Raw genomic sequence first — 576,716 nt, forward strand, 5'->3', positions numbered from 1 at the left:
GTTAAACGATACCACTAGAATGCAGACAAGAGGAAATTCGGTCATTTCTCCATGCAGACTTTAGTTATATTATTTAAAAACCGCTAATTCAAAATCATTGTAAGAAAAAGTTTTATAGTTTTTCGCATCTCCAAGTAAGACTATTCTTCAAACACCATAATCAAATATTCCCACGCGACCAAGTTGGACACATTTTCACTTAAAACGCATTGGTTAAAGTAAACTTGTTAGCAATGTAAGCGGTAACAAATTTTACATTTCACAGGAATGTTCGCAAAGCTATGCACTCATTCGTACAATATACTTACCCTACATACTTAGTTGTTCTTTCGTTACAAATTATGCCAGGAAAAGAACTATAGAAATGAAAACGTTTCCAATAACGTACCTAAATGATCATAATCCCCATGCTTATAACATTTCTCCATCCATCAGCTTTAAAACCACAAACATTCTTGGAACCTTACAAACGCAGCAATATTTCGATCTTGAGATGGGTGCGCATTTTTGCTTATGCATCTGTGTTCGCATGTCTGCTGCAATGCTTACGTATCTTTCCTGCTGTTTCTTCAGCAATTCTAGTTTCAATGCCACATTCACTGCTATGCAGAATGTACTTCCTTCTGTACTCAAATCTGAAGTATCAAATAATAACCCCAATTCTCTTATCACAATAATATATCATATGAAACCAACAAACACTGAGAGCAAAATTACTTGTGCCTAATAAATTAAATAATGAAACGATAATTTAATGGAAACGAAAGTTGAAAAAGGAACTTGCCGCAGGTGAGGAACTGCAAGTTGTTATTTCATAAACTTTCATTTGCATTACTTTATCATTTCTTTGATTCATTTATTAGGCACAAGTAATTTCCCCTGTGTTGTCCTTGGTGTCCGTGTTTGCTGGCTTCGTATGATATGGCTAATAAAGGTCGGGCCCCTCAGTTAACCTTCTTTCTTATCGTTTATTACAATAAAAGCCCCTAATACTTCTTTATGCATTGTCGTTTGATGTTTGGTAGGATATGCTACTCCCTCCCGAACATGTCTCGCCGAGGTATGCCGTATCATCCATGCAGTGAAAGGTCCTAGAGCTAGTAAATGTTATGTTCACTTACCATACAGAATGTGCATATTACCAAGAAGTTCGTAGGGAGGCGGTGGAAATGGTAGAGTCTCCGCAGTTGGCGTTCTACCAGGTTCCACGTGTCTCTCACTAAGCCGTTCAGACGAAAGTCGAGGGGATAGAATTTCAGTAACACTCGTTCCATCAGTTTCACCGGAGCCATCCTCAGCATTAAACTTGATAGGGGGTAGTCGAATAGGTGCGCTTTTTGAAGAAGCCGTTGTACCTATTTCACCAGGGCGCTCCTCGGAAAAGCAAGGACTAATAATATATTGTGTCAAAAATATTACCACGAAGCATAGCAGCATCATCATGGTCTTTTTTCTTCCAGTCTGTTCTGCTCTCTTTAAAAGAAAATGGACCAATATGTTGAAGGCTCGCATAAATTTTTCTTTAACTCAAGAAGTACACTTCGCAGCTCATCTCTAGGTTGTTTGCTTTGTAGAATATTTTCGCTTTTTTTGGTGTTTACATACAATGCTTGTTTCATATGATCGTGATACGCCGACGTGAAAATCTCAATAGTTCTTTTTATGAATTCTTGTTTACGTGTCAGCATCTCATTGTGCCACTGAAGTATATGTTCAGTATTTGTCTTCCAGAGTTGGAAGCATGTTGAGGGCTACGAAAACATAAAGAGCCCTAGAAACACACAATGCAACCATTTGATACCTTCAAGACAGCGTTTTCATCCTTAGCCTTTGTACACAGAGAAAAAAATGCGTAAAACAACAGATTGCCTTGAATTCAAGTCTGAAGGAGAACCACACAAAATAGAAACTTGCTTTTTCGAGGCAACAGGAGTTGTTGACTTACCCATGTCATGTGTATGCGTGCGTCTCAGACTTGTACACGTTATAGAATAAAAGTAACAGAGTACAGTTAATTCATTAAGACCTTTTTTGTTGTGTACGCGGTCACAGCTAGGTGGCGCAACGTGCACAACAGGGGTTGCTTGGGAAAGCGTACCATGACACGTGGGAGGCAAACATTTATTCCCGCGCAAGCCGGGGCACAAGGAAGCCATTTCATTCGTTTGGTCAGTTGATATTTTGTCTCTGTTTCAACACTCAACAACGACGTAACTAATTACTAGTTACCGATTACTTCCTCATAAATGTAATCCAGCAATTACCAAACGGCTATTGACTACATTCATTTTACATTCATCCCACCTTTTATTACCGCAGGAAAAACATTAAAGATAGAATGAGCTGACCTCGGTCTTTCTGTGCGTCTTCTGCAGCAATTCACTGATGGTTAACCTTGAATAAAAAGTCATTTTCCAAATTGATATGCTTCATCTTTGCTCATTTTCTTGCTAGGAGATCAGCAGTGACATTTAAAACTCCCTCAAAGTGTGCTCTAAAGGTGGCATGATGCACAAACACAAGGTACGCAAGACTGGTTACTCATGGCTGTAATGCCTTCCTGTGGGTCATATACAGGGTGTTTCACGTAACCTGAACCAAGGACTTAGAAAAGGTTAACCGCAGCTGGATGAAACCAACGACATATTGGTCGCGTGATGCTGCACTCCTCAAATATATTTTACATTCCGATTAAATAGGTAATGAACTGAGATTAATTTCTAAAGATTTCTAATATTCACTTTAACTCTTTATGTACTGTTGCCATTGGGCTTCGTTATCCCGCTATCGATGGTTTGAAATGCCGCGTTTGAGAGCTTCCATGCGGCTCACGGACACACTGCGCTATCGGACGTGAAAGAGCAATGTATTTTTGTTTTCTAAGCAGTCCACATTTCCCCTACGAAGTGGTGATTTCTCAACGCACTCAGAAGCTTCGCGATAATCTATGTAAAAAGGAAAAATCGCCGCCCGCTATCGATGGTTTGAGGCGCCACTTTCGAGACCTTCCGCGCCGCTATAGTGCCTAGAATATACTGGCTAGTGTGCCGTCCATGGCCTCGCGGGTGGCACCGGATGCAATGAATGCCGGCGGCTACCGCTAGGAGCGCTGCAGTGCAGGTGGAAAGCTGTTTGTTTGGATTTTGTGGCGAATGGACGTGCTTTTCGGGGGCTCCGTGGCGACGACGAAATCGCAAGTTTTTGTGCATGCTTTGAGCTTGCTTCTGTTTTATTTGCTGGTTTTTCGCACTTAAATAGTAAAGGGGGGTTCTCTTTTTCTTTCCATTTTTTTGTCTCTCCTATTTCGGGTGCGCGGGTGTGCTTCGTGTACATTTGTTTTGAAGGATGATTAGAGCGTCCTTTCGTGCCACGTGGTCCAACACGTGCAGCCGGGTGGGACGTTGAGTGTTTGTAGTCTTTAAATGGTAGCTTGGAAATGGCAAGACGAATAGCTATTAGTGGTTTTACTGTGCGTGTTTGGTAGAAAAGTGAGAGCGTGGTCGCGTGGTTGAGCGCGTGCGAGAGCATGTCATACCTCACAAACAATGATCACAAACAATGACGTCCACCCACTGCCTCGGATCAACGATGCTCTTGACTGTCTTCAAGATACCGAATACTTTTCGTCTTTAGATCTCCGCTCCGGCTATTGGCAGGTTCCCATGGTTGAGGCTGACCGCCCAAAGACCACTTTCATCACTCCCTATGGCCTGTATAAGTTTAATGTTATGCCTTTCGGGCTCTGCTATGCTCTCGCTACCTTCGAGCGCATGATTGATACCAGCCTTCTCGGACACAAGTGGAAGGCTTCTTTATGTTACCTGGATGACGTAGTTGTTTTCTCACAAGATTTTCAGACACATCTCGTCCGTCTGCATGACATGCTGACCTGTCTTAGTTCAGCTGGTCTACAGCTCAACCTCAAGAAGTGCCGTTTCGCTGCCCGAAAATTAACTGTTCTGGGTCACGTTGTCTCGAAAGATGGCATTCTTCCTGATCCCGACAAGCTTTGCGTAGTCACTGAGTTTCCGGAGCGCACATCTATCAAGGCCCTACGAAGTTTATTAGGCCCGTGCTCTTATTTTCGACGCTTCGTGCGGAACTTCGCCTTTATTATCGCACCCTTGACGAAGCTGCTAACCGCATGAAAAGGCATTTCCGCGTGGTTGTCAGCATGCGTTGAAGCCTTTGACATGTTACGCGAGTTGCTGACTTCCCCGACGAATATTCGCCATTACGACCCAACTGCGCCGACAGAGGTTCACACCGACGCCAGTGGTGTCGGCCTTGGTGCGGTCTTGGCCCAACGGAAAGCCACGAATGAAAAATATGTCGTGGCTTATGCCAGCCGTACCATTAAAAAAGCTGAGATGAATTAATCCGTTACAGAGAAGGAATGCTTAGCCATCATTTGGGCATTGGCCAAGTTGCGTCCTTATCTCTAAGACCGTCCTTTCAGCATCATCAATGACGATCGCACCCTTTGTTGGCTCTCCTCCTTGAAAGATCCGTCGAGCCGCCTCGGACGTTGGGCGCTTCGCCTACAGGATACGACATCCGTGTCGTATACCGCTCTGGTCGAAAAAATTCCGACGCTGTCGCGCTCTCCCGCTCGCCGATGACACCTGATGTGGCTTCTCTTTCCGTTCCTTCTCCGACCTCAGACCCGTTACTACTGACCGCTATTGACATGCCTTCCGAGCAACGCAAGGACCCATCGCTCGCCCTCCTGCCTGACTACCTTGGCGCTCCATCGGTCGTTCCTTCAACGCGGACGTTACGCCGTCAAGCAGCCCACTTTTCCGTGCGCCCACTTTGCCCACTGTGCCTCTACCGCCGCAACTATATGCCTGACGGTCGGAAATGGCTTCTGGCTATCCCTCGTGACATGCGCTCCGATATGCGCGCGTACTTCCATGTTGACCCTCAAAGCGCCCATGCCGGCGTCCTAAAAACCTTCACAAGGCCGCGTCAACGATATTACTGGTGTGGAATGTATTGGTTTGTGCAACGGTTTGTGCAGTACGTTCGATCATGCACCGCCTGCCAACAAAGCAAAACTCCCCCACCGCGCCCTACTGGCCCACTACAGCCGCTACCTTGCCCAGCTCGAACGTTCCACAGCATACGCATCGACATCTATGGCCCGCTCCCATCCGGCGGATGTGGAAACCGCTGGATTATTGTCGGCGTCCATCACCTGACGTGCTACACCGAGACCGCGGCTCTCCCCGCCGCGACCGCGCACGACGTTGCGATGTTTATTCTCCGCAACTTCGTCCTTCTCCACGGTGCTCCTAGAGAACTACTCAGCGATAGGGGTCGTGTCTTCTTGTCAGAAGCAATACAATCCCTCCTTCGCGAGGGCCAGATCATTCACCGGAAGTCGACCGCATATCACCCCCGAACGAACGGTCTCACGGAGCGCTTCAACCGAACACTGGGCGACATGTTGAAGATGTACGTTTTGTCCGACCACTAGAATTGGGACACCGTACTCCCGTTCGCTACATTCGCTTATAATACCGCGACACAAGTGACCACCAGTTTTTCACCTTTCTTGCTCTTGTATGGGCGTGAGCCTTCGTGTCCTTTGGATACTATCCTGCCCTACCGACCTGACGCTTCCGAGTGCACAACTATTTCAGAAGTCGCCCGATACGCTGAAGATTGCTGCCAGCTGGCCCGTTGATTGACCAGCGAGGATCAGGGGTGTCAGAAGACAAGAGGTGACGGTCATCATGCCGCGCCCACGTTCCCTGCTGGTTCCCTTGTTTTGCTATGGATACCGCCTCACACGCTTGGCCTTTCTTCTAAACTACTTGCGCGGCACCACGGTCCGTACCGGATCATTGACGCCTCCTCCCCTGTGAACTATATCGCTGAGCCCGTCACACCATCGACGGACCTACGTTGTCGAGGTCGCGAGATTGTGCATGTTAGCCGGCTGAAGCCTTATTTCGGTCCCCTCATCCTCTCTGCTCCCTGAGTCGCCAGGATGGCCCCCTTTCACACCCGGGGACAACGTAATGAATCAGACGCGCCTCGTGTTCCGGCTAGCAGCTCAGAGACGGCGACGACGACCCGTGCTGTGATTTTCGAGAGCGCTCGCGTTGTTCGCTTCGGCTAGGCTGCCGCCTATCTGCTGTTTCTCGCCTTCAATTAAACATCATTACAATATATATATATATATATATATATATATATATATATATATATATATATATATATATATATATATATATATATATTCACAGCACGCGCACAGCGATGGAAGAACCAGGCTAGCGCCAAGGCTGAATTGCACAACACAATTTTCATTCCACGTTCAGTAATAACACAGATCCTTTGTGGCTTCGTTCAGGGGCACACGCGGGTTTTCGGCTTGGTGCTTGTGGTTGCGTTTGGCGCAAGAATATGGCTAAGAGCAGGCACCGCATATGCGCAATCACGAGCAGTATACACACATCATTTCTCTAGAAGCTGACGCCGGACACGGGTAGCGCGAGGATATTATTGGGGTGACACGACGACTTCGTGCCAGCCGAATTATTTACACTGCATATGCGTTGAGGGTAGCTATATGAACTTGTTGATAGGTCATCTTTTAGATTGTTGTGGCGCAGGCAGAAGGAAACGGTCATAGAAGGCCGATGAGACAACACACAGCGCTGAACCACCTGCGAAAAGTTGTTTACGTACGCCGTGTCGCAATGAACTGCAGAAACCGCCGTTGCGCACTCCAAAACATATCTTAACTAACATGTTAATAAATTATTAAACGTGCATATTATTTGCTCCCAATCAAGAAAAGTCAATAATATTGCTACGGAATAGTATTACCGATGACGAAGGGGCGAGCAGTAAGAAGACGACGACGACGATTACAGGCTAGCGTAGGCTGTTGCCTCTTGGCCAAGTGCGGCGCATTACGTTGTAAATATACTTGTATATAGCTTTTCATCTGCGTCTTCTTACGTAACATATCTGGTGGAGGTGGACGTTCCCTGTACCTCGTCACGGAGCTTCGCGGTGGACGGTACGTCGAGCCTAGCTTCATGGCTCCCGGCGATGACAACTCGACTCAGACGCCTCCGTCACCTGCTCCCACTTCGACGACCTACATCACTCTCCCTGCTCCTCGTGATCCTGGCGTATTCTCGGGCAAAGATGGGGAAGACGTCGACGACTGGATCAGCCTGTACGAACACGTCAGCCGCAATAACCGGTGGGACCCTACTATCATGCTCGCGAACGTAGTCTTTTACCTCGGTGGCACACCTCGAGTTTGGTTTCGGACACATGAAGAGGAGCTCACCAGTTGGGATTCGCTCAAGCAAAAGCTCCGAGACTTGTTCGGCAACCCCTACGGTCACAAACTTGCCGCGCAGAAGGCGCTTTCCGGCCGTGTGCAGACGTCAACAGAGCCCTATGTCACATACATTCAGGACGTCTTGGCTCTGTGCCGCAAAGTTGACACCCACATGACTGAGTCCGACAAGGTTGCCCACATCCTCAAAGGCATTGCCGACGACGCCTTCAACTTGCTCGTATTCAACAACGTCGCGACGGTGGATGCTGTTATAAAAGAGTGCCGCCGCCTGGAACTCGCTAAAAGCCGGCGTATCGACCAGCAGTTTGCCCGTTTGCCCAACACCCCAGCGACATCTTCCTGTGCCGACGCTCCTCGTCCCAACAACACTGGCGATATTACCAAGATCGTCCGGCGTGAGATTGAGGCCGCCTATCCGGCTGCCTTCGACTCCAGCCCCACCAACGCACCTGCAGTCACGGTTTCCCTGATCCTGAGGAGTTTCCCTGAGGAGTTCGAAAACATGGGCCTTCACACCATCTGCTCGGCCCATCGCCCTGATACCCATCCGGCTTCTTCGATTCCGCCCCGTCCCGCATCTTCTTACCCACCACGTTTTCGCAACCCAGCTGAATGGCGCACTGCTGACGACAAGCCCATTTGTTTTCACTGCCGTCGCATTGGGCACATTTCTCGGCACTGTCGAGGTCGCTGGACTTCCCCGACCCGGTCTGCTTATACTGCCTACTCTCACCCCTCAGGTGGCCCTTCTCGTCTCTATGCCGCACGCTCCGATAATGCCGCCACTGACTCTCCTGCGCCGAACCGCCCCTATTCTCGTTCACCTTCGCCCCAACGACGACAATCTCGCTCTCCCCAGCCCCGTCGCTCCTTTTCGCCGACTCCCTTCGGACGCCGCTCCCAGCCGGAAAACTAGATGATGCAGCGCCTCGAGGTGACGCTGCATTGCTCCCTACGCCGCCAAATCCTCCACTGACGTTGCCCACTCATCTGAACCTTCTTGACGTGCAAGTCGACGGTGTTCCTGTATCTGCTCTTATAGACACTGGGGCGCATTTGTCGGTAATGAGCGCGGACTTTCGTACCCGCCTGAAAAAAATAATCATGCCTGCCACGACGCATGTTGTCCGTGTCGCCGAAGGCGGAACAGCCCCCGTATTGGTATGTGTGCCGCCCGTGTCTCCTTCGCCGACCGCTCCACAATTGTGCTATTCACAGTCATCGCTCACTGTACCCACGACATTATCCTCGGCTTAGACTTCCTCTCCGCACATTCTGCTCTCTTTGATTGTTCCGCCAGTACTCTCCGGCTTGACCTGCCTGTTCTGGATCCCGCTGAACCACACCCCAGTAGCCTCAGTTCCGTCGACTTCGTTCGTTTGCCACCTACGGCACTGACTTACGTTGACCTAGTGTCATCCCCACCAGTGCCCGACGGTCACTATATTGCGGCTCCCATGCAAGACGTCCTCCTTACACACGGGATCACGGTACCTCATACCGTTTTATCTATTACGGCTAATTGCGTCTGCCTGCCAGTGGTCAATTTTGGCTTGACGACACAAGTGCTGCCACGCGGGATGTCTCTGGCCCAGCTTTGCTCATTCGAGGATCACTCAATAGCATCTATTGAGGTAGACAGCAATTCAGCCGATCCTCCTCTACCACCTTAGTCGACAACTTGTACCATCGCCGACTTACAGAAAATGATTGCGCCCGACATGCCGTCCGAGCACGCTCGTGAGCTCTACCGCTTTCTGTTTTCCTACAACGATATTTTTTGCTTTAACGATTGTCCTTTGGCCCAAACTACAACTGTTAAACATCGCATTAATACCGGCGATGCCCCTCCTATTCATCGCCGCCCGTATCGAGTGTCACCGGCTGAGCGTCAAGTTATTCACGCAGAAGTTCGCAAAATGCTTGCCAAGAACATCATAGAACCGTCATGTAGTACATGGGCGTCACCTGTTGTACTGGTAAAAAAGAAGGATGGCTCATGGCGCTTTTGCGTGGATTATCGGCACCTTAACAGGGTTACCAAAAAGGACGTGTATCCCCTACCTCGGATCGATGACGCCCTTGACTGCCTCCATGGTGCTCGCTACTTCTCTTCTATTGACCTCCGCTCCGGCTACTGGCAGATTGCCGTGGACGATCTCGACCGCGAAAAAACTGCTTTTGTAACTCCGGACGGTCTTTATCAATTCAAAGTGAGGATAGGATAGGAATAACTTCAATAAAGTGCCGGCAAACGACGATTTAACGAGTCGTGACGCTGGCCAAGCGTCGACCCGGGGTTATACTCTACTCTGCACTAGCCCCGTTGGGCCCGTTTGTAGTGGGTCACGAGGCTTGTGCTTTTCGAGCGCACCCCGGGCCTGCTGGACGGCCCATAGTTGTGAGTCCTTGTCTGTAGACTGCAGTGCACTTTGAAGTTCTGGCGGGTAAGTCCTGGAGGTAGCTGCCGTCGGGAACCTGGCACAGTCCCACATGATGTGCCATTGGTCCGCCGGACCCGCTGCACAAACACCACACAGCCCACTCGGATAGAGCTCTGGGTGAAGCACGTGCAGCATTGCGGGGGCGAGGAGTGACGCGGTCTGTATTTGTCTTAGGATTACGGCCTCCTCCCGACTGAGTGCCGGGTGGGGAGGCGGCATTGTCCGTCGAGCTAAGCGGTAACACTTGGTTACTTCGGCATAACTAGTCAATCTGTCCTTGGTTTCGAACCACCACACGGAACGGTCACTCTCGGGGGCGCGGAAGGTAAGCGCTCGCGCCGCCGAATGGGCCGTCTCGTTGTGGTTCGGTGAGGATGCACACTCGCCGGCGTGCGCCGGGAACCACTTGATACGGACGGTGCTGCCGCGGTCTTGAAATTGGAGCTTGCCGATGATGGCGGCCGCCGGCGCGCATATTCGCCCCTTGGCAAAATTGCGCACGGCATTCCTCGAGTCGCTGAGCACGGTGCGACACTCGGCCTCGGTGATCGCCAGAGCGATGGCAACCTCCTCAGCGTCTGTGGCGTTCGTGCACCGCACGCTCGCTGCCGTTGTCTTGGTGCCGTTAGCCGCCGCAACGACCACTGCTGCGAAGCCTTCCCGCTTGTATTCCGCGGCGTCCACATACCGGGCGTGCGGGTCTTGGGCGTGTTGTTCGGTGAGGGCCTTGGCCCGCGCCTGCCGCCGTTCTTGGTTGTATTCTGGGTGCATGTTCTTCGGGATGGGGTCCACGTAAATGTGGGCCCGCACCTCATCTGTGATCTCGCACGGTTGCCGGCTGGGAGCTTGGGGGTTGTAACCCAGGGACGTCAGTATACTGCGCCCCGTCTTGGTGGTAGAGAGGCGCTCGAATTGCGCGGTGAGCTGCGCCTCGGCTATTTCTTCTAGGGTGTTATGGACGCCGAGCTGCAAGAGCCGAGCCGTACTCGTGGTCTCCATTAAACCCAGCGCCGTCTTGTAAGCCCGTCTGATCAGCGTGTTGACCTTGGTCCTGTCAGTGACGTGCCAATTAAGGTAGGCCGCAACGTAGGCAATGTGACTGATCACGAACGACTGGACAAGGCGCACGAGACTGTCTTCACGCATGCCCGCCCGTCGTGTAGAGACTCGATGTATGAGCCGGATGGCGTCCATTGCCTTGGTGGTAAGCTTGTTGATGGTCTCGTCGTTGCGGCCGCTCTTGTTGAGCAGCAGGCCCAGTACTCTGATCTTGGGCACCTCGGGGATGCGTTGCCCCGATGCAGTCACAATTTTGATGTGATCACACTCCCGAAGAGGAGCGCGCTTCCGTCCCGGTCGAAGCGGTGTGAGGACGAACAGCTCGGATTTGGCGGGCGAGCACATTAGGCCTGTGCCATCAAAGTGCTGCTCGATGGCGGTAACCGCCGCTTGCAGCTGTTGCTCGATGCTGGCGTCGGTGCCACCGACCGCCCACAGGGTAATGTCGTCGGCGTAGATAGTATGCCGGACGCCGGTCCCCGCTACTGCCCTCGCTACCCCGATCATGACGAGGTTAAAGAGCAACGGCGATATGACCGAACCCTGTGGAGCACCCGTACTGCCGAGCTTGTGTTCGGGGAGCTTGAGGTCTCCGGTGTGCAGTTCTACCGTGCGGTTGGTCAAGAAGTCTAGAATATAATTGTAGCTCGTTACCCCCATGTTGAGTCTTGATACTTGTCCTAATATGGCTGAGTGTTTAACTTTGTCGAATGCACTTGGTAAATCGAGACCCAGAATTACTTTGCTGTCTTGTGTCTTGTTGTCGACGATTTCTTGTTTGAGTTGTAACATGGCATCTTGTGTGCTGAGTCTGCTCCGGAAGCCGATCATCGTGTCAGGATAGAGGCCTTCCTTCTCTAGGTATTCCTGCCACCGGTTGGCGACCACGTGCTCCAGCACCTTGCCCACGCAGGACGTCAGCGAGATGGGACGCAGGTTGCCGATGTCCAGTGGTTTGCCCGGTTTCGGAATCAGGATCGTTCTTGCCGTTTTCCACTGTCGGGGGAGCTTGCCCGAATGCCAGCATTCATTGAAGTAATCGGTTAGGGCTTCTATCGAAGCGTCGTCCAGGTTGCGTAGCATCTTGTTTGTAACGAGATCTGGGCCGGCTGCTGAGCGGGTGTTGAGCTCGTGCAGCGCTACCCGTACCTCTGATATGGTAATGTCTCGGTCGAGCCACGCGTTGGGCAGCCCCCCGTACGGCGGGTGGGTTTCCGTTGGCGTGTCTGGCAGATACTTGGCTTCCAGGCTCCTGATAACAGCGTCTTTTCCTTGCTGTTGTGTGATGGTGTGCATGAGGCGGGCCAGGCGGTCGCGCTGGTTTGACTTGGTCTTTGTGTCGTCTAGGAGGTGCCGAAATAGATTCCATGTACAACTGCGATGCAATTCCCTGTCAGCTCGGTTGCAGATCTCGTTCCACTGTTGACGGCACAGGAGCCTGCAATGTTGTTCAATGGCCCTATTTAAGTCAGCCACCTTCTTCCTCAATTTGCGATTCAGCCGGTGCTGCTTCCAACGCGCCTGTATCGAACGTTTGGCCTCTATCAGATGGGCCAGGCGGCTGTCCATGATGATGACGTCCTCGTCTGTTTCTATGGTCTTTGTGGCTGAGCGCACTGCATCGCGGAGTTCCGCCGTCCAGGTTTCGATCTCTGTGATGTCTTGCGCTGTGGTGAGGCGCCCCTTACGGAATTCGTCCCAGTCCGTCCACTTATGTATAATGGTATTGCTCCGTAATTGGTTGGGTATCGTAATTTCGAGGATGTAGTGGTCACTGCCCAGGTCGACGCCCGTGTTGTGCCATGTTACTTTGCCCGTGTGGTCATTTTTTACGAACGTAAGGTCTGGTGTGGTGTCTCGTGCTACGGAGTTGCCGATGCGGGTAGGATGCGTGGGGTCCGTGATTAGCACACATTTGTGGCCGTTCGGTTTATGTAACGCTCCTGCCACTTTTGAACGCATGATGGACTCCCTTCTTCACGGTTTCAAATGGTCCACATGCCTGTGCTACTTGGACGACGTCATAGTATTCTCCCCAACGTTCGCTACGCACCTCGAGCGCCTCTCGGCAGTCCTGGACGTTTTTCGGCGAGCCGGTCTGCAACTGAACGCATCGAAGTGCCAATTCGGCTGTCGCCAGATTACCGTCATTGGGCATCTCGTTGACGCGAACGGAATGCAACCGGACCCAGGCAAGATCTATGCTGTTACGCACTTCCCTGTTCCGAAGTGTGTCAAGGATGTGCTCTGCTTCATCGGCCTTTGTTCCTACTTCCACCGTTTCGTGAAAAATTTCGCGGCCATAGCGCGACCACTAACCGAGCTTTTGAAAAAAGACGCCCCTTTCCAGTGGGGCGATAACGAGGCCTCTTCATTCTCGCATCTAATCGACGTTCTCACAACGCCTCCCGTTCTGGCCCATTTTGATCCTTCTGCGCCTACCGAAGTCCGTACTGATGCCAGCGGTCACGGAATTGGCGCAGTACTGGCACAACGCCAGCGCGGCAACGACCGTGTTATCGCTTACGCCAGCAGGCTCCTCTCACCCGCGGAGCGCAACTATTCCATCACTGAGCGTGAGTGTCTGGCCCTAGTTTGGGTGGTTGCGAAGTTCCGCCCATACTTATATGGCCGACCCTTTTCCGTTGTCACAGACCATCACGCGCTTTGCTGGTTATGCTCACTGAAAGATCCTACAGGAAGACTTGGTCGCTGGGCATTACGCTTCCAAGAATATTCATATACTGTCACCTACAAATCTGGCCGACTACACAAGGACGCTGACTGCCTGTCTCGTTACCCGGTAGACGAGCCTGACGACGCCAACAGTAGTACTGCCAACGGCATTTTCTCTGTGTCTGCCTTCGCTAACATCGCCGATGAGCAGTACCGAGAACTATCGCTGCGAGCACTCCTCGAGAGCCTGCGCTCTACACCTACCGAAGCATTCGTTCGCCCATGTGTCTGTCCTCCAGGGCGGCATTCTGTACCGAAGGAACTTCCTCCCTGATGGATCTGATCTTCTTCTTGTCGTGCCAAAACATCTACGACAGACTGTGCACTTTGAGATGCATGACGCACCTACTGCAGGACATCTTGGCGTAACCCGCACGTACGACCGCGTCTGCCGCCGCTTCTATTGGCCTGGTCTCGCTCGCTCCGTCCGACTCTACGTTGCTGCCTGTGATACCTGCCAGCGTCGGAAAACACCTCAGGTGCTATCTGCCGGTCATCTCCAGCGGATCACTGTCCCTGTGGAACCGTTCTTTCGTGTTGGATTAGACCTCCTCGGTCCCTTTCCCACGTGATCCTCTGGGAATAAATGGGTAGCCATCGCAACTGATTACGCCACCCGATACGCTATCACGCGGGCTCTCCCTACCAGTTGCGCCACTGACGTCGCGGACTTTCTCTTGCGTGACATTATCTTACTTCATGGCGCCCCGCGACAGCTGCTCACTGACCGTGGTCGTAACTTCCTCTCGAAAGTTATCGCCAACATTGTACGTTCCTGCTCCACTCAATACAAGCTGACTACCACATACCATCCTCAAACCAATGGCCTGACAGATGGGTTAAACCGTACTCTTACCGATATGCTGTCCAAGTACGTTTCCAAGGACCACCACGACTGGGACATTGCCCTTCCTTACGTCACATTTGCTTATAATTCTTCCCGGCACGACACCGCCGGATTTTCTCCCTTTTATCTACTCTACGGTCGCGAACCGACCTTGCCCCTTGACACGGCACTTCCTCCGGCTTCGATCTCAACAAGCGAGTATGCGCGCGACGCCATCACCCTCGGCGACCATGCACGCCAGCTTGCCCGTGCTCGACTGACGGACTCGCAAACCACTCAGCAGCGTCAGTACAACGCCCGCCACCGTGACGTACAGTTTTCGCCTGGTGCGCTCGTGCTCTTGTGGTCGCCCTCTCGTCACGTCGGACTTTCACAAAAGCTCCTTTCGCGATACACAGGGCCCTACCGCGTGCTGCGCCAGGTGACGCCTGTGACGTACGAAATTGCTCCTGTGAGCTCAACCTCGTCATCTACTGTGGCATCTAGTGATGTCGTGCACGTCAGTAGGCTCAAGGGCTACTACACTGCTTCCGAGTCCGGCCTTTAGTCGCTCCGGGACGGCGCTTTTGCCGCCGGGGGTAGTGCTACGGAGTAGTATTACTGATGACGAAGAGGCGAGGAGTAAGAAGACGACGACGACGATTAGAGGCTAGCGCGGGCTGTTGCCTCTTGGCCAAGTGCGGCGTATTACGTTGTAAATATACGTGTATATAGCTCTTCATCTGGGTCTTCTCACGTAACAATATTATAATGTAAACGTTTTATTCATTACAATAAAAAAATTATGCAGCGTGTGCCATGAAACCTGGCAGTAAGCAACCCTGGGCCTCGCTCCAGTCGCATTGTTGAAATCGCAATCATGTAAAATTGGCCCTCTAAAAATCGCATTGCGACGCATGTGACTGCACTAATTTTCGTAGTTCCAGTCGTAGCATGGGAAACAGCTTTGAGCCCGGATGTGGCTGTGTCTTCCACAATTTTATGAAGTCTAAGAAGGAGAATGCGAACACATCTTTGTTTTTGATATAAATATTTTCTTTTTTTTATATTTATATAATGCGTCTCTCAGCAATATGTTTGGTACAGATACCACATTGTTTCTTGTTTGCCTTTTACTGGAATTTTCTATATTGATATGCAGACATGAATGTGTGCCCCTCAGCTTCGGTAGACAAGGAACGCTCAAGCAAGGTCACGGGTGGTTCTGGGCTTGGCTGAGTGCAGCACCCTGGCCAAAATGATTGCCAACCGTCAGACGAAAAGCCTTTTGGAGCAGGACATCTGTAAGTAAGATAAATGATCTTGCAATCAAACGTGAAAGTGAAGGGTAGTAAAAGTAATTTTTTTCTTCAACCAATTGAATGTGGCGTTTTCACACAATGTAACTGTCGTCTTTGCAGATTGCACAGATCTTCTTGAAAATAATAGTAACATGTTTTAATCGGTGCGACAGTAATCAAATCTTTAAATAAATATTTCGTTGCATGAATTGTCTTCCCAAATGCGGCAACTAATTGTCTCATTTACGGTTATTGCAGTTAACCTAGGATTTTATAACCAATGGTAATTATGACATATTGTCCTTTGAATATCTAGATGACTGGTCCAGGGAAGAGCATGACATTAAAAGTAAAATGTTATATTGGAGATTTACGAGCCAAAACCATGATCAGATAGTGAGGCACGCCGTAGTGAGTGACACCGAATTAGTTTTGACCAGCTGGGGTTTTTAACGTGCACCCATTGCACGGAACATTGGCGTCTTTGCATGCCGTCGTTATTGTTTGTCGTCGCTTGCAGATACTCAGATTAATTTTTACATTGCGTTAAATCAGATTTTCATGCCTGAATACTTAATCAGCTTCACAATTATATTGATTATATTAGAAGTGTAAATGAGAAAATAGCAGAACAACTTGAGAAACTTCCGACACAGCTTTCTGTTGCTCAATACGCGCTTCACAAAACTTTTTCCGAGCGCGTAAGATGCCAGCGATTACACCCAAAGTGCCTCGAGCGGCCAGTCGTGCAGCTATTTGACCTGTATTTGCGGGCTTCTTTCACGCTAGGAAAACACTTTATGTAGCACGTAATAAAGCTATATCGTGAGTTTTTCGTGTTGCTATAGGATTTTCTTATTGACGCTTTTTATGCAATTACAATGTTGGAGAAGTTGGTAAATAATTCGGACTAATTATGTAATGATGAGGAATGGAAATAATGATGTATCTCCAAGCAACGCACATAATATTCCCATGGTTTTGTCCACTTGCGTGACATATTCATATTTTTATATATTGGCACACGATATTTGGGACTTTGGCAGAAGACTACGTGGTGCGACGAAATTAGGAAATTTGCGGGTCCTAGCTTGAATCGGTTGGCGCAGGACAGGGGTAATTGGAGATTGCAGGGAGAGGCCTTCGTCCTACAGTGAACATAAAATAGGCTGATGATGATGATAATGATGATGATGATAATTTGGGACTTTCTGCAAACGCATAAACTGGGCCCGCATTACATAGCGGGCCCAGTTCCATCTTTTCACGTAATGTGAACTAGAATATGAAATATCTTTGTTTTCTCTCTGATACACCCGCTCTCTTTCTGTCTCTCTACGTTACGCCTAAAATGTTTTCCATCGCTTTTTGCACAGCCCCAAACTTGTTCTCGAGCTTTTTTGTTAAGCTCCAAGTTTCTATCCCATATTTTAGCCCCCACAGAATGGAATGACTTTCATTTTGAAATACAGTGGTAGGCTCCCAATGTAGTTTTGGTAAAAAATGTCGTATGCACTTCAACCCATTTTTATTCTTCTGTAAGTTTCCTTCTCCTGGTCAGGGTCCCGTGTGAACTAATTGACGTAGGTAAATGTACTCCTCTGCCGACCCTAGAGGCAGACTGGCCATCAGGAATTCTTGTTTTTTTTTGCTAGATATTGAACACTACCTGATTCTTGTGCACAATAATATTTAGCCCTACTTTTACAGGTTCTCGGTTGGAGTCCATAGTCACTTGTTGCAATTCATCCACAGTGTTCGTCAACAGAACAATGTCATCTGCAAACAGAAGGTTGTTCTTGATCCTCACTCCTAAGATTTCCGAGTCTACGAGCTTGAATATTTATAAGCATAGAGTGTATAGCATTGCAGATATTGTGTCTGCTTGCCTGACCCCTTTCTTGATAGGTAATTTGCAACTTTTAGCAGGCGGTACTTTGTAGATATTTCCATGGATATTCAAACATACCTTCTGTACTCCACTATTACGCAATGGCTCAATAAGTGTTGGTATCTCTACAGAATCAAATACAATTTTATAATATATGAAATTCATACAGAGAGGCTCAATGTACTCCGCAGATTTTTGAATTACATAATAAATGACATGGACGTGATCTGTTTTAATATATCCCTTGCTGAAGCTGGCCTGTTCTATTTGTTGACTGAAGTGGTTTTGCCCCGATTGTACGTACTATATTTATGCTACAGTGAAAGAAAGGTAATGGGCTTATATTTCTTTCCATTCCTTAACGCTTCCTTTGTTATGCATTTTTCTAGTTCTCCAGTGCACTTGAAATATCGAGGCATTGCGTATAGAAGGCAGAAAACTTTTCAAGCATTATATCTCCCTCAATTTAAATAAATCTACTAGTAATTCTTTTCTTGTGCCTTTTTATCCAAGATAAATGTTGCGAGGTGATGTTAAATGAATCGTAAGTAATAAAATGAGGCTCTCTATCTTATTCATCACTACTAACGAACGTAGCGAGACTGCTCTGGCTACTGTATTGGTCCGTATAGAATAGTTTGCTGCTATTACTATATTATTGAAATTGCTTATGACGTTACCCTGCCTAGCTTTCACCGCATACATTTTGCCCGGTCCTATGCCAAGTTTCTCCTTTACTTCGTGCTGCAACCGTTTCATACTACCCCAATCTTTCTGACGTTAGTTTCGAATATTGTTTCCTTTATTCTCATTTGTTACCTTCGACAGTTCAGCATTTTCTGTCTGATCTCCTTCGTTAAACAGTTTCATGTTTTGTAGTTTCTTTATTAGGTCATTTCTTGCTTCGGAGAGCCGACCTATATGTTGTCATGGTGCCTTACCTCCCATCTCCCTTGCTCTTTCTGAAATGAGCCTAGATATGGCTTTATTCATTACCTCTACGTTAGCCTCACATTTACATTTTGAAACTTGATATTTGTTTCCAAGCACCAGCCTGAATTCGTCTGCTTCTATCCTTACTGGATCTTGGTTGGCATGTTCCTCCTTGAAATATTTAACTCTTTCTCTCTTCGAATTGAGGGAAATCATAGAACTCACTAATCTGTGGTCCTACCTTTTACGCTACCTAACACCTTTACATACTGCACTGTGCTGGGATGGGCAGAGAGTGCGGAGACTATCTGATTTCATTTCTTGTTTTTTCATTACGGCTTTTCCAGATTCACTCGACGGTTCAGTATCGTTTTTCACTTGCAGCTAAATTGAGCACTTAAGCGTTTCTGAATTCCCCTTCTCCCTGAATCAGCATCAGCGGCTGCGCTGTCAAACGCATGACCTCGTGCTTATAACCACATCATAGCCACCGTGGCCACCGCAAAAGGTAGAGCTGACATATTACCGACGACGCAAGATACCGACGAAAAAAGTACCTAAATTCGAGGGGCTCCAGCTGATCACACCAACGCAGAAATATTATATTGCATATGATTAGGTTACTCAACCTTCGAAGCACCTTAACATTGTTGGGATGATGTGCTCTCAAGATGCGTTTCCTAAAGAGCTGCCTGAAAACGCATGTGTAGCGTTAAGCTACAGTGCACTAGCAACCAATGCAGTCATCAGCCTTGTGGTGATCTGTCCCTAAATGTATTCACTGCTGCGTAGTACTCTCTCTAATATTCACTTTGTCAAACGCAACATTTTCCGTCAGATACTGTTGTCTGACTCAAATGTTATGGCGTATTCTGTTCCCTGTGCTCGAGCTTTATTTTAGATCTGACCGTGGGCGTGTATTCGCAGCTATGAGGCTGCTGCAAATGCGCTACTGAGAAGCTGAAACTGGCTGTTGGTGCCAGGAACTCCACGTGGGCGTCACTCTTTCCCACTTCAAATAAAAAGTCACTACACGTCTCCGACCCATGCGCATATTGTCGCTTCACGTGTGATCAGAACTGCCTGGACTACTTCAGGTATGAGGTTAAAAACCACGAATATTTGCCAAAGGGTCTTCAACAAGTTAGTAGTTTACATTCAGGCGTATCTAGAATCCTTCGATAACGTCAGTCATGATGTTATAATGTGCGTTATAAAATACTTTAGGGCGTCTATGAAACACGCCTCGGGTGCATTTTAATTATTTCATCCACGAGAATTTTAAACGATGGGAAGCACATTTAGGATAGTGAACGGGCTCCTATCTCGTAATTTTCGTTATCATAAATGCTGCTGAGCACAAAAAGCAACAACAAATAATGCAGATAACGAGAAGGTTGGAATCTGCGAGAAGCGAAGATATCGTGAAACGCTTCACGAAGAGCTATAAATCTGCCCCCTTTCATTCCCGCATCTTTGTTATAAAGCAAAGCAGTGCGCGCCTATGCGATGGGGTACCTGTTCTATGCGATGTGACAAATTTTGTATAGGCCCGTACGTCTTCATTTCTTCTCATTTGTTTTAAATGTACCTGCCGCTTCTTGGCCAATTTCCCATAGTGCGTCTGTGCCATAGCATGGTAAACGATCACCATCAACATTCGGCGGCCATATCAAAAAGCTAGTTGATATGCGCACGATATGCACATACGTTTATCACCAATTGTGGGTATATACCCTAGTATGCCAGTGATCATGCTAATCAACATGTCGACACTCTATGCCGATCCCCCGCCGCCCTTGGTATGTGCCATAGTATGGAAATCATAATCGTCATCAAGACGCGCCGATCATCTGAAAGAGCTGATTGGTGTTGTCATGACATGCAACGGCCCCCTCTTGACAATCCCACGTGGTGGCTACGTGCCATAGTATGGAAATCATCATCATAATTAACACGCGTAGACGTTTCTTGGTGGATCCTTGTTGTGAGCATGTATCATTGTATGAAAAGCATAACCATCATCAAAAGCTACCATAACAAAAAGCCAGTTAGCGTCGGCACAATATGTACCACCGGGATTTTCGCCAATACCCTGTTGTGGGTATGTACTATAGCATGCCAACCATCATCCTCATCAATCCTTAGACACGCTTCCTGGCCGATCCCCTGTCGTCGGTATCTGCGATAGTATTCTACAAGATGGCGCGCAATAATTCAAGGCGGCGTCCTCAGCACCTCCACCAGTTTTGTCACGAAAAGACAATAGACGATGTACCCGGCGTCGGTGAGGGAGGCAGTTGTTCAAGATGGCGTGCAATAATTCAAGCCGGCGTCCTCAGCTTCTGCCTCTTCTACTTCAGCGCCCGTCTCTTGCTGAGCGCGCGTTCCAGTCCCAACTTCTTTTTTTCAGCGCTGGCTCGTGACAGTATGAAAGTATAAATCGCCGTTAACACGTGCAGACCATCTCAAAGAGACAGTCTCAAAAAGATAATCTCAGGGATCTGATCTTATCGCATCCCGCAGACTCTTGAACGTCTGTGCTGTCAGGCATAAAGCGGCAATTGTACCGTCTAGCGCGCATTTCCAGGGTCTTCTCAATTGTGGTAGCTTCCGTCATGCAATCTGCTTCACTCCTGGGAGGGTCGCGCGTTAGTCGAGGGACGATTAGTTGCTTCAGCGCACGCTCATAAAACAAAATTTTGTTCTTACCAGGTATATCCAGGTCTGTGTGATGGAGAAGTCGGGTCATCTTATTCGGTAAAAGAAATGTGGCAGGACCTATCTCACGATGACTGTCGACAGTAATGTGTTACTATTGAATAATATAGCGATACAACGTATTGCCACTGTCCAAACGAGCAATGTGTGAGACGTGTACTGACCAAGAACACTGGGCACCCCCAGTGGCTACATCGGCTGTAGTGGCTGTCATCGCCGTCGTTGCTGGGGCAGAGAGCAGTATCTTGAGCTACTACATGGCTACCGCGGCTACGTCGGCTACAGTGGCTTTCATCACAGCCGCTGCGCCGACTGCACATTCCTTGATGCCATGGCGAGGCTCATGGTGACGTCGTAGAAACGCCAGCCGACTGCTCGGGCCCGACATCGGCATCGACGCGCAATGGGCTCCACGCGCAGGAACGTACGGCGAGAGACTGTTTCTATCGCGAGACATTTTAGCAGCCGCAGGACTGCAGGTGATAAAATACCTTTAAGTGTGTGTCTCAAGTCAAGACTATATTTTGTCCTGTAAATATAGCTTCTGTGTCGTATGTGCAGTGGGGTGTCTATTGCGTTCATTCGTGACTGGTCCTGGCCCAAGCCTTTCTTACTCCATCACAAACACAGAACACAAGAACAGCGGCGAGCGGACTTGTTGATCACTTAAATCTGGTGTACGGATCACACGCGTCGGTTATTTGTACATGAAGAACTGAATCGTCCAGTGTAATGACTAATGCTCACTATACACCAATATTCTTGGCATGCATGCATTATGATTACACAAGGCTCGGAGACAACATCAGCAACATATAGAATCAGCGACAATGTCCAAGAAGCTTTCAATACAGAAAGGCGTGTGTTGCGCTTGGCGATAACCCTGAGCATTTGTTAGCCTGGAAAGGTCAATCACTCGGAAAGTAAGTACACGTGGCAACTTTTCGACAGCTGTGGCATCATTTCTTCGAGCTATGGTCAAAAGCTATTTTTATATGCAGCCAGATTATTCGCGTTATCTATACAAAGACTGAAACAGCTGTCAGGCGGAACGCCATCACTCGTTACATTTAACGAACTGAACCAATTCGATGTGAGATTCCCATTTTATTTATTGCAGCGAAGCTGTTTAGCTCTAGTCCCTGTATGCATCACCGTATGCGTTCGCAGGGGGCTATCCTGGCCAACTTACGTTCTTACAGGCGACAGGTATGTGTGAGCAGATCCCGGATGTAATGCAATACCGGGCATGTGTTCCAAGGGGTGTAGCCAGCCCGGCCCGCGTCCGTATCACGGCGCGTGGACAGGAATTCATCGGCCGATGCCGGAGATAATGCAGTACTGTGCTGACCAGTGGCGGAGGTGAAGCAGGCTTCAGGCATTACGCAAAATTCCAAAAATAAGTACTTTTTCGTTGTAAGAGGAGTACTATATATATTCATCCATACGATAAGACTACTATATAAATACACACATATATATATATATATATATATATAGTAGAAAGTATAGTACCAGCTCCTCGTAATTTCGGGAGTTAATTTTGTCTGTCTTTATGGTATCTTCGGTCCTTTATTATGACTGAGCGAAAACTAATGAAATACTTCTACAAACGACGATATTTAAAATCACTTTTGCTAGTGATGGGAGGGAAGTAAATATCAATGCTCAATAGGCACTTACCCGGTCAGTACAAGCTGAGATTTCGTTGCCTTACAGCACACACTTACGCATGGAATTGATAAGTCCATGCACACACTGTTGGGTATGCCATATCCGCGGTATCGGCAAGTATCTGCAGGGAAAATGGAAAATCGTGTAAAAATTTGGCTAGAACGTTTTAAAATCTATACTTGTTATTTTCGGAACCAAAACAGTTTTTAAGGCGTTCCTACTAATATTTCACTTAGATTTTTGCAATTTAATATCTCCGAAAGCTAAATAATATGTCAAGTTGCAAGAGTGCTATGATATTAAAGGTATACGGAAGTAAATTGATTAATTCGGGACAAGAAATTCACGAACTTCATTTATTGATGTCCTAACTAAGAGAAAAGCAGTGAACAAATTTTTGTTTGCCGCTCCTATGAACTAAAATAACACTATGTATCAGTGCGCCTAAAGCTAATCCTCATCCATAGATAGTTGTCAGTAGCCAAGGCTCATTCATTACCCAGGAGTCCTGATGTCACTAATACGCAATATATATGCAGAATATTCCATACGAAATACCTTGACGCTTGGGATTATGCAAAAGCCTTTGATAGAGTTGCTTACTGTCGTCTAATAGCTAAATTAACAGTTCTTAGGATTGACTCATTAACATTATTTTGGCTTCGCAATTTTTTAACTAATCGGCAACAGTTCGTATCTGTGAATATCCTTAGCTCCTCCACATCTGTTGTAACGTCAGGTGTACCACAGTGTAGTGTGTTAGGCCCTCTTTTTTTCTCCTAATTTTTATCACTGATTTGCCGAGCATCATTTCCTCCTGCATACGACTTTCCGCGGGTGATTGATAATTTACAGAACGATTACCTGTCATGATGATCATCTAACTTTGTAAAATGACCTTCACCTAGTTAATCAGTGGTGCGACCGTTGGCAAATGACACTTAACACATCTAAGTGCTGCGTTCTTTCCTTCACTCGTATGAAATCATATCCTAAGTTTCCTTACAAAATCTGCTCGTCAGATGTCCCTCGTGACTCTACTTACAAATACCTTGGCGTTTATTTTTCTATTAATCTTGCCTGGAGCTTTCACATCGAGAAGATATGCGCTAAAGTTAACAGAACTTTAGGGTTTTTACGTCGTCATCTGCACCTCTCGCCATCTACCATTCGTCAACAGGCCTACCAAACTTTTGTACGCCCTCAACATGAATATGCTTCATCCATCTGGTCTCCTCATCAACAATACCTAATAGATAAATTGGAATGCATCCAAAATCGTGCTGCCGCTTTATAACTTCTAACTACAGTCGTCAATCTAGCATCACACAAATTAAACGCGACGTTCCGCTGCCGGACTTGGATTGCCGCCGCTCTGTTGCTCTTCTATGCCTCTTTCATAAATACTACTATAACTCACGGTCCAGCCGTTTGTCGCTTGAAATTCCTTCTCGCACATCTACTCGACTTCATAATCATCTCAGTTTCAGGCGCATTTTTGACCGCACACCATCATTCAATAACTCTGCATTACCGCGCCCCTTCGCACTATCGAACAGCCTTCCAAATAATATTGCCTTAATAATATATCCGGCTAAATTTCGTGAACATTTGGAACTTCACATGTTCGCTTGACCATATTGTATGACTTTGTATTGTATTCGCATTTGTATCGTTCTTCGACTTTGTTTTCCATTGTATTCCCTTGACTATGTATGTATTTTTTCCAATGTTTACCAGTGTTTCTTTTTTTTCCAATGTACAAACTTATTTGTTTCTCTTACTATGTAGTTTCATTTTTTGCGTTAAATATTTGTCATAGTTCCGTAACCTCCCCTACCCAATGCTCCTCCGAGCCTGTAGGGTAAACTGAATAAATAAATAAATAACCTCCCAAGTTAACACGCTGCCTGGTTACAGAAACAAAGAAAACTAACTATAATTGGGCATAATACGATGGTGGTAATTAAACCATCTGCTACTTTCAATACAACGAATAAACATGACACATCCAGACTGGGCACAGAAATTTTTCGTAGTGCCAAACTTCTCAAGATACTAGTTTCTTGCAACGAAATTGAAGATATTGTAAAAAGTGGACGAGACCTTATACATTTAAACTGCGAGACAGTTCATTGTTCCAGGCACTACAACACGGGAATTAGGAACCTGGGGAAACCAAAACCAAACAAAACAATTGACAGAGCCCAAGAACCGTGCAAGTTCCTGGAAGCCTTCGTAAGTTATTTGGTAGAACTATAAATTTTCGTAAAATTTTAGGGCAGCTTAAAAATGAGATTTAGCTATTGTCAGGGTATCTACGCAATCCACGATGGTCATATAATCACACACTCAAATTAGCTACACTTGTACACACGTAAATAACTTTGGACTATGCAGGTTACATAGGAAATTTAGGTTGCTTTATGTTGCATATATGCAACCACTGCCGAACTTGCTGGACATAAAGACCAGTTGTGAAAGCCACGTGTTCCACTATATTGTTAAGAAACTTTCTTTAACCGTGGTACTATCAATACCATGCGAATATAGTAATTTCAAACTGTGAATAAATATTTTTTATATAATGACTCTCTGGTTTATGATTTCTCCTTACAGTAGCAGCACGAACATTGCATATTTGCATAGCTGCACTACTGATTACAACTGGTCTTGTCTGAATTGCAACAATACGTGAAAACATTATTGAATATATCGATCAATTTACACAGCTAGATTATTTTGATACTTCATGCATTCTTTGATGTACATATATGGAAAGAAATTAGATAAATGAGACTAAACATAACATTCAAATGTTGAGGTGACATGGACATATGTCAACTCAGAATGTGGTAAAAGTGTTTCTCTGAACCGGACAGGCAAAGTCCGCATGGCTTATTCGGATACGTACAGGCATTTTTCATATGGAGGCTGCGAAATAGTTGGCAGAAACACTTGTCTGTAATAAAAGCTTTTCGAAGTTTTCTTTTTCTTTTTACTTTAGAGGAAGAGCCATACTTACTGTTGATAATTTCCATTTTTCCTATGTAGTATGGGTCTCGACCTTCTTCTGCTAGGACCTCACTTGTCATTGCAAGAATGAATGCGGAGAATAGTATCATCATTGGGGTTTTCCAGATGTCTTAATGTCACTGAAGGAGAAATTCCAGTCGCCAAGTGAACATTCTACGAGGAATTGCATTACGAATTCATTTAGCTATACAAGATCTGAAATTTCTAATAACGACAAGACCAATATTTTACATGTCTCTGGCCATTCAAAGTGTGCGTTACGGGTGGTTGTGTTCAGATACTTCCTGCCGAGCAGCTTGCTAGACCGCATACGCTCACACTTGGAAGCGATCTCTCTCTTTCTACAAATACAGTTCTTCCTCGCAGGACATTTCGAACAGTCCGCAGGGTGGGAACCTTCGCATAAACAGGATCTGTCACACTGAGAGGAACACGTTTTTGCACCGTGGCCTTCTCCACGAATGCAGCACCGAAGGTCTGATCTACACACCTTAGTGCTATGGCCATATCGCCAACACAGAGTGCATCGCAGTGAACTGGAGAAAATGCTGTCGAGACGCCGTAGTCGTCATACAGTTGCTGTAATGCCCTCGTCTTCATAACTCTGTAATCATTTTAACATTGTCGTTCCTTCGGCGTCACACCAGCACCGGCTGCACGTTATCGTCACACCGTCATTTCAACACCAGCGTCGTCATCTCATGGTGGTCGTGAACTCATCGCAACATTGTCGCTATCCCATGGTCGTCACGTCGCCGTCATCATACCACGATCGTCCCTCCAGCTTGGTCTAGCCAAGATTATTCTGTTGTGGCAATTACACCATCATCATCGTATCTTCCCCCTCTTTGCACACATATGCGTCATCTGTACTTTTCATACCACTCCCCGTAGGATACGGATAATTAATTCTCAAAGATAATTTCTCTTAATTTATTTCGCTCTCCTTCTGCTGCTTTCTATGCTCGCTCGTGCTTTCTCACTCGTGGATCTTTGCAGTCTGTCCTGATGAATACAAGGCGGTCTTCGACAAGTTCTTGGGTAGTTATGGGATGTCAGAGTACTTGCCGAAGGAAAGTGGCCGTACCTGGTGGCAGTCCACACTCCTGCTTGTAGCCTGCTCGCAGGAGTGCCTCCGCCCAGTTGTCAGACTAAACGCAGCACGCAACAGCCGCGTCGCATCAGGGAGGACCTTGGCGCCAATCCTCCCTCTCTTGTATGCGTAATTTTTATTTTATTTTATTTATTTATTTATACATACTGCAGCGCAATTTGCGCTATAGCAGGAGTGGGAACGATGCGAACGATGATTAAAATTCGGAGTTGCATGTCTCAGAGCACAGAAACGTTAGAAGAATTCTTCCAACTGATACGGTGTAGAAACACGACTGCCTCTAACTTTTCAATACAATACCCACTTACAGCAGTTACCTAAAAAGTTAATTATTGTGTATTAGTTGATGGGACTACTGACAAAGATCATTAGCATCTCAAGTTGTGCCCCCCTGGCCACATAACTTATTTGCACAGGCGGTCTTCCCGTGTCTCCCAGTGCCTAACTTTAACAAAACTATAAATGTTAAATTTGAACACCCTGTATATAACACCTGTGACGAATGCCAAAAACCATATGTACTAGGAGGAATATGAGCAAAAATGTGCAAATTGCAATTGAATGCCTGGACATGAAAAACGTATATGCAACGAAGTGATGTACGAGAACAAAAAAAAAGAAATTAAAGCAAAAACACATCATGCAAGGTGGGACAATTAAATAGCTATAATTAAAAACTAATCTGATGGAGCAAATGCGATATGAGTGTATGTGAAGTATTACAATATGAAACAGCGCAAAGTGTCCTAAGCACAAAAGAATCATTGTAGAAAAGTTCCGAATAAATGTCATTATTTTATTCTACGTCATCCTGTTAGGTGCGTGGTTAAAAACTGATAGAAGGATGTTTTACAAGGGACGGCTCAGGTTGGTTGCAGTCTGCTCCCATATTCACGGATGAATGTAGGAATGCGTCGACGTACAAAAAATGGACAGTCGTGTGGAGGCACCATTCGATATATATATATATATATATATATATATATATATATATATATATATATATATATATATATATATATATATATATACGTGTGTCGTGCTTACCTGTGTGCGATGCGATCGTAGGCTTGGTTCCTTCTCGATAAAGAACCGGTAATAATAAGGTACCACGGCCATACATGTGTCTATTTTTTGTCTCTACAATTGTGCAAGTACCCGTTTCCTGTTTCCAATAGAAGCACAATAGCCATTTTACTGGCCACCTGCATCGGCTTTTACTCGCTCAACCAATAACCGCGCACCGCAGAGAGACGTAGCAACTCAGTTTTGCCAGTGGATGCAAGCAGGATTTAGCAATATTTGTTTTGCACTCCATGACTAGCGCCCTACGACACTTCGGTGTTGTTTGTGCAAGTGCGTTTGTCCACCTTTCTTTTGTACTTGATCACACAATTGCTACTAAAAATGCTTGCTTAAAAGTGCGGAAGTATTCGAGGAATGACGTCACTTTTACTGAAGCTACGAGCAACGTGGACGTCAAAACTTGACAAATTGGTCACCTTTCAACAGAGAATTGGTCTTTTTTAAGCTTGTTTGTTTCTCCCAACAGCGAGCACATTCAAATACCCTTATTTTTGTCCGCTTGACCTCAGTGATGACGATGCTACCAATGTCATAGCCAAGAGGACTCTACGAAAAGAAAATCCTTTGTAAAGTTTGCTGCGAACAATAACTTCACGCTGCTTGAAAGCATATGTTGCTGCATAACAGTATAGCATGTACGTGGTTCTGTGGTAGAGAGAGCGTAGGAAGAGTGGTTCGTTGCGCGTAATTTGAGATTTATATTCTAGCAGGCGCGTAACTTGAGATTTATATCCTAGCAGATATTCAAGAGACCATGCTTCAAGGCTAGATGAAAATTAGTGGTTTTGGTTCGATTGTGTAGAATAGGTTTCCAGGATATTATATAAATGAATGCCCGCTTAGAATGGCGAAGCAGGCCACCTGGAACTCATTCCGAATCTTCATGTTTGAAAAACGGCATTCTTTTGCTTGAAACCCAAGTGCGCCTTAATAGTTCTACTTCAGAGAATATGAAGAATCTGTGGATCTTACCTGAGTTCAAAGTATATATATAATTGCCCGATGTTTGCAACAGAAAAACAAAGTAATAAATGTAATATAGGGAGATCAACCAAGACTACGGCTGATTAGCTACCATGAACAGATGGAAGGGGAATAACATTTTTAATTAGTTGATGTAACTTAAAAATTACATTAATCTGAGGTTAACTTATAAGGCAGAAACCACCGATGATAATTATGAAGGTACAGAGCCTGAAAGAACGGACGAGCGAACGAGTAAAAACGTGGCGACAGTAACCCCGCCCCCCACCCCACCTTATCGTCACTCTCCCTGCAACTTTGCCCCTAAAAGCACGCGCCCTTTCTCTCGGTTCCTTCCCTCGCCTTGCCGGAGTTCCTTCGAGGCAGCCGTGGAGAGCGAACGCGTTCACTTCTTCGCTTGTCAATGTCGACGTTCAACGGAATGTTCGACTGCGTCTGCGGCGCATTCTTCCGCCGTGTTATTCGACAAACGTTTGCATCACTGCGTCGTAATCATCCTTTGACTCGTCTTCAGTGAAGCTGAAGGTGTTGTGCACCTCGATGGCTTGCTCTACAGCGACGCTCAGTAGCAACGCAGCTTTCGTCCATGCTTCTCGTTTCTTATTCGCTGGTTCCACGGGAGTATGGAATAGTTGGAACCGTTACATGAGCAGCCGCCAGTGCTTGCTTATGTCACCTTCCAACCGCGACGGCTGCGGTGGCTTCATGAAATACATGCTGGCAACCTGAGTTCGGCAACTGCTCTACTTCTAACGAGCGGATGGAGGGATGGGCTAAACACTTCTGACTCCACGTATCAGCATGGCACCATGTTCTCAGTGACCAAAGCACGAGTGACCAGAATTTATTGAGCAGTTTTTTTATAGTCTGAAATGGGGCACTGCCCCTGAAATGATCATGCTACGATATACAGGGAAGTGGGGCGACGACCCTTCAGTTTATCATGCATAGCACACGTCTCAGACCCGATACGATACAATATCACCGCATGCTTAATATGTAAATGATCACTGTTGCAGGGTAGCTGCGAGGTGAAGCATAATGCATCGCTTTCTACTGAGCACGTGTACTCTAGTATAGCCCATACCAAAAGAAGTCAATGTTTTACTAGTCTAGTTGTAACTAGCACTCTTGCAGTAGCGGTTCAACAACGCTTATTGTTAAACGAATCTTGCCGATTACCGTTCTTTTTGTTGACGTAAGCTCCTTGCCTAATGTGGCGAAAAAGAAATTTCGAAACTACTATCTTTCCTAAAATGTTCTGTCCCCAACGACGCTCCGAGTAGTAACTGCGCAGATTGTGAACGTCGCACGGGGTTCAATCGATACCTAAATAATTTCATTTCTCTCCGTTCATCTCAGTTTATTTATCTCTGCATCGAGAAGCAATCAGATAACGAAGCCAACGAAAGAATAGGTTAATTTATTTGGAGTATAAATACATAGTTCATTTAAATTATAAGCTAAAGGGAAGTGAAAGTCGGCGATAAATTTCGCCGACTTTCTTTCCAATGCGAAATTTGAGCGCAGCTTTATACGTGTTTTCATTTCGCGTGTCAATGTTTTGTATCATGATTACATAGGTATGCAGTTTGCAAAGAGAACGCTGTGAGGAGCGCTCTTTGTTTCTACACAGACGACGCGCACTACTCTGGCGCCACATCGTAGCCATCGTCGCCCGTCTTGCGCGGCACAACGCTCTTCCTCTCATGCATTCGTTCCATCGGCGACTGGCGCGGCCTTTCATTTCGGGGAAAGCATGCCACCAGGGTCAGCGGCGCGAACACTCAAGAAGTTGGCCCAGCGAGCCTCGCCCCTTGCAGGAGCAGTGGTCGCCGTTACACATTGGTACCGCGCACTGATGATGCCGCGGACGGGCGTGGCATTTCCCATGCTCCACGTAATTATCCTTTAGTGAATGTCTGAAAGAGGGCGCCGCAAGAGTATGCTAAGCATATTGGCCGCTCTATGAAGAGTGCTCACGTATAGTGCTTCCATGTGGTAAACATGGGGATGCCCCCCCCCCCCCCCCCTTTCAGTGCTGCCAATCACCTAATTAAACAGGCGCGTCGACGCCACATTTGGCATGCGTTTAATAGTGGTTACAAGCCAGCGATGGAATGCAGAGGATTTTGGATTGTAACACCCTTTTCCGTATTGATCGCTCCAGCAATGTAGATTTTTATTTGTTGTTTATTAACTAGTACAATTATTTATCGTGGCAGCCTAGTAATATATAAGTAGGGCTTGCAGCGAAAAATTCACATTATTTATAAATAGAGTGGACCGCTCTTTGCGTGACGATATTTCTGCTTTCGAATCGCATTTTGTAACCCCTCGCAAATAACTTTTTTTGTAGACCGCTGATCAGCCTTTTCTTCTTCTGAACCAGGGGAATAATTTTATACTGACCTGTACAGTGCCCAGAGAAGCCACGCTACCTGTGTTCGTAGTAGCGATGAACAGAACGCAGGGACTCCTTATGTAGCTATCGGTGAACTTAGAAGGGCCTAGCAAGACATGACAAGAGGGTAAGGAAAAGGAGAAGATGGAATAGCCGTCAATTTTATTAAACATGGACAATATATGATGCTGGAAATGCTTGCCGCCCTCTGTACGCAATGCGTTTTGACCCTAAGTGTACCATAGAGCTCGGAGGTTGCCAATATTACACTAATCTTTAAAGAGAGAGACGTTAAGGCACTGAATAATTGCAGGCCCATTAGGTTGCTTTCAATGTGGTGCATAATGTTCACAAAGATAACTTTCAATAGAATAATAGCTACACTTCATTCAACCAAGAGAACAGACCGGCTTCAGGAAGCGATATTCTACGGTGAATCGCATCCATGTCACCAATCAGGCTATCAAGATATCTGCGGTATATGTGACTAGGGACAACGTCATCAAGAATAATGTTACCACGCATGCGTAAGCTTGGTCTGGCTCTGTATATACACACCTGTCTCACGCAATTGAACATTCTTTCGTTTCCTGCTGCTTGGCTGCCTACATGGGGCCAGAAGTGGAGGTGCCGGTTCGTTTTACTACCACCGCCAGTTCTTAATTAAGGAACCTACGGACTGACCAAAAATGTATATTGAAAGCATGGCGTCGACACTGCTAGGCCACCAAGGCCACTCAACACCACTGCAGATACATTTCATAACCGGATCTTATGGAAAAGTGAGTTAGACCTTTTTGCTACAGCGAGGGCACTGACCCACCAGCCTAAGGAAGTCCAAGCCCCAACTTTTCTCGTGATGATAAGTGAAGATGGGAGGCGAACATTCTATATGCACTGTACATAACGTGTCTTCACTGCCCGCGCCCCTTCGGTAACTATTTCAAAAGAACACAGCGTGGCTCTGGAAACAAGTGACTGAAGAAAGCGTCCGAAGCCTTCGCGCCGGTCTAACAAAGGTACGTGTTCTTGCATATATTGAGAAAGGAATACCGCTGACGTTGTCGGTGGATGGAAGCCAGCAAAGGGTGGGGGCAGCTCATTTGCAAAACCGACGCCCAAACGCCTACTCGTCATGTTCGCTTACCGAAGCGCAAAAGAAATAAACGCAGATCAAGAAAGAAATGCTAGCCATTGTTCGCGGATGCGCAAGGTTTGAAGACTACGTCCTAGGGCAGCCATAGGTTATCGTAGAATCTGATCAGTGCCCCTTAAAGTCAATATTAAGAAGCCGCTGTGTGAGTGCCCGTTACGTTTGCAGCGTAAGAAAGTCGCTCTTCAAAGGTTCTCTATAAGAGTGACTTACAAGACCAAGAAAATAACTGTTCCTAGAGGATGCGCTGTCGCGCTTGCCCAAGAAAACTGGGTTGAAAGAAGAATCACTAGATTTTCAAGCACGTGCTCTTTCTTCGCTTCCAGTCTGTGATCATCAACTGCAGGGAACTTGTGAAGAGGTACTGAAAGATGCAACAATGACTGAATCTTGCAGCTACTCAAGCAACGAACGGCCTGAGAGCAAGAAACATGTTTCAGATGCCGTACTGGAACTGTCGCCACGAACTCCATGTCGAGGACGGTCTCATCTTAAGAAGCAACAAACTCGTCATTTCTCCAACAAAGCGACAGGAGGTACCTCGTTTGCTCCGCGCGGCTCACAGGAGTGAAAGAAAAATTAAAGCAAGATCCAGCGAAGTTATGTGCACGACGTTATGCGCGACGGCGGACGTTGCAGATGTCGCGAAGACATGCTCGCTTTATGAAAGGTAAAAGAGCAGGAATGCCAGGTTATCTGTGCTTTGCTACGGTATACCCACTGCCGTGGCAAGTAGTCGGCGTCGACCTTGTCTACCATGAAGCGATGGATACATTGTTACGACAGATTTCGATTCTTTTTCAAGGTCGAGCAGACACGTCGAACAACAGCAGAAGGGTTGACAGACCTGTGCATGCAAATGTTCGCCCCTCACGGCATCCCTGCGAAGATATGCGGCAATAATGACCCCTTCTCAATAATGCGGGCTGTCGCGTTTTTTTCCAGGCAGCTGCGCATCATCTACACGACTTCCAGTCCCATTACCCTCATGGTAATGGTATGATTGAAAGGGCCGTCCAAGAAGCAAGGAAACTGCTCAAGAAATGCCGGTTTCAAACGCTGGAGTTGTACGATGCCTTGCTAGAATGGAGGAACATGCCAACGAACGACCACTTAAAGCAGCCCGCGCAAAGACTCATGGGCCGTCAGAGGAGGACTAAACCGCCATAGACTGCCACCTTGTACCGCGAACTGTGCCTACCGGAAAAGTTCGAAAGCAACTCTACAAAATACGGCACAAACAACGCATCTTCCACTACCGAGCTACGCGAAATCTACCGGATAATCACATTGGCTCCCATTTTACTGTTTCCGATAGGGCACACAGGACTTGGGCAGTCATAGGCCCGGCAAGTACACGACGCTCTTATGTTGTTGCCAGAGAGAACGGACAGCATCTACGACGCATGAGAGAGTGCACAGTAGACCAAGAGACGGACAGGTTTCCTTCCAGCAGACCGAGAGTACATTAACGACTCCTCACTCTTCCCCTCAACCGTAGACACACGAGCAACACGCACCTCAAGAAGTACTGCGTAGAAGCACACGACAGCGTAGAGAGCCGCAACGCTATCCTTTTTCAATTCAATCCAGTGATTTCAGTTTAATTATTACCTTATACATTCTTTTGTTTTTCTTTTTTCTCTTTAAAAGAAGGAAGATGTGACCGGGGGCAACGCCATCAAGAATACTGTTACTACGCATGCGCAAGCCTGGTCTGCCTGCGTAAGAATACATCTGTCTCACGCAATAACGCGTTCTTTCGTTTCCTGCTGCTCAGCTGCCTAAAGAGTAGAACGAATCTCTCTGTATGAGTTTCATAGAATATGGAAAAGCATTGAAATCAGTACAGATACCAGTAGCCATAGAGCTATTGCATAATCAAGAAGTAGAGATGGCATACGTGAATATCTTGGAAGATATCTACAAAGATTCGGCAGCTACCTTCGTTCTCCACAAGAAAAGTAGAACGTTACCTAAGAAGAAAGGCGTAGGCCAGAAGACAATATTTCTAATACCAGTCACTGCAAGCCTAGAAGTATTGGAGCTGATAGACTGATAGATAGGATTAATGGCAAATGTCTCCAAAAGCTTCGGTTTGCAGATAAAATTGTCCTTTTCACGAACAGTACGCACAAACTAGAAAATGATTCGAGACCTTATCCAAGAAAGTGTAACAGTGGGGTTAAAGATTAATATGCAAAAGGAAACGTTCTATAGTCTGGCAAGGGAACAAAACTTCAGGATCGCCTGTCAGCCTCTGAAATCTGCACGGGAGTAAGTTTAGCTAGATCAAATACTCTCTGGAGACCATAATCATGAGAAGGAGATTTCCAGAAGAATGAAAATGAGGTGGAGTGCATACGCTGGGCATTACCAAATTCAAACTGCCAGCTTACTATTGTTGTTGAAAAGAAAAGTGTACAATTCTACTGGTGCTAAAATATACGGCAAAAACTTGGAGGTTAAAAATGAATCTCGATCACAAGTTAAGGATACCGCAAAAGGGAATGGAACGAAAATTGCTAACCTTAACGTTAAGAGCTAGGAAAAGAATGGTAGATAGAGAGCAAACGGGGATGGCCCATGTTGTAGTTGGCATTACGAGAAAAAGAAATGGAGCTGGCCAGGCCATGTAATGCGTAAAGGAGATAATCGGTGGATCATTAGAGTTACCGGATAGGTACCGAGGGAAGCGAAGTGCCATCGAGGGCACTTCACTTCCTAGAACTAGATGGGGAGATGAACTAGGTGGGGTGAATAGAACTAGGTGAGGTGATGAAATTACGAAATTTGCAGGCGCAATTTAGAATCCGCAACCTCAAGACAGAGATAATGGGAGATCGAAGGGACAGGCCTTCTTCCTACAGTGGATGTAAAAATCTGTTGATTATAATGATGATGATAAGCATTTATGTAGCTTTAGAAAGTCCTACCTCTCTTCACAGGCCATTGGAAACAGCAAATTTAGACAGCACATATTAACCTTGTTGCATCTTGTCATTGAAAATACATTGTTGATCGCACGCGGGCTTCGTATTAATTAGGCAGTGGAAGGAGAAACGGTAGGCGTTGAAAGTCAAGGAAGCTTTTAAAAGAAGTTGATGATGGGTATAAGCGCAGAATTAAGCTTCGGATTATGCTCATGGAATAATATATGATTAATATTTTGCTAGCTTGATAAGTTACTTATTTATAAGTACCTTTCGAATGGTCAGTGTGGCAAGTTTATTAGACAATAAGTTCAATGGAATGTTACATTCCGCTTAACTTTTCGTGTACAATATTTCAGTGCATAGGGCTCCGTATTGTTTGACGTATGGAGCGTCCTGATTGTGTCATAGAATAGTTCAGTAAATATAAATGAAATAGGCTGCATGCTTAGCGATCACAGGTGTCACAAATAGCACTGGAATAAACTACTAGATTTAAAGAACACTCTAGGCATTTGTTCGATGTATAGCAGAAATGCAAATATGTGTTTCAGGCAATAAATAATTTATAGAATGAGGGTGCCTGGTGCGTGTTATAATCAGCAGTAGCTCGTTTTTCTATTCGTCTCAATTACCGTGTAGGTGAAAAAGACTGGGTGGGTATATTTGAAAGCTTTCCATAGCGAGCCTGAAAAAAATATATAACTGCGCAGTAATGTTGTCGCTACTATAAAATCTATTATACACCTACTGCAACATGTACTGGAAACAAACAGGTGTGCATTCTAGGCTTTCTGACCTGCATCACCACTAACTAGGTAAAATGCCTACTACTACGAAGAAGGCTGTTGACTTAAGTTGTATGTGCATAAAAGTGTTTTATTTTACGAGTTTTATATCCGAAAAACACATTCTTATTATGAAGCACGCCATGACGAGGGGCGTCCGGATCTGTTTTGGGTACCTGGGCTTCTTTAGCATGCACCCGATGCTTGGCGCACGATAGTTCCTACATTTCACACTTATTGAACTGCAGCTACTCTGCTCGCGAGTGAACCCCCGACTTTGAGTTCAGCAGTGCAATGCAATAGCAACTGGGCCACCTCAGAGGGTTATTTAAGTTAAGGTATTATTGATTACTGGATAAAAAACAGATACGGTACCTACTAGGTAGTAAAGTTTTGTTCACAGATACTGTGTTGCATTTACGTGTCACGTTCATCCAAAGTTATCTTAACGCCCTTCAAATACAATCAACACAAGCATCCTAAAGTATGCATGCATGTTGGTCCACCTGTGCTTTTAAATTCCTCCTCGATACCTCGTCGTTACCATGGCACAATTGCTTGCGATTGATCGAGCGAACGGTAGGCACGTCCAAAAGCTCTGTTAATTGGTTTCTCGGTGGTCAGCATACATAAATAGCTGCGTTTCGCAATGGCATTCGCTGGCCAATAATTTTCAGCCTTGTTGTGTAGCGTGTTATTTTCTTTCCGATTGCAATACAGTGTTGACAAAATTATTATTCCAAAGGCATGCTTGCTCGTTTGATACAATCCAGGTATACTTCAGAAAAATATCCCAAAAGAAATTCGCGTAAATCCCTTCCTGCAGAGGAGAATAGCGTTTCTCAGTACTACAGAAAGGGCTACAAAGATGTTTGCGTCTCATGAAACAACAATGAATGCAATTTCCTGGGGAACATGCGTCACGTATAGGTAAGTGCAAGATGTGTCGGAGCGCTTTGCGTAATATCTGTCCTTACCACGTTCAGTGAAAGTATTTTAAGATGCAAAGCAAGTTAGAATATTGTCCTACTGTGCAACAATGAAAAACCGCACAAGAGGAACAGCGAGAAACACGCTCATGTTGCGCGCCATGCTAAGCCGAATATAAACACCTTGCAGGTCTCCTGTTTTATCGCTACGAGGCCATATGTCGCAGATGCAAGCAAAAAATTTTGCAACTAGGAAGAAGGTCACAAGAAAATGGAAACCTGCTCGAGGGGTTTCAGTTTACCTGGAGTCACTTCTATTGTGTTTGTTGTTAAAAGCGAAGACATGGAGTACAATGAAACAGTAGATTTCGCAGTTCCCACCGTTTTCTCCGGCCTCCGGCAAATAGAACAATGCGTCTCCAATGTGAGGACAAAAATATTTATATGTTCTATATTTGGGTATATCCAACTGTTCCTTCATACAGTTAAGCGAAAAGCTTGTTTTGCAGGACTGCAGGATTGCTATTTTTTTTCAGTATATATTACATAGATTATTCCACATTTTTACGTATGTGCTATTTTAAGAAACCGTATTAGAAAGCCACTGTTCTTGTTAGTGTAAAATACTGGAGGATTTCTAAAAAAAACATGTTATTCATATTATTGCATACTGGCGACTCCCTACCAAGCAGGAAGACAAGAAAACGCACTTTTCTCTACGAAGCGCTCTATAACGTGCAAGGTGAATTTTTTCAGGCGCTAAAAACGCTTGCGCTCTCTAAAATAAGCCCCGGCAACAGAGGTGAAATATCCAGCTGCAGCATTTTGTTACAGCCAGTCCCTTCACGCAGCAACAAAAACAAAGTAAGGCCACGTGGTAGTGCTAAAACGGTGTATGGCACAGTCCAGAAACAATTAAATATCTCAAGCTGGGAACGTGCCTAGCAATATGGTTTTTAATAAAAGCATGTTCGCTGACCTGGCATACCCAATAAGTGGAACGCTACGCAGAAATATAGCTGCAAATTTGTCGGCCACAGTAGGTCTTATATCCAACTGGTTTAACAGAATGCAGTCGACAAGAACAAAATATTACTAGCATAATTCATACAACTACGAAACACGGCATTCAGCAAAGCAGCTCATCTCGTTTTGGTGAATAATAGTTTATATGCTCTGCAAGAGAGAAATTGTCATTGTCAGAACAACGCCGCAGTTCGTTGAAAGTAATAGACAGTTTTAGTTACACGTACGTAGAGGCTTTGCGTACGTAGAGCTTCTACGTGTCAGCAGTGCGCATGCGTAAAACGTAGCGGGCGCGCGCGCGTCTCACGGACGTACGTGAGATTCAATTCTTTGCGTGCGTTTCTTGCGCACGTAGACAGCTTCGCGCGGGAGTTCCGCGAGATCACTAGACAGTTTTAGTTACACGTACGTAGAGGCTTTGCGTACGTAGAGCTTCTACGTGTCAGCAGTGCGCATGCGTAAAACGTAGCGGGCGCGCGCGCGTCTCGCGGACGTACGTGAGATTCAATTCTTTGCGTGCGTTTCTTGCGCACGTAGACAGCTTCGCGTGGGAGTTCCGCGAGATCACGAACAAGCGATAGCGGGCCGCGCGCGCGCAGACGGCTTGCATCGAAACACGGCGACAGGATTGAATTGGCTACCGCCGTGTTCACATTTCCCGATAGATGTGGCTACGGGGTCCCTATTGGCGTGCGTCGCGTACGTGTAGCTAAAAGCGTGTCAGATGGCGTGCACGTAAGGCACGTAGGCTTTTCACGTTTGCGTACGTGAAGCCTCTACGTACGTGTAACTAAAACTGTCTAATATCCTCGTCCCATGTAGCACTAGTTCATTACACGTCTAAAGGCTGCGCAAAAATGCCACACATGTCTCTGCTATCTTACTGCTGTGTTTTGTAAGTTGTACGAATACGATTCACAAATTAGGGAAGCTGGCTGCGAAATTTTAGAAAAGATAAATGTGGCTTAGTTTTTCGACAGCAATTATTCTGACAGTTATGGTTCTGAGTATGCACAGCCCGTTTCACCAGTGTAGTTCCCGTTCGAATGAAGTCTTATCAAACGAAACCCTTACTTAAATGACAAAATTTTACACCAACAATTACTAGTGGCTGGACTGATGCGTGAAAGAGACTATCATACATCTAACTGCAGCCGCGAATCGTCTTTCTTTTGCCTTGGCTACGTCGATTGCTTATCCCCCGACTATTACCAAATAGGGGCAACGAACGTTGATATTTCACTCCTGTTTCAAAGTTGAGCCTAACGAAAGGAAGCTGCGATTGTGTAGACAATACATGGGTGCCACACGACAAGTCAATACACATCAAAATATTTGCTCAAAGCCATTGATAAATTAATATGTAACCTTAACAGAATACTTATAATGCGTTCTAGTCAGTGTGACCCAATAACGCGTTTTATATAGGCATACTCCCACCTACTACATAGACATTGAATTAAATTTTTATATTCGAAGGTCGACAGATTTCTCGAGCATAAAAAACAACAAAAAATAAAATAACGCCGGACCCATCTCAGAACAAATTTTTTATGTTTCTGCTATTAGCTTCGAAGTAATTTATGGAGACAACATATTGCAACCACTGGCGCGTACGATGTAAGAAGCGTATATGCAGTCCCGATGTTGTCTCGGAACAATCTTCTGAACAAGCAGCGCTATCCAACACCGTCGCAGTGAAGTGCAAGCGAAGCGCGTCAGTGAATATACACTCAGACAAGGTTGTCTGAATTGAAATCCACCCAGCACCATATCATTCTAAATGACGTATTCAAAAGCGTCATATGCGCAGAAGTACACACCCAGTGGCACATAGCCACCACCCCAAGCTCAAATCAAAAAGGTTTGTTGATAAGTGGCGCATATACAGTTACACATAGCTAGCTACCCAAATCGGTGTAAAAGATGTTCATTGAAGAACGGCCACATACCTATAACTTATGGTAGATTTACAATAAATCAAGTTTCAGGTAAAAAGTTTTTAGAAGAGTGGCTCATAGCTACTGGTCCATACTCAGTAACACAAACTGACACCAAAGAGTGCCAGCGAAGTGTCGCACATACCTAGTTTCACATGCCGAGTAAACCAAGTGGGGAGGAATGAGATGTACTGAAGAGCGGTACCCAAGTAGTGGCACATACCGAGAGACACACGTTGCCGTGACACTAGTTAACTGACGCGCATGCGCAACGTCACATGTTCGTGAGCCAAGTTGGCCCGATAATTCGTTTTACAACCGGCGAGCTCGTCAGAGCCACGCTATGCTCTGACCACGATATCATGGACTACCCAGTGACCCAAGATGGCGGGAAAACGTTTCCAGACTTTGACAAACAAACATAAAGACAGCCCACGCATAGTGCGTAGATTACCATAATAATACTAACGGTATAGCATTCTGTTTTATTTTCAAAAAAATATACAACGCAGGCTACAACCCACCACCCAAAGACTCTGTCTTGGCGTAATATTGAAATGTCAATAAAGAAGGTGTCCTGTGCGTTGCTGCATACGGAGTGTCTCAGAATTTACGGAGCCTTCAAACTATTCGACCAACAAAATATAAAGGCCCGATGTTGCTGTGAGCTAAATGATACTTTTAGGATATTGTTTGGTTAAATTAGGCTACACGCTGGAAACCACACTATTTTGTCAAAGAGTATGTTCAGCACTGATCAGCGATCACAAATGCGTAAACTATCGAGCGCTTCCTCTGGAGCTGCAAACCAATTTTGAGAAGTCATGCCTCTTTCCCGACATAGTCTGCGTAGACGTATTTGCTGATGTCACAAAATATTTGTAATAAATATAAAGGTGTCCCACTTCAAAAAAGAAACTTGCAATTAGGAGAACTCGAAGCTCACAAAAAATAAAGGTTCTAACAATTTAGAAAACTCTCAACCCGCACCCATGAGCCTAGTAACCATAAACCAGATACTTGAGGTAGAGCGGCAGACCGCGTGCTCTCGGTCCCCATGTTCTGTGCTCTTTATGACTGTGTGCCCATTACGGAAAAGTACGATGAAGTTGTATATTGCCATTCGAGGTAATTCAAGTTTGTGGGCTATAGTGATGAGAGCAATCTACGCCAAAATACCAGTAGTAAATATCCAAATCAATGCCTGCATAGCCAAAATAGCAATATTTGCTTAAAGTGTTTCTGTCCTGGAAGTCCGGAAACAACGCTCTCGTTGGCATCCTTCAGAATGTTGAGGTGACTAAGCTTCTTCGCTTGCTATATAGGCAAGAGTAGTTCAGCCTGAAGAATGATGTTGCTACGCGAGAGCACTTTTCTGGTGAAGTCGCTCGAGTAGTCACCGAAATTCAAGTTATGTTTGATCAAGGACGTTCTGTTTTATGTAGGCATACCGAACAAGTCTGAAAAATGATCTCGTCAGATGAAATATTCGGTTTGCGTTCGATCTTTCTTCTTGCGTTCGAAATCATTGACCATAGAACGAGTACCTTGAGCAAACAATAATGCTTGTCACCTACCTTCAGCTAAACACACAGATAGCCGAGTGATGGCAGTACAATGTTCTGAAATGCCTCTATTCACGCGCTGAGATCCGCTTGCACAAAACAAGGTGTTTACTTATTTGATGGAGCAAATTATTTAAATAATAATAACGACCCTCGTAAACATTCCACGCTGAGGCCTTGTTTCAACTGGAAAGATTAAGTGGAGCACATTTGTTATGCGACCAGACATCACAACTCAGACTTTTCATAAATTCATATAATTTAAAATAATAATAATATTATTGGAAGCATTGCAGCAGTTATCTATTGTATATGAGGCGCCTGATACCATTTGATTTCAGTGCATGGGGCATATTGTTATATTTTAGAATATTGATGCAATTAAAAACCCGAGCCTTCTATTTTGACGTCACTCAAACCATACGAGTTCGAAATGCAATTCTCTTTCTCAGTCGAAAAAAAGATAAAAAAGCGTGTTCCGTTCCCTTCTCAAGTATTGATTTATACAGGTAGCACTTGGAAGTGCTACCTGCTTTAGATATTTTTTTTTCTTTAGATATTGTGTATGCACGCTGGTTTACATTGACGGCACTGGCAGCTCACTGGGGAAAGCTGGTAGCTCACGCCGGCTGTGATAACACTGGCAGCTGGTCTACACGTTGATTCATCATGGTAATGTTGGGATAGGTGCTGCTTTAACGTGGATGGCGATGCCTAGTGGTGGCCCGCCATTGGTAAGGCATTCGTATGGTATATTGCTGAATGTTCACTGGCCGTACAGTAAATGCGATAGCCAGGTTTCAATAAACGTTGCAATTTAGCACAAATGATGCACTCATGCACTATGGTATAATTTTATTAGTTATACGAAGCAGACCAATGCACCTTCTTGACAATGAATTAATGCTCATGGGTTATGGGGCTCGTCGCATTGAATTCGGTAGCCGTCAATCATGCATTTGCACTACTCACCACAAATATAGTCAGCCTGTTCGGTAGAGCAATACTAATACCTGGGCATACAACACCAATGTCAAATGCACACAACTGCACGACATTGAACAGGTCATGCTCTTTTACGCAGCTGCTTTCACACATACAAGACTTATTGCTAACTTCAGAGCTCTGTGACCGTTACTTCAATAATAGTGATACGCTACTGTTTTATATCTATAAACGTGTCACTTTATTATGCGCCATAACAATTCCAGACGCGTCAGCACTTGCCACGGGCCACCTTAAGCAGTGGTAGAGGAGATCGGCACTCAGTATTGGCAGCTTCCGTTTTGCAAGCGTGGACTCATAAAAAGTAATTAGCCCTTCATTTCTATGCGTCATGCTCCTTACTGAATGCCTTTGCTTATATACCTGCATTGTAGTGAACTCAGAGCACCGTGCATGCGCCTGGTACAGTGCTAATCCTAACAGTCCGGACGCGAGGCGAAATTGAGTGACGCATTAAATTTACGTATGACCTGCTGGCGATTGTAAAAATTATTCATTTCGAGTTGATAGATCCGTGTTCTCCTGAAAGCAGAAGAAAACACAGCCGCTGCTGTTTATGCTGACTTTTTCGCACAGATTTTTATGTGACCCACAAAATGCGACTGCTCCTTTCTTAGCACGCAGATACTAGCAGTGCAACATAGCAACGCGGCAGTTTGATTGTGTGCGGCTTATTCGAAAGAAGTGAGCTAGTTTCTTTGTCGCATCCACTACGGGATGTACCACATCAGCATAGTGGCTATTGCATTGCGCTGTTGAGCTCGATGCCATCGGTTCAACCATTGCTGCGGCGGCGGCATCTTGAAAGCGGTCGCATGTGACAATGATCGCGTACCTATTTACAGGAGCACCTTATGAAAGTAAAGGTGGTCAAAGTTACTCTGGAGTGCCCATCTACGGCACGCGTAATAAAAATATCGTGGTTTTGCCTCGTAAAATCTAAGCTTCGTTAGCGCCTACAAAACACGAATACATGGAGTGTCGTAAAAGAGAACGGCTCAATTAGAAACTGCTTACTACCACAAAAGATCATGTCATCAATATTTTAGCGTGCCTGTGTGGTAGTGTGTTAAATTTACAATGCAATAGTTAGTCGTTTTAATCTTAACACTGAACGTTTACCATTTCGACGCTTCTTTCTTTTTCGGCGTGATGCTTGAGTTTTGTGTTGGCTTACAATTTTTACACGCTCGAAACTGTCCACGACCAATTGAAAGCCCCATTTGTCACGTAACTTGTACACTAGTATGAAGCGTCATAGTAACCAGTACCCAATGCCACAGCAGCACTGTGAACACGCATGGGCAACTGCCAGAGAAAGTTGCTTTGTCAATATCGATTACGCATGTTCGTTGCGTATGACAAGCGTTTATTGGCAGCGAAGTAACAACGAAGACTCTCAACTTTACTACTCAGTTGCGGCTAACACAGCTCTTCTACACTGCCACGATGGTTGCCTGCTTGGCTCTTTGGTTGACGCTAAATTGTAGATGTTGTTGCCTCTGACAACCAATCTGTGTTTTTCGAACTATGAACACAAATTTGAAACTACTACAAAACAGGTGAAGATGTAGGTAGACACGTATATATGTTATGTGCTGCATGCTCTCTACATAGGTGTAAGGAGCTGAATTTCATGGCTCAACACCAAGTCTAATGCGCCATGTCGTTACTCCACCAATAAAAAATCTGTTTTAGAAGTGTTACTGGAAAATTATAAGCTGTCTCATGAAGCCAAATGACCTTTGAGGGATAGTCTGGATGGCTGCAGACGGCTGCCGTGGTATGGTGATCGTTCCTTTCTCTATATATGTTATTGTTTTCAAAAAGATGAAAAGAGAGCATGTTTCTTTTGCTTTAATCGACTTTGACGTAGGTTGCTGTGGATATATTTCATCCAATGAAAGTAATAATTGATGTAAAACCTGATGGTGATGTTTCTTTGCAAAGGCACCAACTTTCTATTGCATTCTATAACCGCTAATTACGTTAATATATGCGTTCTCGCCAATTCCACCTAAGCTAAGTAGGTATAGATGTTGTCGTATTCCATTATGATATTGTAATCTCTAATCCATCGGATTGAACAAAAAAAACAAGCTATGTACATAGTCTGATTGAGACAGTCACCGGAAGCGTGACAGGATACTGGGGCCCTATAACGTAAAACTATTCCAATATGTTTTTATATCAGCCTAAATTCTGACGTCAAATTTGCGTTGGTTGTCTGAACAGACCAATCAAACGTTCTGCTCACATATAGGAGGTCACTTTTGTTTGTTCTAGAAACGAATAACATTGCCTACACTGAGTGGCTTGTCTTATCTAATTGACTGACAAGAGCCTAGGAGCACGCTCAAGAGGAGACGCATTCGATGGGGCCGAGCCAGTGCTCTCAATATCGATAACCGGATGAAGACGGTGGTGCCGGCGTCTGTTACTCGTGCACCGCGTCTTTGATTGGTCCACTTTTCCTTACTGAGCTTGCGGGGGGTGGTCGAAATTCGCAGCAGCATGCAACGGAAGGTTAAGAATGCCGCTAAAACTGATGCTCAGCAAAGAAGAGTTGGAAGAACGAGGCCATAAACGTGCTGAAAGTGCTCGAAAAGGTTACGCGGCCACGTAAAAAGTCTTGTACGCAAATAAACCCATGCTCTCGGGCAGGTTCGAGTAGCCAGTGCCTGAGCGATTGGCGGTAGCCATCTTTTATTTCTTTCGGAACGGGGCAGCCTGCGGCTATTCAGAAGAAAAATCAGTTTCGCGCGGCATATTAATGCATCTTTAACGCGTACATGTCACTTTGACGTGGTGAGTTTTCGTGGTTTTGTGACGTCCGTAACAGGCAGGCGAAGTGGGTGTCGCCCGAAAACTCTTGACCAATAGTCGAGGGCTAATGGCGAAAAGGCGTCAAATCGAAAAAAACAATTTTTTTGTTCTGTCCAATCATGCATAATCAGTGTGTGCACGTCATATCAGATGGGGAACTATCACGGTTTTCGTTACGTCACATGACAGACAGGAAAAGAGCGGGTGGACCAAAAAGTGTTTTTGACCAATGGCGGAGGGCTGATTGCAAAATTGGGGCGCCAGAACGTAAAACTACTCCAAAATTTTCTATTCTTATTCTGCAATCAGCCTTACACGATTGGATAAAAACTTTTTTTGGACCATCCCCACTTTGCCTGGCTGTCACGAGACATCACAAAAATCGCGATAGCTCCCTATCTGATATGACGTGTGCACACTTATTATGCATGATTTGACTGAACAAATGCAAAACAGTTATTTCAGATTCGACACTTTTTCGCCATTAGCCCTGGGCTATTGGTCAAAGGCTTTCGGGCTGCACGCACTTCACCTGTCTGTCACGCAACGTCACAAAACCCCCATAACTCACCGCGTCAAAGTGACGTGTACGCACTAAAGATGCTTTAATATGCCGAAAGAAAACTGACTTTTCTTCTGAATAGCCACAGGCTGCCCGTTCCGAAAGAAAAAAAGATGGCGGCCGCAGATCGCCCAGGCACTGGCTACTCGCACGTACCGGAAAGCATGGGCTTATTTGCGTATAATAAAACTTCTTGCGTAGCCGAGTAACGTTTTCGAGCACTTTTGGCACGTTTACGACCTCGTTCTGCCAACTATTCTTTGCCGAGGATCTATTTTAGCGGCGTTCTTGACCTCCCGTTGCATGCCACCCCGATTTTTGACCAGCCACAGCGAGTTAAATATGGGAAAGTCGCAGACGCCGGCACCACCCTCTTCGCCCGGTTATCGATTTTCAGTGCAGTGGCTCGGCCCCATCAAATCCTTCTGCACTTGAGCGTGCTCCTCGCCACTTGTCAGCCAATTAGATAAGACAAGTCGTTCAGCGTAGGCAATGTTATTCGTTTTTGAAGCAAACAAATGTGACCTCCTATGAACGAGGAGAACGTGTGATTGGCCTGTTCATACAACACTGCGGGTGACCGCCCGATGCTCGCGCCGGCAGTTACGCACATTTGACGTCAGGAGATTGAAATAAAAACATTTTTGAATAGTTTTACGCTATAGGGCCCTTGGAATCAAAAAGTTTGGAATAGCTTTACTTCACAGTGCCCGTGAACACTGCATCCTCAACACCGCGCTGTCCTTAATATTCTGTCCAAGGACGGTAGTGCTGGACACTGTTCGGAATATACTTAGATTGCCAAGGAAGCAAGCAAAATAATAGCAAAATAAGTTTATTGAGTAATCGAGATCTTTACTCAGCAGTTGCGTAGCGGTATCTCCACGTTCCGTCATAAGCATAGTATAAAGCAATCGGAGGCAGGCGTGGTGGCGGTAAAGTGCGCCTTTTAAGGCAGCAATTGGGCCAATAGCCGTATCCATCCAATGTTCTGTTATCGAAGTCACCTGGGAGAGGGCACCTGCAATTTGATAGTGAATGTCTGGTGAGACTGTAGACAAAATATTAGGAAGTGGCATGCTTTTATGATTGGTGCGTTATAGCAAACAAATATGCTATCAAAGCCGCCAGACTTTCATGAAACGAGTGATGTATTTCCTCACACATTATGAAGCAGTTTCTCCTCTGTGAGGTTTCTAACACCAAAAACTTAAACTATCTTTATGCGCTGAGTCAGACACATTGAGTAACATATACGTATTGAGGCTTTATACAGGGTTCATTATGAAAGTAAACCGTATGATTTTATTATGCGGGACTACCCATGGCAGCGCGATAAACCGGTCGCGAAATATGGCGAGGGTTCTGCCCTGCCAACGCAGCCTGTCGCCAGTTTACTCCGAGCAGTGTGAGCGGACAACACGGAGCGATGGAGCGTTCGCTTGAACAGCGATTCTGGGGGTTCTGAATCTGAAGTAGTTGGTTGTGAAAGTGCTTGTGGGTTTCAGTGCGAGTCGGTCAAGGTGAGTTGAGGGGTGTGCATTTCACTCTGGATGAGTTAACCAAAGTCCCATTAGACTGGTGTCCGAGTGAGTGGAGGCAAGTACAAGTAGGTGCGAGCCCGATTCGGGATTATTTGACTCCAGTTTGATTGTGCATCTCACTTTTAGTTCAAGTAAAGGGGCGATAATGTGAAGCTCAGAGAGATAAGCATGTATGGATCGCGTGTGACTACATTTACATTGGTTCGAAAAATTGCGTTATACATTATTGGGCTTGTGCCCTTCGTAAACAAATTAAACCTTAACACAAAGAGATTTCGTACTCTGCGTGTCCCATAACCTGGAAAAACATGTTCTAGAACTCCGTCTTCCGATGAGTGTTATTAGGAATGAGCAGCAGCTAGGCAGTCAATGCCTTCGCCTAAGTTTTCTGCATCTACAGTGGGCCGAGTACTTTGGTTTTGCAGTTGCCCCTCGTACCCCAACTCAGTTCAGACAGCTTTGCCCCTGTCAGCTTTGCATGTGTGACGTGCATGGATGCTTTTGTTAGGCGTAGCGTATCGTCATGTCTCCTGGTGCCGTGCTGTTTGCGCTAAAATTTTTAAGAAAGTGCCGACCAAGGTGGATTCTACCTCACCTACAACCTCCCTATTTATGTATGTAAGAGCCGTGCATATTGGTATCAGTGAGCACGAGTGAAAGCATAGAAATAAACGTTTCTAGGGTGGCGTATTTCTTGAATATATTTTAGTTCTTTTGCGTGGTAAATGAGGTGCTTAGAAATTTATTTGCAAAAAATTTCGATTCTCTACATCAAGTCGTTTATTTCAGGTAAGTGGAATGACACTAAGACTACATGGTCTTTCGAAAAGTGACGGGCATATGTACCACTGACTCTCTGGGCTCACGATGCAAAATTGTCTTACTGCATTCGTGGTCAGACCAATACCTTCGAAATTTCTTTCTTACAAGTAAGTGCGGGGGCAGAAAATTATTTTGCAACTAATTTTAGTTCTGTAAAACAAGCCATTTGGCTTTAAAAGTGGGACGTATTTGTCCTATTGCCACTGCATGTCTATATTAAAAAATTGGGACTGATTTGTCCCCCACACTTTCAAGCGCCTCAATAAAAAATTACGTGCAACCGCTTCTTCCGTAAAACGGACTGAAACACGACTGACAAAGTAGTAATGCGGAGGCTATACACAAAAAGTCTGCATGCACTTCTCGCCAGTGCGCCGAACACCAATGGCATCAGTGCCTTTTGTCACGTCCGTAATCAAGGACTACTTTTCGGACTAGCTATCACCTAAAGATACAACAAATAATTCTCATTGTGAGCTAACAATGTAAGTTTAAATGCAGGAAATGCGAATAACTTATCGGACATATTGAGATATTTCCTATCACTAAAAAATGTGAGAGCAAATTTTAAAGAAGCGTTGCCACAGTGAAAACAATTTGACTAGCTCTTACACGCATGTCCCCTTTCCGTCGCGAAGTGCGCGGTTTGCATGGCCACGCGTGGTCGCGCGCCATATCTTGAAAGCGATATGCAAATGACTCATCCCTTTGTGCACGTTGTGTTCTCGCCAATCTTGTGTTGAAGCGATAGACCGCCCAATGGTCACTTCGCTCGCTCCTGCTGCCGCACTTGCCCACACCGGCCTTATGACAGCGAGTGTCCGCGCTCATCGAGTGTGATGCGTTCATGTTTGCTTCTGCGCGCTGGCTCCATGCTAATTATTTCATTTAGTGAACGAATATTTCCATCCTTGCACGGCCCTTAAAGCTACTATCGTGACTTCGCACAGGTGCCTACTATTTTGCTATCGCAATCGATACTTTGCCTCTCGAGCGAAAATGAAACTTTTTAATAACTGTACGGCACATAATGCAATTGCCGAATTGTAGCCGGTGAGTTCGCATAGAGTATATATTGAGAAGAAATTCTCAGAATTACACAGTTTTGAGATATTATATTTCAGCGCCGGGTGAAAAACTACGACGTTGAGGTACGTTTTGACCTTCTATGCATAAAGGAGTCTTTCATAAAAAAGTGAGTGAAATAACAGTGCGTTTTTACCGCAAGTTTCACAGTTCATATCTCGGAACCGGTGTCATCCTCAGCATTTGTTTAAAATCAATATTCATTGCATGATCCACGAGCTACACGGGTAGATTGTAATATGTGCTGTATATTGATGCGCACGAAACTTAACTAGCGAAAGTTGGTTAATTAGTAAATTCCGCATTTGTATATTCGTCGATCTAATATGCAGCTAATTGCGTAATTCACTTCAGTGCTGGAATTGTGCTATCTGCATCTGATCTGATATTTCATTTTTATAAAGTTCGTGCAGCAAAAAAAAAAAAAGAGCGCTCTATTCAGACTTGTATGAACGGGTGAGAGATCTGGGGATACCTGACTGCAGACTTTTGCTTCTAATGTGCTTCTATCGAAACCGAACCACAGCGCCTGATACGGAGTTCCCAATGGTGAGGCGGCAGTTGTCTTTGGCCAGTGCTTTTCCCATGTCACTGTGGCGCACGTAGCACGAGGATTTTCGTTTCGCAGTGCGTCCTCTGTTCTCTGCCGGTGCCATGGTCGTCGGAGACATGAGAAATAGATGCAACATGGGCACGCTCTGCAAATGCTCCGTCGATCCATGAACAAAAACTTGAACTAAGACGTGCAAATGACAATTTGTCACTACACCGAATTTGTGGTAAAAACATGTCATTATTCATGGGTCTCCGTTTTGGGCTGGCGGTGAAATACACAAAAGCAGGTACTACTGCAGAAGTCAAAAGGACTAGTTGCAATGCAAATGAAAAAAAAGTTGCAGTTTCGCACGGAAGGCGAACCATTGATTGCGATAGGAAATGGTTAGATAGTTATATGAAGTAAAGATAGTAGCCATAGCGGCCGTATAAACTTGCAAACGTTCGCTTACTATCGAAGTTGCGAAGCATCGTGCCAGTCCGCACAGGCAGCGTCTACACATCACATTCGATGACCCCGGAAACTCACAGTCAAAACGCTGGCGGGAGGAAGTGCGGCAACAGCAGCGAGCAAAGCGATGTTCGTGCTGCGTAACTCTTCAACTAAAAAAAGAGCGGCGAGAATGGAGCACACACAAAGGTATGAGCTGCCGTCGTACCCAGACTCAGCAGCGGACGCAGATCGCTTTTAACGTTAGTCGCACGCAGCCGCACTTATAAGTAGTTGGTGCCAGAGTAACACGCAGGCCCCCTCCCTATCCTCCAGCAGGCGCCGTGCGCCCAATGGAATACGGCGCGTTTACTCGCCACTTTCCTCCCCTGAACGCGCCAGATTGGGTCCCGATCGCCTGTGCCCTTCGGACGAGGTCGCGCAATACGCAGTTCTCCCGAAGTCTCCTCCCTGCCTCCTCCCTGCCATCCCCCAAGACGTTTTGGAAGATGGAAGACGGCGCGTTACCTCCCAGCTTTCCTCCCTTGTGCGCACCAGACTAAGCCGCGATCGTCGGCTCTCCTCGCGCGCTTTCACTGACGCATACAGCATACGGCGGGAGACGGCTGTGTTATCACTCTTAGACTTTACACAGAACATCACGGCTCTGGCGATGCCGACGCGGACGGCAAAAATCTTCCAGGACTGACCATATAGTTGCTATCATAATAAGAAAAACTGATTATGTCAGCGTCGCCACATGAGGGTCGTATCAAAAAAGAGAAAAATAAAGACGTTAGCACATGCAATCTTTATGTTAGTGTAACAACAGATGATTAGTAGGGTTGGAAAAAAACACTCAAGACGTTGCCGTCGCGGCGTCAAGTTGGTGACAAAATGTGAAACAAACTAGGACAAGAAAAATAAAGCTGTGGAGACGCCAAAAAAAAAAAGATAACATTGTGATGGCGTTTCGTCTCACATTCGGCTCACAAAGGCATAATTGGTGAAGGTAACACGTGTACTCCATAAAATAATGTAATAGTAGATGATTGGTAGTGGTGGGTAGACATGCACAAGCTAGTGAAATAAGTAAATAAAAGGTATGTAGCAGCCGAGCCAAAGAATGCTGACCTCTTTGCGGACAGTCTCCAGAATTTCTATAGATTTTTCCCGTTTGGTTCTTCGGCTTCAAATATAGGATACTGTGTCGGATACTGCTAGTATCGAAAGCATGCCGACGCCGACCTGTACTTTCAATAACCATAGGCTTTGAAGATTATTGCAAGGGCTTCGCTTGTTCCCGAAGTGTATGATACCACCACGCACTTCGCCCTTTCTTGCGCCGTTTTATGGCGGGCCTTAGCCGAATTCAGTTCCTGTGTTCAGAGCAGTTCTGCAGCCTAACAGTTCCGTAACAAGTGCCCTCTCGCAATCTGCAGGTCTTGACTACGTTTCGAGCGGCTGGAGGAGAAGCACAATGCTAGAGAAGAGAGTACCGTTGCGGCGGATCGGTTGCCCAATCGAGTAAATGAGTAACAACTTCAATAATCGAAGGGGTGAGAGGCAAGAGAGGCTGAGCTACGTAGATTGCTCTGATTGTCGATGACGTCTTCAGATAGTGCCAGGACCCGTCTCTGGATGCGTCGGTCCGTGCTGGAGAGAAGGGCCTCGCATTGTTTATCGGCGGGGGGCGGCGAGATGAGGCAGGCGGGCGCGGAATCCTCCGGGCAGCCCGAGAGTATGTGGTTCAGAAAAGCAACATCGAAGATCAGGTACACTCCCAGGTGCATTGGCTTTGTGTACATACTGGTCATAAAGACGCTAGAAGTTCTCTCTACGACGACGCCCTGGAAGGGAATCCTCCCATTGGCTTCTTCTTCAGCCGTGAACTACATGCTCTGCTTGAATGAATTCAGGTGCTGGATGAAATGTGTTGTGTGCTGGCGAGCGATAACACAGAAGCAGTCGTCTGCGTGTTTTAATATAGGCTCTGGTCACGTCCCGAATGAAGATAAGGCACCTTCCAGATCCTCCAGAGCAGTGTTGCCGCAAACGATCGATACAGATGACAACATCGCTATGCCGAGCACCTGCTGCTGAAACTGCTTCTCAAAGACGAAGTACATATTCCGATGGCAATATTTTGGAAGGCGGCATACCTCATTGGTTTCAAATAGCGTACGTTCGGCCAATGAAAACTCAGCACTCGACCGCATAGTGTCAGGATTGGGGGCTCAATCCCATCGCTCGTGATCCGTTGTCAAGATTGGAGTCGGGCATAAATTGGAAGGTAGCTGGCCCATGCCGACGTCCAACTTATCCACGCTGAGGACGTTGATGAAGGGAAGGACTGCTTCTCATCGAGAACGAGGAATATGGGTTTATTTACAGTATTTATATCAGTCTAACATGACTGTTTGAGAAAGTACATCAGTCTAACATGACTGCTTGAGAGAGAATGTCCTTAGCAGCCGCACAACAGCGGTTTTTAAACACTCGGTCCTCTCCCGATACAAGGTGATGCGAACGTTCGTTTCGTCATCGCAAACTAGCCGCCTTCCCGCAGGACGGTCTACACACACAAATGCACAACACGTGCGAAGGTCCGGAACCGACGTCAGAGGGGCCCCGTAGAACTCGGAGCCGTTCCAGGTAGCGCGTTGTCTTGCGTCTTGGTCGGTGCATGGGAAGCAGCGCCAAACGGGGTTCCCGCGGCAACTCGCGCACCCGTAGCAGATCAGGTCAGCGTTGGGGAGTTTGGGAACAATAGTTGGCCCGCCGAACTCATTCCGTCACGACGGCGATGAGGCTAGAGGTTGGCGGCGGTTTCAGCACAAAGCCTGCTTCACCAAACGCATCCTAGCTGAAGCGACGGAGAGTGGGGGATGCGCGTCTTGTTCCACAGCACAAAGTCGATTTAGTCACGCTGTGGCAGAGGTTGGCGGCGATGCTCCCGAGATGTTGCTTGCCCAGTCGCAACTGGGTGGCAAACTTGCACTGCAGCTGGCCGTTCTTTGCATGTGTGTCAATGGACGCACACGCAAAAAGTGACTTCAAGTCAAAAGAGACTATAACGGCGTCGTCATCAATGCGGGCGCTTCCTAAGTGCTCAAACCCATGAGCGGAGTCCAAGACGAACGTGGACGTGAGTCCTGCAAGCAACCGGAGAGGATGGCGCAGGTTGCCGGACAGTTCGCACAACGGCAAGATTGTGTAGTCGACGATTGCTCATACCGCAACATTGAGCTTCTGAACTGTTGGTAGCCCGTAAAGAGTGGGGGCCCATCTGTTGCGGCAGGATAACCTGCAGCAGTGATACTTTCATTTCAGTGGGGAGGGGGGACAAACTTGAAAAATTTAGTGAGCAGCTTCTGTAGCTCCTAATCCAGATTTCCCGGATCCCTAGGCAGCTTGGGATAGGTCGACGTGTCCTGGTGACGCCCGTTTATTTTGTTAAGGTTTGCTTGTGTCCTGGAGAAGGGGACGATTTATTTTCGCCATGAAACGGCGAAAGAAGGAGTGAAGTGCAGGGCTATACCATGCTTAGCGGGAACAAGCGAGGCCCTTGTAAGAATTTTCAGAGGCTACCTTGTTCAAGTGGCCCACGTGCCTTGCTGAAAAATTGGCCACCAGCCGGATTGTTGCAAAAGACCGTTTCGAGCACAAACACTCTCCGGGAATAATCTACAAGGGCAGAAACTTTGAAGCAACACAATAATGACGTCGCGAAGGGCCACACAGCCGCACACGTCTTGGTGGAACATCACCAGCGTACCGGGTAGTTCGTTGACTGGGGCTGCGTAGGCATCATCGCCAGCAAGAAACATTGATCTGCCCGGTTGTTTTCAGAATTATACAACATCAAGTCAAATATACGCACGATAAGGATGACTTGGGGTAACCTTTCAGGGATGTACACCCGCAAGCTGCGCCGTCTCGCCCATAAATAATCGTACGTCCATGCTTGCATCTTTATTGTTATCAAGGGACACATGTGGAGCCAGAAGTATCACGTTAATATTGTATTTTATTTTGTCCTTGGCGAGAGTGCGTTATTTTTGTTCCATTATACCCACATAGCTGCAGGCGTGTGTATGAAAAATTAGATTATGAGGTTTTAGGTGCCAAAACCACGATCTGATCAGCAGGCACGCCGTAATGGGGTACTCAGGAAATTTCGACTACCTGGGACTCTTTAACGGGCACCTAAATGTAAGTACACGTGTGTCTTCGCATTTCGCCCTAATCGAAATGCGTTCGCCGTGGTCAGGATTCATCTGGCGACCTCATGCTTAGCAGCCCAACACGATAGCCCCTAAGGAACCACGGCGGGTGAGTGTGTTTTAATGCGTAAGCAGTCTATGACAGCTCACCAAGAAAATGTGTCCGTCGGTCTGTCGGTCCGTTCACAAAGCGTAACACGGGGATGAAATAAAAGCCATCTCTAGAATCACACGCAGAGCTGACTTAGAGCCATGTGGACATCAGTAAAATTCCTGTGTTGCCAAAAGTTAATGCCAAGCTTGCCACAACCCCGGATAATCTCGGTAGTCGCAGGAAGCGCCTTTCATGGGGCGTTACTTCACTGATTAAAATTCCGCCGATTTCCGAGAGTTCATGCGCCTTCTTGTCGCACTACACGGACAGATAAGTAGGCAATGAGCTAAGCAGGGTCAGGAGTGAGGAAGGGTTATTCGGGTCTTACCACGGTACAACTTTTAGTTGTCAGAGCAATTCTGATAATGCTGATAACGGTGGATAACGGTCGGGTCAAGTCTGAAAAGGCTGATTAGGTTCGGTAAGGGTTGGATCATGTCTGATTAGGTTCATAAGTACAAATAAATGTTAATAATGGTCGAGTAAACTCTACTAAGGCCAATAGGGGTCGATTAGGGCTGATAAGAAGATATATGACCGTGATGAAGTATGATAAGGTGATAAGAATGATAAGCAGCGAGACGGTGTTGAGGCACACTGCCAACATATACTTAGGCAAATCCAGTATAGGTCCTACATATGTTTTTGTTTATTGCATGGCACTTCTTTTCCGATTTAAATAGGTCACTCCCAAATGTACTTAATAGTATTGCACATCCTAAAATATTGCTACACACACGGTTTTTTGTACAAGGTTTCTTGGGACTGTAAAATATGGTCACGCCTGTTGTTACCACTGTGGACCTGTATTTTTTTTCAAGGGCAGAACGTCGCCTAATAGCTTTCAACAGTGATAATCCTTGTCAATTGGTTGTCTCCGTTTGCTGGTCACTTCCATGACACACTATGAATGATTCGATGAAATGAACACTTTCTATGTAAAAGGGCCATTTATTTCTGAAGGACACATGTGCCAATTACATTTCTGGGAAACTTAAAGCACCTCGCTTTACTACAGATGCCCTGTAAGTAGACCTGTCACCTATCTAAACAATGCGCATTCAGATATATTGATCGCGTACATTCAGCTTGAGTAGCACAGATTCGAATTTTACATTTAGAAAGAGGCAGCACAATACGAAGACAGCGTGCAAAATTAATCTTAACCACCGTTGCAGCTAATTGCACCATTGCATAAATATTACATCTTACCCACTAATAATAAGTTGAGAACTTGGTGCCTTGCAGCACAAGCTCACGCAAGGGTGATTCATATCCAGGCAAATACCATCTGCCCAGGCAGCACACCAGCATTGGTCCAACCATGGCCCAATGCTGGCAGAAATTGGTACCAATGTTGGACCAATGTTGGCATATTGGCAAAGTGCAACCCAATCCAATGCTGGCCCAGCGTTAAAGCCAAGATTGGACCAATGTTATGCCAATGCAGCAGCCATTGTGCTGCCAGCGTAGGACCAGCGTTAAAGCCAAGATTGGACCAATGTTATGCCAATGCAGCAGCCATCGTGCTGCTAGCGCAGGACCAGTGTTGAGCCATATCGTTGCCATTATTAATGCCAGCTTTGAGCCACTGCCCTTTGCATGACGAATATTCTAGATATGCTGGCTTTAGAGCACGCACACATTCTTACCGCAAACATTTTGCTAGCGGCATTTTTTGTAGCAATTGTCCCCTTACCGTCTTCCTCAATAGTAGCTAGGAAAGCTCGACAAAAAGATGTCAAGAAGCAGAAGTCATATATGCTTGCAAATAATAATAAAAGAATACTGAAATTGACGTTTATGACAATTTATTTGCGAATAAATTTTCACAAACAGGCATTTTCCGTGGACCTAGATGGGTGACGCTCGGTTATCTTCAAACAGTTTATTTACAGGCACTGCCCTCAGGATAGGAATTGGGCAAGGTGCCGAGGACGGTGGGCTGGCCAGGGGTTTCAGGGCAGTGAGCTTACGTCGGTAGGCAGGTTGGTCAGTGCTTGGATTTCGGCGGGCTGATCAGGCCCCACGAGGACCACGATAACGCGGTGGTTTCGTTGATATTGCTACCATATCCCATAGCGACTTCACCATTACTTGGAGGAAATGCTTGCTCTGTAAAATAAAAAGAAACATTATCAGAGATGTTGGTATGACAAATGTATGTGGCAGCGTTTTCATTTGAAAAATCGCCATACTGCAACAGTATTATAAGTCTGATCAGAGAGTTCGAAGGGGTGAATCAAGAAACTTTCTTGCAAGAGATTTGTCAGGTAACACTTCTTAATATTTCGACATATATGGCATATCTTGTACAAGGTGCAACGTAATATTTAGAACAGACATAAAATGCACAGGATCCGTCCGCCTTGTTTACAGCGCACACCTAGTCAGCGTAGCACTTTATAACTGAAAAATTGCAGCAAAACCTGCTACAGCACAAAAAGCTTAGTTTCAGACTGTGTAGACACAATGCGATCTTCGTGCGAAATTTTTAATGTGGAAACCGAGAAGTTCCGTCAGGAAACACTAGTAAAAGAGGCATTTATTATACGAAAAGAAAGAAATACTGTCGGCTGGAAATGATGCTTGACCTAGAACAGTGAGAAGAAGCGTGGTTCCTCGGTATCACTAGCAGGATCAGGCCGCGCGCGTGGCTTGATAAAATCATAGTCCTGGAATTTGGGTGAAATTCACAGAGATTTACACGTGGTTCTACTCCGGGCACTATTCAAAGGCTGCAAATAAAAAGAGCTATGTAATTACAGGCACTCTACATTAGCCAGGCCTGTTTCAGTAATATATATACCACGTGATATTGCTTGGGTGATATTGCTCCTTATAAAACTTATAACATGCGCAAAACAAATGCACTCACCATTGTAAGATCCATGCTCCATGCGATGTGCATCCGAGTTCATCCCACATCGAAGACGGTGGCCACGAGCGCCGACTTTTTTTCTGGTTGTTGTTTCGCCCATATTAATTCTAACACTCACGAAAATTCGTGGCCACTTTGCTGTGTATTTCAAGATGCAGGCTTCTCAGTAGGAATGACGACCGCAAGCAAGCATTTTTCACGATAGGAGTGCGCTGACAAACACGGACAAGACGGCAAGCACTCAGGCGGTGTTGCACCCAGTCGGCGTGCTAGCGATGCATAGAAGGAAAGAGTGAAAGGAAAGGGTGAATGAAGAAAACGGTGTGAACGCCACTTTCCCCCGCTGGACCTAGCCCGACCGCGTTCCTTCGGCGGCAGCGACGGAGGGAGACAAGGAGGACAATAGTGACCCCACTGCTTTTCCCCGTATTCCGAGAGCAGCCAATTCGACACAGCAGCTTATAGCTGCCTGAGTGCTTGGCTGATAGCTTTGAACAGGCTCACGTGGGTGTGTGGAGGAGAGGCGAGTGGGGGCTGAAGGACGAAAAGTTAGGCGGAAAAAAAAAATACGGAATGCGCCGTGCCAACTACAGGCAACGACAAGAGGAAAAGCCAAAACGTGCAATAATTTTTTTTTTTCTGTCACGGGCATTCATACAAGGAGCTTACTAAACATGCACGAAAAAACAAATATATTGGAATAGGAGCATGATGATTATGTCACCGCAACATGCCATGCATGCTAAACAAACAAGCAAAAGTTTCACTAATACATATGCGCTCCATCTCGATGCAATATAAAACGGTTCCATCAACTCTGTGGCACTGTAATTATCGATTCCCCTCGGAATCCTGATCATCCAAAGCCGCGGAGCGTACATGCAAAATATACAATGCGCAGACAAATTCGCAATACCGTTGCTTCTTATGGAAAGCTCATGTTCCCATGCACGATCAATAAAGCAGCGGCTAATTTTATGCGACTTCCCCTGCTTGCTACGTGGTGCACTGGCTTTTCTCTTTAGGGGGCGCATTTCGCTGAACGCGAAGTACAAAAATGGCGGTGTACCATGCATGGAGTTGACACGGGAGAGCATATTTCTGGTTCCTGCGCAGTGTGCCTGTGATCAGTGCATTAGTTTTCAAAACACGTTGTTCAATATCAGCAAGTCGTAGAGCACTAAAACCGACAATGGGAAAATTGGCTTATTACGGGCCAATGTCCTCCAAAGAAAGCCAAATATTAACCCATATTGGCAAATCTGTTCGAAAGTCGGTCCAATAATTCCCGCCTTGTTGAACGGCAGTGCCAATATTGTTTACTGACTGTGTAATGTGGGCCAACATTGGATCTCTATCAGAATGGCACAGCCAATATTGTTTACTGACTGTGTATTGTGGGCCAACGTTGGATCTCTATCAGAATGGCACAGCCAATATTCGCGCTACGCTGTTAACCTTAGGCCATCATTGGGCCAGGATTCAGAATGGCACTGCCAATATTGGAACCACGCTGTTAATCTTGGGCCGTCATTGGGCCAGGAAGTGCCAATATGTTTCCAACGTTGGCCCGACCTGACGTGCCGCCTGGGTGGTAGGCCGTAATATCCGTATTGACAAGTATCTAGAAAAAGTGCAACGTGAAAGTAATTGTTATTTCACAGTCATATAGTGCGGGTGTTATGCGGGGTGATGGCTTTCAGCATTCAGATAATATTTAAAAATTGCGTCACGCAGATACCATAACTCATCTCCATTGACTGCAATACTCACAGGAGCAATATTAATTGGACAAAAAATTGAAACACATATACCACTAATCAACAAACATTTACTAAATAACTTCCAGTGTATTTAAATTCCGGCACGTATTGGAATTTACCAATTGGAACTGGTGAAATTTCAAGGCGTAGTCACTCTGAATAAATTTCGAGAATGACACCGGTTTTATGATATACACCATAAAACTCGCCGTAAAAAGCACTGGTCTTCCAATTACCTTTTTAACAAAACGTTAATTTATCCATTAAATCGCCAAAGTAACGGCTACGCTCACGCATTTCGTTGCGCATTTTAGGAAATAATATCTCACAACTGGTGTAATCCTGGAAATTCCTTTTGAGTAAATACGTATTGCAATCTCACATGGTAAAATTTGTACATTGCACTGCAAGCTGTGAGGTAATTATTTAGAAGTGTATTCTTGGAATTTTGAATTAGTTGAAGGCGTGTGCCGATTTCTCACAATAGTAATGTCCACCTCTTAGAATGATACAGCTCTAGAACAAGATTTATGTGATCTGCCTCAGGCAATTTCTGAATATTCTGTAAAACTTGAAAAGGATCACCCCCGCACTGTCCCTCCGATATCTGTTCATGCGTGAGGAGGAATGAAGAAATATGAAGTACGACTTAAGGTGTTACCTCCGGTTCGCTCGTAAACCAGACCGCGGGTCGAAAGCTAGCAGAGAGGATGATCATGCGTAAACAGCCTGTATTTTTTTTATAATCTTCAATTTGGTATTTTAGTAGATATCGCTAAGAGGTGTTAGCCGCTAGTTTTCATCCAATAGCGTTTCGTGTGAAATTTAGCTCTTAATGGTATATTACTTTGAGACGCCCACAGATTATCTCTAAAGCTTCTTTATACGTATTCTCGATTTTCGAAAAGGTCATATGAAAGGTCTACTGATTCATTGATTCCATGGAGTTCCAAAATTCCGCATATATTTTTGCCTTCCAGCTTGTGTTTTAAATTAAGTACCGTCTGATGCTGTTGAAGGTAGTCTAATCCAATCTCGGGTACAATGCTATATGAACTGATGGTGACCAAGGACCGTGGCTTGTATTTAGGCCTCTCTAGTACGCGTGCCTTGCATATACACTTGCCTGTTTGTTTGCTTTTCTGTACGGCTGTAGAGCAGTTTATGTTCAAAGGAACATTTAGTCGAAGTTCATGCGAGCTTTTTTTTTGTGTGTGCGTGACCACAATGCGCCAAATAATGTATTCTGGTATTCTTTGCGACAAAGGCGATTCGTAAAATAATGATTCTATTACGTATTTAATAATAAGGCTACATTTAAACGGCAAAATTTCGATGGGTTTCAAGTATAATTTAATTTTTCGTCACATGTTTCATTTGCTTTATACTTTTGCTGCGTTGCAGAAACAAAAAAGCGCTATAGGTATAAATATGTGATGCCTGGCTTGTCTGCCACCACCGTCCTGTTTTAGGTGCAATGTCAACGACCACAAACCTTGATGTGCATGAGAAAGCGCCCCTGCAAACGAAATAAGTTTCAGTGTCGTCGATATTGGCAATATTTTCAGACCCACTCTCTGGTCCCACTCTAAAAAGACAAAACTCTGAATAGAGGGCATGATAACATGCCTCAGTAGCGCCAAGTGCTTACAGCTCGCATCAATTACGGGAATCCTTTCGCTTTAAGGAACATATCGAATTTAAAAACGAGCTCGCAATTTGGTTCTCGCATAGCCTGAAATCACTGCTGTCATGACGCACAGTGGGGCCACGCAGCGTAGTGCTTTCGGTTTCTTTTGCTATCTGTTCAAACTCAAACAGTGCCGTAGATTCAAGTTCAAACAGTGCTTTAGATGCCTGTGTAAAAGCACACAGGCTACATAACTTCCAGAGCCGGGATGACGAGAGAGGCCCTACATGAATACTTTCCTGCGCCCTAGGTATCGTGCAAACAAAACCGAAAATGACGTTGATAATGGGTCATACTTACTGTTGTTAACAATACAGAGTGGCCATATGCGCCTCGCTCCAGATGCGTCAATGATTGTTAGCGCTGCGAGCATTAGCGCGGCAGTTGACCGTAGTTTCATGTTGATGTGAGGCTTCAAGCCGTGCTGCAATTGCAAAAGGTCACAGATTGATACAATTCATTGTGTGAAATAATGTTCATATGCCACCGAATAATTATTTCTGACTGTATTTGACATTTTGTACCCTATTGTGTGTGATTTTCAATTTATTTCCATGGATCAAGAAGGTTCGATGTGTACTACGGTAGACAAATATTTGTTCCATTTTTTTTTCTTATGCTAAGATCGTCACAAAACGCATATACATTATCATGCGCTTAAAAAGGCAACTGATAACAGCAAGACAACCAGCCTGGGTTTCTTTACAAAAACAATTGTCATGACTTCATAAATTTTTGTAAAAGCACTGTAAAGAAAGGTCGTATTCGAAGGAAGCTGGATGAATTGGGAGGGATATGTAAAAAATAGAAGCACCTTTCAAGCACCAATCACCACAATTTAGCTGCATAAGGAACCAGAAAATAAACATATCCGTGGTTTATAAGCGTTTAAATTGATTCTTAAATCAAGAAAAAAAAACAAAGACGATTAAATGGAGCAACGATTGTCGGGCCTTGTGCTTTAAAATACCTGCCGGCAATTTTGTTTCTCTGGGCGTGTATTTGACAATTTTCAAGGAGCACCTCTGGCGGATAGCGTATTTCGAGCGATCGAGCTAGATTACTAAAAAGGCGGACATTACTCGCACGAGTAGTCAGAATACTTGTCTAAATAAGACTATTGCCAATATTCACTTTTTTTACTGCCATACTGCAATTTACCAATTCTAGCCGGTAAGTTCGCGAGGCTTATCTACATGTTGCGAATGTTCAGGATGGCTCCAGTTTCCAGATGTTCATTCCAACAATGTGCAACAAAATACATCGTTCGTTCCAGCTATTTTGGAATAATTGTATCTTGTAGAAAGAGTAAGTGCGATCTTAGTACGTTTCGCTGCAACTATCACGGCGCACATCTCTAAACCTGTGCGATCCATGAATCTCCATATATGTCGGAGTGATATATAATTATAGTAAATATTTTTTATAAAACCAATAATAATTACATGAAGAGGTAATTTTAAACAGGTACATAAAATGTATGCACTTTATACAAGCAGCAAACAGTCTTGCTTATATCTGTAGTTCGTTACATGATGTGGTTTCTCTTATTGGATTTTGATTTTCACCACGGAATAAACACTGGAGAGACGAATCCTATTCGTCCATGTCCCTATCGTGTATCGCATGCTGAACGTCGAGTCATCCAATCAGAAGCGAACAAAATGCTCCGCAAAGGGGTCATTGAACCATCAGCGAGCCCTTGGGTTTCGCCTGTCGTCTTTGTAAAAAAAAATTAGAATGTACCTGGCGTTTTTGCAGCGATCATCGCCCCTTCAACAAGATCACGCCAAAAGACGTCTACCCACTACCACGCATCGATGACGCCTTGGACTGCTTGCAGGGAGGTAAATAATTCTCGTCCATCTATCTTTGATCCCTCTACTGGCAGATTTCTGTTGATAGAATGGACTGCGAGAAGAGGGCCTTCATCGCGACGGATGGTTTATATCGGTTCAAAGTCATGCGCTTTTTCCTGTGCAATGCTCCTGCGACATTTCAGGGAATGAAGGACTCTCTTCTGCGAGGCTACAAATGGACCACCCAACATCCCTGTAACAATATGACAACCAAAAACTACCGTGTGTACCAGTGATTATTCCTGCTGTTCGAAAACTAACGTTTACTGTGTTCTTGTAATGGATCTCGATACCACACGCCACTTATATGGCGCATTTAGAAATAAATATTCTGTTTAACACCAGTGCGACAATGCATGCGCGCTTTTAAAGCTATTCACTCACAACAGGTTTATTTCATTCCGAGTTGTCGCCCTATAAGAAGAACACGAATATAAGGTTTTGTAAATTTTGACTGAACAGCTCATCAAAATGTAAGTATTGCGACCATTTTCAAGGCCCGTTCACAATCATAGACAGTAGCGGGTGCATGAGAGACTCCATACTGCAGTTGTGTGCATTGTTTCTGGGTGGATCAAGGCGTTATATATATCTCAAAGCTCTCACACTGACATGGGCCTTTCTCTCGGGATGGCATTTTCTACGCTTCAAAAATATTTGATACCAGAGCTCGGCATCTGTTCTATTTGAATCCAGAACGCTCTTGTTTGTTGCAGCTGCTACTTTTCCTATTGTGTAAACAATAATGGCGTCTGTAGAATATGCTGTGTAGCTCCAGCAGGAAATCATAAACGCGTCCGCTTCTGGGGCATTCAGTTATATTTTCGGCACCAGAGTGGGGCGATTTGTGCGACGCCGGGTACCGCGATAAAGAGGAGACGAGGGTTGCAGTGGTTCACCTGGGTTATTCCAGACGTGGGATTCAGTAATTTGAACGTAATATACAAGCAATCCACTGTTTAGGGTGAACACAAGTTCTTCCAGTGGACCACTCAGAACACGACGTGAAGCAGGAGGCCATTCAAGTGCATCGTCCACGAGTGCATAGCATTAGAAAGAAACGCTTTGTTGCTTTTTACGCACACTAATCAACGCCTAGTTAATTGCACATTACACCTATTGCCCTTAGCTATGCTAGATACCTGGAACAGAGATAGCACCACAGAGTAATATTAATCATATTTATCATTATTATCAGCTTGTTGCTACAGTCATAGCCAGTCCTAATTTACCCCCGTTATCTCTGTTATTAAATGGTCGCTCAACGCAACACGTGCCTTAGACCCATTGATGGCATCTACTGCCGCTTTTTTGGGCCGCACCACGCTTTGAGGCCTCTCCGTCTATTAGTTCCAGTTGAAACACTCTTGGTACAATGTTACAAGAACACAGCAATAAAGTGCGCAAAGGGAGGGAAGGGTATCAGGTGCCCATTGCGCACAAGGCGGCTGTATTCAGCTTTTTGAAGAAACCTCTATCTTAGGTAGGCATTCTAATGAATGCACTAGACTTATCACTGAAGCAGCAGCGATTGCCGTAGGTGCCTCAGTTAGTAAGCCGTAAATTGCATTAACCGATAAAGAACTGTTTTTTCTAACGTCGCACATGCGCTCTCGTTCATCTTAGGCGGCAGTCATGGTTCCTTTGAAATTTGAATGCATACTCATGGCAGTTTGATGCTTTGTGGGTGGGGGCGCTTTTTTCTTGGCGTCTCAGTATATATGCGTGTTACTCAAAATAAAAATCAGTTGGAAGTCAGCGCTTGTCTTCGTCGTTCTTCCGGTCCCTTGTCCATGTATGCGCTGTAAGTGATGTTTGGAACAATGTGATATGAACTAGACCGTACCCAAGCAATGCTTTGGCATGAAGTTACTGCCCTTTTTCGTTCCATCGTGGTCTTGCATGTTGTTTCCGCACTGCCCGACAACGACACACCAGCAAGCAATATTTCTACTCATACATGCTTACCGAGCGATTTCCCAGTGCGATCACGGCACGACAATGCTTCAACGAAGCAAAATTTCGTAACCACCCTTCAGCTTATGCTTATACCGCAGGTGATACTTCCATAGGCGCAGTGAAAAAGCAGTCAGATACGTTATGGCGACACTTCCCTTTATCTAAGTCGGAGAACCGGCGGAGAGGAAGGAGAAGAGTGGGCCGACGCTGCATCACCTCGGCGGTGGTCGAGAGCAGTATAAATAGGCTTTACAGGTGCCCACGACACATATGAGAAAGGATCGAGCCACGTTTCAAAATGAAACAGGTGCCGCAAACAGTGCTGTACATTGTAGTATGCAAGCGAACACCAGCACTTACTCGTCCACGTAAGTAAGGTGATCCAGGCATAAACAACGCAGAAAGTAGACCTACGAGACCAGACTTCGATCAATGACAACTCCGTCTGCAGTAGTCGTCGTCACTATTTCAGTGTTGCTTGTTTTTCTACCCGCTATCTTGAAGAATAAAGAATGAGATTCTTACGTTGCAGTTTTGAGAGTGTTTGGTTCTCGACAGTAACTTAAGCGTGAGGACATCGGACAGCAACCTATAGTTTTGCAAAGAAACCGTTTTCCATTCGGTCAGCATCGGAAGTCACTTGCTAAAACTGCGTGAAATGAAAACGTTTAAGAATTCAATCCTACAACCCACGCGCTACTTTGGTGTCGCTGCTTAGCAAAAAGAAGCTATTGCTCAATCATACATGTTCTGCCTGCACCGAGAGCGTAGTTATTGCGCCACGCATGACGCAATCGGAGTTAACAGTAGCCATGCGCGAGGCGTTCAGATGAGCATAGCTCAGCAATACATTTGTCGATCCGAGCGAGAATGGTCGCTATTGATATATCTCACTCCACCGCAGTAGTTATATAACACCGAAGTCCACCAGGCCGGTGCTCATCACAGGTTACAGGGCCTACAGTGGTGCAGTTGGCTACACAAATTACACATTTCATCAACTATGGTGCCCTTGCATTAAACACTTAGTGTCCGAAAATGGTGAGAAGAGACGTGGTCAGCAAGACAGAGCAATACCAAGTCCGCCTGACCATGGCTGAACGTTTCCGTCTGCCCAGTGTGTGCAAGAGCAAGATATTGTGGCCAGCGCATCAGGTCCAGCTCTATACCAGTGAAAGCTGCTTGAGCGGCGCAGGGCAGCCTTGGACGTCGGCTCTAGAGGCTACTTGCTGTACCCGAGTGCCCAAATATCATACGCAACCCAATCGAGGCTGCTACAAATAGAAAGCGAGCAATGTTGCAAGATTTGTCCGTGTAACCCCCACTAGATTTAACTTAAGCATGTAAGCTTGCTAATGTCAGTAAACGTGCGCTGTGTATTTGGTTACGTCAACTCTATATCCTAGTGCCCGTACGCCCTTTGCTGAACGCACAAATTTTTTCACGTACCCTACTGCAGCTTTGAGTCTGGTGCAACCTGCCTATATTTTTTTCCCGTTGCGGCAGTATATTACAGAAGGCGAGAAAAAGATGCCCCAAATTTTAAAGAATTCTTCACTGAGAGAGCTCAACACAGGCATGGATAAAGAACGTATAGACGTTTAGGTATAAGAGAGCAAATGCAACTGCCTAATTTTCAAACTGAACCTAAAACGAAATAGTGGTCTACGGTTGGGTCGCGCATGTGCAGATGCTTATTCCCCATTTCAAGAGTTTACATTATCCTGAGAGGCATCAGTTTTTAATGAGCCCTTGCAATATGCCGTCTTGTCCGTGTCTACTATCGCGCACTCCTAAATTTACTCTACAACTAGTTCAACCACAAATCTGATTAGCGGTGCTGCACAAGTAGTTCTTGGCGTTCGACAAGGGTTAGCGCCAGTCTGTTACTCACAGCAAGAAGTGTAACCGTATTGGAACCAAATGAGTCTTTGTAGAGTCTATGCTTTCGATTAATAGGGACTGTTTGTCACTGCTCCTCGCACAATCCTAATTTCTCAGTCGACCTATAATTTGTTATTTCTTAATGTTATTTGTTGTTTAACGTTATCGGTAAACGGCCCGATTTTTATTATATTTAGAGCGCTAAGCCGATCAAGTTGCAACAATAAATTAAATCAATTTTAGTGTAAAACCTCGCGATATTTGGAAAAGGAAATAGGTCTTGTCCTTATCATAAAAGAGTATATGAATTTAATTTATTTTGTGACGCCTAATATCGGGATTTACTCAATTCAATGCCGAACTACTCATCTCACCCTTGAAATGCTCTCATAAATTCTCTTTGGTATTACAATTTTCATACTATTTTCAAAACCGGCAGTTTTTTTATATATATTTGGTGTGGAATGAGATCTCACTTTCAATTGGACTGCCTTTTAAACTGGCATCTTAACTTGCACTGTTGCTATTGTTTAGGATATTTCAACCTTTTCGCCGTACTTATACGATTACTCGTGCCATGTTACACATTGGCATTTTATATGTGCAAAAATGACACTCACTCTTAATATTGCTGGCAAGGTGTGCGCGAAGAAGCAGGCAAACAAGTTTGAAACTTACAAAAAAGCAACCTCATCAGCTGTAAGAGAGGCTCGTATTGAGCCATGCACACAGAAAAGTGCAACTGTTCTTTTTATATGGTGTGCTGTTGGAAATATGACAAATACGCATTGTGCATTGCCTTTCAAAAATATTCTTTGACCTGGAAGAATAGACCTTTTTTCTATTCTAAGTGTGGCACTTTGTTGCATACGTGGCAGTGACTCTATCCAAAATTTCAGTGGTGATTTTCCGGAACCAGCGTTTCGCCAGGGGAAACTAAATGCACGAAGTATTGTAAGTTATAGTAGGATCAAAAAGATTGCTGTTCTCTGTGCTTGTTTTCTTAAACAGATGACGGGCGTTATTTGCGTCTGCAGACGGTCCTTTTACGTGCAGATGACGTAGTGTTTTAAAACAGATATACGCAAAAGCTAGAATAGACATACTTCGCCTTCACGTAGACACATACACGTATATATATATATATATATATATATATATATATATATATATATATATATATATATATATATATATATATATATATATATATATATATATATATATATATATATATATATATATATTTGTCTTTTTCATATGAATCTTCAATCCCACTCTTTCACTCTCTCTGTTAAGGTGCTCAGTCATTTGTTGTAACTCGTCTACATTGTTGCTGAATAAAACAATGTCATCGGCAAACCAAAGGTTGCCGGGATATTCGCCATCGATCCTTACTTCTAACCCTTCGCAGTTTAATAGCTTGAATACATCTTCGAAGCACGCAGTTAATAGTATTGCAGAGATTGTGTCTCTCTGTCTGACATTTTACTATATAAGTACCTTCCTATATTTCTTGTCTAGAATTAAGGTAGCTGTAGAACCTCTGTAGATATTTTCCAAGGTTTTTATATAAGCGCTCTGTAATACTTGATTACGTAATGCCTCTTTCACTGCTGGTATCTCTACTGAATCAAATGCCTTTTCGTAATGTACGAAAGCCATATAGAGAGGCTTATTGTACTCTGCGGATTTCTCGGTAACATGATTGATAAAATGGATGTGATTCATTTCTGAAGCCAGTCTCTTCTCTTGGTTGAATAAAGTCCAGTGTTGCCCTTCTTCTGTTGGAGATTATTTTGGTAAATATTTTATATAATACTGGCAGGCAGCTAAGGAGCCTGTAATTTTTTAATTCTCTGGCGTCTCCCTTTTTGTGGGGAGGTATAATATCTGCATTATTCGAGTTTTCTGGGACCCTTGCAGTCAATAGACACTTGCTATAATTTTCAAGCAATATGTCTCCTTCATCTTTGAATTAATCGACTGTTATTCCATCTTCTCCTGCCACTCTTCCACGTTTCATGTCTTGCAAGGTCATTCTGACCTAATCGCTTGTTCTAGGAGGAGTTCCTGTATCCTGTTCATTACTGCTTCTAATTGAGGTACCCTGACTCCTCTGGGTACTGTACAGTTCAGTATAGAACTCTTTCACTGATTTTACTATACCTTTGATATTGCTGATGATGTTACCTTGCTTATCTTTCAGTGCATACGTCTTGCTTTGTACTATGCCAAGCTTCTTTCTCACTAATTTCAGGCCGCGTTCATTTTTTACGGCTTCTTCAGTCTTTCTCACGTTATAGTTTCCAGTGTCCCTTATTTTCGCCTTGTTGATCAGTGTTGACAGCTCCTCGAATTCTATCCTATCTCTTGAGTTGGACATTTCCATTTTTGTCGTTTCTTTATTAGGTCCTTTGTTACTTAGCAGAGCTTGCGTACTCGTTGCCTTGGTGCCTCGCCTCCCACTTTAATTGCTGTCTCTGAAGCGAACCTTGTGAAGGTTTCATTCATTACCTCTATGTCATCATCATCATCTCTCTATTCTAAGGCTGCATATTTGTTTGCTATTACTAGCCTAAATTTATCTCCTTTCACACTTACAGCCTCTAAGTTGACCTGCTTTTTCTTGACAAATTTTACTCTTTTTTTGTTCAAATTGAGGTGAATCCTAGCCCTCACTATCCTATGATCACTGCACTTTACCATGTCGATCACTTCTACATTCTACACTATAATGGGATCGGCAGAAAGTATGAAATCAATTTCATTTCTTGTTTCACTATTAGGGCGTTTCCTGGTCCATTTTCTGTTGCTACGTTTCCTGAAAAAGGTGTTATTATTCTCAGCTTATTCCTTTCCGCGAATTCTACCAGCATCTCTCCTCTAGCGTTTCTAGAATCGCCACCGTAGTTGGCGATTGCCTGTTCATCCGCCTGCTTTTTTCCCACTTTTGCATTGAAGTCACCCATTGCTACTGTACAGCGTGTTTGCACTTTTCTCAGCGCTAATTCAACATCTTCATAAAACTGATGTACTTGCTCATCGTGGTGACTGGATGTTGGAGCGTAGACTTGTACTGCCTTTAGTCTATACCTCTTATTAAGTTTGATTACGACTACTGCTACCCTCTCGTTAACGCTGAAGAATTCATCAATGTTGCCCGCGTTGTCCTTATGGATTAGGAATCCTGCCCCGTATTGCTTCTTATCTGGGAGACCACTATAGCGGAGGGCATGTCCGTTATTCAACAATGTATATGCTCACCAGTTCTTTTAATCTCACTAAGGCCGATGATATCCCAAACAATGTCTGATAATTCCTCAAAGAGTCATGCTAAGCTAGCCTCACTCGACAGGGTTCGGCTGTTAAACGTTGCGATGGTCAGATTCTATTGGCGGCCTGTCCGGAACCAGATACTCTTAGCACTCTCTGCTGCGTTACAGGTCTGACCGCTGCCTTGATCTGGTGCTCTGGAGCATCTGGGGACTGAGGACCATTGGGTAATTGAGTTAGAGGATAGCGCTAGTTTAAAGGTAATTTCGCAGACTTGCGACCATATACGTGGGCGTTCCAGTTACATTTTGACTTAGACCCATCAAATGACTGCTTGCTGAAAAACTTGGTTCATAAGCGTTCATTGGCGCCTATTGGCTCCGATTGCACTCCTTTCGCTGCGTAGAGTCAGTTGGCTTCCGTGCTGTTCTGCTGCATCATACGCCCCCCAGTAGAGCGTCCGAGACACTTCCCCAGAACACTCAACCTTGATGTCGCTTGGATGCAGCTTCCAAATCTGTTTTCTTCTGAACAATAAACTAGAAATAAAGGATGGTGTAATGAGGTTTCCCTAGTGATTCAAACAAGAAGACAAAAACGAAGGCGTATAGACACTCGTTGAATACAACAAAATTCACACATGAGTAAAAACAGAGGCCACGAGTGTCTCGTTATGCGAGTGCGGGATAGGGATGGTGCCTTTACGTAGAAGCTGTTGATCAAAGAAACAGTCTTTCAAACTAAGGGTCGAGGCTCCTTTTTTGTGGCCCGCACTCCTACCATCTGCGGCTCCTTGTCCAAAGCTGGAGAACCTCATTGAGGTGTCCCGCGGTGCGCCGATTACAACCTCGCGGCTCACGCGTTGCGTCCCTCCTCCTCCCTCGCAAGCATTTTGTCCAAACATGTATTATTTAAACCCGCACGGATCATGACAATAGACGCCTGACCGTTTTGCAAACGGTTCCTGGGTGACTTTCCCAACGAAGTGCTTGGGAGTACCTCTAAAATGGTTTCGTTATAGCGAGACATATTGAACATCGCAGACGCATATTCATCGTGAAAAGGCGGAAAGATCGAGAGAACAGGCTTACCCATTTTTGCTACAGCCACCGTGTGCAATCTGTTTTTTACTAGTACGCTCTGGCACACGATACAAGTGTTGCAGTGTGCAAGACTCAACGTACAGAAGCTACATCAAGTTTTCGCCATTTTCGTGTGGGCTGCGCAATTGGAAAGGTGTAGCCGAAAGAATTTGTTCAGAGGAGTTAAGAATGGCGGATGGGGCCTGGGACACCTTTTTTTGTGGCAGATTGTCAACAGGTTTTTGTTCCTTCCTGACGCCAGCCGTGCTTATTTACGCACCGTATAGCAAGTGAGCCTCGGGTGCGCGTTGCCACACTTTCTTGTATCAACCGAGAACTCTCGAGATGTACTTTTGGTTATATCGGAAACGTTGTCACTGCACGATTCCTCGCAACGAGGTTTTCAAATGAATATTTATCTACATTCAAGAATAAAAAGTTGCACAAGCATTTTTGTGACGTTGTTCTGCCGGAGCCCATGTAGGGAGCCTTGTACAGTGGTGGCCCTGCAAGGGACGTGTTAAAGGGAGTAAAGGAAATGCAAGTAGCGCCAGTGGTTAAAACATTTTTTTTTCAAGTACACACGAGAACGTTTCGAGTAAAAATGTTTTACTAGAAAAGAGCCTTTTCATTCCACGGGGATCGCACTGCCATGTTTGCAAGCAACCAGAAAAGATAGATAATGTTTTTCATCAGTGTAGGGAAGGGGTATTTTTGGGGGACGCACTACAAGGAACGATAAAGAAACAATTTCCACTTGTCCCTCATTGAATACGGCATTTAGCCATTAATAACGAGCATGGCTTTCCATATTATTTAATAATGTTAATGGGCCTCCACCGTATTAGGCGCTTTCGAATTGCAGGATACTATTGTGGTTGTGACGCACGAGCTGCGCAAATTTATTTTCGGGAAACTGTATCAGTTTCTTGAGATATTGCAAGCCGCTGGTGATACTTCGGAGTGGGTATCAAGGGTGGATCCTTTCATGGCTTTAAATGAATTTAATCACCTCCCTGCCAGGCTGATTATGCCAATACCGCTGGAGTGCAAGGACTGAATTTTATTTATTTATGTGAACGTGGACTTTGTGAGAACTTTTGAGGCTTTTGAGTTTGGTGTCGAAAGGGATTAAGAAAAAAGAAGCAGAATAAGGTAAGCCACGGATCGCTTGCGCGCCTGGCAGCATCAAGAAATTTGAAGAGGAAAGGAAGAAGAAGAGGCGGGTGCCGAACGAGCAGGCGAGGCGCTCGTTATGTTGGAAGACGCTGGACTAGTGCGCTGATGCGGGAGCACCTGCTGAGGTACCTGAGGCGAACCTGAGGACGCGCCTGCTTTTTGGTACAGACGCGATGCGGCACCTGGTGTGTCGCCGTTTGGAGCAATCCTGCCTGTTGCCTGCTTGTAGCCGCCTCTCGGAGCAGGGCAAAGATGTGCCCGCGTTGAGGCCTAACTGAGACCTAACCGAGGCCTTTACATTGAGCTTCCTCTTGCTCGAGGTGGAACGTGGAGGTGTGACAGTGGAAGCCGTCCGCATGGCACCTCTTATAGTGCTCTCCACGGTAATGCAGCCGGGGCCCCTCGCCTGCCTCATCTGATGACTAGTCACATCATCGTGCCTTGGCTTGCCTCTCCAACTGGAATCTTTGCGAAACTGCTACCGATGATCGTTGTCACCATCGTAACTCAATCTGTGATACGGTTTCATTCCGTTTTTTAACACTGGGCGTAGGACCTAATGTAGACATGTGTACTTTTTACCGGCTTTCATGCTGTACTCTATTTACTGCTTGTTTTGTTTTACTTCTATCATATCTAACAAATGTTGGTTTTAGCACGAGGTCGCGGGATCGAATCCCGGCCACGGCGGCCGCATTTCGATGGGGGCGAAATGCGAAAACACCCGTGTACTTAGATTTAGGTGCACGTTAAAGAACCCCAGGTGGTCAAAATTTCCGGAGTCCTCCACTACGGCGTGCCTCATAATCAGAAAGCGGTTTTGGCACGTAAAACCCCATAATTTAATAAATGTTGGTTTACATCTGTCGGCGCGTCTCTGACGTTCATGACCGCTTGACTGCAAAGAGACATACCTGAAAGTAAAATCGTGTGACATATGCCAAAGAACTGTACCGAAGCCCCTTGTAGCCTGCGTACCGTTGGAATATATGCCCGTAATCGGGGCACTACTTCACCGAGTGGCAATTGACATTATTGGTCCTCTGTCGCCAACGTCCGATAAAGGGTATAACCATGTACTGACTATGATCGATTTTGCTACACGCTGCCCCGAAGCGGTAGAATTAGCAAGTATTGAAACAGAGCGCTTAACAGAGGGCCTACTAGAAATGTTCTTCCGTGTTGGTGTTCAACGAGAGATAGTGAGTGACCATGGCAAGCATTTTACATCCAGATTAATGCAGGAACTGGGACGACTATTGTCATTTCGACAACTGCCCACAATGCCATAAAGTCTGATGACTAATTGTCCAGTGGAAAATTTTAAAAAGCAAACGCTTAAGCAAACGTTCCGACATATGTGTAGGAATGCCATAAAAATTAGGTAGATACTTGGGCCTATTCATATTCGCCTACCGAGAGGTCCCGCAAGCAAGCCTTGAGTTTTTGTGATTTGACCTCCTGTAGGGAAGATGTGTGCGGTGACCGATGTCCATACTTAAGGAACTCTGGACAGGCGATAATCTCGACACTAAGACCAAGACGACGTAGGGATATGTCGTAGAGCAGCAGGAAAGATTTCGGGTCACTTACAAGATGGCTCATGAAGAACAGCAGGCAAGAGCTTCCCAAAGAAGTACTTTTGATAGAAAGTCAAGATCAAGACAGCTTTTTGCAGGCGATGAAGGGTCATTGATCCTTCCATGAGAGAAGACCAAGCTAATCTTGACATGGAAGGGCCCCTAAACAGTCGTTGAAAAGCGCAACGATTACGACTACCTTGTAGACCTCGGATCGCTTGTGAGCCTATTCCACGTAACCTCCTGAAAAGATACGAGGAAAGGGAAAGAGAACCACACAACCAGCAGTATGCCGTAGTTATCGCCGAGTCGTATATTTCGGAAGCGCACGAAACACCCTCCTCGATTCTGAAACAGAGAGATACCCACAACAATGTTGCCATAGCGAGTTCCTATCCTGATTGTCGAACACGTTACTATCGTTACTATATTTAACGTTACTATGTTTCATATGTATACGGCAGCATGCAAGTCTTCTTTGTTTATGTTTTATAGCTGTGTGCACTCTGACAAAGCTTTTGGCAAACAACTTTCTTAAGTGGGGGATAATTGCAGTGCAGGGACCTAATTTTATTTTATTTATATGAACGTGGTCCTTGTGAGAAGTTTTGAGGGGTTTGAATTTTGTGTCGGAAAGGATGAAGAAAGAAGAAGCAGAAGAAGGCGAGCCAGCGAATTCTTGCGCGTCTGGCAGCATCAAGAAAATTTAAAAGGCAAGAAAGAAGAGGCAGGTGCCGAACGAGCAGACGAGGCGCTCGTGATGTTGGAAGACGCAAGACCAATGCGCTGTTCTGGCAGCTCCTGCGGTGGTACCTGAGGCGGACCTGAGAACGCGCCTGCCTGTTGGTGCAAACGCGGAGTGGCGCCTGGTGTTACGCCGCTTGGAACAGGCCTGGCTGTGGCCTGCTCGTAGCCGCCTGTCGGAGCAGCGTAAGGCTGTGCCCTAGTCAAAGCCTAATTGAAGCCTAACCGAGGCCTTTGCTTTGAGGCCGCCTTTTGCTCGAGGTGGCACGTGGAGTTGTGACGCTGGAAACCACTCGCCTGACGCCCGTTTGAGGGAGCTGGCTACGGTAATGCAGCCGGGGCCCGTCGCCTGGCTCACCTGATGACCAGTGCTGTCGTCGTGCCTTGGCTCACCTCTAACTAGAAACGTCGCGACACTTCTATCGCCAGTCGTCGCCACTATCAGAACTGAATTGAATGTTTGAATGCAACACGTGGACTATGAGACATGCTCTAAGGGGAGGCAGCAGATAACTTTCAGCCATGTGAGCTTCTTTATTACGAGTACAAATGGTAACACGCGAGCTTATTTTGCATATTCTACGGACCATATCACCGTTAATAGTAAGACCTGAGACTTTGTGCCAATTTACTTAGTGAGAACAAATCTGTCCTTTCAATATGGAGAAAAAGTTGGTCAACTATAAACTTATAAGCAAGCTACAGAGTCAGTACAAAATTTCGTTTGTGTTTTCACATCGTACACCTGGAATCTTAATGCTGCAAAAGCCTAAGAAATGTCGGGTCCCACGATCTGTGAGAATCGCTTCATATAAAGCTTTGATTCGTATTGATGAAGAACCCCCTCCTGCTTAGGGGTAATTTTGATATAGATGTTGCACAATCCAGTTCGATACATTGTCACTAAGAACAGCCGCTCAGCATCTGTTGCTGAACGGCTGTCACTCATGACGTCAAAGCAATAATGGCAATGGAACTAACACGACGGCGTGAAGATGACTGTATTGAAACGTGTATTAGTTTATGCGTACTGCGAGGTCGGGCCAGACGAAATTCCTTAATCACAGCGGCACCGCGCATGGCTGGAAGTCATCCACGTGGTGCATCCTAAGTTTTCTACGACCGCTGACGAGCTTAGGGACTAAGTGTCTTTCTTATACTGTTGTTGTTGTGCTTACTATGCGTGGTTTTTGTTTTTGCTTTCGTGTTTGTAGCATAGAGACAATGCTTGTTTAAAAGGGGGCTATCGACGCGTGTGCTTGTTCATCTTTATCGTGTCACCGCTTTTGACGGTCTAGCAAATGATTTCGCTCAGGGCAGGACGCGCCTGCAAGTATTGGATGTTTCTCGAATCTTATGAGTGGTTCTATCCGTTGTCTGTTGTCACCGAACCCTCTATAATCGGATTAGGTGTAGACACGTGGGCACCAGCGGTTACCCTGGAACCTTGGATGACTCGTGTAAAAGCCAACGCGCTTCATCCGCTGATGAGTTTTTCGACGATCAGCGACTGTGTTTGCTGCTGTCGTTGTTCTTTGAGAGTAGCCTTCTTGAGAGGGCACATGTTCACCCAAACAAACGCAAGTTTTGTCACTCATAGTCTCGGTGCTTTCTTCACCGTCACTACTACGTCACATCTTCCGGAACAGATACTATCATATGCTAAAGCAGGCTAGAAACAAGGGAAACGCATACTCAAAAATTTTCTTTACCAGCATTCTATATTTCGTTCAGGTTATGAAAGTGATCATGCTGCATATTTTGTAAATAACAGAGGGAACTTCTACATAGACACCCGATTGCAACATTTCGGCCAGAATCGGTCGGGCTCCGTCGTATAGCTCCAAGAGTTTTTTGGCGCGGGACATCTGAAAGGAAAAAAGATAGATTGTATACGCGATTGCTTTGTAATAACGGCAGCACAAGAAAATTCTCCGGCTGCTTTAACAACAGGCTTAAGAAGTGATGCAGAAGTTGTCTTCGTGGCATGAAAAGTATGCCTCGAGCGGAGTAGGTGCAAACTTATTTCATTTTATTCGATAAAATTCGAAAGTACGCTAATTTCAACATGGTGGCAATGTGTAACTGAATTGCTAATATTAGGGTGCGTCTTTATTCGTTTCCTGAAAAGTATGACATAACGAACGAGGTTAATCATGAAACACCGGTTTCACGTTTCCAAACATCATGAACTTTTTGAAATTCAGAGCGTTGGTTTTCCAAAGGCAACATTTCTTTTACTGCTACTAAACGATTACCTCTTGCAGTGTGTTGTTAGCCTTGTTATCGTAAATGTTAGTAATCGCAGAGTTAAATGACAGAAATTTTACATAGTCATTTGGCTTAAGAATTGGTAATAGTATATATGTAAAAAATATCAAGCCTACTCTTATTCTTCAAAGAACCCCTAATACATATGACGACATCGTAATTTCATAAGTTCATTATCATGCACTGATATTTTAGAAAAAATCCGTAGAATCTGCTGAGCGAGTTACCCGAATGACATCTAAGCACAGTAACGATGAGGTGGGGAGTAGTCGCGCGTTGGTGTGCTTGTTGTAACTGCGAGAGCCACCGTGGAAGAATCGTGAAACGGAGAGGCGTGAATGCCACACCGAGCAGATAACTTGCGCTGATTACATTCCGATACGAAGCCACGGCTGCTCATCTGTTCTTCATTAATGAAAGTGCACATACTGCATGCCTGATCGCACATCACGTGGTCGCAGAGACGCGCCTGTCTCATTGCTCGCGCGTTCGTCTTCGCCTTAAACAGCTGGTTCCGATCACGCTCATCATGCCAGGCTTCCCATACGCACACGTGTCACTACACCCGCGTTTGTCGTCGGCTTCTTCCACAGCTGGCTGGCTCTATCCTGAGAGCGATCGTTCTACGCGAAGCACGGACGTACGGAGAGTTTTCTAGTTGGGTACCCATAGAAATGCTTGGACATTTAAAAAACACCCAAATATATAGAATCAACCTAGAGCTTCCGTTTACCTTAGAATGCGCTACAACATGTCGAAAATAACGCGCTACAACCTGTCGGAAATAATCAAGGTGCAAACTTGACGCCCATACCGAACGACCATGCAACGTATTATTCCAGCCTACTTGTGCATGTCGTAGGCACATCTGCAGCCGCGTAGGCTGTGCCTCCACCCAGGGTGTGAAACGCGTGTGGCAGCAAATACACACGTGCGGAATGCAACCACAACCTCTGGTTCCTTTCAGCAGCTCCCTCCCGGCCGCGGCGGCCGCATTTCGATGGGGGCCAAATGCGAAAACATCCGTGTACTTACATTTAGGCGCACGTTAAAGAACCTCAGGCGGTCCAAATTTACGGAGTCCCCCTCTACGGATTGCCTTAAAATCAGATCGTGGTTTTGCCATGTAAAGCCCCACAGCTAAATTTTTAATTTCAGTGGGTCCCCTAGCAACATCGACTTCGTTCAGCCGCTATGACTAGAAACGACATGAAACATAAAGAGGGGATGGTACCACTACACCGAGAAAGAACGATGTAGTACCATTCCGATTGGAATAGTGAATTGAGTCAACAGGCAATTTATTGTTGCTTGCTGCAACGTAAATCAAAACCTGCCAACATGCCAACGTAAACCAAAACCTGAATTAACAATTTACACCGCTGATTCCCTGTGGCTCTCTGGCAAAGTGTGCTGCTAAACGTGTTAAAGCGGCTTAATTAAAGAGTTATCACTTGCCACAAAATACTCTCCTAATTATTTCTGGTGAAAGTGGCCTTGAAGCAGTGGTCTCTCTTGAGGCATGTCGGCTACTTTGTGAAAACGACGAAGACGCGGCCGCAGGTCCCTTTTTATTTATTTATTTATAATTTATTTATATTTGTTTATTTGTTTATTTAGAATATCTACAGTGCCCGTGTGGGGCATTAGTCTAGGGGGAAATATTACCATTGAGATACAAAAAAAAAGAAAGAGATATAGATACATAAAGCGCAGATTGGTAACTCCTCATTTGGAATTGTCTACAGAAGAGCAACTCTGAAACGTGTTTTCGTTTTTTCTTCGGAAAGCAACCAAAGCAACAAAGGGTAAAAGAAACCCAAGCACAATGCATCAGGAATAAATTATAAATAATAACTTTCAACTGTGTGCAGGCACATTTGAAATAAATCTTTGAAGCACAAGTGGGAATGTCGAAAGTGAAGCGGAGACAATCTCTTTAGAGAGCTTATTCCATTGTTTATTTGTTCTTCGGAAAAAATGAATATTTGAATAGGATAATCCTGGTAGAAAACTCTCGCTCTTTTATAGTGGGATGATTACGGGCAGGTGTATATGTAGGCTCCCGGATGTAGTTTTCATTTTGAATGCCCGTTAAACCAAGAAATATTTTGTAGAACGAGGACAAATGCAAATATTTGCACCTGTCAAACACAAGACGCCATCCTATAGCATTTTTGATTCCGAATGACCTTTTAGAATAGTCATAATCGCATGTGACGAAGCGAACCGATCGCAACTGCGGACGCTCCAGAGCATCGACGTTAACTTTAATAAAGGGTCCTAAGCGCTACACGCGTATTCCGAAACTGGGCGTACAATCGTCATATAGAATAGCAAAAATGATCCACAGTGCGCATAACACATTTCTTTGAAATCTTCAACAGAAAACGGAAACTAACTAACGAAATCGGGAAATATGCAGAAAAGCAAAAATGATTCCGGTGACGATATCCATGGCGTGATGGATGGCAAAGCCTACGGCGAAGACATGATATGTAAATGTGAAGAAAATGAGAAAAACAATAGCAAAAGTGATGCGCAGTACGCCTAACACATTTCTTTGCAATCTTCCACAGAAAATGGAAACTAACTCTAAAGAAATCGGGAAATGTGCACTTAAGCAAGAAGAATTCCGATGACGCTATCCCTGACGTGATGGATGACAAAACCTACGGCACCGATACTTTGGCAAAAGCAGAAGCCTTGAATGCTTATTTTCATTTTGTGTTTTCACGTTCAACTGTCGCGGTTACTGGAGTGCATGAGTTCGGAAAGTTCACACACATGGGAGAAATCCAGCTGTCTGAAGATGGCTTCCTATTGTTACTACGGAAAGGAAACGCGCACGCGGCTCCTGGTCCTGTCTGTATTTCCAATTTTGTGCTGCACAAGTGTGCACTGATTATAGCCCCCTTTTTTTTACTCTATTGTTCAAGATATCCCTCATAGTAGGCGCTTTGCCCTCGGACTCGAAAAATTCAGATGGATTCTAATTCATAAAAGCGATATAGAAACAAGAACGTGCAACTATAGGCCTATTTCAATCACACGTGTTGCCTCTAAGACACAGGACGATGTCATTTATAGATGAAAATAGCTTTTTAGGTCCAACCTAACCTGGTTTGAAGGCTTACTTTTCTTGCGACACTCGAATTTCGTGTCTCCCATCTCTAGGCGCGTACAACAAGCGAGGAAAGCACGATTGGTTGCGTATGGTTGTGATTAAAGCTCGCACTGTGTCTTAAAGCCCGTTTCATATCATAAAAGCCAACAAAGACTGACACCAAGCACAACATAGGGGAAATTACTTGTGCTTATTAAATAAAATAAAGAAACGATAAATTATTTAATATTAAAGTGGATGAAAAGTGGTTTTTTCATCCACTTTAATTTCCAATAATCTATCGTTTCTATATTTCATTTATTAAGCACAAGTAATTTCCCCTATGTTGTCCTTGGTGTCACTGTTTGCTGGCTCCTTATGAAATTACTAATAAAAATCGAGCCCCTCGGTTAACTCGTTTAAAGCTCGTTTCAGTAATACAGTAATTGTGGGACCTCATCAAACGTATTGGAAATAAGAGAAATATTTCTCCTGCTTGGAAGCTATCAACAATGTTGGTGTGACTATCACGCAGAAATATGGCCAGTTGATTAAAATGCTTTGTGGTACCCACGCCCTGACGATTTAACATTTTTATTTAAGCAGACATATATCATGAGTTTAGGGTCTGTCACGGGTCTCTCTTAAGGCACAATCAATACTCTATTTGGGCGACAGGCCAGTTCTTGTTTAATGTTGCGTCTCAATATGTTTAGAGTGTTCCTAGCCTTCGACACAATGTAATTTGCGCGAACTTTTGATGTTAAATTGCTAGAAAAATTATCTCCTAGGTACTTATATTCCGTCACAAGGGACAACTTGGTCGCGTTCATGACATAGCTTGCCATTGGGGAAGGTTTTTTATTCGTGAATATTAACAGCTTGCATTTGCAGAGTCAGGGTCATGTTCCAAGTGGAACACCAAGACATACCATTGTTCAGATCCTTTTGTAGCTGTCGCTGTGTACCTCGAATGAAATTTCACGGTAAATACAACTATCATCTGCATAGAGTCTAAGATGGCAATACAATTGTTCTCTAAGGTCATTTATAAATATAAGAAAAAGAACAGGCCCCAAGACGGACCTCCGCGGCACACCTGATAATACAGAAACGCCAGATGAGCGGACACACTCAAGATTAACGCGGCGGTATTTTTCGAGGAGATAAGCTTCCAGAGATATTAGGATAGTATGTCGTATATAAAGACAAGACAGCTGTTGTAGTAGCAAGTTATGAGATACTGTATTGGATCTTTTCGAAAATCTAAAGATATGCAGTCCCCCTGCGTACCGGAGATAATAAATGCATCGATATCATGACAAAATTCGAGTGTCGCAAGAAAAGCTAGCCTTGAAACCAGGTTGAGTTGGACCTAAAAGATATTTTCTTGAAGGTGCGCCATTGTGTATCCATAATTGACATGTTCTCGTGTCTTAGAGGCAACACGTGTGATTGAAAGATGCCTATAGTTGCACGTTCTTGTTTTTATATCGCTTTTATGAATTGGAATCTATCTGCATTTTTTGAGTCCGAGGGCACAGCGCCTGCTATGAGGGATAACTTAAACAGTAGAGCAAAAAAGGGGCTATAAGCAGCGCACAATTGTGCAGCACAAAATTGGAAATACAATTGGGACCACGAGCCCTGTGCCCGTTTCCTTTCCGTAGTAACAATAGGATGCCATCTTCAGACAGCTGAATTTATCCCATCTGTGTGAACTCTCCGAACTCATGCACTCCAGTAACCGCGACAGTTGAACGTGAAAACACAAAATGAAAATAAGCATTGAAGGCTACTGCTTTTGCCAAAGTATCGGTGCCGTAGGTTTTGTCATCCATCACGTCAGGGATAGCGTCATCGGAATTCTTCTTGCTTAAGTGCACATTTCCCGATTTCGTTAAAGTTAGTTTCCATTTTCTATTGGAGATTGCAAAGAAATGTGTTATGTGGACTGTGCATCACTTTTGCCATTGTTTTGCTCATTTTCTTCACATTTACATATCATATAGGATTGGACAACTGGCAATGCTTACGAAAGATTAAATTGTTTCTGCTTATCATCGTACAAATTTTTCTATTAATTCACGGGTTATCGTTCTGTGCTATGAAGCAATGACACGCGTAGGGACAAAGGTTTGTGTCAAGGACAATACTTTAGTGTTAAAAAGGTCCCGCATGGCTCTATATCTAGACAGGGGCTGAGAAGTATGAACTCAGGAAGAAAAACATCTAGTTCAGGAAACATTCCGGTTTAATCACCCATTTCACAAAAAAGACCATGCGTGGCTGCACACCGCGGCAATTCTAGGTGGTGCAGGACACAGTGGCGACAACAACATCATGACACTGATACCAAGTATTGAAATAACGGAAGACACAAGACACCCACACCGTGTCAGCACGTAGAGTATGCCTTAGAACACGATTATGCAAGCACAAAAGCATGCATTCCACGCAGAAACGTTGCATGCCGGCTGCGTGAAGAAGGGGCATATGCACCCACTTCATTTCCGTACGATCAAATTGACGAGTAAAATCAAGCCCATCTTGACGCACGCGCAGCCTACGTGTCTCCCATCTATGGGAACGTACAACAAGCGAGGCAAGCACGATTGGTTGCGCGTGGTTGTGCCTTAAAGCTCGCACTGTGCCTTAAAGCTCGGTTCTTATCATAAGAAGCCAACAAACACTGACACCAAGCACAACATAGGGGAAATTACTTGTGCTTCATAAATCAAATAAAGGAACGATAAATTATTGAATTTTAAAGTAGATAAAAAGTGGTTTTTCATCTACTTTAATTTCCGTTATTGTATCGTTTCTTTATTTCATTTATTAAGCAAAATAATTTCCCCTATGTTCTCCTTGGTGTGAGTGTTTCCTGGCTTCTTATGAAATCACTAATAAAATCGGGCTCCTCGGTTAACTCGTTTAAAACTGGTTTCAGTAATACGCTTATTGTGGGACCTCATCAAACGTATTGCAAGTAAGGGAAATATTTCTCCTGCTTGGTAGCTATCAATAATGTTGGTGTGACTATCACGCAGAAATATGGCCAGTTGATGAAAATGCTTTGTGGTACTCACGCCCTGAAGATTTAACATTTTTATTTGAGTATACACATATCATGAGTTTAGGGTCTCTCACGGGTTTAGGGTCTCTCTTAAGGCACAATCAATGCTCAATTTGGGCGATAAGGAAATGAATGCGGGACAGATAGAATTTTGGTGGTGCCCTTGTGATGAACAAGCCGAGTCTCTCTATCCAGCACCAGCAGCACGAAAGCAGGCTGGTTTCTAAACAGACAAAAGTTCGTTTTCTTTGATCCTCGTCTCTTCAGTGGTGACCTGTAGATGCCGAACACAAAGCTCCAATGAAGAAACTGCGTCCACCGCATCGTCGCCACCGGCTGTTTATCCAAACGTTGTTTGCCTTCCTCGTTTCTGCACATAAAACCTGGTCCGTAGAAAGTGAATGGCTGTTCCGCTTACACCATATCACTTCTCAACGTGATCACTTTGCCCACGTCCAGTCCTCTCTCCTTGTGACGTCGCGCATAAAGTGTACGAGGTCCTACTCAATGCACCCGCGACCAACGAGTATGGAATTCTTAGGGCAATCGTTCTCGACCGTACTATGCTGTCAGGACTTAAGCGTCTGCAACTCCCAATTTCAGACAAGTAACTCGGCGACCGCTGACCTGCACAATTTTCCCGTCAAATGCAAGCCCTGTTAGGAGATCGAGCAGCAAGTTTCGACAAACAGCTCCTCTGGGAGCTTTTACTGCAGCCTGTACCAGCGTGCATGCAGATGATCCTGAACCTGTCCCTGTCTGCTTTGGCTGTGCACACTGGAAAATCATGCAAGATGCCTGACAATTGCCCGTTGCCCCAGCTGTTGCATCGGCGTGATTTTCTCACGTTTCGCAGTTATGCCCCATGGCCAATCTCAGTCCACCAACTCCCTTAAGGAAATCATAGAACTGCGCCAAAACGTCACCAGCCTCCGAACACTCGTTGCTTCCATGGTTCGGCAAAGCCATCCAAATTCCGACCGCTGTTCATGGCCTGGATTCTCCACGCGATTCTTGACTCGCCACACCAACTACCGGATTTGTTCCGCATTCCCAAACCACTCACTCAGGCCGCAGTGCTATTGATGGTATAGTCAGCGTTTTGGTGCTGCCGCAGAGGGCAGCACACGCTCATGTGCGTGGCCGAAGAATGAGGACAAGGACCTCTACTGATGACAAGTGGTCCTCTCGGCACTCGAAGTTGCCTCTCTTGCGTAACCGACACCTCCAGCACCTTCTTGTGCAGACTAGGGCCAAGGTCAGTGTCCGGCTTGCAAGTTCTGTTGAACGTACCTTTTTACTCATCTGTCATCTCCAAGCAGTGAATGGTACGCGTATTCTTGTGTACCAACAGAGATCGCTGATTGTAAGTATCGGCCTGTGTTGATTGTTCTGCTGAATTTTCATAAACATCGGCCGGAGAAGATTTCAGGAACATCGGAGAAGCTTTCCTTCACCACTTTCCTCTTCTGTTTGACATGGTCAGACAACAAGCCCTCTAAGCAAGCACAAGTCTCTCGGCCTCGGGTACATCTCGCCTCTACCCGACCACTTTTAATCTTCGTGTGCCAGTGCCAGCACCATATGGGGATTTGCAAGCTCCAGGATTTTCCCTCCATCAAGGCTGCACCAGGCTATCAAAAGCATGCTAAGCCTTAAGCCGTCCACCGTATTGTCGCCTACTGCTTGCCAACCCATGCAACACCAAGCCGTCTCACTCCTGAAAAGCTCCGCATTGCACACCATTGCACATGCTTAAGATCAGAATAGTGCACGCGATGTCAAGCATCTGATTGGCGCCCTGGTAGACAGTTCCATAAACACTAGCGGACAGGAGGCCATGTGGGGATTACTGAGGCCTAAACTAACTGTTCCAGATCACTAACTCCTACTCACCGTTCAATACTTCACGATGGAATTGCATGGACTGATCGATATTCTCTAAGCTCGAACTCGAGAAGGCATACAACCAAACAAAGCTGCTCCAGAAGACGTTCCTAAGACCACCAATTTCACCCAGTATTGGCTGTTTGGATTCAATGTTGTTCAATGCGTGTTGAAATTAAGGTTGCCCCACTCCAAATTGCTTGCTGGCCGAACCCCAATATAAGATGGCCCACCCCAAATTTAGAATGACTCACGCCAAATCTTCTGTTACCCCAAATGATGGTTACCGCCTCCTGCATATCACCCTCATATCCAGGTTTGTGCAACCCCCATAACCCTAAAATTTAGGTTGATCCACCCGAATAACTCCCAATTTAGGTTAGCTCACATTGATAGAACGTCGAAACTTAAGTTGACCTAAACGAAAATTCAAGTCGGCCACCCCAAACTTATTTATTGTCTATGGAGTCTTATGTGTTCATATGCGAAAGTTATGCTTTTTGAGTTACAGACATGATTTTCCTTTCATATGCTAATGAAAGCAGGAATACTCACCAAAACTTACTTCGCACTAAAATCATCATCCGGATGCCACAAACACCAACAAATTAAAGCAAACGTTGTAAAGGAAAACAAACACAATGGCAGTTTGATGGTTCTGCTAGAAAGGGTTAAGACGCAACATGGACTACTTCTGCTCGCCAGTGGCGCCGCTGTTATAATAATAATGCCGTAGTCACGACCTCATAGTCCAGTGCACACGTAAGTCGTATGATCTTGTGGGGTCTGAAATAGCGTAGCAAAAGTTATAGTAAGCGTATCCTGGTGTGCAACCGAACGCGGTTCCTGCGCTAGCATTCCACGTAGCATCGGCAAAGTTTGTAGTGTCGGCTGCCGGTCCTTTGCGTTCTCCATGCGTAAGGGGGGGGGGGGGTAGTTCTTCTTCTTCGGTGTGTGGCAGATGTGCTGTGACGTCGAGATCCTATTCATCGGTGACGTGCGGCAGAATGGTTTCAAAGTCGGCATCGTGCTTCGTCCGTAAACATGCTTTAACGGCATGATCTTCGTTGTTTTCTTGCACTACCGTTACGTAACCTAAGGTTATGTGCGGAAGGAGTCCATCTTATCTCTTGTCTTCGACGTTGACTTTGGATACATACAAAGAGAAGCTGCTGGATCTTTTTAGGAAGCTTGCTGGAAGCCAGTTAGCGGCCAAAAAGGAGCTCGCCTCATGCCTAGAGGTCCACGGAATGATACGTTTTGCACATTCAGGTCGTTGTGGTTCTTTGGGGAACAGCAGATTAAGACATGACAAAGGCAGGCGAAGTCGGCCTCATTTCAAATGGCACCATGGACGATGCATTCAATCTGCTTCTTTTCAAGAGCTGTGCAATGGCTGAGTGCATGACCACAGAGTGCCCACACTTCGAGCAAGCTAAGAACAAACGTATTGCACTGCGCTTCGATTGGCGTCCCAATATGGCTGCCGCACTCCCCTGCGACGACCTACCAACGCTACATCAACAGTCAGCATCACCGAGTTTGACGCAAGCCACCCGTCACGAATTAGAGGTCATAGCTTCAGGCATTCGAGGTCCACAGGCAAACCACCGCTTAACCATCTCGCTGATTAAAGCCGTAGTCCACCAAAAATTTGCGAATATGAACATTCCGCCATTTGTTGGCCAACGCTCCACCTCTGACTCTTCTGTGATTGCTGCTACTGTTCCACCCAGCCCAAATTCAAGACATTACAGGAACTGAACGGAGTGGTGAACAGCGCACGACAAACATATTCGTTTCATGTGCTCTACGGTACGGCACATCTAGCCTTATTGCAGCACCAAGTGGTCTTTTTCACCTCCACCATATGCTGACCACCGCTTCAAACGTGAACCTCGTCGCCTGTCTTCTCTCGCTGAGCCTTACACGGCCGACCTTAGCAGACAAAGGAGACCCAGCAGCCGTTAAACTCCACCACAACACCACCCGTCCGATTCACCTCTATCTCGACGGCCCCATCCCCACCTTATTCTGGCCGCTTCTCGGGAAAGTAAAGATTGCAGCTTCCGGAAGTGAGGCTGCATTAACGACCCACACTGCAATGCCTGTGTTGACCCTTGCTCCCAGACCGAACCTTAGAGAAATTTTTGTCGATAGTGTGCCTGTTAGAGAACTTATTGATACCAGAGCTCAAGTGTCAGTCATGCGCTCAGATTGTCGTAGTCGTCTCCGGAAAGTCCTCGACACCTGCCGTTAGAATAGTCAACAGGCAGCCCCACAGCCGTGATGAGATTGTGTACAGCCCGCCTAACCCAATTGCCCATCATCCGACATCCGCTCCCTTCTCTGTGCTCGCCGAGAACCCTCACGAATTCATTCCTGAACTAGATTTCTTGATAGTACACTCTGCAGTATTGATTGTTCAACCAGTGCTTTCCGTCTCGAATTGCCCCAGTACTCCACCGACACTCCCGCAGGAGAAATTCCGACTAGGTGCGTTGAATTTATCCGGCTGCAACTCGATGCTGCAGCTTACGTCCCCATCCCCATGCCTCCTTTTCCCCTCTTCGCGATGGCGAATACGTGGTATCAACGCTCAATGACCTTCTCCTGGCATGACAAAGAGCCTTTCCAAGAACTTATGACGCAGTTAGCTGCTATCGTACGTGGCTCCCACTCCAGCACTTTGGAACGTCTACGCAAACTCTTGCTCAATCAATGACTGCTGAATCTTTGGCACCACCTAGCCCTGGTCAAGACCAGTTTGCCAAAATGATAGCTCCCGAACTGCATCTGCTTGACTGCGGCAATCGTCAGCTAGGTCGAATAAACCTTGTCGCCCAAGGAATTTCGAACCAAATTACAAACCACCCATACCCAACCACTTCTCCACCATCAAAGTTGCTCAAAGTTTGTCTTTCATTCTTTATTCAAATGAGAATAAATGGGGTTAACCGAAAGGCACGATTTTTATTAGCCATATTGTTACGAGGCGTTGCGAAGAAATGGTTTTATTTACAGGCGACGGATGATCGTAGCGTGATAGTAGCGCAGCTCGGCCTCTCCAACTCTTCGTCCTCCTCGTCTTCTCTTCTTTCCTCTTGTCCGTGCCTTTCGTATCTGTTACATTTCCCCGCAAGCAGACGAAGCCCGTGGGGCGAGTCAGGATGCACAAGCAGGGTAGAAAGGCTTCAGGCGAGCTATATGAGTCAGCTGAGTTCTGCTTGATCGCCGACGGTAGCACAGTAGGCGAGCTATGACGTAAGTTAGTTCGGTCAGGCGGTCCACAACTACAAATGGGCCTGAATATTGTGACAAGAACTTTTGGCACAATCCACGCTTGCGTTGCGGTGTCCAAAGAAGGACCAAGTCACCTTTTTCCAACGATACTTACACGTGACGGTCGTCATATCACTCTTTCGAACGACTTTGCGAGGCCAGAGTACGAAGACGAGCTATTCGACGGGCTTCTTCGGCGAGACACAAAGTCTTCGATACAGAATCGCCACTGTGCAGATCGAAGGGCAAGAAAGTGTCGAGAAGGCTTCGCGGTAACCTTGCATAGAGGAGATAAAATGGGCTATAGTTCGTGGTTTCGTGTTTAGCCGTGTTGTATGCGTAAGTGATGAAGGGCAGCACGTCATTCTAGTTCTTATGACTGGAAGAGACGTACATGGCAACCATGTTGGTCAGCGTTCTGTTCGTCCTTTCAACGAGGCCATTGGTCTGTGGATGATACGGCGTGGAATGACGAAACTGTGAAGTGCACAAACGAAGTAACTCTTCAATGGCATCAGCCGTGAACTGGCGACCACGGTCGCTGATGATGACACGTGGTGGTCCATGACGAAGGACCACGGAACGCAACAGGAAGACCGCCTCGCAAGCGGCGGTGGAAGATGGTATGGCTGCAGTTTCTGCATACCGTGTAACATGGTCTACGCAGACAATTATCCAACGGTTCTAGCTGTTAGATAACAGGAATGGACCCAAAACGTCAATGCCTACTTGCTCGAACGGCGTGTTGGGCGGTGTCAATGGCCGAAGGGGACCCGGGGCAGCGGTGGTCGGTCGCTTGTGACGTTGGCGCGTTTCACAACTAGCGACATAGCGCTTGGTTGTTTCGTACATCTTGGGCCAGTAAAAGCGCTCCTGCGTGCGGTGTAGCGTTCGTACAAAACCGAAATGGCCGGATGTCACATCGTCATGCATGGCGCGTAGAACGTCGGAGCGAAGGCTCTCCGGGACAACAAGCAGAAAACGCGCTCCATGCCCGGAATAATTAGTTTTGTAGAGTAATTTATCACGGACGGTAAAGCGACCGCTGCCTTGAGAAGTACGGGCGGCGACAAAAAGCGGATCGAGGGTAACATCACTCCGTTGTTCTCGATGAAAGTCTGTCGCGTCAGGGAACGTAGAAGTAACAGCAGCGAGACAGTCGTCAAAATTCTCAGCATCGCAGTCGGTAGCCGCAAGAGGAATCCGAGAGAGTCAGTCTGCGTCAGCGTGACGATGGCCACTCTTGTACGACACCACAAAGTCGTATTCCTGGAGGCGCAGCGCCCAATGTGCGAGGCGACCAGAGGTATCACGCAAACCGACCAGCCAGCATAAAGAATGATGGTCGGTGATAATCTTGAATGGTCTACCGTAAAGGTAACACCGAAACTTCTGTATGGCGAAAACAGCTGCCAGGCATTCCTGTTCCGTAACCGTATAATTGCGTTCAGATTTGCTCAGGCAACGGCTGGCATATGCGACAACATGTTCTGCGCCACTGTGACGTTGTACAAGCACCGCTCCTATCCCAATTCCACTAGCATCAGTGTGAACTTCAGTCGAGCAAGATGGATCGAAGTGACGCAAGAGCGGTGTTGACGTTAGTATGAACTTCAGTTGAGAGAATGATGCGTCACACTCTGGTGTCCAATTGGTTTGCATTTTGTCGCAAAATACTTGTGAACGGGTAAATGATGTCGGCAAACCTGGGAACAAAACGACGAAAATATGAACATAGGCCAATGAATGAGTGAAGTTCTTGTGCTGATTGTGGTGGCTTGAAGGAGCTCACTGCTTCAATCTTACGAGGATCGGGTCTGACGCAATCCTTGTCAACTAAGTGTCCCAGGATCAGTGTTTGACGTTCGCCAAAGCGACATTTTTTGAGTTTAGAACCAGTCCAGCTTTCTCGATGCAGTCGACAACAAGGCTGAGGCGTTCATTATGTTCTTTAAACGTGCAGCCAAAGATTACAACATCATCGAGGTAACACATCCATATCTCCCACTTTAGACCACGTAGTACTGTGTCCATGAATCTCTCGAAGGTGGCAGGAGCATTGCAAAGGCCAAAAGGCATAACATTAAATTCGAATAGGCCATCTGGAGTCACGAAAGCGGTCTTTTCCTTGTCGGCAGGGTCCATAGGTATTTGCCAATACCCCGATCGCAAATCAAGTGTTGAGAAGTAAGAAGCAGAGTGTAAGCAATCAATGACGTCATCTATTCGCGGTAGTGGATAGACAGCCTTTTTTGTCACTGCGTTTAGATGTCTGTAATCCACGCAGAGTCTCCAGGAGCCATCTTTCTTTTGGACCAGGATTACTGGGGCTGCCCATGGACTAGACGACTCTTGAACGACACCTTTGTCCATCATTTCCTTGACTTGCTCTGCAATAACCTTTCGCTCGGAGGATGACACTCGGTAGGGCTTCTGGCGGATGGGGTGTGCGGAGCCGGTATCTATTCTGTGACGAGCGCGGGACAACGGTAAATGAAGGGGTGCACCTCCATGCGTGAAGTCGAATGCAGCCTCATGCCTGGCAAGGACATGTACCTGTGCTTGCCGTTCCGACGTACCGAGAGCCTTGCTTATCATGCCAAGCATTAGCTATTCAAAATGGCCATTATCGCAACGAGAGCAAGCTGTAGAGACGTCCGTAGTTAGGCCCGCCATTGAGTTACATGCGGTTTCATCGAAGACAGCGATTTTCATACCGCGAGGAAGGACAACCGGCCTGGCGGAACAGTTTAGCGCCCACAATGTGGCGACTCCATCTGTCTTATGTAGTCTTGGTGAAAAAAAGGACGGATCCGTATGTTTCTGCGTCGATTATCGTCAACTGAACACGATCAGGAAGAAGGGCCTATAGTCCCTCCCACGGATAGACGAGGCATTGCATCGGCTCTGCAATGATAAATACTTCTCGTCAATAGATCTTTTCTTGTTTCCGAAACAATAGCGTATACCCACCATGGGGATTGGCCAAGAAGGTGGCGATTTCAGGTATGTTTAGAATAAAAGCCTGACTAGATTTGAGTACTAAAGCCTCGGATTGAAGTAATGTAATTTAAAAGATTATAGAAAATATTTTTAAAGGAATTCGACAAAGTAGGTTAAAATAGAGAAATGACACAATAGAAATATTTCGTGGCTTCAGAAATTCAGCAAGTTACTCTTTTTGTGTGTCTAATAAAATTTTGCTTTGTGAAGGCCTGATGCGGGAGCGCCTATGTGATGCGGCTAATTATTAATGCATGAATCAGGCAGATGGTCTCTCCCTCAATTCGGCCGTCTCTGCTCCTTGCCACTATCCGTGTTATTCTGGCCACACTTCCTGTAACACCCTTTAGTTTTTGAAGGGAGTGTGATGTCTCAGCGTTCTGCTGTATCAACATCCCCAATATTCTGAGTCTCTTCACTTCACCAATCGGCGCCCCATCGAGAGTCAGAGGGATTGGCATGGCATGGCATGGCAAGAACTTTATTTTAGTCCAGAGAAACTAGGGTCCGAGGGCACAAGCCCCCAGGCTAAGTCGGTGGCTCCGCCCACGTAGGCACCGGTAGGCCAAAGGCTTTCCCGATGTCGTGAGCTCTCCGGACGGCCAGGAGTTGATCTTGGAGGACTTCGCTGGATATGCGCCGACTCCAGTCCTCCTCACTGTTGAGATCCGAAGCCCTTTGGTTGGGGCACAGCCAGAACATATGATCAAATAGGCACGAAGTGTGTCCACAACTTTTACATTCCGCGGGAAAATCCCGGTCAATTTTGTTAAGCACAAAAGGTGTGGGATAAGATTTAGTTTGAAGCATTCTTAATGTGACTGCCTGAGCTCGGTTGAGCTTCTGATGGGTGGGAGGAAAAAACCTCCTGCCTTCCCTATAGTGTGAGGTGATCTCGTGAAAAGTAGTAAGTGGGTCTTTGTAGGAGCCGCAGTCATCCTGGAGCAGTTCCTGATCTGATGCGCGGCATGTGAGATCTCGCACAGCAGAGTGAGCTTGCTCGTTAGCATTGCAGCCACTGGGGCTGACCGCGTGGCCCTGATGAGCCGGAAACCAGACTAGGTGTGAGCTACCCAGTTGGTCGTAATTATGAGTATTAATACTGTGTAAAAGTAACTTGTGTGCTTCCACTGAGATGAAGCCGGCTGAGTAATTCCTAATAGCTGTACGGGAATCAGAGAAAATCGTGGAGCCTCTCCTCATTGTAATTGCAAGTGCTATGCTTGCTTCTTCGGCGGCATGAATGGAGGTCGTTCTTAGTGACGCCGCGTTTATTAATTTACCGCTCTCATCGACCACGGCAAGAGCGTAGCGGTTGCCCGATCCATAACTAGTTGCATCGACAAAAAGAGCTGAGCTGTGTTGTTGGTGCAGTTTACCCAGAATGCATTTGGCCCTGGCGTCCCTTCTGCCCTTGTTGTACACAGGATGAATATTTCTAGGTATGGGGTCTACAACTAATTGTGTCTCCACCTCCTTGGGTATTTTGAACTTAGAGACGTCTCCTCCTCGAGGCAGTATTCCGACTTCATCTAGAATTTTACACCCTGGCTTAGTGTTGGAGAGTCTTGCAATTTGTGACATCGAATGTGCCTCAATGAGTTCATCTATAGTGTTATGAAGTCCTAACTTGTTGAGGAGTTCGGTACTCGTTCCGTGCGGGAGTCCCAGAGCCCTTTTGAGTCCGGAGCGTATAAGCGCGTTTAGCTTAGCCTTCTCTCCCTTCCCCCAGTTCAGGTATGATGCAATATACGTCACATGACTGATGAAAAATGCATGATATGCTCTGATGAGATTGTCCTCCTTGAGGCCTGCATTTCGGTTTGAGACCCTGCCCAGGAGCTTTAAAGTACTGTTGGCCTGACCTGTGAGACGGTTTAGCGCCGTAGCGTTACAGCTCCTTGCGTCAATGAGAAGACCCAGAATTTTTATTTGCTCTACTCTGGGTATAACCCGTCCTGTGTTGTCTGTGATTTTTATTGGCAGAGTTTCTAAAGGCACAAGGTTTCTAACACCTTGTCTCCCTTGTCTGAAGAGCAGCAGCTCAGATTTACTAGGTGATAGCCTGAGTCCGGTGCCCTTAAGGAAGGATTCTGTGGTGTCTATCGCTGCCTGTAGTGTCTGCTCTAGTGCTGCGAGTGACCCCCTAGGGACCCACACTGTGATATCGTCAGCATATATGACGTGCCCCAAGCTCGGGATTTTGGACAATTCCTCCGAGAGCCTGTGCATGGCAATGTTAAAGAGGAGTGGAGACAGTACTGAACCTTGTGGTGTGCCGTTGTTGCCTAAATTGTATGGACCGCCTGTGACTATCCCGAGTTTGACCCGAGCTGTCCGATTAGCTAGAAAGGACCTCACATAATTGTAAAAATTGCTTCCCAGGTTCAAGGTTGAGATTTCTTGTAGGATATGTTTATGTGCAACCGTATCAAATGCTTTGTTAAGATCCAGACCTAGGAGGCCCTTTACGTCCCTGCTAGGGTCGTCAATAATAGCCCGTTTGATCATTAGCATGGCGTCCTGTGTGGATAATGCCTTCCGAAAGCCTATGAGATTGTGTCTGAAAAGCTCCTGGTTTTCTATGTGTTCTATTATCCTATTATGAATAGCATGTTCGGCTACTTTGCCAATACAGGATGTAAGTGATATGGGCCTGAGGTTCTCCATTGTTAGTGGTTTGCCGGGTTTCGGTATAAACGTCACCTTGGCCTCCCTCCATTCCGGTGGGACAGTGCCGGATCTCCAGTGACTATTAATTTTGACCGTGATAATGTCTATGGCATCATCGTCCAGGTTTCGCAAAAGTTTATTTGTGATGCCATCCGGACCCGGGGCAGATCTCCCATTTAAATTAAAAAGTACATGCCTTATCTCAGCTGCAGTGAAGTCACTGTCCAAGTCCGGTTGCGATATTCCGGAGTAAGGTTCGCTTATTTCTTCTTCGTTTTCATATTCATTTTTAAGTGGCAGGTACATGTGTGCGAGGTCGTTTGCGACCTCTGTTGCTGTCCGCCCTATAGTTATCTGTTTATTGACGAGCCTGTTTATGGCGAGGTTTGTAGTACCTCTGGAGAGCTTGTCATTAAGTAGGCTCTTCAATAGGTTCCATTTGCCTCCTCTGCGCAATCTGCCGTCTGTTTCTAAGCAAGTTTCGTCCCATTGTTGACGTGAAAGTTGAGCCGCGTATGTTTCGATATCACGATTAACTTGGGCGACCTTGGCTCTAAGTCTTCTATTGAGTCTGTGACTCTTCCATCTGGTTAGAAGGGCATTTTTCGCTTCCAGCATGTGAGCTAGCTTGGAGTCCATTTTTGGGACTTCGAGTGGCACCCAACCCTTTTTTCTTGTGTATTTCGCACTCACCTGAATGAATTCCGATTTTTCGGGTGAGTATGCCATGTCTGTCGACCTCTTGTATTCCACGAGTGCGTGTAGAGCCTTTTCAAGTGTTTCTTGATTTTCCACATAAGACCCCTGGTGAACCCAGAACGTGATGTCATCGGCATTTATCGCAAAGCCGAGAATAGAGTGTTTAGCTCCAGGGCTAGCCTTCTCATCCCAACCTTAAATAGCAGGGGAGAAAGTATACCTCCATAAGGGGTGCCTCTGTCGCGACATTTGAAGGTGTCGGACCTCGTGGAGCCTAATCCGATTGTGGCCGTGCGGTCACTGAGGAACGAGGGCACGTAGATATAAATTCGTGTTCCACAGTTCACCGCTTCCAGTCCTTCCAGAATAGTGTGATAGGAAATGCTGTCGACGGCCTTTGTGATATCCAGTGCCAGTACCAATTTATCGTCCTGCTCTCTGTTGGAGTGCAGGACCTCATACTTTAGTAGTAGAAAAACGTCCTCTGCCGACACGTGAGGTTGGAAAATAAATGTGTTGAAGGGGAACATCTTGATTTGAGAGCCGGACCAGCACAACTTTATCAAAGAGCTTTCCCGCTCACGACGTTAGGGAGATGGGTCGAATGTTGTTGATGTTACGAGGCTTACGTGGTTTAGGAATGATAATAATTTTTTCTCCCTTCCATTCTTTTTGAAGGATGCCGTCCTCTGTCCAGACTGTCGTTAAAGAATTTGGTCAAGCTCTTTAGTGTGTCGCCAATTACATTACCAATCATTGCGTTCCTGACCTGACCTACCCGTGGGGCCGTGATTTCCTGAAGGAGTGTGCCGCGGCATAAACCTTATCAAAGCTGATGGGGGCGTCCAGTTCCGGTTAGTCCTGACCTTCGCAGAGAGGTTTGGTGGATTGCCCGGTCGGAACAGTTGCTACGTATATCTGCTTAGTTTTGTCTATCATATCGGCTTCCCGACCTACAAGCTCATGCGATTCGCGACTGTTTCTGTTCCTCCCGGGTCAATCATACTTCGAAGAATGCGCCATGTTTTCTTTCTAGTCAACGTGCCCCGAAACGAGTCGCTGAAGTGACGCCAATTGCTGTCGCTTAACGTTTGTGCGTATTTGTTAGCTTCCTGCGCTAGCTGAGCTATCCGTATCCTGAGTTTGCGATTAAATATCTGCTTTTCCATCTTTTTGTGAGGCCTCTCCGGGCTTGTCAGAGATTCAAGAGGTGCCAGTCCATGGCTGCAGCTTCCGTTGTCGTTTAAATTGTTTTTCTGACGCCAGCCCGAATAACTCTGTTCCGGTTGGCCTATTCTCCTATGTCTGTTATGCTGCCGATCGTTTTCTATTTTTTACAAAATTTGGTCCAGTCGGATACCCTTTCCTTGCCGATAGCTGTTGAAGTCCTGGCTGCATTAAGAAATATGCTTAAAATATAGTGACTGCTTCCTAGGTTTTCACCTAGGTTCGTCCATCGCGTCTCACTTTCGTTGTTGGTGAATGTAAGGTCGGGGGAAGTGTCCTTAGACATGCTGTTGCCGATTCGCGTTCGGAGATCTGGTTGGGTTAGCTGCAAACGTCCGTAGCGCTCTACGACATCTGCTAACAAGATGCCCTTAGGCTTCTCTCTACTGTAGCCCCAGTTTGAGTGTTGTGCGTTAAAGTTTCCTAACAATATAATTTGTCCATACTTTGAGCGAGTCGCATGGCGGTGGCCACCATGTTTTGAAATCCGTCCCTGTTTTTCCCTGGGAAAACTATAAACGTTGACAATAATTGCTTTAGGTTTGCCCGTTTTCTGCAGACAAATCCTGGTTACCTGGTACTGAATAGGTCGCCCCCTCCAAAAAAAAAAAATAATTGATTCTAATTGCGACAACCTTCTTGGTGGCTACACTACTAAAGTCGGCTACATGAGAGTAATTTGGGTGAGCATAAAGCTCGTATCCTTTGAGTTTTTGATTTTGTTTCTCAGTTTCCAGAATACAGATAACGTCGGGAGGGATTGGCGCCGATTCTATCTAGCGCCTGAAATTAGTCAATTTATTGCGTTGCGGGCAGCAATTCGATCGCCAGATTTCGATGTGTCCGGTCTTTGTGTTGTTTACCATCATATCCATGGATAATACTGACACTATCAGTGTGCTCTATAGCTTTCGGTGTCCTGGTAGAAGCTCCCAGACTTTGACAGACCATCTTTCGGGGGACGGCTGCGGTTTTTGTTTGCAGATCCGCTACCTTTCGCTTGAGTTTGTGTATCTTTGCGAACAGTAGTGGCATGTTTTGTGCCAACCGTTCTAGCGTTACCGATTGGGCGCTCGAGTTGGTACTTTGTTGCAGTGATGTCTGCGGTGGTGATTTGGAAGTGTGATCCGCCATTTGTATGGATTGCTGTGATGTGTCGTTCTTTACCACGCACTTAAAAACTTCAAACTCGGCTCGCAGCTGGGCTAAATTGCTACGAAGTATTTTGCTTTCTTCTACTATTTTCTTATACCCTGAGTTTTTTATGATTGATGTAGCTGTAGTCATAGCATTGGCAGTGGGAGATGGGACTTGTGCCCAGCTCAACTGATTATTTTGAGGGGTGGTGCATGCCAGCAGGACCCCTTGGGTCTTGCTTCTTGGGGCTTCCTTGTTTTTTGTCTGATCTTGTTGCGGCAGGGGCACCTTGGGTCGGGATGCCGATCGTCTTCTCTGGCCCGGCTGCCAGGAGTAAGCTCGGCTCCGCGACAGCTAACGGGTTCTTGAGCGGCTGCGACGATCAATCATCGGATGGAACTCCAGCTCGGAGTCTTCGTCTTCGGCGGCGAACCACCGTAGCTGCGTCTTTGTTGGTATGTTGGGCCGTCGTCTTGATATCTGCCAGACTGACTTTAGTCTTTTGGGACATGTGCGGTCACCCGTTTGATGAACACCCCCACAAATGGCGCATGTGGGGGTGCACGTGTGTCCAACACCAGGCTCCAGCACCCTGCACGAGTGGCACACCTGTACGACGAGCTGTGGACATATGTCGGAGCGGTTTCCCACGATGCCACTGATACGGCAGAATTGTACCGCATTTCGTTAGGGTCGGCAGGGTTCCCCCCCCCCCCCCTACCAAAGTAATAAAAACACCTTGTCACTTGGCTGCCGTAGAAGGTTAGCAAAGCACGTTGTGAGTCGCCCTGCATTCTTGCGTCGATCAAGACCAGTACCTGCGTTCGTATACATAGGTTCGATCGAAGCAAGTCAGAAGGGGTGCGTGCTTCTATCCCGTCGATTACTCCTCACGTCGTGTCTTCACCTGCCGGAACGTGCGCATTCAGCTGGTGTGGTCATCCGTTGATGTTCAAGGATTTAATGGCTTGCGTGAGCTTGGCCGTATCCCGATTCAGGGTGGACATCACTGGAATGTTGGAACCTGACTTGATTTATAAAGCAAAATTGTTTTCGTTGGTTCTGTCTTGGCATGGCTCCATGACGGCTCTTGCCAGGGCCTGACTGGTAACATTCTTGAGTGTTAGCCATTGGTGTGGTAATATGACCACCTTGAGGTCTATATTTGGCAACGGCGTAAGACGCTTGCGTCGTGGGCACCCGCGATGGTGCTTGGGTTTAAGTGAGTTGGTAATCGGACCTGATGGTAGTGCGCTTTCTAGCGCGGCGCGTCGCTGCTCAGCGAGATATTTCTTTTCCTTCAGGGAAAGAACACGCACCCATCCGTCTTCTGCTTTCGTTTCGTCGACCACAGTAGCGGTTTTCATGTTGTTGTTGATCGTAGCTGCCTCATTGCAGGCGTGGCGGGGTGATGCATCACCCAATTGCAGTTCAGTGAAATCCATCTCTTCTTCAAGTCTCGACGTTGTAATATGTCGCGGGTTGGATGTCGCAGCCGGAGTTCTTAAGTTTGCCATGCCGTAGTGCGCGCCCACCCGGCGGCGCCGGTGCTGCTCCCCTATTGGAAGTTAAGGGTTAGCAGCCCGCCACGTTGTGTAGGTAGAAAATGGGCCGTAAAACAATAAAATATGGTCAGACTGACCCACAGTTGGTCTGTACAAGTGCAAACCACTTTTTGGAGATGCCGGTGATCGTTTTTCGCCGGTGTCATATGGTGGTTCACCCGTAAAACTAAACAGCCGGAGCCGGCGGTGAGCGCAGCCGTTTCGAACGGCGTGTTCTTCCACTGCGATCCTCCCAGGGCGCGGCGCGTGGTGGAAGCAATGTAATATGAAATCAAACATTACGATATATGCACCCTGCATTGGCTGCGCGAAGTAAAATGGAATAGCTGGGTGCTGACAGCGTGCGCTGTGCCGTGAAATTGATGATGAAATGCGGCATTCTGAAACTAGAGCAGTAAAGGGAGCCAAATAAGAGATCTCCACAATGCCTACCCGTCCTGATTCTATAGTTTTATCAGCCGAACGAAAGAAGCGCTGCAGCATCCCAGGTGGAATCCTTCTGACTGCTGAATGGCGATCTCGCATATGTTGCCGCTGGCGCTAGAACTGTGTATTCGACTTCACATGCGCATGTATTCTTGGAACTGGCTTTAAAGCGGAAGTCACGAGAAAGCTGACGCATCCCTCCTACCGATCAGTACAGCAATTACGAGAGCAAGTTCGTGGACCGTGTCGGAAACAGCGCTCTAGGTCATTCTGATTGATACTTCGCTTCCGGTAGACCGACAGGCCGATGTCGATGAACCGTCGCGCGCAATTCCTTGTTCTATGTGGAATGACCGCTGCTATGCGCGCACCCGAGTCTCCTTCAGTTCGCAGCGCATCCTACAAAAGGTCTACAGAGTGGCGTCGCGCACGGCCTTAAGTCATCCGCGTAATGCATCCCAAGCTTTCCTACGCCCGCTGACGAACTTAGAGAACTTAGGGATTATTATGCGCGGTCTTTTTTGTTTTCATGTTTGTAGCACCTGGGCAATGATTTTTAAGAGGTGAATATTGACCCGTGTACTTCATCTTTACCTGGTCACCGCTTTTCACTACCTAACAATCGTTATCGCTCAGTGCAGGACGCCCCTGCAGCATCAGAAGTTTCTCGAAAGTTACCGATGGTTCTATTCGCTGTCTATTGTCAATGAACCTTGTGCAATCGAAATACATGTACGTTTGCCGCAAAATGTGTAGCACTTTGTGGAACATACGCGGGTACCAGTGGTTGCCTTCGAACCGTCGATGATTCATGGATAAAAGCCAACGCGCTTGTGCCGCTGGTGAGATTTTCGACTATCGGTTACTATGTTTGGCGCGGTCGTTATTCTTTGAGAGTAGCCTGCTATTGAGGGCACAGGTTCGCCCAGTAAGACACAAGTTTTGTCATTCACAGTTGCGGTGCTTTCTTCACCGTCGCTACAACGTCACATCTGCCGGAACTGATACTATCACACCTGAAAACAGGCAAGAGCCAATGAAAACACGTACTCATTTCATTTTCACTATTAGCATTCTATATTTCTGTGAAATTAGGAAAGTGATCTGCCTGCATATTTTGTGAATGACAGAGGAAACTTAATGGGAAATTAGCCCGGGTAAGGTACGGTTCTTCTGCAACATTCCGGCCAGTCGCGTGGCTGTAGCGAGTATTTCCCTTGGGTGCTTGGGTCAGGGCACCTGCAAAGAAAAAGATAGATTGTATACGCGATTGCATTGTAATAACGACAACACAAGGATATTCTCCGGCTGTTTTAACGATAGGCTTAGGAGGTGATGCAGAAGTTGACTTCGTAGCATGAAATATATGCCTCGAGTTGGGTCGGCGTAAATTTATAGCTTGTTTCGTTAGCTAAAATTTTGAAGTACGCTAATTTCAACGTGGTGGTATTGTGTAACTGAATTTCTTAGATTTGTGGGTGTCTTCATTAGTTTCCAGGAAAGTACGATATAACGATGAATGTGAATGGTCAAACAAACGATCTCACAATTCCAAACATAGTGAACTTGCTGATCTTCGGAGTTTATTTTTTGTAGGCAACCTTTCCCATGCAGCTACTAAACGATTACTTCTCGCAGTGGGTTGTTAGCCTTGTTAACGTTACTGCTTGCATTCTTAAAGTTAAATAGCAGGATCCTCACATACTTATTTGGCTAACCAATTATTAATAACGTATGTGCCAAAATTTCCCTACATATTTTTATTGTTCAACGAACCCTTCAGCATATGGCTGCATCGTAATTTGACAATGTCACTAGCACGCACTAATCTTTTAAAGGATTACGTATAATCTCCTCAATGAGTTGCCTAATCATCCCTAAGCATAGTAACGACGGCGTGTGGAGTACTCCTGCGTTGATGTGCTTGGTGAAACTGCGACAGCGACTGGGACGGAATCGTTAAACAGAGAAGCGCGGTTGCAACACAGAACTCTTAACTTGCGGTTATCACAGTCCAATCCGAAGCCATGGCTGCTCCACTGTTCTGGCTTACGGAAAGTGTGCCAAGTGCATGCCTGATTGCAAGTGACGTCGTCGAGGAGACGCCCTCGTTCCACTGCTCGCGCGTTCGTCGTCGCCTTAAACAGCTGGTTCCGAAAACGCTCATCATGCCAGCATTCCCATACTGCCCCTCGCGCTCTTGCCCCAACACCCGTGTTTGTCGTCATCTTCATCCACAGCTGGCTGGCTCTATCTTGAGAGCGATCGTCGTACGCGACGCACGGACGTGCGCAGAGTTTTCTCGTTGGGTACCCATGGAAATGTTTGCGCATTTAGAAAAACACCCAAACATATGTAATCACCCTAGAGCTACCGTTTACCTTAGAATGCGCTGCAACTTGTCGGAAACAACACGACTTGTAAAAAAATCAATAGTCAATAGAAACGCAACATCAGTAGAAAACGCACCGCCCATACCGAACGACCTATTCATGCAACGTACTATTCCAACCTAATGTTGCGTGTCGTACGCACATCTGCATCAACTCCGGCTGTGCAGTCCGTATGCCGGCAGGACACACGCGTAGAACGCAACCACAGCATCTGCTTCCCTTCAGCAGGACCCCTGACAACATCGACTTCCTTCAGCCGCTATGAACAAAAAAGGCGTTAAACATAAACAGCGGCTTGGTACCACTACACCGAGAGATGGCGCTGTACTACGATTCCAATTGGAATAGTGAATTCAATCCACACGCAGTTTAATGTTAGCTGCTACAACGTAAATCAGTGAAATAACACCTACCACCGCTGGTTCACTGTGGTTCTCTGGCTAAGTGTGGTGCTAAACCTATTAAATCGGCTTAATTGAGGAGTTACATTTGGCATAAAAAATAACTGTCCAAATTATCTCTGGTGAGAGTGACGTTGAAGCAGGCGTGTCTCTTTAGGCATGTCGGCTACATTGTGAAAACGACGAAGACAAGGTCCCGGACCCATTTCTGGCTGTTCTCCCGATTACGCTGTTTTGCGGTAACGGGTCACCATTTACGAATGACAGGAGTTTCCTAAATGTGATATACAATTTCTGAATGGAGTTCATCGATGCAAGTTAACCATTTAATACGATTTCCTTCAACTTGTAAGCATATACGCTACCGGAAGTGAAATGTTTCGCAGCTGTTGCGCTTGGGTCAATTCAGCTTTGCCACCCGTCTATTACAAAAGGAACAGCATGACTCAAGCTCAGGACGCCACCGCCTGATCATCCCAACATTGAGATAGCGGCGCTATGATGCTCCCGAAATTCTGCCTGGTGGACCGTGTTCTTTGCTTCACCACCATCAAGTGCCTTATTTCTCGAAATCATGTTTCCTCCAAGAAGATTACGCAAGACTCCACTAACGGTGTCCCAATTTCTCGAAAGGCCCCGTCGTTGGCCTGAACTCAGGTGACCAGTGCGTCATTATCGATAGCGTCCATCGTGTCAGAGCGACCCCAAAACAGCGGTGACCTCCGCCGTGTCAGCGCGTATTGCCTGCCTTAAAAAACGATTCTGAAAGCACAAAAGCTTGTATCCCACGCAGAAACGTTGCATGCCGGTCGCGTGACGAAGGGGCACATGCTGGCACATCCGTTCCGTACGCTGCCCCAGCCCCGCTTAGGCAGCATCGCAAGTCGACCTTCCTGCCCAATTGATTCGGGAACTTCAGCGGAACCGACGATGTCGAAGAAGCGTAGGCGTGGTACGAACGCGTCACCAACAACAACAGGTGGGATGCCACACTTATAATGACAAATGTTATATTTTTATCAGAGGAACCGTGACGGTATTGTTTGAGGCGCACCAATCCTTGGGAGACATACAGAGAGAATCTGCGCGATCTTTTTAGGCAGCCTTTTGTACAGCAGTTAGCGGCCAAAAAGAAGTTTGTTTGCCTCTCGGCCCAGCCATCCATGGAATCGTTCCTTTTGTACATTCAGGACGTTCTGGCTCTTTGTCGAAAAGCAGATGCGGTCATGACGGAGGCACACAAAGTCGGCCACATAATTAAGGGCAGTGCGGCACATGCATTCAACCTGCTTCTTTGCAAGAGCTCTGCAACGGTTGAGTCCACCACAACGGAGTACCGGCGCTTTGAGCAAGCCAAGAGCAAACGTATTGCATAGCGCTTTGATCGGCTTCCGTTTACGGCTGCCACCTCCTTCAGCCACGACCTACAAGCGCTACATCTAGAGCCAGCAATGAACCGGTCAGCAATGAACCTAGCAGCAGGGTCAGCTAGCTCTTGGAGTAACTTGCATTTGCGTTCTTTCAATATTATTGCATGCTTTGAATGGAAACACCGAACAAACTGTTCCGCAACCACGTAGTCTCGAAGGCTGTCGAACGTTCTGGACGCGTTAGGATTGTCAATCCGGTGGTCGAAGTAGCCAGAATGCCTAGCCGTTAGCTATATCCCAGTTTCGCCATCCACAGCCTGCGCCTCGCGAAATTTCTCCTGGTAACCTTGTGTACTGAATCGTAGTCATTGGAGCAAAGCTAGGTTTACTTTCTCATAGTCTAAAGAATCAGTAGGAGTAATTCGGCCAATTGCCCTTTACGCTTCACCATTCAAACACATGCTCACAGGTAATGGGCACTTGTCTTGTGGCCATTCTTGTCCTGTCGCTACCTGCTCAAACCTGTGCAAATATGCATGGAAACCATCGCATCCCTCACCAAACATTGGAAGCATTCTTGCGGGTTGAGAACTGAAGAAGCGCTACTCCGAAGATGCATCGAATCACTGTTTCTTCTGGACTCACGTTGACCTCCTTCTCGGAGCTCTGATTTGAGCTCAAGAATTATTCAACTTTTTTTTTCTGTTTACTTACTTGCCTCTCTTTCAGCAGCACATTCGGCTCTTTTTTCGCCTTCTCGTTCTCAATGCACGTACGCAATTGCATACCTGACAATCCAAGCCGTGATCCAATAGTGGCTAATTTCTGTATCCATTAAATAGCTTTCTGTGAGCGTGAAGTCGAGGGAGGATAACTTAATTCGATGATTTTACGAACGGTATTCTGGCAGGCTCGCCAGATTGTGATGGAATAAGATAGGTTTGCGCCCTTGATCACTCACTGAGGATCGCCATCGACACCCGAGTGCACACTCAATACACAATCTATATTTACAGGACCAAATATAAACTTTACTTGAGACATATACTTAAAGCTACTACGACTAACACATCCAGTCCTGCGGCTGCTGACAAAAATGTGTTTTATGATACTAATCGTCCCTCGCCATGCATTCCTGCGTGTGAAACCCGTTGCCGCGTCGATACCAATGTCAGTCCCGAAGGGTCGACTGGCGTATGGACCGCGTCACCATAAGCCTCCCCACGGCGTCACGGAACGTGCAGTCGCCGCCGCGACTGTAAAGGCAACCACGGTAGCTGACGTAGCCACGGTAGGTGGGTACTAGCTCCAGTTATTGCTTTCGCCACAAGCAGCGCCGGTGATCATAGCCACTGAAGCTGACGTAGCCGCGGTAGCCGAACGGTGGCTGAAGCTACTGCTTGCGCCACCGTCAGCAAGGCCGCTCATTGAAGTGGCCCGGCAAAGCGGGCTCCCTGGACCGGTAGCCGCCCAGCAGGAACACAGGTCCTTGGCGTGCAAGAACGACGTAGCGGTGGAACCGGGATTCTCTGAACTGGTCCTCTAGCGAGAACCGGCTTGATATAAACGCCGAGCAGCACGGAACACCAGCACGCACCACGCGCCACACGTCGCTCGAGCGCAACACTTCATCGCACTCGCGCAGCGTACGCGGCATTGTTGTTTTCTGCGCCCTTCTATGCATATCATGGCACATGCCGTGCCACTGTGGCGCTTCCTAATTTTGCTGTCTTCTCGTGATCTGACGCTAGCGTGAACCAATGGTTCGAATATTTGGAATTTGTTTTGGATATATGTCAAGTAGTTCAAATTTCATTTATGCCAACTATGAGGTTGAATAATCCGATTCAAGGCATGATCACTTGCACTTCAAGAAAAGTTGCAGCTTCGCCGCAAAGGCGAAGCATTGATTGCGATAGCACATTAGTGGACAGTTACACGAAATAAAGATTATAGTTTTATCCTACGCATAAACTTCTATACATTCGTTTGCTAACTAAATTAACAAATAAGCTGTCAGGCGAGCAGATGCAAACCAGAATACATCTCACTCGATGACCGCTGAAACTCGCTGTCGAAACGCTAGCATAAGGAAACTTGGCTGCAGCGTCGAGCATAGTAACATTCGTGCCTTCTGTCGCTTCGACGCAAAGTTAGCGCAGATCACACACTGCGTGCACGAAGCTGCGCGCCGTCGACGCACCTAGACTCGCCCGCAACTCAGATCGCTCTCAAGATACGGCCACGCGACCGCGCGCATCAATCACGTCGGGCGCCATGCGCGTGACGGAAGACTGAGCGCTTACTCCCCGTTTCCGTCTCTTTCGCACGGCCGAGATTCAGCCGCGATCACGGCTCTCCTTGTGAACTTTCACTTCGACAGCGTAGGGCGCGTGACGACAATGTTATGGCCATTGCACTTTATATGGAATATCACGGCAGCGGCGACGCCGATGGCAAAAATGCGCTTTGAGTATCCATATAATCGCTACCGCAACATAACCTTCTTCATGATTAATACAATAAAAGTGCATATTTTTATTGGTCCAAAATGAAGAGTTGATATTGATCTATAAGTCTGCAATCATAATATTGCTCAGCCGATATTAGTAAGAAGATGAAAGGCAACTTACCCCGTCACTTCCACTTGAGCCGCTGAAACGTTGCAAAATAACTTTTCGCATGGCCATTCACTCACACGTGTCTCATTATCGTTCATTTCCGTATCAAAATAAAGGCACTGTGTACCTGGATAAAAATGAACACTAAATTATGTAAAGACTTTTGAAAGCTTTATGAAACTAGAGCATACCAGAATAATGTTATTATTATCGTATTACGTTCATATTACGTCCTGTGTGCCGCGCGGCCAAATGGTATTTACTGACTAAACATTTTAGCACCGGACTGTTACATGAAATATGTGTGGTTTGTGTCACGCCTAACACCCATTGCCTCGTGAGCTAAAATGAATTTGTTAATTGGAACAATGAAGGCTTCTATTTCTAGCGGACTTTGGCAGGACGTAACCATGGCAGCAGTGGCAGGCGTCACAAGAACTGCATGAAACACAGCTCAATAGCGATCGCTGCTGCACACTTTTAATTAATATTTTGATATGCGCCAGGTGGTAACATATACATTACAGTTTTCAGTAATGGCTTCTCTAACCGGAAAGGTGGTTCGAGATGGCTATCATGTGAAATAAACTTTCTACAGCTTTAAAATACACTTCAGCAGCCCCTATTGGAAAGTTCAGTTTGTTCTGAAGGTAAAATCCGCCGTCTAAGGAGCCTTTTACCGAAATAAAATTTCAGATAAGTCCTTTGTTGGAAGACATACAATGAATAGAGCTTTCCTCTCCTCATTCAGCCCCGATGCAAGCGTCACGATACTCTTTAAGTTTCATCGGACTAGCGGCAGCGTCAGCAATAGAGTTCCGTCCCTGCCTTATACCATACTGAGGCCGATGGATTGCGTCACATCCTCGTGATAAGGCCAGCTCATCCTTTACAGCAAAGCTGTTTATGGCTAGGGTTTCGTGAAATTTGAATGCGTCCTGCGAAGACAATCATAATCAGCAATGGCTCGTGCGGCTTCTCACGCCTTCGTCGTCGTCTTCTTCCACAGCTGCCTCCCATGGAGCTCATCATGCCAGCGTTCCCATAATGGCCCTCCCTCTGGGAATGTGCTGACGGCGCTGGCCCACTGCCACTAAGGGCGGCGTTTTCGTTCTCAAATTGTTTGCCTCAATATAATGTCGAACGAAAAGCTGAATGTACTTAACGAATCTGCATAACGGCTGTATAACACGAGTGATCAGGAAGGTATAAAAACAAGTGTGTATGCGTGCCTTCCGTAACTATGAGCACCGACCAAGAAAATAAATGTGTTCGCACCTTTTTTCAAACCTCTGTGTCACCTCTTTGTCCTTTGCTACATAGGTTTAGCTGGTCATCCACCATCACAGAGGGAATGGCTCATGACATTTCCTTCCCTTTTTTGTCTCCTTGTGACATCTTATGTGGATGTATTGTGCGCTCCACGTTGGGTGATTCATTAAAGTCAACTGTCATGCTTCCTGTCAATCGCAAATCGTTGACAAACGTACCTGGCTGCCGCAAATGTTGAACAGGCGACTGTCATACTATTTTTTTCTGCTCGGGAACAATTCTAGTACAATAGTTTTATACACGTGTAATGTTTCATTGTGCGTTACAACTCGTTCATTAAATTGTGCATTGCTTCACTTTCAGCGCAGAGAACGCTGTGCTTGATGCTGGCCTCGACAGCCATCTACCATCATCATAGGCGGCATCCGACTGCGTCAACGACGGCGTGGAATTGGTAACATTTCCCGAACCAAATATGTCAACTCAATCACTTGTTTCTGGCATAGGCAGAAAAATGCAAGTTGCTAAGCATAGCCCAGCGAGAATTCATACTCGTACAGTTGGTTGAAATGTAACGAAAATCGAGGATTTCACTTGAAAAATTGAAAGAAAAAGATTGTAGATATTGGGGAGGCGGCTTCGCGTGCTGCGCTAGAAGGCAGGTGAGCCAGAAGATAGACCGATTTCTGTCTTGGCTGATATAGGCAAAAGTATATGCATTTGGCCACAACATTCTCGTGCAGTTCCTTTGCAGGGAGCTTCAATGACTTCGCTTGAATTTTGTGTGACTGGCTTCTACTTAGCTTCAGGTAAATATTAAATATCAAGTGTTTGCAGCGAAATGTACCGAGGTCTTTCTTTGTGAGAAAGGGATATTCACGTATAAACACATTGGTAGGAAGATCTGCTTTGAGAGTTAGTTCAATGTAAGTATTTTACGCAGCTGATCAAAGGTACGTGTTTTATGCTCGGAATCTATTTGCGCACTAATGGTAGCTGCGACTTGCCGGTCCAGCAAAACTTTTTATGCTCTTTCGCACCCTTCAACTACGATGCAAATAGCATAGCCAGTAGGCCCAGTGGTCGATCATAAACCACAGAAACGATGCATAATGAAAGCAGATTGCACGATTGCGACATATAAAAGCTAAAAGCAGCGCTCTTTACCGGGATGGTTGGCTGACGCCGTAAGTGTTCTAGAAATTATAAATACATCTAGTGCTGACACCTGCCTACATAAGCCACAGTACAATGTTTCTAGTTACTGCAACATAAAAAAAATCTGCATACACCGCACACTTTCGGAGTGGACGTTAGCCGATGCATTTAGCAGGTAACTGCCTATGTCGCATTGTTTGCCGTTCTCCAAAGCGATGCAAAGGCGACTGGTGTGTTTGTGTGAACCTAGCAAGAGGCACGGGATACACGAGGCCTATTTCTACTACACTTCAGATTGGCGAATTCTCAACGAGGATAGAAGACTAGTAATTAGCACTGGATCTACGTGCCGAGTTTTTCATAAGGGTAGCTGGTTTCAGAATGAGAGAATTGTGCGTGGAATCTGGCATAGTCGTCAGCGCATGGGTCTGCTGAGCTCGACAGCAGAGTTTTGATTCACATTCGGCTAAACATTATTTTCTTTTTATTAAAGTGATGTTGGAATGAAACCCAAGGCCTGGCTAGCTCCCGCAAAATGCCGAGAATAAGGAAAGCCTAGTTAGCGTTAAAAAAAAAAAAAGCTTGCAAGCATTCAATTTAATGTGATAAGTACTGGTCACATTTCGCTTTCGGGAAATTTGGAAACCAATGTATTGAAGCAGAACATTTCCCGTGAATCTCGTTTCTATAGTGCATCACACCTTACACAACACTATCATTTTGATGACACAGTTAACAGAGAGAGCACTGCCATGGCATTTGAATTGACTACTTCCAGTCAGAAGCACCAGGCACACCACACAGACAGCTTTGACAGCATGTGTCACCAATTTGGAGATTTTAGGGACACGTAAATTATTAAAGGCAAATCTAACATTGAATCGTTGCAGGTCTAAACGTGCACGGCGGATTAGGTACCATCACAATGTCTAAAACAATAACATTTTTGAGTCTAACTGGCCCGTTTAGTTGTCAGAAGGTGCTCGTTATCATCGAGTGAAAAGTCTCCTGCAAAGCCACCACTGCGGTCATAAAAGCGAGCAAATTTCCAAAAATGCTTTTCCAGCACGGCCAGCAATTCCCGACCTTCACCACTGACAGCATCAGAGCGCGCCACTGGCTGAGGATATTGTTGATTGAAGTCCTGAAGTTCTTACGGCCACTGTTGCTGAATGGGGTCCTGCAGGGTTTCACAGATGTTGTGCAGGATGCAAGCAAATCGAATGGCTTGTTTTGCAGTCCTGTGGTTGTACTTCATTTTCTTCGATGTGTATCTGAAACGAGCTTTCAGTAGTTTGAAGGTATTTCTACCCTTCCTTATTCTTGCAGGTAGTAGTTGAAAACTTCTTCACGTGTTCTGGTGACAGTATTTCGTAATGGTTTGAGTAAGTTAGGGGTCAAATGGAACGCCTGGGTGGGTAGTATTATAGGGGCCGCTTTTATGCCCTCGATTTGTGACGCAGGTGACTGGAAATTACCGGTTTCGACCAAGTTGTAGAGCTTGGAGTGGCCGCAAACACTGTCATTATGCTACCAGCATGCACTTCCTGCATTTCTTTATCGCTACAGGTACTGATGGTCCACCAGTGCCAGCAGTGGCTGCGTGAAACAGAAACGTTAAAAATAAACCGAAACATCAGTCTGTAGACACCGTGTATACACAAATCTTAATTTATCAGTTTGCTTTGATAGCTAGTTATTCATAACAGGTATAGTTAAAGTCTTGAATAACAGGAATGTTGAAAGCTGCAAATAGTTCATTTTAACACACGTCTGTAGTCGTTTCAACCCGCGAAAAGGTGGAAGAAACATATGAAGAACGCTCACCTCTCTTTGTAGTTGTAGTAGTCGGGAATATACTCTGCTGGTGGAGATATTGTAATATGAATGGCACCCAAGGCGCTGTTGCCTTACGGAAAGCCGGTCGGAGTGTAGAATTTTCTGATGTCCTACTGAATTTCTTCATGATGGCTCATTGGAAGTGAGTGAGCATCCAGCATCTTGAATAGCACCAAAAATAATTGGCAATGGGCGCCAATTTCCGACTTCAAAGAGAAGTGCGTAAGAGAGACGTATTCTGCCGTCCACAGCAGCCGGTATAGCATGATGGCGGCGTCTTTCTACACGACTAGAGCCAGCCACATATTATGTCCTGGCTTTCCAGTTTACCTCGTCAAGTGCTCTAAAGGTACCGAAACATGGCAGGTGTCATGCGGAAACACTGCCTTAATTGTGCCTCACCCAAGTGGGCTAGCGTGTCCTCCAACCGCCTTTCGTTATGGTGAAAAGTCTATCGCTCCCCGTGTACAGAATACGAGGTAGCCACAAAAGCAGCCATCGTGAGCGAGTTTACGAGACATCCCTCTTCGTAAGGCCTCGAAATTGCTTCTTGCGCTTCGAACTCGGAGTCCAGCTGCCTTTTCTCGTTGCAGAGATGACACGCAACTGCCGTTCTCATTCATCTTCAGCCGAGGTAGCGGATGCGCGTGTCGTAGTTTCCGCCTTGTTGCTTGCTTTGTCTTCGCTTTGGCTTGACTCGACTTGCTTGGCCGCATCGACAGGTTAATCGTCCAACAGCACAGAGTGCCAGGGAGGCACACATATCGCAACGGAATATACCATTATTGAAAGATAATTATACAACAGCGCGTTTTACGCTGTTTTCGGCTTTTTTTGAAGTACTGTTATTGTGACCACTATAAAATTACATTATATCTCGCCTTTGCGGCAGTGCGCCGTAATAATGACTTTAACCTCAGCAAATGCCATTCGTTAGAAATGACAATATTTTTTACGTAACAGGGGCTTTAAACATGTATTCCATCATAAAAAGTGTTAACAATAAACTTACCGTTGAAAAGTGGTACGGGTACCCATGTAATTGAACTAACAGTGCAGAATGTGGCTAGAACTACACTTAAAAAGGACAGGTGACGGACGCTCATAGTGTTGAAGAGCAAATATATTCTTGGCCGCTTAGAAATGAAAACTCATTCAGACACTGGCACTGCCTGTTTATATACCCCTTCACTGCATACTAAACACACGTGAACAGAAAATGAACCTGCAACCTTTAGCAGAAAAATGTGGCGCTCATTGCATCTCCTAGGAATTTTCGCGTAAACCTTCCTGCATGGAAAGGTTCTTGACATCTTTGATGACGTCCACAGTCAGCACATTTAAGGAACGCTTCTTTGCTTATGATTGAGTGCTTGCGTAAAGCTTGAAGTCCTCTCTGCGGTATTAGGTATTCAACGCGGCGTTGTAGTCACTGCTTAGTGTTACACTTGTAAACAGATACACTGATAAAAATATCTAACTAGCAAGGACACATGTTACTGGTAAAATGTACGACAGTAGCACGTGCAGCCTAAAAAATTGTGAAACGGTATTCACCAACCGCTGTGGTTTAATGTTACGGAGAGCTGTTGCTAACCGCGAGGGAGCTTCCGTGGTTCCTGGCTGTAGTGGCAGCACTCCCATGCGAGCTATCATGTCCCCATTTACAGTTATTTGTGCTATGAGAGCCCCAGTGGCCTAATTATAACTGGGGGACTCAAATATGCATCCTTTCTACGTACTCATAACATTGTGTATGCTATGGTGGAAAGGAATTTTGGGAAGGTTATTTTCTGCGCAGGATCGATGTTGTAGTTAATCTTTGACGACATTTCTCTTCATTTGTTCTTGGTTATATTGAAGAGGTGGTTCCTTAACACACTCCACGGAAACTATCAGCGATAAGATATTCACACCAAAAACGCCAGAAGTTTGTAAGTAATGATCAATCAGCTGCCATGAGGACCCTAGCACATCTGTGGGCTGCCGTAAGTACTAGCTGGAATGTGAAAACTGAAGTTTTGTTTTTCGCAGTGGGCAGTGTTGGATATAAGAAGTTCTCTTGTTTACATGATCTGCAGGGGTTTTAGCAATGAGCGTACTTCATGCACTTCATGTGTTCATGTACTTGCCATGTACTTAGCAAGTACTTAGCAAGTACATGAGTATATTTTTAGCGTTCTAACTACGGAAGATTGAGCAGCATTATATGCGGTTCGCTTGCCCCATCATGACGAATTCGATGTGTGTGGCATCTTAAGTCAATGTTGTGCGACACCACCAGAAACACGTAATCTTAATGCAGCGAGCCCCAACATTTAATGCATAAGAAATCTTCAAATTATCAGAATGAGATTGCGATATAAAAAGGAGCAGCCAGTGCCATCCGTTATGTAATGGACAGTCCGACAATAGCTTTGGGAGCTAACCCACAGTTTTCTTAAAAGTAGTTTTCAAACATTTGCTCCACTTAAAAATTTAGCGTTATAAATTAAATATTGGCTACTTCGCTATCTTTCTTATGCAAATTGTACTGCTACTACATCAAATAGTTGTTCTTTTTGTCAGTCAAATGTTAGAGCACATTGCATGCCCAACTAAGAAAGCTAGGAACCGTGGGATGTCCGCAAACGTTAGACACGGCTGGTGGCACCTGTCACAATTTGCCAGTTCGTATTCTGCCACGTGTCGACTGCGATTAGTTGGCGCACAATACTTCACTAGGCAAAATGCCTGTACAAAGTTGTTTCGCCTTGCAAAAGAATAGACTATGTTTTGCTAAAAACGACTCCACGTAATTGTCCGCCCTTAGAACAGTCGTGACGTTGTGTACGGCCGCTGCTGTTAAAAGCTACCTTTTCCAACATTTGATGGAACCGATTATAATTTGGACACTTATTTGACCCGAATAGAAGCCTATTTTCAGGGTAATGACATGAGACAGAGGAAAGAAAGAGATCCCTTTTAGCTTATGCCTTGCCACGCGAACAATAAGCCTGCTAGTTGGTAGCTGTGCTCCTCGCAAAACAAATGACTTGATTTAAGGTGAAGCAATGTCGAACCTCACCAAGTGTTACGAAGCCAAGCAGAACCAGATCGCAGCAAGTTAAAGGTTCTTCAGTTGAAACCAGAGAGCCCAGGAGTTAAAGCTAGGGAGCCTAACTGAACTTCGCAAGCCGGCAATCGAATGCAACTTTCATACCAAACTCTGCAATATGCTAATAGCTCTCCTTATTTTTGCTGTTCGTAGTCACAATTGTAATCCCACCCCTTAGATGATACGGCTGGTGGAGTATTTAAGTAATAAAATAGGAAAAGTAGAAAGAAATCAATCTCATAATCACGGAGCACCCTTCACGTTTAGAGAGGTCAAAGTCGTCACTGCCGCGGTGGAAGCGGACCCGAAAACTGTCAGCGTCAGGTTTTGAACTTTTGAAACGGAGACACAACTAGGGAGTTTAAATAATCAACCGCGTCTAAACTACAAGTGTACATGTCCAGCTCAGCAGAGGCAGTTCACCTACGGCAGGGCTAGCTGTGAATTCTAAATTTAGGTGATTGTGTGTCGCCACGGGGACGAACAGTGTTATCGATGCGAAGCTGCGCTTTTGCTACTTCTGTCTAAGCCGTCCTTGTCTCTTTCGTGCACTAAACGCTAGAATGCAATAACAACAGGCTCAAACTACGTTCTTTCAAGGACAAAAACACGTAATTTATGTAGTAAGCGTAGTTTGCAGAAAAGGCGTCAAACATGTCGCAGGAAGAACGGCGACGCAAATGCTATGTTGTGCGACACAATTACGAATAATATACGTATTGGTAATGCAGTAAGTTATCAAATCGGGGCTAGACATCTTGGAAGACGCAACGAGCCGCAGTAGGAAGTACACGTGTGGCAGTAAGGCAGCCTCCTCAGAAAGGTGAAGTGGCCCACGCTTCTTCCGCCATGGCGTACTTGCTCAGCCGTCCTTGCGAGCCTCAAGGGCGCCACAAGAGAGAGCATCGCTCGTCCATCACTCGCAGCCGATAACCGCTGCCGCCGCCTCTCCGATGGTGACGTCAATGTGCAGAATGCGCGCGTGCGCCTTTAGTTGCAGCAACAGCTGGTGCGACAGAATTTTCGAAACTCCGTAACCCCTTAAGGCTGCTCGGAAAGGTCATACACGTGCTCATTTTATGCACAAATGACGTGGTGCCACATGCCCACAGTGACCTGCGCCAGCCAATGACGCATGTACTAGTCATCGAGATGCAGGAGATGTGACATGTGCATTATTTATCTGTGATGTGTGTGCCAGAACCGTGGAGCAGGCGTGGCTACAGGGAAGCTTGCTCGTCTCTCATCCTGTAGGGCCGGGTTTGATTCCCAAGTAGACGAACTTGTACCGAATTTTGAAGGGATAGCGTTAAGTGCCCCATGTCGCAATAAAATACTATGTCTGCGCTGAACGTCGCATGGCGAAAAATCGTTCCGAACCACGACCACGCAGGCCCTCCACGTGAGGCAGATGAATTATTGAACTAATTGAATACCTCAATGTACCTCAGACAAATTGTAAAGTACGCCCCAAACACAATGTACAGACATGATAGCGTCGCAGCCTAATTTGAATATTCTAGAAAACATGATTTGGTTATGCGGAAACTTAAACCCAAACCCCTATTCCGAGTGGTGCGGCACGCTCGGTTCCTTGCAACACCATCGCGGTCGCCTCCGCGCGTCTGCCAGAAAATGGCGGTGGCCGGGAAGTGTGACAGATGGTCTGGGATAATTGAAATCTATCGCGCTAATTTACTTTTGTTTACAGCACTAATTTACTTTGCTTACAGGAATCTCCCTATGAAACGTGATGTCACTCAAAGAGTTGCTTCACATGTTTTTGCTATTCGGGGCGTGGGTCATTTTCCGTCACGGTGTCATTTCGCCAAGCTCAATGCCAACACAGACGCATGAGGCTTTCCGCCTTAAAAATGGAAGACTATGGCATCAAGACAACTTTCTCAGCTTATGTTGCACAACAACCTAATTTGAGTGCGTTGTGCTGGGGCAGTATTCACTTTAACAAGGAATCACCATTTCGCCTAATATGACGTGAGGTGTATAATAAACACCGCCTCAGCTGGCCACATTTTGTCATGTGCAAGCTTATGTTCAGCTGATACCTCGGCGAGAATGCTTTTCTCCAGCAAATTTGCATTCCTGCAGCATTCCGCTGACGGACACTGCCAGCGACATTCGTTGCGGTCAGTTGCATTGATCAAGGCTCTGCGGAAAATAGTTGCTTCATGGAATTTCCCTTTCGTCAACGAAAACTTCTGGCACGATGCCAGCGTCCCTACAGGCTCTTAGCTTTGGAGCAGCCGATGAATAGCTGGATGTTTAAGGCAGGACTCGGTCGCGTCGAGGTGCCTCTCGTGAAATTTGATATCAAGTAAATACAAAAGTTCGGGTTTCGGAAAGCGGGGCAAGTCCCATATGCCTTCCACGATATAGTTCACACACAACTGGTTTGTAGAGGAAGGTGCATAATCCCCATTGTCGCCTTCTGAATGGGCATTGCCAATTATGCCAGCCATAGGAAAATACGAATGCGTTTGAATTTGCGCCAACTTGAATGCAAACATAAAGGGAACCTGCATAAGCAAGCCGTTTACATGATCCAATACTAAGTACATCTATTTATCTTTTCGAGGGGAGCACTGTTTCCCACCCTTTACCTGAAAGATGCGTGGACGAATCAGCAAAAAACATTATCCATGATACATACCCACAGCGTTTTTGTTTGCCAGCCGATTTATTTAGAGATTGCTGCGGCTGATGTGATTTATCATCGCCGTATCGAAACTATACCTGAGGGCCTCCTTGCTGCCCAAGAATACGCGCACGTTGATGATGTCTTAGTGCCTGGAAACCGCAGCGAAAGAAGAAGGAACCCGCGCAAAACAAGTGGAAATTTCGAATGCATGCTTTTAAATACTTGGGCCAGAGCACGGATAACGACGGGCTGCATTCCTTAAATATGATATAACAATGATTAGCCATGCACCTCAACCCACAAATGTAGGTCAGCTGCGCTCCTTTTTAGGGCTCGTATGTGTGCTTTGTGCATCGCCACAAGGGCAGTGGTGCGTTTCTTGAAATACACCAGCCTGTATGAGCACCTGTGACTGACTCAGTGGTGCAGGCTCGTGTGCGAAACAGAGGGGACTGCGACCTTCTTTCTTTCTTCTTCTCTTTCCCGCTTCCCTGGTGCAAGTGAGCGTACAAGGCTCCGCCTGGTCATGCCTACTTTCTCTTATGACCTCTCTCTCTCTCTCGTTATCATACTGTCATACATGCCGCGGCACATGGCTATCTTATTTGCTCCGCTTTATGCGTAGACTGGTGGCTAAAGGGCGAAACTGGACATGGGATGCACATCAGGGAGATTCATGCGAGAACTCATGTCACGATGGCCGCCTATGGTGAGGCGACTCGTATTCGAGTAATGCAGCGGCACACCATATTTCTGAGGTAATGTTTTATTTAATAATTGTGGTGCTGATTCTGAGACTTCTGTTGCTTCAGCTATTAGCGACAAACTTTAGTATCGTCCCACTGTGCTATGGCACTCGATTGCTAAGGTCATCCATTGTCTTGTGTTGCAGCATTGGATCGCAGCCGCGTCACGCTGACCTAGTAATGACACATTTTGTCGTCACGTCTTCTTGACGTGGCGTTTTCTTGGCTTAGAGTCTTCGTTCGAGTGGTTTTCGTGACATCACTACGTCATCGAGGTGGTCTTTCTGGCATATTAGCCGGCGGTGGAGGTTCCTGGGCATTTTGACGAAGTGCAACTGCAGCTTATTCGGTTCTTCCGTTCAGTTTCCGGGCTATGGGCTTACGGAGCGACCACGCGTAGGGCCAGCGTCTGGTTGGCAATGCGACTACAAGTAACGGTCTGGTGACAACGTTGCGGCAAAGGGGTCTGCGATGTCCCAAGATGGGGCCCTATAACGTAAAACTATTCCAATATGTTTCTATTCCAATCTCCTGACGTCAAATTTGCGTAACCACCAACGCAAGCACTGGGCGGTCACCCGCAGGGTTATCTGAACAGACCTATCAAACGCTCTCCTCGTTCATAGGAGGTCACTTTTGTTTGCTTGAAAAACGAATAACATTGCCTACACTGAGCGGCTTGTCGTATCTAATTGGCTGACAAGAGGCGAGGAGAACGCTCAAGTGCAAAGGGTTTCGATGGGGCCGAGCCACTGCGCTGAAAATCGATAACCGGACGAAGAGGGTGGTGCCGGCTTCTGCGATTGGCCCGCATTCCCTTTTTTAACTCGAGGTGGCTGGTCGAAAATCCCGGTGGCATGCAACGGAAGCTCAAGAATGACGCTAAAACGGACCCTCAGCAAAGAAGAGTTGGCAGAATGAGGGGGTAAACGTGCCGAAAGTGCTCGAAAACGTTACGCGGCCACGCAAGAAGCTTTATTATACGCAAATACACCCATGCTCTCAGGCAGGTGCGAGTAGCCAGCGTCTGAGCGATCGGCAGCAGCCATCTTCTATTCCTCTTGGAACGGGGCAGCCTGTGGCTATTCCGAAGAGAATTCAGTTTTGTTCGGCATATTAATTCATCTTTATTGCATACACGTCACTTTGACGCGGTGAGTTCTTGCGGTTTTGTGACGTCGCGTGACAAGCAGGTGAAGTGGGTGCAGCCCGAAAACTTTTTACCAATAGCCGAGGGCTAATGGCGAAAAGGGGTCGAATCAGAAATAGCTGTTTTTCTTTTTTTCTGTCAAATCATGCATAATCATTGTGTACACATCATATCACATGGGGAGGTATCGCGGTTTTCGTGACGTCGCGTGACAGACAGGTGAAGTGGGGGTCGATTGGTCGAAAAACGTTTTTGACCAATCGTGGAGGGCTGATAGCAGAATTGGAATAGAAAAGTTTGGAATAGTTTTACGTTATAGCACCCATGGTTTGCCTTGCTGAAAACGCGACGCGTTCGCGGCAAATCATCGTAGTCAAGTCTCGCAATATTGACACCAGTGGTAGGCGTGCTGTATTTCTGCGCAGAAGTACCGGAGAGGCTCCGAATCGGCGGCACGCCATTTGTATGGTGTGCAGCCGGGTGAATGGGCAGTGTCAGTTGAATTTGTTACGATGTTGGCATCGGAGAAACTTGAGGCTGCGACGAATGGAACAATCGCTGCAGCTTCTCCCGAATGATTGTTTTCGTGGTCACCTAACAATAGTCCGGGCTTAGTGCTTGAGCTTTGACGCAGTTAGCATGCCGCTGTACATTACTCTGTTTTGCCCCTCTATCATCTTTTCAACGTTGATTACTTGCTAATTTGTTGAATAATTGTTGCTCTTCATAGACACGGCACATCAAATGACGTGCTTTCTTTTCATCGGTCATATTGGCCTTGACGTGGCGAAACACCCTGGTGATTACTCCCGCCAAGTACCTGACGCTCTCATTTGGGAACGGCATTCGGGGGTAAAAAACTGCTTCGGCTCGGTCTTTTCGTATGTCTGTGAAAATTCCTGAGAAAATGCAATGAAACTGGTCCCACGTTGCCAATTTAGGCTGCCTATTCCTAAATCACGTTCCTTCAAGTCCTGCTTCCGCTCCTGGCGGCCACGATACGATACACATATATTCTAAGACTTCCGTGGTCTTCTTTTTTTTTTACATTCCTGAGGCATACTTTGGCGAGACGTGCATCGCGTGCATCGGCAATCTCGTCCGTTCGTAGAATGCGTACACCCACGATGCGTTTGCGCTGATCTCGTCAGCATCGAGTAGTCCGCAGAAAATACCCGCCGCCTCACCCACAACTTAACGGGGAAGAGGCCGCCGATTGGCGTAAAATACAGACCGGGGTGTTCCCTCATTTAAAATTGCTAAACGCCATGTATCCCACTCGTTATAGGGCCAACTGTCCTTGGTGCGGTGGCATACCTACCCTAATACACATAACCTGGGAGTGCACTAAGCACCCTCATTGGCCAAATACCAGTAGGACAATGGAGCAGTGGGAGGCACAGCTCGCCCGCTCCGACCTGGCAGGACAAAAGTCCTTAATTAGCCAGGTCAGGCAGGCGGCAGAGGCCAGTGGGGCCCTGGACTGAGAGGCTCCGACCACCCCTCCTTCAAATCTTTACAATTGCAATAATGTGCCTTTACGAGCCCCGTCACACAGTGCAATATTTATAATGTATACCCCGTTAGGGGCTTATATTGTGCCACAATAATCGTTATTTATCTTGAACGCTGCGCACCCGGTACTTTCAGGTCAGCAAGCAAATGCGCGTTAGCAGTGTGACCTCGCATTCACAACAGGAAAGCAGCAAGTGCGGTTAACACAAGAAACGAAACGAAGGCGAAGCAGAAGACGGTTATTGCCTTGGGACAATATAAGCCACTGAGAGAAGAAAATTAGCTTTATAAACCAATGGTTCATCAGTTTTGGTTGCGGTGGCCTCAGGTGGCAGTTCGAAGTCTTTGGACTCGTGTGAAGTCCTTGGACTCGGGAGCTATGGGCCGGTCGGCCCATAGCTGGTCTTCCAACTTCCAACTTTTCAAAGTCGTCTGTGAGCGACTGGCGTCACCGCCGCTGGGAGGCGGCTCTATCTATAAGCGGCTGCATTCTATAAGTGTATGAATTACTGCGCGCCGCTAGTGCTGCGTAAGGGCCGGCGTGCCGCTTTCGCATCTGCGTGCGCAAAGGTCAAAAGCACGTGTCAGCAATCAGACGGTCGCACATGCCCAAGGCTCGGGCAACGTAGTAGGCTCGTCTCTATCTCGAACTCTGTGGTTTATTGATAGCCTATTCGCATGCTTTGAAGTCAGTCAGCGAAACGCGAAAAGGTGCTGCATGACTAGTACCGCGGAGCTTTCTTCTGTTTTGTGGTGTTTCTTTCCAACGGAAAAATTACACGCACATAGCACGTAATGCGGAACGCAAAGTTCAATTGAAAACTTTCCAGAATAAGCTTCGTCGCATGAAACATTTGCTCTGAATGTGATATTTTGGAAGTTCCTTATGCTTATAAATATTTGTCTAATTTGGCATAATGCAAAAAAAGAACAGCTAGGATCAAGCCATGACTTGCTGAAAGCTACGGAAAACGACATTTTCTTGGATCTGTCTGGCTACGTGGCACATGCATACTTCTCTAATGTTAGCACGAGGTACGTGGGGCATATAGTGTACACAATGTCACAAGAACACGAGACCCGCGTGCCGACGAGAATGTGATTATTTAAATCAATTTAAAAGCAAACTACACCTACGCTTGCCCTTCAAGGGGAGTACGGTAGCGCGATACAAAGACGGGACAAAAGAAGACACAAAGGGACACACACAGCGCTAACTTCCAACACTGTTTATTATTGAAAACCAGGTCGTACTTATACACTCAGACAACATGAGTCACAGCCACGTTAACAGATTAACAACCAGAGCGATACATTTTGTGATATGTTAGGCCATGCGCAAAAATTTCAGTTCTTGTTCAGAGAGCGCCACTGATGGTTTGCTGATACATGACTCCCCTAGGGCATCAATCTGCTCGGCTTCTATTATAAGCCTAGTGAGTTCGCACTTATTTCTACCGGTAATGATTGTTGATTCGAAGAGAGGGGAGCACTTATGTTGCTTACAATGAAGGGAGAGAAACCCATCTGATACAAGTTTGTCGACTTTATTTTTGTGTTCGCGCAGTCTATCGTTAATGCATCTGCCTGACTGTACGACGTAATATTTCCCACACGATAAGGGTATACGAGCGGAAGGACATAGTAACCGAGAGAAAAAAAGACCAACAGTGATACCTTATATCCACCGGTTGTCGCACAACCTAAAGAAAATTGCCCGCCGAGGTAACACTGATGAGGCTTTTTCAGCACCCAACAAACTAATCAGCCTGTGCAGGAAAACAAGACCAGAAAAGAAAGAAAGTGCCCCTAGCTGCCTAGTTAAACACAGGAAAAAGTTTAGAGAATGTAAAACTTCAGATATATATCGTATACCCTTATCGTGTGGGAAGTATTACGTCGGACAGTCAGGCAGATGCATTAATGATAGACATCGCGATCACAAAAATAAAGTCGACAAACTTGTATCAGATGGGTTTCTCTCCCTTCATTGTAAGGAACATAAGTGCTCCCCTCTGTTCGAATCAACAATCATTACCGGTAGAAATAAGTGCGAACTCACTAGGCTTATAATAGAAGCCGAGCAGATTGATGCCCTAGGGGAGTCATGTATCAGCAAACCATCAGTGGCGCTTTCTGAAAAAGAACTGAAATTTTTACGCATGGCCTAACATATCACACGATGTATCGCTCTGACTGTTAATCTGTTCACGTGGCTGTGACTCATGTTGTCTGAGTGTATAAGTACGACCTGGTTTTCAATAATAAACAGTGTTGGAAGTTAGCGCTGTGTGTGTCCCTTTGTCTCTTCTTTCGTCCCGTCTTTGAATCGCGCTACCGTACTCCCCTTGAAGATGCATTACCAACAAGCCCACATTGCAACCCTACGCTTGCCGGTGCACGAAAGCTCGCGCCCACACGCCTCATGCACGGGCGCATGTTGCGTAACAGATGGCACGCGCTGAAGGGCGGAGAGAGCCCGGATATATTCTCCAGGCAAATATCGATGCGCTGGCTGCCTCACCGAAATCTGAAACGATGTCAACCAAGGTAATGTAATGAACCATTACACGCGAGGCGGGGCAATAGAAGGCGCGTGGCCGCGAGCTTTCAAACACCGACATGCGTACAGAAGTTTGGCCTGTAGACAAGTAGCAAACTAAGACAAAGCTAACACATAGACGCAGCACAGACTAGTTTGGCATTTACGCGCGTAGCGAACAAAGACATAGAGAAAATAGAGAAAACATAGAAGTAGAATAGACTAAGACATAGGCGTAGCAAACTTTGTACACGTAGCATACTTCCCGCCGCCGTAGCTCATTGCCGTATTGGGCTCCGGGAAAATTCCCCGACTATTACGATACTCCGTAATAGGACATTTTATCGCAGCTCTGTGCGTATTTTCATTTCCCTATATAGTGAGGCAAATAAGTTGAGGGAGACATATAGCAGAGTCGGCAATTGTCGAAAATGAGATAAGCGGGTCAAGCACCTTGGCTCTTATATATGACTGGTCGAAGGTTCCAGTGTAATCGCTGGTGCCACGTGGCTTCCAGAAAGTACTATAGAATTCGCCTCGCGCACAGTCAGGATAGAAACCGATCGCAAACCATGACAGTCGAAAGATACCATAAACGAGACCAAACCAAGCAAACCAAACAAGCGTGAGTGACAGTTGAAGCGAGCACACGATAGTACGAAACGGGCGGTCCGGCTGAGACCAGATACGAGTACGCATCGAGCGGTCGGGCTTACGCACCTGACCGCCCTATGCTAGTTTTCCCGCACGACCATCACTGAAGGGGCCACTGTCATTGCTCCCCGCCGTTCGCGGCTCGCGTGTTTGATTTTTCGCTTTACTCGCCCGCTCGGTTACGCCGCCGACACTCGCGGCAGGAACGGGCGCCTAAGAGCGACGCTTTAAAAAAGGCACAGGCGGTTTTGCATTGCGGTATTAGGCGCTGTCGAAGAACCTAAAGAAAACAAAAAGTAATTTATGGGCTTTGTGTGCCACAATCACCTTCTGATTATGAGGCACGCCGTAGGGGGGGACTCCGGGAATTTGGACCAACAGGGGTTTATTAACGTGCACCTAAATCTAAATAAACGGGTGTTTTCGCATTTGGCCCCCATCGAAATGCGGCCGCCGTTGCTGGAATTCAATCCGGCAACCTCGTGCTTAGGAACCCAACACCATAGTAACTAAGCAACCACGGGGGATGGTGAACCCAAATTGATCAACATAATCTACTGCCCGCCTAATAATAGGATTGTCGTTTTCCGCGACAAACCTATCTTTTACATTTTGTTTAAGCTAAAATTGAAGTTCTTTTCGAATGCTCAAGTTAGGAAAGTATTCAAATATTGATCCCTTTGAAAGGTTTCACGCACACTGCAAAATGACGCACTGCTGGCGAACTTGAGTAGCGTGCTCAGGTATAATAAGCGCGAATTCTTTTCCTTCCGTCTAAACTTGGATTTACGTTTTTAACGTTAGTAAAAAGTAAAAACAATCTCGCCATTACAGCATATTTATATTCTAAGTAGCCTTCCTAATCCCATCTTCCTAATGACATCTTTATGCGCCACAAAAGTGAAGTGACTCAACGAGTAGACTTATGAGCAGTTTACCGACGCATTTACCATCAACAAGGGCATTTCACTTCGTGGAGAGTACCTAGAATCGTAATACTAGGGTTTAGACAGTTCTCATATTTGTGGTTTCTTTAATGAGTGAAGTCCCGAATAAAAACATTTGGTCAGAAGTATCGGGAATATAATGGAATTACAGAATCGAAATAAATGTTAAACAGACTTGCGCGACTTTGCAGGATGACCACCCAAATTTGACAGAAGGGACTTCTTTCGAGCAGCTGCAATAAATACTTTCGGGGCCTTCAATTAAATCAAATTCTTTGAGATCACAGACTTATATACGATAACAGTCAGCATATAGGCCAACTCGGAATGTAGGTTGACCGTACTTTTGAGGTGAATAAACACGAAAAAGACAAGGACTACTGCAGTTCAGAAAAGAACAAATTCTGTTTGGTGAGTACGCCTATTCGTTGTCACAAGAACTGCATGCGAACCTTTTATTTGTGTGAGAGAGAGAAGTAACGTTTATTTGCACCCGCAGGAAGAGTCGCGAGGAATCAAAAGTCATCCTGTCTGTTCGCCTTGCTCCTCCTTTTTCAGCTGGCTGTTTCTCCTTGGAGCTCGACGTTGTCCAGGACCACGTGGATGGCTTCTATTTGATCATCTTCCTTCGAACTGGTCATCAGAGTCTCCCAGGGTCGTCTACCCCTATCTCGTTTGTTTTATCTAGGATATGTCCACATTATGTGGATGATGTCCGCCTTTGCCTTGCAGTGTTTGTAATTCATGTTGTCAGTGCTACCGTGCCATCTCTTCAGATTGTAGGGGTTGCAGAGCATCTCCACTTGGACTTGCCTGCACGTTATCCCTTCTACCTTACCGAGTTTCTTATGCGCCTCTGGCAGTGTTTTCCTTTCCCTTCTATAATAATTGAGAATTTCGCTCTAAGTGATTATGCCTTCTTATTTTTGTTATGGCTTCCTAACTGGAGAGGCTGCATTGGTGTACCGGTAAATAAGTTGGTGGGTAAGACTTCGGGGGGAGGAGTCCATATAAGGTTTAGTAATTCTTTTAGAATTGGTATTTTCTCCAACATGTTGAGTGGCCTCTTTGGAGATTGTCTCGGCGGTATAATTCCTGATGGCTCTTTTGCAATGTGGCATTATGATAATGACCTTTTTATTCTGATAGAAATTAGATGGACACTCCAGGTGAATGTCTGCCGTTGCCATGGGCATCGCCGTCGCCGTGAACCTTGTCTCCCACTCTGATCTTGTCTATCTTCCTAATTCTTTGTGCATTTTTTAGCTCGTCACCCACCGTGATGGATCAGTGGGTATGGTGTGGGGCTGCTATCCACAAGATTGCGGCATCGAATACTGGCCACAGCGGCTGCATTTCGGTTAGGGAAATTGCAAAAGCACCCGTGTACTTATATTAAGGTGCGCGTTAATGTACCCCAGGTGCTCCAAATTTTAGGAGTGCTCCACCACGGCGTGCCTTATAATGATATAGTGCTTTTGGAGCATAAAACTCCATGATTATTTAAATCAGCAGGCCGTTCATCATTATCACATGCAGCAGCATACCTCCGGCGATGAACTATCAGTCGTCCTATAACTTAACGTCTTTTTACTTAATATTATTAAAGGGTAATGTCAAAGCGTAAATACAGGGATACAGCCTTTTCAACCATTTGATAAAAGATACTTTTTATAAATACCTGCTTATTCTATGTGCACTTAACTTCGCAAACGCAGTTGACATAGCGTTCCTGCCCATATTCGGTAAATTAGATTTCTTTCACTTTTGTATTTACGGTAGGACTGTGGAACAATCATGCCCCGCTCGTATTGAAGTAACGCACGCAGTTTGAACATTACTGCCACATTACCCATGGCACATTCTTTGTATTACCTGGATATAAAAAAGAAGCCTTCTTCTCTTCACCAAAAACACCGATGAATTTATGGAGAAGACGATGACATCATCGAAGGAAACAAGACATGTCTGCCACTTCAATCCTGCTAACACCGTGCACATGATGCGCTGGAACGTTGCAAGCGCCGAGCACAGTCCGAATGGCGTGTCCTTGAACTCGTATAGGCCATCCGGCGTAACTGGCTGGCGTAAACTCCTGGCTGAAGTTTGTCAGCATCACTTTAACTTTCTGTCCCTCTTGCGACGCAAATTTCACGGTTGAGCAGCAGTCGTTGTACGCCCTCGATGAAGCCTTTTACGTCTGCAGGTGTTTCAGTGCCGGCGGGAATAACAATAATGGACTGAGGCGAAATGCTCCCTGGATCTGCTGGCACACTCAAAGCGTGACGGCTACAACAGCTCTCCGGTAGTATCGTTTGATCTTCCTACAACATTATCGACTTCCACTTCAGGTCGATGATGGCGCCGTGTTGGTTCAGGAAGTCCATGCTGAGAATGACGTCTCGTGTACACTGTTGGACGATAACGAAGGTGGCAGGGTAGGCCCGGTCATTAATCGTAATTCTTGCCATACAGATTCAAGTCGGCTTTATTGGGCGTCCTCCAGCTGTCGAGATTTGAGGGCCTTCTCCTGCAGTCTTAACTTTCCTCAACAGGGTAGCAAGGGGTCCACTCATCACGGTACAGTCGGCACCTGTGTTGACTAAAGTGGTGACTGCGTGGCCGTGGAGAAGCACGTCAAGTTCGGGGGTTGTTTGTCATGAGTTACAGTTTAGTCTTGGCGTCGGATGACGGCTGCGTGGTGTTGACTTGTTGCTGGAACCTCGCGTAGCCAGGTATTCTTTTGTCTGCGTATTCTTTGCTTCTTGGCTTGGTTTTGATGGCGGCGTGTCATTGTTATGTTGTCAGTGTTATTGTCAAGCTAGGCCTGTGGCGATTCCGGCTGCGCTTCGGGATGTTCCAGTGACCGCTGCATTTCTTCACTCACAACATCAGCGATCGAGGTAACCTGAGGCTGGGTTCTTGGGAACATCCTCTGAAGTTCCTCACCCACGGCCCCTCGTCGGTGCGCAATCAATGAACTTCGGCGTAGCTTGATGAGATTGTGCGCAAGTTGATTTGGCGGTTTCGCACTTTCGCAGTTTTTTTTTATGCTGCTGGATTCGCGGGGAAACTATTCGACGGCCTTCAGTGGGTTTCGTATCATTCCTGAGAAATGTTCTGGCATTATACCGCACAAGAGTAGGCAAATTTATTCTCCTCGGATTCTCCACGTCAGCGTCGCTGAATAGACGGCTGATTTCTTTTTGTAAATATGGCAACGTTCGCGTCTTGTAGCGGAACTCCGGCTTCCAATAGAAGTTTGGCCGTTTTTTTGTCGGGACTGCGCTTCTCAATGTGCTCCGGAAATTGCTGTGCAACAAGTCTCCATTTGTAAGGGTGGACTGCCGATTCTTGAACCATGTCTTTGCAACACTTTCCAAGGAGAAGTATACGTGGAGCAGCTTATCGTCAGAGCTCCAGTGGTTGAAGGCCTAAATACTTTCAAAAGTATCCAGCCAGGTTTCTGGATCGTCCGCCGAAGCTACACGGAAGGCTGGTGGCTCCATGGATTGCTTATGCATAAAGGGGACGTTGAAGGTGCCATTGTTGATTTCGTGACGGCATTTCTGGTCGGCTAGGGTAGAAGACCGTGCTCGGGGGGAAGTTTTGTAGTCTGTGGCTTGCTCAATAATCCGAGGCGACGCTGGTGTTGTCTTCCGGGTTGGGGCTTGAATCATGACTTTGCGGGGGCGTTCGGTGCATCGATGCAGTAGCACCTCCACCAAATGTCACGTGGTAGTGCCTGGGAAGAAGGCAGCAATACTGTGAATGAGGGAACTAGCACCGTTATTGGGCCAACCTGCGTCTCAAAAGCAAGTTACACACAACAACATGAAAGTGGGGAGCCCACTCGGCGATTGTCGAAAGTCTGATCAGCGGGTCAAGCGCATCGGCTTTTATACATCAGTCACCAAAGGCTCCAGAGTAATCCCTGAGGCCCTAGCGTCTTCCGGAAAGTTCTATACCATTTCCATCACGCTATGAAATCAGATTACACAAGGTTCGCTGAAAACAGGCAGTGGATAGAACCATTGATAACTTTCGCGAAACTTCCCATACATGGAGGCGTTTCCGGCGCTGTGCGATAAGTGTTAGGCGGTGAAACGTGTCACGCGATGAAGATAAACGAGTACCCGTGTCAATATTACACCTGGATTAAGATGACCCATGCGATTTCATTGTTTGCTCAGAAGGAAGTAATATTAAAGCGAAGAGCTTTATCTTGCTCAGTTGCTTTTACAGGTTGGTCAGATGTGTGCGAGGATTGAATTTTAACGAAGGATACGAAGAGGGAGATGAAAATGCAGTGTGCTCTCAGCTAACACAATTTTGGACAGCGTTCGTTCATCATAGCTGTTTGAAATGCCCATGATGTCTATACAACTTATGACGATGTACTGGTTATTAACGAATCTTTGCTCTACGGAATTATGCAGTCAAAGCACAAACGCTATTCAAATAATATCTCGGCAAGAAATAATTTCGTGGCTTCAAGGTCATGTTTTATTAACCTGAATACCTGTCTAGAAGTTTTCGGTGCTTGGTTTTAAGCTCGCAATCACTGTTCGGGATTCTGCATAATCTTTTATTTCGGAAAAAAGAAATCTACCCTAACTCACCTACAATATTCATGAATTTAGGTGCATTCCGAAACTTCACAGAACTGGTTCGAGATGTGAAGCACTGATTGCAATAGCAGATTAGTACCCAGCTGTACGAAGTGGGTAGTAGGTTTATCGGCCATGTAGAATTGTACACGTTTGCTTACTTACTAAGTTATCAAAGATAGAATTATTAAGTTGTGACTCAACGAGGACGTAGAAAGAAACATGCGTAAGTGAAAGCGCTGCCTTTAGTGTCCCCTTCTTTCCCCGTCCTTGTTCAGTCGCACCTACACATTATATCATGTATTCCAACCAACTAGCCCCGGCAACGTGCCTTAAATAAATTAACGAGCACGGTGCCACGTGTGCGGAGCTAGCCCTGAACAGATCTCACCAGATGAGAGCGGAAGCTGTGAAAACACTGAAATAAGGAACCGCGGTAGCAGCGCGAGCCAATTGACCTCCGTGCATCTGTCGCTTAGCACAAATGAAATGTCCAAAACACAGCCCATACGAAGCTACGGGTTCTACGAGCACTCTGCAAACTTCTCAGATCACTCTACAGATGAGGCCCGCGCGGGCGCGCAGTTTGGCCACGTCGCTGGTGGCTTTCAAGACACGAGCACCAGCAACACGTCCCGGCGGCGTCCCCCAATGGCGTCTATTACGGCGTCCGCTATTCGCGTGACCAACGCCGTAGTAGATGCCGCAGTTGTCCCCACTCTATACGGAGTCGTGGGTGAGGAGCACATCGAGGCGTCCTAGCCATAGAGTTTCCTACAAAATTAATTCTTGTAGGAAACTCTATGGTCCTAGCAGCCGCCTGAGAAGCCGCCCCCCTCCTCACTCGCGTGATCCCCTTGCCTTGCGGGCTAACGGAGAGGGTACGCATCTCGGCGGCGTTCCTCGCTTACGCACGCAAGATTGAACCGCAATCGCTTGATCACTCTCACACGCTTTTACTCCTACGAAACCTCACGGCGACGGCGACGGCACAAATGAACATGGAGTGTGGATATAATACATATCGCAGTAAAATTCACGCGCAAACGAAATGCAGCAGCACATCGCTCCTATCATCGAGGGTGAATGTATGGCAAGCGCAGGAAGGTGAAAAAAGAGAATGAAAATACAGTATCGGTACGATCATCATTATAGGATAATTGCATTGCAAAAGCAAAATGTATTTTTTTCAGCCATGTTTGATGAACGTGCCCTATTATAAAGGCAACGTTTGATTTTCGCTCCATTCGACCTTGTGTTCGCGCCGCCAGTATGTAAACGGTATTTTCCATACCCGCCGTGGTTGCTCAGTGGCTATGGTGTTAGGCTGCTGAGCACGAGGTCGCGGGATCGAATCCCGGCCGCGGCGGACGCATTTCGATGGGGGCGAAATGCGAAAACACCCGTGTACTTAGATTTAGGTGCACGTTAAAGAACCCCAGGTGGTCGAAATTTCCGGAGTCCTCCACTACGGCGTGCTTCATAATCAGAAAGTGGTTTTGGCACGTAAAACCCCATAATTTAATTTTTTTTTATTTTCCATAGGCTGCACGATAAATAAATGATCTGCTGCGTGTGAAACATGCGTGTCATGAAATGCGCGCGGACGAATACTGCGCATGATTTATATGGTCAGTTGAGCGCATCTGAAATGAATGAATATTCGGTAGAACCCAGCTCCCGGTGACAGCCGAGCACAAAGCGCTATCATTGAAACAATATCGCTCCACGAAGTATTACCGCCGTCGAAACAACTTTTGTATGAGCCGTGTACTGCAGTGGGATTGCGTTTCCGCGCTTCGATCATGATGGTGATTCGTTGGCATCCCCTTTGAAACAGGGCGGCGATAAATGATCACCTAGCGTGCTTGAGTTACTCGGGTATGGTGTACAAGCTTTTAATTATGGCGTTTTCGCAAACATATCCTTAAGCTTTGTTCTCCTCAACAATGCTCGGCTCGATCAAGCGCCTCCATCGCGAAACCTGCGTGTGGTATCCGAAATGCATGGCACGCCCGTGCTTGAGAACGCTTAGAAACGCGTCATGAAGCAACCACGCTCCTCTGTCTCGCGTTGCTTTCGGGACACGATGCGACACTCAGTGGTGCGGCCGAGATGTTGCGCGCAAGCTCGTAGGCGACAAGCGCTACGAGCTGCTGCCGGCGAATGCTGAGAATTGCTCCCTCCCATGCTGCCGAACCACTCCCACAAACTCAGTGATGCAATATGTCGAGAATGGCGCTTATCGAAAAACGGGAGAATGTGTGATGGCTTTGTGGCGCAGCCTGTCAAAACTCTTGGTTACTGTCCGTGAGGGAAGCCTGGCGAAATTGATTACATTCCGCTTCAAATTGGAGAAACTCAGGGGATCTTTTTATTAATTGCAGAGCGGCCACATTGTGACTGGCAGCACCCAGTTACCGAGGTTGTTGGCGTCAATGTCGTTCGTTGAAGTCCGTTACACATATTCTGGCATATACATAGGGACCTAAGCTGGAATCAAAGAACTTCATTGAAGACAAGAACAGACTCAGAGGCAGAAATCCTTTGCCCCAAGTCTCTATCAGAGAGTGGTCTTTGAAAAACTGCACCTTCCCAGTCCCGTACTTAATCTGACCTATGTCGGTGTCAACGTGGTTACTTAGTAGGTCTGACGGCTGGTTTCAAACCCGCTTACGTTCTTACTTGTCTTCATACCATTCCAACCCATCCTGCGCCATAAAAGCTATGTTTGTTATCTCACCTATGAGCACCAATATTAGAGGGCTGTATAAGCAGGGTTCGGTCATCACATCGTAGCAAAGCTGCACACTTTAGAGACATTACATGCATGAATGCATGAAATATTTTTTTTTATTTAGCAGGAAATCCTGCGCAAGCTTGAAGTTGCGTTTTCGTTTGAATGAAAGCTTAATATAAAGCGAAGACTTAAAAAAATGAGTGATGAAATACCACGTTTTGCTAGCGAAAACCCAAAATATAAGATATATATTACTTGATCAGAATCAATGAAAAACAAGATTTAAACCTAAGCTTGAGTTTCGGCTTTCTGCCCTCTGGTTGGGAGACTGCCGGACTATGTGCCTGACAAACAAAGATCAAGGAGCGCTGTATTGAAGAGATCGCAGCATTTCGTCCGGCAATATGGGCATGCATAAACGATTCCGGGTCTTAAACGACTGTATTTGGAAAATTGCTTTCGGAAATAAAGTTACACTAAAGATTGAGAAACGAGAGAGGGATCAATCGAAGGCGAGTCTTTGTACAACATAAAGGCGTCCCGCATAATAGAATACTTTCTTTAGTTTTATCGCAGAGACCGTTTTATCTCAATTATTGAGTAAACATATTATTGGCTTCCATAGAATTTCATTGCTAGATCTCTCACCACTGTAGGATCAACGTTCTGATTTTTCTTTCAATATTTCTACATCTTGTTTTCGTTTGGCTTGTCCTCTACATCCACTCTATCTACTGCATTTTTCTGTCTTCGCCCTGTAGCTTTATTATTCGCGCTTTGTGGTCCACTCGGTGGAATGAAAACGCGATTGCTTCGTGCTGGGGCCGCTTGGCGCGGAAGCTGCTACGTTTCCAACAAAGCTTGATATGGCCAAATTTCGCGAAGATTGTCGTCCAATTGTGTACTTTGATAAGCATTGGTTGGCACATTGAACGCGTGACGAGAGCGGTGTTCTGAAATGTCAAACGTACGCGAGCCTTAGCGACTGCTTGAGAATGCACTGATGGCGTCAAAAGTCTGCGGGGGATTGGCTCCGAAGAAAATGTGATTCTCGTGCCCATTTCTCTATGCAGCTATGTGGAGGCAAGACGTAAACATATCCCCTGCAGAAACTTAGTGCCCATCGCCGCATTTTGATTAGGGCGAAATGCAAAATCGGTCCTGCACTTTAAAATATGTGCGCGTCAGAAAACTCCAGATGGTAAATAAGGCAGGGTCTTTCACTCTGGCGCACTGGGTATTGACACCGTAGCTAAAGCATGGTGAAACCATGGATATCAGTTTTCTTAAAATAAATATTTTCCTCGTTTGCACACAGGCAGAATTCTTACGTTATTTAGCTTTTGCAAATTGAAAATTTGACGCTGACAGAATGATGACGCACTTATGGTGGAATGCACTAAAGCGACGAGGCTCAACAAACAACACGTGTGCTTATCTATCTTGAATTTCATTTGAACTTTGAACATAAGTGAGAAAGAGAACTTTCCCAAAGCTTTTCCTTCATTTTTGAATTTTGAATAGCTATATCATTCGCCGGCAAAGATGATAATGTACATCTCCTTAATTCGAAATTCTTCTGCACCAAGAAACCGAAGCGACTTTAGTGAAGAAGTGCTTTGCCAGCATATGAATCCAGTTAACGACCGCATATTACATACCATTTACTGTTGGACAGCTACAGTGAAATGTTTGTGGCTTGAACGCCCAGAAATATGTAGTCGGTAGTAAGGTGTCTCTTCTACAATGAGAACTAAATACAATCAGAAACACAAGGAAAGTTCGAGAAAATAAACACGCAATGTATAGACAGCAAGATTGTTCAGCCTTGCTGAAGCACAAGCGAATTTTCAGTGAACCTGCCTAATACGAGCAGCTGCAACAATAATTCCAACGTCATTAGATGCAACGTTATATAACAGGAAACTTATAAACATCTCCCGCAAATGATGATTTCCAAAAACTGCAATATATTACATTGTGGGTGGTCGAGCCACAGATATTTTTACTTGAAGAGAACATAACCCCCAATTTTCGCACAATGGGGTGTCCGTAGTGTGAATGAATTTTACAAAGCTGCGAGATAAATCTTATGTTCTGAAAGTCCTGAAATATTGTATGCGCAATTGACTGTAAATTTTGTTATCGATTTACACAATTTGAGTTTCGTTTAAATATTAGCAATAACATGCCTGTAGTTATCAACCGCTCTAAAAATGATACATTTTTAGCTGAGAATACCTTGCCTCTCCTGGTAAGCTTGCAGATTATATGAGAGGAGGAAAAAACATGTAGACGACTGAAATCAATGTCATGCGAAGCATTTAGCAGGGAGTTCACTGCTTGCTGTTTTTGGGGATCATGTACCATACCATCCACCATATATTTAAGCCATATATACCATGAGCACATACCGATATGTTTGTGTAAATCGAATTTCTGTGTCTTCGTAGACAGCAACAAGACGATGACGAAGACGGCAACAATCGCGTAACGACCTGAGAATTACTTTTATTATGGCTATTCAAAATAAATTATACGACTTGCCGATTGGCTGTTCCTTTATTACAACGAAACCGGCATCAGAAACATAGTTTGTGACGGGAGCTGAAACTACATGTTGTCTAATATATGGTACCTATATCTACATTACGTGTTGAATGGTAAAACGATGACAGCGTTTGTACTGAATGGCGTTTGTAAGTTTGTACGCCCCCGCAAAGCCACGATCAAAGCCCGAAACCCGCCGACAACACCAACGTCGCCACGGACCGGCGAGCTAGCCGCAGGCATCAAGGACTGCTACCTGAATACGGACTTCATCCAGAGAAGACCAAAGGTATCAAGCTCAAGTAAGCAACCCCAATCGCTACCCCAGCGTCCTCAATTCTGCTGAAACAACCTCGGGACCCACCCACCTTCAGTGGTTCATCGTCTGAAGATCCGGAAACCTAGCTGAATACCTATGAACGAATAGCAACATTCAACAACGGGGACTCCGACGAAAAGCAGCGGCATGTATACTCCGCCTCAGGAGATACCGCCAAAAGGTGGTTTCAGAACCGAAAGCCGACCCTGACAACCTGGGAAATGTTCTGTAGCGGCTTCATGCGGACCATTACGAGCGTCGTACGCTAGGAAAGGGCTGAAGTTATGTTAGAGGGACGAGTACAACTGCGCAATGAAAGCATAGTTATATTCACCGAGAAGATGACGGGCCTGTTCCGCCACGCCGACGCCGAAATGTCTGAGGAGAAGAAACTTCGCCTACTCATGCGTGGTGCCAAGCAAGAATTTTTCACCGGAATGATACGTAATCCACCGAAGGCAGACCGTCGAAGAGTATCTTCACAAGGCGACCAGCACTGGCAAAACGCTGGGAATGCGGTACCGGCAATTCAACCACCGCGCAAGCCTAGCAAACTACGCCGAAGTTCAATCATTAGGCACCAAGGACAGCCCTGCTGTCATGGCGGCCAAAAGAACGAAGAAAGCTACTGGCCTTCCATCGGTCGAAAGTGTAGCTCCAGCAGCCACGAAAAGACCTCGCTCATCGCGAGGCCTGTCCGCACGACCGGCACGTACGTCTCCGGAGTCGCCAACGACGTCTTGGTACAAAGTGGTTATCGAGCCTCGTGCTAGATATGACATGTCCATCTGCACAACCGTAGAATTCAAACGGCCCTGAACGCCTGCCTCGACACTTCTCGATTTCAAAATTTCGCTCTACACAAACCTACTAATACGCTCTCAGTATGGGTGTCTGCTATGGCACTAGTTTAGAAACTCGAAGAACTGCAACAAATACAAGTCGCGGAAGAATGTGTCTTTCTAGCCCAGGCGCACCTCGCCAGTGGTACCGATGTAGGACGCTACGTGGTTAATGGCGTTGACCTCGACGAAGAACCCGAGAGGCTCCTGCAGGAACTATCGTGTGCCACACACAAGGTCGTGGCTGCTCGCTACGTGGGGAGTGGTCGTACGTGCCTAATCACGCTTTAAGGTCCTAATTCCCCACATGAACGTATCCTGTATTACGGCGGCGCCCGCGTCCGTTCAAGCCTTCCGTTGTGTACTGCTACTCTTGCTTTACACAGGGACAAATCATCCTGCCCCTATCCACCCAAGGACGACACCATGGAGCCTGAACAGTCAGCATCGTTTAGGTGCGGCCTATGCCAAAAAAGGATTATGACATCACTTCCACGACGTGTCCTACGAAGTTGAAAGCCACTAAGAATGCTCGAACGCCATTCTAGACAGCCAGCAAGGGCCCCTCGAGAGCCGCCAATGAAACATGTCCCTGAATATAACCGCTACACCGTTCTGGCCTCGCTGGAAGAGGACATTAGCCAGGTGACAATAGCAAGTACAGCGAAAAGTGATGCTGCCACTCCTACTTATAGCGCACCTGTTAGGTCGTCCACTTCATGACCACAACGGGTATCACAATCACTAGAAGACATCCCACTTCCATTGGCGAACGAAGAGTTCGAGATCGACGCTCGCCTGGCTACCCTTGAAAAGGAAATGCAACGTTTTAAGGGAACACGTACAGTGCTTCGGCGTCGTCATGACGGAGCGCGGTCGTCGCATTCCTCGTCGACGTCTAGCTCTGCTCATATGACTAACCCGCCAGCTTGGTCGAAACCTCTTTTACCCCAAGAACTCTTGCGCTTTGTTGCACAACAGCGCCAGCATCTCACCTCGGTTCTATTGGCCAATTTTAACCTATGATGGCTGCTACTCCTTCAAGTGTGCCAGAAGGCATCTTACAGTGGAACTGTCGCGGCATCGTGGGGATGTTCGGAGAGCTGCGTCAGCGTCTCAGATATGGGAAGTGGCGTGTTGGGCCACTACTGCTTCAAGAATTCAACGGCCTGCCACCCATTCCATGATTTGTGGCATACTCATTGCCTTCAATGTTGCATCGTAGGAGTGCTACGCCCGATGTCCCTCCAGGCAAGGCTGCAGCTTATGTAAGATGCACTCTTCATCAGACCCGCGTTGATCTTTCACGGTGGTGTAATTTATAGTAAGAAGTCGTGGCCTTATTGGTTCGTCTCCAATGCATGGACGTTATCAACGTTTCGTACTATGCCCGCCCCTACAGTGCGGCTCGGTTGAGTCTCGGCTGCTTGGCGCACCTACGACAGAAACATCCTGGTTGTCCCATATGGCAGCAGGAGATTTTAAACCGCCCCACATCACATGGGGATACGCTATTTCGAGTGCGCGTGGTACGTGAGTGCTGGACACATTTATGGAAGCTCAATTCTCTCTGCTTAATAGTGTGTCAGTGCCCACTCGTCGGCGTGACCACGCTCGCGCGCCGCCACAATCAACGGACTTATCCGATGGCTAGGAAGGATGACCGTCTCGTGGTCCTGTGAACCCGACTTCTAGGGTAGCATTCATCATCCGATTCACCTTGGCTTATCTTCGGGCGGAACAGGCCGCCTCCGCCGACTATGTCGAATGGTGGACTGGGATTGATACAGGGCAATATCAGAAAGCCCTGTACCCAACTCCATGCTGGACACGTCCCATTGCCTTAAGGAGGAGGCAACACGTACGTCGTGGGCTGATGAATTGTGAACCGCTCCTGACTTGCAACTTCTGCGTCTCTGGGCGTGCTGCCGCCAAGCAGAACTTGCATCAGAACGTGACCCTGCATCAAATGCCCTTCGGTTAGAGGCCCAACGCCTTACTGCAGTAGCTGGGCGCCATGAACAACGCTTAGAACTTGGCCGCTGGATAGGCTGGTGCTCTTCTCTCGGACGTTCGTCGTCCAATGCCTCTATTTGGCGCACCTTCCGAGTAATGGAACGGGGTCAGCGCCCTCCAGAACCCACAGCCTGCGCCTTGGTAGCATCGGGCCAGACACCAGCAATATTCACAGAAACTGTCGCCAACACCTTTTTTTCCAGTTTTGGATACATCACCGCCTCCTTTCGTTGTTCAAAACTACCTTCCCACCACCTTAGTGGACACAGAAGCCCACTGCTTCGTGATGAGTGGTCCTCAAATTCAGACAGCTGCAGAAGACCTAGTAACGCCCACTGAAATCTGCACTGCAAGAATTACCATTGATGATTGAACCTAACTTGCCACCTTTTTATTCTCCAACCGTGTTCATGAGACGTCATTCTCGGCATGGACTTCCTGGACTTCCTGAACAAACACGGCGCATTCATCGACCTGAAATCGAATTCCGTAAGCCTGTAGGAAGACCAAGCGATACCACCGAAGCGCTCTCGTAGTCACCACGTTTTGAGTGTGCTTGAAGATGAAGTGAGCCATCCCGCCTCCCTTCAGTATTGTTTTTTCCGTCGGTACCGAAACACCTGCAGACGTAAAAGGAGTCATCGAAGACGACCGACGTCTACTGCTACACTGTGAAATTTGCGTCTCAAGAGGAATATCTCGACTGGACGGAGGGGAAGTGAAAATGAAGCTTACAAACTTCAACGAGGAGTTCAAGCACGTCAACAAGGGCACGACGATCGCGTACACCGACGAAAATGTGGAAACCAGCCATGCGTTTGTCCGGTCGAATTCTGCTACATCTGCTTCGCAGTTGAAGAAAAATTCGTTCTGCTGCCGGACCAGGACAAAGTTTTCTTCAACTGCGAAGCTATCCTTTCGAGGAACCCGTTTGGGTTTCCTGTGTAGCACTTAGCTACGTTTGGGTGGTTGTCTCATTTTCCTTAATAATATTTAGGAAATGTTAGCTACCAGACGTTTCAGAATGATGGAAAGATCTAGGCTTTGCGGGCGTCGCACTCTAATTGTACAGATGATGAGGGTCAAGGTAAACCTCTGTCATTAGTTAGCGTCAAGTCGCATATTTGATAATATGCGCGAGTTCCTGGTACGGCCTTATAACTGTAAGCAGATGAGACATGTTGTTATGTACCACACCCTAAACCTGTTGCCACATAGCAGGAATAAAGTCCTGACATGTGCCGGGTGTGTAAGAGTGCTGCCACAAAGAAGAACGCTGGCAGTGGCCGTACAGAAGTCGCACCAGGGTTATGAGCGTGAGAAAATCAGCAGAAAACATTCAGTGTTTCAGCGCGCAATTTAAAAATTAAGTGTGCATGCGTCCACAAGCATGATCAATCAAGCCGAAATCACAACGCTGCCGTCGATGTGGGAGAGCCTCTTTAGCGGAGCGTGACAGTGCACCCACTTTTCTCTATTCTTTTTAGACCCAGACTCACTGCCCGTCCCTTGAAGCCTAACGAGCACAAGACAGCCACGCGTCTGCCGGCGATATTGTGACCGCAATAGGGCGGCGGTGGTGCCGACATAGCAAATGTTGCTACAGTGTAAACGAAATTGCTATCGCTATTATATTGTGACAGGCTATTCTTGCATTTCGAAGAAGGCGCTCAGCAGGAGGGCGAAGGTGACGATTAATAAAGCACGTTTCTGGTTATTCTTATTCAGGCATTTTGGCCATGGCTCAAAGCATATATTTAGTAAATGTAATTTTGCCTACTCTTCATCTTCGTCCTAATTTTAGTGGAGCAGCGTGAAATGACCCGTCCAATGTATTGTTTATTAGGGGACGTCTCCTCGGCAGTGTGGTGAGAGGATTTTGCGGACAGGTCATCAATGCAGGAAGGAAAAAAAGCAGAAGGCAGGGAGGTTAACCCGAATAACGTCCGGTTGGCTACCCTTCAACGGGGAATGGGAAAGGGGAAAACAAAGATGACAGTGCGAGAGAGGACGGAAGGAAAGAAGTAAATTATGGGTGAGTTCGCTGACGCGTGTGGTCTAATAATACTTTCACTAATAGTCACATGCGTTCACACAAGCCTGTGTCAAGAATACAGCGCCCCAATGTGACGCTGCATTGAAGGCCGTGTCCTCAAAATCCTCTATCAAGCCTGTCGACTAGACGTAACCTCACCGACGTTAAAGTTGACGGCCTACTTTTCGGTGCTATCGATGACAAGGGCGTGGACATACCTATGATATGTTCAGAGCTCCGTCATTGCCTAAAGAAGGTCATCACACCGTCCACATTATCAGCCTTCTCTGACGTCGATAGAAAAACACTTCCTGCCCATCGAATGTGCTGAGTACGCGTAAATGTCGCGTACACTCCGCGATTGTACTATGTGATACGCTCCAGCAGTACTCCTGCTAACTCGTCGCCAAACGTCAAAGGCGTCGGTGCTCCGTCGATCACTCTTGATCCATGTCAAGCTGATATGTACGTGAACTTGACGTCTCTGTAATCTATTTTCGATAGTTATTATTTGTTGACTTCAATATCTGATGTTCTATTGGGCTGAAATATTGCCTTACCGCACGAACTTGTCACTCCCCATCTTGAACTTGAGCTTGCACACGCAAATTATACCAATAGGCATGGCCAACGGCTCTTCTGTCGATGATCATGTCATCTCGGCATTTGTTCCAAACGATTGCTGATCTTCCGTTGTGGCTACCACCTCGTCCAGTATAATCGATCGCAGTTTCGACAAGATTTTGACAAGATTTTGACCTCGACCAAGATTTTGACAGTTTTGACCTCGTCGCAACACACCGCTGCCGATCCCCAACACCTGTTCACGTCATGGCGAGACCTTTGACTTTGATGACCACCCTTTGGGCCGGACATCCGTTGCAACTGATTGGAATCATACTAGAGACGGGAGCCCCATGGAACAATCTCTTATCGCGGGTCTGTTGCGGTGCAGCAAGTTATTCATCGCGAGGTCAACCAGATGCTTACCGAAACGTCCTTTAATATTCTCGCAGTCTCTTGGAATAACTTCTTGTCCTTGTAAAAAAGTATAGCAGCGGTCCCTTCCGCGTCGACTACCATCACTTGAACAATGTCAGAAGTAAAGACGTCTACAAAATCCATGGATTGATGACGAACTCGACCGTCTTCGCGGGCCCACTGTTTCTCATTCATCGTCCTCCGCTCAGGATAATGGCACCCGGCAGTCTTTTCCAATTTATAGTGATGTCGTGCCCTCACCAGGTTTGAAAGAGCGATGGAGTCTCTTCTTCGTGACTACAAATGGTCGACATGCCTTTGTTACCTAGATGATGTATCCCATTTTTCACCAACAATTGAAAGACACCTGACTCTCGTATTGTCATTTCTTGGCATTTTATAAGGAGCCAACCTTCAGGTAAACTCTTCCAAGTGCAGTTTAGGCCATACTGAAAGTACTGTTTTAGGCCACCGCGTGAGTTCTCGTCGCGTCCAGCCTAAGCCTGACCGAATTAGGGTCGCGAAACATTTCCGTACGCCGTCTTCGGTGAAAGACGTCCGGAGCTTTGTTGACTTTTGTGTTATTTCCGACGTTTTGCAAAGAATTTCGCGGACAGCGTCCATCCGCGGACACCGCTCTGAAGAAGTAAATCCCAATTCCTTAAAGTCCTGAAGAAGCCTATGTATTCCGCACGCCAACCATATTGCTTAGTACACATCGCCGCCTGGCGCATTTTGACCTCACCGCCGCTAGAAAACTTCGATACGACTCCAGCGGACACGATATCCGCTATGCCCTTATGACTCGCTATGCCCTTATAGATTAGGAATCCTACCCCGTATTGCTTCTTGTCTAGGAGACCTCTATAGCATAGTACATGCCCGTTATTCAGCAATGTGTAAGCCTTACCAGTTCCAATCTCGCTAAGGCCGATGAAGTCCCAAACGATCTCTGATAATTTCTTAAAGAGTCCTGCTAAGCTAGCCTCTCTCGAGAGGGTTCGGGTGTTAAACGTTGCAAAGGTCAGTTTTGATTGGAGGCCTGTCCGGACTCAGAGATTCTTAGGAGCCTCTGCTGCGTTAGAGGTCTGACCGCCGCCTTGGTCAGGTGCTCCGCAGCTGTGGGGAATGAGGGCCATAATGTAATGGAGTGAGCCGTTTGGGAGGGGGTGGCCGAATACTGCACCAGGCAGGCGAATTCCTGATCTGCTGAGAGAGTGTCTTTTTGAAGCATTGTCGGCCTTCCTAATTTGGTTGTACATGGATTAGTATAGCCCCACTCGCTCTCGGTATCTTTCGCCGGTGACGGGCGTCACTCGAAGCCTGCAGAGGTTGTGAACTGGACGAGGTAGATTTCAAGCTCACCATCATCTAAAAAAACACTTATAGCGGGATTCCTACTTCCGACTATAACAGCAGAGCATTCGATATAGCTCAGTCAGATACTCCCGCCGGCGGGGAGGCCACCTTATCGCCGACAAGTACAGCCCCGAGGGTCCTAAATGCTTGAAAACGTCTTTGATTTATCCGCGATAGAAGTGATTCAGAGATAGCAATAAAAACTGTCAGCGTTTACCGGGAATTGAATAGTAGCGTGTTCAAGGTGGTACACCAAACAACTCACGGTCTCGGTTGCCTGTCTCACACACAGGAGAAGTCATTCCTAACCAGCTGGAACTGATACTGAACCGCCGCCCAAGACTGAGACGCGAACTGAGAGAAGGATGCCTAGGCCACGGCCTTCGCTCAAAGAGCAAATCCTGAGAGTGGTGAGACGCGCCTCTAACAATGGTGCTGAGCCGCGCGCAAGAAAGGCTTCCTGGAAGGCGGCCATTGTCTATTCTTGGAAAGCGCCGACATGTTCCGTCATTCAAGCTACACCGCATGCATCTTCGGTCGGTTAGACATTCTTTGTACAGTTCGCGCGGGAATCTATTGAAGTACTTTTTTACCGCCGCACTTGAAATACACGTATAATTAGCAGTTGCGAATGCGCGCTCGGGATCTTCATGGTTACAAACGAAAACCCGCGAAAGTGCGAACGTAGAGGAAATAGATGGCGGGAACTACGACCTTTTTTACATGATGAAGATCTGTATTGTAAAGTTTGCTACTGGTTGTCGCTACGTTACTTTTCTTATGAATGCGTGATACTCTAAACTTTGTCAATATGTTTTGTCTTCCTTTCGCACGACAATTTTTTTCTCTGCCGCACAGAGCCCATACTACTATTCGTGTTTAGAATAGTAATAACGTGCACGATGCGCTCACTTTGACAGCAAAAAAGGGGCATCTCAGTAGGTACACTGGTAGGCACGCGATGGATAACTCAATATAGAACGATTTCTAAACCGTTCCGGCCTTGTAGTTCTGGAGTCGCACGTGGTCAAGTAACACGGCATGGTAGTTCTCAATGGTTCCACCATCGTGGTTTCGGAGTCACCCGTACGCATTCGGCCATGAACGAGACTTGAAATACGATACAATTTCTGCCAATTTGAACAATAGTTAAATGTAGTGCGGAAGAAAGAAAAGAAAATGGGAAAAAATAAATACTTTCAGCATTCCAACAAATGGAACAGTTATCGAGCTTTTCTTTTGCGAACACAGCATTGCGTGAACGGTTGTATGAGCTGATATGAAAAATATGTTTTGATGTCACACGCATTGCGTTTAGGGGACTGGGGCCAAGTCAGGCAAATTATTAACTTTAGCCCCGGCATTCAATTTGTCTGCGCATCAAGTAAAGGAAACAAAATAAACAACGTGCCTTGCTTGCCTCATTGAGAATGCGGATAAAAGGAAATTCGTACCTTGTGTAGTGCATGGAAATAGGGAGAATGTATATACTGAATAATTATTTTCCAAACTTTTAAACGTACACATACGAAACATTCGGTGCACATTACCAATAATATCGCTTCCAGTCTGTCGAAAAATAAAATTTCTGACACTTGTGGTTTTCTCGTGACAGTCGGCGAACCTTTTGGGTTTTATATAACACCTGGAAACTTAGAAAAAGCTAGGTTTTATTAATTTTCATTGAGCTTTTAATTATGTAACACATGGCAAAATTTATTTTTGCAGCATTCCCATCATATTTTCTCCCCCTCCCATCACTTCAGCCACTTTATTCAAATATAAACGCGGTGAATAACCTAGTTTTCCGAGCAGACTACAAAACACATTGGTAACGTATCCAATTCATCCGAATTGCATTAACAGCATCGCTGTACAATAATACAATAAGAACGAATATTAAGTGCCACTCTAAATACAAGAAGGATAGTCGTAATCTAACAACACATCTAATCGTCGTAACGCCTTTCATCCCACCATTGGCACATCTTAGAAGTGCGGTCACTTCTAGAAATTCTTTTCTCAAGAATGTTTGCCGTTAAAGACCATCGCACTTCTATGTTAACGAGCTATTAGGTACGCAACTGTCCTCATCTTAAGGCACTTACCCTATGAATGTACTTTGCACTGATATAGCCCTCATCACTTACGGCCGGGTTCTTACCTCTTCTCAGTTGGGTCATCGCACAACCTACGTTATCAGCCTTCCCTGCCGTCGATGTAAACACTCTTCCTGTATACAGAATGTGCTCAGCACTTGTAAATGTCGCTTACAGTCTACGATTGTACTATTTCATATGCTCCGGCAGTGCTCCTGTTAACTCATCGCCAAACGTCAGCCGCATTTGTGCTCCTTGCATCACGTTTGACTGCCACCTCAACGTGTTATGCATGTGAACTCGATAGTGACTTCCTATAGTGATTATTTGTTGACTCGAATATCTAATGTTCTATTGGGCCGAAATATTGCCTTGCCGCCCGAACTTGTCACTGCCCATCTTGAACTTTATTTTGTACACGCAAATTATATCGATAGGCTTGGCCCACGCCTATTCTGTCGATGACCATGTCATTTCTGCATTCGTTCCCAACGATTCCTCGTCTTCCGCTGCGGCTACCACCACGTGTAGTAGAGTGGATGGCAGTTTTGACAAGATCATAGGGACTGACCTCGTCCAAGAACACGGTCGCCAATCTCCGACACCTGTTGATATCATCCTGAAATCTTTGACTTTGATGACCACCCTGTGGGCCAGACATCCGTTGTAACTGGTAGGATTCATACTGGAGACTCCAACCCCATCGAACAACCTCCTTATCGTATGTCTGTTGCTGTGCAGCAAGTTATTCATCGCGAGCTCAACCAGATCCTCATCGAAAGGCTCTTGAAAATTCTCGCAGTCCTTTGGAATAACTTCTCGTCCTAGTAAAAATGTATGGCAGCTGCCACTTCTGCGTTGACTACCATGACTTGAACAATGTCACAACCAAAGGATATCTACTCAATGCCAGGGATTGATGAAGGACTGGGCTGTCTTCACGCGTTCGCCTGCGTCTTATTCATCGTCCTCCCCTGCGGATACTGGCAGACTGCTGTCCGCGGTCTGCACCTGCGAAAAAATGCATTTGTTACACCCGATGTTTTTTTCCAATTTATAATTATCCGTTTGCGCGTATGTTGTGCCCCGCCACGTCTGAAAGAATGATGGAATCTCTGTTTCGTGGGAACAAATGGTCCACATGCCTCTACTTTCTGGATGATGTATACCATTTTTCACCAACATTTGAAAGCGACCTGACTCACGTATCGTCATTGCTTGGCATTTTATGAGGATCCATCCTCCAGTTCAACTCTTCAAAGTGCAGTTTAGGCCGTCGTGAAAGTACGGTCTTAGGACACCATGTGAGTTCTCTTGGCGTCCAGCCTGATCCTGACCCAATTCGTGTTGCAAAATATTTTTGCATGCCGTGTTCGGCCAAAGACGCCTGGAGCTTTGTTGCTTGTGTTCTTATTTCCGACGTTTTGGAAAGAATTTCGCGGACATCATCCAGCCGCTGACAAAGCTCTGAAGTAAATCCTATACATTCTGCCCCCCAACCAGATTGGTTAGTACAAATCGCAACTTGACACATTGTGACCTCACTGAGGCTACTGAACTTCATTCCAACTCCAGCGGACATGATATCAGCGCTGTCTTCGTAGAGCGTCCAGAAGGCCAAAATCGCGTCATCGCTTAGGCAAGTCGCCTCCGATCTCCATGAAAGCGCAATTTCTCAATCACTGAACGAGAATATCTCTAAAAGCTTGCGTTATGTGACATTTGCATATAACTAATCCCACCACAACACTGCTGGCATTTCCCCCCTTTATCCCTTGTAGGTCGCCGCCCCACAATGTCCCTTAAGAAGCTCCTTAGACCAGTTACGCACATTTCTACAGGATATGCAGGCGACGCTTCTGCTCTTGCTAACAGGACTCGTCACATTTCACGGGACCATCTCTCTTCCTCGCAGGCGACTCCAAAGGCCCATTATGATAGCAAGTGCAGAACTATTCACTTCAAATCAGGCTCTGTGATTCCCCTTTGCACGCCTGGCCGACACGTCGGCCTGTCTTTGAAACATCTTTACTGCTACTGGGGGCCCTGCAGTGCCCTACGCCAGCTCACTGAAGTCACATACGATATCAAGCCGTTGGGTGGTCGCTCTTCTTCTTCAGCGCCCTCCATTGACGTACGTTTTAGCCTGCAACCATTCCCTTCTCTAAGCGTGCAAACGGCTCTCCGACCACCGCAATTTATGTTATCGACCATTCTCGCATTCTAAAGAAGGTGCTCAGATGCACGACGAAAATGATGATCGAAAAAGCAGGTTAGTGGTTGTTGTTATTCTGCCAAATTAGCTCTCACTCCTGTGAGAGCCACAGGCGTGTGAGCTGTCGGGCTTCTTCGGCGCACAGGCGTTAGGTGGTGACGTGAAAATTGTCTACGGCGGTGATGTGCGGCAGCATGGCGTCGTAAGTACTCGTCACGTTCTTGCCGTAAACCGGCTTGAATGGCATGATCTGTGTTGTTTCTTGCACCACCATTAATTTAGCGAAGGTTACATACGGCAGGGCAGGATTCCAAATCTTGTTAGACGCCGACGTACATTGCTTGCATGTCGGCACTCCGTAAGAGCGCGGGTGGAAGGCAGTTGTACACCAGTGGCTTGTCTAGTTGTATTGCAGAATGGCTTCGGTGAGCTCCACTTTAAAGGCAATTCCTCTGTCAGTGAAGATGACTTCTTGAGCGCCATGTCGAAGCAGAATGTTCTCGACGAAGAATTTCGCCACTTCGGCTGCGCTACTTTTCGGCAGAGCTTTCTTAAGCGGGTGAGGCAGTCCGTCGCGATGATGATCGACCTATTTCCAGTTGTTGACATCAGAAAGGGCCCCAACAAATCCATTCTGATCTACTGAAATGCTCGGCACGGAGGATTGATCGGCTGTAGTAATACCACTGGCCTTGTCGATGGTGTCTTGCATCACCGACAGTCTCGCCATGTATAGACTTAACGGGCTACGTCGGTGGTCGGGCATGGCCAGTAATACTTTGCCTGTATCCTCGATAGCGTTCGGGAGAAACCGAGATGCCCAGCAGTCGGATCGTCATGCAGGGTGCGCAGTAATTCTGGACGCAGCGCTGAGAGAACAAGAAGGTAGTTCACGCGGACTGATTAGAAGTTCTCCTTTACGAGTAGGTTGTGTTGAGCGAGAACGAGGACAAATATCGCTTAAGTGGCCCAGAGGCAACGTTGGTGTGCCTTTCCAAATACTCGACGAGGTGTTTTAGCTCCGGGTCTCCTCGTTGCGTCTTCCACGCCTAATATTCTGAGGAATGCGTCGTTATCTTCTTTATCTTGCTGCGGCGGGTCAATTCGGGCCCGTGATAGGCAATCGGCATCGGAGCGCTTTCGTCCGGACTTGTAGGTTACAGTGATGTCATATTCTTGCAGTCTGAGGCTTCGCCTTGCCAGCCGTTCCGAAGGGTCCTTAAAATTCGCTAGCCGACAAAACGCGAGGTGGTCGCTGACGACTTTGAATAACCCTCCATAATGGTAAGGGCGAAATTTTGCTGTAGATCAAACGATGGCGAAGCAATCCTTTTCGGTCCTAGAATGACTGCCATCCGATTTTTACAGCCAGTGGCTAGCTTAAACTGTCACTTCTTCAAGTCCCTTTTTGCTCTGGACTTGTACGGCACCGAGGCCTAAGCTGTTGGCGTCAATGTGAATTTCTGCGACGGCGTCCTCGTCAAAGCGCGCAAATACCGGTGGCGACTGCATGCGTCGTTTGACCTCTTGAAATGCGTCGTCATGCGGCATTTCCCACCAGAACTCGACATCATATTTAATTGGATGTGTCAGCGGTTCACCGATGCGTGTAAAGTCCTTCACAAAGCGCCTGTAGCAGGTACACATGCCAAGGAATCCATGCAGTCCGTTCTTGTCGATAGGCTGCGGGAAATTTTGCGATGACAGCTGTCTTCTGCGGGTCGGGGTGGAGTCCGAATATGCTGATGACGTGGCCCAGGAACAGAAACTCCTCGTAAGCCAAGTGGCATGTTTCTGGCTTCAGAGTGAGCCCTGATGACTTGGTGGCCTCTAGTACGTTCACGAGCCGCCTTATGTGATCGTCGAAATTTCCGGCGAATACAACGACGTCATCCAAGTAAACAAGACACGTCCACCACTTCCGTCCTGCCAACACCAGGTACATGACCCACTGAAATTTCGCAGGCGCCGAGTATAGGCCGAATGGCATGACGTTGAACTCGAAGCGGCTGTCTTGCGTGATGAAGGCGGTCTTTTCGCGATCTCTCTCGTCGACTCCTATGTGCCAGTAGCCGGAATTGAGATTCATGACGAGAACTACTTAGCGTTGCAGAGCCGATTCAATGCTTCGTCTATCGGTGGTTGCGGGTATACGTCCTTCATAGTGTTCTTGTTCAGTCGACGATAATCGAAGCAGAAATGTAGGGTTCCAACCTTTCTCTTCGCCAGGATAACAGGTGATGGTCACGGGCTTTTCGAGGACAGGTTGATGTCATCACGCAGACTTTTTTCCTCTTGTTGTCTCATAGCTTCACGTGCTCTCGCCGAAACAAGGGAAGGGCTCTGGCGGAGTGGGCATGTGCACTCTTTGGTTATTATGTGATGCTTTGCGATTGGTGTTTGTCGAATCCTTGATGACGCTGCAAATCACTCTTTCCATCCTCGGAGCAGATGTCGGAGCTGTTGCTGCTTAATTATGAAGCGACTTGGTAATGTGTCAATGGTTGCCTCGGGAACTGTGGTTGTCGTCGTGGATGTAGCAGAATCCAAGAGGACGAACGCATTGCTTGTTTGCCCAATTTCCTCGATGTACGCGATATTCGTGCCCTTGTTGATGTGCTTGAACCGCTGGCTGAAGTTTATCAGTATCACTTTCACGTTCCCTCCGTGCAGTCGAGCGATCCCGCTTGCGACGCAAATTTCACAGTTTAGCGGCAGATGTCGGTCACCCAAAGATGATGCCTTCTACGTCTGCAGGCGTTTCGGTACCGGCAATAAGAACAATACTGGAGCGAGGCGGGATGCTTTCTTGATCTTCTAGCACACTCAAAGCGAAGTGACTAGGACAGCTCTCGGACGGTATCGCTTGGTCTTCGAATGACTTCCACTGCAGATTGGTGATTGCGCCGGGTTGGTTCAGGAAATCCATACAGAGAATGACGTCTCATAAACACTGTTGGAGAATAACGAAGGTAGCAGGGTACGTCCAGTAATGAACCGTTATTGTTGCCATGAATTTTCCAGTCGCTTTTATTATTTGTCCTCCATTCGTCAGGATTTGAGGACCTTCCCATGCAGTCTTAACTTTCTTTCACTAGGTGGCAAGGGGCCCACTCATCACGGTGTAGTCGGCTTCTCCCTGCACTAAAGTGGTGATTGCGTGGCCGTCGCGAAGCACGTCGATGTTCTTTGTCATGCGTTGCAGTTTCGTCTTGCCGCCGCATCACGGTTGCGTCATGTGGATTTGTTAGTGGAACGACGCCTCGTAAGGTCTTCTTTTTTCGGCGTATTCTTCGCTTCTTGGCTTCGTCGTCGAGAACGTCCTTTCGGCGTCTTCGCCGACGGCGAAGGATCTTCGTCAGTTTGACGAACAGCAATGACAGCTCCATCGGTGGCTGCTTTTAGTTTTCTGGATATGATCTGACGGACCGGACCTAGGGCTGGGCCATCGCATGGTCGGCGCTGCGGCGACAGGTAGCGGATTTGTGATGGCGAACGAGACGGTCGTCGATAACTCCACTGAGTGGCGGTGATGTAGTGGGTGATATTGCAAAGTAGTTTACCAAGCGGTTGCGAGGAGGTAACGGCGAACCCTCACAGCACCATCTCCCGGTGTGGGCATCGTCGGTAGACGTAACCCGCTCCTCCGCAGTGGTAGCAGAGCGGGCGGTAGTCAGAAGTGCGCCAGACATCTGTCTTTCTTGCGTAGTTTTGCTGTACGACGGGTGGGCGAGCTTGCCACGGTGACGGCGGATGGGAGAACTGTATCCTTACAGAGCCCAGGCACGGGCGCGAAGGGTTAATTTGACTGCGGGCGACGGCGGCCTATGCTGGGCATGTGGTGATTCCGCCTGCACTTCGGGAAGTTCCTAGTGACTGTTGGATTTCTTCACTCCCGAATTCTGCATTCGAGGTTACCTGGGCTGGGATCTTCGTACCATCCTCTGAAGTTTCTCACGCACGACCCCTCTGATGGTCTCGAGTAAGTCGTCGGTGCCCAATGAATGAACTTCGGCGAAGTTTGCTGGGATTGTGCGGCGGTTGAATTGAGCGTTCCAAATTCCTAGACTTTTCTCGAGGCTTGCGGTTCCGCGAAGAAACTCTTCGTCGATCTTCGGTGGGTTTCGTATCATTCCTGGGAAAGTTGTTGCTTTACACTACGGATGAGCGAGCGAACTTTCTTCTCCTCGGACATTTCGGGGACGGTTTTGCGAAACTGACGGCTCATTTCTTCTGTAGATGGCAGCGTTCGCGTTTGGTAGCGGCAATCGGGATTCCAATAGAACTTCGACCGTTTTTTACCGGACAACGCTTTTGAAGGTCCTAATGAAGTTACTGCGGGAGAAGTCCCAAGTTATAAGGGTGGACTCCCGATTCTCGAGCCATGTCCTAGCGGCATCTTTAAGGTGAAGAAAAAATAGCGCTGTTGATCATCAGAGGTCCAGTGGTTGAAGTGTGAAATAATTTCGAAAGTCTCGAGCCAGGTATCTGGATCGTCAGCTGAAGCTCCACAGAAGTTAGGTTGCTGAAGCACAATAGGGGACGATGAAGCTGCCATTGTTCTTAACTTGGCGATGTTCCTTCTGGTCTGCTCGAGTAGAAGACCTTGGTCGGCAGCAAGTTTTTAGCCTGCGGGTTGCTCGATGGTCCTAGGCGACGCTGGTGCTACCTTCCAGGTTCAGGCTTGGATCACGGATTCGCTAGGGCATTCGGTGCATGAACGCAGTAGCACCTCCACCATATGTAGCGTGGTAGTGCCGGTGAAGAAGGCAGCAAAACTGTATATGACGGAACTAGCGTTTTATTGGGTGAATCTGTGCCCTGAGAAGCAAGATACACTCAAAGACTAGGGAAAGCAGCAAGCACAGTGGGCAATCGTCAAAAGTCGGATCAGCGAGTCAAGCGCTTCTGCATTTATACATCAGTCATCAAAGGCTCCAGAGTAACCCCTGGGGACCGCACGCCTTCCAAAATGTTCTTTAGCATTCCTGTCGAGCGATGAAAATAGACCGCGTAGAGAACCATCGATAACTTTCGAGAAATTCTGATACATATAGGGGCGTCGTGCACTGTGCAGTAATATTCGTTAGGCGGTGAAACGTGGTCACCCGATGAAGATAAATAAGTGCACGCGTCAATATTACTCCTAGAATAACATGCCCCGTGTGGTTTCATTGTTTGCCTTTTGTGTCGCCTTTGCTAAGAAGTAATTAAAAAGCTAAGAGCTTTATCTAGCTCAGTTGCTTTTTTTATTGGTGGTGAGTGGTGTGCGAGGATTGAATTTTAACCGAGGATACAAAGAAGATGATAAAATACCACGTGCTCTCAGATAATCACGTTTCGGACAGTGTCCGTTCATCATAGCTATTTGAAATGCACATGATGTCTGTACAACTGATAGAGATATGCTGGTTCGTAATGTATCTTTGCTATACAGATTGACGCTTTCAAATCAGAAATCCTCCCTAAACATTATGTCTGCAACAAATATTGTCGCGGCTTCAAGTCCATAATTTTTACTACTCTGAATAGCTGTCTAGAAGTTTTTGGTGGTTGGCTTAAACTCGCAATTACTGCTAAGGATTTCTGCATAATTTATTTCAGAAAAAGGAAATCTACCCAAACCCACCTGCACTATACATGAATTTGGGCACGTTTTAAAATTTGCATTTCCGGCCGGAAAGCGAAGCATCGATTGCGGTAGCAAATTAGTCGACAGCTGTACAAAGTAAGGGTAGTAGCTTTATCGGCCCTATAATCTTCTAAACATCCACTTACTAACTAAATTAACAATGATAAAGGTGGTATAAAGGTTATAAACAGGGATAAGGTGCCTCAGAAAGGCTGGCCAACGTTTCGATAGGAGGGCCTACTTCATCTAAGCCGGCGTCGTCTTCCTCGGCATGTTAGGTTTAAAGGGCTAGTACAGTAACATCACGTGCGGTTCTTGTCGGTGGCGGCTGGTTTTAAAGGGAGAAACTTCAAAGAGAATGGGTGCTGGGGCCTGCCGTCTGGGAGCGTGGTTCCTAAGACGAAAGGACAAGAGCGGGAGAGTGGGAAGGCGGGGAGAAAAGAAAAAAGGGAGAAAATGAGAGAGATAGAAAGAGGGCACTAAGAGGGGAAAATGAACAAGAACAAAAAAGAAGGACATGGGAGGGTGTTGGGGAAGCGAGATGTTAGGGATCATTCAGGGGTGTCGTTGGCGGTGTGTTTTTATAGCTTTGGAAGAGCCGGTCAGGCGGTCAGTGCGAGTGTAAGAAAAAACACCATAACAGACATCAGTTGAAAGAACACCTTTAGTAGCGTGGGATCAATGCGTCGAGTAATTTTGAAGGAGTTAAGATGGCGACGAGTCTGGGGTGCAATGCATGGAGTAGCTGGAAGGCAGGGGCACGGTCTTTCGAGGGACGTTAGCCCCAGTAGCTCAACATAGGTGTCATTAGGACGTATACAGAACTACACTTCTGTATATTTCTTAAGTACACTTCCGTAATGCACCTCTAAGGTTGAATTCACAAATAATTGCACGAAACATTTTTTTGCGTAGAACACCGGCCCGCGCCAGCTTCTATTTATGTCGATAAACTTATTATTAAAGCGGAGACTTAGCAAATGAACAACGAAACACTACATTTTAGGGAACCTATATCCAGAACATATTATTGATGAACAGCACTAAAAAAGATTTTAACCAAATCTTCAGTTTATGGTTCGAGCCCCCTCGTGATGAGTCGGCGGAAATAAGTTCTATGTGACTGAAAAAAAAGACAACGGAGCGCTGTAGTGAACACCTGTCAGCATGACGACGTGGAATATGTGCGTTTATAAGCCATTTGGACACTTGTATCGACGATTCAGCAATGATACGCAGAGATTTATCAAGATTCCACCTAAACATGAACGACTGTATTTCAAAAATTGGTTTTGGGAACACTGTTATGCTTAGGATTGAGAATAAAGAGAGGCATCAGTCGAAAGCCAGTCTTCGCACAAAATGACACCATCCCGACTATTACAATTGATTCTCTAGTTTTATCACACCAACCGTTTTATCTCGAAAATTGAGTAAACATTTTATTTCCTTCTACAAACTTTCATTACTAGATCTCTGACCACAGTAGGTACAAGGTCCTGACTTTCTCTTTGAATATTTCTCAATTTTTCTCGTGTGGCTTGTCCTCTACAACCTCCCTGTCACATGCTTTTTGGTATCCGCCCTGTACTTTTATTATTCACGCTTAATGGTACGCTCGTTGGATTAAAAACCTTATTATTTCGCGCCGGGGCCGCTTGGCGCGGAATGTGCTACGTTTCCAAGAATGCTTGATATAGAGAAATTTTGCGAACATTATTATCCATTTGTGCACTGTGTGAGAAGCATCGCTTAGCACATTGAACGCGGGACGGGAGTAGTGTTCAGCAATATGAAATCTGCGCGAGCCTTCGCGACGGCTGGAGAATGCAATGATGGCATCTAAGTCTGCATGACGGTCACTCCGAAGACAATATGATTCTCGTGCCCATCTGCCTATGCAGATACATGGAAGCAAGAGGTAAACATATCATCCGCAGAAACTTAGTGCCCGCCGCCGCATATTGATTAGGGTGAAACGTAAAATCGCTTCTACACTTTGGAATATGTGTGCGTCAGAAAACCCCAGGGGGTAAATAATGCAGGGTCTCTCGCTCCGGCGCACCGGGTATCGACACTGTAGCAAAAGCATGGTGAAACCATCGATATCGATTTTTTCCACTACATATTTAGCTCTTGTGCGCATAGGCAGGGTTTATTGCGTTATTTAGCTTTTCTGCGAGTTCAAAGCTTTGACGTACATAAAATGATGACGCACTTACGGTGGAAAGCACTGGCGCGACTAGGCTCAGCAAACTCCACGCGTTCTCATCTATCTTGAATTTGATTTGAACTTTGAACATAAGTAAGAAACTCAACTTTCCCAAAGATTTTCCTTCATTTTTGAATTTTGAATAGCTTTTTGATTCGCCTGCAAAGATGAGAAACCGCAGTGACTTTAGTTAGAAAGTGCTTTGCCAGCATATGAATTTAGTTCACGACCAGAAATTTCTTACCCTTTGTAGTTCGACAGCTAAACTGAAAAGTTTGTGACTTGAACGCCCAAAAATATGCTGTCGGTGGTAACGTGTAATTTCTATAATGAGAACGAAATACGGTTAGAAATACAAGGAAAGTGCGAGAAAATAAATATGGAATATATAGACAGCCGGATTGTTCAGCTTTGCTTAAGCACAAAATAATTTTCAGAGAAGTTGTTTAATACCAGCAGCTGCAACATTATTTCAGATGGAAGGGAAAAAACCCACTTTAACATTGCAACGTCATATAACGGGAAACTGAAACTTCTACCGTAAATTATGATCTCAATAAATTGCAATGCCACACATATTTGAGCCACACATATTTTTACTTGAAGAGACCATAACCCGTAATTTTCGCACAACGTGGTCTCGGTAGTGTTTAGCAAGGCAGAAAGCTGAACTAGTTGGTAAGGATTCATTATGCAAAAAAGGTGAGGCGTGCAGACAGGCCACAAGAGAAGAGAAGTGGACAACACGAACGCCGACTATTAACTGAAGGGAGCACAGAGGCGAAAAAGGAAACAAGACACCAAACTCATCGGCGCATGCTCTGGAATGCTATCTCCACGTGTCAGTCGGGTACATGTGCCTGTCTACGTGAGAGATAGCTGTTAAGGCACTTAATCTCTTCCTTATATAAAGTAATTGAAGGTTGACTCACACGTGCACTTCCACCATTATAGATATGCCATGCCTCTACCACAAGACGGGTATCTTCATTCTTGTGCCTGTACAATATCGCCCATTCATCTAACTCTTTCGTGCAGTTACAATCTTGGCAATGTAGGGAAATTAGAAGGCGATCCACCGGTTAACGACCTTTCATGTTCCATTAGCCTCTGATTGATACATCACCCCGTTTGCCCTACGTAGAACTGGCGATAGGTAAAGGGAACGTTATAAACCACACCAATACGACAGTCAGTACAACTGTTGTTCTTATTGTGCTTCACTGAACAAATATCTGCTCTTTTTCTGTTATGTTCTGAACAAATAACTGTTCTTTTTCAAAACCTCTAAAAATGGTACCGTTTTTAACGAGATTACTGCACCATCTTTCTAAGCTTGCCGATTATACGAAAGGAGGAAAAAATGTGTAGACAACAATAATTAATGTCATGCAACACATTTAGCAGGGAGTTGGTTGCCCGCTGTTGTTTGAGATCATGTACAATACCATACACCATACAAATATATCATATATGCCAAAAGCACATACCAACATGTTTGCTTAAATCGAGTAGCTGTGTGTTCGTCTACAGGAACAAGACAATGACAACGGCGACAACAATCGCGAAACGACCACTGGTATATTTCTATTGTGGCGGCTGAAAAGAAATTCATACGACATGTCGATTGCCTGTTCCTTTATAACAACGAAACGGGGGTCACAAACACGGTTTGTGACGGGATCTGGAACTACGCGTTGTCTAATATACGGTGCCTATGTCTGCATCATTTGGTGAATGATAAAACGATGAAGGCGTTTGTACTGAATGGCTAATATTACGTGTAAGTGGAAAATTACAGACAATCGTGATGCTCGCTATAAGAACGACGTGACATCTGGCGCAGGTGCTAGTGAGTTCATGTAACGAACGCCCCCGCTACTGCACGATCCAAGCTCGAAACCTGACGACGACACCTACGTCGCTAAGGACCAGCGAGCTAGCCGTATGCAGCAAGGACTGCTACCACAATACGGACCTCTTCCCGAGAAGACCAGAGGGGTCAAGCCAAAGTCAACAACCCCGATGGCTGTCCCAGCGTCATCCATTCTGCTGCAACAACCTCGGCACCCGCCAACCTTTCATGGATCATCGTCTGAAGACCCGGAAGCCTGTCTGGATACCTATGAACGAATCACAACATTCAACAACTGGGACTCCGACTACAAGTTGCGGCATCTATACTTCGCCTTAGAAGACGCCGCCAGGTCGAGAATCGAGATCATCGAGAATATGAGAATTGGGAGCCGACCCTGACTACGTGGGACCTGTTCCGTAGCAGCTTCCTGCGGACCTTTACGAGCGTCGTGCACTAGGGAAGGGCCGAAGCAATGCTAGAAGCCCGAGTGCAACTGCACAACAAAAACATAGCAATCTTCACCGAGAAGATGGCGGGCCTGTTCCGCCACGCCCCCCCCCCCCCCCCCCGAAATGTCCAAAGCGCAAGAGATAAAATTGTCCATGTTAAAAAAATTGTGTGCTAAGACAAAGAGCAAAAGCCGGATACCTGAGAAAGAATGGTGAAGCAACAAAGAAACCATTGAGACTACTGAAGTGACGCCATACTTGCTTTTAGTCAGCGCAAATTAGCACTGCCTTAGCATGAGAAGCAAGGCTTTTGATCGTACTGCACCACAGTAGACGTATCTGCACAAGTAAATGAGCGGGTCAGGGGTCGGAGTGCGCAAAGTCATTCTGGAGTTGTTTGGAGCAGACAAAATTGCCTTTTGGAGCAGCTTGGAGCAGACCAAAATTCATTTTCAAGCAATTTGAACCGGATAAGGTTTTATTTTGAAACAGTTTGGAGCAGGCCAATCTGAATTTTGGTGGAATAATGAAATATGGCAGCGCATTTCGTAGCCACGAATATAAAACTATAGAATAATGCGAAGTGCGTAGTAGAAGCGCTTTTTCTAGCTATACCGTACTAGAATATGGAAGAGTTTGTCCAGAGCTGGCACGACGAATGCTTTCCTATAAAGCGGAGAATATCGGTAGGTCTACGATCGAGCGATGTATTCCTGCGCCGACGCTCATGATGATAGGGGAAAATGTTCGCAAATTATGCGATCCAGTGGACGCGGTAACATAGTTTTGGGTCACCATATGTCACCACAGACCGAGAGAGCCGCGGCCAACCCTGGGCTGCAAGAGTAAATCAATTCAAAGCTGTTTTATTGCGATAGCAAATGTATGTACACTCCAGGCGCACCTCTGCGTCACCGTGATGTTCCGTATGAAGTCCAGGGGCGATAAGACCGTCTCTGTGTGTCATAATCTGTACAGTATTCGCAAGACTGCGAGTCGGCCTAGTTGGAACAAATTCATCTTAAAACCTATTGTGCGCAACAAACAGGGACGAAGAATAGAAGAAACACAAGGACGAGCGCTTGAAGTGTGCGACTTGAAGTGTGCGAGGGGGCGCCGGCCATGGCGGCTCAATCTTATGCGCGCGAGGGAGAAAAGCTGGCAGGAATGTGCGCAGTCTTCTGTAGAGCGGGAGGCGCCGGTGGGAGGGGGCGTTCTACTCCGGCGGCTGCTGAGTATGGCAGGGCCACGCGGGCCCTATCTTGAAAGCGATCTACGGTGAGGACAGATTCGGGTGCGCTTTGCTTTCGCCTGTAAGATCAAGATGAAGGGAGAGGCAGCACGAAGGTCAGTTATCTCGCTACTGCTGCCACATTCCCTCAGCCGGACACTTGCTTGAGCACGCGTGGCACTGCGCTTATTAATTTACCTATTATGTGAACGTTTACAAGCTTATACGGCCGACAAAGCTACTATTTTCACTTTGTACAGCTTTCTACTAAATTGTAATTGACATCGATGCTTCATCTTTCGGGTGAAATTGAAACTTTTGATTTCAAGTCCGCCATTAGGTGCGAATGGTTCAGGCCTCGCTGATGTTGGCATAAAAATAAATTGGAATAGTTTTACGTTATACTGGTCCGGGGACAGAGATGCCCGTCCGCCGAACGTGCTCCAGCGGGCACTTCCCTGATATGCAGTTCGTTCGCATCGCCGTCAGCCTGCTTTAAGTAGTTTTCCGCCTCAGCTATAGGGAGTAACGCGCCGCTCGGCCCAGACATACGTAGTCTGGTACACTGTAAGTACAGCCACCCAAGTTGCCCAAGGCATCGCGCACTGTGCGGCAGGTGAACGGCTGCACTCTTTTTCGGAGAACGAATCCAATCACTGTTCGCAGCCGCTGCCGGAGTACACGCGCTGAAGCCGTTCTGGCGCAGCATGGCGTTACTCGATTTTGATGTTCGCACCTCTCTGTGATGCCGACGTGCGCACATTGAACGAAACATTTTTGAGTTATCATCAACAAGACCGTATGCTGCAACACCAAACAAAGCAGCTCAGGTAAACCTGTGCGCAGTCGGACACACATAGCTACCGCAGAGCAGGACATCGCGGTCGTGGGGCTGAACAGTCGACTATGCTCGTGTGTTCTAAAATTGGCTGTGTAGTTGTTCAAAGGCAGAGGGACATTGAACGTAAGCCCAGTAGTCACGTCTTTGGGAGAGCACTACTTTCTACGATAGATAAATGCGGTCGGCATATCTTTATACATTTACTGCATATTACGTGTAAGCGCGTAACTGTGATGGTGCTACGTCAGTGCCCGGCAATGTTTTGAAATCGAGCGCAATTCGATTTCTTGCACTTTTATCTACGCGCAACGAAAGTTTAGAGAAAAGCACACCATAAATGTTCAGAATCAGAATCAGAATCAGAATTTATTGTTCGAATTTGGGTAAAATTACACGTATTTAGTATGCAGGAGGAGGTCCCATAGTCAAAGACTGTATCGGGACCTCCTGTACAAGAATAGTTATGATAATTGACAACTCAAAGCAACAGTAGCATATAATAAGGTATTATACGAGCAACAGGAAATGAAGGTTAAAGAGCAAAATACAGAATTCATTACAAATAATAACAAGGCTTAGCTTATCTCGCAGTAAAATAAAGAATTGCATGTGGAAAATATACTAGTAGTTTATTTACAAGAACAAGAACAAACAAAAAAGGCAAAAAAGCAAGAAAGAACGAAAAAAAAAAACGATTCACACGACATTTGTGACAAGGGCAGGAGGCTTTGTTGCTAGTACAACTTGCACTGTGACATCAGTTAAGCTTGAGTCCAGTGGCCTCATTTTATTGCTATTTGAAAACGAGCTTAGAAATCAATTTAAACTATGGAATTTGCCCTTTATTTGTGTAACACACTCGAAAGTTTGTTTTCACAGAGATCATATAACCGAACCTAAGTTCGGTTATATGAGCCCCACAAGTATTTTCGAAATCTGGGGGTATTTTAGTTCTAGTTGAGGGAACACTGGCTTTCGATATTGACGGATAGATAGGGGCGTCTCTTGAAAACCGCCGCGCATAGGGTTGAGGAACTTCACTGTGAACCCGTAGAGCGTTCTTGGAGCAACTAGGCCGCAGCGGCACCGTACATTAGCGAACCCTGGCGCTACCAGGAGTGAGACGTCAGAAGTACCGGAAGGGTGCCCGACCTCACTAGCAGGGCAGCATCTCAAGAAGCGCATTGAGGTCACGGGTATTTATGCATACCTTGTATTTGTTTTTACCGTAAACGCGCTTAACTTTATTGGGACAGAAGTCACGTACCACGACTATCTGAACCGTGGTCTCTTCTTTTTACTGACTGCTTCGATTAATGGCGGCTTCGGAAAGAGGTGAGATGCCAGATTCCTAAAGAAACTTAGTAGACTTATGTGAAAATGCTACGCAACAAAATAATTTTCAATTAGTATGCATTCACTGGCCGGCTCGCTTTATTCTTCCTTCGAGAGTCCCACAGCTCGGCCGCGGTAATCGCGCAGTACACAACCTAAACAAGGTACGCCCTGCAGGGTAGAAATATTTTTTCTTTTTTTATAATTTAATATATCGCGGTTTTTCCACTACTGCCTTTAATGCATTCGGGATAAATGTCACTTTAACTCTAAAAAGTGACTGGAATGTGTGAACTGTGTGAATGTGTGAATTGAGGTCATGGGTATTTATGCATACCTTGTAATTGTTATTATCGTAAACGCTCTTAATTTTAGTGGGACGGAAGTCACGTACGACGACTACCGAACCGTGCTCACTTCTTTTTACTGACTGCTTCGATTAGTGGCGGCTTCGGAAAGAGGTGAGATGCCAGTTTCCTAAAGAAACGTGGTTGGCTTAGGTGAAAATGCCACGCAACCAAATAATTTTCAAATAGTATGCTTCCAGAGCTCCAGAGCTCCGGGGTAGAGCTCGGCCGCGGTAATCGAGCAGTACACAACCTAAAGAAGGTAAGCCCCGCAGGGTAGAAAAGCTTTTTTCTTTTTTGTAATTTATTATATCGCGGTTTTTACACTACCGCCTTTAATGCATGCGGGACCAATGTCACTTTAACTCTAAAAAGTGACTGGAATGTGTGAACTGATCTCGTTTGAAATTTTCATCTTAGTGTTGCCGCAACAGGAGGTATTTCATTGGCGAACACGCCAATGCAAGCACGCGGAAAGGAGATCTCCTAAAGGTCAACATAGCGGGCTGACACATGTTTTGCGTCACATCGGGGAGAACTATCTTTCTTGCTCGTGGTATTTAAGGGAACTGCGATTGCTCTCCTTGCCTGTTCCTCGTCTACTCAGGGCACCTGAACGATAACGCCTAAGCCATAAGCTATTAATTTTCGTACTGTTGTGAGGTACGTATATGCCACGAGGAGACGTGTGTTCTTGTGATTTCAAACATAATCATCACTTTAGCCGTGCCTAATTTGCTTCTGAGGCGGTGACACCCTAGATTAATGTTGTTCATAAAATTATGATGAGCATTTGACGGTCTGAGCATGGACGGGGGGGGCACTTTGATTAACGTTTCGTTTGCATGAAGAATCTCGTAGGGATTTGTATGAGCGGCGCAATGCCAGCCGACTGATCTTGAACAAACTGAGCGGAATACAAAACTTAATCTCGAAAGCATATAGCCTACAGCATATGAGTAGCAGTCGTATACCCATATTTAACTGATAAGGATACACGACATATCTTCAGAATTAAATAAAAAAAATTTTCTTTTCCAGGTATTTCTTCGACAGAGATGCACTGTACGTGGCCGGTTTCCGTTTTTGTAGCACTGGCTGTTGGACTACATGCTGTCGTGGTTACGAGTGGTACAAAAAGTGATATTTATGTCCAAACAAAGAATGGTGAGACAATTCTCAGTTCTTGTGTAGGAAAACTACCGTTGCCAAAGTTGGAATAGCATATTTAGTAGCATGTTGACATTTAAAAACCAAAGTTAGATTGCTAATAGCTCACGCTTTGTACATTCTTTTCAATGCATCCTAGTGTTTCACTGACTTGCACTTTACCAAGGCCTTTTATTCTTTTTTTAAAGAGACTTGGTTGTTTTTGATACCCGCTGCAAATGCGAAATGCTCTTCGTGTTTCTAGGCTTTTTGGAGCAGGTCGATGGCACATAAAATATTTAGATATTTATTATGCATAATTTTTATTTCTAAGTTATTTGCTCGTATTATATGTTGTGTTTAGTTTGTTTACTTCAAACAGCTTATTTTAAAACAAAATTCGCCTATGATTACGATACCCCCTAATGCGATATTTGAGCGCTGCTCTATACGTGTTTTCGTTTCCTGTGTCAATATTTTGTGTTATGATTATATAGATACACGCCTTACAACAGGAAGAGAACGCAATGAGTAATGCAACTGCCGCGGATAATCTGCCTCGTGCGGCACATCGAAAACGGAGCTAAGTATGACGTGACTGCCTCGCTAACCGTGAGATCACGTGAGGCAACGCCTCGGTGACGCGTGGGCGCGATTCCGAACAGCCTCGGCAGACAGACTTCCGCTCATGTAGCACTTAGTTTCCATACACGTGACTCGCGCAACTCTGAAACCATATTTTTATTTACAGAATACTGCAGGCCCGGAAGATGGCCCAAGCAGGAGGGGCAAAAATACATAAAGATATATCCAAGCAGCACGTGCAAATATTAGCATATAACACGATCATATACCTCGTAGCAATTGCCGTAGCAAATATAGAAGCAATAGTCACTGCACCACCTGTTTTGCGCGGCACTACGTTTTCCTTCTCACACTTACGTTCCACCAACGACGAGAGCAGCCCTTTGCGTGGAAATCATGCGACCAGTGTCAGCGGCTACAACACCCAAGGCAGAATCACATCGAGTCTTGCAGGTAGCCGCACGCCAACGCCCCTTGCAGGAGGAGTGCTCCCCGTCACACGCGCTGTTAGCGCGGAATACCCTCACAGGCTCACGCCAACATATTAGCTTCCCGACGCACTTCCCCTTGGAAGCGCAGATGCGGATGCCGTGGCCGCCGTCCACAAAGTGCATGCGCAGGCTACCTGCCCTCCGCTCCTCCTCCGCTTTCCGACTCATGCTTTCACTGCAGCCTCATCCTCCGCTTTCGTCCTCGTGCTATCTTCTATCATCTCCCATTGCGTTCCGCGTTCTCTTTCATCTTTCGCTGTGCTCGTTCGCTCGCTTACGAGGCACCACCCCGAGGCACATGGAGGCTCAACGCGGGAACGGTCGCCTAAGAGGTGCACTCTAAACAACTTCAACATTTATTGAAGTGATCGAGCAAAACTAATCTGCCGAAGCAGGTATCATCTGCAAGAGCAACTAAAGCAACCGATTTCTAGGTAACCCAAATACTATAATAAATTTCATTGACAATTTTCATGGCCTATGTAATTTTGAAACGTTGCAGGGAATAATAATAAAGTCCTACCCGCGTTCCCACATTAAAAGAAGAACATGTACCCAGAAACACGCGGTGCAGATATTTCTATCAAATTCACCTTGATTACTCAAGCGGAATTCTGAAGCGCGGCTCGTGGTGGAAAACCTCGCGTATCATCGTAGGGTGGTGTTAAATGCTTTACTATGCAACGCGTAAGAAGCCGGCCATTTTGCCGCAGCTACGTAACGGACGATGCGTTCAAACGGGACGTGCGCATAGCGTTCGCAGCCAGTTTGCATCAGAGATGGGTAGCGGTTGTTCTTTGCTGTGTGCAGCGAAAAATGCTGCATGGGGAAGGGAGCGCGGAGTTGAGCAGTGGGCACCTGCCGTGGAACAGCCTGCTTCCAGCGGTGAGCCAGTTCAGAGGGAATGGGAAAAAAGCCCAGTGTTAGAAAACTGCTTAGAAGAGTGCGACGGTAGTGACAAATAACTTCGGCAATTGCATGCATATGATCGCTTGACAGGACGACGTTTCTGACAGGATGATCTGCATGGCACGCGCTAGTTGATGCTGCCGTCCGTTCATTCTGTCGCCGTGTGACCGGGGTTTCCGTGTAAGCGTAAATCATGCCCTTGTTAACACTGAGGACGCAGGTGCATGTGGATTTGTTCAACGACGGCGGTATTAGGGTGAACATACTTGCAAGCTCGAAAGACATGTAGAAAACGCGTAAACACTCTTCAGTGTTGCTTAGTGTCTCTTGACATATTGAGAGCAATGGTCTCGGCGTGCATACCACACTGCATAAAGACATGCAATTCTACCGCAGATGTCTGGGCATCTCTCCTTAGGTGAAGTTTGCTTCCCCGTTCAATTGCTTCCAAATTTACGCTGGTGCGATAACTGGCTGTTCCTCTCGTCCTAGGATAGATGCATCTACATAGACCATGCGTAAAATGGTTTAATGGTACTCGTCCTTACGCAATTGCTGTGCGCATTTCTCTTGCCGTTTCGTTGGGGCCATTATACTTGCCCTTTGACTGCGTCGTATGTACTTTGTGTCGTATTACCTCTGAAGTCTCTCTCTTTATAACCAGCCGCCAGCGACAACACCCGCTCGTGACGTCACTGCATTCCCCCTTTAAAACTAACATGCGGAGGATGACGAGGCCGCCTTTGGCGAAGATAGGTCTTCCTATCGAAACGTTGGCCAGCCTTTCTGACACACCTTACCCCTGTTTACAAACTTTATATAATCGTTTTGAAGAAGACGTCCAGCACTAGACACCATTTTTCTCAACGTGGCGGCAATCGGAAGAGTTCACATTCTACAATAAGTTTCTGTTGATACATTCTGGGTCTCAAGTATCGTGTTAGGTCTGCTGTTGTGTCTGCGTGCCATATGTGCTCTCAGAGGCTCGAATAGGCTTGTTGAGGGTCAGGGAGTGCTCACCCACAACAGTCAAGTTCTCCCGTTAAGCGACCCCTACGTGAGCTGCATTTCTCAAGGTAACAAGCGACATTGTGATCATTGCTTTGCGCTTGTCGCACAATACCTGTGTTTATAAGGGCCAAAATAGCGAGAAGCGTGTACAAGAAAGACGAGCTCCAGAATTGGGACAATAAAAGGGAAAGGTTTCAGGTGCATAGCTAATCCAGCGAGGACAACTGGCTAACATAAGTGAGGTGATATTGAAATCCAGTCGTAATCTTAACTTGCGTAAAAGCACGCATGTCTCAGTGGTCTCCTAGCTATTTATTTACAAATAGGTAAACACGGTCCCAGCAAAAGATTTTGCTTTACTATGGCTTGAACGCCAGAGTGATTGTCCTCAACTATATATAAAGATTCCAGGGTTCTGTAATATTTCGTATGCACCACATAATCATAAACTAGTGCGTTTGAAGAGTGGTACACTGCGTTCGAGACTTGTGTTATTTAAAATCAGTTCAAACTGAACACAAACTCGAACTGAGCTTGTAATCAACCAATATGCAATTTGAAAAGCTCCACTGCTGCTGAATTTTCTTTTTCTTCTGTTCGTAAGTTTGTGTATCATTTGTCAGCGATATTTGTATGTTGTCTGAATATCGCCAAATGAGCCATAGCAATGCGGATGTTTCCTTAAGAAATATTCTGTACAATATAAATAAGTGGAATAAATTCCTTGAACCACAGATAATCTAGAAGAGGACGTCCATAGTGAAGTTAGATGATGCAATTTCCGGGCTCCGTATATCAATATGAAGATTTTCAATATGTTGTATACGTCATTTGTACTGCCATTTTTTGAGAAAACAAATTTCGCAGTTTTGCATCAAAATTTTAATAAAGTATGTCGAATGAAATTACCTGCGCAAACTCGTGACTTCTTATAGACAACTACAGGGAGTCGATAAAAAATACGATGTACGGTTCCGCTACGTGTCCGTAGCCACGTAATAGCATCTCACGAGAGATACGGCAAATTAATAACTGAACGCGGTGGTCACGACGTATATTTAGAAGCTGCTTGTGGAAAGTGTAGTGAGTTAATACGAGACGTGGCTGTATGAGTCCCGAATAGATTATGATGTCACATATCACACGAGAGACAGTTCGTAATTTAACAGAGCGAAGAAGTGGGATTGCGAAGTGTATCTCTGGCTGGTTTTCTCGATGTCTGCGGCAATAGCTGGAAGCAGATTTCTTTTTCTACTGCAACACATGTTTGTGAACTTATGTACGTATTAAGACGTTTCGTCTCCTTTCTTTTTTTGTTGCGGAACTCCAAACTCAACCGAATCATGCGCGTATCCTACGATCTCCTATGTTGGGACGCGCCCTCTTTTATCTCTGCAGATATGGCTGCCGCGGCTTCACGCACCCCGATGCAGATCGGGCGAGTGATATCTGCATCTGGGCGAGAGAACGCCAGGGCGCAGATTAAATCTGCATAGATGGGTATAAATCTAACACTGCAACGCTGAAGAGCATGACGCTTAGTTGTCCGTCTTGCGGCAGATCTTTACTTGTCAGATGATGACGTGTAATTGTATCATCAGTGAGCACGAAGAAGGATCCATCCTTGAAATAGCCATCAATCTAACGCGATGCATAATCACCAATGCCAACATCAGCCAAAGCATCGAGGGTTGCTTGGTGTGCTGCATTATCATATGTGCCATTGACATCAAGAATCATTGCACCCATTAATCGCTTTATGCTCTCTTAGACGTGGCTTAGCCGAGCACGTTATCCATGGACGGCCCACCACATCGGAAGCCCGCCCTTCCATGGGGATGTTTCTCATTATACTCTAAGTATCAGTCAAAGCGTGTCGATTCCATTTTTTTGTCATATTCTGAATGTAATTTGCAAGAGGGATACGACGGTACGATGAGAAATCCAATGGAGATATAGAATGGTTAGCCAAAGGTACTAGGCGGCCGAACGTTCAGTTACAAGCAACGAAAGTTATTCGCGTCTATAAGACAGTCGTGTGTAGAAGACCCTGTATTGTATGAATTTTCTTGTTAATTATCATGCAGATTTCTTTTATTTAGCTAGTTCAGTAGAGCAATATCTGAAAACTCGTGCGAGATTGGTGAACGTCTTCTTAAAGAATGTAATTCCTTATTGGACAGTTTCGTTTCTACTGTTGCACCATCTACCATAACTTGAATAATGAATTAAATATTTGTGAATATCGGTAATATCTGACCGAGCAATGACTTGTAGTGTATGTGATTCGCGGATACACCCCGCTTAACATTTCAAAGGGCGCAATGACGCCAAACTGAAACTTGAACTTGTTTGTCCTTTTTTCTTGGTCTGCATTTAACCCGCTAATAACTTAAACTGATCGCTCAGCGCAAGACACGCCTGCATGATTTAGAGCATGCTCGAATGGTAGAGATGATTTTATTCGTTTTGTATATTCTCGCCGTTGTTTCTCTAATCAGAATTTATGCGCCACACGAATTATGTTTTATTTTGTGGAAGGCACGAGGGCACCAGCATTTACGGTGGAACAATCCATGAGTGATGCATAAGATCGGAGGAACTTGACCCATAGATAAAATTTCATATGACCGCTAAATTTAGCTCGCCGATAATACTGTGGTAGAGTGTTCTTGTTATGCTGTGCACGCGTTCACCCACTAAAAATTTATCTTTGAAAGTCACACTTTGGCACTGCATCGTTTTTGTCCGTCGCCATAACGTATCAATATCTCAACGTTCAGTTTCAAACATTCTGTTAGAAAAAAGAACGTTATTTGGTTCATCTTACAGCATATAGATTCTATTGGCTGAAAGAATTCTCGTTGCACTTTCTTTCCATAACATAGGTATTTTCACCCATTTGACAGAATAGCCGTATACCCAGGGAAATTATTCATTTCTAAATGTCCGAAATGAATTGATAAATTCACTTTTTCTTATATTTATCTTTCTGTGATATTCCTCAAATGAGTCATCCCGGATATCCATACGCATGCACTCTGAGACCCGCCTGCCGTAGGGGCAAGGGACCCTTGCTTCTTTACTCAACTGATACAAATTAGAGCTGAAAAATTGCATCGCGTAAGGGATGTTCAATGAAAAAAAAGGAAAAGGAAGCCTTTATTTTAGGCAGTTTTATGCATGACCGAATGGATAGAAAAAAAAAGCGTTGTTGTTCGAATGCTATTTCCTTTATAGATCAATATGAATGTTCTGCGTTTCGATGGTCTCATATTTCAGGTTCTTGTGTTTACCATAACTTAACCTTACAAGATAACAGGGACGTGAACTTGGAATGGCCTTGCGCAAAAGTTTTATGTAGTGTAAGAAGTGCCATGGTTACAGTAACTGGGTAAGGCCTATTTCTTTTATTTGTGTTATACATAGTGCACGCACTCTACAATGATTGCAGGTGTAAGCGAATAGCGGAACACTTCTTTAGCGAAATGATGTACTCGAAGGGCTATATTTGTTGCTGTGCGGATATTTTGGCAAGCTTGGTTCTTTCATTGCGTAATATTGGTCGGGGACTGAGCCGCTGAACAAGTCCGTTATATGTGTTTCAACTTCAACAGCCAATTCGTGTTAAAAAGCTAGAACAGTTGTATTTCAGCGAGAAACGGATCATGCAACACGACAAAAGCGCGAAAACAACCGCCGTGCAGTCCCAACACGCAACAATGTGGAAGATGGGCGAAAGTACTAAACAACACTGGTGGCTTTGTAACCATTTCTTAGCAAAAACGACAAACAAAGCAAGACAACGACAGTGAACAGAGTGCGTTAAACAATGCGCATTCTTGCGATGGCAATCATGTGGACATTCCATGTGCGTTGGCGCCGTCATCACCCTCATTGTGTCACGCAATTGATGGCGCATGCGCGATCTCTACCGTTCGCAGTTATTCCACCGGATATACCCAGTGCGTTTGACAGCTATATCAACGAATCCCAAAACGACGCACCGTCACGTTCCGCTCAGTCCGTTCCGCTCTACAAACGAGGGCAGCATTCTGGCTGCAGCTGCTGGCCACATTGCTGTGGGCACACCCACGAGCGTCCCTGCTCTGCAGCTGTGGGCGTAACGCTAGTTCTCGTCAAAGAACTATAGTCTGCTATGGTTGTTGGTGGAGCGAAAGTAACAATAAGGTTTCGTGGGAACGCTGGAGACAGGAGGCGTGGAATGCGGAGCAATATATACGTAGAGTAAGCCCAGTGGGAACCGCCCGTCTTGCTGTTTCAAGGCATTCGCTCGCCCTTACGATGAAGCTTGGTGAACCATTCACATTGTAGCGTTAGAGAGGTGATGGTAGAGCTTATAAGAGCGTATATATAGCAAGTCACAGACGTTTGCTCCGCACCACCGTCTGTTGCACATTCCTACTCGGAGAAGCAGGACCTAAGTCGAGTGAGCTCCTGGGCAACCAATCGCAATGCGTTAAACGCAGTTGAAATCGCACATCCGTGGCCTAAAGTATCTACAACGTATTGCTTTAACACCAGTAAAAAGTAAAGTAACGTATTAGGCCATGTAAAGAGTAAATAAGTTGTTACAGTTGTAAAGAGTATTTGGCCCTAAGGACTTCAGAAGGAAATACTACAATTCGCTGGTAGAAAAGTAAGCCAACATTAATGCACTGATAAACCACCGCGCGTTCCTTTTGGCGAGTCGTCATAGCTTCAGAGAAAAGAGTTCTGAATAGGCTGTGCAGTCACATACTTTATGCTGCGTTCGCTCCTTTAATGTTTATTAACCCGCTGAAATAATAACTCGACGTTACTTATAGGCAGAAATCATTGCGAGAAAAAGAACAAACAACAATTCTTACGCCGTTCCTGTGGAGGATGGCACGTCTGGCGTCCTATCGTTGTGGGTTCAAATACGGTCCAGTAAAGTTTTCAGTACAGTGGAAAAGCTCAATAGTGCTCATCTCACACACATAAAACAGAACCTTAATGGGTAGGTATATGATTCAGCTTGCCCGTACCATAATATTCCAGGTTTTTACAACTCGTAAAAAACAGGCCACGTGCAAAAATTGTGTACACCCATGCGTGGAGAAGTTCACGACCCTTGTGATATCAAACGGCCGTTTCGAAGGTCTGGGCATTTTAAATAGAGACAAGCATCGTGTAAATGACGCGCTGACGATTGCGTCCGCCAAATATATCAGCACTGCATGCCGCTCCGTCTGACCTGAGGTGAGATGTTATTATTTTAACCTCAAACGTTGCGCTCACTCCATCTCTAAGAAGCTTGTCTCTCAGCCAGAGAGGCCAAGGTAACACACACAAATGCTTCTGTTTAAAACGCACGGCTAACAACGTCACTCACTAGGAGACGTAACTTCGATAAATCATCCAAATCAGAACGCTCAATTCTACCAGTGAAAATACCCGGCCTGTTAAAACAAATTCTGCCAGAAACCACCGTCGATGATGTTCTAAGTGAATGCGAAGCATTTATTCCCTGCGCATGGCGCAAAGCCCGAATAGAATAACGTCCTCTCAGGAAAATGCTCACTTGAGGACCGCCGCATGCGTTGGCCGCGACAACCTGACGACGTGCGATCGGAACCAGCAGCAGACGAAAAAACTGCACGCTGCCCCAAATTTGTCTTTAACGAAGTGCTTTTGAAAGTAAGCGTGGTCTCGGCTGCCTGATGCGGAGCCGTTCGCTTTTGCTCTTGCTCGCTCTCGAGTGCCTTGCGTGGGGAAGTTTATCTGGCCGTTGCTTCGCCTCCTGCTTCGCTGGAATGGTACGCGTCGCACACCTCTGTAGACTCTCAGAGATTCTGCGCGGAGCTTACGCTCCTCTTCTGCCTTACACTATCGAATACGTATTGTTAGTTCAAGCAGAGGCCCCCGCGCAACATGGCGTAGCTAGCGTAACCGAGTCAGGGGCGCTATAACGTAAAACTATTCCAAACTTTTCTATTCAAATTCTGCTATCAGCCCTCCGCGATTGGACAAAACTTTTTTCGACCACCCCCCACTTCACTTGTCTGTCACACGACGTCACGAAAACCGCAATACCTCCCCATCTGATATGATGTGTACACACTGATTATGCATGATTTGACAGAAAAAAGAAAAACAGTTATTTCTGATTCGACCTCTTTTCGCCATTAGCCCTCGGCTATTGGTAAAAAGTTTTTGGTCTGCACCCACTTCACCTGCCTGTCACGCGACGTCACAAAACCGCACGAACTCACCGCATCAAAGTGACGTGTACGCAATAAAGATGCATTAATATGCCGAACAAAACTGATTTTTTTTTCGGAATAGCCGCAGGCTGCCCCGTTCCGAAAGGAATAATAGAAGGCTGCCGCCGATCGCTGAGACGCTGGCTACTCGCACCTGCCGGAGAACAATGGTGTATTTGCGTATAATAAAGCTTCTTGCGTGACCGTGTAGCGTTTTCAAGCACTATCTCATTCTGCCAACTCTTCTGTGCTGAGGGTCAGTTTTATCGTCATTCTTAAGCTTCCGTTGCATGCTGCCGCGATTTTCGACCAGCCACCACAAGCTAAGTAAGAGAAAGCCTACCAATCGCAGACGCTGGCTCGACTCTCTTCATCCGGTTATCGATTTTAGTGCACTGGCTCTGCCCCAGTGAATCCCTCTCCACTTGAGCGTTCTCCTCGCCTCTTGTCAGCCATTTAGAAACGACAAGCCACTCAGTGTAGGCAATGTTATTCGTTTTTCAAGCAAACAAAAGTGACCTCCTATGAACGAGGAGAGCTTTGATTGGTCTGTTCAGACAACCCTGTGGGCGACCGCCTGGTGCTTGCGTCGGTGGTTACGCAAATTTGACGTCAGGAAATTGGAATAGAAACATATTGGAATAGTTTTACGTTATAGGGCCCAGGTCTAGTTATGACGCGCACATCCGTACCAGGCGAGTGGAGTTGAGTTGTTGAGTTGAGTTGAGTGGTTGTAGGCTACTGGTGGGATTAGCCTTGCAGTAGCTGCCGGCAATTGCTCCACCGTAGCGACACTTAAAATACATAAATCATATAAATCAGACACAGACCTCACAACTACACTACACATAGTCACACCTAAGGTCACCATGGGGAGGCCAAATCCGTGTCCTGCAGGTAATTTAAAAGAAGGCGAGAAACCTCCTTCCTATCTAACCGGTTCCCGCGCGGGAAAACAATGTCCTGTATAGAACTGTGGGGAATTCCTGTCCTCTTGAGGGACCCGAATAACACGCTCCTTTCCGCGTCATACAGAGTACAGCACATAAGGTAATGTTCTATGTCACCGCACACACCACACGTTGAACATAATGGTGACAACGCCAGGCCAGTCTTACACATCCACGCAGGGGTACGAGCAGAGCCCGTGCGAATGCGGAGCAGTAAAGTGGCTTGGTTTCTTTTGAGACCCTTAGTCACACATGGCTTGTGAGGTGAGCTCCACAAAGAGTGGAAGTGGCACGACACCGCTTCTCTGAAGAGTCTCTTGTCCTCTTGAGGCACTTTTCTCAAAGGATTCCCAGACAGCGCTCTATGGGCAAGGCTGTCCGCCATCTCGTTGCCTATGATACCTATGTGCGAGGGCACCCATTGGAATCGTATGGAGAAGCCTTTGATAAGGAGAGTGTGCACCGAGCGTAGGGAGCTTAGACATAAAGCATCAGTAGGGAACCCATACTCTAACCTTTGAAGGGCGGATTTCGAATCTGTAAGAATGACTACGGGTTGAGGCGTACAAAGCCGTAGCTTTTTTAGGGCTGCCTCAATGGCAACGCTTTCGGCCGTTGTGGAGGACACGACTGTAGTGAAGCGAACCGACCAATCATACTTTAAAGCGGGAATATGAAAAGCAGCTGCACTAGATCCTCTGACCTTGTCCACAGAGCCATCAGTAAAAATTTGAAGATGACGTGCATATTCAGTTTCAAGATGTTCCAGTACGAGCGAACGTGTTGCCGCCAAAGGAGAACTCCGCTTAGCACGAACGTGAGGAATTGTCAACGAACAATCGAGGCTCGCGAAAGACCAAGGTGGATTCAACCTCTTAGTTCGACCTCTAGCGTCAAGACCCAGGTAACCAATAGTATTAAGGGCCAAGTACGCTCGGGACTCGGATCTCTTTCGAAGGCTCTGTAGAAGGGCTCGACCGGCTATCGTCTGTTTGAGGCGGCCAATTTGCATCAATAGCCTTTGTGAAGCGACTAGGCTAAGAGGTCTCGATAGAGACTCATAAAGTACTGCATTATTAGGAGCAGACTGCGGAACGCCAAGAGCCCTCCTTAGGCCCTTTCTGTGCAAAACCTCAAGTCGTTCCAGCTGTGATAGTGAGGGGGAAATTAAAGGGAGCTGGTACATTATTCGACTCGTCACTAGTGCATCGTGCAGCCTGATCATTGAAGAAGGGTGATTTCCCCATTGCTCACTTGCAACTCTACGGATCACATTGAGACGCGGAGATAGTGATGTCACAATAGAGTCCACAGCTCGTCGCCACTGTAGACGGTAGTCAATAATTACGCCCAAAAAGCGTTTGTACTTCAATTGACGAAGGCAAGATTGATCAATGTCTATCTTCAGCCGCGCATACCGTCTTCCTCTACCTGGAAACATGATGAAGCCAGATTTTTCCACCGAGAGAGTCAACCCTACACCTTGAAGGTAATTTTGAACTGAAAGTAAGGCCTGTCGAGCTATCAGAGCTAAACGCTTGTGTTGATATCCGCTTAACCAAATACAAATGTCGTCCGCGTATATCGACATATGGATATGCCTGCAATGTTTTTGCACTTCAGCGGGAAGACCAGCCATTACAACATTAAACAGCGTCGGGGAAAGAACACTTCCCTGAGGTACACCTCGCGATACCGCCCTTTCGGTGCTTATGGTACTTCCTAACCGCACTTGGATTTTACGATCACTGATAAGTGAGTGAATGAAGCGCAGAAGATAGCCCTGTACGCCTATGTCCATCAAGCTATTTAGTACTGAACTTTGAAGTACGTTATCATAAGCCTTTGATACGTCTAGGAAAATAGCTAGTGTTGAGAGGCCGAAAGCTCTTTGATGTTCAATGTGGCTTATCAAGTCCAAGACGCTATCTTGCGCGCTTAGACCTGTGCGGAATCCAGTCATGCATGTTGGCAGAGCCCTTCTATCTTCAAGCCACCATGATAAACGCTTACTTGCCAGCTTCTCCATGAGCTTAGCCACACACGACGTCAATGATACAGGTCGATACGAGGCCAAGTCTGTCATTTCTTTGCCGGGTTTCAGCACTGGGACAACACAAGCCACCTTCCATGAAGGAGGGACGTCGCCAGTCTCCCATACTCGATTGAGAAAGCTTAGGAGCATCTTCCGGTGTTCTAGAGGTAGGTTCTGCATCATCTGGTTGGTAATGTCGTCAGGACCTGGTGCCAGCTTGTCTGTTTTTTCACCAATGACGAGAATTTGGCGAGTCATTGGCAGCCTTGCTGGTGATTCTCGTCCTCGTAAGCCTTTCGAAGCGCTTGCACTGCTAAAGCAGAAACCTCTCGCTTGCTTGGCAGAGGAATTTGCAGATGCATTTGTACGTGCAAGCTCAGGAATTCATCAGTGCGCTCGGCCTGCAACATCTACGTCTGTTATGGACGCCCCATTCACACTTCGAGAGCTACAGACAGCACTCAGCAGCCTGCGGCGTCGATGTGCACCAGGCGAGTGGAGCAAGGGTAGGAGTCGCTAAGGGCAGAGACAGGGTCAATCCGCCCGTCCGTTCCGCCCTCGTCCGCCTGCGTGCGGATCGGGGCGGGCGCCAAAAAGGCGGACGGTGTCGAAAAATTTGGCGCATGGTCAATCCGCACGAGTGGATGGCACGCGCATTCCATTTGGACGACGCGGTCTGTTCACACCTAATTGTATGCCGGCTTCTCCCAATGACTTGTCCGCACCCCGTTTAATTAGTAGTGAGGGAACGGGGGATTCCCCCCTGCTGTTAGAGGTGGTGCACTTGAATTGCATCACACAGACACACACGAAACACTCTTGAGTCCGTGGCGGTTTCTATTGTCCGTTAACAAACACGGAAGGAACAAAGGCAGCCGGATATACGGAGGCAAACTGTCTTACGCACATATACTCTCAGCAATCCGTGGATACCGGATTGCGCAGAGACAACACATATTTCGGGCTATTCGAACCCCTACCTTTTTAGCAAGTTTCTCAATGCACGCGTTGGGCAGAGAATACGCAGGTGTTCCCGCAAAAAGCCGTCTGGGCGTCACGGTCGCGCCCCTAAACCGGCCTTCGACTTTTCTCGGCTGCTTGCCCGAGGAGCCGGCAACATCCGTCTTCCTCGCCGGCTCCTATTCCCAAGACATTTTGGCGCCCGTTGATCGGTGCTTCGCTGACTCGAATATAGCCGCACCGTGACCATGTGTATGGGCCTAAAATTGGCTATTGGATATAAAATTGGATATCTTATCTGGTTCGGTAGTAAATTTGTGTCAATAAAGAAAAATTCAGCACACTGGCCAAAACAGAATGGCTAACATATTATAGGGCGCAGACACTCTGCCGGCAGAGTAACTTGAAAGTTTTGCCAGCAGTTGGTCCACATTTGCTGGCTTCAATCAGATCACTTACGCTGGCATAATTGTGAGAATTTGTTTTCAGAATATTCTCATGACAGCCAACAGGCACGTTTTGTATTGCGATATCAGCCGAATTCTCAGGTGCAATGCACTGTGGCCATGAGGATGCTAAAGAATGACAAGGGCGAGGCACCTCTTTCCATAGTCTGGCTGCGCAGCTGAAGACGGTTCAGTTAATGAGTGGAACCGTGGCCAGGGAAAAATAAAGATCAGTGAGATAGTCACTTATAGCGTACAAAATCCTACACCCGCGAATGATAGGTAGCAGTATGCTTACAGCTAGATGACAGCGCGCCAGAAAAACATTTATTAGACTTACTCTGCAGGCCCAAGTCAGTTTATTGCACGTTATCTGCTAATGACCGTCGGCAGAATGAACACAAGGACAGAAAGTAAAGCACTTATTAGGCACATAGTGGTGGTACTTGTGCTATTCGCTTTAAACTGAAGGCTCGTGACAAAGCAGGTGACAGAAAACAGAGAATTAAATAGAATTGATGCACAAAGTAACGGCACACTTTCGCTTACCCAATTCTTCCTGCATTATTAACGTGACCATAGCTAGCCAGTGAGGAAGAACTCTAGGCGAAATTTCTTTTACGCAGTTCTGCTGGCTACAAGCAGAGTATCATGTATCACCGTCCCTGTGACAATTACTTATCTGCTTGTTATTACATGTCTTATGTTTTCATTTTTACATTCATATTTCTTTTTGTAAGGAAACGTAAAACTTGCCCTAATGAGAGATAATAATCCAGTTCATACCTATAACCTATTCATTCACCATGCCACTGGTGTCTTTACAAATAGACTCTGTGCTTAGTCACCAGTCAAAAACAAGCAGTTAGGATTCTTGGGTATGTAAACCGCTTGCATGACAAAATATCAAGCAATTTACTTCGTGCAACCTAGAAACTTGCTACTCACACCAATGTCCACATAATAAAAAGCAAGGCTGCCCGAAATTTTTAATTAATGAAATTAGTGCAGTCAGGAGTGTCCACATTTCAGGACAGCGCTGTATGTCTTGACACACGTAACTATTATGATGTTCTCTAAACTCGCCCACTATAGATCCACCTTCTAAAGTGCAGTAACAAATTCAGAAACTAACGATACATGCACGAAGCAGTAAAGGCCGGTCTGATAGGGCTTATATATAAGGGTACTTCATATGAAAACGCGATCGGGAACACTTCTGCACAATTCACTTCTGAACACACGCACGCCGCGTAGAACCAGCACGCCTACACCCAATAACGCTGCGACACATCACGTTGCAAGAACACAGCTCGAACTTCGCGGTCACCAAGATGCATCGCAGTCAGCGAAATGGCTTAGACGCTGTATAGCACACGCCGGACGGCAGCGACAACGAGCGAATAACAATTTATGGCTACTGATCGTATCACTACTTCTGAAAGTTGCATAGGACTGGCGTTTCCCACTTCGCGGCAACGAACCGCATACACAGAAAAGATACCAATCCCGTACACTAGGTCCGCACATGCGACGCTATTTAATTCACCACGCCCTGAACATGTGTCCTGCTCCCACGTGGAGCAAGGCACGAAAAATCCTGATATCGACGGATTCATCTATCTCTTCTGACGCTCTCGAAAACACAACTCACTTCCTGCGCTTCGGCTGCTTTTGTCGGTGTTCGCACGCGCTGCTAGACCTCAAAGGGTACACAAGGGCTTCCTGGCTTCGATTACTTTCTCCGGGGGCGCCAGGTAACTCTAGCAAAAATCACATCAAGGAGAAAAATAGACTGTTTCTTACGCGCCTGTAGCTCAGGCCTTCAGGCTGTAGATTAGGCCTCACGTCCCCGCTTCGGGCAAGCGCCATCTTTGCCGTGACGACGGCCGACGCCGTCTGCTTCGGACCAGACAATCAGAGACGAGCAGGCGTGCGGATTGCAAAGTCGCGAGCGGTCGTCCATCTTGACCAAAAAGCCATCCGCAGGAAAGCGGACGGGGCCGGCACGGACGGACGGATTGACCACATTTCGGCCCTAAGCCATGGCGGGTTGCGGGCGAATGCGTGGGAGAGCGCGCGCATGCGCGTAAAGCAAGGAGGGGCCGAACCGGCAGCCAGCTGGCCCATGGGGCTGCTCGTTCATCGGCAACAAACGTTCAGACGTTGGACGCCATAGCATTTGATTTTATCTTTGATCCATCTAGGTAAACAAATGCTTCGTATCTAATAAGAAAGTAGAACAAAGGAAAGAAAGAAGGGACAGGACTCCAGACACCACTGCCCTGTGTTACCTCGGATGCTGCATGGCAGAATGCAAAGGAGAGGGGAGAATGATTGTGCAGTCGAAGAGGCGCTATTTCTCTTCAGCTTCTCAACGACACTCGCTCTCTACAACTCTTCGGCCGCATGTGTGAGCACCTTGGAGAAGAGAAGTAGGACATAGACAAGAAGAATAGAGAAGGTCGAGGCGGTTACAGACTTCCTTTCTGTCAGCGGTCGCGAGGCCTCGCATTTAGAAGTCAAACCGCCCTGTGATCTCAAGGAACGTGAGAAGGTACCTGAAGGCGGAGTTGTGGTGCTGGCCGGGGAACAGCGTTTGCAATGGCGAGACCGCAGGGAGCCAGAGGAATCAAAAGAATATGTAAAGAGATTACTTCTCTTACTTGGAGAAAGAAGGGCAGAAACAAAGGAGATGCTCAATTCTTTCGGCCTCACCGCACGCTGAGCAGGCCGGGGATGTAGCAGTGCTCAAAAAGCGTCGAAGGAACGGCGCTTGTGGGTGCCAGTCGAAGTGAATGGGAAAAGTATCTCTCTTAAAAGACAACAGCGCTCACTTTTAGCCTTATGGTAACATGTCAGCAAATGTCTTCCTTGTCTTCTCTTGTTTAAAAAAATTCCTAAAACAGTACTTAAGCAGCGTTTTACAACTATCTTGCTAAAAACATTATTTGCTATGGCGTCTGGTGAGAAGAGAGGGAGAGATAGCTAAGGGAGGAAAGGCAGCGAGGTCAACCAGACGAGCGTCCAGTCTGCTACGCTATACTGGGGGAAGGGAGAAGATGAATAGAGAAAAGCGGGAGAGAGGGAATACTTAGCGTGCACGCAGCAATGTGCCTTTAAATCACTCACGTCCAAGCAAGTGCTCAGCCAATACGTTAGGCTGCAACCATTCTGCTGTCTGAACCTGATCTTGGTGTTTGCACGTTGAAGTCACCAGCGAAGAGCAAGGAGCCCATGGGCGTCAGTAGTATGTTGCACTACGCGGCAGTATATTCGTAAGGTAAAGCCAAGACTTTTTCACTTGAGTGCGAATAGAATGCTGCGGGTGAGCCATGATGCTTATTCAAGACTTCCAACTACTGAATTGAGAGCATCCAATCACTTGCATATCGCTTCACGCTGACGATGTGTGCAGGTTAATCAAGAGCAATCGAAAAGTGTTCACGAGAGACCGGAGTATCATAACGACTTGCGCTTCTTCTTCGGGCAATTTGTGAAGAACCCGTGTGGCGCACTCTACAGCTTGCCTACGAAAAGAAAGAATTCTCACCATCTGCTTCAAGATCTCCTTTCCCTGCTTCATTTTGCGGCAGTCTTTCGAAGAAGCATCATGGTATTCAAAACAATCAGTGCATTTGAGAACCATGGCTGTACAACAGCCTGCAGCGTGGTGCTCAGTACTGCGTGAGCAGACTCTCGTGTTCTAGCACAAGGCGCTGATATGGTGCCCCACGGTGTCCACACGGCGTCCTAGCGTCATGTAATAATGGCATTGGAGTGGCCTTGGGATGAATGGCCACACAGTGTTCCTAAAGTGGCCCATGTTGACGTACGAAGGAAGAATCTCGCCTTTGAAAAACATTTTCACACAGCGGGATGTGCCAAGGCGATACACATGGGTTATGGCGACACAATCAACGGCAGGCTTCACTATAATCGGTAAGTCGGCGCTTGAGATGAAGACGTCCTAGATGACACCAGTAGGGGAACCATTGTTCAGGGGGATGTACGAGCGAAGCTTTACGCCGCCTACTTCTGCATCTTTAGTTAAATTTCTCAGCGCAGTCTCATGTGTGACGTCAATACCCAACACATTTTTTCTCGTGTGTTAACTGTAACGTCTGGGACCGAATTTGGCACCACCGCTTCAAGGTGCCTCGATACAGACAGTCTGTTGAGTCGCCTTAGGTTGTCGGTAGCGAGTTCTAATACAAATATAATCGTACTGATTGTGGTATTCTGAGTTGGTCCTACCGTTGGCTTGCCCAAAGGCATGGATGCCCTGATCGTGTGTCTCCGTTTGGCGTGGCGGCTCCGCACAAGCTCGAATGCATAATCAGAGAAGTCCTCATTGCTGAGTGACTAGACGCTGGTGTCATCGCTGTCGGCGTCGCTCTGAAGGCTAGTCCGCTTCCTACACGCAGCCGAAGTTGCCATTCCCGGCACACGTACGAAGACGTCAACCTGAATCCACGCCACGAACCATGCTGGCTCCCCAAGAATGTACGCAGAAATAAGCAGAAAACAGCTGAGCTAGCGATATAGCGTCCTGGCTCGCTAACCCTTCGTCTGCGTCTCGTCTAGTGAGGAGGCTTTGATGTATTTCCTTTGACCTGCTATGGCCCATCAGATAATATTATATAATAATATGAATATACCTGATTCGCTGTGTACGCGGCAGGCATGTTCCTGTATAATTCGTAACACTTCAAAGGAGAGGATTTCTCACCATGTAAGTGGTACGTAACGGTATTGAAATTAGTGTTTCCAGGTACACCCAGTTGCTCTCTAATTTGCACCTCAACAGTTATAGAAAAAGCAAATACTGTATGTAGACGCTTCGAGCGCGTTACCAACACAGGTGCCACCACCGTCATTGTGCTGTACCACTTTTCACAGCGCAGTCGTTGCTCAGACGTGCAGAATTAAAGGATATCCAGAGGAGCAGAGTGCATTTCGTAGGAGAAACGATGGCGCAAAGCGAACACACACCGTCAACTTTCATATCAGTGGGCTCGGTGTCGCAGCCACTGCAGTGTTCTCCCTTTCACTGCTCACACGAGCTGTGCGCGCTCGCTTATACCGAGCATACTTTGTTCATACACTGGACTGAAATGATTGGCACTGAGATTTTGTTTTATCCTGGGGATTTAGGAAAATTGTTGGAGGCAACATATTTTCGTTCAGTTTGACATACATGGTTACATTATTCAGACTGCATTATGTCTGACATGCCTTTTTTTACTTACGTTTAAGAGGAATATTTCGTATGTTTACGGACTTCTTGTTTGGAACGTGACCTGATTGAAATACGTTACCTTTTAAAGACTGTTGTGCCACTAATGTCGTCGCTCTCAAGGTGCATCAATGCGTCTTTTGGCTCTGTATGGATAGCCCTCTGACAGACTTTTTTTTCATATATTTTCCCATTTATCAATAACTATCTACAGGCCTTATTAATATACATTCAAGACGGCCACTTCGGACCTTTACACTAGCGTCTCATTAACATTTATTTATATACATGAAGAAATGGCATTTTAACCGTCATACAAAGGATATTTTCACGTTACTTACCTCGTTAAGCAAGTTAATATGAATCGCGAATGACTGTACATTCACTTGGTACCCGATACCTGCACCATAGGAGTAAAGCCGAAAGATTTGTTGCCATAGACAGCAGTTGAGTTGATTTATTCATAAATAACTACCCCACACACGTTTAGAAGTCCTTCTTTCCATAAAAGGCTCGAATCTGTTGAAGGTATCGCCTGACTAATGCAAATTCAACTCCTGTTGCACCCTGGTTGAGTGTGTAGCAGATGGGAAAAATAACCTCAAATCTAAAATGTAAACTATGTATACGATTTGATTTCTTGTTCCGCCAGTGTAACAGAAATTCGAGAACCATATTGTACTGTTTCTTTTTATGCTTCCAGCACAATTTACTTATATTTGCCGCAATCATCCGGCAATATAAATTTGCACCAAACTGGTAAAAACATACAATAGCGTAAAATTATTAGAATAATGTTCCCTTTACAATATATTTATTTGGTTCCCTATCTTTGAAGTATTTCTTTATATATATGCTACTCTCCAAAGCTTCTCAGAATGTTCGATTTAAATTTTATGTTATGCTTAAATTAGCGAATTTTTGTTTTATTCTTCAGGCTCTGCTAAACACAAGTATGAAGTAGTTTGCTGAAGTTAAGTTTATCCTGTCCAACTTAGTACATGCATTTATCAAATTTTGTTGCTACATATCATACATATTATCTAATTTCTGTAGATAACAAAAATATTTTACCTCTACTCTTATTGATTTGTACTGTTTAGAAAGTGCAGACCCTTGTCTACAATTGCTAATGTTGCTTATTAGGTCTTAATATTTTTATATACAGGTGCCCACCTGACGATATTTATACTAAGAGTATACTACGGTACCCGGGCACAGGGTGGCCTTTCTGCTGCGTAAGCAGGAAGCAGTTAATTATACCTGCAACAACAACAACAACAACAACAACTACCACACCAGAGCCTAATACGACTACTACTGAACCGACAACTACCACCAAGCATACTACGACTAGTACTAAACTGACAACAACTTCCCCACCAGAGACTACTACAAATGCTACTGAACTTTAGACAAGTAATAAATAAGTATTAGTACTAGTAAGATTATTGTACTTGTCCTTGCGATACGAAAGCCGGTTCCAGTTAAGTTTGGTATTACTACATAAGCAAATAAATTTTTCCTATGTTATTTGTATCTAAGTGGATATGAGTCTTTTCACTGAATAATAAGTAAATCTCCATCCCAATCTGTGAAGGGGGATGACCGGCGAAGGTGCATAACACTATAAATAAAGTGATATAAAAAACAATATTGCTCAAGTATGGAAATCTTGTTTATTTGTATTGAAGGATATTTCGTGACCTCAGTAATTATTGCTTCATGGTCACTATGATAGACGGCCCTGGGCTCGGTGACCAAACTGGAGATCTTAGCGAAGGTTAGGTCTGTACACAAGGGATGACGTGTCGTGGAAACATTGGTGTTGGTGTAACATTGAAGGCGAGACTTTCCCAAGATCAACACGGAAAACCGCTTTCCGTCGGGACGATACACATCCACGTTAAAGTCAACCGGAATAACGATGGCATTAAGGTCCACCGGAGGATCCACGCAAGTGAGTTCAGAAATTTTTCAAGGTCTCTGACCTTCTCTTACCTTCCAGCATGATTGCATACGGTGGCGACAGCGGTTCCATCCCCAGGCTGTACGGTGACAGCACTAGCTTGAAACACCGGAAACTGCCTTCATCGGCAACTCAGTGCAGTCTTTCTATCTAGGGTGAGGGTGAAGGTACGCAATTCGATAAGCATCCAAACCACCATCATCTTGATCCCCCGTCCCCAAACAGTATGCGCGAGAGGCTTGGCTTCGATCTGAGCTAGACGGTCAGTATGTGGCGCATCAAGTTACACCGACATGTACACCGCGTCGTGCGCTTCGTCTTCCCTGAACTCAATCTCTCAAATTACACCGTTAACGAGTCAGTCCTTCAAGTCAATGTTGATCGATGTCATGTAAGACTTGTCCCGAGCTAGCAGAATCACACGGTGTAAATATTTCATTTCGACAACACATTCGTCGATAGACCGGTATCCGAGGTACACATCATCTGCTGTAGCCTCTTGTACGTCTCCTACACCCTGAAGGGCAACATCGGTGTTGAATGCAATGGTGTCCTTAATGGGTCAGTTGAGTAGCACTGCACTAGACTCAGCGACCACGGCTCGATTGGCGCTGCCAAACCGACTCTAGATGACGCGCACCTCTTATGATTCGAGGGCCCTCCCGGCACCGATTTTCATGAGGATTGCCGAGGACACGGCGTCCTTTTGACGCACAACCTCGAAGAACGGCAAGTAGCAGAGATGATCCCACTTCAGCTCCGGGACGAACACCTCGTTACAACTACGTGCACACCTAAAGACTTCGCTAGCATAAACTGGTGACATTTGTTGCAGATCGCTGCAGATCTATATTTCAGGACCGCCATACAGCTCACCTTGTACGTGATCTCTATGTTCCCCTATGCTCTTACGCCTAACAGGCTCATATCTCCGTAAACGCGGCCCACATGATGATAGTTTTTGCAAACGCACACCAATAAACGCTGGAAACTAGCCTAAGACAGCTACGCTGTAAAACCACTGTTTAATAATATTCCATCCTCATACTCTGAAATATTCACGAAGCGTGACGCGCACGTTGCCTGTTCGGCTTGGCAGAGGCAACGAATGCCTGTTTTTGACACCTTGAGAATTCATAGTTGACTAGCTTTATTTACAAGTAAAAGCAGGCTTACCGAATGACAGTGGTGGCGGTGTACGGCGGCAGCCGTTTTTCTTCCAAGAAAGAGCAGGGAACAATAACCACCACTGCGACGCAATCTGGATTTCCGGAGCAAAGGGCAGTGACACCCCCGGCGGGCACCACGAAGTGACGGATGTTCGCTAGAAGGGCCGAATGCCGGCCCCTCGTACGCCGGAAGGTTAAGTGTGGATGGTGGAAGTAACAAAATTTCATTGTTCATGATAGGCTGCTTTCTCGCGGTCGCACGACATTGTCTCTTCTTTGCCGCGATCGCTAATCTTCTAGGTTATCTCTGAACGCAAATTCACTCGAAAGGGGCTTCATAGGAAGGATTCAATGGTTGATTGATAGAGCTGCACCGCAGAAAGACGCCGCGCATGGTTGGATCAATTGCCCGGAAATCGAGCACAGGCTGCCCGCGGGCGATACCTGGGTGTGTAGGTTGAAGCAGGTCGAGCCAGGAATGTAGCCTAAGTGCGGTGCGGCCGCTGGCGGAGTGCCTTGCTCCGTGCAGAAAAGCGAGCGTGGAACACGGATTGCTGTCCCGTAGAGCATTTCGGCTGTGCTCACTTTGAGATAACCCTTGATACTTGTTCACAGCCCCAGTAGTACTAGAGATGGCCTTTCCAGCCTGTGCTAGTTGGTGAGCTTTGGAGTCAATGACGCCTTCAGTTGTCGGTGGAGTCGCTCAGCAATGCCATTGCTCTGTGGTCGGCAAGCCATTGTGTTATTAAGGCACGTAGCGAGAAGTCTCTTCAGGGCAGAAGAAAACGAGCTTTGAATTTGTTAGCCTTGGTCAGCAGGTATGTGCAAAGGCTAACCGACCGCGACACCAGTGTAGCAACAAATGCTCCCGCCACTGTGTCGGCCAGGTCATCTTTTAGAGGTGTTGCCTCACGCCAGATTGATTACCGGTCGACACACGTGAGGAGGTACCTGAAACCTTGGCAGATCGCAAGATGCCCCACCAAGTCTTAACGGACATGATTGAAATGGCTCTCTGGTGGTCAAAACGGCTGCATCGCTGAACACGCGTGCCAAGTCACTTTCACGGTTTGACAGCTACTTGCCCAGCTATGACCATCTTTCTTGATCCTTGGGCCGGCGATGCGGTCTCTGATAAGCCTCCGTCCGCTCTCGGTGAATGGAATATTGTCCGTTCAAACTTATAGGAAACGCTCGCGCGATGAGTTGCCTGCGACGTGTCGCGCGTGACCGATGTTGTTGCGTAGGGAAGCGGCGCCCCGAAAGCTGGCGCTATGGGCCTTTTTGTCGCACTTGGTTCAGTTTGGGGCCGCTTTGCTGGGTGGAGGCTACAGCTTTGGAATTACGCAGGACCAGCAGGCATAGAGCCGATCCGCTACAGTACGTGAGCTGCCTGATTTTCGGTCCCAGGGATATGGCGAACGTACGTAGAAAATTCGGGGTTAAAGTAAAGAGGCCGAAGCTAACATTCTGAGTGCGAGGAACTGTTTTACTTGAAAGGGGGTGTTAACAGCTGGTGGTCGGTGAAAATTTGAAACCTACAGTCTTCAGGGAACAAACGGAAATACTTGACAGTGCAATAGAAGGCCAACATCTCCATACCGAAGGAACTCTAGCGAGCCTCTGTGAGTTTGAGGTGTATGGAGGAGAAGCCCAGCGGCTTACAGTCTTGGCGATCCCGCTGCTGCAGTACTGCACCCACTGCTGTGGTCTACGCGTCTACCATAGAGGTAGTTGAGACGTCGGGCAACGGATGTATCACCAACGCTGCCGTCGGCAACCGCGTTTTGGCGTCCTGCAAGGAGTGTTTAGGCTCCGAGGACCAGAGAAAAGTAGATGTCTTTTTTTTGCAGTCGCGATGAAGCAGGTCTGTAAGCGGCCGAAAAACTCTCGCGCAGGATGGTATGAAGCATGTGTGAAAATTTATCAGCCCCAGAAGCTCGTCCAACTTTCGGAAGGAGGTCGGAGTGGAGAAGTCCCCGACTGCCCGAACCCGTGATTCTAATGGCTCGATGCCTCGGGCTGAAATGCGATGGCCGAGAAAACACAGGGCTTCAACTCCAAAAATTCATTTCTGACAATTTAGGATCAGGCCGTGTCCATCCAGTTACGCAAATAGGAGGCGAAGGTGATCTTTGTGCTCTTCGTCGGCGCAACTTGCAACAAGAATGTTCTCAAGGCAGACGAAATTGAACGGGAGTCCACACTTAGCCTCATACATAAACCTCGGAAAACTTTGGGCCGCATTCTTCAAACCGTAAGGCATACGAGCAAACTAGAATAAGCCAAATAATGTGGCGACTGCTATCTTCTTAATGCCGCTGGGTTTGACAGGAATTTGGAGATGCGGGCTGATCAAATCGATCTTGCTGTATATTTTAGTTCCTTCGTGACGAGCGCCGCTCTCATTTATGGTTGAAGGGGATATTCATCCGAAGTAGTGACGGCCTTGAAAACTCGATAATGACCACAAGGCCGCCAGTCGCCACTGTCCTGCTTTGAAGCCAGATGGAGAGATGAAGACCAATTGCTGAAGGAAGGAAAAATAACGCCGAACTGAAGCATGCGTTCGAACTAAGCGCGGGCGACTTCCAACCTTCTTCCAACCAGCCTATGTGGCCGGGCGGCGACAGGTTGGCTGGTGGTGCTGATAGGATGCGTCGTCTCGTGGTTCACGGGAAGCGCGTCGTTTCAGATCTTCATGACCTGTGGGTACTCAGCAAGTATCTTGTCGGACGTTGAGATTTTCCGTAACGTTGGGATGACAAAGGAGGTCTGGTTGCACTGCTGGCCAACTGCGTCTAGGGAGGTGACGTTATCCTTTTGGTGCCAATCGCGAACCGTCACATCTAAGTTGGAATGGCTTAGGAAGTGCTCTCCGAGTATACTAAAGCTAACGTCGGCGATCACAAACACCCACAAGTGCAAACAGTGGAGTCCGCTGTCTAGTGTTAGTGCCCAGATGCATAAGCGACGCGATAGCAGTGTTGTTCACTGCGTGGAGAATGGGCGTGCACTTGCAGTGGCCTGAACGACAAACAACTCAGCTCCGGTATCCACGAGGATGAGGTTGCCAGTATTGCGATACACTACGAAGAATAGGCGGCTTGCACGAGCGCTGATGTGGCAAGTCGCCGTTAGCGAGTGGCTGGTGCACTTCCCGTCCACAAATAGAGCTGGGTGCAGTGACTTGCTTGTTCGCGAAAGCGATGGTGCTACCAGCACAACTGCCGCGGCGAGTCTCTAGGTACGCTGCGAGACTGTGAAAGCGAATAATTGTGGCGAAGTTGGTCGGCAGTGTTTCCACCCGTCCTCAGCTTCTCCACTGCACCGGTCAGGCGTTCAACCTTTTACCATAGGCGCGAGAGTATGTCTCATGGCGCTGACGCACTCGCAAGGGCGTTAGGTAACTGTACCTCAGACGAGCAGTCCCACATGCGGTAAGCCAGTGCAGCTAGTCGATCGATGCTAGTCTCGTCGGAGCCCGCAAGCACCATGTGTACGGACTGTGGGAGGCGCTCAAAGAACAGGTCGTGCAAAATTGGAAGTTGGCTCTCGTTTGTAGCGTGCTTGCACAGTAAGTGAGCAACCAGTGCAGGAGTAGTTGTGATGGTTTTTGATCCTGCAGTTCCTCGTAGCGGAACTGTTGGAGCCTACTCTTCTACGACGGCTCCAAGCGCTGCAGGACCGTGCGTTTTAGGTCGTGGTATACTGTGACCGAAGGCGCACCCGCTAGCAAGTCGTCTACGGCATTGGCGATGTCGAAGGGTAGAGCGGCGGCGACGTGCAGGTACTTTGCTATGTGTGAAGTGATGCGCGAGAGTTGAAAACGGGCCTCTACTTGTATAAACCACACTGGGAGATTCTAGGGCCAAAAGCTGGGAAGGTAAAGCTCTGCGGCGATGACAGGAGACGTAATGGGACGTCGTCTTGCTCACCAGGAGTTGGAGCAGCGTCGTCCATGGCTAGTGTTCGAAAAAAAAAATGTAAATAACCTGGGTCACCACTCGCTAGGAGCTTGGTGGAGGTACGGAAAGCACGTTTTTGACAGCTTGAGGACGGAGAGTAGACTGGCTTTATTCAAAAGTAAAAGCATGTTTGCCTAGTGGCAGTGGTGGAGACCCAGTCTAGCAGCCGCTTTCCTTCGAAGACAAAGCAGTAGGCAATGACGCCTACTGTGAGGCAACCTGAATTCCCGAAGCAAGTCCCAATGAGCCCCATTGCGGGGAAAACGAAGCGACAGATGGTGCCTGTGCACCAAATTGTGGAGATATTTACGCTTACGCTCAGGAAACAGATAACTTAGCAGGGCCGTGTCATTTGATTCATAATGATAGCATGTATCATAGTTACGAGCTATTCCTGCGAAACTAGGCACTGCCGCCACGTCGTCATATTGCCTTCAATAAAATGACCGTTTTCCAGGATACCCATCGCACCGAAGTAAAATGATACCACCGTTGGTATCCAGATGGTTCAGATTGCGGGAGCGCAATATCTTTAACCTATGTCGTTGTCAATACTCAGTAATTATAAAGAATATAGGGCAGCAAATGTTTGGATGCGTAATTGTGATAGATGGTAATAACTATATGTATATATATGTGTGTGTGTGTGTGTGTGTTTGTGTGTGTGGATTTCGATTGTCCTGGCGTGATGTTCAAACATCAGCACACTATGCTATGCATGTAAATGAATTATTCAATATTGAATGCGCATAGCTCGATTATTCTCAAAAGGGGTGATTCATAGGAATGTCCGTGTTCTTGTTCTTTGTTGTACTTTGGCAGTAATAAATCCAGGTGCTAACGTTTCTTCTGTAATCCATACAGTAACCTTTTATTGATAAATTGAACATACGGGCACTGCACAGCAGAGAAGCATTCCCGCTGCAGGCAGCGCTTCCGGTGTCGCGTTGTCCCGCTATATGGTGCTTGGGCAGTTCAAGTACGCGTGGTTATAGGAGTGCTAAAGATGCACAGCGCACTTGGCTACCAAAACTACGAAGGCATTCGGACGCGCAATATACTCGCGGACAATAGCTCCCCTCGCTCATGGGCACCGAGCGGCCCGCTGGCGTTCTCACCACCGCAGCGCTGCCGTCGACCTTCCTGCTAAGCGTACGAGCATCGTCTGCTGTAGCTTGGCGCGGTTAGGATTGTTTGCCGCGGCCCTCGGCATTTACATGGTGCTTGCTGAATAAAGGAGCCGTTGTTTCTTTCTGCTGTTGTTCAAGCGGAAGTACAATATTCTATAGACACCATAGCTGAAGGCGGGCGTCCGACGAAAGCGATGACTCTTGCGAATGTTTTCCGGACAGGCCAAAACGGGATTCCACTAATTACACTTGCGCGAATTCCCTTTGTCTTGACAGCCTTCGATGTTTTCGGTGGGAGCAAAAACAGACTGGAATGTTTGGAAACAAGCAAGGAACTGTGCACTTTATGAATTCCAAGTCACCGCGCTCACTTTCGACGACCTTGCCGCTATTGCCATGCGACGCGTAACATGTGAATTGAGCTTGACACCATTTTGAAACTGTACATCAGATACCTTGTCCAATTTCCCTCAAACCTTTCTCCGTATAGGAGATGCCATTTTGCTAATTCTAAAGTAACAACGCGGATCTAACCGCGAGAGGGCTTATGTGCCGTTTGTAGGAGCTTTCTTGCACCTGCTGGTGGAAACAGGCATGAAGCACGTCAGCATGTTGTCGTGAAGTTGCATACCATGACATAAAATATGAAACCAGGAGTAAGGTAAATCTCAGGTGGCGAAAAAAGAAGTGGGCCTACAAACCAAAGTGCGCGCGGAATATTGTTACGCGAACGAAAGATTAACAGCTGGAGACTAATTACAAAGTATATTTACAAAGGATAATGCAGCGCTGGCCAGTTCAGCCGACAGCTCGAGAGCCAGGGAGCGTTCATCGCTTTCGCCAGGGCGCCCGCGAGCATCGTGCACAAGAAGCACGCAGTATGCATGTATCATTACCCCCGGCGGCACAAGCATCGACCCGGTCCGTCTAAATATCGGTGATAACAGGAGAGTAATATGGTTAGAGGCGTGCCACATGTACAGCGTCAGTGGAATTATGGGCAGATGAGGCACTGGTACTGACTGGGGCGATTTCGTAGGTAACTGGAATCAGGGCACGCTGCACTCGATATGGGCCTGTGTACCGAGACGAGTTTTTCTGACAGGCCAACGTGACGAGTAGGGGACCACAAGAGTACCGAAGCTCCAGGCGAAAAGTGCGCGTCTCTCTGTTGGCGATCGTACAAACACCGTTGCTTCTGTTGCGAGGTCAGGAGGTGAGCGCGGGCAATTTTGCGTGCTTGGGTTGCCCTGATGATGGCGTCAAGTGCATACTCGCTGGTCTCTGCTGCGGTGGATGGAATGGATGCGTCCAGTGGCAATGTGGGTTCTCGGCCGAACAACACAAACAACGGGGAATAACCGGCAGTGTCGTGACGCGAAGCATTCTATGCAAAAGTGGCATAGAGTAGGGCAAGTTCCCAATCAGTGTGGTCGGGCCAGACATACTTTGCAAGCATGTCTGTTAGGGTATTATTCAGAAGCTCTGTAAGACAATTAGTCTGTGGATGGTAAGACGTAGCTTGGGCTTTGCTGAGCAGGACTGCAGGATCTCGGCGATAACTTTAGAAAGAAATGTCCGACCCCGGTCAGTGAGCAGGTGGTGTGGAGCGCCATGCTGCAGAATCAATGCGCGTAAAAGAAAATCGGCAACATCTGTGGCTCAGCTCATTGGAAGGGCTCTGGTGGTGGCGCAGCGTGTGGCGTCATCTGTCGCCAAAGCCACCAACTTGTTGCCGGATGTGGACAGAAGGAAAGGGCCAAGTAAGTCCAGGGCAACGCGAAAGAACGGCTCCGAAGAAATGTCGAGCGGTTGAAGGCACCCGGCAGGCAGCGTCGATGGTGTTTATCGGCGCTGGCATTTTTCACACGCCACAACATATTTCCGGACGAAGCGGGCAATGCCTGGCCAAACGAAGCGTCGGCGAATCCGGTCGTAGGGTCGGGAGACGCCATGGTGACCTGCCGTTGGTCAATCGTGAAGTTCCTGGAGAACAACTGACCAGAGGCGCTTAGGAATGACGAGGAGTAGGGAGGAGCGTCGGGGCGTACATTGTGCCGGTATCATACGCCATCCCTTCGAACAAACAGGTGAAGGGACGAATCAGAAGATGAAGATTCCAAGCAATCAATGATGGCGCGTAAGATGGCATCACGGCGTTGCTCGTCGAAATGTGGAGCAGCTGAGAAACGGAGAAAACGCAAGCGCCGGCATCGGGGTCAGGGTCGGCGGGTGGTTCGTCCACTGGATACCGTGATAAATAGTCAGCGTCTTCATGTTCTCGGCCTGACTTATACACTACTGCATAGGAATAGTCGTGCAGCCGCAGAGCCCAGCGACCAAGCCGACCGGTATGATCCTTGAGGGAGGAAATCCAGCAGAGTGCGTGGTGGTCCGTGATGACAGAGAAGTGCGTACCACATAATAACGGGCGGAATTTAGAAAGCGCCCTGTCGAGAGCCAGGCATTCACGATCTGTAATCGCATAGTTGCGCTCCGCTGCTGTGGAGCGCAACTATCCTCGGTACAAGTCGTGCGGCACCTCTTCGCGTTTCGCAGACTCACTTCAAAAACATGCGAGGAGGCCATCAACAAACCGCAGAGTTCAAGATAGACACGAGCCTACTACGTTGCCTGAGCCTTGGGCATGTGCGAGCGTCTGAGTGTTGATGCGCGCTTCTTTTTATCTTCAGCCAGCGAAGATGCGAAAGCACCACACCGGCCGTTACGGAGGCATAGCAGGCACGGTAACTCATACGCTGATAAAAAATTCGCGCTCTCAGCGGCCTATATTGTCCTTAGGGAAATATTCGTTATCTGATTCGATTGCGCTTCCTTTCTTGAGTTAACGGTGCTGGTTGCTTCGCTGTCATGGATATTATGTTACACTGCAAACGCGCATGCCGTTGGCGAGCTGGATGTACCGGGAGCGCTGCGTTAAAGAAACTAAAAGCCGTTGAAAATAAATAGCGATTATTGCGGCACAAGATAAGCCCCGACCGGTGCATACTTTATGAAGAGTGCGCTGTGTGAGAGGGCTCGTAAAGGGACATGCCGCCGCGTCAGAGGACAGCAGTCCGTGCAGAAGAGAGGAGCGGAACGCGGCGTGGCTGCATGCGCTCCATGACCGGGCGAGATTGCGGACGCATGCAATGGATGTCTCGCCAAATCACGTATCAGCAATGGCGAAAAAAGGACCACGGAAGCCTTCGAAACTGCGTGAATCGTATCGTGGACACCAGGAGCAGAAGCAGCGCTTGAAAGACGCCGCGAGGACTTGGTTTGAGAATCGGGAGCCTAATTTGGCATCGTGGGTACCTGTTTCGTTGCAATTTTCTCAGGAATGTTCACAGACATCATACGAAGAGTCAGAGCCGAAGCTTTTCTTTAACCTCGAATACAGCTCCAAAATGAGAGCGTCAGGTACTTCATGGGGCTAATTAGCCTATGTGTTTAGCCACGCCAACGCCCTTGACCGATGAAAAGAAAGCACGTTTTTTGATGTGCTGTCGCAAGAAAGAAGCCGCAGACGCAACCAGCCGCAGACGGTCCGTGAGTTTCTGTCTGAAGTAAAAACATTGGAGAGATGCTAGAGGTGCGAAAGAGGCTAATGTACTTCCGCATTCTAACGAGAGACTACGCCATAGCTCAAGCACTAAGCACCAACGACTGGTGCGAGACCATCAACACAGTTATTCGAGAGGAGCTCCAGTGGTTGTTCCCTTCGTCGCAGCCTCAAGTGTGTTCGATTGCCAACACCGTAACAACCTCAACTGTCTCTGCCCACCCTGCCGTCTGCACTCCATACATATTTCATGCCGGCGATCAGGAGCCGCTCTGCTACCAGTGCGCAGAAGCACACCACGTCCACCACCGGTACCAATACTGCGATGCGTGACTACGAGGATTGCGGTGAATGCGTCACGTCCACAGCAGGGCAAACCATCTTGGGTCATCACTGACTACTTCGCCACAACGGCGCCATCACGACGCTACATGTAGCCGCAACGTCGACCATATGCTGGCCCCGCGCGTGGTCGCTCCGTAAGCCCATTGCAAGAAAACTAAAAGGAGGAACCGATTAAGCTGCAGTTGCACTCCGTCAAAATGCCGAAGATCCTCCATCGCCGACTAGTAGGACAGAAAGATCACCTCCATGACGTAGTGATGACACGAAGCCAACCTAACGAAGCCTCGAAGCCAAGAAAACGCCACGTAAAGACGTGACGACACAAGGTGTCATCACTGCGAGACCGCGAACAGCCGCGATCCGATGCTGCAACGCGTGAGAATGTTTGACCTCTCCAATCGAGTGCCATAACGCAGTGGGACGTTACGAAAGTGTGTCGCTAAAAGCTGAAGGAACAGAAATCTCAGAATCAGCACCACAAATGTCAAATAAAACATTAACTCGGGAATATGTTGTCAGGAACTCACGTCAGGATGTATACAGTCATCCTGACGTGAGTTCTCCCATAATTCTTCCTGATGGCCATCCCACATCCACTTTTACCCTTGCGCAAACAGTCTACGCATAACACAGAGTAAACGAAATAGCCATGTGTGGTGGCATCTATGACAATATGCCAGAAAACCTAGAAAGGAGCGCAGCTAACTTACGTTTGTGGTTAGCCGCCGTGGTTGTTCAGTGGCTATGGTGTTAGGCTGCTGAGCACGAGGTCGCGGGATCGAATCCCGGCCACGGTGGCCGCATTCCGATGAGGGCGAAATGCGAAAACACCCGTGTACTTAGATTTAGGTACACGTTAAAGAACCCCAGGTGGTCGAAATTCCCGGAGTCCTCCACTATGGCGTGCCTCATAATCAGAAAGTGGTTTTGGCACGTAAAACCCCATAATTTATATTTTCTTTACGTTTGTGGTTGGAGGCACGTGGCCTATCACATTTATATTATTTTTAAGGGATGTAGCTCGTCTTCATTCATGCTCCGGCCCAAGTATATGACAGCAACGATTCCAAATTAACACTAGGCAACTCTCAGCGTGATCTCGTAGTGGTAGATCCCACGCAAAACATGCGCAATCGTGGTGTTTCTTCTTTTTTCACTGCAGTTTCCACAAACTCAGACCTCATCAATGTACACGTATACTTGGGCGGGAAAGAAGCTCTCAGGTATAGTTTCTATGCGGCGATGATAACATACATGAGCCTAAGCAACCCCTAAACTAAATGAGCTATGACAAACCAAGGCACTCGTGGTGTTTTTCATCACCGATGCTTTTGTTTATTCCTCCAAGCATCTTTCAGGTCAAGGGTGACAAACATCAATCCCCCCAAAAAGTTCAACAGATATGCCTCATATTGGATAATGGATACGGCTTATGATGCAGGTTCCGTTATGGTTGCGTTGAAGTTGGCGCAAATTCAAGTGCATAAATATTTTCTTATGAATGACATAATTGGCAATGCCAATTGAAATGGCAACACTGAAGATTATACGCCTTCCTCTACCAACCAGTTTCATTTAGTTTGAACTATGCCGTGGAAGGCGTATGGGACTTGCCGCCCTATGCGAAGCTTGGGGTAATGTATTTACGTGTTATCAAATTTTACAAGATGCCCCTCGACGCAACCGTGTCCTAGCTGAAACATCCGGCTATTCATCAGCTGCTCCATCCTTAGCAGCCCGTAGGGACACTGACATCGTGGCAAAAGATGTTTTTGTCAAAAGTGAAACTTCATGAAGCAAGCATTTTCCGCAGAGGCTGGGTCAATGCGGCTGACAACTAATGTCGCTGGTAACTCGCGTCAGCGGAATAGTGCATGAATGCATAATTGCTCGCGAATAGCCTGCCTGGCCGAGATAGCAACTAAACGTTAGATTGCACATAAGAAAACGTTGCCAGCTGAGGCAGTGCTTAAGGTACACAGCATGTCATGTTATGCGAAATGGTGTTCCTTTTTTGAAAATCATGCTGAAACCAAAGATATTTTAATGAATACTACACCAGCACGACGCAATGAGACCCGGTTTTCGTGCATCATGAGCTGAGAAAATTGTCTTGATGCCATTGTCGACCGTTTTTAAGGCGAAAGCCTTATGCCTCTGTGTTGGCAGTGACCTCGGCGAATCTGCGCCGTAGCGATAAACGGACGACGCCACGAAGCGTAAAAACATGACAAAGAACGCTTGGACTGACATCATATTTCTCACGGAGATTCCTGTAAGCAAAGCAAATTAGTCCTGTATGTAAAAGGGAGTTATCAAACACAGATTTAAAATATGCCCGACTACTCGTCACACTCCTTCACGACCACAGCTTTGTGGCGGATGCGCGGAAGCGAGCGTGCCGCACCACTCGGAATACGAGTTTGGGTTTGAGTTTCCGCGTAACATAATCATGTTTGCTGGTATATATAAATTAAACTGCGACGCTATCATGTCTGTATGTGGTGCTTAGCTCGTACATTAAGATTGTTCTGGCATATATTATTTTGAGGAATTCAATTATTTCAGTAACGCATCGGCGCCACGCAAAGTCCTTCTTGGTTGTGGTTCTGAATGATCTTTCACCAACCAATGTCCGGCGCGGAAATCCGATTTTTTTTTTGCGACCTGGGGCCGTTAACGCTATCCCGTTAAAATTCGGCGCAATACTGTCAGGGTGGGAATCGAGCCCGCGCCTCCAGGGAGTGAGACGAGCATGCTTCCCAGGAGCCACGGCTGTTCCACGGTTCTGGCTTTGCAAAGGTGTGCCTAGTGTGTGACTGATGGCACACGTTATGTCGCCGCCATCTCGCTGACCAGTACTTGCGTCATTGGCAGGTGCACACAATGGTGCGGAGCAGGTGGCCCCACGTCATTAGTGTATAAATTGAGCACGTTAAATACTTTCCCGAGGTCGACAAGCAGTATATGGCTTTCGCATACCCACATGAAAGCAGTCTTAGGTGTTTGCCGAATTTTAAGTTTAGCAATTGCGGTTACAATTGCGGCGAGAGATGCAAGGGTGACGCAAGTGGACCTTTGCGAAAGAATCGGATGCCGCTTCACCTTTGTGACGAGGCTGCCTTAGTGCCACATGTGTGCTTCCCATTGCGGTTTGTTATGTCTTCCAAGAAGTCTAGCCGCGATTACATAACTTATTGCATTGATAATAGGTCTTACAAAGCAATCTGACCACGATTGTATAACTTCATGCAAAACTGAATGTGCAGCAGATTTTCGCCTACTTATGTTACAATAACTTGACAGCTGCCGAACATTTATTGGTAGTGGTGTCGCACAGCAAAGTACTTGCGTCGCCGTTCTTCCTGCGCTATCTTTGACGGATTTTTTGTAAACTACGCTTACTACATAACTTGTCTGTTTTTCTTCTTTAAATAACGTAGCTTCAGCATCTTGGTATGCATTTTAGCTTTAAGTGCGCGAAAGACGCAAGGATGGTTTAGGCAGAAGCAGTCAAAGGGCAGCCTGTCATGGATCGTCATCATCATAATCATCATCAGCCTATTTTATGTCCGCTGCAGGACGATGGCCTCTCCCTGCGATCCCCAATTACCCCTGTGCTGCGCCAACCGATTCCAACTAGCCCGCGCGAATTTCCTAATTTCATCGCTCCACCTAGTCTTTTGTCGTTCTCGATTGCGTTTTCCTACTCTCGGTACCCATTCTGTAACCTTAAATGTCCAACGGTTATCTAACCGGCGTATTAGATGACCTGCCCAGCTCCATTATTTCCTCTTGATGTCGATTAGCATATCGTCTATACCCGTTTTCTCTCTGATCCAAACCGCTCTCTTTCTGCATTTTAACGTTATGCCTACCAGTCTTCGTTCCATCGCTCTTTGCGCGGTCCTTAACTTGTTCTCAAGATACTTTGTCAGTCTGCAAGTCTCTGCCCCATATGTCAGCACTGGTAAAACGCACTGACTGTATCCCTTCCTTTTCAATGATAATGGTAAGCTTCCAGTCAGGAGCTGGCCATGTCTGCCGTATGCGATCCAACCCATTTTAATTGTTCTGGGAATTTTCTTCTCATAATAAAGGTTCACTAAGTGCATTTGACCTAGGTAAACGTACTCCTTCACAGACTCTAGAGGCCAACTGGCGATCTTGAGCTCTTGTTACTTTGCCGGGCTATTTATCATTATCTTTGTCTTCAGGACAATAATCTTCAACCCCACTCTTACACTCTCTCTGTTAAGGTCGTCAATCATTTGTTGTAACTCGTCTGCATTGTTCCTGAATAGAAGAATGTCATCGGCAAACCGATAGTTGCTGAAATATTCGACGTCGATCTGCACTTCTAAGACTTGTCAGTTTAATAGCTTGAATACTTTTCCTAAGCATGCAGTGAATAGCATTGGAGTGATTGTGTATCCCTGTCTGACCCCTTTCTTTATAGGCGTCTTCCTGCTTTCCTTATGAAGAATTAAGGTAGGCGTAGAACCTCTGTAGCTATTTTCCAAGGTATTTACGTAAGCGTTCAGCACTCCTTGATCATGTAATGTCTCCATGACTGCTGGTATCTCTGCTGAATGAAATGCGTTTTCGTAATCTATGAAAGCCATATAGAGAGACTCATTGTACTGCGCAGATTTCTCGATAACCTGATTGATGACATGGATGTGATTCATTGTACAGTATCCCTTCCTGAAGACAGCCTGTTCACTTGATTGACTAAAGTCCTGTGTTGCCCTTATTCTATTGAATAGTATTTTGGTAAATATTTTATATAATACTGGGAGTAAACTAATGGGCGTATAATTTTTCAATTCTTTAACGTCTCCTTTTTGTGGATTAGTATGATGTTTGCATTGTTCCAGTTTTCTGGGACCCTTGCAGTCGTTAGACACTTCGTATAAAGAGCCTTAAGTTTTCCAAGCAATAGGTTTCCTCCATCTTTGATTAAATTGAATGTTATTCCATCTTTTCCTGCCACTCTTCCTCGTTTCATGTCGTGCAGGGCCCTTCTGACCTCATCGATAGTTATTGGAGGAGTTTATGAATCCTGTTCATTACTCTTTGTAATTGAGGTATCCTGACTCCTCTGGGTAGTTTGCAGGTAAGTATAAAATTCTTTCGCTGCTTTTACTATATCTTCGAGATTCCTGATGATACTCTGCTTATCTTTTAGTGCATAAAACTTGGTTTGTCCTATGCCAAGTGTCTTTCTCACTGATTTCAGGCTGCGTCCATTTTTTACGGCTTCTGTCTTTCTCACGTAATAGCCTCGAATATCACTTATTTTCGCCTTGTTGATCAGTTTTGATAGTTCCGCGAATTCTATCCCATCTGTTTAATTGGACACTTTCGTTTTTGTCGTTTCTTTATTAGGTCCTTTGTTACTTGCGAGAGCTTGCCTACTAGCAATTTGCCTTGGTGCCTGACCTCCCACTTCAATGGCTGCCTCTGAAGCCAACCTAGTTACAGTTTCATTCATTAGCTTTCCGTTAACCTAGGTATGTGCTGCTAATCTCACATGCAATACTTCTTTCGTCGGCTTTTGGCCAAGATCTGCTAGATACTTCCTCATTCTTTTGCTCTGTACTGCCTACAGAATTTTCAGACAGGCGTTGTCTTTGTTCCTTTAACTGCTGTTTCCAATGCTGCCTTCTCTTTCTCGTACTTTTGCTAACGCTCACGCTTACGTTCTCGATACTCATGCTCACGTCCACGACGCTCACGCTCCCGTGGTTTTTGTATCACCTTCCAAGCAATCTTAATGCTTTCATAATCATTGCCACTATCTTGAATAGCCTTTATGATAGCTGGCTTTTTCATCTGTTCATACGCCTCAACTCCCAAATCGTCGCACACCAATAACAAGTCTAACCTCGTCAACCTTATGAGATCCATGGCAGCTGCCCCGACTGGTGGTTAGAACTGTTTTCCTTAATTAATTTGTGCAAACACACAATATGCAACAAGTTCCCGATTCCTAGATCTATCAAAATAAACACAACATTTGAAGTCTGGTGAACCAAAAGGAAAAAACCACGCGCTCACTTACGGTTGCAGCACCCTGCCATCTGGTTCATTGGTCCGCTGTTCCCGGTTCCTCAGGACTCTCTGGGTCGAAGGCTCGCTCTTCTTCGCTGTTCCCAGTTCCTAAGGACTACTTTGGACGAGAGCTCTCTCTTCTTCGCTGTTCCAAGGTCCGCGGGACCCCTTTGGACGAAGACTCTTTTTCGCTGTTCCGGGTTTCTCAGGATTTCTTTGGACGAAGGTTCACCCTTAGCGCTGCCACCAATTGTTTGGGTCGGCGGTCGTGGTTGTAGGGACGATCCCACCGCTGCCACCAGTTGTTGGATCTGGAGGACAATCCCAATTGCTATCCCCCAGATTTTTGGACCTTGCCGTTGGATGCGGGAGTTGGCAGAGGTTGAGGAGGACTTTGAGATGAAAACTGGAGGTTTATTTACATTATTTACAGTGAGAGTACAAAGAAATTAACAGTCATAAATTCATCACGGGCCGGCAGCAACTCGGACGCTGCGGCTCGTGGCAAGAAGCTCGAAAGACATAAATAAAGGAATGCTCTCTTGCTGTTCCCGGTCTCTGGCTTTTAACCCCTTCGGTGTCTCGAAGTCACGTCACGTTCGGCCAATTGGTGAGCCCGCTGAAGTGGCTTCATTTTTGGACAATCGGCTAGCCCGTTCAGGTGGCGTCATTTTCGGCCAATCGGCCCCCGTGCGAGTGTACGTCACATTCGGCTCAGAGGGTCACTCCTTGGGCTCTAATTGTCCGAGGGATTACTTGTCTGTGGTATTGCCTTCCTGGTCTGCAACTGCCTTCACAAATGCGGTGGAGGGATTGCTGCCAGGGCTTCAAGGTGTATTACAGCCGTCATGCCTCGGGACCCACGTTACCTGGAACAGTGCCAGGCTCCCGCTACACTTTCTGGAAGAGCCAAGCAGTGAATAGCTCCTTATACGGCGCACGAGGTGGGGACCGCCAACTTTTTTGCCCGTGCCGCGCCTAGGGAACGTGGTAGATGTGCTTCTGCGCTCCTTAATTAGGTGTGACGCGATTCAATGTGGTCTGGGGAAAGGAAAAGGTCCCGTATCTAACAGCAGACGCACAAACCGAAATGTTGAACCTGCGTTGTCAACGAGAACCGTTATCATTTTCCTTTGTCTGACAAATTTGGAAAACATAAAAAGCGGAAAAATCATTACAATTCCAATGAAAAACTTGACCAAAGAAAACCCATTTTTCTAGTGGAAGGAATGCCAGTAGTTGAAGGGCAAGTGCTACATTGAAAAATTAGAGCTTTTCGGGATACGGGCACTAATAGCCCGATTATCGTGAGCGCCTTAATTCCTGATCCGCGTTTGACGGAAAGCAGTAGCAAAGTCGCACCTATTGATGGCTCTGTTATTGACGCACCAGAGGCCAACATATACTTTACCGGACAAATAACAGCCTTATTTATGGAGGCGCCACTTTATGATACTGTGTTTGGAAAGCTACCCCGTGTCAGAGGGCCTCACGAGCCAGCTTTTCACTGGAAGCACTTTCCGGTTGACCAAAAGTACTCTCCGTCGCCAAACTAAAGTGTGCAAGTCATGACTCCAGAACACCGTCACTGCGTGTCTGCCACAGTCAGTCCACACCAGAATATCTCACTTGTGTGTACCAAAGGTAAAGTGGTGCGACGTAACCAAAGACCAAGTTTCAGTGGAACAACAGAATGACAAAAACTGACATCCCTCTTTGCTAAAGTTGGCTGAAATCTCAAGTCACCAAAAGGCCACTGCTTCTCGTTCTTTGATAAAGGTGGACTTCTCTACATGCCGTTCTGTCTGGCTAGAGGCAGAACATTCAACCAGCACGTCGTGTCCCACACAAAAATGATATGGTAGGGCATCAAGTCATTCGGCGCACGACATATTGAGAGTTGGCAGGTTTTTACTGGCCTGATATCCATGGCGAGGTCAAAGATTTCGTAAAGTTCTGCGACAGGTTCCAGCGAATAACGTCAAAAAGGCAAAAAGGCACGTTCGATACCAGCTACAACTATGGGAATACCACGCGCAGTGCGTGCTCCCAAGGAAGAAACTACCCAGCGAGAACGTCAGGGAAAATGGGCTATTGAACGGGCTCGTCTTCGTGGGGCTGCCCGCAAGCTGCGGGCTTGATATGCCCAGTTAAAACGGCAGCGTTTGACAAACATGCTAACCATACGGAGCTTTTAAAAGCAAAAACGAGGTGAAACAATGGTGAAGCAACAGATTTACAATATAGATTGCTTGCAAAGTTTGACTTACGTGGTGTAACACTCGGTGCAAGCCAGCTCTGCTGTTCATACATCTTCACGCACTGGAAGGAACGGTGCTTTTTTGCATATGTATATTGCACATAATTCCTTCAGGAACGTTTCTATTTTTCTAGAACTTATCCTTTTCCAGCAACCCTTTTTTTAGAAGCCAGTCATAGAATCGACAATTGTTCGTGAAAAGCTTGTTTTTAGTGAGGCTTTAATTTTATTAGATTCTATTTACAAAACTTTTTTGTGACGTTCTATGATCTTCTGTTGAAAAGTGACAGTTTCAGCACCTGTCATTACATGATTTGTTTCTAATTATACCGAAAAATAAATATCCTTACTGTAAATACATGCCTCTTCGTTGGAGTGCTATATATGAGATATCATTTTCGATACCTACTATTCATATTTGATTCGCATAAACAATGGCGCCAACTATTCCACGATGACTGTCGACGGCAATGCGGTTTGTATTAGAATAAAACAGCTACCCAACGTATTGCCATCGTCGAAACGAATTATGTGTGAAGTGTGTGCTGCGTCGGGGCTCGTCTTTCGTGCTTCCCCTCAGATCACTCGGCGCGATCAACACCGCCGGCACAAAATAGGCTACAATCGGTAGTGAATTCAGGACTTGAGGAACGGTAAGAAGACACAAGCTTGCAGACGGCCTCTGGAAAAGAAATGACTTTTCGAGCAGCATTGCTTGGGGGCCGTGCTGTGGTATTAATGTCTATTAATGATCCTCCAAACTATCAACAGAAGCCGACGAAAATTCGGACATCATCGGAAGGGTGACACCGATGGAAATATCAGGAGAGCACCAACATAAATCTAAAGATAACAGAAACAAAAAAAAAAAAACATGACGAACGTTCACAGGCAGGCATAAATTGGCTGTTGAAAGAGTTCGGCTGAAACCCGATGGCACAGAATAAGGCGAGAATGTCGACATGTATAGAAGTAGGGTACACTGTAAAAAAGATTTGTTGTTGTTTTACGGCAAATTTCTTAGTATTGTGTAATCGAACGCTTTTCCGTAAATAACGAACGGTCATTTCGGTAGAGCGGACATCCGTAAAAGAGAGACCTTAATCTAAAATACGAGTGCTTTCGTATTTAGAAAACGGAAGACTTTGTATGTTGAATCTGTACTATAACCGGTAAATTACAGGTGCTTTCCATATTCAGAAAACAAAATACACTGTATGCTCAATTTGTACTACATTCGTTGAAGTACAGATGCTTCCTGTATTTCGAATTAAAGAGCACATCCATTGTTTCGAGTATGTACCATCGAGGACAAAATTGCCCAGGACGCGTGAGCGTCGACCCAATTTTATTGGGGCGCAATCAGCCGGGATAAGCCGCACTAACCTCTTCGTTCGGAATGTGCATACGTGACCCACTGTTTCCAGCGGTCTTGAATGCACAGATGTAATTTGGTCGACGCCCGCATGTCCTGGTTAATTTTGCGCACGATAGTACATGTCCTTTATTGCAAATGTCATGAAGGCAGCTCATAACCGAAGCCGCAGGTCGCCGTTGAGAAAATTGTCTTGGCATTACACTGACATAGATGAAAAAAAACACTTCGCACTTTGTGATATGGTTGCATTGCATAGCACATATAAAAAAGGTGCAAAATTTGAGTCCTCAAGTTCTTTAGATCACAGACAAACTTTACTTTCTTTTATAGCTGGTCTTGAACTTCTTCCTGGTGAAAGTTGTTTTTGGCCCCAAAGGCCTCGAAAGGATAAACTTACTGCTGTTAGGAGAAACAAATAGTATTCGTGAATTTCCATAATACATAAACTGGCAAAAATAATATTCACAGAACACAACAACGCAGTAAATTTTGTGTTAGAAAAACATGTACGTAAACCAACGTTGTTGGAAGAAGAGATGTTGCTGTAGCCGACATCTCAACAAAAAAGCTTGTTATGAGGATCGCAAATGTTTTCCTTGGTAGCATTTTTGTGCATAGCTCACGGGCCCCTACCCCCTCAATGAGGAGGGGAAGCTGGTTCATAGAGTAGGTCAAGAGAAGTCAAAGCGGTAAACTAAAAGCAGGAAGGGTGTGCTTAGCAGTGGTGATCGTGATAAAGCGGGTAGGGGCACTGCTGTCAGTTCTTGCAAAGAATAGGGGTGACCAAAACAGAAAACAATGTACACATGTGAGCAATCAATAACCCAGTAGACTTAGCCTCTGCGGACGAAAAATAGGAATTAAGATAAACTGTTTGCCCAGTTGCAGAAAGGAACGAAGAATTAGGGAAAATAAATTTTGTATCAAGAAGCATCTGGTTAAGATCGGGGTAAATGGTAAATGACGGCACATTATGAATTCACATTTTCTTGAAAGCCAATCCTGGAAAAAATATATTGAGCAAAATATTTAAAAATGATGACACAATATAAACTGGGTATGACCATAAAATAGTAAAGAACAGCTTGTGAAATAAATCGCATGGGCAATATGATAACCAGGTACAAGATTGCGAAAGTCGAGCCCTGCTTATAATAATGCCACTGTTGATGGATTCAATGTCTCTGACTTCCTTTGGTAACATTATCTTATTTGAACGAGGAAATGGGTCATTTTTAAAACAATTCTAAGTTCGAATGGTGTTCAAAGCTTTAGCGTAATTATAGTGGAATAAAAATTCTATGGGCAGTTCTCATAGGGAGGCATTCATTCGGCAGTAATAGCCACAGGTGAAAGCTGAAAATTTTGTGGTCTAAATGGACCTTAGCTGCTGGCAAACCAGTAAATGGTGTTTTCTTTTAAACACAGATGCCTACCCACCATATATGTCGGCTGGAGCACTAGCCAACTACATTTTACATGTTGCTACATCCAAGGTACTGTTTCATAACAATGAGTGAAAGAAACAAACAGCATTTCAGAATACTGATTCAAGGCATCCGGAACAGTTGCTGAAATTATTGCACCCTCCACCATACCACACACAGACGTATACACCCCACTGACTCTTATAGTATCGACCATGTTACTATAAAACTAGGCATCAAGTCAGGATAATTAGCGGATCAGAGGGCACAATTCTTTTTCTTAGAACATGAGTTGTGCTCTACAATAATGCTACATTCTAATTAACAAAGCAGCAGCCGGTTTGTGAGGCAGTGATCGATTCATACGAAAGCTCATGACATTCTGTGCAGCAAAGCGTTGCCGATGGGATGTTACACGCACAGCTGCACTCTTTCATGCAAATTAACATCCCTCATTCAAATCCTACGCAGACGTGCCAAGCTTAGAGTATGAAAAACACCACATTGGAAGGCAAAGATTGCTGAAAGTGTTGAAAATTAAAAAAAAAATTATTCGATTATTCATTATGTTTACTGTTCGTTAAATATTCAGACTCTTCTCGACGGGTGCTGTAAACAGGCACCATACTTTTACAGTTGTAGCAACAATGAACTGTGGCGCAGACAAGAAGAAATGCTTATGAAATTTATGCAAGGGTATGCCCTGCAGATTACACCCCACATCACATTTCAATTTGGTAGAGGAAGAGAGAAGAAACTATTTTCTTGTGGATAACGCACACTCCAGACTAGAAGAAACTAGTGTACCCTAACCATTGCTGTTGCCGATGCCTGTGCACTAGCCGTTACATATAATATGACAGTTAGAATTGTTTTTCCACAAGCACTGCAAGCTGCTGCCAATTCACCGGTACACAGCTGTATTAAATTTAAGGCAGGTTAAACCCTTCGAATAAATTTATCTCATATGACACAATTCGAATGCAATATCCTGCAAAAAAAGTGAAGTGCTGTGTGCCGTCCCATACAATGAATCACCTTCGAAGAACCTGAGTCGCCACCTGGGCCGTGACGAGGGGAAGAGTTTGTTCTGTGTAAACTAGTGCACCTGGTATAGCCTAAAGCTGTGGAGAGTGCATTCAGTATCAGTTGGGAAGGCTTCTGTTTTAAACTGCACACAGTAAAATCCTTCATGCCGGTATGCAAAGTGTAATAACCCCCTTTTGATTGTTTAAAGGTAATGACACGAAAGGCCATAACGTGTACACTCTCATCTTCATTCCTAAACAATCAAAGCGAATAGCACCTCCGTGAGCGTTATGTGCCTTATCTCACATTTGCTATAAAAATTTTAGTGTGGCGTTTTGCGGCCCGCAGAGAAGTATTATGTACTGCGATTATAGTTCTTTCACGGCTATTTAGGCATCATCGGCTCTTATAGTAAAAATGAGCTAAAATAGAACATGCGTAATATAGCTCATGAGTTGTTCACTAGTCTGAATTATAAATGATGGTAGATTTAGATCGGAAGACAAATTTTATTCCACTGAAATAATTGCATCATCTCCATGATGATTGTATTCCGTGCTATATTAAATTTTATATATTTCAGTTGGAATGTCTCTGCATTCTCAGCAATATCGCTTGACATGTTTTAGATTGTCTGTTTTCACAATTCAGACAAATTCGTATTCGCATATAACGTTGTGGATGATATGAAGAACTTGCTTAGCAGGAGTTTGTCTTTAACATTTGCAAGATACCAGGTCCTTGAATGGAAATCTAACTCTGGGATGCATGCTGCCCTCTAATCACAACAGCAAGTTTTTGGAAATCATATACAAGTTTTCTTATGATGAATGCAAATTTGCTGTCCGGGAGAAAGCAGAACTTTAAACATGCGAATTATGCAACATAAAAAGGACCTCAGCAAGAAGCAAGCATCAAGAAGCACTGTATTTTGAAGCACTGGGGCTCGACACGGCTAGGCTATAAAACAAGAATTATTGCGAGGATTTAAAATTCTGGCACTGCAATGAAACCTGTCCTCTAACCTATGTCTTAACTTTTTGATTATTCAGTGTATTACCACTACCCTCACCAGAAACATTCATAATCATTATCACATCTGCGCCAAATCACCCTGGCTGATATTCAAGCCTTCATAAGCTGCTTTTTATTGCTATTCCTCTCAGGGAAAAAGGCGTCCATATGACACCATACCATCTACTTATTTTCCGTTTTTTGATAAATAAGGGAAGAATTTCACACATAAACTACAATAACACAGATGAGAAAGGATCAAGCCACGTTTCAAAATTAAACAGGTGCCGCAAACAGTGCTGTACATTCTAGTATGCAAGCGAACACGAGCCCTTACTCGTCCACGTAAGTAAGGTGATCCAGGCGTAAACAACGCAGAAAGTAGACCCATGAGCCCAGATTTCGATCAATGACAACTCCGTCTGCAGTAGTCGTCGTCACCATTTCAGTGTTGCTTGTTTTTCTACCCGCTATCTTGAAGAATAAAGAATGAGATTCTTACGTAGCAGTTTTGAGAGTGTTTGGTTCTCGACAGTAACTTAAGCGTGAGGACATCGGACAGCAACCTATAGTTTTGCAATGAAACCGTTATCCATTCGGTCAGCATCGGGAGTCACTTGCTAAAACTGCGTGTAACGAAAACGTTTAAGAATTCAACCCTACAACCCACGCGCTACTTTGGTGTCGCTGCTTAGCGAAAAGAAGCTATTGCTCAACCATGCATGTTCTGCCTGCACCGAGAGCGTAGTTATTGCGCCACGCATGACGCAATTGGAGTTAACAGTAGCCATGCGCGAGGCGTTCAGATGAGCATAGCTCAGCAATACATTTGTCGATCCGAGCGAGAATGGTCGCTATTGATATATCTCACTCCACCGCAGTAGTTATATAACACCGAAGTCCACCAGGCCGGTGCTCATCACAAGTTACAGGGCCTACAATGGTGCAGTTGGCTACACAAATTGCACATTTCAGCAACTATGGTACCCTTGCATTAAACACTTAGTGTCCGGAAATGGCGAGAAGAGACGTGGTCAGCAAGACAGAGCAATACCAAGTCCGTCTGATCATGGCTGAACGTTTCCGTCTGCCCAGTTTGTGCAAGAGCAAGATATTGTGGCCAGCGCATCAGGTCCAGCTCTCTACCAGTGCAAGCTGCTTGAGCGGCGCAGGGCAGCCTTGGACGTCGGTTCTAGAGGCTAATTGCTGTACCCGAGTGCCCAAATATCATACACAAGCCAATCGAGGCTGTTACAAATAGAAAGCGAGCAGTGTTGCAAGATTTGTCCGTGTAACACCCACTAGTTGTAACTTAAGCATGTAAGCTTGCTAATGTCAGTAAACGTGCGTTGTGTATTTGGTTACGTCAACTCTATATCCTAGTGCCCGTACGCCCTTTGCTGAACGCACAAATTTTTTCACGTACCCTACTGCAGCTTTGAGTCTGGTGCAACCTACCTATATTTTTTTTTTCCGTTGCGGCAGTATATAACAGAAAGCGAGAAAAAGGTGCCCCAAATTTTAAAGAATTCTTCACTAAGAGAGCCCAATACAAGCATGGTTAAAGAACGTATAGACGTTTAGGTATAAGAGAGCAAATGCACGTGCCTAATTTGCAAGCTGAACCTAAAATGAAGTAGTTGTGGTCTACGGTTACTTCGGGCATGCGCAGGCCTTTATTCCTCATTTCAACAGTTTACACTTTCCTGAGAGGCATCAGTTTTAATGAGCGCTTGCAATATGCCGTCTTGTCCGTGTCTACTATCGCGCACTTCTAAATTTAGTTTACACCATGAAAGAACTAGCCCAACAACAAATATGATTAGCGGTGCTGCACAAGCAGCTCTTGGCGTTCGACAAAGGTCAGCGCCAGTCTGTTACTCACAGCAAGAAGTGTAACCGTATTGGAACGAAATGGGTCTTTGTAGAGTCTATGCTTTCGATTAATAGGGCATGTTTGTCTCTGCTCCACGCAGAACCCTAATTTCTCAGTTGACCTATAATTTGTTATTTCTTGAAGTTATGTATTGTTTAAAATTATCAGTAAAGGACGCAATGTTTATTATATTTATAGCGCTATGGCCATCATGTTGCAATAATTAATGAAATCAATTTTAGTGTAAAACGACACGATATTTTGAAAAGGAAATAGGTCTTGCCCTTATCATAAAAGAGTATACGAATTTAATTAAATTTGTGACGCGTAATATCCTGCTTTACTGAATTTAATGCTGAACTACTCATCTCATTCTCAAAATACTCTCCTAAAGTTTCTTTGAGATAACAATTTTCACACTACTTTCAAAACCCGCAGTTTTCTATATATATTCGGTGTGGAATGAGATCCTACTTTCAATTGGACTGCCTTTTAAGTTGTCATCTTAACTTGCACTGCTGCTATTGTTTAGGATATTTCACCCTTTTCGCCGTACTCATGGGTTTACTCGTGCCATGTTGCACACTGGCATTTTAAACGTGGAAGAATGACACTTACCCTCAATATTGCTGGTAAGGTGTTTCGAAGAAGCAGGCAAACAAGTTTGAAACTTACAAAAAAGCAACCTCATCAGCTGTAAGAGAGGCTCGTATTGAGCCATGCACACAGAAAAGTCCAACTGTTCTTTTTATATGGTGTGCTGTTGGAAATATGACAAATACGCATTGTGCATTGCCTTTCAAAAATATTCTTTGACCTGGAAGAATAGATCTTTTTTCTATTCTAAGTGTGGCACTTTGTTGCATACGTGGCAGTGGCTCTATCCAAAATTTCACTGGTGATTTTCCGGAACCAGCGTTTCGCCAGGGGAAACTAAATGCACGAAGTATTGTAAGTTATAGTAGGATCAAAAGATTGCTTTTCTCAGTGCTTGTTTTCTTAAACACATGACGGGCTTTATTTGCGACTGCAGACGGTCCTTGTACGTGCAGATGACGCCGCGTTTGAAAACAGATATACGCAAAAGCTAGAATAGACATACTTCGTCTCCACATAGACACATACACGTATATATATATATATATATATATATATATATATATATATATAGCGCCATATATGCGCAACATTGGAAGTGGCACTTAGCTATCACTAGCGATTGATTGGAGCCATTCAAATGAGCAGATAGTATTTTAACGACAAATGGCACGCCGTAATCGCTTATTTACTCCACGTATATCACCGAAATTATAATCATTACGGCACATATTGTAATTGGCAAATTGTACCCGATGAACTGGAAAGGCGTATCCACTTCCAAGGAATTTTCAGGATAGCGCTCTTCATCATGAGCCTGTGTAATGTCAAATGCCGGACGAAGGCCTCTCCCTGCGATCTTCATTTGCCCCTGTCCTGCGCCAACTGCTTCCAGCTTGTGCCCGCGAATTTCCTAATTTCATCGCTCCACCTAGTATACTGTCGTCGTCGATTGCGTTTTCCTTCTCTTGGTTACCATTCTGTAGCCCTAATGGTCCCAGGGTTATCTAACCGGCGCATCACATGACCTTCCCAGCTACATTTTTCCTCTTGATGTCCATTAGAATAGTATCGTCTTTACCCGTTTGCTCTCTCATCTAAATCGCTCTCTTTCTCTCTCTTAACGTTCGTTCCACCCATCTTTGCGCGGTCGTTAACTTGTTCTCAAGCTTCTTTGTCAGTCTCCAAGTCTCTGATTCATATGTCAGCACTGGTAACATGCACTGATTGTACACCTTGCTTTTCAATGATAATGGTAAGCTTCTAGTGAGGAGCTGGCAATGTCTGCCGTATGCGATCCAACCCATTTTTATTCTTCTGTAAATTCTCTTCTCATGATCAGGGTTACCGGTGATTGATTAACCTAGGTAAACGACCTCCTTCACAGAACCTAGATGCCGACTGGTGATCCTGAACTTTTGTTCATTTGCTCGGCTATTTATAATTATTTTTGTCTTTTTCATATGAATCTTCAATCCCACTCTTTCACTCTCTCTGTTAAGGTGCTCAGTCATTTGTTGTAACTCGTCTACATTGTTGCTGAATAAAACAATGTCATCGGCAAACCAAAGGTTGCCGAGATATTCGCCATCGATCCTTACTTCTAACCCTTCCCAGTTTAATAGCTTGAATACATCTTCGAAGCACGCAGTTAATAGTATTGCAGAGATTGTGTCGCTCTGTCTGACATTTTACTTTATAAGTACCTTCCTATATTTCTTGTCTAGAATTAAGGTAGCTGTAGAACCTCTGTAGATATGATGATGATGAAAAACTTTATTTATCCCTCTTTAAAGGGAAGGGGGCAAGGGAATAGAGGGTGGGGGGACGAACTACTTGAAGTAGGCCTCCTTTATCCTCTCAGCCCACTCCAGGATGGCCTCCTGAAGTTCGGGCCTGGAGCTGCGCAAGGCAGCCTCCCACTGCTCCTCACTAGATATTAGTTGCTTGAGGAAAGGGGGAAGGGGGCGCTTAGGGCACCCCCACATGATGTGGTTTAAGTCTGCTCTGGGAGAGACACAGAATTTACAAGAGGGAGAAAGGTAAATGGCGGGATGAATGCGGTGGGGGAGGTAAGGGGACGGAAAGGTGCGAGTCTGCAGCTGTCGCCACAGAACTTCATACCTACGCGGGGATTTGCCCATGAGTGGCGGAAAGGTTAAGCGGTCTAATCGGTAGTGTGTGCAGATTTCGTGGTAAGTAATAAGTCGATCCCGCGCTGTAAACGGTGCCTCTTCCGTGGCGAGGTTCGACGCATCTGATGCCTGAGCCCGGACTGTAAATCCTCGGGCACTGGCATGAGCCGCCTTGTTTCCGGCAAGGCCCGCATGCGCGGGAGTCCAGATTAATGCCACAGTTTGATTGAAAGGATGAGCCAAGAGGAGAGAAAAAGCTGGCTTAGAGACCCTACCCGCTCCGAAGTTATGTATGGCTGCTTTGGAGTCACTAACGATAACTGATGAATTTGGAATTGTGAGGGCCAGGGCTATGGCCGCTTCCTCCGCCTCCTCCGAGGAATAGCCAGGAATGGAGGTGGCCGCAGCGACCTGGCCGTGAGAGTTAATGACTGATATTGCGTAATTATTTCTGTTCGCATATTCGGCGGCATCAACATAGAGCACGTCTTTAGAGGTGGAGAATTGTTTTTGGAGAGCCTTTGCTCGCTGCCTCCTGCGCTGTTTGTGATGAACAGGGTGCATGTTTTTAGGAAGTGGGGGGATGCAGAGGTTCTCGTGTATGTGATGTGGAATGGTGTATTTAGTCCTGATGATGGGTGCCGGAGTGATAGAAAGAGTTTGTAGAATGTGTCGACCTGTTGCGGTGTTAGACAGTCTGCTATATTGGGATGTGAGGTGGGCTTCTGTGAGTTCAGAAAGTGTGTTGAAAGTTCCAGTAAGCATTAGCCTTTCAGTGGAGGTACGTATGGGGACCCCGAGAGCGAATTTATATATTTTGCGTAAAAGAGTGTCGATCTTATCTGATTCTGATTTAAGGAAATGTAGATATGGTGTTGCGAATGTAATTTTACTGATAACGAAGGCCTGAATCAAGCGGAGAAGTTCGGCCTCCTTTAGTCCGCCATGTTTATTGGAGACTCGCCCTAGAAGACGCAGGGTGTGATCGACTGTGGTCTGGAGTGTATGTAGGGTATATGTGTTGAGCCGGTTGCTTTGAATGTGTAAACCGAGCACCCGGAGCCTGTCCACTCTCGTAACGGGGATGTTGTTTAGGATTACCTCTATGCTAGACATGTGTTTTCCGGCCCCCCGGTGGGATGGCAGAAGTAGCAGCTCGGATTTTTGAGGGGAGCATGTGAGATTCATAGCCCCGGCATGAGCCACGACGGCGTCTGCTGCGGCCTGTAGAGTGTCTTGAATCTCTCCGTCGGAGCCGCCAGTCGTCCAAAGAGTGATGTCATCGGCGTAGAGTGAAAACTTGAGATCGGGAATAGACCGCAATGCTTGCGCCATCGGCATCAGAAAGATTAAAAAGAAAAGGGGACAGCACTGAGCCTTGGGGCGTGCCGTAGCTACCTAAAGCGTATGAAAGGGATTGCTCTGTGCCTATGTGTATCGTTGCGGTACGGTTGGATAAGAAGGTACATATGTAGTCATATGTCTTTCCGCCAACCCCAATGAGATTAAGCTCTCGGAGGATGGCGGAATGTGAAACGTTATTGAAGGCTCCGTGGAGGTCCAGACTGAGAATTGCTTGCGTATCTAGACTGCTATTGGGTGTAATGATGTCATGCTTCATTGTAGATATTTTCCAAGGTTCTTATATAAGCGTTCTGTAATACTTGATTACGTAATGCCTCTTTCGCTGCTGGTATCTCTACTGAATCAAATGCCTTTTCGCAATGTACGAAAGCCATATAGAGAGGCTTATTGTACTCTGCGGATTTCTCGGTAACATGATTGATAACATGGATGTGATTCATTTCTGAAGCCAGTCTCTTCTCTTGGTTGAATAAAGTCTAGTGTTGCCCTTCTTCTGTTGGAGAATATTTTGGTAAATATTTTATATAATACTGGCAGGAAGCTAAGGGGCCTGTAATTTTTCAATTCTATGACGTCTCCCTTTTTGTGGGGTGGTATAATATCTGCATTATTCGAGTTTTCTGGGACCCTTGCAGTCAATAGACACTTGCTATAATTTTCAAGCAATATGTCTCCATCTTTGAATTAATCGACTGTTATTCCATCTTCTCCTGCCACTCTTCCACGTTTCATGTCTTGCAAGGTCATTCTGACCTAATCGCTTGTTCTAGGAGGAGTTCCTGTATCCTGTTCATTACTGTTTCTAATTGAGGTACCCTGACTCCTCTGGGTACTGTACAGTTCAGTATAGAACTCTTTCACAGCTTTTACTATACCTTTGATATTGCTGATGATGTTACCTTGCTTATCTTTCAGTGCATACGTCTTGGTTTGTCCTATGTCAAGCTTCTTTCTCACTAATTTCAGGCCGCGTCCATTTTTTACGGCTTCTTCAGTCTTTCTCACGTTATAGTATCCAATGTCCCTTATTTTCGCCTTGTTGATCAGTGTTGACAGCTCCGCGAATTCTATCCTATCTCTTGAGTTGGACATTTCCATTTTTGTCGTTTCTTTATTAGGTCCTTTGTTACTTGGCAGAGCTTGAGTGCTCGTTGCCTTGGTGCCTCGCCTCCCACTTTAATTGCTGTCTCTGAAGCGAACCTTGTGAAGGTTTCATTCATTACCTCTATGTCATCATCATCATCTCTCTATTCTAAGGCTGCATATTTGTTTGCTATTACTAGCCTAAATTTATCTCCTTTCACACTTACAGCCTCTAAGTTGACCTGCTTTTTCTTGACAAATTTTACTCTTTTTTTGTTCAAATTGAGGTGAATCCTAGCCCTCACTATCCTATGATCACTGCACTTTACCATGTCGATCACTTTTACATTCTACACTATACTGGGATCGGCAGAAAGTATGAAATCAATTTCATTTCTTGTTTCACTATTAGGGCGTTTCCTGGTCCATTTTCTGTTGCTACGTTTCCTGAAAAAGGTGTTATTATTCTCAGCTTATTCCTTTCCGCGAATTCTACCAGCATCTCTCCTCTAGCGTTTCTAGAATCGCCACCGTAGTTGGCAATTGCCTGTTCATCCGCCTGTTTTTTTCCCACTTTTGCATTGAAGTCACCCATTGCTACTGTACAGCGTGTTTGCACTTTTCTCAGCGCTAATTCAACATCTTCATAAAACTGATGTACTTGCTCATCGTGGTGACTGGATGTTGGAGCGTAGACTTGTACTGCCTTTAGTCTATACCTCTTATTAAGTTTGATTACGACTACTGCTACCCTCTCGTTAACGCTGTAGAATTCATCAATGTTGCCCGCGTTGTCCTTATGGATTAGGAATCCTGCCCCGTATTGCTTCTTATCTGGGAGACTACTATAGCGGAGGGCATGTCCGTTATTCAACAATGTATATGCTCACCAGTTCTTTTAATCTCACTAAGGCCGATGATATCCCAAACAATGTCTGATAATTCCTCAGAGTCATGCTAAGCTAGCCTCACTCGACAGGGTTCGGCTGTTAAACGTTGCGAGGGTCAGATTCTATTGGCGGCCTGTCCGGAACCAGAGACTCTTAGCACTCTCTGCTGCGTTACAGGTCTGACCGCTGCCTTGATCTGGTGCTCTGCAGCATCTGGGGACTGAGGACCATTGGGTAATTGAGTTAGAGGATAGCGCTAGTTTCAAGGTAATTTCGCAAACTTGCGACCATATACGTGGGCGTTCCAGTCACATTTTGACTTCGACCCATCAAACGACTGTTTGCTGAAAAAGATGGTTCATCAGCGTTCATTGGCGCCTATTGGCTGCGATTGCACTCCTTTCGCTGCGTAGAGTCAGTTGGCTTCCGTGCTGTTTTGCTGCATCATACGCCCCCCAGTAGAGCGTCCGAGACACTTCCCCAGAACACTCAACCTTGATGTCGCTTGGATGCAGCTTCCAAATCTGTTTTCTTCTGAACAATAAACTAGAAATAAAGGATGGTGTAATGAGGTTTCCCTAGTGTCATTCAAACAAGAAGACAAAAGCGAGGGCGTATACACACTCGTTGAATACAACAAAATTCACACATGAGTAAAAACAGAGGCCACGAGTGTCTCGTTATGCGAGTGCGGGATAGGAATGGTGCCTTTACGTAGAAGCTGTTGATCAAAGAAACAGTCTTTCAAACTAAGGGTCGAGGCTCCTCTTTTGTGGCCCGCACTCCTACCATCTGCGGCTCCTTGTCCAAAGCTGGAGAACCTCATTGAGGTGTCCCGCGGTCCGCCGATTACAACCTCTCGGCTCACGCGTTGCGTCCCTCCTCCTCCCTCGCAAGCATTTTGTCCAAGCATGTATTATTTAAACCCGCACGGATCATGACAATAGGCGCCTGACCGTTTTGCAAACGGTTCCTGGGTGACTTTCCCAACGAAGTGCTTGGGAGAACCTCTAAAATGGTTTCGTTATAGCGAGACATATTGAACATCGCAGACGCATATTCATCGTGAAAAGGCGGACAGATGGAGAGAACAGGCTTACCCATTTTTGCTACAGCCACCGTGTGCAATCTGTTTTTTACTAGTACGCTCTGGCACACGATACAAGTGTTGCAGTGTGCAAGACTCAACGTACAGAAGCTACATCAAGTTTTCGCCATTTTCGTGTGGGCTGCGCAATTGGAAAGGTGTAGCCGAAAGAATTTGCTCAGAGGAGTTAAGAATGGCGGATGGGGCCTGGGACACCTTTTTTGTGGCAGATTGTCAACAGGTTTTTGTTCCTTCCTGACGCGAGCCGTGCTTATTTACGCACCGTATAGCAAGTAAGCCTCGGGTGCGCGTTGCCACACTTTCTTGTATCAACCGAGAACTCTCGAGATGTACTTTTGGTTATATCGGAAACGTTGTCACTGCACGATTCCTCGCAACGAGGTTTTCGAATGAATATTTATCTACATTGAAGAAGAAAAAGTTGCACAAGCATTTTTGTGACGTTGTTCTGCCGGAGCCCATGTAGGGAGCCTTGTACAGTGGAGGCCCTGGAAGGGACGTGTTAAAGGGAGTAAAGGAAATGCAAGTAGCGCCAGTGGTTAAAACATTTTTTTCAAGTACACACGAGAACGTTTCGAGTAAAAATGTTTTACAAGAAAAGAGCCTTTTCATTCCATGGGGATCGCACTGCCATGTTTGCAAGCAACCAGAAAAGATAGATAATGTTTTTTATCAGTGTAGGGAAGGGGTATTTTTGGGGGACGTACTACAAGGAACGTTAAAGAAACAATTTCCACTTGTCCCTCATTGAATACGGTATTTACCCATTAATAACGAGCATGGCTTTCCATATTATTTAATAATGTTAATGGGCATCCACCGTATTAGGCGCTTTCGAATTGGAGGATACTATTGTGGTTGTGACGCACGAGCTGCGCAAATTTATTTTCGTGAAACTGTATCAGTTTCTTGAGATATTGCAAGCCGCTGGCGATACTTCGGAGTGGGTGTCAAGGGTGGATCCTTTGATGGCTTTAAATAAATTTAATCACCTCCCTGCCAGGCTGATTATGTCAATACCGCTGGAGTGCAAGGACTGAATTTTATTTATTTATGTGAACGTGGTCTTTGCGAGAACTTTTGAGGCTTTTGAGTTTGATGTCGAAAAGGATTAAGAAAAAAGAAGCAGAATAAGGTAAGCCACGGATCGCTTGCGCGCCTGGCAGCATCAAGAAATTTGAAGAGGAAAGGAAGAAGAAGAGGCGGGTGCCGAACGAGCAGGCGAGGCGCTCGTTATGTTGGAAGACGCTGCACTAGTGCGCTGATGCGGGAGCACCTGCTGAGGCACCTGAGGCGAACCTGAGGACGCGCCTCCTTTTTGGTACAGACGCGATGCGGCACCTGGTGTGTCGCCGTTTGGAGCAATCCTGCCTGTTGCCTGCTTGTAGCCGCCTCTCGGAGGAGGGTAAAGATGTGCCCGCGTTGAGGCCTAACTGAGACCTAACCGAGGCCTTTACATTGAGCTTCCTCTTGCTCGAGGTGGAACATGGAGGTGTGACAGAGGAAGCCGTCCGCATGGCACCTCTTATAGTGCTCTCCACGGTGATGCAGCCTGCCTCATCTGATGACTAGTCACATCATCGTGCCTTGGCTTGCCTCTCCAACTAGAATCTTTGCGAAACTGCTACCGATGATCGTGGCACCATCGTAACTCAATCTGTGATACGGTTTCATTCCGTTTTTTAACACTGGGCGTAGGACCTAATGTAGACATGTGTACTTTTTACCGGCTTTCATGCTGTACTCTATTTACTGCTTGTTTTGTTTTACTTCTACCATATCTAACAAATGTTGGTTTACGTCTGTCGGCGCGTCTCTGACGTGCATTACCGCTTGACTGCACAGACACATACCTGAAAGTAAAATCGTGTGACATATGCCAAAGAACTGTACCGAAGCCCCTTGTAGCCTGCGTACCGTTGGAAAATATGCCCGTAATCGGGGCACTACTTCACTGAGTGGCAATTGACATTATTGGTCCTCTGTCGCCAACGTCCGATAAAGGGAATAACCATGTACTGACTACGATCGATTTTGCTACACGCTGCCCCGAAGCGGTAGAATTAGCAAGTATTGAAACAGAGCGCTTAACAGAGGGCCTACTAGAAATGTTCTTCCGTGTTGGTGTTCAACGAGAGATAGTGAGTGACCATGGCAAGCATTTTACATCCAGCTTAATGCAGGAACTGGGACGACTATTGTCATTTCGACAACTGCCCACAATGCCATAAAGTCTGATGACTAATTGTCCAGTGGAAAATTTTAAAGGAGCGCTTAAGCAAACGTGCCGACATATGTGTAGAAATGCCATAAAAAAACTTGGGCCTATTCATATTCGCCTACCGAGAGGTTCCGCAAGCAAGCCTTGAGTTTTTGTGATTTGACCTCCTGTAGGGAAGATGTGTGCGGTGACCGATGTCCATACTTAAGGAACTCTGGAGAGGCGATAATCTCGACACTAAGACCAAGACGACGTAGGGATATGTCGTAGAGCAGCAGGAAAGATTTCGGGTCACTTACAAGATGGCTCATGAAGAACAGCAGGCAAGAGCTTCCCAAAGAAGTACTTTGGTAGAAAGTCAAGATCAAGACAGGTTTTTGCAGGCAATGAAGGGTTATTGATCCTTCCATGAGAGAAGACCAAGCTAATCTTGACATGGAAGGGCCCCTAAACAGTCGTTGAAAAGCGCAACGATTACGACTTTGTAGACCTCGGATCGCGTGTGAGCCTATTCCACGCGTCACAGTCTCGACGCGGCGACAAGCTGGCGAAAGGAGTGGTGCCGGTCTCACCATAGGTCGCGGTGTAAGCTGACCGACCGGGCGACCGGAGTGCGCCCGCTCTGGCTAGGCGAGGTAAAGTGGGCGGCTTGGGGGCAGGAGTGGACGGCGGCGGCGTTCTGGCCGGGCAGCTGGATGTAGAGCTCGGGCCCGTAGCCCGACTGCTCCTCTCTCGCCCACGGCGCGGAAGCTCGGACGCCGGCCTCGGGCAGCAGGCAGCACGGCAGACGGGGCGGCGTTCTGGCAGGGCAGCCGGCGTCGGGCCCGTAGCTCGACTGTTCTCGTCCTACCCACTGGCGTAGAAGCTCACCGGCCTAGAGGAGCTGACGGCACGCTCGTGTAGACGGGCGACGCACAGGAACAGGTTGGCAGGAGGCCCCGGTCGGGTGAACTCCTGGTGGGCTCGGGTCCGGAACCCGACGGCCCGTCTTCAACGCCCGCTCCGGTGGTTGACCTCCTCCTGCCGTCGCTTCCTGGGACTCTCCTGGCGTCTCCCTGCATGTCCTCTTGCGTGTCCCCTTGTTCTACCAGCGCACCACGCTTTTATGCGAAGCATATTACTAGAGCTCAACCCAGGTCCTCAGGCGCGGCGGTGTCGCCTTCAATGACCTTTAGTGACCCCATGCCATACCACGTGACACCATGACGTCACGACAGAAGAGAAACGGGGCTCCAACTCGCGCCGTCGCTCGCGGCGTCGCGGCGGTATATAAGCAGCTACGCTTGTTTCTAGGTGGCTTTGGCTCAACTCTTGCAAGGTGGGCTGGGTGGGAATCGAACCAGGGTCTCCGCAGTGTGAGACGGAGACGCTACCACTGAGCCACGAGTACGATGCTTCAAAGCGGTACAAAAGCGCCTCTAGTGAATGCGGTGTTGCCTTAGAAACGAGCCATTTCTAAGGCTCAGGCGTGCGTCGCTTGCTCAGGCGCACATTTCGTTGCCGCGCCGAACGCTGCGTTGCTCGACGCTCACCGCGTCCTATGCGGGGCGCGTAATCGCTGCGCCGTAGCCCATTGTCTTACACCCCTTGGCGGGTCGACGGGAACGCTGTCGCGTTCCACTCTTGAAGGCGAAGCAGAGTAACGCATGAGTTGTTTCTTCGTCTAGCCGAACCAAATATAGCCAAGCAACAGCAGTTCACCAGGCTAAACAGTGGTTCAACAACTAAAATAAAGGCTAGTATGCTTCGCATCCTGGGCTTAACCTTAGCTAAGCCACAGCCATTTTTTTCTTCTGTCTGGACGATTTGGCATTCTCGGATTGGCTGCCTGACGCCCTGTGGTCTTTCTTGATTGGCGAGGCTTTTTTTCTTTTAGTTGCTTTTCATGCGCCGCGCGTTCACGTGCCGGACGCTCTTCGGCGTCGTCGCTTCTCCTTCCAGCACGGAGTCGGCCGCGGCGCCCGCACTCCTTGTCGTCTGCTCCTGACCGTCCCGATCGCCGCACCATGTCGCGCACCACACATCACAATTATATTTATGCAAATTGGTAAGCTGCATGACATGTTTCATAGGATACATTTTCATGATGCAACAGTATGCAGGTTTTTGTAGACGATTTCAAATACATTTAGTGCAGATATCACATTGTGATGGTGTGCAATGATGTTGTACTCTAATCATGGAAAAGATGCTGCCGTAATGTTACAACGAAAGATGACAGTATACAATCAGATGCCTGCAAATTTTAGCAAGCACGGGCACCACTTGCTTGAACAATAGCGATGCAATGTCTATGCATGCTACTATAACCCGTGCATTTCTGCCATTGTTCAAATGAAATCAATTTTCCCACCTATGTCTGCCTCATACAAGATTAAAATAGAGCATAAATTTAAACAGAGCAACAAACCTCATTTGAACTTCGCAGTAAATAAGACCTCTGTTGATGCAAACCTGCTACAACGCTGAGCAATAGTCCAAGGTTTATAGAGAAATTACCTTGGTATGACTTAACTGTAGAGCTAATCAGGACTGCAGCATTGTAAAACATATCTACGATTGTCCCATTTTATGTGTAACAGCTTAATTAATTAGCTTGCCCAACCCATCAAGGGAAAATAAAATTTATTTTCCCCATTTAGCATTTTTGCTAGGTAGACCACAATTGAATGACATCCAATATATTAACATTTTGACTCAGATAACCTAATTTGGTCCATACGTTACCACCTTCGCATACTGCCAAAGCTGCACTCTATCAGATGTGTTGCAATAATAAAGGGGGGCTTGTGCACCAGTACCCCAATATCATTAACAGTGTTCGCCAACACAGCTAAGTAGATGGTCATTATTCAGGTAGCAAAAACTTGAGAGAGAAAAAAAAACACTCACTTTGGTAGGAACAATACTGCAATAACTTTAGAGAGAAGGATCCAGTGCAGGCAGCAGAACTCTTTTATGCACCAGCAGTACAACGGCAACTAGTCTTTCAGTAAAATAAAAAGAATAATTAGCAGCGATTAGGTACCTAGTTCTTGCTAAGAATCAATAAATCTGGTTTCCATGCATATGTGCTCTGCTTTATTAATACAACTGAATAGTTCTTAAAATATGGTTTATGATAATTGCATCACCTTCTCTTGTAGGTCCAAATTTTTTGGGAACTTATACAACATTTACAGCTTGCTTACTGACACGAATGCCTTGACTGCCCAGGCATCATTCGAAGCAAAACGTCTTGCTGCACCACAAGCAGTTGTACAAAGGAAACACACAGCAGAACAGCCAGAACTAACAACCTTTTTGTCACTAAAATAAAAACATGCCTGCAAGAAAGAAAGTAAGCACCACACGTAGTGAGACATTGCTATTATCTGGAACGTACCGTTCCGTATTCTATCAGAAGTTCTTGCCGTATCGGATAGAGTATGCTCCCAAACTGGTACGAACTTCAGTACAAGTACGCAACTGAACGCAGTTTTATTCTACGCTTTTATCGCAATTAAGCAAGAGGGTACAAGTGTCACATGGAAAATTCCTATCACCGCCTAGCAGATCGCGCTACCATTAAATTAAAAGATAGGTGATCCTGTGCCCCATTCGTGCGTCATTTTTGCCCTAAGACGCTGATTACTGGCCCTCTGAAACAATATTTCTGTTCGTGACACCGGCCGGATACACATCATTTCACCACCTACGTTATGCAAACCAAATAAATTAAAATGGACTTACCTTATGAGCAAGTTACGAGCGCTCCTCGACTGTTGGAACATCCGATGAGAACAAGTTATTGCGTGTCCAAGCGCGTATGTAAATTCGAACAGAAGACAACTTCTTCAATGTCGTAGCGTGCAGAGTTTCGTAAATGAGGTGAAACACTTTCAGCGCAAATATCCTTGTGCTATAACGGCAGATCACAAGCACACAAACGTACGCCACAAAGCGACAAATTCAGAACTTTGCGAATTCGAACATGGCGAGACTCGAGCAGCGTAATCATCCACCGCTTCAGTTCTTCGCTCCCGATGCGACAATCTCTCTTCCTTGGGGTCTTGCTCCACTCTTGAGTAAAAATGAAGACATATTTACGGTAAAGTAACCATTTTTACAACATAAAATGGTAAAACACGGATGACCAGGCTCACTACACATATGCAGCTTTCTCTACCGCTCCTGAAATCGGAGGGGCAGCGCGCGCTGCCCCCTGGTCCGCACTTTTTGCGCACTCTGAACGAAATAGAATCGGTTTCCGTTGCGCATTTGTGCTTTAGTTGCTGCAACTGCGAAAGAATTGGTTGACAAATATGCGAATTCTGAAAGAGGAGAACGCTTTCTCTTCCGCAAGGTAGTGAATTTTAAGCAAGCGGATAGAGAATGCAAGAAGAAGAAAGACAGGGAGGGAGGGCAAACAGACGGTTCGCTAGTTTGCTACTGGGGACAGCGAACCCGAGTGTTGCAATGCACTGCAAAGCGATGCACTGCGATGCGTCAATAAGCTCTAGTATAGAGCTATTTAGGCTGGTTGGTGCTCATAATGAATGGGTAACTAATCAGTTGTGTCATAACATTTACCCATGGATAAAGCACATGGAAGAAATGGTGTTGAATGCTACGTCAAAAAGAAATAAAGCCTGAATCGTTGCGCCAACTCGTCACAGGGTGTTCTTTCTTTCCTTTTCCTTTCCTTGACAGTTCGCGATCTTTCTGCTCCCATAGAAGAACGTGAGCGCTCACCGGTCTTTTTGAAAGATTAAGTGCCAAATGTCTATAAGAACATCTTAGCGCATGAATTGACAACGCACGAACAGTGAAGATTATGCGCAATTGCTGTGTTTAAATGAATGGACAGTTCAGAATAAAAACAGAAAAAGCGCGACAGAGGACGAGTGAGTAAAGAGCACAGGACAGAGGGCTGGCTTGCAACTCAATGCGTTATTTGCAGAAGCAGCATACAAAGACATCATTTCAGCATATCAGCATAAATATGCTGCTACATGCTGAAAGCCTCACGTTGTAAAATGTTTGATCTGCATCTTGAATTCATTGTTATTTTGCTTTAACTCAGGATACCTTTCTACCTGTGCCGCATTCTGTGGCTGAGCACTCCCATGTTATCAGCAGAATCATTACACAGGTGTGTTCTTTTGTAATTCTGAGTACTGATATCTTTCTGTTTTCTTTGATTTAAATGCACAGATCAAATGAAACACGGTTTAAAAGAGAAGCTGACAGGCACTGTATGCAAATATTTGTTAGGAAGGCAGACCTTTGTTACAAGTTGTCATCATAGCAACACTAAAGCGGCCGCACACCAAAACAGCAGTGCCTAACAAGCAACATAATTGTACCGTAGAAGAATCTAAAACATAGTACGAAAGCTTGTACTAAACTAGGAACTGTATTAAAACGTTACGAGAGGGACAATTTCTTAAAATTAACAGTTTGTGTTTGAGAAGCTTAAATGATTGCTTGTATTACTCTGCCTCGTTCCTTTAACCCGGCTGATACGCACGTAAAACAGTTGCATTCGCATTCGATAGAATCTGCAGCGAAGTTTGAAAAGAGCGCTGCGATACCCAAAGGGCGTACTATTGAAGTAGGAGCTAGTCTACCCAGTGCAGGGCAGTCCTAGGAAAATGAAACCTGATACAGTGTACCGCATGCACCCAAAACAACCTTTACTCCATTGACATTTGTAGACAGTACTCGTGCAGGATTGGGCAACTGGCTGTTTGTTTGTGGCTGCAACAACTACGTAGATGAAGACTGTATTGGGAAGCTACTATCTTTTTCAGTGAGTTTAATAGTCCATAAACGTATGAGATTTTCATGAACAACGTTTTGTTTGCCACACTTTCCTTTTTCGGTTTTTGCACTCCTGCCTTTATGGCTGCGAGATACTTCAGGTTGGCTGAAGAGACAATCGTAGCCTAGTAGCTGGTTTGCACAGTTAATATTTTGATTTCGTAAGAACCAACTTGCCTTGGCCACTGCTGAACGGACACATCAAAAGGCGCAGGATTATAGACAAGGTTAGAATGACTTCGAAATACGTTTTTGATGTTTTTTTTAACCACCCCTCTGTCTGCTGAGACCAAATCAAGTTAACATTTAATGAAGCAATGCTCAGGTTGAAAAACTGCAACCCTGTGTGGGTACTCAAAGACCATCATTGCATCAGCTAGCTAAAGTGCCTCCATGAGAGGAAGGCAGAAGCGTAAGACATCGCTAAGGAAAGGTTGGTGGACAGGTTGGTGGTAATTACGTAGGTTCAAAGGCTATCGCGCTGAGTAAGAAAATGTGTTTGCTATACAGCGTCAACATAGCGTTATAGCTGAAGAACAAACTGGCACCATCTGCCTAGTCTTACACAAGCACGTGTACAGAAAAGGGACTCCTGTCAGCCTTGAGATCCACCACTGGAGAGGTCAACTGCTATTGCTATAACATAGAATGCGACATCACATGACTACAAAGAAGTGTCCGTGCCTCGCTGCACCTCACTGGCTGGGCAATCGAAGCCTTGATTGTAAGGTTGTAAATAACCTTTCCATCACAAGGCAGCAACTTAGTTTCCAACCATTACATCATGAACTGCTCAGTGCTGCGGTGCCGGACTTATTCGACCAAGAGAGGTGGGAGTTCTCATGCATGCCCCAAATTCAAGCCACGGCTATATGCTTCGTTGAGAAAGTCACTGGAAACGAAATCATATCGTCATCGAAACAGTCATGCAAGCGATGCACACAGGGCTCGTAGCGTGCTCACTTGGTATGACATCTATCAAAACACCCTATGCACAGATGCTGGAAGAGGTGCGGATTGAAAAGACGAAAATATAAGCTGTTGAAGTTCCACATAATATAGAACGATAATAAATCACCCTTCAGCAATAACTCTGGGAAAAGAGGCAAGCCGTACTCCACGCGACGAATGCTGTGAAAACAGTACTGTTACTGAAGCCAAATTGCCTATAACTCTTTTGTGAACGATCATGCCAACTGAATAGGCAATTTAAGAGCATCAAGGACTGAAGAGCCACGTGGCCGCAAGAAAGCCCGTTCTTACGGCATCTCACTTTCAGAAACGGTTAGAATTTTTGAACCTTCACAGAAACTGGGCAGCCACAAATGGCAGCACGTAATATTCAATGACGGTTCCACACTCTTCACGTGTTGGAATAAGTGCCTTCGCGTCTGGAGGGTCGCCGGTTCCCGCTAATACAGGCATGCGCATGCTTTCTGAGCATTTAAAAATTGACTTCTGTATCTCTCCGGTAGTTTTTTTGTATTTTTTTATTTGAGAAATACTGCCAGCCTTCAGAGAAGGCCGTAGGCAGAAATGGACAGTACATATGAAAAAATGATCAAAAATAACAAGACAAGAACACGTTACACAAGGCTAGCACTACGCTCTGAAAATCAGCGAAAGACCGATAGTTTGCACGTCGCTTGCATACAAACCCGTGCTACAGATATAAAATTGTACAATGATATATTGACAGAGTGCTTGACAAGGAAAGAATAAATCAGAACACGGACAATTCAAGCTGCGCATGCGCGTCGCTCGATATGACAAACTGCTGTAATTCAGCACTTATCGAAGCATTTTGCGGCATAGCCATAGCATATGTCTCGAGAATATAAGTGTTGCTGAAAATGGAAGGCTGATGGAACTATAAAGCACTTAAGAATGACTGCATGGTGGGTTTCTCGACAATGTGTGCACTGAGACGGTTCCATTCTCGAATAGTTCGAGGAAAAAATGAATTACTGAAGCAATCGGTTCTGCAGGCGAATTCTCCAACCTTTTTCGAGTGATTTCCTCGTGTGGAAGGACGAGTCACCTGATGAATGTGCAATTCCTTATTGATACGCAAGTTATCATGTTATATTAAATACATATATTTCAACCTATCACGATGACGTCTTAGTTGAAGTGTTTCTAAATTAGCTTTTTCTAGCAGCTGAGTCGGAGACGTGTGCCAGCTGTATCAATTAAAGACGAATCTTATTGATTTTCTTGGGACACTTTCGAGTTTTCTTATATTTAATTCAGTAAATGGGTCCCATAAGACGGAAGCATATTCAATAATCGGCCTAATAAATGTTTTATATGCCAGTAACTTTATTTCTTCTGTCGACTGACGTAGGGAACGTTTCAGATACCCAAGCTTCTGCATGGCCTTTCTTTTGTATGTAGTTGATATGTATGTTCCACCTGAGATCAGGCGTGATCATGACACCCAAGTATTTATAACTCTCTACTGAAGAAAGACTGCGGCCATTTATTGAATATTGGAAGTGTAGGGGAATCCGTTTTCTTGTTATTGTCATTGATATGGTTTTCTTTTCATTTACCTTCATTTGCCACTCAGAACACCAACGGTCTATTTTAGATAGAGATGAATTTAAAAGAGCCTGGTCATTCGGACACTGAATTACATTATACAATACACAATCGTCAGCAAACAACTTAATTTTAACTGGTATATCTTGAGTAATGTCATTAATAAAAATTAAAAAGAACAGTGGTCCCAGGATGGATCCCTGCTGTATGCCTGACAAAACTGGGGCCGGACTGGAACTAATGCTGTCAATGGAAACACTCTGCTGTCGCAATGAAAGATATGCTTCTATCCAGGATATTAATGTAGTTTTCTTGAATATTGATTTCATTTTGATAAGTTTAGGATGGGACACGCGATCAAAGGCTTTCTCGAAATCTAAGTATATGTCTACCTGGCTTTGCTTATCTAATGATAAGCAAAGTTACGACGAGAACAGCGTGCGGAATTTTGTTGCCAGCGGACGTGTCTCCGTAAATGTAGGGGGTGCCAAGAGGTACGCAGGTCTTGGCTAGCTGCACTGTATTCCAGAGAAACCGACAGCTGAAGTCCACAAAAAATTTTTGACTACATTCTCCTACCGTATGCAATAATGGACCCTTTCCAGGTGGATGCCACAGCATCTGTTGTGCAGGAGTGCCTACAAAACAGTGTCATCGCACAGCTGCAGCGTCTACCGCGGAGTGCGGACCTCAACATAATTGAAAACATCGAGGGCATTATGAAAACTATTCTGGCTCGCGTACATCCGCAAACAGGGTGTCCTGAAAGGTTGTGGCAAACAGTGGAAGCAGAATTGAATCAAATTCGTGAAGACCCGACAACTGCAGAGTCGCACCACGTATCGCTGTCCAGAAGAATATAAGAGCTCCGAAGACAAAGGGGGTACCCTATGAAGTACGGAAGGCATTTAGACACAATTCTGAAGCGGTCAGCATCAGCAGACTTCAGGTTCTTTGTTATGGGCAAGTGCAAAGTGCGGAGAATAACTCTTTTTGCAATCAATAGAATATTCACAAATGTTGTGCCTCCGTTCTCTTGACTCTTTAAAAGCAACTTTTGCTACTGAAGGCAAATAGTAGTAACAAACGGCAGTGTTAAACGGTGAAACAGTTGATAGCAGTATAATAGCGCAGTTCAACATAAGGAAGGAGCTGTAGATGTCACCCTCGTTTTTGTGGACACCTGAACCGGGTCGTCGAGCAAGGGGTAGATAAGGGAGTGAAGAAAATCACGGAGAAATTGTGTAGTGGAGGGTACCGGAACAGTTATGGGGGCACTTGACATTGATTTCGTGCTGATAATGCGAAACTGTTGATTGCACATGGCATAGATGAGTAAATGATATTAATTCAATTGACTTAAGCAAACCTGATTATGCGTATTAAGCAACCATCATTCTTCCTTATTTGCACCACCCTGGTACCAAATTTACTAGAGTGGCAGAAACCGTACTGAACTTCATTGTTTTTCCTCCATTCACTCTTTTGCTAACGAAAATGGACGTGTTCACTTGTTCCTTATAGCGAAGTATGGGACCCCACCTATGAGCCGGATGGAGAAAGCCCCCTTCCATTCCTTTGACCGTCTACGTCATACGGTTTTCAGTGCCGCTTTTTTGTGGATGCTGCCACCGTCACCACATTTTCCTGATTATCCCCCAAATATTGCTTTTGTGTTAATTTCGAATACATAAGGAGTTTTAACATGTGCTTACCACACCCAGATAATAGGCGCGGTAGGGCGCTGTGGGAAAGAGGAATTAAGGAAAAGTTTGAACTTTGACATCATCATTAGTGAAAACGCCCTTTGCGAAAGTGATTGAAGGCAACGCAAGCCAGCGCAGTTTCATTCCTTAAAGATAAAAACAAAATGCCGCGCAAGGTGCCTAGTTCTAGCAAGGGTTGAAGCTAGCACTAAAACCTTCCAACCGACTGCGGCCACTCGCACAGTAACAGATGTAACAACACGTCCGGTGTCAGTCCTGCATGTTCTTTTTTTTTGTGGGGGAGGGGGGCGTAAGAAATAACGAAAAGCTGCAAGTTGCTAGACGGGAGTAACAGATTCTAAGGGAACAGCAAAAGAGAGAGAGAGGGAAGCTATTTGATGTTTCCCTCTCGACGGACGGTGATGACAGATTGTGGTGCTTCTCATAGTTTGGGTTACTGCTCAAGCGATCACCTTCAAGTTGATCAAGACTGTAGTGATTGTTACTCGGACAAGTCGGTGAAGCATTCTCTGAACCCCAAAATTATAGCAATTTGTTACTTTTTGAGATAATCTTGAGGTACGCTTGCCGTTCCTAGGATTGTGACGCAGTTAGAAAAAAAGCGAGCCCGCCGGGGTGACACTTAGTTTGGTGTGTAATGAATCTTAGTGAGAGACGATTTTGACGCCTTGTATGGCCCCGCAACACATACCCTCCATCGGTACTCACGCTTGTCGAAGACGCGATGAGTGATTTCCAAGAGTGATAACACTGGCTCGGAGTGATGCCTGCCACCGGCAAAAGATGCCGAGAGTGAGTGGGGCTGCACTAATCCAGACAGAACAAAATTAGGAAGGCCCACAAAGCTTCAACAAGATACTCTCTCACCAGATCAGGAATTGGCCTCCCTGGTGCATTATTCGGCCACACCCCTCCCAAATGACTAACTCAATTACCCAGTGGCCCTCAGTCCCCAGCAGTTGCGGAGCACCTGACCAAGGCGGCGGTCAGACCTGTAACGCCGCAGAGGTTGCTAAGAATATCTGGATCCGGACAGGCCGCTAATGAAAACTGACCCTTGCAACGTTTAACAACCGAACCCTCTCGCGGGAGGCTAGCTTATCAGGCCTCTTTGAGAAATTATCAGACATTGTTTGGGATATTATCGGCCTTAGAGAGATTAGAACAACTGGTGAGGCTGATACATTGTTGAATAAGAGACATGTCTTCTGCTATAGAGGTCTCCTAGATAGGAATCGATACGGGGTAGGATTCCTAATCCATAAGGACATAGCGGCCAACACTGACGAATTGTACATCATTAATGAAAGAGTAGCTGTATTCGTAATCACACTTAATAAGAGGTATAGATTAAAGTTAGTAGAAACATATGGTCCAAGATCCAGTCACGATGATAAGAAAGTGGATCAGTTGTATGAAGGTGTTGAATTAGGGATAAGAAAAGTGCAAATACACGGTAATAATGGGCGATATCCATGCAAAAGTGGGGAAAAGCAGACTCTTGAACAAGCAATTGGCAATTACGGCATTGATTCTAAGAACGATAGAGGAGAGATTCTGATAGAATTCGCTGAAGGGAGTAAGCTTCGAATAATGAACGCCTTTTTCAGAAAGCGTAGCAACAGAAAGTAGACCTAAAAAAGCCCCAATGGTGGCGAAACAAGAAGTAACATTGACTGCACGCTCTCTGCTGATCCCAGCATACTGCAGGATGTAGAAGTGATGGGTAGGGTAAAGTGCAGTGATCATAGGTTAGTGAAGGCTACGATTCACCTCAGTTTGAAGAGGGAAAGAGCTAAGTTGGTCAAGAAGAAACAGGTTCACCTAGAGGCAGTAAGGGTAAAAGCAGACAAATTCAGGCTGGTACTTGCAAACAAATTTGCTGCCTTAGAACAGAGAGAGGATGATTACATACAGCTAATGAATGAAACCGCAACTAGGTGGCTTCAGAGGCAGCAATTGAAGTGGGAGGCAAAGCACCAAAGCAACCAGTAGGCAAGCTCTCCCAAGCAACAAATGACCCAATAATAAAAGGACAAAAAATGAAAGTGTCCAACTCAACAGATGGGATAGAATCGCATGACTGTCAAAACTGATCAACAAGGCGAAAACAACGGATATTGATGATGTGTTGTGTTTAGTGGCGCAAGGGCCAGGTTTGGCCAAAGAGCGCCATGACAAGTGTTAATGTTGATGTACTATGGAAGATGTGACTTGGCTGTAAAGTGGCCTAAAAATAGTCGCTGTAAAGTGCGTAAAATCTACGTGCTATAAAATTATGGCGATGATTAATGAAGAAAACTATGACCATTAAAATCCATCGTAGGAGAATGATGCAAAATGGAAAATGTATAAGATAGTAAAATTACTTGGAGCACTGCTGCCTCGCCAGAGCCCTTGAAACACAAGGGCCTGGAGGCGCGTGCTACACGAAAGAGCTATCACAGCGGTATCCTCTGAAGAGAGGACCCGCTACGAACATGTGGGGCTAAGAACATGCAAGACAACATCTTTCAGGAAGCCCAGGACTGCGCTGGAGTCAAACAGCGGTTCTGGGCCGAGTAACATTACTGGATGAAGGGGGATGTGCTGGCGGTATGCTAAGGGAAAATGTTTCTTTCTTTCAGATTCGGCTGCCCGACACTCCAGAAGGACGTGGAGGACGGTCAGCCTCTCCCCGCATCTACCACAGGTTGGAGGCTCGTTTCCGGTGAGTAAAAAGTTATGTGTGCCAAATGTATGTCCTATTCTTAGACGACAGAATAGGACATCTGTCCGGCGTGATTTTGTTACGGAAGGCCAGAATCCTAACTGTGGCTTTATCACGTGGAGCTTATTATTTGTTTCCGCGTCCCATAGGCGTTGCCACTGGTTCCGTAGTATCCTCCGTAAGAAGGGCTTCAGGTCTGTGACAGGAACTGCAGCGGTGGGATTAGCAGAAAATGATGCAACTGACGTGGCCATCTGGTCCGCCAGAACGTTACCTTCGATGCCCCTATGACCTGGCACCCAGCATATGATGACATGCTGATTACCTACATATGCTTTACACAGAGCAGAATAGAGTTCGTTAATTACCGGATTTTTGTGGTTAGAGAATGCCATCAAGGCCTTCACAACACTAAGGGAGTCCGTATATATGACTGCTTTCTGGAGTTTTGATTTCCTGATATGCTTCACAGCCGACAATAGGGCGTAGGCCTCAGCCGTAAAGATACTAGTTTCCGGATGCAGTACGTCGGATTCCAAGAAGGATGGACCGACGGCTGCATAGGACACCCCCTCGCGTGACTTCGATGCGTCTGTGTAGAACTCCGTGCAGGAGTGTTTGTATTGGAGTTCCCGGAAATGCATTTGTATTTCAATCTCTGGAGCGTGTTTTGTAACTTGCATGAAAGATATATCGCATTCTATGTGCTGCCACTCCCAAGGAGGTAGCAGCTTGGCTGGCTGCATTAGGCGGAGCTCGAGGAGTGGGACATGCATTTCCTCACTAAGCTCCCTCACACGCATCGAAAAAGGCCGTCTTACGGAAGGACGATTATGAAAGAGCGTAGCATATGTCATATCGTTAATGGTATTAAAACATGGATGTTGAGGATTAGAGTGGACTTTCAGGAAATATGTTTGGCTGATGTATGTTCTCTGCAGATGTAGTGACCACTCATTTGATTCTGCATATAAACTTTCTATGGGACTTGTTCTGAAAGCTCCAGTGGCCAGTCGGATTCCTAGATGGTGGACCGGATCTAGCATCTTTAGCGCGCTCGGGGCTGCAGAATGATAGATCACGGCACCATAGTCCAACCGCGATCGGATGAGGCTCTTGTACAGATTCATTAAACATTTCCTGTCGCTGCCCCATGCTGTGTGGGATAAGACTTTAAGTAAGTTCATTGTTCTTAAGCATTTGACCTTGAGGTACTTTATGTGTGGAATGAAAGTTAATTTCGAATCAAGTATGATGCCTAAGAACTTGTGTTCTTTGTTCACAGGAATTCGCTGACCATACATTTCGATACTGGGCTCTGCAATGAGTCCTCTCTTCCTTGTGAAAAGCACACAAGAACTTTTGTTGGGGTTGACTTTAAATCCGTTTTCTTCTGCCCATTTGGACACTTTGTTCAAGCCCTGTTGAACTTGCCTCTCACATACTGTAAGGTTGCAGGATTTGAATCCTATCTGTATGTCGTCTACGTAAACAGAATAAAAAATGGCTGGCGGTAACGAGGCACGAAGGGTGTTCATTTTCACGATGAAGAGCGTGCAGCTAAGTACACCTCCTTGAGGTACACCAGTTTCCTGTATAAAAGGTCGCGACAATACATTGCCGACTTTCACGCGAAATGTACGGTTGGACAAATAGCTTTCTATTAGGACGAGCATATTGCCACGGATGCCAATTCCCGACAAGTCTCTCAATATTCCATAGCGCCACGTAGTGTCGTACGCCTTCTCCATATCGAGGAATACGGATAGGAAATATTGTTTATGTAGAAAGGCGTCGCGAATGTTTCCCTCAATGCGCACAAGGTGATCGGTTGTGGACCGCCCTTCTCTGAAGCCACACTGAAAGGGATCGAGGATATTGTTGAGTTCAAGGTAATGTACAAGTCTGCGGTTAACCATTTTTTTCAAAAAGCTTACAAAGACAATTTGTAAGAGCTATCGGACGGTAACTTGCCGCCAAGGAAGGGTCCTTGCCCTGTTTAAGAACAGGGACCACAATCGCTTCGTTCCATGTGGATGGGAGGTTTCCCGCAGCCCAAATAGCGTTGAAAAGCGTGAGTAGTGTAAGTTTGGTTTCATCGTGTAAGTTTCTGATCATTTCGTACATGACCCTATCAGGTCCCGGCGCAGAGCCCCTGCATGTGGTCAAGGCAGCTCTCAACTCAGCAATATTGAAAGGCCGGTTATAAGGTTCATTCTGCCTGGATTTTCGTATTATGGGCTTACATTCTTCTATTTGTTTGTATTTCAAAAATGATTGCGAATAATGGTTTGAACTCGACACGCTCTCGAAGTGTTCCCCAAGTGAATCTGCCTGATGTTTTAGTGTTTCACCTTGTGTGTTTACCAAAGGAAGTGAATATGTTTGTCGCCCTTTTATCCTATTAACCCGGTTCCAGACTTTGGCCTCATCTGTATACGAGTTGATACCGGATAAAAACGTCTGCCAACTCTCTCTTCTAGCCTGTCGGCGTGTTCGCCTGCCTTGCGATTTCACTTTCTTAAAGTTAAACAGATTCTCCGCAGTGGGAGAGGCGCGTAGCAACCCCCACGCTTTGTTCTGTTTCTTACGAGCGATCCTACAGTCCTCGTTCCACCACGGGACACGCTGTTTGCATGCCAAGCCATTTACTTGTGATATACATTTAGTTGCGGCATCTGTTATGAAGGCTGTAAAGTATTCCACGGCAGCATCAATTCCTAACGAGGGCATCTCATCCCATGAAATATTACTGAGAGTTCGAAATTTCTCCCAGTCTGCTGTATCAATCTTCCACCTAGGAGCTTGTGGGGGAAATTCATTTTCTTTAGATGTTCTTAGCAATACGGGGAAGTGATCGCTCCCGTAAGGATTGCTCGTAACTTCCCATTCGAGTTCGAGCAGTAAAGAGGCGGAAACTATACTAAGATCTATTGACGAAAAGGTTCTGTTCGCAAGAGAGTAATATGTGGGTTCTTTCTTATTTAGAAGGCACGCTCCAGAAGAGTAAAGGAACTGTTCAACGAGACGCCCTCGCGCATCGATACGAGAGTCTCCCCACAAGGTGCTGTGTGCATTGAAATCGCCAAGAACAACATAGGGTTCTGGCAATTCATCTATTAATGACTGAAATTCATGTTTGCTTAGTTTGTAGTGTGGGGGTATATAAATCGAGCAAATAGTGATAAGTTTGTTTAGCAAAACTATTCGAACCGCCACTGCTTCAAGGGCCGTTCGTAGCTGTAAATGTTGACATGCTATGCTCTTTTGGATTACAATTGCAACACCTCCCGATGATGCGATTGCGTCATCGCGATCTTTGCGAAAAGTAACATGCTGTCGGAGAAAGTTTGTGTGTTGTGTTTTTAGGTGTGTTTCCTGTAGACACAGCACTTTTGGATTGTGTTTGTGTATAATCTCTTGCACATCATCAAGGTTCCTAAGAAGACCTCTGACATTCCATTGAATGATTTGTGTATCCATGTTGAAAGTAAATAAGTGCTGTGTGTACGGAAATGGAGGTGATGATTTAGGTTACAGAGCTCTTTCGAGGCCCTGTAACGGGGGTTCTGGCCTTTCTGGAGCGTTCGAGGGAGCCTCGCCGCTCCTTAGGCGTTTGGTGCGCCTTGAGGACCGGAGTAGTGTCCATTGCCTCTTGTGAGGCGCCGGACACGTGCTCTTGCGAGCGAGAAGTTACAAGAGAGAGTCCTGCCTTGGAGGGCAAGACCCCTGCGCCCACCAGCCCGGAGGTCGATGGGGCTCCCTGAGGGATTTGGCTGCGCTGGCCGTTGCCAGCGCTGGAGGGGGCCTCGGAGGTTGGGGCAGCCTCGGCTGCTCCCACCTTCGGGGTCGATGGCTCCGTCTGCTCGGTTGGCGGAGCAGCGCTAGCTGCAACCACCGGGGGGGCAGATGGCGTGACTGCCGACTCACTGACTGTGGGTCGGACAGCCGCCGGAGGCCGTTGTGACGCTGCCCCCTGACGCGCCACCTCGGCAAAGGTTTTCTTTGGCAGGTATGCTACCCGCCTTCGTGCCTCTTTGAACGATATATTCTCTTTTACTTTTATAGTCACAATTTCTTTTTCCTTCTTCCAGGAGGGGCACGACCGCGAGTACGCGGCGTGGTCCCCGTCACAGTTTACACAGTGTAGAGAGTTCTTACATGCTTCAGTGGCATGTTCAAGGGCACTGCATTTGGCGCATGTTTGGCGGCCTCGGCAGCTCTGCGAGCTGTGGCCAAAACGTTGGCATTTGAAACATCTCAAGGGATTCGGCACATACGGTCTTATACGAAGCTTGATGTACCCGGCCTCGATTGACTCGGGCAGGACACTGGAGTTAAAGGTGAGTATTAGGTGTTTGGTCGCAATTTCTTTTCCGTCTCGCCTCATCTTGATTCTTTTGACATTTATGACATTCTGTTTGCTGAAGCCCTCCAAGAGCTCAGCCTCAGTCAGCTCCAATAAATCATCATCGGAGACTACGCCACGGGTGGTATTCATGGTACGATGAGGAGTTACTGTTACTTTGGCGTCACCAAATGAAACTAGATTGGGTAGATTTTCATATTGTTTCTGGTTGCGGAGCTCCAAGAGGAGATCGCCGCTTGCCATCCTGGATGCTTTATAACCTGTACCAAAAACTTGGGTAAGAGACTTGGACACGAGGAATGGAGAAATTGTTCGCACGGGTTTGCCTGGTGTTTCAGAGTGCACTACATGGAAACGAGGAAAGGTTTCTTTTTGGCGGGCAAAAAATTCAAAGACATCATCGGTGCGCCCCCTCTTGAGGGAGCGATCAGGTAATGGGGGGAAAGAAGAAGCCATAAGAGATTATAATTTCGGCAGTAACGCCAGCCACCCACCGTGGAGTCCTACAAGGGGACGCTGCAGGATCCGTAAAACACGGCCTGCAAACGCCAGCAGTACGTTACCACTATAACCAGATACGAAATAACCTAGGTTGGCTATTCACACAAGGTTAACCCTTGCTGCCTGGAAAAATTGGAAGTAAGTGGAAGCTAGGAGAAGACAGGAAAGATAAAAAGTGAGAGAAAGACGAAGATTAGAGGAAGAGAGAGACAGGAAAAGGCAACTACCGATTTCCCCCGGGTGGGTCAGTCCGGGGGTGCCGTCTACGAGAAGCCGAGGCCAAAGGGGTGTGTTGCCGCCGCCGAGGGGCCGTAAAGGTCCAAACACCCGGCATTGGCTCAACCCCCAGGATCCCCTTTTCCCCGGACACGGCTAAGCCGCGCACGGCTACACGCGGGAGGGTCCAACCCTCGTGTGCTCGGGTCCGTGGTGTCGCAACACACCAAACGCCTGCTGACGCAGACGCCCCTGCGGGGAAAACAACGGATATTCAAAACTCTAATTTGAGAAAGGCTGAAGAAGCCGTAAAAAATGGATGCAGCTTCAAATCGGTGAGAAAGAAAGTTCGAATAAGACAAACCAAAATGTATTCACTGAAACATAAGCAGGGTAATATCATCAGCAATCTCGAAGATATATTAAAACAGCGGAATAATTCTATACTGACCTGTACAGTACCCAGAGGAGTCAGGATAGCTCAGTTATAAACAGTTATGAACAGCATACAGGAACTCCTCCTATAACTAGCGATGAGGTCAGAAGGGCCTTGCAAGGCATGAAGCGAGGAATAGTGGCAGGAGAAGATGGAATAACAGTCGATTTAATGAAAGATGGAGTATACATATTGCTTGCAAAACTGGCGGCTCTTTATGCGAAGTGTCTATCGACTGCAAGGGTCCCAGAAAACTAGAAGAATGCAAACATTGTACTAATTCAGAAGAAGGGAGACGTTAAAAAAGGAAAAATAGCTGGCCCATTAACTTACTCCCAGTTTTATATAAAATATTTACCAAAATAATCTCAAATAGAATAAGGGCAACACTGGACTTTAGTCAAACAAGGGAACAGGCTGGCTTCAGGATGAGATACTCTGGAATGGATCACATTCATGTGAATACTCAGGTTATAGAGAAACCCGCAGAGAACAATGAGCCTCTCTGTATAGCTTTCATGGATTATGAAAAGGCATTTTACTCAGCAGAGATACTAGCACTGATAGATGCATTGAGTATTCAAGGCGTACATAATGCTTACGTAAATACCTTGGAAAATATCTACAGGGGTTCTACAGCTACTTTAATTCAACACAAGAAAAGCAGGAAGCTACCTATAAACAAAGGTGTCAGGCAGGGAAACACAATTTCTTCAATGCTATACAGTGCGTGCTTTGAAGAAATATTCAAGCTAAATAACTAGGAAGGCTTAGGAGTAAAGATCGACGGCGAATATGTCAGGAACCTTCGGTTCGCCGATGACATTGTTCTATTCGGCGACAATGCAGACGAGTTAGAACAAATGATTGAGTACGTTAACAGAGACAGTGTAAGAGTGTGGTTGAAGATTAATATGCAGAATACGAAGATAATGATAAATAGCCGGGCAAAAGAACATGAGTTCCGGATGGCCAGTCAGCCTCTAGAGTCTGTGAAGGAGTACGCTTACCTAGGTCAATTATTCACAGAGAACCATGACCATGGGAAGGAAATAAACAGAAGAATAAAAATGGGTTGAATCGCATACGGCACAGATTGCCAGCTCCTGATTGCAAGCTTACCATTACTATTGAAAAGGAAGGCGTACAATGATTGCATTTTACCAGTGCTGACATATGGGGCAGAAACTTGGAGACTGACAAACAAGCTTGAGAAGAAGTTAAGGACCGCGGAAAGAACGATGGAATGAAGATTGCTAGGCATGGACGTTAAGAGACAGAAAGAGAGCGGCTTGGATCAGAGAGCAAACCTGTATAGACGATAGTCTAATTGACATGAAGAGGAAAAAATGGAGCTGGGAAGGTCATGTAATGCGCCTGTTAGACAACCTCTAGACCATAAAGGTTACATAATGGGTACCAAGAGAAGGAAAGCGCAATCGAGGACGACAAAAACTACGTGGAGTGATGAAATTAGGAAATCCACCGGCGCTAGTTGGAATCAGTTGGCGCAGGACTGGGGTAATTGGAGATCGCAGGGAGAGGCCTTCGTCCTGCAGTGGACATAAAACAAGTTGCTGCTGCTGATGATGATGCTGCGCTGGCAGAACGCACGAAAGCTAGCGCCGACGGGCTCTAAAACCAGGAACTCGAACATTTTGTCCTCTGAGTGACTAAAAACAGGCTTTGCACCCATGCGTTTCTTTTGAGTGCAAATAGAAAGCCTGCTCGGAGCGTCTAGCACGGTCTAGCTGAGAGCCTTTGTTGTCACCTCGGAGCACGTAGTGTAGTATCACGTCGGCTGAAGACAAGTTGTTCTGGCCCGTGCATTTGTGCTTTTGAAGTGCAAGAAAAAGTGCCGGGAATGGGAGATTGCTTGGCAATCAGATGTTTCCTTCATAATTTATAGTACTGTTTGGAATGATTTTGGTATCTTCGACGCCATCTACGTAAAAGAAAATTGTTTCTGTTTCAAATGTCGCCAATTCAACACTTTCTCACTTATCCCCTGTACATGCTGCATTCCTATAAGGTCTAAATACCAAAATAACACATGCTTGTAACTTACTTTTTTTAGCGGACGCCATCCGGTGTAGCTTCGTACGGAAATTACTGCTGCTTAACTAGTGCTACAGCGTTAAATGAATGCACAAAAAGCACAATTCGAGTTTTTTTACAAAGTAAAATAGACATTTAGTTATCTCACAAGGCGTCTTGCGTCTCCGTTAGGAAATGGCACTTGCAAGTTTTCAATTGAGGTTTGCAAAATGTGTGCGTAATTAGATCTTTTTTAAATAATAGAACGATTCCACACAAAGACCGCGTGCGATTGAGCAGCAGTACAAAAAAAAAGAAAGTAAAGGCACCGAGTAGCGCATTTGGAGTAACGCGTGCCAGCTAGCGTTAAAAACGCGCACGCCCAAAACTGAAACCGGAAGGAGTTAATCCCATCCGCTTGGTGCGCTAGAGTCAGTTCGGCCGTTGAGTACTATAGGCCGTTGGGCTCTAAGTAAGCAGCAACAGCTAAGAAGTCTTCTACGACGATACATAGACTGCTTTTCTACGTCATTGAGGATTACACAAGCACCAGTTGCAAAATGTCACACCGTAACCGAAGAGTGCCCTCGACCGCTCCACTAAATACCATACCGAGTTTCCATGCGAAAGGCCACGTCATCAGCAAATCTGATGCGGAATCTGATAACGGTTAGGAAAGCCCACCGTTCGCTTCGCCGCTTACGTCACGAAATCGGCCACTTCCAAGTCGGGGGTGAAATAAGGGGAGGACGCGACCAACAGAGGACAGGCTGCCGCCTCTGAAACTACGTCATCATACGATGAGCTAATCGAAAAAGAGCAGATTGTTCCTGCTTGATCATTAAATATAAAATAAATATCTCCCAAGTTTGAAAGTATGAATGTGCAGTGCCGGGCGTTCACGCAATGCTTGAACTATTTTATTTCTATCATTCTTTTTCATTCACAGCCGACAGAAGGTATCGCAAGCGTAAATGAGTTGGCAGAGTGCAGCGCTATGTCCTCCGCTACCAGGAGCTTGCACAATGAACGCACCAGGAATGCTATGGCAGCACTTCCAAAGTCACGAGCGCAACAAAACAGTGAACTGGTTCTTAGCGCCGCATTTAATGGCGGTCTAAATCAAATTTCCTTCTTTTTCTTTCGCCGCCATGCTGCCGCTGTCGCTGTTATCTGCCTCACGGCACGTCGGGTGCTTGAAACAATGGAACATGACATCGAGCATTACGATGTACGGGCCCTGCATTGGCTGCGCACAGTAACATAAAATAGCTGGGTGCTGTCAAGTGCGCGCTGTGCCGTGAAATTGAGGACGAAAGTGCGGCATTCCGAAACTAGAGCAGAAAAGGCAGGCAAATAGCAAATCTCCAGAACGTCTCCCCGTCCTGACTCCATAGTTTTTAAAGCGGAACTAAGGAAGCGCTGCAGCATCTTAGGTGGAATGGAAGCCTTGTGACTGCTTAATAGCGATCTCTGTTGTATTGACGCTGGCGCTAGCACTGCGAATTCGATCTCACATGCACATGTCTTTTTGGCTTGTCTTTGAAGCGGAAGTGACGAGAAAACTCACGGAGACCTCCTACCGACCAGCACAGTAATTAGGAGGGTAACTTCATGGACAGTGTCGGGAACAGTGATCTAGGTCAGACCAACAGGCCGATGTAGAAGAACCGCAGGGCGCAATTCCTTGTGCTGTCTGGAATGACCGCTTCTACGCTTACACCCGAGGCTCCTCCAGTTCGTAGAGTATGCAAGGAAACGTATGTTCAGAAAGTCGGCAGGGGTGGTCGAAGTAATTTTCCGCCATCTCTTCGAGCGCCTGGCGCTCTTCCAGCAATGGCGCTCTTCCAGCAATGGCGAACAACGAAAGAGCAAAGCCAAACAGACCACAAGGGCAAGTGATAGCCTCCGAAGCAACCAACGCAAGCACGCGCGACGCCCGCGTGTCTAGCCGCCTCGTGCTACTAGCGAGGGCTGCCTGGGCCACAGGCCGATAGCCAATCCACAGCAACAGAACCCAAAACGAACTACCTCTTCGCGAGTTCAGCTCTTAGCCAACGACGGGTTCGCTTTGAAAAGAATTGACAGATAATTCAAGTATTCATAATTTGCGCGGCCGTCCCGCTGTCTCGGACGGACTCTGAATAGAGCAAAATGTTGACCGATTACGTGTGGCCAAGTGAACGACGTCCTGGTGAAGAAATCTTGGCTAGCCTGCGCATACTACCTCCTGGTTGTGTCTGCAACATTCCGCTCAGTAGTGCTGCTTGTCCCACACGATTATACAACCTGGAGACTCTTTTTTTTTTTTTGTGCGCTCGCAAGAATAAAAGTACTACTGGCGGCGCCCGACTTTACCCGCTACGCCGAAACGAAAGCTGTGCCAAAAGGTAGTGCATCTGACGTCGCTAAATCGTGCGTGGGGAACATTCTGCTGCGACATGGTGTCTGCGAAGTCCTCATGATCGGCAGAAGAACGGCCTTGACAGCAGAACTCACCAAACCACTTTGCACACAGCCAGGCATGTGACAGGGAAAGAAGTACCCCCTAGCCGCAGACGAATGGTCTTAATAAGCGCCTGAACAAGACCCTCCTCGACATGTTTGCAATGGAGTTGCTTCTACTTCGAACACAAGATGTGTGAAGCCGTCCTGCCGTACATAACCTTCTCTTGAAAAACGGTGGTGCAAGAAGCAACGCAGAACACAACATTCAAGCTTGTTTACGCAGGAGCCCGACGACGACTCTCGACGACAAGCTGTCGCAGCTCACCGACGAAGAAAATCTACGTCGCCTCCTATCTACAGCGCACCGACGAAGCCCGACAGGTCGCCCTCCTGCCCATGAAGAACGAGCAGAAAACCGAAAGCCGACACTAAAATTTTCAGCGACGCTACGTCGACCACCACTATTTGGGTCTGGACTCCGATACGCCGACGAGGACTTAGCGGAAAACGGTAAGGGTGCTATTTTGGCTCCTACAGTATCATCCGACGCATTACGCACTAGACTATAATGTCATGCCAGACGACATTTCGCAAGCGCTGCGGCGCCGTGCACGACATGAAGTCATCCACGTAAAGGTACGCCCTCACTTGCGGAAATTAGCCATTGCAAGGCGGCGCACTTAAAAAATTGGAGGACGCTTAAGCTTCGCCTTCAAGAGTGGAACGCGACAGCTTCCCGTCGACCCGCCAAGGGGTGTAAGACAATGCACTACGGCGCAGCGATCACTTACGAGGCGCCCAGCATCGGACTTTGCGCCCACCTATCACGCGCTCAGCGTCGAGCAACGCAGTGTTCGGCGTGGCAACGAAACGTGCGCCTGAGCAAATGGAACGAACCAAAGAACTCGGTGTCTCGGAGGGGGAAACGATCTACGTCAGCCAAACGTCGTTATCGGCACGGGCAGAGAGATAGGTAGATAGTAATCTAAAGAAAGGAACGGCGCTTGATTCTGCAACCCGTTTGGGAGCACGGCGAAGCGTCGTCAGGGGAGAGGGAGTCGGGGCCGCGACGCGCCTGGCACCGGTCCGCGCACAGCCCCAATGCGCGCGTGGCGCGCCATCTGTCGGGGCAGCGCCGTACATTGAGAGGAGGGGGTCTTCTGTGTTTGCCGCAAGATGGCTCTGCGTGTGCGGTAAGCACAGAAGAAATGTATCGGAAACGTACTTCGCTACTCGTGTAAATGCGACTTGTGTAAGTTACATGCTCATAATTACCGATATACACCGCAGTATAACTTTCTACGGCACGTTTCTAAGGCAACACCGCATTCACTAGAAGCGCTTTTGTACCGCTTTCAAGCATCGAACTCGTGGCTGAGTGGTAGCGTCTCCGCCTCACACTCCGGAGACCCTGGTTCGATTCCTACCGAGCCCATCTTCGAAGTTGCTTTTTATTTATGAAGTGCCTGCCGTGATTTGTCGCTCACGGCCAACGCCGCGGACGCCGACACTGACGACACCGGCTTTTCTGCGACACGAGCTCCTTAACGCTGTCGCGTTAAAACGAGAGAATCCGCGCGTTTCAGTCGTTGTTCCTTCCGGGCTGCTGGGACACGGCGCGCGCGCCGGTCGGGCTCGCCGGTGAGAGCAGTGGCACCAGCGCCGGCGTGATTTCAGCGCCTGTGATTGGCTCGGTCGGATTTGCGGAAACGCGGCGCCGCAAAAAGGTGGGTTCGGGAACCCATCCTCGCGTGGCAGGGAATTCTTGCCGCGAAAAAGCCTCGCGCGGCGCGCGTTTTGAAGCGAGCCGCCTTGCGCGTGCTTATTTCCGCAAGTGAGGAGGTACCTCAATGTATCGCAAGCTTTTCTATGCCCGCTGATGAACGTAGGGATTTAGCTTCTTTCTTATATTGTTGTTTTTTTCTTTACTATGTGCGGTCTTTCTTTAGCTTTCGTGTTTGTAGCATCGGGACAACCTTTTGTTTTAAGGGGAAGCTATTGACATGTGTACTTGTTCATCTTTATCGGATCACCGCTTTTCACCGTCTAACAAATGTTATCGCTCAGTGGAGGACGCACCTGCAGGTATCGGAAGTTTCTCGAAGGTTATAATGGATTTATCTGCTCTGTGTTGTCGCCGAAGCCTGTGCAATCGGATTACATGTACATTCGCATCAAATGAGTAGCCCTTTGTGGAAGACACGCGGGCACCAGTGGTTACTCTGGAAAATTCGATCACTCATGTATTAAAGCCAAAGCGCTTGACCCACTGATGAAATTTTCGACGGGCTTTTGAGGGCACAGATTCGCCTAGCAAGACGTAAGTTTTGTCATTTACAGTTTCGGCGCTTACTTCACCGTCACTACTACGTCACAGCTGCCGGAACTGATACTATCACACCTTAAAACAGGCTGGAGCCAATGAAAACACATACTCAAATAATTTTCTTTATCAACAGCCTATATTTCTGTCAAAGTAGGAAAGTTATCTTCCTGTATATTTTTTGAGTGACAGAGGAGACATCATGGAAATTCTTAAAACGGGTAAGGCACAGGTCTTTTGCAACATTGGGGCCAGTATTTCTGAGCCGTGTATAGCGAAACGGTGTTTGGGTCAGGGCACCTGCAAAGAAAAAGAAAGATTGTATACGCGATTGCTTTGTAATAGTGGGAATACAAGGCAATTCTCCGGCTGTTTTGCCGATAAGCTTAGGAAGTGATGCACAAGTTGACTTCGTAGCATGCAAAATAAGCCTCGAGCGGGGTCGACGGAAATTTATAGCTTGGTTTCGTTTGCTAATTTTTTTAGAACGCTAATTTCATTATGCTGGTAATGTGTAACTGAATTTTTAAACTTTTTGGGCGTCTTTACTAGTTTCCTGAAAAGTGTGATATAACGAACAATGTGAATACTCAAAGAACGGTTTCACACTTCCAAACATAATGAACATGCTAAACTTCGGAGTGTTTATTTCCAAATGGCAACGTTTCCCCTACCGCTTCTAAACGATTACTTCTCGCAGTGTGTTGTTAGCCTTCTTATCGTTACCGTTCACATTCTGACAGTTAAATGCCAGAAATATCGCATACTCATTTGGCTAACCAATTGTTAATAATGTATGTGTCAACATTTTCCTACGTACTCTTATTCTTTAACGAACCCTTAAACACATGGCGGCATCCAAATTTGACAATTTCATTAGCATGCACTGACTCTTTAATAATTACGTATAATCTACTCATGCAGTTATGCGAATGATGCCAAAGCCCAGTAACGACGGGGTGTGGAGTACTCCTGCATTTATGTGTTTAGTGTAGCTGCGACAGCGACCGTGAAATTATCGTGCAACGGAGACTCGCGGTTGCCACCGAACTGTTAACTCGCGCTGAATAAATTCATATCCAAAGCCACAGCTGCTCCACCTTTCTGGCTAACCTAAACTGTGCCTAGTGCGTTCCTGGTCGCACGTCACGTGGTCGAACCGACGCCCTCGTCCCACTGGTCACGCGTTCATCTTCGCCTTAAACAGCTGGTTCCGATAAGGCTCATCATGTCAGCCTTCCCATACTGCCCCTGATGCTCGTGCCACTACACCCACGTTTGTCGTCGTTTTCTTCCAAAGCTGACCGGCTCTAGCTTGAAAGCGATCGTCCTCCGCGAAACTCTCCACGGACGTACGGAGAGTTTCCTCGTTGGGTACCCAAAGAAATGCTTGCGCATTGAGATAACCACCGAAGTATATCGAGTGAATCTGGAGCTCCAGTTTGCCTTAGAATGCGCTACAACTTGTTTGGAATAACACTTCTAAAAAGATCTATAAAAAAATCACAGTAACATACGCGACGCTCCTACCGAAAGATCTATTCATGCAACGTACTATTCAATCCACAGAATATTGAATGTTGCCTGCTACAACGTAAATCATTGAATTAGAACCTGCCATTACTGGTTCACTGTGGTTCTGTGGCTAGGTGTAGTGCTAAATCTGCTAAATCGCACTAATGGAGGAGTTACATTTGGCAAAAAGAACTCTTCCAATTATTTCTGAGAGTGGCCTTGAAGCGGGCGTGTCTTGTTAGGCATGTCAGCTACATTGTGAAAACGACGAAGACGAGGGCACAGGCGCGTTGCGGGCTGTTCTCTCAATTACGCTGTTTTGCGGTAACAGATCACAATTTACGAATGACGGGAGTTTCCTAAATGTGATATACAATCTCTGAATACAGTTCACCGAGGCAATTTGACCGTGTAACACGATTTCCTTCAAGTTGTGAGTACAGCTGCTAACAAAAGTGAAATCGTTCGCATCTGCTGCGCTTGCGTCGCATCACTTTGCCACCCGCCTATTAGAAACAGAACAGCATGACTCAAACTCAGGACGCCACCGCTTCTGCATCCGAAATTTGGGATATCGGCGCTCTGAAGCTCCTGAAATCCTGGCTGGTGGACCGCGCCCTTTGCTTCACCACCATAAAGTACCGTATTTGTTGAAATCATATTCCCTTCTAGAATGTAAGATAAGACTACACTATCAGTGTACCAATTTTTCGTATGGCCCTTCGTTCGCCTGAACACAGGTGACCAGTGCGTCATTATCGATAGCGTCCATCGTGATTGCGCGACACTAAAACAGCGGTGACCCCCGCCGTGTCAGCACGTATAGTGCTCCATAGAAAAGGATTCTGAAAGCACAAAAACGTGTATCCCAGGCAGAACCGTTGCATGCCGGTCGCGTGACGGAAGGGGACATGCTGCCACATCCGTTCCGTACGCTCAGAATGGCGGTCAAATTCACGCCCACCCTGACGCACGCGCGGCCTACGCATCTGCCATCCCTAGGCGCCTATGACAAGCGAGGCAAGCCCTATTGGTCGCTTGTGGTTGGGCCTTAAGGCTCGCAGCAAGACGAGGTTCAAGAATGCCTATAAGGCCAGCAACTAGGAGCCATGAGTTAAAGTTTTGAACGCTTGGCTCTCGAAACCCGAGCACGAAGCGAAAGCGTGTAAAAGCGGAGCTGGAAGACGAAGTAGACCACGGTTGCACTAGGGAGTAACATCCCTTTCCTGGCCCCTGGTACACACTTTTGTTTATATCAAACTCTTCAAGGCTCCTTAAGTTTATCACATAAGGGGTGCAAATACATCAGTAGATAATTTAGATGGCCCATATTATCGCACAATAACAAAGAAATACATGAGGTAAGTGGCCAATACGAAACCCACGAAAGCCTGAATACAATTTACATAAACTGAAACTGCACCGAACAAATAATTACATAGGCCAACTTTCCTTCTAAAAGAATACACAGTAGCGTGCAAGGTTGGGTGACGGCGGCCATTTTCTGCGGAAGGTTTTTGCACTCTTCAGCAGCAGTCGCGAAATGATCAGGCAGCACATCTAACATTGCACAGGTGGGCTAGTAAACTTGGAAATCTTTCTGTCGACGATGCGATGTCTGAGCTAAGATGAAAATATATGGTGCCTTACGATGCGAGTTTCGATAAATCTTGCCGGAAAGTGAAAGGACTGAAAGTGATGTGGCATATTTCGTACGGCTTCGAGCGCGTTTATGAAGCATGTTTGGTGTGGATTTCACATGGCGGATGGGCATACCTCATTTCTTCTGACAATTCACATTTAACGTGCTCTGTGGTGCGTTTTCAATGACGCTTCAGAAAACCACGCAATTGCCGATCGTTTAAAAGTATTAAAATGTGTGCGCCGAAATAATTTATTAAACATGGGGACATTTGGTTTCTTGTAAGGCTGTGAAACAGAGATGACAGCGTTAATGGTTACATATATAAGAATATTGCACGATGCATTTAGGTCCATAATCTATATCTGGAGGAGGATGTACCTAAAAATAGTTACAGGTACGGGTTAGTTGTGCGAGTGTTAACTGAAACAAACTCAGGATTATTATTCGGGAAATTTGCAATTTGTCGTTAGATATCGGGCATAAATATGGGGAGAGGATGTTTTAAGAATGTATTTATTGTGGGACCTCGTCGAGCGTTTCGCAAATAACACAACGATTTCTCCCCTTTGGATGCTCGAAACAATGTTGCTGTGACTATCACGCAGAAATATGACCAGTTGAGGAAAATGATTAGTGGTACGCACGCTATGAATATTTAAATTATTTTAGTAGACGAATATCATGATTTTAGGGTCTCTCATGCGTCTTATGCACGAGCAAGGCACGATGAATATTCAATTTGGGCGATAATGAAATCAATGCACGATAGATAGAATTGTGTTGCCACCCTTGTGGAGAAGAAGACGAAGTGTCTCTATCGAGCAGCAGCAGCAAAAATGCATACTGGTTTTAAAACAGACAAGGATACGTATTCTTTCAACATGGTCTCTGCAGCGGTGGCCTGTAGTTGCCGAACAGAACGTTTCCAACGAAAAAACTTGCGTTCACCGCATCATCGCCAACGGCTGTTTACCCGAGCGTTGTTTGCATTCCGCCTTTTCCCACATACAGCCTGGTTCCTAAAAAGTGAAGGACTGTTCCGCTTACACCATAACATTTCTCAACGCGCTCTCTTTGGCCATGTCCAGTCTCCTCTTCCTGTGACTTCACGCTAAAAATGCACCAGGTCCTCTCCAATCCATGCAAGACTAATGAGTATGGCTCTCTTAGGGAGTTCCAAACTCGTCCTGGAGCGTAAGCGCCTGCAACACTTATTTGCAAGCCCTGTTAGGAGATCGAGCAGAAACTTTTGACAAAGAGCTCATGCAGCGTCTACCAGCGTCCATGTAGATGATCCTTAACCTCTTCCTCTCGGCTTTGGCTATCTACACTGACTAAATCGTGGAAGACGCCTGCTAATCGCACCCTGCCCCTACTGTTGCATCAGCGCACTTTCCTGGCATTTCTGTAGCTACGCCGCACGCCAAGCTCAGGCCACGGCCTCGCTTAAGGAAATCATGGGACAGCGCAAAGGCATCGCGAGCCTCTTAACACTCGTTGCTTCGACTCTTGGGCAAAACCACCGAAATTGCGACCACAGTTCGTGCCCTGGAGTTTCCGGATATCCTTGACTCGCCACACCAGTGGCCGGGTTTGTTCCGCATGCCGGAACTACTCACTCAGGCCGCAACCATTTTGTTGGTACTGTTAGGATTGGGGGCTCAATCCCATCGCTCGTAACCCGTTGTCAAGATTGGAGTCCGGCATGAATTAGAAGGTAGCTGGCCCATGCCGTCGTCCAAATTATCCACGCTGAGGACGTTGATGAAGGGAAGGACGGCTTCTCATAGGGAACGAGGAATATGGGTTTATTTACAGTATCTACATGAAGTTTATCCGTCTAGGATGACTGCGAGAGAAAGTACATCAGTCTAACATGACTGCTTGAGAGAGAGAGTGCATCAGTCTAGCATGACTGCTTGAGAAAGTGCACTGCGCATCCGCACAACAGCGGTTTATAAACACCCGGTCCCCCCCCCTCCCTCGATCCCAAGGTGACGGAAACGCTCGTCCAGTCACCGTAAACAAGTCACCTCTCTGCGGGACGGTTTACACACACACACTCACACACACACTTCCTTGCACGAGGTTCACGGTCCGGAGCCGACGTCAGACGGACTTCGTAGAACTCGGGGCTTGCGTCAAGAAAGGCGCCTTTTATTCCCCGAGCTGACCCCCGCAGCGCGGCCGGTAGCCATTGTCTTGCGTCTCGAACGGGGCGTGGTAAGAGGCCTCAGTAGACGTTCCCGCGGGCACTCCCCCGCTCGCGGCAGACCAGGTTGGCGGTGGCGGGCTCAGTAACAATAGTTCGTCCGCCGAGTGCGTTTAGCCGCAATGGCGGCGAGGCAAGTGCGTAACGGTGGCATTCCAAGAAAAGGTTGCCGCCACTGTCGCAACTGGCTGGCAAAACTTGCATCTTAGCGGGCCGTTCTTAACAGTACCATCTGGGTTTTGGCGCTGCCACAGAGCGCAGGACAAGCCAACGTGCGCGACCGACTAATGTGGACAGGGACCTCTAATGGCAACGAGTGGTCCTCTCGACACTTTAAGTTGCCTCTATTACGTCACCGGCACCATCAGCAAATTGGAGTTTCTTCTGGATAGTAGCAAATAAGTCACTGTTTAGCTTGCAAATTTGGCTGAACGAGCCCTTTCACTCATATGCCCTTTCCAATAGGTGAATTGTAAGCGCATTCCTGTATACAGACACTGCTCGCTGCTTGTAAGTATTGATCTGTGCCCATCTTTGCGTTGAATTTTCGTCTTCATAAACATCGACCCTGCTATAGTCAGAGAACATTTCCTTCCCGACTTTCCTCTTCTGGTTGACATGACCAGAAAATAAATCCTCGACGCAAGCAGAAATCTGAGTCACGAGTGCATTTTTGTGCACGAGTGCCAGCACCATACGTGGATTTGTGGGCACCACTAGTTTCCTTCTATGAAGTCTGCACCAGGGTATAATAATCCTGCGAAATATTACGTCGTTCACCGTATTGTCACCAATGGCCTGCCGAGCTATGCCACACCACGCCGTATCACTCCCCAAAAGTCCCGCGTTGCAGAGCAGGAATTCGAGCACTTGGTTGAGATCGCCATTGTGCAGGGGATGTCAAGCATCTGGTGAGCGCCCTTGCGCACGGTTCTTTAGAAAATCGGGGGTCTGGCGGCCATACCGAGGCCTAAAGCAACCGTTCCAAAGCGCTAACTCCTTCCTACTCAGCATCGAATACTTCACGATGCACTCGCATGGATTATCGACATTCTCTAATCGCAAACTCGAGAAGGCATACAACCAAACTCCACTGAAGACGTCTCTAAGACCACCAATTTCACCCAGATGGGCTGTTCGAATTCAAAGTTGTTCAATGCCTGCTGAAATTAAGGTAGCCCCTACACCAAATTTCGCGTTAGCCCAATCCCAATATAGGGTGGCCCACCCAAAATTTAAGATGATCCTACCCAAGTTTCCTGTTGCACCCAAATCCATGTTGCGCCGCCACCAAAAAACTGCGAATCGTTAAGTGTTCATGCGCGAATATTTGGGTTGATCCACCCCAACTTTCAAGTTGACCCATCTTCACATCAACTCTAAATTTAAGTTGGCCCTCCCCCAAATTCAGGCTGGCCAATCATGATATCACCCCTAAAATTAGTTTAGCTCCCCCCCTCATATCATCCCCACATTTGGGCTGCCCTTCCATATATTACTTTCTCCTTCATATAATGCACAAGTTTAGGCTCGTCCACTTGCATATCACCCCGAAATTTAGGTTTATGCACCCCCATTAGCCCCAGTTTGGTTTGCTCACCTCCATATTAACCCCAAAATTTACCTACTCCCAAATTAAAGTTGGCCAGCCCAAGCCTATCTATTTTCTATGGAGTCCTATGTATTCCTTTGCGAAAGGTGTTGCGCTTTTTGCATTACAGATAGGACTTTATCCAAATTTGTTACAAAAATTTGTGGGGTAGTGGCCAAAAACTTCTACGCATTAAAATCATCATCCCGATGCCATAAACATCGGAAGAACAAATTAAAGCAAATTTAGTAAAGGAAAACAAACACAATGCCAGAGTTTGATAGCGCTGCTAGAACGAGGTAGAAAACAACATTGACTACTTCTGTTCGCCAGCGGCGATGCTCTGATATGTATAATGCCGTAGTCACGACCTCATAGTCCAGCACGCCAGTACGTCGGATGATGTTGTGGAGCCCGAAAAAGCGTAGCAAAATTTTCTAAAATCTCCTCCGCGGATCCTGGTTCTTGTCAGAACGCGGTTACTGGACTGGTATTCCACGTTCCATCACCGAATATTGTAGTGTCGGCTGTGCATTCTTTGCGTTCTCCATACGTAAGGGGAAGGCGGGTGACTTCTGCTTTTTCGGTGCGTTGCAGATAGGGAGGGACGTCGACATTCCATGCGACATTCCATTTCTCCTTCGACTGTTTGGCTTCTGTATTTGATGAGTTGCTACCATAAACTACGACATTTTCAAGACTTCTAGGCCTAGCAGGGCACTGACACCTAGGCTATTGAGTCGGCGTGGATTTCCGTTTTGGCGTTTTTGTGGAAGTGCACGCGTACTTGCAGTTACTCCTTTGTTTCGATTATGTGGCTTTACTTGCCGAAGCCACGAGTTGATTATGAGGCACTCCGTAGTGCGGGACTTCCGAATGATTTTAACCAGCAGAAGATATTTAACGTGCCCCCCATACACGGTACAGGGTCGTTTTTACGCTTAGCCCTCAATCAAATGTGACCGCAGCGGCCAGGAATTTTTTCCCGCGACCTCGTACATAGCAGCGCCTCATCACAGTCGCTAAGCCACCGTGGCGGGTAGTGTAGGTTTTGTTTAAATTCTACAGGACGCATCGCTTGCCACTTCAACTCGAACTCTGCTTTCGTGAGTTGGGTTGATAGCTCATCAATGCAAGTCCTTGACAAAGTGCCTGTAATAGGAACACAGACAAAGAAAGCGTTGCTCATCTTTCCTGGTGGTGGGCTGTGCTATGTTAGCGATGGCAGATTTTTGCTGCAGATCAGGACGGACTATAGATTTGATGATGACAGCGCCCAGGCACATAAGTTCATCGTAAGCAAAGCGATTCTCTTCCAGCTACAGAGTGTGCTTGGATGACGTCATGGTCAATAGCACTATCCCAAGCCGCCTAAGTTGACTGTCCGAATTCATGGAGAAAGCGACAACGTTGAAAGTAGATGAGACGGGTGTGCCCTTTCAAACCTACTAACACCGTGCCTCTGCAGCTGCCGAGCCTAAGTCACGTTAAACTCGTATAGGGCTTACGGTCTAATAAAGGCGTTCTTCTCGCAATCGCTCTCATCAACTTATATTTGCGAGCAGCCAGCCTTTAGGCACATCGAGAACAAGCGCGTAGCGTTGCAGAGCTGGCCGAAGACGCCGTAAATCCGTGATAGGGGGTTTAGCGTCCTTCTTTGTGATGTTGTTCGGCCGAGGATAATTGTTGCAGAAAGGCAGTTTTCACAAGAATCGCATTAATTTTAGAATTCTCCCCTTCCCCGCCTCCATATTATACTGGCCTATTAGGCATCGCTGCTCTAAGAGACCGCGAATCTAGGCGTACCGGATCTGCGCGTAAACGGTAGGGAACTTCATATTGGGCACATCCAGAACACGTTTACCTATGTGCATCCGTGACTGTTTTTGTGTGTGATTGAATTTGTCGCCAGAGAAGGTGACTGCTAGCAGTGTCGGAAGCATGCCCGGACTACGTGCATCTACATTTGCCCGTAGCTATTGTTTAGCGTGTGATAAAATTGCCTTGAGGTGAAATTCAGCGCCAGTGACACCTGAGCTTCGGCAAAAACCAGTGCTCGCTTGTGCGTGTGAAGTGTTTTTCTGGAAGAAGTTTTTCTGGAAGAAGCCTCAAGCAGCAATTAGCAAACAGTGGCCTACATCAGCCAGCATGAGGCATTCAACTATGAGCACATATTTACTGACGGCTTCCCTACACGGCATGGCTGCACCTGTGGTATCCTGCTTCCTTCCACTGGCCAGGTATTTTCATGGCCTTAGGGTAATTTCATCAGCATTGTCTAATCTGTATGCGATGAAACAGGTGACAATATACGTACTACGGCCGCTTCAAGAAAAATGGACAATCTTCACAGATTCCAAAACAGCATTGCAAAGCATCTGCAACAAAACCACTAAATCAAGCGATTACATTTTGGTCCAGGACATAGCTTACGTATACCACACGACATCTAACGCTGGACATGTATTTCATTGTATTCGAGGACATTGCGGTGTAGTAGGTAATGAAAAGGTGGATGAGGCAGCCCGCAAAGGCCGTTATCTCCTAAAATTTCTAGAGGAGGGTTTCATTAAAATTAAGTCTTCAGCTTTGGCGAAGCCATATGTGCTCTGTAAACTGTGTAGAAGACGGTCTTCATATTCAGGCGATGGCAGGTTATTTCTTAACATCGACCGAGAACTCTAATCTAGGCTATCACAATGTCAACGACGGCATCTGCAGACCCTCGATCACTGGCTTCGAGTAAACGCTGCTGAGAAGAAATCTTCTTTTTGGTAATGGCGAGACTACAAATGTACGTTCTGACAGCTGCGGCATCGTGGAGTACGTGCAGAAAATCTTGCTTGAGTGCCCATCTTAAAGGGACGTGTTACATCTACATAAAATGAAGATTAAAAGCTCGACCAAGGCCTCTTGATATTGACACGCATGCTGGGTCCCTGGCCGTGCCCATTAATAGAGTATAAACAATGGACTTCTGGTTTTTACATATTGAGTAAATTGATTTGCTTGGTTAAATATGACTGACGCACGTCGCCACATCAGGACCCTTATTTTATTTTATTTTCCATTAACCGTCGTGTTTTACCAAGATTACCTACCTCCACCGATTGAGACACTTATTTTATGCCGATAACATAACAAGTAGTGCATTTTGTTTTTAACTTTTTTTGGTCATCTTCTAGGGCCTTTCTTCTCCTTCGTTCCATTATTCGCTGTGTAGCATGTAGGCGAAAATATGCTAGCTAAACACACTTGATTTTTAAATGAAGAACTTTCTCTCTCACTAGAGATGGCTAGAGGTAAATGCGGCAGCATTGAGAAGTTTATTAAAAGGCAGCAATTCGTCACTTCCCCTCTTTGCTGCGTTGAGGGGAAATGTACGCCATGGAGTTCCCGGGCAAACACCACTTGAACGTCAAGTGCCGGCAACAAAGTGCTCCACCCGCCATTGAAGGCAACTGCTGACGTCGAGGCGCTTACTCGGAGGGTCATTTACATGTCGCATCAGTGTAGTCTGACTGCCAAATCTATTTTATCTCACTCGCGAATACACGAAAAGTGCCTCGCGCAGGCAGTCGTGTGGAACATTGCGTTTATTTGTGGGCTTCTTTCAATGTTTCAAATAATGACGTAATTAGGAGGTATGCAAATATAACCTGAGAATCTCCAAGCGACGGTAAACAACGTTGCCTTGGTTCGGCTGGGCTACGTGCCTATATTTTTTTTAACCTTGGTGCGTAATGATGGGTATACCTTAGATGTCTAGAAAAGAAGCACATGGCGTACACCTCGACCCATTTGTTACTACTGTGCATATTGTGGGCACATCGCGCGCTTTTCTCACAAACGCCAACAAGCCGAGCGTCGCGAATGTGGCACATACGACTTTTCTGAAGACTTTCCTGAAGGGGGGACTTTCTACCGCCATCCTTATGTCCCGCACCGCGGCCGCTTTCTATCGCCACCCGCTCCTAGCTGCCTTACCGCCAGACGCCGCTCGCCGTCCCCTCTGTCTCTATACGTCGCCACTTCGATGAGCCTCTCAATTTGCCGGTGGTCGCCCAGAAAATTAATATATGCAGCTTTTGGAGAAAAAGCTACATTGCTCGACACACAGAAATTCCTCCAGCGTCCGCATAATATGCTATCTGTTTTTTGTGGAAAAGTACACCTGGAAGCAATAATAGACATTGCTGCTAATACGACAATTATTCACTGAATTTGTGTTCGCGTCTCCGGAAAGTTACAACTCTCCACGAAAGACCTACACTGCTCGCAGGTCAAGGGCACGCCATTCGACCTTCCGCCACGTGCGCAGCTCGCGTCTATATTGATGGACGTCTGCACTGTGTATAATTCTTAGTGGTAAATTCCTGTGCCCAACAGCTGTTATTAGGATGGGATGTTCTTTCTACGGCGTTCATTTCCCTCTGCTGCCGGCAACATTTTCTCCACATGACTAATACCGCCCAGTCGCTTCATGCAGACGACGCACCACTTCGTTGGCTTGCTGCTGAAGACATCGAGCTGCCTCCTTGCCATCGGCGAATTGTTGCAATCACGTCCGATGTCACTGAGCACGATTTCGTGCTCGTACCATGATCTTCACGCTGTCTCAAAATACGGATAGCTTCTGCGTCAGGGCTGGTCCGATTTGACAATGGCTCCGCATTCGTCTGCGCTACAAGCCAACGTACGAAAAACTTTTCATTGCAAACGGCACTTCGTTGCCTTGCGTCACTAATACAGAGCCTCTCTCTGTTTACGTTAAAGCGTCTTCCTCTGCAGCTCCTCCTCTCGGCCGTTCCGCATCTCTCTCAGCCCTTTCAGCTGCCATCAGTTCCGACCTCACCCCTTCGCAGTCACAACAGTTGCTTCCGTTGCTGAAAATGCATGAAGCTTTGTTTGACGCGCATTATAGATCATTGCGACAGACTTCCATGACCACGCTTGGGATAAAGACAGATGGCGGGCCCATCGTTCGCCGTCGACCATATCGCGCATCACTAGCCTAGTGGTAAGTCATTGAAGAAAACATCCACGACATGCTGCAACGTTGGATAATACGCCCCTCCGCTAGTTCCTGGTCATCCCCCGTTGGGCTTGTTCGGAAGAAAGGCGGTTATATGCGGTTTTCCGTACATTACCCGGCACTCAACAAGATCACGCGCAAGCATGTATAGCCTATGCCGCTCATAGACGATGCCTTGGGTTCGCTGTAGGATGCCGAGTACTCCACCAGCCTCGATCTGCGTTCGGGCTACTAGCAAATACCTATGCATGAGGATGATAAAGAAGAAACAGCGTTTCGCACACAAGAGGGGCTAATCTAATTCAGTGTTATGCCTTTCTGGCTCGGCAATGCCCCCGTTTCATTCGAACGCATGACTGGCACCGTTCTGCGTGGCCTGAAGTGGAAGATTTGCTTGTGTTATCTGGACGATAGTTTTGTTTTCCCATCAGCCTATTTGCAACATTTTCAATGTTAGGACATTGTTATCACGTGCCTTGCTGAGGTTGCCTACAGCTGCACAAGAAATAGCGCCATTTTGCCAGCAAGATAATTAAGCTCTTCGGACATCTTGTGACCAAGGTCGGCGTTAATCCTGATGCCGACAAAGTTTCAGTGGTTCTTCACTTCCCTCCACTGGAAAAGGTTAAATATTTGCGTAGTTTTCTTGACCTCGCTTCTTATGTTTGCCGATTCATATGAGACTGACTCAACAGCTGCGCCTTTGCAAAAATTACTCTGTTATGGTGTTCCCTTTAAGTGGTCTCCCAAATGCTAATCAGCGCTTATCCATCTGAAAAATGCTGTGACATCTGAACCAGTAATTCGTCTTTTCGATTAAACCGCACCCAGACTTCTGATTACGGACGCTACTGGTCACGACATTGGTGGTATTCTACACAAAAGTAATACTTTAAGTGAGAGGTTTGTTGCGTACGCAAGCCGCGTACTGAAAAACGCCGAGAAGAATTATACCGTCATTGAGCAGGAGTGTTTAGCTGTCGTTTCTTCGGTACAGAAGTTTAGGCCTTGTCTCCACTGGCGCCATTTTACCATCGTTACGGACCACCATGCCTTATGTTGGCTTTCTCCGCTCAAGAATTTTTCTGGGCGCATCGATTGCTGGAATATCCGACTGCAAGAATACGACTTCACTGTAATATACAAGTGTGGTAAGAAGCAGCAGGACGAAGATGCGCTTTGTCGCTGCTCATTTCCTACGGCACCAGGCCATGGTTCCGCTACTACCTTCCGCGGCAAGCTTTCGAACGGTCCTTCCACATCGGTGTTGTACTTAACCGCTATTGACTAGATTCGTTCTGATGGCCATGGATGACCATGAACTCGCTGACTCGTACTGTCGGCGCATTCTAAACCGCCTTCCGGGAAGTTCGCTACCGCCCGACGCTTGCCTTCATCGATAGCTGATGCAATTTAAGATCGAAAACTGCGAAAACGATCGAAATCACTCTCACGGTCACCGCTTGGTGCCCGTGTTGCCTTGCGGTATTCGCACTCATGTTCTTCAAACCTATCATAATATGAATGCTAGCCACCATGGCTTCTATAAAATGCACAACTACATCACAGGTTGCTTCTGCTGTACTGGCTTATCCGCTAGCGTAGCGAGGTACGTCGCCTCCTGCGCCTTTTGCCAGAGCAGGAAGCTCCCAACATCAGCTCAAGCTGGAAAGCTGCAACCACTCCCGTGTCCATCGGCACCATTCGAATTCGTTGGCGTTGACCTGTATGGTCCCATGCCCCGACTCTCGCCGGTAATCCATAGATAGTGACAGGCGTCGACCACTTCACAAGTTACGCCAAAACAGCTCGCCTGACTTCCGCGTCAGCTTCGATGTGGCGGCTTTTATACTTCAAGCATTAATCTTGCGCCACCATTCGCCCCGTGTCATCCTGAGCGACGTGGAACGGCATTCCTGTCAAAAGTAGTATACGAATTGCTCCGAGACTCGGGTATCTCCCAAAACAGAACTTCCAGTTACCACCTTCAAACCAACGGCCTGACTGAGCACGCTCTCCAATATGATAGCCATGTACATGCAATCAGGCCAGACGAACTGGGACGTAATGTTGCCATTCGTGAATTTTGCGTATAAAGCCGCCGAACAACGCACTACTCGTTACTCGCCATGCCTGTTCCCCGTCTTCTTTCCTTGACCTCTCTTTCTTCTTCGCCCCTGTCGTTCCAGCTGCATCGTCTTGTGAACAATATAGATCGCATATATCCCACCTCCTCTATTGTCTCTAGCAAGCTCGCATGCACACTGAAGCAAGGCAACATGATCGCAAGAACCTGTATGACACATCTCATCGGGCAGTGTTCTTCTATCCTGGCGATGAAGTGTGCCTCCGGACATGAGCTCGCACTCCTGGGTTTTGCGACGTCTCAGTTTCGGTTCATAGGCCCATACACCGTCTTGGAGCAGGCTTCTTCTGTTAATTATTGCGCTCAATCTGTTGCTGTTCGCAATGACAGCCACCCTCACGCTGAAGAGAGTGTCCGCGTCTGTCGTATGAAGCCTTATACAAAACGTTCGCCGGCCCTTTAAGTTGAGGCCAGGCTGGTCACTCGCACGCAGAGAAAATTAGTGTGGGAATTTCCTATGAACTTCTTCATCGTCTGCAGTTGATAATCATCACATCGGGTTCGTCGTCTTGATCGCTTGTGGGGACTCATCTTGAGATTGATCCGTGCCTCTAGTGGGATCGGTCCGCCACGTCTTCCGGGCGGGTTAGAGGTTGTGTTACCTGTTACGTCACAATATATCTAATTTATTGAAGATATTACCATTGAGGATGGTAATGGTTATTCATTGTTACACCTGTTCTTCGCGATTGTGTGTTTCATGCATATTGCGTCTACCAAGTTCACGGCAAGCGCCCAATAATGTAAGTTCGCCTTGTTGTTCAGATTCAATTCAATTCAATTCAGTTCAATTCAATTTTTATTTTTCCAGAAATAATAGCTCCTGGAAAGGGTCAACAGCTAAAAGCTGTCTAAACAGCTTGACTAGGCCCATGACCCCTCTACAAGGCAGTATTGATGTGCAGCAACAGGTAGTGTCCATGACATCAAGAAATGCGAAGAACAATTAATTATAGAGTAGCATGAGGGCAATTAATTTATAAATCTAAAGCATATGATTGCAAAATGTGCGTAATAACTTTATCTATAGTTGTAAACATATGACATTACAAACAAAAGAATTTAAAACACCAGAATATAAAGAAAAATAGAATACATACATGTTCATGTGAAACAGTACTTGCAAAACAAAAGGCAAACATACATAGCCATTCAGTCTTTGGATACAAAATACATTCTCAGTCCTTTTACGCCGTAACTGATCACACATTTATGCTCATTTAGAATAAATGGCAAATTATGCTGTAATGACTGAACTTTATAATTATTTCAAAATTTCGTTTGAAGCCAAACATCATGGTTACGTGTGGAAAGTGTAATTTGTCTTTTTCTTAGAGATGCTAGATTCATTAGAAAACCTTGGAAAGCTACAGTAGAAAAGTAAAAGGAGCGGAGCAAGCGATACGGATACATATATTCTGCCCTTATTATATTGTAGCTTATAAAAGCACTTCGTGTGGGAGACTGGTAATCAAGGTTTGCAATATGTCGCATGATCCTCTTTTGTAGTACACCTATCTTTGCAACGTTTCTTTTTGTCGTTGTAGCCCATGCTAGACCACGGTAGTTAATATATGAAGCAAACAGTGCATGATAAATTTCGATTTTAGCCTGTGTTGGAAGAAGATGTCGGCAACGAGATAAGATTCCCGTCACTGCAGCTAGTTTTCTATAAACATGTCCTATGTGTTTACCCCAACTTAAGTTTGAAGAAAACATAACCCCGAGAATTTTGTGTTCATTCACTACTTGAACTTCTTGGTCTTAGCTCTAAATATTACTACTTTCGTCTTCATTGGATTTATTCTAATGCAATTCAAATTGGACCATAGGTGTAATTTGTCAAATATTTGATTACATTTGATAATTAGATCGTCTGCATTAGGACCCGAAATTAATATGCTGCTGTCGTCCGCATATATGATAAATTTTGCGGTTTAATCAATGCTCACAAAACCATTAATATATATATTAAAAAGCAAAGGCCCTAACACGCTGCCTTGTGGTACACCATTTTGCACTGGTAAAAAAAAAAGGATTGTTGATTATATACACTTCCTGCTTCCTGTTTTCTAAGTAAGACTCTATTAGAGCCAAAGGTGTTCCGCGGATTCCAGTAAGTGAAAGCTTGTAAATTAAAATATTATGGTTGAGACAGTCAAACGCCTTACTAAAATCGATAAATAGGCCGAGAGTGAAAAGGTTGTCTTGAATATTTTGCACAATGATTTCTTCAATGGTTAGCAGAGAGCGGTTTCGGTTGATCGCCCTTTCCGGAAGCCGAATTTGGCGTCACGTATAATATTCTTACAATGGAAAAATTTAGACAAACGAGTGAATATCACCTTTTCTAATCCTTTGGAAAAGATAGGAATGACAGAGACTGGCCTATAATTGCTTGTGTCGTTTCTGTGACCGCCTTTGAATAAGACGGTCACCCTACTTTTCTTCATTTCAACACGATAGACGCCAGTTTCTAGACTCAGGTTAAAAATATGAGCAATCAAGAGCTATGAATTCTATGACATACTTAACTTGTTTTATTTGAAGGTTATCTATGTCTAAGGCCTTGCTATTGTTTAAGTTCATGAGTGTCCTGTAAACCTCTAATTCGTCGGTAGGCTCAAGGAAAACACTGTTGGCGCATGTGTTCATCGGCATTCCTGAATTCGGTATCTGATTTATTGGTATTCCAATGTTCCTGAAATGACTATTGAAATGGTCAGCAAGTGCTTTCCCCGATAGTTCACTTCCTTTTGGTTTATTCTTCCTACTGACGCGTTCTTTCTGCTGCGGCCCATAACGTCATTTATCAATTTCCAAACTACATTGGGCTGTTTTCTTGCAAGTTCAGAAAATATCTGCTGATAATATGTTCGCTTGGCGTGTCTAAGCTCACCGTTTGGTTTGATCAAAATTTCTGGCGACCGAGTACGTAGAAAAGCGTGGTAAAGCTTATTCTTGTTCTTTATCATTTTAATATATGTGGGTGTGACCCACGGTTTTCTGATCTTTCTTAGTGTTTAATTTCTTTGAAAGGAAAATGTGAAGAGTATATTTTTATGAATTCGGAAATGAACTTTGTGTACGCAACATCTGCGTCATTGATCCTGTATAAGTGGGACCAATCGTGAATACTAATGTTGTACTTGAATGTTTCCAGAGCGCTATTTGATATATATTGAGCATAAATGGGCGTTTCAGGACGCTTGCAATTTTTCGGATCTGTGTAATAGAACATATACACAGGACAGTGATCGCTAATACCTGAGGTAATGGTACCAGCTTGGTTGACGATAGTTTCAATATTGGTAATGAGGAGATCAATACAGGATAAAGTAGTCTGTGTAACACGTGTAGGTGTGTTGATTAAATTCATGAAACCAGTCGACTGAACGGTAATAAGAAAATGTTGGGTTATGGCGCTATCCCCTGGGACATCTATATTGAAATCTCCTCCGCAAATGAGGCGAAAATTATTTGCGCTAACGTAGTCTAAAAATGTTTCAAAGAAGTCTATGAAACTTGATATAATGCTATTCGGAGGCCGGTATACTACCGCTATTATTTCCAAGTTGCATTTCAAGGTCGACGTCTCATAATCACTCGTTTAAATGCAGAACTCCGGAACAGGAACGCAATGGCGCTGTGTTTCAATGTACGCGGCAACACCGCCCCCGCGCCTGTTCGGCCGGTTAATGAAATAATTGCTGTATCCATTTAGCCGCAGTGCGTTGCTATCGCTATTGAACCATGTTTCAGTTAGCATAATAATACTAAAATGAAAACTAAATTCGCTGAGCAGTTCTTTTATCTGGTCTTCTTTATTATTAGCGGAGCGAGCATTGATATGTCAAATTGAACTAAGAGGCTGGTGTGGAAGCTGAATGCGAGAGGGTAAAATGAAATCGTAATATTCCATTTTGACCGTTTATGACGTATCGACGTATCAAATAGCGGAACTTGGTTCAGGGCCCGTCCGCTTCACCAGATAAAGGAGCACCAGTAGCTTCAGGGACCGGGCCTATCTTTGCAAGGTCCCGTTCACAAGATATATATATATATATATAGATGACAGATTAAACTAGGGTTCTTTGTTAATTTTTATAATAACGGCGAGGTGACTCGTCGATCATCCACTGTCTGATCCGCGGGTGTAGCGCGTTACTTCTATAGATGACTAGTTGAAGTTTCATGGGTAAACGCTGGTGCTCGCATACTTTCCAGGACGTACAACGCCATTCGCATCACGCATACCATCTGATCACACATGGTTCGGCGAGAACACACAGAACATATAGAATGAAAGTTAACAATAGAATAGCTTCCAAATCATGTAGGCGTGTGCGGCACTTTGCAATAGCGTTAATTTGTTAGCGGGCGAAATGCAGTCTCTGGAAAGAGGACCCATAAGTATACGTGTCAATAGATAGACAGATAAATAGAAAGATAGGCAGACAGATTCGTCTAAAAAGTTAAGTAGGTAAAGAATGCTGCTCCCATTAAAATCGAGCTCAGCAGGGCATGCGTGCTGTTGGCCAGATAACCGGTGATTTCTTATAGTTGTGGAATGGGTCGCAAGAGAAGGGAAAGACAATTGAGCAAGGCAGAGGAAAAATGCGATGGAAAATGTGGCATTGAGCTTGGTGTACACATACAGAAATATTTCCATAAGGATCTCGGATTTGCCATGCTTCTGTCAGTACACACAATGAACACCGAGGTAAAACTAGCAACTGTTTCTTCTTCAGAAAATCCAGACTAACACACACACACATATATATATATATATATTATATATATATATATGTATATATATATACGTATATATATATAGCAGGAAACCACGGAGCAGAGCGATACCACTGATCGATTTCAGCGCCGCATCAACTGCCTCCTCTCATTACCGCCTATTTCTATAGTTGCTCAAACTATTACGTGTGTATATATATATATATATATATATATATATATATATATATATATATATATATATATATATATATATATATATATATATATATATATATATATATATATATATACGTAATAGTTTGAGCAACGGCTCAAACGGCTCCCCATGTGCACTTTCACTTAGACAGCGTAGGGCGCGCGACGTCAATGTTACGGCCATTGCACTTTCTATGGAATATCACGGCAGCGGCGACGCCGATGGCAGAAATGCGTTTTGAGTATCCATATAATTGCTACCACAGCAAAACCTTCTCGATGCTTAATACATTAAAAGTGCATATTTTTATTGGTTCAAAATAAAGAGTTGATATTGATCTATAAGTGTGCATTCATAATATTGCTCAGCCGATATTAGTAAGAAGATGAAAGGCAACTTACCCCGTCACTTCCACTTGAGCCGCTGAAACGTTGCAAAATAACTTTTCGCATGGCCATTCACTCACACGTGTCTCATTATCGTTCATTTCCGTATCAAAATAAAGGCACTGTGTACCTGGATAAAAATGAGCACTAAATTATGTAAAGACTTTTGAAAGCTTTATGAAACTAGAGCATACCAGAATAATGTTATTATTATCGTATTACGTTCATATTACGTCCTGTGTGCCACGCGGCCAAACGGTTTTTACTGAATAAACATTTTAGCACCGGACTGTTACATGAAATATGTATGGTTTGTGTCACGCCTAACACCAATTACCCCGTGAGCTAAAATGAAGTTGTTAATTGGAACAATGAAGGCTTCTATTTCTAGCGGACTTTGGCAAGGCGTAACCATGGCAGCCGTGGCAGGCGTCACAAGAGCTGCACGAAACACAGCTCAATAGCGATCGCTGTTACACTCTTTTAATTAATATTTTGATATGCGCCAACTGGTAACATATACATTACAGTTTTCAGTAATGGCTTCTCTAACCGGAAAGCTAGTTTGAGATGGCTATCATGTGAAATAAACTTTCTACAGCTTTAAAATACACTTCAGCAGCCCCTATTGGAAATTTCAGTTTGTTCTGAAGGTAAAATCCACCGTCTAAGGAGCCTGTTACTGAAATAAAGTTTCAGATAAGTCCTATATTGGAAGACATACAACGAATAGAGCTTTCCTCTCCTCATTCAGCCCCGATGCAAGCGTCAAGGTCAACAGAGATACTCTTTCAGTTTTATCGGACTAGCGGCAGCGTCAGCACTAGAGTTCCGTCCCTGCCTTATAGCATACTGAGGCCGATGGATTGCGTCACATCCTCGTGATAAGGCCAGCTCATCCTTTACAGCAAAGCTGTTTATGGCTAGGGTTTCGTGAAATTTGAATGCGTGCCCACGAAAACAATCATAATCAGCAATGGCTCGTGCGGCTTCTCGCGCCTTCGTCGTCGTCTTCTTCCACAGCTGCCTCACTTTGCGTTCATCGTGCCAGCGTTGCCAGAATGCCCCTCCCTCTGGAAATGTGCTGACGGCACTGGCCCACTGCCACTCAGGGCGGCGAGTTCGTTCTCAAATTGTTTGCCGCAATACAATGTCGAAGGAAAAGCTGAATGTACTTAATGAATCTGCATAACGGCTGTATAGCACGAATGATCAGGAAGGTGTAAAAACAAATGTGTATGCGTGCCTTCCGTAACTATGAGCAGCGACCAGGACAATAAATGTGTTCGCACATTTTTTCAAACCTCTGTGTCGCCTTTGCTACACAGGCTTAGCTGGTCATCCACCATCACAGAGGGAATGGCTCATGACATTTCCTTCTCTTCTTTGTCTCCTTGTGACATTTCATGTGGATGTATTCTGCGCTCCACGTTGGGTGATTCATTAAAGTCAACTGCGACGGTGAAGCCCTTGCAAGCAGTGTGTATTGCGGACAGGCAAATGGATCGGGCCACATCTATACATGGGCGGTCCCCGCTAATATGGACTGGGCCCAAGCGATTTCGATGTATCGTGAAGGGCAAAGAGCAGATTGCTAATAGAATCAGATTGGAATAATTTTGCGTTGTACCACGCCTTGATTCGCTCCCTCAGAGGACGCCTGTTTTGAATAGGTGTCCGCGCGCTCTTTTCTATCAAATCCTGATCGCTTCGTGCTGCGCAGCCATTTTCTTATTTTGCAGACGCGATGACCACCGACTGGTCGACCCCCCGCGACCTTTTGTTTGATCGGCGTAGGCACGGTGTGCGCACTTAAAAGAGACGGTTGTCATAGATGCAGCAAACTAGAACTCCATAAAGGCATAAGCATTTTAAACTGACAATAATTGTGCGTGCTGCGCCAAATGTTGCGCCGACACGGAAAACATTCGGCATGAGTAAGCAATCTTGTCTGCTTCTTGTCTGGTTTATTGCAAGCCTAAGTTATACTCGGGGCATATTCATAGCTACAGTGTTCTGTTAGTAACAGGTCATTTTCGAAGTACCCATGTGGGAATTAGAACTGAGTGCATGTCCTAAATGACTGTTCCAAAAATATATCAATATGATATTATATTACCTTGGACTAATTATGAGTCTCCAAGGTTATATTTAAGTGCTTTAGAAATACATTCCAACGTGTAATTAGATATTTTATCGAAACACCAAAAATAATTCTGTAATTGCTATAAGATTATTCGTATTTATTTATTTATTTAATTACATATATTTTAGCCAAATATAAGCCTACAGGAGGAGTGAGAACGCTATACTCACTGTACATTACACAGTAAAAACACACATAAACACAATAAGATCAGTGATCAAAAAGAAGTGCTTTAGATGTTAGCGAAGTGCTTACCAGTGGCAGCTATGAAATATTTTATTGATAGTGAACGAATGTTAGCGGGTAGAGAATGCCAATGCTCTAGTTTACGTGAAAAAATGCTGTGCTTGAATATGTTAGTACGGGCGCGAATAGGTGGTGTGATCAAGGCATGGGAGCTACGGGTACAATTTGCGTTAGGAAATGTGATATAGTGACAATTATAAAGACCAGAGGTGAAGTTATTAATCGCATATAAATGTTTAAAGTCTTCAATGGGATAACGTGAAAGTAATGGCTCAATGTTCAAAGATTGTTGAGCACACGTTGTTGAGAAAGGGCGGCTGTAATTTTGGCAAATGAAACGGATGGACTTTCGTTGAACGTTATTGAGCAAGTATATTTCGCATTGTTTGTAGAGGAACCAAACGAAATATGCATATTCCGGAACAAGGCGAATTAACGTTTTATATAATAGCAATTTAGTATAGCGAGGGATGTTAGCTAAAGTTCAGTGCAAATAACCACATTTTTGATGGCTTTCCCGTTTACATATTCAATATGTTTAGACCATGAAAGTCGTTTGGTTACACTGACACCTGAGTATTTATACTGAGACAATCTTTTAAGTTTAATGCCACCCAGAGAATAATCCAACGAAAAGGGGCTCTGTCTATTCGAAAATAACATCACCACTGTTTTACTACAGTTGATGTTCATTTGCCACGTTTTGCACTAAGCGCAGAAAGACATACCGATTTGGGCAAGAGAGTGGTAGTGATCGATCTAGTTAATAGATTCGTATATTAGGCAGTCATCTGCATAAAATCTGATTTTAGTTTAGGTGCTACGATGTAAATCATTGATGCATATTAGAAATAATAAAGCACCTAAAACGGATCCCTGAGGAACGCTCGACGTAGCGTCTAAAGGAGTTGAGTCCACTGAATTAAAAGAAACAAATTATGAGCGATAATGAAGAAAACTAGCTATCCGAGAAACAAGAGAGGGATTATTTAATACGGCGTTTAATTTTGCCAGTAGTTTGTAATTATTCAGATAGTCAAATGCTTTAGTGAAGTCTATAAAAATGGCATGCACTTGATTACCTAGGATGGGTTAAAAGCTATATCATAAACGAAATCAACTAATTGCGTGACATTGCTTTAACCACGACGGAAACCAAGCTGGGTAGATGTTAGAGCATCATTATAGTGAAGGATTTTGATTATATGTTTGTGAATACTGTGCTCTAACATCTCGCATAATTCATATCTCCCCGGTTTTCCTAGAATATATTTTTGAAACCTAACCTTTATGTGTCAAATCAAACTTCCGTTTACAAACGTCTCATATGTAACATTCACCATAACAACTGCCTAAATTAGTAGGAGTGACTTTCGAAAATGTATCTATTGTTACGGCTTTTCTTGAACGTCATGACAAATCAAACAATGTGCCGTGCACGGAGTGTGCGTATCTTCTCTAAGACTTCCAAGCATTGTCTTTGCTATTTTATAAATGTCCACGCAGTGTGAATACCTAAAAAACTAACCTAGACATCTTTCTAATACCCCTGTCCCGGGGCAAATCTAATCTAATTTAGAACCAATTACATTGCCTCATATAGTCATTTGTTTTGTGTTAAACGGGAAAATGTAACGACATTCGTTCAAAACGAGTTTTTTGAACGAATGACTTCGTTCAGAAACCGAAAATGCATACACGACACCAAGAGCTTACCGGTTATCTTCGCAAACCGCACAATGCTTTTTCGTTGTTTATGAACAAGTTCTTATTGTTCTGTCGATTTTATTACGGAAGTATTGCTTTAACGACGGTTAAATGCATAGCAGTGCCTAATTACAGAAAGCTCCACTAAATCCATTGACTAGACGACCGCCTTTGGCTTTGGCTATGGCAGTGTGGCAGGCCGTTCTGTTGTGCAAAAGTGGTCTTCATCGAGCAGAAAGTCATCTGCAAAGCCATCGCTGTGATCATACTAGCGAGCAAGCTTCCAAAAATGTTTTTACAGCACGGTTAGCAATTCTCGACATTCACCACTGACAGCATCAGTGCGCGGCACTGGCTGAGGATATTGTTGATTGAAGTCGTGAAGGTCTTACTCCCACTGTTGCTCATCGGGGTCCTGCAGAATTTCACAGATGTTGGGCAGGATGGAAGCAATTTGAATGGCTTATTTTGCACTCCTTAGCTAACACCTCATCCTGTTCGATGTGTATCTGATACAAGCTTTCAGTAGTTTGAAGGAGTTTCTACCCTTCCTGTTCTTGACAGGTATTACTTGAAAACTCCTACACGTCTACACGTATCCTGGTGACAGTACTTGGTAATGGCTTGAGTAGGTTAGGGGTCAAATGCAACGCCTCGTCGCGCAATATTATAAGGGCCGCTTTTCTGCCCTCGATTTGTGACACAGGTGACGTGATATTGCTGGTTTTGACCAAGTTGCAGACCCTTGTGTGGCCGCAAACACTGTCATCATGCTAGCAGCATGTCCTTCCGGCATTTATGTATCGGTACACGTACTGATCGTCCAACAGTGCCAGAGGTGCCTGCGTAAAATAGAAACGTTAAAAATAAACCGAAAGATCAATCTGTAGACACTCTGAATACAGAAATCTTAATTTATCAGTTTCCTTAGATAGCTAGTAATTCATAACAGGTACAGTTGAATTCTAAGTAACAAGAATGCTGAAATCTGCAAATATTTACTTTTAGCACACGTCTATAGTGTTTTAACCCGCGGAAAGGTGGAAGAAACATATGAAGAACGCTTACCTCTCTTTATAGTTGTAGTAGTCTGGAGGATACTCTGCTGGTGGAGATATTGCAATATGGCTGCCGCCCAAGGCGCTGGTGCCTTGGGGAATGCCGGTCACAGTTTGGAAATTCCTGAAGTCCTTGTGAATTTCCTCAGGACGGATCATTGGAAGCCAGTGAGCATCCAGCATCTTGATTACCACCGAAAATAATTGGCTGTAGGCGCCGATTTCCGATGCTAAAGAGAGGTGCGTAAGAGACACGTATTCTGCTGTCGAGAGCAGCCTGTATAGTCTGATGGCGGCGTGTTTTTACATGGATAGAACCAGCCACATATTATGTCCTGGCTTTCCAGTTTACCTCGTCAAGTGCTCGAAAAGTAGCGAAACATGGCAGGTGTCATGCGGAAAATCTATCTTAATTTTGCCTCATTAAAGTGCAGTAGCTTGTCCTCGAACCACCTTTCGTTAAGGTGAATAGTCTTTTGCTCCCGGTGTATGGAAGACGAGGCAGCCACAGAAGCAGCCATCGTGGTCGAGTTTGCGCGAAGTCCCTCTTCCTAAGCCCTCGAAATTTCTGCTTGCGCTTCTAACTCCAAGTTCAGCGGGCTTTTCTCGTTCCAGAGATGACACGCAGCTGCCGGTATTATTAATCTTCAGCAGAGATAGCGGATACGCGTGTCGTAGTTTCCGCCATTTTGCTTGCTTTGTCTTCGCCTTGGCTTGACTCGATTTGCTGGGCCGCGTCGACAGCTCAATCGCCCAATAGCGCAGTGTGCCAGGGAGGTACAGATATCTCCACGGAATATACGATAATTGAAAGATAATTATTATAAAAAAGTGGGTTTTAGGTTCTTTTTGGCTCTTCTTGAACTACTGTCATTGTTATCAGTAAATAATTACATTACTCTTCGCCTTGTGGCAGTGCGCCGTGATAATGACTTTAACCTCAACAAATGTCATTCGTTAAACACAACATTATATTTTTTATAAACCAGGGGCTTTAAACATGTTTTTCCATGATGTCAAGCGTTACAAGCAACTTACCGTTTATGAGTGGTACGGGTACCCATGTGATTGAACTAACAGTGCAGAATGTGGCTAGAACTACACTTAAAAACGACAGTCGACGGACGCCCATAGTGTTGAAGAGCAAATATATTCTTGGCCGCTTACAAATAATAACACATTCAGACACTGGCACTGCCTCTTTATATACCCTTTCATTGCACACTAAACACATGTGAACAGAAAATGAATCTGCAACCTTTACCGGAAAAATATGCTGCTCATCGCATTTCCTAGGAGTTCTTGCGTCAACCTTCCTGCACAGAAAGTTTGTTCACATCTCTGATGACGTCCAGAATGAGCTCTTTCAAGGAACGCTTCTTTGTAAATGATTGAGTCCTTGCGTAAAGCCTGAAGTGCTCTCTGCGGTATTAGGTATTCAACGCGGCGTTCTAGTCACTCGAGAATGTTACACTTAAAAAAGATACACTTATGTAACCATATAACTAGCAACGGCGAATGTTACTGGCAAAACCTACGATAGTAACGCGTGCAGCTTAATAATTTATGCAACGACATTCACCAACCGTGCTAGGTGAATGTTACGGAGACTTATTTCAAAAAGCGAGGATGCTTCCTTGGTTCCTGGCTGTGGTGGCAGCACTTCCATGCTAGCTATTCCGTCCGTGTACGTAGAATAAGTGGCGCTATGACAGCCCCAGTGGCCAACCTCTACCTGGTCGATTCAAATATGGCGTCCTTCATACGTACTGATAACATTGTGTATGCTATTGTGGAAATAATTTTCGGAAAGGTATTTTCTACACTGGCTGGATCCGTTTAGTAAATCTTTAACGAGCTTTTTTTTATTTATCCTTGGTTATGTTGAAGAAGCGGTTGCTTAACACACTACACGGAAACTACCAACAATAAGACATTTTTGTTCTGCGTGAATTACTTTACCACGGTAATTCCTCATCTGTTTATATGCTCATCGAAATCTAAATCACGGCTGTTTCTGTGTGTTTGTGGCTTTGTTTATGAACTCGTTGTGGCGCAAATTGCATTTTACTTTTACACTCTTATGTTCATAGGCGTATAGGACTGCGCTGTGGATTTCTCACCGTATGATGTGATTTTCTTCTCATTTTTTTTTTCTTTTTCCTACGTATGTTTTTTTTATATTGTTGTTTCTGCTATGAGAAAAGGAGTACCCATCACCATTATAAGGTGGCTACGTCTCTTTCTTTTATTTTCATTTCAATAAAAAAAATACGACATTCACATCATGAACGCCATAATTTTGTAAGTAATGATTACTCAGCTGTCGTGATCACCTTAGCACATGTGTGATTGCCGTAAGTACTAGTTGTAATGTGAAAACTGAAGCTTTCTTCTTCGCAGTGGATATTGTTGGATATAGTAAGTTCTCTTGATTACATTATCTGAAGGGGTTTTAGCAATGAGCATGCCACGTACACTTTGCAAGTACATGGATATATTTTTAGCGTTCTAACAACTACGAAAGATTGAGCAGCATTATAGGGGGTTGGCTTGCTGCATTATGGCGAATTAGATGATTGTCGCCTCTTAAGTCAGTGTTGAGTGTTACCAAAAGAAACAGGCAATTTTAATACAGCGAGCACCTGCATTAAATGCATCACGAATCTGAGAATTATCAGAATGAGATTTCCATGTAAAGAGAAGTGGTCAGTACAATCTGATATTTAATAACGGACGCGCCTACAGTTGCTTTTGAAGCTAACCAACATTTTTTTTTTAAAGCAGGTTCCAAATATTTGGTCCACTTAACAATTTTCCGTTATAAAGTAATTATTGGCTACTTCGCTATCCTTCTTGTGCAGATGTTACTGCTACTACTTAAATTAAGAATTTTTTTCTCTGTCAAGTGTTACAGCTCATTGCTTGCCCAACTAAAGAAGCTAGGAACCGTGGGAAGTCAGCAAACGTTGGACACGTCCGGTGGCACCTGTCACTGTCACATTTCGCTAGCTCGTATGCTGACAGGTATCGACTGCGATTTGTTGGTGCAAATACTTCACCAGGCAAAATGCCTATACGATGATGTTTCGCCTTGCAATTAAACAGACTGTGTTTTGACTGTAAAATGGCTCCCCCTGATTGTCCACCCTTAGAACAGTGGTGACCGTGTGTACAGCCGCTGCTGTGCAAGGCTTTTCGAAAAAGTGTGCGCCTCCTCGACGAGCCACGCCGGGGTTAAAAGCTACTTTTTCCAAGATTCGATGGAACCGATTATTATTGGGACCCTTATTTGACCCTGTCATTAGCCTGTTTCCAGGCTAATGATATACGTCAGAGGAAAGGAAGAGATCACTTTTGGCTTATGCCCTTGCCAGGCGAACAATAATCTTGATAGTTGGTAGCTTTGCCCCTTGCCAAACAAATCACTTGGAATAAAGTGAAGCAATGTCGAACTCCACCAAACGTTACGAAGCCAAAGAGAATGAGAACGCGGCAAGTTACAGGTTCTTCACTTGAAAGCACCAACGAGGCAAATCTAGAGAGCAAGATTGAACTTTGCAAGCCTGCAAACGAATGCAACTTTCATACTAACATCTGCAATATGCTAAGTATTATTTTTGCTGTACGTAGTCAGAATTGAAATCCGATCACTTAGGTGATACGGCTGGTGGAGTTATTAAGGAAATAAAATAGGAAAGGTAGAAAGAAATCAACTAGTTTGGCACGGAGGGCCTTTCACGTTCAGAGAAGCCAAAGTCGTCACTGCCACGGTGGAAGCGGCCACGAGAAATGCCAGCCTCAATGTTTCGAACTCATGAAACGGAGACAGCATTAGGCAGTTTATATAACCAGCCCGGTCTAAAATACAAGCACATATGCCCAGAAAAGCCGAGACACTTCACCTACTGCACAGCTAGTTGTGAATTCTAGCTTTAGGTGATTGCGCATCGGCACGGGAACGAACAGCGATATCGATGCTAAGCAGCGCTTTTGCTACCTCTGTGTAAACCGTCCTTTTGTCTTTCGTGCACCTAAATCTAAAATGCAAGAACAACATGTTCAAACTACTTCCTTTCAAGGAATGAAAGCACGCCGTTTATGTAGCAAGTGTAGTTTACAGAAAAATCGTCAAACATATCGCAGGCAGAACGGCGACGCAAATGCTTTGTTGTGCAGCCCCACTACCATTAAAATACATATTGCTAATGCAGCAAGTTATCCAATCGGGGCTACATTTCTTGCAAGACTTAACGAGCCGCAATAGAAAGTATACGCGTGGCAGTAAGGCAGCCGCCTGACTTAAGGTGAAGCGGCACACGCTTCCTCCGCAATGGTGTACTTGCGCCAAGGTAAATATATACCTGGCAGCGAAGCTTCCATAAAAGCCCATTCCTTCAAAACATGGTGTTTCATTGGGGATTCATGGGGCTTAGCGTCATCTGTATGTGTAGGGAACACCTCCGGCGGAAGAAAAAACTGCGACGCCATATCCGTTAAAAACAGAAGCGACGTCATTTTGTTCTCAAAGGCGCGAAATTTGCTTTAGTGCCCTGCCATTACAGCCGTGTATTCAAATACCCCGCCATTCGACTTAGCGGGCGTTTTGAGCTTTCAGTGCGGAAAGCGATGCACGAAAAGGTCAGCCGAACGGGTGTCGAAATCGCACCCTTGAACCGAACATACTTTCTTTGGAGGCCGACAAAAGCTCTAGGTGCAGAGTGCTGGTTTTATCGTCGGACACCAAGCCCGTTGGCCTGCGCAGTTGCACGCAAACAACAAAGTAAGCAGTTATCTGGCAGTCGTAACTCACTATACTTTTGACTGAAGAGGTTGAGAAACCATGAACTACCCGCGTCGCCAAAATCATGACAAGCGTCGACAAGCAAAACAGCACAAAGTCTGAGGGGGGGGGGGGGGGGGGCGTATTCTAAAAGTGGAACTTTACCAGCGTGCCTTTCTCCACACTTCAAGATGGGCATTGCTTTGCAAGCGATAGCGGCCTCTTACGATGGGCGCTGTAAAAACGTATTTATTGATAACGATAAAATAAAAAAAAAGAATTGTCTTTCCTTTACTCGTCACGCACATACAAAGTTGATTGGAAATTTTATTTTCGTGGAATGAATCTAACTGTGTCGGATTTAATTAAAAAAAACGCTTTTTTCTTTCCTAACGTTTGCCCCCTCCAAACATTGTCCCGCTTTAATCACTTCTCCCATAACCACCCTTCCTGATGTCGGTGGCAATTCTGAACCGCTTTTCGCCCGAAGCTTCGCGACGTATGTGGATCGACCTTGCTTGCGCAGCTGTCTCGCGAGCCTCAAGGGCGCCACAAAAGCGTCGCTCCTCCATCACTCGCCCCGCACAACCGCCGCCGCTGCCTCTCCGACGGTGACGTCAACGCGAAGAATGCGCGCGTCCGCTTTTCGTTGCAACAACAGCCGGTGCGAAAGAACTTTCTAAACTTATAATTCGATAAACACTTGTGACTGCTTTCATGCGCGTATGCGAACTCATTGTACCGTTTGTCGACCTCGGAAAAGTCATGAAGGTGCTCATTTTATGCACTTATGACGTGGCGCCAACTCCACACAGTCACATGCGCCGCCCCATGACGCACGTACCAGTCAGCTAGATGGCGGAGATGTGACGTCTGCAATCAGGCACGCACCAGGCACACAGTTACTGTGCCAGAACCGTAGAGCAGCCGTGGCTACAGGATAGCATGCTCGTCTCGCATCTTAGTGGCCCCGTTTGATTCCCAAGCAGACCAAATTGTACAGAATTTTAGAGGGATAGCGTTAAGCGCCCCGTGTCGCGATAAAATACCATGTCGACGTCGGTCGTCGCTCTGCGAAAAATAATTTCGAACAACGACCACGCAGGCCCTCTGCGGGACGCAGATAACTTACTGAAATAATTGAATTCTACAAAGTAAAGTACCTAAAAAAATCGTCAAGTACGACGTAAACTCAACGTACAGACATGATAGCGTCGCAGCCGAATTGTAATATACCAGAAAACATGATTCGGTTATGCGGAAACTAAAACACAAACCCCTATTTCGGATGGTGCGGTGCGCCCGGTTCCTTGTAATACCGTTGCAGGGAACCGATTACCATTGCGCATACCACTGTAATACCAGTGCGGCGGTTGCTGGGAAGCGTGGCAAGTAGTCTGCGATCTTTGAAATCTATTACACTAATTTACTTTTGCTTACATGACTAGTGTACTTGCCTTGCAGGAATATCCCTGAGAAATGTGGTGTCAGTCCAAGCGTTGTCAAGTCACGGCGCAGTTTCGCCAAGGTCACCGCCAACACAGACGCACAAGGCATCAAGACACTTATGGCATCAAGACAATTTTATCAGTCTATGATGCTCAACAACCCAGCTGGAGCGCATTGTGCTTGTGAAGTATTCACTGAAATGGCTTTGCTTTCAGCACGATTTTTAACAAAGGATCACCACTTCGCCTAATATGACGTGACGTGTATCTTAAGCACCACCTCATCTGGCCACGTCTTGTCATGTGCAAGCTTACGTTTAGGTGCTACCTCAACGACGATGCCTATTCTCCAGCAGTTTTGCATGCATGCAGCATTCCACTGACGGACACTGCCAGCGACATTAGTTGTGGTCAGTTGCACCGATTAGGCCTCTGCGGAATATAGTTGCTTTATGGAATTTCCCTTTCCGAAATCTTCTGGCACGATGTCAGCGTCCCTGCAAGCTCTTAGGTATAGAGCAGCCGATGAATAGGCGGATGGTTGAGCCAGTACTCGGTTGCGTCGAGGAGCCTCTCGTGAAATTTGATACCAAGTAAATACATTAGTCCAAGTTTCGCAATAACTGGCAAGTCCCATATGCCTTCCATGACATAATTAATAAAAACAAAACTCGTTGGTAAAGGAAGCTGCCCAATACCCTGTATCGCCTTCTAAATGAGCATTGCCAATTATGCCATCCGTAGGAAAATACGAATGCATTTTAATTTCCCCCAACTTCAACGCAACCATAAACGGAACCTGCATAACCAAGCCGTTTCCATGATCCAATATTAGGTATATCTTTTCATCTTTTCGAAAGCAGCGCTGTTTTTCCACCCTTGACCTGAAAGATTCGTGGACGAATAAGCAAATACATTAGCCGTGATAGATACCCAAAGTTTTTGTTTGTCAGCAGATTTATTTACGAGTTGCTGCGGCTCATGTGATTTATCATCACCGTATAGAAAATATACCAAGGGCCTTTTTGCCGCCCAAGTATACGCGCACGTTGATGATATCTTAGCGCATGGAAGTCGCAGCGAAAATAAGAAAGAAACGCAACGCTTGCGCATGTTTTGCGCAGGTGCCACCACAAGGACATCAGGCTGAGAGTAGACAACTGGAAATATCGAATGGATGCTGTGATATACTTTGGCCTGAGTACGGATTATGATGGGCTGCATTCCTTAAATATAACATAACCATAAGAGGCCACGCGCCACCCCCCGCAAATGTAAGTCAGTTGCGCTCTTTTCTAGGCCTCGTGCGTCTGCTATGTGCACGCCCACAAGGGCGGTGGCGCGTTTCTTGAAATACACCAGCCTATATGAATGCCTGTGACTGACTCAGTCGTGCACGCTTGTGTGCGCAACAGTGGAGACTGCGGCCTCCTTTCTTCTTTCTTCTCCTTGAATCCCCTTTGCCGCTTCCCCGGTGCAGGGGACCCTACGGGGCTCAGCCTGGTTAACCACCCTACATTTCCCTTATGACCTCTCTCTCTCTTTCTCTCTCAATTATACTGTCATAGATGCCGCCCACATGGCTATCTTAATTGCTCCGATCTATGCGTAGACTATTTGCTAAAAGGCAAAACTGGACGTGGAATGAACATCAGGAAGATTTATGCGAGAACTCATGTGACGATGACTGCCCATGGTAATGTGACTAGTATTCGACTAATGTAGCAACACACCATATTTCTGAGTTAATGTTTATTTAACATTTGTAGTTCTGATTCTGAAGCTTCTCTTGCTTCTGGTATTAGCGACATGCTTTCGTATCATACCATTCTGCTGTGGCACTCGATTGCTAAGGTTATCCATTGCCTCGCGTTGCAGAATCAGATCGCGGCTGCGTCACATTGTCCCTATAATAACACCTTCTGTCGTCAAGTCTTCTTTACGTGGCACATTTTTGGCTTCGAAGCTTCGTTTGGGTGGCTTTCTGTCATCACTACGTCATCGAGGTGGTCTTTCTGGCATATTAGTGGGCAGTGGAGGATCCGCATCATTTCAACGAAGTGCAACTGCAGCTTAATCGGTTCCTCATTTCTATTTTCGGGCTATGGGCCTACGGAGCGACCACGCGCAGGGCCAACGTATGGTCGGTGCGGCGTCTACAATAACGTCCTGGTGACGATGTTGCGGCGAAGCCGTCAGCGATTTCCGAAGATGCTTTGCCTTGTTGAAGACGCGAGGTGTCCACGGCAAATCCTCGTAGGCACGTATCGCAATATTGGCACCAGTGGCAGACGTGGTGTGCTTCGGCGCAGAAGCACTAGAGAGGAGGGGGGGGGGGGGGAGGGGCCACGTCATTTGTAGGATGTGCAGCCGGGCGGAAGGGCAGTGGCAGTTGAGGCTGTTACGATGTTGGAATGCGGGACACTTGAGGCTGCGACGAAGGGAACAACCACTGCAGCTTCTCCGGAATGACTGTTTTCTTGGTCTCACACCAGTCGTCGGTGCCTAATGCTTGAGCTTTGGCGTAGTCTCTCGTTATCATGCGGCAGCACATTAGTCTGTTTGCCCGTCTAACATCTTTTCAATGTTGATTGCTTCAGATTAAAACTGACGGACCGACTACGGCCAGTTCCGTACCCTTGCATCAAATAGTTTTTCGATTGACACCGCGCACCAAAAGATGTCTAAGATGGTCTAAAGATGGTCTAAGCAAAACACTTTATGTGCCAACCCAACCAAAACTAAAGCTATAATTTTTCGTCCAAAAGAAAGCACCTCTCCTTTACTACATGGCATAGCCTATAATAATGCTCAGATTAAATTTGTAGAAAGCATCCAAATCCTAGGCGTGCATTTATCTTCATCGCTGCTACGGAATGACCATGTAAACTGTATAACGCAATAACTGAGTCAGATAACAGCTATACCAGGCCGAAACCGTTACCTTCTTCCTAGATCAGTTAAAGTACTATTATATAACGCCTTATTTGCCTCTCATCTCAATTATTGTCACCTCGTATGGGGCACTACAACTGATACGAATTTAAACAAATTGTTTTTATAACAGAAAAGGATAGTACGCGTCCTCGCAAATGTTCCGTACGATTCACACACCGAGCATTTATTTGACAAGTTTAAATTATCGCAGCACACGAAATCTATAGGCGTCGACTTTTGCAGAAGTTTTATCACATGAACAGGAAAAGCGATCTATCCCTTGGTAAATTATAATGTTTAGAACAACGTGTCACCTCACGTTTCACAAGAAACGCAGAACCCTGGACAGTGCACCGTTTTAGAACTAATTACCGTATACAAATGCTCAAAAACAACTTACCAAGGCTTTTAAATGCTTACAACAAATCTGAAATTGATATATGTGCACTTACCCCACCAGAATTTTCTCGACTTAATCACCGGGACTAACATTCACGTTTATACAGTCAACTATTTCAGAAGTGCAGATTAGATGAGTTTACAGCGTTTTGATCACGTCTATATTACACATATATGTGTATATATATGTTTTCTTTATTCATCTGTCATGTGTGAAACATTTTGTAACTTCACTACGCGCAACTACTCACTTTTCAGTTAGTGCTTCTCATGCATTCTTGCAAACTGTGTATTTTTGTGTTATTAAAAACAGCTGGCAGCTCCGCGCTGCTTATGACTTGTGGTCATAGGGGGCAGGGTGTTTTTTCAAGCTGCACTTGCAGCTTTTCTTCCCTGTCTTCCCCAATCTGTTGGAAAAAAAGATATATTCAATTCAATTCAATGTGCTTTCTTTCAATCAATCATATTGGCGTTGACGTGGCGAAACACACTGGTGATTAGCCCCGTCAAGTACCTGACGCTCTAATTTGGGGGCGGAATTCGGTGGTGAAGAAGTGTTTCGGCTCCGTCTCTTCGTATGATGTCTGTGAAAATTCTTGAGAAAATTGCATTGAAACAGGTCCCATGTTGCTAAATTAGGGTACCTGTTTTTAAACCACGTCCTCCCGGTGTCTTTCATGTATTGCGTCTGCTTCTGCCGGCCACGATACTGTTCACACATTTTTGAAGACTTCCGTGGTCTTTATTTTTTTTCGCATTGCTGATTCGTGCTTTGGTGAGACATGCATCGCTTGCGTCGGCAATCTCGGCCGGTCGTAGAGCGCGTATATTCACGGCGCGCTTGAGCTCCTGTCTCCTGCATTGACTCCTGTCTTATGACTCGCCGGCATGTATCTCTACGCACCCCCTCAGAACGTGCATTCTTTATAAAGTATGCACCGTTCGGGGCATATCTTGTGCCACAATAGTCGCTATTTATCTTGAACGCGCTTACTTTCTTTAACACTGTGCGCCCGGTAGTTCCAGTTCACCAACGACATGCGTATTAGCACTATGGCATAGCATTCACACCAGGAAAGCAGAAGGCGCCGTTGACTCAAGGAACCAAACGTAGGCGAAGCAGATGACGTATATTTACGTGGGACATTATAAGCCGCTCAGAGAAGGGAATTAGCTTTATGAAAAGGAGGTCCAATAGTTTTAGTTTCCTTGGCCTGAGGTGGCGTCTCGAAGTCCTTCGACTCGGCTGGCTTCTTCTGCTGGCCGGACGGTCCATAGCCGGTCATCCAACTCCAAGCTTTTGAGAGCCGCCTCTCAGCGGGTGGCGTCGCCGCCGCTGGGAGGCGACTCTATCTATAAGGGGCTGTACTTTATAAGTATATGAATTACTGCGCGTCGCTATGCCTGCGTAAAGGCCAACGCGCCGCTTTGGCATCTGTGCGCGCAAAGGTCAAAAGCGCGAATCAACACTCACACGCCCACACATGTCCAAGGCTCGGGCAACGTAGTAGGCTCATCTCTATCTCAAACTCTGTCGGTTATGGATGGCCTATTCGCATGCTTTTGAAGGGAGTCAGCGAAAGGTGAAAAGGGGCCGCTAGACTTGTACCGCGGAGCTTTCTTCTGTTTCGTGGTGTTTCTTTCCGACCGAGAAATTACACCTACGTAACAGGTAATCGCGCCACGCAAAGTTGAATCGGGAAATTTTCAGAATAATCTACTTCTTTTTATGAAACATTTCCTCTGAATGTAATAGTTTGGAAGTTCATTAAAATTATAATTATTTGTCTAATTCGACGGAATGCAAAAAATTAAGAAAAACAGCTTGGATCAAGTCACGGCTTGCCGCAAGCTACGGAAAACGACATTACATTGAATCTGCCAGACTACGTCGCCCACGCATGTTTCTCACATTTTAGCCCCAGCTACGTTGGACATGTAGTGTACATATTGTCACAAGAATACGGGACCCGCGTGCCGATGAAAATGCGATTATCTCAAGAAATTTAAAGCCAAACTACGCGTACGCTTGCCAGCGCGCTAAGGCTCGAGCCCACACGCCTCATGCACGGGCGCATGTCGTATGACAGATGTAAAGCATCGAACCGCGGAACAAGCCCAGATATATTCTCCCGGCAAATATCGACACTGTGACTGCCTTCATTGTGCATTTACCAGAGTTCGCACCATTCACAAAAACTTACAAAAGATTGATTCAGAGTGTTATGATCGTTAGGTGTACAAATTACATTCTAGAGAACGCGGTCGTCAGCATAAAGCCGAATTTTTACCGAAACAGTGTTTGGAATGTCGTTAATATAAAGCAAAAGAAGAAAGCAATGACCCTAAAATAAAACAATTTTTTACTCCGGAAGATACTAATGCATCATGGGAATTGAATGAATTAAAAGAGACATGCTGTCAGCGATTTTAAAGAAAACTACAGGTGCAATCAAGAAGAAGAGGATTATTAAGGATAACGCTTAGTTTATGTAATAGTTTAGGATGTGGTACAATATCGCAAGCTTTGGAGAAAGCAATGAAGAGCGCATCTACTTGATGACCTAAATCAAGAGCAAAACTGATGTCATGTGTAAATTCAGTTAATTGAGTCACTCTGCTAAAACCACTAAGAAATCAATGCTGAGCGCTGCACAAAATGTTATTAAACTGGAATAAAGTGATAATGTGTTTAATAATTGCGTGTTTCAAGGAGCTTGCATGCATGAGAAGTTAAAGAAATGGTTCTATGATATATGAAGGATGGTTTCCGCCTAGATTTGAACAATGGAATGACTCTAGCCCGTTTCTATGATCAAGGAACTGTACAAGCAGATACCGATTTCTTAAAACTTAATTGGAGGTATTGACACGTCCAAACCGCATACCGGTGAAGGAACACATTGTTCACATCGTCTGGACTGCAGCCTTTTTTCGGGTCAAGATGTAAAGTAAGGTTCAGGGGTACAAGGTTATGTATTGTAACATTGTTAATTGCACAGTGTTTGCACAGAGTTTGCACAGAGACGGCGATTCAGCAATGATATGCTCAGATTTATCAAGGTTCCACCTAAACTTGAACAACAGTAGTTCCAAAATCGATTTCGAGAACACTGTTGCGCTAAGGACTGAGTATCGAGAGAGGTATCAATCGAAAGCGAGTCTTCGCACAACATAACGGCGTCCCGACCTTAACAATAGGTTCTCTAGTTTTATCACAAAGACCGTTTTATCTAAAAATCTGAGTAAACGTTTTAATCGCTTCCATCGACTTTCATTGCTAGGTTTCTGACTACTGTATAAACGATGTTCTGTCTTTCTCTTTCAATACTTCTTAATTTTTAACGCCTAGCTCGCCCTCTACAACCTCTCTGTCACCTGCCTTTTTCGGTATCCGCGCTGCACTTTTATTATTCGCGCTTTATGGAGCGCTCCTTGGATTGAAAACGGGATTTTTTCGCGCCGGTGTCGCTTGGCGCGAAAGATGCTACGTTTCCGAAAAAAGCTTGATACTGCCAAATTTTGCGAATATAATCGTTCAACTGTGCACTGTGAGAACCATTGCTTAGCACATTGAACGCGTGATTAGAGTTGTGTTCTGCAATATCAAATCTACGCGAGCCTTAGCGACTGCTCGAAATTGCACTGATGACGTCAAAGCTGCGCAAGACGTTGACTCCGAAGAACATGTGACTATCGTATACAATTGCCTTTGCAGCTACATGGAGACAATAGCTAAAGATGTCCTCCACAGAAACTTAGTGCCCGCTGCCGCATTTTCATTGGGGTGAAACGCAAAATCGCTCTTGAACTTAGCAATTCGTACGCGTCAGAAAACCCCAGGTGGTAAATTATGCAGGGACTCTCACTCTGGCACCGGGTATTGACACCGTAGCTAAAGCATGGTGAAACCATTGATGTCAGTCTTGTTCACACGAAATGTTTGCTCGTGTGTACATGGGCAGAGTTGTCAGAGTACTTAGCTCTTCTGCGAATGGAGAACTTTGACGCCGACAGAATGATGACGCATTTACGGTGGAATGCACTAGGGTGACTAGGCTCAACAAGCAACACGTGTTCTCATGTATCTTGAGTTTGACTTGAACTTTGAACGTACGTGCGAAACCCAAATTTTCTAAAGCGTTCTCTTCATTTTTTAATTTTAAATTGGCTTTTTTATTCGCCTGCAGAGATGATGACATCCATCTTATCAAATCGAAATTCTTATGCACCACGAAACCGAAGTTACTTTAGTTTGAAGGTGCTTGGTCTGCATAAGAATTCTGTTAACGACTGGAAATTTCTTACCTACTGTAGATAGACAGCTCGAGTGAAATGTTTGGGGCTTGAACGCCCACCAATATGTAGTCGGTGGTAACGTGTAACTTTTGTAATAAGAACTAAATACGATCAGCAACCCACGGAAACAGCGAGACAACAGAAACGGAATATACAGACAGCAAGATTATTCAGCCTTGCTGAAGCCCAAGTGAATTTTCAGTGAAAGTGTTTCGTACCAGCAGCTGCAACATTAATTTCAGATGGAAGTGAATAAAACCCCCAAATTTCAACGTCATTTACCTGGAAACTTTGAAACGTCTCCCGAAAATGACGATTTCAATAAACTGCAATTTATTACAAAACGGGTAGTTCAGCCACACATAATTTTACTTGAAGAACACATAACCCCCAATTTTCGGACTTTGTGGTCTCGGAGAGTTGAGAATTTTCGCAAAGCTGCGAGAATAATTCTGCGTTGTTTGTCAACACATGTTATTGTTCATGAATTATTGAATACGTATTTAAGTTTAAAAGTCGTTATCAATGTACACAATTTGACTTTCGCTTAAATATTACCAATAACATGCCTGTACTTCAGAACAGCTCTAAGAATGGTACCTTTTTCCCTTTGCGCCTCTACTTCTAATCTTGTATAATACATGAAAAGAGGAGGAAATGTGTAGATGCCAAGCACTGTTAACATTGATGCCACGCGCATCCTATAGCAGGTTGTCGGCTGCCTACTGTTGTTTATTTGTTTATGCCATGTATGCCATGAGCCCGTTCCAAGGCGTTTCAGTAAATCCAGTTGCCCTGTGTTTGACTGCAGCAACAATACCGAGAACACGACTTCATGACTACCGCGGCATGATCCGTATTGTGGCTGGTCGACATAAATTTATGCGAAAACCCCATAGCTTACATATTCATAAGTGTGGAATAGGCGTGACAAAAATGGTTTGTGAAGTGATCCGCAACTACTATATGGCACCTAGGTCTACGTCAATTAATGCACCTTAAAGCGACGATGGCGTTCGTAGTGAATGACTAAGGTGACTTACAAATAAAAAATTTGAGCCAATCTTGATTCCAGACACAACTTTAGGGAAGCACCACTAGCAATAGAAGACCCGTGTGCATTTGGTTTTCTAACTCATGCAGTGGACGCTGCATGGCCTTCCTTTTAGTTAAAAGTCATTCTCGCGCAGGCAATCACTTCTCCGCTTGCGTGATATAGAAGCGTTGGCAAGTGGATTATGTCAGTGGCTAACGCTTAACGTTGTTTTTCTTTCTTTTATGTCACCTTCAATGTTGTCTTGATATGTTGCTTCTGCAAATAAAACATCTTGTTGCTAGTCAGCGCTCAGTCCTGTGCTCTATAGTAGCTCGTCCTGTGCTGCTCTGCTTCTGTCTTATCCCAGTGATGAATCAACCAGCCCCTTATGACGCACCGCTGACGACCATTTTCGACGTCTCTTTCAAGGAACAAGGGTATCGCCATAGCTACTGAACACGCAACACGATACGTAATTACACGGGCACTTCGGACCAACTGCGTCCCTGACGTTGCAGACTTTCTGCTTCAGGACGTCATCCTCCACCCCTGTGCTCCACCGCAGCTGCTGACAGATCCCCGTTGGTGTCTTTCTTTTCACACGTTCTGGACTAGATTCTTCGCTCGTATTCCACACGTCACAAGCTAACCACTGCCTGCAACCCGCACACTGATAGACCTACAGAACGTCTCAACACCAAGCTCATGTTTATGCTATCCCTGTACGTCTCACCATATCTTCGTGATTGAGACAAATTGTTTGCCTTATGTAAGACCCGCATACAACCCATCACCCCACGACACCGCCGGCATTTCCCCCTTTTGTCCGCTGTTTGGTCGCCACCCCACGATGCCCTGTGACATAATCCTTCCATTAGTTCCGCATGCTTCTACAGGATACGCCCCCGACCTTTCTGCTCTTGCTCATACGACTCGTCACATGGCATGTGGCCATCTCTCGGCCTCACCGCTGACTCAAAAGACCCATTGGAATAGCCACCACAGAAGCATTGAAACAAAAGTTCTTGTTTGCACGCCTTTTCGCCACGTCTGCCTGTCTTCGAAACTTTGTTGCCGCTGCTACTGCCCTAGAAGGCGGTCTGCCACTTCAGGAGGTTAAATACGAGATCAACCCATAACATGATCATTTGTCTTCTTTATAGTGCCCACCACTGACGGATTTGTTTCCTGTCTCAAAGCGCACGTTTTAGCCAACAACCCTTCCCTCGTGTAAGCGCCGCGACGGCCCTCCGACTGCCGGAATTTATGTGTGAACGGCCATTCCGAAGAAGGTTCTCAGATGGACAACAAAGATGATGGCTGAAAAAGCGCGTTCGTGGTGGTTGTTATTCGACCATCTTGGCTGTCACACCTGTGCTTCTTTATTGTAAAATAAATTTGCCTACGCTTTATTTACGTCACAATATTGCACCTAGAGCAGAATGCCATGTGCCCGTTCATTGTGTAGTCATTTTGTCGCGTTTGCGAGGCAGGATAATCAAGCGAATAGCTTTTTGTGGGTTTCTCTTGGGTGGTCCTATGTGTGCGTGGATGGAATTTTAAGTTTAGGTAGAACGAGACCGGCGAAAAGGCAGCGTGCGCTCAGATAGCCTCGCTGCGGATCGTGTTCGTTCATCGTAGCTGTTTCACAGAAGAAGACCACAGTGACAATACCGGCTCGCATCGGGCTCCACAGTTTCGTGAGTTTTCGATGGTGTGTTAAACAGAAAAGTTGCCGAAACGCCTTTACCAGCTTCCTACCGTTATCAGGACCACATCGACACCACCCCCGTGGAAATCCGACCACCGAGGGCCCCAGGAGGATTCTTGAAAGTTTCGTCACCGCGGGTGAGCCGCTAATGCTATCCGGCGACGGCAGCCGCTCGACTCGCCGACGGGGATTCCCACGACGGCACTTGGTCTAACCATGCTGAACGAACCGACTACGATCGTTGATTCCCTGCATACAACTTCCGGAGGACTCGAAGAGCAACGCATGGACAAGACTACCGAAGCGGTGAGCGAAGAAACTACGTACCATGACACCGTGAGAGAAGATATTAACTGGCAATCAGTACGAACACAAAAGCAATGCAAGCAAGAAGCCTTGGCGAGGCGACGTGGTAGTGTAAAGCCCCAAGAACCCGCAAGCACCCCTAAGACATTATCAACAACGCGGGGAGTCGCTATACCTCGACCGCTTGCGAAAAATGACTACAAAATAATTATTCGTCCAAATGAAGGAATAACATTCGGAACGTGCTTACTCATACACTCGCACACGCGATCATGGACGCATGCCACAATGAGTTCACGGACGACAAATTCATTCTGATAATCAACCCGGGATCCAACATAGCCATCCTATCGACCCAGTACGAAGAGGTCACCGAAAAAGCGTGACACGTCCACACCTTAACACTTAGCGGCAGAAGTGACGCAGTGCGCGCATTCACCGCCTAAGGAGAAGGCACCTTCGGGGGAGTGGTACATGGAATACCGTTGGCCACAACCACCGAAACCCTCATGGCCAACCTCAGAGCGAGAACACAAGGCGTGGAAATCCTTACAGCCAGGATGATCGGTGCCACTCAATGGGCGGCGCTGACCTTTATTGGACTCCATCTACCACGATTTGTGTACTACTACGGAGGTGAACTCCGTTGCTACCCATTTAGACTGACGCTACATGTCTGCAAAATCTGCAGGGAAAAGGGCCTCCTTACCGACGTGCGCCCAAACCCAGATAGACCCATCTGTAGATTGTGCGGACTGCTTAATCCAACCGATGGACACAAATGCTAGATAAACTGCGCCTCGTGCTGGGAGGCTCATCCAACCAGTGACCACTCGTGCAAGAAGTGACTCAAACCGGTTTGACTCCGACCCACACCATCGTCAGCCGCGATGAAGTCGAAAGCCCCACGATGGTTCGCCTTGGAAGACGAAGAAGAGACCTGTAGGGCGGACAGTCGCGGCCTGCCGGTCAATACCGAGTAACGCTTCCGCTCCTGCTGCTGCTCCCGCACACGGTCAGCGAGCCGCGAGCATCGGGCTCCACCGACACCCAAACCTAACCCGTCACATCCAGCAAGATACCAGAAGCCATCACGCAAGATAAGTTGGGCGGAAGTAGTCTCTCTCAAGCCACAAAACACATCCTCACCGATCACACAAAATCCGGAATACCAGAGAGTCATGGAGGAACATAGACAACAAAAACAGCGTCTAACCAACTACGAGCACAAAATCGAAACTTTAATGAAAAGAGTGGCCGTGCTTGAATTGGCACACGCTGCGACCCGTGAGCGATCACCGCAATCTCAATTACCACAGCTAAACACTCTCAACGGGCATCCACCACTACAAACACAACTGCCCCCTCCCACCAAACAATACTGCCAAAGCAGCCTCAGGCGCATTCAGCGTCTGAGAGCAACCTGGTAACCCAGGACCAATTGCAACAAGCACTGCAACAATCACAACAACACATAATACAACAAATGCAGCAACAACTTCAGCAATTCTTTGCGGAATTTCAAGAAATAAAGAAATACGTTAACGAATACCTAACGAAGGAAACCAAGCGTAAACGGAGTAGTAGTAAAATACGCTCTCAGGCAGAAGACGGTAGCATGCTAACTTCTGACACAGACAACACAATACCGTCTAAGTGTCATCATGGCCCGTAAAACTCAAATGGAAAGCGAAAACATCGCGATCTTGTTCTGGAACTGTAGGTACATTAAAAGCAAGCACGCATCGCTCTCGCTATACGTACAGGTGGCGCTAGCCCCCCGGACATTATCTGCCTGCAAGAGACGGGAGAGCAACCGAAGCCAATTGTGGAGTATAAAATACAGTACGACTGCAGCTGCCGTAGGGTGGCCACGCTCGTCCGCAAAGAGGTGGCAACAACCCTGACAATACTCTCTGGTGAGGAAATCCCATATCTCTTCATCACGATATGGCCTATTAAGACCTAAACAAGTCGAATGCAACGTATACAGTCCCCCCCCCCCCCACGCGACAGAAAGGCTGACTTCGCGTCATTGTTCCGGCACCTACAGGGAATGCTGGAACACCGCGATTGCCTAATTATAACCGGTGATTTAAATGCAAAGCACAGCACGTGTGGCTACTCGAAATCCGACACAAAGTGCTCCAAGCTCCTAGAAGCCATGGAGCACCAAGAATACACACTAATTACTGTACCAGGTACGCCTACTCGAATAGGAAACAGCGCCAGCAGGGACAGGCGAGAGATACAAGCTGGAGGGTCTTAGACGACTCGCTGGGTAGGGGCCACTACAATATCGAAATCACCACAGCGCATCGGCCAAACTATCCAACCCGTAGGGAAGTCCAAAATTACAAATTACTCTAAGTTTAGGGAGAGGCACCAGTCCGACTTAGATAGAAGTCAGCCCTTCCCGGAACATCAAAGTCGCTTAACCACGACGAAGGGGTGGACCCAACGCATGAAAGAACTACATCACGCCAAACACTAAAGCGTACCAAACTGATACCGACACACCGGCAATCGACAACCATCTAACACATTTTTGGGGAGCATGCAGAGGCCTCACAAAAAGATGGCGTAAACAGAAGACTTAGCGCTTCAAACGTCACTAAACAGGCCAGCAATTATGCTCAGAAGGTACACAGGCACAATTGGCTCACGTTCTGTGATTCGCTTAAAGGCACGCTAAGCACCAAATAGACGTGGAATATATTCCGCAGCATCATCGATCCTTCAAGTACCGAAACAGAAACAAACACAACCCTACAAAAACTTGTTGACGAATATCCGGGAACCCAGGATGAACGTATGCAGGAACTCCAGCTAACATACACGGCAATCCGGACCGGGCATCCGAAATCATACCCTCAATATCCGGGACCCCCGAACGAGAGACTTGATGCACCCATCACGTATGTGGAGGTATACGTGGTAGCACAAAGCTTCAAGAAAAACACGGCACCGGGCCCCGACGGGATCACCAACGCCATCTTGAGAAACCCGAGCGATGAAACCCTCCGAGCCTTTACACAGCACCTGAACGAAGAAATATGGACACTGGCCGGAATATTACCCGAGGAATGGACTACCGCATACAAGGTACTTATACCCAAACCGGTAAAACCACGCAGGCTCGATCGATTACGACCGATCTCGCTCATGTCCTACGTGGGCAAACTTTTTGAACGAATTGTACATATTCGAATAGAACAACACATGAAAGAACATGGACTACAGCCCGATCGCATGTACAGATTCCAGAAAGGCATGTCAGCACAGGATGCCTTCCTAGTATTTAAGGAAGTAGTCCTCAACCGACAACCGGGCAGCAACAATAACATAATACTAGCACTCAATCTGGAAAAAGCCTTTGACAATATAGCACAAGAAACTATCTTAGATGGCCTCGCCGCCATAGGATGCGGAGAGCGAGTATATCAGTATACCGTGGCTTTTCTCAGTCACCGCAAAGCCCGCATCGGAATAGGAGGCATACCATCACAAATATATGATCTACCGCAGAAGGGTACTCCGCAAGGATCGATAATATCTAATTTCCTCTTCAACATCGGACTTAGAAAACTTGCTTTACAACTGGAAAACATCCCAAAACTCGTATGTGCCTTCTACGCCGACGATATCACCCTATAGGCAACCAAGGGTTCATACGGCGACAGAGGAAACACATTACTTACAGCTATGGGACGCATCGAGTCATACCTAACCACAGCAGGAATGAGGTGTGCCTCACACAAGCCGAAGTACCTCCTAGTCCGGCCCAAGTTAGCTAGGCAACATCGAGCCCCGCTATGCACCTCTAGATTGCCGGGCAACCTATAAAGCGCGTCCCGACACTTACTAGGTGTCCACGTCCAGTAGAACAAGGGTATAAAGGTAGTCTCAGAGAAAAAAATCACGTAATAAGAAGCATCGCATCAATCATCGCCAAAGTAACGCGCAGCAAAGATGGTTTCACAGAAGACGAAACCTTATGACTAGTACAAGCCCTCGTCATCAGCCGTGTCACGTGTCCACTCCAGTATCAAGTCAAGCGCAAAAGCGAGACAGAGCGCATGAACACTCTTATAAGAGCGGCGTACAAAACGGCCTTACAGCTACCGTCAAGTACAAGCAGAAAGAAATCACTAGCGCTAGGGGTATACATCACTTTTCAGGAGCTATCAAGTGCCACGCTCATAGCGCAGAGGGAGCGCCGCCACAAGACACAACAGGGAAGGCAAATTCTTCAACGGCTAGGGTACCCACTGACACCTCAGTACTTCAAAGAAGACAACTGCTGCCTAACCATATTCGAGAGAACAGTGTAGTAGACTCTGTCCCCAAGAACATGCACACTACCCACAATCAAGAGAGAAGAGCAGTGCGCGCCCGCATGTTGCACAAACGCTGTTTCAGAGACCCAGATACATACTACAGGGACGCTAGCCCGCATCCCTCGTCGCCACGTGGTGGGTCCAAATACGCACTCGCCGTCGTCAGTCAGGGGAACCTGGTAGCCTCTGCCTCCATGCGCGCTACAAGCAGCGCAACAGCAGCAGCAGCAGCACTGGCATTCGCACTTCGCGACGCCGAGAGCAAGAGAAGGTCCGCCCGTGTCCTTACGGACTCACAAGCGGCTTGTCGTTTATACATGAATGGAGCACTCCCTACACAAGCTATCTGAATCTTGGGCCGTTCACTAGAATGGACCCACGGTCTGGTGTCCCGGGCACGAAGGCCTGCGGGGCAACGACGAGGCGGACTGAGCAGCTGGAGGTCTCACTAGCCGAGAAGCAGACCAGACCGTTTTTCAGCCCCCGACAGACCGACGAGCGACCTACTAGTTATTAACCACAAGTCAACAAATACTACAGGGCCAATGCCTCGAAAGAACACAATACGCTGCCTCACGGAAAGCTCTCAATAAAATCCAGGCAAGGGACTGGCGCCGCCTGCAAACGAACACATACCCACACTTTTCTCGTCTACACCCAATCTCCCCAGACAGATATATGTCCCGGACATGTCCCTTGTGTAGCAACCACGCAGCGACACTCGAGCACATAACACACGAATGCACTGACCATGCGGGCGACGTAATTTCGTCACCAGTCATCACACACACACTCACTACGTGGTCTTGGGAGGCGAGACTGGATGGTCAGTGGAACTGGACCTAGGAAGCCAACTGGCGACCCTCGACCAGGCCCGGCGAGCCGCGATCGCCAGTGGATCCCTGTCAGAGGGAACCACCCAGGAATAAACCGCGCAATCGTTTTTGGAATAATAAAGTTCCATCCTCCTGCGCCTCCTCATCCACCTCCAAATGCACATGCCTTCTACCTACACAACTGCTAGAGTTGTATGGGTTAGTAACGGATCCTTTCTCTACGGAATTACGCAATGAAACTACAAAGCCTACCCAAATAATATATCACCCAAAACTACTTTCACTGTACTAAGACTGTAATTCATTTGTTAATGCGAATGTCACTCTAAATGTCATCGGTTATTCGATTATATTGGTAATCACGGCATGCAGTTTTTGCATCAGTTTTTATCTCAGAAAAAAAGAAATCTACCCCACCCAACTTGCAATTGGCATGAATTTGGTACACTACGAAAAAATCATGCGCAAGGCCACTGCAGCCGCACATCGCTCTTATCATCAACGGTGAAAGTACGGCAAGCAGAGGAATCGGAAAAATTAGAGAATGCAAATACAGCATGTGCATAATCATCATTTTTGAACATTGCCTTGCAGCAAAAAAATTTACATTTTGTTTCTGGCAATTCTGATGAGCTTACCTAATATAAAGGCAACGTCTGATTTTAGCTCCATTAGATCTTGTGTACGCGGTACCATTAAGTGAACGGTGTTTTCCATGGGCTGCACGGTAAATAAATTGTCTGCTTACTCTGAAACAGGCGTGTCACGAAATACATGCGCACGAATACTACGCATGAGTTATATGAGCAGCTTGAGCGCATCAGAAATGAATGAAAATTTGTTAGTGCCCACCTCCTGATGACTGCCGACGGTAAAGCGGTATCATTGAATCAATATCGCGCTACAACTTATAGCCATTGTTGAAACAACTTATGTATAAGCCGTGTACTGCAGCGGGATTCCTCTTTCACGCATCTATGATGATGGCAATTTATTGACATCCTCTTTGAAACGAGTTGGTGACAAATCGTCACCTAGCGTGCTTCTGTTATTCGGGTATGGCGTACACGCTGTCTATTTCAGCATTTTTGCAAACATCTCCATTGGCTTCGTTCTCCTCAACAGTCTTGGCTCCATCTACCACCTCGATCGCGAAGCCTGTGCGTGGCATCTGAAATGCATGGCAGGCCGATCTGTGCGAACACTTAGAAACGGGTCCTGCGGCAACCAGGCTCCTCTCTCGCGTTTCCTTCTTGACACGATGCGACATGGAGTGGGGCTGCCGCGATGTTGGGCGCGGACTCGTAGTCGATAAGCGTTACGAGCTACTGCTGGCGAATGCTGACAATTACTCCCCGACTTGCCGCTGAACCACTCTCGCAAGTTCAGTGACGCAAGTTGTCGTGAAAGACGCTGACCGAAAAACGGGACATATGCGGTGCTAAAAGCGACGTACAGCGCGAAGGACAAGGACTGCGAGAGACGACAAACACTGCGCTGAGACAACACTGCGTTGTCGTCTCTCGCGGTCCTTGTCCGTTGCGCTGTACGGTGTTTTAACCATGCATTACACGCTAGCCCAAGCACTCACACTAATACGCGGCGCCTTAGTGGCGCAGCGAGCTAAAGCTCTTGGTTACTGTCCTTAAGCGAAGCCTGGTGAAATGGGTTCGAATCCGCTCAAAATCAGAGAAACTCAATCGATCTTATTCTTCATTGTAGAGCCGGCCACATTCTCGCTGGCAGTACCCAGTTACCGAAGTTATTGGCGTCAATGGCGTTCGTTGGCATAGCCATAGTGACCTAATTTCCAATCAAAGAACTTCATCGAAGAGCAGCACCCCAGACTGAGCTGCAGAAAACCTGTGTTCCAAGTCTGTGTCAAGGAGTGGTCTTTGGACTACTGCATCTACCCAGACCCGTACCTATTGTGACCAATGTCGGTGTCAACGAGGTTCGTTAAAGAGCGGCACAAGTATACAGACTTTCATATAGTCAGTATCCTTAGTAGGTCTGACAGCTGATTTCATACCCTCATACGTTCTCACTTGCCTTCCCCGCATTCCACCCTGTCCTGCCCCTAAAACCTATGTTTGTTATTTCAATTGTGAGCAGCTATAATAGAGGCCCGTTTAAGCAGTGTTCGGTCATCACATCGTAGCAAGGTTGCGCATTCTAGGGGCATTACATGCATGAATTTTTTTTTTAATGTAGCACGAACTCCCGCGCCAGCTTCAATTTTTGTTGTCGATGGAATCAAAGCTTAATATCAAAGGGAAGACGCAACGAATGAGCGACGAAATACCACGTTTTGGTATCGAGAAGCCAAAATTTAATATATTATTTTTCATCAGAATCAATCAAAAACAAGATTTAAACCTAAGCTTGAGTTCCTGGTTTGTGCCCTCTGGTTGCGAGTCTCCCGAACTAAGTTCTATGTGACTGAAGAAAAAGGCCATGGAGCGCAGTAGTGAGGAGATTGCGGCATCTCGTCGGGCAATATGAGCGTGCATAAACGATTCAGGGACTGGTACCGGCGATTCAGCAATGATGCGCTTGGATTGATCCTGAGGTCACGTAAATTTAAACGACTCTTTTTTTGAAACTGTGGTATAAAGTTTGTAAACAGGGATAAGGTGCCTCAGAAAGGCTGGCCAACGTTTCGATAGGAGGACCTATCTTCGTCAAAGGCGGCCTCGTCATCCTCGGCGTGTTAGTTTTAAAGGGTTAGTGCAGTGCCGTCACGTGCGGGTGTTGTCGCTGGCGGCTGGTTTTAAAGAGAGAGATTACCAGAGGAAACAAGCGCTGTCGTCCGACGTCTGTGAGCTTCGTTCGCAAGACGAGGGGACAAGAGCGTGACAGTGGGCACGCGGGGAGAAAAGAAAAGAAATAGAAGCAGAAAAAAAAGAAAAAAAAAGAAGGGGGGGGAAGCCAGGGCGGCACCAAGAAAGACAAAAAAGAAGGCGGGTGAGAGTGAAAAAAAACGTAAGAAAAAAAAAATGAAATTTTTAAGAAATACGGGGGCTTGGGAGCGTGTTGGGGATGCGAAAGGTTAGGAGGTATTCCGGGGGAGTCATTGGCGGCATGTTTTTGAGGCATTAGAACGGCCGTTCAAGCGGTCAGTGCGCGAGTAACACAAAACACAAAAAAAGGACACACACACACAAAAAACAACATGAGTTGAAAGTGACTTGAGTAGCATAGCAGTAATACGCCGAGTAATTTTGAAATAGTTAAGATGGTGACGAGGAGTCTGCGGTGCAATGTATGGGGTGACTGAAAGACAGCGGCATGGTCTTTCAAGGGGCACTGACTGCCCCAGTCGCTCAACGTAGGTGTCGTTACGGCGGCATCCAGAAATGGCGATACTCTGGGTTGAGGCACCGAAAAAGGCATATTGACTTCGGAATGTGTTGATGAGGAGGTTTAAAAAAAAAATAGGTTTAAAAAAAGGGGAGGAGGAAAGGGAAGGGAGAGGGGGAGTGGGGACCGACACCGGAATAACAAACAGGAGGGTGACGCGTGCAGAAGCGGGCGGGGGCAAGTGTACATGGAAGAAGGGGGTCGTACAGTTGGTATAGACGTAAAAACCTGAAAGAGTACATTAAATTAGGTAGTGGGCAGGAAAAATTTTTTTCGAAATGGAAGAGTAGGTGAGGTTAAGAATTAAAGTTAGCTGGTGGCCTAATGTGTTTTGTGTCTTGGTTGATGATATGAGAGTTTCAGATTTAAGTTACCGCTTTTAAAGATTCTAAGTTGCCGCGTGCCAAATTAATTCCTGTCGGGTGTAGGCAATTAAACTTGTGTATGAGGTATGATTCCGTATACTTCCTTTCGCGAGGGGAACGGAAATTTGTTTGTAGTATATAGAGCCTTGCTTTGTCAAATATATGACCATGTTCATTAAAGTGGCTGGCTACTGCTTTGGGTAAATTGTGTTTTGTGTCCGCGCGGTGACCATTGAGTCTTGTATTGATTTGTTGTCCAGTCTCACCTATGTATTGTTTGCTACAAGCGGCGCATTCTAGACAGTAGACTACGTTGCTTGATGTGCAGGTGAAAGCCGAAGTTACCTTGTGTGTGTAATTCGACGCTGTACTTTTTACTGTCGTAGTAGATTGAATGTGTTTGCATGTAGAGCACCTGGGGCGGCCACAGGGATTGGTTCCGCACTTCCTCTTTTTCTGTAGTTTGGCGTGCACAAGAACATCTTTAAAATTAGTGTTGCGTCTGTAGGCTACTCTGGGAGGGTCGGAAAAAATCTTCTTAAGTTTCTGGTTGATGGTGAGAATTGGGTAGTATTTACTTAGGATGTTATTCACGTTTGGGAGTGCGTTTGAGAATTTAGTATTAAGAAGAGGCGTTGTTGTTCTTGTGATCCTCGGGCGGGGCTTGAGGACCTCGGCTCGATCAAGTTTGGTTGCAGCGATGTAGGCTGTTTGAAAGTCACTGTTTGGGTGGTTCCTGTTTGATAGCGTTTCTTTCAGGTGGTCGAGTCTATCTATGTAGTCTTGGTTTTCAACGCAAATGGGACGTAGTCGTGTGGCTTGGCCTTTAAAAATGCCTTGTTTGCAACGTCTTGGATGGTGGCTGGTATATTCTAGGTACTGTTGTTTGTCGAAAGGTTTCCTATACAGCGTTGTCTTTAGCTCACCATTGTCCATGTATATCGTTGTGTCCAGAAAGTTTATGCGCTCAGTTGAGGATTCCGATGTGAATTTGATTGTTGGGTGAACAGAATTTAGAAAGGCTACATATTTATCTAGACTGCCTTGTCCATGTCCCCAGATTATGAGTATGTCGTCTATGTATCGTAGGTATGTTTGGGGCTTGGTAGTGCAGCGCGATAGGAAATCTGTTTCTAGAATCCCCATAAATATGTTCGCGTAGGTCGGTGCAAAAGGCGTACCCATGATTGTACCATGTATCTGTCGGTAGTAACTCTCTTCAGATTCGAAGTAGTTATGTGTTAGAACTAATTCAAGGAGAGACAAGTAGACTTCAGTAGAGTGTTGTGCATTGTGTTTAGACAGCGTTTGTTTTATCGAAGATAAACCATCAGGGATTGGAATGTTGGTGTACAGCGCCGTGCCGTCTAGTGTTGCGAGAATTGTGCTGTGGGGTAGTGTGCCTTTAGTATTAATGTCCTCTATAATTCTCAGCAGGTGGGGCGTATCTTGTACAAATGACGGAAGTGCTTTTGGCATGTCACCAAGGTAGTGGTTAAGGAATGTGGAGATGCTCTCTGTCGGGGTGTTGTTGTTTGATACTATCGGACGGCCTGGGATAATAGCAGTGTATAGTTCAGCGGATGGAATTTTATGAATTTTCGGAAGGAGGTAAAAACGCCCGGCAGTTTTGTTGCTTGGTTTAAGAAATTTGTATTCTGACGGTGTTATCAATTCATCAGCCAAAAGTAATTTCAGCCTGTTGGTAATTGTCACTGTGTAGGACAATGTCGGATCGTTATCTAGTTTGCGGTAATGTTCTGGGTTGTTTAGTTGTCTGTAAGCCTCGTGCTTGTATTTTTCTATTGGCCAAATAACTATACTTCCACCCTTATCTGCTTCCTTAATAACAATGTCATTCCGGCAACTCAGATTTGAAACGATATGACTCTCTGACGCAGTTATGTTTTTAGGTCGCTTAGATGTCTTGGATTGGCTTATAATTTCTTTAGTGACAGTTTTAAGGTATATGTCAAGTTCTATGGCTTGTTCTGGTTCGGGAGTCCAAGTGGATTGGGCTCTAAGTGGTGTCGTCCCGGTGTCTGGTGTGTCTGCAAAAAGTGTCGGAAACGCATTCGTCGGGAGAATTCTTAGAGGTCCTTGTGAAGCTCGAATTCATTTATTGTGTTGTTCGCGTGGCAAAAGTTTAGGCCCTTGCTGAGTACGTCTATTTCTTTTTGACTTAATGTTTTTGAAATGTCTATAACATTGGACCGGTTTAGTTCTGTGGAAGTTTCCTTCCTGTCTGGTACTTCTAAACTCGAGGTCCCTCTTGTCTGCGTGTGGTGGCTGTTTGGCTGGAAGGTTGTTTTTTGATTAAAATTTGCTTTTTTCTTTGTTTTTGAACCAATTTTCTAGATTGTTTTTCGTCGTAATGTTCTAAATCTCTCTTCTCATCTGGTGTCAGGGTTATGTTCCGAAGTTTGTGGCTAAAAGTTTCGATTTGCTCTTTGCAGTGTTCTTTGAGGATATTCAAAAGTGAAAGTGAGGCATTATGTAGTGTTGTTTGCCAGTTTGCACGATGGTGTGGTGGGAGTGTTCCTAGAGCTGGTACAGCCTTGAGTGTTAGACCTCTAGGAATTATATTTTTCTCTGTGCAGATTGTGTAGGTTTTCAGATGGGAGGTGTAGCTCACATGCTTTTTGGTAAGTTTTCTAGCCTGTAGGAATTCGGTGCCTCGTGGCATTGAAGAGTTATTGATTTGCGATGTCTGTCATTTACTTGTCTTTTTGCGGGCAGATTTGCGTGGGGTGTTTTTCTGTTCGGCCGGTTTATTATCGTATGCCTGGCTTAATTCGATCTCGGTCTCTGTTTGAGTTTGTGTGTGTGCAGGCAGGCGTGTGGGGGTCTGTGTGTAGACTTCGGTGGTGGGTTTTCTGTTGTCTGTTGCCATTGTGTCTGTTTGTACTGTGGTTGATGTCATTTTTGGTGTTGTGTGTGCCTTGTGGTTCTTTTCACATTCCTCTGTCTGTGTTCCAACTGTTCTTGCGTTGACTGTTTCACTTGTGCAGTGGCTTGCTTCCCATTCCACTGTCTGTATTCCCAGTGTTCTCTAAGTGACTGTCGCAGTTGTGTTCTTCGCGGTGGCACGCTCCGCAGAGTTGGTGGGGGTGGTATTTGAGGTGGAATTTAAAAAAGTTTTTCTGTACTTGTCCTTAATAAAGGACTTGATGTGTTGGGAAACTAGATTTATTCCACTGCGGTTCAAGTGGAAGCCGTCCCAACCTAGGTGTTCATGTGGTGCTTCGTGTATTTCTGCGTGGTGCATGGTGTCAACATTCTTATGGACGTGTTCTAAGTTGAAAATTAATGAGTTGAGCTTGTTAATCTCCTCATTGTGCTTCATGAGTGCATTAGTTTGGTAGAATAGTGGGCGGTGTTTGTTTTGTAGGCGGGGAGTGACAGTCGTTATGGTTATATGTGCGTTTGGGCGAGCGGCTTGAATGGTTCTTATTACGTCGCTCATGGACTCTATCGTGTCCGCGGCGCTTTGTGTTCTTAGGTTGTTTGTGCCTACATTGATAATAAAGTGTGTGGTGTCAACTGGCGTATCACAAACTAGCGGTAGAATATCCGATGTTTGTGCCCCACTAAGGTGTCTTATGTATGGCGCGTGTGGGCCTGGTGGAAAATGTTCCTTCAGGTATCTGTACTGACTGTCTCCAAGGACTGCTACATGGGCAAAGGATAACAAGGGGCACTTACCCTGTTCCGTCATCGTCAGCTGGCATAGAAGTCCAAAAACTAGAAAGGGGCTGACAGATGGAATAGCACACTGTGGTATAAAGTTTGTAAACAGGGATAAGGTGCCTCAGAAAGGCTGGCCAACGTTTCGATAGGAGGACCTATCTTCGTCAAAGGCGGCCTCGTCATCCTCGGCGTGTTAGTTTTAAAGGGTTAGTGCAGTGATGTCACGTGCGCGTGTTGTCGCTGGCGGCTGGTTTTAAAGAGAGAGATTACCAGAGGAAACAAGCGCTGTCGTCTGACGTCTGTGAGCTTCATTCCCACAACAAGGCACACACAACACCAAAAATGACATCAACCACAGTACAAACAGACACAATGGCAACAGACAACAGAAAACCCACCACCGAAGTCTACACACAGACCCCCACACGCCTGCCTGCACACACACAAACTCAAACAGAGACCGAGATCGAATTAAGCCAGGCATACGATAATAAACCGGCCGAACAGAAAAACACCCCACGCAAATCTGCCCGCAAAAAGACAAGTAAATGACAGATATCGCAAATCAATAACTCTTCAATGCCACGAAGCACCGAATTCCTACAGGCTAGAAAACTTACCAAAAAACATGTGAGCTACACCTCCCATCTGAAAACCTACACATTCTGCACAGAGAAAAATATAATTCCGAAAGGTCTAACACTCAAGGCTGTACCAGCTCTAGGAACACTCGAACCACACCATCGTGCAAACTGGCAAACAACACTACATAAAGCCTCACTTTCACTTTTGAATATCCTCAAAGAACACTGCGAAGAGCAAATCGAAACGTTTAGCCACAAACTTCGGAACATAACCGTGACACCAGATGAGAAGAGAGATTTAGAACATTACGACGAAAAACAATCTAGAAAATTGGTTCAAAAACAAAGGAAAAAAGCAAATTTTAATCAAAAAACAACCTTCCAGCCAAACAGCCACCACACGCAGACAAGAGGGACCTCGAGTTTAGAAGTACCAGACAGGAAGGAAACTTCCACAGAACGAAACCGGTCCAATGTTATAGACATTTCAAAAACATTAAGTCAAAAAGAAATAGACGTACTCAGCAAGGGCCTAAACTTTTGCCCCACGAACAGCACAATAAATGAATTCGAGCTTCACAAGGACCTCTCAGAATTCTCCCGACGAATGCGTATCCGACACTTTTTTGCAGACACACCAGACACCGGGACGACACCACTTAGAGCCCAATCCACTTGGACTCCCGAACCAGAACAAGCCACAGAACTTGACATATACCTTAAAACTGTCACTAAAGAAATTATAAGCCAATCCAAGACATCTAAGCGACCTAAAAACATAACTGCGTCAGAGAGTCATATCGTTTCAAATCTGAGTTGCCGGAATGACATTGTTATTAAGGAAGCAGATAAGGGTGGAAGTATAGTTATTTGGCCAATAGAAAAATACAAGCACGAGGCTTACAGACAACTAAACAACCCAGAACATTACCGCAAACTTAGATAACGATCCGACATTGTCCTACACAGTGACAATTACCAACAGGCTGAAATTACTTTTGGCTGATGAATTGATAACACCGTCAGAATACAAATTTCTTAAACCAAGCAACAAAACTGCCGGGTGTTTTTACCTCCTTCCGAAAATTCATAAAATTCCATCCGCTGAACTATACACTGCTATTATCCCAGGCCGTCCGATAGTATCAAACAAGAACACCCCGACAGAGAGCATCTCCACATTCCGTAACCACTACCTTGGTGACTTGCCAAAAGCACTTCCGTCATTTGTACAAGATACGCCCCACCTGCTGAGAATTATAGAGGACATTAATACTAAAGGCACACTACCCCACAACACAATTCTCGCAACACTAGACGTCACGGCGCTGTACACCAACATTCCAATCCCTGATGGTTTATCTTCGATAAAACAAACGCTGTCTAAACACAATGCACAACACTCTACTGAAGTCTACTTGTCTCTCCTTGAATTAGTTCTAACACATAACTACTTCGAATTTGAAGAGAGTTACTACCTACAGATACATGGTACAAGCATGGGTACGCCTTTGGCACCAACCTACGCGAACATATTTATGGGTATTCTAGAAACAGATTTCCTATCGCGCTGCACTACCAAGCCCCACACATACCTACGATACATAGACGACATACTCATAATCTGGGGACATGGACAAGGCAGTCTAGATAAATATGTAGCCTTTCTAAATTCTGTTCACCCAACAATCAAATTCACATCAGAATCCTCAACTGAGCGCATAAACTTTCTGGACACAACGATATACATTGACAATGGTGAGCTAAAGACAACGCTGTATAGGAAACCTTTCGACAAACAACAGTACCTAGAATATACCAGCCACCATCCCAGACATTGCAAACAAGGTAACTTTAAAGGCCAAGCCACACGACTACGTCGCATTTGCGTTGAAAACCAAGACTACATAGATAGACTCGACCACCTTAAAGAAACGCTATCAAACAGGAACCACCCAAACAGTGACCTTCAAACAGCCTACATCGCTGCAACCAAACTTGATCGAGCCGAGGTCCTCAAGCCCCGCCCGAGGATCACAAGAACAACAACGCCTCTTCTAACTACTAAATTCTCAAACGCACTCCCAAACGTGAATACCATCCTAAGTAAATACTACCCAATTCTCACCAGCAACCAGAAACTTAAGAAGATTTTTCCCGACCCTCCCAGAGTAGCCTACAGACGCAATACTAATTTTAAAGATGTTCTTGTGCACGCCAAACTACAGAAAAAGAGGAAGTGCGGAACCAATCCCTGTGGCCGCCCCAGGTGCTCTACATGCAAACACATTCAATCTACTACTACAGTAAAAAGTACAGCGTCGAATTACACACACAAGGTAACTTCGGCTTTCACCTGCACATCAAGCAACGTAGTCTACTGTCTAGAATGCGCCGCTTGTAGCAAACAATACATAGGTGAGACTGGACAACAAATCAATACAAGGCTCAATGGTCACCGCGCGAACACAAAACAGAATTTACCCAAAGCAGTAGCCAGCCACTTTAATGAACATGGTCATATATTTGACAAAGCAAGGCTCTATATACTACAAACAAATTTCCGTTCCCCTCGCGAAAGAAAGTATACGGAATCATACCTCATACACAAGTTGAATTGCCTACACCCGACAGGAATTAATTTGGCACGCGGCAACTTAGAATCTTTAAAAGCGGTAACTTAAATCTGAAACTCTCATATCATCAACCAAGACACAAAACACATTAGGCCACCAGCTAACTTTAATTCTTAACCTCACCTACTCTTCCATTTCGAAAAAAATTTTTCCTGCCCACTACCTAATTTAATGTACTCTTTCAGGTTTTTACGTCTATACCAACTGTACGACCCCCTTCTTCCATGTACACTTGCCCCCGCCCGCTTCTGCACGCGTCACCCTCGTGTTTGTTATTCCGGTTTCGGTCCCCACTCCCCCTCTCCCTTCCCTTTCCCCCTCCCCTTTTTTTTAAACCTATTTTTTTTTAAACCTCCTCATCAACACATTCCGAAGTCAATATGCCTTTTTCGGTGCCTCAACCCAGAGTATCGCCATTTCTGGATGCCGCCGTAACGACACCTACGTTGAGCGACTGGGGCAGTCAGTGCCCCTTGAAAGACCATGCCGCTGTCTTTCAGTCACCCCATACATTGCACCGCAGACTCCTCGTCGCCATCTTAACTATTTCAAAATTACTCGGCGTATTACTGCTATGCTACTCAAGTCACTTTCAACTCATGTTTTTTTTTTGTGTGTGTGTGAGTGTGTCTTTTTTTTTGTCTTTTGTGTTACTCGCGCACTGACCGCTTGAACGGCCGTTCTAATGCCTCAAGAACATGCCGCCAATGACTCCCCCGGAATACCTCCTAACCTTTCGCATCCCCAACACGCTCCCAAGCCCCCGTATTTCTTAAAAATTTCATTTTTTTATTTCTTTGTCTTTCACTCTCACCCCCTCTTTTTTTTATGTCTGTCTTGGTGCCACCCTGGCTCCCCCCCCCCTTTCTTTTTTTTTCTTTTTTTTCTGCTTCTATTTCTTTTCTTTTCTCCCCGCGTGCCCACTGTCACGCTCTTGTCCCCTCGTCTTGGGAATGAAGCACACAGACGTCGGACGACAGCGCTTGTTTCCTCTCGTAATCTCTCTCTTTAAAACCAGCCGCCAGCGACAACACCCGCACGTGACGTCACCCCGCTAACCCTTTAAAACTAACACGCCGAGGATGACGAGGCCGCCTTTGACGACGATAGGTCCTCCTATCGAAACGTTGGCCATCCTTTCTGAGGCACCTTATCCCTGTTTACAAACTTTATACCACAGTGTGCTATTCCATCTGTCAGCCCCTTTCTTGTTTTTGGTCTTTTTTGAAAATCGCTTTCGTAAACAGCGTTATACTAACGACTGAGAATCGAAAGAGGCATCAATCGAAAGCAAGTCTTTGCACAACATAACGACGTTCCATCTGTTAGTATAGCTTCTCTTTCATAACAGAGACTGTTCTTACCTCAAAAATTGAGTAAACATATTCAACGCTTCCTTGGACTTTCATTGGTGCATCTCTGAGCGCTGTAGAAACAACGTTCTGACTTTTCCTTTCGAGATTTCTACATTTTTACGTGTGACTTGTCCTCTACAACCGCTTTGCCACCGGCATTTTCCAGTATTTTTCCCTGTACCTTTACTATTCGTGCTTTATGATCCGCTCGTTGGAATGAGAACATGATTGCTACGCGCTGTGGCCACTTGGCGCGGAATCTGCTACGTTTCCAACAAAGCTTGATATGGCCAAACATTGCGAACAGTATCGTCTAATTCTGTACATTGGGAAGCATTGCTTAGCACATTGAACGCGTGACGAGAGTGGTGTTCTGCAATATCAGATATGCGCTAGCCTTAGCGACTGCTCGAGATCGCACGACGCTGACGGAGTGCACGCGCCTCGTATGGGCGCCGTATATTTCAAACTCTTGTGGCGGAACAATCACCGCTGGACCCAAACTAACGTTGGAATCAGTTTCCGGAAGTGGTTAGCTACCGATCAAGACCAGTCCCGACGCCAGGGACCCAGGACAAGGGTTTCTACGACCACAAGATTGCTAACCCTAACAAGATCATCAGCTGCTCCGTCTGGCGGAGAAACCGATGCGCCGCAGCTACGAAGGTGCGCGGCGTCGCTGTCGCAGTCCCGGTTGCCGAGGACTTCGCCCAACGTCCACTCGGACCGATAACTTGGACCAAAAGTACCCGTCCCTCCAAACATTCGTGCTCAGCTAGCTATACCGCCCAAACTTCGCAATATGCACCCTGAACACAATCGGGAGCGACGTGTAGAAATAGCTAAACAACTACAAAAGCGCTACGACCAAGCCGCTGGCGTAACCTACGTGGACGCAGCATAATACCCCAACCAAAACGCCATGGTGGTCGTCGCAGTCGAGGGTTCGCAGTACCGCCTCGCCGCGGCCGCATCAATATTCACCACGCAACCTGAAGTAGGAGAAGAAACGGCCATCGCTTCGGCCTACGCGGCTACCAATGCACAGTGCATCATCAGCGATTCAAAAACGGCCATTCGTAACTACACAAGAGGACTGATAGCACCCCAAGCTCAGAAGATTCTCTCTGGCAATCCTCCTTCAAGGCAACGCCGCGTGCAGATCATCTGGGCCCCTGGTCACTCGGGTCTGGCTGGAAACGAAGCCGCCCACGATGCCGCCCGAGCTCTCACACACCGGGCGCATCATCCTTCTCCTGCGTCTTCCGATCCCGACCAGCCCTCTGTTCTGCATCGCGGTCACGCTCAGGACCGAATGGTCACGTTCAGAGAAATTCTCCTGCCCTACCGCATAGAGCGGTTACGCTACCCCCCAGCACACAAAACACTGAATAAGTCTCAATCCGCCAATTGGGGACTCCTTCTGACACCAACTTTTCCGAAGCCCGTGCTTTATAACCGCATGTACCCCAATGCAAACTCCCCACTCTGCAAAGCGTGTGAAGCCCGCGCTCACCTCGATCATATTATCTGGCAATGCCCCAAAGCCTCACCCACCAACACCTCCCGCACTAACACACGCATCATAACTACGGCCGAGTAGAGGGAGACATTGCTGCTCAGCTTGGACCCAGAGGAGCAGCTCTGGGCCGTCCGGATGGCCAAAGACGCCGCCAGAAAGCAAGGACTGGCCGCCGTCTGACGAAGGGGTGCATTGGGGGTTAGTCTCCCGACCCCCGCCACCCCTGAACCCCATCAAGGACATAATAAAGTTTTATCTCTCTCTCGTCCAAAGTCCGCGGCAGATTGGCTCCGAAGAAAATATGAATGGAATCAAAAGGTGAACATATCCTCCGCAGGAACTTAGTGCCCACCGCCGCATTTTGATTAGGGTGAAACGCAAAATCGCTTCTGCACTTAGCAAATGCATATAATGATGCGCGTCGGAAAACCACTGCTGGTAAATAATGCAAGGAATTTCACTCTGGCGCACCGGGTATTCCCACCGTAGCTAAAGCATGGCGAAACGATGGATGTCATGTTTGTTTACACTAAACTTCTTGCTCGTTTGCACATAGGCAGAGTTATTGCGTTATTGAGCTTTTCTGGGAAAGGAAAACTTTGACGCAGACGGAATGATGATGCACTTACGGCGGAATGCACTAAGGCGATGAGGCTCAAAAAACAACACGTGAACTCATCTATATTGAATTTGATTTGAACTTTGAACATAAGTAAGAAACAGAACTTTCCAAACCTTTTCCTTCATTTTTATATTTTGATTACCTTTTTCATTCGCCTGCAAAGATGATAACGTACACCTGCCTACTTCGACATTCGTATGCGCCTAGAAACCGAAGTGACAATAGCTAGAAGGTGCTTTGCCAGCATATGAAATCAGTTAACTACGAGAAATTTCTTACCGTTTGCAGTTAGACAGCGAGAGGGAAATGTTTGTGGCTTGAATGCCAAGAAATATGTAGTCGGTGGTAACGTATATCTTCAATAATAGGAAGGAAATACGATCAGAAATACAAGGAAAGTGGAGAAAACAAAAACGGAATATGTAGACAGCAGGATTGTTCAGCCTTGCTAAAGCACAAGCGAATTTTCAATAAAGCTGTTTAATACGAGCAGCTGCAATATTAATTTCAGACGGATGTGGAAAAGAACAAACTTTCAAATTGCAACGTCGTATGACTGGAAACTTATAAACGCCACTCGCAAATGATGATTTCAATGCATTGCAATTTATTACAATGCGGGTGGTTCAGCCGCACATATATTTACTTAATGTTCGCACAATGTGCTGTCGGTAGTGTGAATAAGTTCCCTAAGATACGATAAATTTTACCTTGTTTGTCAACAAATTTTGATGGTCCGCAAATATTGCATGCGTAATTGACAGTAAATCTCGTTATCAATCTACACAATTTGAGTTTCGTTTAATTATTAGCAATAACAGGCGTGTTTTATTAAAAAGCTCTAAAAAGCGTACCTTTTCTGCCGAGAATACCATGCCTCTCCTAGTAATTCTGCAGAATATATAAAAGGAGGAAGAAAATCTGTAGACGACAAAAATCGATGTCCTGTGAAGCATTTACCAGGGAGTTGGCTGCCTGTTGTTGTTTGGGATCACGTACCATACCATACACCATAAATATATGCAGTACATACCATGAACATATACTAACAAGTTCGCGTAAATAGAGTAGCTGTGTGTTCGTTGAAAGCAAGAAGACGATTACAAAGACGAGAACAATCGCGTAACGATCCCGGCATATGTCTATTATGACTGTTCGAAAGAAACGATACGACCTGTCGATTGGTTTTTCCTTTATAACTAGAAAACAGGCGTCACAAACATGGTTTGTGACGGGATCTGGAACTATGTGTTGTCATATATATGGTGCCTATGTCTACATCATCTGGTGAATGGTAAAACTATGACGGCGTTTGTACTGAATGGCTAAGATTACGTGTAAGTTGAAACTTACAGAATATCCTGATGCTCGGTATAATAACGACCTGACATCTGGTGGAGGTGCTATAGCGTTCATGTACCGAACAAATCCGCAATGCCGCGATCCAATCCCGAAACGCTACGACAACCCCTGCGTCGCCAAGGGTCGGCTAGCTAGCCGTAGGCAGCAAGGACTGCTACCAGAATACGGGCGTCTTCCCGAGAAGACCAGAGAGATCAAGCCCAAATCAGCAACCGCAATGGCTACCCCAGCGTCCCCCAAGACCCGGAAACCTCGCTGGAGACCTATGAACGAATCGCAAGATTCCACAACTGGCGCTCATATGACAAGCTGCGGCATGTATTCTTCGCGTTAGAAGACTCCGCCAGAAGGTTGTTCCAGAAACGAAGCCGACCCTGCCAACGTGGGACCTGTTCCGCATCGGCTTCCTGCGGACCTTCACGAGCGTCGTGCGCTACGAAAGGCCCGAAGCTATGCTAGAAGCGTGAGTACAACTACACAACAAAAACATAGCGATGTTCACCGAGAAGATGAAGAGCCTGCTCCGTCACTCCAGCCCCGAAATGTCCGAGGAGAAGAAACTTCGCCTTTCCATGCGTGGTGTCATGCAAGAACTCTTCGGCGGAATGATACGAACTGAACTGAATACCGTCGAAGAGCTTCTTCACCAGGCTACCAGCATCGAGAAAATGCTGAATGTGCGGTACCGGCAATTCAACCACCGGCAGGTCCAGCAAACTACGCCAAAGTTCAATCATTGGGCACCGGTAACCTACGCGCGACCAACAAAGCGGTCATGCGAGAGGAACTTCAAAGGCAGCCTCAGCTTGCCGCAGTCGCAGCCGTCAGTAGAGAAGAAATCGAGCGGTCACTGAAAATTCGCGAAGCGGCAGCTGGAATCGCCACAGGCTCAGCCTGAAGTGATGACCTACGCCGCCGTCGCCCACCGTCAATGTAATCTTCCGTACGCGCGCCAGGGCACTGTAACGACGCAGTTCGGCCATCCACCGCCGCTACCACCAGCTCGCCGACCTGTCGTGCTGCGAATCTCGCCGAGGAAGATGTCTGGTGCGCTTCTGACCACCGCCCGCACTGTTACCACTGCTGGGGAGCGGGTCAAGTCCACTGAAGATGCCCATACCGGGAGATGGAACTGCGCCGCATTGCCGTTAACGCGCCGCCACCACAAATTGGAGAACGACCTTGCAATATCGCGGACTTCCGCGCCAACACTAAGTGAAGCTCTCGACGACTATCCCGTTCGCCTTCACCAGGCCGCTATCTGTCGCCGCCCCGCCGACGATAGACTGGCCCACCCCGGGGCCACTCTGCGAACCCATATCTGGAGAACTAAAACCAGTAAATGATGGAGGTGCAGTTGTTCGTGGAACTGACGGGGATTCTCCGTCGTCGACAAAGACACCGAAAACACGATCTCGGTTACATATCGATCAGACGCCGTCAGCCCTACGAAAACTATAGAAGCAAAGAATACCACGACAAAGAATACCTGACGACGCGATGGTCCAGCCACCACGTCAGCAGGACGCAGGCGTGATACGACGCCGAGACATAACTGGAACGTAAGACCAAGAACAACGGACCTCAACGTGCATATAAATGGTCATGCAGTCACCGGCTTCTTGGACACAGAAGCCGACTCCTTCGTGGTGAGTGGCCCTAAACTCAGACAGTTGGAGTTGAAAAGGCCATGGGCATCTGTTGTAGTGTTGGTGAAGAGAAAAGACGTTTCTACGTCGATTATTGTCGAATGAGCATGGTCATTAACAAGGACGTACACCCACTACCACGGATAGACGACGTATTGGATCAGCTCTGCAATGCTAAATAGTTCTCGTCGGTGGATCTCAAGTCTGGCTGCAGGTAAATAGAAGTCGACGAGAGAGATCGCGAAAAGAATGCCTTCAGCACGCCAGACAGCCTCTACGACTTTAAGGTCATGCCAGTCAGACTGTTCTCGGCGCCTGCAACGTTCCAGCGCTTCATGGACATGGTGTTAGCAGGATTGAAGTGGCAGACTTGCGTTGTTTTCTTAGATGACGTCGCCGTCTTCGCCGCAAATTTCACCGTCACCTTACGCGGCTTGTGACAGTCATCAGGGCGCACTCTGAACGAGAAAAGAACCTCTTCGCTTACGATGATCTTCTATTCCTGGGACACGTCATAAGCATACCTGGAGTCCGCCCCGACCCGCAGAAGACAGCTGCCATCGCGACCTTCCAGCAGCCCATCGACGAGAAGGAAGTGCGTAGATTCCTTGGCATGTGTACTTACTGCAGGCGCTACGTAAAAGACTTTTCACGCATCGCTGAGCCGCTGACACATCAAACTAAATATAATATCAAGTTCAAGTGGGAAACGCCGCAGGCCGACAAATTTCAAAAACTCAAACAACGGATACTGTGGCAACGGCACTTCGCACTTCCACGAGGACGCCGATACAGAAATCCACACTGATGCCAGTAGCTTAGGCCGCGTGCTGTCGTAGTCCAGAGGAAAGACGGATTTGAACGGGTGATAACTTACGCTAGCCAGGCGCTGTCAAAAATGGAAGGCAAATACTCTACAACCCAAAAGGAATACCTTGCCATCCAATGGGCTACAGCAAAATTTCCACATTACCTACATGACAGACCTTTGAAAGTCGTAAGCGACCATCACGCCCTGTGTTCGTTAGCCAATATAGAGGACTCTTCCGGACGCCTGGCACGGTGCAGAGATTGTAATAATGCTATGACTGTAATTTACAACTCCAGGGGAAACACGCTGATGCCTACTGCCTGTCTCGCACTCCTGTGAGCCCGCTTTCAAATGATGACCAAGACGAGGAGACCTTTTTAGCAACACTTAGCAGAGACGTCTTTGCCGAGCAGCATCGACCAGATCCCGAGCTAAGATTCCTGTGAGTATTTGAAAGGCAAGGCGGACTATATCCCGAGTATGTTTAGGCGCGGATTTTCTTCGTTCATGTTGCGAAATGAAGTCCTGGTGAAGAACCTCTTCCCAGCCCGTGCAAACTACCTCCTCGTTGTGTCTGCAGCACTTCGGTCGGAAGTACTGCACGCGCTGGACGACGATCAGACAGCTGGGCCCCTCGGACTGCCGACGTCACCAGTTACGTCATGACTTATCGTGACTGCCAACGACGCAAGACACCGCCTGTGAGGACAGCGGGATCACGACCGCTGATAGAGCCACCTTGCCGAACATTTCAGCAGACCACGATGGATTGTTGGGACCCTTTCCCTTGTTAACATCTGGAAAGAAGTGGATCGTCGGGGCGATGGACTACCTCACTCGCTTCGCGGAAACGAAAGCTCTGCCGGAAGGTTGTGCAGAAGATGTCGCAAAATTCTTCCTCGAAAACATCCTGCTGCGACACGGTGCCCCAGAAGTCCTCATGACCGACAGAGGAACGGCGTTTACAGCAAACCTTGCCAAAGCCATTCTGCAATACAGCCATATAACTCACAGGAGGACTACTGCCTACCACCTGCAGGCGGATTGTCTTACAGAGCGGCTGAACAAGACTCTCGCCGACCTGCTAGCATGGTACGTCGACGTCGACCACAAGACGAGGGATGCCGTCCTGCTGTACCTAACCTTCGGTTACAAAACCGGAGTGTAGGGAACAATACAGATCGCATCGTTCAAGCTGGTTTACGGAAGGAACCAGACGGCAACCCTCGAAGCCATGCTGGCGCTCATTACCGACGAAGAAAATGTCGACGTCGCCACCTATCTACACTGTGCCGAAGGAGATGGTCAGCTCGCCAGCCTGCGCATCGAGAACGAGCAGAGAACCAACAGCCGACACTACAATCTTCAACGATGCTACGAGGACTTGGCGAGAAGCTTTTATGGAGCTATTTCGGAACCTACAAGATCATCGGACGCATTGGTGCACTCGAATATGAGGTCGTACAAGACGGCATTTCACTATCACGGCAGCGCGCACACGACCTGAAATAGTCCACGTTGTGCTAGTTAAGCCGTTCAACCAGCGTAATAAACTTTGGGACGTTGCATAGCTGAGGTCTGCACTTTTTTTTTTGGCTGTGTTACTTTCGAATTTGTCTCTTTTCGTTCTTTTGTTACTTTTGTTTAAAAGTGTCTTTTGTGTTTCGTTCTGCTGTTATGTTTGTAGCATCGGGACGATGCTTTTTAAGAGGGTACTTCTTTATCGGGTGACCCCATTTCACCGCCTAACAAATATTATCGCCACAGCGCTTGACGCGCCTGCATGTATCGGAAGTTTCTCGAAAGTTATCGATGGTTCTATCCGCTGTCTGTTGTAACCGAACGTTGTGTAATCTGATTTCATGTATGCGTGACGCGAATGGTGTAAACCTTTCTCTAGGACACGCGCGCATCAGTGCTTACTCTGCAACCTTCGATGAATGACGTAACTATCCGATGCTCTTGACTCGCTGATGAGCTTTTCGATGATCACCGACAATGTTGGGGGAGGAAGAAGAAGAAACGAGAGCGTGCGTCAATATCTGCTTCTCCTGCTTCTCTACATGATTAAGGTCGACAATTTCCTTCAATATTGATGATGTCGGACCAATTGACGGCTAAAGTTGCAAGGATTACGCGGATACCAAGTCTTAAACGGTGCCTGGACATTTCTCAATCGTTTGAGAACTTTTCTGTACGACCTCTGCCCGGAAGAGCCTCGGTGGGTGAGCTCAGCGCGGTTTCGCACGCTGAAGCCACGATGTTTACTGCTATGCAAATTACCGTTGAGAATGATGATATCTCTCCCGACGAAGTCAATAAAAGCACTGGGTGGACCACGGCATTACACAAACGAAAACCCATCATCCAGGACCCGCTCGGGCAGGGCGGCCGAGTCACCGACACGCGACGTGTAGGGAATAAAACGACGTGCAAGAATGCGTGTAGGGCTCCGGCGAGTGTCAAGACACGGCTAACCGCTGCTTCGAGATTGCCTCGACTATCGAAAGAGCACATTCGAATCATAATTCGTCCCCGTGGAGCACTGGACATCAAGAAGATAGGCCACTTCATAGTTGCCCAAGCCCTCACTACCGCTGTTAGACTTACGGAGGCGGAAACGGCGGAGGATATCATGTCCGAACATTATGCAAAACATATTGGTGGCAAGCACACCATCAAAGCGCAACGCCATGGCCTACGCCGATGTGCAAACGATACTTATTGGACACCCCTTGCTCGCTCTTGTACGGTTTCACTCATGTGGAACCTGACGGCTAGGCCGATGGTGACGGCAGAAATGTGCAAGGAGTGTACATATAATTGCTATCACAATAAAATTCATGCGCAAGGTCATTGCAGCAGCATATTGCTCTCATCATCAAGGGATAAGGTATGCCAAGCACAGGAACGCGAAAAAGAGAATGGAAATTAGAAATGTGTACAATCATCATTTTAGGAACAATGAATTGCCGCAACAAAATTTACCTTTTTCTCTCAGTTCTGATGCACCTGCCTAATATATAGGCAACGTTTGATTTTCGCTCCAGTCGACCTGGTGAACGCGGCACCATTATGTGAACGGTATTTTCCATAGGCTGCACGATAAAGAAATTATCTGCTGCCTATGAAACTTGGGTGTCACGAAATGCATGCGTATGTATACTACGTATGGTTTATATGAGCAGCTTGAGGGTATCATAAATAAATGAAAATTCAGTAGAACCCACCTCCTGATGGTTCCCGACGATAAAGCGTTATCATTCAATCAAGATCGCGACACAACGCATTACCACCGTCGCAACAACTTTTGTACGAGCCGTGTGATTTGGTGATTTATTGGCATCTCCCTCGAAACGAGGAATTGACAATGGGTCACCCAGCCTGCTTGAGCTATTGAGGTGTGGCATACAAGTTTTTCATTACGGGATTTTTGGAAACATCTCTTTGAGCCTTTTCCTCCCAAAACCATGCTCTGCTCCATCTAGCGTCGCCTGCGCGAAGCGTGCGTGTGGCATACGAAATGCATGGAAGGCCTGTGTGTGTGAACGCTTTCTGGACACAATGCGAAATCCAGTGGTGCTGGCGAGATATGTTGTGTAGGCTGGGAGTCGGTACTCGTTACGCGTTGTTGCCTGCGTAAGCTGAAAATCGCTCCCTCACTTGCCGCAAACCACTCTGACAAGCTAAGTTACCCATGGTAAACAGGCGGCGCATTTGTAATGAAAGCCTGCTAAAGCTCTTGGTTACTGCCGTTCAGGGAAGCCTACCGAAACAGGTTCGATTCCGCTCAAAATTGGAGAAACTCAATGGATATTTTTCGTTATTGTAGGGCGGCACACTTTCACTGGCAGTACCAGCTATTTTTTTAACAAAACCCCGTTTATGCATTCAAGCGCAGAAGTAAATGGAAGGACAATGCATTTCTCTGCGTAGTTCCGGAATTAACATCTCGAAACTGGGGTCATGCTAAGAAATTTTTCCAAGTTGGTCCGCCTTGTGAACTCCGAGGCTAGCATTTGTATATTGGAATATAGCCACAAGTTATTACTTAAAAAGCTAATTAGTGATGTTTTGATATTAGCTCAATTGTCCTTTTCAATATCTTGCACAACTAATGTGCGCCTCTTCGAGTGGACCAGCTTATGAACTAGAAGCGGGCTATCTGGCACAGGCAGCCTTAAACAAGTATTGACAGTTTTCACTGGGTGTCCCGATATACAGATTTTAATATAGTCAGTGATCTTAGCAGCGCTGACGGCAAGTTTGGAACCCGGCTGCTTCAGCACGACAGCCAGATGCGTTTATTTTCTTTTTTGCCTTCGCTTCATTCCACCCTATCCTGCCCATGAAACCTAGGTTTGTTATTCAAGTGTTGAGCGGCATTTATAGACGCCTACCTCGATAATCAGGGTTCGATCCCCACGACCTGACAAAGCTCTGCCTTTTAGGTGCATTACACAAATGAATGCACGAATTTTTTTTATTTCAGCGTATATTTTATTAAGCTAATTATTAAAACGGAGACTTAACAAATGAACAACGAAATACTACCCTTTAGTAAACGAAAACCCAAAAGTTATAATTGATGAACAGCACTGAAAAATCAAAATTTAAACCAAAGCTTCAGTTTATGGTTCAAGCCCTCTCTTTAGGAGGGCTCGAACCTAAGTTCTACGTAACCTATGTTCTGTGAAAGAAAGTTCTATGTAACTAGAAAATAAACATCCCAGAGCGCTGTAGTTAACAGCTATCAGCACGACGTTGGACAATATGTGCCTGTAAAAGCCACTAGGACACTTGTATCGACGATTCAGCAATGATACGCTGAGATTTATGAAGATTCCGCGTAAACTTGAACGACTATGTATCAAAAATTTGTTTGCGGGAACACTGTTACCCTAAGGACCTAGAATGAATAGAGGTATCAAGTGAAATCTTCGCACAACATAACGGAATCCCGACTATTACAATAGCCTCTCCAATTATCACAGAGACTTTTATTTCAAAAATTGAGTAAAATTTTAGTTGCGTCCATAGACTTTCATTGCTCGATCCCTGACTACTGTGGGTACAATGTTCTGACTTCATCTTTCAATATTTATCACTTTTTCTCGTGTTGCTTGTCCTCTACAACCTCTCTGTCCCTGCATTTTTCGGTATCCGCCCTGTACTTTTATTATCCGTGCTTTATGGTCCGCTCCTTACGTTAAAGACCTGATTACTTCGCGCCATGGCCGCTTTACGCGGAAGGTGCTACGTTAGCAAGAAAGCCTGATACGGCCGAATTTCGCGAACATTATCGTCCAATTGTGTACTTTGAGAAGCATGCCTTTGCACAATGAACGCGTGACGAGAGTGGTTTTTCGAAATATCAAACGTACGCGAGCCTTAGCGACTGCTCGAGAGTGCACTGATGCGTCAAAAGTCTGCGGGAGATCGACTGCGAAGAAAATGTCATACCCGTGTCCATTTCTCAATGCAGCTATGTGGAGGCAAGAGGTAAACATATGTCCCGCAGAAACTTAGTGCTTGCCGCCGCATTTTGATTAGGATGAAACGTAATATCACTCCTGCACTTAACAATAGGTGCGTGTCAGAAAGCTGGCACACCGGATATTGACACCTGTAGCTAAAGCATGGTGAAACCTTTGGTATCAACTTTGTTTACACTAAATTTCTTGCTCGTGTGAACATAGAAGTGTTACCACATGATTTAGCTCTTCTGCGAATTGAATACTTTGACGCCAACAGAAAGATGACGCACATACGGTGGAATGCACTAGGGCGACTACGCTCAGCGAACAGCACGTGTTCCCATCAATCTTGAATTTGTTGTGACCTTTGAACATAAGAAACATATCTTTCCCAAATTTTTTCCTTCATTTTAGAATTTTGAATAGCTTTTTCAATCGCCTGCAAAGATGATAACGTACATCTCCCTAATTTGACATTCTTATGCACCAAGAGACCGGTGACTTCCGTTAGGAGGCACTTTGCCAGCATATGAGTTCAGTTAGCGACCGCTAATTTCTTGCTCTTTGTAGTTCGACAGCTAGAGTGAAATATTTGTGGCTTGATCGCCCAGAATTATGTAGTGGGTGGTAACGCATAACTTCTGCAATAAGAACGAAATACGATCAGAAACACAAGCAAAGTGCGAAAAAACAAAAACGAAATATATAAAGAGCAGGATTGTTCAGCCTTGCCGAAGCACAAGCGAATTTTCAGTGAAGCTATTTAATACGGACCGCTGCAGCATTAATTCCAGATGGATGTGAAAAAAAGAACGCTTTCAAATTCCAACTTCATATAACTGGAAACGTATAAACATCCCCGCAAATTATGGTTTCAAAAAATTGCAATTTATTAAAATCCGGGTCGTTCAACCACAGATCTTTACTTGAAGAGAATATCAGGCCCATTTTTCGCACAATGTGGTGTCGGTAGTGTGGATAAATTTCCCAAAGCTGCGAGATAAGTTTTATGTTGTGTGTTACCGCATTTGAATGTTCCTGAAATATTGTATCCGCAATTGACTTTAACTTTTGTTATAAATGAACACATATTCAGTTTCGTTTAAATACGAGTAATAACTTGCGTGTAGTTGTGAACATCTCAAAACATGGTACGTTTTTTCCAAGAATACCACGCCTCTCCTAGTAAGTTTGCAGAAGATATGAAAGGAAGAAAAAATTTGTACACGACAAAGATCAATGTCATACGAAGCAGTTAGCAGGGAGTTGGCTGCCTGTTGTTGTTGGGAATTATGTACCATTACGCACACCATAATTATGTGCCATATATACCGCGAGTGCATACCAACATGTTTGTTTAAATCGAGTAGCTGTGTGTTCGCCATCAGCAACAAAACGATGACGAAGACGACAGCAATCGCATAACGACCATGGCATTACCTATATTGTGGCTGTTAAAGAGAACTTATACGACCTGTCACTTGGTTGTTCCTTTATAACTACGAAACGGGTGTTACAAACGCGGTTTGTGACGGGATCTGGAACTACGTGTTGTGTAATATATGGTGCCTACGACTACATCGTCTGGTGAATGGTAAAACGATGGCGGCGTTTGTACTGAATGGCTGAGATTACGTGTGTGTGGAAAATTACACACAATCGTGATGCTCCGTATAATAACGACGTGATATCTGGTAGAGGTGCTAGTGCGTTCGTATACCGAACGCCCTGCAAGGTCGCGATCTAAGCCCGAAACCCGACGGCAACACCAACTTGGCCAAGGACCAGCGAGCTAGCCGTAGGCAGCAAGGACTGCTACCATAATACGGACCTAGACCCGAGAATACCAGAGGGATCAAGCCCAAATCAGTAAACCGAATGGCTGCACCAGCGTCCCCCATTCTGCTGCAACAACCTGGGGACCGATCAACCTTGCATGGATCATCGTGTGAAGACCCAGAAATATGGCTGGAGACCTATGAACGAATCATAACATTCAACAGCTGGGACTCCGACGACGAGCTGCGGTACGTATACTTCGCCTTAGATGATACCGGCAGAAGGTGGATTCAGAACCGGGATCCGACCCTGAAAACGTGGGACCTGTTCTGTAGCGACTTCCTGCGGATATTTACGAGCGTCGTACGCTAGAAAATGGCTGAAGCTATGCTAGGTAGTGTTTATGGTCAAATCTAGCTGAAATTTCTTGATTGTTGCAAACCAAGTGGTATGACATGTTTAGCCTCAAAAGCAGAGGAACTTTATTAACACACCAGCCTGTGATGGCTCTATGTGGTCCAATGTATTTCTTGAATGAGGGGTGGACGGTTGTGCTCACCAGAAATGTGTGTTGAGAGTGTACATATAATCTTTTTGCACATAAGCACTTACGCTTTTTACGCTCCAGTATATATTCTGAATAGCTATTCACGCGTTTTCTTTTCATATAAAACATGGATGCTGTTATATTAATGCTGTTTATTTGCAGCGAGTTGGTGCGATTAGCGAAACCATTTCGCTCGCCCTAAGCAGCGGCGCCTGCATTCGAATGTACATGCAAAAGGTAATTCTTCTGAGTGTCAAAACACACACACACATATATATATATATATATATATATATATATATATATATATATATATATATATATATATATATATATATATATATATATATATATCCTGCGCACTTGAGCGCGCATCCTGCCGCTCCAGTACGCGGGATGCCACAGTAGAAGTATCTCCACCAGTAAAAAAGCAGGTCAGGGGTCGGAGTGCGCAAAGCCATTCTGGACTTGTTTGGAGCAGGCAATATTGGTTTTGGAACAGCTTGGAGCAGACTGAATTACATTTTGCAGCAATTTGGACCAGATAAGGTTTTATTTTCAAACAGTTTGAAGCAGGCCAATCGGAATTTTGGTGGAATAATGGAATATGGCAGCGCACTTCGTAGCCACGCAAAAAAAAAACAATCAACCAACACGAAGCGCGTCGTAGAAGCACGCCTTCTAGCTATAACGCACCACAATATGGAAGGCTTTGTGAAGAGCTGGCACGACGAATGCTTTCCTATAAAGCGGAGAACATCGGTAGGACTACGATCGAGCAATGTACTCCTGCACCGACGCTCATGCTGATAGGGGAATATTTTCTGAAATTATTCGATACTATGGACGCGGTAACATACTTTTTGGGTCACCATATGTCACCACAAACACACAGAGCCACGGCCAACCCTGGGCTGCAAGAGTAAATCAATTCAAAGCTGTTTTATTGCGATAGGAAATGTATGTACACTCCAGGCGCACCTCTGCGTCGCCGTGATGTTCCGTATGAAGTCATAATGTTCCGTAGTGTCATAATCTGTACAGTATTTGCAAGTTGAAGTGTGCGAGGGGGCGCCGGCCATGGCCGCTCAATCTTGTGCGCGCGAGGGAGAAAAGCCGGCAGGAATGTGCGGTCTTCTGTAGAGCGGGAGGCGCCGGTGGGAGGGGGGTGTTCTACTCCGGCGGCTGCTGAGTATGGCTGGGCCACGCGGGCCCTATCTTGAAAGCGATCTACGGTGAGGACAGATTCGGGTGCGCTGTCCTTTCGCCTGCAAGATCATTTTGAAGCTAGAGGCAGCACGAAGGTCAGTTATCTCGCTGCTGCTGCCACATTTCCTCAGCCGTGCGTTTTTCACGCCGAGTTTCCGCGGTCATCGATTGAGATGTGTTCACACTTGCTTGAGAAAATCGTGGCGCTGCGCTTGTTAATTCACCTATTATGTGAATGTTTACAAGTTTACACGGCCGACAAAGGTACTATTTTCACTTTGTACAGCTTTCTACTAAATTGTAATCGAAATCGATCCTTCATCTTTCGGGTGAAACTGAAACTTTTGATTTCAAATCCGCCATTAGGTGCAAATGGCCGAGGCCTCGCTGATGTTGGCATAAAAACAAATTGGAATAGTTTTACGTTATACTGGCCCTGGGACAGAGACGCCCGTCCGCCGAACGTGCTTCAGCGGGCACTTCCCTATTGTGCAGTTCGCTCGCAACACCGTCAGCCTGCTTTAAGTAGTTTTCCGCCTCAGCTATAGGGAGTAACGCACCGCTCGGCCCAGACAAGCGTATTCTGGTACACTGTAAGTATAGGCACTCCAGTTACCCAAGCCGTCGCGCAGTGTGCTGCATGTGAACGGCTGCACTCCTTTTCGGCGAACGAATCCAATCACTGTTAGCAGCCACTGCCGGAGTACACGCGATGAAGCCGTTCTGGCGCAGCATGGCGCCAATAGAATAATCTTTAAACCAGTTCTCTTACTCGATTTTCATGTTCCCACCTCTCTGTGATGCCGACGTGCGCACTTTGAACGAAATATTTTTGGGTTGTCATCAAAACGACCGTATGCTGCAACACCAAACAAAGCAGTTCAGGTAAACCTGTGCGCAGTCGGACACATGTGGCTACCGCAGAGCAGGACATCGCGGTCGTGGGGCTAAACAGTCGACTATGCTCGCGTGTTCTAAAATTGGCCGCGGAGCTGTTCAAAGGCAGAGGAACCTTGGACGTAAGCCCAGTAGTCACGTCTTTGGGAGAGCACCACTTTCTACGATAGATAAATGCGGTCGGCGTATCTGTGTATATTTACTGCGTATAACGTGTATAAAAGCCTCTAACCCTACAGCTAGAATAGAACTGGCAGAACTTTCGAAGTTAATCAACAAGCGTAAGACAGCTGACATAAGGAAGCATAACATGGATAGAATTGAACAAGCTCTCAGGAACGGAGGAAGCCTAAAAGCAGTGAAGAAGAAACTAGAAATTGGCAAGAATCAGATGTATGCGTTAAGAGACAAAGCCGGCAATATCATTACTAATATGGATGAGATAGTTCAAGTGGCTGAGGAGTTCTATAGAGATTTATACAGTACGAGTGGCACCCACGATGATAATGGAAGAGTGAATAATCTAGAGGAATTCGATATCCCAGAAGTAACGCCGGAAGAAGTAAAGAAAGCCTTGGGAGCTATGCAAAGGGGGAAGGCAGCTGGGGAGGATCAGGTAACAGCAGATTTGCTGAAGGATGGTGGGCAGATTGTCCTAGAAAAACTGGCCACCCTGTATACACAATGCCTCAAGACCTCGAGCGTACCGGAATCTTGGAAGAACGCTAACATAATCCTAATCCATAAGAAAGGCGACGCCAAAGACTTGAAAAATTATAGACCGATCAGCTTACTGTCTGTTGCCTACAAAGTATTTACTAAGGTAATTGCAAATAGAATCCGGAACACCTTAGACTTCCGTCAACCAAAGGACCAGGCAGGATTCCGTAAAGGCTTCTCAACAATAGATCATATTCACACTATCAGTCAGGTGATAGAGAAATGTGCGGAATATAACCAACCATTATATATAGCTTTCATTGATTACGAGAAAGCGTTTGATTCAGTCGAAACCTCAGCAGTCATGGAGGCATTGCGGAATCAGGGTGTAGACGAGCCGTATGTAAAAATACTGAAAGATATCTATAGCGGTTCCACAGCCACTGTACTCCTCCATAAAGAAAGCAACAAAATCCCAATAAAGAAAGGCGTCAGGCAGGGAGATACGATCTCTCCAATGCTATTCACAGCGTGTTTACAGGAGGTATTCAGAGACCTGGATTGGGAAGAATTGGGGATAAGAGTAAATGGAGAATACCTTAGTAACTTGCGCTTCGCTGATGATATTGCTTTGCTTAGTAACTCAGGGGACCAACTGCAATGCATGCTCACTGATCTGGAGAGGCAGAGCAGAAGGGTGGGACTAAAAATGAATCTGCAGAAAACTAAAGTAATGTTTAACAGTCTTGGAAGGGAACAGCAGTTTACGATAGGTAGCGAGGCACTGGAAGTGGTAAGAGAATACATCTACTTAGGACAGTTAGTGACTGCTGATCCAGATCATGAGAGTGAAATAATCAGAAGAATAAGAATGGGCTGGGGTGCGTTTGGCAGGCATTCGCAGATCATGAACAGCAGGTTGCCATTATCCCTCAAGAGAAAAGTGTATAACAGCTGTGTCTTACCAGTACTCACGTACGGGGCAGAAACCTGGAGGCTTACGAAAAGGGTTCTACTTAAATTGAGGACGACGCAACGAGCTATGGAAAGAAGAATGATAGGTGTAACGTTAAGGGATAAGAAAAGAGCAGATTGGGTGAGGGAACAAACGCGCGTTAATGACATCTTAGTTGAAATCAAGAAAAAGAAATGGGCATGGGCAGGACATGTAATGAGGAGGGAAGATAACCGATGGTCATTAAGGGTTACCGACTGGATTCCGAGGGAAGGGAAGCGTAGCAGGGGGCGACAGAAAGTTAGGTGGGCAGATGTGATTAGGAAGTTTGGAGGATCAACATGGCCACAATTAGTACATGACCGGGGTAGTTGGAGGAGTATGGGAGAGGCCTTTGCCCTGCAGTGGGCGTAATCAGGCTGATGATGATGATGATGATGATGAACGTGTAAGCGCGTAAGTGTGCTGGTGCTACGTCAGTGCCCGGCATAAAAAAAAATTAGTCACATAATTTGCATTATTGTTGTGCAGTGGAATAATGTTCTGAAATCAAGCGCGATTCCATTTCTTGCACTTTTATCTACGCGCAACGAAAGTTTGGAGAAAAGCACACCATGAATGTTCATACGACTTTTGTGACCAGGGCAGGAGGCTGTGTTGTTAGCACAACTTGCAATGCGACATCAGTTAAGCTTGAGTCCAGTGGCCTCATTTTATTGCTATTTCAAAACGAGCTTAGAAATCAATTTAAACTATGGAATTTGCCCTTTATTTGTGTAACACACTCGAAAGTTCGTTTTTACAGAGATCATATAAGTGAACCTAAGTTCGGTTTTATAAGCCGCACACGTATTTTCGAAATCTGGTTGTATTTTAGTTCTAGTTGAGCGAAAACTGCCTTTGGATATTGACAGATACATACGGGGGTCTCTTGAAAACCGCCGCGCATAGGGCAGAGGAAGGAACTTCACTGTGAAACCGTAGAGTGTTCTTGGAGCAACTAGGCCGCAGCGGCACCGTACATTAGCGAACCCTTGCGCTACCACGAGTGAGACCTCCAAGGGAACGGGAGGTTGCCCGGCCTCACTAGCAGGGCAGCATCTCCTGAAGCGCATTGAGGTCACGGGTATTTATGCATACCTTGTATTTGTTTTTATCGTAAACGCGCCTAACTTTATTGGGACGGAAGTCACGTACCACGACTATCTGAACCATGGTCTCTTCTATTTAGTGACTGCTTCGATTAGTGGCTGCTTCGGAAAGAGGGGAGATGCCAGATTCCTAAAGAAACTTGGTTGACTTATGTGAAAATGCTACGCAACAAAATAATTTTCAAATAGTATGCATCCACTGGCCAGCTCGCTTTATTCTTCCTTCGAAAGCCCCACAGCTCGGCCGCGGTAATCGCGCAGTACACAACCTAAAAAAGGTACGCCCTGCAGGGTAGAAATATTTTTTCTCTTTTTATAATTAAATATTTCGCGCTTTTTCCACTACTGCCTTTAATGCATTCGGGACTAACGTCACTTTGACTCTAAAAAGTGACTGGAATGTGTGAACTTATCTCGTTTAAAATTTTATTCTTAGTGTTGCTGCAACAGGTGGTCTTTCATTGGCGAACATAGTTTTACAAGCAGGCGGAAAGGAGATCTCCTAAAGGTCAACATAGCGGGCTCACACATGTTGTGCGTCACATCGGAGAGAACAATGTTTCTTGCTCGTGGTATTTAAGGGAACAGCGATTGCTCTGCTTGCCTGTTCCTCGTCTACTCGGGGCACCTGAACGATAACGCCTAAGCCATAAGCTATTAATTTTCGTGCTGTTGTGAGGTACGTATATGCCACGACGACACGTGTGTTCTTGTGATTTCAAATATAATCATCACTTTAGCCATGCCTAACTTGCTTCTGAGGCAGCGACAGACGAGATAAATGTTGTTAATAAAATTATGATGAGCATTTGACGGTCTGAGCATGGACGGGGGGGCGGGCACTTTGATTAACGTTGTGTTTGGTTCGAGATTCTCGAAGGGATTTGTATGAGCGGTGCAATGCCAGCCGATTGATCTTGAATAAACTGAGCGGAATACATAACTTAATCTCCAAAGCACATAGCCTACAGCATATGAGTTGCAGTCGTATACCCATCTTTAACTGATAAGGATACACAACACCTTCTTCAAAATTACATAATACAACTTTTGTTTTATAGGTGTTTCGTCGACAGAGATGCACTGTACGTGGCCGATTTCCGTTTTTGCAGCACTGGCTGTCGGACTACATGCTATCGTGGTTACGAGTGCTACATATAGTAATATTTATGTCAAAACAGTAAATGGTGAGACAATGCTCAGTTCTTGAGTAGGGAAACCACCCTTGCCAAAGTTGTTATAATGAGTTTAGTAGCATGTTGATACTTACAAACCAAAGTCAGGTTCCTAATAGCGCACACTTTCTACATTCTTTTCCATGCATTCCAGTGTTTCTTTGACTTGCACTTGACGCAGGCCTTTTATTCTTATTTTAAACAGTGTTGGTTGTTTTTGATACCCGCGGCAAATACTAAATGCTCTACGTATTTCAAGGCTTTGTGGAGCAGGTCGATGTCACATGAATTATTTAGGTATTTATTATGCGTAACTTTTCTTTCTAAGTTAATTGCTCGTATTATATATTGTGTTTACTTTGTTTACTTCAAACAGCTTGTTTTAAAACAAAATTCGCCTCCGATTACGATACCCCCTAATGCGATATTTGAGCGCTGCTCTATACGTGTTTTCGTTTCCTGTGTCAATATTTTGAATTATGATTATATACATACACGCCTTACAACAGGAAGAGAACGCAATGAGTAATGCAACTGCCGTGGATAATCTGCCTCGTGCGGCACATCGAAAACGGAGCGAAGTATGACGCGACTGCCTCGCTAATCGTGAGAACACGTCAGGCAACGCCTCGGTGACGCGTGGGCGCGATTCCGAGCAGCCTCGGCAGACAGACTTCCGCTCATGCAGCACTTAGTTTCCACACAGGCGACTCGCGCAACTCCGAAACCATATTTTTATTTATAGAATACTCCAGGCCCGAAAGAGGGCCCAAGCAGGAGGGGCGAAAATACACAAAAATATATCCAAGCAGCGCGTGCAAATGTTAGCATATAACACGACCATATACCTCGTAGCAATTGTCGTAGCAAATATCGAAGCAATAGTCGCTGCACCACCTGTCTTGCGCGGCACTACGTTTTCCTTCTCATACTTTCGTTCCACCAACGACGAGAGCAACCCTTTGCGTGGAAATCATGCTACCAGTGTCAGCGGCGACAACTCCCAAGGCAGGCAGAATCACATCGAGTCTTACAGGTAGCCGCACGCCATCGCCCCTTGCAGGAGGAGTGCTCCCCGTGACACGCGCTGTTGGCGCGGATTAACCTCACCAGCTCACGCCAACATATTAGCTTCACCCCGCACTTCCCCTTAGTAGCGCAGATGCGGATGTCATGGCCACCGTCCACAAAGTGCATGCGCAGGGTACCTCCCCTCCGCTCCTCCTCCGCTTTTCGACTCATGCTTTCACTGCAGCCTCATCCTCCGCTTTCGTCCTCGCGCTATCTTCTTTTATCTCCCGCTGTGTTCCACGTTCTCTTTCATCTTTCGCTGTGCTCGTTCGCTCGGTTACGAGGCACCATGCCGAGGCACACGGAGGCACAACACAGCAACGGGTGCCTAAGAGATGCGCTGTAAGCAACTTCAACATTTAATAAAGTGATCAAGCAAAGCTAATCTGCCGAAGCAGGTATCATTTGCAAGAGCAACAAAAGCAATCGATTTATAAGTAACGTAAATACTATAATAAATTTCATTGACAATATTCACGGCCTTTGTAATATGGAAACGTTGCAGGGAATAACCATAAAGTCCTACCCGCCTTCCCACTTTAAAAGATGAACATGTACCCAGAAATACGCGGTGCACATATTTCTATCAAATTCACCTTGATTACTCCAGCGGAATTGTGAATCGCGGCTCGCAGTGGAAAACTCCACGTGTCATCGTAGGGTGGTGTAATGCTTTACTATGCAACGCGAAAGAAGCCGGCCATTTTGCCTCGGGCACCTAACGGACGATGCGTTCAAACGGGACGTGCGCATAGCGTTCGCAGCCAGTTTGCACCAGAGATATTTAGCGGTTATTCTTTGTTGTATGCAGCGAAAAATGCTGCATGAGGAAGGGAGCGCGGAGTAGAGCAGTGGGTACCTGCCGTGGAACAGCCTGCTACCAGCGGTGAGCCGGTTTAGAGGGAATGGGAAAAAAAAGCTTAGGGTTAGGAAACTGCTAAGAAGGGAGCGATGGTAGTGACAAAAAACTTCGGCAATTGTATGCATATGATCGCCTGACAGGACGACGTTTCTGACATGATGATCTGCATGGCAAGCGCTAGTCGATGCTGCCGTCCGTTCATTCTATCGCCGTGTGACCGTGGTTTCAGTGTAAGCTTAAATCATGCCCTTGTTAACACTGAGGACGCAAGTGCATGTGGATTTGTTCAACGACAGCGATGTTAGGGTGAACGAACTTTCAAGCTCGAAATACATCTCGAGAGCTCGTAAACACTTTTCAGTGTTGCTTAGTGTCTCTTGAGATATTGAAAGCAACGGTCTCGGCATGCATACCAAACTGCATTAAGACATGCAATTCTACCGCAGTTGTCTGGGCATCTCTCCTTAGGTGAAGTTTGCTTCCCCGTTCAATTGCTTCCAAATTTACGCTGGTGCGATAACTGGATGTTCCTCTCGAGGATAGATGCATCTACATAGACCATGCGTAAGGTGGTATAATGGTACTCGTCCTTACGCAATTCCTGTGCGCATTTCTCTCGCCGTTTCGCTGGGGCCATTATACTTGCCGATTGACTGCGTCGTATCTACTTTGCGTCGTATTACCTCTGAAGTTTCTCCATTTATATCCAGCCGCCAGCGACAACACCCGCTCGTGACGTCACTGCACTAACCATATAAAACTAACACGCCGAGGATGACGAGGCCGCCTTTGACGAAGATAGGTCCTCCTATCGAAATGGTGGCCCGCCTTTGTGAGGCACCTTATCCCTGTTTAGGGCCCGTACATGGTCGCTCCGCCCGTCCGTTCCGCCCTCGTCCGGCCGCGTGCGGAAGCCCGAAAGGCGGAAGGTGTCGCAAAATTCGATGCACGCTCAATCCGCACGAGCGGAACGCACGCGCACTCCTATTGGGCGACGCGGCCTGTTGACAGCTGGCAACCGTTCGGCGGAGCAAAGGTGTTCAAGGTTGGCAACGACCTTTGACAGCAGACGACACTGGCATATTTTTGCAGATCTGATTTCAAATTTCCGCGTTCCGGTGAAAATGCGACTCTAGGCTGCCACATTCTGTTCTGCAGCCGTATGTGTTGCATTGGCACCGTCATCCTTCTTCGAAACATTGCACAGTCGTCTGTCCTGCGCCACCTTTTACATATGTATTGCAATCGCATCACGTCGCAGCACGCGACGTATTCTCGGATGATTACTTTCAGTGCGCGTTGCCTTGGCTGGTTGAACAAAACCTCTCTAATTATCCAACGTGCTGCGTTCTGCGTCACGCGAAACTGATAGTGTCGCCGGAAGCGCGGTGGCGCGGTTTCTGTAGTGCTAGTGACAGCTTGCAAGAATACGGAACACACGCACATCTGTCGCGGAATGCATTTGCGTAGGTCGCCAAGACGCACCTTTTTACCACTGAGCACGCGTGTGCGGCTCCGAGTACAGCTTGCTGATACGCTTGCTCGTGCTTTCTTTTTTTTTCACTCTGCCAATTTTAAGGGAGTGCTTAAAGCAGTTGGGATTCATGGAATGCCTTTTCCTTAAATTATTTGCTCAGCGATGACTGAAGTTCTCACCGTGTGCAAAAAAAAAGTTATGCATAAGTGGTTAACTTCATGCAGCAAGGAATTGAAGGTTAAGCAGTGAATGTACAATTCATTATGACTGGCTTAAAGCAATATGTATGTATAGCGGTGACCTTATGCAGATATATGCATACTCATGAGATATGTTTCCAAGGGGAGTACTTATTTGAAAGCATATAATTTACATTGCTGATAAGAAAACTTATTTTGAGTGAAATCAAACAATTGCATTCTTTCTTGCCAGCCTGGCTACCCAATATGTTGCCACTTACTATCTAACATACCTAATTTAACATTTCAACAATGTACAAACATTACCAAAGCGCACAAAATTAAGCAGTACCTTGACAGGCATGCTCCCTCTCTCACCCATGGCACCAAACAAGGATGTTCGACTTGAGACTGTTTGATACTGTCGGCATCATACATGCGTGTTCTATTTTGATTGCTCTACATATAAAAAATAAGCTATACTCAGGTTATAAGAGTTAGTTGGGCATGGGCTGCATGTTCTTTATGTATTTATGTAGTAACAACCTTGCTAGCTCATGCACAGCCATATTTTAGGAAAATGAAAAATGCATAGCATAACATAAAACAGCTGGCCAGTGCCTGTATTTATTTGAAAGTAAACCAATATTATCAAGTGTAGCTAAGCAGTGAGTTCAGTGACCTCTTGTGGTGTGAAAAGGTTGATGTAGTTAGTAGTTTTGTGTTCGTCTTTCTTACTTAGTTGCTGTTTTAACATGCACATGACAATGAAATGAAGGCACGTAGGGCAGAAGACAGGGCCACACAAAAAGCGAGGAAACATTCATTGCCATTTTTTTATTTCCATAACAAACCAGCGAATAGTTCCTTAGGTTCAGTTTTGTGAATAATGCACAAGGTGCTCTGCGTAAAACTGAAAGATTGTAGTGTTCTATTACCTATTCACTATTCGGGTAGCCAAATGAATGATACTCCCATTAGCACTGTGGGAGCACAGAAATTTGCAGTCAAGAGGCCGTAGTGGCTCAGACTCTGGGCCAAATTCAGCGCTGTGTGTGTGCAGCGATATAACTTGGTAAATCAAAGCTGTGGTTATTCAGTACACTGAAAGCAACTTTGCATGTGGGTTAGCTAATATAATGCTCCTACATATGGGTCAGCTTAGTATTATCAGCCGCTTTGTTTACTAGTTCACTGTTACGCCTGAACTATACGGTGCCACTGGACAATGCTGTATCCCTGCAGGCACGTTAGAACAGCTTGGCCATGCACAAACAACCCTTTACATCGCACTTAAATTAAGGTGGTGTAGATTTGCTGTCACAATGTGCTTGTAAGCATAACTGCCGAGCATTCAACAAAGTGTTTGAAATGTAATGGTGGATGCTCAGGTTTGCAGGTTTACATTTACGTTTACGTTTTACATTTATAGTGCAAGGACACACCAATGAACAGGAAGGATACCACACAAATGCTCGTGTTGTGACCTCGCAGTCACAATGCAAGTAGTTTTCTGTGGTTTTTAGCTATAAACATGTCAAGCAATCTGTAAATTCAAAACTGTATTAAGTAAACTGAGACACCATGAAAAGCAACATAACACTAAGGTGTACACATTTTTTTGTCACATCAGCTCTTTGTGGTGCAGGTCAAATATGTATACACACTATTTGTAGCTGAAAACAGCATGCATCACATTTAGAGCTCGGAATGTTCAATTCAAAAGATATATAATGCGTCAGACATACATTTGGTACCTTGTGCAATGCTTTGCACACAGATAGCTATGCTTGGCACAACTTGAGTAGCACATTCATAAGGGACTACTACATGCAAAATCCATTTTGCACCTCTCCTTTGATATTCTACCCTCCGACACAGAAGTACAGACTGGAATTTTTCTTTATGTCAATATTTAAAAGGCAAACAAGTTTTTGGCATCACAGGTCTCAGTCTCCCACACAGGGCACTTATTGCATGTTCTGAATGTGCATTAATTGGCAATGGTATATCTTCTATTGTGCAAATGATTTGTTCGACATAGTTTTACCAGTTTATTTTTGAACTTACCCACAAGTTCTCTGCCCTACTCGTATATACCTCTTTCAGTACTGGTATCTGTGCTGTGCCTTCATTAGCGCAGTAAATGTTGTGAAAGCTGTTAATTCATAAAGTAGGAAGCCTATCCAATATAAACAAGAAACTTGCAAGCAAGGTAATCACGACAAACCAGCTGAGACGGTGGTACTATTCTACTTGTTCTCGCTTGTGATAGCACAAGTGTTCCCACTTGTGCTGCTAGATGGTTGTGACTGATATGCTCACGAAGGTTTGGGTCATTCACATTTCAAGGGATGAGTAACTGTTACATACGTGCATCATCTTCCTCTGCCTATATCAATGACTTAACTATATGTGGCAGGTTTAGCTGTGTGATTATTGGTGTAGCTGAAGTGATGTATCACACATAGTTTCCGCGCACTACCCAACTGGTTAAAAGCATGCAGGAATGGAATTGGTCTTTGAGCTATTGGTTCAGCGGTGGCTTCCCACTAAACTGACTGTTGAAGAGGCAGATTTCACTTCATCGAAAGACCCATGTGAAAATTAGCCTAGAACTCATGACGCCAAATACTGTCACCATGTGTGACTGAAGAACAACACGTTACAGAACAATGAGCAGTGGAATTAATCTCACTAGTATACAAAGAATTGCAGCTGCATTCAGTATTTCACTGCTGGTATACTAAACACAAACCTTTATATGAGTTGTTTGGATGGCATAATCAACAAGATCCCTCTAATAAGCTGTGGCAAAAGCTAACTAAAAAGCTGCTACCCCAGGTACTGCATTGGCCTAAATATGCATTCTCACATGCAGTGAATACAGGTCTTAAATTGGTTTACATAAAGGTATGAAATGTTGTAACTGCACCATGTGGTAAAATTTCAATAAGATCAGCTGAATACCACATAGAACATCTTTAATGGGTATAGTTGGTACAACGTCCCTTGATATTAGAAGTTGTGCTGTTTTTTTCACACACACATGCACATAAATGCAAGGTACACATACATTTGTGTTCAAGTGTTACTGTGTGCATCAAATGAACAGCACCACTTAGACTACAAGCCATAAAGACAAATAATTTATTCGTACCAGTCTAATTCCTATTAGCTATGCAGTGGTATTTTTCTCACATGCAGCAACTCAACTCCGTGCATAAGTTAAGCTGATGTTGCTAATCTAAGCTAGACATGGGTGTCATGTCCAGAATACCATAAAATAAAGAAGTGACCATGTGTACGGGCCTAAAATTGATGGTTTGGCAATATCTTGTCTGGCTGGGTAGTAAATTTCTGTCAAAAAAAGAACAATTCAGCATACTGACAAAGCAGTGTGGCTAACATAATATAGGGAGCAGACACTCTGCCTGCAGAGTCACTTGAAAATTTTGCCAGCAGTTCATGCTCATTGGCTGGCTTCGGTCACATAACTAATGCTTACATAAATGTGAAAATTCGTGTTCAGGATAAACTCATAGCAGCCAATAGGCACGTTTTATATTGTGATAGCAGCTGACTTCTCAGGGACAATGCACTGTGGCCATGAACATGCTAAAGAATGACAAGAGGCAAGGTCCCCCTTTCTGTAGTCTGGCAGCGCAGCTGAAAACGGTTCAGTTAATGAGTGGAACCGTGGCCTATTCAAAATAAAGATCAGTCAGATAGCCACTTATAGCGTCCAACATCCCACACCCACGAATGATAGGTAGCAGTAAACTTACTGGCAGATGAAAGTGCACTGGAAAAACATTTAATGGACATACTTTACAGGCCCAAGTCAGTTTAATGCACATTATTTGCTAATGACTGTTGGCAGAATGAACACGAGGAAAGAAAATAAAGCACTTATCAGGCATATAATGCTGGTACTTGTGCTATTCGCTTTAAACTGAAGGCTCGTGCCAAAACAGGCGACACGAACCAAATAATCAAATAGGGTGGATAAGCAAAGTAACCACAAACTTTCGCTTACCCAATTCTGCCTGCATTAGTAATGTGACCATGGCTGGCTAGTGAGGAAGAACTTTGGGCAAAATTTCTTTCACACAGTTCTGCTGGCTGCTAGCAGAATATTACAACACCATACCTGTGACACTTACTTGTTACTACTCGCCCTACGTGTTCATTTTTACATTCAAATTGCTTTTTGTCAGCAAGCGTAAAATTTTTAGTTAATAAGAAGGTAGTATCCAGTTCTTACCTATAACATATTCATCTACCATGCCACTGGTGTCTTCACAAACAGACGCTGTGCTTAGTCACTAGTCAAAAACAAGCAGCTCAGATTTTTGGCTATGTAAGCCGCTTGCATCACAATATATAAAGCAATTTACTTCGTGAAATCTAGAAATTCTTGATTTTCACACTAGTTTCCACATTATGAAAATCTAGGCTGCCAGAAATTTGCATTCATGACATTAGTGCTCTCAGGTGCGTCCACATTTCACGACAGCGCTGAACGTCTTGACGTATGCAATTATTATGATGTTCCCTAATTTCCCCCCACCGATAGAAGCATCTTCAACCGTGCAGTAACAACCTTTGAAAGAAAAGATAGATGTACGAAGCAGAAAAGGCCGGTGTGATAGGGCTTATCTGTAAGGGTACTAAATATGAAAACGCGATCGGCAACACTTCTGCACAGTTCACTTCTGAGCAAACGCACATCGCGTAGAACGAGCACTTCTACACCCAGCAACGCTGCGACACATCGCACATACATATCACGGTTTGTAGCTTGCAAACGCACTTCATAACAGCAAGAACACAGCTCGAACGTCGCGGTCACCTCGGCGCGTCGCAGCCGGCAAAACGGCTCACGCGCAGTATAGCACACGCGGAATGGCAGCGATAACAAGGCGATAAACATTTATCGCTACTGATCGTATCATTACTTCTGAAAGTTGCGAAGGGCTGGCTTTCACCACTTCGCGGCAACGATCCGCATACACAGAGCAGAAACCAAACGTGTACGCTGGGTGCGCCAATCGGACGCTAGTTATTTCGCCACGCACTGTACATGTCCTGCTGCTCAGAATGCACGTGTATGTGATGGACTTCTCGTTTGCGACACGCACGCGAAGCATGGAACAAAATATCACGAAGTCGACGGCTTCAAATATTTCTTCAGAGGCTCTCGTAAACACAACACACACTTCCTGCGCTCCGTCTGTTTATGTTGGCGATCGCACGCACTGATGAGGTCTGGAAGGGTACGCCGGCTTGCTGCTTTCGATGACTATCTCCGTGGGTGCCAGATAACTAGTAAATATCACAAAAAGGAGAAAAAAAATATACTGTTTCTGACGCGGCTGTAGCTTAGGCCTTACGTCCCCGCTTCGCTTCGCTTCGAGCACGCGCCATGTTTGCTGTGACGACAGCCAAACCGTCCGCCTCGGACCAGCCAATGAGAGACGAGCTGGCGTGCGGAAGTGAAACTTGCGACCGCTCCTCGCTCACCAGTAGAGAGCCATCCGCATGCGACCGGACGAGGGCGGAACGGACGTGCGGAGCGACCATGTACGGGCCCTTACAAACTTTATACCATCGCTCTGAAGAAGACGTGCAGCACTAGGCACCATTTTTCTCAACGTTACGGCAACCGGAAGAGTTCGCATTCTACAATTAGTTTCTGTTGGTACATTCTGGGTCTCAAGTATCGTGTTAGGTCTGCTTTTGTGTCTGCGTGCCGTATGTCCTCTCAGAGGTTCGAATAGACTTGTTGAGGTCAGGGAGTGCTAACCCACTGCAGTCAAGTTCTTCCCTTAAAAGACCACTACGTGAGCTGCATTTCTCAAGGTAACAAGAGACATTGTGATAATTGCTTTGCACATTTCACACGATACCTGTGTTTGTAATGGCGAAAATAGTGAGAAGCGTGTACAAGAAAGACGACCACCAGAATTGGGACAATAAAAGGGAAAGGATTGAGGTGCATAGCTAATCCAGCGAGTACAATATGGTAGGATAAATTAAATGATACTGAAATCCAGTCGAGTTCTTGCCTTGCGTAAAAGTGCGCATGTCTCAGTGGTTTCCTACCTATTTATTTACAAATATGTAAACACGGTACCAACAAAAGATTTTGCTTTACTATGGCTTGAACGCCAGAGTGATTGTTCTCAACTGTAGTTAAAGCTTGCAGAGTTCTTTAATATTTCGTATGCACCACATGTTCATAAACTAGTGCATTAGAAGAGTGGTGCCACTGCGTTCGAGACTAGGGTTATTTAAATTCTATTGAAACTTAACACAAGGTCAAACTAAGCTTGTAATAAACAAATATGCATTTTGAAAAGCTCAGCTGCTGCTGAATTTTCCTTTTCTTTTGTTCGTACGTTTGTTTAGCATTGGTCAGTGATATTTGTATGTTGTCTGAATACCTCCAACTGAGCCAGAGCAATGCGTATGTTTCCTTAAGAAATGTTCCGCACAATATAAATGAGTGGAATCAGTTCGTTGAACCGCATATAAACTAGAAGAGGACGTCCATAGTGAAGTTAGATGAAGCAATTTCCGGGCTCCGTATATCAATATGAAGATTTCCAATATACTGAATACGTCATTTGCACAGCCATTTTTGAGAAAACAAATTTCGCAGTTTTGCACCAAAATTTTAATAAAGTATGTCGAATGAAATTACCTGCGCAAAATCGTGATTTCTTATAAACAACTAGAGGGAGTCGATAAAAAGTACGAGGTACGGTTCCGCCACGTGTCCGCAGCCACGTAGTAGCACTCACGATAGATACGACAAATTAATACCTGAACGTGGTGGTCCCACCGTACAATTAGAAGTTGCTTGTGGAAAGTGTAGTGAGTTTCTACGAGAGGTGGCTGTAAATATTTCTCGGCAACCAGCGGGTTATCAGTTGCGATTAGATTATGATGTCACATATCACACGAGAGACAGTTCGTAATTTAACAGAGCGAAGTAAGATTGCGAAGTGTATCGCTGGCTGGTTTTCTCGATGCCTGCGGCAATAGCTGGAAGCAGATTTTCTTTTTTTTTTTTGGTTCTACGGCAACACATATTTGCGAACTTATGTACATACTGAGGCGTTTCTTCTCTTTTCTTTTTTTGTTGCGGAACTCCAAATTCTACCGAATCCTGCGCCTATTCTGCGATCTCATATGCTCGGAACGCGCCCTCTTTTATATCTGCAAATATGGCTACCGCGGCTTCACTCGCCCGATCTGCATCTGGGCGAGAGAACGCCCGGGTGCAGATATAATCTGCATAGATGGGTGTCTGGACCACCCTTGGCAATGATTCAAGAAGATCTAACACTGCAACGCTGAAGAGCGTGATGCTTAGTAGTCTGTCTTGCGGCATATCTTTACTTGTCAGATGATGATGTGTAATTGTATCATCGGTAAGCACGAAGAATTATCGATCCTCTCAATAGCCATCAATCTAACGAAATGCATGGCAACCAACGCCAACATCAGCCAAAGCATCGAGGATTGCTTGGTGTGCTGCATTATCATATGTGCCATTGATGTCAAGAAATATTGCCCCGTCAATCGTTTTACGCTCTTTTAGACGTGGCTTAGCCGAGAACGTTATCCATGGATGACCGACCACGTCGGAAGCCCGCCATTCCATGCGGATGTTTCTCATTATACTCTAAGTATCAGTAAAAGCGTGTCGATTCCATTCTTTCTGTCATATTCATAATGTAATTTGCAAGAGGGACACGACGGTACGATGAGAAGTCCAATGGAGACTTAGAATGGTTAGCCAAAGGTACCAGGCGGCCAAACTTTCAGTTACAAGCAACGAAAGTTATTCGCGTCTATAAGACAGTCGTGTGTAGCAGAACCTGTATTGTATGAATTTTTTTTGTTCATTATCATGCAAATTTCTTTTATTTATCTAGTTCTGTAGAACAGTGTCTGAAAACTCGTGCAAGATTGGTGAACTTCATCTAAGTGGATGTAATTCCTTGTCGGACAGTTTCGTTTCTACTGTTGCACCGATCTACCACAAGTTGAATAATAAATGAAATATTCGTGAATATCGGTAATATCTGACCAAGCAATGAGTTGTGGTGTATGTGGTTCGCGGATGCACCCCGCTTAACATTTCAAAGGGCGCAATGACACCAAACTGACACGTGCACTTATTTGTCCTTTCTTCGGGGTTTGCATTTAACGTGCTAATAACTTAAACTTAACGCTCAGCGAAAGACGCGCCTGCATGATTTAGAGCATGCTGGAATGGTACAAATTATTTTATTCGTTTTGTATATTCTCGCCGTAGTTTCTCTAATCAGAATATATGTCCCACACGAATTGTGTGGTACTTTCCGGAAGGCACGAGGGCACCAGCATTTACGCTGGAACAATCCACGAGTCATGCATAAAATCGGAGGAACTTGACCAGTAGATAAAATTTCCGACGACCGCTAAATTTAGCTCGCCGACATCGCTGTGCTAGAGTGTTCTTGTTATGCTGCAGACACGTTCACCCACTAAAGATTTATCTTTGAAAGTCACACATTGGCAGTGCGTCGTTTTTTTCCGTCGCCAGAACGTATCGATATCTCAACGTTCAGTTTCAAACAGTCTGTTCGAAAAAACAAGAAAAACGCTATTTGGTACATCTTACTGCATATAGATTCTAGCGGCTGAAAAGTATTCTCATTGCACTTTCTTTCCATAACATACCTATTTTCGCTCATCTGAAAGAACATTCGTATACCCATGGAAATTAATAATTTATAAATGCCCGAAATAAATTGATAAATTCACTTTTTCTTCTGTTTATCTTTCGGTGATATTCCTCAAATGAATCATCTGGGATGTACGCACGAATGCATTCTGAGACCCACCTGCCTTAGGGGCAAGCGACCCTTGCTCCTTTACTCAACTTATACAAATTAGAGCTGAATAATGGCATCGCGTAAGGAAGGTTCAATGGAAAAAATGAAAAGGCCGCCTTTACTTTAGACAGTCTTATGCATGACCTAATAGATAGAAAAGAAGAGCCTTGTAGTTCGAATGCTATTTCCTTTGATGATCAATATGAATGTTCTGCATTTCGATGGTCTCATATTTCAGGTTCTTGTGTTTACCATAACTTAACCGTACAAGATAAAAGGGACGTGAAATTGGAATGGCCTTGTGCAAGAGTTACTTGTAAGGCGGCAGGTGGCATGATTAGACTAGATGGGTAAGGTGTATTTCTTTTATTTGTGTAATATATTTTGTAGACACTACGATGATTGCCGGTGTAATTGAATAGCGCAACACTTCTTTACCGAAATGATGTACTCGGCGGCCTATATTTGTTGTAGTGCGCATATTTAGGCAAGTTTGGTTCTTTCATGGCGTAATATCGTCGGGAACCAAGCCGCTAACCAAGTCATATATATGTATTTTAATTTCAACGACGAATCCGTGTTAAAAAGCTAGAATAGTTGCATTTCAGCGACAAACGGGTCATGCAAACCGACAAAAGCGCGAAAACGCAGTGTTTTCGTCGGCGGATTTCTATCAACGGTGTAAGTATAAGTACTGCCAACAATCAACAATCTGAAACATGGGCGAAAGTACTAAATAACACTGCTGGCTTTGTTGCCATTTCATGGCAAACGCGACAAACAAAACAAAACAACGACTGTGAACTGAGTGCGCTAACCAACGCACATTCTTGTGGTAGCAATAATGTGGGCAATCGATGTGCGTTGGCGCCGTCATGACCGTCGTTGTTTCACACTATCGAAGGCGCATGCGCGATCCCTACCACGGGTAGGTATTCCACCGGAGATGCGCAGTGCGTTTGACTGCAATGTCAGCGAACCCCAAGAAGACGCACCGTCACATTCCGCTCAGTCGGCGCTCCACGAACGAGGGCAGCATTCTGGCTGCTGCTGCTGCTGGCAAGGTTGCTGCGGGCACACGCACTAGCATCACTGATCTGAAGCTGTGGGCGCCCAGCTGGAATTCGCCAAAAGCTGTCGTCTGCTATCGTTGTTGTTGGATAGAAAGAAGTAACAATAAGGGTTCGTGGGAACACTGGAGACGACACGCGGGGTCGGGAGCAATAAATACGTAGAAGTCCCAGTCTGAACCGCCGGTGTTGCTTTGTCAAGGCATTCGCACGCCCTTAGGATGAAGGGTGGGATGCCATCCACGTTCTTCAGTTAGCGAGGAGATAATAGAGCTTATAAGAGCGTATATATAGCAATTCACGCGCGTTTGTTCCGCGCCACCATCTGTTGCACATTCCTACTCGGAGAAGCAGGACGTAAGTCGAATGTGCTCCTAAGCAACCCATCGCAATGCGCCGTTGAAATCATAGAACCGGGGCCTAAAGTATGTACAAAGTATTCCTCTGGCACCAGCAAAAAGCAAAGTAATGTTTACGTGAAGAATAAACAATTAGATTTATTTAGTGTAATGGGTAATAAAAACTTCAGAAGGAGATACTACACTTCGCTGGTGCAAAAGTAAGCCGACATTTATTCACTGAAAAGCTACGGCGTGTACGATGTGGTGAGTCCTCAGCGCTACAGAGCAACCAGTTATGAATATGCTGTGAAGCCACACACTTTACGCTTGATTGGCTCGGTTAAAGTTTACTAACCCGCCGAGATAGCTAACCCACGTTAGCTATAGACGAAAATCATTGCGATAAAACAACGAAACAATGATTCTTACGCCGTCGCTGTGAAGCACAACACGTCTTGCGTCCTATCGTTACGGGTTCAAATACACTCCACTAAAGCTTTCAGTACAGTGGAAGTGCGGAACAGTGCTCATCCCACATACATGAAACAAAACCTTCATGAGTAGGTATATGATTTACCTTGCCCGAACCATACTGTTCCATGTTTTTACAACTCGTAAAAAACAGGCCACAAGCTAAAAATATGTACCCCCATGCGTGGAGAAGTTCACGACCCTTGTATTCTCAAACGGCCGCTTGCAAGGTCTAGACATTTTAAATAGAGACAAGCATCGTGTAATATACGCGCTGACGATTGCGTCCGCCAAATATTTCAGCACTGGATGCCGCGCCGTCGGCCCTGAGGTGAGATGTTATTATTTTAAGCTCAAACATTGCGCTCACTCCATCTGGAAGAAGCTTGTTTCTCAGTCTGAGAGGCCAAGGTAACGCGCATAAATGCTTCTGTTTAAAATGCACGGCTAACAACGTCATTCACTATAAGACGTAACTTCGGTAAATCATCCAAATCAGAACGCTCATTTCTACCAGTGAAAATGCGTGGCCTGTTAAAACAAATTCTGCCAGAAACCACCCTCGATGACCTTCTACTTGAATGCGCAGCATTTCTTCCCTGCGCATGGCGCAAAGCTCGAAAAGAATAACGTCCTCTCTGGGAAATGCTCACTTGGGGACCGCCACGTGCGTTGGCCGCGACAACCTGACGACGTGCGATCGGAACAAGGAGCAGATGAAAAAACTGCACGCTGCCTCAAATTTGTCCTTAACAAAGTGCTTTTGAATGTAAGCGTGGTCTCGGCTGCCTGGTGAGCAGCTGTTCGCTTTTGCTCTTGCTCGCTCTTGAGTGCCTTGCGGAGGGAAGCTTATCGGGCCGTTGCTTCGCCTCCGGCTTCACTGGAATGGTACGCATCGCACACCTCTGTAGTCTCTCAGAGCTTCTGCGCGGCGCTTATGCTCTTCTTCTGCCTTACACTATCGAATACGTATTGTTAGTTCAAGCCGAGGCGCCCGCGTAACATGGCGTAGCTAGCGTAACCGAGTCAGGACTAGTTATGGCGCGCACTTCCGTAACAGGCGAGTGGAGCAAAGGGAGGAGTCGCTAAGGGCACAAACATGGGGCGTTATAACGTAAAACTATTCCAAATTTTCTAATCCATTTTTGCAATCAGCCCTCCGCTATTGGTCAATAACTTTTTTAGACCGCCCCCACTTCACCTACCTTTCACGCGACGTCACGAAAACCGCGATAGCTCACCATCTCATATGACGTGTACACACTGTTTATGCATGATTTGACCGAACAAAAGAAAAATAGTTATTTCTGATTCGACACCTTTTCGCCGTTGGCCCTCTGCAATTGGTCGAAAGTTTTCCGGCTGCAGCCACTTCACCTGCCCGTTGCGCGACGTCGCAAAACCGCAGAAACTCACCGCGTCAAAGTGACGTGTACGCGTGAAAGATGAATTAATATGCCGATCAAAACTTAATTTTTTTCTGAATAGCCGCAGGCTGCCCCGTTCCGAAAGCAATAAAGAATGGCTGCCGCCGATCGCTCAGGCACTGGCTATCTCGCACCTGCCGGAGAGCATGGGTTTATTTGTGTACAATAAACCTTCTTGCGTGGCCCTGTAACGTTTTCGAGCACTTTCTCAACGTATACGAGCTCGCTCTGCCAACTCTTCTTTGACAAGGATCCGTCTTAGGCTGAAATCTAAACTTTTCACCCGCCGTGGTTGCTCAGTGGCTATGGTGTTGGGCTGCTGAGCACGAGGTGCCGGGATCGAATCCCGGCCCCGGCGGCCGCATTTCGATGGGGGCGAAATGCGAAAACACCCGTGTACTTAGACATAGGTGCACGTTAAAGATCCCCAGGTGGTCGAAATTTCCGGAGCCTTCCACTACGGCGTGCCTCATAATCAGAAAGTGGTTTTGGCACGTTAAACCCCATAATTTAGTTTTAATTTATTCTTAACTTTCCGTTGCATGCCGCCGCGATTTTCGACGAGCCACCGCAAGTTAGTAAGGGAAATTGGACCAATCGCAGACGCCGGCACCACCTTCTTCATCGGGTTACCGATTTTCAGTGCACTGGCTCGGCCCCATCGAATCCCTCGCCGCTTGAGCGTGCTCATCGCCTCTTGTCCGCCAATTAGATAAGACAAGCCTCTCAGTGTTGGCAATGTTATTCGTTCTTAAGGCAGACAAAAGCGACCTCCTATAAACAAGGAGAGCGTTTGATTCGTCTTTTCAGACAACCCTGCGGGTAACCACCCGGTGCTTGCGTCGTCGCTTACGCAAATTTGACGTCAGGAGATTGGAATAAAAACATATTGGAATAGTTTTTCGTTATACGGCCCATGGTCAGTCCGCCCGTCCGTTCCGCCCTCGTCCGCCTGCATGCGGATCGGGGCGGGCGCCAAAAAGGCGGACGGTGTCGAAAAATTCGGTGCATGGTCAGTCCGCACGAGTGGATCGCACGCGCATTCTTTTTGGACGACGCGGTCTGTTGACAGCTGGCAACCGTCCGGCGGAACAAAAGTGTTCAAGGATGGCAACTGTCTTTGACGGCAGACATCGCCTCTTCTGCAGACGATACTGGCACATTTTTGCAGATGTGATTTCAAGTTTCCGCGTCACGGTCAAAAGGCGGCTGTAGGCTGCCATATTCCGCTCTGCAGCTGCATATGTTGCATTGGTACCGTCATCCTTGTTCAATACACTGCACCGTCGTCTTATGTGCAGCACCTTTAAAACAACATGTTTTGCAAACGCGTGATGTCGCAACTTGGGACCTATTCTCGGACGATTTCTTTCAGTGCGCGCTGCCTTGGCTGGTTAAACGAAACTTCTCGAATCATCCAACGTGCTGCGTTTTACGTTACCCGGAAGTAATGGTATCCCCAGAAGTGATTCATCCGAAATCTCCGTGTTCGGCGCGATGGCAAAGTTTCTGTAGTGCTAGTGACAGCTTTCAAGAATACGGAACACACCAACCTCTATCGCGGAATGCAGCTGCGTACGTCGCCGAGACAACCCTCTTTACCACTGAGCACTTGTGTGAGGCTCTGTGTACAGCTTGCTGATATGCCTGTATTTTCTTGCTCGTGTTTTCTGTCTCTTCATTTTTTTTTTCATTCTGCCAATTTTAATTGTGCTTGGATCCATGAAATGCTTTTTTGCATTTTTGCATTTATATGTATAAAGGCATGAAAGATGAAGTGAGGCCCCTCAAACATGCATATTAGAAATTTAATACTTGCTGCTTCTAAACATCCCAAACAAAATATAACATTGTATGATGTGCTCAGCGATGAATAAAGTGGTTAACTTGATGCAGTAAGGAACTGAAGGTTGAGCAGTGAGTGTAAAATACATCATGACTGGCATAAAAGCAATATGCACGTATAGCGGTGTCTTTATGCAGACATAGACTCATGAAATATCTCCAACGAGAATGTTTATTTGAAAGAAAATAATTTAATTCGCTTAAAATATAACTTCTTTGAATGAAATCAAACAATTTCACTCTTTCTTGGCAGCCTGGGTGGCCAATCTGTTGCCACTTTAGTAGTTAGACGCACCCAGTTTAGCATTTCAAGGATGTACGAAACATTACCTAAGTGCTAAAAATTAGGCAGTACCATGACAGGCATGCTTCCTCTCTCAGCCATGGCAGCAAACAAGGATGATAGCCTTGAGACTGTTTGATACTGTCAGCACCATACATGCATGTTCTAGTTTGATTGATCTACATATAAAAAATAGGCTGACACAAGATGCACATGATACATAAGCTAATATAAGCTCAACTCAGGAAATTCAGGAGTTAGGTGGGCATGGGCTGCATATTGTTTATGTATTTGTGCAGTAAAAACCTAGCTGGCTGATGCACAGCCATATTTTAGGAAAATGAAGAATGCATAGCATAACATAACCAGCTGGCTAGCACCTGTATTTTATTTGAAAGCAAACTGAGGTTCTCAAGTGACTTAGCAGTGAGTTCAGTGACCTCAGGAGGTGTGAACAGGGGGATGTAGTTAGTTGTTTTGTGTTTGTCTTTAATAGTAGCTGCTTTAACATGCACATCCCAATGAAATGAAGGCTCAAATGGCGGAAAACAGGGCCACACAAAAAGTTAGGAAGCATTCATTGGCATTTTTTGGCATAACAAACCCGCCAATAGTTCCTTAGATTCAGTTTTGTGATAATGCACAAGGTGTTCTGCGTAAAACTACATGATTTTAGCGCTCCATCATCGATTCACTATTGAGGTAACCAAATGAATGATACCCCTATTAGCACTCTAAGAGCACAGAAAGTTGCAGTCAAGAGGCCACAGTGACTCAGCCTCTGCGCTGAACGTTAAACTCTTCCAGAAGAAAACGCGTATACTGGTGAATTGGGTACGCATTTACATCTACTATTGAAATCCGCACATCACAAGTAATCTTTCGTTCCTACCGCATTGCTTACCATAGTACAGACTTTGTTTCAGCGCTGTGCATGTACAGTAATATAGCTTGGCAAATCAAAGCTGTGGCTATTCAGTACACTCAAAGCAACTTTGCGTGTGGCTTAGATATTATAATGCTCCTACGCATGGGTCAGCTTAGTATTATCCGCCGCTTTGTCAACTAGTTGGTCACTGTTACGCCTGGACTGTATTGTGCCATTGGAAAATGCTGTATTCCTGCAGGGACGCTAGAACGGCTTGGATATGCACAAACATCTCTTTACATCGTGCTTAAGTTAAGGTGGTTCAGATTTTTGTACGAATGCACTTATAAGGTTAACTGCCGTGCATTCTAAAAAGCGTTTGTTATGTTGTGGTGGAAGCTCAGATTTGCAGGGGCGACATTTTACGTTTATAGAGCAAGGCCACAATGATGTAGAGGAAGGATACCATACAAATGCTCGTATTGTGACCTCGCAGTCTTAGTGAAAGTAGTTTTCTGTGGTTTTTAGCTATAAAATTGTGATGCGATCTGTAAATTCAAAACTATTAAGTAAACTGAGACAACATGAAAATCAACATAACACTCAGGTGTACACATTATTTGTCTCATCAGCTCTTCGTGGTGCAAGTCAAACATATATAGATATAGTAGCGTCTCCCGGATCAAGATGGTTGCGCGGGTGTAACATGTTGACACCTGTCGGAATAAAGGGCCTTAGGCTACCAGCCTTTGAGAGTCCCTTCGTCCGAGGAAGCAACACGGGCTCCGCCCTGCAATGATATATATATATATATATATATATATATATATATATATATATATATATATATATATGCGCCATTTGTATCTGAACACAGCATGCATGGGACTATTTAGAGCTCAGAAGGTTCAACGGCAAAATTTTTAATGAGTCAGACATACATCTGGTACCTTCTGCAATGCTTTGCACACAGACAACTATGTTTGGCGCTACTTGAGCAGCACCTTCATAATCGACTACTACATACCAAGCAGTTTCGCACCTCTCCTTCAAACAGAGAAGAACAGATTGGATTTTTTTCTTTTTGTCATTATTCAAAAGGCAAACAGATTTACGGCATCACACATCTCAATCTTCCGCACATGCCACTTGCTGCATTTTTTGAAAGTGCATTCAATGCCGGTGGTAAATCTTACAATGTGATAATAGTTTCTTCGACGTAGTCTTACCTGCATAGTTTTCGACTTACCCGTAAGTTCTCTCTGCTCTACTTGGATACACCTCCTTCAGTGCTGGTATCTGTGCTGTGCCTTCATTATTGCACTAACTGTTGTGAAAGCTGTGCATTCGTAAAATACGAAGCCTATCATATATAAGCAAGAGACTTGCAGACATGGTAATCACGACAAACCAGCTGAGATGGTGGCACTCTTTTACTTCTTTTTACTTGTGATAGCACAAATATCCCCACTTGTACTGCCGCCTGGTTGTAACCCATATGTTTACGAAGGTTTGTTTCATTAAAGGGAATAGTACGGGTTGAATACGTGCAACATGCTGCTGTGCCTATATCAATGAGTTAACTACATGTAGCAGGTTCAGCTGTGTGATTATAAGTGTAGCTGAAGTGGTCTATCACATATAGTTTCCGCACACAATCTGATTGCCAAAAAACATGCAAGAATTGGTCTTTGAGCGATTGGTTCAGTGGCGGCTTTCCACTAAACTGGCTGCTGAAGAGGTAGATTTTACTTCATCGATAGGCCCAAGTGAAAATCAGCCTAGAACTCATGACGCCAAATAGGGTAACCAACGGTGGCTAAAGAACAACATACGGCAGAACAATGAGCAGTGGAATTCATCTCACTAGGGCCCAGAAAAATGCAGCTACATTCAGTATTTCAGTGCTGCAATAATAAAGATTAACCTTTATATAAGTTATTTGGATGGCATAATTAACAACGTCCCACTAATAAGCGATGGTAAAAGCTAATAAAAAGCGGCTGCCTCAGGTAGTGTTGGTCCAAAATATGCATTCTCACATGCAGTGGATACAGTTGGCAAATTGGTTTCCATACAGGTATGAAATCTTGTCACTGCAGCATGTCATAAAATTTAAATAAGATCAGCTTAATACCACATTGAACATGTTTGATTGGGTATAGTTGGTGGAACATGCCTTGATATTAGAAGGTGGGTTGTTTTATTCACAGACATGCTCGTAAGCGCAAGGTACACATATGTTTGTGTTTTGTGTTACTGTGTGCATCAAATGAACAGCACAGCTTCTGCAAGAAGGCATAGAGACAAATGTTTTTTGCATCGGTCTAATTCATATTAGCTACGGAATGATTTATTTTTCTCGCTCAACTTAGTACATAAGTTAAGCTGATGTTGCTAATCTAAGCTAGGCGTGGGTATCATTTCCAGTGTGATAAAATGAAGAAGTGTCCTTGTGTGCCATGGCTTGTCGTCAATGGGTTATAAACTCCAGTTTCTCGTTCCGTACTCATGCGAACACAGCGAAGGATTCAGAGTCAAGAGTAAGAGAGAAACAACATATTTATCGACTGACAGCGATACACAAATGAAAGAAACACGAGAACACAAGAACACCGACACACATGCACTTATTATAGATCAATGATGCCGACAAAAGAAATACAACGAACAATTAACAGTGCATATAAAAATGAACGCTACACCAGACTACACATAACGGTGCTCCACTAAACAGGGTTCAAAAGAAAACAAATGATGGCACATGCATGGCTGTGCAGCAGCAAGTCCATAAAGCTTGGAGTCGACGGCAAAGTTTTCCCGAAGAATGCTTGCGAGCCAATCTGGTTGCGTTGGATGCGATTGCTGTGCAGGGTTTACCGCGAGTCTAAATTTGACTAGGTCCCTCGAGCACGTTGAGCTAATTTGAGGGGAACTACTGTGAGCTTCGTTGCATACGTTGGTTTGTCGTATCTTTCGTCAACTTGCCACTAGGAGCTCAGACACGGCTACGAGGCCCAGGCATTCGATGGCACTAGCCCCTCGACGCTTCTCAGCTGCTCATAGGTTCAGCTTCTAGCCTGCTTAGGTCGGTCTTTTAATTTTCCTAGTTCCCTGGGTCAGGGAACGACAGATATTGGTGACGATCCGATCAAGTTCACCCAATCGTATCCCGGCTCCTCCCAAGGTCGTGGCCGTGCGCGCTTTAATTGGGGGTGAGGGAACGGGTGATTCCCTCCTGCTGTTAGAGGTGGTGCACTTGCATTGAATCACACAGACACACACGCACACCCTTGAGTCCGTGGCAGTGTCTACTGTCCGTTTACAACGAGAGAAGAATCGACGAAAGCCGGCCATACGGCGCCAAGCCGTCTGACACACATACACTGTCAGATATTCGTGGACACGGGATGGCACAGATACACCAAATATTTCGGGGTATTCGCACCCCTGCTGTCTTTGCAAGCGTTGGGCAGAGAGTACACAGGTGTTCCCAGAAAATGTCATCGGGGAGTAACGGTCGCGCCAACAACAGAACAAAAATCTCTAAGCCTGTCTTCAAATTTTTTCGGCCGCTTGCCCGAGAGAACGGCAATACCAGCCTTGCTCGCTGGCTCCTATTCCCTCGTCATTTTGGCGCCCGTAGATCTGTGCTTCGCCGACTCGAATACCGCAGCATGACAATGTGTATGGTCCTAAAATTGATTGTTTAAAAGTATCTTATGTGGCTGGGTACCAAAGCTGTCTAAAAAAGGCAGCCCGCTGGCCGACATAGTGTGGCTAACATAATATAGGAAGCGGACACTCTGGCGGCAGAGTCACTTGAAAATTTTGTCATCAGTTGTTCCTCATTGGCTGGCTTCGATCACATAAGTAGTGCTGACATTGTGAAAAATTTGTGTTCAGAACATTCTCGTGACAGCGAACAGGCACGTTTTATATTGTGATAGCAGCTGAATTCTCAGGTGCAATGCACCGTGACCATGAACATGCTAATGAATGGCAACGGCAAGGCTGCCCTTGGCAAAATGCAAAGCTGCGGGAAATTTTTGTTCATGACATTAGTGCTGTCAAGCGTGCCCACATTTCAGGACAGCGCTGTATGTCGTGATACATGTAACTATTATGCTGTTCCCTAAACTCCCCCGCTATAAAACCACCCTCCAAAATTGCAGTAACGACTTCAGAAAGTAACAATACATGCACGAATCAGAAAAGGCCGGTCTGATAGGGCTAATCTACAAGGCTACTGCATATGAAAACGCGATCGGCAACACTTCTGCACAGTTCACTTGTGAACACACCCACATCGCGTAGAACGAGCATGCCTACACCTAGTAACGCTGCGATACATCGTGCACATATATGGCGATTTGTAGGTTGGGAACACTCTTCACAGCAAGAACGCAGCTTGAACGTCGTGGTCACCACGATGCATCGCAGCCGGCAGATGGGCACACGCGCAATGGCAGCGATAACTAGGCAGTAAAAAGTTATCGCTACTGGTCATAGTATTACTTCTGAAAGTTTCAAAGGAGTTGCGTTCACCACAGCACGTCAGCGAACCGCATACACAGAACAGATACCAATCGCGTACGCTAAGGGCACCGATCGGGCACTAGTTCGCCACGCCTTGAACGTGTGTCCTGCTCAGAATGCACGTGTGTGTGATAGACTTCTGGTTTGCGACGCACACACGCAGCATGGCGCAAAAATCTCGAAGTGGACGGCATCAAATGCTTCTTCCGACGCCCTCGTAAACACAACATACACTTCCTGCTCTCCGTCTGTTTCTGTCAGCGATCGCACGCGCTGATAGACCTCAAAGGGTACACAAGGGCTTCCTGCCTTCGATGAATTTCTCCCTGGGTGCCAGATAACTGTAGCAAAAATGACAAGAAGGAGAAAAATAGATTGTTTCTGACACGGTTGCAGCTTTGACCTCGAGGCTGTAGCTTTGGCCTCGCGTCCCCCCTTCGCTTGCTTTCGAGAAAGCGCCATTTTGCCGTGACGACGCCCGACGCCGTCTGCCTCGGACCAGCCAATGAGAGACGAGCAGGCATGTGGATTGCAAAGTTGCGACCGGTCGTCCGTTTTGACTGGAAAGCCATCCCCACGCAAGCCGACGAAGGCGGAACGGACGGCGGATTGAACATGTTTCTGCCCTAAGCCAGTAGCGGGGTGCGGGCGATCGCATGGGTGAGGGTGCGCATGCGCGTAGACCAAGGAGCGGCCGAACCAATAGCGGGCAGCGAGCTGGAACATGGGGCTGCACGTTCATCGGCGACAAACTCTCATACCTTGGATGGCATAACATATGATCTCATTTTTGGTCCGTCTAGATAAACAAATGCGTCGTATAACAAGAAAGTAGAAGAACGAAAAAAAAAAGAAGAGACAGTACTCGAGACCCACCTGCGACGTGTTACCTCGGCTGCTGCACGGCAGAACGCAGATGTGAGGAGAGTGATTGTGCAGTGGAATAGGCACTATTTATCGTCACCTTTGCAATCACACTCTCTTCCCTACAACTCTTCGGCAGCGTGTGTTAATGCCTTGGGGAAGGGAAGTAGGACATTAACAAGAAATAATAGAGAGAAGGTCGAAGCGATTACGGACTCATTTCCTGTCAGCGGTAGCGAGGCTTCCCATTTAGAAGTCAAACCGCGCCGTGTTATTTAGGAACGTGCGAAGGTGCCTGAAGGTGGAGCTGTGGTGCCGGCCGGGGAACAGCGTTTGCAATGTCTAGACCGCAGGGAGTCCGAGGAATCAAAATGATGCGTAGACAGAGGACTTCTGTTTAGATGAAGAAAGAAGGGCAATAGTAAAGGAGATACTCAATTCTTTCGGCCACGCCGCACGCTGAGCAGGCCGAGGATGCAGCCGTGCCCAAAAAGCATGGAAAGAACGGCGCTTGCGGGCGCTAGTCGACGTAAATGGGAAAAGTATCTCTTCTAAAAGACAGCAGCGCTCAGTTTTAGCAGAATGGTAACAAGCCCATAAATGCCTTCCTTGTCTTCTCTTGATGAAAAAAAAAAAAAAATATGAAGCAGTGCGATGTTTTACAACGATTTTGCTAAAACAAAATTTGCTGTGGGGTCTGCTGAGGAGAGAGGGAGACATAGCAAAGAGAGGAAAGGCAGCGAGGTCAACCAGACGAGGGTCCAGTTTGCTACCGGACACTGGAGGAACGGAGAGGGGGAAAAGATTAAAGCGGGAGAGAGGGCACACTGTGTGTGCACGCTGCAAAACGCCTTGAAATCAGTCACGTCCAAGCACGTGCTCAGCCGACAGGTTAGTCTGCAATCATTTTGCCGCCTGAACCTAATATTGGTGCTTCCCCATGGCTGGTTATGCATGTTGAAGTCACCAGCGAAGACCAAGGAACACGTGGGGGTCAGCAATACGCTGCAGTACCTGGCAGAATATTGTTAAGGTAAACCTCAGCCTTTTTTACTTGAGTGCGAATAGAATGCTGCGGGTGAGCCATGATGCTTCCTCAAGACTTGGACCTACTGAATTGCAGCACTTCGCGCTGACGGTGTATGCAGGTTATTGAAGAGCATACGAAAAGTATTCTTGAGAGACCAGAGTATCATAACCGATTGCCTGTCTTCTTCGGGCAATTTGTCAAGTACCCGCGCTGCGCATTCTACAGCGCTGTGCAGCTGTAGCAGTTGACGTGGCTCCAGCTTCGTCAGTGGCATCGGCTGTGGCATCGGCTGTGATTTTGGTTGTGACTTCGGCTGCTGTTCTGGCTTTGGCTGTTGCTTCAGTAGTGCGGACTCAGTTGCATTGTTCTTCAGCGTGACCTTGCCAGGTTTAGGTGGAATTGTGCCAGGCCTTGGGGGCAGAGGAGGAGGTGCTACCGGATGGGTGATGCTCGTCACAGAGGTACCAGGGCTGTTTGAAGTCCGACGGCGTCGGGAGCGTCACTTTCTCACGGCCACAGCAGCTTCCCGACGAGAAGAATGGTCTCTCCCGGTCTGCTTGAAAATGACCTCTTCCTTCATCCTTTTAGGGCAGTCTTTCGACGATGCACCATAGGACCCAATGCAATCGGGGCATTTGAGGATCATGGCTGCACAAGAGGCTGTGGCGTGGCGCTGGCTACTGCGTGAGCAGAGGCTCGAGTTCTACCACACAGCGCTGATACGATGCCCCAGGGGTGCGCACGGTGTCCGAGGCTTATATAATTGCGGCATTGGAGTGGCCTTGGGATGAATGGTCACACAGTGTTTCCGGAAATGGCCTGCGTTGAAGGGCGAAGGGAGTGTCTCGCCATTGAAATATATTTTCACACAGCGGGATGTGCCAAGACGATACAGATGGGTTTGGCGACGAAATCAACGGCAGGTTTCACTAGAATCGGTAAGTCAGCGCTGGAGATGGAGACGTCCACGTCGTAAATGACACCACTAGTGAAACCGCTGTTGAGGGGGACGTGCGAGCGAAGCTTTACGCTGCCTTGTTCTATAAGTTTAGACAAGTTTCTCAGCGAATTCTGATGTGTGACGTCAATACACAACACATTTTTTCGTGTGTACTCTAACGTCTGCAACATGATTTGGCGCCACCGCTTCAAGTTGGCTCGATACAATCTGTTGAATCGCCTCAGGTTGTCGGTAGCGAGTTCTGGTACAAATGGAATGGTATTGACTGCGATATTCAGAGTTGGTGCAATCGTTGGCGTTCTCGAAGACATGGATACCCTGGCGGTGTGTCTCCGTTTCGCGTTGCGGCTCCGCGCAAGCTCGAAGGCATCATCAGATAAGTCATCACTGCTGAGCGAGCAGGCGCTGATGTCATCGCCGTCGGTGTCACTCTGAAGGCTGGTCCGCTCCCAATACGCAGCCGCCACTGAAGTCGCCATTCCCGGTAGAGGCACGGGCACGTCAGCTCGTGGCACATCCGCGCCACGAGCCTATGCCGGCTCCGAAAATATTTACGCAGAAATAAGGAGAAAACGGCTGAGCTAGAGAAATAGCGTCCTCGCTCGCAAACACTTCGTCTGCGTCTTCTCTTGTGAAGAGGTTTTATGTATTTTCTTTGACCTGCTATGGACATCACCCGGCACATTACAATACTATGAATATAACTCATTCGTTAGTTGGGGAATCTATGGGGAATAACTCATTCGATGGGGAATCTCAACCTAACTACTATTTCTTTGTCCGACATGCCTCCTTTTCTTTACGTTTAGGAGGAATATTTTGTATGTTAACAGACTGCTTGTTCGCAATGTCACCCGATTGACATTCTTCATTCTCCAAAGAGGGTTGTGCCACTAATGTAGTCGCCCTCGATGGCCATCAATACGCGATTTGGCTCTGTGTGGATAGAATTCTGACATATTATTTTTTCACATATTTTGCGATTTATAATCTTTTATCTACAGGCCTAATAATATCTAATATTATACCTTCAAGTCGGCCTTATCGGAGCTTTGCACTAGCGTCTAAGGAACATTTACACATATCAAGGAACGGCGTTTTCACCGTCACACAAATGAGTTTCACATTAATTACTAATTTAGCGATGTGTGTATGAATCGTAAATGACTATACAATAATTTGGTATACCATACCTGCCCCAGCAGAGTAAAGGAGACAAATTTGTCGCCGTGAACAGCACTTGAGCAGATTTATTCATAAATAACTACCCCACAAACGGCACAGACGATTATAATTCCTTTTTAGGTCAATAGGTACGCGTAAAACGCCTCAAAGTTGTTGAAGACATGGCCTGACGAACACAAATTGAACTACTGTTGCTCCATGGATGAGTGTGCAGCAGGTGCAAAAGATAAGGAAACCTGAAATCTAAAAGGGAAAATATACGATTTGGTTTCATGTTCCAACAGTGCAAGAAAAATTTGACAACCTTACTGTGCTTATTCTTTTTATGCTGCCAGCACAATTTACGCCTATTCGCCGTAATCATCCGGCAAACTCATCTTGCACAAAGCTGGAAAAAAACATACAAGAATGTGAAATTCATAGAATAACGCCCGCTTTATGTAGTGTACTTGTATGTGGTTTCCTGTATTTGAAGTATTTCTTGCAACATTTTCTACTATCCTAAGCATCTCAGGATGTTCGATTTATATTTCATGTTATGCTTACATTAGATAATTTGTTTTATTCTTTAGGCTCTGCTAAAAACCAGTATGAAGTATTTTGCAGAAGTTCAGCTTCCCCCGTTCAACTTATTGAATGCGTATAGTGAACTTGTGTTGTTACATATCATACATATTATCTAATTCCTGTGGGTAACAAAAATATTTCACCTATACTATTATTGACTTGCACTGTTTCGAAACCGCAGAGCCTTGGCTACAATTCCAAAAATTGCTTATTTAGTCAATCTTTTTATATACAGGTGCCCGCCTGCCGATATTTATACCAAATATATACTATCGCTCCCGGGCAAAGGGTGGCCTTTCTGCTGCGCAAACAGGAAGCAATTAATTATACCTGCAACAACAACAACGACGACGACGACGACGACGACGACGACAACTACCACAACAGAGCCTACTACGACTAGTACTGAATCGACAACAACTACCACATCAGAGCCTACTACGACTAGTACTAAATCGACAACAACTACCACATCAGAGCCTACTACGACTAGTACTGAATCGACAACAACTACCACATCAGAGCCTACTTCGACTAAAGTTGGTAGTTAAACTGGAAGTAATGATTAAGCATTAGTACTAGTAAAATTATAGTACGTGTCCTCGCGTTACGGAAGTCGGTTCCAGGGAAATTTCGTAGTACTATACAAGAAAAGGTTTTTTCTATATAATTTGTATCTAAGTGAATATGAATCTCCTCACTGAATAAACATTACAGAGTCATTCCACTCTGTGAAGGTGGATGGCCAGAGAAGCTGTATATGACTATAAATAAAAAATGTAATTAAAACAATATTGCACAAATATGGATATGTTGGTTTATTTGTATTCAATTATATTTCGTCACCACAGTAACTATTGCTTTATGGTCGCTATGAAAGACGGCCCTGGGCTCGGTGACGAAACTGGAGATCTTAGCAAACGTTAGGTCTGCACAGAAGCGATGGCGTTATGTGGAGATGGTAGTGTTGGTGTAACATTGAGAGCTGAACCTGCTCAAGAGGAACGACAAAAACTGCTTTCCGTCGGAATGATACACATCGACGTTAAAGTCACCCGCAATGACGATGGGATTAGGGCCCACCGGGAGGATCCACCCAAATGAGTTGTTCAGAAATTCTTCTAGGTCTTGGACTTTCTCTGATCATCCGGGATGAATGTACACGGGGGCGAGAATGGTTGCGTCCCCATGCTGTACTATGACCGCACTAGCTTGAACCATCAGAAGCTGCCTTCGTTGGCGACTCAGTCAAGTCTTTCCATCTAGGGTGAGAGTGTAGGTACGAAACTCAATAAGCACCCAATCTACCATGATCTTCATTATCAGTCCCCAAACAGTATGCGCGAGAGGCTTGGCTTCGATCTGAGCCAGACGCTAGTATGTCGCACATTAAATTACACAAAAATATACACCGCATCGGGGGCTTCGCCTTCCCTGATCTCGATCTCTCAAATTACACTTGTCACGAGCGCATCCTTCTCGTCGATGCTGAACGATGTCATGTAGGACTTGTCCCGATCGAGCAGAATCGCATCATGTAAATATCCCATTTCGACTTGCGTCATACCGGCCACCTTGGCCTGTGCATTACACACTCGTCTTGGGACCTGCATCGGAGGTACATATTAACTGCTCTAGCCTCGTGTCCGTCTCCTACATCCACTAGGGCAACATCGGTGTTGAATGCAACGGCGTCCTTCTTGGAACAGAAGAGTCGCACTGCACCGGACTAACCACCAAGGCTCAATCGGCGCTGATGAACCGACTATCGATGACGACCACCTCTTCCGATTCGAGGGCCCTCCCGTCCTCGATTTTCAGAAGGATTGCCGAGGACGTGGCGTCCGTTTGGCCCCCAACCTGCTGCAACGGTATATAGCAGAGATACTGCCACTTCAGCTCCCGGTGGAAGACCTTGTTACAAGCACGTGCATGCCTACTGACTTGGCTAGCACAAAATTGATACAGTCGTCGCAGATCGCCGCACTACATAATGTCAAGACGAAGGTACGGCTCATCTTGTACGTAATCTGTACGTCGTTCCCCTAGGCTCTTAGCTCTTACAGGCTCAACCCCGTTAAGTAATGGCTCATGTCCCGGTAAACATGACCCACATGATGATAGATTTTGCAAACGCCAATCAATCAACGCTGGAAACTAGCCTACGAGAGCTAAGCCTAAGAATGCATAGTTCACAAGCATTATTTAAAGTTAAAGCAGGTTTACGGAATGGCAATGGTGGCGCTCTACTCCGGCAGCCGCCAGATTGATTCACAGTGGAGGAAAAGAACTAGGAAGCCTACCAGCAAGTATGCGGCCTATAGGGTGGGCAATACAGCAACAAAGATGGTCAAGCGGAAAGTCAGAGAGGCTGAATTTATCTCATGCGTGGTGGCAATGGAAAAGAAAGGTGCCATGAGTAACTACTTCAGTGGAAAAAACGAAATCGGGAAAGAAACCATTTATGATACCTCAAAGGGAAGCTCATTACATTTCGAAGCGAGATAGGGATGCTTTAGAACAGGCACCTATAAAGCGAGATATAAGAAGGAAGAAGAAGCATGTGCTTGCTGCGGAAAAGCAAGGGAAACCAAGGAGCATGTTTTATTAGAATGTGAAGATGTCTACCCAGCGGCCGATTTAGGCCCCACTGGCCTCCTTGAAGACGTTGGGTTCAGCGGGAGCAGTGGTAAAGCAAACATGTCCGCAATAGACATTAGTAAGAGGCGATTGGAGGATTCGTGGAAGAAAAGTAGGGAAACGACAAAAGACGGAGACGTACAAAAGCACAGTTCGCAATAGGGGATCAGAAAATTTGGGCGTGGTAGTTCATAGTGTTTTATTTTCTTTTTTCACTGTTTAACCTAGGCAGGATATTAGGTAGTATAGTGGCAAGAGCTTGGTGGCGTAACTCACCGCCCCGTTCCAAAGGGGACGCTCATAACTTCCATCCATCCGCTTTTGTTCCTAGAGAGAGCAGAGAACAGTGACCACCACTGCGATGCAAACGGGATTTCCGGAGCAAAGGGCAGTGACCCCCACGGCGGGGAAAGCGAAGCGATGGATGGTCGCTACAACGGCTCCTTCCCTCGAACGCCGGAGGGTTAGCTGTGAATGGTGGAAAAATTCAGTGTTCATGATAGGCTGCTTCCTCGCCGTCGCACGACCCTGTCTCTTCTTTGCCACGATCGTCAATCTTCAAGGTTGTCTCTGAGCGCAAACGAAATCTAAAAGGGTCTTCATAGAAAGGATACAATGGTGGCTTGATTGAGCACAGGCTGCCCGCGGGCGATGCATGCGTGTGTAGGTCAAAGCCGGTCGAGCCAGAAATGTAGCCTATGTATGGCGCGGCCGCAGGCGGAGTGTCTTGCTCGGTGTCTAAGAACGGACGTGAAACGCGACTTCTGTCCCAAAGAGCATCTCCGCTGGGCTTACTCCAACACCCTAGATTGTTGTTCACGGCCCCAGTAGTACTATAGAGACAGCTTTTCTATCCTGTGCTATATGGCGAAAGTTGCAGTCAGTGACGCCTTCAGCTGTCGGAAAAGTCGATAGACCGTGGTATTGGTGTGTGCTTGTAAGCCATGTTATCATTAAGACGCGTACCGACCAGACTCTCCGGGCAGAAAAAAAGCAAGCTTTGGAATTCTTGGCCTTGTTCAGTAGTTATGTGGAAAGGCCAACCGACCGACCAAAGTAGCAACAAATGCTTCCGCGACTGTTTCGGCCGGACCCTCTTGTAGAGGTGTTGCCTCAAGCCACCTTTAGTGCCGGTGAACACAACTGAGGAGGTACCTGAAACCTTGGCAGGTCGTAGGATGCCCTCACAAATCCTGATGGACGTGATCGAAACAGCTCTCTGGTGGTCGAAATGGCTACATCGCTGAACACGCGTGCCAAGTCACTTTCACGTATTGACGGCTTGTTGCCCAGCTACGAACATCTTTGTTGATCCTTGGGCCGACGAAGCGATCTCTGATAAGCCTCTGTGCCACTGATTCCGCGAGCAGTGAATCACATATTGGTCACTGAAACTAATAGGGAAATAGCGCGTCATGAGTTACCTGCTACGTGTCGTACGTGCACGATGTTGTCGCGTAGGGAAGCGGTGCCTCCGAAAGCTTTAGCGATTGGCCTTTTTCTCGCAATTGGTGCAGCTTGGGGTCGTTTTGCTGGGTGGAGGCTGGAGCTTTGGAAATCAACAGGGCCAGCAGGCATAGCACCATCAGCGACAGTACGGCAGCTGCCTGAGTTTTGGTCGCAGAAATATGGCGGTCGTCCGTAGAAAATTCATGGATAAAGGAAAATTGCCGAAGCTCACGTTCTGAGCACGAAGAACTGTTGTCCTTGAAATCGCGTGTTACCGGCTGGTGGTCGGTCAAAGTTTAAAACCTACAGCCTTCAGGAAAAAAAAACGCAAATGCTTGACAGCGTAATAGATTGTCAACATCTCCATACCGAAGGAGTTCTAGCAAGCCTCTGTGTGTTTGATGCCCATGGAGAAGAAGCCCAGTAGCTTACAGTCTTTGCCATCGGGCTGCTGCAGTACTGCACCAACCGCCGTTGTCTACGCGTCTACCATAAGGCGAGTTGAGACGTCGGGCAACGGGTGAATCACCGACACTGCAGTCGCCAACCGCATGTTGGCGTCCTTTTAGGAGTGTTCGGGCTCCGAGGACTAGAGAAAAGTAGGGTTTTTTTTTTTAGAGTCGCGACGAAGCAGTTCTGTAAGCGGCTGAAGCACTTTCGCACAGGATGGTATGAAGGGCGTGTGAAAATTTATAAGCCCAAGAAGCTCGTCCAACCTTCGGAAGGAGGTTCGAGCGGGGATGTTCCCGACTGCCCGCACCCGCGATTCCACGGGCTTGATAGCTTGGGGTGAAAAGTGATAGCCGAGGAAAACCAGGGCTTCACCCTCAAAAATTCATTTCTGGCGCTTTAGGATCAGGCCATGTTCATCCATTTGCTCAAATAGAAGGCTTAAGGTGCTCTTTGTGCTATTCGTCTGTGTGACTTACAAGAAAAATGTTGTCAAGGTAGACAAAAATGAACGGGCGTTCGCGCTGAACCTCGTCCATGAACCTTTGAAAACTTTACGCCGCATTCTTCAAGGCATAAGGCATGCAAGAAAACTCAAATACGTCAAATGGAGTGGTTACTGCTATCTTCAGGATGTCGCTGGGTTTGACAGGAATTTGGAGATCTGCGCTCATCAAATCAATCTCGCTGTATATTTTGGTTTCTAGGTGACGTTTGCCGCTGTCATGTATGGTTTAAGGGGATATTCATCTCGAGTAATTACGGCATTCAAGACTCAGTAATGACCACAAGGCCGTCAGTCGCCACGGTCCTGTTTTGAAAATAGATGGAGAGATGAAGATCAATTGCAAGAGGAAGGACTAATAACGCTAAGCTGAAGCATGTGTTCGAACCTGGTGCGGGTAACTGCCAACCTCCGTCCACCGAGCCTATGTGGTCGGGCGGCGAAAGTTTCGCTGGTGGTGCTGATATGATGCGTCGTCTCGTGTTTCACGAGCAGCGCGTCATTTCAGGGCTTCGTGAGCTGTGGGTACTCCGCAAGTATCTTGTTGTACGTTGAGACATTCTGTAACGTAAGAATGCCAAAGGAGGTTCGGTTTCACTGCAGGCCAAGTCACTGGCCTGCAAGAGTTAATAGAGAATACCTTAGTAACTTGCGATTCGCTGATGATATTGCCTTGCTTAGTAACTCAGGGGACCAACTGCAATGCATGCTCACTGACCTACAGAGGCAAAGCCGAAGGGTGGGTCTAAAAATTAATCTGCAGAAAACTAAGGTAACGTTTACCTGTCTCGGAAGAGAACAGCAGTTTACAATAGGTAGCGAGGCACTGGAAGTAGTAAGGGAATAGACCTACTTAGGACAGATCGTGACTGCGGATCCGTATCATGAGACTGAAATAATCAGAAGAATAAGAATGGGCTGGGGTGCGTTTGGCCTGCAGTGACCTGCAGGCCAAACGCACACATAATTTTGATTGGAGCAATGTACTGTGCGAAACAGAAGCAGATGATGTATACAACTTATTCATGAGTAGCTTTGTGAAATTATAGAATGCATCATTTCCTTACAGGGACGTTACGCAGTCAAAAAATATACGTAAACCCTGGATAACGCCAAGTCTACTTACTAGAATTCAAGCGAAGGATAGGATGTATAAAATGTTCTTGAAAACTCGCGATTCTGATCTCTTCAAAACATACAAATGCCTTCGTAATAAACTAACGAAATATATCGGAGCCGCTAGAGATGAGTATTATTGCAATTCCTTTTTTTAACTCTACCTCTAAGACTGACGCAACGTGGGATAATTACGCCAAAAAATGCCTCATGGTTTGAGCTCAGCTTGACATGAGACTTAGCCATGACGGATTTTGCTGCTTGTTTCTGCTCAGATGGATGACCACCATGAAGACAATAAATGTGTTCATACCTGTATTCATAACTCTGTGTCACCTATTAGCCGTTAGCTGCACAATTTCTCTGGTCATCCTCTTTCACACAGTAGAATTGCTCGTGACTTTTCCGACTTATTCTTTTTCTGCTCGTGGCATTTCTTGTGGTGGCATTGCGCGCTTCGTGCTGGATAACTTATTTAAGTCAAGTGTGACGGTCTAGACGTTGCAAGCAGTGCGCATTGTGTACAGGCAAATGGATCGGACCCCTTCATACTGCGCGGTCCCGCTTGTATGGGCGGGGCTCAAGCGATCTTTATGTATAATGGAGGTCAAATAGTTTATTGAAATTTATTTACGTTATACCATGCCTTGATTCTCCCCCTCGGTGCACAGATTCCTTGAATAGGTGGGCGCGCGGTCTTCGGTGTGAAACTTTTATCATTTTCTGGTCGCGCAGCTGTTTATGTAATTTTGCAGACGCAATCACCACCCCGTAACTGACGCTCAGTAACCTTTTGATTGCCATACCTAGGCATGGTGAAGCGCACATAAAAGAGGCAGTTACGGATGTGGCAAACTAGCACTCTTTGAAGCCATAAACATTTTATAATGATCAAAATTGTTTGCGATGGGCCGAATATTGCTAATTCGCGGTAGTTGTTTGGCTTGAGTAAACAATTAAAGATGATTTACACACCTGTAATATTTGCGGACACGTCTAGGTATTCATTCATATAAACATAATGTTCTCTCTCAGCTGAGGCCGGAAGAAGAAGTCGACTAGTGGATGCGTTGACATCGGCTCCTACTTTCATCAATGTCATCGAGTGCTTCTCCAAGCGGAAACGGGTTATTTGTGCGTTTATCTATGTGGCAAGTCAAGAGGACTCAGCGGGTACCAAATTTTTGTCGGTTGAAGGATGTTTGGCCGCTCTGCGAGTGTTTCAGACAAGGCGAGGGTAGGCTCACGCCTACTTTCGTACATGTGGGACTTGGAACCCAGGATGCACGTTGTGGAAGGAGGAGAGATTACTCAAGAAGAGGCACGTGACCCGAGATGGCAGATGGCATACAGTCGCCGGCCCGGCAGGCGCAGGGAAGAATATTCTTCTGCTCAACACATTGGAAATAGATGTGGCAGGCGGAGGGATGGCGGCCGCACCGCCCCACCGCGCGACGCGATACGACGCGTCACCGCTGTTTCGAGGCTGCCCCGACTGCCGAGGGACACTCTTCGCATCTTTGTCAGAACGCGGGACGTTCTCATGTAAACAAGGCTAGTGAAATATGCCATGAGCAAGCCTTGACGATAGCGGCAGCCTTGGCTCCGGTGGCAACCGAAGAGGACACGATGTGCCACACTAGAGTACAGAACAATTTTGATGTGTGCAGGCCGCAAGAGAAAAACGCAGAGGCATACGCCCGAGGGCAGCAAATTAGGCTCGGCGAAAGCACGTTTGGGGTGGCGGTGAACTGGCTCCACCCGACAATCCGTGTAAGGGAGTCATAAGAGAAATCGACGTGGAAGTCAGCCAGGCTCAACTCAGAGCGAGAAATGTAAATCATCGCAATCCAGGCGTTTTGAAGGCCAGGCGGATCAAGAACACAATGGTGGTGGTGGTGCTTGAGCATGCCGAACTACGTGGCATGCGGCAGAAGCATATGTCGCTGTACGCTCTACTCACGGCACATGGAAGTCTGCTACGGGTGTGAAGCACTGGGACACAGGGCTGACGTGTGTCCGAACCCAGGAAGCAAGTAGTGTCGCACCTACGGCAAACCATGGCCGACAGAAGATCACCAGTGCGATCCGAAATGCACGTTGTGCGGTGGCCCGCACCCCAAAGCGGCCAAGGAGTGCAGGGACAAATTTAAGGTTCCCTATATCATCAGAAGAAGACGGCGGCAGCGGCGCCGACGCGCCGAGCAGCTGCAGCTGGGACCGAAGTCAACACGACGGGCGGCAGAAGCCGCTTGCGTACGCCAGCTGTGCGGGAGCACAGCACCGAGAGAAGCCCCTCTCGCAGGCCAGCTTCGTGAAAGCGCGGCGCAATCAGGCACCGCTCTCGATCAAGACGACGTTCGGTGTCCAGCGTGAGGATCCAGGAGCAACATACCTGGGCAGATCATGTCCAAGGAAAGACGAAGAAGGAGCTACAGAGGCCCATGGAGGTAATGTGGTCGTCTTCGCCAGACATAGGTAGTAGCTCGCAGGTGAACGCATTGCTTAAGGAAGTTAAGGAGCTTACAGAGCAGATACGCCGACTCAAAGTGGCGGAGGCAAACCCCAAGTCCGGGAAATAGAGGCGAGCGGCCAGACGCCAGAGGTAGTCGAACATATACCCCGCATAAAACTCACTAAGGCAAAGCGTAAGGCCCCTTCCTAACGACGAGAGCGACACGAGAACGGCTGAGGGAGAGGCTCAGCAAAGAAAGACGTTAGAGAAACTACTCAGGATAAGTTGAAAAAATAAGGAAAGCGTAAAGCTTTTGGTTCGAGGAGTAACGGTACTAGAAGAACAGGCGGCGATTAGGGCTAAAGCGAAGGCCCGAGTGCAAAGCAAGGCAGTGAATCACTCCGAGGATGCTCCGGGCGTGGATCAAGGAATGGTAACGTAGCATCATGGCGGGTGATGCCTATGAGCTCGTAATCTGGCAGCAGAACTGCGCTAGTTCTCAAAGTCGCAAGGCTCCGTTACGGTAATTTTTGTGGAATGAGGGGGAAAAACCACCGATTTTGATATTACAGGAGACACTATGAGACGTCCCTACCCTCTCTGGCTCCAACACTATGTCGTTCAGGAACGAGGAAGGCAGAGGACTAGCCATGAGGATCAGAAAAATTCTGCCTTTATGGACCATCCAATCCAGTCTGGAAGGGGTAAGACAGAGGTCCTTTTCGTGGAGGCTATACCGCATGAGTAGCTTAAACATAGGCTCCTTGTGATTAATGAGTGCAGTGATAGATAGAAAGAGACTGCAGTGATACCTTTTTCTCTATGGCTCACGTGCTCTGGCGATGTCAGGCGTCGCCTAATGACCTTCTCCCAAGCGAAGCAGAATGAAAGGAGGCCATCAGAAGCACGGTACTCCGAAAACGACCGCAGGCTATCGAGAGGGCCCACGAAAGGGCGGAGCGTCACGGCGTTTTCTCCTCTACGTGGGCGCGGTCAGCGACTACAGTGGCCTCCCTTTACGGTATCCTCACTGTAGCTCCTCAGGATCAAATAAAGTTCGTTGTCTGTCTGTCTTTCTGTCTGTCTGTCTGTGTCTGTCTGTGTCTGTCTGTCTGTCTCTGTCTGTGTCTGTCTGTCTGTCTGTCTGTCTCTCAGCATGTTGTCTGATTTATTGCCAGCTTATCTAATACAAACTTTGGGTATATTGTTTGACAGAGTGTTGCCATTAGCAACAGGTCATTTCGTAAGTTCCTATTTCTGAATTAGAACTCGGTGTATCTTCTCAATCATTGTTCCATTAATAAATATCTGAATCACATATTTCTTTCCTACGAGTCACTCTCTATCTCCAAGGTTAGGGCTCTTGAAATACACGTAACGTGTAATAAGATATTTTCTCGAAGAGCCAAAATTACCTCTTACATCTTTGCTTGATTCTTCATATAATTCGTACCTCTCCGCCTGCAGGTTTTTCTAGAACACTGTAAATATTTGACACCTAACTCTCATTTTTTCAAATTAAACTTCTCCTTTAAAACTTCTCGTATGTAACAGTCATCATAACCACTCCATATATCTTTAGAAGTGGCTTTCAAAGACGCATTTATTGTGAAAGTTTTGCTAGAACAGCATGACGAAGCAAATAATATACCGTGCACGGAATGGGCATGTTATTTCTGCGACTTCCAAGGAATGCGTTTGGCATTTATATACGTTCAGTGTGAATACCCAATAAATTAATCTAGACATCATTATAATACCCCTGCGCCAGGGAAAATCTATTGTAATTTACAACCAATTACATTTACTCATGATATAATTTGTTTGCTGTCACGAACCAAGATGTAATGACATTCATTGAAAAATATATTTCCGAATGAGTCCGTTCACTAAACTCATTCGCATTCGTTTTGGAACCGTATATATATGCACGACACAAGAAGCCAACCAGTTAGCATCGCAAATAGCAAATGTGTTTCCATTGTTTAACAAAATGTACGTATTCTTCAGTCGATTCTATTAAAGAACTATTATTAAATGTCGGTTAAGCGCATCACAGTGCCTCATTAAAGAACGCTACTCTGAATCCTGTGACTAGATGCCATGTTTGGCTTTGGCCATGGTAGACGTTAGTCGTGTTAGTCGTCCCCTGCCGCGGCCTCTATGCTTGAGGTAACGTAAATGCGCGTGTGTGTTTGGCGATGGCATGCACCGGTGATGTGACTACTAGGAGCGACACGTTGTGGTCCGAAGGGGACGCCGGTAAACTCACAAAAGTGTGGTAGTACCACGTCAGGAACCTGCGGCGAACGAAATCACCTATGCACCTATCCAAGAGGGGCTGCGCTCAGAAGGCATTGATAAACCTCTCCAGGCAAAGTTATAAAATAATGACATTCTGTGCAACAAAAACAGATAAGCATCCCGCCAAAAATGCGACGGATAGCGTTTTCTACATCTTGATTCCTGTGGCACATCAAATACCTTGAATACTGATTTTTGCACAAGCTACATTTGTGGCTGGCTTTGTCGTAAATTTGGCATATTTTAAGATCTGCTTGACGTTTAATCCTTGCGGTTGAACTCTGCGTTTCATTTTTCTGTCGTGAAAAGTCGGCGTGGGAACAACAAGCTGTAAAACGAGACGGTGCACTAGACGCTTCCACGGTTTAGCACATGTGAAAGACACGCTTCACTCAGGACCTTCCAAGCGTCCCACCGTGCTCTTGACGCAATGCAGAAATCACAGTGGTAAAAGGTGCCAAGGTAGAATGAGGAAAACATTTGCTAAAAATGCGAAATGCCTTATGCGCACTGTGATAGATTTAATGATAAATATTTGCACTAAACATATAAAATGAAAACTCACTGATGAAAGCTTAAAAACAAGTTAAGCAATAATGTATAGCCGCTATGGTAATAAGAGCTATGACAGTGTACTTTGGCCTGTAAATCTGGGTGCTGGGTGCGGATTGTTAGTGCAAGGGCCGTACCTGGCCCTTGCAGTTATCAAATTAGCGCGGCTCAATATCAAGCAAACGCCCGCAACTTACATATGCCAGTGAACCATTCTTAGGATCTAGTCAGATCAAAATGAATATTTACCATGGGATTAAAATAATGCATTTTCGAGCTAAGCACCTGCCACTGCTACTATTTATTGTAAGAAACAATCGTAAGAAAGATCCCACACAAAATGACCAAGTTCGTTAAACCTCTTCAGAAAAGACAGAATGAACTCGAATAGAAAACTGACATTCTAGAAAACAAACTAGACATCATAGATACACGCCTTCAAGACCTGGGCACGCAAATTACTCAGCATGTTATACAGGCTATTATGACGCAAATTCAACAACAATTTAACAGAATCGCAACAAAATTTACCTAAATTGAGTCTCGTATGAAGTCGTAGGGACCACAACCAGTGGATGCGGCCCCATCAAAACAAGCAGTAAACCATATAATAAACCCTCGACACCTATGGTGGAGGGATCCGGAAAACTGTAACTGCCGCCATTTATCGACACGACCATTACACTATCTGGCAATAGAATTGTCGAGGATGCAGTTGTACAAGATCCGACTTACATCAACACCTAATTAATAAGGAACATCCCGCTGTCATAATGCTACAGGAGCCACACTATAAGCCCAAATTACCCGGGTATGTATCATTCTGTAGTGCCCACGGGGAGACGAGAGCTGTCAGCAGTCTAGTCAAACGTGCCTACACGGTCATTCAGCATGATACTGGCATTGAGGATGTAGACAATATAATAATCGAGCTAATACCTTCCAGAAAAAACGATCAACGCCTATTTCTCCTCAATATTTATAGTAACCCAAGAAACAAGCATGCTCTTGGATTCCGGGAAACCAGAAAGGGAGGACGGGCATCGCGTGCGCTTGAATTACGACAAACTACATGTGGACTCTGACGTGTACACGTGGGATCAATCAAAGCGCAGCCGTGTGAAGGTTCCGTATCCTAACAGACGCCCTACTGCTGGTACAGATGACTGACGGAACAAAAAAATGTGATTCGAATGCCTTCCACTTGATCAATTTGAACGCTAGAAGTTTAGTAAACAAAATTGGAGACTTAGAATATATCCTGGCTAATCCCGATCCCCATGTGCTTACAATACCCGAAACGTGGCTACGGCCCGAAATACAAGACCAAGAGCTCGTACCACCTAATTACAAAATCATACGAAGAGACCGCGATGCTCGTGGCAGCGGAGTTGCTATTGTATTCAAGGCCGGTATTGACTGTGTGCAAATTACTGGAATTCCAACACATGAAAGCATCTGGTGTGAAATTGAGCTAGATAAGACAAGGATAATTCTTGGAACTGTTTATAGACCACCTAAATTTCGCATGAAGGCATTGTAGCTGTTTGGCTTAAAATTAACGATAAGAAATCTGTAGGTCCAGACGGCATACCAAATGCCTTTCTGTGCAGATATGCGGAATGGGCAGCTCACTATCTCGAGATCATTTTTAATTCTTCGCTGAAACAAAAACGGGTCCCAGATGACTGGCTGGTCGCAAAAGTGGTTCCGGTTCACAAGTCTGGTGAAAGGCAACATATTGGAAACTATCGGCCAATTTCACTCACGTGTGTATGCTGCAAGCTACTTGAACACATAGTTTCAAAGTCAATCTACACCTACCTTAAAGACAAGAAAGCTTTTTTTCCCAACCAGCACGGGTTTCGACAGCACCTTTCGACTGTCACACAGTTGATAGAAACAATCAACGATTTTTCAGCTTCCTTGAACAATAGAAAGCAGGTCGACGCTGTATTTTTAGATTACTCGAAGGCTTTCGATCTAGTCGTACATAATGAATTAATTAAAAAACTGATGGAAATGAATATAAATTATGATGTTGTTATGTGGATCCGCTCATATCTTACAGATCGGACACAATACGTTGAAATAAATGGTAACAAATCTAACCAAATAGAAATAACCTCAGGCGTTCCACAGGGATCCGTTTTATGACCACTTGTTTTTCTAGTTTGCATAAATGATATTGCTCATAACATAAGTAACGACATAACCATCCGGTTATTTGCAGACGATTGTTCATTATATCGTGAAATCATAACCAAAACGATCAGGCGTCACTTAGTCAAGCCCTTAAAGCTCTAGAAGTTTGGGCCGCAAAAAGTAAAATGAAAATTAACGAATCTCAATCAGTCATGCTCAGAGTTACAAACAAAACAAAGCATGTTATTGAGTGTAATTATGAGATGAACTCAACAATTCTAACCGAAGCTGAAACGATAAAATACCTAGGTTTAACAATTTCGAAAGACTTAAGTTGGAAATCACACATAGACAGAATTTGTGGCGCTGGAGAAAAAAGTTGTGGTTCCTTCGCCGAAAATTAAAGCTAGCAATGACACCCGTCAAACTACTTGCATATTTAACTTACATTAGACCAACGTTAGAGTATGCCTGTGTCATTTGGGATCCGTTTCAAACAGGATTAATAAACCGCATTGAGAAGATACAGAGAAAATCTGCAAGGTTCATTCTTTCCCGGTATTATCGTACTGACTCTGTTTCTGAAATGCTTCGGTTGCTTGATTTGCCTCCGCTGGCGCAACGGCGGAAGTTGGCTAGACCTAAATTTCTTTCTTTGTTATCAAAAGGCCACTTCAATATTGAAACCGCACCCTATCTTGCTCCCAGGCAGGTTAGAAACGTCACATCAAGCAACGATTGTATGTTCTCAATTCCGAAAGCATATCTGGACATGTACGCTTATTCATTTTTTCCGCGAACGATTAAGGAATGAAACAGTTTGCCGGCGTCTGTTTTGCGGTCGAGTAGGATTAAAATCTTTGAGGAATGCGTTAAAAACCTTTTATGAAAGTGAATCTTAGTGGGTGCCGTGCAAACATTGTCACACTATTCTACAAATACATACAATAGTCTTTCTTTTATGCGGCTTCCAATATCACTGTCACTATGTTAGAAACATGTATTTCTTAGCCAAAGTATTGTATTTCGTTATTTGATTTGCGTTGTCTTTCCAACATTCATTGCTTCATGTCCTATTTACGTTTGTAAAGTGTTTAAATTTTTTACGCTATGTGCAAACCTGTACCCACCCTGTTACGGCCAAGACGGCCAACAGTATTTGAAAATAAATGAAAAAATAAAAATAAATATTCGATTACTTTTCCGCAATACTCTCACTATCACAGAAGGCAGAGCTTAGTGATTGGAGGCGATTGTAATGCTCAACACACGGCATGGGGATGCAAATTTGAAAACCCCAAAGGTAGACACCTATGGGTAGACGCTCAACAAGAGGGCCTTGCCCTCATCACAGACCCATCAACATGTTGGAGGCGGGGGTCCAGTGTTAGTGTGGACACTACGCCAGATCTCACCTTTACAAAGAACACCAGGGATGCGAAATGGATTAACACTCAACAGGATCTAGGTAGCAATCACAACACAGTGGAAATCACTGTTAAAGCAGGACCACGCAAATCTGAGGGCCAACAACTCAAAATTGCAGACTGGAACAAACTCAGAGAAATTCGCAAGTAAATGATAATACTATCACAGACATTGTGGACTGGAGCACGCAGCTTAAGCAGGATGTTAACGCAGCCACACAAGTAATTCCCCAGGACGCGCAAATGGAACAGGCAGACAGTAAACTCCTACATATGAGGGAAGCTAAAGAAGGTCTCTTGAGGAGATGGAAAACTCGGAGATACAACAGGACGCTTCGACGCAGGCTGGCCCGGCTTAACAGAGATATAGACCCGTACAAAAATGACTGTTGATTAACTATTGATATATTGTTGGGCAATTGTTGAAACAACGGACTTCAACAAATCTTCAAACGCAATTGAGTTCACTCAACCGTTGCAGAACAATATTTCCGTTCAGTGTTCTCAATAAACAATTTATTGGGTAATTTGTGTTGACTTTTCTAGTTGTTTTTTTGTTGTGTAACAGTTCAGTCGAGTATAGAATAATTAGACTCGCATATGAAGACATTCCAAACATTTATTGCGATGCGTTCCAACCTCATTCCTGTCACTTTGCGGCAGGCAGGTTCTGCGTTCGCCTCACTTTCATTAAAAGAAAATAATGTGTGACCGATGGGGTGGAATCGAACGTCGGCCGTCGAGCCCGGTACTCTAACCAATAGGCCACGAGCGCGCGCATACTCCTCATTCGAAAGCCAGTAAGCTCTGAAATGCTTGGCGCGTGCGCCGCGTGCCACTTCCTGGTGCTGTCGCTACAGCTGGCGCTGTGAAGCGCCTATCTCCGGGACCGCCCCACTTTCGCAGCCATTTTCGCTACGTACAAACTGCAACGTTAGACTAGATTCATGATCGCCCAAGTTCATAACGATTTATTTCTTCGCCCATGTACAAATGCCATCGTCGTTTTAACATACGCTAGATGACATAACCATTGGTACGATCCGAAATGAGCACGTTTCGCGGAGCAGAAGAATGCGAAATTCACTTGCAACTACGGTGACTACGCGCATGTGAAGTTCCCCAAACGTAGACACGGCGGCAGCGCGGCCGGCGATAAGACAGGTGCCGACAGGCGACGACGCTACCTTCGAGCATCGGACGCGTTGCGGGAACCGTAGGATGCAAGCGCGCACACGCTACAAACATACACTGGTGAGGTCTTCGAATTTCCTGCGCCGTACCCACTGTCCGTAAAGCAAATATAGCTTTTTTATTCAATGTCCGTGGTACTAGAGATCAAAGAACGAACGCGCTTTGAGATCGCAGCGCGCAGCTGCTATAACCATTGACTTAAAAGAGCTTCCGATTCAGCTACGGCCGTAACAGTATCACAGCTAATCGCTGTATCTACGGCTGCTGCCGTCTCTCGCCTTGCAAGAAGCACGCGATTTATTTGAGCCTCGCCTAACTGTCTTTTCATCTCCCAAGCCTGCAGGTCTCGTATGTTCAGTTAAGAACACCAAAGGGAAATGAAAGAAATACAGCTAACGGACTGTTATTATACTTTACTTGTCACCTCGTCATCTGCAAAGGCGCTAAAAACTATTTTAGAAGCTTTATGTTTGCAAAAATAGCAAAGCTAGTAGTAATCTTTAAATCTAGGTGGCGCTACAAACGTCAAAGTAGCGTTCGGGTGCGTATGTGTGCGCGCAAGCGGCTGCAACGGAGCTTCGTGTTGCGCACACTTTTTCAACAGTACACACGGTTACCGCTAGTTTCGTAGTCGCATTTTTTGGGGCCGCCGTTCCTGCGACCCGGTCGCAGGAGTGGAAAGGGGGGGTAAGCGTTATCGTGCCCTGGTCGTTCGAACGCTTAGGGCCCGAAAGCGTTAGGTTCACCCAAATAGACGCTAAATAATGGTTTGGCTTGGCTCCGTATATTATTTTTAAATAGGTGGCGCTAAAGCGATGAACGCGACGATCGAGCCATGATCGAGCCCTGAATCGGTGCTTCCGTTCTGCCCGTGCGGTCTTCGCCTCTGTCCGTGGCTGTGGAGGAGTGATTGTAGCTGTTTGATGTCGTTAAATGTGAGAGCTTGTGGCGAAGTGATTGAGTATGGCCGTAGTAGTTCTGCCCATGTAGTGTTTTGCGGACTTCACCTGTGCCTGTGACTGATCGTGTTGCCCAATAGCTTTGTGGAAAGCGACGTGGTTTGTGTGGATGTCATCGCAGCGTTTGCCAGTTCCTGGGTGGCCCGTGTGCCAGTTATTGATGGCGTTGCCCAGTAGCTTTGTGGAAGTTGATGTACCTTGTGTGCATTTCGTTGCCGCTTATGACTGCCTTAATTATAGGTGGTCATGTGCACGCTGCCTTTTGAAGCGCGTCCGAGCGCGAGAAACTTCGCCGATTTTTTTGTAAACAACGTGGGCGTCTCGAAATGTTAGCTAGAAATCAACCAGCAGCGAGCCAAGTCTTTATTTTGTGGTTTTTCGAGCTTATGCTCATGCGAGCAGCAGAAGGACAAAAGGTCCGTTACATAATGTCAGTTCCATAAAATCAGCTTTGCCGCAATACAGTCATGTTATGCGGTGAAGCATACGTAATGTATTGCGGTAAAGTATATGGAAAAGTAGGCAGGGACCACTGCGTTACTGGGGCGATTTTCTTGTATTATGGTCATGGCCGTGCGCGAACAAGTAAAAAATCACTGTCGAAGCGCATGGCACAAACCTTGCCAATGCTTCAATTGTAAAAAGAAAGAAAACGAATTGAAGTGGGTGATGCCAAAAACAAAGCCTTGACTTTTGTATTATCAAAGCAGTTCCGAGAATGGCCAATCATATTCCAAGCTCCTGCATTATTTATGATTGTTTAAAGTATATGCATATATTGTGCACCAGCCTTAGCACCAATTCTAATGTACTTTAATGATGTAAGTTTAATAACACGTGGCAAATATATAATTTGTGCTGTATGGTGTTGTGCTGTTTATAAGCGGCTGTTTTCATCTGGTAATGTGTACATTGGCTGGAACAGTTGATGCATCCTCCTTATAAAACTCATTGAAATGTGAACCACCTCTCAAGCCATCATTGTTCTTGCAGTTGTACACCAGATTTCACAAACATGGGGATAGTTATGATATAGAAAGAGTAGCTGAGGCTTAACATATCCACATGCATGCACAGGAGTGCGGGAGTCGACCATCTATCTCTCTAACTCAGGTTGAATGTGCATACTTGAGTAACATGTAACACTTGTTGGGTGTCAGGTTTCTTTTATTGTTAGCCTAGTTTGTGCTTTTTCTCCCATTTGTAGGTTTTAGTGTGTGTTGCTGTGTATGTATATAATTGCTTCCAGAGTGGCTTTCTTGCTGCTAATAAATTTAGAGAAGGCAGCGTTCTTCATTTTGTGCATCAGACAGCAAGTGAGCATGTTTCAAAGGATGTTGGATTTTGTTGCCATAAGCAACAAAAAGGCATAAGCATATAGACTGCTTGCTGGAGGTACTCTTTATAGCATTAAGGATATTATCATGCTGATAACTCTGTGCACAATAATTAGAAAGATCACATCAGATCTGATATGTCTTCTTGCCACCATGAAATCTTGTCAGATGCATAACACGGGACATACACCACAGATCTTGGCCAGCCATTCTCATTTGTGGTCTCGACCTCCTACCACTGAGCAGACTGGTCCAAGAGATAAAACATGCAACTTTTTTATCTGATTAAATGTAGTGCATGTTGCACAAAATTAGATGCCAGGTGTTATTGTTGACACAGATACATATCTGTGAGCCTCATAAACTAATGTCAAAAGAAAGAGAGTAATACCCATGAAATGCACTCTTGGAAGGATGGCAGGACCATTCTCTTGCAGAGTTAAATAACAACCATGCAGCAATATCATGATATCAAGCTGAACAATAATTCACTCCAAGAATAGGTTTCTTCATGCAGCATTGCACTGATAGTCTTGAAATACAATACCCATTGCTAACAGAAGGCCTTCCAAATTATGCATGACAGGAGGGCATATTTTAGGAAGCAAGAATGAAAACGGAGCCAGTTAACTATGAAAGTTGTGAATGCAACTCTGCAGAAGTTAGAAAAATGAACCAAACGGAATAGTTTAAAAGTAAGTGGTTTAGAGACAAAAGGCCGTTTTATTCCATGCCAGAAAAGCAAGCAGAGGTTGAAATGCTTTCCACATACATACCTTCAAGGTGCATGTACAGGGTCTGTCCTGAGAGTAATGTCAGTAAGGCAATTAAAAATCATTTATTGAATTTTTTGTTACAAAAAGTTTAAGACTCTTCAAAATACTCTCCTTTTGTGTCAATACATCGGCTCCAGCGAGACTTCCAGCTCTCGAATGCGTTGTCCTCCTCCGGAATGGCCTTTAATGCTGTGGTGCTAGCTGCTTTAATCACGTCCGCTGTCCCAAAATGATTGCCTTTCAGGGGTGTTTTGAGGCATGGAAACAGAAAAAAGTTGGGTGGGAGCCAAGCCTGGGCTGTACGGGGGCTGGGGGATCGTTGGCCCCACTGCATTAACCAGGTAGTCGGTGACGATGAAGGCACTGTGGGCCAGCACATTATCGTGGTGCAACTTCCAGTTGTCTGCAATGTCCGGCCGGATATGTTGAACCCTGCGTTTCAGTCTTTCAAGGACATCCACATAAAACTTGGAGTTCACAGTGGTTCCAGGTTCTTTAAACTCATGATGAACCAGTCCGTGGATGTCAAAAAAAAAACAATGAGCATGATCTTGATCTTTGATTTGCTCATCCTGGCTTTCTTCTGGGGAGGGCACGAGTGTGTGTGCCACTCAGATAATTGCCTTTTGGTCTCCAGGTCATATTCAAATACCCAAGTCTCGTCTTCTGTAATGATGTTGTCAAAAAATTTTCGCTCACGTTTGCACATGTTGAGATTTTCTTGGCATGTTTCAACGCGGTGTGACTTTTCGTTGTCAGTGAGCACTTTTGGAACCATTTTTGTGCACGGCTTCCGCATGCCGATATCGTTTGTAACAATTTCATGAACTTGAGTTTTCGAAACGTTTAATGTGTCGGCCATTAAACGAACACTTAATCGTTGGTCTGAGTTCAACAGTTCTCTCGCTCGTGTCACATTGTCAGTCATAGTGGTCGTAGATGGCCATCCAGCGCAGTCCTTGTCGTCGCCCTCTTCCCGGCCTTCCAAAAGGCCTTGTGCCACCGAAACACTTGCCGATCTGACCAGGCATGTTCTTTATAAGCAGTCTTGAGCATAGTAACAGTTTCCGCAGCGGTATTGCCAAGTTTCACACAAAACTTGATCGCAAATCTTTGTTCTAATGAGCGCTGCATTTTCACTTGCACAAGAATAAAAAACAGCTCTCACAAACGGGCCCGTCCGACACTCTTCGATGTTCGGAGCACACTGACTGACGGACCGCTGCTTAGCTGGATTCCGTCACTACTAGTTTCAACCAGTTAGACTGCTCTGACATACAGTCACATCGCAATAAATTTACTGACATTACTTTCAGGACAGACCCTGTATGTGGTGATAGACAAGCTTTTCAGATATAAATGTTGGGAACCTGGATGGAGGTGAGGGACATGTACAGTAAAAACAAGATGTATAAGGTCAAAAATTAATTATTTTAGTCAGAAATTGGTCAGTGGTGTCTGGCTTCTCTTGTTCCCTGGCCCTGGATGGTGAATACAAAGTTATATATATATATATATATATATATATATATTTAGTTTTGTACAATCAAGCATAGAATCATTGCCTTCTACCTGAGCTAACGTATGGGGCAGAAACTTGGAGGTTTCTTGGAGACGAAAAAGGGCATTATGTTGTCATGTTGGAAAGCACTTTTCCGGAGGAGGGTGTGTCAGCCACTGACATAAATTTTAATGAAATTTATACCAATATAGCTGACATAAAATGTTGAGCTGTCACGAAGTTGAATCAGTTTGGTTTGACAACAGTCTCAAATGATGTTAAGGTGGAAAAAGGTTTTCTTTTATGCGCCTTCTTCAGTGCAAAACACACAAGCTTAGGGAATCCATATCAGAACCATTGTGTCGGAATATAAATCATGGCTTCATGTTTCAGAATTTCTGCAGACACACCTTGACAGGCTGGGAATCAACGACCAATTCCTTGCTGCCAGCTCTCAGACTGTTGTACACTTCCTGCAGGAGCATAATCTGGGGAAAATGGGCAGGCTTTAGTATAGATGCAGAAGATTTATACAATTCTTTGCCGCAGGTGCATCTCTTGCAGTTTGTTAAGGACTGCATACACAAGCAAACAAGTTAGCTGGAATTTGCTGAAAGGTGTAAAATTCTTGTTGCAAACTTTCTGGAGCTTCTTGATCTCTATTTAAGGTCAATTTTGGTCTGGTGGGAAAGTAAAATATGTGTCCAGAATGCTCGAGTCTGCATAGGTTCCGGTGTTGCACCAGTGCTCAGTAATATTTTAAGTTAATAATAATAATATTTGGGGTTTTACGTGCCAAAACCACTTTCTGATTATGAGGCACGCCGTAGTGGAGGACTCCGGAAATTTTTTGACCACCTGGGGTTCTTTAACGTGCACCTAAATCTAAGCACACGGGTGTTTTCGCATTTCGCCCCCATCGATATGCGGCCGCCGTGGCCGGGATTCGTATTTTAAGTTATGTTGACCAGAAAATAATCAAAACCTGAGTGGGCTTGCTCTTAACATATTCAGATACGTGGATGATTATTTGTTTTTCATGAGCAAATGATAACTTTCACAGAGCTGTCATCGAAGTACTGAAGCTATTTAGAGAACAATAGCAAGGTTTCAACTTTACTTTAGAAGTTCCAGAAAAAAAAATGTGCTGCAACTTCTTATGTCAGGCTTACCTTTATGTGGGATCACGTATGCTGGGGATATCAGTCAAGAACTTCTAAGCTCCTTGATTATAGGTCTAGCCATTCAAAACTTATTAAGTACAGTATTGCCACTCACGCAATTAGAGATGCCCCAACTAAGAGCTATCCTCACCTTATCCTTGAAAGTGTAAGGAATCTGGTGACAAGGCTTAATGAGGCAGGTTATTCAGTTTCAGTGGTTTTTTTATCTTGAAGCACGTTAATTAAGGAACTTAAGGTGCGACCAGGGTGGAAGAAGCTTAAGGAGTAAGAGCGGAACAAAGTTGCCATTATCCCCTCTATTAATTGTCGCACAGGCAGAAAAAGGTGGCTTCTAAGTTCCAGGAGAGGATTGGGTTTTCATTTAAAGATAAGCTGAAGGGAATATGTGAAGCAATAAACAAGCACATTCTTCACAACGGGTGTCTGAGCAGGGAGGACTGCAAAGTGAAATATAGCATACAGTTTGTCTCTTGCACACGAAATGTTGTTTATTCGATTCCTTTTTCTTGAAGCCTACAAAATATATATCAGTCAGACTGGAAGGTGCTTAAACATTCGACTAAGGAAGCACCATAGTTTTTTTAAGGGTTTTTGCGCATCCACACCTTTCTGTGCATTGTTGCAGCATTGGGCGTAATCCAGTTTTTGAAAGTACTATTCTGCTGTTCACACACTGTGAAAAGCTCTCACATGAATTAATGGAGGCTTATCACATTAGAAAGAAAGGCTCACTATGTGTTAGCCAGCCATCCATCTCGCTGCAAGATAGCGAGGTTGCCGTGTTAGATCTTAAGTAAAGCCACTGAGTTGCATTGTGCCTTAGTAATTGTTTTTTTACATTGATTAATCAGCCGTGACATGTGTGTTGCCGTCAAAACATGTGCATTCGGTGATGTGAAGGTTGTTTTGGTATGTATCTGCATATGCTAGGGGGCCGGGTGTTGATCACGTGATGTGTGTTATATATTGGTTGTTTTCTTTCAATAAACTTGATTTGATAGTGCTGTATCCTGTCCCATTCTATTACTTTTGTCGGCATCTGTCACGCAGTAGCTGCCATGAAGCTTCAACAACTTGTCCAATTTTCTATCATATTTTCTATCGTATGGAGCATTAGAGTTACGAAATGAGTGCCATGGTATATATATATATATATATATATATATATACATGTGTGTGTGTGTGTGTGTGTGTGTGTGTGTGTGTGTGTGTGTGTGTGTGTGTGTGTGTGGGTGGGTGTAAAGGTAAAATGGTGGTAAAGTGGGGTGGTAAAAGTAAAATGAAGAGATTTTCACATCATGACTAGTCCTTTTAACACATTTACCTACAAAATTAAACACTCTTCTTATTAAGCACCTTGTACATAGGTATTCATATTACTAATAATCTTTCAAATCAAATGCATATCAACTTTTTGAGTAATGCTAATAACTGAACACATGGCTTTTTGTGCTGCAAGTTTTCTTGGGACTCCTGCTTCCCTTAAACTTATGTTGTATAATATGCTTGCAAGATCAAAACTGGAGTATGCTTCATCAATCCGGGATACACCGGCAAAAACACAACTCTCATATTTAGTTGAAGCCATACAAAACCAACCTGTACATTTTATTGTAGCTGCTTATTCCCATGCCGCAAGCATATCAACAATTAAAAGTTGCCTTGATTGGCTAGGCAACAAGAAAACTTACCTGTTTATTTCACAAATTCTCAAATGAAACATGTTTTTATTACCTCCTTGTAGCTCATTGATATATATGTGTGTGCGTGTGTGTGTTCTGAGGCTGCCTTTTACAGGAATAGTAAAGATTGGTTTGGGAAGTTGGCACCTGTACCTTGAGGTTGTAGTTCATTCTCAATGAGATACAAGGAGGTAATAACATATGTTTCAATTGAGAATTTGTGAAATAAATGGGTAAGTTTTTTTATTGACAAGCCTGGCCAATTAAGGCAAGTTTTAATTGTTGATATGCTTGCGGTATGGCAATAAGCAGCTACAATAAAATGTACAGGTTGGTTTTGTATGGCTTCAACTAAATATGAGAGTTGTGTTTTTTGTCGGCGTATCCCGGATTAATGAAGCATACTCCAGTTTTGATCTTGCAAGCATATTATACAGTATAAGTTTAAGGGAAGCAGGAGTCCAAGAAAACTTGCAGCAAAGAAAGCCATGTGTTCAGTTATTAGCATTAGTCAAAAAGTTGATATGCATTTACACTGAAAGATCACTAGCAAAAAATCTGATTGGGCAACCTAATAAAAATTATATCAGTTTTTTTCTATTGCATTATGAAACGATACAACTGATACACTGATAAAATTACTTTTAGTTCTATTCTGGACATATCTGTGCTATTCTGCTTGTACAAGTCTACTAGTGTATTCTTTTTATTAGTGTAATAGTGTATTCATGTTAGTTTGCCAGAACTATAGTCTATCAGTATCTGTGTGTGTTGTATAGGTGTAATGTGCTTCAAGGAGAAGCAAGCTTCCTCTTTTGCCCAAAAAATGAGTCAGAAATAATGCATTTATATTATCAGAAAAGACAATACATATAAATCAAATATGAAGCCCAGGATTCAGAAAGGAAAGATTGTTGGAACAAATATACACCATACAACAGCTTAAAAAGAATAAAAATGTGATCACATTTAAAAGAGAAAAGATGTTTAGATTGGTTCACAACAAAGTTTAGCCTCTTTAAACAGGAGATTATTGGCAATCAAGCCACCGAATTGGTTCACACGTACACCACAAAGATTATCAGACTTCACAATCTGGAAAGCTAGTGAATGGAAGTGGTGGGTTCTTCATTATTCATTACCATGCCTTCATGGCTTTTTGCCAGATAAGTATGTCAGACATTCCAGTTTGCTTATGGAGGGTGTCTATATACTTCTACTAGACACCGTCACTTCAGATGACCATAATGAGATCATCTGATCTTCTCTCGGAGTTTGTTGTGAGAGCACAGTCTTTGTTTGGATTGGGTGCAATGACATACAATGTACACCAAATCCTGCATCTTCCTAAAAGTGCGGCTAAACTAGGACCTCATTGGTCGCATTCTTCATTTGTATTTGAAGGCGGAAATGAACTTCTTGTGAAATTGGTCAGCAGAGCTAATGATGTTCCTTTACAAATATTGGAATGTTATGTACTTGCTCGAAAGTTACAGGCAGCTAAAGCTAGTTTAAATCTTTCACCAGAAGCAGTGAGTTTTTTTGGTGTACAGGAGAGGAGAGCTGGTCAGCAGGCAGTTTTGTTAGGCACTGGAAAGCTGTGCCTGAACTTGGATGAAAGTGAAAAACAGGCTGTAGTCCACAACCGTGGCTGGGACTCAACAAGTGTCACTGAATATTAGCGAATGGTCATCAACCAACAAACATTCCACTCTCTCCAGTACACTTGAACTATAAAGACTAAAAACAGTGCATTTGTCAGCCTCTCAGGTGCGTTTTCTCTCATTTGTAGAATTCTTACAGGAGCGAATTCTTGTATAATTCTGAAATGCAAGAAACTATTTCCTGTTGAAATTCTTTATGCAAAGCACCTTTCAGTCTGCGTCAGAAGAGAGGAGCCACTAGTTTACGTAACACCCAGCGAAGTTATGCCCCTTTATGTGTTTATAGAAATAGACAACAATATTTTTGAATGGACAATACGAAACCTTTATGAAAGAGACTAATTCCCATGCTCAAAACATGGCAACGATGAACAGTATGTCTTCAGCCATGGTACATGAATATCTGGTAATAACAGGATATAGCTTTAAAAAAAACTGTTGGTAACAGTGCACCACACTTTATGGCATTCTGTAATAATCAGCTTTTTGATGTTTGAATATATTAACCAAGCCAGAGCGATCAAAATTCTAGAGTGTTTATTTTTTCTTGCGTTAGCTTCTTGTTTTCCTAATGAACCAGCTAGCCCAATTTGCCACTCTTCATTATTGTACTCTTGTTGATTAAGTGCTTGGGGAATTGCATGGTCTGCATGTTGGCAGTAGTGATGCAGCTGCTGATGAACAGCTGCAGTAGCCAAAAAATGACAATATTTTACAGGACTTATGCACAGTTTCGGGTCGGTGTCCTTACATGTAGCGAAGGGCCCTACTTAACCACGTGACTGCCTTGAGTGGGTGATCACAGTGAACAAACAGTGGTTCACTAGCAGATGGTGAAGAGGTAAAGCTTCTCAGTCTGTATGCAGAGGCATGGAAAGCAGCTGAATGTTAAGTGAGCAGTTATGCTACTTGATACAACAGCATCATTTTCACACCATGCATCTGTCTGTCTCAATTTATTTACTCCTTTGACTCAATGTAGCTGGTGCAAGTTTATCCGTTAACTGTGGCAGCATGACTAAGACACTATCTTTTTTCTGAATGAAACAAGCAAACTCTGAAATTTTATTTTAACAGTGTATTACGGTTTGAATCAAAGACTCCAAACACTATATATGAAGCCTGTTCTGATAGTCTTCTTTGCTTTCGCATGCTGAAGGCTACACAGGTTAAACTACTTTTACACATTTCGACGTGCGGTGGTTGAACTAGCACCCAGTGAAGAATTGTGTCTTCTGATTTTGCAATATGTGCACTGATGTTTAGCTGTTTTTGTTCATGATAATGTGGTTTTAATAATGGTAAATCCATGTTCTTACTTGAATAAGTTCTCAGATCTGTACTCACTTTTGCTTAAATAATATTGCTGTATTGTCATGTTCTGATATATTGCTGTAGATCTTGTACCAATAGCGATGCTTGTCCTGTTTCCTTGCTTCCTGTCAGTGTGCCATGCCAGTTTGTTCTTTTTGCACAAGCTCACTTGTGTTCTGTCACATATCACAACACTTTTGGGATGAGTGCAAAAATGCATAGTCTAGAGAAAATAGCTTCATATGAAGTTGTAATATTATAAAAGCATATTCCAATTAAACCTGGTGTTCTATACAGCATCTGTGAGCACAAATGGGCATGGTGAAGTTGGTACTTCAGTCTGTGTTCTTCCTCTTATGTGTTTGTTTGAATGTGGCTAAAGTTGCTTGCTTATTCTTTAGATAGTGGAGTGTAAAATAAACCCTAGTCATGTTTGTAGTCATGTTGCTTGTGTCTTGTCCTTGTTCCTTTGTGGATGGATGCATTAGCGTTGTTATAATTTTCAAATCAAGTAAGCACAAACTAGCCCAGAAAGTAGCTTTAATGAAATCACGTTGGTAGTGTCTAATTTATGGCATTCACAAACTCAGCCGGACATGTTAGAGCTACAGTTGGTATCCACAGTCCTGAAAGTGCTTTGTTTTGCTTTTGTAAATAAACTTTATTAGAACAGTAGGAAGATACCTGTGAAGAAAGGAGTCAGACAAGTAGACACAATCTCTGCAGTGCTATTCACTACGTGCTTGGAAGAAGTATTCAAGCTATTAAACTGGGAAGGTTTGGGAGTAGGGATCGACGGCGAACACCTCAGCAACATTCGGTTTGCCGATGACATTGTTCTATTCAGGAACACTGCGGACGAGTTACAACAAATGATTGAGGACCTTAACAGGGAGAGTGTAAGAGTGGGGCTGAAGATTAATATGCAAAAGACAAAGATAATGATAAATAACCAGGCAAAGGAACAAGAGTTCAAGATCACTAGTCAGCCTCTGGAGTCTGTGAAGGTGTACGTCTACCCAGGTCAACTAATCACAGGAAACCCTGACCATGCGAAGGAAATTCACAGAAGAATAAAAATGGGCTGGATCGCATACGGCAGACATTGTGAGCTCCTGACTGGGAGCTTACCATTATTATTGAAAAGGAAAGTATACAATCAGTGCATTTTATGGGTGCTGACATATGGCGCAGAGATTTGGAGACTGACAAAGAAGCTTGAGAACAAGTTAAGGGCCGTGCAAAGAGGGATGGAACGAAGAATGCTAAGTATAACTTTAAGACACAGAAAGAGAGCAGTTTGGACAAGAGAGCAAACGGGTATAGATGATATTCTAATAGACATTAAGAGAAAAAAATGGCGCTGGGCATGTCATATAATGCGCAGATTAGATAACCGTTGGACCATTAGGGTGACAGAATGGGTACCAAGAGAAGGGAAGTGCAGTAGAGGATGGCAGAAGACTATGTGGTGCGCCAAAATTAGGAAATTCGCGGGTGCTAGTTGGAATCGGTTGGCGCAGGACAGGGGTAATTAGAGATTGCAGGGAGAGGCTTTCGTCCTGCAGTGGACATAAATATGATGATGATGATGATAATGACAGTAATCCTGTTTTGGATATGCATTAAATATTGCACATCCGTCTCGCAAAATTTGTAAATGTAATTTTGTATTAAAAGAACTGGAGCACACCTGCTACAAAGATGGACTGATACTTTTCTCATGCAACTTCCCCAATGTAGTTTCAAAGGCTAGGTAACGCTGCTGTGCTTTGAAAACGTGTGCTTTAATTTATGTTAAAACATGTTTAGGATAATATATCTGCATACAAGCTGTAAAAAGTTTTGATAATTGCACAGTTTATACACTTCATTTTTATTTGATACTCCAATATCCCAACTGTGTTTGTTAATCTGTTCACGTGGCAGGCAATGCATTCAGGGTTGTATATTCAGTTCATTTTAAAGACGTCTCTTCAGGCGTGTGGGCACCGGCATGTGTGCTATTTCTAACATGCTTTATCAGTGCCTCAATCAGATTTCTGTATGTCATATGATGATCTCTATCTGGGTTTAAAAGACTGATACGTACATCATGCTATTTGGGCTTGTAGGCAGCACAGTGAGATCTATCTGCTGCCTGCCAGTCTGGTAAAGAGTTCTATGGGTCAGGTAGGAATATATATCACTCTTAGAAGGACCCGTACAACCTATACATATTCCTAAGAGACTATAGAAATTTCTATCAGTTTTTTTTGCTAGGGTACTGATGTTAGGTTTTTAACTAGTGATGGCACTCCGGAAAGACATTAGTGGAGACATTGCCCCACTGGGCACGTGCAGCAGCTAAGCGCAGTGGTGGGGGGAGATATGGACTTTGCACCCGCTTCCGAGAGCAAGGATGACGTGGCATGGCGGCGGCGCCCTCTCCCCTCACGCAACACCTGGCGCGCTAGAGCGACGGCAGATGTACCCTTTCACCCGCTCTGCTCCGTAGAGGCACGCTCGCAATGTGGTCACAACCCATTGGATTTGAGGTTCCATTTCGCTGAGACGACAGACGCCGGCTTTTTTGCTCAATGGGCCATTTGTTTAGTCTGTTTGAACAGAAACAGACCTGCCAGAGTTTGGTTGTTTCACAACAAAACACACAGTCATCAACAGAAAGTTTAGTTTTCTACGTTAAGTTCTTTGCGAGATCTAAAATGAGAAAAATCAAGGGCCTAAACACTCAGCATTGTGGCATGCCAGAAGTGACAAAAGACAGATTTGTGAATTGGAGTTGTTAACATAAAAATTGTGTTTAGTCATGAAGAAAGCATTCAGTGAATTTTAGTAATTGCATGTGGATCAATATTAAGTTAGCTTATTCAGGAGAAGGAGGCAGTGGCACAAAGTAGCAGAATTTAAAACGCTAAAAGCATCCATTCAACGCAAGAACTAAGTTCAATGGAGGAGATCAAGTTAGTGAACATGACAATATAGTTGTGTTTTTCATGAGGGACAAGGTCTTATGGAAACCATGTTGACATTTGTTGTAGAAGTTTTGTGACACAATTTAGGATTATTATGGAGATCGAAATAAATGATGTTACAGGGAGGCTTGGCAATTGAGGCCAGCAATTGTTCCGCCCAAGTGTCTCTCATAATGTTACTGCGGTAGATCACCACGTGCATTCTGTTCTAGAAGCTGAAAAGGTAATGCTAATCTGTGTAATGCATCTGTCGAATGCCGACAACAGTATGATGCTGATGCGGTGACAACGATGGCATGATCGACGATGGGATGAAAATTCTAGAGTCATCACGATTTAGGCATAACGACTTTGGGATGATGAGTGCATGCCTGGCAACGACTGCATATTTACTACACAGCGTGAAGGCGGCAGCATCCGATGGCGTGATATTAGAACTAATTTGAAATGACAATGCAATGATGACGACAGATTGAAGACTGTGAATGGTGAACAATGATGCGTCCACTTGGCAACTAAAGAAAAACATATGAGGACAGCTAAGCATGTCTTATCTGAGTTGTGATTGCGAAAGCATTAATGCCCAATTGAACGCTGCTGAGCAGTCCTTCGAGTTTTACGCTGCAAGTGATGCACCCTAGAGCTACATTGGGCCAGAGCTAGCAAGCAGCAGCAGCCTGCGGTGCCAACACCGCATGCCACCGATGTGCTGCATGACCAGAGACCAGGAAACAGCAGTGGCCACCAAGGCCGGCAGGCACGCGCAGCAGTTAAGCCCAGTGGAGGGGGGAGATACGGACCGGGCGGCGGCTTGCGAGAGCAAAGATGACGTGGCGTCGCGGCGACGCCCTCTCCCCTCACGCAACACCTGGTGCACTATATAGCGACAGCAGGTGTACCCTTTCACCCGCTCTGTTTCGTCGAGGCGCGCTCGTGACGTGGTCGCAGCCAATGGGATTTGAGGTGCTGTTTCGCTGAGACGACAGACGCCGGCTTTTTTGCTCAATGGGCCATTTGACGCTTTTGCATAAATAATCGCTACAGAATACTGACGACGTGGTTATGTTGAGCTCGCGTTCACGCTTCATCTACACGGACCACCCTACCTGTGTACTTTTGGTACTGGGGCCAATTCTGTACCATGCAATACACTCAGCCATGGAGCACCCGCAACGATCACGCGATATGCAAAAAACGCTGTGCTTTAAACATGCACCCATAGAGTGCCCCAATATTGCAACCAGCCGATCCGTGCACAGTGAAGCGTCCGCATGGCCGCGTTTGCCACGTGGCCGTGCTATGCGAGTGTGTGGCTGATATATCAATTGAGTAATCGAAAGACTGGTTCCGAATGCATTTACTAACCAATTTGAGCCCGCGGCACTTTTATGTGCTGCTTTGAATAACTGCGTGTGGTACCACGGTTCCCGCAGTCACCCAATGCATGTGGCGCGTACTTTAGCAGCAGCACTCGGCGTGTTTCGACTAAAGCAATTTCATTTCAATTCTGCTCGCCACTCATGGCGGCTGTAGCTGCTTATAGTTATACAGTACTTTGGTTATAAAGTACAGTAAGTCTAGTTAATAAATTCTATTGGGATGTGAGGTTTTATTTAGTTAAATCGAGAACTTCGTCAAATTGAAACCACTTGATTAGATCACGCAACATGCCATAAAATTGATGCAAGAGCCAAAAATGTCGTTTTTGCCTACGTTCACACTTATTGTAGCAGTTGAGCATGTACTCTGCCTTAACAGAAGAAACGATTAAACATTCTTAAAAGCTATATGTCAGTGATACTAAAATCATCAGAACTCAATTAGACCTACTATACCCACATTTTTCTTTTTAATTATGGCAAATCAGGCAAGATATTAGTTGATTCTAGGTTTTCAGTGCTCATGAATGTGACAGTGAAAGTATTGAATGTCATGTAGTATAATGCAACGAAAACAAGGACACAAGAAAAAGCAAAACACAGACATAATTAGGCGCTTGTGTCTGTGTTTCATTTCTTCTTGTGTTCTTGTTTTTGCTGCGCTACACTACATGCAGTTCCATGATGATCAACGAACAAGCCCACATTGCCGCCCCCGTGTAGAGAACAGGACATTTCGTTATACACTTAAACTTTGATATAACAAAGTAGGTAAAATCGGCAATTCGCTTCGTTATATAGAAATTTCCTTGTATTGAAATTCGATCTGTTATGTAAATGAGTACAGTCGCCGATCGATTTTTGTTGCACGGGAAGGGGCCATGCAATTTTCCGAATTATTGGGCAATAAAAAAAAGCAAGTTTGAATGAGAAAACATTATATTTTGACGAATATAGGAGTCAGCGATGAATGATACGGTTTCATGCCACGTTGATATCGTCACATCAGCGGTACGTACGAATTAAGTGACGCCATATGCTTTCGCGTGCACTCCGCCCCCAAAGCGTCGCCCGGTCGCACTGCGACGACGCTATCATGAAAAACGCCGGCAGCTGGGAGCGAATGCTTCGTCTGCTTCTCGTTCCAACGGGTCATCAAAACTCGAGATTGCGCAACTTTCAATACTAAACGTGCGGGAAAACAGCTTACATGATGCCACGCCGTCTTGGCATGCCCGCTCTTTCCACACGCAGCAGATTACCTCTAGAGCAGGGTGCGCGGATGCATAGCCTGCGGAGCCACTCGCAGTCATGGCCAAGACGCGCGCCAACTTACTCCCCCACTCCGCCCCCACGCGCGCGCTTGATCGCGTTACCGCGAGCTCGCTTTCCTTCCCCACTTTGCCATTGCTCGCGTGAAAGGCCGCACTTACGAAGCCACCATCTTTCTTGTCTCACCCTCGCACTCTTTCACTCGCACCTAAAGCACAAGTGCGTGGGGCGCGATAGGATCTGATCGCACTTGGACTTAATTTATACGGAACATGATGCGGCTCCAAGCTGTTCTTGTCGCGCCGCACGCAGTTTGAGAGGTGCGTTTGCAAGCAGCCGCTTGTAATTCAATCATTTGACTATCTGCGTCCGCGGAAGTTACCATTGATTGTCTTGGCACTCCTCTGCGGCAGAAGCGAAATTTCGTTATATTGAAATTGCACACAAACACACTTCTTTATATTGAGGCTCTAAATGCATGGTGTCCTATGGAGAAGAGGTTATGAAAAGTTAAATACTTCGCTATATCGAGAATTTCGTTATACTGAGGCTTAACTGTATAGAGATTTGAAGTTATATACCTTGTTGTGCAGCTCCTTGGGTCATGGTTTCTATGACTATGACTCGTATGACTCTGTATCTGTTGCGTAGAAAATCTCTCTCGCCCCATTTCCCTACCGTTCTCCTTTTGGAGGAGGCCCCCTCTTGATGCCACTCTTGGCCCACATCATTTCACAATCGAGGCATGTAAGGACACAGTTCCTTATGCGATGCAGCTCTGACATCATGCGTACCATACAGAATTGTATGTGAGCCTGAGCCCATGCATAACCAGTCTTCTGATCAAATGTTAATTTTTAGACTGACATCCTTTCCTCTTGCATGACAGTTATCTCTGCTGTATTGTTGCTGCTCTCGCATGTATGTATACCAATCAATTATCTTAGTCAACTTCTTCTTGAACATTGAGTCCAATCTTTGCCAACTTAAGTGTGTGTTGAATGTTAATTTTTTAAGACCTGTCTTCACAATCTGCCTCCACCTCATCCATTTTAGCATCCTCAATTCAGTCACTTCTCCATCCTGACTTCTAGGTGACTTTATTCAAATTGTTAGGTTCCATACAGTATTGCTGGTCATGTATTGTCTTATAAGTTTATTAGACAGTGAAAATCTTCAACTTGACTGGAACCTGTGTAACGTAAATATCATAATGCATCTTTTCAGTTTTTCCAAACTATGTCAATTACGCTGATTCTGTGGGCTGTCCAAATTTTCCATGTTGGTGTTTTCAGTTATCATTGAACCAAGGTATCCGTCTTCTCTATGGTTTACCCTCAAGGCTTCCCTTTCATCTACTCTGAGAAATTGGCATGCGGCTACCAGATGTGGGCAGCTTGCCTCACAACACTAGCACATGCTCAGCTACTTTTGCCTAACCTTTGTGCTAGATGTTAATCAGCATGAGCAAAGCAGCGAGAATGGGGAATTATGAAATTAAGGCAGAGGTTCGAGCATTAAGGGAAGTCATACTTATGAGGTGACTACTTGTCAAGGAAAGCATTAAAAAAAGATGGGAATTTGCAGTTTCCTGTTTATTGGTCTATTAAACTCTCCCTAGCTGTCTCAGTTATTTCATCATGTGTTGCAATTTTTAGTTGCAATATGTTCTTATTAAGTGCTGCCACACTTACTACTAGAAGTTTGAGAACTTATATTTCTTATTCACTTGGTTCATTCATACCTACAAGCAGCAGTCTTTTTCACTTTACATCAGCTATTGAATGTAATGCCCAGATATGTTCTCAGTCTAGTTCAGTGGGAGTCACTAACACAGTGAATGATCATGAAACATGTGTGTTCTTAGAAAGTGCCTTCATGTGATGCAGCTGTAAGTTAAGGTAGGGGATGCTTTGGAAAGCATGTTATGTGGCTTACATGAGAATTATTTTATGCCAGAAAGCACACAAATATTTGTGTTTATTTCTGGTGTTCTTCTTCCTTAATTACTTTCTTGATTCAGCGCATATATATGAAGCAAGAGATCTTGGCTTGTTCTTTCTTTACATTAGCAAATTACATTAATCATATAATAGCACACTTTATATAATTGAGCACATTAAAAGTCACTTGGCGAGCAAAACATGTACTTGTCTTTTTGAATATCCCAGCCTAATGTTTTAGTGTGTGCAGTTTGGACGTGATTCTTGAGAAGCACTACATCTGCTTCAAGTATATGAGGTATAATTGCTTTTGCTTAAAAATAATCCTAATCTTCCTTGATAGCTGTCCTTTTTTTACTAGACAATATAAGCATGGTGCTTAATTCCAAGATAAATATGCCTGCTGTAACTGTATTCATCAGTGTTTGACTATTCGTTACCTACTATTCCTGTTAGAAAAATGTATTTGCCAACCTCCAATTATTTGCATTGAAGTAGTGAAGAGTTTGATAGTAGCCTGTCTGGTTTGGTCAAAAGAGGCACGGTAAGTAGTTTAAAATTAGATGCTAACCATAAAAATGAAAAATAAGAACTGGTTCAACTGGAGCTTTGTTCACAATCTTTGCGAACAAGGCTTTCAAGTGGGAGCCGAAGCATCTATCTTGTATGCCCGATCTTCATTTGCTTATTATTATTATTATTTGAATTCATCTAGCCCTAAAGAGGTGGCAATTTATTTTGAATACTACTCTTTGCATTTTGTTTCCATTGCTGAGTTTTTTTTTTAAAGTAACTTCATGCACCACACAAGTACAACTCAAACATTTTCATTCTTTCAAGGACGTCACACCTAGTGGAAGGTATTCTGCACTAACATAATTATTTTGAGATTTCCAGTAAATACGTAGTCCTCATAAAAAGTATCTAAATAATTTTGGCCTTAGCGGTTATACATTAACCATGTAGGCTTCATCAGCTTCTGACATCACTTGGTCTTGGCAAACTTGTGAGCTGACAAGTTTGAGCATGCAGTCACTTCCCTCCATCTTTGTTTCGATGAAGGCTTGCCCTTGGTGCTACTCTGGATCCACCCCCGTTTCCTGTGATTACCACTACGGGCTTCAAGGCACACACTCTCAGGAAGACTTTTCATGCACAAACCTGGTTCTTTCACACTTTTACTAAGACAGACATTGAAAGCAAGGATGGCATAGCAGGCATGTTGGTTACAGAAGTACTTTATTAAATAGCTTTGTAAGTATTCATCTTGTGGACATTTCCATATCCTCTTCTGCTGAATTAGCTGGGGGAGCATGTCTCCTTCTCATGCATACCCCAGCCCAGCCAATCACAACTTCAGCAGTGGATGAAATGGACATTTCTGCTAGGTGGACACAGAATACATCCCCTGTGCTCTGTCCTATCTTTCCACCTTTCTCCATGTATTTTACTCAGTAAACTACTGGTTCAGCATGTTGGCCACCTTAATCAATCTTCCAATATCAGCACTTAAAAGGTATACAATACAAATAAGGCACTGTAAACCCAAGCAGTTAGGCTGGCGATTGCTGCTGTTATGCACCATACAGGCAGACGCAATGGCTTCACTGTAGCTTTCTAAGTTAACTTTACTGAACTTTGAATTTAGAGAAGGCAGAATATAAACACAGACTAGCATCTTCCTTATGTGCTTCACGCCTCTGCTTTTCTTGTGTTACTAAAATAAGTATGTTGAACCTCAATGAAGTAAAAGGAAAAGGAAATTGTCACACTAATTTCATTTCACTGTCTTTTTAAAGGTATAGCAAGATTTTTTAATTGCATTACGAGTGGTTACTTGTTTCGATCTTAATGTTCATTTCTCATACTCCAATTGGACTACAACTGTTCCCTCATCCACAGCTATCAAGGCCTTATGGCAACTTTGGAAGCTCTCTGAACTGAGTAAATGCTATGCATTGCATTATTTCTTAATACATTTTCATGGCTGCCTTTAACCTCTATAGTCCCTCATTAAAGCCAGCATCTCTCTTGTGACCACATTTAAAGCGCTTGTGGTAATGTATGCCTAACAAGAAAGATGGGTGCTTTGTAGTGCTAGTATGCTCTAAGTAAATTGTTTTATGCAAAAATTGCTGACATAATTGTCTGACAACTACTGCATCATGTTTGCTATTTTGCCTTCTGTTTCAAATTCACTGCATCTATACATTTTACCAGTGCATGAGTAGGGTTCAAGGCTGTTCTTTAAAATGCTCATGAGCACTTATCATGATCAGTTCCCCATATAAGTGGTTTTGCTGATGAGAATACAGGAATACGAGCAAAATTGACATGGAAACAACATATAGATAACGTCTGCGTGACTGCCTATCAAAAGTTATATTTTCTGAGAAAAAAACTGGAACATGCATCACGTAATGTAAAACTTATTGCATACACCGCCTTCATTAGGATGATACTAGAATATTCAGCCGTTGTTTGGAGTCCCCATCAAGTGATGCTTAAGAGGAAGTTGGAAAGGATACAGAGTCTGGCGGCACATTTTATTTGTTCGACATACCGAAGGAAGGAATCGGTCACGCTTATGTTACAGCGTTGCAACTTCTATCTTCTTGAGGTACGTAGGAAAAAATATAGGCTGAAGGTGCTTTATCAAATAATGCAGGATCAACTTTAGATTGATAAGCTCAAATATCTACATGCTCCAGGCAAAAGATACCCGCGAACTAACCACGACTACATCATAAAGCCGGACCATACCAACAGTGATACATATCGATACTCATTTTTCCTGGATGCGATAGAAATGTGGAACCAATTGCCAAACGCTATTGTTAGCCTAAAAGATGTCGCCGACTTTGAAAATGCTGCTGAGGCATATTTATGAAAGTTTTCGATTTAGTTTTGAAGTGCCAAGTGATATGTGCGACTTGATATTCATTGTACGCATTTTGATGAATATCAGAAGTGTGCTGAACAGCATTCAAGTGAACATGTTATTCACTGTGAATTGACAAGTGTTAAGCAACTTTACGTACATTGACATTGTCTATATTTGATTTATGTAATTGTATTGTCCTCTCTGTTATGACCCTCTACGAGGGTTGACAGTATTAATAAATAAATAAATAGACAACAAGGAATGTGGGTAAGTACACTTTATTTTCAGCACACGTTTTTTTAATGAACGGCTGTTATACTGCTAAAATCTGCACATTTAATAAAAGTATACTGCTCTGCTTCATCACTCCATGCTAAGTGCAAGTATCCTGTACCAGGAAGTCAAACCAAGACGTGGGATGTTCAGTCTGTGAAAATAAAAACGAGTTTGAAACATTAACGTGCAAAAACTAAAGCACACTCAAGAAAATAAACACAGCACAGGAACATATCCAATGAATCAGAATTACCTTTGAGAGCAAACATATAGTTTCTATGGCACAGTCATCATCAGCCTGGTTACGCCCACTGCAGGGCAAAGGCCTCTCCCATACTTCTCCAACAACCCCGGTCATGTACTAATTGTGGCCATGCCGTCCCTGCAAACTTCTTAATCTCATCCACCCACCTAACTTTCTGCCGCCCCCTGCTACGCTTCCCTTCCCTTGGGATCCAGTCCGTAACCCTTAATGACCATCGGTTATCTTCCCTCCTCATTACATGTCCTGCCCATGCCCATTTCTTTTTCTTGATTTCAACTAAGATGTCATTAACTCGCGTTTGTTCCCTCACCCAATCTGCTCTTTTCTTATCCCTTAACGTTACACCTATCATTCTTCTTTGCATAGCTCGTTGCGTCGTCCTCAATTTGAGTAGAACTCTTTTCGTAAGCCTCCAGGTTTCTGCACCGTAGGTGAGTACTGGTAAGACACACCTATTATATACTTTTCTCTTGAGGGGTAATGGCAACCTGCTGTTCATGATCTGAGAATGCCTGCCAAACACACCCTAGCCCATTCTTATTCTTCTGATTATTTCCGTCTCATGATCCGGATCCGCCGTCACTACCTGCCCTAAGTAGGTGTATTCCCTTACGACTTCCAGTGTCTCGCTGCCTATTGTAAATTGCTGTTCTCTTCCGAGACTGTTAAACATTACTTTAGTTTTCTGCAGATTAATTTTTAGACCCACTCTTCTGCTTTGCCTCTCCAGGTCAGTGAGCATGCATTGCAATTGGTCCCCTGAGTTACTAAGCAAGGCAATATCATCAGCGAATCCCAAGTTACTAAGGTATTCTCCATTAACTTTTATCCCCAATTCTTCCCAATCCAGGTCTCTGAATACCTCCTGTAAACACGCTGTGAATAGCATTGGAGAGATCGTATCTCCCTGCCTGACGCCTTTCTTTATTGGGATTTTTTTGCTTGCTTCATGGAGGACTATGGTGGCTGTGGAGCCGCTATAGATATCTTTCAGTATTTTTACATACGGCTCGTCTACACCCTGATTCCGTGATGGCACAGTGAAGAAACCTTATTCCTCCGGCTTTTTTTGAGCGCGAGAAAATATGAAAGTGCATGCGTTCTCCCCATATTGTGTATCTGTCACCTTTTCACACACAACAAAGATGTTGTCTCAATGTGCCTAACTGTCTTTGCATATCCATTTCTCTGCTCTCATACCATGATACCTACAGTTAAAGGCTGTAGCAATGCTTAGCTTGAATGGACCAACACAAGCTACATGCATTGTGCTGTTGAACATGGCATTGTAAGTTAAGATTCATGCACAGCACATTCATGTGCTATAAACATTTGATTGTGATTGTAGGCGAGATAAATAAAAAGAAGGTATATAAATAAGAATGTTCCCTAGTAAGCTGTGCAGAAGTGCTCTCCTGTTTGGACAGAAGCCGAGCACAGCTGCAGTGAACAAGAAGCCAACTTATACAGCATTTAAAATCTAGGTTCTAAATGTGTTACAGATTTTTCTGAATTCATGGTCGAAAATCTAGTTGTTAAAGGTGACAAACATTTAAACAGGTCTCTATTCAGACTGGTAATGCTATGTGTCACCTAGTTTGATAAAATATACCATATCACTGGTCTTCCAAGCTAGGGCTGCTGTCCAGTTGCAAGTGCAAATCACTCAATTATGTCTCGGGCACGTTTTAGCAAAAGGCAGCCAAGATTACTGTGCCATTGAGGTCTATTTCCTGACATCTGATTTCTTCTCAGAAAGCCACCTCTCTAAAAAAAACCTTCACAACAACATAACCCAAACCTTTCTTGAGAAAAGCCATCACACTGGTCCTTGAACACTAATTACACAGTGGCTCTTTATGATGTAATGTTATGTACGTCAGCACCTAACGAAGTACAGGAAAATTTAATAATGGCAGCGTGACAGGTACACAAAAAAGTAAAGGGATAAAACATCACACAGGCTGCCATGAGTGTTCATATCTCTATTTCAATGTGGATGTTTTTAGCAGTGAATACATGTTCTCATTAAACTGAGTCATAATGTTACAAAAGCGAAGGGCAAGGGTCTTTACATTCTAAACTGACAAATGTGCTTTATTACGATTCACCGCAATACAGGAGGTGTTTTGCAGTGAACGGTCACGTAAGGTTTTGGCTAACTACGGCGGGCGTGTCCTGCAGCGCGGCCTCTTGTGTATTGCGGTAAAGCGTATTAATGTGACAAGAGCTAACCTGGCATGTATGGCTTTAGCCAACAAAAGTTCTCAAGACATCATGCATCCTGCCACGAAAATCTGCTTTGTTGAGAGTAGAACATTAGGTTCGTCACTGACAGAAACCATACATTCCAGATTCACGTAAATCTTTCCCAATATTGACATGCTTCACCGCAACACACAAATATGTTGCGGTGATAACGGTGGTCGAACAGGCTGGTGCAAATGTTTCGACAGGGGAGCGTGTCTTCATCAGGGCAACTGCTTTCCTTGGCAGTTTTCCTATACGTGAGACCCCCCCCACTTCCAACAGGGGGGATTTAGCTGGACCTTTGCCAAGAAACGTACCGACAAGCGTTTGGTAGCGGCTGGTAGAGATGCAGGTGTGTAAAAAGCGTTGCGAAATTCGGTTCCATAAGGTTAGCTTCAACGCAATACAAATATGTTAAGCAGTTAGACATACATGTTTTGCGGTGAATCATAGCAAGGGTACCTGGCCTTTGATGCAAAGCAGCTTCCCAAGAGGCACGCTAATCCAGTGGCTAGTTATGCAGTTCCCCGCATGCGAGTGAGTTCCCTGCGTTCGGCGGTTTCCCAGTGACATACAAGATGACATTGACTGTGTTGTAAATGGGCGACGGCACTATATGCTGATGCAAAAGCGTCGTTTCGCTTTCGAAAACTGCGCTCGGCTACAGAGAACACCTTGACTCGCATATGACCAAAGCAGTTGAACAGGAAACTACGAAATTACGTAGCTATTATGGAAGAAATCAACAGTTCAGAAAAAAATGGCCGTGTAAACATTAACTGGCTTACGAGGTCGACAAACCAACGGTTCAAAGAATCACAGCCACGTCCGAAAAAAATAGCGCTGAAGGCCGGCCTGTACACTTAGGCGCCTCGGCGCGCGTAATGTAATAGGAGACGGCAGCTCCACAAGTACATCATTAAGGAACACATATATGTCGGTGAAAGCGGTCACTCTTCAGTTCTGACATGCTTCACCGCGTAACACTAGTCTACTGCGGCGAAGCTGACTTCAGGACGCCGATTTCTTCAATTCATCTAGCGAGGCAGGTCCGTTTATCACGCTTGGCAACGTTTTGACATTTTCTGCATTAATTTCGTTTGTTCTTTTTAATTTTATTATCACAGTGACCCTGTACCACGCAGTAGCAGAGCTAGTGCAGCGTCTTAGGTGCGTTAGGAAAGGTAAGCGTGTATGCAGCAGGGACGGCGGCATTGGCTCTTGTTTGGAAACTTCAAGAGACGCTCTTCCGCGCAGCGATGTCATTTGTATTATTAAAAGAATGCAGGTGATGATTAAATGAGCCGCAGCAAAGCTGTAAAAAAGCTGTAGTAATGCTGTTCTAAGATCCTCTCGCTCGAGCGAGATGGTCCTAGAAAAAAAGCGCGATGCAACGCGATCTGACGGAATAGCTCGTCATGCCAGTGTTTTCTTACGTCCTCGTTCTTACGCGTACCCTCCCCTGAATCAGACTACTGAATGGTTCTGTGCACGCACTGACGATCCTGACGGAGGCAATACCACTCACATGAGCAGCTCCATATAAGATGCCACGGCCCATTCCACATGCCGGCTGCAATTTGACGCGGCCATGAGGCAAAATATGCGCACAAGGTACCTAATGGTAACGCATCAAACAGCTCACAGCCCCAATCCTTTATTACACGCATATAGCGTGGAAAGATGAATTACTCACGCTCTAAGTGGGCACGGAATACGGACCGTTTCGCAGCGCAGCCGGCTCCGTAAGACGGCCGCCATGGAAATGAGCGGATGTGACATCATGGGTTATAGCGGACGTGACGTCATGGGTGAACGTAGACATTTCGGGCCCCTTTCGTCTGCTGTGCCCCGGGCACAGCAGACACGGCCATTTTTTGGAAGTAGTGTTTGTTGTTTACGCTACAAATTAGGTTGTTCTTAAAAATTTATGAAGCTTAGTTGATGAAAAATTATTGCTAACTAATTAGTGGTTTTTCAGTGCCGTTATTTTGTGTTTGAAAGGTTTTTATAACTGAATACGATAGTGAAGTTGTGAACGGCTTTCGGACTCAGTTATTCGGTTGCAGTTGTGCGGTGGTCCACGCATCGTGCTTTTTGATGTAAGTATTTTTTTCTTGTCGGACATCAAGACGCACATTTTAGTGCGTCAAGCTTTAAATGCTTTAAATGCTTTAAATGCTTTAACGACGATAAGTGGAACGTTTATCCGTTGAAGTGGTTGGCTCACCCAGCTACTAGTCTTCGACTGATGTGCGAGCTGGGCTGTTTTGATGAGCTGCGCGGCAGAGGTCATGGTGCCTGTTGGAGAGAAGGCACCCCGAAACAGTCGCAGCCGCACTTCTGAAGATAGGTAAGTAATCTCGTTTTCTTGGGCACGTAGCCTTTTTTTTCTATTTTGACATTGACGAGCGTGAAATGTTAAGCACACCATTCACTTTCTTCAAGCAAACCGCATGCCCTGGAGCAAATGCGCGCGATACTAATGGTATCTTCGACTGGTCGCCTGTATGCCCCGAAGCAGAGTCGGGTAGATCGGTCGTTTCCCGAGCTCAAAGGAAGGGGACAAGCGCGCAAACCGAACGTGCGACTCACTCTCGGAGGAGGAAATTGCTGATGCGAAACCACGTGACTACTGCCAACGTCCGATGTTTCGCCTATCAAAAGCTCCCGGCGCTGCCCAAAAAGCCGGCGGACGTGCCGGCGGGACGAACGTTCGTCGAGACGCCAGCATGCAGTGGCCTAGGTTGCCAAGGTTACGGTGGGCCGTCGCCAACAGCAGCGACGCGGCGCTGCGATGACGTTTCAATCTCGATGACTGCTCCGACGACAGGGCTCGGAGCGCCTCAGAGCGATCCAAGATAGAGGAGAGCAATCGAGAAGAACCAGCCGAACGCAGGGCGCGCACCCTCTTTCAACCAGTCGAAGACAACGCCGCTCGCGAGAGCACTCCAGAGTGCTCAGAAACGACCAGCCGAAGATAGCATAACTCTCGCTGCCGCCGTCACTTCGTTTGAAGCAATGGTAGGCGAAGAGGCAGCGGCGCCCCATTTGCGTAAAATTGCATTGCTTCATTTGTTCCTGCCTAATAACGTTTCCTTCATTTGTCTGAGAGAACACAATTGGAACATAAGGATCGGCTTCTCCGCGCAGTAATAATTTTGTACAGTGGCCACGTCATCTTTCATGGGGGCCCACGTGGGCCGTCTAAGCGCTTGTTATCGCGTTCCGATACGTGAGAGGCGCGCTGCCTTTCAAGGTATTTAGGCAGGCACTATGAGCTTAGGAGAACCGCGACAAATAATTGTGCAGCAGGTGTGCAGCTGTGCTACGCTTGTACCACACTCGTACCAGAAGGCAGCGTTGCACTTCACGCTTACGCATTTCGTAACTATGGCAGCCGGCGTGGCAATTAGGGGCTCGAGGTCGTGGATACGATCCCTGCAGCGGCCGCATTCCAAAGGAGCGGAATGCAAAAACGCTCGTGCATTGTGCATTGTATGCACGTAAAAATTTCCAGGAAGTCAAAATTAATAAGGAGTACCCAATTACGACGTGCCTCAATCAGATCGTCGGTTTGGCACGTGGAACATCAGAATTTTTTTTTCCGTAGTGGCTCATCGTATACCATACGGCTAGTGTGATCACCTTTTGAGCCGTAGCGGTTAAGCGCGCCTCGATTTAGGCTAATGATGCGGCGCACCGCGAAATATATTTCGCCTCTTATTTGCGGAGAACGGCCAACCGATTAGTCACAGCTTCCGCGCGGTGACTGTACACGGATACACAGCGCAAATGAACAGACGTGTGGTGACGACGTCGGTAAAGAACACAGCCGCCGACGGGCTCGCCTTATCGCCTATCACCGCCAAAACTACCGCAGTAAGCACCTTTATCTAGCGCGGCAGGTTGCCGTTGAAGGCGTACTGTACAATTTTAATAGGCGATAACCGAAACATGCCACCGCTCTCTGCTGCCTCTTTGAGTTGGACCGATCCGAATGTGCATTGCTTGCAGAAGCGAAAGGTGCGCCAATCGGCGCGTTGTCGCCTCGAGCTAAGCGTCGCACTCGAGCACCGTTTGCGCGGTGCTACCGCGCAAAACGCGCAAGGGCGTGTACGCGACGATCTGCGCACAAATAGCGCGGGATGATCGGAGCCACGCCGGAGCGGCTAGTTTCAAACAAGCGGTACAGTCGCAATCTTTTTGAGCGTGAACGCGGGAGCGCGTGGCTTCGATACTACCACCGCAGTTAAGCGGCGCCTTACAATCTCTGTGCGCATGCGCGGCGAGAGTAGCTTTCCTTCGCGCGCTTCACGTCATCGGAGCGCTCGCTTGTCTGCTAGCTGTTTTTGTTTCCTCGGCAGTGACCGAATTATCACTGTAAGCATAATCGAGATGTTTCCAATGTAAATGGTTTGTTCCTCATTGTTAGCGTTACGCTAAATACCTGGAAATCGTGACCTAATTTTTGATTTCTTTTCTCCCGGGTTCCTTTAGTCACACAATGCAGAAAACAAGCTAAAAACGCAAACGTCTGAACTTTTATTTTGTGCATTTTTCACAAGATAATGAAAGACTTAGAATAGTAATAGCTGTAAACTTGAATTAATCGCTGTTTCATTTTCTTTACTATTTTGTCATATTCCATTTTGCGGCAAAAAGTGCTGTCATTCTACACCGTAGGGAAGAGCACAGGGCAGGCGCAAGGTTACTTGCTCTAAGATGCTCCCACTCTTGGCAAACATCTTCCCACAGCTCGTCCTCAGTTGCCAAATGAATAGGGTGCCGCACCATGGCTGCTTTTATGCGGCCCCATACATTTTCGCACATGTTCATGTAGGCGCCCTTGGCCGGCCAGGAGACCAGATGGACCCTACTAGTTTCTAGGTGCTCTTTCACAATTTTCGCAGTGTGCACCGGCGCAAGGTCATGCTGAAACACGAAACCGGCATCTGGTAAAGCGGCGTGGGCGTAAGGAGGGAGCACGTTTTTCAAGATTTCACTGCAGTAGCGCTTTGAAGTAAGAGGGCGCTCGATGCGGTGTAGAAGCCCGACAGCAAATCTTGACAGCGCGCCCCCACACGTTCACGCAGGTGCGTCCGCTCGCCGCGACTCCCTGCAGATTGGCTGGCTCGTAACAGCATCGAAAGTATATTAAATTTAGTTCTTCACACAAAATCAAATCTCTAGAGAAAATTTTCTTACCGTGTTCCTCTTGAGCGCCACAGCCGCGCGCACTGGTTTTGACGTGTTGAAAAAGTCGACTCCTCCGAGAAGATTACTCGGGCCCAGTCATCGGAAGTCCACAAGGCGTGAGCTTCGGCAAATTGCAGTCGTGACATCTTGTTCGAAACGCTGAGAACGCGTTTTTATGCAGCCGCATAACTTCGCAATCCAGCGCACCTGAGGGGGTCGCCGTAGGGTAAGAACTGAAGCGGCCACATCGAGCTGCTCCCGCACTTCCCTCGTGGACTGAAAGGGCTTCTCCACTACTGAAGCTACCATAAGCGCGTCTCCTTCATCTGTCGCTACCATTTCCCAACGCCTATGTGGGGAGTCAGAAATGCGGCCTTCCTTCATGAATGCTTGGATGATCCTATTGACAGTTTTCAGGGGCTTGTGCGCCAATGCGCCGATGAAGCGCTGAAAATATTCCTTCAGCGAAAGTTTTACTATTTTCGAGCTCTCGTCTTCAGGAACACGGGACATGCTGAGGTTAAGCAGCTGCTCTGATAAACGTGGTAATGAGAACAAATACATACCTTCCTCGAACACAGGGCTGGTCACTGTTACGCCTACAAGTATAGGAACGTCGGCAAAAGGTAACAGTTTCAAGTTTATTCATGCATCGTGTGGAATGTAATTTCATCTTCAACATTGTTACCGCTCTTGCAGTGCAGGGCTCCCTTGTCGCGGTGCGCGTGTAGCAGACGACACGCGCGTGCTTGCGTGACGCAATGCGCGCGAAGGTAGAATTCTCACACGCCAGACGCATTGCGCATGCGCACTGCTTCTCGGTGTCGCCGCTAAACTGCGCTCGCAGTACGGAAAGCCACGCGCTCCGGTGTTCACCGTCAAAAAGATCGCGACTGTACACACGTGTTCTCACTCGTACATGCACGCTCACGCTTGCATCGCTCTCGGCTATCTTTAGGTCATTCCTTCTGCTGGACTTCTACCCAAAAATTCGATATCTGCTTGGTATCGGTATGCACTGTCGCGTGGTCTTTGGTTCTGCTAGAGAGCCGGGAATATTTTTTCCCGCTGTGAAACATCGCTGTGCGTGTTTTAGCCAAAATTTACCGTAGCAACCCATTTCTTCCTTTTCTCGGCGGCACTCGTAAAGAATCGCAAATTTTTACTTGCCAGTATAGTGTGTACTTCTATTTCGTGCGTAGTTATGTGCAGTGTGTGGCAGATTCTTAATCCGCGTAATCTCATTTTCTCTCCACATTCCCTTCTCACAGGTTACGCATGCAGCAAATTCCTAAGTGCTAAAGTGTTCGCCAAAAGCACCTTGGCGTCGTGCAAGAGACACCCGTTGATATGTGGCTGATTCACTGGCAAGCTCGCATCTCTGTTGCCACTCTCCATCAAGTGGGATTTTCAAGTATTTTTTGTGCTGCTCTGTGGTGTACTAGCTGCCGCATGGACGCTCTGAATGCTTACTTTCGATTTGCTCTGGCGTTTAGTAGTAAAGAATGGGCTACCTTTTAAGAGGAGGCATTTACTTTTATTTGTGAGAACGTTTACCTTCCTAACCAAGTGATACGTGCGTACTGTAATGGTGGATCCACACGACGGACGAAATCCGTCTTTCTCGCGACGGACGGCGCATCACGTGACTACGCGTCACGGATTTCTGCCGTCCGCGCGTCGTCCGCGACCCCCGCGGACGGAAAATGCCGAGCTATTTTTCGCATCCGCATTTTGGGGGTCGAATGCTGCCGATTTAGCCTAACATGCTCTACAGTCTGGCAACAAGCGCGGCTTTGAGATCTTTCTGTGACAGCTTCATCGCTGCTGACATCATTCGTGTCTGTGCGCGCGCGACTCTACACGAGGCACTGAAATGAGCCTGAGCGACGACGCAACTGTTTTTTTTTACATCTGGTAGAGCAGTTCCCCGCGTTGTGGGACATGACGCTCACCGAATACGCCGATACGAGAGCCAAGGAGACGATTTGGCAGCGCATCGCCAGCGAAATGGACCTGGAGTGGCCAGCGCACGGGCCATACGACACCAGTAAGTAGTCTTAACTATATATTTGGACGCTGTCACGTGGATAGACTTCGTGTACATAGCGTTGGACACGTCGGCGTCTAGGAGTGACAGGATTGGTTTGCTTACTGCCAAACATGCTGTTGCAGCAGAGGCACGGTCGCTCGATAAGAACGCAAGGTTTGATCAAGCGCCCGTGGCATAGATCCCAAACGCTGTTACTAGCGGATGCCGACATCCCTGCCCACCGACGCTAGTCATACGCAATATTGCAGCGAAGGTGAAGATATTCACGGAAGTAGCCGTCGAAGAATAGCACGTACGTCTTCGTACTGTAATGGAATAATAAACGTTGTCTATACGTGTGACGTCGTTCCCACGACAAAGTGATTTATTTATTTGTACATATTGCAGTCTATACAGACCAAGCAAGTGGACGTATTTCTGCAAACACTCATTTAAGACAAGAATAATATGTGTTCTTGTGTTAGACATATGGAACAGAAAAGGAAGATAAAAAAAAAGAAAAGGAACAAGTTCGTCTTCTTGTACTCTAATAAAGGACGATATTCACACTATCAGAAAAATGCACTGGGAAAGCCAATGTCATGTAGTGATGACATGGCGACTGACATAACAACACAGCGAAATTTTTATGTGGTACTAATAAATATGTTTTCATTTACAGAAGCCCTACGACGCTTCTTCGACAATAAGAGGCGCACCTACCGCTTGGAGAAAAAGAAGGTGGAGACGACAAAGAGCGGCATGGCATGCTCAGATGTTTACCAAGGCCGTTGGCGCTTCTCTAAAATTCTGAAGTTTCTGGATGCGGCGAAAGGGCCCTGCCAGCGTTCGGTGAGCGGTCAAACTCGCCAAGCTATGCCGGAGAGCTCAGAGGTAAATTTCCTTTTTTCGTCTGTGTGATAAACCGCTTCTGCTAGATGAAATATTGGAAGATATGGGCTATTTATTGTGCGCTTAGCTGCAGTAAGATGTTATAATAGCAACATGCCGTAATACGTGTCCATTAACATACCTTGTTAAGCATATTGAAGTAGCTCCAAATGCTGTTAGGTGTAGATGAGATATGATAATAGTTTTCGCACTTAAGTTCAAATTTTGCATGTCTGTTTGTGTGCTGCAGTAATAAGTTATTGCTTGCAGATAATTACTATATAGGTTTGAATAGCAAACGATCCTCTTGTTGTTGTCTGAAAAGAAACTGATAAATTGTGGAAGTACAAGAGACTTAATAAATTATTTTCCTTACTGCAGACAGCCCAAGTCAATGAGTCTCCAGATGCTACGGATACAGAGACCACAGCGCTGGACGATGACAGCAGTACCGTGGTTGACGTACCGATTGGCAAGGCATCTGCTGCAAGCTTTCGTTCAACAGTGGGCAGGAAAAGACGACAATCTGCTATGTCGTCAGCTGATATGTGGATACAAAGGCAGCATGTGCTACAAAAGATAGCAACCAGCATGGACCAGCCAGCAAAAGCTACACAGTCCGAAGATGCAGCTGAATGCTTTGGAAAGTTAGTTGCTGCGCACATGCGCCTCGTTCCAAAGGCTGACATTATCGCATGCCAAACTGCCATGCTGAAGACTCTGCAAAATTATGTGAACAGGACACTTAGTGAGGAAGCTTGTGTGACATCATCTCAAATGAGAAGTTATAAAGAAACTCAATTGTTTGAATAAAACACTTTTTGTTTGTATTCTAGCAGTTCACTTGTCATTCCCATAGTTAAAAATGCCGACACTTTGGCAGGGCACAAGACGATTTCTCCCTTATATTATAGACAGCATGTTCAATTTCACAAAACAAGTTTAATGCATGATACAGCATAATACAAGTGCAGCTTGCATTGTCTCTATACAACCTTAAGGTCTTCTGTATGCGTTTGCATCCAAGTGCGCTGATTGCTGCTGCCATGACACAGCACCCCTGCCATTTAAAAATGCACATAAACTCTCTCGCACTGCAGAACCAACAGCATTAATTCTTCCACGGGAACTGGGCTGTGCAGAGAACAGTGATACGGTAGACGTCTCAGGACTCGAGTCAATAGAGTGCAAGTCGGTGGCGAGAAAGGTGCCCAATACACATGCGGCATTTACCATTGCTATCACCCTTTCGGGCTCAGCATTGATTACAGTGTGCAGAAATCTGAATCGATTTCCAAGTACTCCAAAGGCGTTCTCAACGACACGCCGAGCCCTGGATAACCTGCAATGCAAACACAAATCGTTATGTTTCATATCTGTTACACCACTGGAGAAGATGACAGCAGGTTTTAACTACCACTAAATATTACAATGTGTAAAGTTTGCTGTAAGGTTTGCTTGCCCCAACCCAGCAAATGCATTAATTACACTGGGTCATCTCGAAGCTTTCTATTATTTCATAATTGCGACAATTCCGGAGTTATCACGTGTTCGATATCACCGTTACATTTCACATAGTGCCGCTTCAGTATAGAGGCATAAATTACCTGTAATTAAAGATTGTCTTCTCTTCTGTTAAGGAAGAGCCCCCATAGGGCTTCATCAAGTTTCTTCCTATAGGGAAGGCGTCACCTGCGACGAACACGGGTGGCAGGAGCACATCGGGCGAGCTTGCGACCTTCACAAGTTCTGGAAGACCAGCCGTCATGTTTGATACACGTACTTGTAGCGGCGTCGTTTGCCAGACGCCCACATCTCCTTGTGAGCCGGGTGCACCAACATCCGTGCACAAAAACTTGTAGTTGGCATCAACGACGGCAACCAGTATAATGCTGAAGCTCTTCTTGTAATTTCTGTACACTGTTCCAGTATTCGCTGGCTTCGTAATTAGTACATGTTTCCCGTCCATGGCTCCAACGCAGTTTGGAAAATTCCAGTTTTGATTGAAACCTCCGATTACATCTTTCTACTCATCTTCGGTGCATGGCCTTTTCAGGAAGGCATTTTTTATCTCTTCATAAATCACCGTACACGTTTGGTGAATAATATCATTTACACTGGAGTGGCCGAGCCGAAATTGTCGACTCAAAGAGTGGTGGCTCTCTCCTGCATATACGACAAAAAAAGAAAAAGCATATCATCAGTAATTAGCAGAGAAATTCTAAGGCAACGAACTTTTACATCAAGGATAGCCAAGATATTAAGAAAGCTTTCGTACCCTTACTATTTTGCTACTTCCTGAAATCTGACGACTTTGCAGGCACTTCACAATAGGCGGTGCAATTCCTTCTCTACGCGCGAGCATTTTTCAAACTGCGCACGTAATTTAAACCCAGGAGCCTGATATACAACGCATGGGAGCGATATTTTCAGTGGAAATGAAAAAACGTGAGTCACTTGCCTGAAGCGAGGTATCGTAGCGTCACCTGTAGCCTTGTTTCCGCTGGTATTGCTCGCCGCATCACGGTGTCCTGCCTTCCTATGCGAGGTCCCACACGCGACAGCAACTGAACAAACTGCTCTCTTGTCACTCGAAGCAGCCTCCGGTATTCTTCGATGTCACTCACCAACACCTCTCGGTACAAGTGGTTTTGCATACCGAGATGCTTGTTGGCGATATAGCCCATTGGCCAACAAGACCTCTTTCGGTGAAACAAACACTCGTCATCATCGAATTCGGACAAAACAACAGCCATTGCGGCCAGCCGTCGTTTTCTTTCGACCTCCATCTTCATTCAGAGTGAAAAACACGCATAAAATTCTTTGTTACACTGATGGCGCCATCTAGAGTGAGTAGAAACAAGCAAACATTTGCAACTTACGGCCACTGAAATCCGACCGGGCCGCCGCAACATCTTCGAGGCCATGTTCAGCCAATACAGCCACTCTAAGCCTACACGCCGCGAATCTGAGTATCGCTTTCGGAAACGGTGTCCGCTCATCACGAATACATTGCTGTCGAAGCTTCTGGACACAAATTTAAACCAAATACAATCCTCAGTTTGAAAGTTACGGGCCACACAGTGGACGACGACGACTTGACAGGTTCGAGGCGGACGGCAGTCGCTTCGGGCGTAGCCGCCATCTTTATTTTTCCGGCGCGGTCGTCTACTCAGTCAGTCCGTCGTCTGGATGCGCTTCGCAGCCGGACGGGCCGCGGAATAAGCGTCCGCGGCACAGATTTGCGCGGAGCCGTCCGTCGTGTGGATACACCATAAACAGCAGCACGAACAGAGGCGGACGAGGCACGACGAAATAGGTAGGAGCACACACGAGCGCAAGCTCTACTAAAAGTTTACATTTGATTACAGAGGTAATAAACACATTGGTCAACTTGACAAAGGTAAAAATCCGTGCATGCCTGGCAGAAACAGCGACGCGCGACAAGAAAAAAAATATGAAAAAGCCATGTCATGTAGAATAAACGTGCGTAAAAAACGAGAACTATCGGACAAATCTTTCGAAAAAGCGAAAGATTTGTCCGATAAGTGATACTACCCAACGACAAATACTCTTTTGAGAACTGCAAGTTCTTTCCACTAAGTGCAACAGATAACTTGGCTATGCATTTCTTCCGTTTGTGATCAATGAATATTGCTTCTGGAACTCCTCTGGTGTTGCGGTATAGAGCAGAAAGAAGGATTGTTTCATCACAAAGACCAGAACACAAGAGGACTTATGGAAGCATTATTTATTGATCACGAAGAAATATTCGTAACCAAGATTTCTGTTACCCTTTGTGGGAAAGAGTTGCTGCAGTACTTCTCGTTAATATCACTTACAGGACAAACCTTTCAGTTTTCATGTTTTTGTTAGTTTTTGACGCACATGTTTATTTTACAGGATGTATTTCGGTCCTTTTTTATTGTGCAGGGCTTTTTCTGCTGCGCATCCATGGCTTTTTCTTCGTGAAGTTGGCCAGTGTGTTTAAAATCTTTGTCTTCACGAATAATCTTCTAGTTGAGTCAGCGTTCATGTTTGTTGCTACCTGAATTCATCCTTCTCGTCTGTGTTTGGGTGGTTGTCAAAAATAAATGTACATCGAATTGCGAAGTGTCCATACAATTGATACATGAATTTATTTGCGCAGTTTATTTCAGGAAGAAATATATAGGGTCTTATCTTCTCTTTGTTTTTAACACTGAGTACATTTTTCTAGTTCAAGGAGACCCCTGAGGAAGCCAATAAGAGTGATGGTAACTTCCTTTGTGTGTAAGATTTATAAATTTCATCCATTCAAGGCATGACATGGCACATGCCTGATTGTAAGTTGCAAGCATTCGTAGTAAGATCTACTTTTCGGTTCTCATGACGCTTCTTTGTACTGAGGTGCATTCTCCAGGCACATGAACATTTTTTATGCTCTAAGTGCATGCGTTCTTTTGCTATATGTTGGAGCGAGAATTGTATGCTTAAATATGCATATGTATCACTTTCCTTGTAATTTTTTTCAACGCAGGTGTTGTAGCTCCCTCCGTCTTTCAATTACTGCTTTGTCCCAATTTTTATGCAACCTTTATGTATCTTATGCAGCAAGATTCTGGTGCTATTTTAATAACATTTTACCTGCGAAATTAAGGTAATTGGTGTTTTGTATATGCATTTTTTTGCGTTTTTCACTGTCTCAGCAATGTGGCTGTCGAGTCATTAAAACCTTTTGTCGTCCTTTATGACTATTTCTGGGGTACTTGATACTGAAAGTGCAGGTGACCATTTAATTGGCTGTTTGGACTTCTGTTAGCCGTGTGTTACTACCAATTTTCTGTGCTAAATAATTATTTTTTCTCTTATCGTTCAAGGTACTAGCCTTCTCTTATCTCTTTATTGACTGAGGTACCACTTAGTTGCTGGGTATAGGGAAAAAGGCCCGAAAGAGAGCTCTAATTAGCTTTGTGCATGTCCGGAAATATTACCTGAAAATGAGCTCACTAAATTGAGGAAATGTCACCAACAAACTCTTTTGTACCCCAAATTAACATAATCAAATGGTGTACTGTTTGTTTTTGACTTGTGCCAGGGAGATAAGCTGCATTCATTACACAAAAGTTTTACAAGTTTATTTCTGAAGAATGCAAACCTGGCCCGTGAGAAACATATGATTCAGGTGTTCATGCCCGACAACTTTCTGAATGATGTCTCGTCAATTATTAGATGCTGAGTGATGTTATTTTATAAAATAATTGGGCAACGTGAAAATATATACATCTCGAAGACAAAGTTCAGGCAAGTCTATTTTGGTACTTCATTAAAAATAATCGCAGTGAAAGACGTGTGCTAAGCTTGTATATATTTACGTGAAGTCATTTGTATCAAGTCTGTTGTTTTGCTTTCTCACAGTCAGCCATAGCTCTTCCTGTGATGTGTTAGTGTGCGAAACATTTTAATGTAACATATTCAGATGTCTTTTGTGTATTCACACGCAAGCAGCTTCAAGTGTTCATGTGTTCAAAGTTGGTTGGGACAAGGGTATGCTTAAGCCCTGCCTTTTGAGTCTCTTTGCCTTCTAGTCATAAATATAAGTCGAAAGGGAAGACCACAATGATCGTTTTGATTGAATTCATATGTATAGGTTTTTTCAAATATATTTACACTGCTAGAGTGCTGTAGGTGCTAGCCTATGTCTCCAGGTTCGATGTAGTGGTGCCTTATGTACTGTAATAATGTTTCACGTGCACGCATCTTTAGTGTAAATAAAGGCACTTCAAGTTGACCAGTCTCTCCTTTGATTTTGTTTGTTTGGGAAAGTTATGAGCAGGCACCGGGGCATGCAAGTGTGAACAGCAAAGCAATTTCAATATATGAATAGAAATCCACTAGCCCAACAAAACGTCAATCATATTTCAATGGCGACTTCTGAAATTTCAATGCCATCTCAACTGTGCCACAATGTGCTTTTCAGTGCTGTGGCAATAATAACTCAACAAGAGATCACCAGAACTACTACAACGTCAGTTCAACGCAGAATCAATGGTAACTCAAAAACCATTCAACAAAACGAACACAACGGGCCATCTAAGCACAATGGACTTTCGATGGTAACTTAGCAATTATTTAACATTGAGGTACCCAATGGTGTTCCAATTAAATTTCAGTGCCCAATATTCAAGAGTCCTCAACACTCTACCCAACAGTTATCCAACAAAATCTCAATAATTCCTTAATTAAAAATTCAACATTGACCAACAATACTTCAATGCCTTCTCAATAATTTTTTTTTGTACGGGGAGCAAATGCACTACAGCTCACTAACCAACAATGGGAGGAAACATGCACCAATATGGATAATCAATTAGGATTGTCCAGAACGTAGAACTTCCTCAGGCACCTTTTGAATCCTGAGGAAAGTAAAGCCACGTACAGACAAAAGATAAACAAAGTCTTACATGCATATGACAAAACTGAAGCAGCTTTTATTTATGAGATAGCCGCGAGGTAATTATCTAGGGCTAAGCCAACAACTCACCCAGATTGCATAAGCACCAAAAACAGACAATCAGACGAAGACATTAGCGAGGCGGAATTGAGAGCACATCTACAAAAGCTTCACACTACGTCCGTGCCGGGACTGGACGGAATAACAAACAAGACGATCCGAATTCTTGATGACGCCTCTCTAGAAGAACTTACCAAGTATATGAACGAATGCTGGCAATCCGGTACAATACCACAACAATGGGAAACGGCCCAGATTATTCTAATACCTAAACCAGGCAAGCGGCTACAGTTGGAGAACCTGAGAACCATTTCCCTCACGACCTGTGTGGGCAAACTCATGGAGCACGTTGTCCTAACGAGAGTGACCAACTATCTCGAAGATAACGACGTTCTCCTCTCTACAATGTTGGGCTTCCGGAGAAATTTGTCCACACAGGATGCAATGCTCCAACTTAAGCATCAAATTATGGATACCACAGGACAGAACACCAAAGCTCTCCTAGGATTGGACCTAAAGAAAGCTTTTGACAGTGTTACCCACAAAAAAATACTATACAGAATAAATGAGCTAGGCCTAAGCAAGGGGGTACACAGTTATATACGAGACTTCCTTACTAAGAGAACGCCACACATTAAGATAGGAGACCTTAACACCGAAGAATTACAGATCGGAAGCGCAGGTACACCCCAAGGTTCAGTAATATCATCGATGTTGTTTAACCTGGCTCATCGGATTACCAGCAAAGCTACAGGAAATCGATGGCCTCAATCATACCACCTACGCTGATGATATCGCCCTCTGGGTGAGTGATGGTGACGATGGACAGGTTGAAAACGCAACACAACGTGCAATAGAAGCAGTTGAACAATACCTAGCAGGAACCGGACTGACGTGTTCGGCAGAGAAATCTGAGCTCCTCTACCAAGCTCCCGTTCTGCGGACTATTTGTGCATACCGGTTGCAAAGTTTTGTAACTGCGTTGGCGGCGCCCTTCGTGCGCGCAGCATAGCGGTATGTTTTCACCTGTGGACATGAAAGATGTGTTACAAGACCAGTGCAATGGCTCCAGGAGAAGTTTCGGATTGACAGCGAAGAGCCGTGCGGACGCGCCTTGTCGAAGGTCCCTTTCTGGGCGCTTGTGCATACCGGTTGCAAAGCTTTGTAACTGTGTTGGCGGCGCCCATCGCGCGCGCAGCAGGGCCATTTATTTTCACCAGTGGACATGAAAGGCGCGTTGCGAGGAAAATGCAATGCCCCGCAATGTGAGTGCAATAGATTTAAGGTTCAGCGAACAATGAAGCTGCCGCACCATTCCAGGCCGGTTAGCGCTCATACTGTGGGCACAGCCCAGTATATGCACGAATTGGTGAGCGGCACTTATGTTCTTTTTTTGTCTTTTTCGTGAAGTTTCCTGACGTGCGCATAGGCGCAGTGCCGCGCAGTATGGCTAATACAAAAAAAAAGGGGGGGGGGGGCAGGTATATGTACCTCACTGTACACGACACAGGGCAAAGGAAATCCGTATTCAGCAACTGTATTAAATGCCATGTACGTAATTTTTTCAACGCTACTAATTGCAAGCGCGCACAGGTGCGTCCTGAAGAAAAGTTTTGCGAACTACGTAATTTAGTACGTAATATACACTAATTGCGCTCCAACCACGAGACGCATAATAATGTGACTATATTGGGCACACGCTATGGGCAAGTTGCAGTCTGCCAGGGTGTGGGCTCGCAAGCTAACATGCCTTCTGTTTTGTAGCAATCGCATGCCCGGCTGATCAACGGCAAAGAAGATTTTCCTGCTGCTCTGGTCGACACCGTACGCCGACTAGTGTGGCTGTCCAAGCTGCGCATGCGTCAACGTTCCGCTGGCCATCGTCTGCCCGGCAGCGACACGAGGGATGCTATCAGGGACTGGACCGCATACAAAAGTGGCAGCGGACAGCCATCCTGTCGCAGTCTGACGGGGTGTGGGCTCGCAAGCTAACATGCCTTCTGTTTTGTAGGTAAGCTATATTCTAGCAATAGCCACTTTTTCTTGCTTTGATTCCACCCCGTCTGGCTGCGACAGGGCTTTTTGCGTTGTGCTGTGTATTTTGTAATGTCCCTTGCATCCAGAATTGCAAACTGTACTGCTTGTCGCGAACCGGTGCCAAGGGATGCGCTAAGCGTGTGCTGTTGTGAATGTAGCAGCTTATATCACACTGGGAAGTGCTCAGGCGTTGCAAAAAAGAACGTAAAAGTCAGCTGCGTGTGTTCTGAGTGCGCCATGAAAAAAAACATCTGGTGCAATGATCAATTCTGAAGAGCCGCAGCCCATTTTGCGAGAGGTTCTGGCAGCCATAAGCTCTGTCCCAAGCAGGCTTGATGAACTCCACTTGAGAGTCGACAGACTTGATAAGGCCATGCAGTTACAATCTACTAAGAATGACTCAGTGCTGGGATTAGCTGAAACGCAGAGTAAGCTAATCGAAAGAAGTTGAAAGCTCGATGGAAATGTTGTCCAAAACATATCATGAAATAACCCCAAATATTGCTTCTCAGAGCAGACAGGTTGCTGCTCTCGACGCTAGACACACGTCTTGCGGCGAAGGACAGAGAAATCGCGCAGCTGCAGACAGCGGTCACAAATTTGGAGATTTATTCTAGAAGGAATAATATCGAAATTCATGGCGTGAAACCTGGTGATAATGAAGACCTTAACATTGTTTTGAAATCACTAGCAGAAAAACTCGATATAGCCTCACTGACTGCTGGTTGTATTGATGCAGCTCATAGGCTGCCAGCTAGGGAAGGAAGGATACCGCCCATAATTGTTAAATTTACTTCAAGAATACAAAGAGACACATGGTATAGCAAACGTAGAATCTTGGTAAAGGAAAATATTTTCATCAATGAGAATTTGACGGCTGAAACAAGGAGACTGCTCTGGCAGGCAAAGCAAGTTGCAAAGGCTAAGGCATTCAAGTTTGTGTGGACTAACAATGGAATGGTTTTCATGAGAAAAACTGAAGGATCTGGCGCGAAGAAAATTGTCAGCGAAACTGATCTATTATGGTTGAATTAGTCATGCCCACAGCGCTCAATTCAGTCGCGGAATGGGTACAAAGAAGGTTACGCTCTAATCGCTGCACTGCACCATTTCTAGAGCTTGTGCACACTAATATCAGAAGCATTAAAAAGCACTCGGATTCTTTAAATATGTACCTGAGCGAATTATTGCAATACTTAGACATCCTTATATTAACAGAGAGAAATATAACGCAGTCCGAATCTGCATCGTTTGTTCTCAAAGGTTTTCAGTCACATTCAAAGTGCCGTGACCTGAGCAAGGGTGGTGGCGTCTGTTTTTGTTAGAAACGAATGGATTATGGAAGTAATTTCTGTTGACTTTACCGCAGCGGAAGTCGTTCTCTTTACATTATGCAAACCTAAAGCTACTCTCCTGGTATTAGCAGTATACAGACCACCTAATTCTGATCTGAAAGTATTTTTATCTGAATTGTCTACATTCCTCACTAAACATGCTCGTCATAACATAATTATAGCGGGATATATAAACATTGATATCACCAAACCAAGAAAACAGGGAGTCGCTGACTATCTAGATCTGCTTTCAGTCCATGGTTTGGTACATCTTATACACAATTTCACCCGCGAAGAACTTGTAGCTTTTCGCCTCACGAGATCATGCATTGATCATATAGCGTCGAGATGCCCACACTTTGAAACCGAGGCCGTAGTTATACAAAAAAAAGTGGCAGATTATTATTTCATGACCTTGCGTGTTACAGATACTATCGCTCGTCAAGATGACGTAAATCACGTGGGGTACTTCATAGACGACAGAAAAGTAGATAAGCTAGTCAGAAACTTTGACTGGACGACATTAGACACATCCAACCATGTGACAAGGTATAATCAATTGGCAAATCAATTTAGTTCGTTCTTTTTACTGGCCACGAAAAAAGTTAAATTTAAATGCAGAAATCCGAGGAAAGAATGGATAACTGCATCCATTGTAGAACTATCTTACCAAAAAGATAGATTATGGAGGCTTTGTGAAAGTTACCCGACAAATCTAGATCTGCAAAAAGAATATCGAACCGCACGTAACAAGCTTACTGCTCAGTTACGAATAAGTAAACGGGAATACTACGCTGAAAAATTCTCAGTGTCGCAGTAACGTAAGAAAGACATGGGGCTTGTTGCATGACTTAGCGGGAAAACCTGAACGTAAAAATCTAGATGATGGCTTGCTGAAAACATTTTGGCCTGCTGAGTCGTTGAACATTGCGAACTACTTTAAAGATGCCTTTGAACTATCACTAACAAAACTAAAACGGTAGTCTTCTAGAACTCCGAGTTTAATTTACGTAGGGCAGATGATTCCAAACTCTGCTATTCTACCATCCATTAATGCAAGTGAACAGTACGACTTGATCAACGCAATTCCACTCAACAAACCGGCAGGTTATAACCGAATAAAAATGCGAGATATAAAGTGCAATTTATATCATCTGCAAAACGTACTCCTGCTTATCTTAAACGGATGTTTTGAAACGGGTACAATCCCGCAGGGTTTAAAGACCACAGTAATTAGACCAATTTATAAGAAAGATAGTAAATCAGATAAAAATAACTATAGACGAATTGCAATAATGAACGTGTTAGCACATGTAACGGAGAAATTTATTTACACTTGCATGGTATCCTTTTGCGATAAATTTGATATTATAAGTCCCTCCCAATACGGTTTTACACGCAGGTTAAGTACAGTCGATCTGCTTGAAGAATGTAACGATTATATATGTAAAAATATTGATCAAAATAATATTGTGTTGGCCTTTTCTTAGATCTGACAAAAGCTTTTGAAACCATAGAACACAATATCATGATGTACAAACTAGAAAGTATTGGTTTCCGAGGTCCTTATTCGAAATTCTTTTCCGATTATTTTTCAAACCGTATGCATGTAGTTTCTATAAAAATACATATAGTGATTTTACATCCGTTAGATATGGTGTACCTCAAGGATCGGTCCTGGGACCTCTTTTATTTAACATTTATGTAAATGACATTGCCAGTATACAACTGAATGCTGCAATATTTCAATATGCTGATGACACTGCACTAATATCACACGAATCGTATTCTGAAGCCCTAAAACTAGTTCAAGAAGACGCAACACGTGTGATTGATTGGTTAAATGCTAATCAAATATATTTAAACAAAGACAAAACGACCATGATATGTTTCAGAAATACTCATAAGACTGTTAGCCTAAACCTGTCCATTCAGTTACATGGTTCTCAGTGTTTAAAATGCTCTTGCCTGTCTCTACCGCTATCCTCTTCTGTTAAGTACCTTGGTCTTCATTTTGACGACCGTATGTTGTGGGATGTCCACATTGACTACATAATGAAGCGTTTACGAACGGTAGCACACACCTAAATTTAACACGCCTGTTAAGTTGCGAAGGTTAGCTTTTAAGGCTCGAGGCCAGTCTGTGCTCAGATATGGTACTTCAGTTTTTGGTTCCTGCTCACTAACGAAAGTACATCGAGTGGATAAGCTATTGCATAGGATAGCTGCGAACATTCTGTATGGTACCGCTTATGATTGTTCAGACAATGACGTACGAAGTAATATTGCAGGTGTTGAGTCCTCTTCGTATCTGTTCGTACAAGTGATACCTATTCGTAATATTTTCTCGAATCGCCACAAAATAATACAGAGCAAACCTAAAATGCTAAGAAAAACATGCCTTTATCAGTTACCGCGTATATATACGAACTATGGTAAAAGTGTCGAGAATATTACGTTCCTTTTTATTTTAAACAGTTGCCGAAAGAAATAATTCAACAGCATCCCCAAAACAACCCAAACAACAAATTAAAGCACGGTTACTTCATCCTCAAAATACTTGACAGGTATTGTGTGCTTGTGTTTTTTAAACAGTTCCTATCATTATTTACACTTTTGTCTTGCAAACAAAAAGATTGTGAACTTTTTTATTTATGTGTTTCCCAAAGAAACAGTGGGAAATTTTATTTTTCAAATTAGTTTTTTTTTTCTCATGCTGCTAACATAGTAAAATGTTCCTGTTAATTGTTTCTTCAAGCTGTTGCGATATGTAACATATACGTCACACTTCTTTTTCTAGCCGCGAGCTAGCACCTCATGTCTGCCGTGACCCGCCCACAAGGGACTTGCGCTTATGCGGGCACGATATGTGTAATAAGTTGTGAACTGCTGAAATAAAGATGTATGTATGTGTGTATATTACATTGCACGGAAAAACCTAGAGCGAATTCAATTTTGTGTCAGCTACATGTGTACATATAGTCTTTCCTGTGCATTAGGTTTTTCGCGGAAAGCATTACCAGTTGACAGCCTATGTTATGATGCGTACTCTGTTTACATCACATTTGTTTATTGGTTTACGCGTTTGTTTTGCGACTTAATTATCAAATGCCGGCGTATATACATTTTAAACATTTGACATAACCATGTAAGTTTTGTAGGGACAACCCAGGACGTGTATCTCTCAGCACCCAGTCAACTGCCAGAAGTGAATCAAACAAGCCACCAGTAAATGGACATCAGTTGCAATTTCACATTATGCAGTCGGCTGCTGGCTTATGGTGAGTTTTTTTTTAAATGCGGTGGTGATGTCGTTCTAACATGCATTTTGGCCAGAAAGGCGCGATCATGTCTCACAGATATATACGTGGTTGCCATTTTCTGTGAGGGACATGTGCTAGTGTTCGTTAAGCATTTGTATTAGGCAGTCATGTCGCCCAATGAGTCAGGTGTCAACACTGTAATTTGCCAGTGCCAGCAAGTTGCGCTAAACACGATATGTTATGACGCTGAAAAGTTGCTTCAATAATTCGAGGGAAAGTATTGTAGCAGGAAAAAAGTTGCTATTCTGTGGATGTGTGAAATTCGCGACATATGAATGAATTTTAATTCATGCTGTAGTAATGCTTCTAAGAGAGACTATAAATGGCATGTGACTACCTCTCCTATGAGCAGATCATACACATACAGTCATAAGTGGTAGTTCTATGCAGTGTCGCACTCTATATAACCTTTCCTTTCCGCAGCATTCGCACTGGTGGCTGTGTTTTCAGAGGAAGTGCACTTGACAATGTATATGTATGAATTAGGTTTTCTTTGTATCTATTGGCTCTCTGTCGCAAACAGTGCAAAAATCAGTTGTACCATGAGGCTGATGACGATTGCTGCTGCTAGAAATGCTGTACCTAATGTTTTGTAGTGCTGCATGACATTTAAAGCAAAGCTAGCACATTAAATAATCAAGAAAACTGACCGCTGTTATAGCTATTTTCCTCAAAGAAAGCTTGTCCTTTATGGGCTATGGTAATCTGAGCTCTCCACTGATGTTTCAGTAGTATTATCCCTTATTGAGTGAGAGATTGGGGGTAATTAATCATATTAATGTTTAAATGTTTTTCTAATTATTTGCATATATATATAAACGAGAAGAAAGGGGGTTAACCGAGGGGCCCGATTTTTATTAGTCGTATCATGAGAAGCCAACAAACACTGACACCAAGGGCAACAAGGGGAAGATTGTCGTAGCATAAGATTGTTGATATATATATATATATATATATATATATATATATATATATATATATATATACAAATAAACTAAAGGAATGGACGTTGCATCTTTCATCTAGAATTGACTTTGACTTGTACAGCACAAAAATACAACACTCACCACAGAGAAGTATACACGTTACTTCAACAGATTTGATAATTCACGTGCGCTATATTACACAAGGGGGATGGGAAAGGGGAGAAAGACGGAAAAGAGAGTGGAGTGAAAAAGAAAGCAATCATGCCAAAAACATGAGAAGCATCGTACAGCCAGGACCACCAGCAGGACATCTACAAAGCACTCTGATAAAATTACATACAGGACAACCTAAGGTATTGTTTGTTTCCGTGAACCCAGATCACATGCAGCCATTACTGATATTTTGTTTCCTTATGTCATATGATGGAGTGATGTGGGCCCAATAAACTGTTTAGAGCGGAAGGATTATGTTCCATGCTAGCCTCTTCGCCTGCTTTTTCATGATATTGTTATCAGCCGCTTATGTTAGGGACAAAATGTAAGAGTACGAGCTCTTTCCTGGTTCACCATTCGAGGCAACATGTCTTTGTTATTATGTATACATGTAGATGATCCCTAGATGAAAAATATTCAGTACAGTAGAATCTCGTTACAAGAGATACTTGGTTGCAAGAGACATTTGAAAATGGTTTGGTTGAGTTCTGGTGTCTCCCACGTTAACAACACTGTATACAAGAAACACCTTTGTTACTAAGGATGACTGTTCAAGTATTCCTCACTTTTTCGAAGGGACACAGCCCAGACACATTCACTTCGTGCACCTCGTGTGCTCCTAAGGGCTTAAAGATCTCACAACCCTCACACAAGTCAATTGTGCATGTCCCCTTAAGCATGAAATTGAAAAGGAGTGCAACGAGGACAGTGCAGGGCAGAAAGTGTCGGCAGTGGAAGCTGACGAGCGTCTAAGAGCACCTTAAAGGTACTGCGAGCAACAAGGAGGTTCGCAAAGGGAAGTGCTTAACTTCGAGAAGTTGGGAAGGAAGCTGACGGAATGTACTGTCATGAAAAGCTGTCAATGTCTTTTTTAATGGGCCCCTAAACCACCGAGGTTGAAAGTTAGTTCCGGTGTTGCAGTTGTGCATGATAAGGCAAAGAACACGCAGCCATGAGAATGTTTCGAAACGGTGCAGTAATAGGGGAGTTACGCGTGTTTCATTATCGAAAAGTAGTCCCCGCTCATTTCCCTCTTTCATCTGGTACGCGCCATCTGGACGGTATTTTCTTTTCCTCGCCGAGTACACCTTCAAAATTTACGTGACAGGCCATAACCTATGATCCCTCTTGCTGCCATGCCGGCCCTTCGTCCTGCGAGGGGTGCTGCTAACAACCTCGCCAATACAATGGAATGTTTTGGTTACTTCCTGTGTTGAAGAACCTCATAGGAAGACCCTTCTACTAGCGTTTCTGTTCTTTTACCCATTGGCTGCCTACAATGGCATCGCGAGCAACGCGATGAGGAAAAGGGATTGCGTGTAATTGCTTGCAAACCTTGCCAGCAGTCGTACACTCTCGTTCGACCAATCGACAGCCCCATAAACTGGTGACATCATCAGAGAGAGCCTGGTGACGTCAGGACGAAGTGGGGGGTGCAGGATAAGTCCGGAGAGGTGCATGAGGTCGTTTTCTTTCGTGGCGCTCCCGCCATGCATAACACTGCACCGTTTGACATCATCCATCGTTACGGCATTCTGATCTTGATACGCGTGTTTACTTGAAATCTTTAAAAAATATCTAGAGGTGTTTCAGGGGCCCTTTAAGCCACCCTGAGCAATTCTTCCTTCAGATATATCTAAACTTGCTTTAGTTATGATGCATAAAAAAGTTATCTAGTCTGGCTCCTCAGTGTTTTAAAATTTTTGGTTTCAAGAGACATGTTTCCCGTGCCCCTTAAGTATTTCTTCTAATGAGGCTTTGCTGATGTGTGTACACAAAATTGTGCAACTCCTGCTGAAAGTATTATTCATTGAGCTTGGTCACTCATGTGTAAAGCTTGGAGTTAGCTTTCGATGTCCGTATTTTTGAGAGCTATGTTTACTAATTCAGGCTGTTCTTATTGGTTTTTTGATGCAGCAGGCAATGCCTTCGAAATTATTGGCCCGGGTGACGAGAGCCCTCAAGGAGCAAACGACATCTGTGTTGCAGAAGCGAGCCCAATACGACCTGAAGATACGATGACAGATGACACGGCTGCAAAAGATAGAGACTGCCATGTCTACTGCAGCTGCAACAGCGTACAAGGCAAGGCGCATCGCGTCATCATCAGCAGCAGTGTCAGAAGGAACCGCACCAGGCCTGGTAGGGCAGCATGTGTGCTACCACTGTGACTTTTTTTGTAGTGCATTCAACTCATTTGCTCAACATGCAAAAGCTTTTCACCACGACTGTGAACCAGTATTCTTGTGCAGCAAGTGCAAGGCTACGTTTGGTGTTATAACACAGTACAAGCTTCACTTTAAATATGCAAACCTATTACAGTTGTGGCCTCCCCGACCAGCCCACATAGCGACAACAATGTGGAATGCATGGTGGGACGCACCACTCCCCCATAGAAGATAGTAGAAAGACTGTCAGTGTTGTTGCTAGAATAACTGGCCTTTGTATGCAACTAGAAGGACAACACAGGTGTCATAAGATTGTTGTTGATGTTGTTGAAGAGGTAAAAAAGATGTTTGATGCAGCTGAAGTGCCAACAGATATTGGACAAATCAAAAGCGACCACATGAGAAAGCAACACTATCGAAATTTGACCAAATATGTGCCGCCAACTCTGGTAAAGCTCCCAGGGAATCAAAGGCTTATGTTGTGAACTTAGCAGACCTCCTTCAAAATGTGCTAAGGCACCCAAACATTGTTTACTATGTAAGGAAGCCCTGCAGAATGCAGACTGACTCTGTACTTAGTGACTTCTGGGGTGGAACAAGGTTTCATTCACATCCAATTTTTAACACACAGAAAGAAGATGTTGTTCTTCTCAACCTGTATTATGATGACATGGAACTTGTCAACCCGACTGGTACAAAAAGAGGCAAATTGGGTCAGCGCAGTGTAGATGGGCACGCTTAGCTGCCAGTGACATAAAAACGAATGGCGGGCATGCTGCGGAAACTGCGGTATTTCTCTTCACTGCTATCCTAATACGGCACGTTTCGGCTAAGGGTGGGCGAATGCCTTAGCAGCGTTACAAACATCGGCGTATAAATAGGGTACACTTCTAACGTATCAGTGTAAACGTGGCCACTATTGTTGCCACTCGCGATTGATTGCGTGCCCATGAGTGCAGACGAGAAGAATTGGAAGGCGTCCGTTATGTTGTTGTTTGTGACCAAAGCCATCATGAAGCGTACAAATAATAAACCCGAGGCAAGTTTGGCAAGAACTGGCAGAACTTTCGAAGTTAATCAACAAGCGTAAGACAGCTGACATAAGGAAGCATAATATGGCTAGAATTGAACAAGCTCTCAGGAACGGAGGAAGCCTAAAAGCAGAGAAGAAGAAACTAGGAATTGGCAAGAATCAGATGTATGCGTTAAGGGACAAAGCCGGCAATATCATTACTAATATGGATGAGATAGTTCAGGTGGCTGAGGAGTTCTATAGAGATTTATACAGTACGAGTGGAACCCACGATGATAATGGAAGAGAGAATAGTCTAGAGGAATTCTAAATCCCACAAGTAACGCCGGAAGAAGTAAGGAAAGCCTTGGGAGCTATGCAAAGGGGGAAGGCAGCTGGGGAGGATCAGGTAACAGCAGATTTGTTGAAGGACGGTGGGCAGATTGTTCTAGAGAAACTGGCCACCCTGTATACGCAATGCCTCATGACTTCGAGCGTACCGGAATCTTGGAAAAACGCTAACATAATCCTAATCCATAAGAAAGGGGACGCCAAGGACTTGAAAAATTATAGACCGATCAATTTACTGTCCGTTGCCTACAAAGTATTTACTAAGGTAATTGCAAATAGAATCAGGAACACCTTAGACTTCCGTCAACCAAAGGACCAGGCAGGATTCCGTAAAGGCTACTCAACAATAGACCATATTCACACTATCAATCAGGTGAGAGAAAAATGTGCGGAATATAACCGACCTTTATATATAGCTTTCATTGATTATGAGAAAGCGTTTGATTCAGTCGAAACCTCAGCAGTCATGGAGGCATTGCGGAATCAGGGTGTAGACGAGCCGTACGTAAAAATACTGAAAGATATCTATAGCGGCTCCACAGCCACTGTAGTCCTCCATAAAGAAAGCAACAAAATCCCTATAAAGAAAGGCGTCAGGCAGGGAGATACGATCTCTCCAATGCTATTCACAGCATGTTTACAGGAGGTATTCAGAGACCTGGATTGGGAAGAATTGGGGATAAGAGTAAATGGAGAATACCTTAGTAACTTGCGCTTCGCTGATGATATTGCCTTGCTTAGTAACTCAGGGGACCAACTGCAATGCATGCTCACTGACCTAGAGAGGCAGAGCAGAAGGGTGGGACTAAAAATTAATCTGCAGAAAACTAAAGTAATGTTTAACGGTCTCGGAAGGGAACAGCAGTTTACGATAGGTAGCGAGGCACTGGAAGTGGTAAGGGAATACATCTACTTAGGACAGGTAGTGACTGCTGATCCGGATAATGAGAGTGAAATAATCAGAAGAATAAGAATGGGCTGGGGTGCGTTTGGCAGGCATTCTGAGATCATGAACAGCAGGTTGCCATTATCCCTCAAGAGAAAAGTATATAACAGCTGTGTCTTACCAGTACTCACGTACGGGGCAGAAACCTGGAGGCTTACGAAAAGGGTTCTACTTAAATTGAGGACGACGCAACGGGCTATGGAAAGAAGAATGATAGGTGTAACATTAAGGGATAAGAAAAGAGCAGATTGGGTGAGGGAACAAACGCGCGTTAATGACATCTTAGTTGAAATCAAGAAAAAGAAATGGGCATGGGCAGGACATGTAATGAGGAGGGAAGATAACCGATGGTCATTAAGGGTTACGGACTGGATTCCGAGGGAAGGGAAGCGTAGCAGGGGGCGACAGAAAGTTAGGTGGGCAGATGAGATTAGGAAGTTTGGAGGGTCAACATGGCCACAATTAGCACATGACCGGGGCAGTTGGAGAAGTATGGGAGAGGCCTTTGCCCTGCAGTGGGCGTAACCAGGCTGATGATGATGATGATGATGATGAAGTTTGGTTGTAGTTTTTTTTTTTTCATGGAAGTGCAGAAAGTAATGAAAGGAATGAAATTGGGCATCTCCTTAAGCATGTTGGGTGCGTGGAGACCGCTTCGTATGTCTTCAAGAGTCGTTCTGGTAGCATTTGAGAGATGATAAGCGCGATCATTATTAGCTAGACTTGGCACACGACATATCGCTGCAACAAGTTCAGGGTGCAGGCAATACACGGGAAAAAAATTCTGACGACAAAATTCCGAGGTGCGATCATTACGCAAGTAAATACATTAGATTTGCTGCCTGTATGATGGGCTCCTATAATTGTACAATTTTCAATTGTGTCTGTTATGGTTAGAAAGATGTCCATATGGTCCCTTGCTGTTCTAATTGCAAAGCCAACTCATTCTGCTGTGCCTCCAGCCATTGCTGAAGTACTTTTGCAAGGACATGTATATATCTCGAATCACATTGGAACAAATTTTTTGAAACAGACTTTACATGTATTGCACCCAAGTGCATGGCTTACCAGGACATACAGAACATGTCAGTGAAATTCTAATGGCAGTTCTCTCAAACAAATGTCCAGTAAATAAAGTTGTGGCTCAGTCTATAATAATGTAACAAGTTTCATCTGTGTAGAGTCTGCTCCATGCTCATTTGATATCCGTTTCAGGAAGACTTTTCTGACAAACATGCAGCAGTTTCTGGTCCAAGTGTTTTCTGGGGATTGCCTACAAAAGCACTCTGTTGTGGGAGACCAGATGAGATTATTGAACTACAGGCTTCGACCTTGGCAAAGGCTCTCCTTTTGTGCCTCACGGTGTATTACACAAAAGACCTGACATATCCCTCTGCATTTGGACAAGCTCTAGGACTAGTTCAGAGTGCTGTGCTCAAGGGAGAAAAATTTCCTTACTGCTGGGCAAGCAGCAAGCTCCTGAAAATTTTGCGCGAGCTATAACCATGATGAATGGAATATTTGTGATATTCTTACTCATTCTTTCATGGTGTTCAAGCATTGAAAAATGTAGAGAAGCATTTTTTTTAAAACTTTGATGTATATCATAGATTTATTTAAAGGCAGCTTCCTAGAAAGGCTTCGCAGTAGAATTCCGTTTTAAACATGACAATTATTAGACAAGAACTTAAGAATTACATGTATTGCAAATAGCACAGGACAAAAGTACGATGAAAATCACACGGACGCTGCTGCTGCATCACTGGCCACAGTGAGCAGTGACTTGAAGGGCAAGAAAGTCAACTGAAAGGAACATTATGGCATAATATCAAGCTCCCATGTGACCGCTTTCTATGTTATTTTGCAAGATACAGCTAAACCTCCAGAAACGAGACCGCAACTTGTCTTTAAAAAAACTTTCTAAAAAAATTATTCATCTCACTATTACCACAGCAGTATCTTCTTCTTGTTGGTTTGAGGTTCCCGGACGTTCATTAATGCAAAAAGAACACGTGTCGTACTTACACCTTTTTAACAAGTACGAGGGGGACAGAACTTTTCTAGTTATGCATCTTCATCGCACTATCAAGTTTCTTAACGCCTTTTATAATTACTATTACCAGTTACTAATATCTAAGTGCATTATATGCACGTAGCACTTGTAAAATCAGGTCAGTTTGATCAGATGCCTTATCAGCAAGAGAGCCCTATATTCAAGACATTTGAATTAAAATAGGTACGTTAGACGCAGTCTCTTAGCACGTTATTGCATGTGGTTTGAACATTCCTCAATACTTTTGTGGATGGCAGTTTAAACTGGCACAGCACTGCACTTTGCCACAGTCGCATGTGTCTTCGAAGCGGTGTTTACCAGTTATGTTGATCTGTTTGTGTATGCATAGAGCAAGCTTTTTATTTATTTTTTCTGCATTCACGTGGTTGCACTAAGCTTATATAAGGCAGTTACAAAATGTGCGTCGATATAACGCGGTGTTCTGTTGAGCTTACACCTGCAAATAATAGTGCTCAGATAGCCGCACTTCTGTGTAGGTGCACCACTAGCTTTGTGCATGTTCTCATGTTTGTATAAAGCTCATATAGGCCAGCTACAAAATGTATGTCACCAAGCACTGTGCTATTCCTTAAAGAACTGCTTGGTTGGTTGTACACTTGTGAATTAGTACTGAGGCGGTGGTATTTCCATGTGGGCCCACTGCTAGCTTACTGTGTGCTTACGTGTTTGTGTTAAGCTTTTACAAGGGAGTTGCAGCATGTACGTTGCTAATTACTGTGATATTTTTTAAATAACTGCTTTGTTGCTTTTACACCTGTGAGTAATAGTACTCGGGTGGCACTAGTATTGTGTCGGTACGCAGGAACCATATGTGTACAATATGCTCATGTAAAAATGTTACAAAGTATCTGTCACTAATCACTGTGATATTTGTTGAAGAATTGCTGGGATCGCTTTACACCTGAGAATAATAGTGGTCAGGACAAAGTACTTGTGATATATAGTTGAATTTATACAGTGCCAAGACATTGGCTGTATACGTACCAAAAGAAATGGATGTTGTTATATTCTTGTGATGATTATTACTGTTTACATTTTATTAAACTTTAATAAAATAATTTATTGTATCAATTGAGGTATGGCAATTTGTCATGCAACCAAACTGAGGACCTGAACTTCTGCATAAAAATAAACAGCTAATTTAAGAGTGTACTGCTCATATTCTGCTGAAGCAGTTTAACAAATCTTGCACTACAATGCTGGACAAATGACATAACGGACTGGTATGTAGAGAAATAGTTCTGCACTGGCTGAAGGACTGCCCCACACTGTAGCTGGTAATGTTACGTTTCCTCAAGTAGAACAGAAAGTGCACTACTATTAAAATGCGACAGTCAGTGCAGAAACATAAGGGAGACGAGCAGATGTCGCACATTTATTTCAGGGCCGTCCATGCCTACTACTGCATTTCTATTCTTTCTGTGCTCTGCATAAAGTTCCTGTTGAGCCAAGGTTTTTACTCCATGACAGTTGTTCTACAGGGCTTGTGGCATTATTGAAGCAAAAAATTAAAGGGTTTTCAAGTACATTCCAGGCCCCGACATAGTAACTTCAAGGACCTCATGCGATGTGTTTAGTAGCTTGGACAACCAATAACTTGTTCAACAATGAAATCGTTAATTTTGAGGCAAACAAAAGAAAAGAAAACAAATCGCATTTCACAGATTTCAAACATATGAAGCACTGCTAATTTGCCTTTCACCGCCAATCACTAAACGCACACAGTGCCTTAACGCACACACAAGGGGGCATTTCAAGAAAGCGCTCGAAGTTTTTCTGCAATAGCACAATTAACTACTTGGACCTGCAAAATTTGGACTTTTTAAATACTGTTCGATTTGACAGTGTATGTGATGCCATTTGTTGCCTCGGCGTTTCACTATCAAATAAGCTATAGTCATTTCTAGTTTCTTTTTATTGTGTCTGTAGCGCTCGATTTACTCTTCAACACGGCCTCTCTTCGAATGCCTCAACTGTTGAGCTTCCTGCTTCTTCTGCTCCTCCAAGTACATTTGTTACCGGTTCCATGTGCCTAAAACTGGTATCCGCAGCTCCTTTGTAATTTCAACGTTAAGGATTTCGCTTTCGTTCTATTACGTCCACAGACAATTCTCTGTGACATGCGAGAGAGTGTCACTAAAGGAAAAAAAAAAGCGCTTGGTAAAGTCTGCAAAGTCTAGCCAAGTGTAGAAATTTAAGGATGTTCCAGTATTTCTAAAAATTCAAGGGTTTTGAACGCCTTGAAAATGACATTTTAGAAAGAAAGGCTTTTTCAAAGATTGCTACAAGCCCTGCATCCTAGCACCTAAATAATTTCAGCAGATTATTTTGTCAAGGAATTCAGAAATTCATGCTTTCTAACTAATACTGCACTATCTCTGTACATGGAAGCCGCGAGAGCGCAACCATTTTGGAGTAAAGAAAAATGCTGAAAGCCTTTAATACCACTCTTCTTTGTTCTATGGAGCTTCGTATTGCCTAGTTAAGATTACATATGTGCCTGGTGTTGGTGGGCGTTTATTCGACAATTTCTGTGAGAAGCAGATGACTAACCCCTGTATTCAGAAATGCACCTTAACTTGAAGCTCATGCTTGACATGACGCCTGGTTCCAACGCCCCCAAGACGCTCATTGCGTTTCTTTTGGTGCGTTCACGACATGCGTCATTTAGATCAAGTCAAGCATATGCGTCAAGTTAAGATGCGTTTCTGAATACAGGGGTAAGCGTGCACAATTTGGGGCAACGCACTTTGCCAATTACACTGACAGGAAACGGGGAAAACAAAGTTATCCCCAATGCTCCGAAACTTCCGTCCACCTGCGGTATGCATGTATCGTGGAAGAAGAGACAGCGCAAACACATGGACGACGAAAAAGCATCAACCACACCAGCGCTTTGTGTTGTGGTCCATGTTTTTCCGTCGTGCTTGTGTTGCGCTGTTTCTTCTAAAATGCTCAACCAACTAGCCAGTAAGTCCATCCTGTGCATATATATTGAACATACGCATGAGAGCCGGTGGTCTTCGAAGCTTCTAGAATGAGCACAGCCACAGGATACGAGCAGTGCACGCGTAACAAGCGCACACATTAGTAATTTACACATGCGTGCCGATGCATGTGACTCGGCTGTCGGCATACGCAGTCTCCAAATGCTGGAATGCAAGCGCTCCGATACGCTAACGACCCGCGGCCAATGCAGGACAACAGCGTACAGGGGAGTGAACCATACTCAAAACTAATGCACTTGAAAAGAACGCCTACACGGTAGTGTGTGGGACGTCAAAATGTCTGGTACTGGCGTCGCACTTGACCATATACGAATGGAACTCGCGGAAAAAAAAAACTGTTCACCAGTATACGCGCGAATTAAATGCCCATACGTGGATGGTTGGCGCGATACAGTGTATCCGCGTATGTTTGGAGAACATATAATGCATGGACTGGAGAAGCACTCGATCGTGAGCTGAACGGCACATTTGTTATTTCCCTGCGGTAACGACAAGCGGTGAAGAATAGTTATCACGTTGTCATCTACGTTGTCTTCCTTCGTTAGTCGTAGCAAGGAATGCAAACGATGCAAACGCAAACCTATTCCGATACTCAACCGCACAGCGCACTGCAGAGAAACGCCACCCACCACCGCCGATTCCTCAAATACATTTGGTGGATATATAGCTCGTATAAGAACGCCACTGGGCGTGGTGACGCTGTGGTGTAAACTTTACGATGTGCACTTTGAATTGTATAAATGCGAGTGTACGCGGGTTTGAATCCACGTGATGTATAGGGTATTGTTAAGTCTTGATAAGTATCTGATTGCCTTGATAACTGTGTTCTAATTAGGTTATGTGACTCCTGATTGCGAAAGTGTCCAAGATCATTCGGATTAAGTGTTAGTTCGCTTTTTTTCCGCACTGGCGTTCAGTAGGCATACGCATAAGGCCGCCTTCAGAGCACTCACACCTCATGGTAGGCCGCAAATAGCCAGGAGTATTTTGACTTAAAATCCTGCATAACTTCGCTCACGTCTATTCTGAAGCCCGCCTGAAGCTTGAGCCTCTTGAAAATGGGCGGCTGTCTTTGTGGGGCCGCCTGTGGCGCCGCCTTGCAACCGGTATATCAGGGCCGTAATTTGATCTCATTTCCTGCCTGCATACCTGGATTCCAGCCAGGACTTGGCTAAGAGTGTACAGGGAAGATGCCTCGACACCCTTTAGGGAGCCAGGGAAGCATTTCATACCCACAGGCCCGCCGCCGCAGTACCCTGACTATCCTTATGTGGGCTAGGCTAACGAATTGCTCGATGAAGACATCACATCTAAGGAGCTGCAGGTAGTCTTACAAGACCTACGCCGCAACACGGCACCGTGAACCGACCACATCCATTTCGCCACCCTTCATAACTTCTGTGATGCGGATATTAACCACCTCACCCATATCTTCGATAATTGCTGGTGCAAGGGCACGCTTTCCAAGCATGGCGACGCACCGACATTACATTGATTTCCAAACCGGGCGACCCTGTAAAGATTCAAAACTTACGGCCCATCTCTCTAACCTCCTGCATTGGCAAGCTCATCGAGCATGTACTCGTGCGGTGTCTTCAGCCATTCCTTGAAGAAAAATCATTCTTTTCTCACTCGCAGTTTGGATATTGATCTCATCTGTCTGCTAAAGATGTGCTGTTACAACTGCGGAGGAAAGTCATAGGACCTCTGTCGTGCGCCCAAATGAGAGCACACATCGCCTTAGACCCAAAGGGGACATTCGATATTGTTGAACATGACCTCATCCTTCGCAATGTTGCACATTCGCACTGTGGAAGTCGTCTGTACAACTATACCCGCGCAATTTTTTTTTTTGAGATCGCACAGCGTCTGTAGGAATGGGACCGCATCAATCCAGTACGATTTGCCTTGTAGGACGTGGGACACCCCAGGGCTCAATTCCTTCCCCTATTCTATTTAATATCGCGCTCGCAGGGCTCCCTCGGCTACTCGACAAGATCAGATCCCTGATGTCACCCACGTTATTTAGGCGGACGACATTACTATCTGGTGGACACGGAGTTCCGACGGAGCCATCCAGAACCGAGTGCACCAAGCAGTGGACAGGCGAGGAAATGCGGCTTAAGACGTGCTCCTCAAAAGTCGGAGCTCATAATAATTCGCCCCTACAGCCGTTCCTCTAATCCCCCTATCACTGTGCACGTGGATGGCATACCCATACCACAGGTTAATCTTACTCGCCTCCTCGGCATACACGTCAAAGCAGATGGCAGGTCGAACTATACTCTTTGCCTTCTATCCAGACAGATTGAGCAAATTCTGGTCATGATCCGGAGGGTCTCCAACAGGAGGTCCGGCCTTCGATAAGAGGACCTGCTGCGCTTGGGTGAGGCATGCGTGATCAGCCGGCTTACATACCATCTCCCATTTTACCGGTTGACCCAAGTGCAACAACTTCGCATAGACGCAATGATTCGCAAAGCGATGATTCTGGCCCATGGCCTCCCGAACTATACTTCCACACGCCGTCTCCTCAACTTAGGGACGCACAACACACTAGGCCAGCTGCTAGAGGCAGAGTGGGTCAGGCATCGCCAGCGCCTCCTACTCACTCCTACTGGCCGTCATCTTCTCACACAGCTATGATACTCTTTCCCACCCCTTGAGCCTGAAACCCGTCCAACGATCTTGTCGTCAGTGATACGCCAAGCACTAAGTACTCATCCATTGCCACGTAATAGGCACCCCGAGCATGACAAAGGGCGGCGCAAAGCCCGTGTACGATACATTGGCCGCATGCTTGCAAACATCCCGGAAACACATACTTTATACACGGACACATCACGCACTCAAGGGGGCTATACCTCGGTAGTTTTGGATGGCACCGAATCCCTGAGAGACTCTGCTGCAATACGCGGAACAGATCCCGCTTACGGAGAAATTCTCGGTGTTGCTCTTGCGATTCCATATGTCATCCGTGTTCCTGAGGAATGTATGTAATGACGGGCACGCAACAGGCATGCCGGGCCTTCCTATCAGGACGAACCACACCTCCTCGCATCAACCTACTCTAAACTCCTGGTCACACCTCGCTGCCGGGTAACGAACGTGCACATGCGGCAGCCCGAGAAATTTTCTTCCGGGCGGCTCGGCATGGTGAGGCGACTAGCTCAGGTTGGGGGGATCCCTTGCTCCGTTACAAAAACATCCTCCATCATTAAAAACACATTCGTCGCACCCACGGCACACCGCCGCCGCCCTTCTCGCGAGAAGCAGTGGCATTATGCAAGTTACAAACAGCTACCTTTACAAATATCGTCCCTCTCAATAAATTCTACCCACGCTGTTATGCAGATGGTTGCCCTGGCTGTGGCAGCTCGCCCACAATCATTAACGCCACGATTGATTGCGCTGCGAACCTCTTTCCTTACGTGCCAACTCTCCTTTGCCCCCTGTGGAACAGAGCTATCGCACGATGCCCTCCGCGACGGACATGCCGAGGTCCTCCGAGCTATGATACAACGGGCTCGAAACATCGCCGGAATCACCTTAGGGACCCTGGATTGAGGGTTCCTCCCACGCCACTGTCTTCGTTCAAATATTATTAATAAACATGTTTCACTCTCTTTACTCTGTCTCAGGCACGCGACTTGTGATGCGTCGGTAGGGCTGACCACGGACCCTGCAACTCGCGCAAAGAACTCTTCAGCTAATTCAAGCTGCGAACGGCGTGTTTTGAGGGCAAGAGCAGCAAAGGGCTTCCTTTCGTTCGGACATGAACTAACATTCTTAATTGCTCTCCACATGTACGAGAGCGATCATCGCGGACAGAAACACTTCCATTGCTTTTCTTGCACATTATCCTTTTGACGCTCGACTTTCTTTTGTATGCGTCATGAAACCATCAAATAAAAAAAGCACGTATTGTGCCGATACCTTATTTCCGCCTGTCCGCTTGCCGCACGTAGCCACTCCATTTCTATATGAAAATTTGTTCGCATGCTGACCTTGTACGCGATCCTAATAATGCTTGCATGCTTCCGCGATTGTATCTTCTATATTGTGTGAAAGGTCTTCCTTTCATGTATCATCTATGTGCTCCTAAACTTCGACCAATCATCTTCACGTAAAACAGTACAGGAGGATTTCTCAACTCATGACGACTATCAATGTCTGCCTTTATCTCAGTAAAGGACTGTCAATTTACACGTATTGGTGCCTACATATCTCAATGGCAGACCACTTTGATTGCAAAAGCCTTAGAGAAATATTGCTAATCACCAATGGCACCTATGTTATCGGAGGTTACTTCAACACACATGACCAGTGATAGGGAAGCACTAAAACTTACTCTAGAGGCAGGAGTCCTCCCTCCTTCGCTGCCGACTATGATACGTTCTGTGTGAATGATGGCAGTCCTACGTTTCCGCGAAGCACAACCTATAGTAGCTGCTTGGACGTTGACATCACAGCGCTTCACCTCTAGTGTCCAATCATTTACGCCGATCGGGACACACGGTAGCGAACATATAGCAATATATTGCCACGGCATGAGCGGGGCGAGGAGAAGAGGAGGAAGACGTGAGCTGGTGCAGCCTCAGGACGCCATCTTGACTTTACCATCAATCTTGTTCCTTGAATAAAGCTGGTTTAACGTTAACCGTAACAGTTTTGGGGTGGAGGTGCGGGGTACTTCGACCAAGACGACGGAGCTGCTGCAGAAAGTGCCACGCCGTAGCCGACGCCTCGCTCGACTGCCTCCAACACCACTTGAGATCCCGATGTCCCACAGCGGCCACCAACAGCCTTCTCTGGCTGCTGCAGTGCAAACAACCGGCGCCTGGATGCATCAGATGGAGCCCCGCCCTTTCTCTGGAATATTCAGTGAGGACGTGGAGGAATGGCTCACCCACTACAAGCGTGTGAGCAAGTACAACGGCTGGAACTCCATGACTTAGCTCGACAGTGTGGTTCTGTTCCTCACAGACACTGCGCTAGTGTGGTTAGAGAACCATGAAGATACGTTCATAACGTGGGATAGCTTCGTTACTCACCTCACAGAGTGCTTTGGGGATTCCACCACGAAAAGGAAGCGGGCGGAGCAGACATTGCTTCAGCGCGCTCAAGTCCCAGGTACCTGTACTACGTACATAGAGGCGATCCTGAAGCTTTGCAAGACTGTCAATCCTCGAATGTCCGAAGAGGACAAGGTTGGACACCTTTTCAAAGGCTTAGCCGAGGATGTTTACGATTATTTAATCGGAAAGGAGAGTCTTGCCTCGGTCGCCGACCTCATCAAGCGTTGCCGCACATTTGAGGCCTTGAAGCTGCACCGTATCATGCCAAAGTTTGGCAGGCTAGAAAATGCCACAACGGCGGCAAGCGTTGACGAAAACGACAACTACAGTTTTCAAGTTGACCTTGCGGCAACTATAAGGCCAATCGTCCGCGAAGAACTTGAAGGACACACCAAAGGGGCGGATGTCGAACAGCTTGGTTGCGCTTCCAACCAACCTCAAAAACAGGCATCTGCTGTGTCCGCATTGTCTGCCATACCAGGCGTTGCAGACGGTCGAGTCGATCAGCTGCGACAGCACCGACGTACCTTTCCCGGCGACATGACGCACGATCAACGAACTCGTCGAGCCACCACCACGAATCGGAATTCGGAAGATCGCGTTTATTATTCGCAGCGTCCCAGGGTTGACTCCGAGGCTTACAATGTCGGTCGTGCATCGCTTCTACGTTACAGCTGTGGCGCCTCAGGACACATTGCTCGTTTTGGTCGCCGGCGCCGACAGACAACAACATATGGCCCACCACCAACTTGGCCTAATTTTGGACGTGATAGTTATGACGACCGTTGGCCGATAGACCCTGCAAACACCACACGCGCGCCACCTCGGAATACCTTCCGTCAGTATAGTAGAAGGAGTGGCTCGCCAGCTTCAGACCGCAGCCTGACGTCCCTAAGCAGTCGCCAACGCCGTTCACCGTCACCACGGCGACGTGGTACGTCTCCACCGCCGTCGGGAAACTAGCCGGCGTGGCCGATGGAGGTAAGGTAGCCGGACAGCCTGCGTCTCTGCGAAATACTCCTCTGCCTATTATGATGGTGACGAACAAAGTGCGTGTGTTAATTGATAGTATACCTGCAACAGCATTAGTGGATACTGCTGCTACCGTTTCCGCCATGAGTGTGACTTTCAAAGAGAGGCTGGGTCGGAAAGTTATGTTCCCGTGGAATGATGGTGTGACGTTTCGTGGTGTCAGTGGAGAGTGCCTAGTTCCCCTTGGTATTTGTGTTGCAAGTGTTTTATTCGGAGGAGAAGATCTTAAAAAGGATTTTCTCGCACTACCGCGATGCACTCATGATGTGATTCTCAGGATTGACTGTCTTCAGGATTGTGGTGCATCCGTTAACTGTGGCACAGGCGAAATTACTTTGAATAGCGCGCTTCTCGCCACCCTTGCTGACACATCCTTACCAGTGAAAAACTATTGTGTTGTTTCGAAGGATTTGCTGCTACCGCCTTGGTCGCTGTCACGTATCCCTGTCAATTTCGCTGCTCCTGACCTTTCATCGTGTGACGCGCAAGTCCAGCCACTTACGTCGAGCTGCGCAAAGAAAGATGTACTTGTACCACGCTCTGTCGTGAGACTAGTGAATGGCGCCTCAAATTTGTGGGCTTTCAATTGTTCTTGCGTCCCTGCCGTTCTCCCGCGTGATATGAAGCTCGCTGAATTTGACGAGATTACTTACAGCTCCATTAGAGTTCTAAGCGAGGAGGAGCAGTCTCATACTAGCGATCCCCACCGAAGCATTTCTGAAGAACAGATCCTACGAATGATCAACAAGGCACTGCCCTCACATGAGCGCCGCGCCCTCGCACAAGTTTTGTGGGCACATCTTTCTGTGTTCCATTTCACACAAGGCGACAAGCAGGCTTCACTCCCGCGTTCTCGTGCTCGCCACAGAATTGACACCGGATCTGCGCACCCCATTCGGCAAAAGCCTTACCGCGTTTCTTCAACAGAGAGGACAGTTATTGCTGAACAGGTGAAAGACATGCTGCGGAAAAGTGTTGTTCAAGAGTCTTCTAGTCCGTGGGCAGCACCAGTAATCTTAGTAAAGAAGAAGGATGGATCGTGGCGGTTTTGCGTTGATTACAGGAAACTGAATGCGGTCACCAAAAAGGATGTGTATCCGCTTCCTAGAATTAATGATGTCATCGATTGTCTACATTCCGCTGCCTACTTTTCATCACTGAATTTGCGACCAGGGTATTGGCAGATACCCTTGCACCCAGACGATAAAGAGACAACGGCCTTCGTGACACCAGACGGTCTTTATGAATTTAACATTATGCCGTTCGGCCTTTGTAACGCGCGAGCAACATTCGAACGATTCATGGATACTATCCTCCGAGGACTTAAATGGGAAATTTGTTTGCGCTACCTCGATGATCTGGTGATCTTTGGCAGCACACTGAGTGAGCATAACAGCCGTCTCAATGTTGTTCTGGATTGTGTCAAAGAAGCCGGCTTGATCCTAAATTCCACGAAATGTCGTTTCGGAGAAACAGAGACGTTAGCACTTGGGCATCTGGTCGACAAAAACGGTGTGAGGCCAGATCCACGGAAGATTGAGGCAGTCAGCTCCTTCGAAGCACCGAAGTCAGTGCGGGAGCTGAGGGGTTTCTTGGGCCTGTGCTCGTATTTTCGCCGCTTCGTTCCAAGATTCGCCGACGTCGTGTACCCCCTAACATGTGTTCTCCAAAAAACCACCCCTTTCAACTGGACATCGACGCGAGAACGTGAAGCTATTAGGCAACAAGTCGAAGAAATGCTGCGCGACGACATCCAGCCGTCGAAAAGCCCGTGGGCCTTTTCTGTAGTCCTGGTAAAGAAAAAGGACGGAACCCTACGCTTCTGCGTCGATTATCGTCGACTAAACAAGATCACGAAGAAGGATGTGTACCCCCTTCCACGGATAGACGACGCATTGGATCGGCTCTGCAACGCTAAATACTTTTCGTCGATGGACCTCGAGTCTGGCTACTGGCAAATAGAAGTCGACGAGAGAGACCGCGAAAAGACTGCCTTCATCACGCGAGACGGCCTCTACGAGTTCAAGGTCATGCCATTCGGACTGTGCTCGGCGCCTGCAACGTTTCAGCGCGTCATGGACACGGTGTTAGCCGGACTGAAGTAGCAGACGTGCCTTGTTTACCTGGATGACGTCGTTGTATTCGCCGGAAATTTCGACGATCACCTTAGGCGGCTTGCGACAGTGTTAGAAGCCATCAAGTCATCAGGGCTCACTCTGAAGCCGGAAAAGTGCCGTTTCGCTTACGATGAGCTTTTGTTCCTAGGCCACCTGATCAGCAAATCAGGAGTACGCCCCGACCCACAGAAGACAGCTGCCATCACAAAGTTCCCGCAGCGAACCGACAAGAAGGCAGTGCGCAGATTCCTTGGCATGTGTGCCTACTATAGGCGTTTTGTCAAGGACTTTTCACGCATCGCGGAGCCGCTAACACATCTAACCAAATGTGATGTCGCGTTCAAGTGGGATACGCTGCAGGCCAAGGCATTTCAAGAACTCAAACGACGCATGCAGTCGCCGCCGGTACTTGCACACTTCGACGAGGACGCCGATACCGAAATCCACACTGACGCCAGTAGCCTAGGCCTCGGTGCCGTCCTAGTCCAGAGGAAAGAAGGACTTGAAAGAGTGATATCGTATGCTAGCCGGTCGCTGTCAAAAGCGGAAAGCAACTATTCTACGACTGAAAAGGAATGCCTCGCCATCATTTGGGCTACAGGTAGTAAATTCCGTCCTTACCTCTATGGCAGGCCATTCAAAGTCGTCAGTGACCATCACGCATTGTGTTGGCTAGCTAACCTAAAGGACCCTTCAGGACGGCTGGCGTGGTGGAGCCTCAGACTACAAGAATATGACGTCACGGTAATATACAAGTCCGGAAGAAAACACTCCGACGCCGACTGCTTATCGCGCGCCCCCATTGATCCCCCGCCGCAAGACGACGAGGACGACGACGCCTTCCTTGGGATAGTAAGCGCGGAAGACTTCACTAAACAGCAACGAGCCGACCCGGAGCTAAAAGGTCTCGTCGAGTATTTGGAAGGGAACACCGACGTTGTCCCTGGGGCATTTAAGCGCGGGTTGTCTTCGTTCACGCTACAAAACAACCTGCTCGTGAAGAAGAACTTCTCACCAGTCCGCGCCAGCTACCTTCTTGTACCGTCAGCGCTGCGTCCAGAAATATTGCACGCCCTACACGACGATCCAACCGCTGGGCACCTCGGATTCTCCCGGACGCTGTCGAGAATACAGGAAAGGTATTATTGGCCGCGTCTGACCGCCCACGCCGCCCGTTACGTCAAGACATGCCGAGACTGTCAACGACGCAAGACACCACCGACAAAGCCAGCAGGATTACTACAGCCGATCGAACCTCCTCGCCGACCATTACAGCAGATTGGAATGGATTTGTTGGGGCCGTTTCCGATATAAACATCCGGGAATAAGTGGATCGTCGTGGCTACGGACTATCTCACCCGTTTTGCTGAAACTAAAGCTCTACCAAAAGGCAGCGCAGCCGAAGTGGCGAAATTTTTCGTCAAGAACATCCTGCTGCGACATGGTGCCCCAGAAGTCCTCATCACCGACAGAGGAACGGCTTTTACAGCAGAGCTCACCCAATCCATTCTGCAGTACAGCCAGACAAGCCACAGGAGGACAACTGCCTACCATCCGCAGACGAATGGTCTCACGGAGCGCCTGAACAAGACCCTCGCCGACATGCTAGCAATGTACGTCGACGTCGAACACAAGACGTGGGACGCGGTCCTGCCGTACGTAACCTTTGCGTACAACACGGCGGTGCAAGAAACAACACAGATCACGCCGTTTAAGCTGGTTTACGGCAGGAACCCGACGACGGCGCTTGACGCCATGCTGCCGCACGTAACTGACGAAGAGAATGTTGACGTCGCCAGCTATCTCCAGCGCGCCGAAGAAGCCCGACAGCTCGCCCGGCTGCGAATCAAGAGCCAGCAGAGGACCGACAGCCGATACTACAACCTCCGACGACGCTTCGTCGAGTACCAGGATGGCGACCGTGTTTGGGTCTGAACCCCAATGCGCCGACGAGGACTCAGTGAGAAACTACTCCGACGCTATTTCGGACCCTACAAGGTCATCCGACGTATTGGCGCTCTGGACTATGAGGTCGTGCCAGACGGCATTTCGCATTCACAGCGGCGCCGCGCACGATCTGAAGTAGTCCACGTGGTGCGCCTTAAACCCTTTTACGGACGCTGACGAACTTCGTCATTTTTGTTCTTTTCTTTGCTACGAGTGCTTTTGTTTATTACCTTCGTTTGTTTGCAGCATCGGGTCGATGCTTTTTAAGAGGGGGGTATTGACACGTGTACTTATCTTTATCGGGCGACCACGTTTCACCCCCTAACAAATGTAATCGCACAGCGCGGGACACGCCTGCATGTATCCGAAGTTTCTGGAAAGTTATCGATGCTTCTACTCGGCTGTCTGTTGTCGCCGAACCTTGTGTTATTTGATTTTATCGCGTGACATGAATGGTGTAGAACTTTGTGGAAGGCACGCGGGTCCTAACGATTAGTCTGGAACATTCGACGACTGCTCTATAAAAGCCGACGCGCTTGACCCGCTGATCAGATTTTCGACGATCGCCGACTGTGTTCGCCGCTATCGTTGTGCTTTAAGTGTAGCCTGTTTTGTGGGCACAGGTTCGCCCAATAAAAGCTAGTTTGGCTTTCACAGTACTGCTACTGTGTTCTTTAATGTCACTACCACGTGACAATATTCTATGCTGGGATTCAGTCTTAATCACTTGAAATGGTCAGTAAAATTATTTGTCTCAAAGAACACCTCCTTTCATTTTGTTTGTTCATCCTTGTCTTCTTTAGAAAGTCCTAGTGGTGAAAACAAAATGTCGGAAGACAAGAAACACGACTGCTGCAGTGTCCACGTTTTTTGATAATATGTTGTTCAATGCGTACTTTCTAGATGGCAATCATAACTTTATGTGTTGTTTGTGATCTGCTTCTGGATGAACCTATATCGGGACGCTTGGCCTCTCATTTGCGCATAGCCCGCAGCACGCCATGATCTATGTGTGCTAAATATGGGACACCAGGGCTCAATGGTTGTCAAGGCTCCCGCATGTGTTGAATGTAGAGTGACGGCGCTGTTGCTTGTGACAGCTTCCGATTTTTTGATTTCTTAATCCAGAGGCGATGAGTCAGTCCAAACTGCTGTACTCAGACGCAAAGGGACTTCTCTAGCAAAAAGCATCAAGTGCCAAAATATTTTTGCTCCACTATAGGACGTGTGTGTGATGGGGGTAGAAGACGCATGACGATAAAATGATATGTAGCTTCCATTTTCAGGTTAGGGGAGCAGTAATTTCCGCACAGTATAAGAAGAACCGGTCTTCAACAACGAAAACACATCCGACAAAGCGACTATCAAGCAGATGCAGGCCATTCAAGTGCAGTAATGGAGGAAGTGTGGGTGTTAGAAGTAGAAGGCTAATGACTATGAAGTTCATGATATACAGTTTGCTTTTGCAGGCTTGGGGAGCAGTTTTGCTGCATAGTATGTGAAAAATTGGTCATCTAGCCGAAAATACATCCTAGAAAGCGACTATCAAGTAGTTGGATGTCATTATTGTGTGATGATGAAGCCTGTATAGGGAGCTCAAAGAATGTTTTAAAGACTTTCACGTACAAGGACCACTGTCAAATTACCATCACGCGAGTTCTTTTTTTTATATTTACACCTCTCATACAGCTGACAAAAAGCCACTTCGAAATATTCATATTGCTCTTTACAGCTACTAAGCCCTGCTGTCCTCTATATAGGACACGACTCCGTATCTTATACTGATGGGGTACTCCTAATAGAGTAAATTTTTGTTCCTTACCGCTAGTAAATTCATAGAAAACGATGAAAAAAATTCTTCAAGTTAGACAATTTCAGGGCTGAAAGGGTTAAGACCGCGGAAGTCTACGGTGACCGGGATAATGTAATACAATACATCGCCATCAAGCAGTTTTAGATGGGCATTTCAGAGGAGGTGAGGTTGTGGCTCCTGGACAGGCTCACAGAGATAAACATTGGCAAGGCGGCTGAGGTTGCGGAGGTGTACGAAACGCGTAGGAATTTGCTACGGAAGGGTAGCACAGCCAGATAAAGGCTTGAAAAATAAATATCGGCCCAAGATGTCTGAAGAAAAAATCTTCCCTTCGCAAAGACTTGAGCAGAGAAGAGCAACAAGGGTAGGTGAAAGAAGGGCACGACGGGGTCTAAAACAGCGGGTGTTTCAAAGCCGTCTGCTGACGTGAACTGCACGTTTGATGCGCGGAGACCAGTTGTATGTTGCAACAGCAAATAGGAAGCTGACGCGGCTAGGGGACCTATAACGTAAATCTATTCCAATGTTTTTTATTCCAATCTCCTCACGTCAAACTTGCGTAACCGCCGACGCAAGCATCGGGTGGTTACCCGCAGAGTTATCTATACAGGTCAATCGAACGCTCTCCTCGTTCATAGGAGGTGAGTTTTGTTTGCTTCAAAAACAAATAAGATTGCCTACACTGAGTGGCTTGTCTTATCTAATTGGCTGACAAGAGGCGAGGAGCACGCTGAAGTGGAGAGGGATTCGATGGGGCCGAGCCACTGCACTGAAAATTGATAACCGGATGAAGAGGATGGTGCTGCCGTCTGAGAGTCGTCCGCTTTTCCTTACTTAGGTTGCGGTGGCTGGTCGAAATGTCGCGGCGGCATGCAACGGCAGCTTAACAATGATGCTAATACGGATCCTCAGCAAAGAACGAGGCCGTAAACGTGCCGAAAGTGTTCGAAAATGTTACACGGCCACGCAAAGTGTTTTATTATGCGCAAATATACCCATGCTCTCCGGCAGGTGCGAGTAGCCAGTGTCCTAGTGATCGGCAGCAGCCATCTTTTATTGCTTTCGAAACGGGGCAGCCTACGTCTATTAAGAAAATGCAGTTTTGTCCGGCATAGTAATGCCTCTTTCACATGTACACGTCACTTTGACGCGTGGGTGTTTGCCGTTTTGTGACGTCGCGTGACAGGCAAGTGAAGTGGGTGCTGCCAGAAAACTTTTGGCCAATAGGTGAGGGCTAATGGCAAAAATGCGTCGAATGAGAAATAATTTTTCTTTTGTTCGGCCACATCATGCATAATCAGTGGGCACACTTCATGTCAGATGGGGAGTTCTCGCGGTTTTCGTTACGTCGCGTGACAGACAGGCGAAGTGGGGGTGGTCCAAAAGATAGTTTGACCAATCCCGGATGGCTGATTGCAGAATCGGAATAGAAAAATTTGGAACAGTTTTACGTTATAGCGCCCTAGGGACTGTAAGAAAAAAAATGTATTTGCACGCGTACGGGTGTCATACGAGGGTGCGCGACTTCGTATACGCAGGAAATGCTTGTAGACGGCAGAAGAAAGAGGGTGCTCCGCGACTTGGCCGCACCGATACATGTCGCACACCCAAGTTGCGTTTCTCTTCAGGATTTTACCGAGGATTGCGCTTGGATTCCACAGGTAGCCGAGGAGCAGAGTGTCTTCCTACCAATGTCCTAGAGTAGTTCCCGAATGCCCATTCGGCCAACTGTCCACCGAAGTGGTGGTATCGAAAAACTTGTCCGAGCATTTCCCCTACCTATTTGCAAATAACAATTCTGCTGAACTTCTTAAAAGACGAGGCCAGTCGTTTTCAAATGAAGCCGGGTGCATGGTCCCCCAGTCGTTTTCAAATGAAGCCGGGTGCATGGTCCCCATGCGTTCTAAGACTCGTGAACATTCAGACAATCTAGCGTTCACGCGACGAAGCAAGTCACCCCTGCCAGTCGCAGTCAACGCCGGGTTAAGCCCGTAAGGACAGTGACGAATCACTGGTGTCGACTTATGCGGATCAGCAAACGCATGGGGGAAGAGGCAGCACCGCTAGCCGGCACACTAAATGCCCCTAAGAAGTCGAAGGCTTATTTTCAGCACCGACGTAAAACATTTGGCAGCTTCTTACTGAAGTTGATAAGGCGAAATTATACGCTGAGCAGAGGGCAGATTGTCCCTAAGTTCCCTGCAAGAACAGCTTAAAAAGTGGAATGCTAAAAAGAACATTTCATTGTACAAGAGATCCGATGTTATATATCGCAGGTATACCGATGCCAAGAGTCGAGTATAGGACCAGATCCTAGTACCGGAAGAATATCGCCGACAACTCCTGCATCTCGCGCCCGGCAATGCAAGGGTTGGCCACCTCGAGATCAAGAAAACAAAAGCAAGGCTAGTTCGGGAGTACTACTGGCCTGGCTGTTGAAAAACCGTGGAGGAGTTGGTTCGCTCATACGACAGATGTGAGCGAATAGGCAAATACACTGACAAGTGGAAGTCACCCATGAGGTTGGTACCCGTTATTTCAGAACCGTTTCGTTTGCTTGTGATTCACATTGCCGGTCCATTACCAAAAGCACCACCTGGCTTCCGGTACGTTTTATCCGCGTTATGCGTCGCAGCTGAACTTCCTGAAGCCACACCTTTATGGGCCTAAAGTCAGTTGCTGTTGTCTACGCTTTGTTGTCTATATTCTATCATGCAGGATTTCGCTCCAAAATTCAAAGTGACAACGGAAGCGTTTCCCTAGCTAGCTAACAACTATGTTCCTTGAACGATGCACTACATATTGAAGGGCATTTTGAAAGCTATTTTCTTTGAGCACAAGCATGACTGGGAGGTCTGTGTGGCCGCAGCACTATTTGCTATATGGTCAGCCCCTCAATAGAGCACAGGCTTCAGCCCCGCAGAGCTTTTTTTACGGACACGGCTTGCGATGTCCTTAGCACCTGCTTCGAGAGTGGTGGGAAGGATACGGAGAGGATTCCGACGTCGTCCCATATGTGCTCGACCTTTTTAGGGAGACTCGGTAAAACTGGTGATCTCGTAGAGAGTAACATGAAAGCTGTCCAAGTCTTTTCGAAGACGTACTACGACAACTGAGCCCGATAGCGCACATTTAGCTTGGGCGATGAGGTAATGTTGTTGCGTCTTGAAGTGCAGTGGAAGGGCTAACAAAAATGGTGTCAATGTTGTCCGACAACAATTATGAAATTAAATTGGGGAGGAAGCAAAACAGGTATCCCTTAGTAACCTCATAAAACCATACGTACGCCAAGCTATAGTAAATTTGACTTCGAACATGCTGGTATAAGAAAGTGTGGAAATCTGAAGCTTGGCAGATGCTGAGAAGACGCCATAACGGGTTTAGTGGTGCAGATAGGTGGGGACCAAGGTCTCGATGAAGAGCAGAAAATTGATCTAAAACCGTCGTTCAGAATTTTGAGACAATGTTTTTCGATATGACAGGCAGAGCCACAGTAGTTTAGCATGACATCGAACTGTCAAATGATCAGGAAATTTGCAGCAAGCCGCACCGCGTATGCCCGAGGCCGAGGGAGATTATGGATTCTAAGGTCAGGCACATGTGCGAGCTGGGAGTAGCTAGTGCTTTCAAGAGCAACTACACCAAACCCCTAATTATCGCTGATACACCGGGCAAACACCCTAGGCCATGCGCGAATTACCGGAGGCTAAACGCAGTAATCGTCGATCATACGTGTGCTTTACCGGACTCAGAGGAGATGGAGTAAACTGTGTCCAACTGGTAGTACATCTCTACCCTGCGTCTTGTTAGTGGTTATTGGCACGTCCCTTGATAGAACGCGCCAGTCGCTAGGCTGCTTTCAGCTCCCCCCTGGGAACGTTTCGTGCAGTAATGTTAGGTTTTGGCTTGAAAAAAAGCTCGATATTGTTTTTCTGCCCTAATGGATCGCGTGTTACACGGGCTGCCTGATTTTTCTCTTCCCTATCTTGATGAAGTGGGTGTTTTTTCTGACAGCTGGGCGGAACATATTGAACACCTTATTATTTTGCAGGAAAGGTTGGAGGAGCCAAGGCTTACGGTGAAGGCAGAAAAATGTCCCTTTTGTCTGTGAACAACGACCAAAGCTGCAGCGCGTTGCAATTATAGCGCCCTGCAGGCTCCGGCCGTGGAGGTTCAGAAGACCGAAGCTGGTAGTTTGAATCTGAAAAGAGCCACTGATCGACTCAGGCAAGCTAATACCTGTATCCGTCAAACAGTTTCCTTATTATATAGTGCTAAATAAAGAGTCTACGAAAGACATCACAACCGCATGGAGGGTGACCACGGGGGACAGACGTCAACTCATGCGCTTCTGCTCGGGTGGTTCAAATTGTGGAGCAGCAGCAGGATATTCAAAGGCAATTTCCTACGCAAGAAATTGATGTATTGATATAAATTTTTGGCGCTACGATATATCTTACTGTATGTATTTGTCCTGTGTTTCTTTGGCCCTAATAGTGGCCGTTAAATAGGTTCTCACTGCTCATGTGTTTTAGTGATGCCGCGTTACTGTTGCTTGTGTGCCTTTATGACACACCGATTGAATAATCCACTATTTCACAAGCCATTTCGACGTGGCAGCTGATGTGGTCTCTGTATATAATTTCACAAGACAGCAGACATGACAATATTCATTTGTCTTATATGTGCGCCTTATCTGAATAGACTGAAAATTGAATAACTTGCATTGTACACTGTTTCATCAATTTATTTCCTTACAAAGCAGAAAAAATATGTCGACACATTAAAAGCAGCATTGATACACTGAACAACAGTATCTCTAATGATACTGTCTTCAATGCTTAAATAGCCGCTTCATCTTTTATGATTGGATTCCTAAAATTGTCGAGGATGCAGCGCACTTGAAACACGTGATCAGCAATATCAATCATCGAAATTTGGAATGGCCGATGGCGTATACGAAATAATTTTAACATCAACACTTGCACAGGCAATGCGCCGCGTTTCACGGACTGCAGGTTGTCGTCTGTTTTGATTGTGATAATCATGACGGAACGGAGTTCAGTACACGGTCACTCCAGGTGGTATGCAGGGGAAGGCGCAACCCTTGTGCACCATGACTGGGTCACCTTCTACCAACTCGTCGAGTAATCCACTGTTTTCCAGGATTGCCGTGTCGAACAGTGACCCCCCCCAAAGTCGGGAAACAAACGCTATGTACCTTTGAGGGGTGTGCCCCACAAGCACTTTCGATGTGTTTTAATGTTGGTATGGCGAAAATGTTTGCCTTTGTGCACTTATCGACGATGATGGTTGAATTATCACTTCAGTTTCAGCGAGGACCCCCCTTGCGTCAGCAACATTTCGAAATGACTTCGGCAGGTACGGTGGTAAAGCTTCCAGAGAAGGTAGTGTTGCTATTTTTTGTAGCTCTCATTGCAGCAGGTTCACCCATGTGGTGAAGATGCGGCCAACCTCTGTTTCCCATATTAGGAACTTTCGGGCTAGCTCTGCACCACCTATTTCTCTTCTCAGCCTAAGCAATGTCCTTAAGAGGAAGCTTTAGCTCGAGCCCAACTCCGACGCGGCCTATTCAAATACATGTAAAACGCAAAAACGTTTTTATGAGATAACCCCTGGACAGATTTTAATGAAATTTGCTGCATTTGAAAGAGAAAGTTAAATTCTAGTGACTGTTAGAAGCGGAATTTCGATTTAGGGCTTCAATTTTCTTAAATCGATTTTCAAATATTTGACCATTTGAAAATGGAAGCACGAAGTTTACAAATTCATAGCTTGCATCAAGAACTGATATCGCAGTTCTGTAAACGGCATCCATTAGATCATTCAAAGCGGACAAATTCAATATGTCATTTTACATCTTATGTGAATTTGTTACGTTGGTTACAACGGTTTTGCAAAAGTTGTATTTCCCTATGACAAAATTTTTTTATATTCATGTGTAACATATCAATTTTGTCCGCTTTAGATGTACTATTAGATGCAATTCACAGAATTGTATTATCATTTTTAGTGGTTGAGTGACAGAGTTGTAAACTTAATAGTTTCGTTTTTTGAAAATTTTCGATCTTTGGCAATTTTTAATAAAAAATTGACGACCTAACTCAAAAATTCGAAACCAACAGTCACTAGATTTTAAGTTGGTCTTTTAAATGCAACAAACCTCGTCAAATTTGGTGCAGTGGTTGGCGAGAAAAACGAATTCTCCTTTTACATGTATTTAGGTAGGAGCACCCGGTCTAACGCTTAAGCTTTAGCTCGAGTGCTCCTATAAAAATACATGTAAAAGGAGAATTCGTTTTTCTCGGCAACCACTGCACCAAATTTGACGAGGTTTGTTGCATTTAAAAGGAAAACTTAAAATCTAGTGACTGTTGGTTTTGAATCCTTGAGTTAGGTCGTCAATTTTTTATTACCAATTGGCAAAAATCGAAAATTTTGAGAAACGAAACTATCAAGTTTACAACCTTAAACTCAACAACGAAAAATGATAATACAATTCTGTGAATTGTATCTGATAGCACATCTAAAGCGGAAAAAGTTGATGTGTTACACATGAATATAAGAAAACTTAGTAATATGGAAATACAGCTTTTGCAGAACCCTGGTAGCCAACATTGCATATATTAACGTAAGATGTAAAATGACACATCCAATTTGTCCGCTTTTAACTATCTAATGGATGCCATTTACAGAACCGCGATATCTGTTGTTGATGCAGATATATGAATTTGTAAACTTCATGCTTATATTTTTTTCAAACTCTTGATTTTTTGAAAATTCTTTTAACAAATTCCAGGACCGAAATCGCAATTCCGCTTCCAACAGTCACTAGAATTCAACTTTCTCTCTAAAATACAACAAATTTTATTAAAATCGGCCCAGGGTTTATCTCAGAAAAACGTTTTTGCGTTTTACATGTATTTGAATAGGCCGCGTCGGAGTTGTGTCGGAGGCTCGGGGTTGTGCCCATCGACTCCTGGGAGCCGCTGGACTTCCGCTCACTAGAGCGGGGTGTTTTCAGGGTAGACCTTGCCTCGAAAAGCAGAGCCTTGGAGGCCACCAACCCAGAGGTCGATGGGCCCTCCTTTAGAGACGGCGCAGCAGCGCTCGCTACTGTCGCCTGGGAGGCTGAGGACACTGCCGTGGCCACACTCTTTGTGGGCCGGGCTGATGCCCCAGTCTGCTGCGGTGCTGCCCCCCTACGCGCCGCACCAGCATACCCTGCGGTATGGAGGAAAGAAATACGCTTTCGCGCTTCTTGAAAAGAAATGTTCTCCTTGATCTTTAATGTGATGATTTCCTTTTCCTTCTTCCAAGAAGGACATGGCCGAGAGTATGCAGGGTGGTCACCCTCGCAGTTTGCGGCAGCGGTGTGCCTTGGTATAATTATCGGCAGGGTGTTCGTTTGAAGCGCACTTTGCACGTGGGGTACGGCCCCGGCAGCTATGAGCCCTGACCAAATCGCTGGCACTTAAAGCAGCGGCGCGGGTTCAGAATGTAGGGTCTTAGTTTTATTTTCATATAGCCTGTTTCAATATACTCTGGTAAAGTGCTTGTGCAGAATGTCAAAATTAGGTGTTTAGTGGGGATCTCTTTGTCATCCCGCCTGATCTTTATCCTTTGGACATTTGTCTAGTGCTGTTCCTTCCAGCCTTCAAGCAGCTCGGTTTCACTCAAATCAAGGAGATCTTGTTCACATACGACTGCTCAATGAACGATGAACATGCTGTTCAATGAACGATGCGAATTTATCGAGATGGGGGTACTATTAATTTCAACAAGTCCAGATAGATTCTCGTACTGTTTCTTGTCACTAACTTCGAGCAACAGATCACCGCTGGCCATTTTCGTGGCCTTGTAGCCGGGACCTAGTTTCTCAGTAAGGGACTTTGCGACAACAAATGGTGATAGGGTTCTTGCTGTTTTATCAGGATTTCCACAACTTAAGACATGGTACTTTGGATAAATTTCTTTGGTCTGGTCAAAAAGTTTCAGGGAGTCATCGGTGCGCCCTCTCTTGGAAAGAGGGCGATCAGGAAGTCGGGGGAATGATGAAAAAGCCATCAAAATAAATATCACATCGGTAGCTACGCCAGCCGCCCACCACCGAGCCCAACAAGGGGACGCTGCGAAGCCCAAAAGCTGCGAAGACGCCAGCTGTACATAGTCACTATAACCTAATATACGATACCCAAGGTTGGATAACTACACCAGGTTAACCCTCGCCACCTGGAAATCTGGAAGTAAGAAGAAGCGAAGAGTAGACAGGAAAGATTGAAAGTGAGAGAGAAAGACGAAGATTGAAGAGAAGGACAGGAAAAGGTGACTGCCGATTTCCTCCAGGTGGGTCAGCCTGGGGGTGACGTCTATGTGAAGCCGAGGCCGAAGAGGTGTGTTGCCTCCGCCGGGGGGCCTTAAAGATCCAAACACCCAGCATCGGCTCAACCCCCAGGATCCCCTTTTCCCCAGACACGGCTAAGCCGCGCACGGCTGCACGCGGGAGGGCCCAACCCTCGTGTGCTCGGGTACGTGGTGTCGCAACGCACCAAACGCCTGCTGACGCAGACGCCCCTGCGGGGTCTTTTACAGAGAAGCTGTTTATGGCCAGCTTCCGTGGACATAGGCCACGGCGTCTCCGGCGGACATAGGAGTCTCCGTGGACATAGGCCAACAATTTTTCATACGTCGACCAATCCCAAAGGAAGTGCAATGTCAGGCTGACCCGCGGCGGAGGTGAAGCAGACGTTAAGCACTCCCCATAACCGGGAAGATACCGAAGATAGTGCAGGACCGGGCCGACCAGCGGTGGAGGTGAAGCTGGCATGAAACACTCCCCATATGAGGGGCGATCGCGAACATTCTGCAATGCTGGGCTGACCTGCGGTGGAGGTGAATCACATGTTAAGCGCTGCTGAGGCTCGGGGTAGTGTTTAGGCAAGGAATCCTTTGTGCCATACGGATAAGCGCGTCTGCGAGTAGGAGCGAGAGAAAAAGTTTATTTTACATTATTAAATGTAGTAACAAGTCGTTCAATTCAAGTCAGAGGTCACAAATATCAACACATGTCACGACACATCCGCACAATCTGAGCACCAAAGGTCCGCTTTTAAAACGTTCTTGTTCCCTAGTTCTCAACACCAGGGAACCCGCCGTGGTTGCTCAGTGGCTATGGTGTTCAGCTGCTGAGCACAAGGTCGCGGGATTGAACCCCGGCCACGGCGGCCGCATTTCGATGGGGGCGAAATGCGAAGACACCCGTGTTTAGATTTAGGTGCACGTTGAAAAACCCCAGGTGGTCGAAATTTCCGGAGTCCTCCAGTACGGCGTGCCTCATAATCAGAAAGTGGTTTTGGCACGTAAAACCCCATACCTAAATTTTTAACACAAGGGACTTCAATGACATTGTTGTGGCCAATCAGAGGTGCTCTGTAGTTTACATAAATCTGCCTCCGATAACCAACGTTCGAAGCAAAAATGAAACAACCCGGAGGCAAAGCACGTTCGCGCTCCTTCCGCGAAACAGTTTACGCTTGTTACCGCCTCACGGGAGGGTGGCGGACGTGGTCGTTAAAGATAGCTGCTTGCTTAGCAGTCACAGTCGGCGTCGGCCACGCCGGTCGCCGTATGGGCGCTGGTAAAGCGGGCTGCTTCGGGGGAAGCAGCCAAAGAATGCGCACGCCGGTTTGGGGCGCAACAGCACTCTCCATACGTGGGCGGATCCCGAACATACTGCCATACCATGCCGACCCACGGTGGAAGTGAAGCAGGCGTTATGTACTCCCCACACTAGGGCACAGAATTTTCTTTTATATGCGTAGTTTTCTTTTTGCATTCCTGTTTCTTTGTAGCATCGTACAAGTTTTTTTTTAAGAGGCGGCTATGACGCGTGTACGAGTTCATCTTTATCAGGTGGCCACTTTTCGCCGTTTAACAAATGTTAACGCTCAGCGCTGGACGTGTCTGCATGTATCGGAAGTTTCTCGAATGTTATCGATGGTTGCATCGGCTGTATCTTGTCACCGAACCTTGCAGTTATGTTTGGTACACCTGAGCTTAAGCCGTTGCTTGCCCGTTGCTTGCCTGGCCCTCTATTCTTCGTTCACTATCTGGCCACACGTTGCAAACAACGCTCGCAACAACCCCTCCATATGTGCAGGTTTATTTACATAAACACATTTCGCCAAGCGCTTGCGGAGTCATCTACTCCAGCTCTGTCATAGCTTACCCCTCCCCCCAAAAGAAGGCCCAAATTCCCAGTTTTATGCTATTCGATTAACAAAGAATTCTATTTCTCCTCCACTCGGTAGAGTATGGTCGGCGAACTGCCAATCGCAAGCGGTTTTACAAACACACACTTCTCATGCACGAATGGTTACCTGAGATCAGCCCTAAAGTTTTATTTTGGCCACTCCTATCGGTTCCTTTCCCTCTTTCCCATTTTCTTCAGGCCACTCCTTATATTGTGACCTCACATAAAGGCAAACAAACAAACCAGTGAAAAGAAATAGCAACAATAAAGTACACGACCAAAAGCCAGGAGAGCCTTTCCCTTTCGTTTCTGATCGCACTCGTTACCCGGCCCAAGCACTTGAGCAAGCTGCACACTGTAGAACGTTCCGTGTAGTTGCCTGAAGACTGGCAGCGCCCTACGCGATGTGAGGACCACCGCCTGGGACACGCGACTTCCATCTACCCATTAGCCTCACAAGGAACGCTGCCGGCGCGCGCCCCTTTTATCCACTGTCTAGGTCCCCCAACATTGTGGCGATGATGAAGGTTACGACGGTCAAATGAAGCGTTTGTCGGCATACGTTTGTCGCGTTTGCCGATTGGAAACCTCTTGCACGTGGGGTCAATGACCATCATGTCAGCGACGCCTGCCGCCGACATATCCTGCTAGCTGATAGCGCGCGCACACACATATGGAAACATTTTGGCGAAGTCTCCCTATGGCTGCGTACATGTAAACAAACAAAAGGTACGAGTCGAGATCGGTGACCTTAACACTAAATAAATAAAAGATACAAGTGAAGGTTGTGAAGCTTAACGATTGTACAATCTCATTGGATGTATGCGCGACGCGAACTGTGCAGTACTTTCTGGAAGACACGTGAACGCCAGCGATTACTCTGGAACCTTCGATGACACATGTGGAAAATCCGACGCACTTGCCACGCTTCTCACATTTTCGACGACGGTCGACTGTGTTCGCCGCTGTGGTTGCACTTTCAGCGTAGCCTGTTTTGCTGGCACAGGTTCGCCCAATAAAAAGCATGTTTTGTCACTGACAATTTCTCTGCTGCACCGTCACTACTACGTGACATCTTCTGGAGAAGACACTAATACACCTTAAAAAAAATTATGGGGTTTTGCGTGCCAAAACAACTTTCTGATTATGAGCCACGCCATAGTGGAGGACTTCAGAAATTTTGACCACCTGGGGTTCTTTAACGTGCACCTAAATCTAAGTACACGGGTGTTTTCGCTCCCATAGAAATGGGGCCGCCGTGGCCGGGATTCGATCCCGCTACCTCGTGCTCAGCAGCCCAACACCATAGCCACTGAGCAACCACGGCGGGTCTAATACACCTTAAAACATGCTAAAGCCAGAGAAAACACATGCGCAATACATTTTCCTTATAAAAGGTCTATATTTCAGTCACGTTAGGAAAGTGATCTTCCAAAATATTTTGCGCATGACAGAGGATGCTTGATGGTGATTTTTAAGTCTACATAGACACCTATTTTTTGCAGCAATCGGGCCAAATGCGGGCGAGCCCTGTCGCATATTTCCAAGCGTTTTCTGGCTCGGGGCACCTGCAAGGAAAAACATAGCTTGCATACCCAATCGTTTTATATAATCCGAAATCCAGCTGCTTTGACGATAGTTTAAGGCAGGTACCATAAGTTACTTCGTTGCATGAAAAGTATACCTGGAGCACTGTAGGTGCTATCCTTTGGTTTCGTTCCTTTTCTCGACGCCTTCCAACTATCCCGCTCTTGTCCCCTCGTTTTAGGAACCACGCCTACAGACGTCGGGCGACAGCGCTCGTTCTCTTTAAACTCTGTTCCTTTACAAACAGCTGCCACCGACAAATGGCCTCGCTCTACTAACCCTTTAAAAGTAACATGCCGAGGATGACGAGGCCGCCGTTGACGAAGATAGGTCCTCCAATCGAAAAAAATTGGCTAGCATTTCTGAGGCGCCTCATCTCTACTTATGAACATTATACCACAGTGTGCTATTCCATCTGTTAGCCCCTTTCTTGATTTTGGATATTCTGAATACTGATAGTTGTAAAATATAGCCTGTCAGCACTTTAGGCTTATTTTCAGTAATCTCATTCTATTTAAGCATATGAATGAGGAAAGAAATGCTACACAAAGAAAACACCTCGGGCATTGGTTGCATGTAGGCTTTGGCCTGGATAGCTGATCTTGTTCTACGCAAAGCATCCTAAAATTTTCATGCCTGTCGTCGCTGCCAAAGAAATCAAGGTCCTGGGCATATAGAGAGTTCGAGCGCTTGCCGCCAGCCTGAATTAGAGCGGACGACTATATAGTGTGGCTGTAACTGGCCTTCTTCCGATGAGATGTAATTATTTTATCGATCACAGTACCGGTAACTCTTGCACTGGCATCAACAAGCTGCCGCTGATTCCGTTTCCTAGAAAAATATGTTTTTTTCAGAAACAACGAGCATAAGAGATTCTTCTGTATTATTTTAAGATGCTTCACAGTGCATCCCATGCACTCAGAGAATCGATGTAAACGAAGCTTTGTACGCTGTTTGCTTTGATTGGCCATAATTAACGGTGATGTTGGCGGCAAATGTGTAATTTCTTCAGCGTTTAGTACAATACGAGAGTGTCGAGTTGGTGTTAAGCGTTATCTTGCGTGCACCAGTCCGGTTTGTCCGCATATTCCACAGAACATACAGGGAGACGTGCTTGCTTGAGGCGTTGTTGAGAGTCATTGTTCATGACCTCTGAGAGGGAATCGAGCATTGTCATTGCCTCACATGGCGCACCACATCTTGACAGAAGTATTAAACTGTAATTGAATTATGGGGGTGTGCGTACTTCAATTAGTTAATATAATTGTATGTATACAATTAATACATTCGCTCGCGGTCTGCACCACGTTTCACTGCGTGGCGAAGACGCTCCTGTTCGGTGTGACGCTTCTTTCGGGCTGGCTGTCTACGACGCCGAGTGCACGCATTGGGGCGATCTTCTAAATCCTTCTAAATACGTGGCCAACACACTGTGGAGATTCCAGCTCAAAGAGCTCTCTTCACGTCAAGGACGATTGTAATCTTTACATGTAGTATCGCAAACCAGCACCTGCATTATTGTCGCATAGAAATAAAACAAGCACTGCACGTACAATCGCACATACTGTAAAATGCTCACGCAACAGCGGCAGTCAGGATGGATGGATGGATGCTATGAGCGTGCCCTCTGGAACAGGGCGGTGGGTTGCGCCACCAAACTATTGCTATTATACTGCCTAATAGGCTACCTAGGATAATAAAGAAAAAAACAACGATGAATTCTCACGAATTTTCCGATCTCCTATCGCGAACTGTGCTCTTGTACGTCTCTGTTCTTTGCTGTTTCCCTACTTTTCTTCCACCAATCCTCCTATCGTCTCTTACTTTTCCACTACTCTCGCTGAAACCAAGGGCTTCAAGGACGCCAGTGGTGCCGAAATCGACCGCTGGGCAGATGTCTTCACATTCTAATAAAACATGCTACATAGATTGCCTAGCTTTACCGCAGCAAGCAGATGCTTCTTTTTCCTTCCTATATCTCGCTTTTTAGGTGCGTGTTCTTAAGGAATCCCGATCACGCATCGAAAATGAATGAGCTTCTCTTTGAGTTATCATAAATTGCTTCTTTCCTGGTTTCGTTTTTTGCTCCTAAGTAGTTACTCATGGCAGGTTTCTTTTCCATTGCCTCCACCCATGAGATTATTTCAGCCTCTCTGACTTTCCGCTTGACGTTCTTTGTTGCTGTGTTGCCCAGCCTACAGGCCGCATACTTGCTGGTAAGCTTCCTAGTTCTTTTCCTCCACTGTGAATCAATGTTTTTCCTGTACAGATACCTCAACACTGTCCCAGCCCATTGACTTTCTTCCATATTCCTCAGCCGTTCTTTATACTCAATTTTACTACGAGCTTCCCTCTCTTCCAATCTAGTCCAGCCCATACCACCCTGCACAGCTTCATTTGTAGTCTTCCCGTGAGCGCCCAATGCGAGGCGCCCCACTGATCTTTTATTCCAATCGAATCCTGAGTGTACCCTCGATTTAAAGCAAACAACTGCATTTCTAAACGTAAGTCCTGGAACCATTACCCCTTTCGATAGACATCGAAGCACCTCCTACCTATTGTATCCCGATAGCGCTCTGTGTTTCATTATGGCTGCATTTATTTTCCCCTTCACTGTTATTGTTTTTTCCTGTGTTTCCGTATATATATTGCCTTCGTTTATCCATATACCAGTGTACTTATACATTATGTTACCCGAGCTATTTCCTGGCCCTGTATCACCACCTTCTGTTCACTGTTTTCCTTGAATACCATATCATCTGATTTTCTAACACCAAATTTTAAACCTAAATTGTTGCCTTCCTGTCTACAGATATTAGCCAGACGTTCAGAAGCACTTTGTTTGTTAGCTAGCAACACAATGTCATCCGCATGAAAAACACCTGGAAGCTGCTGATCAACTGCTGTACCCGCCTGTTTGTATGAGAGATTAAACCCGATATTACTTCCTTCTAGCGCCCTCTCCATCTTCACCATGTACATCATACACAGCAGTAGGGATAAAGGGCACCCCTGCCTCAGTGCCGTGTTGATATGAACTTTCTCCTCGCTGCTCATCTCTTCCCATTCAACGCAAACGCTATTTTCTAGGTAAATCTCTCTCAAAAGCTGTAGACAATCGTTACCTAAGCCTTCCCCTTCCAGAATATCCCACAAAATGTTGCGGTCTACGTTGTCGTAGGCTCCTGTAATGTCTAAAAAGGCTACATACAATGGTATGCTTTCTGTTTTTGATATTTCAATACACTGAGTAAGAACAAATAAGTTATCATCTAAACGCCTACCTATTCAGAAGCCATTTTGAAGTTCTCCCAAAATGCGATTATTCTCTGCCCATGCTTGAAGATTTAATTTGTTTGCCTGCATTGCTAGCCTGTATATTACCCATGTAATGGTCAACGGTCTATACGACTGAATTCTGTCTTTCTCCCCCTTACCTTTATAAATTGAATTCATTCTACTTTGTCGCCAACTGTCTGGTATTCGTCTATCTTTTAAAATTTTTTCCACATGATGCGCGGAGGTGAGCGCCATCTGGTGGTGTTGCAACAAACCCAGCGGCACGCACGTCAACACCATAGCAGCAGTAGCGCCCATAATGTTCAAAGAGGCAAAGAAAGCTTCACTTTAAAGTATTCGTTGCCATCATTTGCAGCTAAATATAGCTTGCAAACCAGCCACCACTACAGCTTTTGCATAAAAATTTTATGCCTACAAGGGAAATGCTAAATTTACGACCGACTTCCTCGCCAACTGTACGAGCAACAGGTAACGGTAACAAATGATATACTGGACAAACCAGACAGCTTGCACCTTGCAGCCCTTCTGCATGCGTTAGGGACAGTGTAGCCAAATCGTGGCTCTCCCAATCTGACAGGAATTTTGGTTGTCGAAGACCAGACAAATTAAGCAAAATTGGAAGCGAAAGATCCGCCCCATGAGGCTTTGAGTACAGCTGCCATGCGACTAAACTTTGCAGTAAATCCAACCACCCGATGAGAAGAGGCGTCGCTTTGGAAAAAGACTCATAGAAAAATTCCATGTCAATCTGTAAAAAATTGTGATGCATGTGTATGCATTCTCACTGCAAATAAAGCTGCTCTGGCTTGCACACTGGGTAGCATATGTTTGTGTGCAACATTTGCTGCATTTTCATATCTGAAACTTTGGTTTAATCGATGTTTCACTTGAAATGATTGCAGCAGATTTCCTTCATTCACTTATTGCTACAAATGATTACAAAAACAATGTATTTTTATATTTATTGCACTCTTCTTTTAGACCGCCTGGCGAAATACATATGTGACCATCCAATGGGGCCACCAACGCCACCTCCGGAGAACCACCTTGCTTCTCTATGGAAGCACCTTCGGAGTATTTTTTTTTAAGCATAGGTCGCCGGGGCAATCGAGTGCAAAAGTAAACACAGTATAAGTCAAGTCAAGTTTATTTTTATAAAGTGTGATGATATGCAATAGAGCATGGTACTGTACGTATTGATTCTTTATGACATGAAAATAGCCGCATACTTGGCCACATTGAGATACAAACTGTACACTTCACAAGACTCAACATCACATGAGGACAGCCCGTCATCAGCTTTCCAATAGCAATGGCTGCTCCTTCATTCACCACACAACTTGCCCTGGGCATGCTGTGCCCACGGTGGGCGCCAAGTGCCCACCGTGCCATTTGGCGCCCATCCTGCCGCCCAGCAACCACCGGCCATCCAGCACCCACCATGCCACCCGTCACCCACCATTAGTCGAACATAATAATATTTACACTTCCATGTCATTAACTACCTTGAAGAACATAGCCTCATATTTAAGCAACAGCACGGCTTCGCAGAGGCTATTCATATGACACTCAGCTCACTGGCTTTATCACGACATACATTCATCCGTAGACACCGGTGTTTAAGTAGATGCTGCATTCCTAGATTTTTCGAAAGCACTCGACTGTGTCCATCATCGTCGACTTACTCACAAGCTTACAAAGCTGGACATCGGCTCTACTGTTGTCATTTCTTTCTAACAGGATGCAATTTAAATCGGTTAACAATCACAACTCATTTCTCGTCCCCGCAATATCTGGGGTACCACAGGGAAGTGTGCTTGGGCCCCTACTTTTTCTTATTTACCTTAATTATCTACCAGACAGCACCAAATCCAAATATCAGACTATTTGATGATGACTGCGTCATATATCGTAATATTCATTCTAACTGTGATCATGGCATTCTTCAATCTGACCTAAACACAATAACCGTATGGCGTTCAACCTGGCCAATGTCTCTAAATCTTGCTAAAGCTAAATTTATGCCTTTTGCTAATCACGCACCTCGAACTTCAACATCTTACATCTTAAACGACAGCCTTGTTAAACGAGTTTCCAGCTACAAATATCTTGGCGTACAACTAACCCCTAACTTGACGAGGAATAATCACATTATTCATATCCTCGAATCTGCAAACCGTTCGCTTGGTTTCTTTAAACATAACCTCAAACCTGCTCCCATACACTTACGCAAACTGGCATGCACAAAACTAATACACCCTAAAATAGAGTACGCGTCAGCCATATGGGATCCCCAGCAGACATGCCTAATAACTGACTTAGAAGTCATGCAGAACCGTGTTCTACGCTTCATCTTTTCAGATTATTCACGAGAAATCAGTGTAACAGCATCAAAAAATCGCATCGAGCTTGAAGCCTAGTCCCTTCCTCGTAATATATATCGTTTGACACTATTCCATAAGCTTTACTATCACGTATCGCTTCATAACGAGTTCAGGTGTGAACCCTCAGCCATTTTTCCGCGTCGGGTTCGTTCTTGCAAATTCAAATGCATCATGTGTCGTTGCCTCACATTCGGTCAGTCATTTATACCTCGCACCGCGATAGAGTGGAATAATCTGCCATCGCACATTGTTACGGAAACAAATGCCTCGAAATTTACAGACGCTCTAGGCAGTACCATGCATACCTAATATATAACGTTTCACTCTGCGATTTTTATATATTTTTTTTTTCATACGCCGATAACCAGTCTCCGTGACGTTGTCATAGTTTGTGGAAACCATTTAAGGTTGCTGTACTGATAACTATTTTTATTTTTTTATTTTTTGTTTCTTCTGTGTTTATACGTTGATGCACTCTAATTTTATCCCAGTTTTGTTTTTTCTATTGGATTTACATTTACGTACTGTTCTTCGCCTCACCGATGTAACCTTTACGCTATGTAATACCCTCCCTAGAGGGCCTTTGGGGTTATTGTGAAATAAATAAATAAATAAATAAATAAATAAATAAGTAAATAAATAAATAAATAATAGTTCGTATTAAAAATCTTATTGAATATTGAGTACTGAAGCTTAGACGCGCGTATTTATCACAAGATGATTTATTTGTCGGTTAATTGTGGTACAACGCCTGTACTGACTAGTGCCTAAAGAATCAACCTTTTAAGAAAATATCAGCGAATGTAATCAACTACTGTATGAATAGCCTTTAACAACATTAAAGCGTCGCTCACAACAACCTCTCCAAGCAAAAACGTCCATTTTTTTACTAGCTTTTAAAGAAAACGGCTGCCGAGAAAAAGATAAGTTCTGCTGAAAGAAAAACGTTCCTGAAACAATTACGGGTTGTGTACTCATGCAAAAATGGCCCGTTCCGCTCGAGACATCACTGGTGGTGGCTTTCAAGATAAAACTTCTACGTAGTTAGACTGAAGAAACACTATATTACAGAGAAAACGAAATAACAGGTTGTGATTTGTTCTTCCGCCAAGAAGCCAAACACAATGATTGTATTACCAATTTTGTTTCATTACCCATTTTGCTTCACAAAGTTCAGCTGCTGTCACACTTGTCCTATTTAGCAATGCATTGTTTAGCAGTTGAAGGACAGAAGCCAGGCTTACACCGTCAGCTGTTACACAATTTGTCTTTATTGAGGAGTCTTCGAAAATGCGCAATGCTTGATTTTTGAGTAGCAAACGAATTGTTCACGATAACAATTCGAATTAGAACTCGAAACTCTGAAAATTTTCCCACCCTAATGAAATATTGAGGTGGAGAAGAAGAAGCGGCGCTTTAAATGCGCAATCTGAAAGGTCGTTTAGCACGACGCGTACGGTGATCTGCCTAATGACCTTCTGCTATGCCTCTCCCTCTTTTTTTTTTCAAAAAGAATATGCGTCCATCATGAATATAGCCGCCATTATGGTAAAAAGTGTTACCCCCTGCCACTGTGAGGTTTTCTATTAAAGCCGGCTACTTGTGGGCTACAGTACTTACGTGAACCTATGGTTGGAACATTTCTAATTCGTTTTATTTCAAGTGGTAAAAATTTCGTTTATTTGAACTACGCTCTCGAATAAGCCGAATCAAGGCACGATCAATGACACTTCATGAAAAAAATATTCCTATTACCTTATAAAATAAAGGCGCATATTATTTAGTGGTTTAAATTCAACTTTCGATACAATCGTTCATCCGCTGAGATTCGTGTATAAGTGTGCATGCCCAATATTGGTTAGCCGATGTCATTAAGAAGCTGAAAGGTTACTTACCCGGTCACTTCGACTTTGGCTTTTGAAACGTTGCAAAGTAATCTTTCGCATGGCCATTCACCGACTCGTGTCACACCATCCCCTAGTGTCTCATTAAAATACAGGCAGGATGTACCTGCGCAAAATGAAAGCCCAATTCTATCACACCGAACCGAATTCTTTGAAGGAGTTCGAATGTTTTACGAAGCTAGAGCGTATTAGACTTGTGTTGCTATTATAGTGGCAATTTCATTATATACACTGTAGCACACGGCCAAACCGCGTTTGCAGATTGAATGCTTTAACGCTGAACTGTTGTATAAACGGTTCCGGGTTTGTGACATGGTTAACACCGTAAAACTCAAGAAATAAAATGAAGTTGTTCATTGTTACACTAAATGTTTCTCTTTTTGGCAGGTTTTCGCAGGACGTAAACGTGGCAGTTGTAGGACATTGTGGCAAGAACTGCATGAAACAAGCATCAATAACTGTCACTGTTACACTATTGTAATAAGTATTCTGATGCACCAGATGGTAAAATATATTACAGTTTTCAGTAACGGCTTCTTTCATCGGAGGGTTAGTTTGTGACGGCTGTCATGTGAAATAAACTTTTGACAGCTTTAATATACACTTTAACAGCCCCCATGGGAAATTTCGGTTATGTTCTGGAAGTTAAATGCCGCCGTCTAAAGACCCCTTTACCGAAAAAGTTTTTCAGATCGGTCCGTTATAGGAAGACAAAGGGCCAATAGAACTTTCCTTTTCTTATTGAGCGACGATTCGAGCGCCATACTCAAAAGTCATACTATTCCCCTTTTTACGTACTAGCGTCATCGTGAACAATTACGATTCCTTCACTTTCTTATAGCATATTGAAGCCGATCAATTGCGTCGCAATGATGCGACAAGCCCATCTCCCTTTTTACAGCGAAGCTGTTGATGGCTAGGGTTAGGTGAAATTTTCGTGTGCGCGAGAAAAGCTATCAGCATCAGCAATTGCTATTTCTGCTACTCGCACGTTCGTCGTTTTCTTCAATAGCTGGCTCGGCGTAACCGGGCGACAATGAGCATGCTATTCGCGCGTTCATCTTCTTCCACAGCTGTTTCCGATGGCGCTCATGCCAACGTTCCCACGATGCCCCCCCCCCCCCCCCTCCCTTCTGAGAAGGTGCTAACTAGAGTTATTGTATATATGGCTCTCTACGGGAGCCATGGTTGGGCATACGTCCGACATCTTGCAATCCACTTTTCTGCAGTGAAGCCATCTCTAGTTCGCGGAGGGGCAATTTTATTTATTATACCCTCCCGATCACAAAGGTATTACATAGGGGATCCATCTCGGAAGATGGTCGCAGCACTGTGGAAGCTACATGAATTCTTAGCCAATCAATTGGAAACCGAATCTCCCTCGATGCGTGCACATTCGCGCCAAACGTGTTCGGTCGCTGTCTCCTTTCCATCGTGTTACATTATCCATGGTTGGTTGATTGGCGCAAGAAATGTTTTCACGCTTTAAGCATAGGCCGCGTTTGCATGCAAGCGACAGCAAGGCTTCGCATTACCTATACGCTTTCCCTGAAGTTATGTTGCAGCCTCCTTAGCAAGTATGTAGTACGGACGAGTGCGCCTACAAATGTCCGCCTGCTCCACAGCGTCTGCTCGGCGTCTACTTGGTGTGTGCTTGGCGTTTGCACGCTACCGTCATCACGTACCGTGATACAGCATGGTAGTAAGTTAATGATGTAGTGAACAATTAGGCTTCCATAGTTTCGTCACTGTCAGCGCATCAACAGTCCTAATGCTTTGGCGCCATCTGCTAACTAGAAATGAAACCACCTTCACGGCTTCGACCCGTGTCTGTATTCCTAGCAGCGTGAAAACGAACAGCCGTTCTCTGTAATTTCGCCAGAACATACGTAATGATTTGCCCTCAACTTGAAATGACACATAGCGATGACGGATTTTGCTGAATATTTCTTTGCTCAGATGAATGACAACCCACCAAGATAATAAATGTGTCCGTCTCTTTATTCCAAACTCTGTGTCACCTGTTTGTCGTTTGGGGCGCAGCTTCTCTGGTCCTCTTCTTTTGCAGAGTAGAATATCTCATGTCTTTATCTTCATTTTTATCCACTCGTGACATTTCTTGTACCGGCATTGTGCGCCCCGCGCTTGATAACTAATTTAAGTCGAGTGCGATGGTCTAGACGTTGCAAGCAGTGCGTATTGTGCGTATCGGATCCCTTCATGCTGCGTGGTCCCGCTTGTATAGGCGAGGCTCAAGCGATTTTTATGTATCATGGAGGTCAACTAGCTCATTCAAATAGCTTTACTTTATACCACGCCTTGACTCTCTCCCTCGGAGCACGGCTCCCTTGAATAGGTGGGCGAGCGGTCTTCCGTGTGTAATTTTTTTTTTTCATTTTCGCGTCATGCAGCTGTTTCTTTAACTTGAGGACACGATCAACACCCCGTGGTCGACGCTCTGCAACCCTTTGTTTGCTATACCTTGGCATCGTGAAGCGCACTAAAGGAGGCGGTTGTTATGCATGCGACAAACTAACACTCTTTAAAGGCATAAACATTGTGGAATGATCAAAATCGTGAGCGTTGCGCCGACTCTTGTTCATTCGTCGAAGTCGTTTGGCTTGAGTAAACAACTAAAGATGATTTTACACAACTGTTGTGACTGCGAACACGTCGAAAGATTTCTTTGTATAAACATAATGTTGTCTCTCAGCATGTTGTGTGATTTTTTGCCAGCTTATGTTATACTTAGTTTATATTCTTTGACAGAATGTTGCCTTTACATCTGTTGAATTGCTGTCGAAATACATCTAACGTCTAATGAGATTTCTTCACGCTGAACCGAAATTACGTATTACATCTCTACAGGATTCTTCATGTAATACATCCCGGCAACGGCGGCCGCATTTCAATGGGGGCGAAATGCGAAAACACCCGTGTACTTAGATTTAGGTGCACGTCAAAAAACCCCAGGTGGTCGAAATTTCCGGAGTCCTCCACTACGGCGTACCTCATACTCAGAAAGTAGTTAGGCACGTAAACCCCATAATTGCGAATAAAGATGTTTTTTTTTGACGTTGTAACCCCCATGCTTGCACGCCCCCGAACAAAACGGGGTATCTCTGAATAAAAAATCAATTAAAAAGATACTTTTATTATAATCCATACCTCTCAGCCAGCAGGTTTCTCTAGAACAATGCGGATTTTTGAAACCTAACTATCATGCGTCCAATTAAACTTCTGTTTACAAACTTTTCGTATGCAACAGTCATCATAACCCCTGCATACATTTTTAGAAGTGGCTCTCAAAGACGTATCTATTGTGAAAGTTTTTCTAGAATGCCATGACGAAGCAAAGAATATGCCGTGCATGGATGGGCATATTATCTCTGCGACTTCCAAGGAATGTGTTTGGCATTGTTTTTATTATACGTTCAATGTGAATACCTAAAAATTAACCCAGACGTCATTTTAATATTCTGCGCCAGGGCAAATGTATTGTAATTTATAACCATTTACATTCACGCATAACATCATTTGTTTGCTGTCACATAGGAAAATGTAATGGCACCAGCTGAAAAAGACATTTTCGAACGAATGAGTTCACCATACTCCTTCACATTCGTTTTAGAACCGTGTATGTATGCTAAACAAAAGGAGCCTGCAGGTTAGCATCGCAAACAGCACATGCGTTTTCGTTGTTTAACAATATATACGTATTTTCATGTCTATTTTATCAAAGAAGTCTTACTTTAATTGTGGTTAATTGCATCAGCGTGCCTAATTACAGAAAGCTACTCTCAATCTTGTGATTGGATGGCCATGTTTGGCTTTGGCCATGGTAGTCGTCAGGCGTGTTAGTCGTCACCTTCCGCGGACTCTATGCTAGAAATAACGTAAGCGCTAGTGCGTGTTTGGCTATGGCATGCATCTGTGAACTGGACACTAGATGCGACACCTTGTGGTCCAACGGGAACGCCGGCAAACTCACGAAAGTGTGGTAGAATCACTTCAGAGACCTGGGATGAACGAAATCGTCTATGCACCTACCCAAGGGGGGCTGCGCTCAGAAGGCACCGATAAACCTCTCCAGGCAATCTAATAAAAGACTGATATTCCGGGCAACAAAAACAGATAAGCATCGCGCCAACAACGCGATGGATAGCGCTTTCTACATCTTGATTCCTGTAGCACAACACCTGTCCTGAGTACTGATTATTGCACATGTTACATTTGTGGCTGGCGTTATCATAAGTTTGGCACATTTTGAGATCTGTTTAAATTTATTTGTTGCCGTTCATCTCAGCGTTTAATTTTTCTGCCGTCAGAAGTCGGCACGGGAACAACAAACTGTAAAACGATACGTTGCACTAGACGCCTCCACACTCTACTAGATGTGAAAGACGCCCTTCACTGAGGACCTTCCAAGCGCCCTACCGTGGCCTCGACGCAATGCAGAAATCACACAGAGGTAAAAGGTGCCAAGATAAAATGCAAAATATTTGTTAAAGTATGCGAATTGCTTGCTATGCACTGAGATAGATTTACGGGTAAATATGTGCGCTAAACGTAGAAACTGAAAACTCACTGATTAAAGCTTAAAAACCAGTAAACCAAAAATACATAGCCACTGAGGTAATAACAGCTATGACAGCGTGTTTTGCCCTGCAAATCTGGGTTTTGGGCGCAGAAAGTCAATGCACGGGCAGTATCTGGTCCTTGCAGTTATCAAATTTGTGCGTCTCAAAGCGAGCAAACGCCCGCAACGTACGTATATCACTGAACCATGCTTATGAACGAGTAACACCAAAGTGAAAAGTTACCATGTGATATACATTATACATTTTAGAGCACCGCACCTGCCACTGCAATTATTTTTGTCACAAAGAATCATGACTTAAAACAAACTGATGTGCTCAGCCTAAGACTAAGATTAAAACATTTCATGGTAAATTTCAACGATGGCGCTTCCATTTTTTACTGCAGAAAGCTTTGCAAGCAATAGCCTACTGAACAGGGTGACATCTTCTGCAAATACATTTGTGTGCTACACGAGTTCTTTGGAACGCTTCCTGTCAATTACAAATCGTTAACAAACGTAATTCAGCAACGTGGCAAAGCAACTGTTGAACAGGCAAATGCTATACTCCTTCTTTGCTCGTGAAAATTTTCAGTAGCATTTTTTTCCGTATGTAACATATCGTTGTGGAAGTCAACTCGTGTATGAGATGGCGCATGACTTCACTTTCAGTACAGAGGACGCACTGCTCGATGCGGACCTCGCCAGCCACCCGCCGTCGCCATAGACGACTCGCGACTGCGGCAACGACGGCGAAGCACTCGTAGCAGTAGCTGAACCAGATGTGTTACCTGAACCACATGCTTCTGCCATTGGTAAAACAAAATGCTAATTAAAGAGCAAAGAGAATTGAGGATTACGCATAAAAATTCAAAGAAAAGGAGCCTGGTTATCGGGAGCGGCTTTTTTGGACTGCGCTAGAAGGCTGCTGAGCGTGAAGATAGATTATATTTTTGTCGGATATAGGCAAAAATGAATACACTCAGTTACTCGACATTCTCGTGTTTTTCGTTTGCACGAATATTCAATGACTGCACACGGATGCTGTGATTGGCTTTTACTTAGCTTTTACTTAGCTTCCGATGACTAACAAATGTGATTATCATCATTATCATTAGCCGATTTCATGTCCAGTGCAGGACGAAGGCCCCTTCCTGCGATCTCCAATTATCCCTGTCCTACGCCAACCGATTCCAACATGCACCCGCAAATTTCCTAATTGCTTGGCAACACCTAATCTTCTACCGTCCTCTACTGCGCTTCTCTTCTCTTAGTACGCATTCTGTCACCCTAATGGTGCAAGGGTTATGTCACGTCATGTGTTAGGAGCGAAATATAACGACGGGTCTCTTTCTTAGGAAAACACGCGTGGTATTTACGTCAAAACACACCGGAAAAAGAGTTGCTTCTGAGAGCTTGTTCGTTGTAGGTATTTCACTCGCCAGATAGAAACTACGTCTTTTATACTAAAAAGCTTTTTGCGCACTACCGGCTGCGGCAGCTTGCCCGCCCAGCAAGTTTTTTTATGCTCTTGTGTAACTTTGACCTTCGATGCAACTGATATAGCCAGTAGAACCAGTGGTCTATCTTAAAGCGCAACAGCCATACAGAAAGAAAGTAGACTGCATGATTGTGACAATTACAAATTAAAAACTGTGCCTTACCATAGATCGCTGCCTGACACAGTAAACACTCTAGAAAAAAGATTTGATGCTGACGCATGCTTACACAAAGCACAATAATATGTTTTCTACTTACAATAAAAAAATAAGCACGCCCCACGCGTATTGGGAAACGATGTTAGGCGTTGCATTAAGCAGGTAGCTGTATATGTCGCATTGTTTGGCACTCCTCAATGTGGTGCAAAGGCGACTAGTGTATTTGTGTAAATCTAGAAAGTGGCGCGAGATATACGAGGCCTATTTCTACGTCGCCACAAAGTGGGGAGCTGTAAACGTGGATGCAATACTAGAAATTGGCACGGGTTGCACGTGCTGAATGTTTCACAAAGCTAGCTCGTTTCCGAATCTGAAATCGCGCGTCAATTCTGTCCAAGTGGTCAGCGCACCGGGCTGCTGTGCCCAATAGCAGAGGTTCGATTCACCATCGGCTAAACATTATTTTCTTTTTATTGAAGTGAGGCGACAAAGAAACCTGGCATGACTAACTCCTACGCAGTGCGTATAATCAGGATAGAACGCTTCGCATTAAAAACAAAGCTTCCAAGCAAATAATTCAATGTGATGACAAATGGTGAGATTTATCCTTGGGGAAATTCGGGAATGAATGTATCAAAACAGAATGTTTTGCATGAAGCTCATTTTCACAGTGCATCACATCTCATGCCACACTATTGCTTCAGTATCTTCGTCGAGCCGAAACCTTCCACTGACGGTCCAAACGAACCAGAACTTGATGTTCACGTCGATGGTGTCCCTTTGACGGCGTTAATAGATACTGGAGCCCTGGTGTCCATATGAGTTGTAACCTCCGTCGTCGACTGAGCAAGGTTCTCAGGCCCGCTGCTGGGCAACCCACACGCGTGGCCGATGGCAGTACTGTTGACGTCACTGGAATGTCTACTTCCCGTATAGGTACCGCCGACGGCCACGTTCCTTTTTTTTTACATTACTGACTAATTGTACCCATGACCTAATCCTGGGACTCGACTTTCTTACGGCGCATTCAGCTTTGGTCGACTGTTCTGCCGGTAACCTTTGCCTCGAAATTCCTCTGCTCGCGCATATTCGTGCCGAAATGCCGAACAACTTTATTACGACCGCCCTCATCCGCCTGCTGCCTAAAGCCTTGACTTTCGTTGATTTCCTATCGTTTTTTTCTGTGACCGATGCTATTAGGTCACCACACATGTTCCTGGTGTTCTTTTGATGCGCGATATCACTGTGCCGCACTCCGTCGCCACCGTCGCTGATAACCGGACATGCCTCGCCGTCGTCAATTTTGCCCTGACAAAGGAAGTTCTACCCCAAGGTATATCGGTTGCAACGCTGCGTGCTATAGGAGACGACCACGTCACGACCTTTGCAGTAGATGTCTCCTCAGATTCTTCACCATGATCAAAGGATGCTATTTGCGATGACGCAACATTTCGTCCCGTAATTGCTGTGGGCATATTGCCTGAACGCGCAGCAGTTAAGCGTCACCCATTGCTTTCCTATCACGACATCTTTGACCTCAACAATCGCCAATTACGCAGACTTCATAGGTTAGGTATTACATAAATACTAGTTATGTCAGTCCTATTCATCGCCGGCCATATCGTGTTTCTGCTCCAGAGCATAAGATTTTTCAAGACGAAGTGAACAAGGTGCTTGCCAAAGGCATTGTTGAACCTTCGTCGATCCCTTGGGCGTCGCCCGTGGTGCTTATTAGAAAGAAAGATGGCAGATGGCGTTTCTGCGTCGATAATTTTCATTTAAATTGCATTGCCAAGAAAGGCATGTACCCCTTGCATCGCATTGAGGACGCTCTCGATTGTCTCCACGGTGCCAGCTAATTTTCATCACTACATCTTCGGTCTCCTTATTGACAAATTTCTGTGGATTCAAAGGACCAATAGAAGGTCGTGTTGGTCACCCATGATGGTCTATATCAATCAAAATGTATGCCATTCGGGCTATGGAATGCCCCAGCAACGTTCGAACGTAAGTTGGACTCTTCTTTCAAGGGTTCAAATCGTCAACGTGCCTATGCTACCCAGACGACGTTCTCGTATTTTCACCTACAGTTGAGCCACACCTTCAGCGCTTATCAGCTGTTCAAGTGTTCCGCGAGGCTGTGCTCCAACTACGTTCATCGAAGTGACACTTCGGTCATAGAGAGATTACAGTGCTGGGCCACCTCGTTGACATTTCCCATATTCAACCAGATCCAGAGAAAATTCGTGCTGTCACGTCTTTTCCTGTACCTTAGTCTGTTGAAGACATTCGAAGTTTTATAGGACTCTGCTCCTACTTCCTATGCTTTGTTAAAGAATGCACAGCGATTGCCCGACCGCTTACTGCTCTTCTGAAGAAGGACGGGCCGTTTCCGTGTGGCCCCGCTCGAGCTGCTACCTTTTTCCACCTCAGCAAGGAAGGAAGGAAGGAAAAAGTAGAGAAGGAAAGGCAGGGAGGTTAACCAGCTTAGCGTAACCGGCTTGCTACCCTACACATGGGAGAGGGATGGGGGCGATGAAAGATGGGGAAGGGGGAGAGAGAGAGAGAGCACATAGCACAGCACACAAACATCGTCCGGTAGAGTCCATCAATCTGGCATTGTACGTGATAACACTGTCAGAGCCGCTTGTCCAATCACGTCTCTTTCAAAAAACTGAAGTAGTCCCTTCGTCGCCTTCACCTGCGATGTCTTCTGTCGGCGGCATGTGAAAATCGTGTCGAGGGACAATGGTCTAGTGTCAAGGTGCGCGAGAACGGGTGCCAGGGACTGTCGCTGAACATTATATTCAGGACAGTCGCACAGAATGTGTTGCAGCGTCTCCTCGCAAAAACAGGCATTGCAGAGAGCGTTGTCGGCCTTTCCAATGCGGAATGAGTAAGATTTCGTGAAAGCCACCCCTAACCATAAGCGATAAAGCAGAGTCGCCTCGCTTCGGCGGAGTCCAGTTGGCATATAGAGATGCATCAAAGAGGGCAGGTGGTATTGACGGTTGCTCTGGTTGGTCTGGCTGTTTGGTGTGCACCATGAAGAGAGCGTCATCTCCTGTGCAAGCACTCGAAGTCTGCTAGCTGCGTCGGATCGTGAAAGCGGTATGGCCTCTTCTTGTGCGTCTTCAAGAGCTGCCCGAGCGGCATTATCGGCGTCTTCGTTTCCAGTGACGCCGCAGTGACTTGGCAGCCACTGAAACGTCACGTGGTGTCCTTTCTCCTGTGATGTATGGAGTAGGCATCTAATATCGAATACGAGCTGTTCGAATGGCCCGCGACGCAGAGCTGATAGTACAGATTGTAGGGCTGCCTTTGAGTCGCTGAAGATGGACCATTGTCGAGGTGGCTCCCGACTGACGAAACGGAGTGCAGCGCGAAGAGCAGCTAGTTCAGCAGATGTCGATGTTGTCGGGTGGTCAGTCCTAAAGCTGATGGTAATAGCTTTTGCTGGGACAACCACAGCACCGGACGAACACTGGATGTTTGTGGAACCGTCAGTATAAATATGTGCACTGTCTGCGTACCTCTCGTGCAGAAGAAGCAGAGACAGTTGTTTCAGCACAGGCGACGACAGCTCAGACTTTTTCCCGATTCCTGGTACGCTGAGATGGACTGTGGGGCTGACAAGGCACCAAGGGGGTATCGATGGTTTAGATGCAGCGGTGAAGCCCGAGGGAAGTTTGTCGTTGTACTTGGCGATAGTTTTTGAGAATGATGCTTGGTGCCTGTCTGAAGGTAGTGTTGCAAGGTGGTGATAGGGGGCCCGTGCCAAATGTCTGATATGCGTTCTCAGGGCTTCCACCGTGATGTGAGTCTGCATTGGATGGTCCCGAGCAATCGCAATAGTTGCCTCAGTTGACGTGCATCTCGGCAAACCAAGACAAACTCTGAGTGCTTGAGCTTGCGCTGCTTGCAGAACACGAATATTTGTCTTGCAGGTGTTGTTCAGTACAGGTAGACTGTATCTTAAAAAACCGAGAAAGAGAGCTCTGTAGAGTCTCAGCATTGCGTCTACTGACATCCCCCACGTCTTTCCTGTCAGGTATTTAAACAACTGGGAGGTTGCTGTTAGGCGTCGTTTCATGTAAGCCACGTGCGGGCTCCAACAGAGGTCTCGGTCGATAATTACGCCAAGGAATCTGTGGGTTCGGACATAGGAAATGGTCCGCCCATTGATTGAGATGACATAAGGCGTCATCGGTTTCCGAGTAAATGCGACTAGTGCGCATTTTTCAGGTGAAATGCTGAGACCCTGTTTACACAAGTAGTTCGCTGTCAAAGTGGCCGCTCTTTGAAGTCGCGCACGTATCCGAGGACGTGTGACTGCCGAAGTCCAGACACAGATGTCGTCAGCGTATGTTGAAATCTTGATGGTAGTTGGCAAGCATTCAGCAAGTCCAACAAGAGTGAGGTTGAATAGCGTCGGGCTGAGAGCACCGCCTTGAGGAACGCCCCTGCTGGTATAGCGTCGCGTAGTTGGGCCATCGTCAGTTACCACATAGAATGATCTTGCAGACAGGTAACTTGCAATCCACAAGAAAACTCGACCACCTAGGCCAACCGTCGCAAGAGCGTCGAGAATGGCCTCATGTAATACGTTATCGTATGCCCCTTTCACATCTAAGAATAAAGCTGCAGATAAACGCTTACGGGACCTTTCGTGCTGGACATATGAAACGAGATCAACTACACTGTCGATGGAAGAGCGGTCACGTCAGCAACCAGCCATGGAAAGCGGATAAATCTTGTAAAATTCAAGGTACCATTCCAGGCGGCCAAGGATCATCCGTTCCATTATCTTTCCTACACAGCTGGCCAGTGCTATTGGGCGGTAAGAGGTGAGTTCTAATGGGGATTTGCCCTGCTTTAAGAGTGGCACCAGGCGGCTTACTTTCCATTCGTCAGGAACATTTCCCTCCTGCCATGAGGAGTTGTAAAGGCTCAACAATTCTATCCGTGCGGACTTTCCGAGATAGCACAAGGCCCGGTATGATATACCATCTGGACCCGGAGATGATGAGCGCCTGCAGAGAGCTAGTGCCGCTTCGAGCTCCTCCATTGTAAAAGGAAGGTCCATGCGGCAATCACGGGAATGGGGGACGTCAGCTCGGGCTGGAGGATCTGGACGAGTCGCTTGGTCTGCGATCCGCGCACAAAAGTCTTCTGCGACATCGATGTCTTGCCGCCCTTGGAAAAGCGCTAGCGCGTTGAATGGAAAACGCCGTTCCGGAAGGCAACGCAGACCTTGCATCATCATCATCATCATCATCAGCCTGGTTGCGCCCACTGCAGGGCAAAGGCCTCTCCCATTCTTCTCCAACAACCCCGGTCATGTACTAATTGTGGCCATGCCGTCCCTGCAAACTTCTTAATCTCATCCGCCCACCTAACTTTCTGCCGCCCCCTGCTACGCTTCCCTTCCCTTGGGATCCAGTCCGTAACCCTTAATGACCATCGGTTATCTTCCCTCCTCATTACATGTCCGGCCCATGCCCATTTCTTTTTCTTGATTTCAACTAAGATGTCCTTAACTCGCGTTTGTTCCCTCACCCAATCTGCTCTCTTCTTATCCCTTAACGTTACACCTATCATTCTTCTTTCCATAGCTCGTTGTGTCGTCCTCAATTTGAGTAGAACCCTTTTCGTAAGCCTCCAGGTTTCTGCCCCGTAGGTTAGTACTGGTAAGACACAGGTATTATATACTTTTCTCTTGAGGGATAATGGCAACCTGCTGTTCATGATTTGGGAATGCCTGCCAAACGCACCCCAGCCCATTCTTATTCTTCTGCAGACCTTGCACCGTTTTCCAAATGTGAGACAGTGGCTTGCGGGGGTCGAGTGTCTGGCAAAACGTTGCCCACCGTTCCGACGCTAATCTATCCATACGACGCTGAATCTTCTTTTGCATCCTCCTGGCTGCCCTAAGGTCATGGATTGATTTTGTACGTCGATATCGACGTTCCGCCCGGCGACGAAGCGCTCGAAGTTGCTCTAATTCTATGTCGAAGTCATTTCGCGTGGAAGAGATCGTCATCATGCGAGTGGCGTTTTGCATCGTCATTTTAATCGTTTGCTCTAACCCAGAGGGTAGGCCCTCGCGGCAGGCATCTTCCATCTCAGATTTGAAGTTGGCCCATTGAATCGTCCGAATGGTATTCCGTGAGCCTGATGTAGACGACAAGCCTTTGATGTTCAGATAGGTGGGAATGTGGTCACTCCCATGTGTCTCAATGTCTGGAAACCACTTCACACATCTGGCGAGAGAGTTGGAGACGAAAGCAAGGTCGAGGCAGCTGCCGTATGTCACGCCTCGAAGAAAGGTGGGGCTACCATCGTTCAGGAGAGTAAGGCCATAGTTGTGGGCGATACTTGCTAATCTTCGTCCTCTCGCATTTGTCTTTGTACTTCCCCATGCTAGATGGTGTGCATTGAAATCTCCTATGATGACCCATGGGGCGGGACAAACACTCAAGATATCCGCAAATCTTTTGGTATCGAAATTGCTGGAAGGCGATGTATACACGCCTATGAGAGTAAACAAGAGTTTGTTCTTTTTAACTGTGATGCATATATATTGATTGTCGTCGTGGGGCTCAATTGGTTGCAAAACATAGGTGAGTTCACGACGAACAAAAACGACGATGTTGCTGCATGCACCGTTTGTGGATGACATGATAAACTCGTATCCTGACAGTCTTATTGGTTTCGACAAGTTGGGCTCACAAATGACGATGAGTGGAAACCCATTGGTGTAGACAAACTGACGAAAATCTGAAATTCGTGATTTTAGCCCTCTGGCGTTCCACTGGATGACGGACGCTGCTTTGACTTCTTTCCGGAAGGATGGGGTATGAGTAGCCATCTTTCTAGTGGAGGGATGCAAGCACTGGGCTTAAGGCGTCCAACACTTTAAGTGCCCTTCGAGCAGATGGTGTCCTCATGTCCACTAAAAGCGCTCGAATGGCCTCCATGAGAGAACGTAGCACCGAGATGACTTGACGGTCTGTTTTAGGTGAATCATCCATGGCCGGAGAAGGATCAGGTGGGGCCCCGACCTTCTGAGGTTCTTTCGCAAGGGAGCGGCTCGGTAGCGTAGGCCATTCCTCTAAAGATAGTCTTTTCTGCTTCCTTCGTGGAAGTGGTGGGCCCTTTCGCGGCGCGGCTAACTGGCACCGCAGAGGAGAGGGTACTGCCACTTCGCGCATGCGTCTTCTTCGAAGACGTACGATGGTGCCGACGTCGACGCCGACGCCGGACTACTTTGGCTGCCTCCCTGTGGGCCGAATTGTCTCTGGCCATTTGCTTGAGAACCGCGCGTTCCCTCTTGATGCGGGGACAGTTTTTCGACGAGGCCGCGTGAGGGCCGCTACAGTTGGCACACTTCAGGACCGTAGCACCGCAGGTCTGTTCTGCATGAGGTTCAGCGCAACGGGGACACAGTAGCGAGTTGGGACACACGCCCTTGACGTGTCCTAGCCTGAAACACTGATGGCATTGAAGCGGCTTCTGGATGAATGGTCGAACCGGATGTCGAAAATGTCCGACTTTAACGTGGGATGGGATACAATCCCCCTTGAATATTACATTTACGCAGCGCGTATTCCCAAGGCGGCGCACTTGCGTAATGATCGTGCCTTCGTATGCCGGCTTGATGAGGCTAGGTAAGTCATCATTAGGAATGGCTATGTCGATGTCGTAAATCACACCGGCTATGGATCTGTCGTCGATCGGGATAAAGGGGCGCATTTTGATTCCGCCTAGCTCCGTGATCGCTTGAAGTTTTCCAAGCGCACTCGCGTTGTACACGTCTATGGCGAGTATATTCTTGCGTGGATTTATTCTTATATCTTTAATTTGATCCGGCACCGCACGTTCCAGAAAAATGGATAGGGCTTGCCTGTTCAGCAATCGTAGGTTGCTTGATGGCTCTTCCGGCATATAGATGATGACGTGTGGCCAGCGCGCAGGCCTTGACTTCATAGTCGTTGTGCTCGCAGGAGTTGACGGCGCTGTGTTGACGATTTTTCTTCTTGCCCTCTTACTCCGGACGGGTATGAAGCCGTCGTCGGATGAGTCGTCCGACATGAGTACAGCTCGGTGTCTTCGGTGTCACTGGGGGAGCCAACTCGCTTCCTTGCGGTTGACGGCTGTGACGACGTCTGGCCAGGCGGGGCTCTAGCATGCTCCGCGTCCATGGCTGCAAGACGGGGAGGCGAGGCACCTCGAAAGCCGAAGATTTTCCCAAAAATTCTCACCACGCCACCTATCCTGGCCCTCTTTGACCCGTACTCTCCTACAGCGGTGCGTACCGATGCCAGTGGTCACGGTATCGGAGCCGTCTTAGCCCAGTGCCAACAGGGTCAAGATCATGTTATCACCTAGGCTAGCCGCGTCCTCACAGCAGCGGAGGGCAATTATTCGATTACAGATCATGAGTGCCTGGCTCTCGTCGGGGTGATTTCCATATTCCGTCTGCACTTGTAGGCACGCAGTTCTTTGTAATCATGGACAACCACGCGCTCTGCTCGCTTTCCTCACTTAAGGATCCTACCGGCCGGCTTGGTCACTGGGTTCTGCGGCTGTAAGAATATTCCTAAGCAGTAGTGTGCAAGTCGAGCGAATTACATCAAGACGGAGGCCGTTTATCACGCTATCCATTGGACGAACCGCCCGCCGACCCTAACCCCAATACCGACGCTTGCGTTTTCTCCGTTCCTCAGCTGCTACACGTTGCCGACGAGCAACGCCGCGATGTCACTTTGCGCGCCATCATTGATGGCTTGGCATCATCGTCTTCTGATTTGTTCCTTCACGTGTTTGTTCTCAGGGATGGTGTATTATATCGCCACAATGTACGCCTCAACGGTCCTGCCCTAGTCCTCGTCATCCCTAAGCACTTCCGGTCAGCCATTCTCCATGAACTTCACAATTTACCAATGGCACGTCACCTTAGCGTCTCCCGCAGCTACGGCCGGATCCGCCAGCGCTTCTTTTGGCCAGGCCTTGTCCGCTCTGTGAGGAAATACGTTGCGGCGTGCGAAAAATGCCAGCACCGAAAAACACCATCGACAATCCCTACCGGGTGCCTTCAACCGCTCGACTTTCCTTCGGAGCTGTTCTTTCGCGTTCAGTTGGAATTACTTTGCTCTTTCCCTCTATCTACGTCTGGCGACAAGTACGTCACTTTGGTGACAAGTTACGCCACACGCTATGCCATTACCAAGCGCTTCCAACAAGTTGCGCCACAGATGTCGCCGATTTTCTTTTACGCGACGTAATTGTGCAGCATGGTGCTTAACAACTGCTCACTGACCATGGTTGCACATTTCTTTCTAAAGCCATCGCCAACCTCCTGCAATCCATTTCTACCAAGCGCAAGCTGACTACATGTTACCATCCCCATACTAATAATCTCAAGGAGCATCTGAATTGCACCCTAACAGACATGTTTGCAAAATATGCTTCATCAGGCTATACTGATTAGGACCTTTCCCTACGCTATGTCATTTTTGCATATTATTCGCGTCACGACAATGCCGGTTATTCCCCGTTCTTGCTGTTGTTCGGCCGAGAACCCACATTGCCACTGGACGCAACCCTTTCATTCGCGGCAGGAGGTACCAGCTAGTATGCACTTGACGCCATCACCAGGGCAGTCCAAACACTTTAAATTGCCCGCGCTTGCCTCCCGACCTACCACAAGAGAAGCAAGGGCGTTTGTACAATCACCAACACAGATACGTCCAATTTTCGCTTGGATCTCTGGCACTCCTGTGGTCCCCTGCTTGTCACGTTGCCCTGTCAGAAAAACTCCTGTCTCGGCACACAGGCCCATAATGAGTGCTTCAGTTACGTACTTCAGTTACGTATGAAATTGTCACAGTCGGTACCAGTGTCTCACGTAACCTGAAATCCACAGATGTTATGCATGTTGCACACCTCATACCATAATACTCTCTAGTAATCAATATTTAGACGCACCGGGACGGTGCTTCTGGCGCCGGGGATAATGATACGGGCATACTGCGTGTTTCTTGTGCATGGTGCACGCGAGCGCCCCGACGAAGACGACGAGCACTCTCTGGTCTTGGAGGTGTCTGCTGCAATGGCCAGCGCTGCAGTTATACTTTGTAACATACTCTGTAAAAAGTCTCCAGTTCTTAATACTTCGTTAACGTAACACTATCGCTCTAAGATCACAGTTACCACTGACAGTTTGCCTTGACATTTGAAAAGACGACTTCAGGTCGCACGCACTAGACACCACACAAAACAAATGTTACGGGATTAAAAACAGTCAGACGTATATGTACAGGATACTTACAGTAATTGTAGGAGCTGACAGCATGGTAGAGTGCGCGCGAAGTCCAGAGCGTCGACTTCTTCCGACCAAGATTAAAACATTTTCTTAGTCAGCGTGTCACATGACCCCAGGTGGCTGAAGCACAGGCTCGGTGCTGGTTAGAGGGCGGGTGAGTGACACAACTTAAGATGCGCGACGTGGACCAGGTCGCAGCGATGTTGAGACACGGTTGGCTCAAGAGGGGCGATTTCGTACGTGGCGTCAGTTACTTGACGCGAGACACGGTAAGGGCCAGAGTAGCGTGAAAGTAACTTCTGCGAGAGGCCAACGTGTAGCGACGGCGGCCAAAGGAGAACAAGCGCGCCTGGTGCGTAATGGACGTCACGATAGCGGACGTGATATAAGCGCCGCTGGTTGTCCTGCGACTCCACAAGTTGACGTCGGGCAATATGGCGTGCTTCTTGGGCTTTGAGTATGGCTTCATGGGCATACTCGGATGTGGAATTCAGACTAGCAAGCAGAATGATGTCGAAAGGTAGCGTAGGGTCGCGGCCAAACAAGAGGAAAAATGGAGAGAAGCCTGCGGTATCATGGCGCGACGAATTATAGACGAAAGTAACGAACGGCAGCGCAACGTCCCAGTCGCGATGGTCAGCGGAGACATACATGGACAGCATGTCAGTAAGGGTGTGGATAAGGCGTTCGGTTAGACCGTTCGTTTGTGGATGTTAAGCAGTAGCAAGTTTGTGTTTAGTCACGCACGAGTGTAGCATGTCGCTGACAACTTTAGAAAGAAATTAGCGGCTTCGGTCGGTGAGGAGCTGTCGAGGGGCGCCGTCGTGAAGGATGACGTTCTCCAGGAGAAGTCGGCGACATCAGTTGCACAGCTTGTCGGAAAGCCCGTGTGATTGCATATCGGGTGGTGTAGTCTGTTGCTAGAGCAATCCACTTGTTTCCCGAAGCAGACGTAGAAAAAGGCCCTAAAAGATCAACACCTACACGGAAGAATGATTCTGATGGTACGTCAAGTAGTTGAAGGTGACCAGCAGGAAGTACGGTCGGCTTTTTGCCTCGCTGACAAAGGTCAGACGTAGCGACGTAACGGCAGACATCACAGTATAGACCAGGCCAAAATAATTACCGACGAACGCGGTCATAAGTACGTGACACGCCAAGGTGACCTGCAGTCGGTACATCATGAAGCTGAGCGAGAACAGTCTGACGCAGGTGCTCAGGCACAACGAAGAGTCGGTCAGGGCAGTCCGGGCGCATATTATAACGGTACAATATACCATCTTGAAGTTCAAACATGCGAAGGAAAGGATCTGAAGTCGTAGAAGGGATCCGTTGAATAAAGTGTTGCAAGGAGGTGTCCCGACGTTGTTCGGCTCCAATATCGCGAAAATTAGCCAGAGAGAGAACGATGACAGGTATGGCGGCCGCAGAAACATCACGAGGGTCGACAGGGGGGCGCGACAAGCAGTCCGCATCATTATGTAATTGGCTGGTCTTTTACACAACTGAATAGCTGTATTCTCGAAGGCGCAGAGCCCAGCGGCCAAGGCGCCCTGAAGGATCTTTGAGGGACGAAAGCCAACACAGAGCGTGGTGATCAGTTATGGCTGTCAATTGGCGGCCATACGAATAGGGGTGGAATTTACCCAATGCCCAAACGAGAGCCAGACACTCACGTTCGGTGATAGAATAATTGTTTTCCGCAGAGGAAAGAAGGCGGCTGGCGTAGGCAGTATCACGTTCTCGCCCTTGTTTCTTTGCCACAATAGCCCCAATGCTGTGACCACTGGCATCGGTACAGACTTATATTTGAGCTGACCCATGAAAGTGAGCGAGAATGAGTGGGCACGCAAGCAGCCCAATCAGCTCGGTGAAAGCACCAGCTTGCTCAGGGCCCCAAATGAATGCAGCGTCTTTCTTGAGGAGCTGATTGAGAGTGCGCACAACGTTCGCAAAATTTCGGACAAACAAACGGAAATAGGAGCGAAGGCTCCAGTAGTTGCGAACATCCTTGGCACATGCTGGCAGGGGAAATCTTTCACTGCCCGTATTTTATCGTGATCAGGGCGTACACCAGAATAATCGACGAGTTGCCCGAGCACAGAAATTTCACGACGACCGAAGGGGCACTTGTACGCAATTAATTGTAGCCCCGCCTGATGGAAAACAGGAAGGATCGTCGATAGGCTTTCTACATGTGTCGCAAAGGTCAGAGAAAACACGATCACGTCGTCCAGGTAACAGAGGAAGATGGACCACTTGAAACCGTGTGGGAGCGCGTCCATCAGTCGTTGAAATGTGACCGGGGCATTACATAAACCGAAAGGCATCACTTAGAACTGACACAGGTCATCGGGAGTAATAAAAGCTGTCTGCTCGCGGTATATGTCATCGACGGCAATTTGCCGCTAGCCGGAGCGAAGGTTAATGGAGGAAAAATATTGTACTCCATACAGGCAATCCAGGCCATCGTCAATGCGTGGTAGTGGACAGACATCTTTCTTTGTTACTTGTTGAGGTGTCGATAATCGACGCAAAATCGCCAACTGTTGTCCTTCTTTTTAAATAGTGCAGCAGAGGAGGCCCATAGGCCGCAAGAAGGTTCGATGATGTTTCGAGAAAGCATCGTGTCAACTTCATGTTATATGATATGTCGCTCAGTAGGCGAGACGTGGTAGGGTTGCCGATGGATCGGGCTCGCGTCACCGGTGTTTATTCGATATTTTACGACAGATGTTTGTCCTAGAGGGCGCTCTCCACGGTCGAATATGTCCAAGTATGAGGCAAGGAGGCAACGTAGTTCTTGAGCACGCTGGGGCGGAAGATCGGGAGCAGTACTTTTTGTTAAGGCATTCAAGTATGAAGGGACAAGGGGCGAAGCAAGAGTTGAACGCGAGGAGCTGTCACAAGTTAAAGCCGAAATGTGGTAGTCTCTGGCTGGCGTTATTTGCGCCAGGGAGGTTCCGAGCGGTAGTACTTGTGTACACAGTCCAAAGTTCACAAGCGTAAGGCAGGACGCGTTGTCCGAAATGGTAATGACGGTGTAAGGAAAAGCGACGTTATACGAGAGCAGGACATCTGGATTAGGGGATACAACGTAGTCACCGTCTCGTACAGGTGGAATGGTGGAGACAACTATGTAGGTAACGGCAAGGTGAGGGAGGCGAAGATGCTCTGTGGAACGTAGCCGTATCGGAGCACTATCGGGAGGGTTGCTAGCAGCAGGCAGAGCGAGTAACACAATACCAGCAGAGCAGTCTATCAAAGCGGAATGTGTACACAGAAAGTCAAGGCCCAGGATGAGGTCGTGAGGGCCCAGTACTCAAGAACATAAAATAAAACAAAAGTATGATGTCCGGTGACATTCACGCGAGCCGGACACATGCCAATAACGGCTGGTGTTCCATCGTCGGCGACTTGGACCACAGGCGACGGGGCAGAAGTGAGGAATTTCTGGAGACGATTCTGAAGCTGAGCATTCATCACAGATACGTGCGCGCCAGTGTCAATCAGAGCCGTAACAGGTACACCATCCACGTTCACTTTAATGAGGTTCCAGTGTGTGAGCAAGGTCAGAAGAGGATTTTTGCGTCGGGTTGGTTTTGCAGCATCACCTCCAGGTGCTGCACCCGTTAGTTTTCCAGAACGGTGCGCCGGAAGGAGCTAGGGGACGGTGATCGGCGAGATGGGGGCGATCGGAAGAAGCGGTGACGTGCCGAAGGAGAGCGGCTAGAGCAGGTAGGAAGAGGAGTGTCGCCATAATTTACTGGCTGCGTTTGCGGGGGGTACTGAGGAGCAGCATGAGGGCCAAGGATGGGTGGTAGGACCAGGGGGTCGAATTTCACGAAGACCGGCAGCGACGTGAAATATGGCCGATACGGCCGCAAGTGAAGCATGTAGGCCTGCCGTCTGGAGTACGCCAGGTGGCCGGGTTGCGATACCGCCTTGGGGCATTCAGGCTGCGAGTGTGCATGACAGTGCTGGACGGAGTGTAGTCAGGCCCGATTAATTGAGCAGACGTTGGTCAAGCTATGGTTGGCCAATTCTTGGCGCACGATGGACTGGATCAATGAGACGGTCGCCTGGCAATTGTCGGGGCCATGGGTTGGGGTCGTGACAGGAGATGTGGCTTCTATTTCACGTCGGATGATATGTTGGTTGTCATCAGAGTGATTGGGTCTGAGCTGACTACGGAGATCTTCGCAGGTGGACGTAGCAGCCATGTTGGGAAGGCGGGGAAATGGCTGGGCAATGCGGCAATTCTTGGCTTCTTCAAATCACCGGCATTCGGTAATAATGTTTTGCACAGTGGAAGAATTCTTGAACACAAGGAGATGGAAGGCATAATCTACTATGCCCTTAATGACATGTGCAACCTTATCTGGTTCGGACCTCTTCGGATCCACTTTGCGGCACAGAGCATCACGTCCAGGGTGTACGTGAGGTAGGATTCAGTGCATGTCTGGACACGCGAAGCGACGTCTTTTTGGGCGGCGCGCTGACGTCCAACAGGCTTGCCAAACAAATATTTGATCTTCTGCTTAAAAACGTCCCAGCTGGTAAGTTGCTCCTCGTGTGTCTGAAACCAGACGCGTGCCGTGCCCACGAGATAAAATATCAAATTAGCGAGCATGATGGCCTGGTCCCAGTCGTTGCTGGTGCTCACCCGTTCTTATAGTTGAAGCCAGTGTTCAACATCAGTGTCGTCGGTGCCAGAAAAGGTTCCTGGGTCGCGGGGTTGTGCTAGAATGACGGTGGGTGTGGGTGCCGACGGGCCCGAAGCATCCTCGCCTTGAGCTGGCATTGCAGATGAAGCCAAGGAGTGCCCGCTGCGTAAATCCGTCTTGATAATGTTCCCGCAACCTCCACCAAAAATGTTAAGGGGTTTAAAACAGTCAGACATATATTTACACAATATTTACAATATTTGTAGCAGCTGACGACATTGTAGACAGCACGAGAAGTCAAGGGCGTCGTCTTTTTCCGACCAAGATTACATCTTCGTCAGCGTGACACAATATGTTGACTGCGTGTGTCACCACTGTGGTCTTTCTGGGGACAAGTAAATTAAAAATGGCACATGCAACATTGAATCCTCGCAGACCTAGACATGGACAGCTGTTTAGCTGTCATCACAACGTTTAAAACAACTACTATTTATAATCTACCTGAACTCTCTGTTGTCAAATAATGCTGTTCATGATCAAGTTGAATGTCTGCTCCAAAACCATCATTGTGATCATACTAGCGAGCAAGCTTCCAAAATTTGCTTGACAGCGCGGCCACCACTTTCCGCCCTTCACTACTAACAGTATCAGATATCTGTACTGGCTGAAGATACTGTTGATTGAAGTCTTCAACTTCTTGCTCCCGCTGTTGCTTAGTGGGGTCCTTGGGAATTTCATGGGTGCTGCGCTGCACACAAGCAACTCAGATGGCTTGTTTTGCAGTCCCGAGCTCGCACTCCATTCCCTTTGTTTTGTATCTGGAACGAGCTTCTAGTTGTTTCAAGGTATTTCTAGTATTCTTGTTTCTTGGCATCCGGTAGTTGAAAACTCCTTCACGTATTCTTGTGACAGCACTTGCCAATGGCTTGAGGAGGTTATTGTTCAAGGGGAACGCCTACTTGCAGAGTATTATAAGGGCCTCTTTTCGGTCCTTTCACTTTCGACCAAGTGGTAGAGCTTAGTGTGGCCGCAAACATAGCCATTGGGACATCTGTTCTGGCTTCCTACATATATGAATCCGTGAAGGTACTGGTGGTCCACCAGTCCCAACAGTATGATGCCCTGCCTGCGTAAAACAGACACAGTAAAGAGTAACCCATCAGAAGCAATCTGTAGCCAGCTTGAATACAGAATTGTTATTCTATAAGTTTGCTCAGGTAGATATTTATTCATAACAGGCATTCTGGAATTATTAGCAACAAGAATGCTAAATGCTGCAAATAGTTCACTTGAGAACAGGTCTTAAAAACAGACGCGAGAAGGTGGAAGAAACAAAGAAAGCTCAACATCGTTTATATTTGCAAAAGTCGGTAGTATGCTTTGCTGCTAGATATATTGCAATATGGAAGCCATCCAAAGCGTCCATGAGTTATGGAAAACAACTCACAATATAGAATTTTCTGGTGTAATCTTGAATTTCCTTACGATGGACCAGGCGAAGCCAGCGAGCCTCCAGTGCCTCGATTAACACCCAAAACAATCGACGATAGACGACATTTACTATACACTGCCTGAAGCCAAAGAGATGTGGAATGCTTGAGTATTCTGCCGTCGAGCGCAGCTGGTATAGTCCGATATCGACACGTTTTTACAGAGACACAGCCAGCCAGATATTCTGTCCTGGCATTCCTACTCAACCCGCAAATGCCCGCAAGGTACCGCTACGTGACAGGTATCATGCGAAAAGACTGTCTTAAGTGCGCCTCGCCAAAATGCGCTAGCGCGTTCTGAAACCACCTTTTCTTATCGGGAAAAGCCCATCCCTCCTGGTGTATGAAGCAAGAGTCAGCCACGGTGGCTGCCGGCGGGATTGACTTTGCACAAACTCGCTCTTCGCAAGTCCTCGTAATTGCTTCTAGCGCTTCGTACTTTATGTTCCGCTGCTTTTTCTCGTTGAAACGATGATACGCAACTGCCATGCTGGTACCTACTCTTGAGAGTTACGCACGCGCCCGTCGTGGTTTTCACCATGTTGATTGCCTTATCTACGCCTTGGCTTGACTCGACTTAGTTGGCCGTGTCAACAGGTTAGTTATGAAAAGCGCAGAGCACAAGGAAGAAACACATATTTCAAGGGAATTTACGATTATTGAAAGTTAATTATCGGACAAAAGCGGGTTTGAAGCTTTTTGGGGTTTTGAACTATCGGCATGGTTGTTCCTATAAAACGACATTAAATTTAGTATAGTGGCACCGCGCTATGGTGATGATACTAACCTCACCAAATGTCATTCATTAGAAATGACATTAGATTTTCCGCGTGACAGAGGTTTTAACACGAGTTTGACAATGATGACAAGCGTTACGTTAAACTTACCTTTAGTACCGTTAATAATTGGTACTGGTACCCAAGTAATTGAACTAACTGTGCAAAATGTGGCTAGAGCTATACTTATGAACGACAGGCCAAGGAAGCTCATACCGTTCAACGGTAAATTTAATCTTGAACGCTTATGAATAAAAACAGCTTCAGACACTGGCACTGCATCTTTAAGTACCCTTCCATTGCATACTCAGCTCCGGTTAACAAAAAAAGATCTGCTAGCTTTGGTAGGAAAGTACGGTGCTCATTACATTTCCTGCGAACTGCTGCGTTGATCTTCGTGCATGAAAAGGTTGTCGACGTCTTTGATGACCTCCACAATCAGCATATTGAAGGAACGCCTTCTTACTTTATTATTTTGCCTGTGGCTATAGGCTGAAGTGCTCTTTGTGGTATTAAAGGTTCAGTGCAGCGTTCCAATAAGTCATGAATATTCACGACAGTCGAGCGGATACAGAAAGAAAAGAAAATAACTAACAGCGACAAGTGTTACTGGTAGAACCTACGACTGCAACACGTGCAGCTTAAACATATGTGTAATGATATTCATCAGCCGTGCTTGCTGAATGCTATGGAGAGCGTTAGACGCCAGGACAATCCTTTGGTTCCTGGCTGTAGCGACCGCGCTTCTATGCGGGCAATCATATCCGCTTACCTAGAATTAGTTGCGATATGAGAGCTCCAGTTGCCGAATTATACTTCGGGGACTCAAATATAACGTCTTTCATACCTGCTGATAGAATTAAGGATGTTGAGGTTAAATTAAATGTTCGGAAGCTAATTTTCTACACAGGATCGACGTTCTAATAAATCATTGAGGACATTTTTCATCCTTTATTTGTGGTTATATTATTGATGTGGTTGCTTAACCCAGTTCAAAGAAAGTATCCACGCTAATCGGTGAACACCACAAAGGCGTCAGTTTTGTATGTAATGAATGCTCAGCTCTCATGACATATGTGTGGTGCTGAACGTTCCAGCTGCATTGGGAGGAATGAACATTTGTTTTTTGCTGCAGATACTACTGATTATAAGAAGCTCTTTTGATGGGATTATCTCAAAGGGCTTAATTAATGCGCGCGCCACATACATTTTGCATCTAAATGAATATATTTTTTGCTTGCTAGCAACTACGAAGGATCGAGCAGAATTTTGTGCGGTTGAATTCCGGCATCCTGGCGGATTGGATTTGTGTCGCCTCCCAAATCAGTGTTGAGTCACAGTGCTAGAAACAGTCAAACTTCATGCAGCAAGCACTAGCATTAAATGCATCAAAAAGTGCCATCCTAAAATAAATAAAGCGAGATTACCCTATAAACTAAAAGTATAAACTCAAATACAATAACGGAAGCGGCAAGCGTTCCTTCAGAAGTTAACCTACAATATTTTTGAGACATTCAGTTTGGACAATGCTTTTCCGGTTAGAAATAAATAACTGCTACTCTGCGGTCCTTCTCATGCAAGTGCTATAGAAACTACACATAAAAATAGTTTTCTTTTTGTCAGTCAAATGTTACAACATATTCATTGCCCAACTAAGAAAGCTAGAAATTGTGGGCTATCTCGCAATAGTTCGACACGTTTGGTGGCATCTCTCATAATTTGTTGGTTTGTATGCTGACACGTGTCGGCTAGGATTCGTTGGCTCGCATTCTTTCCCAAGGCAAAATACCTATAAGAATTTCTTTGTCCTGCAAATAAACAGACTTTTTTTGTCATAAAATGGCTCTGCCTAATTGTCAGTCAATACCCAAGTGGTGACGGAGTGTACGGCCTCGGCTGTGCTTTTCAGACCAATGTGTGCATCATCGACAATCTACGCCATGGTTCCAAGCTACTTGTTTTCCAAGCTTTGACACAACCGATTATGATTGCGACACTTATTTGACCCACATTGAAGCCCATTTCGAGGCTAATGACATAATAGAGAGGAAAAGATTAGATGACTTTTACTTATGCCATTGCCACATGAACAATAAGCGCGCAAGCTGCTAGATGTGCCCGTCGAAAATGAAATGACTTGAGCAACAAGGAAGCATTATCGTACCTCGTAAGCATTACGGACCTAAGCATAATGAAATCGCGGCAAGTTAGAGGTTCTTGAAACCAGATAGCCGATAAGCCAAATTAAGAGTGCCTAATTGAACTTAGCAAGCCAGCAAAGGAATGCTACTTTGATAGTGAGGTGATAACTACTTGCAATATGCTAAGAGCTATTTTTGCTCTATAGCTGTCTGCTGTTTTTGTGCACGTAATCAAAAATGGGATCCCAGCCCATGTGCGATACGGCTGGCGGAGACATTTAGGAAATAAAACAAGAAAGACAGAACTATATTAGATTAACTCTATTGGAACAAAGTGCCCTTGACTTTCAGTGAAGCCAAACTTGTCACTGCCGAGGTGGAAGGGGCCACGAGAAATATCAGTGTCATGTTTCAAACTCGTGAAACGAGACACCAGTGCGATCAGCAAAACGAGATCAAGGTAAAAGTGCCAGCCAACGTTTCGACAAGTGGAGTAGCCTTTTTCAACGCGACATGGGCTTTATTAGGCGCAGTATATATAGCCAGGGTTCTAAACGGGAGAGGGTTAAATTGCGTGGGTTCGGCAACGTCTGATGGTGTGTTGGCGGTGACGGTGTAGAATTGAGAATAAACAGTGCTGTGCACATGACCGATGACACGGCAGTCTGTCAACCGGCAGACTGGTGTCTGCAAGAGGCCCGTGCCCTTTGGCATGCCGTGGGGGCGTTCCCGACACTTGGACCGCCCCGGCGAGAGAATTGAGAATAAATAGTGCTGTGCACATGACCGATGACACGGCAGTCTGTCAACCGGCAGACTGGTGTCTGGAAGAGGCGCGTGCCCTTTGGCATGCCGTGGGGGCGTTGCCGACACTTGGACCGCCCCGGCCACATTGTACTTGTAAGGTCCTTAATGCTTGCGAGGTACGACAATGCTTCCTTGTTGCTCAAGTCATTTGGCTTTCGACGTGCACATCTAGCAGCTTGCACGCTTATTGTTCATGTGGCAATGGCATAAGCAAAAGTCATCTAATCTTTTCCTCTCTATTATGTCATTAGCCTCGAAATGGGCTTCAATGTGGCCATCCAGCAGGTCCTCGAGGCGCTCGAAAGGCAGGGACCCAGCGAGCCGGCAACGGCGAGCGGAGACCCGCGCCGAGTAACGGCGACTTCGAGGATGACGTAGGCCCTCGTCGGGGCGCGCGTGCGCCCAACTGCAGGCATAAATAAAGTCGTCTCCAATCCAATCCAATCCAATGTCAACCGGCGTGTTAGCGGCCGTGTGCACAGCACCCCTCTATTACCTGCTTCGCTGGTTATAGTTGGCTATCGTGTCTCTGAAAGAGATAATAAAATGAGCGGCAGAAAACAGTGCTCGTTAGAAAAATTAATAGAAATTGCTGAAATGGAACGAACATAAAAATAAAAAATAAAAAGAGAGAAAGCAAGGAAAAAAACACAAAGCAATCAGACTAAGTATTGTTGCCTATAGCTTGAAGATTACCATAGCGAATTTATTTTAAAACTCCCTTTGTAAGGTTTATGCCTATTGGTTGCAATGTCTTGAACTTATGGATAAGGTGTGATTCTCTGTATTTTATTTGTCGTTCAGAAGAGAACTTTGACTATGAGATCCAGAGTTTAAGTTTGTCAAAGTTATGACCAGATTAGTATATATGATCGGTGACGGCGGTGGAAAGCTTTTTACCAGTGTCCTCATGACTTACGTTAAATCTGAAGTTCATTAATGGTCCCGTCTCACTGATATATTGTTTCTTACAGAAAGAACATTCAAACATATATGTCACATTCGAAGTTTTCCCTAATGGGTGTGGTTCCTTAGATTGGAGTCCTCATTCTTGTACATTCCTAGGCCAGGTTACGAGACTGCCGACTTCGCCTGCTTGTTTTAGTATCGTAATTTGGCCTATAGAAAAGTACAAGAATGGGGCCTGCAAACAGCTGAGGAACAACACCCATTACAGAAATCTTGACTGTAGCCCAACTTCAAACTACAGCGATACTGTGCAAAGCACCAAAGCAGAGGTCAGCTCCTGTCCAGGGAACTAATCACGCAATCTGAATATTGTTTCACGATGCGCAAGAACCAAGAATCTGGCCACTGTTATCTTTTTCCTAAAATACATAAGCTTCCTCTAGAAGAAATATTTACAGCATAAATCTAGGGAGGCCTATAGTGCCGAATAGCAACACACCTACCGAGTCACCGTCTAAATTCTTAAATCACCATTTGTCCAACATTCCCACCACCCTCCGGCCTTTTGTTCAAGAGACGCCGCAATTCCTTCGAAATATCGACGGCATCAACGCCAACCAAATCCTTTCCGATTGCGCTATTTTAGTAACTTTGAGTGTTTCTTTCGTTTCCACAAACGTTCCCATGAGTGAAGGAAATGATGGCATATCGAAATCCCTCGCAGTAGATCCCTAGGCGTAGGATATTGAAGTTTCCCTGTCACATGATAGGTTAGTTCTTATGCTCAGCTATATCGAATTCAATTCTATTCACTACCTGCAAACTTTCAGCACAAGTATGGAAACACCATACACTCCCACACATGCGAATATTTTCATGGAACAGCTTGAAGGAGACCTCTTGAAATCCTACCCTTTAACACTCCATAACCATCTGCGTTACTAGAGGACACATTGTAGTAAGGCAACACGGCCTTGGCACGGGCATACAGATATGTTTGATATGTCGAGAGATCTGTCATTGCGTAAAGAAAGTCATCATAGCACACACGTTGTCGCCGATAGTAAAACACTTCCTACCCTCGGAATGTGTTCAGTACGCTTAAATGTTGCCGGTCACTCCCCAATTGTACTACTTGCTGTGCTCCAGCAGAGCTCCCATTAGCGCAACACCGCATGCCAACCGCATTTTCGCTCCATGGATCATGTTCGCCAACACCTCCAGCTGTAGTTTACGTGACCTTCACGTCTATGTCTCCTATTTCGAATGGTGATTACTTAAATAAATCCAATATGTGATGTTCTATTGCGCCGAAAGTTGCCGTCCCCATCGCGCTCGTCGCTGTCCATCTTGAACTTTAGCTCGTACACGAAAACTGTGCCGGTGTGTATGGCTCTGGCCGACGCCACTTTTGTCGATGAGCACATCATTTCTTCATTCACTGCTAGCAATTTCTCCTCTTCTGCTGTTGCCACCACCTCGTACTGTAAAGCCGATGCTAGTTTTGACGAAATGATAGCGACTGACCTCGTCCGAGCACACAGTGTCTATCTCCGTTACCTGTTGATAACCTGTTGCGATATCTTGACTTTTACGACGCATTTCTGGCCAATCGGGTGTTCATCACTCATTTGATTCCTACTGTACACGTCAGTCCCACCGCACGACCCCCTTATTTTCAGTCCAATGCTGTGCAACATGTTAATAAGGGCGAGCTCGACCAGTTGCTCATCGAAAACGTCCTTGAACGTCCCCGTAGCCTATAGGAGTCACCGGTCCCCCTAGTAAAGAAGAAGCAGGGCAGGTGATACATCTGTGCCGACTACCATCACTTGAACAAAGTCACACGTAAGGTCGTCCACCGGCTGCCGCAAATTGATGACGAACTCGACTGTCTTCACGGATTTACCTGCTTCTCATCCATCGTCCTCTTCTGAAGATACTGACAGATTTCTGCCGACAACCTCAACCGCGAAAAGGCCACATTTGTTACACCTCTCGGTCTTTTCCAATTAAGAATTACGCATTTTAGCTAATGTCATGCCCCGTGCACCGTTTCAAAGATTGTTAGACTCTCTGCTTCGTGCCAACGAATGGTCGACATGCCTCTGGTATGTACATTATGTGATTGTTTTCTAACCAACATTGGAGAGTCTCCTGGTTCCCTATCGACAGTAGTTGGTCTTTTCCAATGAGCTAGCCTTCAGTTGAACTCTTCATAATTCAGCTTCAGCCGTCATGAAAGTACTTTCCTAGGCCACCATGTAAGTTCTCCTGACGTCCAGTCTGATCCGGACAAAATTTGTGTCATGTAACATTTCCCTGTGCCATGTTCGCCCGAAGACGTCTGGTACGTTCTTTGATCGTGTTCTTATTTACCACGTTTTGTAAAGGACTTTGCTGGCATTGTCCGTCGGCGAGCACAGCTCCTGAAGAAGTAAATCACATTTTCATAGGGTCTTGAACAAGCCGATGCATTCCACACGCTCTGCAGATCGCCTGCTACTCTTCCGAATTCACACATTTTGACCTCACAGCGCCTACAGAAGTGGGAACGGACTGCAGTGAATAGGGTATCGGCGCTGTCGTTGTATAGCGTCCACAAGGCGAACAGCGCGGGATCGCCTACGCTAGTGCGCCTCCTCTCCCTTTCAAAGCCAAAGTTCTCAATCACTGAACACGAATACCTTTCTCTAGTTTAAGCAGTCGCAAAATTTGGACTGTACATGTTTGGTCGCATCTTTTCGGTTATCACGAGCCCCTATGCATCTGCTGGCTCTCGGCCCTCAAAGATCCGACTGGACGACTGTGTCACTGGGCGCTAAACCTTTCTTAGGATAGTTTCGATGTTCCTTAGAAGTGCGGTGCCATGCACCAGGATGTGGGTGACCTATCACTTCATCCCATGGACCCTCCCGACTCCAATGACCATGTTTTCGACACCTGTTGCCAAGCCGTCTCCGACTTGAGTGACATACGCAAGGAGCAGCTCAGCATACAAATGTGTGGCCATTATCAATCGCCTACGCTCCAATCACTCTAGACCTTCCTGGAGAACTTCGGGCTCCGTCAGAATAATCTGTACCGTGGCAATGCCAACTCTGACGGTTCGGAGCCGCAGTACCACGACTCCCTCTTCAAGCCTCCTTCACCAGCTACATGATGCCCCAACAGACGGCCACCTCGGAGTGTTTTGCACATATGGCCGCATGCAGAGTTGGTTATTCATCATCATCATCATCATCATCATCATCATCAGCCTGGTTACGCCCACTGCAGGGCAAAGGCCTCTCCCATACTTCTCCAATTGCCCCGGTCATGTGCTAATTGTGGCCATGTTGACCCTCCAAACTTCCTAATCTCATCTGCCCACCTAACTTTCTGTCGCCCCCTGCTACGCTTCCCTTCCCTCGGAATCCAGTCCGTAACCCTTAATGACCATCGGTTATCTTCCCTCCTCATTACATGTCCTGCCCATGCCCATTTCTTTTTCTTGATTTCAACTAAGATGTCATTAACGCGCGTTTGTTCCCTCACCCAATCTGCTCTTTTCTTATCCCTTAATGTTACACCTATCATTCTTCTTTCCATAGCCCGTTGCGTCGTCCTCAATTTAAGTAGAACCCTTTTCGTAAGCCTCCAGGTTTCTGCCCCGTACGTGAGTACTGGTAAGACACAGCTGTTATAAACTTTTCTCTTGAGGGATAATGGCAACCTGCTGTTCATGATCTCAGAATGTCTGCCAAACGCACCCCAGCCCATTCTTATTCTTCTGATTATTTCACTCTCATGATCCGGATCAGCAGTCACTACCTGTCCTAAGTAGATGTATTCCCTTACCACTTCCAGCGCCTCGCTACCTATCGTAAACTGCTGTTCCCTTCCGAGACAGTTAAACATTACTTTAGTTTTCTGCAGATTAATTTTCAGTCCCACCCTTCTGCTCTGCCTCTCCAGGTCAGTGAGCATGCATTGCAGTTGGTCCCCTGAGTTACTAAGCAAGGCAATATCATCAGCGAAGCGCAAGTTACTAAGGTATTCTCCATTTACTCTTATCCCCAATTCTTCCCAATCCAGGTCTCTGAATACCTCCTGTAAACATGCTGTGAATAGCATTGGAGAGATCGTATCTCCCTGCCTGACGCCTTTCTTTATAGGGATTTTGTTGCTTTCTTTATGGAGGACTACAGTGGCTGTGGAGCCGCTATAGATATCTTTCAGTATTTGTACCTACGGCTCGTCTACACCCTGATTCCGCAATGCCTCCATGACTGCTGAGGTTTCGACTGAATCAAACGCTTTCTCATAATCAATGAAAGCTACATATAGTGGTTGGTTATATTCCGCACATTTCTCTATCACCTGATTGATAGTGTGAATATGATCTATTGTTGAGTAGCCTTTACGGAATCCTGCCTGGTCCTTTGGTTGACGGAAGTCTAAGGTGTTCCTGATTCTATTTGCAATTACCTTAGTAAATACTTTGTAGGCAACGGACAGTAAGCTGATCGGTCTATAATTTTTCAAGTCTTTGGCGTCCCCTTTCTTATGGATTAGGATTATGTTAGCGTTCTTCCAAGATTCCGGTACGCTCGAGGTCATGAGGCATTGTGTATACAGGGTGGCCAGTTTTTCTAGAACAATCTGCCCACCGTCCTTCAACAAATCTGCTGTTACCTGATCCTCCCCAGCTGCCTTCCCCCTTTGCATAGCTCCCAAGGCTTTCCTTACTTCTTCGGTCGTTACTTGTGGGATTTCGAATTCCTCTAGACTATTCTCTCTGCTATTATCATCGTGGGTTCCACTCGTACTGTATAAATCTCTATAGAACTCCTCAGCCACCTGAACTATCTCATCCATATTAGTAATGATATTGCCGGCTTTGTCTCTTAACGCATACATCTGATTCTTGCCAATTCCTAGTTTCTTCTTCTCTGCTTTTAGGCTTCCTCCGTTCCTGAGAGCTTGTTCAATTGTATCCATATTATACTTCCTTATGTCAGCTGTCTTACGCTTGTTGATTAACTTCGAAAGTTCTGCCAGTTCTATTCTGGCTGTAGGGTTAGAGGCTTTCATACATTGGCGTTTCTTGATCAGATCTTTCGTCTCCTGCGACAGCTTACTGGTATCCTGTCTAACAGAGTTACCGCCGACTTCTATTGCACATTCCTTAATGATGCCCACAAGATTGTCGTTCATTACTTCAACACTAATTTCCTCTTCCTGAGTTAAAGCCGAATACCTGTTCTGTAGCTTGATCTGGAAGTCCTCTATTTTCCCTCTTACCGCTAACTCATTGATCGGCTTCTTATGTACCAGTTTCTTCCGTTCCCTCCTCAAGTCTAGGCTAATTCGAGTTCTTACCATCCTGTGGTCACTGCAGCGCACCTTACCGAGCACGTCCACATCTTGTATGATGCCAGGGTTAGCGCAGAGTATGAAGTCTATTTCATTTCTAGTCTCGCCGTTCGGGCTCCTCCACGTCCACTTTCGGCTATCCCGCTTGCGGAAGAAGGTATTCATTATCCGCATATTATTCTGTTCCGCGAACTCTACTAGTAACTCTCCCCTGCTATTCCTAGTGCCTATGCCGTATTCCCCCACTGCCTTGTCTCCAGCCTGCTTCTTGCCTACTTTGGCATTGAAATCGCCCATCAGTATAGTGTATTTTGTTTTCACTCTACCCATCGCCGATTCCACGTCTTCATAGAAGCTTTCGACTTCCTGGTCATCATGACTGGATGTAGGGGCGTAGACCTGTACAACCTTCATTTTGTACCTCTTATTAAGTTTCAGAACAAGACATGCCACCCTCTCGTTAATGCTATAGAATTCCTGTATGTTACCAGCTATATTCTTATTAATCAGGAATCCGACTCCTAGTTCTCGTCTCTCCGCTAAGCCCCGGTAGCACAGGACGTGCCCGCTTCTGAGCACTGTATATGCTTCTTTTGGCCTCCTAACTTCACTGAGCCCTATTATATCCCATTTACTGCCCTCTAATTCTTCCAGTAGCACTGCTAGACTCGCCTCACTAGATAACGTTCTAGCGTTAAACGTTGCCAGGTTCATATTCCAATGGCGGCCTGTCCTGGCGGCCTGGCCAGCTGATTACCGCTCTGTGCGCCGGTACGCTGCTGGTTGCGAGTGCTGCTCACGCCTCAAGCGTTTGTCCATGCAGACTGCCGGCGCACTTATGCCTCAAGACATACCAACCAGTCCGTTCACCCACAACTGCCTTGAACTGGTTGGACGATTTCCGACGTCCTTTTCGGGGAACAATTGCATCACCGTAGCTACTGAATAAGCAATAGGATAAGCCATTACACCGGCACTGCCGACCAGCTGCGCCACTGACGTTGCAGAGTTCCTGCTTCAAGACGTCATCCTCCACCACGGCGCTCCACTGCAGCTGCATAGAGATCGCGGTTAGTTTTTTCTTTTTCAGAAGTTGTCAACGATATTTTTCGCTCGTTTGACACACATCACAAGCTAACCACTGCCTACCACCTGCAGACTAATGAACTTAAAGAACGTCTAACCCGCACGCTCATCTCTATGCTATCCATCTACGTTTCACCATAACACCGTGATTGGGACAAAGGTTGGCTTATGTCACGCTCGCATACAACTCGTCATAAACACGCGCTTGCGGCGAACGTCAAACGATGACGCATAGCGCGCGGTAGTGGCCACCAGCGCCGACTCCGAACACGCTTACGGAGCGAATTCCGACATACGCCGGCTCGCGCGGCGCGCGATCTTGACTTGCGTAGTGAAGCTTTTCGCTTCAAAATTCAACTTAAGCTTTAGTTTCCGGTTCCTGCCTTCTTGGTGGGGGTCAGGTGTACTAATATTTATATGACTGAAAAGAAAAAAAAAGATGACGGACGGCTGTAGTTAACAGCTGTCAGCATGACGTCGCGCAATATGTGCGTGTATAAGCCGTTAAAACTCTGGCACTGACGATTCAGCAATGAAATGCTTGGATTTAATAATCTACCAGGTAAACTTCAATGACTGCAGGCAAAAAATTGCTTTCAGTAACAGTCCTACGATAAGGCCGTAGTATCAACATAGGCATCAATCGAAGGCTGAGTTTTCTTGCAACATACGTCGTCCCGACTATTACGATAGCTTCTGATGTTTTTATACGGAGACCGTTTTCTCTTAATAAACAGGTAAAAATTTTATTGCTCCATCAATTTTCATTGTTCGAACTTTGACCAGCACAGGAACAAAGTTCTGGCTTTTTCTTTCAGAAGCTTAACCCTTTTCTGGTGTCACTTGTTCTTTAGAACATCTTTGTCGCCTGCCTTTTCAGTATTCGTCCTGTACTTTTATGATTCGCGCTATATTATCCGCGCCTTCGATTATAAATGTCATACGCTTCTGCCAGGGTCGCTTGGCGCGCAAAGTGTTGCGTTTGCAACAAAGCTTGATATGGCCAAATTTTGCGAACAATATCGGCTAATTGTGCATTCCATATTGATTGTGCGACAAAAGTAGTTTTCCGCAATATCAAATCTACGCTAGTCTTAGTGACTGCTGTTGTCTACAGTGGTGGTGTCAAAGCTCTGCGGAACATGCACTCCGAAGAAAATGTGAATATGCCATCGATTTGCCTATGCAGTTGCAAAGAGACAGAACGTAAAGTTACTCTCGCAGGATCTTAGTGTACGCTGAAGCATATTTTTCATAAGGGCAAAAGGCAAATCTCCTCCGCACTTAGCATTAGAGGCGCGTTGGAGAACTCCGGGTGACAAATAATACAGGGTCTCTCACTCTGGCATACCTGATATTAAGATCGTACATAAGGCCCGTTAACCCATGGATAATAATTATGCGTAAAATAAAGTTCATGTTGTTTGCATATAGCGAAGGTTGTTACACTATTTAACTTTTCTGCGATATGAATGAGTTGACGCAGCCAGAATGATGACGCCGTCCCGGCGGAATTGACGATGGCGACTAGGTTCAACAAATATCACTTGTTCACATTTATCTGAATCTTGAATTGCACTTTGAACGTTAGTAAGATACCCAGAACCTTTTCAAAGATTTTCTTCGTCTCTTTGAATTTTATATATCCTTTTCATTCCCATCCATAGACTATAACGTATATCTCTTTAAATCGAAATTCTTACGCACCAAGAAACTAACGTCACTTTAGGGAGGCGGCGCATGGCCAGCATATGAATTCAGTTAACGACCGCAAATTTCTTTCTCTTTGGAGTTGCACAGCCATAGTGCAAACTTTGTGCTTTGTACGCTCACAAAAATGTAGTCGACGTCAACGCGTATATTGTAGAATAAGAACAAACTTCGATCAGAAACGCAAGGGCAGTGCTATAACTAAAAACGAACTAGAGAGGCAGCAGAATTGTTTAGCCTTGCTGTGGCACAACCGAATTTTCATTGAAGCTGTTTGATACGAGCGCCTACAACAAGAATTTTGAATGCCTGTAAAAAAAAACACACACACACTTTAAGATCGCAACGTCATATAACTGGAAACTTTCAAACCTCTGCCGGAAACGACGCTTTTCATAAAGTGTAATTTATTACATTGCGGGTAATTCAGACACATATTTCTACTTCAAGAGAACATTGCCCCCAATTTTCGCATGTTTTGCTCTCTGTAGGGTTGATAACTTTCGTAAGGCTCCGAGATAACTTAGAAGTTGCTTGTTAACACGCTTCAAATGTTGCAAATAATTGCTTTTTCGATGGGGGCGAAATGCGAAATCACCCGTGTACTTAGAGTTAGGTGCACGTTAAAGAACCCCAGGTTGTCGAAATTTCCGGAGTCCTCCACTACGGCGTGCCTCATAATCACAAAGTGGTTTTGGCACGTTAAATCCCATAATTAATTAAATAATTGCTTACGTAACTCACTGTATATGTCATTATAAATCTGCAGATTGAGTTTCAGCTAAATATTAGCAATAATGTGCCTGTAGTTTTAAACAGCTATAAACATCTCACATTTTCTTTTTTTCGCCGAAGACACCGGGTCTTTATGGGAAGCATGTGTAATACATCAAAAGGAGGAAAAAATGTTTCGATCGCAAAAATCAGTTTAATGCGAAACACTTGCAGGCAGTTGGCTGCCTGTTGAAGGTTAAGTACCGTACCATATACCACAAATATATATTATACACACCATGAACACATACAAACACGTTTGTGTAAATCCAATAGCAGTATTTTTGACGACAGCAGCAAGATGATGATGACGGTGACGACAATCGCATGAAGGCCACGGCACGATTCGTATTCTGGGTGTTCTGCACAAATTTATATTACATGTCGACGGGTTGTTTCTTCATAGGTACGGAAAGGGCGTCACAAAAAATGGTTTGGAATGTAGTTCGGAATGTAGTACATAGCATGACTTGGTCTCCATGATGAAAACTGACGTCGCGGCCTTTGTTGTCGCACGTTTACTCTCAACTTGGGTAGCTTCCGTGCTGCGCCAGCGACATAACGGCTACGTGCAGCTCGGTGGATAAAATCTCCTGGAAGAGACGCGTTAGGTGAAGAAGGTACAAAAAAGAATTCTCGGTCGACTATCGAGGATGAAGACCGTCCACCTATTATGAAAAAGGGGCTGGAGCCGATAGCCCGTGCAATTGTAATCCTAAATTGCGAATTTCATCAAAGGAAGAATTTTTTCACCGTTAATGTAGTCAGGACGGACGTGCCTGGAAATTTTGTAAGACAGCGGGCTGTGGAAGCGCTCCGTAGGGTCATTGGTTTCCGGATGATAAAAAGAAATAGATTTGTGCCTGACATCAGTGGCCGTAAAAAGTTCCCCGAGAATTTGGGAAATAAATGCCTTGCCACTGTGATTCAGAGGAACGCTAGGAGACCCATGGCTCAAGACGATTGAGCGCAAGAAAAAATCATCGACTTCAGTAGCGGCACCGGATTGAAGAGTCGGAATGTCGCACCGTTAATGCAGTGGGGTAGCCCGCCATCTTGACGGCGGAATTGGCGAAGGTGGCTTTGCAAACGACAATTCAGTGGCTCCGCGCACCCACTAAGGCGTTCTATGAGAGTTCAAAACTAGGCGTGGGCCCGCTGCTACAAGAAGAAACCAGAGCGTGATGAAAGCGTAGTAGGCTTTGAGTCGGAATGATGTGGTGTGGTGACGGCCCCTTACCTGGAGCGAGCTAGAGTGCGCAGGGAGGCAATATGTCTGCATGGTGATGACTTTTGCCAGACATGTACGTTATTTAGTCATTATCCTGCAGGCGGAGTATCCAGCGTCTTAAGCGTACTGTCATGTTTTTCATTGCTGAGAGCCAGCACAGAGCATTAAAAAGAATTGAAAGGTTTTACGCACGAAAACCACGATCTAATTATGAGGCACATCGTAGTGGGAGACTCCAAATATTTGGGCCACCTGGGGCTCTTTAAGGTGTGCTTAAATATACGTACAGGGCTGTTTTCGCATTTCGATAAAATCAAAATGCGGTTGCCGTGGCCAGGTTTCGGTCCCGCGACCACGTGAACAGAAAGCATAGTGGTCGGTGACGATGGTAAAGTGATGGCCGTAAAGGTAAGCGCGAAATTTCTGAACAGACCAAACAATAGCCAGACACTCTTGATCTGTGATGGTGGAGTTCCGCCAAGCTGGAGACAGTGTCCGGCCTGCGCATGCTATAGCTTGCTCTTTAGACGCCGCATTAGGTTGCAGGAGTACAGCTCCAACGCCTTGAGTGCTTGCGTCAATATGGAGTATTGTGATATCTCTGTCATGAATGTGGCGAAGCACCGGTCTGGAAGTAGGGTATTACTTGACAGTTTGAAAAGCCGCCTCGCAGTCTTCAGTTCATGTGAAAGAGGCACCGGCAACAAGTGTCTGGTGTAGAGAAACCGCTGGTGCAGCGAAGTGGCGGATAAATCAAATAAAATTGGACGCCATGCCGAGGAAACTGCGAAAGTCTTTCTGCAGCTGTGGGCGAGGAAACTAGAAAACAGCAGTAATCGTTTCAGTATCTGTCTGCATCTGTATCTGATCTGTGAGACGACGTGGCCCAATACTTGAGCACTTTTGCTTTCAAATTGGTTTTTTTTTATATGAAGGGGAGCATTTGCAAGGCATTCGAGAATTTCGTTTAATCATTGAAGATGTTGGCTGAAGTTAGAGGAGATGATGGCATTATCATCCAGATAACAAAGGCAGGTCTTTCATTTTAGTCCACAAAGTACATTGTCTAGCATACACTAAAATGTGGCTGGAGAGTTACAGAGCCCAAAAGGCATAATCTTAAATTCATAAAGTCCGTCCAGTGTAACAAACATCGTCTTTTTCATGTCAGTTTCGTTCATACGAATTTTCCAATTTTCTAATCGAAGATCAAGGCGTCAGAAATACGCCACCTGAAGTTTCTCCATCATCATCATCATCATCATCATCATCATCATCATCATCCTGCTTACGCACTCTGCAGCGCAAATGCCTCTCCCATACTTCTCCAGTTACCCCGGTCATGTACTAATTGGGGCCATGTTGTCCCTGCAAACTTCTTAATCTCGTCCGCCTACCTAACTTTCGGCCGCCCCCTGCTACGCTTCCCTTTCCTTCGAATCTAGTCTAAAACCCTTAATGACCATCGGTTATCTTCCCTCCTCATTACATGTCCTGCCGATCCCCATTCCTTTTTCTTGTTTTCAACTAAGACTTGATTACCTCGGTGTGTTCCCTCACTGAATCTGCTCTTTTCTTATCCCTTAACGTTACACCCATCATTCTTTATTCCATAAGTGTGCCCAAAGCCTCGTTAACTCCAGGTATTCAATATACGTCCTTGCTTGTGATCTTGTTTAGCACTCGATAATGAGAGCAAAGGATAACGGAGCCGTTTTTTTTCCTTCCCAGCATTACAGGAGCAGCATAGCTGCTCGATCAAGGCCGTGTTATTTTTCGCGCGAGTATGCCATAAACTTGTTCCTGAATAACTTGCCGTTCGGACGGCGTTACACGATAAGAGCGGCGTCGTGTAATAGCAGGACCATCGGTTTCGATGCTGTGTGTGGCCACAGAAGTCTGGCTCAACAGAGGGGAACACATATTGAAGCAGGCTGCTTTGCGTTTCGCCAAGAGAGCCAGTGAGGCTTCGGACTGAGCAGCTCTAAGGTCTCAATAAATGACGGTGAAAGAGGGAAACAATCATCCAAACGTGAATTTGGTGCTGGGGTTGAAGAAGTACAAAGTGTGATGATAGGGATGGCTTGAGGGTCAGTGAGGCTTGCTATAGTCATCCCTTTGGTTAATATCACAAGATCTGGGGTTCTGTTGCAGGAAGAAAGAAGAGCGCGGTCACGTGAAAATTCGACAAGGCAAGCGGCGATGAGCATTCCGTGAGAAATGCAACCGGAGAAGGCGCGGCTAGAGAATCTCCGTCGGCAATGTGATGGCCACAACGTCATCGTGACCAGGACGCAGGATGTAGTCTACAGCGACAGCGAAATAAAAGCATGAAGGTTAATTTAATTCAAGCTGTATCTCGAAGTTACAAAATATTCCTGTCGCAGCTTGGAATAAAGGAGAGTTAGCTGCCGTGTTTATGCATGCATATCTGATAATGAAGATCACTTTCGTTCTTTTGCTTTTCCTTTTGACTGTTTGGATAGCTATATTCATGAACAACATCATGCAAACGCATATGACGCGTCGGTTTTGAGTAGTTTGTACGCAGCCGATGCCTACATGTTATCGTCATTGTCGCACTGTTGTGAAGTTGACACGAAACCCAGAAGTCGTTCAGACGCGTTCTGACAGTAAGCCAGGAAACCTGCCGCTGATTGATATTATCGCACCGATAACAAAATAGACGTAATTCGTGCACTTACACTTTCCCTGAATATATTAGATAAAAGGTTATGAAGCTCAAATACGCACATTTTAGCATTCTCCAGGTGCCCGTGCCAAGATCGTTCCGTACTACCGAAGTTTAGGCCTCGCGTACACGCCGAGTCCGTCTACATGCTATCCACCCATCTGGCCTCGGTAATCAACAAAGCTTATAAGGATAAATCGCCCTACATTTCAGCTTTAGAATTATTGTTCTTTAATAAGGCACTTTTATTGCTTGCCTACAGTGTCAGCACAAGAAGCAGCAAGCGCCGATGTGACGCAGCATAAACATGCGTATATGTGTTGTCGCCGAACGCTCCAAGTGGTAACCCAAGCTTCTCTGAGCAAGAAATGTGACCAGACAGACGTGTAGATTTAATCAAATCGTTGAACTAAGAGAATGCTGCGTATCGCATGCGTGAAGAACAAGAAACGGCTATCAGAATCGGCAGCAACTGCCGACACAGCGACCCGAGTCGGTGGGTAATTGACTTTTTTCGAAGTTAAAGTACCAATGGCAAAAGAAAATTAGCGTTGTGGCACATCCAAGCATAACATAAAACGCGGCCAATTTCTTTTTCTTCAAATAGGGGCGTAAGTTCTAGTTGCAGGGTGGTATCGCACGTACCATATTTGTGCAAGGCATGCCACTGCCACTGGATCTTGATATGGCAAATAATTCACAGTATGCCGTGTGCTGGAGTGGCGTAGTGAGGAAGTAGACTGCGTTCCGAACGGTCGCTTTTTTTCATGCTCTCCTCTTCACAGGGCTTATCTGCCTTTAGCCGAGGTGCTGCGCAGGATTCAACCAGCACCAATGACTACCGTATTGTGCTACCTCGTCTTCCTACGTGTGTACTGGCTGTCGACTCCGTTTTCCTGCATGCTTACTTAAGTGGTCCACAGTACTGAGTCCAAAGCTTCAGAGACGACCTCAGGAACGTTATTGACCTAAAGGAAATAAGTTCAATCCTTCAGTTTCATATGACGCTCATGTGGATGGTCACCTGCAAATCAGCAATGAGAAAAACAACGCTAGTCATGTGCGGAGTATTATCGGTAAAGGTGGAAAATGCGTCGTTATTGATCCTGAGCCCACGGAACATATATTGAAACTTTTATGTGCTTCCTGATCATTTGGAAGACGCCTACATTCGAGATGCACTACAAGCTTTGTGGTGAAGTTTACATCATCAGAAAGCTGGAGAGTATCGGAGATGGAACGAATGCTTAGCCTAAATCGTGACGTGATGTTGACTATTGCCGATGGAGTCGGCGTGGGGGACGTTCCACATCTACAACTTCTCTGATGAGTGCAGATGCTTCTGTTGATTCCAGGTAGGCACCCACTTTGTCTCCGCTGTATCAACGTTAGGCACATTCGTCGTAGCTGCAGAACCCCACGTTGTGAACACTGCCGGCGCTTTGGCCACACACCGGAAGAATGTGTCGTAACATATGCCGATAAGTTGCGCCACAGAACGCCCGGATGAAATCTTGCAATATCACGCAATGAATGTTGCGGAAATTATTATCGTGACTGGATACGTTTCATCTTCAGAGACGACCAGCTGTGCCCACAAGTACCCTCTAGATGCTAAAGACAATAGTATCGCACAACTGCTCGTGGAAAAGGAAGGTAGCAAAGAGACAGATTGTCAATTCAATCAACAACGCAAAGACGCACCGGTAACCACTCAGCCAGTTCCTGCCCAGCAGGTGACTGAGGCAGCTGCTCATGACTGATATGCTACGCGCAAGCATCTCAACACGTGCTCCATGCTGGCAGACGACAGATGACGTAAATCAGATAAGTCAATTTCTAAGCGCCGTACGACTAACTAATCGTAATCAAGCACGGACAACGACACCACTAGTACCACAAGAAAACCACGTCGCCGCAATACCCTCAAAGACTCAGGAAAGGGCCCACAATCACGGTCCAGGAGGCCTGGTGAGGGTTCGGAGGAAGCGTCACCGTTGCCCTAAGGACTGACCACATAGATCATGAGGCCCAAATACTGCGTAGTCACCATGGCCATCTCTCAGCAACTTCTCATTGGAACTTTGAACTTACGAAGCCTTAGGTCTTCGCAGGAAGAGGCATAGCGTCGCCGACTGTTGTCTAGGAAGCACCTAGACTTCGTCGCCGTGCAGGAGATGAAGATTGAGAGTGATGGGGAGACAGAAAGGGCTTCGTGAACTATTCTTTCTCAGTATAATTTCTGAGTTGCACGCGCTCTTCGTTTATCCCAGGGCTGTTTCCTGTTTCTGAAGAGTCTGCTTTGTGCAGCTGTTAGCTACCATGTAGACACTGAAGGTCGATATATATGTCGCAATTTGGTGTTGCAGGTTCCCGAATGGAGTCAACTGTTTTCTGCCGACTGTGGCTTGGAGTGCCACTACGAATACATTTGCTTGCCCCATCGCTATAAATTGAACATATCCTTCGTCATTAACGCTGCTACAGGTCCTGGACACATTCGCTCGTGATGAAGTTGGCATGCCTCAACGATGGGCAGGTATCTTATCAGCCGATTTTTGATTGGCGGCTGAGGCGATCTTCAAAGCAGAAAGCTTCGAAGGCACTACTAAAATTCCTCCGGTCAAGCAACATGTGTGAACGACTGTGACACTCCTGAATTCTTTTGTGTTTGTGTGTTCTTATGTATCTTTTTTGTAATCTCACTCTCTTCCTATAGATCTGTATGTTTTGTTATTTTTTGATCTCCCCTTGTCCCTTCCCTCGCACAAGGTAGCAAACAGGATATCTATGTTCGATTTACCTCCCTGCCTTTCGTGTTTTGTTTATCTCTCTGTATTTTCTTTATCTCTCTCTGTGTGCAGGATGTGCATTACGAATAGTCAACGTCTACGCATTTAATGACGCTGCTAAAGGAATTCTTTTATTTTATACTGTATTTAGCCTCATGGACTGTGCCCACTGCTTTGTGTTAATGGGAAATTTGAATTGTGTGCGTGATGCGATTGATCGAAGCGTCAATAACAATAAGTGGCAGAGGAGGGAAGTTTTGCCTAACTATATATAAAATGCAGCGCCCATTGATATAGGAGTGTCGGGAAAGGAATACCGCTCTTCTACACGAATTCAATGTCGCTCTTGCGCAGCCCTCCACAGGATTTGTCTTTGCATCACTGCTCTCCCGAGGACTGCCCGGTATTACTATCCTAGTTTCGTTCTCTGACCACTGTATTGGTAAGGATTGGTAAGAAATCTGTAACTGGGACCACAGTGGACGTTCTGAAAGTTTAACTCGGAGCTCCTCAGTGCTCAGGAATGTATTACACCATTTGTATGGCCCTAACAACTTTTGTTTTTACTTATTAGCCGTTATTCGCTGCTTGGGAACTTTTTAAGCAAGAGATTCGTACAGCGGCCAGAGAAATTGCAACGGTAAAGGGTATTACTAAAGCAATGCAGAAAAATGCTTTTTAAGAGCCTGTGTAGCCTTTGTCCGATGTAATGCGAAATGCCAGGCCCTTACATCGTTGACATAGATAATATGAAATGTGAGTTGCAAAAGTATGATGAAATATGTTACTGAAGCTCGCGAGTTCGATCTTGAAATGGGCCGGCTCTGCAGTCTGAGCAGCCAACACTTAAAGCTTTATTTAATGAGAGATGCCACACTGTTTTCTGAGTAATAGCAAAAATGTACTCCAATGGTTGTCTTACAATAAATACGAATGAGATGATTTGTTAGTTTGAAAGATAATAGTGTGTGTTGTTTTGTGCCCTGCCGACCATCACGATGCGAAAGTCTTCGAGAGTTTTGTGCCTCATGTAACATGGTTAGAAGATGTGAGTGTACAGCTACCAGTGGTACCCTTGCAATCCTAGAAATTTAGCTAGCTATTGGTCAGCTGCCTTTATCGAAAACACCCGGCCCTGATGGACTTTCAAGTGAACTTTTCTAAGCTTTCAAAGGAAATATCGGTCCCATATTATTAACCTTTTTATTACAAGTATAGAAGGTGACGCCCTTCCGCCATCGTTTTGCAGAGCACAGGCAGGTTTATTTCGCAAAAGTTCAGATGAGGAGAAACAACGTTTTGTAAAAGGTGCAGACCAATCGCATTGTCAAACGTGCATTATAAAATTTTTGCCAAAGTTTTATCTAATAGATTGCAATTTGCGATGTCAATTCACATTGGTTTCCCATCAGACAAGTGGAATTAGGTGCCGATGCATATGAACAAACATACATATCGCCCCTACACTTATTCAATACTGTTATGGCTACACTGAGCAGCTTGCAATGCTCCGGTAGACCTTGCTAAATGTTTAGATCGTGTCCGTCATGCCTATTTATTCTCTGTTCTGGAGCACGCCAAAGTTGGCTCCATTGTGCTTAAAGACGGTAGGCTTTGCTACACCTGTTCTACTTGTATAGTTATTAATGGCAATCCCTCCGAAACCGTTTCTATTTGCTATTCACTAAAACAAGGATGCCCGATTTCCTCACTACCATACGCACTTTATATGCACAAGCTACGCTTAAGTGTAATTCAGTCAAGTTAGTTCCATGGCTTCAATATACTGGGCAATGAAGTAATAGTCATGGCTTATGCAGATGATCTAAGGTTCTGCTGCATCAGGACCATGAATGACGTCATAAAAATGTTTAGGCTTATCGTTTGGCTCATGGTGCTATACACCAGGGCACTTTGCAGGCATTAAGTAGAATGGTATCCCGCCAAAATATCTTGGCGTCCTGCTAGGCACATATAAATTAAGCGCGCGCTATTGTAAAGAATGTATTTTGGCCCTGCGTTGTTACGCCCTTTATATATTGAGAACGGCTGAAGCGTGGAATAAGTTTCTGGCAACAAAAACCTGGTATGTATTACAGGCTCTACAACCAACGTTTTCACCGAATCTTTGCAACATTCGTATGATCTTCCGCTTGTGAGCCCTTGAGGTGAGATGACATTTTTAGGCTCTTAGTTAAGGTGGCCTGAGTTTAGTACAACTTTATGTGCGCAAATAGTATCGTGTTTCTTTTTTTCGCGATACTTTGCATCCTATAATTTGGTCATTTATGTAAGTCGCACATGTAAATGCTTTAGCTGATGTAGTAGGTTCTACAAATTTTTCTTCGCGTTTATGCTAGTGGGAGTTCATGCAAGAAGTTTACTTGGCGGTTTCTTTCCTGATAGTTCGGTATGCCACTGAATACTTGTACTCCGTTTATACTTAAAGGCAATACAAACATTTACTGTCCATCCTATGTCCGCCTCCATTTTACCGATCATTATACATTAAATGGCCAGGCCAGGATGTACTAAAGCGAGTTCGTCAAATATATATATCACCTTTCTGCAACGCATTCTTTTATAAAGTCTATAGCGAAATCACACTGATAAAAACATTGCTACAGAAAAATTGTATCTTTGTCTATTCGGTTAACTGTCGCCTTTGTGATGTGTCAGAGACTATTGATCATTGTTTTATTACCTGCACCGACACCATGCTAATTTGGTATGTCCTCCAACGTACTTAAAAAAAGGCTTTGAAATCGACGCTCATACCTGCTGCTGACCTGCGATAATATTGCACCTTTCTACATGTATTTTGCCATGGGAATGCAGAGTTTCTGAAAAACGCGAATGATGGACGGAAACGTCCAAACGGTTGTACTTAAATGGCGCATTTACCCAGATGACTAAACCTAAAGCATGTTTATGATGGACTTGATATTCAACCGGACTTGTACCCCATTTCCGTGAGGTGCCTATCGTTGCCACGCTAGAAAAGTGTCATTGTGCCTTCCATTCTATGACCACGCACAAGTGGTGAATGTTTTATCGGGCAGCACCCTACTGTAAATTATAACACGAAAAAAATGTAGTGTGGCGTAGTGATAACGTACCATGCTTGGGATCTGTAGGACAGACGATCGAATACTCATGGTACCATATTTATATATTTTTTTTAATTTTTATTGTACTAAAACGCGCTCTGTTGCTTTCTGTAGTCAAATAATATATGCAGTGACCAGGCACCGTGCATTTCTCGCTCTAGAGCTCCTTCTCGCACCAGGGCCCAGCGGCTTCCGGTTTGCCACGCCTGCCCAACGCTCCAGCATCTAGGGCGCGACACTGGGTCCATAATCTGGCGTGGCATGGGACACTGGATACTGGACTAGTTACTTAGCGCGATAAAAACCACAGAAAAAGGAAAGGCGGCCAGGCGCTTGTTTTGTTCACCTTTCTTCTTGGTTCTTTTTTCCGCACAAGTTACTAGATCAAATATGGAAAAACCAACTAGCCCAACAATCAACTCTACTGGATACTAGGTCAACATGAAAATATTTTCATGTCGACACGACGTTAGATGGGCGGATATCGACCACCACCGGAGGGTAGTTATATACAGCTTGGCTGAAAAAGCATGAGGACAGCTTCAAGAAAATGGTCTCCCTGGTGTCGCTGGACGTAAATATGCTTCCGACTGTCTTGAGATATGAAATGCGCACTGCGAGTAGGCTGCCAAGCGTAATCAACCCGGGCAAAGGCACGCCGTGCCTAATCATTGGCGCAGCTCTCAGCGTACAGAAGGAATGTATTCAGTGCTAAATTTGGGGTTACTAGCGAAGAAACAAAATGACATTTTGTGTCTAGCAGTATCAGGTGCGAAATAATGCATGCTAATCGCAGGAACGGCAGTGCGGGGTCCCAGTCACGGTGGTGAACAGACACGTAATTGGAAAGGTCGTTAGGGTAAAGATAAAGCACTTGGTGAGTTGGTTATATGGGAATGGTAGGATGTGGAGAACAAGAGCTGGGTAAAGCAGCAGCGCAGGATGACTTCTTTGAATTAGAAGGAATGTTAAGGTCTCGTTGCGTTAGAAAGTGACGCGGGGTAGAGGATGTCACAATTACATCTCGAATGAAAAGTTCGTTACAGCTGTGGCGCTGTTGGTAGAGATCGCTCAAATCATTGCTTATTACGTCACGTTCCGCAGTGATCCGACTAGTTCTGATAATCACCCTCAGTATTGTGATTGAGTTCAAGGGTGCGCCTGCGCGCCGGGAAGGCTAAATATATTGTATTTAGTTGTCTTTACATTGTAGTTGTAAGTGGACCTCCCTTATTATCTGTTTATGCCAGTCCAGGCCTGTCCGAGGTGGTGCTTTCAGCCGCAGAGCGTTGTGTATGCAGCGTCTCGGACAGTCCGCAACTGTCATGGATTGATAATCGAAGAGGCCCAGTAGCGCGTATGATGCGTGTCTGTCTGTCTTCTTTATGTATTACTTAGCGCTACAATAAGTTTTTAGCACGTCATGTAGCCAATGCAACCCTAGTTGTTTCGGGAAGAAGAACGTTTATGTTCTGAGCTACGCGGAATAGGGGCTAAGTTGGAACGTCTACGGTAAAGATTTTTGAACAAAGTTTAGACCGCTTCTTTCACCGTTAACAGAACTTGCAGGCGCAAATGTAACGCCCTACTTAGCGTACTAGGCCAGGCCAAATAAAGCGGCTGTGCACGTGGTCATATGCGCCAGGCATAATAAGGTTACCAGTGGTTAATTTTCGTGAAGCATATACTGAGCTTGCAGAGGTTTGCTGGTAAAACTACAGGAATGCATAGATGTTCAGGAAATGCACTACTTCAAGCTATCTTGTCATCCCGTAGGGGGAAGATGTGCATGCAAGCGACGCTAGTTGAGGGCTTGAGGCTCCCCAGAAATTCATTCAAATACGCATTCCAACACTGCTTCTCACCGATGCGGAGGAGCTGAGGCAAGGAATAGATGCTGTCCATGGATTCTGCACGCGTAGAGTCACAGTCAGCCACAAGGTAGCCAGGTAGACATTAAGTTACTTGGCGAAGTCTCCTTCGCATGTAGTTGATCTATAGTATTATATGTAAGTATATGTCGGAAAAATAATCAGAATTCACTCAGAATCTCATCTCCAATTATATGTTATTGTGTTACCATTAGAGCGCTCATGCGAATGAAAACCCGTCTGTCGGCATGCGTACGGCGAAGCATGGGAGAGGAAAGGAATGGATAGAAGGCAAGCTCTTCGAATTGTGCGTTTTTAATGTTTCATTGGAATCAGTCGCATAGCTGCTTTACCTAAAATCTAAATTTATGTGATATATTTAACTAGTTGACTCCTCTCTAGAGTGGTTGCGCCCTTAAAGCTGCCAGATGTCTCACAAGGCTGGCTAACTCTTCAGAGGCATCAGTGACATTGTAGGCGTCATTCTTTGATGGTGCACTAGATAAGAGGGAAGGTAAACCGACGACCTTAGCGTCCAGTCGCATATTGATGCATTTATCGTAACATTTACTGTCGGTTCAACTCAAACTACAACCTAAGCACAGAGGTTCAACGGATACGCTTTTGTTCTTATTCTATACGTGTGGCCACCACGCATGTCACCAGTGGAAGGCTGCCTTTCCTCCGCCACGGAGCTGATTTAGGGTGCCCTCTATTGTGCGCCCACTTGGCTTTCCAGTTTTGGGAGCCAAGCGCCCTCTATATCCCTAGAATTTATATAACCCTGCGCGTGTGAGCTGCGCATGCGCCAAAAATAGCGGCACAATAAGACCGCGGCAATGTTGTACAAGTGTACAGTACGCGTATAGTTGCTTTATTTATATAACGCAGCCGTATGGATTAAATAAGAACCGTGAAAACCTGACACTATTACAGCCACAGTAAATAAAAGAACACGAGCACCAGCATTCTAAAAATCACCCGCTTTTGGAGTAATGTAGATATGACATAGATTTGCGTATTCAGAACTGAACAATTCAATTACATGCACAGTATAGTAACTGACGTGTGAATGTCAGGGGAATACAATGAAAATTCTTATATACAGCGTGTCGCAACTACAATGCACCAAGGAATAAAAGTATGCAAACCCCACGTAGCTCCACATAGCCAAATGAATGTTGTTTGCGGTCACTTCGACATACTCAGACTAATTTTTGCATTCTCCCTAACTGCATAGTTAGTCTTAATAATTCAACTTCTCACATATTAAAGTTAGATGATAAGTGTCAAGGAGAAAATTGTAGAGTAACATCGAAAACTGCCGATATACCGTTCTGATGCTCAATACATGCCCGAAAGCGTGCTCCTGTGCCACAAGGACAGGCTGGCAACGGCCAACAGAAGGGGCACAACGCCTGCCTACTTCTTCAGAAAGGGGGCAACAGAAACAGAGGAAGAAGGCGGATGAGTTAAGCGCAGCCCTTAGTATCAGGAAACCTCGAAAGTTAGCGATCACGTGATGATATATGAAACGTGCCAGGTACTGTTTCGTCGGCAGTGGTACAGTAGTGGCTTACGACGTGTGAACTTCCTTGGCACATGCACCGAGGCTTCCCAAACAAGTGGGTGTGTAAACTTTACTGAACATCCACATATATCACGAATACGCGTTCTTCGCCTGCGGTGTGCAGAAAACTGCCGTCTTCTTTTAATGACAATGCTCAATACTACCCGGGAGAACGACGTGGATAGTAAAAGTAAAATTAGGCACATTTCTCAAAAGAAAAGGCCATATGTCTCAATAATGCTGACCTTGCCGTATTTGATCATCCATCCATGCTATCGAGTAACTCTCTAGAAGTTTTGAGTTATCCACCTATATTCGCAATCGCTGCTGACGATTTGAGCCTATAGTTTTATCTGAGAAAAAATAAATGTTTCTGAACCTACTTACAATAACCATGAATTTAGGTACACTACAAAAAATTCATGCACAAGGCCATTGCAGCCGCACATCGCTCTTATGATGTATGGTGAGGGCATGGCAAGCACAGGAATGGGGAAAATGGAGATTGGAAATGCAGCATTCGTAATAATAATCAATATAGAAACATGCCATTTCAACCACAATATGTATCCTACTTTGTGACGGTTCTGTCACACGTGCACAATCTAAAGACAACGTTTGATTCTCGTTCCATTCGACCTTGTGTACGTGCCGCCAGTATGTGAACGGTAATTCTGATAGGCTGCACGATAAGCAAATGGCCTTCTGTCTGTGAAACAGGCGGGTCTCATCACATGGTAAATGAATGAAATTTCGCTAGAACCTACCTCCTGATGTCTGTCGACGGTAACGCGTAGTCATTGAATCATTATACCTACACGACCCATTACCATGGTCGAGAAAACATAAGTGTAAATCGTGTAGTGCAGCAGGATTCGTCTTTCACCATTACATGATGATGATTATAATATTATTGATTATGATAGTGATTATGTTGTACCGACCAATAAACTGTCCTGATGACCACCATAGCCTGCAAGATATTTTTAATATTTTTGCTCACTGGTGTAGCACGTCGCTCATAGCCCTAAATGCAAACAAATGCAACATCATTTCTTTTCGAATAGGGAAGTTTCTAATTTTTTCGGTCACATACAAGAAGACAAGCTGTTTTGGACATCATGTCACAATTTTGTTAAGGGGATGTTGGAAGTGTAAGACTGTATTTATAAAGTATATACAAGGAGAGTCAATTGGGTGAAAATGGCTGAGTAGTAACAACACGCAGCAGCCAGCGTCTCGCGATCTTCTTCTTCCTCTCTCTCTTCAGTCATCCTTACATAACAGAACCCCGGGGGGGAAGCGCCGTCTCGGCGCATGGTAGGCGAAGAACTGCGAGCGAAGTATGGCTTCAGCCGCGAAACGTGCACGACGGCAACAGGCGGCGGACTTGAGGATGGATGTAACTGTAACGGTGCGATCTCGTAGTTGACGTCGTTAACTTGACGTAGGACTTCTAAGGCCTTGTGTAGATGGAGAGAAGCTTCTGGGAGAGGCAGACCCGACGACATGGTGACCAAAGCAGCACCCAAGCACCTGGGGCGAACTGAACATCACGATGGCACCGGTCATAACGCTCTTTTTGCAGATGCAGCGAAGCTAATAAGCGAGATCGGGCGACATGGCCCGCCATATGAGCGCGATCAATGACATCACGAGCGTACTCAGTGGCAACATGGGGCACAGAAGGTAGGATGGTGTCAAAGGGCAAAGTAGGGTCGCGACCATACAAAAGAGAAAAGGGTTAATATCCCCTCAGCGTCATGTCTGGACGACTTATATGCGAATGTCACCTAAGCCAGCGTGGCCTCCCAGTGGCGGTGATCGTTGGAAACGTACATCGACACCATCTCTGTGAGTGTTTGGTTCAGACGTTCCGTAAGACCGTTCGTTTCTGGGTGGTAGGCGGTGGACAGCTTGTGCTCAGTGGCACAAGAACGGAGGACGTCATCCGCAACGCGAGACAAGAACGAGCGGCCGAAGTCTGAAAGTAACTGTCGAGGTGCACCGTGCTTGAGAATGACGTTGTGAAGGAGAAAATCGGCGACGTCAGTTGCGCAGCTAGTTGGCAGTGCCTTTATTATCACGTAGCATGTCGCGTAATCACTAGTGACAGCGATCCACTTATTCCCTCTAGTCGTCGTCGGAAAAGGGCCAAGCAGGTCAAGGCCTACGCGAAAGAATGGTTCAAAGGGAACTTCAATTGGATGGAGTCGGCCGAGAGCTGGCAGGCGAAGTTTCTTCCGGCGTTGACACAATTCGCAAGTTGCGACATAACGACACACAGAGCGATAGAGACCTGGCCAGAAGAACCGGCGTCGTAAGCGGTCGTATGTACGCAAAACTCCAAGGTGTCCCGCCGTCGGGGCGTCGTGAAGTTATTAGACAACGAAAGGTCGCAGATGATGAGGAAGGACAAGCAGCAACTTAGGGCCGTCAGTGTTAATACAGCGGCGGTAGAGGATGCCGTCATGCAGCACGAACATGCAGCACGAGCCATCGATGCTGTCAAATTGCACTCCAGCGATGATGGACTGTAAGGATGCGTCACCTTGTTGTTCAGCGGGCATGTCCGTCATCTAAGTCAAAGCCATCACGCAGGTCACCGGATCATGTGCAACAGGATCGGGAGGATCCACGGCGTGATGCGAGAGGCAGTCGGCGTCCTTGTGCAGACGACCAGACAAGAAATGAAAATTCCTGGAGCCGCAAAACCTAGCACCCAAGCCGTCCAGAAGGGTCCCAGAGGGAAGACAGCCAGCATCGGGCGTGATGGTCTGTAACGACCAAAAACGTGCGACCGTACAAATATGGCCGAAACTTGGTGACAGCCCAAACTAAAGCCAAGTACTCCCGCTCGGTGATGGAGTAATCTCTCTCGGCAGGTGACAACAGGCGGCTGGCGTGAGCTATCACGCACTCGGTACCATTCTGCTGTTGGGCGAGAACAGCGCCGATGACGTGGCCGCTTGCGTCAGTGTGGACTTCGGTCGGTGCAGATGGATCAAAGTGGGCAAGTATGGGAGGGGTAGTCAAAAACCCGATGAGAACGGCGAACGTGTGAGCTTGCGGAGGGCCCCTTGAGAACTGCGTGTTCGTCTTTAGAAGATCTGTCAAAGGTCATGCAACGTCGGCGAAGTTTTTGACGAAACAGCGAAAGTAAGAACACAGGGCGACAAAGCAGCGCACGTAACAAACAGAACGTGGCACAGGGAAGCTGCGTACGGCGCGAGCTTTTTCCGGATCTGGTTGGACACCGGACGTCTCATCGAGGTGTCCCAACACGGAAATCTGACAAGGCCCGAAGTGGCACTTCGTGACGTTCAGTTGCAGGCCTGTTTTCGGAAGACCGCAGTAATCGCAGCGGGTCGGGTAAGGTGGCTGCCGAACGTGGGAGAAAAAACAATAACGCCGTCAAGGTAATAGAGACAGGTGGTCCATTTGTAGCCTCGCAGAAGAGACTCCATCATACGTTCAAATGTCGCAGGAGCATTGCATAGACCGAAGGACATGACTTTGAACTGGTATAAGTCATTCGGCGTGATGAAGGCCGTCTTCTCGCGGTCCATTTCATCAACTGAAATCTGCCAGTAGCCGTATCGAAGATCCATGGACGAGAATTATTTAGCTCCGTGCAAGCAGTCCAAGGCGTCATTGATGCATGGTAGTGGGTAGACGTCTTTTCGGGTGATGTTGTTTAAATGGCGTTGATCAACGCAAAAACGCCAGGTACCATTTTTTTTTTCACAAGCACAGCAGGCGAAGCCCAAGGGCTGGCTGATGTTTCGATGACCCCTTTGAGGAGCTTTTTCTCCACTTATTTGATAACTCGACATTCAGCATGCGATACACGATAGAGACGCCGACGAATAGGATTCGTGTATCCATTTTTGATACGGTGATGAACAACAGATATTTGTCGTAAAGGCTTGTCGCCGAAATCAAAGATGTCAAAGTACGATTCGAGGAGGAGACGTATGTCCGTGGCCTGTGCAGAGGTGAGGTCTGGCGCAATCATCTACGCCAAGTCATCCGTTAGAGAAGCAGAGCTGTGATCTGCAATTGGTGCTAACAAACTGCTCTCGGGATTGAGATTTCAACGCCAACATGAGAAGTATTTGCAACACTGGCCAAGCACATGCTGGCTGGAAGCACTTGAGGGCGAAGGCTGAAATTCAGAAGCGGAAGAACGACGTTGTTGTTAGTAATCGTCATCAGCGTATGCGGAAGAGCAAAGTTCCGGTTCAAAAGCACGTAGATGATGGGCCGAAGGACATATTCACCGTCGGCAATCTTTGGATGTGCAGTCAAACCGACGTATGTTACTACCTCAAGTGACCGACGCACATCTTGAAGCGAACACAGGTACGGTGGAGCAGTGCTTGGAGCATCGACGACTTGAGGCAGTTCCAATGGAGAGCGCCGGTTGCGCAGTCGATAAGAGCGGAATGATGGGATAAAAAGTCCAATCCAGGGATAATGTCGTGAGGGCAGTTGTCAATCACAGCAAAGAGAACAGAAGTAGGGTGGCCGGCTATACTTATAGGTGCAGTACACGTTCCAAGTACAACTAGCACGCCACCGTCGGCCACACGAAGCACTCGGGCCGCTGCTGTACTGAGGACCACCTTTAAACGTCTACGTGGGCTTGCATTCATCACAGATACGTGGGCTCCAGTGTCGACGAGTGCTTGGAAAGGTGCACCGTCTATTTTAACGTCAATTACACTTCTCTTTGTCGGAACATGCAGAGGATTTGCTGCAGTAGTGGGCAATTCAGCCCCACATCCGAGGGCTGCACTTCTTAGTTTTTCGAAAGGGTGCGGCCAAACGCCAAAGGGGACGAAAGGCGACGTGGCGGCGGCAAGCGGGAAAATAGGCGACATGCTTCCACTAAACGAGATTGGTGTCCGTGCGGCGGTGGTGAGCGACTGTACCACGTGGTCCTAGCAAAGTTCTCGGCACTGTTAGACTCGGCGGTGGGTGACACATTGCGTTCATATCCATTAAAACGGTTCTGGTTTGACGGGGTGCGAGGTGTTGAGGGCCACGAGTTGCGACAGTATTTGGTGACTTGACCAATGCGGCGACAGGTAAAACATATCGGCTGGTCGTCCGCGGTTCTCCACTCATTCGGGTTGCGATAACGCGGAGCGGAGCGTCAGGGTGGAGTGAAACAAGTAGGAAGGCGTTCGTTGGCTCTGAGGTTGGTGACAGCACAGACACAATGTAGGCCAAAGTTTTCAAGTACCCGTCAGTCGAACGATGGCTTGCACAAGCGGAACTGAAAAAGGGGTAGCATCAGGGCTACGCCAACAGAAAGCTGCAGGCGCTATCGCATACTGTTCACGTCGAACGATTCGAACCACGTCCTCCTCTAATGGCGACGCATGCTGCTGTGCGGGTTGATCGTCACACGTCGACGTTGCGGCAGTATTGAGAAGTCTGGCGAATGGTTGCAAGACGCGTTGGCTTTTGGCCTGCTCGAATTGTCGGCACTCTTTGATGATAGCATCAACTGCCGATCAGCTTTTGCACATGTGCAGATTAAAGGCGTCGTCAGCAATTCCCTTGAGCCAATGCCCTACCTTCTCAGTTTCTGTCATGTCGTGATTGGCTTTATGACAAAGCACGAGCACGTCCTGGATATACGAAACATAGGACTCTGTGGGGGCTTGGGCACGAGAGGCCAGTTCCTGCTTTGCGGCAATTTTACTGCCTGCTGGTTTTCCAAACAACTCTGTTAACTTCTCTTTGCATTGGCTCCAGCTGGTCAACTCCTCTTCATAGTTTTCGAACCACACCTGTGCAGTGCCTCTTAGGTAGAAGAACATGTTGCCTAGCATAAGCGTAGGATCCCATCTGATGATTCTACTCATATGTTCGTACATGGCCACCCACTCTATAACGTCGGCGCCATCAGTCCCGCAGAATGTTCCGGGGTCCTTGGGTTGCACAACCACAACCGAAGGGGACAGCGACGTAGCGTGCGATGGTGACGTTGGAGGCGGCAACGACGTTGATCCCGAGTGCTCACCGTCATTCATAGTGAGGACGGTGATGCAACGTCCACCGCGGAGCACCATTTCCAGCCGTGGAACTACGCACCTACCACCAATTTGTTACGGGGATGTTGGGAGTATAAGACTGTGTTTACAAAGTGTATAGAAGGAGAGTCAATTGGATGAAAATGGTTGACTAGTACCAACACCCAGCAGCCAGCGTCTCGCGAATCTTGTTCTTCCTCTCTCTTTTTTCACCCTTCCGTAACAATATCTTGTTGTTTATCTTAGACCAGGCCTCTCCTTGTGTGATGACATCGCTGCAGCCGGCAGCAAAGCCTCAAAAACATTAGGATATTTACGCCGCACCTACCGTCATTGTCCCTCTAATGATCGCAAGTAATCATATCTAACCTTCATCCGTCCCAAACTTGAGTGTGCCTCGTTCAGATGGTTCCCTTGTGCTCATTGTCAAAGTAACATGCTTGAAGCAGGTCAGAACAGAGCCACCCGCTAAATTTCAAAGAACTATGACGATCATTCAAGTGTGACTCGGCTTAAACACGATTATTGCCATGGCTTTCACGCGGAGATGTATGGGAAAATACCCACTAGTGTTAGGTGGTCGTGCCCTTCCATACATCAAGACGCAAAGGTTTCTTGGAGTGACGATCGATAGGAACCTCACATGGTCGCCCCAAGTAAAAAAAACTGAGTGAGAATCTTCGGCGTCGCACGTATTCCGATTTTTAGCCGGATCACAGTGGGGCAGCAACTGTCGATCAATGGTGCTCCTCCATAAGGCCTACGTCGATGGAACACTACGTTATTGCCTCCCGATCCTGCAGAACATGTCTCCCACAAGCAAGAGAAAACTTGAGGCAGCACGAAACAACTGCCTTCGCGTATGTCTTGGCCTTCTGAAGGGGTCGTCCCGCTCATGAACTGCAGCAGAAGCTGGATGCCTGCCTCTCGAAGTGCTATCATCGCAGGAGACACTTCGGATTAACCTCCGCCACGTCATTCATACGAAGACTCACTTTTTAAAGGATATTTCTAGAACCCGTGCTACATCAAGCTTTGGGCAGGCCGTCAGAAGTATATCTATTTCGATTCCTGCTCAGGCGTCACAAATTATGCCACGAAATATATCACCATGGACACTGTCCCCACTGGAAATCGTGCCTTATATACCTGGAATCAGTGCGAAAAAGAAAATGCCTCAAGCAGCGACTTATCAGATAGCTTTGGAATATATGCACAAAGAATACGCAGCCGCAGCACACATTTTCACAGATGGCTCTACACCTCCACATCGTTCATCATGCGGACTTTTTGTTCCCTCTACAGGGCAACGATTCTCGTTTCGTCTTGAGCGAGCGACATCATCTACTTCAGCGGAGCTATATGGCATTAAGGAGGCCCTTGTGTATGCCCTTCGACAGCAGCCGCCAAAGACATGGGTGATTTTCAGAGATTCAAAAGCAGCCCTACAAAGTATGTGGAACAGGAACAAGCGTTGCAATAATCAACCTGCAGCATTTCACATTGCTTATCTTCACCACAGGGCTAAGATTGCTGGGCATTGCATAAAGTCCCAGTGGATACCTGGCCATGCCGGCATTTCGGGAAATGAAAGAGCGGATGAAGCTGCCAGAAATGGACTCCAATACCGCAAGTTAAAAAGAGCATTTTTTACAAAAGCCGATGCTTCAAACATGGCAAAAAATATGCCTATCAAGAAAAAGACCGCATCTGGAATCTGCCGCTTCACCAAGATAACTTCCTGCGTTACATTGACCCAGAAATGAGACCGAAAATTCCACGACCACTTCCTCGACACTTAGAGACGTTGTACCATTGTCTCCGACTGAACGTGGCATACACGAATAATTATCTGTACCGCATAGGGCTTACCATTAACCCATACTGTGATAACTGTCGCAACCTAGAGGCAATTGAGAACATATTACTAGAATGCCCCGCGTACCGCGACGAGAGACAATTTTTTGAGCAAAAATGAACATGATTTGCCACGAACTGTTAACGTTACCGAGCATCTTAGGTCCCGTGCCCGGCCTTTCAAAACAGCGACGGGTTTTGGATTTATTGTTCAAATACCTATCAAAAATTGGTCTAATCGGAAAGCTTTAAAAATTGCACCCTTCATAACAAAAGCCTAAATTTACCCGCCATGTCACCTGTAAATATGAGTATCAGGTCCACTCGGACATTTCATATTTATTTTTCTCCTCTTTTTCTTCCACTCCCTTCTGGAATCTTTTAATCCCATTCCCCATCCCTATACAGAGTAGCATGCCAGCGGTTATATACGCGCCGGCAAAAGTCTCTGTTTTTCTAATAAAGAGCTCTCTCTCTCTCTCTCTCTCCCTCCCGTTCGACCATAGGCAATTCGCCGTTAAATGTATCTCCTATGCCTGTTCCGCAAGTAGGTCTACAGCCATAAATAGCCTCGTTTCATCTTGGACGCGCCTTTTGCCATCACGCAGGCTACGTATAATGATCTCAGCTTCACACGCATCTTTGTTAACAGGAATTCTTTTAAGACATACGCACTTCAGCGAGCCATACGAATGTGGAATGATCTTTCCAATCATATCGCATCTGATAATAATTGGATTGCGTTTTCACAAGCTTGAGGTGAATTTCTTGCAATAGCGCGGTATCATGGATTAGTCGTTTAAGTTCATAATGTGTTTATCTTAGGATGTGCTGCCTTTTTTTCTTCACTTGCACTCAAACGCTCTTGTAGTCCTTATTTCGCAAATGAATTCGGTGTGTCTGTTTTTTTTTTTCGTCCACGTGCGTCGGAACCTTGCTTTGTATATTGCTATTTACTTTTTCCGTTACGTTTCCATGTTCATTTGCTTAGTAACCCTGTTCATTACTATTTTGCATGTACTTTCATTCTAATGACTAAACCCTCCTTACTCAAAGCCTTTGGGCCCTGTAAGATATCTCAAATAAATTAAATAGATCAATTTATTCATGTCCCTTTGAAATGGAGCGGTGACAAACAGTCATCTAGTGCGCTAAAGTTATTCTGATATGGTGCACAAGCATTCTATCCCAGCATTTTTGCATTCGCGTACATCTTAAGCTATTTCTTCCCAAACCAAACTCGGCTTCATCTAGGGTCGCCAACGCGAAGCCTTCGTGTGGCATCCGAAATGCATGAAACGCCGGCGCGTGGGAATGCTCAGAAACGCGTCATGCGGTAACCACGCTCCTCTGTTACCCGTTGATTTCGGGAAACCCCTTTATTTCGGAGACCGCTTTATCTAAATATTTATGTAAACATTTTATTTGCTTCCATAAATTTTCATTGATTGGTCTTTGACCACTGCAGGAACGAAATTCTGGCTTTTTCTTTCAAAAATTTAAAACTTTTCTGGGGCCGCTTTTCCTCTAGAACTTCCTTGTCGCCTGCCTTTATTGGTATCCGCCTTGTACATTTATTATTCTCGCTTTATCCGCTCGTTCTATTATAAACGTGATAAGCTTGCCCCTAGGTAGCTTCGAGTTCATAGTGTTAGGTTTGCAACAAAGCTTCATATGACCAAATTCTGCGAACAATATCATCTACTATGCATTCCATATTGAGCGCGGGACAAAAGTAGCTGTGCGCGATATCAAATCTACGTGAGCCTTAGTGACTGCTCTAGGCTACACTAGTGGTGTCAAAACTCTGCGGAACATGTACTCCGAAGAAAATGTGAATGTGCCATCGATTTGCCTATGCAGTTGGAAGGAGACAGAAGGTAAAGTTGCTCTCGCAGCTGCTTAGTGTACGCTGAAACATTTTTTTTTTCATAAGGGCAAAAGGCAAATCTCCTCCGCACCTAGCATTTGGGGCGCGTTAGAGAACTCCGGGTGATAATTAATACAGGGTCTCTTACTCCGACATACCTACATCGTACTTAAGGCACGTTAACCTATGGATATTACTTATGCTTGAAATAAAGTTCATGTTCTTTCCATGTAGCCAAGGTTGTTACACTATTTCACCTTTCTGCGATATGAATGAGTTGACGCTGACAGAATGATGACGCCCTCCTGACGGAATTCAACAGGGCGGCTAGGTTCAACAAATACCACTTGTTCACATTTATCTCAACTTTGACTTGCACTTTGTACGTAAGTAAGAAGCCCAGAACCTTTTCAAAGATTCTCCTGATTTTTAAATATCCTTGTCATTCATAGCCATAGACTGTAACGTCAATCTCTTCAAATCGAAATTCTTATGCATCAAGAAACTAACGAGACTTAAGTGTGGAGGCGCATGGCCAGCATATCAATTCAGGGGTTTTATAGCGTAAAACTATTCCAAGCTGTTCTATTCTAATTCTGCAATCAGCCCTCCGCGATTGGTCAAAAACTTTTTTGGACCACCCCCACTTCACGTGTCTGTCACGCGACGTCACGAAAACCGCGATAGCTCCCCATTTGATATGACGAGTGCACACTGATTATGCAAGAGCTGACGGAACAAAAGTAAAATAGTTATTTCTGATTGGACTCCTTTTCAGCATTAGCCCTCGGCTATTTGTCAAATGTTTTCGGGCGACACCAACTTCACCTGCCTGTCACGCGACGTCACAAAACCACAAAAACTCACAGCGTCACAAAGACGTCTACGCGTCAAAGATATCCCGAACAAAACTGAAAATTCTTCTGAATAGCCACTGGCTGCCCCGTTCCGAAAGCATTAGAAGATGGCTGCCGCCGCTTGCTCAGTCACTGGCTAATCGCACCTGCCGGAGAGAGAGAGAGAAAAACAAACTTTAATTTTAGACCAGGCTTCTTGATCCCAAAGGTGGGTGGCCTCCTCAGCCCCGGTAACCATGGCTCGCTGCCGCCGCCCAAGACCTGTTCACCAACCGTAGCTGGTTGTCAGGGTCTTGCGTCACCAGCAGAACCTCCCACTGGTCATCCAATTCTTCCACTCAATCCACTTTTTTCTGGATGTTATTGCCTGGTGGTGATGATGACGGTGGTATTTTTCGATTATTCCTGCCCCCCAGCATAATATGCCGCAAGGTGTTGGGCGTGTCCGGCGGGCACAACTTGCAGTCTCGCCCGTAGGTGCCCGGATACATGGCGTGCAGCAATGTTCCATGCGGGTAGGTTCCAACCTGGAGGTTTCTCCAGGTTACCGCTTGTTCCTTACTCATCGTCGTATGCGCGGGCGGCTAGCGACGCCTCTGCTCCCTGTAATGCGCCATAATACCCGAGTACTTCTTGGATATCCGTTCATAATCCTCGTCACAGTAATTGGTCCGTGTTCTCTGCTTGTCGGAGAGAGCCGCGGCGTGCGCCGCCTGGTTCCACGCGAGAGACTCGTGTCCCGGCGTCCAGAGGATTTGTGCTGCTTCTGTCTCGGTGTTGTTCAAGTACTGAAGTGCTGCGTTTCAGATCCTTCCGTTCATATACCTTCTGCATGCTTCTTGCGAGTCCATCACCACGGTAACCAGGGTCTTCTTGCACGTTGCGATGACCTCTTCCGCTGTGCTGGCGTCCTTGGCACGTATCGATCTGGCTGTAAGCTGTTCGCCCTTTTCGTCGACCACGCTGATTGCAAATCGGTAGTTTGTTCTGTACGCAGCTGCGTCCGTGTACCACATTTTCTTCTTTGCTGTTGGTGCGTTCGAGTATGTGCTTGAGCGTCTGTATTCTCGCATGTCTCCTTTCCTTGTCGTACTCGCGATACATGTTGCTGGGAATGGTGCTTATGTGTAGCTTGTCTCTGATGTTGTGTGGGATACGCTGAGGCAGCTGCCTCTCATCCTCGACTTGGTAGCCCAGATCTTGGACCATGGCTCTCTCCTCTTTGTCAGCTTTAGTCTCTCCGGTTAGTTGACGTTGTGAGCTTCCACGAGCTCTTGCAACGTGTTGTGGACTCCCATTTTGAGTAGTTTCGCTGCGGACGAGTAGAGGGGCAGTCCCAAGGCGATGCTCTAGGATTTTCTGATGAGGGCGTTTACTTTGTCTCGTTGGCTGTTCTTAATGTCAACGTATGGGGTCCCGTACGTGACGATGCTCGTGAGCAGCGCTTGTAATATTCTCGTACAGTCTTATTCCTTGAGTCCGGGCCTTTTGCTCGTCACTCTTTTTATAAGATGGGTTATTTGTTGCACTGTTATCTGAATTTTTCCAACTCTGCTCCCCCGGCTCTGTCCTTTGGAATCAGGAGTCCGAGCATGCGGAGCGTAGTAACCTGCGGAATCATGATGCCTCCCACCTTTACTACCGGGTCTGGAATCTGCTGCGATTGTCGGCCTCTTGTAGCGCATTCTCAGCACCAAGAGCTCCGACTTTTCAGGTGCGCACATCAGTTCACATGTTTCCAGGTATTTTTCCGTTGTGTCAACCGCTTCTTGCAAAGCATCTTGCTTTTTACCTGTCGACCCTCCCGTAGTCCAGATGATGAGGTCGTCAGCGTATATTATGTGACCAATCCCTTCTATTTGCTTCACTTGCTTGGGCAGCGAGCTCATCGCCAGATTGAATAGCATCGGCGAAATTACGGAGCCTTGTGGCGTTCCCTTTCGCTGTATGTCAAATTTCTCAGAGCGTAAGTTGCCTATCCGCATCGTGGCTGTCCGTTCTTTGAGAGAAGCTTTGATGTAATTATATATTTTTTCGCCGCAGTTATATACGTTGAGGCGTTGCAGTATGGCTTCGTGTGACACGTTGTCGAAAGCCCCTCTCACTTCAAGTGCGAGGATAGCTCTGTTGTTGTGCGTGTCCAGTTTGTCGATGTTTTTTTCCTTGATCTGCAGTAACACGTCTTGCGTCGACAGGTGAGCTCTAAATCCGAACACGCTGTTTGGGACGTGTCCTTTGTCTTCGAGATGTTCCATCATGCGGTTGTGCACCATGTGCTAGTAGAGTTTTCTAGCAAACGAGGTGAAGGATATAGGTCTAAGTTTCTCCACGCTGATGGGCTTGTTGGGTTTAGGTATCATCCTTACCTCGGCATGTTTCCATTCCCGTGGTACTTTACCGTGTTAGCATTCATTGATGTATTCTAAGAGTGTATCCACAGAGGGTAGAGGGTAGAACCTGGCCGGTTCCGGAGTGTCTTGCTGTTTATTCTGTTGTACCCCGGCGCCGTGTTGCGGGTGAGCTTGCTGAAGGCCATCTCGATTTCTGCTTCTGTGAAGAGCCGATCCAGTTCTATATTAGGGTTGCCTCGATACTCGTCAAGCTGCGAATCTACAGTTATGTTCCGCTCCGTACCGAGGAACTTCTCCTTCACTTCTTTGATAATGTCTTCCTCTTTCCCCGGGTGGTTGTGTATCAGTCTCTACACTTTCTGTTTTCGGCGTTCTTGTTCTCCTTCTTTGATAGGAGAGTCTTCAGTACGGCCCAAGTGCGCTCGCGGCTTAAAGGGAAGCTGAAAGGTTTTCCAGAATAAATGAGTGAACATCTGTACATAATGGTTTTCAACCCTCCGAATTCGAATATCGTATCGAAATTGAGCGAAAGGAAGCGCAAATATATTTTATTTCGATGAAAAGTGCAGCAGCGGACACGCCCAGCTCGCGCGTCTCGTTTCCGCCTGTTTTTGGTCGGGCGCCTCGTGACGTCAACTCTAGTAACCGACCGCTGCCGCTACACATGAAGCGCGGTGTCAGGTAGTTTGGTGCTGTTTTTCTGAGACTGTAATGGAAAATTTAGAGAGACTGCGTTTTTTCTGAGGAGTTCGGCGTTACTCCCTACATGTACGAGCCGATTGCGAAGAGCCGGCCTCTCGAAGAAGCAAACGATGCTGTTGCGAGCAGTGCTTTCGACGCGAACGAAAGCAAAGTCTTGGGATCTCCTCGTGTTGGAAATGCTCTTTGGTGAGTATGTTTTTTGCAAAGCGATCTAGTGATCTCGCCGATCTTTCGCCGATCTAGTGAGCTCGTTTCCGGTCAAACAACTGTAGTGTTGTTTTCCTGCATGCCTCCTCGTGGAACGTAAGCGGGGATGCGATCGTCGGCATCTGTGTGCTGTCCAAAGCTGTCGGCAATCTACAAAGATGGTTTAAACGCGTGAAAAGCTTCCCGGTTCATGCAGTACGTGTAGTGACCTTCATCTGTTGACTACCACGTTGACTACCACTCACGTTGATTACCACTCACGTTGACTACCACGCACGTTGACTACCACTCTACATACACGCAGACGCACCAGCAAAGGAATGCAGGGTCGATCGAAGCAGATTACGATGGCACGCACGCAGAAACAAGCGCGGTCAGGCACGGTCGCGGACGCTGCGAAGGAACGAAACACTAGAGTTGACGTCACAACACCGTGGTTTCCGGTCTCCACTCGCATCGTCAGCGTCAGCAGCAGCGCGCGGCATTCGACGGGGGGCGGAGCTACAGCGCAATTTCAACCGACGATTACGCCGCTCCTAATTGAAAAAAGTCCCCAAAGTATACCTACATGGTTTATAAGGTTCCCGCATCAGTATATGAACGTCTTATTGAATTCGACAGACTCTTCAGCTTCCCTTTAGGGTCCTTTGACGCTTGCAACATGTTTCGCGGCAGTTCTTTCTTGCAAGTTGTTCAGATTACTCTTACGTTTCCTTCATCAGCTTGGAGATTCGAATTTTGAGTTTCCGGTTGCACTTGTTACGCTTCCAGCGTTTCGAAAAACCCCTCTGCGCCTCCCACAGGTGGAGTAAGGGGGGTCGACCCCGGGGATGACTTGCGACAGTTGTATTGTCTTCGTATGCTTCTCGGCTCCTTCCACGACTCCTCTCATCCATATTTCTATGTCGTCTATCTTCTATGTCGGGTGGGTGTGTTTGTGTGTGTTTGTTATCTTTTTTGATCTCCCTCTCTTTCTATGTATGAGCATTTTTCTTTACCTTTTGGACTCCACTTACCCTTTCCACCGTACAAGGTAGCAAACTGGATATCTATCTTCCGGTTAACCTCCCTGACTTTCGTATTTCGTTTATCCCTCTCTCTCTCTTTGTGTTGCAGGATATGCATTGTGAATAGGCAACGTTTACGCATTTAATGATACTGCTAAACGAGTGCATTTATTTTATACTGTATTTAGACTAATGAACTGTGAGCGCTGCTTTGTGTTAATAGTAGATGTCAATTATGTATACGATCCGATTGATCGAAGTGGCATTAACACTAAGCGGGAGAGGACTGCCGTTTTGTCTATAAAGAAAACGGAGGGCTCATTGATATAGGATTGTCGGTACATGAATCACGCCCTTAAACATGAATTCAAGGTCGCTCTTGCGCAGCCCTCAATATTATTTGTATTTTTATCACTACTCTCCCAAGGAGTGTTCGGTATTGCCATCACAGTTTCGTTCTGTGATCATTGCATGGCTATCGCAAAGATTGGTGAGAAATCTGCAAGCAATTTCCCACCACAGTGGGCCTTCTGGAAGCTTAACACTGGGCTCCCGAATGATCAGGAATGTAATATACCGTTCGCATGGCCCTAACAACTTCTCTTTTTAATGACTTGGCGTTATTTTCTGCTTGGGAACTCCTTAAGCAGGAGATTCCTACAGCAGACAGAGAAGTTGGATCGTTGAAATCATTCTACAGAAAGAATGAAGAAAAAAATGCTTCTTAAGAGCCTGTGTAGCCTTTGTCCGATGTAACGCGAAATGCCAGACACTTACATGGTTGACATAGAAAATATGAAACACGAGTTACAAAATTATGATGCACTGAGTTATGGAGGTGCGCGAGTTCTATTTCGAAATGGACCTGCTCTGCATTTTGAGCAGCCAACATATCAAGCTTTATTCGATGAGCAACATCACGCTATTTCCTAAGTAATTCCGGAAATATACTCCAGAGGTTGTCTTATACCATATACGAATAACGTAATTTTTCAGTTCGGAACTTAATAAATTGTGTTGTTTAGTGCACTTCACGCCCATTACAATGCAGAAAAAGAAGTCTTAGAGAGTTTTGTGCCTCTGGTAAAACGTTTACAGAATGGTGAGTCTACAGTCATCAGTGGTACCCTTACGATCCAAGAAATTCACCTAGCTGCCTTTAACGAAAACACCCTGCGCTGATGTATTTTCGAGTGAAATTTACAAAGCTTTCAAAGCAATTACCGGTCCCGTATTATTAACAATCCTATTACAAGTTTAGAGGTGCACGCCCTTCCTCCATCGTTTTGCAGAACCCAGGCAGTTTCAATTCCCAAAAGTTCAGATGAGGAGAAACTGCGTTATGTAAACGGCACAGACCAATCAGATTGTCAAACGTGCATTACAAAGTTTTTGCAAAAGTTTTATCCAATAGACTGCAGTTTGCGATGTCAATTCTCATTGGTTCCCATCAGAGGTATGCAATTAAGGGTGATTCATACAAACAAACATACATATGGCCCGTACACTTCTTGAATGCTGTTATGGTTCCACTGGGCAGCATGCAATGCTACAGGTGGACCCTGCTAAATCTTTTGATCATGCCAGTCATTCCTATTTCTCTTCTGGAACATGCCAGTTTTGGCTCTATTGTGCTTAAAGGCGTTAGGTTTGCTACAGCTGTTTTTCTACTCGTTTAGTAATTAATGGTCATATCTCCGAACCCGTTTCTATTTGCTTTTCACTAAAACAAGGATGCCCGATGCCTCCACTACTATTCACGCTTGATCTGGAACCGCTACTCTTAAGCGTAATTCAGTCAAGTTACTTCCATGGCTTCAATATACTGGTTTATGAAGTAATAGTCACAGCTTATGCAGATGATGTAAGGTTATTTTGCACGAATAAGTAAGCTAAGTGTTGAAAAGGCAGTGTCGACAATAGAGGAATTTAGCAGCGTCTCAGCAACACGAATGAAGTCCTCCAAAAGTTTAGGCTTATGGTTCGGGTCATGTTGCTATACACCAGAGCTGGTTGCAGGTACTAAGTGCACGTGTATCCCACCAAACTATCTTGGCCTGCCGCTTGGCGCATATAAGTTAAGCCTGCACTACTGGAAAGAACGGATTTCAGCCCTGTAAATTTACGGCCAGACATTCGTTACAGACCGACTTTCTATATATAGAAAAGCCGAAGTCTGCGATAGGCTTTTGCAACAAACATCGACGATGTATTGCATGCTATTCATTGTGTCCAACGGTTTCACCGAATCTTCGCAAACTTCACATAATCTTCAGCTTGAGCCCTTGAGGTGAGCTTATATTTATAGGTTCTTAGCTAAACTGGCCCGGGCTCAGTACAACTTTATGTGCGGCAAATAGAGTCTCGTTTCTTTTTTTTTCCGTGATTCTTCGCATCCTCTAATTCGGCCACTCACGCAAATCGCACTTGTAAATGCTCTACGTGATTAATCGTTCCTTCAAATTTGTGTTCGCGTTTATGTTTGTGGGGGCTCATGCAAGATGTTTACTTGGCGGTTTGTTTCCTGATAGTTCGGTTTTCCACCGAATACTTGCACTCCGTGCAGCCTTAAACGCTATACAAAAATTTACCAGCCATCCTATTTCCGTCCCCGTTTTACCGATCATTGCGCTATAAATGACCAGTTCACGATGTACTAAGGCGAGTTCGTAAAATGTATACATCCCCTTGCTGCAAAGCATTCTTTTATAAACTTTAATGCGAAATCATACCGATAAAGACATGGCTACAGAAAACGGGTATCTTTGTCTCTTTAGTTAAATGTCGCCTTTGCGATTTGCCTGAGACAATCTAGCATTGTTTCATTAGCTGCACCAACGCCATCCTATTTTGGGATATCCTCCAACGGACTTTAAAAAAAACGGCTTTCAAATCAGCGCTCATACCTGCTGCGGACCTGTGATAATAATGCACCTTTCGACTTGTTTTTTCTCATGGTAATTCACAGTTTGTGGAAAACACGAATGACGGACAGAAACGTCGAAACGGTTGTACTTAAAAGGGTGTATTTCATCCGGAATGCTGTACGGCTAACACATGTTTATGATGAACTTGAGATTCAACCAGACTGGTGCTAGATTTTAGCGAGGTGGCTATCGTTCCCACGCTTCTAAATTGTCATTTTGGGTTCCGTTCTATGCCTATGTACAAGTGGTGAATGTTTTATTGGGGTACACGCCACTTTAACAAATACTATGAAAAAAAAAAACGTGGCGTAGTGAGAAGGTACCGGGCTTGGGTTGTATAGGTCAGAGGATCGAATATTCATGGTGACATTTCTTATTTTACTTTTTACACATCTTTTATTGTATTAAAACGTGCTCTGTTAGTTTCTTTATTTAAAAAGAACATGCGGTGGCCAGGCATCGCGTATTTCTCGCTATAGAGCTGCTTTTCGCACCAGTGCCCGGCGGCTCCCTGTTTGCCGCGCCTGTACAGCACTCCAGCATTCAGGGCGGGACACTGGGCCCATAATCCGGCATGCCATTGGGCACTGGTTATTGGACTAGTAAGTTATCGCCATAAAAACCACACAGACCAGAAAGGTGGCAAAGCGCTTCTCTTTGTACGCCTTTCTTGTCTTACTGGTCTTTATCACGCAAGTTACTAGATCAAATATGGAAACCCAAAGAGCCCAACAATCAACTCTACTTGATACTAGGTCAACATGAAAATTTTAGCATGTCGATGCGATGCTAGACGGCCGGACATCGGCCACCGCCGGAGGGTAGCTATCTACAGCTTCGCTGGAAGAGCATGAGGGCAACCTGAAGAAAACGGTCCTCCTCGTGTAGCTGTTCGTAAATATGCTACTAAGTGTCTCGGGATATGGCATGCACACTACGGCTAGGCTGCCAAGCGTAGACAGCCCAGGCGAAGGCGTGGCCTGCCTAATTACTGGCACAGCTCGCAGTGAACTGAAGCAATGTATTCAATGCTAAAGTTGGGGTTCCTTGCGAAGAAGCAAAATTAGGAGGGAGTGTCCAGCAGTATCACTTGCGAAGTAATGTTTGTTAGTGGTAGAAACGGCAGTGCAGCGTTCCAATCACGTTGGTGAGCGGACACGTAATTGGAAAGGACGTTAGGGTAAAGATAAATCACATGGTGACTACGTTCTATGGGAATGGTACGATGTGGTGAACATCAGAAAGTAGCAGCGCAGGGTGATGGCCTTGAATTAGAAGAAAAGTTAAGGCCTCATTGGATTGGATTACAATTGCGTCTCGAAGGACAAAGTTCGTTACAGCTGTGGCACAGTAGGTAGAAATCACTCAGTTCAGTGCTTCACGTTCACGTTCAGATCACGTTCTGCAGTGATCAGACTAGTTCTGATAAGCGCCATCTGTACTCTGGCCGAGTTGAATGGTGCGACTGCGCGCTCGGAAGGCTAAATATGTTGTATTTCATCATCATCATCAGCATCATCCTGTTTACGCCCACTGCAGGGCAACGGCCTCTCCCATACTTCTCCAACTGCCCCGGTCATCTACTAAATGTGCCCATGTTGTCCCTGCAAACTTCTTAATCTCATCCGCCCACCTAACTTTCTGCCGCCCTCTGCTACGCTTCCGTTTCCTTGGAATCCAGTCCGTAACCCTTAATGACCATCGGTTATCTTCCGTCCTCATTACTTGTCCTGCCAATGCCCATTTCTTTTTCTTGATTTCAACAGATATCATATCATATCATATCATTAACTTCAGTTGTTCCTTCACCCAATCTGCTCTTTTCTTATCCGTTAACGTTACACATATCATTCTTCTTTCCATAGCCCGTTGCGTCGTCCTCAATTTTTGTAGAACCCTTTTCGTAAGCCTCCAGGTTTCTGCCCCGTACGTGAGTACTAGTAAGACACAGCAGTTATATACTTTTCTCTTGAGGGATAATTGCAACCTGCTGTTCATGATCTGAGAATGCCTGCCAAACGCACCCCAGCCATTCTTATTCTTCTGATTGACGCATGACGACCACGGCATGATTCCTGTTGTGGCTGTTGGACACAAATTTATATGACATGTCGATTGGTTGTTTCTGCATAGCTACGAAACGGGCGTGGCAAAAAAAAAGGTTTGTGACGTGATCCGCAGCTACTGGTTGTAGAACATATCTTACCTAGGTCCAAATCGTCTGCTATACAGTAAAACGACGACGGTGTTTGTACTGAATGGCTAAGATTACATTTAAGTGGAAAATTAGAACGAATCCTCATGCTGAACATAACAATAGGGAAGCGCCAGAGATCGAAAACTTGTCTGCATTAGGGTCGAGTTCTTGTAGTGGCCCATATCTCTTTCAAGCATGACGCTGCACGACCTGTGGCGCTATAAGCGCAATCACGGCTCCTTTAAGAAGAGGTGGGGGAGGGTGGCAAAGCTTGGCGCATGACGTCACATGGGCGACCTCATGGGTCAACGGCACAGACGACGTAGTGTGACTGGACCACATTATCTCGCACGGGGCGACAGTCATATGGCGAAAGACGTGGCACGGGTTCGCGTGCTGTAAAAAATTGCTTCTCAGAAAGCACCACGCATCGAGATGTGGAACAAAAAGCAGCAGGGCAGCCGGAAGAAAACAGTCGTCCTGGTAGTGTCGCTAGTAGTAGTAGTGCTGTGGTGAGGAATATATTTTAATACAAACGGATCACCAAGGCAAAGAACTTGCAGCTGTCACCATCCGAGCAAGAGCCTCCGAGACTGCAGAGGAAGCGGCAATAGCTCTGGCAATGACAACATGCCCTGAAGTAGCAGTAACACTAACAGACTCCCAAGCAGCAGCGCGCAACTATCAAAAAGGACGCGTATCAGAAACCACGCTCAACATACTAAGAAATCACATCGCACGCGCCCCGCTCCCCGATACCCACATCAACTGGGTCCCAAGCCATCAGGGCATGACAGGAAATTAGGCGGCACACTCCGCTGCCCGCGAGCATACCAGCCGGGCTTTCCTGCCATCCCACACTAGGCCGGCCACCAACGTTGATGACATCCCCCTGAAGTACTCGGAGCTTCTGCAACACCACCGACTCAGCAGAAGAACGTACGCTTCACCACACAAGAATCTGAGCAAAGAGGAAGAAGTCATCCTGCGCAGCCTACAGACCAACACCTACGTGCACGGAATAATCATGCACAGACTGTATCCTACGCAGTACTCGTACACGTGCCCCCATTGCGACGTTCCAGACACCCTGCAACATATGGTCCAGGATTGCCCACTGCGTGACAAAGCCGCAGACCCTACCTCACAAGCTCCACAAGACGACTCCAAAGAAAGCCGCCCCATAGAAGCACAAGAAGAGCGCCCCAAGTCACCGCAGATCCACACAACTGAAACTTGGGAGGCCAAGCTTTCCTCCGATGACCTGGACGACCAACGCAGTCTCGTCGCCCGGGCCAAGGAGGCAGCCCAAGCCAGAGGGTTCTTGAAATAAGGAATCCTCCCACCTAGGGTGAACCGGGTTCTGACTCGGGTTACCGTTTCGGAAAATAAAAGTTTAGTTCTCTCTCTCAAATGAACAAACATGTCCATACTTGTGAAATATTGTTTTGTTATTTTATAATAATTTATTTACAGTTATATTCAGCTTCTGTGGTCTTCCACCTTCACGAAGTGGAAGGGCTCTGAATTTTTATTCAGTGAAAAGCTTGATATTCACTTAGATACAAGTTGTATAGAGAACATTTATTTGCTTTTATAATAATAGCAAACTTCACCGCAACGGACTTTCGTATCACGAGGACACGTACTATATTCTTACTAGTACTACTGCTTAATCACTACTTTGAGTTTAAATATCAACTCTAGCGGGAGTAGGCTCTGATGTTGTAGTTGTTGTTGAAGTTGTTTTAGATTAGGTACAAGTCGTAGTAGGCTCAGCGGTAAATGCTGTTGGTTCAGTGCTAGTCGTAGTATGCACTGTGGTAGTTGTCGATTGAGTACTAGTTGTAGTAGGCTCTGTGGTACTAGTTGTTGTTGTTGATGCAGTACTAGTCGTAGTAGGCTCTGGTGTGGTAGTTGTTGTTGTCGTTTCAGGTATAATTAACTTCCTCCGTCTTGCGCAGCAGAACGGCCACTCTCTGCCCGGGTATCCTAGTATACGTGTAGTATAATAATCCTCAAGTGGGCACCTGTATATAGAAAGATTAGGACTTAATAGGCAATATTATCAATTGTAGCCATGGTTTCAAACATCAGTTACAGCTCATACATAGACAAGGGACCGAAAGAACGACGAAGACAAGCGCTGACTTCCAGATGAGTATTATTTTGAGTAACACGCATATTTAACTTCGTCGTTCTTTTGGTCCCTTGTCTATGTATGAGCTGTAAGTGATGTTTGAAACAATGAAATAGCAATTAGCCCGTACCCAAACGTTGTATCCATGGGTCTGCGGTTTCGAAACAGTGCAAATCAAGAAGAGTAAAGGTAAAATACTTTTGTTGTCTACAGGAATTAGATAATACGTATTATTTGTAACAACACAAAAATTCACTAAACGTATTTATAAGTTGAACGAGAGAAACAGAAGTTCAGCAAAATACTTAATACTGGTGTTTAGCAGGGCGTAAACAATAAAAAAATTGCTAATGTAAGCATAACGCACATTTTAAATCGAACATGCTGAGAAGCTTAGGCGAGTAGAAAATGTAACAAGGAATACTTCAAAGACAGGGAACCACATACAACTACACGTAAAGGGAACATCGTTCTATTGTTTCACATTCTTGTATGTTTTTCCAGTTTGGTGCAAGTTTAATTTGCTGGATGATTGCGGCGAATATACGTAAATTGTGCTGGCAGCATAAAAAAAAGAGCGCGATATGGTTCTGATATTTTTGTAACGTTGGCGTAACATGAAGCCCAATTGTGCACATAGTTTTCACTTTTTGCTACACACTAATCCATGGTGCAAAAGTAGTTGCATTTGCCTTAGTCACGCTATACCTTCGACAATTATGAGGTCTTTTATGTACACCTAACAACCGAAAAAGCCGTTTTAAACGTTTGTTTGGTAGATTTCTATCAATAAATCCACTCAGCTGCTCTCTATGGCGACAAATTTCGTATACCGAGCTAAGGTATAGTCATTCAGGATTCATACACTAAGCGCCAACCTAGGTGAGTAATGTGAAACTCTCCTTTGTATGACGGTGAAAATGCCGTTCCTTCATATGTATAAATGTTCCTAAGACGCTATTGTAAAGGTACGATGTGGCCCAATTGAAGGTATATTTATTAGGCCTGGAGATAGAAATTTGTAAATGGCAAAATATATGAATAAATTTCCTGCCAGAATGCTATCCATACAGAGCCAAATGGCGCATTCATGCCCCTCGAGAGCGACGACATGAATGGTTGAACCCTCTTTGAACGGTAAAATATTTCGATCAGGTAACATTCGTAACAAGCAGTCGGTAAACATATGAAATGTTAAACGTAAAGCAAGAAAGATATGTCGAACAAAGAAATATTAGTTAGGTTGATATTTTCCATCACTTGCATGACACAGTCTCAACAATGTAAGCATGTATTTCTTCGATTTTTTTCTTTTTATGTCCTCCCTCCCTTCGCCAAGGCGCTGAGACATGCTGCCTAAGGTTCGCAGAAAATATCACCTCTTCCTCTGCACAGTCACTCTGTACTCTCTTCTCTGCCTTCTGCCGTGTAGCAGTCGAGGTACCACGTTGGAGGTACGCTACAAGTCCTGCCTTTTTTTTTTTACTTTGTTCTACTTTCTTGTTAAACGCGAAGCATTTGTTTACGTAGTCGGAGCATAAATCAAATCAAACGCTAGGCATTTCAAAGTCAGAGAGTTTGTTGCCGATGCACGCGCAGCCCCATGCGCCCACTCGCTCTCCTCTATTGGTTCGGCCCCTCCTTGCTCTACGCGCATGCGCCCACTTTCCCACGCAATAGTTCACAGGGCGTTACTCGCTTAGCGCCGCCTCTTCTTGCTCCACTCGCCTGATACGGATGTGCGCGCCATGAATACACGTGACTCGGTTGCGCTAGATACGCCATGTTGTGTGTGGGCCTCTACTGGAACATACAATAAGTGTTCGATGGTATAAAGCAGAAGAAGGGCGTAAGCGCAGCGCAAAACTTCTTTGAGACTGCAGAAGCATGCTATGCGCATCGTTCCAGCGAGGCAGGGGACGAAGTAACGGTCCCGTGTAATACACAAGGCAATCGAGACCAAGCAAGAGCAAAAGCGATTTGAGGCCGCTTAACAGCGCGAGACCAAGCAAACGGCTGTTGATGAGGCAGCCGATACCACGCGTACTTTCAAAAGCACTTTGTCGAAGACACATTTGGTGTGGCATGTAGCTTTGTCGTCTGCTTCTGGTTCCGATCCTATGTCGTTAGGTTGTTGTGACCCGCGCACGTTTTGGTCCTCCCTGGAGCGTTTCTCTGCAATGACGTTATTTTGTTGGTGCTTTCCGCCACGTGCATGGAAGAAATGCTTCCCATTTATTTACAACATCATCGAAGGTAGTTTGTGGCAGAATTTCTTTTACCACGTCACACATTTTCAGTGGCAGAATTGATCTTTGTCATTTGGATGATTTAGAGAAGTTACGTGTCGTAGTGAGTGACGTTGTTAACAGTGCCTTATAAATAGAATAGTATGTGCGCGTTTACATTGGTCTCCCTGGCTTCAAGAGAAGCGTCTTCAAGATGGAGTGAGCGTAGCGTTTGGGGCTCGTCAGCCCGTGATTCGTCAGCGCGTGGTTTACACGAAGCTCATCTCTATTTAAAATGCCCAGACCTGGCAAGGTGCCGTTTGAGAGTACAGGGGGTGATGAACTTCTCCATGCATGGGTGTACATGTTTTTGCACGCGGCTGTGCTTAAGAGTTGAAGAAAACCTGGAATATTAGGGTTCGGGCAGGCTGAATCATATACATACCAATTACGGTTCTTTTTAAGTGTGTGAGATGAGCACTGTTAAATATGTCCACTGTACTGAAAACTTTACTGTACAGCATTAAAACCCTTCACGCCCGGATGAAGGACGTGCTGTGTTCCATCGCAACGGTGTAAAAATTGTTTCTCTTTTCTTCTCGTAATGATTTCCGTCTACAGCTAACGTGGACTTCTTCTTTTAGCGGGTTAATAAGCATCAAACGAGCAAATCAAGCCTAACTTGTGTGACTGCTCACTATATTCAGACCTGTCTGCTCTTTAGCCCTAAAGACTCGCCACAAGCTACACACGGTGACTTTTCAGTGGATTAATGTAGGCTTACTTCTATACCAACGAAGTGTAGTAATTCCTTCTGAAGTTTTTAGGAGCAATTACTCTTTACAAATGTAACTAATGTTTTTATTTAATTTTTACTTTTACTAATACATTACTTTTCTTTTTACTAATGCTATAGCAATACAACATGCACATTTCAGGCCCAGGTTCAGTAATATTAACCGAGTTCAACGCATTTCGATGTGTTGCTCAGGAGCTCACTCGACTTAGGTCTGCTTCTCCGACTAGGGACATGCAGCTGACGCTTGTTCGCAGCATACCTCCATCAGGGATAGTGTATATACATATATATATATATATATATATATATATATATATATATATATATATATATATATGTATATATATATAGATATATATACATTTCCTTTCATGTTATTGCCTTAAAGACCCGGTAATTGGGGTATTACATAAGGGATGGGGATCCAACATATACTAACAAGTGCTATAGTGCATTCACTTCTGTAAATAAAAGAGTTGTTACATCTTGAACAAATTATGAAGAGCAGGCGATGGCAGCAAGTATATGAAAAAGACAATTCCACTCTTTAGGCGCTCGGTAGAAGATAGAGGCTGAAAATGTATATGTGCGTGAACGTGGTTGTGCAACCTGCTGGGGATGGCCAATGCGGCGTCACCAGCGCGTTGGAGGGAACAATGTAGGGTAGTCGATTAAGCGTCGAATAGTAGAACCTGTGGTGGCAAGCTGTGGTGGAAAAGGTGGCAATGCGGCGACGAAAGGGCGATAAGGAAGATTCTTCTTTTTAAGATCATATGTTTACGTTGTAAGAGTATGTGGAATGAGCATACCTGGTGGTGCGATTTTAAGCTGCCTCGAGGGTATTAGCGAGGTATGCTTGATGCGGATCGTAGATGGCAGATGCGTATTCGGGTTTCGTTCTTACAAATAATCTATAGCCTGACAGTTTTATATGCAATGGAGCAAGGCGAAGGTTAAATCTTATATATATATATATATATATATATATATATATATATATATGGTCTTATAAGCACTCTCATCCCCTCTATAACTCTACAACGTGACCGCTTCCCAATTCGCATACATCCACTGTCCTCTACTTTGACACTCCTATGGCTTGCTTCGCAACATCGTAGCACGCTTCGCCTTAAGGGCGTGTGAATGCCAAGACGAGCGGTTAAAAGGGGGGCTTTTTCTGTGTATTTATTGCTCCCGATCCCGCGTGTCATGTTTCCGGCGTTCCCACAGCCTTCGATTCTTACTTTTTTCGATCCACTTGCAAAGATAGCGGTCGATAGCATTTTTGCAAGGGCCAGCTGTACGCGCGTAGCTGCAGAGCAGGGACGATAGTGTGGGGGCCCACAACAATGTTTCCAGCAATATCAGTCAGAATGCTGCCCTCATTCATGGAGCGCCGGCTGAGCGGAACGTCCCAGTGCGTCTTCTTGGGATATGTTGATATTGCTGTCATACGCAATGCGTATCTCCGGTGGAATAACTGCCCGCCGTAGGGATGCGCCAATGACGGTGTGAAACGATGACGGTGATGGCGGCGCCCACACATCGATTGTCCACATTATTACCATCGCAAGAATGCGCATTGGTTCACGTACTCTGTTCACTGTCGTTCTTTTGATTTGTGTGTTGCGTTTGCCAAGAAATGGTAACGAAGCCAGCTTTGTTATTTAGTACTTTCGCCCATCTTGCAGATCGTAATATGTTGGTACTGCTTGGACTTGCACAGTTGAGAGAAATCCGCCGATGAAAACGGCGGTTGTTTTAGCGCTTTAGTTGAGTTCCATGGCCTGCTTGCCGCTGAACGCAACTATAGCACCTTTTTTAACATGTATTGCTTGTTGAAGGTAAAACACAGATGAATGTCTTGGTTTCAGGCTCAGTTCCCGACAATATTACGCAATGAAAGAACCAACCTTGCGTAAATATCCGCACTACAACAAATGTAGGTCTTCGAGTACATCATCTGGGTGAATAAGTATTCCGCTATTCGCTTACACCGGCAATCGTCGGAGAGTGTCTGCACAATATATTTCATAAATAAAAGAAATAGACCTTACCCGCTTACTGTAACCATGCCACGGGTCACATTACTATAAACTCTTGCGCAAGGCCATTCCATCAGCAATTCTTTTGTATCTTGTACGGTCAACTTATGGTAAAGACAAGAACCTGAAATATGAGACCATCGAAACGCGGAGCATTCATATTGATCATTAAAGGAAACAGCGTTCGAACTACTACGCTCTTTTTTTTTTGTGTCCACATGGTCACGCATACAACTGCCTAAAATAAAGGCGGCCTTCTACTTTCGTTCTATCTGACCTTCCTTACGGGATCCCAGTATTCAACCTTATTTTGTATAAGTTGAGTAAAGAAGCAAGGGTCTCCTGCCTGTACGGCAGGCAGGTCTCAAAACGCTTGCGTGCGGATATGCCAGATGATTTATTTGAGCAACATCACCGCAACATAAACAGAAGGAAAAGTGAATTTATCAATTTGTTTAGGATAATGGGAAAATAATAATTTCCCTGGCAGACAGAATATTAATGTAATAATCATAATAGTATAAATAATAATTTGCCTGAGTTACGGCCATTCTGTCAATGGCGCGAAAATACTGAAGTTGTGGAAAGAAAATGCAACGAAAATTCTATTCAGTCGCTAGAAGCTATATGCAGTAAGATGTAGCGCATAACGGTCTTTTTTTTTTCGAACAGACTGTTTGAAACTGAACAGGGAGATATAGACATGTTGTGGTGACGGACCAGAACGACACAGTGCCAAACTGTGACTTTAAAAGTTAAATCTCTGGTGGGGTAACGTGTGAACACTTTTTCACAACGATAGCGGCGAGCTAAATTTCCCGGTCATAGGAAATTTTATCTACGGGCAAACAGCTCCGTTTTTTTACATGACACGTCGAACGTTCCAGCGTAATAGCTCGCACCCTGATGGCTTTCAGAAAGTACCCCACAATATATGCCGCGTGTATGTTCTCATTAGAGAATTTTCGGCAAGAACATACTGAAGGAAACAAAATCAACTATAATATTCGAGCAAGTTCCAAATGAAGGGGATGCGTCTCGCACAGTGCGATATGTTTTTGTTGTTAGCGAGGGGAATGCAGGCCCTGGGAAGAAGGGCAAATATGTACACGTGTCAGTATGGTCCCATTCCGACCTTTCAAATAGTAAGAGGGGAGTATCCGGTCATCACCTGCAATAAAATCCAATACCTGGTCAGATATTACCGATATTCACGAATATTTAATTCTGTATTCAAGTTATGGTAGATGGCGCAACAGTGGAAACGAAGCTGTTTAACAAAGAAATATATCCACTATTAAAAATTTCACCACTATTGTACGAGTTTTCAGATATTGTTCTACAGAACTAGCGAAATAAAATAAATTTGCATCATAGTGAACGCCAAATATTTCATATATTAGAGGGTCAGGTACGCACGGTTGTCCTATAGTCACGCATAACTTTCGTTCCTTTTGGTTCGAAGTTCAGCCATCTAGTACCTTTGGCTAACAATCCTAAATCTAAATTAGATTGCTCATCATACCGTCGCATCCATCTTGCAAATTGCGTTGGAAGTCTGATAAAGAGAATGGAACCGACATTATTTTACTGGTGCTTAGAATATAATGAGACATCTTGGGATGAAATGGCGGGCTTCCGAAGCGGACGGTCATCCATGGATAACTTTCTCGGCTTATTGACATCTTTTCGACATCAAGAGAGCATAAATAGATTAACGATGGCAATGTTTCTTGATGCCAAAGTCACGCATTATAATGTAGCACACCAAGGGCGCTATAACGTAAAACTATTCCAAACTTTTCTATTCCAATTCTGCTATCAGCCCTCCAGGATTGGTCAAAAACTTTTTTCGACCACCCCCACTTCACTTGTCTGTCACGCGACGTCACAAAAACCGCGATGCATTCCCATCTGATATGATGTGTACACACTGATTATGCATGATTTGACAGAAAAAAGAAAAACCGAAACAACAGCACGGAAACTAATAGCTTATGGCTTAGGCGCTATCGTTCAGCAGCGCCGAGTAGACGAGCAACGGGCAAGCAGAGCAATCGCAGATCCCTTAAATACCACGAGCAGGAAATATTGTTCCCACGAATGTGACGGATAACATGTGTGAATCACCTTTGTTGATCTTTAGCAGATCCCCTTTCCGCGTGCTTGCAAAACTACGCTCGCCTTTGAAACACCACCTGTAGCGGCAACAGTAAGATTAAAATTTAAAATGAGATCAGTTCACACATTGCAGTCACTTGTGAAAGTTAAAGGGGCATTGGTCTCACATGCATGAAAGGCGGTAAGGGAAAAACCGCGATATATTAAATTATAAAAAAGAACTTTTTTACCCTGTGAGGCTTATCTTTATTAGGTTCTGTACTGCGCGATTACCACGGCCAAGCTGTGGGACTTTCGAACGAACAATAAAGCAAGCAGGCCAGTGTAAGCATGCTTTTTTCAGATTATTTTGTTGCGTAGTTTTCTCATCTAAGTCTAACCCAGTTTCTTTGGAATCTGGCATCTCACCTCTTCGCGAAGGAGCCGCTAAGCGAAGCAGTGAGTAAAAATAAGAGGCCGTGGTTCAGATGGTCGTGGTACGTGTGCTTCTGGCCAAATAAAATTACCATGGTTTTCATTAAAACCAACTACATAGTATGCATGAATAACCGTGACTTAAGTGCGCTTCTTGAGATGCTGCTCTGTGATTAAGGCTGGACACCCTTGCAGTACATTTGAGGTCTCAATTCCGGTAGTGCAAGAGTTAGCTAATATACGGCGCCCCTGCTCCCTAGTTTCTGCAAGAGTGTCCTAGAGGCTCGCACTGAGCTCTCTCTGCCCTATGTGTGGCGTATCTCAAGAGACGTGCATGCCCAATGCCCCTAGGTATCTGCCAATATTCAAAGGCAGTTTTCCCCTGACTAGGAATAAAACACCCCCAGATTTGGGGAATATGTATGTGGTTGCAAAGTTCAGTAATATAATTTCTCTGAAGATAAACTTTTGTGTCCATGACGCAAATAAATTGCAAACTACAGAGTTTGCCGTTTGATTTCTAAGCTAGTTTTAGAATAGCAATAAAATGAGGCAACTGGACTGAAGCTGAACTGGTGTCGCAGTGTAAGTTGTGCTAGCAAAACAGCCTCCTGCCCTAGTCGCAAAAGACGTCTCAACATTCATGGTGTGTTTTCCTCCAAACTTGTTTTGTACGTAGATCAAAGTGCACAATATAATACGGACAAGCCTCACAGAATGTAAACCTGCCAAAACATTCTGCCACTTCCAAACAATAATGTAAAATATGTGAATAATATTTTGTCATGCCGGGCCCTAACGTAGCACGAGCACACTTACGTGCTTACACGTAATATTCAGGACATGTACACAGATACGCCGGCCACATTTATCTATGCTAGAAAGTAGTGCTCTCCCGAACACGTGGCTACTGGGGATATGTTTAAAGTCCCTCTGCCTTTGAGCGGCTAAGCGGCCAATATAAAACACGCGTGCATAGTCGACTATTTAGCCCCACGACCGCGATGTCCTGCTCTGCGGTAGGCATATGTGTCCGACTGCGCACAGGTTTACTTGCCCGACTTTGTTTGGTGCTGCAGCACACGGTTGTTTTGCCGGTCACTGAAAAATATTTCGTTAAAAGTGCGCACGTCGGCTGCGCGGAGAGAGGTGCGAACACCAAAATCGAGTGACACAACTTGTTTCAAGATTATTTTGATTTGCGCCAGAACGGCTTCCGCGTCTTTACTCTGCAGTAGTTGCGAACAGTGAGTGGATTCGTTCTCCGAAAAGGAGTGCAGCCGTTCGCTTGCCGCACATTGCGCCACGTCGCCTCCCGCAAAGAATTGCCGCGCTTATAGTGCTGTACTTTTCGGTACTTCCGGCCACTCGGTGGTGCACGCATGGCAACTGGGGCGGGTGCACTTGGAGTATACCAGAATACCGTTGAGCGGGCCGAGCCGTCACTCCCTATAGCTGAGGTAAAACCAACTTAAAGTGGGCTCACGGCGATGCGAGCGAACTGTATATTAAGGAAGCGCCCCTTCAGCGCGTTCAGCGGCCGGGCGTCTCTGTCTCCAGGGCCAGTATAACGTAAAACTATTCCAATCTGATTTTATGCCCATATAAGCGAGGCCTGAGCTCTCATATGCTACGGGGGACGCTTTCCTGTCCCGCATAATAAATATCATGTTACCGTGTGCTCAACTACCCCTCACCACCCGCCTTTGAGCGCAACTATTAAGCGTCCGGCAGTAACGCACGCATCAAACCACCGCCCCACGACTGGCTGCTCGAGTCACATTGCGTGTACACGCGGGCTGCTTTCACCTTTGGAAAAGCACTTTTATGTAACACGTATTGAGCAACAGAAAGCTCCATCTGGAGTTTTTCTTGCTGCTCTACAATTTTCTCATTCACACTGTTTATCCAATTATAATGTTACAGCACTTGATCAGTTAATGCAGACTAATTATCCAATGAGGCGGAATGAAAAAACTCTCTGAGTATCTCCAAATGTCAGCAAACGTTACCTTGGTTCTGTCCTGCTACGAAGCATTTGCATATTTTTAATGTTTGGCTCAAACTAAGATAAACCCCCTGTAGGAATATGTCAGTTTTCATAATTAGTTTAGCCACCGCTACCAGCTGACCTTGCCGAAGATGTGTCAAAAATATCCCGTCACCAAGACGGTTTATTTTCCTCAGAGTGCTTATTATTGATGTCCGGTGTTGCGCCAGATGTTACTCCCCTTCTTTTGTGGATATTTTCTGGGGACGCCGAAAGTTGATACTAATATTCTGAGTTTTCGTTGGCTGAACACGACCCACCAAAGAAAAGGACCACTGTAATCACAACGACAGCGAGTACCATGGACGTGGAACCTAAGGACTCGGCTTACCCGGTCCGGCATCTGTGCATGCGTCCTCGCGCAACCTGGATCAATCGCTGTTGCTCTCGTCGACGCGAAATATGGTACTCGTCTCGCATGTCACGTGGAATGAAAAATTAAAATATGGGGTTTTACGTACCGAAACCACTTTCTGATTATGAGGGATGCCGTATTGGGAAATTACCGGAAATCCGGAAATTTGCATCACCTGGGGGTTCTTTAACGTGCACCTAAAAATCTAAGTACGCGGGTGTTTTAGCATTTCACCCCCACTGAAATGCAGCCGCCATTGGCTTCGATCCCGCGACCAGAGGTGCTATGTAGGATGCGCCGAGTTTCTCGTTCACCCGAGTTTTAACCGAGTTTGCTAGACTGCCCAACAACATAGCATCTAAACAACAACGGCGGGGGTCACGTGCAAAATTAATTAAACATTATGAGGTTTTACGTTCCAAAACCACTTTCTGATTATGAGGCACGCCTTAGTAGAGAACTCCGGAAACTTCGACCACCTAGGTTTCTTTAACATGCACCTAAATCTAAGTACACGGGTGTTTTCGCTTTCTGCCCCCACGGAAATGCGGCCGCCGTGGCCGGGATTCGATCCCGCGACCGCGTGCTCAGCAGCCCAACACCATAGCCACTGGGCAACCAAGGCGGGTATGCAAAAGGAATACACACAAATTCGCACCAAGGTACTGACGATAACGTTCACGGTGGTTGTGATGTCGAAAGCCTCCCTATTGAGAGACTGGTAATCCGATAACAATTACCTCTCGGTGAACGCCGTCACAGGCGATAAAATTTACACAAGGCCTAACACCATAGTCGCCGCACCGGCGACAAACTTCGCACTTTTCTTTTATTCGTATCTTTTTTTTAATTCTAGGGTTTTATGTGCGAAAACAACGATACCCTTATCAGGCACGCCGTAGTGAGTGACTCCGGATCATTTCGACCACCTGAAATCCTTCACCGTGCACCCTTTGCATGGTAGACGAGGGTTTTTGCATTTCGACCCCATGGGAATGCAGCTGCCACGGCCGGGATTTGATCCCGCGACCTTATCTTTAGCTGCGCAACGCCAGCGCTACTAAACAGCCACGGCAGGTATTTCATTCCGTCGAACACTCTCTTTGTGTTTCATATTTCAGACACGCGCATCTGCTTTAACCGACACTCGCACTGAACATCTGTTTTAACGGCACACAGGAGACATCCTGCAGCTGCCCGATGTAGCTTCTGCTCTTTTCGCATCATCTAGAGAAGGTTTCATCTGTGGTGCCATCTGGAATCGCCAACACAGATTCCTGTGCACATTTTCTTTGACGCTAGTGACGCTAACGCTTAAGCCACATGTGGCAGCGATGAGAATCGCGCTTTGCTCAGTCCATTAACGGCGTTTTTCATAAGGCTTTCAGTAAAGAGATCCCGCACAGCTGATGCATTTTCTAGTTTAGAATGAATAAAAATTTTAAAAGAAGGAGTGTTGCCTCTTGGCCAAGCGCAGCGTATTGTTCTTGTAAATATACTTGTACATAGCTTTTCGTCTGCGTCTTCCTACGTAACAATATTATAGTTAGGAACGAACAAAGGTTTTATAAAGAAGGATTTTCAGAGAAGAGGCCATTGAAAAATTCGGCGCAGACACCCAAGCATGCGGTTAGCATTACTGACAACATCAATAATGTGTGGTTGCCAAGACAGAGTAGAACTAATGTGAACTCCTAAGTATCTGTAAGCAGTCACTTCTTCTAGTGAGGAACCATTTGTTATACTTACAAGCGTTAGTGGAAAGCTTACGAGAAATTTTCATTAGTTGCCACTTCGCCGCGTTCAGTTTCATTTTCCATGTGTCACACCAATCAGATTTATTGTCAAGGTCAATCTGTAGTAGCGATGTGTCATTGTCAGAGGAAATCACACGTTATACAGCACAGTCGCCTGCAAGAAGCCTAATAGGGGAGTTCTTACAATCAGGTAAATCGTTTATGTAAATTAGAAAAAGAAGGGGCCAAAGTACAGAAACTTGGGGAACTCCAGAAAGTACAGGACATGAAAAGGAATTGTAGCCATTAGCAGATACGAATTGCTGTCGGTGTAACAAAAAGCTTTTTATCCAAGCAAGAATGTTAGGGTCGAGACTTAGTTGAGTGAGCTTAAGATAAAGTAGTTCATGGCAGACAAGGTCAAGAGCTTCAGAGAAGTCTAAGAAAACACAATCAATGTAATATCCCAAGTCTAGAGCTACAAATTTTCCTTAGTAAATGAAATTAATTCAGTTCCTCAGGCGAATGCCTTCCTGAAACCATGCTGACGGGATGCAAAAAAAGAATTAGTTTCAAGAAAGTTAACTAGGTAAGAATAAATGACATGTTCAAAGATCTTACAAGGGACACTGGTCAATGATATTGACCTTTAATGTAGCACAGAATGAGTGTCACCAGATGTCAACAACGGCCTCACTTTGCCACCTTTCAATCACAAGGCAACACACCAGAATTTAAAGCCTTAACGAAAAGTAAAAAAAGAAGAATGGATGAGTTACCACCTGTACTTTAAAGAAAATTGCGTTTGCGCCATCGACGCCGCATCATGTGAAACGCTCAAACTGTTAATAAGGCCTACAATACCATTGTAATCAATTACTGCAGGAACCATTGCAGGAAAGCTCGCGTCGAAAAATTCTGACAGGTACTAAGTAGGCTTATCTAATGATACTTTTGAAGATACTTCGTTAAATGCGTAAGAACATTGCGAACGAAGAACGGTAAAGCTACTGTCGTCAGTTAATCGTGCCCTGCGAGAGCACAACTAACGAAGAAGTAGGGTTACAAACAGCGACGAACGCTCTACCGTCCTGAAACCTGACCAGGCTAGGAGTAGGCTAAGCTCACCAGAAATGCAGCGACCACTGGGCGCAAGGAACACATCACCATTAAGAATAGCGTCGGAAGTCATTGTGAGAATATGCTCATTACCCGCGGGAATGAAACAGTCGGCAGACGTGACAAACCATAGGCTGTGAGCATCGACAGCGGACGAAGATTCAGTGTCCGTCATATGAATAGTTCGCTGAAGGCAAGAGATGAAAGCTGAGGCGTAGGACAGGAAGACAAATCCCAAAATCACCGCGTAGCTACACGAAGATAGCACGACAAACGGAATGTGGTGAAGGATGCCATCAATGAAAACACGCGAAGTACTAACACCGGAGGGCTGAACAAGAACTGCATTAGCACAAAGAAGGGGAGGGCCATTATTCGGTGTCTTCACTTTTCGCAATCGAGAGCACAAATCCGTACTAATAGCGGAGAGCCATGCACCTGTGTCAATAAAGGCTTCAGTTCGGACGCCTTCAACACACACCAAAAGTACATTTGATCGGTGTTCCGGAGGAGTTTGACGTTGTCCAAAGGATGCATTTTCCCTCCTAAAGCTGCACAATTCAATTTTCCAGGCGGGGATCGGAGGACGAAATTGCCGGTCTAAGAGGGGAAGAGGAGCGCCTCATCGGTGATGGAGCGCGACGAAGCGGGAAAGGCAATGTACCAGCCGCATTGAATTACGGCGGAAATGGGGAACGTCGTGCATAATAATCGCAGTAATAACGCCGACGTTGGGTAACAGTGCCAGAAAACTTGGCCCTTTAAAGCACGTCATAGCCAAGCCTTTCATCTTGCTGACGGCATCGGCAAAACCTTGAAATGTGGCCACGGATGCCGCAATAGTAGTGAACCGGTCGAAGTGGGCTCCATGCATTGTAAGACGGTACAGGTTGTGGTCTTGTTGTGATAGGATTCAGTGACCCGTGCGATGCAGGTGCCCGTAGTGGTGGCTCCCGGGAGGGTGGCACAATAGAGGCAACCTGAGCGTAAGTTGGCGTAGTAATAGGGTGCGGGCTCAGGACTTGCGGGAAGGTCACGGCAGCTATCTCTTCCCTCACAATATGGCGTACGCCACCACCAGGAGGCGTCATATGGACCTCAGGAGAAGTGTTCCTGTATATGCTATATACAGGAACACTACTCAGGAGGGGTTGACGAAGCTTGGGCGTGCAGTTCCTCAGGCACGATGGAGCGAATCAAGGCACGTAGCTCGCTGCCGTTGGACGCTTTGAAATCAGATGTGTCATGGTGTATGCCGATCATATGAAGCTCATCGAGGTGCTGACACGTACTGATGATGTCTGCGGCGGTAGTGGGGTTCAGCACAACAAGAGCGTTGAATGTCACAGTCCCAATACTCTTGAACAGGTGGCGCACACGGTGACTCTCTGCCATCGAGGTGTTCACGCGGCGGCAGAGGGCGAGGACGACCTCTATGCACGAAGTGTATGAATCACTCGAGTACTAAACACACTCAGCAAGTTGCTTCTTGGCGATATCGGAGTGGACGAGTTCGCTATCTGGCGTTGGTGGTGTTCAGAGGTGCTCCAGTTGACAAAATTGAGCTGAGGATTGTAAAGTGATGCCGGTTAGGTAGAAGGCGACGTGAGCAAGTTTTGCAGAGTTGTTCCATGAGTAAAGTCACTCACGCGCTCGTATAACTCCAACCAGTCTTCAACGTCGTTACCTGGAAGTCCAATAAACACCGATGGATCCTTCTGAGGGGTGGTGACAGTCCAGGAAGGGGTTCCCGTATGAGTAGGCAAGGTAGATGTCTGGTATTGGCCTGCTGGCCTTCGGACATGGCCGAGTCCAGTTGGTAGAGGCGCCAACCCGAGCGAAGCTCCAGAGATGTAGCGTAGGTGAAGCTGGAGAGAGACCGAAAGCGAGAGGACGAATAAAGCGGACAGCACACTCCGCCACTTGTGAGACAATTGTTAGGCAGTCAGACCCTTCTTTATTTTCCCGAGTGAGAGCCCCATCACCAGGCCCCGAAACGCTGATGATGATTATGTATAGAAGAGAATGTGAAGCGTATAAATAATGCTCACAATATATATATATATATATACAGAAACACACACACGCACACACACACAAACATATATATATATATATATATATATATATATATATATATATATATATATATATATATATATATATATATATATATATATATGTGTGTGTGTGTGTGTGTGTGCGTGTGTTTCTGCACGTATATATAAGTTAAACGTGTGTCCGGCGAGGTAGACAGCTCTATTGTGAAAACCTAACGTTTGCTGTTGAACAAGCGCCGCCGTACTTTTATTCCTGTGGAACTACATTAAAGGTTATACTAGATAGTATAGCCCGTAACGTATCTGTGCTGGAAGTGGAATAATATAGATTCATTCGTCACGATCATACGACCATTAATGCCACAGAATAGTAAAGGTGAATAGTCTTGCATGAATCGGTATGTACGTGCACCGCCTTGTAAAATTAAAATATATATATATATATATATATATATATATATATATATATAGGGCCCTTTTCGAGATCATGCGGAACTTTTATATAACTGTAGCATTGCTAACTGGAGCCGCAGTAGAACATACATAATCTCACTCAGACGGCTGTATTCCGCCGTCGAACTCTAACTTCTTCGCCTTCACTTATCCCCTAGCCTACTTCTTCATCTTTTTTCATGCATCCTGCGCTGACCGCTTCACTCTTCCGGACATCTTTTGAATACACCTCTTGGTGTAACACTTGAATTTGTTTCCAATAGAGCCACACTCCGTTTGACCCGAGGCTCCGGTGTACCAGACGCTCTTCAATATTCCATCCTAGGATTCAGTCTTAATCACTTGAAATGGTCTGTAAAGTTATTTATTTAAAAGAACGGCTCCTCTTCTTTTGTTTCTTAATCCTTGTCTTCTTTAGAAAGTCCCAGTGGTGTAAACAAAATGTCGGAAGGCAAGAATGACGACTGCTGTAGTATGCGCATCTTCTGATAATATTTTGCTCAATACCTACTGTCTCGATGGCGATCATATTGTTATGTGTTGTTTCTGATATGCTTCGGGATGTATCTACATCGGGAAGCTTTGCCTCTCATTTGCGCATAGCCCACAGCAGGCCATGATCAGTGTGTGCTAAATATGTGACACCAGGGCTCAGCGGTTGTTAAGGCTCCTACATGTGTTGAATGTAGAGTGACAGCGCTGTTGCTAGTGACAGCTTCCGATTTCTTGTTTTAATATTCAAGAGGCGATGCGTCAGTCTGAACTGCTGTACTCAGTCGCAAGGGTACTCGTCTAGCAAAAAGTATCAAGGGCCGAAATATTTTTGCGGCACTATAGGAAGTATGTGTGTTAGAGGTTGAAGACGACGACGAAGAAAATTATATACAGTTTGCATTTTCAGTCTTAGGGGGGAGTAATTTCCGCACATTATAAGAAGAATCGGTCTTCAATAACGAAAATACATCCGACAGAGCGACTATTAAGTAGATGGAGGTCATTCAAGTGCAATAATGGAGGACGTGTGTGTGTTGGAACTAGAAGGCTAATGACTATGAAGTTCAGGATATACAGTTTGCTTTTGCAGGCTTGGGGAGCAGTTTTGCTGCATAGTATGCGAAGATTTGGTCATCTATAATGAAAATATATCCGACTAAGCGACTATCAAGCAGATGGATGTCATTCTTTTGCAATGTTGAGCCGTGTATAAAGAGCCAAAAAAATGTTTTAAGGCCTTTCAGGCAGCTCAAGAACCACTGTCAAATTGCCAAAATGCAAGCTTTTTTTTTGTACGTTTAGATGTCTGATACAGGTGACAATATGCAACTTCGAAATACTTGATATTGCTCTTTGCACCCACTAAGCCCTGGTGTCGTCTATATAGGGTATGACGCCGTATCTTATACTAATGGGGTACTCCGAATATAGTAAATATTTTCGTGTTTCTTAGGCGGTAGTAAATCCATAGAAAACGATGACAAAATTCTGCACGTTAAACAATTTCAGGGCTGAAAACGTTAAGAGCGTGGAAGTCTACGGTGACAACAATAAAGTAATAGAATACATTGCCGTCAAGCAGCTTTACAGGGGCACTGCAGAGGAGACGAGATTGCGGCTCCAAGACAGGCTCACGATGATGAAATTTGGCAATGCTGCTGCGCTTGCTGAGTAGTAAGGAACAAGTAGGAATTTGTGCGGAAAGATAGCACAGCCTGATAAAGGCAAGAAAGAGGAATATGGGCCTAAGAAGTCTGAAGGAAAAATTTTCCCTAAGCCTAAAGACTTGAGAAGGCAAGAGCAACAAACGCAGGCGAAAGAACGGCATGACGGGGAGTCTAAAACAGCGGGCACTTCAAACCCGTCCGTTGACGTGTACCGTACGTTTAATGCGCAGATACGAGTTGTATGTTACAACTGCAAGGAGGAAGGTCACACGGCCAGGAATTGTAAAAAGAAGACGATATTTGCAAGCATATGGAAGTGAGGCGAGAGTGTGCGACTTTTGCAGCCGTATAGGCAGGAAATGCTTGTAAACGCCAAAGGAGGAGGGTTCTCAGCGAGTGGACCACACCGATGGATGTGAGGCACCCAAGTTGCGTTTCCTTTCAGGGTTTTACCGGAGGGTGTGCTCGGATCCGACTGGCAGTTGAGGAACAGAGTGTCTGCCTACCAATTGTTAAAGTAGTCCTCGCTGGCTCTTTCGGCCAACTGTGCGCCGAGGAGGCGGTGTGGGAAAATTTGTCCAAGAATTTCGTCGGCCTATTCTCAAATAAGTCTCCTGAACTTCTTAAAGAACGAGACCAGTCGTTTTCAAGCTAAGCCGTTGGCATGGCCCTTGCGCGTTCCAAGACTCGCGAACATTAAGACAAGCTAAAGTTCGTGCGACCAAAAGGGTCACCCCTTCCACTGGCAGAAAACGCCGGGGTTAAATCCGTAGACAGCAGTGGCAATTCGCTTGTGTCGACTGATGCGGATCAGGACACGCATGGGCCAAGAGGCAACACAGCTAGCTGACACGCTAAGTGCCGCGAACGTGTGGAAAGTTCACTTTTAGCCCCCACGTCAAACACCAGGCCAATATCTACTGAGGTTGATACGGCGAAATTCGTCTCAGAGCTGAGGGGATATTTGTCCATAAATTCCATGCAAGAACAGCTCAAAGATGAAATAGCGAAAAAGAACATTTAATTCTACGAGAGATCGATATTATGTATCGAAGGTATACTGATGTCAAAGGTCGCGTACACGACCAGATCCTAGTACCGGAAGAATGTCGCCGACAACTCTTGGATCTCACGCGCAGCAATGCATGGGTCGGCATCTCGGTATCAAGAAAACAAAAGCTAGGCTAGCTCAGGAGTACTATTTGCCTGGCTGTTGAAAAACGGCGGAGGAGTGGGTTCGTTCATGCGACACGTGTCAGCGGAGAAGCAAATCCACTGACAAATGGAAGTCACACAGGAAGTTGGTACCCATTCTTTCATAAGGGTTTCGTCGGCTTGTGACACACATTGTCGGTACATTACCAGAATCACCATCTGACTGCCGCCAGGTTTTAACCGCATTATGCGTCGCGACTTTGTTCCCTGAAGCCATCCCTTTGAAGGAGCTAAATTCAGTTGCTGTTGTCGACGCTGTGTTGTCTATATTCCCTCGTGTAGGATTTCCATCTGAAATTGAAAGTGACAACGGAAGCTATTTTATTAGCTACCTCACAACCACCTTACTCGAATGGTGCGGCATAAAGCTGGTGCATAGTTCAGTGCACCACCCCCAGTGAAACCCGTTAGAACGAATGCGCTCTGTATTGAAGCGCATTATGAATGATCTATCTTTGTGTTGAGCACAAGCGTGACTGGGGGACCTGTGTGCCTGCAGCATTGTTTGCTATACGGTCAGCTACTCATGAGATCACTCGTATTCTAAAATTACCTCATAGTAATATATCAATACTTCCCAGTCACATAGCAGGTTATGTGTACAGTGTAAACAACGGAATCACTCGAGGTGTGACTAATAGTTGAAGTGTAATGATGAACTTAAAAAACATTATATTTCCATAGACGTGACTCCTTATAAAATGGAACCACATGCAAAACATGCATGATTTATCTTTTTCCTGGCTCAATGCACAACTTAATATGAGAAAACATTTAGAAGTTCTCATTTGAAATATTTGCATTAGAAGAGTAGTTATGTGTGCTTGTTGGCGTATGAAAGAACTGCGAAAGAACTGTTTCTAAAAATTTTCCATGGTAGATGTGAAAAACATGCCACGCTCACAAAAACCTTGCGGGAGAGTTAAAATTCCGCAAATACGTAGCTAGCCGTATACTCCCTTTTTGTTCATGTCTTTTTTATATAATATTGCAAAACATCGTTATTTCTGAAGCTTGTATTTCACCATCCCTTTCAGCCAATTAAGTCCATGAAAAATATACCAGGTATATTTCGTGGACTTCTGGTACCAGATGATCTTTTCCTACTGTAAAGACATCGTCAAAGTTTTAAACGCTACGATGGCGTACTTTATAAAGTATGCCGGGCCTTTACGGAAGCAACACTTGATGCAGGTCATCAAATGTATGTGCTATATTTTGGAGCTCGCTAAAACCAAAATGCTTGCAGCAAACTGTCAAACGAAACTTCACAAAAGACCACAAAACCTTCTGCTAGAAAAATAAGCCTTTTGGTGGGGCATGTTCTTCATTAGGGAGGTGTTCTTGTTATTCAAATGGGCAGCATGACTTATAAAGTAAAGGGGAAAGGCTTTGACGTTGCTTTCAGAGGCACGCACGATGCAAATATATTATTATTGATGCAGATCTAGACACAATATTTTGTTATGAATGGAGGCATCCAAGACTAAAGCTGGTCAGCATTTGTTAGTTGAAACAATCAACAGACTGGGGGAATATCCTCTAATTAGAATCTGTTCTTCTACAATCCTGTTGTACGACTTGCTGAAGGACGTTTTCGTTATAATTCTCTCACTTTTCAAGTGATGGGGTCTATTTTGGTTTCCCCAACCTGAGTTCCTCGACTTTTGTTGCATAACTCATCATGACTGGCAGAGGAATATACATGGTCATTGTTTTCTCTTTCCTCCGACCTACTTTGCGATTTGTAATAAACTCGTGCCTAAATTATGTCTCCATAAGTAATCTTCATATCATATCAAAAGTTTTTATTTATTTATCCTAATTTACTGGAGCGCTTTTCACTACTTTATTGGCTGAGAATACAGGAGCATCGTTATCTTTGTCGGCACCAGAGAGCTACCACGAGGAATAACAGCAATGTTGATGTAATTGCTGCCTTCATTTCCTGCAACCGTGACTGCAGTTTGCGTAGGCCCCAAAAATATTTTCACATAGGGGTAAAAAAAAAACATGGTATTTGCTTCGAGAACACACTTTGCGCTACCATACAAATAGGTTCAGCGTGCTTTACAAATGACGCCTGCATTCATTTTCTTGTGAGGCTATAAATATGCATTCTATATGAAATGCCATGCGTTCAACGATTACATCACTCTTTTCTAAAACTTACATACAAACTTCAGCTTCGGCAAGCATAGGCGATGCCTGACAAAAAAAGAATAGGGAAGTGCATGTGCACCACCACCTGCGATGTTCAGTACGTCTCCAAGTTGGTGATAAATAGATCAAATAGATCATGTAGCAGACAAAGAACTACAATGTGGTCTTCTTGGCAAGACCCTTCTTAGCAAAACGGCATACTAAGACACACAGTATATTTCTTCTTTAATTACTTACTATTGAAAGTCATACTGTACAATTAATAGTACGGTGGACGTTAATAGTTTAGTAATCGGAGGCTGTAGCGACAATATAAAAATATTTAAATACGAGATCTTTCCGCAACATTAACGTTTTACAGCGAACCTGGGCTGTCGTTGGCGGATTTCGATAAAAATATCCTAATCACCAATTGCTCGAGCGTCGTCGTCTTCTTCCACAGCTGCATCCCTTACGGCTCGTCATTCCAGCGTAGCATTTCACTTCTCTCCTGTCGTCGTAATGGGGAGGCCGCGTTTACGGCTTTAGGAGCCATTGCTTAAGGGCGTATGAGCCATTCATTGTCTTACGTGACGGACGGATGGACGGACAGACAGACAGACAGACAGACAGACAAGAAACTTTATTTGATCTTAAAGGACTACGTTGTCGTAGTCGCGGGCCGCACCCGCGCCGGGCGCGGAAGACCGTGATCTTCAGCCCTGTCGCAGGCCCTTCGGACAGCCCGAAGCTGGACTTGAAGGTCGTGGCTCTAGACGGCTTCTTCCCAGTCTTCTTGCCGGTTGAAAGGCGTGTGGTGCAACTCAGAACATTGCCACAGCATGTGGTTCAAGTTGGACCGTTCCTCACCGCTGTCGGGGCAGCGTGTATCCACACCCGGAGCGTAGTGGTTCAGCCTGGATCGAGACCGAAAGGAGCCCATCTGCAGCATTCTCAGCTCTGAGGCCTAGGGTCAGCCTAGCGTCAGGTGAGGAGCCGGAAACTGCCTGCGTTCCAGCTGGTAGTGAGCAGTGATTGTGAAATGTAAATGCTGTCATCTGCCGCCAACTCAAGAGGATGGCAATGCAAGATTGAACGTCTCCAGACAAAGCACTGCAAGTGGAAGAGGCACACCGAGCAGTGTAGACACAACAGACGACAACTGAACATCAAGCGGTAGAAGAGAGAAGACCAAGCGCATACAGCATTACATAAAAAATGAAGGGTGGAGCAAGCTGCACGAAAAAAAAAAACACATCAGAACACAGAGAGAAACCACACGCACAAAATTAAAAAAAAGTTCTGGGAGCACTGCGAATAAAAGCACTCCTAAAGCATGTTCGCCACGCGAAGCACGCAAAAGAGAAAATGAGGTAAAATAATGGCGTAACAAAAGATTTACAATATTATGCCCGGCTCACAACTATTGTTTGGCGGCCCATCTCGCCACTGAGAATTCTTTGATCGAAAGTCTCTGTCAGTGCACCCACCTCACATCCGCCATCTCAGCATTGCGAGGCGCATCAGTACCAGTTCCGTCTCGCTCGGGAAGACTTCTTCAGTGCAGGAAACAGGCAGCCGAGACCGTGAACTCTGGTATACCTCCCTGCAGACGCGACTAGTGAAATTTCGGTAAGCGCTGAAAGCTTCTCATTTTCAAATTTTCCTTTTTTCCCACCCTACTTCTAAGTGCTCCAATTCTGGCAAAATTCCGCCGCATACATTGCGCGATAACGATCGTGTTTGCAAAGTTTTACATTGCTACGTGCCGCGGAATGATCTGCAATTTCAAACCTAACACCGTTCTTTTTCTTCTCCTCGCGGCCCCCGCGCCCCAAGCCGGATCGTGACGTAGTCGTGCCCTGCGCCGGCGTAGTCGTGTCCGCAGTGTGACGTCACTCGTGGTAACACGTGACTTCGATAATCATTCAAGACAACATCTGTTAGCTCTGCAATCTGTTGCTGTAATTGACGAATTGAAGTTTAGTGAAATAATAAAACACACAAACAAAATGTCTGCGTGTTTTTTGTTTTACTTCGCACCGAAACAAGAGAGATGTACTTACGGTTCGTCTGCTTGTTCCCACGGTCGTGCGGTCACGTGCGCAGGTACTGAAACTATGCCATTTTCTACCATGTTACAGCGCATGATCATGGTTTCCGATCCGCCTCTTCTGCCTCAGTATTCGCGTAGCACTGAATTATACCGCCAGTCATGTTTCCTTGTGCAGAGCGCGCAAAATCGTGCGCTGCGCGAACGAGACGACAGCTCGCGCGCGATGCCGTCGGCGGAAGGGCGTAGCGCCGAAAAAGAAAGCGAGGAGTAAAACGCGATCCTCGAGGTCCGCTACGGGAGAACGCAGGAAAGGAACTTCTCTAGCATAGGCTAGACGGGGCGAGTAGAGAGAGCATCTTGCTTGGCGGTGGAGCCCGCCTGTGGAAATCATGGGTTGGCGGCACCAAAATATTTCTATCTCGGCTATTAATGAGCAGATCTTAAACGTTTTTCCGGCAGAACGCTTCCTACACGTAAGAACTTCCAGCGTATAACCCAAATTTGCTATGAGGCCTGGTGAAGGGCCCCTTCAACATTGAATACCATTCTTTGTTTCATTGTTGAAATTATAGCTAATGCGCACTTTTTATGTGCGCTGTACTGCTGCTACTGGGCGGGGTCCAGGACCTCTGTGAGGGAGTCATTGCCTTTAGTACATGTATCATCTTGAGATTTGGCACAGTTGCAAGAAATAAATACAAATTCGAATAATTTTTCGCGCCCCCACGGTTCACCCCGTGGGCATGATAAATATGTCAATGTCTGCTAAAAATGAGTACAACTGACTGACGCGTTTCCAAGCTCTTTCACTGTAATAGTCATTCCAATATATACAGAGAGAGAGAGAAGGTCAGCTCGTTGCGGTTTGCCCCCCCGCCTCCTTCCAGAAATAGTTGGTACGCCACTGCAGCATACAGCACGCGGAAACAGTGTTCAGTGCTTGACCTTTATGCGGGACTTACGATGGCGGCGACAGCAAGAATGCGCCTGGAGTTACCATATAATTTCTATCGCAAAAAGAAATAGAAGTGGACCAAAAACTGACTCTGTGGTACCCCTGGTATTACGCTTGCACGGCTCTAGAGTAGTACCGCTGAGGACAGTGTATTGTTAAGGTTGATACCCTCTTATCACCGTTGTTCTTTTCATGTTTTGCCTTTTGACGCCTAGTTGATGCTTTATGGTATTGAATAGATGTAGCATGGAGCTTTCACGACGGTTCCTCGCTAGACAAACATTGTATTGTAAATGATGACCTTCCAGCAGCTGCTGTCGGACTCAACTTTGTCACACAGGTAAAAGGCAAAACCACGCTTAATTCAGCCTACTTAGGAACCGCCCTGTCTACAGTCCAGAGCATTCCTGCCTTTGGCGCACTCATGCTCTTCTTCCTCTCTGTCACTTGATCCAGCTCGTAACGTGCGATTGAACAGCAGTATAACGCACTGACCCTCATCGGATCGCGATGTTGACTTCTTACACTGTGCAACCTCCTGGCTTTGAGTTCAAATTCCGGCCGAACATGTGAGTGCTGTGGTGGGCACATATAAGCATTGTGGGAGAGTGAGGTTCTGTTCTGTGAACCACAATCCTGTCAATATTCGTCGCCAGGATATAACAAATCAGCCTTCAAATCACGTGCTGCTACCAGCGTGGTCGCCATCATCATCGGCTTGCTGCTGTCATCACACACGCACTATCGCGTCGCTTATAGAGTTGCTCGTTACCCAGGAGTTCTGGACATCACTTTTAGTTTCCTGTTCTGGCCAACGCGTGGTGTACCGAATTACATGATTAGAAATTGCCATCGTGTGTGCTGCAAGCATTGAAGTGTTAACTTGAAAATAGAAAATAACGCATTTCAAGAAAGAGCCACTTGTCCCACGTCAACAATTCGACAGCATTCAAAATCATGCAAAGTTCCTAAATGATGGTCAGACAGACGTCTCGTCTGCATGGCTGACGTGACGTCTGGCTTAGATAATTCATTCATGTTGCTTGTAAGAAAATATTTCTCGAGTTCTTTTCATTCCGTTTGCAAGGTACATGTCCAGTACTTGCATGCACCAGAGGTAAGCATTCGGTACATATCTGCCTGGTCGGTGACAACTGATTTGAAGAAAAGGATAATTCCAAGTAAAAGTTATTATGAAAACCCGATATATCGGAGCACGACAGGTCCCTTCTTTAAGGGCAACATGGCGTGAGGTGTAGCAGTGCTTATACGAGTTTTTGACAGACGTGCAGACGTTTTTCGTAGATTTTGAGTGCAAACGGCGGCCAATATTCCTGGCGACTAATTCCCGTTATCCTACGTCTTCTGGGTGTGCCAGGATTCCAAAAGGAGCCGCCTCCGGTGGTCGTTTTTTCTCTCCAAGACGATGGAGGCGTCGGGGCTAACCTGGTGCTCGAAAATATCGCAGCGTTCTGCCACAGCGTTCTCAGTTTAGGTGGCGAAGGTCATTTTAGTGTTGATGAAATCTTTCAGGGAAGTATTTAATCGCACTAATCAACGAAGCGAAGCATTCAGTGCAGGTAATCGTTTACGCACTTCACTGCGCCTTTTCGACAGGATGGGCTTTAAGACGAGGGAGAAGGCTGCCGACCGTAGAGAGACGCTTATGACCCCTATCGTGCCCCTGCCCCTGCCCCTCGACGCATACGGGCTAATGTCTCGTTAACATCTCAAAAGCAGTGTGTCGAGACACGGCACCGTTGCCGGGGTTGTTTGCCAGCCGCCCTCTTCCTTTCATTCTCCTTCCATCGGCGGGGTGGGGGCGGTGAATAAGCGCTTTTATATAACCGTTCATCCCACGTCCCTGATTACTGTGGCTTTCTACCTTCTGGAGGTGCGGAGACAAGCAAACTATTTCGGCCTCTTGAGAAAGCATCTGCCTACAAAAAAAAAGCATGCGGTAGTTGGGCTGATTAGAGTTAATGTGAAGATATCGTCGAGCAGCTATCAAAAAGAGCACATGCCCGTTTTCTCTAATGCATATTGCCGCGTGGCAACCACACCATGGCAAAAAGAACGAGTCACAAAACTTAGTTTTTATTGGGCGAACCTGCACCGACTAAAACTATTTACACTCCGATAGAATGATACTTGCAAACACATGCGTCGTCTATTGTCGAAAATACGATCAGTCGGGCAAGCATGTCGGCTGTTTATGCATGATTCCCCGAAGATTCCCGCGTAATCGATGGCGCTTGCGAAAGTTCAGATATGTAGACCACTGTTCGCGTCGCGCATTCAATCTCATCACGAAGCGTTTCGCGCCAAAATCTACAAGAGAACGAATCAATGACACCACTTGAGAAAGCTCCAGTCTATCCAGGCTCGTGTTGCACTTAGCGATAACTAGTCCCACCGAACTATTTCGCCACTTCTTTTCAGGATTGGAAAAAAAAATTTCTATGACGCAAATACTGAGCAACAGAAAGCTAGATCGGAAATTTTCCACCATGGTCTATAATTTCCTAATATACAAGTTTGATCTGAGTATAATGTATCAGCAATGTATTTATTATTTGTAAGTATTTATGTGATGTGGCGAAATACTGAAAATTGTCTGACTTGTTCGAACCGACATCAAAAAATATTTCTTTAGCTCTGTCCAGCTAAGTGGCCCTCGTTTTTTTTTTTTTTAATTTTGGTACAATTTACGCAGGAAACATAGTATATATAATCAGGCGCAATAAACAGTGTGAGAACACTTTCTCTGTAAAACGGATTAAACACGATTTAACTTGCAAAGTTCATCTGAAGCGGATAATGTGCCCCGAGCATCAATTGCTTGAAACACAGCGCAATGACGCAAACGAAATATGATCTTGCCGTTGTCAAATGCAAGACGGCTTAGCGTCGGAGCACCTGGCACAAGAGCACCGGTGACCCAATACTCTCGAGAAGCCAGAGTTATTGGCGCGAGCTACAAGCAAAAAGGAAAGCCAGCGAAATTGACGTGTGCGAACCCGCCTTGCTTTAAATGGCTTGTGAATTTCCTGGTATCACTTGATAGTGGAAGAAAAACAAGTAGCAGAATGTTTAGTCACAACAATTGAAAATATTTATAAACAGAACTTCCGCTTTAGGAGCAAGCAATATGAATAATGAAACATCGCCTGTGAATTTCATTGTGCATTTATATACTATCATGATCATGCGCGATAGCGTTCCGACGGAAATCTAGGCGTCCTCGGCATTCATACGTACATCGATGCTAGTTTTGCAGAGTTTCCGCTTTTTCAAAAATTTTGGGTTTCTTTTTTGCCTGTCTGATGTAGCGTAGTTCCGGACATCCGAATGTCGACAACGTGGTGGCTGGGTCAGCCCGTGCTTGGTCATGTCTCTTTCAATTTACACACTCCTTCGAAATAGGGTTCGCCACGCTTGAAAAAATCTTTTTTGGTTTTACGGCGTTACCAAAATTTTAGCAATATTTTATCGTGCTTTTCCGATCCGGACTCCGGATTAATTTTGTTCACATGGGGTTCTTCAAAGTGCACTTAAATTGAAGCTTAAACGGGTGTTTTCGCATTTCGCTCCCACTGAAATGCGGCCGTCGTGGCTGGGATTTCATCCTGGCACTTCGTGCTTTGCACGCATTAAAAAGGGGCCGCGGCAGCCTGATAAGAATGAGCGAAAGCAATTTTCCTTTCTTTTTTTGCAATAGCGTGCAGTTCTAAGCATTAATTGTTTACGCATATATGGAGAACATTGATGTACCTGACCAAGACACAGTGAATTAAAATCAGTGTGTCTGCGCCAGATGTTCGAAACCTCTTCGCCTCTTCACCTTGGTGACGGCAGTAATCAGTTTTTGCCTGCGAAATTTACTTATACACAGCTGGTGAGCAAACAGCGGGACAGAATATGTGATGGTTGACTCGCATTCTATTACATCAATTACAACTCGAAACTTTCATCGCGTAGCACTTGAAAAATGCCGGCTTTGACATTTTGCTGTTTTCTGCTCTTTGAAAACAAGCAGGAGATGAATGATATTGTTGCTTTTGAACCATTGACAAGGACGATCTCTCTTAAATCCCACGGCGTTCTTACGCAGCTGCACGTGACGCGTAGTCTTGCGCTGTCTAACGACGGAAAACATACAGTGGACAACATGCACAATGTGCTTCGTGAATGATTTGGACAGCTCTGCAAGCAAATACTGTACTTGAACGCGCCAAACATGATCTATACAATTACACGTAAGAAAGCAACATCTGCCCTGCCGTTTACAGCCGCGCTTATTGCGCATTTAGGAGCTGACAACACTTTATAGTCACCGGTGTACCTGCATCACAAGAAGCCATGGAGCTAAACTAGTTGGTTTCTCAAAAAAATTTTTTTTTGCATTATAGTGGACACCATCTTCTCGCTTTCCGCGTATTCTGCAGGGCGTGTTTTACTGTATATATAGCTACTGTGATTTGCTCATTTTTTTCTCTTGACGGTGCATGTTTGGGTCTTGTAACCGAGTGCCTGAATTTCAGGCGTAAAAAGAAATTGAGATTTTGCGGAGACCGTCAAACAACCTTTCTGCCGGGGAAAGTAATCGGAATGGGCGAGTTCACCTGTGCATCCGTGTCTGCTTAAATGTCCTTACAGGTACCAGCATATTTATATATATACATATATACATATATATATATATATATATATATATATATATATATATATATATATATATATATATATATATATATATATATATATATATATATATATATATATATATATATATATATGCTAACCTAATTCTCCCATAAAACAGAACTGATGAGTCATAACAATCTGCAAATGAGGAGCGCCTACTGAGCTGTTCATTGAGCGTCCTTTGTCGCCTTATTGCTTTGAGCATCTTATAACGTACTGGTAACCATCGTTCTTTTTCGCGGTGAAGGTTCGACTCATCTCCAAGCACGCTCTAAAACTAAAATTTCGAGTTTGGTTTCAGTCAGGGGTCAAATTCCGTTTTCGGAACGGTATCCAGTTATGATTCGGCTTGGCAACCAGTTTTGTAAATCTTTTTTACTAAGGCAGTTTTAGGATTATCCTAGACTCAGCTAACATGGTTATATCGGTGTGTTGTCTCTTCTACTTTCCTTTACAGTAAGTCCAAGCTTTTTCATCCTGTGCCCTCAGCATATCTGTGGAGGAGTTGGTCGGAAACCATGTAAAACTCAGCGTTGGCGTTGAAATTATGCTGTTTGTAGGTCCTTGTTTACGTAAATATGTTTTCATTCCATGAAGGCGGAAGTGAATGTGTACAGTGAATACGTTGTGCTGCTTTGTGTCTGGTAATTTTTGGTGATAGTGAGCACGTATTTGGCAGCGAAGCTATAACGATGTCAAAAATGGACCGACATGGTGTCTATAACTCTTGTTCAACCTATGACAACCCCAAAACAAAACAAATAGAAAGAAATCTGTTAGACTATGACGATGGCATAAAAGGGCAAAGAGAATGATGAGACCAACCTTCACCGAGAAAAAGAAATGGAGGGGAGGCTCCCAGCAGCCTCTGGAAGGGTCATAACGACAGCCTAATAATCAGGAAAAATGGAACAAATGCCCATAAATGGAACAATAGAGAAAGGAAAGGACATGATGACTATCAGAAGAACTTCGGTAATGCAGAAACAAAAAGTGCTGCATGGCAGTAGGAACACGAGTAAATAGTGGCAGGTCGCCGTAATTAAGCAGATTATGTTGAAAATAATCGAAACAATTTACGACATGTCATCAGCAAAGCAAAATTTTCGCTACGAATAGAATGGCCAATTTGTTTCTTCCAGAAAAGTGAGGACGAGTAATTAGTCTTACCGCATCGAGATGCACAAGGACTCTTGTATAGGCATTCATCGATGGTTGTTCGCCGCATACAAGGAAGATGGCGCAGGGCGACCATTTAAAGTGAAACATTTCTTTTAAGGTGTGATGGCAGATTCAGGAAGAAGTGTTTGTTCAAACGAAGACTACAAACTATTATTTTGACCTATACAGCATATTTCCTCGCCAAACCAGCTATATGCAATGTGTCACTTCTTTCCGATTTGTTAATAATATAGTGTGACAATTGGGAGTCTCACGCCAGTACTCATACTCTAAATTTAGCTCAAAGTAACACGAGAATATTTCCCTGTCACACAGTAGAGGTTTTGTTCTGTGTAATGAAGGGAAACACACCAGTTCTGAATAATAGCTAAAGTTAAGTTAAAAAGATTGGTCTTTCCATAGACTTGACTTAGTATAAAATAGAGCCATACGAATACATCTATGATTTAAATTTTTCTGACTAAATTCACAGCCAACTGTGTGAAAACATGCGGAAGCTTTAATTTGAAATTTTGGTATTACAAAAATAGTTCTTGGGCTTCTCGGCGAATGAAACAACTGCAAAAAAAGGTTCTTAAAGTTTAAATCAGACATGTGAAAAACTTGCACCGTTCGCGTACACCGTTCGAGGGAGCGAAAATTCCGCAAATACGGAGCCAGCCGTTTCCTAATTTTCGTTCTTGTATATTTTTAACAATATCGCAAAATGCATTCATTTTTGAATATTGTACTAATGATGAAAGGTTGTAGCAACAATATAAAAAAATTGATTACGAGCACTTTTCGCAAAATTCCTGTTTTCAAAAAACACTTTGTAACTCTTAACTGGCGTAGCGTTGCTGTGTAGTGTCCCTTCAATTCATGCCTTTCTGCGGGTCCCAGCAGCCGGGAACACGCTACCTTTCAGGCACTGTCCACGCATTGACGAATCATCCAAATCGGTTATTTCGTTCAGGAACAACCTTTCTTCATCTAAAAAAACATCACTTCTGGCAACATAGAATTTATTCCTACTATAGATCGTGCCGATGGTTAACATGAAAGTTTCTTTGATAAAATATGTCAAACGTCTGTAAGGACAAAGCGATTTTTGTTCGATGAGCGAAGTAGTTGAAAATTATCGTGCCGACGCCTTGTTCTCCCGATCACCGAAACGCATGATTGTCTCGCCCCAATAACAGGAAGCGTGTGTTCTCAGTAAGCTCCTCAACAGAACACATCTCAAGACGGGCTGTCATTATGCAGCTCACCGATCACCGCAATTTCCACGCTATTCAAATGCATGCACGTAAACCTGCTATTGTGGCAAGCCAATGCGCTTTATTATCTTCTTTTTGTAAGCATTGGTAAAAACCTACTTTACCACTAGGCACTTTACTTGTTCACAGCAGCCTTGTCGAGACAACGGGATGACACTGCTATAGCTGGGCTGCCGCTGCACAAGATAAATCTCACACTCGCCCTCTGTGTCTTGGAATACAATGCCTTGGGATTGTGGAATCTCCGACAACATGCCTACTTCCAATGTCCGGGCTCTTGTTGTCTATTGACTTCTATGCGTTAATTGATGAATTGCTGAGCTACAATTTTTGCACCGGCACATACAGGATACCGCGAACAATGTGTTCAGTCATGAGGATAGTGTATAACAATCGTCCTGCTACCTCGTGGGTGTCGTGGATATTCTTATATGGTTATAATTTGGTAGGTTGTGGGTGAAAAATCTTCGCAGGTGGAGTAGTTTGTATCTGAAAAACAAATGCACTCTAAGAAATGTTTACACCCTTTGGGGTGTATATGTGCCACACAACAATAATCTTCATCTGCCTTGTTTTCGTTTCCTTTCTTGAAAACGCCGCGCCCGCTACTTTCCTGTGGGCAATACTATGTCATACTGATAACGCACATGCCGTTCGTTACTGGAAAGTACCAGGAGCGTAGCGTTAAAGAAAGGAAATGCGGACAAGACAGAAGACGTTTATTGTTGTGTGGCAAGATACGAGTCAAAGCGTGTTTTCTTACAGTGTGTGCAATATTATGGGCACGTGTTCGTCACCTGACAATTCAACCGTCGTTCGTTCTTACATTTAAAACTCATTTATAAGAATGATTAGAAGGCACAGAGACGCATTCCTTCTTTATTAGTGCCGCATAAAAAACCACAGGTAGATCTATTTTTGTGAATCTAAAAACTACAGGAGCTTTTGAAAGTTCTGTTTCCATTGTCTTGTTTCGTATTTTCATATTACTTCTTGTACCAAATAGTAGCGGAAAAACATGGACAGCAACGAGGATATGGCTGCATCCCTGAAAGCTGAGCGCACGAAGGGTCCGGAGGGGCGCACCTGCAGTCAAGAAGCGAAAGGCATGGTCGCTTGATATATTGTAATGAATATATGATGGAGACCTACCTAGGTATCATATTCCCGCCTAGACCTACCCATTCCTAATAGCAGAGCGCAGGTACAGTGCAATTCTGAATTATTATATATCAATGCGAATCATTATAAAGAAAGCTATCAGCAAATTCGAGCAAGCTCATTTTCAATCTTTAGTTCACTTTAAACAATCAACATTTGCTTACAAATCCGACAAAATATTGCTATGATCTTAACGTCTACCTGGTAATGTCTATACTACTGAAACATCAAGAGTACATAGGCAGTACGTAATTATCGAAATTTAAAATATTAGTCATTTCTCGGTGTTGTGGGGTGTGTGAAGTATTAAACTACTTGAGGGGTTGGGATATAGCCCAAGGACCACAGGCGAAGCCCAAGGGATGGTTGATGGCTCGATGACCCCTTTGCGGAACATTTTGTCCACTTCTGTTTGGATGACTCGACGTTCAGCATGCGATACCCGATAGCGACGCCGTCGAATAGGATTCGTGTCTCCAGTGTTTATACGTTGGGGAACGACCGATGTTTCGCCTAAAGGCCTGTCGCCGAAATCAAAGATGTCACTTTATGATTCAAGCAGGAGACGTACGTCCGTAGCGTGTGCAGAGGTGAGGTCAGTTGCAATCATTTTCGCGAAGTCATCCGTTAAGGAACGACAGCTGTGAGCTGCAAATGGCGCCTAAAGGCCTGTCGCCGAAATCAAAGATGTCACTTTATGATTCAAGCAGGAGACGTACGTCCGTAGCGTGTGCAGAGGTGAGGTCAGTTGCAATCATTTTCGCGAAGTCATCCGTTAAGGAACGACAGCTGTGAGCTGCAAATGGCGCTAATAAGTCACTCTCGGCATTAAGACTCTCAATGTTAAATTTGGAAACACTAGAAACTCTGGCCAAGAACATGTAGGCCGGAATCACTTGAGGGAACAGGCTGAAATTCAGAAGCGCTAGAATGACGTCGTTATTAGTAAACGTGACCAACGTATGCGAAACAGCAATGTTCTGGTTCAAAAGGACGTCAATGATGGGGCGAAGACATATTCACTGTCAGGAACCTGTGGCTTGGCAGTCAAAGTGACGTAAGCAACTGCCTCGGCTGACAGACGCACACCTTGAAGCGAACACAAGTGCGGTGGGGCGGTGCTCGGAGCATCCGCGAATTGAGGGAGTCCCAACTGAACAATGCCGGTCGCGCCATCGATGAGAGCAGAATGAGTGGATAAAAAGTCCAATCCAAGGATAACGTCGTGAGGGCAGTTGTTGATCGCAGCAAAGAGAACAGAAGCAGGGCGGCCGGCTATAATGAAACGCGCAGTACACATTCCAAGAAGAACCAGCACGCCGCCGTCGGCTGCACGAAGCACTCGGGCAGCTGCTGCGGTGAGGACCGTCTTTAAATGTCTACGTAGGCTAGCACTCATCACAGATACGTGGGTTTCAGTGTCGACGAGTGCTTGGACAGGTCCGCCGTCTATTTTAACGTCTCTTACACTTCTCCTTGAGCGCACAGACAGATGATTCGCTGCGGCATTAGGCAATGCAGCGCCACCTCCGAGGGCTGCATTTCTTAGTTTTCTGAAAGGGTGCGGCCAAACACCACAGAGGACGAAAGGCGACGTGGCTGCGGCAAACGGGAAGATGGACGACGTGTTTGTGGTGAACGAGACTGGTGTGCGCGCGCCGATGGTGAGCGACTGCACCATCTGCTCCTAGAAGACTTGTCGCTGTTAGACTCGGCGGTGGGCGAAACATTGTGGGTATCTGCATCAAAACGGCTCAGGTTGGTCGGCGTGCGAGGTGTTGAGGCCCACGAATTGCGACAGTATCGGGCGACATGACCAATGCGGCGATAGGTAAAACAGATCGGCTGGTCATCCACAGATCTCCACTCAGTAGGGTGGCGATAATACGGAGAGAAGCGTCGGAGTGGAGCTAAAATTGTGGAAAGGCGCTCGTTAGCTCTGGGATTGGCGACACCACATACAGAGTGTAAACGAATGTTTTCAAGTTCCTGGCGAAGGATGGCTTGTACGAGAGGAACGGAAAAAGTGGCAGCATCAGCGCTATGCGAACAGAAAGCTGCGGGTGCCATAGCACCCAGTTCACGTCGAACAATTCACGCCACATCCTCCGATGGCGATGTATGCTGCTGTGCGGGTTAACCTTCATACGTAGACGTTGCGGCAGTATTGGGAAGTCTGGAGAATAGCTGCAAGACACGTCGGCTTTTGGCCTGCTCGAATTGTCGGCACTCTTTAATGATAGCATCAACTGTACAGCAGCTTTTGCACATGAGCAGATTAAAGGCGTCGTCAGCAATGCTCTTAAGCACGTGCCCGACCTTCTCAGCTTCTGTCATGTCGTGATCGGCTTTACGACAAAGTGCCAGCACTTCATGGATTTACGCGGCATAGGACTCCGTGGTGATTTGGCACGAGAGGGAAATTCTTGCTTTGCAGCATTTTTACGGCCGGCTGGTTTGCCAAACAACTCTGTCAACTTCTCTTAGCATTGGTCCCAGCTGGTTAGCTGCTCTTCGAGGTTTTCGTACCATACGTTTTCCCTGCCTTTTAGGTAGAAAAACAGCTTAGCTAGCATTAGCATTGGGTCTCATCTGTTGATTCCACTCACGCATTCGTACATAGCCACCCACCCTTCGATGTCGGCGCCATTGGTCCCGCAGAAAGTTCCAGGATCCTTGGGTTGCACAAGCACAACCGAAGGTGATAGCGATGTAGCTGGCGACGGTGACGTTGGAGGCGGCAATGACGTTGATCCCCCGTGCTCACGGTCATATATGGTGCGGACGGTGATGCGACGTCCACGGCGGAGCTCCGTTTCCAGCCATGGTACCCCGCACCTCCCATCAATATGTTACGGGGATGTTGCGAGTATAGAAATACTATATTTACGATATATATACGGGATGAGTCACAGTAATTAAAATGGCTGACTACCAACAACACGCAGCAGGCAGCGTCTGCGATCTTCTTCCTCTATCTTCTTTCATCCTTCCGTAACAATATTATTCAATTTCTCGGTGTTATGGGATGCGAAGTATTAAGCTACTTGAGGGGGTGGGAAATAGCACGCGTGTATTATCTATGCAGACAAGGTTCATTTAAGGTTAGTGACGTGACCATACCATAACTTCTGGCCCCTATAGGTCCTCTCAGCACGAAGTCCACATCACCCACAACAAAGTTCGAAGCTCCGCCCCCTTCACGTGCTACAGGCGCAGCTGCTGCGCAGCGAGCACGCGCTCATTCGTGCAATCATTGGAGACCGAGCGCCGCTCACCACTCTCCACTGCTGCTTCTCCTCTCGCGAAGAGTGCAAACATGCCTCGACCAAAGAAAGGGAGCGTCGCGTCTACGTCGTGCGCGAGAAAAGCCAGGAATAGGTAGCGCTAGGCTAACTTAACGTAAGGAGGGAAGCAAGATCGTTTAGCTCGCAAACATGCAAATCAGGAACTACTATATAGTGCTTCGCACCACGGTAACCCTCCTTTCGGGAGTTTCGGTTTGGCTTTTAATAACCACTTCTGCATGTGCATCGCAAAGAGGAGTAGGGGGATGAAGCACTTAAAATGCGTGATACACAATTATGCTAGCGGAATAGGAATAGCCCAAAACAAAATGCCGGGACAGCATCATGTTGAGTACTGCGACAATCAGGGATTGAAAATTTAATAAAAAATAAAGCGCATAGGAATCTCCGATACAAGAAGGTCCTGCAGGAAAAAAAAAGGCATCGAAGCAGAACAACAAGAGGGAAGCTCATAATCATGCTTGTGCACAGCAGCCGCCGAGTCTAATAAGTTGTGATAAAGCGTGTGACTTCTGTCGGGTTTCACTCCTTAGCAAGAGACTTGGGCAAACAATTCTAAGCGCACTTGTTAAAAAGCTTTGGATGAAGTAGTAGACGGTGAAGTCACTGTAAACATCTGGAAGTGAAAAGACGGAGAACAGTAAAACATAGAAGAAACATAACTGTAGGTTGGACGCCTAGTAACTTGTAGCACAGTGTTTGGAAAGCACCAAGAGAATTATGAAGTACGAGGATCCAAGCTAGCACGACCACACGAATGTAGAGCACAGGCATCAAGACATTGTCATGATACGCTGTGTGTCGAACCACTGAATAAAACATTTCCCCTGCGTGATGTTCCTGTTTCAGATTATCTCGTGCGATAGATTTTAATTTTGAGAGTCTTTATAAATATATTTAGCGGATCTGATGACGCTCTTTGCGGTATTTGTAAGCATATCATACACTGTACTATCCAGTAGCTCTGTTCGCTAAATACAAATATTAGTGACTTAACTTTTCCATGTAGTACCTGCAGCACAAGCTTTAAAACGAAAGTATTCGGGGGAGATGTCACTGGAGGCAAAATGAATTTCCGCGATTTTTAAAATGTCATCAATTATTAAGATGCCCGTAAACAGAATTTGTCTTTTGCCACTCGCATGGAGATACAAGGCGAGCAAACAGCTGTAGGAGCTACTGACACCATCAAGAATTCTGTAGTCGCGTGTACGTACCACAAGCGATGGCGCGATACCGATAATTGTTCTTCGGTATATGTACAATGATAAGACGCGTACACAGGTAGTCAACCCGATGTCACAACAAGTGAATCGTGACTCATAGCGTCACATCGGCAGCTCTTCCAGCAATTTTCTTATCCCCCGTTTTAGTTTTGAAGGACAACATGAATCTTGGTAGATGAAAATAGTAACACCTCATGATTTCTCTAAAAAAACTCGTTAACTGATTTTGTCACTTGCGGTGTCCTCCTTCAATACAGCCCTATCAGCCTAGGTATTGAAACAGTAGATAAATCGTTTTTATTTAAAATTGTTTCACTAAATCACTCTTTATTAATGGACAGATTGCGGCGGCTGCACAACTGTCTAGTGTCCACCATGTTGCAAAAGATTGGGAGTAAAGATATATGCAGATCCCACGTCCTGTGGAAATCAATGTAAGGCAATTTTTCTGTGCTGTTTGCATTTATTGACGGTACATTGCGGTGATGCTGACGGCATACAACAGTCGTGATGTGATGGTATATATTACCTTGTCTGCGCCACTTGTGTTTGCCCACGTAATACATAGAACACAGAGTGACGTCTCATTCATTCACTCATCCCGTTACTGAAGAGAGTCCAAATAAGCAATGGTTTCTGACGACGCATTTTCTTTCTCCCGTGTCACGTTAGGTTGAACTGCCACGAGCGCAGTGGGGTAAGCTTAATCACCCGTTTTCTTACTTCTTCGGTGCGGGATCCGGCTGCACCCATTCCCGGCCTTCTCTCTCTCTACTCCCTCTCTAACATTCTCCATAACTCCTACCTGAACTGCCATAACTGTTGCACGGGGGCACAGAGGCAAACGCTGCAGCTCTCGCAGCGCTTTTGCGGGGGGTCACGCCTAACTACGGCGTCCATGCAGAGGTCTTTGTGGCTCCGCTCTATGATATGTCGTTGATGTCGCCTATATCGTGTTCCGCACCCCTGTCGTGAGCTCTCAACTGCCCCCTGAATCGTCGGCGTGCAAGGCAGCAGCAACAATGCCAAGTAAAATAGATTGGCAAACAATACTTTGCTTTAAAACATCGTCGGAGCAGCTAAATGTCATTTGTATGGAAATGTGTTTCCACTAAAAGACATTACCCTGTGTATACCTGGGTTCACGAAGACGACGTTTTAAGAAGGCTCTGCCTGATTTGCCCGACCGTATTGATTACGTACAGCGGAACGTCAAATGATTAAACAGGAAGAGGATCGCGTCGTGACAACCTCATCTCTTACGGCCTACCAGGCACTCAAAACACTTGGCAACAAACTCAAGTGAATGTAGCAACAGCTATATTAGTTTGGTTTTTGAGGCCATTTCTTGAGGCCTGATTGAATGCGCACACGGAATTGGATCCTTACTACAGAGATAATGATGAACAGTAATTATAAAGCTAAGCAATCTAATACTGTAAAGGAAAGCTTGTTTCGGTGTGGAACTTTTCCAATCAAGAAGGCGTAAGTGTAAGCCAACATTTTTCGCAAGCCACACGCGTTGCTTTCATGAAGCTTTTCTACTTTGGCAAAAGCCAAGCTTCTGAGGATTCAAGCTCCCCCATTAGAAGCTGTCCCTGAATGAAAATTGCTGCATTTTGCACGTTTTTTTTGCGTCCTTTCAAGAATGGCACATGATGGCAACCCCACTAACCATGGCAATCATTCAACACATACGACGCATGCGTCATCGCAGGTAAACGAGAAGGGTGGTGGCGGTCATTCGCCATTACGTACTCGCAAAGGAGCCTTATTTTCTAACGTTGGCAGCATTCTCCATAAATAAAGCTCCTCATCATCAGCAATATACTCAGCACATCGTTGCCTTAACCGACACTTGGTTGCAACCTCGTTTCGATAACTATGAATTTTTCACGGTGCGCAAAACTTCACCGTGTACCGTTGGGGTCGCACTGCGAGCAGAGGAAGAGGTGTTCCCCTAGTAATATCTAAGACCCTACAGTGATCGGCAATTAGCGTCTTTATTGGCCTTGAAAGTTTGCTCCTCCGTTATCCTCGGTCATCGAAACATAATAGTTCGTATGTTAAACCACCCTCCCTGTGAGTCACGTTCATTTTTTTTAATTCCGTGACACCATTTGCCATGTTGGCAACCACTTTCCTTCAGCGTCCATAGTGGTTCTTGGCGGTTTTCAGTTTTAAAACACTGAGTGGAACATCGACTCATCCTCGTTATCCCCTTTTCCGCAAGAAACTAATACATTCTCATATATGTGATCATTGCCTTTTCACATCTTGCAACTGAACCTACGCAATCCTGTGGTAATAATAGGACGTACATTGAAGAATGAGACTGGCAAAATAGACGTTCTCTTTAATGGCGGACCAAATGAAGAGCGTGCCGCCAAGGCGCTTCATAGCCTTTCGTGCCACCGGCGTTTCCGCGTGCCTTCCCGTTGTGTGGACGCCCTATAACGTTGTGTCAGTTGCCCCCCCCCCCAAAAATAACACAAAAAGCAACCGTCTCGGTCGCGTCAACTGGTTCTTTGAGCGGAGTTCGCGGCAAGAAGTGGGGCTCCTGGGGTGCAATCTACATGTTCATTTGGGCGCATATTATGGCTTAATGCGCACTACACGAAGAACTTCAGCGCGAAGATAATGACAGAGCGAACCGGGGTCAGAACTGTAGGGTACGACTTGGTAGGTTACACCACTGAGGCGCCGTGTAACCTTATAGGGAACAAAATACCGGCGCAATAACATTTCCGAAAGTCCTAGTGCAGTCCTATCCTATTGCTCTTCCTGGTAAGCCTCTTCTTCTTCGGGCGTCCGGACTTTCTTCGATCTTCCTATGGCGGCAGCACGTACGCATGGAGGAGAGGAGGCGAGAGGTGTGCGGCCGCGCCAGCCGTTCGGAGCTTTTACTCGTCTGTGACATCACGACTCCACCCTACGTGCGTGAAATACGAGCAGGTTACGTGACTCGGTGCTCTCGCAGGTTTGTTGCAAGGCAACGTGAGGCGGCGCACAGCTGGGCTGACTTTTCTGGTAGCACTCCATGGCGTAACTAATAGCTTAAACAGATACGCTGTTAAAACTCTTGCAAGTGCCTAATGATGGTGCTATTACCAGCCATAGGTAGCATGGAGTCAAATGCTGACATGACGCGGTGCCCGTGCACAAGTTGTCTCCTGTACAGCGCCCTTATAGGTTGAGGTCGCATACGGTAAAATCTTGTCGCACGTCTTGTGCTCTGCGTCGACATACATGAAGAGCGCATCAGCCAGCGTTCTGCTCAGAGCTTCCGTTAATCTATCTGTTTGAGGATGATACCTAGTACTCTTGCGAAAGTAGCGATGCATTACATGGAAGACGTCCTGTATTAGTCCGGCTGGGAATGGTGAACCGCGATCGGTGATGAGAACAGAGAGTGCGCCATGTTGTAGGACGATGTCGATGGCAATGAACTTGGCCATTCCAGAAGAGTTTCCTTGCTAAATAGCTTCGGTTTTGGCGTACTGTGTGAAGTAGTCGGTAGCTACGACTGACCATTTGTTGCGAGGTCACTGACAATGAACCCAATAGACCAATTCCTGTTTGTTGGAAGGGAGCTTGAGGAGGCTCTACAGGGTAAAGAAAGCCAAACGGTTTAACAGGCGGTGTCATGCGGCGCTGACAATCATGGCTTGTTTTCACGCACAGTTGCACAGACGAAAATAGCCTGCGCCAGTAATACTTTTGTGGTATTTTGCCTAACGTCTTTGAGAATACCGGGTGTCCCGCACATGGTTCTTCATAGCAGGCTTGCAAAATGCCTTAGCGCAGCGCCGACGCTGCGATAAGGAGGTACGTTTCCGGACCTCTTCCGCAGTTTTTCCTGTAAAAGATGTTATTGTGCAGACAACACAATGATAAGCCACCCACGAGCGAGCGAGGTAAGTCAGTTTCAACTCCTTGAAGTTGCTCGATCAGCGGCAGCAACTCAGGGACAGCGCACAGGTGTTCAGCGATCTCAACAGGGTCGACAATATCACCAAATGGCAAGTCCTGTTGGCAGGGTCCGGGGAAGTCATAGGGAGTTGTGCTCATGATAAACAGTCAACGTTTTTGTGCTTCCGTCCAGATCGAGAGACATCGGCAATGTACACTTGTGGGCGCAGGCTCTTGTCTACTCTTGTGGGCGAACCGATCTGCCTGAAGGATCGTTGAGGTTGCCAAGCCAGCCCAGGGTGCGGTGATCGCTGACAGCCTTATATGCTCTACAGTGCCAGTTGCAAATTGCCAATTGCCCAAAGAACCGCCAATACACTTTTTTAGTGGTTGAATAGTTCGTCTCAGTCTTGGTGAGACGGCGGTTTGCAGAAGCAACGAAGCGTTCTGCACTGTTTTGCCGCTGCACAAGACTTTCCCGAGGTCGGCACTGCTGGCGCCAGTGCGAATTTCTCATGTCAGCGCGTTCGTTGAACTGAGCAAACATTGAGGCAGCTTGCAATTGTTGGAGCAATTCAGTGGATCATCGCTGGTAATCGTCAGCCCAAACGAAAGCTATATTCTACGGTGTAAGCAGCGTCAGAGGCTGGAAGATTCCATCCGTGAAACCCCTATAATATGCGCACAAACCAAGGGAGCGCTCTATAGCCTTCTTGTTTTCGGGTGGGAAGAACTTGGCGGCGGAAGCTGATTTGTGAGGCGCTGGTAGGACGCATTTAGGGACAAGTACACGGCAAAGAAAGTTCAGCACTTGAATCTCGAAGAACCAACTTTCAGGATTGATGGTGAGGTCGGCCGGACGGATCGCAGCGGAGAATTTCTTGAGTAGCGCAAAATGTTCGCCAGAAGGGCTCGAGAACACGACGTCATCCAAATATGCGAGGCAAGTTCACCATTTCTGTTCTGCAAGCACGGTATCCATCATCTGCTGAAACGTTACAAGCGCGTAACAGAGACGGAAGATGTCAACTTTGAACTCATAAAGTGTGTCAGTGGTCACAAAGGCTGTTTTTTCACGTCCTATTCATTAACTTCGATTTACCAATAGCCGGACTGAATATCCAACGCAGAAAAACAAACAACTTGGCATATTCCAGATGATCCAATGCGCCGAAGATGCGTTGCAGTAAATAACCATCGGGTTTGGTGGAATGGTTCAAGCTTTTGTAATTTACACAGAATTGTAGTGTGTTGTCCTTGCTTCCTACCACTACCGGGACGCCCATGGGCTTCTGGACCACTGCATCATGTCACCTTGAAGTAATCCTTTGATCTGCTGCTTGATGATTGCCCTTTCTACTGAAAACTCTGTACTCTGAGAGGTTGCTGCCGAACAGGACGAGCTGATTTGTCCATAATAATATGGTGCTTTGTAATGGGTGTGCGTCGTACTTCGAACAATGTTGAAAAATATTTTCAAACTTGTTTCACCATACTCAGTAGACTATCTTCTTTGCGGTTTGGCAGATCAGGCTTAATGTGAATTCGTTCTTTTAGACTGTGTAACTCAGATTTCCCAGATGATGCGAGTTCCAATGCGCTAATGTCAGTTACATCAATGACAACAAAGGCGATTGTCGTTCCTCGTGGTACATGCCGATGCCAGTTGCGAAAGTTTGTTGGCAAAGCGAGTGAACAATTTTTGGCACATGAAAAGCCCTTGGTATGCAAATGTTGAATTCAAGAAAGAAGCGAACATTATTCTCAGCAATGCCTTGGGCGTCGTCCTCCATATCGCATTGGACAAGTCAGTACGCTGCTCTTTGGTGGCACCGTGATCTGATCGTCGGCTACACGAAGCGCGATGCCACGGCCTTTGTCACTACTCTTCGCCATGGCTTGCGTAGTACAGAGACATATTATAGACTAATGCAGGTCGACGATGGCAGCTTTCGTCTGAAGGATATCCATGCCTAGTTTAATGTTCTTTCAGTATTCAGAAAGAATGACTAAGGTGCCGATGAGCATTAAGCCCGTATTTGGACTTGTGCGGCTCACTTGTGCCCTCTGTGTGCCATCGTGCAGTACGAATCTGACTTCCAGTCCATCGTATCCAAACATTTAGTATACGCGTGAGATTCTGGCTCATAACAGACGTGTCCGCACCTCCGCAGGTCGCCGGGCTCAGTTTTCTCTGATGGCAGTGCTGGGTGAGCGACGCCTGCTGGCGCTTGGCATGCAGAGGGTGCTGAAAGACCTGTTTCGGGTGGTTGACGGTTACTGAGCTTCATGGAATCCTGATGGTAGTCCCACCCTGTGGCACCACCGTCACCAGCATCACGTCAATTCCTGGCACGTAAATTGGGATGACATCTTCCCTATTCTCGCATACGCCTACAACACTGCAAAACATGAAACCACCCCCTACAGCTCTTTCTACCTTCGTTATATTAGTTCACCCCGCAGTTTCCTTGACACGATTCTGCCGTTGACCCCTCCTGAGGACTCTCCTATCGCCCAGACTCCCTCCCGCACTGAGGAAGCACGTCGCATAGCTCAGCTCCGTAAGTTGGCGTCACAGGAACGCCGCAAGATCAGCTATGATTCGCGGCATAAGAAAAAAGGAAAGTTGTCATGGCTTTGGGCACCACTTCGCAAGTGCGGCCTGTGCCATGAGTTTCTCGATCGTTACACCAGGCCTTTGGTCATCATCAATCACCTAAGGGATCTGACCTATTCGACTGCTCGTCTTGTGTCTCGTGGCTCACATTGTAAGAAGATGTAGCTTGTTCATGTCGCCCCCCTGAAGCGCTGTCTTCACCGTTACTCTAACTGCACGTAACAATTACTCGCCTAGCGGGCTTCTTTTCTGAAGAGAAAATTGTTATGCTAAAGCGACACAAGGACGCAAAAAGAGGAAGAAGACGTGCGCTTGTCTTTGGAGCAGCTCGGTGTCGGCACGGCAACCCTTCTCCCATTTTCATCATTTCATTTTTGAATAAACGCACGCCATCCTAACAATATCATGAGGAGATATGAATAGCGCCTAGATGATCTGGGCTGATGTACTGATTACAACGACTCTCTAGTGCTTGCTCGGCGTTTAGAAGAGAATCTGGTAGTATTTACCAGCGAGAATAAGGTGCTAACGACCGGTAATGTGGCAGTGTCTTAAAATGCAGTCATGTATCTACCACGCTTTAGTCTCAAAAACCAGTTTCCAAGAAGATAGATGGATGAGGAAATGATAGCAATGTTAGCTATCATAAATTAATAACAACATACTTTTCGTATTCCGACTCAAAACAGAGAGCTACAGCATAATAGTACAGAAAAGTGAATGAAAAACAAGTCAGTCAACGCAAAGAGAATGGAGGAGAAAATGGAGGCCCATCCTACAGGGGCATGTGACTACAAAGAGCTGGTACACGTCATGAAGCGCGAGATAAGACATAAAAGGCTTAAGAAAGTGGAAGTGCAAAGAGGGAACCACACACAAGTGGAACGAGGAAATAAGGCAATTTGTAGAGGAGCCGCCTATCGTTCCATTCTCTCTTTCCGATAGAGCTAGGCCGGACCCGCAGCTGTAGCAGGCTCTCCGACCTCGACCTTTAACCCTGCTGCAACGCAGCTGCAGTGCCTCCCTCCACAGTACCGGCAACCATGGCTTCCTGGCCACTGCCTGGGCCATCAACACTACTCAGAGCCAGGTTATCTGACCGGCCCGATCTGCGGTAGGTTTGTTTTCGTGGGTCAGTACTGGGCGTCTTCCGCAAGGCGGAGGCTTCAAACTGGTCCTGGTTCTTACTTTGAAACTGCAGTCCTGGGTGCTTCTTGGGCCAGCCTCGGGCTTACTGTGCCTGCTGTAACTGCGGAATTCGTTATATAGACTGTTGGCATGTGGCGTGGTGAGGTGACGCTGAAACCTGCTGCAGTAGATGTTGATCGTCGGGCCATGAGTCACCGCTACTTGAGGTCTTCACGGGCCGTTAATTTTGCTGGCACTACACGCCACAATCTCTTTCGCGCGATGTGATGGGTCTTTTTAGTGTTGTGTGATATATGTATGCTTGTCGCAATACAGTGTTTTGTTTTCATTCACTGTGTCATTTCTGAATCTTCCGAGGCCTGGACCCACACATGGACGCACATACATAACCCACACAGGCAGATATTGCACCACGCGTCTACAGCAGCATAAAAACATTCTGATAGATTATCAAAAATTGCACTTGGCGACGCATTGTCGAGATGGTACATGCAAAGTGTTGTCTTCCGTGGCCACATTCTTTTCTAGGACAAACAAAAATACTACGACAGGATATATTATGAGAACGTATTTCTTAAAGCATAATTGCGGTGGGTGTATAAACCGAGCTTTATTGCCTTCTTACATAAAAATAACACTTGTCGAGTGCAGGGGCGCGTTCCGTAAAACTATTCCAAACTCGTCTATTCCAATTCTGTAATCAGCCCTCCGCGATTCGTCAAAACCTTTTTAGACCACCCCCACTTCATCTGTCTGTCACGCGACGTCATGAAAACCGCGATAGCTTCCCATCTGATATGACGTGCATACACTGATTATGCATGATTTGACCAAAAAAAAATAGCTATTTTTGATATGACGCCTTTTCGTCATTAGCTCCCGATTACTGGTCAAAAGTTTTCGGGCTGCACCCTGTTCACCTGCCTGTCACACGACGTCACAAAACCGCAAAAACTCACCCCGTCAAAATGACGTGTACGCATTAGAGATGCATTAGTATGCCGAACAAAACTGAATTTTCTTCTCAATAGCCGCAGGCTGCCCCGTTCTGAAAGGTATACATGATAGCTGCCGCCAATCGCTCAGGCGCTGGCTACTCGCACCTGCCGGAGAGCATGGGTTTATTTCCGTATAATAAATCTTCTTGCGTGGCCGTGTAATGTTTTCGAGCATATTTAGCACGTTTATGACCTCATTCTGCCAACTCTTCTTTCCTGAGGATCCGTTTTAGTGTTGTTCATAAGCTTCCGTTGCATGCCGCCGCGATTGTCGACGAGCCACCGCAAACTAAGAGAAAGCGGACCAATCGCAGACGCCGGCACCGCCATCTTCATCCTGTTATCAATATTCAGTGCAGTGGCTCGGCCCCAGTGAATGCCTCTCCACTTGAGGTTGCTCTTCGCCTCTTGTGAGCCAATTAGATAAGACAAGCCGCTCAGAGTAGGCAATGTTATTCGTTTTTCAAGCAAACAAAAGTGACCTTCTATGAACGAGGAGACTGTTTGATTGGTCTGTTCAGACAACCCTGCAGGTGACCTCCCGGTGTTTGCGTCGGCGGTTACGCAAATTTGACGTCATGAGATTTGAATTAAACATATTGGAATAGTTTTACTTTATAGGGCCCCTGGTTATGGGCACGCGCGATGAGACACTGGGATGGGACGTGGCGCAAGTGGAAAGTAAACGCATGTGGCGTTATAACGGGTGCTTCATAAATTAACCACTACTTGAAAAAAGGACAAAAATTACCATCCATGCCCAGCGCTACAAAGAAAACCAACACGGATTTCTCCGAAAGTTGGACCTTTGAAAAATTTGTCCGTGTCGAATTTTTCTAGACAGGGTCGTTTGCGGTTACACGCAGTGCCACAAGGTGATCCAACGCGTTTGTGTAGGGTGAGCTGGTGTGTATGTGATGCGAGAATTTCTGCAGCAATACATGATGAGGACGACCGTGTGGCATCGACGGAATGATTTCTACTTCATTCTTTTGACAAGAGTTTAGGACGTGCCGATTTCTCAGTTCAACGTTAACAACGGACGGGTGTGAGTGAGAGAAACATTGATTGCGACGTCATCTGCTACTAAGTGTTGCTCAATCGTACGTACCTGTGTATCTCATGTAGTGTATGTTAAAAACCGAAAGGATTGGTGCTATGGCGAAGAAACATTAAAATTATTTGGAACTAAGCTGATCATTAAGGCATTGCAATGTGACAGAACGCCTATGTAGCGTTAACTGCTTTGTAGACTAGACTTAGGAGTGCGGCTGATCCTGAAACCAATGGCGTCTAACGCAGCGTGTGATCGTAACACAGCGTTTGTGGCGCGCGCGCCACACGTGTTAGCGAGCTCGTTAGTATACAAAATTCCAACAAGCACAAAAAACTTGTTGAATTTCTTATGCATATATTCCTGTAATTATGCTTGAATCGTTATCGCATCGACCTGCTGTACTGGAAGTTAGACGTTCGACCCTACTATCGGCGACGTATTTTTTATGAGGAGTTCTAAACTAAGGCATAACATGAAGATCCATGTTAAAAAAATTCGTAACCACGTGGTTGCAACATGATATAATCGAGCTGTGCCTTGTAAATAGGCATGGTTGGATAGAAAGCAGCCTGCTCGCAGTGTTCGTCACGTTTATAAGCAGAGCATAACATTATAAGGCACGCCCAAAATGTTTTGGTGGTGGCGAGTCGAGTAGAGACATCGGCTTTATTTTTTTTATTTGTATTGACGGCATATTCTCGTTTACGTCCATTATTTAAGTTCTCAATTAGAAATAACTGAAGAATGTGTTTGTTTACTGCACTCGCATGCACTGTTCTGATCACGTCAATTCATGCATTATAAAAACAATTTCAGCCATCACCTAATAAATAAATGTTGTTTTCAATATTTACAAGGAATAAATTATCGTTGACTGGTTGCAGTTCTAAAGTCGCAAGATTGGTCATAACGATTAGAAACTGTTCTCGACTCGACGCATGATAAAACGACGCGTGACCGATGGCATCACCCTTCCCTTTTAGCCCCGAAGTTCGATACTCCATTAGGCCACATTTATTCTTTTTTGTTCCCGTCTCTAGCATATTGCAACCGCCACTGAATAAAAAATATCCAGCGGCCGTTATATTAGACTTCCACACATACTTCTTTGCTGCCAAAGCCAGCTAACTCTTTGGGATGCTTGGTGCATGTGGAACGAGCGAATTTCTTACGTTCAGCTGTGCTTCCTCGTAGTCGCTGATCCTACGCTGAAAATGTGGGGTACTGTAGCGCCTTCATGATAGGCTCAAGTTGAACAGTCTTCCCCTTTCCCGAAAATCTCCCCTTGTAGTCGGCGGCGTGTCCGAATAATGGTTCCGAAAATGGCTGACGGCAAAGAGTAAAGCCACATCATAAAATACTCCAAATGACGTCAAATTTCCCAGAAAGGTTCCTGTAAACGAATTGAGCAATGCTTTCGAGAAGAATATGACGTAACTTCCGGTCTGGGTGGGAATCGAACCTGGGCCTCCGGGATGCGAGACGAGCAAGCTTCCGCGCCGCCGCGGTGGCTTCGCTGTAGTGCAAATAACACAACGCATTAAGGACGTCTAGAAGCGTACGGTGAGGGGCTAGTTGGTATAGCATTACGAAATCCAAGAAAAAACTGCGCAAAAAAAGGGGACAAGACAAAGAAAGAACCACACGACACGGGCGCCCGTGTCGTGTGGTTCTTTCTTTGTCTTGTCCCCTTTTTTTGCGCAGTTTTTTCTTGCATTAAGGACGAGCCACAAGTCGAGGAAGGACAAAGGCTTTAGTCAACCAGCGGTTCTGGCTGACTAGAGGAATGGGCGGAAACAAGCATTTCACCAAAGCACCTCTACTGCGTTGAGTAGTCTTAAGTGTTTATTATTAATTGTTTAACGTTTATTCGCCGGAGCATAAATGCTGCTCTCATTTTAAGGTAGAATTTATCGCAGACATAGGCACGTGCGAGTGCACAACTTAGTCGCAAATGATGTCACCATCCGCGCTTCTCTCCCCTGTGCCCGTCCAGTACCTAAGAGAACGAAATAATTTGTAGTGTCGTATAAACATGCGTCGAGCGGCCGGAGTAGCAATCGTACCGTCACCCGCTGCACCAGCGGTGTCACCACCGACGGAGCCCTTCCGCTGTTGTAGTCACAGGGACGCTCGCGTCACTTGCACAATTATCCGCCTTACACAAACATTACGATCGACCGAGTAATGCCTTGGGGAACGACAAACGACGCTGAATAGTAAGTCACCTGCAAAGCGCTTCGCATGACATTGACTTAAGAAAATGCGTGGGATCTGCACAAAAATAAAGCGTACCTTACTTTGCCCCTTCCTTCGACTTCTCCGCCGCTGCTGCTGCCGCCACCGCCACCGCTGCTGCTGATATTTACAAACAAACTACCACATTTAGCTAACTACCGAAATAAATTACGTTGACAACTTTCACTGAACAAACACATTTTAAAAAATCTAGGGACACTCTTTTTTCGATTTATCGTTCAGCTGACTTTGCAGCTCCACAAAATAACTTCCTCGCTAAATTTGATAACTTTACGCTTAGTCCTCCACTCTCCTACTCACTCGAAATCCGCAAAAATGAACTTTTACATCCAGCCTGCCGCAAAAGCGAAGAATGCCTGCAAAAATATGTTATTGCTATGTTATTATTAAAAACAACAGAACATACCTCGTTATTGTTATATTTCTTGTCGTGGCGTTGCAGTAGCGCTGTTCACAAGGCATAGTGGAATTGACTGTTTCACCAGCAGTGTAATTATGACCTCTATAGGTACAGAGAACTGCAACAATACAAAACACAATTTATTCATACTTATTTATGCTTGTACCTACGTGTAAGGCTCATACTATGCCCAGAAATACTTCCACTAAAGCAATGCGCCCGTTCTCTCATGTCGCAAAAATTAACTTCAGGTCACAACACCATGAGGTACGTTCGACAGGCTTAGTGCGCCGGTTCAAGAACCCAGGTGCCCCGTTTGACATTCGACAAGTAAATGTAGCGCACACCTGGACGCTGACACACGGAGAAACGATACACAGAGCAAACACGTGTAGGCAGTTGTGTTCTACTGCTGGTGTTTCGCTACAGTTCATTACAGTTTAATATGACTGACCAGCAAGCCCCTACCGCAGCCCTCGGGCACGGAAATGGGCGAGTTTCATTGGTGAAATATTGAACACTACTTCTCAACATCAGTGAGTGTATATTAGTGCGCTCATTCGGAGCGTAACATGGGTTCACCAAGATTTCGTCCAATAATTGCGCTAAGAAAAATGTCGTGTTCTTAAAGCCCACATTATGAACTCTCATGAATCCACGTGGTTCAATGTTATCGTTTATAGAAGGCGATGTTACAGCCACAGCCGTAGGGCAGCTGTGGCTTCCTACTTCTAAGAACAAGATCACAGATTGCAGTGAAAATTGGACATGACAAAATATAATTTATAATCACGATTAAGGAATTCGGTGAAACAGCGGCCACCGAAAAAATGGTAGGACATGATAGAAAAGGCGACCCTTAACTTTTCTGCGTAAAGTGAAGATACCTAAACGTTAAGACGCAACCCGTTATGTTGTTTGTTCAAGACACCACCGTTCAAAGTAAAATAGCCGAAACTAATTCCGAATGAAAGAGTCGTCGTTGTATTAAAACATTACCGACAAATTTCCATGCTTGTATTGCAGGGAATAGGCACTCGAGCAGTTCATTTCGCTAAGTCTTTCTTTGGCTTCAATGAAATCGTGTGTGGTTTTGACGTATCGGTAGCTGTCTGTTCGATTTAGCATTTCTTTTTCTTAAGGACGAAGTTATTGGCACAATTGCGAAAAGACATAACTGCAGGCGAGATAATTTACATGATTTTAAGAGCGTCATTCGGTAATAGAGCACTGCACGAGCCCGGGCCGTCCCGAAAGCCTTGGCCCAGACCAGCCCGCGGACTGGGCCAGGCCGCCCGAAGCGTTTGTTGTGGAGCCCGTGCCGGGCTCGGTCATCAGGCCGCGGGCCTCGGCCGGACTCGGGCCTGCTCAGTAAAGGTCTGAAGTGCGGACTTCGTGCACAAGCGAGCGTTATGCATTGCATGCTCCAAGGCATTCTGTGCCAAAGTGACATGTGCATAGAGATTTTTTTTTCTTTTCCACAAAAACGAATATTGGTTCCGCTTAAGAAAACTTATATACAAAAGACCGCTCATCAAACGATTTTCTTGTTACCGCTTTTGGGACGGCAAAATTACCACTCCTGATAGGTATTATATTATGTTACCACTAACGGAAGGAATGGTCCTTTCTATAAAAACTTAGAGCGATATAAACACACAGGACACAGAAAAAGGAAACGCTCACCACCAGCACTATTTGTGCGTTTTCTTATGCTGTGTGCTCATGAAGTCGCCTGTTTGTAATATACCGAGTGATTCAGGGAACACTCTCAAAAGCTTTTAAAAATTGTCTGTGGCAAAGAGCACGATTCTAGTCCATGAGCTGGTCTACTCGAACAGGTGGACCTTTCTTATGAGCGCAATGGTGAGGTTTTACTTCCTATTTCGTGGGCTTTCTTTAAACGCGGAAAAATCACCATACAGAATATACGTTGCTAGAGAAACTTGGATTGGTCGTTTTTGAATACCTTCTACAACGTAATGATACGCACATGACGCGAAAGTGAATACTAAATATTTTGATTAATTTATCTCAGGTAATTATCTCCTTAAGAAGAATATAAAAAAAATATTCTCAGGCGCGCCACATAACCGCAAATCATACGTCATTCTTATCACTCTGCTGCGGCTAACTACTTTCTTTAAATCATTGGTTTAAGTTACACTAAACAACCTCTATAACCTTTAGCTCTTTTATTTTGCTGCAACAAATTCCTAATCGAAAGCCTTTTTTTATTTGTGTGATCACTATTGTTTCCAAGGTGAAGTACAGACAGGAGCATTAAAAAGAATGCCCTGGGATTACTTATATCCGCTTTTTATGTTACTTGTACACTTTGTTAAAAACAAACAAATCTTTCTTTCAATGTTTTATTTCCACTATATTTTTAATGTAATGACGTTTCATGTACCGCATAAGTAGCATTTCATTTATATTCTGGCGTATTACGTGCCACAAACACAATATGACTGCGAATTTCGAGCACCTGGAACTCTTTAACGTGGACCTAAATCTAAATACACGGGTGTTTTTGCATTTCGCCCCTTCGAAGTACGACCCCCGCGACCGGAAATCAAGCGGCGTTCTAGAACTTAGCAGCACAAAAACTTAACCGCTAAGCTGACCTCGCGGGGAACGCGACATTTCAATGCGCGTACACACCCCATTTCCTGCGCCGTACCCAGGCCAGGCCTGATAATGCACACGCGAGCCCTGGATTTACGTGAATGTCCAAAAAATTTGACGTTCACCTGATGATAGGCGCAGACAACTAAACAACTGCAAAGACAAGAAAGATATGCAGAGCTTCTTTTTCTTACACCTGAGGTGTTTGACAATGCTACAAAAAATGGCTAGAACATTCCAAACCGACACCGAGGCTATGAGATACAGCGAAGTGAAGAGCTGCTGAGTAATATTACCCAGCCTTTGGCGCTCTGGCAAGCAACTACGTCTAAGTACGCCAGCATTGTTGCAATTGTCTTTCGTTGAAGTGTGGCTGCCGCGACAGCAAACCAAACACGCCTGTCACTGCGCCGTCGCGTCATGTGATGTTTTTATGGAGACCTAAATATACCTAAGCGCAGTTTTGTATTTAGCAGATATCATCATCATCAGCCTGGTTACGCCCACTGCAGGGCAAAGGCCTCTCCCATACTTCTCCAACTACCCCGGTCATGTACTAATTGTGGCCATGTTGTTCCTGCAAACTTTTTAATCTCATCCACCCACATAACTTTCTGCCGCCCCCTGCTACGCTTCCCTTATTTTGGAATCCAGTCCGTAACCCTTAATGACCATCGGCTGTCTTCCCTCCCCATTACGTCTTGCCCATGGCCAATTCTTTTTCTTTATTTCAACTAAAATGTCATTAATACGCGTTTGTTCCTTCACCCAATCTGCCCTTTTCTTATACCTTAACGTTACACCCATCATTCTTCTTTCCATAGCTCATTGCGTCGTCCTCAATTTAAGTAGAACCCTTTTCGTAAGCCTATAGGTTTGTGGCCCGTACCTGAGTACTGGTAAGACACAGCTGTTATACACTTTTCTCTTGAGGGATAATGGTAACGCGCTGGTCATGATCTCAGAATGCTTGCCAAACGCACCCCAGCCCATTCTTATTATTCTGATTATTTCAGTCTCATGATCCGGAACCGCGGTCACTACCTGCCCTAAGCAGGTGTATTCCCTTACCACTTCCAGTGCCTCCCTACCTATTACAAGCTGCTGTTCTCTTTCGAGACTGTTAAACATTACTTTAGTTTTCTGCAGATTAATTTTTAGAGCCACCCTTCTGCTTTGCCTCTCCAGGTCAGTGAGCATGCTTTGCAATTGGTCCCCTGAGTTACGAAGCAAGACAATATCATCAGCGAATCGCAAGTTCCTAAGGTATTCTCCATTAAGTCGTATCCCCAATTCTTCCCAATCCACGTCTCTGAATACCTCCTAGATTTAGTGCGCTTTTAATGAACTCTGCAAGCCAGAGTATAGCGTACCCGACACGGTGGCATTATTAATACGGCTTTGTGCTTAAGGGCACGCAGTCCTAGACCTCATTCTTGTCCACGAAGGTCGTGTTGCAAATTGGAAACAAAAAGAAAAAAATGCTCTTGCGCACTGCTTTACATACGGAAAGTTAAACTCAGATAAATACGAATACGGATTTCGTTCACACCTAAGAAGTGTCTGGACTGGTTGGCTTGCAACAAACAGCACTAAGGACGTGGCAAGAGCAACGTCGCCCTTGCGGCAAACAGCGACATGGCCTTTTTCGTGTGTCATCTATGTTGCTGTCAGTGGTTTCTAAAGAGAACTTGGAGTTGAAAATTACTTTACAGTTTCCCACTGCGGTTTTCGTCATAGCGAGAGTGAAGTTTTTTGATGGCAGACCCGATGAATGAGAATTTAGTTGTACAAATATATCTTAGAAATTTTTTTAATTGCAGGTAACCGCCCTGGTTACTTACCCGGTTTGGCTGTAGTTGTGGTAGGCAGCGCCGTTGTTGTGGCAACTGGAAATGAATTACTGAATAAGACATCGGCAAGAACAACAGTATTCTTCATTAACCAATGAGATTTATATGCATAGAACAATAATTTCTGTTGATTACTCACACAGTATTCAAGGAAGAAACGCCATCGCAAAGTTTGCGAGGGCAGTTTCCGCGCACACCAGACACAAACTACATCAAGAGGACAAGTTGATCAAAGTGACCTCAGAATACATCGTTCTGTAAAATACTAATATTACACAGAGAACTGGTTGGTGACAGCGACATTTTCTTTTCATAGGGGTGGAAGCGTTTCGAAGGTCTCGGTTGATAGTGCAACGGTAACATAATGAACTCTTTAATGTTTCTTTCTAGATGGTTTGGTGAACGCAATGCTTTCGAAGCAGTGGAAAGACAGGTTCAAGATAAACAGCCAGCGAAAGATATTTGCAGTGAAGCATTTTCAACGTAGGATACCAGTCATTTTCCATCATTGTCTTGTGAAACCTATTTGCGACGTTATCAAACGGAAGGAAAAGATACCATGCCACTGAGTTAACCCGAACAAAGAAAATGCCTGAAATTGTTCATAACTTTTTATGAAACAGTCCTACAATGCATAAGTAAAATATCCATTCTTGATGATCCTTTGTTTCTGTGTAATTGGTGACTTATCCAGCATAGTAGAGGTTTGAAGCAGTTGATGATCCATTGAATTAGTGTAGTACAGTAAGCCTCGAAATTGGGCTAGTTGGATCAGATTCATGGTCGCAAACAAAAGATAGTGCTAAGATATGGAAAAAAGAAAAAACATTGTGACACAAGCACTGAAAATACAGAAAGCAAGAGCTTGTGTACAGCACTGCTTGGCCTGGTCATTCTCTTGGCGTTGAGTTTTCTTTCTTATCATCAATTAGTGAATAAGAAAATAAACAAAGGACAAAGAACGAAC

At 45.7% G+C, this 576,716-nt stretch overlaps 7 long non-coding RNA genes and 1 pseudogene across 7 annotated transcripts in view; 2 read left to right on the forward strand and 6 right to left on the reverse strand.

Annotated features, from left to right (window-relative positions):
- Positions 1 to 1,504, reverse strand: part of LOC129386769 (uncharacterized) — a 6,961-nt gene extending 5,457 nt beyond the window's left edge. The window contains exon 1 of the long non-coding RNA XR_008614073.1: positions 1,122 to 1,504. This is a non-coding gene — a long non-coding RNA (uncharacterized lncRNA). The remainder of the gene's footprint in view (positions 1 to 1,121) is intronic.
- Positions 1,505 to 15,616: 14,112 nt separating this feature from the next.
- LOC126538752 (uncharacterized) lies at positions 15,617 to 332,462 on the forward strand. The gene is made up of 3 exons (XR_008614056.2): positions 15,617 to 15,702; positions 319,524 to 319,649; positions 332,359 to 332,462. It is a non-coding gene; the product is annotated as an uncharacterized lncRNA (long non-coding RNA).
- LOC140212906 (uncharacterized) lies at positions 15,618 to 26,026 on the reverse strand. The gene is made up of 3 exons (XR_011889879.1): positions 25,944 to 26,026; positions 22,928 to 23,039; positions 15,618 to 15,700 (listed from the first exon to the last, which is right to left on the reverse strand). It is a non-coding gene; the product is annotated as an uncharacterized lncRNA (long non-coding RNA).
- Positions 47,089 to 56,381, reverse strand: LOC129386745 (uncharacterized). Its single transcript, XR_008614058.1, has 2 exons — positions 56,299 to 56,381; positions 47,089 to 47,290 (listed from the first exon to the last, which is right to left on the reverse strand). It is a non-coding gene; the product is annotated as an uncharacterized lncRNA (long non-coding RNA).
- LOC129386744 (uncharacterized) lies at positions 241,222 to 266,959 on the reverse strand. Its single transcript, XR_008614055.2, has 3 exons — positions 266,772 to 266,959; positions 260,592 to 260,706; positions 241,222 to 241,395 (listed from the first exon to the last, which is right to left on the reverse strand). It is a non-coding gene; the product is annotated as an uncharacterized lncRNA (long non-coding RNA).
- Positions 332,463 to 356,046: 23,584 nt separating the features above from the next.
- LOC129386768 (uncharacterized) lies at positions 356,047 to 357,246 on the forward strand. The gene is made up of 3 exons (XR_008614072.2): positions 356,047 to 356,181; positions 356,759 to 356,890; positions 357,036 to 357,246. It is a non-coding gene; the product is annotated as an uncharacterized lncRNA (long non-coding RNA).
- A 27,694-nt stretch (positions 357,247 to 384,940) lies between these two features.
- LOC140212907 (uncharacterized) lies at positions 384,941 to 389,293 on the reverse strand. The gene is made up of 2 exons (XR_011889880.1): positions 389,166 to 389,293; positions 384,941 to 385,105 (listed from the first exon to the last, which is right to left on the reverse strand). It is a non-coding gene; the product is annotated as an uncharacterized lncRNA (long non-coding RNA).
- Positions 389,294 to 396,533: 7,240 nt separating this feature from the next.
- LOC140212970 (uncharacterized) lies at positions 396,534 to 398,380 on the reverse strand (annotated as a pseudogene).
- Between the last annotated feature and the right edge of the window lie 178,336 nt (positions 398,381 to 576,716).

The sequence above is a fragment of the Dermacentor andersoni genome, chromosome 8, assembly GCF_023375885.2.
Source record: "Dermacentor andersoni chromosome 8, qqDerAnde1_hic_scaffold, whole genome shotgun sequence".
Classification (NCBI taxonomy): Eukaryota; Metazoa; Arthropoda; class Arachnida; order Ixodida; family Ixodidae; genus Dermacentor; species Dermacentor andersoni.